General features: G+C 41.5%; 13 protein-coding genes and 4 long non-coding RNA genes across 49 annotated transcripts; 5 read left to right on the top strand and 12 right to left on the bottom strand.

Moving 5' to 3' along the window:
* Window positions 1–22,237: 22,237 nt before the first annotated feature.
* LOC146445238 (uncharacterized) lies at window positions 22,238–23,579 on the bottom strand. Of its 2 annotated transcripts, none has more exons than XR_014851549.1 (3): window positions 23,338–23,579; window positions 22,800–22,904; window positions 22,238–22,323 (listed from the first exon to the last, which is right to left on the bottom strand). It is a non-coding gene; the product is annotated as an uncharacterized LOC146445238 (long non-coding RNA). The 2 variants fall into 2 exon arrangements; XR_014851524.1 differs by having other exon boundaries at window positions 22,800–22,890.
* Window positions 23,580–37,845: 14,266 nt separating this feature from the next.
* On the top strand, window positions 37,846–221,923 carry STXBP5L (syntaxin binding protein 5L). Of its 8 annotated transcripts, XM_085070081.1 has the most exons (28): window positions 37,846–39,104; window positions 55,277–55,374; window positions 105,586–105,667; window positions 107,684–107,784; window positions 125,941–126,075; window positions 135,489–135,552; window positions 142,490–142,573; window positions 147,305–147,428; window positions 148,118–148,196; window positions 148,377–148,531; window positions 150,079–150,151; window positions 151,442–151,589; window positions 153,171–153,238; window positions 154,370–154,410; window positions 157,686–157,903; window positions 161,137–161,309; window positions 167,105–167,230; window positions 171,072–171,223; window positions 172,893–172,964; window positions 179,618–179,683; window positions 186,874–186,924; window positions 199,152–199,322; window positions 211,192–211,431; window positions 212,334–212,694; window positions 213,650–213,815; window positions 215,610–215,721; window positions 216,091–216,311; window positions 217,344–221,923. In XM_085070081.1, the coding sequence occupies exons 1-28, from the start codon at window positions 38,913–38,915 to the stop codon at window positions 217,383–217,385; spliced, it is 3,615 nt and encodes a 1,204-aa protein (XP_084926207.1). In that variant the 5' UTR covers window positions 37,846–38,912; the 3' UTR covers window positions 217,386–221,923. The 8 variants fall into 8 exon arrangements, with proteins under 8 accessions (XP_084926207.1, XP_084926216.1, XP_084926248.1 ...); XM_085070090.1 differs by lacking the exon at window positions 179,618–179,683; XM_085070101.1 differs by lacking the exon at window positions 172,893–172,964 and having other exon boundaries at window positions 37,847–39,104.
* LOC146445237 (uncharacterized) lies at window positions 140,476–160,892 on the bottom strand. 9 transcript variants are annotated; one of them, XR_014854205.1, is made up of 8 exons: window positions 160,585–160,892; window positions 154,637–154,697; window positions 153,995–154,056; window positions 151,496–152,651; window positions 149,304–149,398; window positions 148,865–148,986; window positions 145,659–145,773; window positions 140,476–141,949 (listed from the first exon to the last, which is right to left on the bottom strand). It is a non-coding gene; the product is annotated as an uncharacterized LOC146445237 (long non-coding RNA). The 9 variants fall into 9 exon arrangements; XR_014854206.1 differs by lacking the exon at window positions 145,659–145,773 and having other exon boundaries at window positions 153,995–154,152; XR_014854204.1 differs by lacking the exon at window positions 145,659–145,773.
* On the bottom strand, window positions 217,867–277,074 carry POLQ (DNA polymerase theta). Of its 6 annotated transcripts, XR_014854152.1 has the most exons (31): window positions 276,811–277,061; window positions 273,113–273,295; window positions 272,239–272,369; window positions 270,726–270,882; window positions 266,301–266,409; window positions 263,463–263,682; window positions 261,395–261,539; window positions 261,151–261,297; window positions 259,892–260,104; window positions 256,536–256,678; window positions 255,058–255,262; window positions 254,363–254,505; window positions 251,803–251,996; window positions 251,345–251,469; window positions 249,605–249,848; window positions 245,728–248,789; window positions 244,601–244,744; window positions 243,791–243,987; window positions 242,092–242,332; window positions 240,960–241,153; window positions 239,192–239,329; window positions 237,707–237,881; window positions 237,082–237,217; window positions 234,498–234,616; window positions 233,723–233,907; window positions 233,271–233,382; window positions 231,564–231,688; window positions 229,936–230,089; window positions 228,071–228,186; window positions 222,729–225,282; window positions 217,867–222,449 (listed from the first exon to the last, which is right to left on the bottom strand). XR_014854152.1 is itself a non-coding variant. In XM_085070049.1 (30 exons), exons 1-30 carry the CDS (start codon window positions 277,010–277,012, stop codon window positions 225,169–225,171), a joined length of 7,773 nt encoding a protein of 2,590 aa, XP_084926175.1. In that variant the 5' UTR covers window positions 277,013–277,061; the 3' UTR covers window positions 217,867–225,168. The 6 variants fall into 6 exon arrangements, 5 of the variants coding, with proteins under 5 accessions (XP_084926175.1, XP_084926204.1, XP_084926189.1 ...); XM_085070049.1 differs by having other exon boundaries at window positions 217,867–225,282; XM_085070078.1 differs by having other exon boundaries at window positions 217,867–225,282; window positions 248,572–248,789; window positions 276,811–277,053.
* Window positions 277,075–278,408: 1,334 nt separating this feature from the next.
* On the bottom strand, window positions 278,409–288,069 carry METTL16 (methyltransferase 16, RNA N6-adenosine). The gene is made up of 9 exons (XM_085070020.1): window positions 287,839–288,069; window positions 287,556–287,755; window positions 285,114–285,254; window positions 284,038–284,153; window positions 283,151–283,293; window positions 281,841–281,910; window positions 280,747–280,836; window positions 279,667–279,840; window positions 278,409–279,573 (listed from the first exon to the last, which is right to left on the bottom strand). Exons 1-9 carry the CDS (start codon window positions 287,964–287,966, stop codon window positions 278,956–278,958), a joined length of 1,680 nt encoding a protein of 559 aa, XP_084926146.1. The 5' UTR covers window positions 287,967–288,069; the 3' UTR covers window positions 278,409–278,955.
* Window positions 288,070–289,874: 1,805 nt separating this feature from the next.
* Window positions 289,875–306,740, bottom strand: LOC146445233 (tumor necrosis factor receptor superfamily member 1A-like). Its single transcript, XM_085070035.1, has 10 exons — window positions 306,083–306,740; window positions 296,546–296,747; window positions 296,116–296,244; window positions 295,648–295,794; window positions 294,020–294,101; window positions 293,623–293,690; window positions 293,287–293,409; window positions 292,908–292,945; window positions 291,990–292,146; window positions 289,875–291,437 (listed from the first exon to the last, which is right to left on the bottom strand). The coding sequence occupies exons 1-10, from the start codon at window positions 306,119–306,121 to the stop codon at window positions 291,136–291,138; spliced, it is 1,287 nt and encodes a 428-aa protein (XP_084926161.1). The 5' UTR covers window positions 306,122–306,740; the 3' UTR covers window positions 289,875–291,135.
* A 2,215-nt stretch (window positions 306,741–308,955) lies between these two features.
* Window positions 308,956–325,434, top strand: CTC1 (CST telomere replication complex component 1). 2 transcript variants are annotated; one of them, XM_085069998.1, is made up of 24 exons: window positions 308,956–309,014; window positions 309,092–309,231; window positions 311,577–311,823; window positions 312,719–312,915; window positions 314,523–314,667; window positions 315,043–315,345; window positions 315,504–315,632; window positions 315,964–316,190; window positions 317,695–317,866; window positions 317,948–318,148; window positions 318,383–318,509; window positions 318,711–318,825; window positions 319,167–319,626; window positions 319,955–320,044; window positions 320,324–320,467; window positions 320,744–320,814; window positions 321,612–321,721; window positions 322,051–322,216; window positions 322,453–322,539; window positions 322,624–322,783; window positions 323,242–323,306; window positions 323,553–323,715; window positions 323,876–324,002; window positions 324,944–325,434. In XM_085069998.1, the coding sequence occupies exons 1-24, from the start codon at window positions 308,994–308,996 to the stop codon at window positions 325,102–325,104; spliced, it is 3,828 nt and encodes a 1,275-aa protein (XP_084926124.1). In that variant the 5' UTR covers window positions 308,956–308,993; the 3' UTR covers window positions 325,105–325,434. The 2 variants fall into 2 exon arrangements, with proteins under 2 accessions (XP_084926124.1, XP_084926134.1); XM_085070008.1 differs by lacking the exons at window positions 322,624–322,783; window positions 323,876–324,002; window positions 324,944–325,434 and having other exon boundaries at window positions 323,553–323,688.
* Window positions 325,435–325,682: 248 nt separating this feature from the next.
* Window positions 325,683–333,733, bottom strand: VTCN1 (V-set domain containing T cell activation inhibitor 1). 3 transcript variants are annotated; one of them, XM_085069975.1, is made up of 7 exons: window positions 333,457–333,733; window positions 331,873–332,047; window positions 331,685–331,749; window positions 330,404–330,751; window positions 328,383–328,675; window positions 327,536–327,683; window positions 325,683–325,951 (listed from the first exon to the last, which is right to left on the bottom strand). In XM_085069975.1, the coding sequence occupies exons 2-7, from the start codon at window positions 331,920–331,922 to the stop codon at window positions 325,932–325,934; spliced, it is 924 nt and encodes a 307-aa protein (XP_084926101.1). In that variant the 5' UTR covers window positions 331,923–332,047; window positions 333,457–333,733; the 3' UTR covers window positions 325,683–325,931. The 3 variants fall into 3 exon arrangements, with proteins under 3 accessions (XP_084926101.1, XP_084926093.1, XP_084926110.1); XM_085069967.1 differs by lacking the exon at window positions 325,683–325,951 and having other exon boundaries at window positions 327,413–327,683; XM_085069984.1 differs by lacking the exons at window positions 325,683–325,951; window positions 331,873–332,047 and having other exon boundaries at window positions 327,413–327,683.
* Window positions 333,734–341,137: 7,404 nt separating this feature from the next.
* TRIM45 (tripartite motif containing 45) lies at window positions 341,138–349,469 on the bottom strand. 2 transcript variants are annotated; one of them, XM_085069945.1, is made up of 6 exons: window positions 348,588–349,455; window positions 345,674–346,407; window positions 344,532–344,661; window positions 342,609–342,723; window positions 342,267–342,393; window positions 341,138–341,467 (listed from the first exon to the last, which is right to left on the bottom strand). In XM_085069945.1, exons 1-6 carry the CDS (start codon window positions 348,911–348,913, stop codon window positions 341,316–341,318), a joined length of 1,584 nt encoding a protein of 527 aa, XP_084926071.1. In that variant the 5' UTR covers window positions 348,914–349,455; the 3' UTR covers window positions 341,138–341,315. The 2 variants fall into 2 exon arrangements, with proteins under 2 accessions (XP_084926071.1, XP_084926079.1); XM_085069953.1 differs by lacking the exon at window positions 341,138–341,467 and adding an exon at window positions 343,411–343,510 and having other exon boundaries at window positions 344,528–344,661; window positions 348,588–349,469.
* A 5,220-nt stretch (window positions 349,470–354,689) lies between these two features.
* SPICE1 (spindle and centriole associated protein 1) lies at window positions 354,690–377,339 on the bottom strand. Its single transcript, XM_085069926.1, has 17 exons — window positions 377,130–377,339; window positions 376,637–376,684; window positions 375,524–375,670; window positions 371,702–371,804; window positions 370,827–370,948; window positions 369,207–369,292; window positions 368,775–368,917; window positions 368,413–368,544; window positions 367,398–367,663; window positions 364,482–364,613; window positions 363,725–363,872; window positions 362,117–362,341; window positions 359,721–360,097; window positions 358,246–358,417; window positions 356,783–356,876; window positions 356,360–356,447; window positions 354,690–355,560 (listed from the first exon to the last, which is right to left on the bottom strand). The coding sequence occupies exons 1-17, from the start codon at window positions 377,214–377,216 to the stop codon at window positions 355,507–355,509; spliced, it is 2,424 nt and encodes an 807-aa protein (XP_084926052.1). The 5' UTR covers window positions 377,217–377,339; the 3' UTR covers window positions 354,690–355,506.
* An 834-nt stretch (window positions 377,340–378,173) lies between these two features.
* LOC146445228 (uncharacterized) lies at window positions 378,174–381,260 on the bottom strand. Its single transcript, XR_014854140.1, has 2 exons — window positions 381,200–381,260; window positions 378,174–378,390 (listed from the first exon to the last, which is right to left on the bottom strand). It is a non-coding gene; the product is annotated as an uncharacterized LOC146445228 (long non-coding RNA).
* Window positions 381,261–382,221: 961 nt separating this feature from the next.
* Window positions 382,222–421,435, top strand: SIDT1 (SID1 transmembrane family member 1). Of its 2 annotated transcripts, none has more exons than XM_085069905.1 (25): window positions 382,222–382,533; window positions 396,399–396,520; window positions 397,520–397,690; window positions 397,906–397,951; window positions 399,769–399,870; window positions 400,622–400,705; window positions 400,830–400,923; window positions 402,120–402,191; window positions 402,566–402,659; window positions 403,801–403,844; window positions 407,678–407,749; window positions 408,954–409,102; window positions 409,717–409,790; window positions 410,319–410,385; window positions 410,919–410,992; window positions 411,547–411,670; window positions 412,680–412,797; window positions 413,173–413,309; window positions 414,937–415,045; window positions 416,198–416,274; window positions 417,372–417,418; window positions 418,209–418,314; window positions 418,616–418,726; window positions 419,418–419,531; window positions 419,941–421,435. In XM_085069905.1, exons 1-25 carry the CDS (start codon window positions 382,237–382,239, stop codon window positions 420,001–420,003), a joined length of 2,568 nt encoding a protein of 855 aa, XP_084926031.1. In that variant the 5' UTR covers window positions 382,222–382,236; the 3' UTR covers window positions 420,004–421,435. The 2 variants fall into 2 exon arrangements, with proteins under 2 accessions (XP_084926031.1, XP_084926039.1); XM_085069913.1 differs by having other exon boundaries at window positions 382,392–382,796.
* Window positions 421,436–423,710: 2,275 nt separating this feature from the next.
* USF3 (upstream transcription factor family member 3) lies at window positions 423,711–454,164 on the bottom strand. Of its 3 annotated transcripts, none has more exons than XM_085069892.1 (7): window positions 454,050–454,147; window positions 452,275–452,366; window positions 443,540–443,604; window positions 441,538–441,566; window positions 439,141–439,223; window positions 437,925–438,021; window positions 423,711–436,829 (listed from the first exon to the last, which is right to left on the bottom strand). In XM_085069892.1, the coding sequence occupies exons 3-7, from the start codon at window positions 443,584–443,586 to the stop codon at window positions 430,363–430,365; spliced, it is 6,723 nt and encodes a 2,240-aa protein (XP_084926018.1). In that variant the 5' UTR covers window positions 443,587–443,604; window positions 452,275–452,366; window positions 454,050–454,147; the 3' UTR covers window positions 423,711–430,362. The 3 variants fall into 3 exon arrangements, with proteins under 3 accessions (XP_084926018.1, XP_084926000.1, XP_084926010.1); XM_085069874.1 differs by lacking the exon at window positions 452,275–452,366 and adding an exon at window positions 446,925–447,051 and having other exon boundaries at window positions 454,050–454,137; XM_085069884.1 differs by lacking the exon at window positions 452,275–452,366 and having other exon boundaries at window positions 454,050–454,164.
* Window positions 454,165–454,462: 298 nt separating this feature from the next.
* LOC146445225 (uncharacterized) lies at window positions 454,463–461,676 on the top strand. Its single transcript, XR_014854136.1, has 2 exons — window positions 454,463–454,553; window positions 455,082–461,676. It is a non-coding gene; the product is annotated as an uncharacterized LOC146445225 (long non-coding RNA).
* Window positions 458,670–480,833, bottom strand: NAA50 (N-alpha-acetyltransferase 50, NatE catalytic subunit). 4 transcript variants are annotated; one of them, XM_085069853.1, is made up of 5 exons: window positions 480,626–480,833; window positions 466,719–466,852; window positions 466,112–466,231; window positions 465,092–465,158; window positions 458,670–462,638 (listed from the first exon to the last, which is right to left on the bottom strand). In XM_085069853.1, the coding sequence occupies exons 1-5, from the start codon at window positions 480,631–480,633 to the stop codon at window positions 462,458–462,460; spliced, it is 510 nt and encodes a 169-aa protein (XP_084925979.1). In that variant the 5' UTR covers window positions 480,634–480,833; the 3' UTR covers window positions 458,670–462,457. The 4 variants fall into 4 exon arrangements, with proteins under 4 accessions (XP_084925979.1, XP_084925969.1, XP_084925952.1 ...); XM_085069843.1 differs by having other exon boundaries at window positions 466,719–466,855; window positions 480,626–480,832; XM_085069826.1 differs by lacking the exon at window positions 480,626–480,833 and adding an exon at window positions 476,367–476,518 and having other exon boundaries at window positions 466,719–466,855.
* Window positions 480,834–481,064: 231 nt separating this feature from the next.
* On the top strand, window positions 481,065–510,558 carry ATP6V1A (ATPase H+ transporting V1 subunit A). Of its 2 annotated transcripts, none has more exons than XM_085069792.1 (15): window positions 481,065–481,216; window positions 493,432–493,526; window positions 495,057–495,185; window positions 496,490–496,704; window positions 497,355–497,492; window positions 497,994–498,145; window positions 498,955–499,117; window positions 500,309–500,417; window positions 501,206–501,328; window positions 501,416–501,530; window positions 502,656–502,719; window positions 503,453–503,656; window positions 505,503–505,597; window positions 506,748–506,919; window positions 508,294–510,558. In XM_085069792.1, exons 2-15 carry the CDS (start codon window positions 493,445–493,447, stop codon window positions 508,384–508,386), a joined length of 1,854 nt encoding a protein of 617 aa, XP_084925918.1. In that variant the 5' UTR covers window positions 481,065–481,216; window positions 493,432–493,444; the 3' UTR covers window positions 508,387–510,558. The 2 variants fall into 2 exon arrangements, with proteins under 2 accessions (XP_084925918.1, XP_084925923.1); XM_085069797.1 differs by lacking the exon at window positions 481,065–481,216 and adding an exon at window positions 489,931–490,089.
* DUSP12 (dual specificity phosphatase 12) lies at window positions 510,546–513,973 on the bottom strand. The gene is made up of 6 exons (XM_085069810.1): window positions 513,670–513,973; window positions 513,480–513,593; window positions 513,286–513,404; window positions 512,240–512,336; window positions 511,902–512,088; window positions 510,546–511,398 (listed from the first exon to the last, which is right to left on the bottom strand). The coding sequence occupies exons 1-6, from the start codon at window positions 513,936–513,938 to the stop codon at window positions 511,237–511,239; spliced, it is 948 nt and encodes a 315-aa protein (XP_084925936.1). The 5' UTR covers window positions 513,939–513,973; the 3' UTR covers window positions 510,546–511,236.
* Between the last annotated feature and the right edge of the window lie 6,062 nt (window positions 513,974–520,035).

Genomic DNA, 520,035 nt, shown 5'->3' with positions numbered 1-520,035 from the left:
ATTTGAGCTGTGAGAGGTGACCAAAGGAGCCAGGTCATGGTTGCTCCTGTACAGGGATGGGATTGAATAATCTGGGCTTTTCCTGTTGCCAGGGACAATCTTGAAATTTCCTGAATATGTCCTTCAGCAATTTCCAGGTGGACTCAACAAGGTGCCCCTTCTCAAATTGATTTTAGCCTGAGGAGGAGGTCAGTCTGTGTTTTATTTCACTTGCTGCAATGCTTGACCATCCTCAGATTATGGGGCACACGAGCAAAGAGCCTCAGCTCTTCTGTAGCTAAAGACTATAGCAGCATCCCAAGAGATACCTTGATCAGTTATTGATATGACCTGCACAAAACCTTGCATGGGTGTCCTCAAAATGCTTGTTTGGGTCTCCAGGTGCCCTTCTGTCAGAGGGAAAGCTCCAGAATGTGGGGCTGAAGATGAGGGGTGACCCACGTGCCATGGGTGGCTGAATGCAGATGGGAGCTCACCAGGAAGGTTTCAGTGAGTACAAGTACTGTTCACAACTGTGAATTGTTAATTACATACCTTAGTGCAATGGGGTTTAATGCTGGCTACATTCCCAAGCCATAAGATCTCACCTTGCTGTCAGCAAGGGTTCAGTAATCTTCCCTCCTTCTTTCACAGGAACTCCTTTGCCTTAAAACTATTAGGAAAAGCAGTGCTTTTCATGACTTCAGGGGTTTATCCAGAATGCATGAACTGGGGCAGTGTGAACTGCCTCTCTGCTGACTGTAGCTCAGCAGGGTAATGAAGGGTTATCCACTGTCTGCTTTACTGAGTGAATGGGATGGTTGGAGCTTCTTCATGACCAGGTGGTTTGTGAGCAAGTGCTCACAGAGAGGGCAGCTCTGCCCACAGCTGGAACCAGTACTGTTTTTGGACTCCACTCCAAAAACTAAGCTTCTAGTGCTGGGCAAAGCTAACACATCTGTTGGCAGAAAGCAAATCACGTTAATAAATGGTATGATCATTTAAAGTATTTTTTGAATATAAGCCTAAATTAAAGTAATACACTTCTTAGGGGCAAATCAACACCAATCAGGCCAATCAAACTGTCATCTAAAATAATCCAACACAAGTAGGAAATCCTATTTAGCTCAGTGATTATGGCAGTCATTTTACTCAGTCACTTTCAGAGTATAAAGGGAATCCTTCACCTTTGAAGTCAGTGACAGTTTCTCCAGCTCTTCTTCCTTTTCCTAGCACACTTCCCCTTGCTTTCAGAGGGTCACTGGCTGGGATGCCTGTCTACCACAGTCCTCATGCCAGCACTACCTGAATAAAACCTCAGCAGAAGTGATGCTTCACCAACACACACAATTCAGGGGCCAGATTGTCATTAGGGATTGCTTGAGCATTACTGGGAGTAGAGATTCCCCCTTACATGTTAGACAAAACTTGCTGTTGCCACTGTGTGGGCAGTGGGAAGAGGCCAGGTTGATGAGTTGTAGCCAGAAGACCAGGTGTGCAAGGAGCTGTACTGGGTGGCTGTTGTGGGACCATGGGTGACAGTGACAACACAGCAGTGGCCCTGCCACTCAGAGTGAGTGTCATAATTCAAGCAATAGTAATTAAAGCAGCAGGGTATTATTTGCATATAAGCCCCTCCTTAAATGAGCATCTGTCCTCAGACTCTTGAGCTAACTCAGTCCACTGGTCCCACTGGCAAGGCTGTATCAGAGCCTTGACTCCCTGAGAGGCAGCCCCAGGTGAAAACAGGATGGGAGGAGATGGGCATGGAAATTAAGAATTAACAGCTAATTCATTCATCAGATACAAACAGGCTTTGCCATCTCCTCACTAGCTTGTAACATGCACACACCCCCACCACTGAACTCACTGCAATTTCAGATCCTTGGCTTCATCTGAATGCAAATAACTTTTAGCTCACTACTGATTTCCCTCCTTTAATCATTTTATTTCTGAAATTAAGAATTTACATTTTCTCTGTTTGTGCTCCTGAGAGGCAGTTACACGTTCATACAGCTATGATCTACCTGCTATGAATTCTGGAACCATTTTCTTCCTGCCCAGGAATCTCCAAACTCAAAAAATGGTTTTGACCTATTTCTTTTGCTCCATCACCTCCATTCCCTTGATGCCAAGAAGTCCACACACACAGGAAGCTTCTTCAGAAACTCTCCAATGACCTGAGTTGCTTTTCTCCAGCTCTGGAGAGAAATGACAATGAAGTGACGTGATCTGTCATCTGGAGAGACTCCCTCACACAGAAGGGAGTTAACATGAGCTGAGGAATTCCAGCACATCTCAACATAAGTCAACTTTCAAAGAGGATTAGATGTAAAAAATATCACCATGCCTTTCCAGCACCCGAGGCACTGAGGATGTAAATTTAAGGATGCAGTCAATATAACTACCTGAGCTATGGCTTCCCAGGGGCACCATGTCTCCTCTCTCTTTCCTCAGTCTAGAAACTGGAAGTTCATCCAAGGGCTCAGCTACTCAGGTGAACAAAAAAACTTCAGTAACATGGAACATAACAGAGAACAAAGAGCAAAGGTGCTGCAGGGGCTCTGCAGAGTGCGAGCAGGGACCTGGGAACATTTCCTCTGGCTCCCACCAGCTTCTGTACTCCCCAGTTCCCGGTTAGCAGAGGCCTGTCCCAGTGCCACCACACAGCACTGCTCCCAGGCATGAGGCAGCATGGCACAGACATACACGGGTTGCTCTGGAGTATCAGGAGTGCCATCAAACCAGATGCCTTTGGAGTTCATGTGGCTTTACACAGAGAACTGTTTCAAAAGCACCCTCATGTGCATCCCACACAGAGCTCACTGGTTTCATTGCTGTGGCTCTGCGCTGTCCCAAAGCTGCCAAAGTGCTTCTGGAGCACAGCTGGTGACAGCTGGCTGAGCTTGCAGCATAGGGCATCCAAGCCATAACCAGCCTGGATGTGGAATGGCACTACAAGAGCCAGCTCCCCTGTGTCCATCTGCAGAGCAGCACATTCACAGCCTGGACAAATGACCTGTGAGAAGCTGGGATTTTATTATGTATGCAAGTAAGCGTGTCTCCGTGACACCTGCTGTCCCACTTGGATGATAGGCTTGGTCACCATCAGGGTGGCACTGTCAGGAACAGACAGGCCTGCTGCAGGCTGCTCCATGGGGACATCGATCCTGTGAGCTCAGGGGAGGAGCAGATCCTCAGGGAAAAAGGGGAAATCACCACTCAAAGGTGCGGCGTGACCTCTGGAGCCACATGATCAAGCAAGACAAACACCTTTTTGGTATGGCAGACTTTCTTCTTCATGCTGCCACCAAGGAGACTCAGCTGTGAATTTTTTCCAGCTGTGCTGGTGGCAGATGCCTGTGGGTAGATTTTTAACTGGAGGGTTTAGCTACACTGGTGCAAAATCCCTACTGTAAACAAGGCTGACGTCTGTATCTCTTTCATTCCTGCAGCAGCCCTTTCCTCTCTCCCCCCTCTCCTCTCTAATAAAGACATCCTGGCAAGCTTCCTGTTTTTCAAGAAGGCTCATAGCTGCCAGTTGCCCTGGCTTTGGCTTCATGCAGGCCTCTTCCTTTGCCCCTATTAATTCCCCAGTAAATCGGATCATGATGAAAGGGAAACGGCAGTGTAATTTAATTGTCCTCTGAGCAGAGTGCGCTGGAGAGGGATGCTGGCGGGGATAAGTCCTGCTCATGAGATGCCTTTTTTGTCCATATATTTTACTTTGCAGGGGGAAGGGGGGGGCTCAGCATTAGCTTCCTCTCACCAGGTGCCTTCTTGTAATGCCCAGGAGTGAATTGTGGAAGTTCACTGTGCTGCAGCTTCCCCCCATCAGGATAAGGAGAAAATTGAGATGTCCTCACTCCGTACTGGAGGTAGGGGCGGGGGATGGGAATTAGGCAATCATTGGACAGCACTCTAAAATATCATGTTCTCCCTCATTGTGGCTGTCAGGCAGCCCCATAACTTGGCAGAGCTCTACTGGATCCCGTCCTGTCTCCAGCGAGTGGGAATTGGGGGTGGGAAAGGAATGGGGAGCAGAGAGATCTGTGTCAGACCTGTTTCGGCAGAGAGACAGGTCCCTTAACACAGAGAGCAGGGGCAGCAGCTGGAGTCCCACAGCTGATGTGGGTTGCAAAATGGCTCTGGAGCTCAATTTGAAAGCAGCAGAGGCTCAGGCATGCAAACAATCCACACAGGGTAGGAAGGCACAGCACATGAACCAAGCCCCAATGTCTCTGTGTCACCGAGCTCTTTCCCCCTGGAATGCTCACAGTAACACAGATTATGGTACAGGTTTTCCATCAGGTCATGCTGGGATGCCTGCTTTTCTGGACAGGGTGGTAGCAGGGAGATGGACAGCTCCTCTGCTCCAGCTGAGGCATAGGGGCATGTTTGCCATCTCATCTTTTCTTAAGCTTTTCCTTGGGGACAGTGTTGGCCCTTTTCTTCCTCTTAACTTCTTAGGATTTCACTAAAATTTTCTACAGTTTCTAATATGTTATGGAATAGTCTCTAGCAATTAGGAAACTGCATTAAAATGATGTTTTACTGGGAATCTGCTAGCTGGTGTAGTGGGAAAGCCCAAGAAAGGTGTTGATCTGGAGTCAAGGGACCCTGGGACTTTGAGGTGAATTTATTCCCAGAGACTCTGACACTGATGTGTGAGCTCATGTATGATGGAGAGACCAGCAGCAGGTGCTTCCTGCATGGAGGTGGAGGACCCTGGCCAGCTTTCCTTGCCTAAATGACGGGAACGAGATGGGGAAGGAGAGTGGGACAACCTTGAGCCTCTTCACAGGAGCTGAGACTCTAATTGCTGCCGTCACCAGACTTGTCACCGAAAGAGGTCTGCTGTTAATAAGAGGTAACCTGAAATAGTGACTTGTACAATGTGCAGCACCAGTGGGCACCTCTCAGTAGCCCTTCAACTGCTGCTGGACATCAGAGACCATCAGCTGCATCAGTGGTGGCTACAGTTACAAGCACATACATTTTCATGGTTTGGGTTCTTCCATGCTCTCTGCCCTGAAATTCCCAAGCTGGTCTCTTCAGTTCTTCTCCCCCACCAAGATCAAAAGGTCTTGCTGGTAAAATATTCCTTTTTCCACATTTTAAAATGTCTGGTGCAGAAAATGTACGTGCTGCTGACTTTCCCTCCAGGTGTCTTGTGATTTAATTAATCCCAAGTCACATTTGAATATCTTCTGAGACAGAGGCATAACACTAATCCACTTGCATAGGAAAAGGCTTGCAGATAATTGCTTCTGTGTCTCTTAGTATGGGGAGAATGTCTGTCAGATGGAGAGTCACTTCCTTACATATTTCTGATGAATTACTGTTTTCATTTAAATCCTATAAAATAATTATGTAAGTTGGTGTGCTCTTGAGAATGCTGGCCCCTGAATTATTGCTGGATCTGATACTTACTGCTGAAGAGTGTTCAGCCTTCTGCAGGCTGCCTGTCTCTGCAGCTGAAAGAGGGCAGGTTTAGATTAGATTTTAGGAAGAGATTCTTCACTGTCAGGGTGGTGAGGCACTGGCAAAGGTTGCCCAGAGAAGCTGTGGATGCCCCATCCCTGGAAGAGTTCAATGCGAGGTTGGATGGGGCTTTGAGCAGCCTGGTCTGGTGGAAGATGTCCCTGCCTGTGGCAGGGGAGTTGGAACAAGATGACCCAAACCATTTTGTTAACATCAGGGTGAAGTGGACTGCTAAAGATCTCCCATGTGAAGACTGGTGTTCACCTGCCTGGATTAGGCTGTTCTGACCAAAAGTGATAGGAAATGCTTTGCTGGACACAGCCATTCTGAAACCCAGAAGCAGGTAAGGAGCAAGGATGTACCAAATTCATCAGGTGACTTCATCTGCAGTGGGACTGAGCCCTGGTTCCCTGTGACTCCTCAACAGCTGTGTGCCCATGGCCACCAGGTTCCCAGCTCCTTGCCAGACCTTCAGGAGTAACTTCAACTTTGGAGTTGAATGTACATCTGCCAGGCAGCTCTAACTGGTTAAACCCAAACCTGTGTCTAAATCAGACTCCAAGTTCAAACACAGTCATCACCAAGGACACAGCTGCTGAACAGGCAGAGTAAGAAAGAGATGCAAACCAGAATGGTAGGCAAACACACTCAGACTTTGACAGTTGAGGTGTTTATAACACAGACTATTTGCAGTGAGATGTCAAACATAATTTGAAGTTTAACAAGTAGTCTTGCAACGAAACAAGCAGGAGAAAAAACAGCAGCAAAACCAGGTGTGAAATGCCTTGGAGCACGGTCACCTGAAGGATGCTTAGAACGAGTGACATAACTCTGACAAACCCCTTCAGTTTCCATGTCATAAGGAACTGCAACATCAGAAAAACTAAAAATACAACCTGATTTCTGGTACACATAAGACTAAATCCATTGTTCTGCCTCCACTTGGCCTGCAGGAAATTCCGGTCTGCCACTACTTCTGTTTGTCTTGTAAGCAGACTGTGTAGAGAACTTGCCACACAGAAGTCCCTGCTGGGAAATGCTAGATATTGACAGCAACCACCACAACCTTGAAAGCTTAATGAGTAACTCTTCCTGTATATCCTACACAACAAGGATATCTTTGAGTAGACCAAATTGAAAATACCATATCTCATTTTGTTGGCACTTGCAGCACTATTCTCTAGTGCAGTGTGAATGATAAATCCCTGGAAAAACACTCTCAAGGGAAGGATGTAATACTTGTGCCTGTGTTTGCATGTATATATGTCTATATAGAGAGAGTGTTAAAGTATTTGTACCATAGAGAAATATGTGACTTTCTCTAAGATGTTCTCCTTCTGCACAAGAGGCGAGGTATGGAATACAGTGCCCTTAGGTGAGGTCAGCTTATCTCACACATTTATGTGCAATTAAGTTAACTCAAGGCTTACCTGATTTTAAACCATGTACAAAGCTGTTGGGCCCAGTGCTGCAGCTTTGTGCCTGTGCCTTGATGGCACTGGAATCCATGTGTCATCATGAGTCTAAGTGATTTTACTGGGATTTGGTGATAAAGTGCATGGGATTTCCAGTACTTGCTGGCCGCAGGGGTTCACCTATTCTGCATAGAAGGATGCACGTTTTAATTTCTTGTCCTCATTGCTTGACGAATAGGCAGCCTCAGAAGGTGGTCAGAGCATTTCTGTTTGATGCCACTCTCAGCCTTCCAAAGTTTGGAGTTGGAGTGGGGAGCAGAAGTGAGCCTGCGATTGTGCTCTTGGCAGTGTAGCACAGACTCACAGGCTGGGTACCAGAGCAGCAGCAGGAAAGAAGTGTGTCCAATTTCTGTACAGGATATGATTTCCATGCTCATCAGATAGTGGAAACTGGAATAAATAGAATTAATGATCCCTTGGGACCATTGCAGACAGTGTCAGTGGAAGTTCTTAGGCAGTGTGCTTTCCCACTCTAAGTGCCCTTAAATGCCCTCATCAAGTATACAAACAAGTATCCTGCTGTTATCCCACACTTTCTCCAACCATCTTCTACATCAAATGCTCACGAATGAAAGATGAGATTGGAAGCAAAGGTGGGAAGAAAAGCTCAGCACTCGCACTGGAGAGAGGATGCTCCAGAAGAATCACTGCTGAGCCTGGTGCTGCTCCTGTGGGCTAATCAATATTCAGAGTCATTAAGGGGCCCAGAAATCTGGTAATTACCTGGAGAGGAGCAAGGTGCACAGCAGGACCCTGTAACAGCTTGATATGCCCAAATCTTGGAATGTGTGCTGCTGTGCTCCAAGTTGCAGCATCCTCGAAGGGATATATTAGCATTATAGGGTGACAAACTCCACAAGAGCACTGTCATTTCAGCATCTTGTTTGCCTGATTCTCCATTTTTAGCCTCCAAACCCGGGGCAGTCTGGGGGAGCGATACGTGCTGAGGTAACCCATCTTCCTTGCTTCCCAGTGATGGAGCTGGGAGGACCCAGACTGGGAGCCCAGCAGCACTCTCAGCTCCTAGAATTAGACAGGGGGAAGATAGGGAACAGTCCCTCTAGGAGGAGAGACTAAATAGGTTAAGGCTCTGTCCTTTCCAGTCTTCCCTTCTTAGGAGCTAGTCAGATCCTTGGAGATTGAGTGCTGGAGTGCTCCTCAGACTGTGGTTCATGACTTACAACAAGGTCTGGTTTCTCTGCTGATTACAGAGCCTTTGTAATTCTGACATCACCATGCCCCTCTCCTCAAGATCCTACCTGTGTTTCTCATCCCACAAATTCCAGCCCTGATTCTGAAAGGACCCACTACTGAGATGGCAGCTACTTATTAAAGATCCAGTCTTCACAGTAGAAAAGGAACTGGAAAAGAAATGAAAATTTTAATTAATGCTACTGATGGGTTATAGAAGAAAAGCGGTAAGAAACACCTTTGCTGTGAGACTGATATTAAACTATTTTTAAAATTACTTTTCCTCCTTTGAAAGCAAAAAATAATTAACTCTGAAGTGCTGGCAATGTAATACCAGCTCTGAGTGGTGGTGCATATATTTAGTACTTTAGTTGTCCAGTTCTGAGAGATCTCAAGGGACAGGGTTTATAACAAGTATATTATCTCCTCATCAAAGAGGTATTTTTTTTCATTTTAGAGGGAAAGCATAGCTCAATAAATGACGTTCACCAAATCCCAAACTAATTGAAGTCAGGAAGGTGCTCCAGAGGCCATCCAGCCCAAATTCCTGCTCAAAGCAGACCCAATTAAAGCAGGTTATTTATGGATTTGTCCAGCAGAGTCATGAATAGCTCCAAGAAGAGAGATTTTATAATTTTTCTGGATTCTATTTCCGTCTTTGATGACCCTTGTAAGGATAAAGAAGCTTTTCCCATACCACATCTGAATTGCTTGCATCCCACCTTATGCCTGTTTCTGCTACAGTGCATCTCCAAGAAAAATCTGGCTCCTTTTCTGTGCCTTCCCATTGCAGACAACATTAAGATCTCCCCATACCTTCTCTTACATCTGAACAAAGCCAGTTCACCCAGCTTTCCCCTGTACATCACATGCTGCGCTTCCCCATCCTGGACTGCTGCTGAACTCTGTGTTAATGTGTTTCCTCACTGGGGTACCCCAAAATGGAGAAGATATTCCAGGTACATTGTTAGGTTGGGTGAAACCAAATGATTCTGCAATTGGAAGTCCCAAATTTAGTGTTAGCAATAAGCCCCCTGTCTCGGGATAAGAAGTTTCCATCTCTTGCTGGCAATCCATGCCCATAACCAGAATAGGGATTTTGCAGTATGGCAGGAACTTTGTAAGGAAAAAATAGGGTTTTGGCAAATAATTAAAAATAAAAATAGGTGTAGGTGTCAGATCAGCAGTGAGTGCAAACTGTCACAGGTCCAAGCTCTGAATATCCTTTGAAACACACACCACAGCAAAGGAGGCAGCTGGACACACAGCTTGGATACATCCTGGTGCCAGCAGTCCTGCCAGTGGGAGCACAGCCCACTCCCACTCTGCAGGATGACCAAGGCAGCAGCAGATCATGGGGTGGGAGAAGAAGTGGGTTTGGAACCCTGCAGCTGCACTCAGTGCAGGAGGGATTGTTGAGGTAAAGCTGCTGAGGAAATAACATCACATAAGAGCAGTGGGACTACAGGTGCACAATTCCTGATGTTCCACAGCTCTTGCAGGTAGAAGAGAATGCCATGGGGATGGATGCATCCAGGGAGCCAGGAGACACTGGGGATTCTTCTCCAGGCTGGTCTTTTTTTCGTCAATGATGAGAGTTCAGCAGATCCCTTCTCTGGTGCTGAGTGAGGGTGGCAGGGAGGGAGCAATGGAACAAATGCAGTGGGTTTTAAGGAGCATCAGCTGAATGCATCGACTTGGAGGTAGAAAGAAGTGCCAAAGGAGAAGTGAGGGACAGTGGAGTGCTCCCTCCCTGTCACCAACCTGGCATGCTGCTGCTGCATGGCTAAGTTAAGTCTTTGTGTGGCTTGAAACCGCTTGTAAAATATTATTAAATGGCTTTAAATTCTCAAGGTGACTTGGATCAAAGTACAGACTTCCAGTACTTTTATTATTTGTGTTTGTGAGTGGATGGGTTTTTTAGCCCTCTATAAATCAGGCTGTGATTTCCTGTGTATTTCTGTGATAAATCACTCATCTTAATTATTGTGTCATTTAGAAATAAGCAAGGGGCTGTCAGCAAGAGAAGATTTTGCTATATTATGCATGTAGATACACATATTGTGTTTTACTCTAATAGACTGTTCCAGGGATATGAAAGGCCCAGGACACCAAGAGGCAGATGCCAATGTAGAGAATGTGTTTTTACAGCAAAACCTGTTGTTAAAGCCAAGTTCCCATGTCCAGAAGACTGAATGATCAGGAGCAATTTCCATCCCATTGCTCACGACATGTGCATGTAGGATGCTTCTCTTCATAGCCAACTCTCATCCTCCTGCATTCACTCACTCAGAGTTATAGCTCTGCCATTTTACAACGTCAGAAATCCTCCTGAGAAGCTATTTGCAATGCATATGAGTGTTTTTTAATTCAGCATTTGTTTTCAGGAGCAAACAGGCGATTGCCTCAAAAGAGGAGAATGAATGAACCCCACAAAACTCACACTGGCCTCACATAACTCATCAATGTTAGAAGACTCCCTGCACAGTGCTGCCAATATTGTTAAAATGTCACCTGTTATTTATGCCACTGCAGCCAAACGTGACATTTATGGCTGTAAATGAGCAGCAGGCTTGATGAACACGTGGAGAGGCTGAATCCCTCATGCCTGTCACTGCCCCTGGGCTGCACTGCCTGCTGCAGCCCAGCACAGGGACACTCGGCCTCTTCCGCACTGCTGCCGCAGTCTCACATCTCATAAAGTTCGTGGCTAATTGAAAAGTGCTTACTCCTCTTTAATTCCAGCACTTAGTGCTGCCTCTGTGGTTTTTCATAGGGAAGAGCAGCCAACGACCCCTCAGCTAATGAAGAGCTGGAGTTCGAACATAAAGTAGCAATTCACCGTAGGTCACGTATGGAAAATGCCTCTGCCTGCCTGGAGCTGTTGTGTTTCTTCAGTGCACAGGGGTTTTTTCTGGCACTCCTGGTGCTAAGCTGCCAGCAGGGTATAAACTGAAAGGGATTCAATTACAGCCTGTCTACTCTTCATCAGGGGTGCCCAGGCTTCCTCACCCTGAAAGCCATGTATCAACCCCCTGAGCAGTGCTGTGCTGCTCTACACAGAACTGCTGAGGACATTCCTGGGTGAGAAATGACCCATCTGCATACCCTGCCTTACATCCCAGCCCTCCACTGGCACTTCCAGGCTTGGAAGTGGCTGTTTGGTCCCCAGCTCCTCAGGGTTGCCAGTCCTGGCAGCCCAGCCTAGTGTCTGGGGCTTGGCTGAACAACAAAGTCCCAACAAAGGAGCTGGGATGCTACAGGTGTGGAGCTGGCAGTATGGAAACAATCTTATATTGCAAGGAACTATGGATATATTTTCTTTTAGGATGGGTGAAAACAAGCCCCTCAGAGAGCTAGTTCACTCTGTGGAAGTGCTAACAAACTCCACCATGTGCAGACAGACCACTTCTGAGCCTGCAGGAGTCTGTTTGGTTCTTTCCAAGGACTGTTTCTAGAGGTCAGCTACAGTCAAATAATGGTTGCAAGGAAAAAATTTAGCACAGAAATAAGAACACTGTGTTTGAAAAAAAACAATTAGATTCCTCCCAAACCCATAACCTGTCATTCTATGAGAGGCTTTCTGGTCCCAAATCTATCTCAGTAAAGACACGAAGTGAAAGTGACAAGCAACAATGATTATTGCAAACCTTATTATATGTAACAAATGAGAATAACAGAAAGTCTGGTGGCTGTGCAAACAAGTCACCAGCTAGGAAAGAGACAGCTGATGGAAGAAGATAAAACATTAATGAAAAAATCCTGGGTTTAAAGATTAAGGGCAAGAAGGCATTATTTAAGTATACTAAGACCTAACAAAATCCTTGCAATCATATGGGAGAATAGGATTCATAGGCACCTCTTGGACCATCAAATCCTCATGCTATCTGTATTGCCATACCAAACAATCCTCTCCATGGAAATAGTGGCATTAAACTAGTTCTTTTTGTCCCCAGATTCCAAGGGATGGAGGAGAGTGAGGAAAGCATTTTAGAACCTGGTATTTTGGTTGGTTATAACCTCCTTGTGATTTCATACTGAAATTTTTTTGTCAGCATTTCTCACCCATTCTCTCTGACAAAAATTCCACCAAAATCAAGTTCAGTAACATCTCTTCTCTTTGTTAGTCCTTATAGCTCCAGTGTTAGAGGTGGCAGAATTGCCAACTGTGATAACACAAAAAGAAGAAATATTCATTGAATACTTATGTTGTGCATTTGGAAAGAAATGGGACGAGCTTATTTTACAGGAAGGAAGAAATACTTTCTATCTCATCAGTAGCAACAGAGGATACAAGCAGCCATCACAGCAATGCACAGAAGTAATACCAGAAAATTTGGGACCAAGAATATTGAAAGAAGTGTCTCAGGAGCTTCCTGAAACAGTGGCAGTGATTTGTAGAACATATTGAAAGACAAGTGAAGCTACAAAGGGCCAGAGGAGTGACTGTTGGTTAAACAGCATGCCCCAGGGTTGTGCCCAGAAATGAGGGCATTACCTACTGGGCACTGCTCCCCTGCATGTCCAGAAGACCTGGCTGCAAGTCTGTCTGGTCCTCCTGCAGGCAGACTGGGCACCTCTGCAGCTGGTGCTGCATGCCTGGTGTCATGCTGATCATGTGCCAGCCAGCAGCATGCCAGCCCCTTCAAACTTTGAGTCCATACCTGGATTCCCCAAGTCCAATCAGCCTGCCACTGGTCCCGGGCAAAATTATTGCTAATTACATACGGGAGGTGAATAAAGCATTAATGAATGGGAGCATACTCAATGCCAGCAAATGCTGAAACCTATTTTCTTAAAAGCAATCAATGAAACCTCTTATAAAAATGAGATTTTTTATTTATCTGATTAAAGTTATCTTTATAGATCGCTGGAAATAAGAGATGTCAATTTGACAGTTGCATGTGTCCTTCTCATTAAAAAAAAGGCAATTAAAAAATCAGTGTAGCCAGTAGTGCACTGGTGAAATTAAAGACTGGCTTTTAGATGTCCAAGTAATTGTCAAAAAAAAGAGCTCAGTCAGTAGTTTTCATGACAACCTCAAGTTCAGTCCAGAGAAGATCAAGAACTGACTTTGGTTGTGATCTATAAATACTCACAAGGGCAGCACTTTCTGGCAGTAGATAGATCTGTCATCTAGCTAAGCTAGATTTGTCAAAAAGTGCAGCTAAGAGCAATGATACACAAGTTCCAGGTAGGAAGAAGAAAATACTTTGAACAGGTAGCAGCTGATTATTAGCCCAGCTCATTAGGCAAGCAATGGATTTAAACTTGTTGAAATCTTGTATTTGCCCAGACAAACTGTGTGCAGGCAGCCCCAGTGAGTGCTGGTGGCCACTAAATGGCTCCCTGTCCCTTGCCATTTCGGATGGCAGTGTTTCAGAGTGCCTGTCACCACATCAGGCTTTGTCTCTCTCTTTTCTTGGGGTGTGCAGGGCAGCCACCAAACCCAGAGCAGAGATAATAACATCCATCCATGACACCTCTTGCAAGAGCAATCATCTGATTGTTGCCTGCATGCATTGTTTCCAAACAGCAGCCTGGGCTGTTTTCAGGCAGCTGCTTGCAAACACTGCAGACAGACACTTGAATTTCATTATTCCCTGTTGCACAGGAATCACTCAGCTAGATATCTGAGGTCATATCACATTACTTCTGGAACTGCAGTGTCTGTGAAGTTACCTTGGGAAGGGAGGATGCTGCATAATCACCTCTCAAAGCATCTGATCTCAGTAAAAGACCACTACTGGGGCAACATGAAAAGCAAAAGATGATGGGTCAAGGATTAATTAACTAAGACAGACTTGGCTGACCAGAAATGCCCATAGGACTCTCAAATGAGAACAAATGCTTTCTTGGTAAGAAGATCATCTTTGCTCTGGCAGAGATGTCAACGCCATGTGGGACTTTGGTGCACCTCATGGTTGCTGCTCAGTAGATAAACAGATCTCTGGTTTTAAAATAAAATTATGAACAAAGGGCTAACTTGGAGGAGTTGTGGTAATGGTATATCAGGGACTTTTTCATAAGCAAGAGGTGAAGAAGCATCAGAGCAGACCTGGGCAGTGAAACAATTTGAGATGGGGAGGATGCTTCAGACTGGCTCTGGTTTACACCCATGGACTGAATCACTGTTAACAGCTGCAGTATGTTAGGAATGTTTCTGGGTATGTCTTTGGCTTCTGTTTCCCGTGGAAGGAATCTGCCTGTGTGCTTCAAGGATGCTCCACTCTGCAAACCAAAGCAGGAGACAGGGTACAACCAGGAAAGTCTCATGAAAAGCACTCACATAATCCAAACAAAAATGCTGAGTCTGAGACACCTCCAGGTGCTCACAGTGCAGTATGCAGGGGGATAATGGAGATGGATATTGGCACATCTTTTACTTACAAAGAAGTTGCTTAACAGGGAAAGGGTTTTTTTCCCTTCAAGCTATCATGGACGGTCATCCAATTTTGTGAGGGTGCCAGACTCTCACATCTGCTGTTAAAGTAATTGCACTTCTGTTCCTGGTCACACCATGGCTGATAATGACATGGCAAGGACAATTTTGCTATTCTTTTTTTTGTCATTCCCTTAGAAAGGTACCTTGAACAAAATGCATGTAAGTACTTTGCGACATTTTCATGTTATTGGAAGAAAATAGAAATGCCAGGAATACCTTCTTTCTTGTACAGCTGACCCTCTCTGAAAATGCTGAATCTCAGCATGCAGAAGTAATAGCTTAATGCAAAATCAGTGTGGAGCATATGCTGCAGAGGAAGTCTATGGAACCTCTTCTTATCTATGACAGGGCTCTGACCAGACTCACAGAGAGTTTCCCACCCTGAGAAGCAGACTGGCTTAGATGTACCATGATTGTAGGTTTCTCTACAGTGACCATGAAACTGAGGCATTCAGACTAAGAGACAGACAGCACGTAGGAGAGATCTGCCTACCTGTCCTAAAGATTTCAGCAAAACAAATCAAAATGTCTGTCAAAACACATAAGATTGAGTCTACAAAGCTCTAAGCACTCTTTGAGGTGGTGCTCTTGCCTCTTGTTGACCTCTCTAGAGAACCAAGAACATTGAGTGTCAAATCCCAGGGTTTAGTGAGGCAGGAAGTCCTTTCCTCTACATTTTTCCTCTGGACATCAATGGCTTTGTTGTGCTTTCCTCTATTTTGGTTTTCTGAGCAGTGTGTTGCAGGCAGGGAGGCAAATGACCGAAGAATGCATTCCCGACATTTTCAGTTAGCTTATGACATGGCATGAATATGCAGTAATGGCAGGACTTGGTATTCATTGTCAGAGTTTCATTTCAATTCTTGCTCTTTATCTGCCCCTCTTTTCTAATACTCTGCAAGACACAAGGAAATGACATTGCCATAGCCAATTATATTTTAGGTAGGGGATGTTTACTGATGATCAAAGGCTGACACACTTCTCTTCATATGTGTGGAAAAACATTTTAGTTATTCAGAAGCAGCACTGAAAAATCTACATCCCAATTAAGGTGCAAACTGCATGATTTGCAAGGTGCAGGGAAATGGTTGCAAGTCCCCTCTGCAGAGATTGCTTGAGAAATGGCAGGAATGGTCACTGTAATCGCAAAAGAGGGAGAAAACATCACAAATATGAATGGAATGGGACTAAGTGATACATCACCACCCATCTGTGTGAATCTCTCTGTGGCTGTAGGGGTGGCAGTAGTAAAAACTTCCTTGATTTTTGCTGTGAACAGGGATCACTGCTAATCATCTGCAGACACCCCAGGGAGCATGACTATGTCCCCTTGCTATAGCTAGCTCCCCATGCTGTGGGGTACAAAGCAATGATCCCTCTTCCCACTAGAAGGTTTTTTCCCTCACCTAGCACCAGCCAGCACCTTCATGGGCCTTCATGTCCAATGGCCAGTCACAAGTGCCCATCTGCCCCTTCATATTTTTCCAATATGAGCTGAAAACATCAGTGGTTTTCCTTTCCTGCAGTATCTCCACACCCTTCATTTGTACACTACTATTTATTATTTAAAGCAGTGCCTGTATTATTTAACTCACAGAGCATTTTTGGGATTCAATTTCCATGAAAGAGGCTGTGCAGCACCACTCTGTTGAACTGGGAAATCACAACACCCTTCTCAGATGGAACAAACACCACCCGTAGTTATTCTCAGGTGGTTTTGAAGTCCATAAACATACACATACATGCATAGCATGCATACATTTTTGTGCACATACTTTCATGTGTCTATGGTGTGTGTTGGAAGAATGTGATAACCTGCAAGATATTCTGTAAAGCCTTTGCTCAGCTACAGCTTTCTGCACTCTGTGCCGCATATCCTGCCTCTTTGGCTACTCCATCACCACACCAGATTGTTTTCCAAAGAGCTTTTGTCTGAGGTGCTGTGTCTCAGATCTCAGCCATGGCTTTTTCTCTGCTCCACACCCAGACTGGCCACTTTATCCTAAGCTACAGGTTTTTGATAGCAGATGTGCCCAAAGGATAGAACAAACTGGCCAACCAGTTCACAAACACTGACTCTCTTACTTCATCCCCAAAGACATTTGGTTTTCATAATATGATTTTTATATTGAAAAATACCAACATGTCTAGTTCGGGGTAAGACTGAGTCTTGTTATTTCTACATGCCTACTATTCTTTCTGCTGATCCATCATACAACACATTCCAGCTGAATTTTCAGTCTCAGGCATCAGAGGCTGTTGTGTGGTTTGGTTTTTTTTGTTTTGTTTTTTTTTTGCCTGTGATTTGTTAGTCTCTCTCTGACTTCTCCCCATGCCACTCCTCTTCCTCTCATTCAGCTAAAGGTTTGCAGAGCCTTGGGCTATGTGTGCTGTGTGGATCTGTTTTAGTTTCTTGTCAATTATTCCTCCCTGTTTACGGTAACAGCTCGTATCACATTTTATTACTGTGGCTCATGTGCCTTTCACATCATTGCTTTTGAAACACTGAATTTACTCTGAAATGTGTCTGGTTTTTAGTCTAGCTCCTCACTGTTTCCTAATCCCAGGGGGATTTTGTTGTTGGTTTTGCACCTTTTTTGCTGGCTGCATCTGTGTCCGTGTTCCAGGAGTATTGCTCAGGTTTTTGTGAGAAACATGGAAATGTTTTTCCTTCTCTTCTCTGACCTTCCAAGCCTTTTAGCTACTTCTGCCCCTACCTGCTCTCCCTTCTGAGCCTTAAGTGCTGTGCTCCCTTCCTGGCCATTGTGTCAGACACAAAGATGAAATGACCGGGGCGTGTGAAAGCGCTTGACAACACTTCAATATTATCTTCTCCTGCAGGATATCACAGTTAACCCTGGGTCTCCACTTCTCTTTACAACTGCCTTATTTTCATTTTGAGGGAACTCAGCGCTCGCAGCAGCACAGAATTAATATCTCAGCTGCTGCCATGCTCAGGCAGAGAGCCAGCTTGCTCTCCCAGCGCGTCACCCGAGTGTCTCACGCTCGACCACCTGTACCCCTGCGTGAGCAAGGGCAGCTCAGAGCTGCTCATCCCTCCTGCTGCTCCTCCACGTCAGTGTCCCCTTCTGTCTGGCCTGATTCCACCTGTGAAGCTGAATTTTCTGGAGGGCAAACAGGATCATTTTAGAGAAGGTCTTGCTACCGCCAAAGGAGGGAAGCTCATGTCTCTGAAAGGCACTTTTTAAAAACCCACTGTAGGCGATCTGGAGTGGGGAATGGGAGCAATGTACTCTGTTTATAATGTAAACAGGATTTAAAACTTCCCCAGACACTTATACTTTTGCCAGCTCCAAATGATAAAAAAGCATGCGTCAGGTCTCAAAACACAGGATTGTCTTTAAAATTTATTACATTTAAGAATATAAATTTTGAATGTTTATTCACTCTTCCCACTCGGGGCCTGGAATTGTACTTGATAGAACCTTCCTTCTTTGAGAAAGGAAGCTTTTACCTCAGACACTGGAGCATGGAAAATGGGAAATGCACAGAGAGGTTATAGCTCAGGAAGAGCTCAATGCTTCACTGACTTTGGCAAAACTTAATTTTACTATTCCAGGGTTTAGGATTTTGAGAAAAGTGGGGAGAAAAGAAGATAGGCCTGTATGGAAGAAGTAGAAGAAAGCCAAGAGAGACCAATGCTGAGAAGAGAGGGTGGCTACTTCCACCTCTAAGACTTGTTGTCTCTCACCAATTCCAAAAACTTCTTTCATCAGCACCATGTAACTTCTCTTTACACAGCTCAGGCAAAGTAGGCTGAAAAAGTATGATGATTTTTCTACCCCTAAGAGCCTTATTGCCCTTGGTGACAGGGTCTTCCCTACCTCTAGATCCCCCTCCTTTTTATATCCTGGCAGAAGTCTCCCTGGAAAAGGATTTTATGGTGATCAGGATACAAGCTGCAACCATAAGGTGGGGGAGGCTGCCAGACCCACGTTTTCTTCCCTGTGTGTGTCAAAAACAACTAGGAGAAATTTGGGGAGCATTCACCCAAAGTGTGTACCTGGCTATTGCAAGAAGAGAGAGCATCCAGGAAAGTGAGGGCTCCACTGAGTTATCAGTGTCTTACAGAGCTGAGGAAGCTGGCTCTGAGCAGCTTTTGTACTACACAAATGCCAGTGTAGCCATTTAAGGCAGGCGTTAGGGATTTCAATCACAGCTTGTGGTTCTCAATGAACTTGGAGCAATCTCATAGCCTTTCTGATCCCCAGTTTTCTAAGAGATAGCAAGAGCGATATTCTTCTGATATAGAGGAGCCATTGAGAACATATTAGTTCATGTTAATAAAGCAGTTGGATACCCTTCAGTTACTGCAGGAAATTCACCCAGAGTATTTTGGTTTATTGTGATTGCATGAAGATTGAAACTCTTGCCTATTTTCCACCAAAAAGCACAATACCTTTAGAAAGCCTTTCCTAATAGCATGTAGGAAGCAACAAGCCAAATCACAAATCAAATCTATGAAGCTACCAGTTCAACATGAAGACACAGAAAACTTAAATATAGGCTATTACTCAATGTAGCACCACTAAATGTAAGCTGGGTAACCAGCTGAATAATCACAACTGCTGATGATTACTTATAAGCACTCCTGAAAGCAAAGTGTGACCCTAACTGTTATCTGCTGGGAAAGAGTCTTAAGTCAAATTTTCCTTCCAAGAAATGGGATAGCTTCCAATCTATACAGATAATGGGGAACAGGGAACTAGAACACAAAGAGCACTACATCAATAGCTAAAAAATAGGTAAGGAATTAATAAAGTAGTTGTGTGAGCAGCTACAGCAAAATAAGGTGATAAACAGCAGACAACTGGGGCTTATAATGCATCTGAGAAGCCAATTTAATTATATTCTTTGACAGGATAACAAGCCTAGTGGACAAAAAATGCTCCACAGTAGCTATCTCTATATTTCCCTGAGATGACCTTGTATGTGGATTACTGAAATCCGAATGGTGCCTCTCAAACCCCAGTGTGTGCCAAATGCAGGGAGGTGTGTCACGCCAGGCAGTGCTTTGCAGCCAACACACACTCATTCTAAACTACATGACTGTTCTAGGCATGTTTTCTCAGCCTCCAAATCTGTGAAAGCCACTGAATGGAAAGTGGATTACACCACATCCTTTTTCATAAGAAGGATCTGAATCCTAAACTTCAAACCATCAGAGGAGCTCAAGACCACAGCTATGCAGATGTTTTGCTGTTAGAGCAGGCAGTAGAGGCGATGCCCATAATTTTGGTTTGTTTTCCCATCAGATGGTAGTCAGCAGTTTGCTGGAGGTGGAAAAATTGTTGGAGCTGTGAACAAACACCCTCATCCAAACTCACCAGGAAAGCTATTGCTCAAAGGTGTATTCTCCCCTCCTCCTTGCCACCCACCTGCCTGCCTGATCTCCCATGTCGGGAGGTGGCATTGTTCAAGCACCCTGACTTGTTTCAGCCAGCAAGGGAGGAGTTCTTTTCCTGGCTCTCTGTCAGGCAACTAGAAAGGGCTCCAGGAGAGGTGCAGAATGGTGTAAACCTAACATGTCAGACATTCTCCAAAGAGGAGCTCCATCTGGAACACCAGCCATGGTCAGTATATTGGCATTACTACAGTGAAAGGTATTTGTTACCTGTGTTCCTGGGTTTGAGCCTACAAACACCATGGGTTCTAGTGGTTAGAAATAGCAAAGCTGGCACAAGAACTTTGTTAGTATCACTACTAGGAGCTTAAAACATGAGCCAAATGTGGCATGAATGACATGGATCAGATTTGCTAACACACAGGTATTAGAAAATTCATGAACCTCACCCTGCTTTTGCTACTGAAGTAGGACAAAAGTCCATCTTCTCAGGAGAGGTCACACAAGAGCACAGTTTGGTCCATTTCTCCTGAGAAGATATGGAGCAAGTATTTGACTTCTCTATCCCCTACTGATTTTTGCTGTCAGTTGCTTTGTCCATGACTTTGTGCTCTGTCAGCCTGGTGGGTGGCATCCTTGCTGTGGTGAGGGAGCTGGAACTAGATGACCTTTAAGGTGCCTTCCAACCCAAACCATTCTATGCTTCTATGATTTTATGAGTCCTCTCTTATCTTTATGGTGAATGACAAGGAAACAAGAGAAGCTATTTCTTTGCAAAATTGCAAACAAGTCTCTGCTACAGGAATGTCAACTGATGATACCTCTGCCTTGTACAAAGCCTGGTGAAAAACAGCTGAACTCCCAGGATAAGTGTTAGTGGTGGAGAATTAATCAAGGATGTATCCTATCATGCCCAAGCAACCCCTCTCAGCTTGAGAGCCTGCCCATACCTGCAGAATAGAAAGAGGGAAGCATGTACATAACTCAGGAAGGTGAGAATACGCAAAGTGCAAGCTAGAACAATGAGCTGAAATCAATTAATTGAAGTTCAACTCCAACAAATAAAGGAAAGGATGAATAAACATGAGTACAGAGAAATGAAGAGATCACAGAAAAGAGTCCTGGGGTTAATGAGAACATAGTCAAGGGGGAATTGCTAGATGAGGTTGGCGCAAATGCACAAAATGTATTATCAGATGGACATTGGGATTAATAGGTGTCATGACTTTAAACAAGTAATGTAGCAGGAAAGTATTGAAGCATGTTTTGATCAGCACAATTCAAAAAGTACATCAGCCAAGTAGATAGAAATGAGATGAAAGAATGCAAGAATCAGCATAGACCCATTTTGTTTGTTAAAAAACACCCAACACTCAGTGTTAAGCTTTCTTAATGCTGGTATGAGTAAGTCTCCTAACTGTAGAACTTAGAAGAATAGGACTTTGGTTGCTTTCATGCAGGAAAATGGAATTGGCCATTTCTAATTAGCCACATTTTCAGGAATTACAGCTTTATTAGCTTGTGGCTTCACGTGCTGGTTTTTTCTGCTTTATTCCTGAGCAGAACAGCTCCTAACTAATAATATGTTGTTGCTGTGGCTGTGCCCATTGAAAGGCAGAGGGAACACACCCAGAGCCTTTACAGAGGGTGAACCACAGCTATGCAGTAACTTTCTGGACTGGGGACAGGGCTGCAAATGTATTAAGAAAGGGAAGAGAGCTCTGCCTACAAGTCCCTAAACCACTGTCAGGAAGCCCACATTTTCCAGACTCAGACCACACCCTGGATGATCCTTGTACCTCCCAAGGCTGTCCTGGTGACTGTAAGGTGACTTCACAGCAAAGACCAAGTCAGACCATTTGCGAAGATGCACAGGTGATGTGTGATGTCCGACTGAACCAGCATCAGTGATGTCAGATTTTAGACAGGTGTTGCCAAACTCAGAAGGAGAGCAAAGCCAAAAGTGATGAGCCACACCAGAAGGCACAGGTTTAACTGATTTGGAGAAGGCAGAGAAAAGCCTGTGCATCCCTGATACCTGTGAGTAAGTGGCAACAGCTGTCTGTTCTTCCACTTATATAGCAGCAGCTGCTATAAAATGTCAAGATATCCACTACAGTTTCAGTTTTTGGTGGAGGTGAGCATGAGTTACCACCTTGCAAGTGAACAGAATGGGATGGAAGAGGAAAGAAAAAAATCCCAAGGGACAAATAACTTAAATACATTTAAATTTAAAACACAACCAGGGTATCTTATAGGTAAGGATAGACACTGTAAACATGATGGGAAAATTTTCACCTTTATTTTAAAATTAGCTTGTTACATTGGTCTCTGCAGAAAATTTTGCTGAACACAAGCTGAACACAAACCACGGGCTTCTTATTCTGAAACAGATGTAACAGCAACAGCCCAAAGCAATTTGACTATGGAAACAAATCACAAGTAGGATTTGGTTGACCTCATCTCTTGGGAACATGTTAACACTTTCACTGATGGTAGTTACTAGAAAAATACCCAGTTACCACAGCTGCATCTACACTGCTAAAGGCCATCCACCTCAAGAGTGCTTACTCTGATTTCTAAGCCAAGTCTTGTAGTGGAGCAGGGCTGGTGCTAGTTCTCTCTAGAGAATGGCTGCATGCTTGCCCTGTGCATCCTCTCAAGTCCACATGGACCTTCCAGGGCTGAGGGACAAAACTCTTTCCTTCCTTCTTTCTTTCCTTCTTTCTCAGTTCAAGGTGTGTTAAAACAAAAGCCCTGTGCTGCAGCCCCAGGTGTTTTAAGTGCATACATGCCATAAAGGTTGGTGGAGGCATTTAATTCTCCAGTCCCAGTTTGGTTTGCCTAGATAGTGACTCACCTCACGTGTTTCAGAGCAGCTTTTTTTTTTTTGAGGAGAGGAGGTGTGATACAGGTCCCACAGCCATGCAAGAAGATGAGTCTCTGTTATGCTTGCAAGACAGGTCTTAATTACAAAGTGAAAATTGTTATTTCAAGTTAAAGTGGTGGGAGAAGATAAATGAAAGCAGAGAAAATATTCAGTAACTGCTGAAAAGGACACACAACACCCAGACACAAGGAGATGTCTCATTAATTACTTGCTTTAGTCCCCTTTGGGCTCAGAACATAGCAGCAATCAAATTACTTTTGTTAGCAGCTGAGGGTTCTGTTTTGACTGAGATACGTGTTTGCTATTTATATATTAATGGTTTTTGACATGTTTCTTTTTGGTGTGGGAATTAATTACCTACAATTTATCTAGAGACTGTACTTAATCCACATGTCAATCATTTATGTTTTGTAGTGTTTCACAGCCAGCAGCAGAAATAAGGACTACTAAGAATGGGGCAATCTTGCCAGCAAATGTGGAGTCATTCAGGGCTACAGCTGTTAGTTACCAGCCCAAGTATTATGTGTTATTCAACAACTGACTTTCATCCCCCCAAAAAAGTACAATGAAGCAGCACCTGTCAGTGGCTTGAATTCCACAGAAAATCTCTCCTCCTAGAGACCATTCTATGTCATTTGTCATTCTATGTCACTTGTCCAGTATTTTCTATTGCAAATCTTGAAGAAATCTCAGAGAAAAAGAATAGGAGTTAGTGAGGGACTAAGTTACTAAGATGTTGTAAAGCTAACTGTTGTCTTTCCCACAGATAAAACATAGCTACTTCAGATTGACAAGAGGCCATACATTGTGAAATCACCTACTAACCCCAGTCAAAACGTATGACAGAGCTGTCAAGCACTGCCTTATGAGAGCAGGAAAGCACTGAAGTTTGAACTGAGGTCTGTTTTTCCTGAAATTTGAAAGATACTGTGATCCAAGGGACTTGTTTCAGACTTGCTCCTTGTTAAAAGCAGTTTGTTACTCTCCTGAAAACAGCTTAAGAACCATCTACATCCATAACTATTTGCCAGGGAGGGAGGGTCAGGGAGGGAGCATCAGTAATTGCAGCTGCTCTGGAGCTAGGACTCAGAATGCAGGTCTGCCTGTGTTATCCTCTTGCTCCTTCCCACCTCATTCCCAAAAATACTGGAACACGAGACAGAGCTATTTGGTCACCTCTCCATCGTGCTTTGTCACTGCTACCCATGATCTTGGCAGTTTATATTTACCCAGGGAGAGAGGAGGCGAAACAAAAAAACAGAAGGAAAGATGGAACAGAAGGAAGGAGTGGATGAGAAACTAACAATTTCTACTACTGAAAAACCTGGCAGGCTTTGGTTTTATGGCATCATGGTGGATGGTTGCACAATGAAGAGCTGGCTTCTGTTGATAGCAATACTATCAGCAATTTCCCATCCAGCTGGGAAAGATTTTTTGTTAATACACATCATGATTTTAATAGCATGTGTGTAGGTGGTGAAGAATTGGATTTTTTTGAAACTTTATAATCAAGGTGAGAGGAGGCAAGCACAGTACAGGAGAGAGAAACATGCAGTGTCAAAATACTCTTATCTATTATCCCCCAGGTCACACCAGCAGATCTGTCCCACCCCCCACCTACTGACTGGTCTTAAATTTGAGAAATGCACCCTGCTCTGAGCACTTGGCTTTTTTGATTTGTGTATTGTAAAAACTGAGCTAAAGGTGGTGACAAAATACCACTGGGTACATCTGTTAATCTCAGAGGTTAAAAATGATTGCTCACGCTGTATCAAAAAAAATGTCTGCATGCAGACCTCGATGTAAAATGTGCCTGTGGAAAGGAATCTGAACGGTATTTGCTTAGTACAAGATGAAGAGGAATTTGCCAAAAACCAAAAGCCAGCAAGACAAGGCAATTAGTAGTTTTACTCTTAATGCATGTAAATGCAATGGAAAACTTGAACTTTGCACTCTGGTGGCTCATGTTTAAAGCAAAGCCTCCTTCATCTTTACAAGATGAAGATCTTTTCTCTCTACCCTAATGAGAGGGACACCAGCTCCAGTGATGGCTTTTGTTGTGCCTTGCCCAGTGGCTGCTGAAAGGGGGTACTTTCCCTGCCCCAGCCACACTCTCCTGTGACTCCCCTGCATTAGCTTTAAGGTCTAGAGCTTCTGCAACAGCAGGGTGAGCTGAGTGAACAAGCTGATCTGTCAGAAAACTGACACAGCCAAAAAGCAAATAGTTTCAGCAAACAGTTTTTCAGACGTTGGTCTGATTTATGCATGTGACCTCCCAAGTTTTGATATGAGGGTCAGAGCACAAGGCAAGGGAGAGGAGGCTGTTTAAGGGCAGAGGAAGTCAGGCCAAGACTGACCTGTCATCATCAACACAGAGCCCAACTGTGTGGTCACACGACAACTTTGAGACACTCAGAACAGTAGTCTTGTTCTTTGGGGTTCTTTTCCTCTTTATAGAGAAAAGGGAAGATTGATTGAAAACCTGTGGGGTTGGCCTGGTGCCACTCCCATAAATAATACAAAACCAGCCCTGTATTAAGGTTGCTGGCCCATAGAGATGGGCACAGACATGTTAAGGACTTCTTTGCACTCACCACTGGGAAGGACAGAGAGCTACTTATCCTGCTGACAATCCACTGTACTTCTTTAAATACATGGTGTATTTAACATGTATGCTGTCTCCAAGGATGGCACAGCATCCTGGTTTCTGTGCTTCTGATCAGCCACATTTGGTTAGGATGATGTAAACCTTCCAACCCCTTCGATGTTGCTTTTACGTCTGAAATGTTTTGTGGTGGCTCTGTATCCCTGGCCCTAAAACTCTTTTTTCCCTCTGCACATTCCCTGAGGGAAATTTCATCCACACAGATTCAATGAGCATCATGATCCTGACAAACACAGTACTGACTGGTGTCACTCTTCTGTCCAAAGCAACATCTCAGCTTTCATATGACATAATTTTAGGGCTAAATAGCTGTCAACTTCAATTCAATATTACCAAAACAGAAAGCTGATTTTGATTTTTTCCCATTCTCCCCACCTTATGTTTTTCCCCCTCCTTCTCTATTAGTCCCTCTTCCCAAAATAGTTGAAAATCTATGGTCTTCTCCTAACATCAGTATCTAGTCTCAATCAGCTTTTTCCTAAGTCTCTCACCCCATTTTTTAAGCCTTTCTACCTCCCATTGCATACTCTAAAATCCACCCTGTCCTGTCATGGACTCAACTACATCTGTCAAATGCAGTTTGTCAGCTCCTGTTTCTACTACACCAGTGAGAACAGAGATTTTACTACATTAGTACCACCCTCATATCTTTTTAGTTACAAGCCAGAGCAGGTTGTATGGCCAGAGAAGAAAGTATGGCCCAAACAAGATGTTTCCAAAAACATTTATGATGCAGCCAGAAAAAAAAGCACAAGAGCATCTTGCTTCATTAATTCTCTATCTGTGAGTTTATACCAGGCAAAAACTGATATTCAGCGTGTTTTTATACTTGAAGTTGTCAAAGCTTACTTAAAATTAATGCAATATCTTTATCTCAGCATGATAGCAAGGGGTTGTAAATGTGGTGTTTTGCATTCAGAGGTGATTTTAATGTAGTACCAGAGAGATTGTGGTAGACAGTCTTACCTACCTCCAGGTATCTCATGTGTAATTGTTCCTAGAAGTTGGAAAAACTTCAACAGCAAGTTGAGGTCCGCCTAATTTGGCTACCTTTCCCGATGTAAAAGAGCATCTAAATAAAATATAATGACCCCTTGCTTCCAGGAATGATTTTGTGAGGTAGGATTCTCCCAGAGCTCAGTGAAGAGTCTTTGGGGATTTCCTTCTGGATGAGTCTAGAGTGGAGGCTGTGTGAGCAAATGCCTTAGAGGAAGTGAGAACAGAATAGCTGCTTAAGAAGATTAATGACTGGATTCCTTAAAGCTACTTATGGGAAAGGTGATCTCTTATGTGTGAGCCAAAGACAATTAATTAAAATAGGTCAATTAGCCTGTAAAATACAACATGTATCCAGAGTTCAAGCTTTTATGTATTCACACCAGAACCAAAATCAAGGGAGAGGGAAGACCTTCTTGAATCATACAGGGCAGAAGATGAATATGAGTTGGTGAAGAGGTAGAATACTTTCCTGAGCTTTCAGAAGCTCCCTTCCTGTGAGCAGGTAAATGTTGATGTGTTAAGTCCTGTCCTTGGTTTACAGGACAGTATTTTCCTGCATCTGCAGCGTCTTTCAGTGTAACAGAGCCAGAATGAACTACAGAGACAGAAAAATGTGCAGTTTAACACTTGACGTGTTTTGACCCTGGCTGGATGTCAGTGCCTGCAAAAGCTGCTCTATCACTCCCCTCCTCAACTGGACAGAGCAGGGGAGAGCAAATATAATGAAAGCTGATAAGCTGAGATAAGGATGAGGAGAGATCACTTACTGATTACTGTCATGGGCAAAACAGACTCGATTTGGAGAAATTAATTTAATTTATTACCAATCAAGTCAGAGCAGGATAATGAGAAGTAAAACAAATCTTAAAACCATCTTCTCCCCACCACTTCCTCCTTCCCAGGTTTAACTTTATTCCCAAATCTCTACCTCCTCCTGCCTAGCAGTGCAGGGAGAAGGGAAGGGGGGTTACGATCCTGTGCTGTTTTTGCTGCTGCTTTCTCCTCAGGGAAAGGAGTCCATCCCCTTCTCCAGTGCTGGGTCCCTCCCACGGGAGATAGTTCTCCATTAATTTCTCCAGTGTGACTCCTTCCCATGGGCTACAGTTCTTCATAAACTGCTCCAGCATGAGTCCCCTGCAGGGTCTCAAGTCCTACCAGCAAACCTGCTCGAGCGTGAGCTCCTCGCTCCACAGTGTGACAGGTCCTGCCAGGCTTCAGTGCAAGATTCCCGAGGGGTCACAGCCTCCTTCAGGCACCCACCTGCTTCAGCATGAGGTCCTCCATGGGCTGCAGGGGGACAGCCTGTCTCACCAGGGTCTTCACCACAGGCTGCAGGCAAACCTCTGCTCTAGCATGTGGAGCACCTCCTGCCCCTCCTTCTACACTGATCTTGGTCTGCAGAGTTGCTCCTCTCACATATTCTCACTCCTTTCTCCTCTGGCCACAATTACTTCTGCCCAATAATTTCTTTCCCTTCTCAAAAACGTTATCACAGAGGCCTGGTGGGCTCTGCCTTGGTCAATGGCAGGTCCATCTTGAAGGCAGCTGGCTTTGGCTCTGTCAGAGATCAGGGAAACTTCTGGCAGCTTCTCAAAGAAGCTGCTCCTGTAGTCCCCACCCTGTTAGCAAAATCTTGCCACACAAACCCCAAGACAACACTGAAACAAAACCATTTCTTATGTGGGAGTCAAATCCCAACTATGTGAGCAAAAAGGATGTGAAGAGAAGCCTTTTTTAGCTCCTATGTAACAAATTTAAGCCCCCTTTTTTTTTTTTTCTAAATAAACACAGTGGCATCAGTAGTATCAAAATAGAAAAACCTTAAAACACTGAGGATGCAGAACAGATTAGAATTTAGCAGAAATCTCTGGAAAGACAAACCCACCTTGACAGAATGAGTTTTGGTGAGCTTATATCAAATGCTGTGATCAAAATACTAAGTCAGTCAGTTATGTGATATATTTTAAAGAATAGTCTGACGAGAACTAGAAACATTCTTTGTTCCACCAATCACTTGAAATACATTTCCTTCCAAATGTGTCTAGAATCTGTCCAAGCATCAGTGTATGTAAATTCAGAGATGAAAGCAATAATTCATACTGGTAGGAAAGCATAAGGCAATTCTAGTATGAATGCCAATCATCCTCCATAGGTTATGTTGCTGAGCGATGAATAGGACATGAATGTGCACCTGATCAAAACCGAGCATTTCAGAAGGCACACAATCCATAAAATGTCTGGGGATCTTAACATTCAAAATGAGTGAGAACTTTGGTTTTACAGCTTGTCTGTGAGCACAAGGCAGATGCAAAGCAAGGGCTGGGATGTTGTGTTCATGTTAAGCAAGAATGGAAAGCTTAGACACGCCTCCTCCTGGGTTTTCAAAAGATGCTGGGCTTATAATGAAACAGTCAGAGTCTGTGCTGTCTGGGGGACAAGAGCCTTTGATGAATCACCCAAGCTCCTAGAGCACAGGCACCACTAAGCAAACTTAAATACCAAATAAATTACTGTTTGTATCCGTTATACCTATTCACCTTCAAACCTGCCAACAGGTGAAACAAATGACTAAAACATGTGACAAATGAGTTAAAGGTACAATACTTCGTTTTGGCTGCGTGTTATTTAATAACTGCCAGATTCCTGGTGTTATCCTTTAGACCAGGATTTATAGTCTTATTTATTTTACAGAGATGAAAAAATAATTCTCAAAAATACAGAAAACTGAATTCTATTAGGAAGAAACTATCAAAATGTTCCTTATGATTTATCACTTTGAACACCTTCCTAACGCTGGAGCCAAAGATTCAAAGTGATTTTCCTTGAGGATGGAGATGAGCATGATGTGACGTACATGAGTGGGCTATGCAATTATTTGCTAGTCACTTAGTAGAACAATAGAGAGAATGTTGTTTTAATTCTTTTCCTGGATTTGGGTAATAAAGCATGGTTTTACGACACAGATGGGATAAGCAAGCACATCAGTCTGGTGTATTTCACCTAGGAGGTGGTGGGTCTGCCTGAGAGAGACTTGAATTTGCAATGGAGGACCATCGTCTCTACCAAGAATTTAAAAAAACCCCTCCTGCAGCTTCTTGGGAAACCACTTTGATTCAATGGTAATCATGCAAAACTTGAGAAGTAAGATAGTTGTGCCTAATTCTCCACTGACAAATGCATCAAACCTCTACAAAGGACAGAAGTGGAAGTCAGTGACAGCTCTTTTGGACTAGTTTGAGTCAATGGGAAGACTGGAAGAGTATGTCAGGTTTAGAAGATGATTCTAGTAGAAATAAAATGCAAGCAACATTTGGGAAAAAAAAATCTGATATTTTCAAAGCAGACATTTCCTATTTCAATTTACATTTGGATATTTATTTAAATACATTTTAAATATATTAACATTATTTTGAGCTTCTGAAGTGGAAAACAAATTATTCCTGTCACTCGAAGTACTGATTATACTCTGAAGAATTAAGCTCAAATCTGGCCTGAGGTGGCTAATGGGCATTCTCATTTCCTCCAGGCTTGAAGAAATGGCCATTTATAGGATTGCACACACACAGATTGCAGAGGGACAGAATTCGTGTTCAGCATTGTGTTGCAGATCAGCACTGCATCAACTCCTTAGCTGGAAAAGCATTCTGCAATTACCCACTACCTGAAGGATGCAGCTGGGACAGCAAGGATGCCAAACCCCTGAGACAACTCAATCCAATCCAATCCAATCCAATCCAATCACTACATACCAAACTCCTACTTGATATATCATACTGGCATAAAGAAAATCCCTGACTGTGAGACAGAACAAGGGCTGAGGAATAATACAGCTGTCATTTCTGGCATGCAGAAACATTTTTTAAACTTTTAGGACTGATTGGATTTTCACTGCTAACATTTCTGCCAGACTTCCTTTCAACAAAGTATCAAGACTAGGATGGAATATTTCATAGAATACTTGCAGAGGAGACAGAATGGTCGGATCTGCCTTCACTTTGCTCTTAAATTAAGATTAAAGGGGGGAAAAGGAAGGCGTAAGAGCCATTTCAGTGATCAAATTCACCCATGGAATTGCTCAACATGACATTAATTCTTAGACAGCTGATTAGGTGGTTTGCAGTCCTTTGCTGAAGGACCTGGCTGTGGTCAGGATGTGGTCCAGGTTTGGGGGATGGTTTGGGAGGCTGGGGTGATTCTGTAGAGTAGCAGTAAGGTTTTTTCACAGACTTCATAAGAGGGTTGGAAGTCAGACTGCAGGTAGCATTTGTTCCCTGGAGTCTTCTGGTCAGACTGTTTATTAGGAAGAATTGTTTAGTCCAGAAGAGAAAATGGTATTGGACTTGCAGGTCAACAGCAATGTATTTCAGAACATATGAACTGTTAAAAATAAAAGATGCAGACACAAAACTGAGTGCTCTTAATGATGAAAGGATTGAATTAGTGGAATGTGTGCTCCATTTTACCTCTGCTCTTCTTTTCTCCCTCTGCTTTGATCTTTTCTACTATTTTTTAATGCAAGTATCTAAGGTATTAATGGTCATCCATATGAAATGCAGTCAACTGCTTTTGGGCCAACACTTTTCTGTGAAGATTTTTCACACACAGGCCAGAGATGTGATTTCTGATGTTTTGTGAACTGACACATTATATTTTTGGTTCCTATGATTCATCAAACTAGTTTGAGTGAATGGACATTTTTACCCTATAATTTAAACTGGAGGATATTGAAGGGCAGCTGAAATTTTCTCCAACTAGTAAGAAGTCTCTTTTCTGTGAGTATTGCAAGAAACCTGACCAAAAATGCAAAATGTGCTGGTGGCTGTTCTACAGAGCAAGTGCAGGGTATTTTTTTTCTTTCTAACTCCTTATGCTTTTATTTTATACTATCCTGTAAGTGGACTATTAATTCAAAGACTACATTCCAAACTTGCAAGACTGTGTGGGTTTAAAAGCAACCAAGACAAGTAGCCCAGTCCTAACTGAGACCTTTGTTAGGGCAGAATCTAGTAAAGTGAGCTAACAATTTGCAGTACATTGGCTGTCACTTGAAATGTCACTGATAATTTGCAAAACACTCAGAGCAATAATGGAAAAAGGCATAAAACGTCAAATTTGTAGCAAAGCTGACAACAAAAAGAATATTCACTGTGAATTACAGTCTTCCTGACTTGCTAAAGCTCCTACTGATTCTGCTTTAATAAAGGATATTCTCCTCTCAAGGGATTTAAATACAGTAGATTATCTAACATGCTTAACTGATGCTTGAAGTTCCCCATCTGAAAGCTTATCCTTGATGACTTGGAAATCTGTGATCTCTTGCTAACGTGTCTGGGAGGGTGACTGGTCAGTTTGGTGATCTGATTATGTGTTACCCAGATAGGTACACATTTGGTCAAGGACCCCAGCATCCCCTTGTATTGAAAAGCTAGTGGCTATCCCATTTGCACAGATGTCTTTTTTTGGAAAGCTTTTCTGAGGACTATTAACAACTGACTTTGAAAAGGCATCAGCTCCTGCTGTTTTGCAGCTACTAGAGGAGATGGAAATGTTCAGACTGGAAAACATCCACAAAAAAATCAGAAATGTATATATTGATCAAAAGTCAGACATATGCTTGGTGGAAACTAAAGCTTCAGGGTAAGAAAATAACAACTCTGCTTTCTGAAAACCTGTGCCGGCTACTAAAAATATTTTAATGAACCATTACACCTTTGATATATGGGATATGCACAGGCTGGATTGCAAGCCCGGGTCACTAGAAGTTCAAATAGCTTGGCTTCACAGCAGGACCTGGGAAAGCCAGACAGTTTTGTCTAATCCTTATTGAAGGGGTAAGAGGGGAAAAAGGTAGCTAAGCTTTGTGACAGACAGGGATCTATAAAATGAAGTGTTAGGAAAAGGGATTAAGAGGAAGAACTAGAAAATTCTGCATGGAATACAATGCAAGTTGGATGCAGAGAGAATACCAAAAAGTCAGTCTGAGAACTACAGTAAAGGTGGATAAGACACGTGTGGCAACATGGTACATGACATATATTAACTACTCTAGTGTTTATCAAGCCTCTTAGACCAGTTGTGTCTCCCAGGAAAGGCTCCACATTGTCTTGACTAGAACCCAAATTATCTCATTTTGACATCACAGAGATTTGCAGACTTACTGTAGTAAAAGAGGAAGTTACTGCTGTGCAGATAGTAATCGCTGAACCTTTGGCTCCTGTGTGGCTTCTGTTACAGCTAGGACACCACAACCTGCTGGAAAAGGAGCTCTGCTTCCAGAGCAGCCAAAACTAGGTTGAGTCTCAGAGCTTTGGGAGAACCCCCTGCAAAAACCACATTGCTCTGTCACAACAGGGCAGTCCCTTTGCCCCGATGGCTTGTGACAGCTCTTCACTGAGATATGCAGCCCTTCCTGAGCAGGGCATACACTTGGAATGCAACTCACTAGGCCACCCTCACAAGGAATTTAAAGTGTACACCTGAGCCAAACCAGATTTAACAAAAGTGGGGCTACCCTCGTCTTTATGTCCAGGTCTATGGCTCTGCCTTTCTTTGCACTGGCTCTAGGGCTTGTCTGACCCCATGCAGAGCTAATCCAGTTCATTAACCCAAAATAAAACTATTGACTTTCCTAGCAAATTAATGCATTGCTGAAGGGACAAAAACCCCCAAGGGCTCAGACAGATGCAGGATCTTCCTTTTCAACAGCAATGAGAACAGATCACCTCAAGCTGAGGTGACTCACTCATGGGGGACTCTACCCATGGGTTAATTTACACCTGTACTTTGCCTGCTGCACAAAATGGAGTCCTTATTAGAAAATTACATTCTCAGTTTTGTACAGACACATTCCACAGCTTCTTCATTAAGAAATCTGGTCTCTGAGCATGCATAAAAGATCCCATTTTTATGGTAAATATTTCCATCCTGTACTTGTGAAGAGAAAGAAAAATGATAATGTATTAATATTACATCAGGATGATGAATTATCTTTCTATCCATTGACACCTCTGTAGGATGAGAATGGCACTGCTGTTTTTCAATCAGCAGTCTCTATGGCACCTGAGTATCCAAAGATCCTTAAAGAGTAGGAGACTTCCAGCCTTCTTATGTTAATTTTTAACTGCTCTCTTTACAGCTAATATTCAAAGAGCCAAAGGAAAGCTCATGTTATTCCAAGAATCAAGCATAATGACCAAGGTAATACTAGACCTGGCATCCTTGGTAATCCTAGACAAAACAGTGATGTTATGTGAATTAAAGCAGTCATGCTATGTGTGATTCAATCAATAAGGAGTTAAAGGTAGGGATGTAATGAAAGCAAGTTCACATGGCTGTATGGAAACAAGACGTGACAAGCAGGCCTGACTTCAATTTTTGATGAGATTACAGGTTTGTTTGATCAAGGTAACCACATGGATGTGATAGACTTGGACCTTCCTAATGAATCTGATTTAGTACTGCTTGACATTTTGATTAAAACATTAGCATTATATAGCCTTAATAAAACACATTAAATAGATTAAGATCTGGCTAATTGATAGAGTTCAGCAAGCTGTTCTAACCAGATATTCAGCACCGACTGGGATATTTTTAGTGGAGCTCTGCAGGCAGGAACACTATACTTGCTGCCATTCGATGTTCTGGAATTACACAGAAACATGGGTAATATTGGCAAATGTCCCACAGTGTAATGAGGAATGGGTAGCTGTGCAAAGTCACAGTTTTGCCTGCATTGGCATAAATGCGTTTCTGGTATTTGGTTACATCCTTTTCCTTCATTTCTCTACAGGCACAGAAGTTCTTTGGCAGGGTGTAGTTGCAAGGCTGGGGTCTAGTCGGCTGCTACTGGGCACCCAGTGATTTCTCTCCAGGGTCATTGCTTTTAACTACTAATACATGGATTAGCAGAAGGACTCACATGAATCACTTAAAAAGTGTCCACTGTGAAACCATCACTTATTGCACACTTCTGCATGGATTTTTTTTTAAACTACCAAAAATATAACCTGAGATTAAAATACGTTTGCAGCTTTGAAGTCAGGAAATTCTTGCCCATGGGTTGAAGCAGGATTTGCTATTAAAAAAAGACAAAAAACTAGAAAGCCAGAGAACTGACCAGAACATTAATGATCAGTCATATACAAACCCTAATTTTATGACTTTCTGGTCAGCTGATCTAAGCACATCTTTCCTGATTCTTCATTTTCTTGGTCAGTTCTTGAATCAGACTGAGAAAACACTGAATTAATATTACTCTCCTTTGCCAAGTTTGATTCTGACCAATCTTTTTATATTACTGCACATAATCGCAAGCTTACTTAAGCAAAAGTCAAAACGAAAGTTCATATGAATTCTGATGGTGTGGAATGTTAAAGATTCTCCTTCTCAGCAAAATCTTTGTAGCAAACTGTTATCCTTTTAACATTTGGTTTCTGTTTGACCTTGCAGAACAAGATGATTACTAAATGTAAAAGATACTATTTAGAAAGAACCACTGAAGATATCCCCTTTCATTACTATCTAAAATACAGATTCAGATACATATTTCCCACAATGCACTGGCATGTCTTATTGAATTTGGTTTATGTATCAATTCAACATCTAAAATATTTCCACATTTTCCTAATTTTATCTACTTTTATTAAAACTCTTAGTGGCAATCTCAGAAGTGTCCTATGAAACATCAATACTATCTAAACCAATACAAGCCAGAAACTGAATGCTTCATGTGCCTACTGCTTGTTTCTCCACTGGAAAAAAAGAAGAAGTAATGTTTTTTTTCACTGGGTCAAAACCAAACTGTTCCTTTTTTGTTGTTGTTTTACAACAAAACTTCTCAGTAGTGTGGTCATTCAATTGAGCTCCTTTCCATCCCTGTCATAACTTCTACTGAGTTTGCCTATGTCCTACACTGTCCTGTCTGCCTCTGCACCATCCCACAACTCTCATTTCCATCATTCTCTCTCTGCTTCTGGATTTGTGTCCAGCTTGAGAGAAACTTTCAAAAGGGACATACATGATTTACATGCACGAGTAGTGAGCCAAAGTTTTTTTCTCAGTTGGTGTTTTTAAACAAGACTACATTTTGTTAGTTTGGTTTTGGGGTTTTTTTTGGGTTTTTTTTCCCTACAAGTCAGTTTTCCTATCAGTCGCTGTCATTGTAAGGATCCTTGCTTGACCTTTCAGATACTCTGAGGTAATATCTAATCATTAATACCCAGCTGTCCACAGTGATTCTCTGGCAGAGAAATGTTGTTGGTATTCAAAAAATGTCTGCAACTTATTCCACCTCCAAAGTTATCATTCACTCTTCTAATTTTCATTCTTTCTTTTCTTGACTTAAACTGTCTTATCTCTGTCCTCCCTAGAACTGTGAAACTATCATGTTATCAGATTTTCTTCCTCTGGTACCCCCTGACTGCCAGACAGACTTTTTTGCAAGTCTGTCTGTGACATTTTCTTCATCCTAATTATTTCATTTTAAACCTTATCTTTCCCTTTCCTATTTACAATTCATGTTGTTATCTTTTGGGTTTTGTTAGCCTTTTTTTTTTTACTTGCATTGCCTCTGGTGAACATAATATCAGTAAGACATGACGTTCTTCAAATAGCTTCAACTGGGTTTTGACTTTTCCTTATTCTCCAAAACTCTGTACTTATATCTTTACAGATTTGCTTACTCAGTTCCATGCCCTTTTTCATTTCTGTCTCCTTGCCACAGTCCTCATATATTTTGCCTCCCATACAAAGTTATGTTCCTTCTTTTTTCCTGGCTACGGAAACCTATAAACCTTTCCAGTTTCATCAGCAATGTATCCTTTATTTTTCATGAGGGCATTAAGTGAAGCTACAGTTATTCTTTGAAGTTTACTGCAATATTTTTATCATTCAGATGGGGAGTACCTGTGAACAAAAAGGGATGAGCCAAAAGTGGGGGAAAAAAAAGTATGTATTTCAGTGCAAGAAGCTGAAATAAACATAACTATTTTGCTTCACAGAACTGTAAGATTCATAAAAAACAAATTAGGTATTAGGCATCTGATACAGTGAGCATCAGAACTACACTAAGCATCCCTGAAACATCTGAAAAATGAGATGACCAGGGTGCACTCATGGGTCACCTCAAGTGAGGAATGTGAAACGCTTTGGTGAAGTGTTATATATTTATTTCATACAGGAGAGGTGTTATGTATTTATTCCCGCAGAGAACAAATTCCTTACACCATTTTATTCACTTCTCGGCTTCCAACCACGTTGACAGCGCTGTGCCATGAGTCACTTTTAATCGCTGCCTCATTTATTCCTGACCTGAATAACCTTTTTATAGAGGCTCGTGTGCAGTGTAACACCTCCTGTGCCGGATCGGGCCAGGGAGCTGTCCCACCAACTTCCACGGACGGACAGCCCTGGCTCCTTTATGCTCCTCCTGGGAAGCAAAAGGGATTTGCCCCCGAGGAGGCGATGTCAGAGTGTCGACCAGGGCTGAGCACTGACCCACAGACCCTCCGTGCCATGGCCAGAATGGGGCTGCTCGCTCAGGCCTCTGCCACCGCCAAGCTGTCAGCTCCGTGACATTCCTGCGGGATCACAGAATGTCCTGCCTGGGAAGAGACCCACGAGGATCATCCAGTCCATCTCCTGCCCTGCACAGGACCATCCCCAAGTCACACGATGGGCCCGAAAGCATTGAACAAATGTTTCTTGCACTCTGTCAGGTTTGGTGCGGTGACCCCTTGCCCGGGGAGCTGTGCCAGTGCCCAACCACACGGTGGGTTAAAGAACCTTTTCCTAACATCCAACCCAAACCTCCCTGACACAGCTTCATGCCGAACAGGTCTGTTCGACCTCCCGCACACAGCTAAAGCTGCGAAACCAACTTCCAGTGCCCACCACCGCCACAAACCCCGCTCCCCGCCAGCCCCGCTCCCCCCGCCGCTCTCCCCCTCAGCGCTGCCGCTCTCGCCGCAGTGGGGCGGGGCTCCCCGAGCCGGGGGCGGGGCGTCGCGGAGTTGAGCTCCCATTGGTGGAAGATGGTGCCCATCATCGCAGTTCCCCAATCAGAAGCCGCGGATCGCGGCGCCCGTCAGCCATGGCTTGTCCCGTACCTGGAGCCGACCTCCCGCCCCTTGCCCCTCTCCGCCCGTCGCGTCCTCCCGACTCGAGCCCAGCGAGCAATAGCAGCCCGCGGGTGCATTTCAATCACCAGCGCTGCCCTGCCCGTCCCGCTCCCCGCCCACCCCGGAGCAGGGATAGGGGAGCGGGGAGCAGGCCCGGCTGCGCGCTGGTGCGGCAGGCGGGGCCTGGCGGACGGGGGAGGGAGGCAGGGAGAGAGGGAGGAGGAAGGGGGAGGAGGAGGAGGAGGAGCTGCGGCTGACGCCGGCGGAGGTTTCAGTACCTCGGAGAACGGCTGCGAGCGCGCCGGGAGGGCAGGAGCAGCCACCGCCGCCCTCCGTGCCGCGCTCACCTGCCCCGCTCCGCTCCTCAGCCGCCCCTCCCCGCACTCCCCGCCCCGCGTCCCCCCGGCGCCGAAGGGAGCTCGGTCCCGCCGGAGCGGCCCCGGGGGGAGAGCACGGCAGCGGCACAGGCTCGGTGATCGGGACGGGCGGGGGGTCCGGCACCGCAGGGACGGGACGGGTGGTGAGCCCGGGACGGCCGGACCGGCTTAGGGGGTCGCTCGCTGCCGGCGCTCCTCACGGAGCGGCGGGCGGGGCGGCGAGGAGAGCAGGGGGATCGCAGCCCGCAGCCCGCCGTGGAGCCCGAGGGGAGACAGAGAGGAGCTCCGAGTGCGGCAGCGGCTGCCGGCATTCGCTGGGGTGGGCAGGGAACCAGAGCAGGAGTCGCGCCAGCCAGCGGCTGCGAACGGGGAATTCGCTCCTGGGAAACCTCGGGGCACAGACAGCCCTGCCTCCGAGGGGTTTGAGGGGAAGGGGCAATTGAATGTAGACGGATTTTGGTAGTTTTGCTGAAATAATCAAGTGCCGAAGGCAGATCTTAGGCAGATAAGGTAGAGGGATGGATCCCGCTGTTTTGGATGCCGTCTTCAATTTTTCCTTTACTTTCCTGTTTTGACCACTGCTAAATGTGGATTTTGGGAGCGAACCCGATGGCGCTCGTTCCATTGTTCCTTGTTTGAACGTAAATCTTTAGTCCTGCTGCTTGTGGATTTTTTATTTATTTATTTATTTATTTATTTATTTTTGGAAAGGACCTTTCCAGGTAGCTTTTGCGTCCGACAGAATGAAGCCTTTGTATTTTTCAATCAATCATACCTAATATTGACATTCCGTTTGGTACAAGAGACTCAAAGTGCTGCCTCACTCAGAGGACCATTAAAGACTTTTCTCGGTCGCTCCATGTAGCTGAATGTGTTACGACACATCCTTTCTCCCCCCCCAAATCTTCCGAAAGATTTTTCCAAAATGAAGAAATTTAATTTCCGCAAAGTTTTGGATGGTTTGACCGCCTCGTCCCCTGTGGGAAGCAGTGGCGGTGGCAGTGCCAGTGGGGCTGGCGGTGGCTCCGTGCACCCAGCAGGGACTGCGGGAGCTGCAGGGACACCCCGGGAGGAGATCCAGGAGACGCTCACTTCGGATTATTTTCAGATCTGTAAGGTAAAGGCTGGGTTTTTTTGTTTTCTGGGGGAATAATAAAAGCTACTTTGGGGTGGGGGGTGGGGGTAGTAATGTGATACCAATAAGCGTTTTACTTGAGAGCTGCAGTGGTTGTATAAGGACTTTGGAACGCAAAGAGAGACCCAGTGGATGCTTTATTCACCCTGCTGCGGAGTTAGGGTGGTCAGGAAATTCGTAGAAATCTTGATTTCAGCACTCGGGGCCGAATTCCAAGTTCACACTTGGACCCCAAACTGCTGACAGGATTGTGGACAGGAAAGCGAATCAATTGGTGCTACTACCGATAACATTTACAAATGGTTAGAAACTGAGAATTGTGTACATCTACTTCCCCTCCCCACTCTTCTCATCCTTCCTGCCTTTCCTTCTCTATTTTAAGAAAAAGGCACAAGCTAGAAATAAAAGACAGTGCAGTGATTACTGAACCCAGGAGTTCAATAATTTGTGAGGAACTGCATGTAGATCCAGGGTGGCTGTTTACTATTAGTACTGAAGTTTATGATTTCATGATAGTAAACTTAGTGGGACAGCATAAATGCCAAAAGTTGCCAGATTTGTTTGGCATTGGGTTTTATGTGTTGGTCAGTTTCTTAAGTGGGAATTTTCTATCAGTAGAAATCATAAGATATCCCTGTATGTATTTTGATTTGTATCTGTTTTCTGCAACAAAGCTTTTAGTGGTGGTCTTAAATATTTGCACTTGTAAAATAGTACAACTTCTGACCAACTCTGGAAAATGAAAATCATACTTTTGTAATGGAGGCAAAACACAAAAGGAGATTATGGTCCTCTACTATTACCTGTCTCTTTTATGTGAATTCTGGTGGCTTTACTAGAAGCTTTGTTTGGATATTTGTTTTGATCAGAAGCTTCAAACCCAGAATTTTTAGTCAGTGCAATTTGCATTACTAGGAGTAAATGGACTCCACCTATTAAGTATACTTTGCTTTTATTAACCAGATACAAACTGATCTGAAATTTAGACTGCAGTCAGCTCCAGCACATCATCATTTCCTTTCGTGTTTTGGGAAGAAGGAAGAAATACAAACAATCAAACCAAGCCTATAATGCATTTTGTGTGCACATCTGGTCCTTGTGAAACACACAGCTTCCCTGGACTCAGATACCATGTTTGTGATTCTGTTTGGCTTTCAGCTACAGCTGGTGTCAAAACTCTGTAAGAGTTCAAGGGGAGAAGGATGATCCCCTATGACTTAAAGACTCAGAGACGTTTAGATAGGTTCTACAAAATTCTAATTATTTTTGGTTTATAGTTCTTTGCCATCCTGAACCCCAACAGGTTCAAACCTTTTGACTCAAATTATTCTGTATTTTTCATAGAGTGTCAGTGATGAATGCATTAGAATCACCTGCTTCCAAGGCTTGGATTTGACTACTTTTGCTTATGTAAAAACACAGTAATTTAGCATTTTGTGAAACTCCAGGCATTCAGTGCAGTGATTTCCCATTTTTGTCGCTTCAGTAAAAAGATAATGGAAACAATCAAGGTACATTAAAATAGCATTTAGAAGGACTGACATTCAAAGATCTCTAAGTAAGGCTAAAACTCGACATGGCTCTTCATATTTAAGTCATGTGATAGGGCTGAAGATCCGTATTTAGTGTGATACATTCTTACTTTCTTTGGCATATTTGTTAAAATAAGCACATAAGAGGAAATGAAATTATTTTTTCCTAATCTCCATTATATCCCTTGTTTGCTTTGATACTACTTGAGGACAGTTATTGTTATGTTCTGATAGATCTACTTGGAATATGTGTAAAGGAATATGTCATGTGAAGAAGATTTCAGTAGCCAGTATTTGCCTGTCTTAGCTCTCAGGTTAAAATGTTCTCAACAAAGTAAATATTTGTGCAGGAAACCTTTTGGCTGCTTGCAGCAGCACTTGCTTATGAATGCATGCTACTGCAGAAGTCTGTTGTACACAAAATACCAGCTTCCTCTTTTCAAGATACAAAGGTATGCCAAAAGCAAACTTCCCAAGCACTCGGTGATCATGTGCTGCTGCCACTCTGCAGTGTTTATCCCACGGGCTGCACTCCATCAGCTCTTGAGCACTTCAGGAGCAGCAGGAGCAGGTTTGGAGGGAGCCCAGCAGCTGGGAGGGCTCAGTCCTGCCTTCTGCACTCTAGCTTGGGAACTGAAGGCTCTGGGGCCTGACGCAGCTCACCCTGCCTGCTCCAGGGGCCACAGCCCAGCCAGGATTGGCACCTCAGTCGGGCTGAATCAAGTTAAAAATACACTGACACGCACAGAACCCAAATTCTGGCCTCCCCGAGCTTTTGTTGTGCAGAACTTGTGGTGTTTCAGTTGGGTGTTTTCACGTTCAGTTACATAAGTTCTACGGGCTGCATATTTAAGGATCCATGATCTGTGATGCTGCTGCACACAGAGCTGAGCAAAGCTAATGGCAGTTTGGGTTTGTTATCTGCAGTATCAAGGCATCTGGGCTAACAGCCTAAGTAGCACCTCTAACTGGTTTTCCTTTCTTTGCTGATTATAAAAATCCTCGTTTAGAAGTGAAACAAAAGCTGACTCATACTTAAGAATTAAAGGGCCTTTCCCTGCAGTTTTTATGTAAAAAAATTGCCTTTCTGAAGTTTGTGGGAGGTCTGCTTGAGTGAAAACACAGATCCAATCGTCTAGCAGAACGCTGTTTTGAATGGTAACACACCTGATTTAATTTATAACACACCTGAAAGACAGCTCTCCATTTTGTGGCATTTTTGAGATGCTTATTACCACAGTGTCTTTCTGAGGTACAGATTAGAATTTAATAGAAGTAAACTGAATATTTTATTTTACACCAAGATGTTGTCAATGAGTTACTTTTGGCATTTATATTTAAAATACTAATGTGATCTTCTGTATTGAAAGAATGAAATATTCTTGAAACTATTACATATGAAGTAGCTACGTCCTGTTTTAAGCATGATAAATTTATATGTTGGTAGCTGTAATAATGAATCAGTGGCACCATTTTTTAAGTACTCAAGCAATGGGAAATTTTGTCATACCTATTTTGTGACAACAGAAAGCTGAGGTACAGCTTAGATTGTGTCTAGGGGCTGCTCTTGGGATTTGAGTGTCCAGTGGAAATCATGAAAATATTGATTATAGTTCACATTAGTTGAATTGAATGTGTGAGATGGCAGCAGCATCTGAAAACTAGGCATGGTCCAGTAGAATAAGCTAGTAAAGTCTATGTTAATTTTAGTTAGTATAAACCTAATTTCCTTGGGTTTGCTTCTTTCTATTTTACTTCTGTATACGTGTTGGTTTTTTCCTCTGACAAGGTTTTTCAGGCTCACCTGTGTTTGTCGAGAGCATTTAGAAACTAAAACATGGCACTGGGGAGAGATTTGCTATTAATAGAGGAAGTGAGAAGATCACAGTTAGGATGTTTTAAATCATTTGAGTAGAACTTTGAGCAGAGGGAACATAAAAGGAAAAAATGGTGATTTTATTACTTTTTCAGAAGGTTGCTTGTTAGGGGATGACGCAGTTGGGAAAAACGGAATAAGAATGAAGATGTACTTTTTTTTTTGTACCTAAAGTACTTGTTCCTCATGAAAATAAGTCTCCCATATAGAACCACTCAAAGTTTTCTTGAAGAACAATCAAAGGGTTGAATTTGTAGAGCATGAGGTTAATAACTTTGAAATCAAGACTTCATGTAAGAGTACAGTGACACTTGTACTTTACCAGCTATACAATTAATCTACTCCATCATGTTTTCTTTAGCTGTGGGCAGCAACTGGATACCCACAAAAAAGTCCAGGAACTGACAATTTCATCTTCTTCTCAAATTATTACTCCCCAAATTCTTATGGACTGCCTTTAAACCCCAAAGCATGAGATTTCTGTTCTTTTCAAACTGGTCTTCAGCATCATTACTGGGTAGTCCTGCAACCCAAAAAACACCCTTTAAATTTTGCTGTAGTATTCATATTGATTGTATAGTCATAGTTTCAGTATGTACATTATTCAGGCTTTATGCAAAACCCACGGAGGCCAGAACAGTTTTAGGCTTTTGTTAAAACTGGTATGGAATCCCAGGGCCAATTGCAACTGTGCCTTCCTAATCCTGCTGATGTTTGGCAAAAACAGGCCTTCAAGATACAGTCAATCAGTAGCCAATTTACTCACCTTAATTATCTGGATTTCCTATCAGGTGGTCTTAAATCTTAATTCACAGAGTTTATAGATGGTAATACCTTATTTTGTCAACCTTTGAGGATAAAGATTTAATCCATCTGACAGCAGTCAAGTATGTATTTTAACTGCAAATGCAACATGACTGAACTATGGTTCAGTGATAAGAAAAACGATGAATTTTGGAATTGCAATTTAAGCACAATGCTGCAGCAGCACATTTTTGGTTATGAAGAATTAAAACCAAAAATCTTTGTTATAAGCTATCTACAGTGTTTTAGTCAGCTTGAGCTGTTTGGTTAATCTGTCCTGTTTCCTTAGTAAGGTCATGCAGGGAACAAAAATTAAAATGTTTGCAAAGTACTACGTTTCAGCGAAAACCCATTTCAAATTTAGTATGAACCCTTGCTTGTAAGTTCTCAGAGTTCTTTCAGTACTTAAATGGTAAATAAGGTAATGTTGGGAAGAATTTTTTTCCCATATACCAGAGTCTAGATCTAAAGTTAGGTGCAAAACCCTATTCTGTTTAAAACTAGAGAGTCATAAATGACACTTCTAAATTAGATAATAGTAATTTCATTAAATTTATTATGAACATAATATATATTTCTTTTTAAAGTATTTTTATTTATTAAAAATAGGACTCATCCATGGGAAAGAGCATTGCACATTAAAAGATTCTTTTTAAAGAACTCTGAAGATTTTAAGGTATCTGTAGTAGTATAACTGGATTCACTTGTTTTTGGTTGGTGTGCAAATATCTATCTTTGTGCATTATTAATCCTAAATTAAATATTGCACACCCTTCGTGGCCAGAACATGCAATTACATCTTAGAAATTATTTCAAGACTTTCAAGGTTGCTGAACAAAGCACTCAAAAAGTTCCACATTTCTTAAATAACTTTGTTTGCACAGACAACTTTTAATTACATGATCCCATATTTCTTCTATAGGTTTAATTTAGCAGAACAAATAGTGTTTGCTCATTGGAAAGTACTTCAATATTTCTTTGCATACTTAAAACTCAGAGCATGCCTGAATATTAAGTTCCCCATGGACTTTTCCAACAGAAGTGCTCAGCACTGTAGTTCTGAAAGCTTTATAAACATTAATGAATTGACCTTCATAATATTTCTGGGAGATGGAAATGATATTATTCCTGCAGTGTAGGTGCCACAGAAAATCCAAAAAGGCAGAATGTTTAGGGTCCACTGTTCTGAGTTTCCAGCTTGACTTGCTTTGCATCTAGATTTCTTTTAGCATATTTATCCTATCTGTGTCTTCCCATTGTGCCTCCCATTGTTTTCACATTCTGTTGCACATATTCTGTGCAGCTGCAGAGTCATCTTTAGGTTAGTTGTTCATCCTGGCAGTTTATATGTCCACCTTGGATAGCCAGAATGACTCTGAATTTCCTTTCTGTCTCAAATGACTACAGATGGATTTCTGGCTGCACTGTGTAATGGCAGAAAAAGATAATTTAATTAATCCATACAAGAGGAGAACAGATCCATGCTGCATAGATTACCTTAGTTCATGTATGTTCTGATTGTTTTGCTTTTTGTGGTTGACCTTTCATTTTTAACAATATAAGAATCATAGAATAACCTGGGTTGGAAGGGACCCTTGAGGACCACTGAGTTCAACTCTTGGCTTCACAAAGGAAAACCTAAAGGTTAAACTATTTGCTCTAATTTTGTGTGCCACTTCAAGTGGGTTTTGTTGTTGTTGTTGTTGGTTTGAGGGTTTTTTTGTTTTTTAATCCATGGGATCATAGATGTTGGAAGATCATCTAGTCCCAACCCCACTGGCATGGGCACAGACATTTTCCACTAGACCAGGTTGCTCAAAGCACCATCCAGCCTGTCCTTGAATGCTTTCAAGAATGGGGCATTGACAGTTTCTCTGGGCAACCTGTTCCAGTGCCTCACCATCCTCATAGTAAAGAATTTTTTCCCAATATCTAACCTAAATCTACTCTCTTTTAGTTTGAAGCCATTCCCCCTTGTCCTGTTACTGCATGCCCTGGTAAGAAGTCCTTCTCCAGCTTTATTTTAGCCCCCTTTAGGTACTGAAGGTGCTCTAATATGTCCCTGGAGCCTCCTCTTCTCCAGATTGAGCAACTCCAACTGCCAGTGGGAGCTGGACACACTGGCTATATTATACCTCACCTGTGGCTCACCAGGTAGTTAATGAGAATTTTTCTCACTACTGAAGTGGGAAAACCAATTTTTAATCTCTTCTGGGAGAATGGAGGAAATTCAGCCTGGTTGGCTCAGAGTGTTCTGATTGAAGAGCTGTCACATAAAAAGTTGGTTGCATAAGCAATTTTTCCTTCAACTTATTTCTGAAAGAAAAATACTTACACTTAATTTTTAAAAGAAATGACCAAGAAATTACTTAGAGGCTCATGGCTAAAAATATGAAGATTTTTTTTTTCCCAAAGAGAAATGCATATTCTGTGTCAAACACGCAACTGTCCTCAGTGGAGTTGGACTAAATCCAAGACAGACCCCATTCTCACTTAGTTTAGATTAATGTCCATACATGTCTGATTCCTATTCTGAGACATCTGATACTCCCTGGTGCATGATTTATGTCCAAATCAATTTTTGAAGTCTGTGTGAACATACTGTGAAAAGTTAGTATATTCACTTTATAAAAAAATAGAGAGAGGGAAGCAGTAGAGAGTGAACTAATACACCTTCCTAAACTACATTAATATAGTAGTCTGTTGGCTATTCTAAGAAAAAGTGCTTATAAAAGTAGCTTATGGGGTATATTAATTTGTCACAATATGTGTTAGAATCATTATAGAGGAAAATTAGAGGATTCAAGAATTAGAAGTAATGTGCATCTGTGGAGAAGAGAGAAAGCAGTGTTATTAGGTACAGATAGCTGGCAAGTATGCTCAAATGTAATAAGATGTTATCTTTGTGCAGTGCTGTGTCCATTCCTAACAGATCACCAGCAAAGACTATGAATAATAAAAAGTACTAAACACAATCTGTCACCTGTAGCTAGGGTCAAAGTCTGAGGAGGTACACTCTCCATGGTTCCTTTGAAGTGAAGTTAGATATAGTAGTGAAGAAAACCCAACCTCAGTATTCAAGGCACTGAGTTGATGAATGCATGTGCTCAGAAGGAGCCTTGCTGAATTCTGTGGTGTATATGTAGATGCATGTGTATATGGTAACATGTCTTTTTGCAGGTTTTGAATCCAGTAAATTAAAAAGAGTAGCTTCTATTTCACTTAAAAATCTGTTATGTAAGAATGCTGTGAGGTCAGACACACAGAAGTCAGGTCCCTTTTTCAGCTAGTATCCAGTCATGTCTATATGTGAGGCAATCATGTCTTTATTGCATCTTTTTATTTTCTTGAAGTATGTGTTTATATTCTGTTCCTGTCCTCCGTCACATTTGTTAAGAACAGTACACAACATATGGGGAGGATGGATGCTATTCTCTGTGTGTTCTTTGCAACAGTTCCTGTGAGAAGATCTCTGTGTTATCCACTGGACATGACAAAAATAATAAATAATTATAAATTACTGAATGCTCATCTCTGTTTTGTTCATGCTGTGCCAACTATTGTATCCCTTAAGGGTGGAGATGTGCTCTCAGTTACAGCTGACCATCATCAGTTGTGTTACAGATACATTCCGTTGTAGCTAAATGTGGTTAAAACTTTATTTTACTGAGTCCAGACATCCCTACTTTATTAACTGTTTGTCCCTACATATATTTTTAAATGCTCTCTGAATGAGGCAAAGGCAGGAAAAGTGGCCTGTGGTTATGTAAACAGAGATTTGATTCTTATGTTCCTTGGCTGTACTGTCCTTCGTTTGTGTCTCTGAGCTGTGATGCCCTCAGCATCACAGGCAATGCAGAGGGGGATACTGATGGGCCAGATCTGCTGGATTGCACTGCTGTGAGAGGGTAAAAACCTGCCTCAAAATACCTCCCTTTCATTTGGAATATGTTTTCATCCTGTGTGATGAGATGCTGGCCATTATTTTCAGATTAAATGCTCAATTCAACATCAGAAAAAAAAATTCTTCAAATTGCGTACAGCATGTATTTAGAAAGAAAGTAGGAGAAGATTAATTATGAATTAGTATTAAATAGCAAACAGCATTGTAAATGCTAATAGCATTTGTATAAAAGAATGCCAAATTACATTGCAAACCAGATTTTCACAGGCATAAACCAATAATACAGATTATATCAAAGTAGAGTTTTAACGTGGTGTTTCTGTAGCTTCCTCCCCTGCTATTCCCCACCTCAAACCCCCCACCCTTCAAGAACTTTATCGCAGCAGCAAAATTTTTTAAATCCCCCAATAGGGATGATTTAAAAAAAAAAACCCTCAAATATTTTGAAAGCAGCAACCAAAGCATTTGCTTCAGAACAGAAACCACAATCAGCCAGAACAGAACAGAACATAATCAGCCTAAAGTATCAAAGTTTCAGAAAATCCAAAAATGGGAAGTCATGCAAAATTAATTAGAGTTATTGCTAAGTTGGTCTGATGTAAACTTAATAAAACCAGTTTTGTTTTTGTTTATATCTCATTAAAGTTATGACATTTTCTTATTCTCTGCATCCACAGACATAGTGAAGACAAAAATATTTTCCTTTCAGGACTGTCAGATAAGTTGAATGATTTTACAATTCTTGTGAATACCTCTAAAACAGATGTCCATCAGGCAGATGATATTCTGAACCAATCTGACTCAAGTTCTAGAGCAGTACAGTTAAATGCTGCAACAACAAAATCAGTGGAACTGCCATTTGAATTACTTTGATTGTAAAGATTTTCCATTTGGACACAAGTCTTGCTTAAGTAGGTAGGCCATAATGAGCTTTGCAATCAGTGGTTTAGGGTTGGGTTTTTTAAATAATTTTACATTAAAGCCAAGGCCAGATATAGTTTTATGAATGTCCAAGGCATTTCTCCATAGGTTGATGCCCTGTTTCTTCTTGCCAGTTTAAATGGTGATAGTGGGAAATGCATTATAGTGTATTTACTGTACAACAAATGCAATTCCTTCATTGTGGTATCAGTTTTTCTTCCCTTTTTGTAAATTTGCCTGAGTTTTGCTGGGTTTTTTGTTTGGTTGTTTGTTTTTAAACTTGGTAGAGTTCTTTTAGAAAGAATAGGAAGAGAAGAGGTGAAAGAATTCTGCATACATCGTTCTCCCATGGACTTGGGATTTCTCCAAAGGGCATAATGCCTCCCATGGGATGGTTATATCCATGTATTGCCCTGTAACTTACTATGCTGTAACTCAGTGCTGTGGTAGATGTAGCAGGATGGTGTAGATGCCAAGCAGTTTCTTGGTCACAGCTGCACAGATTTAAATAGATTGAGAAAGTAATATTAAAATTCAACCACTTTAGCTTTGGGCAGGAGAGGTTGGACCAGGCAGTCTACAATTCCCTTCCAACCTCACCTGAGCTGGGAGTAATGAAGCTCATGGATCAATGTAATTTTATTTATTTGGGGATTTTCCTGTCTAAATTATATCAATTTTATATTTTTGATACACTACAGTATATCTCAAAGAACAAGCATGAGGAGAATGCTTTCTGAAATTCAGAAGGCCTTATTTTTCCCCTGTGGTTTACTTAGCTTGGCTGTTTCTATCTATGTGAATCACATCTAAATGGGACCATCCTTATTTAATAGTCTTTAACATCCAGCTTGCAGAACTGAAAATGACAGTGGAAAAACACATCTCTGAAGTATCTGCAGAGATCTTTGTCACGGAAAAGAAAATTTTTATGTTCATTGCACAAAAATGTATAATATACAAGTCAGTTAACTTCAAATACTCTAAAATCTTTCTTATTTTTTATATCATTATGAGTGTGTAATATTTGTGAAGCTAAACTTTTAACATTCAGGCTGTGTCTGAAGTCTGCTTTATATCCAGGACAGCTATTTTCTCAAAATTCCACCATAGTTAATTAAGTGACCTTTTATAACAAAGTAAGTTCTGTAATTTAAAAATTAAACAACCAATCAATTTTGCCTATTGCTAAAAGTATTATTCTTCTATGCCAGAACTTCATGTATGGAAATATCATGAAATTCTGCTTGTTCCCAGTGCATACCTTATATTTCTGCCACAATATTCCTGTTTCGGTAACACTTCTCTTTTGTGCCCACATTTTCCATGTTTTTTTCTTTACTGTATTTTTCTCCAGCAATACTGATCTCCTTTTTCTTCCTCTCTGTTTCACTGCTACTGGCGAGGATAATAAGCTCATAAGAAATACCCTGCTGAGACAAACCCATGGTCCATATCTCCCAGCAGTCAGTCTCTGACAGTGGCAGCAGAATGTGTCACTTAGGGAGGGTAATAAGTTACATCACTTTCTGCAGTCCATTCCCTTTCCAGTCTCCCATCATTCACCATCACTGGATTTGAGGTGTCGGAGAGAATATCTTTAGCTGGTCCTTTTAAAATCCATTTATCAGTCATGTCAATGAATTTGTCCAATGCCTGTTTGAACCTTCTGATACTGGCAGCCTTCAAAAGCTGCTATGGCAGCAAATTTAAGAAGTTCATTACCTATTGTGTAAAGAAGTTGTGTTTGGTTAGGTTTTTTTTCCCTGTTTTAAACTAGTCTTTAATTTCTTTTGAATGCCTCCATGGCTTTGCCAAATATGTTTAGCTTACCCACTCACTTGTTTATGTAAGTCTTAGTCATATCCCCCCACATGCAGCTCTCAAGTACCTCAGGCTCACACAGGTTTTCTGTAGCAGCAGAATGATGCCCTCTGTGTTATTCTTTCTCTTCATGTCCAACTTCTCTTTCTCTTCCTCATCATGTCCAACATTACTTGGCTTTTTGGGTTGCCTTTGAACATTAAACCAAGTATTTCAGAGCAATGACAACCACCCCCAAAAATTACTTTCTGGGGTTGTAAATGCAAGCTCCAAATTCAGCATTGTGCAGATCTAGTTGAGATTTTTTTTTTACTTCTAGATGTCTTATCTTACATCTGCCCACACTGAAGGTCATTTATCAACTTCTTGCCCACTTAAGTCACTCAATGAGGTCTTTCAGGAGTTGGTCACCAGGAGAACCGAATTTCACTATCCAAAGGAGCTTACTATTAACTATGAATTCAGAGATTTCAGGGTTCATTACTTTCTATAGATCATTAAAGACAAAGAATAAAATTGGTCCAAGCATGGAGAACTCTACTTGTGAATTTTCTTCATGGTAAAAAATCCATAAAACTCTCTCCTTTGTTTTCTATTATCTAACCAGCTTTCAGACCTCAAAGAAATTTCTTCAGTCCCATGACACTTTTGTTTATTTAATAACATTGCTGTGGAATGTTATTGGAAGGCTTTTGGAAAGCTTACATATATTCATATCCCCTTTATTTACTTGCATGCTGACATCTTCATAGAATTAGAGAAAACTAGTCACACAGGATTTCCCATTGAAGAAACTGCTGACTTCTGCAACAACCTTAATCTGTGTGCTCTGTTAGTCTTTATTTTACCATCTTGTCAGGGACAGCAATCAGCCTTCCTGGTCTACTGCTCCAGAGTCCCTTTCATAAATCGCTTTTTCCAGATGACTGTTTCTAGTTTGACACCAAGGAAAAGAACTATTTGTGGGTATCTTTATGTAGGAATTTTTTTTAAAAAGGCAGTTTTTTATAATATTATGTGAACATGCTCAGGAGCCCTGGTTCCTAATATAGGTTGAGAGCTAGATGGAATCAATGACTTCGGTTTGAAAAGTTTTAGCTAAGCTGTGATTTTTACAAAAAGTAGTATTTTGAAAAATGAAAATTTAATTAATAAAAAATTTATCTCTCCTGTATTGTTTGCTTAGTTTGGAAGCCTGATGATATCTTGTCCTCTTTCCATTTTTCATGAGAAGGGATCAGTCTTACCAATCAGAGATTGCAGACACAGAGATCCATAAATGAGGGATGTCATGGTCTTGCAGTGATAGAATACATGGCAGCTCATTTGTATAAGCACTCATTTTTACCACTACAATCTTGGAGTACCACAGTACTAAAAATAGTATTGAAGTGGTGAAAATGCTGTAATCATTGACATTTTTTAATTTCCTACATAGCTGAGTAAGAGGCTGGAGAGGTTTCAGTCAACACTTCATCCTTTATTTTGTAAACCAATCAATTACTTCTTTAGTGACATTTTTGCATGTGGCATGTTGGTCACAATTTGGGATTAGACTCTACATGCTGAGTCACAGGTTTACACAATTTATTTAAATTTTAACAAACGTGCATAATCTCTAAACTTATTTAGCTAAGTAAATCACTTTTGCTGTCAGATGTTAATTGAAACAGTATCCATAAAATATTAGTAGAAAAGTTACAAATTCTAAGTTTATGCAAATTAACAGAAATACATTTGACTACAAACCCTATTTATTAGTTGATACAGTTTAAAATTTGATCTAGTTCTGTATTTCTGGAGCTATTTAGAGAATGTTGTAATCACTTTTATTAAAAAGGTGTCTTTGAAATCTGATATAAGCCACCACAGAACAAAATTTAAGAAATACTCTTATACTGAAGAATTGCATATTACACCATGTGAACAATTATACTGGATATTGCACATTAGTACTAGTACAATTTTTTTTTTTTCAGCTAATGAAATCTATCATGGTATCTTAGACTGAAAAAGACCATTATGTTCTGTACAGGATATTAAAATGTTCATTGGTAGATTACTAGCAAGCCCAAATAATCAATTTCCTATATTAATTTAGGTAAATTGGTTCTGTAAAGATTACTTTAATGATATATACATGCAATTCACTGCTTAAAATGATTTAAAAGACAATTTAAAAGAGAATAACTAAACTGAACAAAGATTGATGCTGAAATTGTATCTGCATTTGTAATTGTTCTGTTTAAAATAAATTATTTTGCATATTGCACAGAAACTGTGTGTCCTAGGGAGCACAGACTGCCTCAAGAGAGAGCATGTCCAAAAAGGAGACATAAAAGGAAGCTGGATAATGTGGAGAAAAGCAGTCCTGGCTCCATCTGCTGTCTGCTTTTTTCCTCTCCCTTTTATTTTTTATTCTTGGCAGCTTCTTTCTTGGGGTATTTGGGGTAGTTAGGCCCTATAGTTCTTTGAACACAGACTGATTTTTAAGCATACTTCTGCTTTTGCCTGCTATTGAGATTAATTTGAGAAAAAAAAACCCAACTACTTTGTTTTGCATTTCTGAGCACCACTGATAGTTTTGTTCTATGTTGCTCCTACTGGACACAGCTCAGATTAAGTAGGAATGTACTTTTTGGTTTTGGTCACCCTAGGGTCAAGTTAATTTTGTGACCTTGTCTTCTTTTTCATCAGTGTTAGTAAATGCTGTAAGGAAGCCCAGGCACAGTTCTAGAATTGTTACTCCTTCTTACACACACGTTTACATGAGCTGGATCAATGCACAGCTGGAAAGTCTGCTCCAAGTACTGGCTTTTCATGTCAATTTTTCTCACAGTCCTTGGAAATAGAAGAGTTGTTGGGATCAAAGCTCAGGCCAAGAATCTGGGAGTTTGGAGTGTTACAGCTTTTCCACGTTCTTTTGTTGAATAGGTTTAAACTTCAGAGTAATTTCTGAGGCTGCTCTAATTTGTGCCAAACTTCAGTCATAGAGGCATCTTTTTCTGTCCTAACTCTGTACTGTATAACTTGGCTCTCCTTCCAAAATGGTTTTGTTCTTTTAGAGTCCTAATAAGCATAAATATTTTACTTGAAAAGTGTGATTTAATTGGATGTTCAATAGATTTCAACTATTTTTTAAAATATTTTACAAATGGCAGAATTTTGCATTCACAAAAGCCTCCTAACTGGAATTAGTCTAAAAACTTAAATTTGGAAAATGTCTGCAAAACAGAAATATCACTTTTGAGTCAATCTTAGAGTTCAAAAATTTTGCTGAGCTATGATGCTGAAAAGATGTACATCACTGTTCTTTTAAAACGTAGTTCTATCTCAACTGCAGGACCCAATCAAAATTTCCAAATGGGAAGTCTGACTCTAGATTGCAGAAATACTGAAAATACAATGCAGGTACTAAATATGTAGGTGAGGATGCAAATAAGTATTTAAAAATATTTATCTTTGCATTCTTAAAAATAGTATTGAAAGCTCCAGTCATAGCTAAACATCAGAGAAGCTTACTGTGACTGGAATTACAGGAATTCAAACTTTATTGTAGAGAAGCTTTCTAAAATTATGATTAAAAAAGATAATTGGTGAAATATATGGGTTTTTTAAGATAAGGAAGAACATTTGTTCACCAGGATACAGAAATTTCAAATATAATAGCAAATTAGTAATGCTAAATAGTCAATACACTAGAAAACACTACAATCCATGATTCCTGATATTTTTGGGACATGAGAGGTAAAACCATTTTTATGGTGTCTAAGTCTGGCCCAAGCTTAGATATCAAAATAAAAAACTTTGTATTTCAGTAATCCTAACACTTAAGATGATAAAGTTAAAAAACCCCGAAACACAAAGCAAACCAAACCAGAAACAGAGTTGAGATATTTGATTAATGCCTACATTAGCATAAAAACTGAGTTACTTTTCTACAGCTTACTGAAGTAGCATATGCTTCTGGGTTTTTTCAGCCTAGAAACTAATAATTAGACATTCTTTAAACAACCTCCCTTATCAGCAATAATTAAGATAAGAGACAAGTAAGATCTCTTTTAAGGAAGTGGTTATTTGCTGAAAAACATACATTTAGTTGTTCCCAAACTGCTTGTGAATATCAGTTCAAGTGTTTCCAGCTGTGATGGAGGAGTTGGAGTGATACAGCTGTGGAATCATCAGCTGCTTTTTACTCAACAGGTCTGCAATTAAGGAGTCCCTTTTGTTGAAGTTGTTCCATAAGGGCTGCTGAATGCTTCAGCAGACCTAGTTCTTGAACAAGATAATTTCAAGGAAGAGGAAAATAGCTTAAAAAGTTAGATTTCATTCGGTTCAAAGTACTTCCTCTCCAATCTCAACCACTTACTAAAAAAAGAGTCAGTCCTAGAGTTCAAGGTTTTATTATGTTAAGTAATAAAAACCGTTATAATTATACTAGAAAATTAGTATTTTTTACCCATTTTCAGGTAAGCAGACACTCATTTAATTGCAGTTAATTTTTTTGTGTATGTTTATAGTCTAGTATTGTTATTTTCAATTTTATTCTTATGTTAATGTTCTCCATTATCAGATTCTTTCTCATAAGAATCGGCCAAGTCATGTTGGTCATAATTTCCAGGTTAAAATAACTTAAAATATTGAAACAGTCTTAAAGGATGTGTTGTATCATGCTCAGTTTATTTATTCCCCCAAGTATCTCTGCAAAAATTAGAATTAAAAGCATAGTATTGTAAATAAAGATTAAGAAAGGGTGAGTGGTTCAGTTGCTCATTTTGAGAACATCTTCTCTTGCATCTTTGTTTCTTAAATTGATATTAAAGGTTTTTACCTCTTAGCCTTGATTCAGTTTATTGGTTTATTGGATCTCTTCCCCTGGACATATTCCATTTCTTTCTGCTGGAGTTGTTCGGTTGAGACTGAGGTTGTTTCTGACAGTGTTTGGAAAGCATATTATGTGTCTTTTTTTTTCTGTTTACAGTTCAGCTGCCCTGCATATTAAGGTTATCTTTCAGTATACCACTTCAGCAGTATATACCAGTTGTATAATAACATACACTTTGCAATCTACTTTCTTGCAATAAAACCATATAAAATATTACTGAGTAAAAAGCATAACTACAAATTCACATGAACAAAATTCACCTCTGTATTCAAAATACTGTATCTTTTAAAATATTTCTCTTGAAATGTATTGAAAATGCTACAACATACAGAAGAATGTAGACATAAAACAATCATGCTGTTCTCTGTGGTTGCAGTTCAGTCACTTTGCTGTTCTGCTCTGTTTCAGACGGTTCGCCATGGCTTTCCCTACCTACCCACTGCCTTAGCCTTTGACCCAGTTCAGAAAATTCTGGCCATTGGAACAAGAACAGGAGCCATACGAATGTATCCTTTCTCATTCAGAATTTGCAGCATTTCTATGTATTTGTGATGCAGGGATGTGGCTTACCTTCCGCGAGCGCTCAGGTAAGGTTACGGTTGTTATGTTCTACTTCATTTTGCTTTATGAGATGGACTGGGAAAGGATGTGCTGCTGAGGGATTAACCAGGTCCTTAAGGGGTTCAAAGAAAGAATTCTGATTGAGTTTTTAGCATATGGTTTTGGCATATATTGGTTAAGATAAAACAGAATTGATCTTTTTCAGCCTGACATGTAGAAGTGGACAGCAAAGTGGTAATGAGCAAGTTGTAAATGTTGTGCTAGCAATAAATAAATTCATTGCTGCAATGCAGTTAGCCAATGTTAGATTGCAGTTAGCCAATGTTAGATTGCAGTTAGATGGTTATGTATGAAATTATTTAGATTCTTTCAAGTGAATGGTGGGAAAAAAGTGATTTTAGGACAGAATTCATCTCTTCCCGGAGGAGAAGGTGAAGCACTGTAAAAGTGCCTATTTCTTTTCATTAATTATAAAGGTACTTCAGTGTCAGCAATTTATATGTTTTTTTTTAATATAGTAGGATTTTTAAGTTATAAGTCTACACAGAATAAATTTAATTACAACGTAATTAAAATTTGAAGACTTAAAAAAAATTAAGAATATTTAAATGTGACATATTTCAAAATGTTTCTCTACATAATTTTCTTAGTTTGGCATGGTTCCAAAATATTCCAATTTGGTGGAAATACATATAAAACAAGAAAAAAAAAAGAGAAGGAATATTACAGGAGGTTTAAAAGTTACAGGATACAGAATTAGTAAAGCAATATTTTTTAAAAACTTTTTGTAGCCAAATAAATTATGTGTTTGAAGTAGGGGACAATGCTGTATGAAATATCAGTACAATATTTTCTACTTCTTTTGCTATCCCTGTTCTCAAGGTGTAACTATAAATGTAATGAACCTAAAGGCAGTAAGGGCAATAATGTAACCAAAGGCAGGTTTCAAAGTAAAGAAAAATCTCCTTGTGGAAAACAAGCCTGTGCTTCATGTAATGTGACTGAAACTTTGGTTTCTCCATTTTTGGGTACTCTTGGTCTGAACTGTTGCATTTTCGTAAGCTTCAATTTCTGTCTGATCTAGACTTTCTCACAAGATTCAACTCAACCTCCAGTTATGTGACAAACTTTGCGTTGATCATTCTACTCCTAATTTCTTATCTACAAGAAGTAGGTTGAATATATTCTGTTCATATGCAAAGAAGAAAATTCCCTTGAATTTGTGCACATCTGGGAAGTGCAAGTGCAGCAGTCATGGTTTCTTCTTTTTAGAGGGATGCAAGGTTAAGAAGCTGGGGTTTTGTCCCTGGAAGCTTCACTGATACCTTCAGTGAGGGTATTGGGAATTTCACGGTAGAAACAGGAAGCAGACCTTGCAGAAGACTGACTCCTGAGCCCATCTCTTCTTTCCATCTCAGCAATCTGACTTTTCTAGGAGCAGTGCTGTCACTGGCTAGGCATCCTGTATCTTTACAAATCCCTCCTTTGAGGAAAATTCAGGTACAGAGCTTGAATTAATACAGGTTCATGTAGATTAATTTAAGCCTGCATGTCTCCTGCCACAGGAATGGAACATGAAGTGGAAAAACAGCTATATCCCTAAGTTTATGTAAAATTCTCTATATATCTTCTAATAAAATAGATTATAAAGAGTTAGCAGAAGAGAAAAAAATGTTTTTCAAAGTGTCCTTCCTTTAAACATCTCTTCTCCAGTTTTGCTAGCAAACTCCTACCTCATTCATGGAAAAATTTCTACCAGTTCTAGTATCTGAATCAAACAAGAGCATCAGAAGTACCAGGACATTTGATTTTTTTTTTTTTTTTTAGGGTATGTCATAACATAAATGCTTCTCAGCTTAGTCACAGAGAGCCTGGTTTGCTTAATTGAGCCCTGAGTTAATGGAAACTGTGCTTTGAAGACAAAGGGTGCCATAAAAAAAATACTTACTTATTCATTTTAACTGAGGTTTCTCCACTCGGCTCTAAGTTTTATAGAACATAACATATTACATAAAAAACCTACTTGTGGACCAATAACTTTGCAGTGAAACAGGGCCTAGGACTACAGCCAGAAAACCACTTATTTAAGTCAGTCTTGTTGCAGACATTTGTAATTGTCAAAATCAGGCAATAAAATTGGAGTCAAGATGGAGCAGATTAAGTATTACTTCTGAAAGTACAGTTCACAATGGATTTTTTTTTTTTGCAAACTGAGGAAAATACAGGTTTTAGTGGTTCTCAGTCTTCCACAGTACCCTGTAAAAATACCTTTTAACAGAACCACACAATTTAATTGTGCCATGAGTATGTCAGGTAACGAAAAGGGAATTCTTTCCATACATACATGAGTTTGGCTGCTGTTTCTAAACAGTACTGTTGATGGAGTGAGGGGACAGACTATTTGGCTGCCATCAGAGAAATTCACCCAGTTATGTATTTGTTTGTTTACTGGTAGTGCCAAAGGGACCTGGTTTGGATTGGACTCTCGTTTATGCAACACAAAGGGATGGGAAGAGTGAATTTATATTTAGTATTCATGTAGTGATGTAGAACAAGTTTTCCTGTGATGAGTGCAGGTTGCATAATGGTATTGTTGCTGTCTTGTCTTTCTAAAAGATTCTCAAAGGATTGGTATTTCTGCTGGTCACAAGTTAACAGATATCAAAAGACAAGCTGTTTAAAAAAAATAAATGAAGCTTATACTTCTCTGTTGTGAATTAATATCTAACATCAGACCTTCAGGTGATCATTTCGAGTGATCCAGCAGCAGTACTGAAGTTGACTATGTTAAATTGTCCTGAAATAGAGCATATTATTCATAAGCTGCCATTAGAATGCAGAGATAAATGAAAGTTCCTTTTGGTATGGCAGTCAATTTTTCTTCTCCTAGATTTCTTTTGAGGGTACTTAGGTGCAACTGCTATGTAGCAGTGGGAATTGCTGTTGCTATGCTTTGCTGATCCTAGAAGTCTCCATGGGTTTCCCAAGGAACTTCAGACAGTGACTGTAGGCTTTACCTACAGGGATGACTGCTGAGTACTGGATCCTCACAGATCCAGCGTATAGAATCAGACTGCACTGCAAATCATCCATAAAGGAGTATCTTCCTATTACCTTAACACAGGCTGCAAATAAAGGGCCAAAACCCCACCCCTGTAACAGTTGCTATTGCATCTGGTCATTCTTTTCCTTTGTCCTAAACACAGCAATTGTATTTTCCCTTTGAGGTATTTTTTTCCTCTTTGAAGCCTATTTGCAGCTCCCATACCTTTGATCATTGCTCAGATCATTGCTTGATACCACTCTAACTGGAATATTCTTGCTTCAGGAAAACACATTCAGTTGAAGAGGAACTATGAAATGGAATTCCTTTTCTTACTGTTTCCATATCTTTCTCTGGTCCCAGTCTGGAGAACCTTCTAACACTACACTCAATAAAGCCAAGTGTGCAGTCTCTGAGTATTATCAGAGAATGTTCTATATCACCATACAAGGAGTTGAGAGATTAAGATACTTGGTCAGATTAAAGTCTCTTCTTGATTTCAAAGGAAAAGGAGAAGTCTGGTGGGGGTTTGTCACATTCTTAGTCTGAATAAATAGGTTAAAATCAGTGTTGTCAACAATGATTATTCAAGTAACAGATCTGGAGAAGTGGCATGTTGTGCTCAGATTTTAGGATGTATATTTTTGTATTGTCATTTATTCACCCGACAAATGTTTGTTAGAATTCATTATAAGTACTTTCTGGAGTCACTGGGTCCTTTTCTTTGGAGTTCTTTCATTGCATCAAAGCTGTGCTGAGTCATTACAGCCACCTACTTCAAATATATAGAATACAATATCTAAATTTTTTTTAATCAAGCTGCTGATTATTTAGTGGCCAATTGAAGTAAGAAATTCTGAAAGAAACTTTTCTGTAGCTATTATTATCTTTGCTTATTATGAAATGAGAGAAAGTTTGTCTTAAATCTTGTGCAAAAAAACAACCTACTGGGTCCAGAATGGCCTCCACACCACTGAAAAATTATTCACCAACAAGCAGTCTTAAATCAGTAATATGTTTTGTATGTGTTATAGTGTGGTCTGCTGTTGTCATTAATACATATTCTTTGGACTTGCAGGCTCCATCTTGTCATGTGTGCAGGCTGTGGGGCATGCAAATCTTCATTTCCACTATTTGCTTGAGCAAAACTGTAAGCTATCTGCAACCTCAGGTTCCAATAGGCACAGCTGCTTGTTGCCCATGTTGTCAGACAATAGAGTGGCCATTTTATACCCAGGCAAACAAAACATTATTCTGACTCACTAACCCATGACAGTGGAAGCACTGCTCTGCCCCCACCTTTAGCTTAGCTGCACAGTCCTGATGCTTCCTTTGCTCCAATTCTGGTGCTTGTCAGATATATTACTGTGAGCAATCCAATGCACTAACCTGGCAAAATACCAGTTCTTTTGCTGTGCTAGTTTTTTTGCTGGATTAGCAAACTGATTTATCTGGTGCTTACCTCCAATGTTAGTCAGAACAATGCATAATAAAAGTGGAAGGAGTTGACTGGACAGAGAGGGAAATGGGGAAGAAACAAAATTTTGGCACTAAGGAGCAAGTTATTAAGTTGTCTTGCCTTAGTGTATGAAATTGCATCTGATAAATCCAGGTGTGGCAGATTGCAGTTGTCCATGACATTTGCTACAAAATGTAGAAATAGCCTTTCAATTTTGAGTGGTATGGAAGATAGCATCTCTAGCATCTCTTTTACTTACATTTTAAAAATCTTCATGTAAAGCCCTTTGCAAATCACAAAAATTCTACCAGTTCTGCTCAAGAGAGATTCTGCTTTAGGATCGTGTTTGGAATAACTTTTTCTGGCCAGTTTTCTGTGTTTCTTCCATTGCTTTAATAGCAAGAGTGATTTTTGAATGTCAAGTAAGGTATAGCAACACATATTTTAACAGGTATGTTTTGTGGAAAAACAAAAATGGCTTCAAGAAGGCCAAAGGCACCCTGGCCTGTGTGAGCAATAGTGTGCCCAGCAGGACCAGGGCAGGGATTGCCTGGTGAGGCCACACCTCAAATCCTGGGTCCAGTCCTGGGCCCTTCTTTAAAAGAAAGATATTGAGGTGCTGGACCAAGTCCAGAGAAGGGAAGCAGAGCTGGTGAAGGTCTGGAGCACAAGCCCTGTGAGGAGCAGCTGAGGGGACTGGAGGTGTTTAGCCTGGAGAAAAGGATGCTCAGGGGATCTTGTAGCTCTCTGCAACCACCTGAGAGGACAAGAGGAAATGGCCTCAGATTGTGCCAGGGGAAGTTTATATTGGATCTTAGGAAAAAATTATTTCAATGAAAGGGTTGTCAAAGTCTGGAACAGGCTGCTCAGGGAGGTGGTGGAGTCACCATCCCTTTGGGTGTTCAAAACTCATGCAGAGTGGCACTTAGGCATATGGTTCAGAGGTGGACTTTTTAGTGCTGGGTTAATGGTTAGACTCGATGGTCTTGGAAGTCTTTTTCACCCTAAGTGATTTTATAAGATTATCTTGTTTCTTTCTGTGAAACAGCCAATAAACATACCTTTGATTCCAGAGTTACTGTGCCAAGTAAAGGGGAAGGTGAAATCTAAACCCAAGATAGCTCTGTTGAACGTCATGAATCCTCAGCAGCTGATGTACACAGAGAGACTGTGTTCCTGGGAGGTAAAACTGAGGCTGTTTGTGCACTCTAGAAAAAAGAAAATCCGGCAAAGAAAATAAATAGCACTAATTAAATCATTGCTGGCAGAGCTCTGAGTAGGCATGGAATTTTACAGTAGCTAAAGTGTTGCAGTTTTGGAGGATGTTACAGCACACTTTACCCTAGAGCTTCTCTACCCAGCCCGGTTCAGCGCCTCAGTGCTCCAAACCCTCTGTCCCAGGGCTGGACACTGCGCTCTCACCAGCCAGGGAGCCATAAGGCTAGCTCTGGTTCATCTGCTTCCACAACCGGCGGTGATAAAGGAGGCGAGGAGGGTCTATGCGTTGTGTCCATGGAAGATGTTTATTCGCATGGTGCAGCAGAGGCCAACGACCTCCCCGAGGCAGAGATGCCTCGAGGGCGAAGGCCTCACATGCTCAGCCACATGTGGAGCATAAACACACGTGGAGCATAGACAGCAAGATGGCGGAGGGTAAGGGGTTTTATAGGGAAACAGAGAGGGGCAGGGACAGCACACAGGCCCAGTGACCTCTGGGTACAGGGGAGGTACAGGGGCGGAGTTAGGAGTACAGGAACCAATAGGGGAAACCCGAGAGTGTGGCCAGGACCACGTGGGGTTAGGGTACAGGAACCAATAGGGAAAACTGGGGGCGTGGCTAGGACTATGTGGAGTAGGGAAGGCAGGACAATAGGTGACAAGTACAGTCGTTAAGAAAGGGGTGTGGGGAACTTGCAGCTATTATCACAATACTAAAGGAAATGTGGTAAAGAATGTTTGACATCAGGCTGGAGGTACTTTAAAAGAAAAGAGAAGAATATAACTTGAGCTTTTGGTCTGTGAGAAATATGGCATAAAAGCTAAATATAAAGTGCGACAGATTTACTCTCCTTGGAGCTGCTGTCTTTTAATCTAAACAAGGTTTCAGTAGTTCTTTATCCTTAAAATAAGCCAACTGTGTTCTGTGCTGTTTACTCTACGTGATTTATTGGGCAGATGGAATGGGGGTAGCACAGACAGGATCATAAACCCAAAGTTCTGTTGTTTGACTTGGAGGAATCATTGATACATTTCATCTTTTATCTCATTGTACAATATATTCGAGATTTTTCTAGAGACCTGGAGTGATTCAGGAATACAAACTTCAGTGAGAGTCAGTACCTCTACCATAAGTTCTTTTAAAAATTCCCCTGGAAATCAACACATACAAATATGTACTTTTGCGTGTATGGATACCTGAATAGGTTATTACAGAAATTAATTTGTCAATCTGCAAGAATAAAAAAACATTGTAAAAGATACCAAAATAATCAATTTACCTGTGTTACTAAAACTGACAGAACCAGAGTTTGGAGAATTTTTTCTCTACTGAGACTAATATGCATCTGGTTATGTGTGCATTCATATAGATATATACATATTAGGTTTCTGCATACATGCATAAATTCGGGTCCATTTGTTTCCCAAGTCTCTTCTATGCTTTTTAAGTATGCAGTTTGAGTATGTTACAGGTAAATGTACTGGACTTCCCTCACTTTCAATTGCTGTTTTTCCAGGAGATAAAAATGGAATCTGGTATCTACAAACAAATCTTCTGAGAAAATACAGATTTTCATATATTTGGAGATGCACGTAAAACTGGCATACAGGTGGATGACTCTGGCAGCATTTTACTTGGAGCTGATGACTGCATTTATGAACACTATCTGAAAAAAATTTCTTTCTAGATGTCTGTTACAAGATTTTTTTTTGAGTCTAATAAAAAAACCTCTCAGCTTACTCTGATATTGAAATTGTGACTACTGGTGATAGTCAACTATCTCAAATAAGTGATGTGTCTTAGTTAGACCTTGTGTCAGCTTTAGAGCTTTCCCCACCTTTTTTGTTCCAAACTTTGTCATCAATAGAAGTGTTGACATGCGTAGGAAATAATGCGTATCAATTTGCCCTCCTTTCCAGTCTGCTAATTATCTTTTTTCGACAAATATCCATGACCTAAATTTGGCAGACATCCTTAAACCACAGAAATTTGTAGTCATACTACACATTTAGTTAGTTATTTTGACTCTTTTCTTCTTTTGCTTTTATCTGGCAGATACTCTTGATGGTGGAGGGAATTGATATTTCTCTAAATAACTTAGGAAAGCTTATAACTAGCAAAAAGACAAGCCCAAAGTACACAGACACATACAGTGGGAGCATTTTAGTGTTGTGTAAAGAGACCTATTTTTGTCTAGCTAGAGGCACTCATTCAGTTTAAATTCTTGATGACTCCTTGAAGTTAGGTGCCTTTCTTGCACATGTGCTGTTAATGCAGGGAGACCAGGGATGAAAGGGAACTGGGGAGGGTTGAATGCCCATCATGAGGTAGAAAGGCTACAATGACTCTGAATAATTGTCTCTGCACTGGGAAAACCTAGAAGAAGTTACTAGAACCAATAAGGTCCACCTTTGAGGATCTTCTGCAGCAAGGATCATGAACCATGTGATGGCTGGTTCAGTAGATGGGACAGACACAGTCACATGCCATTTCAGCCTAAACCTCAAGTACAGGTGTAGGATAAAAGCGGTTTTTCCTGAGGTCTGAGAAGTGGTGAGATGAACAAAACAGAGACTATGATCTCATTCAGGAGAGGGGGAGGGAAGGGTTTTCTTGAAGTTCTCTTTCCTTGTCCATGATCAGCTCACTCCCTCTTTCCCTAACTGACCTAGTTTCACTCCAGTTCTTTTAGTTCTCGGATTTCTGTTCCTCAGCCCTGACCTGTCTGTTCTTAGTGGCATTAAGCAAGCAATGTTCTTTCAATCTCCATCTTTCACCTGACCTGTGCAAAGCAGTCTCTGAATAACATATTTTTCTGAGGAAACTGTTCAAGACAAGAGCCAAGATTTCCCAGGTGCTTCACATAGAGCATTCAAAGTCACACATGAGTACAAAAGGAAGAATTAAAAAAGAGCATCATGGGAGAAACAAAGTTTGTCCAAAAGAGATTGTGGATCAAGAGCTATCAGAAAATGAATAGCTGAAGTAGCCAAATCTTAGCAGGCATTAAAGAATGTAAGTGTGGCATCAATCTCCTCATGCAAGAAAGAGAACAGGGAGGGAAAGTGACCCAGTTTTGTGAGTCTGCTTCTCTTTAGTGTTGTTATGAAGGAGATACTCTGGTGTTTTATCAACAGTGTTCTAGTCTCATACTCAAAACACATCACCCTGCAGGGTTCCATGAAGAAAATCAGCTCCATTCCAGCCAGACATAGCAGACTTCAAAAATTCCGCACTACTGTTTGCTTCAACCATTGTGGTTTTTAGACAATTATGAGTGGAAATCCAGTGATCTTAACATGCTTTAATTGTAAAACTGATAATTTGAGCAGAAAAAGGATTTCACCATTTTCTCTCTAATTACTGACAATAACCTTGCTTTCCAGTAATCAGTTTTTGGTTATTTTCATTTTATTGAATAAATATTAGCACATCTCTTGCTATATTTATATGTTGATATTCAACATTAACTCTAAAAATGCTCACAGATAGCATAAGAAAGAAATATTGGGATATGGTTCTTTTGTACCATAGTTGTTTTCTGTTTGGGGCTTTCTTTATGTGATTGCTCCAACAAAGCCCCAGTCACCAAATACACTAGATTTTAAGCAGCTACAGCAAGTGCATTTTAAATGCTATGACTTTTAGAGGACTTTGACTTTGTTTTCTTATTTAGCTGTATTTTCCAGAATTGGTAGCTCTGTGACATACTTACTTTTTTCATAAAGATTGACTGAATTAAGTGGTCTGATCTGAGACACACTGATTTCAAATGCCGCGTGCTTTTATTATGAGATGAATTGATGTGCTGTGTGATGGAAGAACATATTTGAGTACATTCATATTGTAGGCAGGCACATGAAGGACTTTAGTCAATATTCTCTTGGAAACCTGTGATTAGAACTTACCAACTTAAGTTTTAAAATATTTATCTTCTTTTTTTTCTTTATTACTTGCAATACATAAGTTCACCTGTGCAAATAATTTCTCCATTTCAGGTGTGGATAGATGAGTGCCCCAGTTTCCATGAGATTACAATGATAGGGCTTTCTTTTTCACAGCAGTTTTATTAATCTTAATTTGTAGATGTTGAGAAATTCTACTTTAAGTTAAATGCTTAGAACTAAGGGGAGGCTAATACAACACATCAATACTTTATCTGTTGAAGAACTGGATTTTAAAGTTTTGATTTGTTTAGAGGAAGTGTCTTGTATAACTTCTGCAGACATCATATGTAGTAGATTATTTGCATAGTTTTAATACCAATTCATTTTATCTAACTGGCAAAAGTCATGAGAGGGGCATCACTTTGAAACCCAAGAATACAGTCTCATATATAAAAATTAAGTTAAAAGTAAATTCTGTCTCATGATAGAACACTAATATGATTGATCAATCTTCTCCAGCAACTTCTGTTACAGGATTAGGATCTGGCAGACCTTCATAGAACAAGTGTACGAGATCAGACAGAGCATAAAATGCAGTAGTGGATGCTACTTCTCAGAGTTTGTGCTCATCCACTGTCTTGTACTGTGGATGTACAGAGTTGTGGGACTGTCAGTTCAATTTTCTTAGGAAAATATTTAGATCTACACATCCATTACAGATGACATTTTTCCTACCAGACCATGTATACCTGTGAGGTATTTTTCACCTTAAAGTGTTGCACTTCATAGGAAAATCAAGTGCAACCCAGTCTTTATAGGATAATGATTTAGTCACATAATTTAAAATAAGAATCTTGCATTCCAGTCTCTGCTCAAGGACAGATTATAAATTTTACTTGGAGCTGTGACTAGATGCAATAGTTGCAACATGTGAAGTTCTTCTCATTTTTATAGATCATGTTATCTTAGCAAGACAGATGAAATTTCTGTTTCATAATGGCTTCACATGTTCGTCTCACAGAAGTTGTTCATAAAATATTAGTTGATACTGGAAGATCAAATGGTACCAATGGATTTGGTGACTTTAAAGTAGCACTTAAAACCAGAGCTGGCTGTCTGCACCCATAGCTCTTGGCTTTGGTAAATTACTTTATTTTATATAAAACAGATCGTTGGATAGCATACATTGGTTATAATAGGGGCTGGAACAGAAGACCTGTCCATCCTAGGTGAAAACCTGCTAGCCATGATTTCTTGTTCCATCTCTCTTAATTAATGAGTATTTCCTTCTCCCTCAAACCCCCCATCTGTCCTCCTGAACTGAAGGGGTCAAGAGTTCCTGTAGTTCCAAGGAGGGTCTGGTCAGGACACTGTGCTTGTAGCACTTTTATTTTTAGCAGAATAACTATTGCTTTTTTGTTCCTCATTATTTTGAGAGGCAGAAAATGTTGCACTGTTAATGAGGAAGCTTTTCCATGCTTTGTAAGAACACCTTTTCATTGATAAAGTAAGGTGTCTGGTGGATAGAAGCACCTGCAGATTTAGAATTGGTTACATGGATTTTTTTGAGATACAAGTTTTCATCTTCAGCAAGAGCCGAGACTTGCCTTTTCAAGTCCTTTGGCCTTTAATAAAAAGAGCTTTCAACTTGATTCCTGCTGTTCATAGCTGTAAAATGGTGAAGTATCTACCAGTGTCAAGAAGTCATTACATTTAATAAATGTAATGCATGGTTTTAAAATTCTTTTAAGATTGAGAATGCCACAGTTATATTTTCCAGAACAGACAAAGGAAATCCTTAAATACATTTACAGCACAGTGATGAGCACTGTGAATACACAGCTGAGTATCTGTGAATTATGAGGTGTGTTTTAATTATGCCTCCACAGTGTGTGGTTTGCATTAAAAGAATGAATAACCAATACAAATGTGTATTTCTCAATTAAAAAAAAAAGTATAAAAATGGACCTTAAATTAGTTTAAAGATAACTTACCTAAATTAAAACCATCATCCAACTTCCTCAAGTAGGATGTTCCAGCTAATAAGAAAACAAAACTAGAAACCCCAGTGTTTTCTGAAACAAGAGAAGAAAATTCTCTTCTGAAAATCATCCCTAAGAATGTCTTCTCCAGTACTCCTGAATTTTGTAGCTTAGGATCTCTCTAGCATTGCAACTCTCAAATGAAAGGAAATACTAACGAAAAACTGGTTCATTTTATAGGTTCCCTTGGTTTTAATTGATAGATCACTATTTTGGACTTGGAAGTACAAGAATCACTTAATTAGGCTGACAGTTTACGACAGCAAAGAAGCTTCCAGTTTTTTTAAGAGTAAATTAAATCACTGGGAGATCAATAAATGCAATAAGAAAACAGTGTAATTTTCATGGCTGCTGAACAACTGAAAGATGAGATATTTTCTAGTTGTTTCAAAAAATGTTAAACTATTTTTAAAAGGAATTTGTATAATGCTACCTGCTACATATTCCTAGAAGTAGACTAAATCTGCTACAAGAGAGAACAGAAAAACAGTGTCCTTACAAGTTTCTTTAGAGGAATGGTTTTCTTCTGACTTGAAATCCATTAGTTAATGTAATTCTGAGCAGGCAGGTAGAATGTTGTGCCTTACTTGTCTATTTTAGCTAATGAGTACCAGGGTTTGCCTATTCTAGCAAGCCATAGCCCTTTCTAGGGCTTCACAGAAAAGATGCTAGGACACATTATATTAAGAGTGAATTCTTTTCCTTCTGCATTCATTCCCTAACCAAAGGAGCTCTGAAACACAGAGTTCATAGAAATATGGTACAATTAGCTCTGCATGTTCAGTTCATTGATTTTTCATTAGTCCTGCATCAGTTCTGTCCTCACACTTCTCCAGCTTTGCTAGTGTCAGGATTCTTCACCACCCTTATGCTTTTGGGCCTGACAAGAAAGAGCTCTGTTGGGGTCCTTGTCTACTTTGCCATAGTGTGAGCTGTAGAGAAAGGAAGAAGCACAGATATTACACTTAGAGGAAATGAGGATGAAAGAATGAAATACTGCTTTTTTGAACTACTGCATTTCTCTGTAGTTGCTTTTCTGTCTTCTCTCCTGTGAGACTGATGTTATATCATGAGCAGAAAAAGAGAAAATTTTGGTGGTTTCATGGAACAGTCTAGTTGGTTGCCTGCTCCCAAAGTACAGCAATCAAAGTGTCTCCTCTGGTTCCCCTGGCATGTTTCAAACTTGCTACAGGGACTGAAAGTTTTTCTGTTTTCCCTAGAGAGGCATCAGGTACTGCTAAATTTATTCATCTTGGCAAAAGCCACCAAAACTGCTGCTGCTGAATAAAGATTTTCTCTACTTCCCTAGTTTAGAACAGGATCCTGAATGTTTGCAACTGAAAAATCCAGCAATTTCTGCTAATTGGTGCAGTTTCTAACAGGACAGGCAAAACTTGTGAATGTCGGAGACAGTCAGAAAGAATGTTCACAATCTGTGTGCTCAGTGTTAACTTTGCTATTCAGAAACAAAACTTCCACTGGGGCCTAATGGTTGTGTGGCTGTTGGTTGGTCTCTAAGCACCAATAGATGAGATTCATGCTCTCGACCTGTATAAACAGATCTCCAAGTTTGCAAAGATACAGAATCAGTTCAGTAGGGTCAGGTTATCTATCCTTGCTTCTAATATTTCCCATATATAGAACATCACCTGTGTGATCATCAGCTCCTAGTTTTACAAGGTCTGGGCATTGACAAAAACCAGGGAATGACAGACTTTTATCTTTTGTTTAAGGGCTTCATCCCAAGATAAATATATTACACTGCTGGACTCTGATATGATGTTGGATCTTAATTAACGCAATGGAATAGCAAATCAAGGTTGCACATGCAAATTTAACTCTTGCAGTTGATCATATTTCTGAATTCTTGGCTTTAATTTACATTCCTTTATCACTTCAGTGTGGTCATGTAGTGAGTAATTCTTCAATATTTGGGTCAGTTTTGCCCTAGTGTAGGAATCACAACTTATTTTCTTATAAATGTATTTAAATGTATTTTAAACCATGAGTGCTAATACTGAGTTAATAATTACGTCAAATCAGCTGAATTTCAGAAAAAAAACCCAGCTTGTATAAAGTGTGCCTCAAAATCTGAATTAGAAGTAGCCAAATCTATTAAAACCATCATTTTATTTGCCTTTTAATTAGTAGCTTTACATTCCTAATTACAAACTGGTTATCATCCTGCTTGCAAGAGATACCTTTAGTATCCAAGTTTTTAATCAGTATTCTTTATTTTTGCTTTCTCTTCTTTTCCCTTAGTAGGGATTGGAAAGAACTAGTATTGTCCATAGTTGCAGGAATGATAAAAAGGGAAAGTCTGTCTGTATTCTGTGAGGCTGTGAATGGCTTTTATGAATGAAGTTAAGCCTGGTATCAGAGGCGTAGAAGATCGAGTTTAATCTACCTGTGTTGCTGCTTATGAAATAGTTAAGCATCTTGGGTGAAAGCAAAAGAAGCTCCCCCTGACAAGGTAGTTTGAGAATTTCATAGGAAATATTTTCAAACTGCCTGAAGAGACAGCAGAACCTTTTGGGAGGAGCAGACTCGTGCAAGCATCTTTCATTTTAAAAAAAATCAAACAAGAAAACCCATTTCTCACCAACTTCCTTAAATGCATTAGAAAATTTCTTGTTCATTGACCAGCTACAAGACCAATGACAACATTATCAAGTGTTATTTAAGTGAGAATTTTTATACTGTCCATGGAAACAGTGCTGTCTTTTTTTTTTTCCCCCGTTCTAGTCAATCTATGGTTATATAATCATAGTACGTCTGCCCTGGAGCCTTGTTGTCACTGCTCATTGCAGTCATTCTTCAGACATGATTCTGGAAATTTAGGCAGGGTATTTTTAACGACAGAATCTTGTAGAGCTATCTTTTAAAGAGAAGTTGAGCTGTGAATCTCCATGTCAGACTGAAGCTCGTGAGCATATAGGATCTCTCATGGGGCTTTTTCATTGCAACAATTGTATTCATCAACACTCCATATAGAGTTAGTTGTAGGGATTCACACATCTCTTCCTAGAATTCCTGCTGTAAGTTTAGATTCTCCTGATGTGCATAAGCAACTCAACTGATTCTTTTTCCTAGTGGAAATTATATTGAATTTTTCAATTTTGCACATAGCCATCATTTTGCTCTTTTGCTAGGTTATTTCAGTCTGTTTAAAATTCTTGCTAAACTTGCTAAACAAATAAGTTGTCACATGTTTAACTCTTTAGGTCTTTAACAGATTAAGAAATATAGCAAACTTTATCAGATGTATGCTGTGAAACTGTGACTTTACCATAAGTGCCATTGCTTTTGGTGACACTGTCTTCAGAATGTCAAAATCACTATTAAAAGTGGACTGTGCTCAGTTATATCCCATTCATCTTTTAAATGCTCTTCAATTACTGGAAGATCCTACCGGAAATTTTTGAAGACATTAGAATTCAGGTTTTTATTGGCAGTTAATCATACTTTTTTTTTTCTACCATATTTTTTAATCAGTGGAGGTAGTTCCCTCTTACACTGTGTCTTCAGTTGATTCATTTTCTGTTTAAGGAGACTTTCTGTAGCCTTTTGACAACTGAGGAAGTTTTTGTCCAATTTCATGACTTTTAAGGGGGCCAAGCAGTAGCAAGAGATCAATATAATATGAATATTTTGGGAGGAATTACTGTTAGTTTTTAGAGAATAATGTTTAGACTAAATTCTTTATTTTTATAATCCTGTTTTAATTTAAAGATGTTTGCAAGGTGCCAGTGTAAGATTTACTGTTTTGTAATTTTCTGGGTAATCTCAAGTCTCTTTTAGAAGTATGTGTTATTACCCATGCAGCTTGGGGGTGGGCATTGCTAGCATCCATTCTGCTTCAATCCAATGCGCATTCTGCTTCATTCCATGCTTCCTTCCAAAGCGTGGCATAAATATTCTTTAAACCTACTAGTAGTTTACTTGGGACTTTAGCTGCTGTAGGTTTCTGAGCCTATAATTTTGATACCTACATCTTTAACAGTCTTACTTAACACAGACACCCCCAAAAAAAGGACTGTGCATAAAGGAACCTTTGCCAATATACTCTGTTAAAAGCTGAATCAAAGAAATAATTTAATTTTTTAATATTCTTGTTTGATTGCTTCCTGTAGCCTGGGTAACCCAGGAGATTCATCACGTTTTGTTGTAGTTATTACTGTTTTGTAAGCTTGCCCTTTCCAATGTGATCCAAACATTTCACATTTGGGTTTTTTTACCTTTATCTCTCTTAATACTCTGGACAATAGTGCAAAGCTTAAGCAACTCTTCTGAGCTGAATGTGGTTATTCTGGATGGATGTTGTATTTTCCACCTCCACATAGCCTGGCAGCAATTTCCCTCAGGTTTTAGTCTCCTTATTAAAATAAAATAAAATGTTTGAACAAGAACATATATTTGCTTTTTATGATAATGGGCAAGGAGTTGTACTAAAAACTGGTTTTACATAAAGAAGTTTCAACTGTTAGCCCAGCTACTGTTGTTATAAAATCTCCATTGTAAAAAGTTTCTTCTACCTTTCTCAGGAGAAATGGCATCCATTTTGGTTCCATCATATTTAATGGGTAACATAGTCTTTACTTGAAGTGAATTTAGGCTTCCGGGGTTTAGTTTCTCAGTTTTACAATAAAGAAAATCCCTCTCATTAACCAATGCCTATGGGTGTTACACCAAGCAAAGTCCAGGGAATGATAGTCCTGATGGATCTCATTCAGTTTCTTTAAAAAGGAAGTTTAAACACTCTTGGGAAGCATTTAATATGAAGGAAGATAGAATTAATTCAGTTTTAATACTTCCATTTTGCATTTGCATGTTTGAACTGGCTTGCAAATAGAACAGTTCTAGATCAGTATTTTAAAAACTATGCTAGTATGAATTAAAATTCCAAAAAGCAACACTACAGAATGGGGACAAAGCAGTATTTCTTAGGGAGACCTTTAATCACCAAGTATCAAAATTACTACAATGGTATTGATAGAGCTATCCCAGTTTTACTGATGGGAGGAAACTGAAGCACAAAAATTATTTAATCCAGTCTTTAAAAGAGCATAGGTCCTTTGATTTTCAGGCTGGCACTTCAACCACAAGCTGTTTAATTCAAACATGCTTGTGTGCATGTTTCTGATGGTGCTCTTACATGTTGTCTTCTAGAGTATAAGGAAATCAGGATTGATTCGCTCACCTTTCTGCATTGTGGTGCTGTAATAGCAACCTAACAATGTAATGAATGAAGGATGAGTTAACTACATCCTTTATCATATTTTCCCCATATACTTTACTGTTGTTGTGGCTTGATTAATAGGTTTTGGATTGCCTATTACTATCATTGAATGGCATATATATCATACCTGGAAGTTGTTCTCAGAGTCAGGTTTTGAGCACTCTGATGCATACACAGGCATTTGTTTAATGTGTTGCCACATACAGAAATGTCATGTAAAATCAATGGAGTAAATTGAGTCAGTGTGCACATTCCTCAAATGTAAGAAGAGGTTGTAAAAATTTAATCACCCAAACGTGATTATATTATTTTAATTCTATGTGTTATTTTAGTTCCTATGTGAAGTGAGGAAAAATTAAACAGTACACACACAAAAAGAAAAGAAGACAGTTTTGGCAACTGCACACTTCCAGATTGCATTTGCATTTGGGGAGGGGAACTGGGAAAATGCTGTGTAATGTGGCCACCTGTCAGGAAAATTACCACCTGTCTCCAGTCTTGATTTTAGTCTTTCATAAAATTACCAGAACAGATAAATAGTGGTATCCCTATAGGTGAAAGCAGTTGATGGACTGATCTTTTTTAATAAGGTTACAAACTATTTATTACCCAGATAATAAAAGGCTGAATAAATTCTTTGTACTGTGTATCAGAATATCAAAGTCTCAGGCAGAACTGGCTCTTGAAATCTATGTGTTTTTTGATTCTGTAAGGCTACATATTAAAAGCCTCTGTTTGAATTTCTCTTTCATCTCACTAATGCTGCTTTAAGTTCAGTCACAGTGGCAAATGATAATCGCTATTGCTTAGGAGTTCAAACAACCACCAACTATATCATCCACATTGGAGAATTCTATTGTTGGTTTTTCTTACCACCTTTCTCACAAAGAGGAATTGGGAAGCTTCCAGATTCTCCCTTGCCCCTTCTTCCCTGTATTTTCTCTCTGAAGGATGAGGCAGGGTTAACTACTGAACATTCACTGAAATTGAGTGTGTACATGAAGACCTCACATTGCTACTACTGCCATAGCCAGTCCTCAAGATACTTGTTGTGAATCACATCTTAAAGGAAAAACTTTCATAGGCAAGTACTATTCCTTTTTCTTGTCTCCAACTGTGTTTTCTTACTAATTTCAATCACTTGGACAACCTCCCCTTTCACTAAATCATAAAACGACCAGGTACTCCACATTTTGCACCCTGAAATACTTTTTTTCTGCTGCACTCCTGTGTTCTGCAAAACTTTGGGAAACCAGATCTTCACATGTGTGTTTGTCATAGATTCTGAACTGGAAGTCTAGTGTTGTCCATCTGGCTATTCCACTGAGATCTTTACAAGAGAAGATAACCAGGAGAGAGAGAAGCTGAAACATCATCATCTCAGGGAGAGGACACAGTCTTTCCAAAATCTGCTGTAGAATACTGTCCTGCTATTACAGAAAACTCTTTGAGTTCCAGCATCTCAGATTACTTACTCTTCATGTGCTGTGGTATTTCTGCTGGTTCACAAATCTGCAGCCACTTTCCTGCATTCTCTCAGTATCAGCAAATACTCACATTAAAGCTGTCTTAGCAAACCCAGGAGTCCTTCACTCCTACCTGCCTAGCACTCCTCTGCATGTTACTATGCCTCTGCACGTTTCTCAGGTCTGGCATTTGCCTTTCCTTCTCTGGTGTCTCACACCCTCTCAGCACACCCAGCAAGTTTTACCCCTTTTGTTCATCTGTGAGAGCTGCCAGGTTTTGCAGAGCTCTGGCCTTCTGTTGCTGTTGTTTGCAGCAGGATATATCGACCACATACACTGGTGTTTGTAGCTGAGCATAAAGAGCTTGTGAGTTTCTTCGACTTGCAGTTGAAGAATATTCTAGTCACAGCTTAGCAATTGCTAAGAATGGAATTAAAAAAAACCAAACAAACGACCCCACCCAGTACTGTTTTTAACTTCTTTTAATGCAATTGGGTCAGTTGAAAGGAGAAGTAGAATAAATATCATCTGCTTGGACAGTTCTCTGAATTCATCAGCAGGTCTCCAGAGATTGTTCAAATACTCTTGCATTTTGAAGAATGTTTTTTTCCAGTCTTTATTAAAGCTTAAAGCTTCTTGGGGTGTCACACCACTGCAGGCTTCACCAGCTGTGAGCATACCTCAACTGGGTGACTGGATTACAGTTGTGGTAGGAAAGAACTCAGCTGGTGAACTCACATTCTGCCTGGGAATGTGAATACATGCTGGGAGGTCAGCCCACAATGACCTTTGTGCTGCTGCAGACAACATTATTACAATCCGGGGCTTTGTGAGCTCATTGGGAATTACCTTCCTGAACTGTAGTCACATCTTTGCTGGCTGTATGGTTGTCTTTTTGTAACTAGAGGCTGTACTCTTTTCATATTTTACAGTAACTCATAAATGTTTAAGACAGCTTTTGAGCAATTAGTGCTGCTTCTGCTCTAGAAGTTATGAATTTGTTATGTGCAATGATTTTCATAATGTGTCACCTTAATTTATTTCAGTCAGTTTGGCAAAGAAAAGCAGTAAAACTGAAAACATGTAATATTGCAGTTTTCTAGTTGCATGAATAATGTGCAATAGGAATTCCAATCTATTTTCATGGAAAAAATAACGAATAGCTTATTCCAGTCTATTCTTAGCCTGGAAATATGCTGACACATCTAATGCATCATAAAAGTACTTTACATGTGAGTTACCTTGGTTAGCGGCTCACTGCGTCCCCACACTTGTGCTTCCTATTTATGAAGAGACTTTACACTTGAATGCAATTTGTTTCATAATGCTGAAAGACAAATAACTCTTTACAGCAATTAAAATGTGAGAAAATCTGGTGGGCTAAAAATCTCTTTTTCTACAAGCAGTTTAGGGGTTTTTTTCCCTCAGAGATGTAGCCATCGTGTGCTTTTTATTCATCCTTTGTGTGTGACCTATCAGACTGAAGTGCTTTTACTTGCTGACATTTTGTTTTCAATATACACTGATATTAGTATGACAGTTTCACTTCAGATTGTCAGAAAGTAATTTAATATTACTGTAGTTCCAAAATCTAGAGAAAAAAATTTAAATTAGAAACAAAACTGCCAAAGAGATGTTAAATATTCTGAAGAAAGTATTGGGAAAACCCACTGAAGTGTTGTAGACACTAGCAATATTTTAGAGCCTGGATACCTTGTGTTAGGTTTCTGATCTATTTAGACAGATAAGAATGGGTTGATATGTTTTTCTGAATTAACACACTCAAGGTAATTCAACTTAAATTTTTTTTTAGTAATGAACACCCAGCAATAATGAAGCATTTTCTCTTTCTTTTATTTTTTCCTTAAATCCATTCATTTATTTGAGGAGTTAAGGACTAAAAATTGTAAAAGGTTGGAATATACTATTTAAGATTGTCTCAGCAGGTGCAGGGGCTCAGTTGATTTAAATGGATCTCTGTATTCTGCTCTGAGAACTGGCTCCATCCAGTACCCTCCACCACCAGCCAGCATTCCCATCCCTCCCTCTTGCTGCCTGGAGAGCCAGATCTGGAAACTGGGAAATGCAGTCCAGGGGAAAGGAGCTGTTTTGCCTTTTGCTGTGTAGCTGCTTTTCAGCACAAGTGCTTCCCCGTTGTGCTGGTGTGGCAATGGAATGAGCCACGCTGTCAGCACCAGGGAGATCAGGCTGCTCAGCCAAGGGAGCCAGAGAGAAAGGCCAAAGCATCACTGCTCTTGGTGCTCTGGGCTTCAATTTGTTTAGACCAATCGTGAAAACACACAATAGCTTTTCCCCCTCTGCTCTTTAACAGTTGATGTTATGGGTGATCTGAAGGTATTAACTAGATTGATTTTCAGTTTGTCAGTCATCTCTGCACACATCAGAAAGAAGAGGCAAGGCAGAAAGATCAGACAAACAAACAGGAGTGAGTCAGGTCACAGAGCTCCGGGTACAATAAGATGTTTCAAAAGTCATTATATAGTTCAATTATATAACTTGCAGTCTAGATTTCATCAATGTGTCTGCTGGTCACTGAAAACTGCAGATTTCAATGAGGAACATCTTTGTTTTCATCAGCTTCTCCTGGGATGTAGAAACACTATTTTTCAGCAGAATTTCCACATATAAGGCTTTGTCTCGACAATTAATTTCTTATTTCAGAAGGCTATCCATACAACTAGCACAAAATTCCAAATGGCTTTTTGCCATCATCTTCAAAAGGGCGATGTCTGCACAACTTAATTAGTTGATTGGTTTTAAATGATACTATAGTTGTAATCTTTAACTTTCCCATTCACGTGTTATGGGAAAATGTGACTGCTCTTCCTAACTTTGAAAGTTATTTATATAAATATTTATAATCACGTGTTTGCTTTATAAATTGTCAGGTAATACAGGTGATCCAAAGACTCCTAAGTAGCTTTTAATCCATAATTTTAATATTTGCCCAAGTCTCTGGTTTTCATTGTTTGCCTCTTTACCCCTTCATTCCCAGTGTTTTGAGGAGTTGTCATGGACATTGAACCATCAGGATTTTGTAGTCTGCTACCAGAAGTGAAGTACTCTTGACATCAATACTGAATCTGTTAAAAGCAGGTTCCCACAGGGCAAATATTGCATGTGTACATATTATTTACAGCTTCTGTGTGGTCAGTGATGATAATAATAGCAGAAAAAAGGTCCTGGGAATTAAGCCATGCAGAGATTTGCAGTTTAATTTTGACAGGGTATTGGCTGTTGCATGATCTTTATGCTTGCTAGAAATACAAAGGGCAGTTCTTTTTAAAAATGACCATCAGTGGCTGGGACAGATGCTCAAAATGAAATTTAATGGCATGTAGCATTCAAGTAATGAAACTTTATTTCACATGTCAACCTTTTCCTTATTGTATTTAGCTAATTTTGTCAGATCTTGCTGTATCAGTGACAGCTTGTTATGGAAGAGTTCAGTGTTATGACTGTCTTTTCTCTGTCCCTTTTCCTTTTCCTTCACTGTACTCCATCTCTGTGTGAACTCTTCCCTCTTCTGAGCATGATGTTGTGCATAACAATCGGTTCTTCACTGAGTGGCTGAGTTTTAAAATGTTTTAGAACATGTCATTTGATAGGGTGTTCCTTTTTTCCCCATGTTGCAGTTTCATTATTGCTGATGGAAATCTTAAAATATATATATATATTAGTTTATATATATATATATAATATATATACATATATATTAGTTTAACAAAGATTAGAAATAAATGTGTATGTAATGGATGTCCAATATACACGTAGATTAAGCAAAACAATACACATGGGAAAATACACATGGAATGGAGCAAATACTATGAGACGCTGAACTACAAAATTGGTCTAAATTCAAAAATTCTGTCTTGAAGCAATATTCAAGTCCTGTTTTATAAGCACTAAAAGGTTCCTGAACTCAAATAGTCAAAGGGTATTACGTTACCTAAGTTATGCATATGTTTTATGCTTCAAGTGATGTGCCAGGGAGCTCACTGGGTATGTGCCCTTGTATCCTCAGAACTGGATATGTTGTATATCCAACTGATATCCAGCTCCTCAGAGTTGGATGTGTGCAGCTAAGGCAGCACTTTTGTGTTGCACAAGCAGGAAAGGCCTCAGCTGATTTGTTTGCTGTATGTTGCCCTCTGGTCTGTAAAGATAAAAGAGATAGATGGAGGTGAATCAGAACATGTTCAGGATAGACTTCTGTCATACTTCAGAATTTTCCTGCAGCCAGTGAAAATTTTGGCAATCTGTACTTATTTTTTAAATGCTTGATCAAGCTACATAGTTTCCCCAGTAACCTTTTACAGACAGAAGAGGACTCCACAGTCCTCAGGTTCTTAAACAATTCTTTGTAACATTCATAGAAGCAAATCCTTAAAAATTTCTTTTCTAACCTCAAGAGGCAGAGCATTCTTATCTTGTAATTTTTTATTATAGTTCATCTTGCTTTTCATCATTCTTCAGGCTTTAAGTAAAGCAAAGGTTTTAGTTAGCAGGACTAACTAAAAGTCTAATTAAATCCTGGTTCAGGATTTTATGAACAAGATTGTATTTCACACCTGATTATTTGTTGTCTTTTTTTTTTTCCTGATCTCTACTTATTACAGAGTTTCTCCACCTGTATAAATTTTCCTCAACTATTTTTTTTTTCATTTTTCTTTTAATTGTGAGTGGTGGTGACTCAGAGGATGTATGGGCAATTGAAAATGTTGTCCATCTGTGGAAATGCTTGTTGAACTCACAGGAATGGAATATCTTGCTTCAAAACTACTGATGTCTCTCTGTTTTCTGAGATCTCACACAGCATAACACTTGATTGGGGTCCACTACGGGCCTCTAATCTTTTTCTTTCCTTTTCACTCCAAAGCCTCTGAAGTATGTGAGATCTGTGTCTCAGCCCTACAGCACAGAATTTTTGTAACACATGACAAGGGATGTGTCTTACAAGCTCCAGTGTATGGTAGGAATGTATGCAGTGGTATTTGAGGATGAAAAATCTTTGGGATAGAGCTGGAAGACTGTATAGGGAAGAGGAATCCAAACCAGGTGCAACATTTTTACACTGTATATGGAGAGTGCTGCAATGGAATATTCCTCCTTCTGCACAACTCCCTGGTTAGGCCTTGGAGTGAACCAAATGCATCTCTTCAAAACAGCCTGGAAGCTAAATAACAATTACATCACATGGATAATCAAGAAATCTGCTCCTTGCTTTGCTCCTGGGTATTATTTTACTCAGCAAAGTAGATGCAGTAATCTGCCTTCCAACTGTTTCTTACAGTTTGGACTACTTCCACATTCATCTATTACATTTCTATTCCCTTGGATTTAAACTCTAGACAAAAATGCATTCAATGACAGTTGTCAGATCAGGCAGTCTGGCTACTTAAAGGTACCTACTGAATTAACCAGGAGCTGTGGCAACTGTGGCAAAGCCACTGAGGTCTTTTCCTGGAACAAGGCACCTTAGTTAGAAACTGTTCATGGCTTGTCAGCCAGCTGCTGTTGTCCATCATGAATGTTTTATTTTTCAGTCATTAAATTTCTAAAGACACCAATACATGAAAATGAAATATTATGCAAGATATCTGTTATGCATGTATTTCATGATCTTTGTTACTCCTCCTGTCTTCCTATGGTGTCAGTGAAGTATCGTAGTAATAAATGAGTATGGGATACTTATTTGTTTAGACCAATCTTATTACCTTTGAAGTAAGACATAGATCTTGATGTGAAGACATTAAAGTGCACAGTTTTTCACACCCTTTTTCACTCATTTCTTCATTATATAAATAAAATCTCCTTCTTTTTTTAGTTCCGCTTTCAGGAATTGCCTATTATTATGTCTTTCCCAGATTAGTAGTTTCTTTCTCTTTAGTAGTTTTTGGGTTTGAGGGTTTTTGGGGCTTGGTTTTGTTTTTTTTTTTTTTTTAATTGAAGCAGATTTCTAGACAATAAGCAAACCATGCCCTCCATGTCAGTGTTTTGTGAGACCACAGAATCTGTGGTTTGGGGACTGGAATGAGGCAGTAGGAAGCATGTTTTTCTCTGTTCCAAGTAAGAGGATGGTTCCATCTTCATGCCAGGCTCTTGTCTAAATGTAGTTTTCTGTGGCTCAGTGCAAGAAGGGAGGATGCACAAGATGCACTTTTGAACAGTGCTTAGTGTTGGCATCTTTAAAGCAATATTAATATCTTTCTAACTTACATATGCCTGTTGAAACAGAATCACAATAATGCAAGAATCACATAAAAAACCTGTGACCTGCATTATGTGAAAGATAAAATTATCCCCTTTTGCCTTAATAGCATGATATGAATCTGTTTCTTTTTCATGTAATCATTAACAAATCATCACACACAAAATTAGGAAGGCTATTCCATTTTCCAGTAATTTGTTCTTATGGCTTTTGAAGATGCTCCAAAGGTCCTACCAGCGAGTAATTTAATTAGGTGAAACTATTTCCTTTGCTGTTTCCGAGCAAGATATTATCAAATTCAATACCACCAAAAATATACTCCATAACTTGATATATATGAATTACCATGCTCCAAACTGAAACTGGATTATTTTTACTCCTAGGTTCAGAATGGCTTTTTGATACTCTGCTCAGACTTTTTGTTTTTCTGTAGCTCAGAAAGTTTAGAGTTTAAAACTAGTATCATTCCTTCAGGTTCTTAGATTCTAAGAGTGAAAGCCATCACACAGTTGCTGAGTGCAAACTTGCAGGCAAGCTGCAATAAATCAGGGCATTACTCAGAATTATCCTGACTCAAGGGAATGTTTAAAGGTTCTCTCAATGAGTTTATGTAGAATGAATTGACCATTGTTGATATACCTGTTACCTAATAACAACATTATATCCAGTAAAGGATTTATTTTAAGTTAGAGAGACTGGAAGAATAATTTTTGTTCCGATAGTAAGAACGGAACATAATTCAGGAAGCAATGTGTTTAAAATAAAACATTGTCATGCTTATTGATGCCATTGTAGTTTTAACTCTTTCTTTTGGAAATACTCTAGAGGTGATCTTTAATTACTTTAATACACAGTACTTTTTCTGCAGGATCCGTGACACCATTAAACTTAGCTAATGGATTAGTTTGGGATAAGTTCTGTGTTGAACAGTTTTGAGTGCTTGCCCTATTGTAGTTACTGTCCTGTGTTCAGTGGTGAAGAATACCCTGGTGGGGGTTTTTTTGCATTTCTTTCTAAAGAATTTGTTGCTGTTAGAACCAGCTTGCAGCTGTTGTAGTGCTGCTCAATGGATTCCAAGGTATGGATGTGGCATGCATATGGTCCTGGAGCCCAGAAAATCCTGGAGGAGTTACTGCTGTTTTCTATCTGGGCAGTCTTAACAAGCAATATGTTCTGGATGAGGTTTGGTCATAGTAAAAGAGGAGATAAGAAAGGCATTGCTGATATCTCTGGAAGAATAGAGCTCAGCAATCAGCTCATGTTCAAACCAGCAAGTTCTGGGCAGTAACCTCTTACCCACCAAGGAATTAGGGGAGCTTCTAACTTCACTTGCATACTATTCATGACCCAGCTTAGTCTCCCAAGCAATTACACTCCATGGTGCTAGCAGAGAGAATGAGGTGAGGGTTTATGCAGAGAAGCACAGCAGCAGTAATTTAGATTGGTAAAAGAACACACAGCTATAAAAGAAACTCTGACCCAGGCTTTTGACAACATTATTTTGGGAGAGTGGTAATCTGAATTACTCAAGTATCCCTGAGTTCTTCTCCTGTTCTATTTGTCTTTTTTCATTCAATAGATATTGTTTGCTTAAATATCTTTGATTGCCACTTCCTCAACCTGCCATCTCCTGTGAGTGGGGAACATTGCTCCCGTTCATAAACAGTTTCTGACCAGGATATTACACTAATGTAACTAATGTAAAAAAAAAAGGAAAAAAATAAAAAAAAAGGCATATTCTTAGAAGCCCTGGTAGCACAGCTCCTGCATCACTGCCTTGTCCATCAGCTAAGGGGAAGACACTTTCAAGATTTGTACATAAATGAATATTCCTGACTCAAGCATCCTTAAAGATCAGTGCTTGTAAGGATCTGACATATGACATCATGTGCTGTGTGTCCTCCAATCTTTTCCATGAAAAACCACCATAAATTCAAACTTCTGCAATTTGAATTTCAAAGTGTGCTGTTACATGTGCAAAGGCAATGTGGTATAACATTCTGTAAGGGTGACCTTAACATTTAGATACCCATTTGTTGAAAGTGATATCCTAAAAGAACGAGAGGGAAAAAAAAACCTATTCAAATGGAAATAATAGCAGAATAGAACTAGCAAAGCTATTTAGAAATATCTTTACCTCAATGGAATGTGAGGATAAACCATCATTTTGGAAAAGTATGTGGAGAAAATTTAAAATGGATATTTACAGTTTTACAAAAGGTAGTACTGGGTGTTTCTTTTCAAAGCATGAAATTGTTATCCCTGGTCTTTCTTCTCAAAATAGTGAGATAAGAAAGGACAATGACAGTTCCAAAGATAGGCAACATGATTAAAACCTACTGACTTATGCTTTATATAAATGCAGAAATGGCAAATGGGCATTTTTTTTACTGCAATAAACTGCCTGAATTATTAAATAGCTGAGGAATGAAAATGAGCAGAATTTTGGCAGGCATCTTAAAAATCTCATGCAGAGTTTGCCTTTTCCTTAACTGCTGCTCTTTCTAAGGGAAAAATGCATCGATTTTATTAGTTTGTTTTATCTTTTTAGGTTATCTCACTGTTATTATTAAAATGAGCTCTCAAAACACAACATTCCAAGAATTCAAAAATCTTGGCTGGCCCTTGGCTGTTTTGCTGATAAACTAGATATCAAGAAAGCACAAATTCTCATTTCACTTCTTCCTTTGCTTTGTTCTTAACCATTTTCTTATGCTCCACAGTCCTAGTCTTTGACCATATTTAATTGCCCTCTCTCAAAGGCAGGATTGTTGGGGCTTAAATTGTCTGCCTACAGTTGTGTTGGAATGTTGAATCCTTTTTCACACCTGCAGCAGAGAGGGGTTAACAAATGATGTTTCCTCTTATGTTTGCATCACCATGGTGAGTACACAGCAGGTACTCACCAGCACAAATGAGATACTGCAATGCTAGTGGGACAGAACAGGTAATTGTTAGTGTTGGAGAAAAACATGGAAAAGGAGCCTTGAAAGCCTAGAAAATTAAGATGCCACTTTTGAATAGTTTATTTCTTTACTGCTTCAAATGGAGAGAAAACGAAATGTGAACAGATCTTCAAAGAAAACAAGTGTCCAGAACTTGTGTTATTTATCTCTCAAAGGTTTTGTAAGAAGTTAAAAAATCCCAAATTATTTTTGGACATCAGTTAGACCAGTGCAGGGCTGTGAGAATGGACTGGATGACTTGACTGCATGCCATGTGAAATATTACATAAAATATATACTACAACCTTGCCTATACATGTGTACTACTTTTCTATTCTGTGTAGCTATTTATAATAGAAATCTTACTTTATCTATGTGTGTGGTTTTATTACTCCAATATATTAATTAACTGATACACACTTCAGTATGTTTTTCTCTCCTACACACATGGCATATGCAGTTAGACATTAGAGACTTATGTCTAGCATCAGTACAGTCAGCTATGTTCATTCTATCTTTGCTTTCCAAGTTAAGAAAAAAAATAGCATTCTATTTGCTAACCTTAGGACATTTTACCTGAATAAGAATTTTGCACACTTTTTCTGTGAGCATCAATAAAATTACCAATAACACATGTCGATTAGGATTAAGTTCAGGAAACATGGATTCCACTTACCATACATACTTTTTGCACACTGGAAGTTCTATGAGTGTGTCATTTAAAGGTATTTGGTCTATAAACCATTTTGCTGCAAAAACTGAGTTCACACTGTTTCTGACTACAGAAATTCTTAGTTCAGTAGGCAAAACTGAGCTCGCTTAACTCTAAAAAATCAGATTGCTTTTTAAATTGTCTAGAAACATAACTTGAGGTGTACCATTTTAGGCTTTAAATTTGAGAGCTGGGGCAACTCTTGCTTTTTTTGGCTTAAGAAGAGCAAAAAGGAAATAAATGTTTCCACAAGGATTAGTTCGTGTCAGTACTATTGATCCAGTTCCTCTTGTGGCCAAAGGTCATGCTGACTGCTAAAAAGAGAAAGTAGTTGAGCAAAGGACCATTGACTTTGAGGGAGGTTGTTAGTAGAGGTGGCTCAGTAAATATTGTCCTTTTAGCTGCAAGCTGAGCTGCCATTTCTGCAGAAATTGTTGTTTCTGTTTTATTTCACTGAGTTCAAAAGGCCAATTCTGAGTGCTGAACCAAATAATGTGAATAATGTAAGGTTTAGGAAAAGTGCAGATTTCCAGTATAGAAGGCATAGTGTTATTTGAAGGAGCACCATCCCAGTGGATCAGGGCAAGCTTGAGAAATGGGCCCAGGAGAGCCCTGTGAATTTCAGCAAGTCCAAGGGCAAGGTGCTGCACCTGGGTCAGGGCAAGCCCTGACCTGAGCACAGACTGGGAGATGAACCCACTGAGAGCAGCACTGCTGAGAAGGACTTGGGGGTTCTGGTGGATGTTAAAATGGGTCCAGAGGAGACCACAAAGATGGTCAGGGGACTGGAGCATCTCTCCTGTCAGGAGAGGCTGGGACAGCTGAGGTTGTTCAACCTGGAGAAGAGAAGGCTCTGGGGAGCCTTCTTTACAGCAGCCTTCCAGTACCTAAAAGGGGCTTATAAAGTAGAGGGAGAGTGGCTTTGTACACAGATGGATTGTAGTAGGACAAGGAGGAACAGTTTTAAACTAGACCAGAAGTGATTTAGGTTTGATATTAGGAAGAAATCCTTTACTGTGAGGGTAGTGAGGAACAGGAATAGGCTGCCCAGAGAAGCTGTGGATGCCCCATCCCTGGAAGTGGTCAAGGCCACATTGGACATGACTTCAAACAACCTGATCTAATGAAAGATGTCCCTGCCTATGGCAGGGGAACTTGGAACTAGGTGTCCTTTAAGGTCCCTTTCAACCCAAGCCGTTCTAGGATTGACTCTATGATTTATATATGTCTAAGTGCAAATGTGTAGATATAGGTATATATATCTACATATGTATATATATATATATATGTAATCCAAAGGCTGTTTTTTTATTCCAAGGATTTGGCAATATTTGAAAGGGGATTAAGAAGGTATAAAGTGAGATTGCCTTCATTCAAACCTTGTGTTAGTTTATGGGGTGGGATGTGAAAACCAGAACAAAGATAATGTTTCTATTGTCAGTTTTCTTGAGGCTATCTACACCTCAGTTTTAATTTTTTTATCATTCTTTTCTACATCCACATGTTGCAAGGGGGGACAAAAAAGGACTAGACAATTCTTGCTATATTTTGATGAATAAACTGCTGTGCATTCCTGGATTTCTTAGAAGTCTTTTAACTTTCTTTGTCCTTTAGGATTTTCTGATGTCTTCTCTTTGTACTTCCATCTTGTTTCTAAGGTCTCAAGCATGTAAATGGAAGAGTTTTCACTCTAAAATTCTTCTCTATGCTAGCAATATATATGTACATATCATTCTGACACAGAGGTTCAGTAGTTCAGAAACAGAATTTTGTAGACCAGGTATTGGTTGTTCCTTGCTATGCTATTCTCCAAGTTTAAAATTTTTTCTTTTTCTTTTTCTTTTTCTTTTTCTTTTTCTTTTTCTTTTTCTTTTTCTTTTTCTTTTTCTTTTTCTTTTTCTTTTTCTTTTTCTTTTTTCTTTTTCTTTTTCTTTTTTTTTTTGGCTTGCTTTAAAAAAAAAAAAAAAAGTTTCTTGTATTTTTTCAATATTTTGTGAGGTAGTGAGGTACAGCTTTTACCAGAATTTGTATTATTGGTTTCCCCATACATTTAGGAGATCTTAGTTCATAGTGGGAGGTTACCATATCAGCACTGTACAGCCAGTTTCATAATATCAGTTCTGCTAAAAACTGATTCTCCAGAGCTATGAATGTGGTCTCTGAAAAATCCAATGACTGCTGCATCTGCAGAGAAGCAGCACTGAAAACTTACTGCAGGGTGAGTCAGATGAAACACAATGAAAGAACATTTTAGCGATTTCTAGGGTTTTGCAATTATTGAGAGTGACATTGACATTTTTCAGAGTAAACTTCGTGTCTCTGGAGATTGCCTATACAAGCATTATGCATTGTGCAGCCTCACTTAAGCTATCTGAAAGCTTTAAATGTACCATGGTCTTCATTTGTCCTCTGTAAAAGAATAAATGTGACTGAGGCTGTGTCTTCACTCGCTGAGCAGACATTGACTATGTGCCAAATGCAGCAGTGAACAAGTTTGCTTACCTGGAGACTGTTTTCCAAGCTGTGTGGATTTTAGTTTTGTTTTCCAGAACTTTAGAAGAAACATCTTCCAAACAGCAATCCATAAGGAAATGAAATGGGGAGATAAAGGGTCTGGGGTTCACTACCTGTTTTGGAGGAGCAGGTTCTGTGAGGTCTCAGCTCTGTTTACATGTGACTCCTAGAGAGAGTCATGACACAGTGCATGACTGACAGAACAGGATGAACCTCTTATGTGGACAGGATGAGACAGTGGGGAGTGTGCAGGGAGGGCTCTAATTTTGGCAGAAGTGCATGGGCTTATGGCTGAAGAATGGAGCATGCAGGTGCTGAGGTTCATAAATAGGGTAGGAGAAAGGAAGGGCTGTCAGGATGGATACTTTCACAGTTAAATGGAGAGTTTTGGTATGTGCCTCATAAAGAACAGGAATATTGTGTATTTATTCTATCAATGCTGCATTCTTCAGATAGGAGACTGATGTCCAGACTGGTCACTAATGTCCTTAAGTAGGGTAAAGGGAAAGACATTTTTCATTAACAGCTCAAAGATATCTGTGGAGTTCATTGATTTTAAATATTTTCAAAAATCAGTTTACATTTATAATACTGTTTCGGCACTCTTCAAAAGATAATTCCCTCACAAACATAGTACATGACTTCTGGAGCTGGGTTAGGAAAGGATCATGATGAGCAGTATTGCCTCAGACTTCAGCCTAGAGCTGCAGAAAGATGCTGCAGCTTGACATTTGCAAAGTTAGTCAGGCTAATGATTTTAGGGAGGCCAGGCCTGAAGTGAAACTAGACTATTTTCTGTAGCTTCTCAGTGTGTTACCTTATTTTGCTCTGTGAAGTGCAAATGTCTGAATTCTGTTGTCTTACTCTTCTCTCTCCTGTGTTATTTCCACTTCCCTTTTAGGAATCCGTGGAAATTTTCACACAGTGTAAGAATAGCTTCTGCTTAATTATGTCTTTTTCATTCTCAAGAAATAAGCACAGTGAACTATTTTACCAAAACTGAAAAAAAGGGGAATTACCAGTTGATAGTGAAAGATAAATTGCAGCCTTTGCTACTTTAATATGTAGTATTTATTCAGTTTACAGAACCACTTTAACATTTTCTGATTATATAAATTACTAGATATTCCACATTATAAAGTACAAATAGCAATAGCAGCAACCATTTCAAATTTACAACTAATTAACTTATAAATTATTACTGTAGACCAAACTATAAAAGATCACAGCTGTTACATAGCAGTAAACAATCACTGTATTTCTCTTTTATCAATTTACATACCTTTTATTAAAGTAGTCTTGAATTTTCAAAATATTGCTGGTTTTACCACCTTGTTTATGTAGCATAATAGGTATTGTTTTCATAGGTCAGACATTGTTCTCCCAATTTTGGTACCTCGCAGATCCTCAAAGGGAATAAGCCTTTCATAAGAATCTGGCCACAAAGCATTTGTCACTGAAAACTGGAGTTTCTAATATATCTACAAAGTATATACACATAAGTGTATGTTTGTATTTTATTTATACATATGCAGTGTGTTTATATTTGTGTGTGTAGATATGTATGTATATATAAGCTGTAATGACCAATAGTGTTCTGCATATTGAGTAAGACAGATGGTTTGATAGATTGAAAGCTATATTTATTCAGGGACAATTCAAAATAAATAGTTATCTGTAGAATTTAATGAAATCACTTGGTTTACCTCCAGATACATCATCTGTGAGGAATGGAAGATAATTTTCTGTAAAAAAATTCAGCCAGTTGAAGAAAAAAAAAAACCTGCAAAATATGGAGGTCAGAAAAAAAGGTCCTAGTTTTTAGTAATATAAAATAAATATATGAGGTGCTTTTTGAGGATAAGTATATTTAGTCAAACAGAGTCTTTATTTCTGAGTTTATGAAATAAAATAAAGTTATCAAAATAGTATATTAATGTAGAGCATGCTTTAAAGCATATTTATGCATGCCAGATCATGTACTGATATAATTATATCAAGCTGTCTCCAGAGCTTTACTTCATTTCTTTTTGTTAAAGCCAAGGAAAATAATAAATTGCTATATATCTGAATGTTTTTAAAAATAGCTTATTAATAATGGGAATAGTGCTATACCATAAAATATCACATGACAACAAAAATAACTGTTGGAAAGGCTCATTGCATGACATAACTGAAAGTATAAAATATATCCCATATGCTACCCCAAGTTTTTTCCAGATGCCAAATCACAAAAATTATTAATTCCCTTGGACAGCTGAAAGAGAAGTCCTGCATTTGCTTTGTGGTGGCTCCATCTACACTCTTTTGTGGCTGGCTGGGTCCCTAGGGCAAAGATTGTATCCTGGTTTGCTGTCAAATCCTCTCAGCCATGGGCAGTTTCCAGCTGTGGAGAGGGGAAGAGTAAGGAGTGGAAAACAACACTGCTGGGAGCTTGGTGCACAGGCAGCTCTGGTGGAAGAGAAAAACGAGACCTTTTGTAGGTGCCAAAGAGGAAGCATACAGGGGGGATGTGCCACTTTGCAGGTGTACAGAGAAAGTGGAGGTTTCTTGTTAATTCATATTTGGAGCTACCTCACTCCAAATGGCTCTGAGTTTTTATCCTTCCCCATGTTTTGGGTCGTGCCCTGACAAGAGCTCGTGTCAGTGATCCTGAGCCCTTGGGGAACTCTGGAGGTCACCCTCTTGGAGGAAAGGAGGAGGTAGCTCTTGTGTATTGTGTGAGGGTGGCAGGGCCAAGGGGCAGTGTTCCTCCAGTGCTGAGGATGGGAAATGTGCAGGAGTCAAAGCTGTGGTATGTTTTCTCCCTCTGCTCTGGGGAAATGTCTGAAGCAGTGCTTTGTGCTTTCCATAAATGTAAGCCTTTCTTTACTGCTGTCTTAGGGTAGCTTTGCATAATTCAATAGATCTTCTCTTCCTACTCAGTGGCTACCTCCTTCTGCTCCCTTATCTTGTTGCTTTAGGCAAATGTGGCCTGAAGGATTGGAAGAACTCTTGCTCTTCCTTATCTTTTATGATTACAAAATTCTCTTCAGGCTTGTCCTGAGCTCCCTACAGTTTCAGGCGTTTAAACAAATTAGTCTTAGTCCCGCAGTATTTGTCACCAAGCAGAGTCTTCACAGACAGTGTCAATGTTTGCTTCAGTGACCTTTTTATTATGCACACCTGGAACAGATTCTGGATCAGATTCTGGATCAGGCATCAGAGCTTGGGGAACCAATTTAAGTGTGAGGTGACAACCTTTCCTACCTGCGTAACTTCAAATGTACTTTTTCATAAGTTATTAAAGGGACTAGTTGTTGCGTTAAGAGTGTTTTTGTCTGAAAAACTGATCTTTCCTGATTACCGCAGTGTTTTCTGCTTAAAAGAAAAAACAAACACAGCAGCCAAGTGAATGTATGCTATGAAAAATATTTTTTATTCTCTTCTGACTTCTGTATTTGTGCTGGTCAACAACCAAATGACATTAACCTGCAGAATACAGATATGCTTTCATGCTGTATGAGACGTGATGATAATTGGGATTACAAAAAATACTAGGCAATCTTGCATGCTGTTGCCTTCCTGACATTTTCTATGTGGTTTTTTTGTCCACCTGAAATTTTCCTTTTTTTTTTTTAATGCAGTTTATGTAGTTAGAGAATCAAAAGCATTTTGTCTCAAGCCAAATAAATTATTTTTCTATTATTTTATAAGTTATTTTAGATTGTTAGTGAAAGCCAGGGAATTAGCCACACTAGGTGAGGACTCCATATCTAATGAAAAACCAATCACAGGTAACTAATGTGGGTAACTAATGCCTCACTTCTTGAATAATTACTCTGTTATGCTTGGGAGATATTTTGTTTTTAAGTGTATAGAAAAATGCTTATTTTTTAAAATTATAGGTGCTTTCTATGAAACAAACAAAAAAGTAATTTTCTGGTGATACAATAATAATTGTGTGTTTTGTCGATTTATTTCACAGTAATCAGGAAAAATAAGGGAACTACTAAACTAAAATCATATTCTTGATCTCCATACAGTTTAATTGTCAAAATAAGATGTTATAGTAGAGCTGAGGAAAACATTCCTCAGCTTCTTCTTGGTGCTTGACTTTATAGTCAATGTTAAACATATTGTTTTAGAACCCAGGGCTGGGGAGAAGTGGAAGAGAAAGCAAAATAATTAACATTGAAAAATCCATTGCTTGGATGGATTTTTGTCCCCAAAATGTCCTAAAAATGTATCTGTCAGTCTCTCTCTCCGTGCTGCACAATAACAAAACTTCGATCATACCAGCTGGCTACAGATCATTGTTGTTCTGGCAGCCTTCCTAGTTAGGAAGCACACAAGTCTGTTGGTAGGTGGCAGCCCAAATCATCCCAGAAGCTCCATTACTTTTGTGGGTAGCATCAGCCAGACTTCATACCTGCCATACGACTCCACGGCTCAGTCTAATCTTTACCAGGAAAAATGGTGCAAAGAGGAAGAGTTTGTCTTTACTTTTTCCAGTCTGGGGCACATTCACTGCCCCAGGACTTAATGATGTTAATACTTGGGAAATGAGTAAACTGCTTCATCTTCAGGGACAAGGTGTCTTCTCATGAAGCAGCTAGCAATTTAGATCAAGATAAAAGTAATGAAATTATCTCCCATGAAGAATCAGAATGCATGTCTCATTTTCCTGAGAGGTGATTACGTGTCATGCTTCTCTATTTCTGATTCTGTCCCTTAATGTGAGGGTTATTTTTCAGAGAATTGGTTAATTGCCTTACCAACAGGAGTGTGTGTTAATGGGACTGAAGTTTAACAGTTGACTGCAGCATTACTGGTTTAATTCTGCACTGGTGGTTATTTTGTAGTGGAGATATAAATTAGCTGTGTGTGATATCTAGATAAGGGCTGTTTAACCAGAATACAGTACTTATTAGGGAACCTTTCACTGTTTACTCTCTTTTTCAATTGCCTTGCCTTTTTATTTTTGTGAATGCAAAAGACAACTGTAGAAATCTTGATAGGTTTACAGAAGAGAAGCAAAAATTACTTGGATGGAAGAAGCATGTTATAATGAGAGACTTGGGGATCTCAATCTGACTTAGTTTACTAAAAAGGATAGGGAATGATGGTTTAACTGCTTTCTGTGTCCTTCCACAATAATAAAATGCCTACTGAAAAGCTTGTCTAAAGTAATGGAGAAATATATTAGTGGCTTGAAATTAAAGTCTGACAAATTGCTTTAATATTTTTAGCAATATTTGTTCTCAGTCTTTGAAATTAATTACCAAGGGAAGTCATGGGGTCTTCATTTCTTGAAATCTTTATTGCCTTTCTGGAAGACAGACTTTTATTAAATAGAATTGTATTCATTGGGGTAGTACAACAGGTTGGAGTAGACATTTTCGTGCTCTAACAACCAAGAAAATTTGCTGTTTTCCATTAACTATCAGAGAATTCTATTTCTAAAAATTTAATTTCAGACAGATGAATCTTTTTTTATAGTACTTTGTCTACTGGGTTTTTTTATTCTTATGGGGTTTTTTTAGTGCTAATCCAGCAATGCTGACATGTTTGCAAAATTGGAACTGGTAATAGAAGAGAGTTAATTCTGAAAGGATGTTATAGTAAGAGCTTCGGTTAGACAATCAATAATTGACTACTTGTACCTTTTAGAATGCCATGATATGCTATACAGTGATCTGCACTAGATTCAGCACCAGAAAAAGTGGGAGAGTCTTGGAAAATTAAGAATGAATCTAGTTCAGGTTTCATAATCTGTCGTGCAAAGAAGATGTCAAAACATACTTAAATTAATGCAGGACACTTTGATATGCAAAGTGCCTTAGTGCAGAGCTTGGAATTTGTGGTATTTGACTCAAACAAGGCTTAAAACAAAGAAGGAGCTGCCCTGATTTATGCTTTTCCACCTGCATTTCTACCAGGCCTTTCCTAAGTAAACAATTCCAGTCACTTTGCTCTTCGCCATTTCCTGAATGGTGAGAATTCTTCATTCTTCCTGAATGAAGAAATTTTTCTCTTAAGCAGGCTGCAGAGCAATGAAACCAGGGTCCAGCTGTGGCATTGGCATTGTGCTAGAGGAACAGTATTGCTGGGGATATCATTGCAGAACAAATATGGCCAGAATCTGAGTATTCTGTATCCAAAGATAGTATTTGTCACAGGAAACAAGGTTTTAAAAACATTGAAGTAGAGTGCATTAAAGCTGTTATTGTTCTGAGCTCTGTTAGGTAAAGCAGGATGCATAATGTGTTGGTCATCCACAGGCATGAACATCTTGAAGTTGAAAGACATTTAGGGTATTACCTATGTTATTTTAAAACAATCTCTTCCCAAAACCCCAAAGAACAGCAACAACAAAAAAAATCATTTCCTCTGAATCTCTAAGAATCAAAAAAGCTATTTTGCTCTTTCAGACACCATAGACTATGGGGCAGAGTAGCCAGAATAAGGAAAATACAGAATTTAGCATTGTAAATTAATTTTTTACCACATTTTATTTCTGGATCAGCAAATATAGCAGGGAAATAGTGTGTAATGTGTATATTCAGTGAACAGAAAAAGTGCTTGTACTTTCCAGATGAAAAAGTAGTTGGAGCAGCAGATAGCTTGTATGTACCTTTGTTGCAGAGATGTAATTCCGAAGAAATGAAAGAAAATTACAAGTATTTACTATCATGAGGTAGTAAATTAAAATAATATTTTGACTTGTAGCCCTTGATTTTAACCTGCTGTGGATTGTCAGTGCAGAAGTTAATCTTCCTTAAGCTGGGACACCACCTTTTTTATTGTCTTTAATGTTTTGACTTTGATATGTTACTGATTATTAAAATAAAAACGTGTAAAATCTGTATTATATAGTTCAGTTATTAGGTAGATAAAACATTCAGCTATTTTAATTGCTTTTTGATAAATGTTGTTGAATCTATTATTTTTCTATGTCAGAGGGACCACTTGAAATTTGACACTATCACTATCATTTTACAGTATCATTAATAAGAAGTCTGACAGATTATTAGTCTGTAATGAATATGAATGCTAAATATTAGAATAGGCTGTGGGAAATATAAATGCCTGTGTGATTTGGATTTAAATTTGCTTAATTAAAAAAAAATCCTAATTTTGTTATGGGATCATAGAAATCACATTGAGCAGCCAATGCCATCTTAATAGTCAGGAAAATGCAGATCTTAGTCCCTGAAAAAGCTTTGGTGGGGTGAATTTGCAGTTCTCTTATTCCTGGCAAGATCAGTATGGGAAATGTTCATTGATAAGGTAGAGCTCAAGCTCCTTCTCCCAAGTGATCTCTTTAAACCTGACAAAACTGAAAGTAAGCCACAAGAAAAATGGGACACCAAGTTGGACAGCAAAGGTCAGTTTAGGAATTAACCTCTTCTATATGTATAGAGCTAAGCTCATTGGCAAAGCCCAACCTGAAAAGAAAGATTCACTGTGGCCTGCAACAGCAAAGGAGTTTTAGTGAGGAGTTCATGTTTTTGTAGAAAAATATATGTAGAAATTCAATGTCATGTTCTACATCACGATAGCTTAACTTGTAGGAAGGCAGCTGTTGTAGTTACCTATCAGTTTCAAGTTCTGATGCCTGTCTTTGGCAGAGAGGAGCCAAGACACTCAGCAAGAATAAATATTTGCCTTTAAACATGGTCAGTTTGACATCATCCCTTTCACAGGCATTTCTTCTCTTTCCATTTACTCATAAATCAGTTCAGTTTTCATGCCACAAATTAGTACTAAGATGTAAAACATGTAAACTGTGTAACTTTACCCTAGCTATATCCTTATATTTTTATCACATGTTAGGATGTGAGTATATCTCATATTTAAGATAAATCCATCAGCAAATATGGACAAGAAAGCCTCCAAGCATTGTCAGTAGCTGTGAGTATATCTTGTCAATGCTTGTTCTAATAAATCAGAATTCTCAGAAGACCTTGTACAGCTCCTGCTTTATCTGTACAGATAACTGGCATTTCCTTGGGCAAACCTAACTTCTAAATCTGTTTACCTACTCTGAAATTTCTGAATCCTTCCAAAGTATTGAAATTACAACATCAGAAGTCCCTGTTGAAGAAAACTGGGAAGTTGTTCAGGGTTGTTTAGTGTCCTCCCTCCCCCTCACTTTGTCTGGAGTATGTCAGAATGTAAACTTTTTGTTTCTCTGCCACTCCTTAATTTTTAAATACCTCTTGCATGACAAAGTTCTGATTTTTCTATGCTGATTCAGTGACTTTCTGGTAGGAATGATTGCAAACACTAATCAATTACATCCTTTTTTCCTTGTTATCTTCATATTCCTCCCCTCTTTTAAACATTTGTCTCCATTGCAGTACGTTTGTGTGTGTGCATGCATTTGTCTTTTCCAGTCTGATTTTTTTGGGGGTGATTTAGCAAATAAATTGTGGTCACACAAAGCATCCCTTAATAAATATATATTCATTTGGAAAGTTGATAGACTCTTGAGCCTCAAGTATTGGAAAACTCCTGCTCAGTTTGGTAAATTAAGCCATAAGGCAATATGCAACAACCAAAAATGGGCAGTCCAGTTTCCAAGTTCAGAATCACCCTAGTGTTTTGCTAGAAAGACATCCCAAACAATGTGATGTTTATGTGCACTCAAGTCAAATGGAGATATATATATGTCTTCCCCACTTGCTCCATATCAACCTTTTCTGTTTATATTCTTCTATCTACCTTAAAATTGATCTAGGTGATAGTTTTTATGCTGAATTTGGAAGAACAGTGCTTGGGAAAATAAAAGAACTTTTCCCCCTCCATTTAGATTAGTAAATTTCCCTAAGTAAGAAAGGAAATCAGGATATAGAAATACAGGAACGGTGACCATGCATAGATGATCTTTATATTTCTGTCTGCTTTTCACGTCTTGCAGAGAATACAGGATTACTGAAATGTGATTTTTGTGATTATTGTTTTTATTGTACAGATAAAGCTGTAATGTTACTGAATGATCAGTAATGTTTGTTAGGGTTTGAAAAAATGAAAGCTAAACACCTTCATGTTTAGCTTCACAAAGATTTCTGTTTTGACCTTCACATTAGTGAGAGTCAAAGGCTTTAACTAATTGGTGGGCTCCCTTTCTTATCCTAGCTACAGTTTAAGTATTTAAACTTCATATGGCCATATGAGTATTATCTCCAACTGCTGAAAATTAATGTGGGGAGAAGCTCATGCAATTGATATGTGTGTATACTCTGAAGCTGGATTTCTCCCTGTTTTGCTCCAGGTTTCTCCTCTCTTTTGCTTGTGCTACATGTGTGATAGATTGCTCTCTAAGAGCTGTCTCCCCATAGATGAAACCCATCTTAATAATTAAAATTATAATGGGGACTTCTCCAGTAGGTACAACGTATTGTCTTCACCGTATCTTGCTTTCTCTGCCCAGTTTGTTTCCCTGCAGGCTTCCTGCCTCACATCATGCTGCAGAAACACAAATTAGATTGAGCTTAAGGCATTTTTCTCATTGTCCTGAGCAGAGAGCAGGGCCCTGGTGGTGTGTCACATCATGCCAGGCTGCATCTGCAGCTGTTACTGCAGGCCTGCTTCCTGATGGAGATAACAAACCCAGCAGATCTTGCCAGAGATCGTGGCAATGGTAGAACAGAGCTGAACTGATAACCATCCTGCCTCCACAGCCTCTGCTGGGTCTCCTCATTCTGTAGAGGGGGATTTGGATTTTTGGGAGCCACCACCCCCAGAAGCACCATCATGCTGTCAGTTACCTGAGAGAGTACTGTGGCAGTACTTCAGTTCTCTCCAAATCTGCAAATAATCCCTCGAAGGGAGGCAGAGCTCTCTGTCTTTTTAATTAGAATTGCCAAGGAAATGAAGAAGTAGTTTTGATCCTTCTTGATTCTTGTCCAACAAGAATTGGGTTATTCTGAAATAATGCCATATTAGTATGGTAAGTTCTGAAACAGTGTCCTGCTTCAATGAAACATGCAGATTTTCAGTAATTGGCATGGAAAAACTGGGATCCTGGGAGATTTGTGGCATGTCCTATTTTATTCCCAGAAGTAGTCAGTCTTTTCTGAAAATGCAAATGCTCTTTGGAACTTATTCAGCATTCACTAACTACGCTTTCAAACCTTTACTCATGTTTTAACCCCTGCTAACTGATGTGATTATAAATTTTAGTTCAAATAAAGCATAAATGCTTCTTAAGGCTGATGTTAAACATGAACATAGTTTGTATAACACAATGTACAAGTGTCTATTTAAAGTGGCAAAATAATAATTCATACTCTTTTACACCAAAAGACTTCCTGAAATACATTTTACCCAGCTGCTGGTTACCTATTTCATGTATATTGAATGGAAGGGCTGATTAACTGTGGCCTATATTGTACTTTATTTCACAATCAGATGGAATAATTATGTGGCTCAGGAGGGTTGTAAAAGTGATAAATGTAGATAACATTGAACCTGTATCTTGGATGGGAAAAAAAGTGTGTCTTCCATGTAATTTGTTCCTAAAATATTTTCTTAAAAAAGATATGAGTTTTACTATGTAGAAAATAAAACTATTTAAGTTTGACTGATATTTGAAATGCCTTTCAACACGGGCATATTTATAGTGTCAATTATATGGAACTAAACCTAAAAATAAAATCCACCAGATGATTGAGAATTCATCCAATGCTAAATTAAATTTACTTCAATTAAATTCTTACATTTTGCTAATTTTAGTAATTCAAACTTGAATAGCTTTATTGTGAGTTTTGGCTTTTACTGATAGCACGTGTTCCTGTGTGCTTTTACACGACCATTCTTGCTTAACAAATGAAATTCTAGATTAACATCTTTCTCTATTAAGAGTCAAAAATAAATATATTGACTGGCAAAGGAGCTGAATATTAATATAGCTTAACAGAAATTTATAGAAATGTCATTTGTCTGTTTTTTTGGGGCGGGAATGAAATTACTGCCTAGTTTAACATATTGAACTTCCTTTTAATAATTTTTTGAATGTGAAGTATTTTCTGTGTTGTACCAGAGACCTCCTGGAATCATCCAATACTAAACAGATGATAATAGAGCTGAAGCAGTGGATGAATTTGAGGAATTGCTCATCAGCTGACTAACAAGCTGTGAGCAGTTTCCTGTAGAGTAATGGAATTATTTAATATTTTAGGCAGCACTGCTCTGCTTAAAAAGAACATGGTGTATGACCTCAGCATCTGTATTATCTTGTGGTTGGATAAACACTGAAATTAAATTATTTCTTTTGGCATGTTGATGTTATAGGGCACGTTCCTTGGAACAATGGAAATGTTCAAACAATCAAGCAAATGAATCTCTAAACCACTTACCACTTCCAAAGCCTGGGTCAAGATCAGGTGCTGTCTTTCCCAATGCAGTAGTACCTGTGTATTGGGGCAACTTTTTCTGGCCAAAGTGCCCTTGCATAATATATTTAATATTCTGTGATGTTATGAATGGAAATTTTCTGACATATTAATTACTGAGTAAGACAAAAAAATGCATCATCAGACCATCCACTTTCACTTCAGAGCCTCGGGATTGTATTTGCACAGTATACCTTGCTGCTTATTCCAGTATAATCAGAAAATTTAACAGAATGATTGTTTAATTTTATTTGTAAAGTTGAGTTCATACACTAAATATGTCAATCAGTATACAAGCTCTGCTAGTCATCAACTACTGGACAATCACCTCATTTTCATAACCTGTTAACTGTCTTAATAGCTAGTAATCTGGAGATTTTTCAGGGACTAAATTTCTTAAAATTAATTCTGGGATTATTTTGTTGGGTTTTTAGCAAGTAATTGTGAATTTAACTTTGAAAGAGAATAAGTTAGTTATAGAAAGCATTTGTTTTGTGTTTAAAGGGCTTTTTTGAATGCCTCATTAAGATGCTCAGAATTTTTTAGAGAACTATAGAATTATCTGACTGTTTCAGGAGAAATTTTTCACTTTTTGTTTCAGTTCAATGTTGATTTGTTGATAAAACTAAGCCAAGTGGTTTTGGGAGGGTCTTAGCACCTGACAAGAGTAAGATGTAGAACATTCTTATTGTAGGACAGAGCACAAAATTTCTCATGAAAAACAGACTTAAATGTGCTCCTGTTTGCTTCTGCTTTGCCTAAATTGGAGTAGCTCAACAGTGTGCAAGGCAGTGTTAGTCTTAAAATTCCACAATTGCTCATGAAACTCAGAACTAGAGTTGTGTGGGACTTATTGCTGTGACATACCTGGCACAGAGAATTAGCCAGAAGTAATTGCAACAACTGTTAATTATTCTATCACCACTGAACAAAGAACTTCTTTCCTAGATCTGTACTAGCCAAAACAGTGAAACAATTTCATGCAAGAGGAAACATTATTTAATCATTTGCTCTCATCTCCTATAGACTACATAATTTGCCATAGGACCTTCATCACCTTACTCCTAGTCTGGTTGTCAGGGCTGGAAGAAGCATTTGGGAAAACAGTCTTGCTTTAAAGATTTCCAGTAATGGCTAAGTGCTGTCTCTGTTTAACAGAGAAAGTATAATGTGTTTCTCAGGCTCTGTCATGATATGGATGAAGGTTTAATGTATTATCACAGTTACTGTATAACTTTTCTGTAGCAAGGGAGGAATTAATATTTGGGAAAATGTATTTTTATTTTTAGTTACATATACTTCAACAGGTCTTTTGACCTTTTTACAAAAGACTGATTATAAGATCAGTTTTCATTCTGTCTTCTGTTGTCACCAGTTGTTCTTCATAACTGGCAGCTATGAAGAAAATCTGCATCTTGTGATCACTGTTACTAATTGCTAAAAATTCAACTAACATAAGAAAAAAATCTCTGTTAAAGAAAAATGTGAAAAATACTAAGTTTTGACCTTATGTAGAGTTTATATAGTCTCTCATTTTTGCTTGAAGAGCACAAACAACAATTTCTTAAACCTTCTCTAAATCTGTTATCAGCAAATTCAGTGGCAGAGTGTACAAAACCAGGGAAAACAAATACTAACACAACATTTGTGCTTTAGTTTTAAATGCAGTTGGGTTTAATATGAAACCATGTAGATGGTTGCATTTGTCATCAGTGACTGCACATGTGATAACCTGAATCTGTTCTGTGTGTTCTGGGTGTACAGATCCACGTGGAGCAAATACTGTGTTAAATATTAATGTCTGAAGGCTGAGGGGGAAAAAAGCTAATCAAAATGGCTGAGTTAAGGCTACCTGCTTGGTTTCTTTGGTAAGACAGAGTGTGTTAGACTACCATCTGTGCCCACTGCAAACAGATGGGCAGCAAATGGTATGATTTGCATAGTCCTCTTAAAAGGCAGTAAATTGAATAAAATGCTGTGGTGTTATCAATTTTTTTTATCTATATCTGTATAGGTTGTTGCTCAGGACCTTGGTTATGTTGAAGTAACTTCTGGCTTTAGAGCTCACAGCCCTCTCATTTGTGTCTGTTTGGTTTTCCATAACCTCCAGTGTGCATTAGGGCAAGAGTGTTATTCTGTCCCAGTGTATTCTCTCTGTAGCTTTTTACCAGATGGGTTTGTAAACAGATACATTCCTCCTTCTCTTCCCTTTGACTGAACTGGTGTCTGCCTTTGTAAATGTCTCTGAAACACTGGTCCCTGTGAATGTAATCAATTATACTCTTCACTCGCTCCATGGATTCCAGTTTTCACTCATTGTCGCCTTTCTGTATGAGCTTGCTGAGGTTTATGACTACCAGGAAAAAAGAGAAAGCCCATTGTAAATGCAGCTTTTTAATGTTGGGGTTTTTTACTACTGCATGAAGTAAAACCTCAAAGTACGGATTTTTCAGCGTAGCTGCCTGGCAATGTGGAGCTTTTACAGGCTAATAACTACATGACTTCTCTTTTAGAAGTGAATTTAGAGCTAGGTAGTTTCTGTTAATCATTATATGTATATGTGTGTGTGTATATATATATGCATATGCAAAAGCAAATGTAAAATTATTGCTATTCCACAAATGGAATATGAAATTATTCACCTACATGTGGATGACATGATCTTTAAGGTCCCTTCCAACCCAAGCCATTCTATTATTCTAAGATTTTATGTTGTTTGTGAAATATTGCTGGAGTCAGTACCACTGAGCAACTGCTTTTCACAGTTCACTATTTCAGGTTTAGGGTTGATTGAGTTCGTTCACATGGTGATTGTATTCTCTTTCTGGAAGAGATAATTCCCAAAATGACTAAGACCTTGAAAGGCAGTCTTATTCAGAAGAGATGAAAATACGTAGCCCTGTGAGTTTTGCTGATTCTTGTGGTTTCTGCAGATACTTTGGGAAATAAAATAGCTTCTAGTATATAAACTTGTCATTAAATACAACATATCTATAAGCTTTAACCTGAAAGAAATCAAAGACTAGCCAAAAGCAAATCTTTCAGCCAGTATAGATCATAATGAATATTTAAGTGTTCCTGAAATTAACTCTTACATAATTTGTATGCATGAACAGAGAAATCTATGTCAAGAAAAATAAGCACAATGAAGGTCATTGTAGACAAAAGTCTCATGTTTATTGGTGCCAAAAATTTTTGCATTTATAAAATATTTCACGTGTAGCATCCTAAGATAGTCAAGTGCAGCAGTATTTCACCTTTTCATAGTAGAGAGAAAAAAAAGACCTGTTTATTTAACCACCTGAATGAGCTCAAGACATAATGAAGCTCATTGTAAAACTGAATCTGTCTATGTTCAAAACAAAACCCACAAAGATACTGCTTAATGAAGCAGTACCCAGTGAATCTGCAGCAAATAGAAGGCCATAAAGGTAGGAATAGGTTGTGTGTCCTTTGTAAGGAATTCAGTGAGCTCAGACACAAGCAGCTGACAAAATGGAGCTCTGTAGGGGTCACTTACTTTTTGAAGAGCAATGGAGAAGTCACAAAAGCCAAAACCAGTATGATTTCCCAATTTGTCATAGTAATAATGAGGTGGTACACACACATATTAATAAAACTGTATTTAATAAAAGAAATTATAAAATGCCATATATGTTTTTACATTGTATTAATGAAACCATTATCAAGATGATGTGTAGCTTTAGTTTTGATGCTTGAAGGAAGTTGAGCACACATTCTAGACTATGTATGAAAACACACAGGAATTATTCAAAGCTAAGAAAATTGCTGGTGACACGAAAGTAAAGGAGCTCAGAGTATTTTGCTTTTATTTCTGAAGAAGATGGATAAGATACAGCTTGGCAAAGTTTCAAAGCAGGACATTTCTGCTAATATGAAGTTATTTAATGTAGCACAAAAAGGCGTAATGAGATGCAAAGGCTTGAAACTAAAGTTAAATGTTTTGATTCCACATATAGCATGACATTCTTTATAGTGAGTATAACAAGACACTGGAGCAATACACTTCAGAAATCAAAGTATAGAATATCTCATGTAAAGAGGGAAAAATCAGTTTGCACCCCAGTTTTTTTACTTAGGACTTAGGCATTTATTTGTACCAGAATATGCACTGTCCTTAGTAGACAGAAAATTAATGTCTGTGAGACTTGGAGAAAGTCCATGAAGGAACTGTAAAAATATGTATTCCTGGAACTGAAAATAGCTATGTTCAGAATTGCAAATCTAGGTGCTAAAGGTGCTGTTTTCATAATTGTTATCTTCTGACAAGATCTGCCCTGTGACACAGATACAACTGACTAACCTCCTGGTTGGTTGTTCAGTTGGTTAGTGGTGTGGTTGAATTCTTTGATCATACTAGTACTTGATTATTTAGATAAATACCTTGGTGCTTTTTTAACTGATAAATCGCTCAATTCAGTGAAATAAGTCTTCTGCAAGGAAAAGCTGTCCTATATTCGAGTTACACCCTAAGTCAATTTTGCGGTTGGTTTATGTAATGGAGTAACACCAACCCACAAGCATCTGCTCTTAGGGTGCTGGGTAGTCCTACTCAAACATGTACCAGTCAGTGCAGATCAGATGACAAGGACTCCAGGCAGCAATGCTACTTCTGCTGCACCCCACAATTCCCAAATGTTTTAAAGGAGAAGCTATAAATAGAGATTTCCCATTTACCATTATTAAAATGGTAGATGTGAGACCATGGTTTCTGCTTAATAATTATAATGCTTGCTTTAACGTTCATTTCTGTACATAGATTGCTTTTCGTCGTGGAAGAAAGAAGTTAGTTAAGTGCTCAAAAGAAGTTAGAGCTGCTAATTTACATAGCCTGGTGTCATTTTCTTCTACTGAAGAGTTTTGGTTTTGAAAAAGGTGCCATATATAATTTGGAAGTTTTGACTTGATGGGCTATCTGCTAACTGCCTTGGCATGCCTTGGAAGGAGGGTTTTTTTGATACCATATCTTCACTTCCTTGCCCTTGCAAAGGGGAATGAATCAGACTGCAGTCCTTGTTATTGCCAAAAGATTTAATCTCACACTACTAAAGAATCACTGTCTAAATGAAGAAAAACGTGTCTCACCTCAGCACCTTCTGACCCTAAGAATTTAAATACCTGCTGCAAGTAACACTGGCCTCAACTCTGGGTGTCCCTTCTGAAGTATCTGCATTTTTGGTGCTCAGTGAACACCCAAGACTTGCAGTATTTGGATTCCATTAGTATTAACCTCTGAGAAGAATGAGACGCATCAGATCTGTTTTATCACATGGTAGAAGTGAGTCATGGAATTTAAAAGCCGTGGGGGTAGTGTGGAAAATGGTCATAGTGCTGTGAAAAGATTTGGTCGTTGTTACTTCTCATCATGAATGTAATCATTCACTGGCAGCTTTGATTTCCAGGACATGAAAGTGTAAATTCTTGGTTACTAATGTATTATGCTGTCATTGAAGTCTGCATCTTGGAAGATGAATCCAAGTACTTAAAATTAGTCACCTTAGCAACTGATATTTTTCCCCCAAATAATTATAAGCTTTGGAATATCAGGATGTTGAAATACTCAGTGAAGAATTGTTGCATACAAGTGAATGAGGAGCAAAAAATCCTATTTCACACAGATCTTAAAACCAGGATTAAATGTAGTTTTCAGAAAGAACACTTTTCTTTTAGAATGTTATTACTGTCACACTTTCACTGCTTGATGCACATAATTCTAATTCTACTTGCTTCATTCTAGATCCCAAAAGACATCCAGACTTAGTTTTCATCTTTTTCCCTTTTATGTATAAATTAGAATAATCTGTCATGGTTTTGAGGGCCCCTGGGAGATCCAACATACTGATAAGAGAGAAGATAGTGACTGGCTTTTATTCTTGAAACCTATGGTGTCTACTTTGAGGTGTTCAGATGTGTTAGTACCCCCTTTTAATATCCTCAGAGATATTCTATTCTCCCTGATAGCAGAGTCATCATTTAGTGAAAAGGCAAAAGTAAAAAGAATAAAACTGAACTGTAGGTCCTTCTTCTGCTGTGTGTCCTGTTGGAATACACTGCTATGAAAAGATTTGATGAGGTAAGGTGATACTTCTCCATGCTTGGCAGCAAAACACAGAATTTGCAGAAGATGGACTCAAGTGCCAAGAACATGTGCCAAGTCATCAAACCTCTTCAGCTCCTTCTGCTGGAAGGACCTCAGTGCAGCTCCCAGAATGTTTGAAAACCACCAGCAGTCAGTGCTAATGCTGCTATTTAAGTGTCAGTCCTCACTTCAGGGCAACTGGCCAGAATGAAGCAGACAGCAAAATTTCTCTCTTATTTTAGTAATTTGTCAATAATTTAGTAATTTGTATTTCATGGTGAACACTGATGCATATAAATGTGAATTTTTGGAGAGTGCTTTGTTTGTTTGGGATATGCTGAGTGAAATCATCAACTTTTTTAGGATGTTTCCTAGAAAACTGACTTAGCATGATGCTGATGCTGAAGGGTGACAGCCACTTAATCAGGGTGATGCAACTGTAATTTTCATTAAGAACAATCAGTAAGCAGTGCCATGTATTTTTACTGAGTATTAAACTCAGGTTAAAAGGAAAGGACTTACCTGTTAAAAGTTCCAGTTACCTTGAAATCCCAGGTGGGTTGGTTACTTACTTGGTTAGTTTTGGTACTTTCTCTCATGTTACAAGAAGTGGTTGTTAAATGTTAAAAAAAAAGCCACAGAACAGTCCTTCAGGATGGACCAGAGGATTACCATCAACCCTTAAAAAGTGCCTTAGGCTACAATACATCTTCATTGTCCATTTAAAATAGGTTGTTTAAAAGATGCAGGTTTTTATTATTTTATCAGTTATGATTGTATCAATGTCTACGGTTTGGGAACAGAGTTACTTACTTTTTTTCTTTCCCTTGCTGTTCTGTAATTTAGCTATGGTGTTTTATATACAATTTTTCATCTATAAATACCAGTTTTGTAAAACTACCTCCAGCTTACAATTAGAGAAATGAAGGCTCAGATAAGAAAAGATACTTTTTTTCCCTACGGTTATCCACTAGACCAGTTGGCAAAATCATGAGTAGAGTTCAGGTCTCTCAAGGTCAGTGGTGTCCATTAAGCTTCTTGTTTAATAATTGGAAAAGTAATTGTTTCATACTTTTGAACTTTTAAACCTCCAATTGACTAATTTACACATTATACTTCTTGAAGGCCAGTGTTGGAAAGGTTTACTGCACATCTCCTGCGAAAGGGGAAGTAAAGACTCTGACATTTACCTGCAGGTAAAATAAGTGGACAGTTGGCTTTTTTTTTTTGTTCAGGTTTTTACAATATGCTAATATGATTGTATATTAGAAGTAGATCAGGCTCTGTGTTGTAAAATCTTGTTTCTGATCATAATTCTGATGGTTTTAATATGTGAAGGTGTTTCATATGTTTCACACAATATGGTTGCTAATAATGTATTTCATATTTCTCCTTTTGCTTTGCTTTTGATCTTCAGTCATTTTCTGGATCAACAGTTCCTTGTTAAAGTCTCTGGCTCAGATGGGAAAAACATCATCTGCTAAGTTAGGGAGATGACAATTTAGCATGTGCAGAAGAAGACCTGAAGGGAACAGACAAAAAGCTACATTCATTATATAGCTGGTCTTGATAAGTGCAAAAATCTGGTACATATATGTGTTTTATAAACAAACAATGTATAAAAATAAACTTAAGATGCATCCTGCTGAATTTATGTGTTAATTCATGTACTTCATTTCACAGGTGAGAAAAACCAGGCAAGAACAGCTCACTCACAATTGCACATGTTTCAGGCTGCTGATGTTGATACTTTAATTAGAATAGTGGAAAGTCAGCATGAATTCTTTTGTTTTACAGAAAGCAAGAAGAATTGAGGTTAATTAAAGGTTAATTAGAGTTTAATTGGTAGTTCTTTCTTTCCCTCTTTACTTCTGGTGATAACAGGAATGTTAGAATCCTTGACTTTGATGGCAACAGATTGGGCAGGCCTGGTGTTGATTGCTACTGCCAACATGAAAGTGGTGCTGCAGTTCTGCAGCTCCAGTTCTTAATCAATGAGGTAAGGACATATTTACTCCGTTTCTTCTGTATAAATTTAGCTGAATAAGTCAATTCATGTTATTGTAATTGAGTGATATAACTTCTCACATTGACAAATTGTGCCAACAAGTAAGTGGTGTACATCCAGAGGACATTCAACATACAGCCTTTTAGAAGAATATTTATGAGACTGCACTCAGGGAAACGTATTGCCTTCCTATACATCAGTTTAAAGTACTGAACAAAAGACAGTCAATATATGAATGTGTGTGAGTAGATGTAAAATCCATTAAGTTACTAAATACGCTACACAGTTCTGGTTCAAATAGAAATTAATAAATGAGCTAAATCTTTCTATCTAAATATATTGATGGTTATTGGCTGAAAACTCAATAGTTGGGGAGATGCTATTACTTGAAGCAAGGAAAAGCAATTGCAGGGATCATCAATCAAACCATCATGCTTAGTCTTTGTAAATGGTTTGTCAAAAGCAAGTTTAGACAACATGAATAAACAGTGCCAGATTATAGCTTGCTTTGTGAAGAAGATTCTGAAGCTGGGAATCAGCAGGAAGACTTTCTGGAGACTACAAATCAGACTTCTTTTTTTTTAGCACCTTTTAAGATGCCAAAATCTTGGTTCAGTTTTGATTAATTTTGTCCCATGACATAAGGAAACACTTTTGACAGTTTCAAGTCCTCTGACTGAATGTGGAGAACTTAGAACTTCTCAGGGGAAGAGTTTTAGTTTTATGGGTTTTGTATACCTGAAAAATACTTTATTTTTTCCTACATCTATTTGGAGAAAGTAAATGAACCACAGAAACTGAGGAGGGAGGACTGAAGCTCTAAAAATAGTCTGGTGAAATTCTTTAGAGGAGTGCAGGGATGAGAACAGGAAGGCCAAGGTTTGAATCAGTGTTCTTTCTTTACATTAGGTGACCAGCAAATGCCCTAATGCATAGGATTAATTTGATTTCTGTGGTAGACATTCTTTCTGACCCTTTTTGGTAGATGAGAATTAAAGCATGGATTACACTGTATTAGAGAAGTCTCACCTCCATCAATTTCATTTGCATAGGTCAATGTTGAAAAGAACAGTTGCTAAGTTATCAGTCAGTTGTAGATGGTATGAACTAATCTTTTCAGTGACACCCTCATCCTTCCTCAGTGTAAAGCATTGACTTGTGTTTGGGCAATCTGTTCCTCTTTGCCATGGCAATACACAAGAGTAGATTTTCTGTGCTAGGCCTGATCTGAGGTGTGAGCATAGTAAACCACTGCAGGAGTAGTAGGGAACTTCCCCTGCAGTTACTTTTCACATGTCATCAGTGTTCTGAGGTGAAGAGAAAGGGAGGCAAAAGCAGGCCTAGAATAAGTTCACTCCAAGCTGCTCAGTCAGGTGCAAGTCTGGACCTTGAAAGATGACCATTTTTTGGACACCAGAAGCAGAACCAGTTTTCAGAGTATTTCTGATCTGTTATAAAGACTCTGTCCTTCTGTCCCTATCTCTTAATTATTCCTAGGTCGTCTCCTCTTGCTACCTGTCCCTACTTTCTTATCCACATCCTCTTTTCACAGTTCCAGTTTTGAATTTTCATCCTATCTTGATAGGACTACTAAGCTGTGCTTGGCACTGTCACTTGTGTGCCTGTGCATGCAGTAATCCCTTTATCCTTCAATTACATCTTTCATACTCACCTTTTTTAGTAAGTGTTGTCTGTTCTCCATTTTTAAATCTCTATGCTTACATGAAAGGTGTGAGAGTTGGCTTGTGTAATCTTGGTATAAAGCTTTGAGTTTTAAATTGATGGAGTTTTAATTTAACTTTGGCTGATCTTGTACTAATTTAAAATGTTTACATTTACCAGATCCATTCCAATTGTATGTTATTTATAGTAGAGTTGGGCTTTTTTCTGGAAAAACAGTTTTTCATAAACTGTCCAGTTTATGGGTAGATCATTAACAGTGAGGATCACTTATGAATAAGAATCTGCAGAAAAATAACATGTTGCTGTATTTTGTGTCTGCTCCAGGGTGCTTTGGTCAGTGCGTGTGCAGATGATGCACTTCATTTGTGGAACCTCCGACAGAAACGACCAGCTATTCTACATTCTCTGAAATTTAACAGAGAAAGGTAAGACTATATGACACCAAATAGATCTCTCATTACAAAAACAATGCTTTCTGGATTTGTTGTCATGCATTTTGCCTCTCTACAGGTGGATATGGTTTTGCCTTGAATATCTTTGAGGTTTGTTTCTGTGGAACAAAAACTTCATTTTCTCTTTCTGCAGCTTTCTCAGAGCTAGAAACATTTGGTCTGCTTTTTGCCAAAATGTTCTTCATTTTACTTCTATTTGCATGAACTGCTGTGAACAGCAATGTGGATGTTTTTTCTTTAGACCAGACACAAGCACTCATTTTTGGCTGCTCTGTTCATTAATAGACAGAGTACCTTAACTGGCTGTATGAGGGTAATAATTATTTTCTGTATCTTGAAATGATTTTATTTTTGTAAAATATGGGAGGTTTAGCAGAAATAAGGTGTGAATTTGGGAAACACTGGTAAGTGACAAGTGAATCAGAGTGTTTTTCTAAATTTTACTTTATCACTACCTAATTGTAGGAATCCCTACTGAAAACAGATTGAATGAGTGATTGTAATTTTCAAACTCAAACAGGAGCTGAGCACTTCTATCATTATTTAGTCACCCAAGTAAAACCTGGTATGATGTTATGGAACTTCAGTGCCACACTTCTGTTAACATTAAGAATAAGTTCCAAGTTTCTATTAAGGAATTAGGGCAGTAGTCACGAGACCAAGATTCAGTGCATGAATGCAACAGTGGTTTTTGACTGGAAATTTAACTCATATTATCATTTTGTTAGCATGTACATTCAGTGTTTATTAAGGTGCAGCAACTTTTTTGATATTTATATATTTGCTTGTGCAGTGGAGAAAGATCCCAGCACTTCACCAGAGCTGTCAAGTAAACAGCTCATCAAATCTTTAGCTGCAGCACATCTGAAAGTCATTAGAAATACATTTTTCTTTGTTGTTTATTATCGAGCTACATGTCCTGTTTGCACTTAAATGTCACTGAGGTGCATGTTTTGTAGTGGGAAGTACTGTATGATAATTTAGGAAATATACAGCTTTATTCCAAAGAGTTTATAACCTCTAGCAAAAGTGTATCAAGTGGTTTGGGACTGCATGAGGGAAGATGAAAAAGAAAACTTATGTGTGCATTTCTAGTTGCTTCTTAACAATAAGTTCTCATTTTACATATGGTGAAATGCTTGAATCTTGGTATTCTCATCAGGTAGGTGCATTATTCACAGTTTGTCATTGATAAATCTAAGTATCACAGAAGTTATTCCAGTACATCTTGGTGTAGGTCTCCCAGCCAGCAATCTGACATACAACCTAACCAGTCATTGCTTATAAGAATGCAACCTTTGTTCATCTCTGCCTTCTCTTCAGAGACATTAACATGTTATCTTGGTCAATATTTTATCAGAACTCCTTGCTAGAAGAAACTCACATGTGTGTGTGCTTTGCTAAGAGCAGAACATTTGTCATCACACTTACCTAATTCTTTTTTTTGTCTGACACCCTAAAACATTGGGCAAAATATTTACAAGCGAGTTGTTTAGAATACTGGAAAATTTGGCTTAAAACCAAATTTTTCCCTAATGATATTTTTGAACTGAGGCGCAAATAGGATCTGAGAATGCAGTTATTTGTAACAAATGCATAGCTAGCTATACTGCCTTTTATCAAAATCTAGTAAGTTGTGAATTAAAAATTACTGTTAGTTCTTTTATGCATATTTTATGTAACTGGTTCAATCGCTGCCATTTAAATAATTTTTATTAGCACATCAAAGGCTATGAGGCAAATATCTTTCTATGTACTGTTGTCAAAGAAGTACGTCCAGTTTTAAATTAAAAAAGAGTTTTCCATAAATATGGAGAAATAACATTGTAGGCAGTTCATTTCTTCTCAGGGTTCACTAGCACTGCCCTAAGGTTCTAGTTGGTTATTTTTTGTTATTCAGGCACTTGGCTTCAGAATGAAATCTCTTCATTTTTATTATATTTTCTTTTTACATCCATATTAACTTATTTCAAATCATCTAACTTTCAATTTTCTAAGCTCAATTACACATCTAGTATGTAAAATTCAACATCAGTTTCTGGGCAAGTTGCAAAAAAGTAAAGCTAAAACTCTAATTAACCCCCTCAGTTTGGAACATTTATATGCCTAATACAGCTAAGTCTAAAAGAGAACTTTCATTTTTTTCTGAACATATTTTTGGTGTTATGGAACAGAAGCTATAAATTATGTGATGGTCAGGGAAACAGCTAATAATGAAATAATGGTTGCCTTAGCTTTATGAAATCTATGACAAAGTGGATATAAGGGGAACTTGAGAAGCTGATAAAATTATAAGATCAAAATAGATTTTATTCCAGAAATTCAAAGGTCTGTCTTCCAAAAAGTAATGTTTTCCTCACTGTGGGAATAGTTAAAAATACTTTATTTTCCTTCTCCCCTCTCTTCTTGCAGGGGGAGATTAGGAGGAGGCAAGATTCATACTGAATAGAGATTCTTTTGTCTTAAGTTTGTGATGCAGTGAACAAGCTGGTTTTGATGTTTCTTAAATGGGGAGAAATGCTTGTTGACAAAAATAGGTTTTAATATATTGATGCATGTCTTCAAAAAATAGTAGGGTATTGAGAAACGCCATTCAGGGAAGTGTTTAGAAAGTCAAGGGCTAGTTCTTATAAGATCATTTATAATATAACTTTATTTTAGTTTTAGGTAGCTTTCACAGAGCTAAACACATAATTGTTCAGATGCATTTCATCAATGAAAATGGAACATGTGAATCTTTCAAATTTTTCTATTTGCATGTCTTTCTTCAGGATTTAAAAAAATTTTAGTTTTATTCATCCACTATGTTTGTCTCCTTGACAAACTATTTGGTTTAGAATTTTTTTTTTTTAATGGCAGATTTACTTCATGAATTAATGCTATATAATGCACTTAAAATTCTAATATTTTATCTGCTTGTGACGACAAACATAAATTTATCATTCCTAATACTTGATTTATTTGATTTTGATTAATTACCTTTCATGTAGAATCAGTTTATTCTGAGTTTTTATGGTATTTGGTTCATGAACCATAGAGCTGTTCTATTCTGTTAGATGGATGAATGCCACTTAAGTCTTTGGCTCTTACTCACAATGCACCAGTCATCCTGTAGTTGAAATGTTGAATTTGCAATTTGCTTCTGCTTCTTGACATTTAAGATTGCAGGATAATGGACTAAAATCTGCTCTTTAGCAGTGTTTCTGTAAGGGTTTCTGATTGCTTGAGTCAAGTTTCCCCAAGTGCATACATACATATATCCCCTCTCTCCCTCCCACAAAAGTAAAAAATGTTTGTTCTTTTCTTTGGATGTTGGTAAAAACATAGTTGTGAAGAGCAAAGAACACTTAAATGCAGTTTTGTTTCACTTGATGTGTACCGGTCACTACTAAGACACTGAATGGTTTATGAATAATAATTCTCTAACAAATTGCACCTTTATAGCCATTAAATTAGAATTTGCAGCCTCTCCAGATTTAGTTTTTTCTTCTTCTGACCTGCTATTAAACTAATGATGATGCAGCACTAGCAATAATAATTCATAAATCACTATTTCTTTACTAAGTGTCTATTTGGAGCAAGTGTAGAAGGGACACTGAAGAGACATAATTGCAAACAGATATTTTTTGTTGTTATATATTTTGTGCAGTGTAATGCTCTGGACTTTTTTGGACTTCAGCAAATTATATGTTTTTGCCAAAAATAGATATTTATTTTATAGAAATAATCATCTTAGATTTCTATTGCTATAATTGGAATGTAATACAATGCATTAAGAACTTTAAAGAAAATGTAAATGTAAGCAATGTTTTTCAGTGCTTGGCTCCATACCAAGGGCTGTAATGATAAGACAGTTACTCAAAGAAATGTTTGACAGTAGCATATGGCTGATAATATATGATCTGGGGTTCCTTTTAAAAATAGGATGGACAGGTAAAACATTTTAAACTCTGTAAACACTCTATAAGAATCTCCTCAGTGTTTTTGAATGTTAAAATTTTGGACACCTTCCATATGTTAGTGCCTCCTTTTCCTTCCTGGATGTCACAGGAGATGCCAGATTCATCTTCAGTAGGCATTTTAGGCAAAATAAATAAGTCAGCTGCTGGAACTAGACACTGTCTCTATCTGCTCCAAAGAACATTAGGATTAAGCAAAACCACTGGAAACTATTATAGATCTTCATTATTTTTAATATAATCAGAGCAGACTTCAGCAAGTACAGCTTTAAATATACAACAGTTTCCATATTCCCATTTAAGATAAGTGCAGCTGGGGTAGGAAAACCAGCAAAGATTGCAGTGTGAAATCTAGATCCTATAAGCCAGCAGGCACTAGTTTCACCTACAAACATGGTTCATCTCCTGTCATTCTGAAGCTGAGCTGGTTGACTGGCATGGGTGACAGCCCACCTTTGCTTCTTCTTTTAGCCAGTGCTGGCTAGTGTGAGACAAATGAACCAACAGCACTGCAGCAGCTCATCCACTGACCCACAGCAGCATGCATGAGCAGTGTGACACAAAGTGTTGGGTCTGTAAACCATCTGCATGCATTCTGCACCACTGCCATGACAATACCACAAGTGCCCTTCTGCAGGGAATCACCAGGTGACACAATCTGTGTAACTGGCTTTGGGATTCTGGTCTGTAGCACTTACTTCAGTGTTAAGGGTTTGCTGGCACAGAGCAAGAGGAGCCTTTTAAGTGGGTGAGTTTTAGAGCAGTTCTATGAGCTGTAACTCACTATTAATTAGAAACTTGACTCCTACAGTTGAGATTCTGCAGTATTGAACAAGATGATTGAGAGTATTGCTCCAAATGCTTGGAAACAAGTTAAAACAAACCAAAACCAAAACAAAAAAATGGGTCATTTTGAATAAGCTAACTTTTCTTGTGTCTGTATTCTTTCCTGACAGTAGCTGAATTTTATTTCATTTGCCTTGCTGTATCTTGGCAAGATTTTGTGTCCTCTGTTAAGAGCATTTTAAATATTTCCTGTCTCCTTTGCAGATAAACCTCATCAAAATGACAGCAAGAGCCTATTGAGTGAATATTGGTGACTGGCTGTTCAGTCTCAGCAGTACCTGTGTCTGTTTATTTGCTTTTGGGAACTTGTGGGTCAGAGTAGATTATCTGTCTCACTCACTGCCTGTTCAAGGAACTGAATTCCTGTGATAGCTTGCCTGCTCATAAATGAACCTCCTGGTTAATAGTGGATAGCTGCAAACTCTGTTTATGTATTTTCAAATTAGTCAGAGGTCTGTCATCAAGCAGGTTTCTCTACAGTTGCACAGTTATGCTATACAACAAAGCAGATTCTGATTACATAGTGTGGTCTGGCATTCCACTATTGCAAAGAACTGTAGAATTCAAATATAAAGCAATATTTCACCACACAAACATGCCATATTTTCTGGAAAGGATTTGAATTTTCTCAGGCTGATGATGGAAAAAGCTGAGGAAACCAAAAGAAGCCATACGATTGGCATTCACTTCCACATCTTGAAGAAGTTTTTACAAAACTTTCTTCAGCAGGTTTCTGTTTTGGGTTTTGTTGCTGGTGATGGTGGTTTTGGCCGTTTTTGATTAGTTGGTTGGTTGATTGTTTGGTTTTATATATGTAGTGAGGACTTGCATTGGCATTTGTCAATTTTGAAAGAGTGGTGCTCAGGTGTTTAAAAACCCAATGTTTTCATGCAATTGTTGAGCTTGAAAAGATTCCTGCAGCTCATAAAAACCTTTGTTCTAGGGGGCTATGCCTTAGTACTGCAGGTCAGGAAAATGAACTTTGTCAAATGTCACTTCAGAAAGACAACAAGCTGGAAAGATTCTCCAGTGAGACTGACCCAAATCATGTATTTATTTACCACGTGCCTCTGCTTTCTCTGTTATAAAAAAAAAAAAAAAATTAAAAATAGCATACTTTTTTCACATCTTACATAATGTTCAGGAAAATTTCATAGTGCACTTGACCTGTAGGATCAATGAGAGCCATAAGCTCATCCTCAAAAGGTGGCATGCAACCTAGCTGAAATGAAGAATGTCTTGGTTATAAAAAGAAATCAAGCACATGCATTTGGGGATTTTTTTGTCTTCAACACACATTAGCTAAACAATCAAAAAAGAGCAAAAATTCAAAACGTAGATTTTCTCATTTGTACCAAGAATCAACATGTTTGCTTTGACAGATTTATGAGACTATGCAGTTCTACTGAAGTGGAATGAAACTTCAGATGATCGCTAAGATTTTCTTTTTAATATCTTCTACATGTGAGCCTTCTAATGGAGTGGAGCTGAAGGGACCTCCTCTGTCTGGTTCCCTCAGTTGCACACCAGAGAACTCATACACCTCCCTTTCTTAAATGAATAAGTTGACTATGTTTTGCATTAAGGATTGCTGGTCCCTTGTGATCCCAGTAAGAAAGGCACTCAAGGCCCTGTAAGTTCGCATTCAAAATGTTACTTATTAGAGCTAGCACTACCAAGAATGGGAAAGGAGCATAGGAAATCTTGCATTCCTGTAGATGCTGGGAGCCCCAAGCTGTGCATCATCACACAGGCATTCAGTCAGCAGGAAACCCATCCATAGTGTTACCCCATTTTTGTCATCCAAGTTATTGTAGGATTTTCTTGTGAGAAGACAGCTGTGTGCATCATTCCTACCACCAAAGAGAAAGGAGATTAACACTAAAACTTGGTGCAGCCACTGAGTGGGAGCTGCCTGCAGGCTTCTCTGTGACAAAAATGTGGCTGTGTTTATCCAGCTTGCAAGGAGTAAGTGCAGCACCACAGCCTGGAGATCACACTGCACACACAGCCCTTGGCACTTACTCCATGTCACTCATGTGGATCACCACCTCTTCTACATGCAACAGTCCCCCAGCCAGGGCCTTACATTGTTATATAACTATTCCAGCTGAAATCCACTACTTGCTGTTCAGGAAAACTGTTCCATGTCAGTTTCATTCTTCTGATGGAAAGAAACCTTCCAGCTTCAAGACTGAATGTATTTTCATGGCTCTTTCATTCCCATTTGATATGATATTCTGGTATCCACATTGTCATGCATTTTAAATATTTTTTCTCTCCTTTGCAGATAAAGAGCTTATTCATGTGCATTCACGACCTGAGGGTTTTTTTTTGTTTTTTTACTACAAAAATCAAGATTCTGTGTTTTCCTTTATAAATTTTGTCTTCGTTCCCTTTTCATTTCTTTGGTCCTTTTTCCTCATATCAGTTCTCTCTGAGGTGATGATTCATTGAGGAAACATATTCTAGATAGGGTCCCATCTGTGCTGTGGCCATTGACAAGAGCATTTTCATTTGTAATCTCTGCAGGAATATGTTTACTGATGCATACAAAAATGTCATCTTCCTTTTATGTGGCTTCATCTTACCATAGTTTGTGGTCTTGCTGTGATTGACTAATACACCCATTACACTTCTTCCCTGATGGATATTTTGCTGGCAGGGAATGTGTTGCTTTCCAGTGCAAGTCTTTTAGCAGTGGAAGCAAAGCAAGACAAGCAAAGTTGAAATTATCTTTTCCCATCACTTCTGTATCATGAGCTCTAACCCTAAAGTGGAAGTTCTTTGAAGTTTGAGGCTGTGCACTTTGCATTTTAAATTTAATTCCATTTCTTGTGCTATGCTCGTGCAGATTGTCCTTCTTCTGTAATATTGTGTCCCTAAGAGGTTTCATTAGTATTAGTACCAAGATCACTTGTGAAATTACAACAGCTGTAAAACTAATTCTTGAGAATCTCTCAAATATCCAATAAAAATTTCCTTTTCAGTAAAATCAAGCATAAAATAAACATTAAAAATAGAATTTTATAGTGATAATTTTTGTGAGTGCTCTATTGAGTTTTGACATATGCTATATTCCTATAATTGGAATATTCTGGAATAGCCTACCTTTGCTGAACCTACCTTCCGTATTTTACTGTAACTTTTCAAAATTTGTCCTTTTGAAGGACAAAACATTTTGAAGGACTCAAAACCTTGGTTAGCATGAATTTTTAAGTATAGGTGAGCAAGTAGTAATAAAATTACAGTCAGAACATCGTAGATAACAACATGGCTTAACTTTATCAGGTTTAGTTTTTTTTGCTTACCATCTAGGGTGGGATTTAGTAATGTAATCTGAGAGTTGGTGCCACTGCAGAAAAAGTGCTGCAAGAGCTTAAGATGGCTAGTCTAAAACCAGTTTGGTTTCTATATGCTTAAATTACACAAGAGTAGATGTAACTCTAAAATAAGATCACAGAGGTCCTGGTCATGGTTTTCATTCTAGAATGTTAGAAGGATCTCTGCTTATATGCAGAGCCAAACTTGAATTTAAGAATCAAGTTCTTTTTTAATGGTGGCTTTCATGGTCTTTCCCCAAAGTAATTTTTAGTCCATCAGGTTTCTGCCAATATTATGATTGTCAGTTTCATTTCAATTTTAAAAGTCCTTAATTCCATTGTGCCACAGTATCTGCTTTTATACGTATTTGTTAAACAACTTCTCTGAGGACAAAATGCCCAATGTGCTTGATATGAATTACTCTTCGAGATAGCAGCTGTATTTGATAGCAGAAGGGCCAAAAACCCCATAAAGATGACTTACAACCAGTCACTTCACACATGCACACATGAAATCAGGACCCATCAAACTGCTGGAGAAACATGCATAGCTGGCGCAATTACCTGAGAACTTAACAATAGAACAGGGACTAGAGGGTCCCCAGGCTTGACAAACCCTCTTTTCCAATATGCCTCTTCCTCTGGGTCATGATGGCTGTAGTTCCTTCTTTTATTTATCTGAGGGAAAGGTAATTACCTCTTCAAAATTCCATGTTGGAGAACATCTTTGTGAAGTTTTGGTTTTCCTTCAGTAAGGAAGAAAAACATGTCCTGGATGATTTAAATTTCATGTCACCTGGCCACATCTGATTGTCTGCCTTGGTTTCTTCCTTCCAGAAAAAAATCCTTTGCAGGAGACATAATGTTGCTATATGGTGTCAACCCTTACATCATATGCTGAGCAGTGTGCTGGTTGTTTCTAATGCTTTGTAAAAAATATAGTGTGTTTGTCAGTTGATTTATGCTTTTTTGAGAAAACAAGGGGTAACATGTTATGTTGTTTTCACATAGCAGCTATGTTGCCAAATTGCTCTGAGGCCAGGTTTAAATAGCAAAATTTAAAATAAATACTCACAGCTATACAATGAGCAACTGTGTTTCATGGTCTCAGTCACAACAGATGAGAGGCCCAGTGAGAGGCATTATATTAAAAAACAGAAAAAGAAAAGAAAAATATGTCTTGTAAAATGTAAGCAAGTTCAGGCAGCATAAACAGTCTACACTAGCAGTTGGAATTTTCTTGTTACAGATATAGCACAGATACGGGAATTACATGGTTTTCTCTTTTGATGTTTTCAAATTAGAGTTCTGAGACATCTTTCAGAGTTCTATTCAGATCTTTCCTTTGACCTTTGTTATATTAGATTTCCAGTCATATCTTAGAGCAGAGAAGAACATGCACCCATTCAGTTGCAGTCAGTAATTTGGTTCTTGGAAACCACACCACCTCTTTCCTGCCCAGACACATGTCAGCTTCAAGCAAGAGCCCAATGCAATGATTTAGGATACTTTTCCTTCTGTCACAATAAACTCTGGGCATTATTCCAGTAAATCAGAAATAGAGCTAGTAATGTCAGTGTTGAGATTATATCATTAAACAGTACATGAGCAGGAAGAGAAGAGAGACTACAGATTGCAGAAAACCAAGGACCATTAATCACAGAGTCCCTGTCTACTGAAGTGCAACAAATGAGAACAGCTGGTCTCCAATAAGTCTACATGATTTTAATTGATGGGAGCTGTTAAGAAAAAAAGTGTGCACACAAAGAAAAAGCATACACATGTAAAATTATTTTTTCTTTGAAGTCAATTTCAGTATTTCAGTCTTATCCTGATTTTGGGGTATTCAGAATAGCTTGATTGATATTGATATAAAATTGGTTTTAAACTTGTTTTAGTAAGAATGTATGATAAACACAGATGTGTGTATGTTGCAGCTAGCAGAGGGTGAAATACAAACATATATTTGGTTTACTTTTCTAAAAGCTCTGTGAAGTCAAGCTGTTAAACAAAAGACAAGTTTCAACCTTTCATCTTTGAGCTAGGTCCCAATTTACATTTTTGGAACTATGAGACTGGGAAACAAAAACTGCATTTTTGACTTATGTAGTCAGTGTTGGGTGAAGGGATGAGAGAAACTCTACCCTTAGGTGCTTGGAGTTTTTTAATGCAGATGCTACAAAATCAATGAAATAAATACATCAAAAACTTTCTCTTTTGAGAACATCATCTCCCTGTTCCATCCTTTGTTATTTGGCTTTCTTTCATTGCTAGGAAACTCAGTGGCTCTTACTGTGCTCTGTATTGCCCATCACTGTCACTGTGTTTGGTATTACAACTCCATTTTTACTTAAACCTTCAAAGAAATTTATGAAGGAAAAGTGAAGTATTACAAGTACGAAAAAGTGATTTCACAAGCCAGTAGACAAGAGAAAAATCATGTACATTGTCTTTTCCCTGAAGATGAGAGCAAAGGTCTGTTTTCCAACCCTGTTTCATTAATTTGCTCACCTCACTGCTTTTGTGGAACATTTATTCTCATTTTTGTTGTGCAATGACCTTGAATCAGCATCAGAAACAAATTAGAAGTCAATGAAAAGTATGCTGGTTTCTTCCAACTTCTTTTTCTATTTAGGGAGCACATCTCCATGTAATTTCCTTGTCTTTTTCTTTTCTAGTCTTCATGTTACTCCTGTTCAATCCCCAGCATTACTGTTGTGTAACACTAAGGATCTAGCCAGGGAGAATGTGTCACTGTCACTGTCAGTGACCCTGCTCCTACAGGTTAAAATACTCGAATGAATTTGCAGTCAAAACCATACAAGGGAGTTGGCAAAAGTGGGTGTCTCTTTGCTGTGCCATTGCCCAAGAGGAAGGAATGTAATTTTCTGTCATTCTGAAAATGAAACAGATTATTAGTACCACAGACTATGAAAGTTGTTATCCCTTTGCACACTGGGATTTCAAGAGTGACTTCTAAGATGTTCCTGAGCTCCAGTAATGCCCATAACTTGCTGCAGTGCTACTGCAGATAGCCTTGGAGTTATTGAAGGTGGGAATTTCAATGTTTGTCTCTTATAGGAAGTTATAGTGCAGCTGTCTTTTTGTATGTGTTATGGCATGTTGGACAGGTCAGGGTGACCTTCTGTAGAATTGTAAGAAGGTTGGTTATAAGAAATAAAACTGGGAAAAACCAAAGGACCAGTGGCATGCTGTAGACTTTGACTGTCCTTGTAAAGAGTTCATAATAACCTCGTAAGATTTTATCTGAATACATAAATTCAGTCCTTATTCAAGGGAGATCTCTGGGCTGACTAATTTAACCAAATGGAATGCATCTAATATATTTCTAAGCATTCTTTTTATGATTTGTTCTAGGTTCTGTTAAATTTGAGTTAACTGCTTGTAAATCATTTATGTTGACACCCCTTACGAATGCTCATATAGTTGCTACACTGATGTTCTGTGTGGTTAACATAACCATTTCTTTTAAAAAGTATTTTTTAAATGCTGTAAACTGTTAATTACAGTTGTGATTGCAAATCCATTTGAAATAGTAATCTCACAAGTCAAGAATGGTCCTAACTTCAGACTTTTAGGGATATTTCACCTGTCCAGAAGGTTTGCAGAGGAAGTTCTGGCTTTTGATGAAGCAGAGGAACAGCCCAATTTTAGTCTCAACTTTTTTAATAAAAAAAGGGAAATGAGAAACAAAATATGTTATTAATAGTGTTTTACCTTGCATTTTGTATTTTAGCACTTTTTAACACTTTAAAGGTGCTAAAAACCTTTTAACACTTTTAAGCATTTTTAGCACCTTTAAAGGATTAATAATCAGTCCAAATTTCTAAAAATCAGGATGCTTCAGAATGTGCCAATAGATCCAGACGAAAAAGAAACATATCCAGGGACAAAACCAAAATATCTTGAGAAAGAAATAGTCTTCCAGCTGTATTTCTTAAAATTTTACTTTTCTTTTTTTTTGTGCTTCTTGTATTCCTCTTTCGTATTCTTGTAGGTTGCTTATGTATAATATTTCAGGCAAGGGCCACCATGAGAATTGCTTGCATCTTAAACGCTTTGAAAGCAGCAGTGAACCACCAGCCAGATGACGTCTAAATAATTTGATGGAAAATAGCTGCATAAGGTTTTTTGCTTTGTCAAAATAAATAATTGTGTTGGATATCTATAAGGAATATTTAAGCCTATTGGCCTAAAATGAAACTTTAAAGTCAAAATGTTTCCTTAATATTTCTTCCAAGTAGAATTACCAGAAATTGGGAGGTGGTGAGGGTGTCTGTTAATTATATGCAAGTTGTTCACAAATAGCTAGAAATACACTTTTCTTAGGATAGCTTTGTATTGAAATTATAGTTTGGTGGTAGAATCCTGATTTGTTGTACCTCAGCATTTGTAGAGAATCTCCCATCACTGAAATTCTTTAAATCAAGATGCATCTTTTAGTAAATTGTTCTAGTTCAAGTGGTAGTTAATTCAAAGAAATCAGATTAAATCAATATTAAACAAAAGAGAGGATCCCCAAAGGTTCATTTCTTACATTCCAATCCACAAATAAAATTTTTGCTGCTGTACAAGCAGCAATGATTGTGATGAATACTTGTATCTAAACCAGTATAAAATAAAGACAAATAAAAATGTTCTGTGGACTCATTGGGTAAGATGAATAGTCTGAGATACCAAACTTGGAAGGAACATTGGCAAGTAGAAGTATGGGTCTAGAAAGTAACTGTTTCCACTGTTTTAACTCCATTTTTTATTCATGTTCCTTTGTAAGGAACATGTATTAAATTTTGTCATGTACAGCAGTTAATTTTACTGTCTTTCTTTAAAACATTGCTCACTACAGACTACAAGGTGTAAACTCAAGTCATATCTTCAAGTGATCCTACAGTCTGCAGGTATTGGTTGTTCAATCAAGAAAAGGGCACAGTGGTATGTGAGCTAAATGATGACTTGTTTCACAGTTTTTAATTGTAAATAGTTTGTGATTTTCATCAATAACTTAGAATTTATTGCTAGAGATTATTCACTGAGTAGCTATAAACAAAATTGTCACCTTGAGTTCTTAATTTGGTGGAAAAATAGAATTAAGTTCTAATTATTACACTTCTCATTAGATACTCTTCACCTACCCAGTCCTGTCATCACCTTTATTTGCTGAGTATGCACTATAGTCTTAAAACAGCAAATATTTGACCAGTCTGTGTAACACTGAACTAGAAAAAAAGTCCAGAGACAGAAATGTCCATGCAGTATTTTGAGAATATAACTTACCTTAAGAGTCCTCTTGTGTCCAGATATTCCTAGATAACAGTGGGGTTTATCCTTGGTTGCGCTGTCACCAGGATGCAGTGCAATTTATGTGCAGTGTGTTTTTAGCTCTACTTCACTTTCTTCTATGTGAGTAATTAATACATAAAATAAGACAGATCAACTGATTTTAATTCAGAATAAATGTTGACTGTTGATGCTAGCAGTAAACATATGTGAAAGAGAAGATTTTTTCTCATTCCAAGTTAAAACTAAGTAACATTTTAAAAAAACAGGTTGGCTGCAAGTATCGATCTCAAAGGCATGTTTGGCTCATTTACTTTCCTCTAGGAACTGTATGTGCAGGGCTACTGTAAATTTTCGACATTATCTTACATGGTATTTGGAGAATTTAGGTTGGAATAGGAGAAAGATTCACGTTGTGGTGTAATATCCCAGCTACTGGGCTTGCTTCCTGTAAGCTACTCGTTCCCAAGTTAAAGGTTCTTCATGTTTTATCTCCCTCTTTTCCTGTTAATTTGTGAGATTTCCGTATTTCCTGAGAACATGGACAGTGTAGTTTATTTTGCTAGGATTCTGAAAGGGAGTTCAAACTGGTGTTTGTTTTCTGTAGGAACTTACAGAAACTGAACTCCTCTGCCAGTCAGTTCTGAGCATAAGGAATACACAGTTGCTATGCTTGTTCACATTTAAGGTTATCTGTATAAAGGGAAAAGTCATAGTATAAATTTAGTTGCAGTTTTGAAGTCCAGGAATGAGCAATTAAATAATTAAATTGGAATAACTGTTCATCATTTAGACAAAATGTGATTTACTCCCCTCTTCAGTAGCTCCCCCCACTCTCTACCAGCAATGGTGTTCCAGGAAATCTTTTCATTCTAAAAATAGAAAAACAAAAATAATAAAGCAGAGGCAGAAAGAACTGTTCTCAAGATTATCTTTTCTTTTTCTTAGAAAAATACAGTTAATGTAATAAAGATGATTTTAAGTCATCTGAGAGATTTTACTAATACTTAAGAGAATATAGCATTCTAAATTATTTTAACATTGTATTATTCTGCTAATATGCAGTGAGTTTTTAGCCATGATTGTTAAACTGTAGAGTGCTGTGATTTTCTGAAAAATATATATTTTCAAGATTTGCTAGTCAGAATATATTCCTTTCTAAAATGAAGTTCAGTGTTTTGACAATGCCTCTTTCAGTTATTCCATTATGTCTCCTATATTATTTACATAATTTTAGATATGTTTTTAGGACCTTAGCAAAATAGTTTTTCTTCCTAAATTCTGATTTAAGTGTTTTAGTTAGTACCTCTTGATTTTTTAAAAATTATATTCTATATCCTCTTTTGCCATTTTGAAAAATGATACAATGTTCCAGAGTATGCTGGCAGAATAGAAACACCTTTTTTGGTATCGGTTCATGTTTTTTTATATTTCTTATAATGATCAATAAAATTCATGTTGTGGTTTGCTGCTAAGAATATATAATACCCACATTTCTGGCTGACTTTCTGTTAAGTAATCAATGTTGAGTAAATCCTCATGTTTCCATTTAATTTGGTTGCATATTATCTCAATCAGGTTGACAATCTGATTAAACTTTTGTCAGAAGTACTTCATACTGACATAATTCAGTACAACCCCTACCTTCTTAAGAAGAAAAATAGCTTTTCTTTCTTTCTGGCTTATTGACTCGTTTTTGTAATGGCATCAAAGGACATCTTAATTTGCTTGTGGGATATATGACTAATAGAGTCATATAATAGAATATCTTTCATCCACAATGAAAACTACAGTATGAGACTTCATTGTTTTCTCTTAAAGAAATCGTTATGTAATTTCAGTAGTTACTGAGATGGAAGATGTTCATTAAAAATCTGAGTCTTGCTTCAAAGCTTCCAAGCCTCAAAGTCAAGTTAATATTTTCTGTGGAAGTGAAAAGTCAATAATATATAAAGCACTTTGAATTTAATTTACATAATGTGAAATTAAACTACTTCAGAGAGGTGCAGAGTTTTAGGAGAATATGAAAATCATAATGGCTTTGTTTGGTGAAGCCTAGCAATATATTGTATTAAAATGCCTAGTAATCCCTAGTGTTATAATAGGTTTGTTACATACCTGGATTGTGTTTAAGGGAATACCATTTTCTTATAAGCTCACATATTTTAAAAAGTTTCATAATGACATTTATACATTTCATGATTAGACATTTCCTAATGTCTAATAACAGTTTGGGTAAACAATGAAGATCTACAGGGTAGTTTTCTTTGTGGAAGAAAGAACATGCAGAATACTTTTTTTTCTGACTGTCCCATAAATTTGACAGAACAAAATGAAATTATTTAAGAGGAAGTAGCTGAGCTTAAGAAAACAGGCAAGGCTGTGGTGCTTTTCTTTCATTCTTTAGCAATACCTAATTCTCTTTTGGCCCTTCATATTGTACATCCAGACTTAGTAGTGACTGGTGTCTGGGATTTCAGATAAGCCAGCAGGATATTAAATCTAGTAACTTATGGCCTAACCACTTATTAGTAGTTATCACATTAGTCTGATTTTTCTCTTGCTGTAGGACCTGGTTCTTAAATCATTATGTTTTTGATGTTTAAGCCTAAGGCAGGCAAATGGAGGATGTGCAATATCTGGGAATGCAGACACTTGCTTATTCTGTTGGTTGTTGGGGAAGTGTGTCTAGACATAAAGGCATAGAAGCAAATTTCAAAAGGACAAAAAGTAGCCCAAAACAGCCTCAAACAGTGTATGAGTGGATGTCAAAACTTTATTCATAATCAAGGCATTAGATTCATTCTTGCACACTGGAGACCAGGCTTTCTGCAGTATCCTGTACTGGCTTGTGAATGGATTTAACAGAGGACTGAAAAATAATATTGTCCTTGGTGGACTTGAACCTGCTTAGTGTGATGACACTATTGCAAGAATTTAGAGTGGTAGCATTCAAGTCAAGTAGGGTTCACTTTGGAACTCACGATTTTGTTTTGTCAGCGACCAGACATACATTTTCAACACTTTCGAGTCAAAATTATCTTCTCTTCCTGTAATTTAGCAATTTACTACAAACAAGAGTTAAGTGAGCATCAACGTCAAGTAATTAAGAGGGTTTATCAACTGGAGAAATTTAAAATGGGCTGGGACATAACAAAGCATTTAAATGCTTTGCAGTGCAAGAAGGAAGAGTAGTGATAATACAGAAATGCAAGAAATAAAACAAACAAAAAGGACTAAATATTAATCTAACCAGAAGGAAATGGTGCACCTGAAAAGAAAGCAAAAGAAAATTGTTTAGTTTAAAGGAAAAGGATCAGGAAAGATATGAAAAGCAGCTTCCCATTTGAAACTATAAAGCGAAAAGGGCAAATTGTTCTTTGCACCTGTTGTGAGCAGAAGAATAAAGCTAATAGCTTGACCTCCATCAAGGATTATGTAGGTGACATATATTGACAGTTTGTTAGATACTTGGAAAACTACAGAACTATCCAAATACTGTGTATAATCTGTTTGGAACCTTTTTGTTTGTTGAGAGTACTTTTACAGGGAACAATTACATAAAGTATGTTTTATTTGTATGTATGTATAATTATTGAACAATTCCTTAAAGGGTGGCAAGAGGTCTACTCAGAGGACTTCACTTGACTGAGAGAACCAAATTACTGAAAGATTGGCAACACCCCTCTCACTCCTTTATAATAAATTCAGAAAGATTGCTGTACCATAAGGATGAAAACTTTAAATATATGTGGTTTTAAATACTGTATGTACTTTTGTGGTGGTTGAAGGTGCTAAGGGAAAAAAAAATCAAGTTTGCATATAAAAGCCAGAAATAGCCTGTTTGTGGCTAAATATAATAACATATGACATACCAAGCAAAATACCTGTTTTTTGTCAAAATTTACAAGTCTGTACCATAAGGTTGGATTAAGTTTCAGTCTCTGTAAGTTGCATGCATTCAATTATATTCTAGTAGCAAATGTTTTCTCATAATATAGATTTAGTTTTGTTTGAATGTATGTAATATCTATACAATAACCATAATATGAAAGTAACCTGAATCTACTCATTTGTCATCTGTGAAAACTTTTCTGTATTATCATAAAAAATTGTCATGACATCTTTCCAAGCTAACGTAGCACTGGTTCATCACCTTGTAATATGAGTGTAGGAGTGTGTATAGTAATTCAGTTTTGATAAACGCTCTTATCTAAGGCCCTACTCTTCCAGATAGCAAATAAATTAATGTTGTCTTGTGTGAATTATGGTGTTACCCTTCTGTTGTGCAAAACATGAATCCCACTGATGTCCATAAAACGGTATTTGTTCAACTGGATAATCTGCTTATTCTAAGAAAGGAAATAAAGACTTTCTTGAGAATCTTGAATACTATCGAAGTGCAATTTATATACTGATGAAGATAGATAGACTTAGTTCAGTGCTCAAGTGATGCATCTCCTTTTTCCTGCCCTTAATATAGGCAGGCAGGATGGCCCTGTTTTGTTTCATGTTTTCTTCTATGGTTTTCCTGGAGGTGACCCCCAGAAACGTGCACCTTCTTCAGAATGCCTTCCAGGCAGGCTTTTCTCAAGTTATAAAATGGATAGAATAATTCTTTCAGCTGCAAAAGTGTTAAAAAATATTGTTGATGTGATACTCAGTCACTTTTATTTTGTTGTTTTGGTTTTTTTCTTTTCCAGGATTACTTACTGCCATCTACCTTTCCAGAGTAAATGGCTTTATGTTGGAACAGAGAGAGGAAATACACACATTGTAAATATTGAGTCCTTCATTCTTTCTGGATATGTTATCATGTGGAACAAGGCAATAGAACTGTAAGTGCAGACTTTTTTTCATTTGTGTGTGTGGTCATTTTCATAGCTGTCTTAAGTTTAATTTTTAAGAATTATTTGGTTTTGCAAATATTACCAGATCTTTTGAAGTCTTCCATTTCAGTGAATGCATTTGCAATGTTAACTGTTCTTTTACAGGACATCAGGTATCAGATTTATGTTAGAGACCATGTAATTACATTTCATATAAAAGAAAAATATTTTGGTGTGCTGTTTAACTGTGAAGTTCCATGAAATACAGATAGTCTTGAATCACCAAAATTCCGATTTTGCTGTTTTTATGGGGAAACCTTGATCACCATATCCTCCATCCTGTGAAGCGAATAATGGAGTATATTTGCTCAAAGACTCTACAGAGGACTTTTCTTCACTGAGCTGTGGAATCATTTAGATGAGAAGTGATAGGAGATCTCTAGACCAAGCCTCCTGCTCAACACAGTGGGAATTTCAAGGTTAATTCAAACACATCAAAACATAATGAAGTGATAGGAAAGATAATGAGTGCCTATTTAATGATAGTTCTCTAACAAGCTAAGCCAGGTGCCTGTCTTGTGGGTATGAAATGGAAAGAGACATAGAAAAATCTGACTGGGATACATCTTTTATTTCTGCAAGTAAAAGCCTCAACAGAAATGAAAAACTCTCTGCTGTTTCCTCTGTGAAGTTCCAGCAAGAGGAACTTCCATGGGAAAGCTCAAAGTACTTCTTGGAATTTCTGAGACATTTGCTTCATGTTGTGAGGGACCTGTAACCTCTGGTAGTAAACTGAAATACACCAATCTCAGGGAACCAAGAGAATAATATCTAAGAATGGGGGTACAGGCCTGCAGTGTAACCCCAGTTCTCAAAAATTCCTTCCTTCTCTCCTTTCTTCCTTTCCTCCCTCTATTATTATTATTCTGCTAATCGCTCTGTCCCCCAGGTTGACAGAGCTGGTGCCTCATTTTCTTTCTCCCCCTCTGCCCCCACCAAATATCATAGGCACAGCTGTAAAAATCTAAGTTTACCTTCAAAGAACGTAAAAACAAGGATTCAGATAGTAATCCGGATTCAGTCTGGTGGTAAATCTTTTGTCCAGTTCTCAGTTTTAGAGTGTTTGGTTGTTCTGCCCCTGTGAGACTGCTCGGCTAAGATTTAGTAGTTTTGGCTGCAAAAAAGTACTGCTGGAAAACATAGTTTAATCAAAGCCAGAGTATGATCATTTTGATGAGTTATTCAGGTGGCAAGTCTCCTAATTGTTTTCTATCTCTCCCTGTGTTTTGGTGATGTTGACATATTGGAGGGCTTTTTGAATCCTGTATTTTATAATGTATGTGTTTACTACTACATTGAGTAGACAATATCTTTCTGGTTTTGGGAACAGCATGTTTTCATTTTGTGTACATTTGTAATTTCCTTTCCTCCAGAAATTAAGATGTTTCTGTTCTGTAGGGAAATAGATAAAAAAGCTTTTTATGGACTAGAAGCTTTCCACCAAGTTTCGCTTCCTAATTATTTCAAAATTCTTCTGGATAAATGTTTTTTGATTATTTTAATGGCCTCAACAAACATTTTTCATGAGAATAGAACACAATAGAATGATGCCTCTCTTTCTATGTGGGAAATAAGGACTGCTTTCTAACAAGCTTCAGTACTGAGTTGGTGACATAGGCTAGATATTGTGCAATAATCTCCTTCTCTAGAACCTTCAAGGAAGCAAGCAGACTCTCCTAACTATCTTCTTTGTATTGTCTATGCAAGAACATATCTAGATTTTCCAAAATTGCTCTTCTATAAGTTGTGAAAGATAATGACAGCAGAATAAAGATAGGCCTTGTCACCTCAAGTACTTGGAGGAGCCGTGTGGTTACCAAAATAGGTTCTTCCTCTAAAAAGCTGGTTTGCCATGTACTGTTTTGGTGACAGGTGAGCACAGGTACTCATTCATTGCTGCTCCTAGTTCTGCCAGTCTTACAAGGATAAATTGGTCCATGTAAGCAGTGTGCTTCTCTAAATCTCCATCCTCTCCCTCCAATCTCATCATGTATTCCTTGATATGGAGTGGAGGAAGTTGTCCTTGCAAATGTTTCACAGGTGGACAGGAAATCCAGTGTGTCCCCAGATTAATTTCTCTGTATTAGAGGAAGAGGCTGGGGGGAGTAATGGTGATGTTTGCCACACCAGCCACTTTTAGAGATGCTATGGTCCTGCTGAAGTTGAAACTGGGTGAGTCAGTAAAGTAATTTGAACTCTGTCTGATAATAAACTGTGATGTCTCTTCCTGTACTGTTGCTTTCCTGCATGTAAAATGGAACTTAGATTTGCTTTTAAAGGAAATGTTATTAAGTGTATTTCATGAGGATGAGGTTATGATTGTAGACTTTTGTTTGGAATGGTACTAGAGAAAAATGTTTGAGAGGACAGTTCTATTTTGTTCTGATTTGATTATTTTTTTTAATCTTCACATTTTTTCACACAATTTTTGCATTTTTCACATTTTAGTATAATAGAATCATAACATAATTCATTTTCTAAGGCTTATCTAGAATTTTCTAGTCCAACTTCCTGCTCATAGTTAAGATCAGCTAAAAGGTCAGGTTGTTCAGGGGTGTGTAAGTTCACAGGGCCTGTTGATGTTAAGTGCTTTCAAAGATGAAAGAAAATAGGAAAACATATGTATGTAAAGTCCAGGAAAATCTTCAACCTTGCTATGAACAGTGTAAGGGGCAGTGGTGCTCATAACAATATTTTAAATTCTGATTTATTTACAACATTTCAGAGTGTGGGGTTAGTTTGAAGTTGTTACTGTTCTCTGAAAGCTTGGAAGGAGAGGGATTACCTTTTATGCATTCATATGTCTGTTGAACTTATTGGCAAGAAAAGACCAGTAAAAGCCATTGCTTTGCTGCTATATTCAAGTCCTCAGCTTAGACGGACGGTTTATAAATAAAAATTTAAGTTTGTGTGTTATCTGCTCTAACAAGCCTGAAGGAGTTCATCTCTCTTCATGCAATTCTCATGCAGTTCCTAAAATTGAAAGTCTACCAACATAACATCTTTCTTTTAATCCCCCCGCTTTCTTTTCACTGATTTGTATCTACTTCTAATGAAACCTCCATGTAACCCTCATCCTCAGAAAACAACCAAACGTTTTGAGTCAGTGGGGCTCATCAAATGACTGCAAAAATTTTTTTGTGGCACTGATTCTGTTCCGGTGAAAGACTGAGGTGAAGAGGCTTGGTAGTTTGAAGACTTGAAGGGGAAACAGGTTCAGATGTAACATTTTTAGACTTTGTATATGATGCAAGAAATCTGATCACCTTGTCCTGCATAGCTACTTTTACTTCCAAAGTTGGCTTTTGGTGCAGAGGTTTTTGTTGGTTTTTTTTAATTGCCTTCTTTTGTATCTGAACAATCTGTAGATCACTATATTTTTCAGTGATAGTGGTTTTATGACCTGTTCAGAAACATCTAGTAGAGATACATGTCAAAAAGATTATTGCAATGCATATTTTGTCATGGGGACTATTGTCTTCTCCTGCAGGAGAGATCATTCAGTGAACTTAAACAATATCTAATGTTAGTGAGAAATTAAGACCTCAACAGACTAATAATGCAAAGGAAACAGGTTCTTTTATTTTTAGATTATTTTCAGAGCTGCGTCGTAACAGATTCTGGAAGTTACAGGCAAAATTTCCTTCTTAAATCTTGTGCACTGTCTATGTCTCAGTGGACTTGCCCTTGAACAGAGCTGAGAAAAAACACAAGCATATGGGTACCAAATCTTGTCTCAGCCATTTCTGTCATCTCATGCATTATCACTACATCAGGCCACACTGAAGTGTCTTCTCAGCTGAGATGAATAAATCAAAACTTTTTCACTTGTCATTTCTCTGTCATGTAGCAGAGCTAGTCCTGTGCCAGAGGGGTTTGAGGCTCATGATACTGTTTGGTTTTCTGCTCTCTAATAAGCAAACAGTTTCTCTTTTCCTTCCAAATGTTTGGAAACAGCTCTGGAAGAGAAAAATAGTCAATGAGCCCAGCATGTCTCCATTTACTCCAACTACAATGAGATCAATTTTCACAGCATGATCATACATTTGGGAAGGTTATCAAGTGTTGGAAAGGAAAAGAAGATCTTATTATGTCCAGTGAACTCCAAAAATGAAAAATCTGCATTGTAAGCCCCCAGTAAGATTCCAGTGTTTGAACACCCCACTATCTAATGAATGAATAACTGAAACTTGCCAAAATTTATGGGATTTGGAGTATCAAATAATTGGGCAGACTGGAACTCAGTTATGACAGAACCATAACTTGGCTCTTCTCCTCTTCGTAACTTGTTCTTCTCCTCCTTTCTGAGTACTTTTTTTCCCATCCCCTTTTCCTAAAATGGTACCTCAGAGTCAGTAGTTCCACAGCAGTGAGGGAAAGCACTACAAAGGAGGAGAAGAACAATCCAGAAGAATCTGCTACCCCATCTGTGTGCAGACTTAAGTGGAGACAGTTATTAATATAAAGAAAGCACAAGTTTCAAGACTTCCTTCTAGACATTTCCGAAAGTGTGTCTAAGACTCAAGAGTTGCATCTTGAGGTTGATCTGATTCTTGCTTGCTCCAACTCCCAGCTTTGATCCACAGCATATGACTAATATATCTAACTTACTCATTCTCCTAAATTTCCCTGTGGCTCTGCCAATGAAAAGAAGGTCTTAAATTCCCTGGAGCACTGCACCTTTGTGGAAAGCGGAACGGTGGAAGACGTCTGACTACTGACACTGCAGAAGCATCTGCTTAGGCATGTTTTTTCCAGCACTGCCACATTCAGTCAACTTCAACTCCACAACAATGACTAATATAGATACTTTCTTTCTTTTCCCCTCTCCTAACTCCTTCTATCACTTTCTAACGTGAGATTTTTATTCTTCTCAGAAATCATTACAGTAGTTCTACAGTTGTGACAGCTATTTTTTCTTTCAAAAGGAAAATCATTTTGGTTTGATTCTATTTTGTCATAGCGTACTTTCACCTGCTTTAAAGATTTTCTTGGTATTTCAAGTTCTTACAACAGCATTTAAGTCACTTGACTTCTTAGAGTGCATAAAACATTCCAGGATGATTGAGGAGAACATCATCTGTGTATTTTCCACATTTTGGTGGGTCCAGATTGTAATATGGCTGAAATTTTCTTTTTGAGCTTTCTAATTTTAGGATAAAATAATCAAATAAAAGCTTCCATCCTCACCAGTCTTTTGAACACTGTTTTACGGTGATTGGTTTCTTAATTTCAGTCCAGTTCTTCTGAGTAATAGTCACGTCTTACAGCATAACCGCTTTCTCATCTCCCCGAATGAACATACACCAAATAAATTAAGACCTGCTGCTGTCAGAGCAACTTCTGATGAAGTGCAAAACAGCTCAAAGTATCAGTATCTTCTTAGCAAACTTCTAGTTTTAGTTCTGTACGGCTGTCATGGGAATCTTTAGTTCCATTTTTCAATTCTGCAGTCTCTTTTTGTGGACTTAAAGGTCAACAAAGACTATGAAATGCTGCAAACTTTTCTATCATTAGCACATGCTTTCTTCTTACTGTGTTGAAGTTAGCTTTCATTTCAGAAATTTTTTACTGCAAATCATTACTGATAGTTTTTGGACTTGACCTTCTTTTTTAATTTTTCTTTTTGCTGTGTATTGACTTGGATTTCTGTTTTATCCTTTTTGTGTCTTTTCAGAGCTTTTATTTTGTCAGTTATTTTCAGCTGCACCCCAACTATTATTTGGGAATGAAAAATTCCCTGCTCAACTATTTCTCTTATGTCTTCTTTTTTTCACCTGCTGATTCTTCTTTAATTTTCCCTTTCTCAAGAGATAGGATCTAGTTTGTTTTTATGCAGTTCCCCAAAGCCAGCTTAAAGGCATGCCTTTACACAAGTATCTGTCATCAACAGTAGAGTGTTTTATTCACGATAGCTTCAAATCTGGTTGGTTTTCCAGCACCTCTTCGACCTTTCCAGGAGCTGTTGGATCTCTGCCTTTGCATTAATATAATTCAGTGGTGGGGTGGTTTTCTTTGTAGGCAATTCCTCAATGACAGTGTCCAGTTCTCCTGTCTCCTTGACAGCTTTACTGTAATAGCAATGAAGGAAAACAGAACATTTTATGTATATGAAAACTACTTGAGGCAAAATGGGGTTTGTGTGTAGACATTTCCACATGCAGTATAATTTACTGTATGAAAGCAGTAATTACTGTATCTGTAGCTCTGATAGTGTTTCATGGGTTCTATAAAATAATATTATTGATATAATATAGTTAACTAATTGCTTTGTTTAATCCTGCTTGTGGTGCAGTCATGATGTCTACCCTCAGGAGGAATTGACTGTAGAGCCTAATGCCTTGCTCTCCTTTTACAGGCAATACTTCCCTAGGGCTCGAAAAGATATTGCTATTATTTCTGTTTATACATCCCTTCTTTGAAGAGACAAGGAGATGCAAAAAGTGAGGCACTGATGTGCCTTTGGCAGACAATTCCTGGTCTTAGTGTGACACAAAGGATTGGGTTTGGGTTCCTCGTCACAGTCCTGTACCAGAAGGGAGATAATACCAGTTCAGGAGAACTCCTTCTGTATCCAGCCATTGGGCAGGCTTGGAGCAACAGGTTTCCCCTTTCAGCTGAGTTTTCAGCATGGAAATCTGAGGCTGCACACCTGCAGGAGTATAAGATAAAAATAAGACTGGTAGTAAAAGGGTTTTTATACTATTTACAGAGGAACAATGAATTTGTGTGAGTATGAAAATATACTTAGCCTAAAAAGTACACAACAGCTCATGTAAGAGTTTGCTTCTACCCAAAGACAAATTGATACATTCTTTGCTAAGCAATGTCATATGTATCTTACAAAGAAACTGTTTGCACAGATTTATCTAAACTGTTCCTGACTTTTAAAATTAGTAGGTACAAAGAGCTGACTAAATGAAACCAGTCTTTACCTTAGAAAGACAGTAGGCTCTTTTCCTTTCTCCCTCCATCTGTTGTGATTTTGCCAACGTTCCTAGTCACGTACCAGTAGTGGAATGGCAAAACAACCCAGCCTGCATCCTGATTGGTTTAATGGGGTGGATAGCTGCCCAAACAATTGTGCTTTGTCAGCCTCCATGTATTTCTGCTACCATCTTGTTTGTTCCTAGCTTAGTCAATCTGATGTTTGCTTGCCTCTGCTCTCTCTTCTGTCACCTGTCTGTGGTTCTTATCTGGCTAAAAGGTGAAAATTCTTATGCTCGCTCTTCTCTTCTTGTTTTTTCCTCTTTTCCTTCCTCCTTTGCCCATCATGGCACAGGCAGCATATACTCCAAACAGACCTAGTTCTTTCCATCAAAATGCTCTGACCAGTTCAGACAGGTGAACCTATGTCAAAAACAACATTAGAAGCAGCCTAGAATGTCCCAAACTGTCATAAGCACTTAGGACAGATGTACAAGACGTGTGTGGGTCTAAGAACTGTTTGCAAATAATCTCATCTTGCCCCTCAGTTTCCTGTCACTGCCCACATACCCTGCCTGCTCCCAGGCCTGGTGTATTTCAGTACAGGTTACTCAGAAACAGAAGCTCAGCCAGAGGGGTCCCTCTGGTAACTTGGCTTGGATAGGAATGACAGGCAGATCTCCTGCTATCTGGATCTCTGCACAAATGGTTGTGTGCCATGTCGCTGGCCAAATGGGTACTTGCTGCTGGCACCATGAAAGACAGTCTGTATAGAAAATCACTGGATAAACTGTCTGTCCACTGCTTTCCTGCTGATCTCACTTCTGGGATGGGTTATGCTGCAAAAAGCTCTTGCAGAAACCTTGCTCGTGGAGACCTCGTGTAGGAAAGTAGCATACTGCATGTCCAGGATGTCTGGAGTCATTTATTGTCCTTAGCTCTGAAATAAGTATTAAACAAGATCTTTGCCTTTCTGCTTTGACCCGGCTTTGCACCCGGTGCTTGACAAAATAGTTAAAATATTTAAAACATAATGTGGGCAAAATGCAGAGGCCAGAGAAAAGTGTGCATGCTTTTAAGAGTGTTGGAGCATACCATTTGGGGGAGGAAGAGCCCATGAGGCTATGAGTCAGCCCACAGTGTTTTAAGGTATGAGTTGCCAGGGAATTCTTGCTTACCACTCTCAGTCTTGATTTGGAGTCTGACCTGTAGAACAGAGGCCAGTTTTGCTGTAGTGCAGTATGTCAGCCAAAGGATGAGACCATTATTTTAGGAAAATCTTTTGAGCAGTTTGGCTGGAGAATCTTGTTTTGGTTTATTTCTGTAATTCCCTTGTAGATTGTTTTAAAACTTGGAGCCTAGGTTGTTTTATGTATAGCTTCCAGAAAAATTCTTCACTTTACGGGCTCTGCCAATCTCTGCATATCATTTTTCCTGGTGACCTTTGGTGAGCCAAGACTAATCATGCAAGTCTAGATCCTAAGCTGAACTCCAAGGGACATGTGCTCTGACCCCAGAACCTAGATGGGGGAAAGGTCCTCTTCTGTGCAGGCATTCAGTGTGGACTGGTGCTTGTCTGCTTGCTCTGTGTGACTTCCAGGGCCTGAAGGTCGAGTCAGAAAAGATGATAAATGAGAAATATTCACCTGTCCAGTCAGATTCCTATGATTTGCATTTGCTGTCAGGTGCTGGACTTCAGTAACTTCAGTACTGAGTTGCAGACTACACTGTTGGTACATGTTGCAAAAAGGGAGGGGAATGTCAAGAGTAGTAACTAATCTTTGTGTAGGCTTACAGAGACTCAGAGGATGGGTGTTGTGGCTGAGAAACCTCACTGAACATGCATAGTGGATGTAACTGTGTTAGTTGGTCTGAAGATGAGAAAAGGCTTTGCAGATCAAAGGCAAGATGCTCCATTTCTCAAACCCCACTGCAGTAATGCTAAGGAGCTTCCTACAGGGCAGTGTAGGTGAGAGTACTGAAACAATGTCTTCAGTGAGACTGGAACTTGGTGAGTCATGCCATCAGTATCTGAAATTAATCCAGTGAGGACTTTGTAAATCCCTGGCAATTTAGCCTTGAAATGGAACAGGTAAGGAGGGAGGGTCAGAAGGAGATGGAGCAGAGAATGGGAAAGGAAAAAAAGCCATAATAATGAGAGATGGAAAAGATTACTGTAATAGGAGGAATAGTGAGATAAAAAAAAAAATTAAAAAAAAGGATTCATTAAGAAAAGAGAATCTTTGCCTATAATGGCAAAAAGGAAATAGAGGAGAACATGAAAATATACCTGTAGCTTTACCTTCCCCTGCTGGGCTTTTTACAATTGGTCTTGAACTACTGGAGGTACATGTTAACACACCTAGAAATTGAGGTATCTAGCTCTTCATACAACAAAAAGCATTCACAGATTTTAATTTATTTTTGTCTTGCAGATCCACCAAGACTCACCCTGGCCCAGTTGTACATTTAAGTGACAGCCCAAGAGATGAGGGAAAAGTGAGTACAACCAATGGCATAAAATTTTGCAACACTTCATAGCCTTTATTTGCCTTGCTACTCTTTCTTTTACTTACTCACTAATTTTATAATCTGCTTTGTTTCTATCTTTGCAAGGTTGCTTTAACTATCATACAGTTTTTAAGAAAAATAGTTATCTTTGTACAAATTTAATGAGTAAACATTTGTGATACAGACAACATACTGTACTTTGAAACATACAGCCATCTGAATTGTTCCTGATTAAAAATGCTTGACTTTGTATAAGTAAGAATTGACTAAAAACTGCATCATGACTTCAGTACTCGGATAAACATCTCTTATAAGGGCGTTATAGTAAGTTTTCATAAGATAGCAAGTTATTTCTTATACAAGAATCATCATGATAATAATGCATGTTTGGAACTTGCTGTCGTTTGCTGTTCTCACCTCTGTTCACACAGAGCTGTCCACAAGTGGAAGCCAAACATAGAGCATTAGGTTTGTGACTGATACCAGCAGGAGACACAATCAGAGTTAGCTTTATTTGTATGGCAGCTTTTCAAAAATGAAATGTGGTTGACAGAACACTGGTTCTATCAGAGCTTTTTTATGATTGTGTTGTTACTGATTTTTGAGCATTTTGGCTATGTGGATAGGGTATTTCACTCTCTCATTGGTTTTGATAATTTTTAGTAATTGCATTTCTGTGTGTATTTATAAAGTACTGCATCTTACAAATGGTGTATGTATTTGACAGTGTGCCTCACGTAACAGCTGATGGTTGTTAGAAACTAGCAGCAGTTTGAATTTCTCTTACTGATATGGGGGATATTATGCTGAAAGTATGGGTGCCTAGAAAAGCACTGATTACTACCTCAGATTTTCATTTGCATCACTTGTCCTTGGTCTTGCCCATATTGCAAGGTGAAATATGTACAAATGGTGCACTTGGGAACTAACCCTCCAAGAACTTCAGTGGCATCTTTAAGCATTTCTGGAAGAATCACAACAAGTCAAGCAATTTAGAACTAGAAAATAAAGTAATTAAACATTGTGAAGTGTAGTGTTTTAGCTTCAAACAAGAAGCCATCAAAAATGCAATTTAATTATCTATGGCAAAATAGCTGGTGAGAATAAAGGTTTATTGATGAGGCATCATTCTTGTTTGCTGGCCACAACAGAAGCTGCTGATGACCTACCTAAAGCACACAGTGTAGGAAGAAAGGATACTAAAAGAAAAAATGGTCTTGTCAGTGAAGATTTTTTACAGGAATGCCGTGCACTGAGCAGAAAGAGAGAAGATGAAAGGAACCCAGGCAGGGGAGTTAAAAGAGAACTGGCTTGGTAATACAAATGCTTGTTGCTCAGAGGGCACATGGGAGACATCTGGGCACTGATGAAGTACTAGCATTCTGACAACAACAGCAAAATCAGACAGATGCCTGTGAAAAACAAACATTGAAAAATTGTGGCGAGAAAGAATAGAAAATGTAAGCTATAATGAAACCATCCCAGTGCAGCCCTTTATGTCATTGATAGGTTGAGAGTGGTGTAAAGAACAAATTGGTGCTAACAAAATACTTGCAGTTTTGCAGAATGTAGAATTGATAGTGTTTACAGGAAGGTATCAGCAAAAGGTACACAGACATGTAAGAGAAGTTCCAAGCATTAAACAAGGTAGCTCTAAATAAAAAAATTCAACAGTAGAGAAATAAGTAAAACTAAATTTTTCAACTAAGTGTGATTAAACTTTAGTTGAAAGAATGCAGAATAAACCAATCATTATTCAGAATGAAATTCAGAAAATTGAAAAAAGGCAGCTTTTGGGACTTTTGCTGTTCAACATGGTCATAAATACAATACAAATATTTACAATATTGTAAATATAAAATACAAATATTTACAATATTTACAATATTTGTAAATATACAAATATTTATGTATAGCTATATGTAAATAGCTATACATAAATAGTCTAGTAAGCAGTGATGTGGTCTGGTTTGCTGGTCTTCAGGAAGCTGAGAAGCTCAGCAGTAAAATGGAAGGTTAAATACCGTCTTCTGTAAGTATCCCATGTAAATTATGAGAGGTAGTATGTGTAGAGCAAAATATTTCTGACTTTACACATAAAACAATGGGTCTAAGCTGATGATTACTGTTTGGTATCAAGAGCTTTGAGTGATGATTGATAGTTCAGTGGTAATATCAGCTCAATGTTCAGTAGTGAACAATAAAGAAAATCAGAATTAGGCATTATCTGGGGAAGAACAGAGAACAAAACAAAGCTATTAAAGAAATGCATTATTGACCTGCTTGCTGAATACTGCATATAATACTTGTCCATCTGTTTCTAAAATGAACATAATGCAAAAAGAAATTCAGAGGGACAGGGTTTTCTGTATGAGAGACAACTTAGTGAGACAGGAAAATTCACTATGGAAAAGACCTGATTGTAATTCCAAATTTGAAAATCACATTTGATATTAAGAGGATGGAAACAGCTCATATTCTCTTTCAATAGAAAAACTAAAAAGATATCAAATGAAGCTAACAAGTCAGATTCCAAACAAGGCAATTAAGTACTTCTTTAAATGTGCAATGGGTAGAACCTGTATTTCCAAATGCTGTTGTGTGTGCTGAAAATGTATTGATCCCAAGGAAGACTAGAAAAGGTAACACAAAAGAAATCAATTTGAGGGTCACTGAAGAGGTTTGCTGAATTCTCCTAAAAGGTTCTTAAAGATGAGGTTAAACAGAGCCATGTTTAGTTGAGGAGCTGCCTATATTTGAATGAGAAAATTACTCAGACTGAGAGAATATGTGTTAAAAGTACTTACCCTCTTCCCATGTTGTTATTGGTGTTTGCTCTTGGCCATTCAGTACGAGATACTGTGTTAGGTAGACTTTTATTTAATTTAGCAGAGTTATTCTGGGATAAAAGAGATGTTTGAAGATAGTTCTGCATACTTTTCTTAGCTCCTTAGCTCCAAGTTAACCAAAGACCACCCAGAGGTACTGGTGGAAGAAGTCAGACTCACCACATCACTTCATGATAGGCAGCAGATGAAAGTGCTCTTTGCATATGTTTCAGGAATTAAATAGTAGGTACATATCATTACTCAAAATACAGATGTTTTTGTACTCTATGAGAGTACTACTCTACAAATACTTTGCAAGGGCCCAGTGGTATATCCTTCTCTGGGGTATCAGAAAATTGTTTACAAACCTGGGTCTGTTTTGCTGAAGAAGTAGTTCTCGTATGAACACTGACTGGCTGAGAGTCCTAAAACATAATCTGACCTTTCAAAATCTAGGACAATCATAAGATCTCTTTTTGAAGGCCAAGGAAGTTTGTGCACAGGCAGTATCTTCACCTTTTTCATTAAGATCCTTTTAATTACTAAAAGTTCCAGTTTATATTAGTGACTGGTGATTGAGTTCCTTGTGCCAAAAGAGTGAATGTAATTCCAGAAGACTTCTGCCATTCAAAACTTTTCCAGAGTGCCTTCCAGGCAAACTATGTAGGCAAGCTTTGGAGATGAGTCTCTTTTATGAATCTAACAAGCTGTGGCTGGAAGACAGACATCAAAGAGAATTTGGGCATATAATGTGTCACTGAAGAACAATTCGAGAACCTAGTGATTAAGTTCATGAAATATAACTGTCTACCAAATCAATTAATAAGTGTACATTAGGGACAGACTGAAGTGCACAGACATTTGTAAGTGGCAGATCTGTAGCAAACATGATTTTTCTTGCTGACAAAGGAAAAGGCATTAACTGCAGTGATCTGCAGTTTCCCAGCAAATGAAGGAAGCTTAATAGGAAAAGGTTTAATGTTCTTAACTATTAGCTGATGGGCTAAACTTCCTATCTTTGAGTCTGAGTTTGAGATCTAATAATACAGCAGGCTTGTTTGTTTGGGATTTTTTCTCCAGCTGTTTTGTGTTACCAGGACAAGGAAGGGACTTGCTGGCATGTATGAGGATGTAATTAGTTGATTGTAAAAAAGAAATTTCCCACCATCATCAAAAGCATTTAATGAAGAAAGATTTAAGTCAAAACATAGAGCAATTCCACTAGACAAGGAAGATCTTGCCAGGACTTCTTTCTCCAAATTCTGTCCAGTGTTCTACATTTTTTGTAACCTAATTAAGCATGAGTAATTAAACAAGGTGCCATGAAACACAAGCTGAAGAGAAATCTTTAGTGTCTTTTTCCATCCTGGACTCTTTACAGATATTGTTTGTCTGTGTTTTTCTCTCTAACTGCATTTATGGATGTTTTACTTTTTACCTCTATTACAGAAATAGAGCTTGTCTTATAGATCCCCAAGTGATCACTATGACTGAGAGGAGTGGGAATGTTTGAGTTTCCTATGGTTCAGACAGGTCAGAATCCAGAGCATCATAAATATCCTGGCAATGAGACTAATCCCATTTACCCAGCTGGAATTGTGACTTCAGTGCTGTCCCACAGTGTTAGTGGTAAAACAGCATGACTACTGTCTGAACAAGAAGAGAGATTTGTGGCTATGCAGCAAATCTCTTTGCCTTTCAATTTCATCACAACACTTTGTAACTTGCAATTCTGTAGTGCAGTTGTGCATTAAGCATTTCAGCAATAGATCAGGTGAAAGGCAGCCTCTGATAAAAGGTGTTTAACCTTTTAGTAATTACCTGGAGCATGGTATCTTTGCAAAAGAGAGGGATAAAAATCAAAAGACAAGCCTGCTTCCCCGAGGAGAAAGGCTTATTAAGAAACAGGGTCACATACTAAATGCTTTTCAATTCCTTCACTTTTCTGAATATGTTTGCACAAAAGCTGAGGTGAAAAGAATATTGGTAGATAGAAACTTAACTCCACTGGTTTGGTACCCAGCTGTAATGCACAGGTACAAGTGCTTGTTATGATGACAGTAAGGAGGTCACTCAGACTTCATAACCTATTAAAATACTATTTATTGGAGTTAATACAAACAGGATGGTGGGAACCCCAAGCTGTGCAGCATTGGATGAACCTCCAGCAAGGGCATGGCACTGTCCTCTGTGAAGAGGCTTGCCAGCTTTTTGGTCTTTGGAGATCCCAAAAGATTTTTTTTTAAAAAAGCCACATCCATTTCCACTGTCAAGCAAAAGGTTGTTCACATAGACCTACTGCCTCACATTAAGATAAAGACAAAGGGACAAAGGTGCTGTACTTGTCCTTACTAAGTGGGAACAGCCTATAGGGTCCTTTAGAATTAGCAGCTAAGTTTATCCTGTGGCCAAGGAATATGTGCAGCACAATGCAGGCCTGAAAGCCAAGTGCTGTGTGCAGCACAACACAGCACAGGCCTGCAGCTACTCAGGGTAACTGCTATGAGCATCACTAACTCCTGGATATACAAATGGCTTCCATTTAGGATCACTATCCTAACAGTAAAGGCAGCTGCAGTAACGTGTTCACTCTCTCAATGGCAGCCTATTATCCCAGAATACCATATGGCATCCTGACACAAGTGCTATCCAGTTAAGCTGCATGCTTTCTGACTCTGCCACAAAATCCCATATGGAGCAATCCAGTAAAGATTCTGGAATGCTAAATGCTAAAAAAAAAAAAGCCAAATATTCTGGAATTTCTCCAGGACAGTTTGAATTTTTCCAGGAGCATAATTCTTCAGGAGCATAATCAGTTGTTGTTAATATTCAGGTATTAAATATGTTAACTATAAATCATTACCAGATTAGCTAATAGATTCCAAATAAGGAATATTCTCCTGGCAATGAAAAGAATCATATCCGGTAGAACTGAGAGTATTCCAAGGCTGTTTTGTAGCAGTATTGATGTATCAGTTACACTTAACTTGGAAAGAAAGGGATGTTTTGTTTAGCAGCCCAGCCAAATTTCATTTTTAGGACTCATCCAAGCTAAAGCGAGTGATAGCAGAGATGCTGTTAAGGTTTCTCCAACTAAGAGATAATCTTGTCATTCCTCTGCACAAATTCTTTATATAGAAACTGTAAATTCTTGCCTGCATTCTGTGATATGCCCGTTTATAGATGATGAACAACTGCAATTATCATTGCCAGTTGTGTAAAATATTCTATTGAAGAAATGCAAGTCTGCCAGTTTAGCCATTTCCAGTCTTCATGTCCAGAACAGATTCTTAAGACAGATTCTATGGGATACAGCTTCCAGGACAACTAAATAGGACAGACATCATGTTGTCCATAAGATCTGAAATTAATTGTGTTCAAATGAAGAGTAACTCTGCAGTGCCAGATCAATATTTCACTTCTTTTCAATGAAGACAAGGAGAAATTATTGTGTTCATTCTTCTCTTTCCCCTGGGCATTGTTTTTCTTCTCTTTTATCTTTTCATGAATCTTTGCTGGTATTTCTCTCGTGTGCATGATGATATGACATCCTAGTTCTTGAAGAAGTAAAAATTGGCATATAAATTAGTTTGGTTTTAATCATTAGGAAAGCAAGCAATTTATTCTGTGCAGGAGGAGTTCTTCAGAATGTTTTAAAGCAATAGCAAGCTTAAATTAAAGGCATACAAGTAGCTGAATGACACTTTAATCTGGTGACTCTTTGGTTTGAATTTATTTAAGTGGTGTCTTCGGTGTCAAACTTTTTTCTCCAACAAGGGGCATGGAAAGTAAGAGCTGATAGGAACATGCTAAAAATCTTATTTTTGCAGGAGAAATGCGATTGTGAAGACTGTCCAGGCACATAATCTCGTGGGGAAAAAAAAAGGTGTATAAAGCCCTTTCTTTTTCCGTATCAGATCTTAAATTGTGCACGATGAGAAGTAATTTATACTGAAAGATAACTTGAAAGCCAGGTATTATGTGTAGGGCAAAATACTATCTTGCACATCACTTTGGTATTTCTTTTTATATTATTCAATATTTATATGTACCTTTTCAATCAGAAAATGTAATTGTGGTTTTTTTTCCTCCTCCAGCTGTTGATAGGCTATGAAAACGGAACTATTGTGTTCTGGGACTTACGATCTAAAAGAGCTGACCTGAGGGCTTATTATGATGAGGTAAGCAATTCCCATTAATTCAGGAAAGCCTTTATTCAGCAGTTTGCCATATGTCTTACCAAGCAGATGGATGTTTATCTAAAGGCATTGCTGGTTCTGGAAATACTGTTTGTGCTATGCTTTTGAGCAAATTACTGACAATAGAAATCAAAGTCTGAAATCTCTAGCTCTGATGCATTAGGCTCTCACAAGTGTGCTGTGACACAGAATGTCTTCCACTTGATTCTGACAAGTTCATCAACTTCTCTGTGGGCATCCTCAGTTGAACAGAGTCTAGCAATGAGCTGACCTAAGATATAGCTACAATAGGAATTATATAATAATCTTTACCAGGTATTTCTAGAACATTTGTTATAATGGAAGACAAATTACATTGTACAGCTGTTGATATTACTTAGTACTTCAAATCTGAATAAACGGTTTTCAAAATTACATTGTCATAGTTATCACACAATTGTCTCTTGTCATTAGTAAGCAGCTTGTATTAACCATAGATGCAGTTCCTGTGTCAATAATCAAGCTGCTTGAAAAATAGATATATTCCTAGTTATTATGATTTTAGCACTAGCCCTAAGGAAAATATTCTTTGTTCTGCCTGTCCTCTAAAGTTCACCATGGAGGAATGTGAATGCAACTACAGCTGAAGGCAGAAAGGGACATTTTCTTTAAAGTGATCCAGGCAGTAATTGGATTCCTGTAGGTCTTTCCTTCTTCATCTTGTCACCTTGCTATGTATAAGGAGTCTACACACATTTATTTCTCCTCCAAAAAGCAATCTGAATACATATGAATGCTGCACTCTTTCAGACCTGCTGTCAGAGACACATTAAAACTACTCTGAGCTTCAAGGTTAAGTTTCTGAGCATCAACATAGCAAACATTTTAAAGGACAGAGTTTGAACAGGCCAGCATGTAAGCCTCAAGACATACCCACTAAATTGTCTCTTGTGAAATTGTACCTGTTCTATTACCTAAGGCTGAGCAACTTTTTCCTTTCACAGGTCTCTTTGGGAAGGGTGGGGGTTGGAATGTCTGTTGACCCACTGTCCTCTCTTGCACTCAGAATGTGACTACATAAAGCAGGATCTTTATAATACTGGTTCCTCTTTTTCTTTTTCCTTTTCATTTTGAGACAGAATGGGTGGGTGTTGAAAATTTCTCATACAATTTAGTTGTTCCACATTTTTAAATACTGCTTGCAGGAACTTTTTTTGCCTTCTAATCAGTCCCACACTTTCCTCCTCAGTGGTTATTTGCTTTGTCATTACCCCACTTCATGCAATTTGTGCTGGCTTCTTATTTACTGAAATAGTTGCAAGATTCTTATTTTGTTTTTAAAAGGATTGTGTGAGTAGCTATTTTACTTTATTCCAGACATTCAGTCTCCATGTCCATAATGTTCCAGACCTGCTAGGATTCCCTAAGGGAGCCACTAAAAAGGGTTCCTTTTTAAATCCTGGGTTACATAGCTTCTGTGAGTCACAAATTATTAGTTTGGCATGTGCCACTTGGTATTTAGCAACAGCCCACATTGTGAAGCCTAAGCCTCATTTTATGGATTGGCTACCAAAGATCACAGTCCAGAAACCATTGTTCCTGGTCCCCTTCACTGTGCTACCTGCACTGATGTAAGGCCTCTGTCTTGACCAATCTCTCAGTATTGTTCAAGCAGTGAGCCAGAACAATACCAGCTGCAGGGTATCTGTGAAGTCTCAGATAAATCACTGTAAGTGTTCTGTATCTTCATTAAGTACCAAAGTGCTTCTTTGCATGAGTTCTGAATAAAATTAATTCACCCTCACTTTTCTTACTATCATTACAATTTTCATCTCAGTGGTGATATGAATGAGATATTGAGGCCCTTCCAATCAATGCTCCTACACAATGCCTCCTATAAAAGGCTTTCCTTCCAAGCCCTTTTATAATTTCCTTCAAAGTTTATTTCTATGAAATGGTATAAAAAGACAGCACATAAACAAGGCAGATCTTTCAAATGGTTTTCAAGTTGTTATTGATAGTTGGCAGACCCAAAAAGACAGCCATCTTCATGTCCAGGCTTTGGAAGTTTTTGTCAACCCACATTCAGAGCTGTCTGAAGCAGTCATGATTGTTCATTGGAACACAGCTCCATAATGAAGGTGCAGAGCTCCCAGAGAGCTTTGCCAAGTGATATCTCCCTACCTTTGGCTAGCACCATGCCACTGTGGAAGTATCAAACTGGATGTGGCCCTTGCTGTAATGGTCCTGCAGTACTATGAACACAAAGGAATTTTAGCATTCAAACTGTAGGATGAGACAAGCGTTGTTCTTGTTCAAAATATGGTTAAAAGTACTGAAGACCCTCAGTGGAGAAGGTTTGTGGTTGGGAAGGAACTGAAATGGTGTTAGGCATGCTTAATTTTGGTAAATGCTGAGTATGAGAGAAGATGGAATGTGTATGCAACCACCGTGGGTATTGCAGAAGGAGAAACCTACCCAATCTGGGGTGAGATGGTCTATGTGCATACACTGTGTGAACATGCACGAGACTCACCCACCATGATGAACTCCTGTTCTAAGCAAATAACTGCTCCTTTTTGGGTGTGGATGCTAAAGAAGTGGATCAGAATGCTAGACATATTTTAGCAGAGAGAAAATTCAGGACTTGTTTAGGACCATCTTTCAGAATCACTCAAGACTCACATCTGAGACCTCCAAAAGCATTCCTGTTTTTCTTGCCCATTTTGGTGCAAAGTCTAACGGGTCAGTTTGAGTTGCTGCTATGCCAGCTGCCTGTGACAGGATCATCCCACCTCAGCTCCACTCCACAGGAGGTTTATGCTGGCAGGTGGCACCTGGTGGCTGAGAAGCAGTTTAACAAGCAGCTCGGTACAGTTTTTAGCTAGTTACTAGCTCCTGCTCAGACAGAGTCAGTGACTGTAACCATGTGAAATGTTTCTAAGTGTGATAACACATCAAAACCAGATTCAAATTTGGCATGATAGCAAGCATGAATGAGCTCATGTCAGAATTAATTTGCATGAGGATAGACATGCCTTCAGTGTAAGTGAAGCAGGGCTCCCCACAGAACTAAGGTTCTTCCTACCTGAGGGCAACAGAATTGGACTGTGTGAAGCATCTTCCTGTGTTATCTTTTGTTACTTGAGTTATAGCTTGGTTTCTTCTGGTTATTTAAGAGGAGTTATGTACCAGCCCCCTCTCTGGAAGGTAGAAGTTTGAGTAATACCAATTATGTCACCAAAAAATAAATACCTGGATTTCAATTTTTTCGGCTTTGTCTCTTGAGTCCTTTTTGGCACAGTTATTTTACTAATGTGTTAGTCAAGCATTTGTACATGAGGCATGTCAAATTCCTGTTAAAACATCTGGATCATCTTAATGCAAAGACTCATTTGTGGTTCTGCCACTCTGTCCAGCCCAAGGAGATGAATAAAGCTTTGGTAAAGGGTCACAGCCCTTTTGTTGATTTCTTCTGATACTCTCTCCAGACCATGAGCTGTAACCAACCATAACAATCAATATAATTATTAAAAGAGGATAATCAATAGGGAGTTTTAAATAGTGACCAGGAGCACTTAAGCAAAATTGATATAAACAGCTGCAGTGCTGACTTATGAATACCCAGGCATGATTTTAAGTCATTTTTTAAATGATTTTTTTATTTAAAAAGCAAAGATTTAAGTCATTACTCAGGTAAATGGCTACATGCAATTGTAAGTGCATGCAACACCTTGGCATTTCCTGGGTTGAAAAAAATTGGAAATTTATAAAGCTACATTCAAAAATAGATCTCTTTTATTTACATTTGCATAAAATTATATTGTGTTTTTTGCTTTTTAGCAATGAAGGGGTAAGGATTCAAGGGAGAATTCTGTGAGTTTGTGCTTCTGAGGGGAGTGTGTGAGAAGCTGAGAAACTGAGAACATCATCTACAATTAATGTTTTGTCAGAAAATGCCATTTGTTAATTTCCGGCACATGCCAGTGAAATTGAAGGACTTACACCATTATCCTTTCAGCTGGTTTGATGTAACTATGGATATTTTCAGTCAGTTCCACTAATTAGACACAAAATACTATGAATGGTCTATGCAATATTCATCATGTGGTACTTGTAGTGTGTGCTTAGGAGTGCAATATTCCTCTTCTCTGATGCACTATCCATTCCAAAACTATCTTACATCATTGCTTTGGTAATTTTCTATATCAGTGAAACAGTCCTGGATTCTTTAGTGTTTTGGTTTTGACATTAAACATCCCAGATTTCTGTGAACTTGCTCTGCAACTGAAGTATGTGACAGTGTGTGTGGAAATTATCCAAGAACAGTGTATTACATGCTCTGGGGAAGACTATACATGTTGTATGTTACCTGGAAAGATTTTTACACACCTGTTAATTTTCCAGATTAAGTATTTCTAAGGAGAGCTGTCAGACATATTACCAACTGCATTGTATGTTTTTGTTCTTATACTTTTGCCTTAATACCCTTTTCCTTCAATTTTGGCCTGATTCAGTACAGGCCTTCTTACATTATTGTTATGTTAGCCTTTATGATGGAATGTGGATTATAGCCATTGGTTGCTGAAAAGTGATGGTAATGGACTTAGACAAACAAGAACCATTCAGCTGTTGATATACTTTTCGAATAATATAATCTGAAGTCATACATAAAAATATCATTAGTGTAAACACTGTATTCCGTTCCAGTCTCATGTTCTTTCATTTCTGTAGGCTATTCATTCTGTTGCTTGGCATCATGAAGGGAAACAGTTCATGTGTAGTCACTCTGATGGCAGCTTGACCCTATGGAATCTGAAGAGCCCTAACAGACCATTCCAGACCACAATTCCACATGGTAATTCTGATAGTTGAAATGTGTAACTAAGAAGCGACGCAGTGTTCTCAATGCTGTTTGCTAATATTTATGCCTGTTTCATTTTTCATTGTAGCCCAGATGTTTCTTTTTGCATAAATATTTTGATCTGCAAAGTAGCTGCAAATTATTGTAAAAATCAGTAACTTAGATGAAACTTCTTATTTTAATTGGTGTCATAAATACCTCTTTCTGATTATTATTACTCAAATGTCTTTTTTTGAGTTGTATGCTTCATTTAGTTTTATCACTCAACTAGTTACACTCCAAAGGATGTAATATTTTGTCAACAATAGGAATTAAGTCAGTCTAAGGATGGCTTAGGAAAAAAATTAAGCTGTTTATGGTCATTATGTGTTCAGAAAAAAGGCATGTAATTAGTCTAATTCATTCATCCTTAGTTAAGTGTCATACTCAGAACTCTGCATGGTTTGTCTTTGAAGAATGGTCTATGGTCCGTTAGATGTATGTGGCAGTAAAACACATGATCAATGTGATTAATTTAGAGAAATGTGTATTTTATGGAAATAGAAGCTAATACTCCTTATCTTGTGGCTTTGAAGTTCCTTTTTTTTTGTTGCGTGTACAGTAATTTCAATGTATATGTTTTAGTTGGATGGTTCTATTTTCATGATGTTTTAATAGAGTTTTCATGTTCTTTCTTTCCTTAGGAAAAGTTCAGAGAGATGGAAAAAAACCTGAATCTTGTAAACCAATTCTTAAAGTAGAATACAAGACCTGTAAAAACAGGTTTGTTTTTAATTCTGTAATTAACTCAGTATTACATCCCTGAGTTTAAGTCCTTTTAGAATCCTTTCCTGCTTTCTTTTTACAAAACTATTTCTTATGATTTGAAGATACTAAATCTATAATGTAAACTTGTATGTACTATGTAGACTTACAGTTATTATGTTGGGTTTTTTAATACAGTGAACCATTCGTGATATTTTCTGGTGGATTGTCCTATGATAAGCCTTGTCGAAGACCAAGTTTAACAATCATGCATGGGAAAGCAATTACAGTTCTTGAAATGGATCATCCTATAGTTGATTTTTTAACTCTTTGTGAAACCCCATATCCAAATGGTGAGTTTAATGAGAAAAAATACAATTATGGAAAATATAAACGAAGTGATCTTTCCTCATACATTAATCCCATTCCAGGGACTTCCATCCTCATATTTGTCTTCATCTCAAGAAAACTACATAACTGAAAGTACCTGAATCTTGTTTGCATTCTCAATGTAGGAAGCAAGTAGTGAGTAGACAATAAGGCATGCATAAATCTCTACTTACAGGACTGAAACACATGGGCTAGTGTGAGAAAATACTGTTACTAATCAAAGATAGATGCTTATATTTCTGAAATTTTTCATCATTTACAGCTTGCTAAATTATTAAAATTAAACTATCACTTACCTACAAAAAAGTTCTTCTGCTTCATTGTGAAATGAACTGTTAAAAATGTTTGCTGTATATTGTGGGGCTGCCAAGTTCTGAAATATGTTGCCAGAAAGTTCCAAAAAGTAAATTAAGAAAAGCTGTAAGTCAAAAAGGAACTGAGTATAGCATTTCAAATCCTCAAAGTGAAAAGTAAATTAAAACTTGCATACATAGCTAAATTTAATACATATTAAAAACACCTAGTAAACATAAAGTGTATATGTGTTTTGATGTCATGCAAAAATGTAATTTTCTGTAATTAGAGTTGGTTTGGGCTGTCATTTAATTGTGTCAGATACTTCCCAGTACTAAGGTTTTGTTGCACCTTCCCCTGCTCACAGACTGGTATTTAAACATTGTGGTTTAACCCATGTTATTCATAGCCTTGTATAAAAACAAGCAACAAATAATGTACATTCATAGCAGGACTGAAAGGAATCAGTTGCTCTCATTTACTCATCTTTTTGGCACCACCCATTCTGAGTTTGCACATGCTGGAACAATTTGCTGCTGTTGAAAAGAGAATCATTATTCACATTTATATTTTTTTAATAAAATTTATCCTGTGTAAACTAATACATTCTATGCATCCAGGGAAGCATTTCCTTGTCATTTTGATTCTTTAGTTTTGCTAAATCAAAAGAGAATTGCATAAAAAGCCAAACTATATTATCAACTAAAGAATGTGAAGGAGGAAGGGGCATGTTAGTACCTGAATTGAACACAGCAGAACTTACAGGATTCCTTGGGAATATTCCCCTTGAATCACCTCAAAATTGTGTATCATGAAGTGTCCTGCACAATGTGCTTCTGAAGAGCAGTTATACACAGTAGAAGTATTACTTCCAGACAGCAAAAATACTTTTTCTGTATAATAATTGTATTCAATATGCAATGATACACACAACTTATTCATATCCTATTTCTTTACTTTCCACATAGCCTCATGCTGGCAGGCTAGAATACTCAATTTTTCTTCTGCTTTGTATGTTTGTCAATAGTACTATCCAAAAGTAATTTCTTACTTCCTCTCTGGCCCTCATTTTCAGCTATGTCTGGTTTGTGCATATGTTTATCCCTCAACGCTTCTAATATACTGTGAAAGTTTAAAGAACATATATATGAGTTGCTTGTTTAAAATGACTAATAGGAGAACTCCATGTCTTTTATACTTGATTGCTTGCTTACAGAATTTCAAGAACCCTATGCTGTAGTTGTGCTTTTGGAAAAAGATCTCATTGTTGTTGACCTGACACAAAGCAAGTAAGTATAAAGTTTTATATGAAGCTATTTGTGTATTTAACTGTCCAGTAAATGATTACAAAATTCCAAATGTTATAATGAAGTATCATTTTACTCTCCAAAATAATTCACTCTTGGAAATAAATCCCTCTACATATTTAATTCCACTTTAAGAGCTAAATTCATCCAATGAACAGGAATTTATGATAATACTTGTTCTTAAACTTTGAAATAAATCTAATTCTGCAGTCCCTTCAGCACAGCCCTCAAACATTCATTCAACACCAAATTTAAAAAATACTTGAACACATAGTGAATTATGACATTTTTTGGAAATAAGATTCAACAGCAACTTTTATACATATCTAGCTTCAGTATCTTAATAAATAATGGCATTGTTTTATATGGATCTACAGAATTACTTCATGATCCAGTTGCTGGTTTAAATGACAAATAGTTCTTTCCTATCAGAATCAATGTTCCTATCAAAGAGGAACTATACATCACGTAAAGCATAATCCAATTCTTATTTATTTTGTTCTGCCTCCAACACTACCAGTAATGTACATCCACATTCACACTGGTATAACTAGGAGCAGATTTTGCTGGCAATGTATTGAAAAATGTTAAGTGAATCATATTCAGATCTCACTTTAGAGAATAATTCAGATCATCTCAGCAGTGTAAAATGGACATAAACTGAAATCAGCACCAAATTTCTGTATTTTTCAATTGTGAGTAACATGGTGTAATGTGCCAAAAGTGAGGTTTTCTTCCTTATCAGGCTGATCAAACTGATGGAAGTGAGAAATAAACTGAGATATATTCATGTGTTATTGCTAGTTTTCATTGTAGAATCTGTAGTTTACCAACCCAGTAAGCTAAGATGCTGAATATAAAACCCACAGTTATAAAAGTAGTTTGTAGCTTAAAGTATAGATCATATCCATGAAACCTCTGGAAAATGTGTCACTTCTGTATAAATAATATTTTGAGATGTTGGAAAAAATTAGTTCTTAATCCTCAATCACACAGGTAGCCCTATTAGCCTTAGGGACTATTCACATGAATGGGTATTTATGTAAAAAGAGGATTCTTGTCAAAGCAGTGGAATTTTTATGTCTTTATTTGGGTAACTAGATGTTATTATTTATGCTAAAAACAATACATAACTTTGAATAAATAAGGGGAAATATATTTAATTAGTGGTGATTTTACTTTGATTCTGTTATGCACTTTAGTATAAGAATATGTTTTTTTCTATGGTTCAGTGTGTCACAGTGCTTCTAATAAATTGTCTTCCTTAACTAGTTTTCCAATCTTTGAAAATCCATATCCTATTGACATTCATGAGTCACCTGTTACCTGCACAGAATATTTTGCGGACTGTCCTCCAGATTTGATCCCTGTGCTCTATTCTGTAGGAGCAAAACATAAAAAGCAAGGATACAGCAATAAGGTAAACAAAACCAATATTCTTTTTTTAAGCAAAGGAAGTAGATGTGTAAGCTATGTTTTTGTAACATCTTACCAAATTATTCTTGTTTTACTCCTTTAATAATCACTTTAAGGTTAGTCCAACCAGCAGCTTAGCAGCCCAAAATACAGGCTGGTATTCATCGTTCAGAAACACCACCACTTAAGCAGAGCCATTAATTACTATTATATAGGACTTAATCATTAAGATGCTGGAGTTATTCCAGATCAGATTGAGTTAAAGGAGAGCCGTCAGTGTACAATTCAAATTTGTATGGATAGGTTATCTCTATCAAAGAATAAAGTGAAAGCCTTACAACTGAAAGAATTAAGCAGAAGAATTTCAATGAGAGTTGACAGCATGTCTGTGAGATTTGTTATTAAATAGGGATACTAATAATTATTTTACTGAGCTACCGAAGTCTTACCATAATGCTTTAGATATAGGAAAGCTGCGGAAAGTAAAAGAAGAAATGCAATTTATTTATAAATTTCAAGCATTAAACTTGTTAATGCTTTTGCTAGAACTAATACATTTTAATAAATAATGTATAAAAATGTACTTGGTAAACAAGGCAGACATCATCAGTTTTCTATTCAAATCAGCAGAAGTATTCTTCTTGGAGCTGCCTTGTTTTCCATTAACTCAGAAATGGAGCCCTCTTTACTTCTTTTGCATGTTGGTTTGGAAAAACACTTCAGAAAATACTTTATTTCTCTTATTTGAATCTACCCTTACGTCATACACTTTGCAACACCTACCTGTATTCACTGCATCCTCTCTTGTCCCCTTGCTTTTTTTATTCACACACAAACATACACCCTGAAGGCAGGTGGTCACTCATATGCCAGACACACATTTCTGTACTCACAAGCATCCACTCCATGTATCCACATGAACAGTTTGTGCTCCCAGTTTTTCTCCACCCACTCATACTCTGCATACATCCTGACCCACTCTGCATGTATGTCACCTTCCACATCCTGTGTCCTGTGTCCATACATGTCAGGCTTTAGGCATAGGGCAGCGTTCTGCTCAACTAGCCTAGACCAAGAGAATAGGAGTCTTGCCATTAGTAAACAAAAAGCAAGGAAGAGATGATGATCTCATATATTCTGTAAAAGGTGCATTCTCTTATCTCATGGCATCATGTTCTGGTACTTGTTTCTGGGCCAGCTTCTTCAGGGGTCTCTGCATTCAAAATAAATTCTTGTTCTATTCAGTGTTCTATAGAAACTCGGGGAGACAAACCATCTCAAAAGACCAGCAGAATTGTTTATTACTCTTCCCTCTCGTTCTTGTTGTAGATTTTTGAATGTTAGCTCTGCAGAAATATTTTAAAAGCATAAACATTAGTTGATAATAGAAAAGTGTTATTAAGTTTCCAAAGCCTGAATTGATGACACAAAAATGTTAATAAACTGTAAAGGCCTTGAATTATACATATTTTTGTTCTTTTACAAGTTATATTGCTTTTTGGGGAAGATGTTGTCTATTCCTGAATTCAAAAATTAACCAAGTTCATCAGAATAAGCTGTGATCTCTGTACTCTTGTTTGTTTAGGAGTGGCCTATCAGTGGTGGAGCATGGAACCTGGGAGCTCAGACATATCCTGAAATCATTATTACAGGGTGAGAATGAAACTGGGGATTGGTACTTTTAAAGTATTTGTGTCTACTTTTGATTGTGGGTTAGCTATAGATAAGAGTTGAGACTTCACAGCATATGCATTTCCTGGCTCTTCATTTGAATAGTGTCACCACAGAAATTCTCTTCTGCCACAGAAAGTAGAACTTAGTAGCCAGGGATGAGCTACCATTAAGAATTGCCATTTGAGGCCCCAGTGTTAGACAGCAATATGTGTGAAGGTGTGGTCTTTGGAAAGAAAAATCTACTGCAAGAGAATGTATGTTTGAGAGAATAGCTTCAGAAAGGAAAGCAGATGTTCTGTAGCTGTTGTCCCTTGGCCTTTTGGAGACAGTCTGGAAATTCATTTTAATACCCAGCATTAGTGAGGGTGTTGGTGCACTGGGATGAGTATCACCTTGTGAGGGGAGAAACAGAGCAAAAAGGCATAGAAGGGCTCAGGATGCAGTAGGTGTCTCTATTTGCACGAGACCTTACCTGAATAGCTAAGATGCATACTGTGTTTCCCTCTGGCCTCAGTCATGCTGATGATAGCAATATACTTAAAGAATTGTTACTGTCAATGATACTAAACACTTCTTTTTAAAAATAAGGTTATGATGTGTGCAATAGTATGTATGAGAAGGTGATAAAGGAATCATTCTCATTGTAAACAGAAGTGTCTTTCTCCAGTTTTACTTCAGGGATTTTATGTTAATGAAAAGTACACAGTTGAAAAGTATCAAGCAAAATGAAGTTACATTCTCTCCTTTCAAAGTTCACTCTATGTGGCATTTTTATGCATAGCCTTGATGCTGGTTCACTGCAAAGCCAAAAGTACTGTAACGTAAACTCTTAATTAGTATGGGAAGTAATTTCTTCTTGTTGCAATCTTAAAATTCATTGGGGGTTTAGTTGTCTGCAGGAAATGCATGAAAAATATTTTATTTACAAATCAAACTAAAAATATTTTCTTGAAGTTAGTATGGATATCTTTAATATATTGTCAGCAAGTTACAGAGAGTTACATGAGCAAAATTAATTTTTTCTGCTATTATTTATTAATTACTGAAAGTAGATGATGTTTTAGAATTGCATCTTGTTTTAACACATTTAATTTTTATATTTTTTTTAAGCCATGCAGATGGATCAGTAAAATTTTGGGATGCTTCTGCCAGTAAGTTTCTAAACTTCACTTTTATATAATGCTGACAAATCACACAAATACACATTTATATATAAAACATGATGTTTAACAGGTTGAGTAGTAATACCTAGGCTGATATAACTGGGAAAAGGGGGTAAAATTAAGAAAATGTTTATTAAGTTAAGGGAAAAAATGCTGCTAATGAGATATATTAATCAGAAAAAAGTGAGAAGTAATAACTCAAGACCCAACATACCAAAACCTATGAAGGATGAAGTGTTGGTAAAAAATCCCTGGGGCACATTCCTCTTGTGTGTCTAGAAGAGAGGGCTTCATTAGATCTAACATTCAGTTCCAGCTGTCATGTCATTTCTATACTGAGTACAACAAACTCTTCTTTATAGCTACATAAAAATAAAATATTAAAATATATTCATACATTTCAGTACATGGTTAATCAATACATGGTGAGGGTGCAAAAGACCTAAATCTTTTCTTGTCCAGTCTCAAATGCCAGTAAATGATTGGGAAGCATTTCCATTCATCCTAGGAGGAAAAAGCTTCAGAAAATACTTGTTTCATACAATCTAGTTAGAACTATACATATCAGCATTTTCCCCTGCAGAAAACACATACAATATTCACTAGTGAAATATACTTATTAAAAATACATGTACATTTTAATTGAAATTTAAAATACTTTTTGTCAAATAATGTACCTGTGCTTCACTGAAGTTCCTGTAGAGTTGTACTCTTGTCTCTTTGGTAGTACAGGGATGTCTGGGTAATACCTCTCTTTTGTAAGGTATCAGCCTCTTAGAGAAAAGTGAGTGTGAAAGAAAATTCTGGATGAAATCTTAGACGTAGAGAGATTTAATATGATCCTAATAACCAGTTTGCAATGAGTGCCAGGATCATGGAGTATGGGATACTTAAACTACCTGCTAGTTTCATACGGTGCCACAGAATTGAAGTGATTAATACTGCTACCATTTCCAGCCAAACATGGGGAATGTTGACAAGTTTTTAATGTCCGCTAAATCTGGTTACTTCATCAGGTACTTCCCTTTTTGCCTAATACCAAATATTTTCACTCAGCATGGACAAGGAGAAAATGAGGATTTCCAAAGCCTCATTTCACAAAGGTATTTTAAATAGGCACAGCAACTGAACATGGTAGTGAGCTGGTTTTTTATAATGTAATTAGTCTGTTTGGAAATGGTGGAGAAACAGACACATGCTGCTCAAGAGTTTACATCTTTCAGTGTCAAGTTATGGTGAACACCAAAGAAACCCATAATCAAATGAGGTCAATGGTTTATCTGAAAAAATTAAGTTTGTGAGAATTTTAATATGAACAAAACTAGGATAATTAGTTATATTTAGGGAATTAGAGTGAGACATGAGACCTTGTCTTGTGAATATTTAATGAAATATTAAAAAACATGCTTATGTTTTTAACAAGAACGTGCAAATACAGGCGCTAAAGTTAGGGTGAAACCATACAGACTGTTGGTTGGTAAGACCCCAAGGCATTTTGTGTATATACTGCACAGGAAGCAGTGTGCAAGTTATTCCTTCTATAACTCTGGCAGAAATGGAGAAATAAAAAAACCTCTCATAGGGAATATAAGCATAAGGCCCTAATCATTATGGACACATGCTGCAATAGGAATTTTTCATGACAATAAAAGCTTAGATTATCATGAATATTCACAATTTCTTCAACAGTGATGGTATTTTCAGTATATCTCTGTTCTCTAGCAGGTCCCAGTCCTGCTTTTCAGGGCAGGTACTGTGTTACTCACGCTGTACTTGGTAGTTTTGATTTACAAGGTTTTGGTTATTACAAAGTTTTATTATTTATATGATTTGCAAGGTGTTAACCTTTTTAATGGAGTTCAAAGGTCATTTGAGATTTCCTAGAAAACATGGTATCCTACTGGTATTTGAAGGCATATTTTGCTTTTAGCCATTTCAATTGTGTGATTTCATATTTGAAAGCACAGATATGTGAGTGACAGGAAATTGCTAAGCTACTGGAGCTGTTTTCTGAATGTATTTGTATTCAAAAGGCATTGCTGTTTCTTATTTGTCCGTGTGCAGATGGTACCTAGTAATTCAGAGAAGCATAGAGAATCTTGTCTTGTATTCTGCCCTATGATTCTATAATTCTTCCAGTCCTAGTGTGCATGGACCCATGATGCCTGATTTGAAGTGCCACTCTAAATTTGCCACTGGGAATAAGGGCAACATAAATCCTCTTTTATTGCCACTGAGGGCAGGAAGTATTATGTATTTATTACAGAAGCACTTGGTGTAATTTGTGAAAATTTGGAAGTGCTTATGTGCTAAAACTTGTTAAAATATTAAAAATTGTATATGCTAAACCTCCTGGAATATAACTGCACTGCCAGACAAAAATGTATTTTTGCTGTGTTCGTCATCTGGTTACATAACTAAAACACTGTCCTTTCATCTTCCTGTTGCTCCTGTTACACAAGCTGGTCAGGCTGAGCTGCCACAATTACAGTAACATAGGCAACAGCTTTGCTTTTGTGCATATGCAAACCTTTAAAGGTGCTGGGTCTGACTGACTTTTTCTGACCTTATGCAGTTGCTCATTAATGCCACTGATAAACTAATGTAGAAGTAGTAAAAACAGGGATGAATGTAAAACATAATGGATGAATTGTCACCCCTCCTGTACCTCTGAAATTTGCTGCAGTGGAGTTCTAATCTTGACAAAAGCTTCTGGATATTAGGATTTTACATCCAGGTATAAGTACAGATCTACTTATTAGTCAGGAAATTCAAAATGTTTTTGAACTCCTGTTATTTCAGAAGGACTTTGTGTTGACCAGGCCAGCAGAATGCTTTCCTAATGTTTCCTCTTGATTTGCCATACAGTCTTTACATTCTATCAAGACAATAACCTCAGACAGATGAAATTTTAGTTTCACTTTGGGAAAATTTAGTTTCTCTTTAGGAAAGTGTTGGTATTATCAGAGCCTCTGTATAACACTAAGCCTAATATGGACACAATGATTTACACCTTTGCCATCCTGCCCCAAAAAGTACTAAGAAGTATTTCACAGACTTAATATTTTTGGGGAATATTAAATACATGTCCTACCATTAATGTGTACCAGAATAGTATCTGTATTGTATAATACACATCTTCTCCCCTTAGGTTTTCCTAAGAATTCCTTGTTATGCCACAACTGAGAAAAAAGTGGGAACTGAGCAATTTTATAACTGATTTGCTTCATGTTAGTATTTTTATATGTTTTAATATATTCCAGTTACTCTACAGATGTTGTACAAATTAAAAACATCAAAGGTCTTTGAAAAACAGAAAGCAGGAGAAGGAAAAGCAACAGCTGAGATTGTGGAAGAAGATCCTTTTGCTGTTCAGATGATGTACTGGTGTCCTGAAAGCCGAATTTTCTGTGTGGCAGGAGTTTCTGCATATGTGATTGTTTACAAGTTCAGCAAACATGAAGTAAATACTGAAATTGCAGTAAGTACTTATTTCGCTCTCTTATAAGAGAACATAATTTCTAAATCAAATTGCCTTGCTTCATCTGTGCTCAAGTACTTAAAATAACAAGAGTATAAATACAGGTTTAGGGACATTCCATTTTAAACCTTTCCAAGGGAAATCTTGATCCTACTTAAGTTACTGACAGAAGATCTGAGGGTTTGGGAACCTACTCTTCACTTTCTTTTTGCATTAGTAGTAACATACAGTGCAGCTTTCTGAACATAGTTTGCTTTTAAGACTTTATGGTAATCTCAGTTGTATTTACCCAGTCTGAAATTACTGTCTGCTGTATGTCTTTATCAGCTAATATACATTGTGTACATGCATAATGATATTTTTAACTCAAGTATTTAATCTCTTTAATTTCCATTCACAGTGTTTGTAGCAAAAGAAGATTGAAAATTATCAGTGGGTTTAACAAAGTAAAAAGAGATTATTTTTTTCTGGCTCATGCTGACTTTGTTTCCCTAAAAATGGAAACTATATGAAATGCCAGATTATTTGGCACCTTCCCTGATTATAGTTCTTTTCCTTTTCGCACTATTTTAATGTACTTTAGAAAGTTCTACTGTGGCAAAAACCTGTGTCATTTTTGGCCTGTAGCCATGTGCCATTCTGTATGGAAATTCATTACCTGTAGCTCTTGTGTTGTTTTCCACTCATTTCCACACACCCCCCTCCCCCCAGGCAATTATTAAGCTGCCTGAATGTATCATGTCAGGAAAGTTTTAAAACTAATGAACAGTAATTTCACGTTACTGACCAGATCCTGTATAATGCTGCTAAAATTACTCCATTTCAGTATTCTTACATTGTTCCACAGCAAGTGCACCATATCTTTTATTATCTATAATTTAATGTCTTTTTTCCCTGTCCTTCATTTTTCTGGCTGAATTGCTTCATTACTGGTATTTTCTAAAATGTTATAATATATGCAATTTAACAGTTTCTCAGATTTCATTTGTAATTAATAAGCATTTTCCTCTGAATATTAAATTATGCAATCTTGGTGGCTTAGTCACAGAATTCCCTTGGGTTTTGCATCTCTAAAATGGGGCTTCTCTCTTGTTTCTGCATTTTTGCTGCTCGCATTCAAGTCTTCACTCTTAAATGATGGGGTTATTTTAATCAAAAGTATGGAATTCTTCATTGGAATCTGCACCTGACTTTAGGCTGTGTGTCTTTGTCTGTATTGAGACTGAGCTGACTAGTCTCAGGATTTCTTTGCTGCCTGAGGTACAAAGCACTTTGCAGCCTCCCTTCCTTATTAGCCAGACTGAACTTACCTTGAGTACAATATACAACTATCAGCATTTTAAGGCCCCCACATTGGTTTGACTGCCCTGATGTCAGTGTTGTAAAGTTGTTGCTGAGGTAAATAGGAAGCAGACAGGGTACTCAAAGGTTTCTCCATGTAATAGGGAAGTCTGCAGCTGGACATGCCTTTGAGGCATAGGCTGTGCCTGCAATTTCCTAAATAGAAGAATTGTTTGCATCATTTCAGATCAGATTCTGGAGGCAAGGAGTACACATGAGACAAATTCTGCTTCATATCCAACCTTGGAGTCATCACCATGCAGTTATATAAAAAGCATTTGCTGCTGGTTTTTTGTTTTCTCATCTGAATCCACTCCATCCTGTCTCAAAAGGATCTATTAATTAAACATGATCACTTTCTCAGTGAGCAGTCTTTCCTCAGTGAAGCTCCTCTTCAGAGCTCTTGAGAAGAACCATAGGAAAAAGGTTTACACTCATTTGAATGTGGAAAGGGGAATCAATGAGCCTAGTGATGAGATCCTACAAAAATATCTTTACTCTGTGTCAAAATAAATCAGTTTAATATTTATGTCACCCTCCTGAAGTCCAGTCAAAGCAGGAACAAAAAAATAAGAAAAATTTCACTGTCATGTTGTAAGCCTGAATTTTTCCTTCTCTCTTCAAATGCACAGTAGCTAGAACTTAACAAAATTAATTTTAGTAGAAAAAGGAATACACACAGAAAAATATTCAAAGTAGCATGATGCACTTCTAACATGGTAAGCAGAAGAGCACACTCTTCAGCCGTTACTCCAGTCCTGAATAAAGATTAAACCGCATTATAAATTGTTTCAGTCGGCTGCAATTACTTCCAGATTAGATTTTCCTGAACTCAATATTTCACTCATTAGTCTTGGAAGGCAAATGTTGTCTGTAGGTTTCTTTAACTGATTCAGGCAAAATATATCCATGGATTTTGCAACGAGAAAACAAAAGTGAAATTTTGAGAAAGGACTCTTTCTCCTGGTTGAACAGAATGACATTTTTTTCTGAAATCTTATGTATTTTCTGAAATCTTATATAACACAATGGTTGAGAAACAGGTGACCCTTCAGTACTACTCACCTTTATCTCCCAATTCTCGTAAAACTTAGGTATTTTGTTCGTCTTCATTATGATACAGATTATGTCCCAGTGAAGGATCACTAAGATGGAGCTTGCAGTGTCTACCTCTGCAATTGCTTCTGTTCCTTCCAAGGTAGCAGCACTGAAATTCCTGTTCAGCTAGTCATCCCCAGACCTTGTCCTTTGAGGAGTGTACCTTGGTTTTTATTCTTTTTGAAATGGGGATCTCCTTGCACAGCTCATGAGGTAGAAAGAGTTGCTCAGTATTTACTTACCTAGATTTGAACTTTCTGTCCAGTTTCCCCTGTGTTTTGAAGTCCTTCAGTTAGTATTTCCTGAATTACTGGAAAGAATTGTAGGGTAGTTTGGCCTGATTGGTTTCCTTTTCCCTTTCTAGGGAGGCCAAAAGGAAAGCAGAATGTAACTGGTTTGAATACTACTTTCTAGAATCTGCCAAACACATGCCATTCTAAGGAATACAGAGCTGTCTGTGCTGTTATCTCTCTTTTCCTGGCCCCCACTAATGGATATATGAAGCTCATGTATCAGTACTATTCACACTGTCAGCCTTATCCATCCTGGAGAAAACTTGTCTGGCAGGGACTCTGTTGCACTAGTAATCAGGAGGCAGAGTTGATGATCCTTCTAGTTCCTATCTGATGTTGCTGTTACATGGTATAAATAGCAAATGACAGTATTCTTTGCAATTTAAAATGATAAATGGGAGTTATTTAAAAAAAAAAAGCGTACTGGTATTTATTTGAAAGTAACAGGACTTTCAGCAGCTTTCCTTATTAAATGATAACTAAGCTTTTTATTTATTTAAGTCATTAGAGGTTCGACTTCAGTGTGAAGTAGAAGATATCATTACACCTGAACCAGAAACAAATCCTCCATTTCCAGATGCCTCCTCCCAGCTTCCTTCTTTAAAGAGCCTCTCAGGCAGTACCAACACTGTAGCATGTGAAGGAACAATGAAGGATAGTATCCCATGTCTTAGGTAAGTCTATGCCATTGTTCAAAGATCTGTCTTTTTAAAAAATTCCTATCTGTTAATCAATTCATCAACTACCAAGAAAAAGAAGTTAATTGTATGTATGTTACACAAAATGAGAATAAACCAGAATATGGAACAAACAAAACAATTAAGGCAAAATAATCAACAAGGAATTTTAAAAGGATAGAAGTAATTATGAAGAATATAAATTGTTACAGTAAAGGTTTGACTGTTGTTTTCCAGTGTGCTCTAGGAGTAAATCTTCAATAAATTTCTGAGGAAGCTGTTTTTAATAGTCCATGAAGAAACTTCCATAAAAGCCAACATGTGGAAAGCTTTTTCTCCTTGACTAATTAGTATAACACTAAAATTTTTCTTTATGAAAGAACAGTATGAATTTTGTGGTGTGTAAAGCATGGAACCTGTGTTCATGCTTATGAAACAATCTTTAAAATAGGCAGTTATGAAACAGTTGCACTGTGTGTATATTTGTTTAATCTTTAGAAAGAAGCAAATTGTTTTCTGCTAGAATACATTGTCACTGTTTTGGAGTAGATTAATATGTTGTTATTAATAAGGCAGACAAATTATAGGTTTGAATAGTTTAAAACAAGAATTCTGTACAAAACTATAAACTGTAATTTTCCAGCAATTAGAGTGCATTGCTGACAACAGTTGCTCTCATTTTAGTGAATTCATTATTATTTTGGTCTAATTATTATTAAATCTTTTTAATGCCTCAGTTATTTCAAAAGCAGTTTAAATTAACATTTCCTGACTTTGCAGATACTTTGAGCTGCTTGGCTCCTGAAAATAGCATTAGCATTTAAAAGCAATATTGTGATATTGTCCTTGTGAAATTAACAGTAATTTTTGGCATCCTGTTCATTTGTCCTCCTCATTCAGTCAGGCAGTTGAACTTCAGACCTCAGTTTAATCATTAATTTGAACTGAAAATCAATAGAAGAGGCAGAAATAAGCTACTAAAAAGGTCAAAATGTGAAACCTATTTATGACATTGAAATCAGGAAGAATGCAATCATTTTACTGGCTAAGATTTTCCCTTAAGAGATTCTTGCTTGATTTTGTCTGTCAAGGAGAGGAATGGTTGATGTTGAAGGCAGAAAAGCTGTCATGAACCCCCAGAAGTTCTGCTTGTTAGTTTTTAGAAGTTTTCTTAACTCCATATAATCTCACATTAAACTGTCCCATAGATTTTTGTCAAATTTTATACAAAGTAACTGGAATCTTATTTCGACTGAGAAGTGATTTTTCAAAGTCAGAGTAGTTACACCACTGGAACTGCTGGCACCCTCCTACATTTACATAAAAGTGTAGTCATGTGTGCTCTTATCCTTTTCAATAAGGAAGGACATACAAATATCCACACATTTCCCCCCAAATCCTAGCTGGGTCCACAGGCCATGTCTGTCTAAAACTTCTGATCTATGCAGAATTGTGATGGTAAAATGAAAATAGCGCCTGAAAACGCACAAAAAAACCCAGTAAAAACCAGGATGATTCTGTTGACTTAATATGCAAGTTATTCAGGTGGGCAGCAGTACAGAATCTAAAATACAGCAATAATAATGTAAAGTGGCAGCCACCTGCACATGGAGGCTGAGTACACAGCTTGAACTATATTGATAATACATATAAAATTTTACACACATACATAACTGGCTCCATTATGTTTATTTGCATATCTGCGTCTCAGCATTGTTGCAGAAAGTGAATGGCACTCCACACTTCATCATTTTTTCTAGCCAGGAGTCAGAATGACTGAATGGTTTTGTGTCTGTGAGTAGGTACTAGGAGGAAAATAATTGGAGGGACTGAAGTAATGAAAACTTGGCACTTTTCTGAAATCAAAAGTAACTGTTACCAAGGGAGGCAGGAAGCAGTATTGAATAAATATTGCTCTAGCTTCTTTCAGAAGATTATGCAGTGAAATATGCAGCTGTAATAACCTGAGAAACCATTTGTGATTATGCAGATAAATACTTTTGATGTAAATGCTGTTATCATAAAGCTGTACCAAGAATATCAGTCTTTTTGTTCCCAGCCTTCTGATACGATCCCAAAATTAGGTCAGTCAAGGGTTTTGACAGTAGCTTCAAGTAACTCCAAAGTGACAAGGAACTGTGAATATCTTGTGAAGAAAACTAAAAACCAAAACTTTGCAACAAGCAAATTCAGTGTAGCATAACAAGAACATGTCAAGGAAATCACTGAAATGTCTACATTCCTCCTGCTCATACTCTTGCAGTCTGTTTAGGCTTATATTTTAAACACTTCAAAAAAAAAGCAGTCCAAATCAAGGTGGAGAGGAATTGAATATCTGCATTACTGTTCATGCAAGATGGTTAGTGAAACAAGGGAAATAGCTCAAAGATACTTAAGCAGGAAGATGTCACAGAAACATGGGAATGACAGTGTTAATCATGAAATCTGTAATTATTTCCCTCCATTATTATGGTCTTTCATCACCTACAGCTTATTCTATGCTTAGAGAAAATCCCTGTGAAATAATACTCATGTTGCCAAAGTAGATCCTCAAATTTGCAGTGAAAAATATTTAGAGAGAAAGGTGTTTGCTTTTTTCCCTCAGGTGACAACAATACAAAAGAAAACTAAGAAGGTACTTCAAGCTGTCTAATTTTTTCAGTATGCCATTAAAGGCACATTGAAAAAGTAATACCACATTAAAAAACATGTTTTAGAAAATAGGAATTAATTCTGCAGCCATTGTCAGTCTCATGGTTGCTTGTTTAGAAAAAGGAAAGTATAAATGCATTGCTTTGACAGATACTTGTTGGAGCAGCATGCTTTACTCTTGTGTTCCCCCACATCATCAGTTATCCATTAGAAAATATGGATGGAAAGCTCAGCTGAAAGGGCATTAGACTAAGACCTGGTTCTTGGATCTCATTTGCCTGTTTTATATTTTTATAACACTTTTAAGGGCAGGAACTGAAAGCTGAAAATGGGGTGCGAGATGGAAGGACCACAACTATTAATGCCTCTTAAAGGCTTAGAAGACATTAGAAGTTGAAGGGCTCCATCACAAAGATACTCTGAAGGACTGTTTGAGTAAAATATTCAGCTTCTGCTTGCTTTGAAGTTTCTTTGAAAATAATGCATCTTTACTGTATACAGTTCTTGCTTTTGGTTCCAGTTTATCCTGATCTCAAAAGATCCCTCTCTCTTAGCAGCTTAAGTTCACAGATATTCATACCTTTGTTCTCACTACAAATACTCCTGCATAATCCCAGGCTTACTTCATTAAGGTTATGGATAGCATCACCTCAGAAATGCTCATGGATATGTATCATATGTACAAAGAAAAGGGCAAAGCCTTAGTGCCAGCAGAACAGGTCAGACACTGCAAAACTCTGAGCAGAGGTTTGCTGTTAATAGAAAACAGAAATACAAAGCTATTGCCAACTGTAGTGGGTCGAGCACTTGCTGAACTGTACTGTCACATCTTTGTATGACAATATCCAAGCCAAGTGCCTGATTACTGCTCCAGACAAATACATATGTAAGGTCTGAAGAGTACCACAGGGAAAAGAAATAGAACAGTGAATGTGCCAAGCTGCTGTTAAGGAAATGCATTTCGAGAGATAGATGAGGGATGACTTTCTCATGAAGTAATAAATAAGGGAAAGTTTTGGCAAGGTCTGTGAATCCTCTAGAAAAGAAATATAAGTAGTAGAGCATAAACTGTATTGCTGAGGGTGTGAATGTGTTTTGAACAGGCAGTTACCAAAGAGGTATCAGGTGCAGGTACCCTGGTGCTGCTGCAAAGGGTTGCAGGGCAGCCTTTGTGAGAAGCAGCTGGGGTTGCCCTGTGCTGGACACAGCAGAGCACAGCTGAGCCCCTCAGACAAGAGGGTGGACCCTCTGGGAATACAAAGTTAACAAAATACAAAAATGCTGCACAAAGAGAAAAGAACAAGAAAAAAAGAACGAGAAGCAGTTCTGCTGACAGCAAGGTGAGAGAAGGAGGAGGAGGAATTGCTTCAGGCACCACCAGAGTAGAGATTCCTCTGAGGAGGAGACCACAATGGTACATGATGTTCCCCTGAACCCCATGGAGAGCCCACGTTGGAAAAGGCTCCTGGCAGGAGTTGCAGCCCAGGGAGGGGAGCCCACTCAGGAAGAGGTTTTCTGGCACAAACTGTGGCCCATGAGAGATCCATGCTGGAGCAGTCTGTTCCCAAAGAACTGCACTCCACACTGGAACGGGGGAACTGCATGAAGAAGGAATGGCAGATACAAAGTGTTATGACTGGACCACAAACAGTGTTCCTCACCCCTGCTGTGCTGCCTGGGGTGGGGAAATAGGTAGAAGAGTCAGGAGTGAAACTGAGCCTGAAATGAAGGGAGAGGAGAGGGTAATTTTAGTTTCAAAGAATTTTTCACCCTCCTACTCTATTTTTAATTGGCAATAAATTAAATTAATTTTCTCCAAGTTGAGTCTGCATTGCTTCTGGTGGTAATTGGTAAATGATCTCCCTGTCCTGCCTCAACCCATGAGCTCTTTAATCTTACTTTCTTCCTCTGTCCTGTTGAGGAAGGGGAGTTCAGTGGGTTTCTGGCAGACAGGTGAGGTTACAATGGTCAGAACAGCAGATAAGATGGTCTCATTAAGAAAATACTCTTTATGTTCTAAGAAATTTTCAAAAAGCTTCTGCTGCTAGCACTGAACTGGAGATTTTATCTGTGTCATAAGGTACACCCAATGCTCCATATCAAACCATGAAAATGGGAGAAGTACTGCACTGTCATTTGTTTTCCATGGCTTCTTTCATAATTGGAGCACTAATTTCTTTGTATATTACCCACTGTGCTCTTGGAGTTACCTTGTTGAGAACTTCTGCCCTGGTGTTACTCTGTGGTTATGTTTTATTTCCATTTACTTCAGTTTTCTTCAATCTATCTTCAATTCTCCAAGATTGCAAGTAGCCCTATTTGTCACCAAGGCTTCTATCCCAGCAGGTGCACTCAGAGTAGCAAAGAACCTGATAGCCCTGGTTATTGAATGAGGAGTTTGAATATCCTCTCTTGAAAGAAGTGTTTACTTACTTGCTTCTGAATAGGAATTAGTTGTGTTTTTCCCAATCTGACCCATCATCTTTTCAGGTGTGTGGGCCAGGGCTGCTTGGAAAACTTGCAGAGTCACATTACAGTCATGTTCAGGACCATGACCTGTGTCATCAAAGATCTCTTCTCCAAGACCCAGTACTTAGGATAATACTGCTTAGGTATAGTAGACATATATGTATAGAGAAGGACTCAAAGCAGAAATAAATACTATGCACCAAAAATTGTGATTCTTCAGAATGTGTGGTCCATGTCTATGTCCTCTAGCTACTCTCTTTCCCTTTCCATTTATTTCTCAGTCTTTTTAGAGGACTGTTTTCCCCAGGGGTAGAGGATTAAATGGAATAGACTGCTCCACTACATGACTGTGTGCAAAGGGGTGCAATATAAGCCATCTCTCCAGTAACAGCTACAGTAAAAATGCACTGAGTTGTGGACTTTACCTGTAAATTACTGTGTACAGCATCAATGTACTAATGACTAAGATGAATACCTCTTTGCATTTTTTGTTGTGCTTTACTTCAGAACAAAAATACACAGAAATACACAGAAATGTCCTTTTGAAAAGTCTCAAAAGCAAATATTTTAAGTTTTCCATTCAAGCTGACTGCTCATAACCGTTCACAGCAGTTGTTATTCATGGCCCAGTGTTTGTATGTTTGTTCTTATTTTGTACCTCTTCTTCTCAGCGTGAAGGCTCGACCTGTGCGGATGCCTCCTGGCTACCAGGCAGATCTTGTTATCCAGCTGGTGTGGGTGGATGGGGAGCCTCCTCAACAGATTACCAGTCTTGCTGTAAACTCTGCTTATGGACTGTAAGTAGTTCAGAATTAAGGTTGCATTGATTTATTGTTTATTGCTCTAAATCCTGTGTTTTCCAACTCTACTTTCAAATTTCCCAGAGACAATTAAGGTCAAAGCAAAGTATTCAAAAGGTGCTGAAAATCAGATTCTTGGGGAAAAATTATTTGAACTGACACAGAGATTGTAATATGGGATGTTAAACTGCCATTCTTGCCAATATTTTTACTAATCCAATTTAAAAGACTGAATCTTTTCACATAATTCTTTCCATCATTTCAAATAAGATCTAATTGCATTTCAAATCTGTAATTTTCAAAGTTATTTTGAAAGGTTCACTGAGGTGAAATGTATTTAATAGAAAATGGTGAAGTGATTAACTGTTAAATGGCATTTATCATGACATCATATCTTAGCTGGAAATTGTCTTCTGAGAGCAGCATTTTTATGTCTCTGCTAATGTCTGTTTGCACAAGAACCAGTGACCTGAAACTGAGAATTGAACAGGGAGCATTTAAATGCTGTATTTCTGTCTGGCAATGCAAATGAGTGTGTGTAATTGTTTCCTCAGGTTCAATTTATTTGCAAATTTGTAATGTTTTCTCTTACTGAGAGCCACCCATATACATTAAAATGGTTTTCCCTGTAGGTGTTACTTCAGCAAAACCATTGGCTGTAATGGGTGTTAGGTGCTGACTCCTACTGATTTTCAGTAAGTCACTGGACTCTTTTCAGAGGCTTTGGCAGTTTAATGCAGAGTTTCTACTTTTGTGCATAAATACTGTCTGTTAGGGGCTGTTTTTTTCAAGTTTTCAGTCTGAATTTCTAGATAGTTTCCTATTCATGAATTCTAGGAGTTTCTTTTGTTTTACCATAGCTTGACGCATTTGTCACTTTTTAGGTTTTGCCTGATTTGCTCCCTTGCAGGTCTCAAACCTCAGGGCAGCATCTGAATAATCACACCATTCTGTCACTTGTAAATTACTCTGATAGGTTGTGGTTCTCCTAATGGTCACAATGGTTTCCTAAACCACGGATTTGATTATATCAGATGCTCTCAATTGTTTTGCTACGTGCAATAACAGTTTACAGGAGAGCCTCCTTTGAAACACCATATGCTAAGTACATGGGTATTTCAGAAATAAATGCATGTATGAATAAAATAGGCTGACAACCTAAATTTAACTTTCCTACAAAAGCTGCCCAAGAAAGGTCTTTTTCCTTACATTTTTTCTGCAGATTCTCTTCTCTCTTCCTTTCTGTTGTCTCTCTTAACCTTTTCCTCAGGCCTATGCCAAGGCACAGTCCTTTCTTTCATCAGAATTTTTGTTTACTACTTTGTCACCTGTTATCTATCTGCACAATGTGGAAAATCTGTGCCACTTTAGCATGAAGCCTGAGAACATGTAATTTTTGCCATCCTAGTTATTTGGGTCATCTTTTGCCTAATTTTCCTTCCTATACTAAACAGTTTAACTAGGTCAAAGGCATAAAATGGCTAATGTGTTCTGGAGAGTCTATTTTCAGTATTCTTTTAATTACTCTGATTTCTGGAACTGTTTTACTGCTGCCATGAAATAGGAATAAAGTGAGATGCAAAAAACCTTTATTTCCAGCAAAGATGAAAGAATCTGACACTGTAAAATTTTATTTATTGTATTTTTTTATTTTTAACAAATTAAAAGTATTAACACCTGTATTATTTATGTTGAAATGAATCATCAAAACCAACTTCATGTTATGAAAGTAGAAAAAAAAATTTGCTAAATGCTTCAATTACAACTGAAGAACTAGGATAACCTTGAGGAACAAAGTTAAATATGAGTAATAAATCTGTTTTAAAGTAAGTTCTGTTGGACTGAAAGCAGTCACTGAAAATTTATTACCATCTCATGGGGTAACAGTTTTCAGCTAATCTGCATATTAATTAAGAAATGTCTGATGAGGGTTTTATGACATTTCTGTGAAACATACCAACAGAATAGAACATTACCTAGCAACTAATTCTATTGCTCAAAATTGAGAAATTCATTTTGTATCTGATTTCATAAGGACTTTGTTGTTAGCAATTTATCTTAAGCCTTGTTAATAGTAATGGCTGTCTAGATTTTTTTTACCAATCCTCAGAAGTGTTATAATATTAATGAGCAATTTCTGATTATTTTTTAAACTAATTAGTTTAAGAAATATTAGATCCATGTGTATGAAATTAGAGAAATTTACAAAAATACAGATCAGGAAATTATGCATTTTGTTAAATTGCTAACCAGGGGTGTGAATGATCACTAGCTCTCCTTGTGACTCATGTTTTCCAAAATTAATAAATCACAGGTTAATCATTTTCAAAGTGCAAATGGCTATTTTTTAACGTGAAGTACTAATAGATGAGATTGACATTTGTCATTTTTATTCCTTTATATTTTTCTCCACCCAGAATGCAGACTTATGAACACATAGAGTCAACTCTCCTTTAGTTTAAAGCCCTTCCCCCCATTCACAGGAGAGCACTCCTCGAGCTTGTCCAGGTCCTTCTGGATGGCACTTGTCCCTCAGGCACATCTCAGTTGGGTGTTGCCTGCAAACTTGCAGAGGGTGCCCTCCATTCCACTGTCTCTGTCACTGGTAAAGACTGAATTAAACTGTACTGGTTCCAGTATGGGCCCCTGAGGGATGCCACTCCAATGGGGAAAGAAAGTCAGTGGGGAAAAAAAAATCAGTGTATTCATAGTATTTCCATAGATGCTGTACTAAAATCAGTGTTAACACAAAGGTGGTAAACAGAGTATAGAAACAACCAGTAGAATTTTAGCCACTGTTGTAGATGGTGCCTTAGTTTACTAATGTGACAATTTAGGAAAAATAATTTCATTATACTTTATTTGCTATATGGAACTTTTTTTTTAGTAATGAAAGCAGCATAAGAAAAGGTGGATCAGAGGAAAATTGTAGCTTCCCTGCTTCTCTGTCCTCCACCTCATTACTTTTCTCTTGCATTGTTTTTTTTTCACACACAAATTCCTTTCAGATATTTTGGAGATAGGTGGAGGTGAGTGCACAGCTCACTTTTAGTGTCAATAAAGACCTTAAGTATTTTTCAGGGATTTGAACTAACCACCTTAATCATTTTTTACATAAAATGACAGAACTTGATAGCAAGTGATTCTGAATATGATTGAATATTGTTTGGGGTTTTGAGTTTCTTTGCAGTTGTACCTGCAATCCTTTCTGTCTGGAATTTAAAATTGCAGACTGATACTAAAGGAGAGGGATCTTGCCCATAAATCAAACCACTGTCAAAATACATTCACAGAAGCATTTCAGAGTGGTAGAGACTGTTTTAACAGGAATCTCTGCTGTAGATAAGGTGACAGAGTTGGAAGGAAAATTTATAAATACCTTTTGGATTTGGGTATCTCCACAATACAGCCTAATATATTTCATTTATCCTTTATATTTAGCTTAAAAGAATTATTTTTACATGTATGTATATTTATACTTTATATTTGTAATTTATATAAATACATAACCACTTTTTAAGATCCATGTCCAGCTTTGTAGGCTTAATTTATCTCATTATTACTAGAATTATGTTGTACAGTGAAGCAAAGTTTAGACATAACTGTAATGTGTTTTGTACAGAAAGCTGGTAGAAGTTGTAAATCTGCTTTCTGGGAAGTTAATTCAGAAAACAGTTTTAAAAATTCAGGATTACAAATCTGTAAGACAAAAAAATGTAAGCTTTGAGTAGTTTCTGAAGAAAAAGTTTGTGCAGAATTTATAATAATACACAATAATTCGTGTTTTTAGAACTTAATTACATACGACTAACACTGTGAGGGACGTTTCTCTTTGCAGGGTGGCATTTGGGAACTGCAATGGTTTGGCTGTTGTGGATTTCATGCAGAAGACAGTCCTGCTGAGCATGAGCACCGTGGACCTCTATGGATCGAGTGATCCATACCAGCGCCAGCCCCGCTCACCGCGCAAGAGCAGGCAGTTTGCTGCAGGTAGGAAACAAATCATTGTGGTTATCAGCCTGATTTGTTCCTTTGGGTTTTTTGCCTGTGGCTTTTTATAGTGCTTTTGAGTATCTGCATGACTATTTGCCAGCCAATGGAGTTTCTATAACTTGGCAAAAGAAACTTGACATGCTCTAGGTGCGGGCACTTCCTCAGAAACAAAATGTTTTATGAGGTTTTTTCTTTTGGGATGGAGGTCAGCAAGTAATTCCCTTAGCTGAGTCTGTAAAAAATCATAATGAGCGAAGCAATTATGTTTCTCTGGCAGTCACTTGAAGTGTAATTTGTATGCTATTTTCTTTCTGGTTTCAATAAGTTCATACCAATCAGTAAGACTTCAATTTAAGCTTAAATGTATCTTCTGCCAGGTGATACTCATTTGACTAGTCAGTTGTGTTTAGAGAAGTGTAAGACCTGGGAGCAATGTTAAGTAGATATCACAAGCAGCTCAAATTAAGTACTTAATTAGTGGACTGAAGTTCTTGATATAAACCTACAACATCCAGCTGTACCCCATTTTAAAATCTGATGCTAAGACGATCACTTTCGTAACTGATAATTGTTATTATGCACTGTGTGTTTGAAATATTAGTACTTTGTTACAGCTAAATTTTACCATACTTCATTGGTTATCTAAACACTTACTTGTATGAGGAAAAACTCAGATCATCCGTGTTTCAAGTCTTTTCACTTGACATATTCCATAGCAACATGCTAGAGTCAGACACAATTATGAAATGTGTTTTACATAGCGGTGAAGTTTTAGAATTAGATGTAAAAACATCTTTTAAAATGTGAAGTTTTAAATTTAACCCTAAAATTATAAAAGCAACAGATTATAGTGGGTTTATGCCATCAGCATTTTCATCAGAAGACCCTGCACTAAATCACCAAATCCTACTTCTCCATAGAGTTATGGAAAATATTTTTTTGATTGGGAATGTGTTTACTCTCCAAACAGAAATTAAAAGTTAGAGAATAAAATGTAAGTTTTCAGGCCTACTTCTGCTTCTGAAAGACCATTTGTCTCACTTTCTGTGCATTTAATCATGGCAAGCTTAGTTCCCATCTGTGCCAAGTGTTAAATGTGTAAATTGGGCACAGCAGAGGAGAGAAGAGACAGCAGCTTCAAGTTACCTTCAACTTTTCTCTCTGATTTCATCCAGCCTCACGGCAGCTCCCTAAGAAATGTGAGCAGCTAGGCACAAACACCATGCTGCAGAGCCCTGTATAGAAGGTGGAGGATTGCTTGTGTAGAAAAAGCTGTTCTCAGCACTGTATCACACAGGGTTTTTCTCTGTCAGTGGCAGTCTGGGCCAATCCTTTAAGGCATCATTCCAGCAAGGCAGTGCTGCCAGAATGGAGCCCACTGGGGATAAATGACCACTAAGAAGGATTGCACACTTCTAGATTGCTCACAGAAACTATGCATCTAAAAAAAGCCTCAGCTGCTTTCTCACCATCCATCCCACATCCTTTACTTTTTTTGATTATTTTTCTTGTTGTATCTCCCAATTGGAAGGTAAGCATCTGCTGAAATTTCTTCACCTTGGCTGTTCTAGATGCTGGTTATGATATCACTTCCTTTCACTTTAGACTGTTTTTTCTCTCTTTCCTCTGCCTGCTGCTGATGCTGGTGTACTGGCATGTTCCAAAGACAACTTTTGCATGCGTGGCCTGTCTAACTTTTATCCAGATTTAACGAAACGGATCCGTACTTCCTATCAGAGTAAGTTCTATAAAGGTTAGGCAAAAAGCTTTATCATGATTGGACTATGCCTGACTTAAACCCATGTGTTTGTGCTTCGTAATGTGTTTTTTTAAACACATTCAGCATGCATGCAAACTTACTACATTTTGTGATGTCAACCATGCTTATTTTTGACAATTACCTTTATTGTACAGAAATTCTTTTCTTTCAAAGAGAAAACCTCAGTGTTACATGGGGCTGATTGGGCCTTAGAAATAATTTTTCAATGATGTTATGTTCTTGGTGACAAAGTATCTTTCTTTGGTTTTATATTCGTTTCCATGTATATTTACTACTATGAAGCATTTCTTGTTTTGCAATGGCACTACCTGTAGTTATCAATTAATTCTTACCTTTTTTCAGAAGAACAATGTGGCTTAAAAGGGTACCCATTGAATTGGATGCTGTGAAATTTAAAATTTTAATCTTGGTTTGGTACTTAAATATTTGGCTTTGGGGAACCATCTCGTGCCTCTGATCTTTGATGGGGAATGTAAAGTGGGCATAAAAACACATACATCAAAGAGGGCTATGAAAATTAATGGGTTTAATATCTTTAAATTTTGAATTATACTGGTATGAAATTTAAATATTAGTATTCATCACTGCAGAATCCAGTGAACAAAGTTATAATTAATTTTGCAAAAATGACTGTTCAACAGATGAGCCATACGTATCTTAATTAACTGCAGTGCTTATATGTAATTAGGTCTCTAGGATGCCTCTTTATAAAGTACTTCTCACAGAACAACGGGATAGGCAATTTTATGTTAAATATTAAGTATAGGCAAGATAAAGGAGTGGCAGTTGTTTTATCATCTCCCATAAATGTGAAGTGATGCAGCTATTGAAATGCATTTTTTCCATCCCTTTAGGCTGATTTCTGTGACTTTATTTCATAATAGTTCATAAAAGGTGGCCTGTTTAGGTAAAAGACTAGTCCAGTTACAAATTCAGCAGTCCATAAAAAGGTTTGGTGGATGATATCTTAAAGTCCATTAGTCTGGTCTTGCTAATTTCAAGTCTGTAACAGAGAACCTGAGAGACAGACAGCAGTCTAAGGTTTGGGGGCTTTTCCCAGCCCCTCTAAAATGTTCATAAATTCTAAGGCCAAAAATTACCAATGTTTTTATTCGGACCTTCGAGTCTTTCATAGCTGAAAATGTGTTATCTTGTTTCCATCTTCAGCCCCAGAATCAGAAAAGTCTGCAAAATCTTCCTATGAAGTATGAGTCTTGAGTTTTAGGCAGGATCATGAGCAGCTTAATTTCTTTCCTCAAAAATTATTTGGTTCTTGCTTTTGTCATTTGATACTTAGACAGGAGTATATATTGTATGATCTGAAAGATGCACCAAGCAATAAGGTTAAGAACAGGACCAGAATTTGTCACAGACTGAAAATATCTTGTTAAGTCATTCTCAAGTTGTGCTTTGTTCTGTTTCTTATTTGAGAGATGAGTTTTAAGAGGGGTATTAAGAGAGGATTTTGGATTTTGCTTACAAGTTTATCTCCTCTCATAAAGTATGATGATGGGAAAAGTAAATTCTTCTTGGAAATTGTGCAGTCAAAGCTGATATTATTATGACAAAAGCAGGAGCAGTCATGTGATAACATAAGCATTAGGTCTAAAGTTTTAAGGCTTATATCAACGAAAATGGAAGTTAATGGGAAGATGTATGAGTAGTTGATTCAATTAAGTAATGAACCAGGAAGATAATTTCATGTGGATCAGTATGAGAGAATAAGACTTGTAGGCATTGAAGCCAAAGGAGAGATTATCAATAAGTAAGATATTTAGATTTTCATTGGTCGTTTTAGAGGTAATTTGCAGGAAAAGACAATATGAGAATTGAATATGAGAGTTGAAGTGTGATGTTCAAAGATGTAACCAACATTATGGATTACAGGATCAGAGAAGACAGTGATACTGATAGCTCTGTTGATGTAGTAAGGAGGAGACTTCCTCACCAAAAAAAAAAAAAAATAGAGTTAATCTTGGCGATGTTAAGTTCATATTTGGACATTCCTGAGTAGATTTGAGAAAGACAGGATTACTACTCTAACTTGGAAGGAAGAAATCCTTCTTAAGTTAGAGATGTGTATTTATGAATCATTAGGGTGATACACAAACAGACAGATAGATAGATAGTTATTGCCATGTTTATACAAAAGAATCTCTTCAAGTACTGGTCAAGAAAGAAAGTGTTGATATTTCAGTCTGGGATATCGTGCAACTGAACAGGGAAAGGAAAAAATAAACAAAACCCAAACATGTAAGAGAAGAAAGAAGCAATATGTTGGAGAAGAGAGACTTTCCAGAGGAAAGACATAATCTACAATGTCAAGGACATCCAATATGCAGAGCACAGTGGGGGAATAAATGTTTTGAATTTTAGCCAATAAATCTGTAGATAGCTTGATAATGAGTCCTTATGTAAGGTAGACTCAAATGCACCCAGAGTGGGCTCAGAGCATTAACCCAGCACATTCTCTGGTTTGGGAGGTGAAAGTGGGAAAAGGGAAGCAAAGAGTGAAGAAATGTAATCAATTCTGAGCTACATAGTGGAAGAGACTGAAACATAGTTGTCAGATCAGGGAAGTAATTTGAGGAAAAGAAGAAGCTAAGGTGAACATTAGTGCAGAGCTGGGGGTAACTTGCAGATGTTGGTGACCTGTTCCATTTGCTATAACATCTGCAGGCACCTTCCTTTGTAGCAAGATTATATGACAAGATTATATTCTGCAGTAGTGCAGAATTATGTTGTTGGTTGGTTGTTGTTTGGGTTTTTTCTTCAATCGATTTGGGTAACATGCATTCAAATATTAAAACAAGTACATTTACTGCATCTAGAGGGGTAATGTCTCCAGCAGAATATAAAAATACCAAAATGATGCAAAAGGAATTTGCATCTCCTTCTAGAAATTCATACCATCTGTTGGTAGAAGAAGAAGATAGTTTTTATGAAGCATCCAAAAGGTTGTCAAGTCCAAAGGATGTTGATACATTGCAAAATAATTTTCATAATAAAGACTTTTCAGTGAGAAGTCCTTGTTCCTCCTTCAGGCCAGTCCCTTGAGAGGAGGTGAGCAAAAGTCTCACCTTGGTCTGACAGGAGGACACAGAAAACTCTGTGTTATGAGTCATTGTATATCAGTAATTGACACTTTGGGTCACACCTAAGAAGCTAATATAGGTTGGGTTTTGAGTCAGCAGCTATATGCTGAACTAACTGATTTCCAAAGAATGCATGCATAGATGTATAGAGATATATAAATATAAAGAAATCATAGTATGGTGATTCAGTGTAAAGATGATGAATTAAGATAACACTGAGTTTACTTATTTTATTGGCTTGAGAATATTTATGATAATATATTTATAATTCATATATTTATAGGCAAAGATGTGGTGGCTTTGGGTGCTTTAGAGTAAATGATCAGTCTGAATCATTCAAAAATATAGATAGAAATTTAAAATTTCAAAAATAATTTTAAATTACGAGTTCATTAAAGTTGTTACCTCATACTAGACAGTATGGGTTTTCATCCTTTAATGAAGAGGAAATGAGAATCACAGTAAACTTTGAAAAGTATCCACAGGACATGTGTTTTAAAGTGTTTTAATGCCTTATGCGATATATTTACATCTTGCACTGTTTACACATGTTTATGATTTGCTCAAATAAAAGCCAATTTCTTTGTAATGTCAATGGATATATCTTCTCTCGGTGGTTGTTCACATTGCCTGTGTCAGGTTTTTGCCTTTATTTTTACTGCTATGTACTTCTTGCTCTAAGTGGGCTCAAAATTTCCTGGGGTGGTGGTTTGGGGTGGCTAAAACCAGCTAAAATATCTTGGGGCACAAACTGCCTACAGAATTTCAAAATGGAAAGTGGAAGTATTTTTTTAATCTAACTTCAGTAGCTGTTGTAGCCTCTCAAACATTTGGGAGAATCTGAGGTACATGGAAATATTTATATATGATAAATTATTGAAAATATTTAGTTTGGTTTCCTTAAAAAGGAAATGACAGTAAAAAATGAGCAGTAGTACAAGGAAAAGCTTGAGAGCTCCCTTTCTTATCTCAAAGGGAAACACTCAGTGGAATCAAAGGTAACTCATAAAAATTGACGAATATGTGTTTATCCTTTTCAGTGAATGATGATTGAGCAATTCATTGCCTTACAACATCTTCAGAATTTAGAATTTAGCAAGATTAAAAGAGCCTTTGGATAAATGGGTGCGTAATGAGCAGATCTCATTATAATATTTCAAAGCAAGAACGATTCATAGCAGGAGAAAATCTGCAAGTGGAAGTGCTTAAGTAAATCTAAGTGAGATTAATCCAATGCTCTTGTGCAGGGCACATGGTATCATTTAAGTTTCACAGGGGGATATATTGCAATTCTTTAAAAGCATCTGTAGGTGGTCATTGCTAGAGGTGACAGTGGCTTTACAGCAAGTCAAGGTTTGCAGAGAAGTCCATGTGTTCAACATTTTAAAATACTGTAACATGAAATGGATCTTTAATGTTTTATGTTGCAAAAGTGTGCCAAACTTGAAAAAGTTGTGCTCTTCTTACAGCAGTTGCTCTTGGGTGGTCCAATTTGGTGTTTTTCCTATTTCAGTCCATAGCACCATAATATATATTGAGATGTAATATTGTTTTGATGAACTCCTTAGTAAAAAAACACCTAACTATTTAGAAGCAAAATCTGACCTGGGATTTGACGTTGTAACCAACACCAATACTAATTATACAATGCTTAGAACATCATAACCAAGGTGTTAAAACTTTGGTATCTTCTGTAATGCATTTACAAAAAAAACAATAATATAATATTTTATTTATCCAATGCCTCTGATGCTATGCAAATGTGCCAAAATTGCTTCCACTGCACCTCACAGACAGTTCTGCAGCAAAAATCAATTCTGTCCCAGATCTCTAGGTACATACAGAAACGTTGGGTTCACGTGGAATCAAGATTTGCTATAAGAAAGGTGCACTAGAGAGGCTCCCGAAATGATTACAGCTTCTGAATATTCTCATAACATCAGAAATGACTGAACTCACAAGTAATTGAAATATAAAATTTTAGCACAGATTCTAAGTTAAATCAAAGATTCAAGTACGTTTCTCAGAATAAAAAACCTTTGGTTTGCAACAATAATACCTAGTTTGGCAGCTCTTGTTTTTCAAGTCGGGAGCAAGCATGTTGATAATGCTGACTTAGACTAAATCAATACTACTGGTTTTCTGAAGGGCTCTCAGCATTATTCTTGTGCTCCTGCATCTTCATTAGGGATAGAAGCTTTTTTTGTTCTGCGTGTTGGGGCTCTGGCTTCTCCCCAGTTCTTTTCACAGTTCAGAAATACATTGTAATAAAGTTGTCAGTACCTACATTAAGATTCCACTGGTGTTAATACTAGGAGTGCAGCACCGTTGACTGAGTAGCAGCAGAATTTAACAAAGCAAGATTGTTATATGAATATAAATTTCAGTGGTGAGGGTCTCTGGGCCTGAGAGTCCAGAAGGGGTAAAAATTATAACATGTAGTCTTACAGAAGCCATGGTGCCAATTTAAAGCATACTGAAAGGTTCCTGTAGGATGTGTGATTTTCAGGATGCAGCACAAGCAGAGTGTGTGTAAATGCAGTATCAGTATGACAGTGATGTACACCTGACTGTGGGCTCTGCCCTGTGAGCACTGCAAGTCCACATTGCTGGCATGTGAATGTCTGGGCTGGGATGCCCATCAGTCCCACACAGCCCATGGCATGGAGTACCAGAGCTCCATATAACAAGGTTGAGCCACACGGCATTACAGGATCTATACAAAGGGTGCATTTGAATAGGTGTGGCCATGCCCAGTTCACCCACTCAGCAGTTAGCCCATGGTAAAGGACAGCATGAGCTCAGGCTTTCCCTCCCTACCATGCCAAAAGGCATGTTTGAAATTGTACATTCAGCTTATGCCAAAGGTGGGTCTTAGTTTGCTCACAGAGCAAAAGCTCAAGTTTATGCACTATAGACTAGGATTGCTTTCCTTGGTGCTGTCTTCCTCACAAATATTTATAAACCATATATAAAGTATCTTGTTAAAAAATTCTGTTATACTCAGCCAACATTATCAATGCTTCTGTGTCCTTTAAAATGACCTATCTTGTGTGAATTCATATAAAAGTTCTAATATTGCACAGTGGCAGTAATTTTATTTTTTTCTTCCCCTCTTCTAAGATTTCCTCTCTGCATTATGCAGCAGTTAAAAGTACAGAGTTGTTTCCACATCAGTTTGACAGGGATGAATGAGTTTGAGTCATATCACAGACTTTTAAATTTTAAACTATACTTACTTGTTTTCTTTTGTTAGGTACAGTCACTCTTTTCTATCCCGAGGCACTCGGAAAACAAATCTGAGTTAACAAGAGGTGTGATTTTTTTTTTTAAACCAAGCCTAAATTGCTGCAGTGACAGCCTGATAACTGCACTTATCTGAAATAGATGATTTCTCTCTCATTTCACACCATTCCTTTCTCCAAATTGACTTTAAAGTGCAGAGTATCATCAACCAAGAAAGTTGAAGCATGCCCTGTTAGATTGTAACTTAACTCTTTAACTCCATTTTTTCAGGCCTGACTGAACTCAGTGACAGTCCAGTTTCCCTGGAGCTAGAGCGTTGCAAGTCTCCCACTTCAGGTAAAGGTGATTGGCTTCTCTTCCTGCAGTCTGTATAAGCCATTCATGTCATGCATCACTGTGTTTCATTAATCCCTAAGAAGTGAAGTGCATAGTGCCAAAGAGAAGAAATTACTGGAGAAGCGCTTTTTTATGTAGCACAGTAAAATCCTAAGTCTGTTTCCTTAAGGAAAACTTAAATGTATGTGGTGCATCTTGAGATGAGCAGTATGAAAACATTTGAAGGAACAGGATCATGCAGGTATATTCCTATATCCTCCTATAAGAAGCTTGTTTCTTTGTTTTCTTAAAAGGCTTTCAAAGTTTTTTTACAGTAGGGAGTCCTTATATATATATATAATGTATATGTGGACATGGAGAAATTATGTGAAAAACAGCAATATGGAGATGGTAAATTGTAACCATTAGAACCCACCATTAGAAGTTATGTAATTTACAGTGAAAGCAGAACCTCAAATAAAAATGTTTGTTTAAGAGCCAACTGCGACCGGGCAGGGAAATCTTGGCCACTCAAAAATTATTAATGTTTCCCATTTTACCCATGGTCCTTTAAAAGGTGGAATTCATCTCATTTCTAGAGACTTTTACTGCAAGTGCCTAGTCTGCATTGATCTCTTTAATGTGAGTTCACTGTCTTAAAGATCGTTGCTAAGAGCTGTTTTCTGGTAGCTGACTTTTAAATGTTAAGGAAAGTAAGGAGGTGTAGCTGTGATACATTCATTTTGTTTGTGGTATGTATATCACACTTCTTTTCCTTGTAGTTTGGTAAGTATTGATAGATACTTTTCCCCCCTCAGTTATGGTAACAAACTCCCACAAGTATGCAATTCAAATTCTCTGTTATTGTTTCACATATTTTATGTCATAATAACAGGATACATTAATCTTGACTGGAGGACACTAATTAGTAATTTATAAAAAGGTGAAACTAATAAAAATGTTTTCCTGACATATCAAGAGCTAAAACAAATCAGCTGCTTTGAAATACGTATTTCCTTGTAGTATTTGGATCGCAAAATCTGTGGACATGGGTATGTCAAAGTGAAAGAGGCTATAATAATATTGGTATAAAACTAGAAGCTCAAACTCCTGAGCAGGGCCTCAGCAACTCACAGACTTTAAAATAAAACAGATGATAGCTCAGTTATAATTAGATTATTTATTGTGTGGCTCACTGGGATTCAACTTTTCACTTTTCTCTTCAGAAATGAGCTAAAACCTTTCCGTTTCTTTTCACTGAAAGCTAAGAGATGACTGACTTGGTAACCATATGTGCATATTCTTAGTTTTATAATGATGAGTGTCTCCTATAGCACTTTACTTTTTCTGCAGTTAACTTCAATTTTTCATTCTGCTAGTGCTCAAAAATAGCTCTCTTAGATACATCTAAGATAATTTGCTCCAAAATTTATTCTGGTTTTTTCTCTTTTGGAGATATTCAGCAGGGAAAACATAGCATATTTATGGGGGTTTCCTATTTTAGCGCTTTCATGTTGTTTTCCAAGCTATATTTATATTTTTAAAATGTGAAATCAGGTGCAGTTTTGTAGGAAGTAGCTATTATTAGACCTGCTTTTTAAACCAAGAAGTTTCTTTTACTGTGACTGCTATAAATTACTTCTATATATTAATGCAAAATTTAATTAATACTGCTTCTGCATACCTGCTGTAAAACGGGGCGGAATCCAACCTAGTCAGCTGGAATAAGTGACCTCAGAACTGCACCCTCCAAAGCCTGGGAGTGGGACTAGTCTTGTGCTTACCAGCACAGCCTTACACCTACACCAGCTCCTCACTGACTAATGTTTCTTGCTCATAGGGCACAGCTACATACTTAGGGATTTGTCAGGCAGGATCCTTCTACTTCCAGCCTTTGGTCTGTTTAAAGTCCATGGCACACAAGCTCTGCAATGGAAGTGTGCTGTGTTCCAGAAGAGCCCCAGGAACTTTGGGTTTTTAAAACCACTGACTACATTGCTCTGCTGAAAACAGACCAAGGCTTGATCCTTCAGAAATTTAGCAGAAAGACTACTTGACTGCTGGGGGAAGTGATTGAAGCTGCTGCCTGACGGAGGAGGGCCTGCTGGGTATGACTATGTGAGGTTGCAGAGACAGAAGGAAGGGAGTTTGATTTATAACAAACCATTCTGGTTGCCAGAGCACATCAACATCAGTTCTTCACCCAGCGGGGAAGTTCATGCCAGGGACTGGCCCTGAGTGTGCTCAATGCATACACAAAGTGCAAACTGCTGGAGGACATGAGTCTAGATGGCAAACACTGCACACATGATGGCACACTGGTGAGCATCTTCATCCTTAGCTCCATCAGGAGGGGAATGATTTGAGGAGCAACATCGCTGTGCTCACCTGCATACTTTGAGGCTCCCAGGACAGCACACTAATTGCCTGTAGACATGAGTGTTTTTACATCTAATAGAGCCATTCATAACTTAGTCAGATTTCCATTCCAATCGGGCCAAGAGGACAGTGTTGGTAAAGGCTTCTTGGAGAACTTGAAAAATCTCCTGCCTCCTCGTTTCTTGGTCTGATGCTGAGCATTGCTGAGACTACCTGAACTATCTCTGTTTCCATGAAAAATTCATTTTGTCTGTAACATCCTACTGCTTGTCAATGTTTTAACCTCTGACTAAGCTTCTGCAGAGACAGCCTAGGTCAACTCAGTAATTCAGCTTTGTTGTTTCTCTTTTCCCTGCCTCAAAGCAGAATTAGGCATTTGTGTGTTCTATCACTGATAGGAGCATTGGAGCACTGAGCAAGAGACTCAGGGCTGAAGTGTACTCCTTATTTCACATGCAGGGCTGGTAAATAATTCAGTACAAATCTGACTTCTTCATTAATTAATATTTAACTTGTTTCACAAGACTGTCTTCTCAGATGTTCCTCCTATATTACTTACTAAAACATGACTTTGCAGATGATGTAATTGAAAAATCAGATTCCCGTTCAGAAGGCAGTTCCGAATAGAACATAAAATTAAACCATTTGATTAAAAGTTTTCTGAAATGTACAGAGCCACACAGACGGTAGCAGGAAGTGAAGAAATACTTCCTTGGTTTTTAAGAATGCTAGGCAAAGGAGAGGTATAATCTTCCTTAACCACTGGTATCTTGTTTAATTAAACTAGTATTTAAATACTATAGTGATGCATTTCCGACACTATAAAGGAAAACAAGTTAGTAAAGCCATTTGAAAGGTTCTGCTTATTTTTGACTATCTGAGAGGTGGCAATTTCCATTGTAAATATATTCTGTATGTAGTCATACGTGTGGAGTTACATTGGTAAAAATTGTGGAGCAAAAGAACTTTTTAAAAAACCCCAAAGACTTATCTATGTAAAGCACGTTTCATGAATACAAAAATGCATTACAAGGCATGCCATGTAATGGTATCTGGTGCCTTAATGCCAAAAGCCTCAGAATATCTTATTGTTACTCCTGCATGCCATGTTAATTCAAACTGCATTTTCATTTTTGTTTGTGATTTGGGGGTCAAAAGGGCTTTGTACTCCTTTCATTCTGCAGTGGCACACAAGAGCTCAGTAGCTCTAAAGCACTTGTCATGTAAGTGGTGCTATATCAAATGCTTGAGTTAATTAATGTGTAATGTATTACAGAACAGCACCCATTCCAGTAAATTTTGCCTTTATTTTTATCATCTCATTAGGTAAACATATTCAGGGGCTCTTAGGAATACCATATTTAATATATACAATTATGTATGTGTATCACTGTTTTAAATATTTATATGGAGGTTCGTGTTGAAGTGTATAGATGGGAATACACTGTGAGCACAGGAAAATACAACTTTGATAGGTCATTTGTTGTGTGAGATGCAGTTGGACAGTTTAGACTTCTTTCAAAGACCAGAAGGAAAGAATTTCTTCAGTCTGTGTATAGGAAAGTGACTTCTCAAAGGTTTGTTCTAAAATGAGAATGGATTTGTGGTTTTTCTTAAGAAATCACCTTCATGTGGGGGCTTGCATCCAAAATGTTTTTAAGACTTTGAAGCTTAGAGCTGGCTGTGTAAAGATTTCCACAACTGATTCCCATGAGCTGTGGGACAGGTCCCTAGTGGCAAGATTACAAGTTTTTATACATACTGTGATTTCCAAGTGCTGCTATCCTGATTCATCTCACTGGTTAAATCTGCTGGGATTAGGCCTGTGCCATGCCAAACTCCTACCTTCCTATGTGAAATGGTTTTTAAATAGAAGAATGTTATTAAGTTTCTTAACAGTCATTCTCTTTTTTAACTAGTGGGTAACTTCAGGTAGCTGAAGAGATTTTACTCCATTTGAAAATTATATTCTCCTGGAAAACAAGCTTAGAAAGTAAACATTTCAGGGTTCAAGGAGGCTTTAGCTATAGAGACTGGGACTGATATTTCAGAGCGTTAGTCAGGCAGAAGGTCCTTAATAGAAAAAGACCTGTACAAAGTCACCTTCATTTTGAATAATATGAAAATGTGTGACCATGGTGCTGCTGTAATAGCTGAGGGAAACACAGCACTGAATGCCAGAGCCGCGAGTGCAAGTTTGTTTGGTGGTTGTGCCTTGGTGTTTTCCTCGAAAGACTGATGGGAACCATATGGCTACAGAGCAGGATGTTGTCAGGTCAGAAGACCTGCGTGCTCAGCTTAGCTGGCTGCTAGACTGTACCTAGTGACTCTTCCTCATCCCACAGTTGAATAATTTGACTCTTAACACTTTTAAAGCTCTTTTGTGTAGGGGCTCTCTTGCCTTATGCTGTAGCATCACAATTTCTGCTGGCTGCCTTCAGTGTGAACATAAACAAATAATGATAGCAGACAACTCTGCTGGCTTCTCGAACCTTTATACTCTCTTCTCAAACTAAACTGGTTTTCAAAAGCTCTTTGTCAGCAAGATAGGCTTGTGTGCATGATCATCCTTTATAATGAATGTAAAGATAGTAGAACATGCATGATTTAGGTACTAGAAATAGGTTACATAAACTGATCAGAATGTGGTTATTATTAACAGTTGAAAGTTAGTTTAAAAAAATAAATTAATATGGACAGTTCTAATCACAGTAAAGCATGAAAGCAACCAGCTTCTTTTGTTGTTTTTACCCTCAAATGTGTGGTCTGTCAACAGTGATCTGTGCTGTGTCCTGGTGTCTCAATGTCCAGCCATGTGATTGCCACATCAAAGGTGTGCAATTGTCAGATGACAGCTGTGGCAGCTCCCAAACCAAGCCTGTGTAGATTCCAGAGGAATCAGGAAGTCCAAACTGTGCATGTCCTGTATGAGCCTGCACACAAAAAGCAGGGAGCTGTTTCTTGTGGTTTGGACATGTATCACAGTTTGGGAACAGCTGTGGTGTATAACACAAGACACAAAATTCCTGCTGTACATAAACACCTGGAACCTAGAAATAGAAGAGGTTAGACTACCAATTTTCAAAGCTCAAAGCCTGCATGATGACAGCTCTTTGGTATTAAGTGCAGCTAGTTTATATAGCTCTGAAATATTCTACTCCAAATCCTAGTCTGTTAGTAAAAGTGTCCTACAGTTTTTCTTATGAATTGCTTATCCTTTTTAGAGGGCTGGTTAGGCCAGATGTCCTTGCCTTTAAAGGAGATTAAATCACAAGTGATGCTTCTTTAGAGTAGAGCACTAATTTGCTGGAGCAATATCCTCCATTCACAGTCTGAAAGAGTATTTGACAGCTGCTCAGATAAACTGAATGGTTTTTTAAAGGCTGTTCTGAAAATCAAGCTGCCCTTTGTGTGAGTGACTAAAATGGAGGTAGGTCCCTAACATTTGGTATCCAAATTAGAGAATATTGTATGTACTAGTGTTAGGGGTGTGTGTTTTTGATGTCAGACTGATCTGGAGAGATCTCTTCACCATGTCCTGAATTAAAGTGATGGCTACAAAGGGGTTACTGGGAGGGCTGTGTTGGTTCTTCTACTAGCAAAATGTTCTCAAGAGCCTCATGGGATCCCCTACTCATCCCTGAAGAGAAAAAGAATAACATCTGACATAGGTGCTGGCTGCTGTTTAATTCTGCCACATTGCAGGCTTTGCAAAAGAGTAGAACAGAAATTTGTTTTTAGGGATTTTGTGATTTAAAAGAGTGTGTTCTGGGCATCCTTCTGACCTAAAAGCTTACTAAAGACAAATTACAAAGAATTTGTTCCTCATATTCATATGTTCCTGTCACTCTGGTACTTATCATGTGGGACTTTCTTTAGAAGTATAGTAGTCAGCCAACAAATATTTGATTGTTCCCTTCTAGTAACAGACAGCATGGGTAAAGGGTAAAAGCCAGAAAACCATGTGAAAAAAAATAATAAATACAAAATTAAATAACCAAATTGGAAATTAAGTCTTCTGAATAATTAATAAAAGATTTCTTAAGGCATTCTTCTGATAAATTTAATGCCGTTTTGACTGCTACAAGACATGCTTCATTTCAGTTCTCTGGTGTTCATTGTTTGAAAATGTGCTCGTGTGTGAGGAAATGAAAACATTTTTGAACAGAAGCAAAATTACTGTTTTCTTGCATAATTGGAACACAACAAATAATTAAACCTTCACTAAATTGAATGCAATATTTTGATGACTAGGTAACACCACATTGTGTCCTGAAGCTGTTGTATTTCGTTTCTGTGCAATCTGTCTTCCTTTCCATAATATTACAACGGTATGTTCTGTCTCCATAACCTGTGCAATATGCCCTCTCTTTTCCAAATAATATCTTGAGGTATGGTGTCATCAGATCTCATAATTTCATTGCACCCTCTTATTAAATTGGTTTGCAGGTGTTTAAATATTTCTGATATGCTGCTTAGCCAGCATTTGCAATATTTGCCTTAATCTCATTTGTGGTTTCTTTTTTTATCATTCCTGTCACCACAAGGTAAGATATTGCAGCACACAGCCAAAGCTGTGCAAAACACCATTCACTCCTTGACAGCTGGAGTAATGTTTTTTTCCAGTGCTTCTTTGTTCAATTGCATTTATTTTGGTGAATGGTGTGAATGAAAATATTTAAACCATAATTCTGCCTTTATATGCTGATTAACAGAAAAGTGCTACAAATTTGCAACATGGTTTTAACCAGAAGATGGCATGTTGTTTTCCCTCGCTCCTTTTTCTTTCTTACCTATTAACAACTGCCTTTCTCCTTTTTCTGTTGTTTCAGTTAAAGGATCAAGAAAGTTAAGTCTGCCAACAGATCTTAAGACTGATCTTGGTACGGTAGGCGAAAGCCAACAGCTTTAAACTTCCTTACATTCATTGGCAAAACATTTTACCAACTGATTCATGAGATAACACAATAACCTCAGAGGCTTTGTCTGAAAAGGCTTTCTAAAAACCACCTATTAACCCATACAGTTCTGTTGGCAGCTCTCAGCATTTCGCTTGTTTAATATTCATTTCTTCCATGTAGACATATATTGCCAGTCATTACACACTGTGTGTGTAATATTTTATTATGAAAAAGCTCCAGAAGTTTTTCCAAGCTGGTTGTTGGTGAACTCTGCCTATAATAGCCAATGCATGCGCTGGTCTATTTTCTTTATTTGGTGTATGAATTGTGCCACAACAGTGATAAGAAAATTGATCATCTGTATTTTATGGTGTCTTTGAAAGTCTGAGAAGTCAGATCAGAAATCAGTCGTTTGTCTCAGTCCTCTCCTTGAGACTTACCTAGCCAATTGTTAAGTACTTAGTTCGCTGTAATCTTTTTTTCTCAATTCTCCTTTAATATAGTGCATAGTGAGAGTGCAAATTTCACCTCAAAAAACCTGAAACTAAATTTCCATATCTTGAACAACCTAAAACTGTTTGGAGCAGATCATGCAACACTGTATCCACACAAAGGGGATTGCTCCTGGTATTTGGGTTGGAATGTGTGGTTCATGCAAAAAAATTTCTTATAATTGTTGTTTAAATATTCTCAGTCTCAAGGAGTTCTTTCTAGTTTTGCTCTCTTGGGAAGTTTCTCGTGTGAGACTGAAAAAGCTGTGCAGCTATGCCTCATTACTTAGTGTCTTTCTAGGAATAAAAATTAAAGCTGGATCACATCCTTGCATAACAAAGCTGAACTTAATTTCTGACACTGGGAATCGTGTGCACCTATTAACCAATGTAGCATTTGTTCTCCAAGGCAAAAGTCAGGGACATAAATATGTCTTTCACATTATAAATGATTGAGGAACTTTGAAAACTGTCAGTTTCTCATGGTAAAGACTAAGTAAGTACATGTTGAAAAATCATTGGAAAATTCAATCCAAATTGTGCAGGTTTCAGGGTATGAAGTGATTCCGTTGAAATAATTTACTCCCTTAACAATGATGGCCGAGAAATTAGGAAGGTAGGGATACACCCAAACAAAATTTGGAGCAGAAAATTGTTTAATATTCATTTATTTCATGTAGACATATATTGCCAGTATTCCTAATGCTCCAAAAAGGTAAAAATGATGAAGTCAGCTATACACCTGTAAAATTATTATTGATCACTAAAATAATGGGAAGCTATTTAGAGGGAATATTACTACTAAGAGTATCAAAATAGCCAGAGGGAAGGACCTAAGGCTAAGCCATATTCTACAGGTCAAACTTCTTTTTGTTAGTACTATTAAAGATACATTGTCTTGAAGAAAACATAGCATGAAATAGCTTTAAATCCTGAAGCGTAACACAAGAAAAAGATAAACTTAATGTATAAAAGACTGGATTTAGAGGTTTTTAAAAGAGAAAGAAACATACCATTGTAACTAGAATTGGTGAGAACTTTATTGTGTAATATTAAATATTATTGTATAATATTAAATATTGCATATCAGAGAAGAAGCTGCCTTATCATCAGCTTTTCTGTAATCATGTTGGGAGTGGGACAATATTGTAAGCTTTGCCTAGAATACATTGACAAATTGCAGGCAGATTTATCTGTTTAAAACCCCAAAGAAACACAAAAAATCCCCAGAAAACCCCAAGGACTGGGGAGCAGAGTAAAATGCTCCAAAAATTAAACAAGCTCAACTTAAGAGGGTGGGAAGCATGATGATCCATTTTAAATATATGACAAATGCAAGGAACTTAGAAGATTAATGGAGTACATAATCCTGCCTGTAGTTTTGATTTCAGAGTAGTCCTGTTTCTACTACTCCTTTATTTGCTTGTATTCATTGTTTTTAATAGCGTAGAACAAGCTAAATATAAACTAAAATAAGCCTAAGAAGGTCTAGTTCAACATCTTGCAGAAACTAGTGGAATACCATTAATTCCAAAAGCTTCATAGGTACTGAAAGGTGCAATAAGTTGTCACTAAAGCATCCTGTTTGTTGTCAGTGTCACAGCAATCAGGTGTCCTGTGCTTAGATTGCCAAGAAGCTAAGGATGAAGCATGTGGAAGCAGCATTCAGTGTATAAACTGGTAGATACTTAGGGGTAATCAACAGCAGAGGAAGGTTTAGAAAATAAATTTTAAAATAAAAAAAAATAAAAAAGGAGGAAAACCCCCCACCAAACTTTCAGCTCTCATTCATGACTGTCTTAGAAAGGCAAAAGATTCCTTCTAATTATTCTAGTCATTAAAACTGTGCTGAATTATAGATTGCTTAGTTTACAACAGGCTGGAAAAAGCCTCTCTTTCTCAGTATAAGGAGCTACATTTAAAAGAGAGTTCCTGGAAGAGTGATGTCTGCCTTTCATTTACTTCTGCTCAAAAATGTCCTGGCTATGCTGTCAGAGCTCTTGGAGATTATTTAGGCACTGTTTGGCTGTTGCCTGAGGTTGTACCCATAGTCTGAATATTCAGAGGCTAACAATAGTTTTTGGCCCACACTTCTTGTAAAGATATTCAGCTCACCACTTTGAAATGATAAAATATTGTCCATGCATGCCATTGGCTCTGGCTCATAGCTTTTTAGAGAGTGCTGATACATCGCCCACTGTCAGCACTGACTGCAGCTAATTGGGAAATACATTAGCATTTGGCAGCTCACAGTTCTGCTCCCTTCTTGTGATCTGGCTCGTGCAATGTCCTTGCTTTCACTTTGCTTTGAATTGTAAATAGTGGAGGTTAAGTAGAAGTTAAATCTATTTCAGGTGGAGGTGTTGCCAGTACTGGAAATTGCTTGGGGAGTAGTTTGCTATCGTTTAGGGGAATAATGTGTGATCTGATGACTCAGGGTGTTCTCGTTAAACCTTGGCAGAATTTCCATGACCTGAAGATACTTTGGGACTCCACTTTGACCTTTTTATGACTGATAATGTTGATCTCAGCTTCTTTTTATTTTGATGTGGTGATTATTATCTATCCTTGCTGAAGCACTTGTCACCTGTGGATGCTGCATCTCCACACAGAAATGAGTGATGTGGCACATGTGGGGATACACTGAAACTTCTTGATAGTTTTAGCTACTGCAGTTCACAGTAACCCAATATTTATTTGAATTGGTCAGAAGGAAGATGTGGCACTGCTGCTGCATAGACTGTACAGTTTGCCTATTACCCTTCAGAGGGAACTCTGAATAATAGTATCTTTATTTTTTAACCTAATAATGTTTCCCAAAGTCTTCTGAAAAGGTCATCTGCATTTCCTTGAAGTGTTTCACAGAAATGAATTATGGAGATAATCCTAATTTCGTTTAATCAAGTGGAGAGTCTGAGATATATCCAGACACATAGAACTGCTTTTGTATCAGTGTTTCCTAACTTTGCTTCACCAGGCACTTCAAGCATCAGCATTTTTTTTTCTTCTAGGAAATATTTCTGCTCATTTCACTAAAAACTTTCAAAGTTTCCAGCTGATCACAGGGAGCCAGACAGAAGCCCTAACTAAAGATGGGGGAGAGTCAGTAACTGCTGACTTTTCTAGAACTACTATGAGCAGATGGTTTGACTGTAAGGAATTATGCTATCACCTAGACTTTGTCAGTGAAAGAACAGAAGAAAATGCAAATATAAATAGACATCTTTTGTTTCTTCTTACTACACTGTGATCTTCAAAATTTTAATGTATTTTCTTATGCCCTCTGCAGATACTCATAAGCAGTGAATGAGTTCTTTGCCAAGTCAAGTTAATGTCTTACATTTTATACAGCAGTGAAAAACTAGAAAAATTGCCAAATAAGCTCATTTTTTCAGGGGTTTGAGAAACATATTCTAATGCAGAGGCCCAGAAAGCTTAATTAATTAATTAAAGTTTAATTAATTCTGAAAGTTGGCTTCATAAAACATAATTGTAAGGATCAGAGGAAGGACCTGTGGTTATAGGTTTGTACTTAATTTTGTCAGTTTTGTGTGAGGTTTGTGGAATCTGTTTGATTTATGTATATGGCAATAGAAATATAATATGAAAACATTCACCTTTTGATGCCTTTGTATTTCATTGACAGAGAAGTACCACTTTCTGGATGCTCCCAAGCCCATAAAACAGTACCTGAATAAATGAAACCTCATTTCCATTTTAAGGATGAACAGTGGGGTTACAGCAATTCTTGCTTTAATTTTTCAAAGTATTTGCAGCAGACATTAGGCACTCACAAAATTTTGAAGCTTTTAGTCTGGTTTAGCTTACTACTGCATTGGAAAAACTGCTGGATTTTAGGTGGAGCGTTCTGTATTGATTTATCTGGATCTGTAGTTCTGTTTACAAAGCTAAAGAACATTTCAGAAATGTTGAAATTTTATGAGTTGCTTTCCTCCTTGGTATGACATTTGTAGAAAAGGCAATGCAGACATCCAGCTGTACCAATGATTTTCTGTAATTGCTTGGCAATATACATGCAAAAATACGAATTATTTTCTATGATAAGGATTTTAGGGACTGTCCAGAGTATATCTCCTTCCAGAATGGTAGAGTAACTTTCTGTCCCCTTTTCAGTCTGAAAATACCATCTGAGTTGAGGAATTATCTGAACTCTGCCTCTAGGTAGAATCACAGCATCATCAAGGTTGGGAGGGCACCTCTAGAGGTTGTCTAGCCCACATCCTGCTCAAAGCAGGTCAGGCTACACCAGGTAAGTCAGGGCAATGTCCAGTCAAGTCTCACAGCACTTGATCTGCAGTCTGACAAATGCCAAATACAGGGGAAGGATTTCACCCCTCAAGCTGCTGGTTGTGCTCTTGCTGAGTCAGTGGAGGATGAGCTTTGCCTTTTCTGCTTCAAGTTTGATTACTATCATGCAAACTATTGTGAGTTGCACTAAAGTCTTTCACTTCTACAGAAATGGTTTTAAACCTTTGGCCTTTCAGCTATTTCATATCTTGAGGCTTGCGTTTTGATATTCTGTATTGAGGACCCTACTAGACAAAAGTCCCTTACATCTTCTGAAGGTCAGGTGTATGACAGCCCCAGTTTCTTCCTTCATTAAGTAGGAGAATGTTTGTGACCAAACATTTTTAAAGGAGAACCTATATATCTAATGGATATATTAGCACTCTGCCAGGCCAAGTAACCAGAATTTTTAAAAAAGCAACAGGAGCTGATCAGCAGGATAATTCAATTATTATAGCAGAATACACATGTGCTTTGTGGTTCTAACTCCTAATGTTTCCAGGTTTAAAAAAAAAATACAACAAACTGATCTACTTGGGAATTTTGCAAGAAAGTAGTTTAAAGGAAAGGTAAGTGTTTTAAACTATCCAAACAGTACCCTAACTAAAAAGATTATAATTAATCCAGTTAAATGTCATCACAATGGAAAGGCAGTGGAGTTTCATAGGTGAAACAAAAGAAGCAGTAAAGATCATCACACATTTAAGATTTGGTAATAACAAAATGATAGGCAATCCTTGGGCTCCAGTGTAACAAATACTCACTGTTCCCAAGTTCTTTGGTTTTACTTAGAGAAGAGTTCCTTACTGAAGACCTCAAAGGTAAGTCATTTTCCACTCCTTTCAAGCACTGCAAACACATACATGGTATTCTTCTGTTCTGTGGTTTCTGCTCACTTCTCAGGTTGTAACATCTTCCAGCAGTCAGATTCTAGGGGTCTGCATAGATTTACCAGACCTGCCAGGACCCAGAGATGTTCTGTAGTAACTAACTTGGATCTGTTTTGAGCTCACACAGACTGATCTGCAGGCAAATACTCAAACATGAGACATCCAAAATCTTAGTAACTGACCTGTGTGTAAAAGCAGGAGAATATTTAGAAAATAATTTTTCCATGTATAATTATTTTGACATCAGAGTAATAACAAAAGAAAAATGAGAATTCTAACTCACAAGTTATCAACTATGAAATTTGGTTTTACAACATTAAACCAAGAATGAATTACTAGTAGCTTGTTTATTTATTACAAGCATTAAAAGAAGAGTAATAATTACTAGCCTGTTTATTTATTACAATAACCTGCTATGAAACCTGTAAAAAATCTACAATGCATAATGTTAACAAGTTTGGGAAAATTCTTCTATAATTCTTTGATTGCTGCATAAAAATTATGTGTAAGCTTAATTATACTTAATTATACATAATTATACTTAATTATGCCTTTTTGACCATGCCTGTGCCTTTTTCTCCTGAGTATTTGCAAGCAGATTATTTATGTGTTAGTGTCTATTGAGCTGTACTAGATCAATTATTTCAGACAACCTTATTTCAATTTAAAAACACTGATTTTTGGAAAAGTCAGGGAAAGAGTCTCTGGAAGAATCTGGTTAGAATAGACTACAAACACATTTGTAGTAATTCTCTTACATTTTGTTCCTTCATTTCAGATGGAAAGTTGCAGTTTTGTTTACAAAGTCTCCAGCTCATATGCGTAATGCTTTATTTTTGCCATGTTCAAATTGAAAAAATGTTTCAAGTTCAACTTCTTTGAAGTATTTTTCATATTTAAAACCGGAAAATAAATGCCAGTTTTTCCCATGGTGAAAATGCAGGTGCAATGCTACCCTCAGGGGTGCTCAGGACAAGTTGTTGATATCTAGGTGGTCCTGTGGTCCATCCACTCTGCTTTCATGTTCCAGTGTTGTCTTCTGTGCAGCTCAGGGTTTATCATGTTTCGTGCTTATGTTTCAGAATTCAGTCAAGTTTTCTGTCTTGTGTTTTGCTGTTCATTGCACAAAGCACAGAAACCATTTATGTTGGGTTATTCTGTGGAGGCTCACTGAGTGCTGTGTACTTTTTGAGACAGTCCACTAGTGTGGTGTTATATGAGCACTAGAAATTCAGCAGAGGAATCTGAGGGGCAGAGTTAGATCCAAGTAGTCCAAAGTTTTCCCACTATTCTGTGGGAGCAAAGCTAGATTTCTTTTTAAGTTTGCACTGTCAGGTTTGGGCTTTTCAGATATGATCATGTAGAGGTGGTGTTATGATATATGATAATATATTCTCAATGTTTTTCACTTGGAGAGAGGTTATTTCATATTTTTGTTTCATTTTTCATAATTTCAGGCAAAAATAACAGTTTTAAAAGAGAATCTGTCAGGGATCTGACAATGCACTTAACATTTTCAGCCACTTCACAGTATATTATTTCTCTGACAAATATATCTGTTCACCCTGTTTTCAAAAAATTGGTGATTTTTAGAATCAAGTGTATGATAGAATTTTGTTACCATAGGAAGAATACCATTATATTACACAGGCAGTAGGCAGTATGTTACAATGACACCATATCACAGTGTTAGTGTGGACCTAAATATGCTACCAGGATGTCATTAGGGCAATTCTTCCTTCCTCTTCAAACTGATGAAGATATGACTGTAAATGTACATTTTTGCTGGCAGTGCATCTCTATTAACCTTTTCTGGCAGGGTTTACACCTTTTCTCCTGCCTGGCTGACAGAACTGCACCAAGGGAAAATTGTGGTCCTGACTTTGTAAGGGATTTGCTTTTAAGAATTACAAGGAACTTGTTAAAATATTGTGATTATCAGTCTGTGTTCTCACTAATGAATGATCACACTATTATCTAAATTTTGATTATTTACATGAAAACTTGAGACTGTTCTTGGGGTCATTTGTACAATTTTGAGATTTCTTTTTCTTTCCTAATTCAAATGTGGATCTCTTTGCTGTGTTCAAAAAAAAAAAGGCTAGTCACCACTATAGTTATTACTCAAAATCTAATTTATTGGTACTACACGAAAGTCCCCCAGTGGAAACAGATGAATTTTTCTTCACTTTAATAGTAAAAATTGTATTCTTCAACAATTGTTGAGAAGATTCTCTGGGGCTTATTTTTCAGGTTCTTTCTGCTCCATATTAAAGCATCTCTCTGGTTCTCTTTTGGTTCTCTTGTCTGCTCTTTTATTGATTGCTTCCTTACAACTTCAGATCATATTATAATGCCTCTAATTATGGATATTTATATTTCTTTGTCTCAGCCTCTCTCAAATCACTACTAAGAAGGTTTTCAGCTAGTTTTTCTGTTTGAATTTATCCCTTTGTTAGAACTGAAAGAGTTGATTGTTCATATTTTCTGATTTTTGTATCTAGTGTAAAAAATTGCTAGGCAGTAACTGCAATGAGTGTTTCTTACTGCCATTTTCACTACATTTGGTTTTAACAAGTGTTCATCTTTTCACTGGTAAATTGTTGGTTACTTTTGCTTTTTTTGCAGAGGTCACCAAGGAGTTTAAAAGTTCTATGTTTGTAATCAGGCAGGTTGTGTAACATACATACATTACTGTGTGTAAACTAAAATCAGCATGTTTATATATAACATTCTCCCTGTGCAACATGCCTCAAAAAAGTCTCTCTTAATTTGAGGCTGCCCAGCAGGTTTGCTGCTGTCATGTTGCACTTCACATCTCTCAGTAGTTTCATCAGGTTCACACTAAATAATGTTACTTCTTCAGTTCCTCTTGATCTCATCATCTCACTGGTATTTTGTGTGATGCTCTTGCCTTACACCCAGCACAGTTCTCTTTCTATTTTTTAAGGAGTTTGTGGGGTGCACATGGCACTGAACAGTGTTTCTGTTTGGTAACAGGGACAGGTAAAGCCTTTTCAATTCATATGGGGAAGCATTTTTAATTCCATGGGCCCAGACAAAGGCAAACAACCACAAACTGCACTGTAGAAGCAGCACATGGAGAACATTAGAGAATTTTATGTCCTGAACTTTTATATATATTAATACATCATGTATACAATGTGTCACTGCTGCTTTATATAGAGTTAAATCAGGATAAAATGGACTAAAGGAGTAGTTTCCTATGATTACTTCCAATGGCTTGCCTGAGCCCTAAATTTTTGAATTAATGATCAGAGTAGCTACAAACTGAGCCCTGGCCATTTAGTTCACTGTCCATGAGGAGCAGAAAAGGCTGCTCCCCTGGAATAGTGGGATGGCTCTTACACAGCTTGGAGACTGCTTCAAATATGAGCTCTACTAGACCCTGATGCCCAAATATATTGCATCAGTGTGGTACTGGCTGAAGGGATCCAGGAGCCCTGGAGAGGATAATGCTGATTCTCTTCACCTCATGGGCAGCAGCACCCACGGAAAGGGGTAGGAGGCAATGGCAAATGCAGTGGTGGAAAAGAGAAGGGGAATTCTGTGCAGTGTTTTCTTCTGTAACAACTCTTCTTTGCCTCCTCCAGGAGAAGAGAGAGTGAGGAGCTGTTGCACTGTTGTGTCAAAAGCACAGAGCAGTCTTTTCACTGATGCTGAAGTACCAATATTAGTGTCTTATGTCAACTAATGCTCCATATCAATTAGTATTTCTGAGCTGAGAAGAGCCCCAGGGACCATGTGACAAAAGCAGTAATCCAGCAAGGGCAAAAGTTAAAATGTTGCTCTTCGTTACAAATCAAACAAAGCTGGGGAAAACTGTGTTTTTACAGCCTCTTGTATGTGTTCTTTGGGGTGATAGGGAGACATCTGTCATGGCAAAGGAGAATCAGGTGACTCAGGCCTCAGAGGGGTAGTAAATCACTGCAGTTGTTCTGGCAGAGGCTAAGAGCTTGAACATTCTCATTCTCCCCTAGAAAGTACACTGTCGAAAAGTAGTACATTCTTTTTCTTGTCACTTTTCTTGCACACTTAATCTTTTTTCTGACAATGCAATAAGGAACCCTTTCTTAAAGCACATTGCCTTCCTTTAGGAATATTTTGTATCACTGAGCTTATAGCTCATAGTGTAAAAAATATGTGATAAATTAGTTTTTAAATACACACATAGAATTTTCTCATAAGTTTTTTTTTTATTCTGCTGGATTTTTTCAGTTTCTTAATGAAAACTGTTGCAGTCATGTTTCCTATAATTATCTTACTCCTTGTACAATGCCTGTGTTTTTACTAAGGCTTGAAGACCTGCGTTGCTTCTTGTTGTATACATTTTTAAAAGTTACTTCTAATCAGAGGAACAGAACAGTGTTAAAATGCAGACAAGTTTGTAGCTGGTCACTAAAATGCCTCTTCTGCTCATTGTTATAGCACCCACTAACATTTCACCAACTTCAGTACTTGGAGGGACATCCCTACAGCTCCTAGGATGAGGCCTGATTTGTATTTTTCTGTCCAGGAACTGGCTTTGCTTATTCAGAAAGGCATTGTCAAAACAGCTCAAGGGATTTGGGTGCCAGATCCTAATGATTATTTAATGTGGGCCTTTGAAGGTGACTGAGACAAGCCAGCATAGTAAGAGAAACACAGCAGCACTTCTCTTAACCTGTGGCATAGTGAGCAGGGGTTGGATTCTATACAATGCTCAGGGGAAAGGACTTATGAATGTTGTTGATGTTTCTATAGAATATGATTCTTTTCACTCTGTTATATGTTCCTCACCACTTCCTAGGATTCCCCCTGGAGATAATTAGATACCATGCTGAAACAACTTCCCACAAACTGAATTTTGAAGAAAGCAAGCAGCTGGGTGAGGATGTGTCTGTTGCTGAGGTTGAACAGTCAGCCTGTGTCCTTGAACAAAGCTCCTGATCTCAAAGGACTTTCTGCTGAAATATATGAATAGTTCCAGCAAATTTTGGAAAATTTCCTAACTAGAAATGGAATGAGTCATCCACATCAGTTTTATATCTGCTGTTAGCTCAGTTAATAGCCATGTATTAAGGAAAAATTATAAGAATCATGGAAGTTGTGTCTCCTACAGAGCTATTTTGTTATGCAGTACAGACACTAAATTGCTTTCTAATCTATAATTCTGAACATTTTTTTCCAATTTTGTTCATTAAGACTGAACTGTTTTCACATGGAAAGGACATGACTTGCACATTGGAAGACTACATGTACCACACTATATACTGCATTCAGTATGGGACCTGATTATAGAGTGAATATAGAAATAGCTTTTCATAATGTACAGTGGTGCTATCATGGCATGGTAACCAAAAAATAAATTTATCTTGGAACAGGAATATTCATCTTTTCCTTGGATACAATACAAATTAAATAGAGTTGACTGAATATGATACTTAAACACAGAATCCTTAAGACTAAGATAATTCTCAGATAGAAATAACCCAACATTTAAAATTAAGGCAGAAACTCCAAGATTTTCCTTACCTAGAGTATTGAGCTTTTACAGTTTTGAATGAAATCAGTGTGCTTGCATGAATCTGAACCTTTTTTTCTTTTTTTGCTTATTACTTGCTGTTTACTTAAAATAACCTGCTGACCAAAAATAATTCAGTTATACCTGGGTGTGTATCCTTTCATATGTTGAAGGGAAAATCGTGTTCAGTAATTCTTCTTATATTGTCTTGCCCATCACGAGAGGAGGAAAAATACCACATGAATGTTTTACAGTCCAGTCCAATTCTAAACTCTTTTCCACGCCCTGATCAGTGGAAGTTGTGGTTTAAATAGCTGTTTTGAAGCCATGTTTTGCTTCCCAGGCCAGTGGACAGCAACATCTGCTGTGCTGATTGACTGTGGCCTCTAGCAGGGGTCCAGGGACTTGGCCTCATTTCTATAGATCTGCAGCAGACAAATCAATTGTTCAGCAGTCAGTTTCCTTAGAAGTAAAATAAATCTATGTGGTATATAAAGAATAAAATACTTAGCAATATTATGGCTAGTTTTATATTTTTCTCAAACAGTGCCCTGTTTCATGCAGCTTTGAGTTAGGGAGGGAAGATGTCTAGCTCTGAATTCTATCCTGTGGTAAATTATACATGCAGTTCTTATGAGAGCAAAAAAAGAAAGAAAATGTTCAAATTGGTTTGGTATCTCTTAGGAGACACAGCAGCAGGGGTGACAGTGTTACCTGCAGTACCTTGGCAATTGCCTGTGTGCATAGGTCAGCAAAATGCTGTGGGATCTGCAGCTCTAAGAACATGGACCACTCCTGTGGCCCTTGGATTTTTTTCAAACTATACCTTAAAGATATGGTGAGTTCTTTTTCACATACACATTCTGGGTTGGTAAAACAAATAAGCAGTCGTTCTCAGAAGATCTGATTTAACCCATTCTCAAATATCAGAACATACCAAGACCCAAATCTTGGCAGCCAACACTTCACCTAGCGCTTGTTGCATTCACTTTCCAGATCACGTGAATGGTCACTGCACAAGCCCAACATCCCAGAGCTGCAGCTCAGGCAAACGCCTTTCCAGTGCGGATGTGTCGAGAGCAAACCGCCGCGGGCCCGGCAGGCCCCCCTTCAGGAAAGCCCAGTCTGCAGCCTGCATGGAGATTTCTCTCCCAGTCACCACAGAAGGTGGGTGGCAACGAGTGTTTTGCCAGGTGTTTGTGTATTTCTGACTGGGTGTGAAAGGGAATGAGTTCAGCAGGTTGTCCTGGTCATTGCCCTGAACTAAGTAGTATTTTAAGCTATGATAGGCAATCAGCAACACCATGGTCCTAATCATCTTCTTGTGAGGAGCATTTGTATGCTAACCTGCCCACCTGCAGAGGTGTCTGCATCACAGTTACAGCTGGAACCAGAACTCCCAGTTTCCACAGCTGTTAATGAAGACAGAGCAAGGGGAATTATATCACTCAGATTGTCTATCTTTGTATTTTTAAATGCAAATCGTTGCACATACCTTTGTTATCAGTGGCAAATGGCTAGAAGGTTTGATTTTTTTTAAATCCTTATGGTAACAGAAAATAGCAATTTTTTTCCTCCACATTAATGACTGATTATGAACATAACATAACCCTTTCATCTAGCTCTCTCTATGTGCCACACAGACATGGTAAGTAACACTGTCATATAATAGCTCCTGATGGAAAATATACCACTGCCACAGTAGTTTCTGTGTGTTTTTCTTCATCCTATGTAGTGCCAGACTCATCTGGAATTCCTGTATTCAGATGCTGCTGCAATATCAGCAATTCTTGTACCTGCCAAGGCCACAGTATTACCTAACTCTTTCATGCTTCTTTTCTTCTTCCCTCCCATCCTCCCAGAGTAAATAGGGTCACTGGCAGGCAGAACCCACAGCCCCCTAAGGCCCCACTGACTCTTGTGTACTAAACATCCAGTAATCCAGTGGTACTTTCAATGGCATGGTGTTGCTTTCTGCATACCTGTGTCATGAAAGATCCACTTTATGTCATTCATCACTATTAATAATACCTGTCAAGTTTAATATAAAAGTATATCTCTTTTAGATATAATCATCTAACTTCCTTTCAGGCTCAGGAAGTAAACTAAATTAAGTGACATTAAAAAATTCCAATTTAAAAGTATCCCTTAAACAGTATTAAAACATTCAGTAAAATCAGTGAAATGACAGTTGCAAGAGCAAGTCAGACAATCTCAAGAGACATTTATATCAGCATACAATGTGATGGAGCATGGTTTGAGTTTGTCCTTGGGCGTGTGGGTTTGTGTACAAATCACCTTTCAGCAGGTCTGTTGACTAATGTAATTTTCTGATTGTCTGTATTGTCTCAGTGAAACAAAGCCTTCTGTCCAGCTTGTCTAAACTGTTTTTCAGCTGGGGCTATTAGTCCCTTGGGTTCTAGTTCTACTGCCTGATCTGCCTGGAATGTCTGACACTCCACTGTTCTTCATGTATCTTGAATTTCTAGACACACTGTTTTGTCAAGTGGTTTGATGTATTTCTGAATGTTTTTCTGCAAAATAATATGATGGAGGGTGGTATAGTCCTTGAAAGATTCTTAGTCTGGGTGAGGGAGAAGGAAGAGGTTAGAAGGTTTTAGAAAGAATATGCTGAGAATAAGAATTCTCTTTCTAATGTGAAACTGGCTTTAATCAAAACCTTCTGGTTGAGCTGTTCCAAAATAAAATGAAAAAATTCCCATCTCTGCTAAGAATTTATTGGCTCCTTAGGAGCATATGCTGCAACAAACAATAGATGTATTCCCAAGAAATTATTTCCTTTATTTATATATTTTCATGTGGTGAGTCAAGATACATATTTTACATCATTTCTAGAAAGATAGCATTTCAGGTAGAATTTGGCAGGATTTTATTACTCTACCTGTGTAGAATTTTGATTAGAGTTTGCTATCTCAGTCCTCTTTAGGACTTCTTACACACTAAAAAGGAAAAAAAAAGCCTTTGTGTGGAGTGTAAATGGTTCTTACCTTTTTGAAGCTTGTCTCCAAGGCACTGATAATACTTGGACGTTTTTTTTAATAATACTTCCAGTTCCTGCTCTTTACAACCTCTTCTAGATGATTTGATTAAAAAGATAATACATTTTGGTAAGTAATCGTAAGATGTATATTAGAATAATAAATGAATCTTCTCCCCTCGCATTGGATTTCAAAATCTACTTATTCAAACCTGACCTTCTGGTACAATAGGAACTGTATTTCCAGCATTTTCATCAAGTCTATTTTCAAGCCACTTTCACACAATAAATTCTTCTGACTTCATTCCAGTGAGCTGATTGTCAAGATTTTGCTGACTCTCACCTCTTTACTTGTGCAGAAGGATTCTTGATATAGACAAACATTTTTGAAGAATGTCTTTGCAATGATGAATCACAGGAAGGAAATGGAGGGGGAGCTGTCTTGTTTTCTGCTGGTTGGAATGTTGCAAACTGCTCAGGTTCACACAGTGCTGATATTTCTTCCACATTCATAGAAGAATAATTCAAAAGCCAAGTAGCAGTAGCAGAGGAGTGGTGCATCATTACTGCCTAAACCTATGTGTTCCCCAGTATCCTCATCATCCCCTTTTATGCTTTTTGAAATATTTCATGTTGTCTTAGTATCTTCGGCTTTTGTAAATGCACTGCTCTCATAGCTGTAGTAAAAAATTCTGTGGTTCCTCAGTATTCTAGATCTAATTTTAGCAAGAAATTTGAACCTTGCAAATTCTTAATAGCATGTTATTATGCATAAGGAAGAGATTTTCTTTTTTATGAGGGTGAGGGTGGTGAAACACTGGAACAGGTTGCCCACAGAGGTAGTGGATGCCCCATCCCTGAAAACATTCAAGGACAGATTGGACAGGGCTCTGAGCTACCTGACCTAGTGGAAGCTCTCCCTATTCCTTGCTGGTGGATTGGAACTAGATGACCTGTAAAGGTTCCTTCCAGCCCAAACTACTCCATGATTCCATCATTATTGGTTTTAAATAATCTTGTTTTCACGTACTTTTGACTAGGCATAATACAAGAATTTATTGGCATTGTAAACAAACCCACAAATAGAGGAAATTCCATTGCTGAGCTTCTATAGTCTAAACTTCAAGTCCCTTTTGACCAGAAATTGTTGAGATATCAGGAGTTAGTGATTATATTTTTTGGATAAGGCTCTCTTGCACAGCTTATAAATTACATTTTTTATTATCAGGTTAACATTGTGCTCTTAAATATCGACAGTAATAAAAAATACACATGAATGCAAATTATTCTTAGCCAAGAAAATCCTTTCAGAAATTCTGACCCACGATAACACTCTGTAGAATGGGGATGTGTTGTGTCTTCAACCTTAGTGGATTTCTTTGAGGGCTGTAGCCATTTGCACTGCTCATGTCTCAGTCTGTTACAGCTGTGGGCTCTGACTAGCACCCAATTTTTTCTGCAGGTCCTCACAAAACACTGAAATACAGACTAGATTTTTGTTTAGCTTCCTGGGGAAAATGTGTGGCTTGACTGGTTTTGCCTTCTGTACTGTGGCACAGATCCAGAATAGTCCATGTCAGCCTAAGAGCTAACATGATAGTTGTTAAACCTCAATCTGAGATCCCAATCTGATCAAGAATTGCAGTGTAGATGAACAGACCCCAAACATTCACTTCTTTTCTGCACAGGAAAACAAAATACGTATTTCGGTTGAATTTTCAATTGCAGTTTTAGATTAAAGAAAACACTGAATTAAAGACAACAGTGGCATTAAAGAATAAGAATAAAAATAAAATTGCTGTGGGAGGGAGCTCAGCGTGGCTGTACTTGTGGAGCTGGTGGGTACATGGATGTGTGCACAGATGCACATGCTGGCACACGTTTCTCCTTGCTTTCTGTTGTTACAACTATGAGAAGTCTTTCAGATTTGCTACTCCTTAGTTATTGGGTTTTTTTGTTGTTTTGTTGTTTGGTTTTTTTATCAAACACTGCTTTTTTAAACCAGTTTGCATTCTCCAAAGGTTTGTCTCTGGCTTCTGCTGGCTGACTGACATTTTTTCTTCCTTGTCTGCATCCATACAGAAATCTGGGCATTCTGCAAATATATGTCCACATGTGGTCATATGTGGACAGAGTGGAGCTTTTGCTTTGAAATGCTGTCTTTGGAAATTAATTTTTCTTCCAGCAGCAGTTTGAAAAACAGTCTTTCTTTTATTATTATTTTTTTTATTCCCCATTATGTAGTTTTTAATTAGTCCAGCCTAGTCACCTTTTTCTAGAAAGGCCATTTACATCTTGGTGCTTCAAAATTGCCTCTGAACAAGGAATCCTAGCAAGGTTTTGCTGTGCATTGTAATTTTCTGGGAGTGCTGAGAGCAAAGTCTTTGAATTTGCTTTAGTTTTCCTATAAAACAATTCGGTTTCAGCACTTAGCTTTTGGATGAACTCTTGATTATAAGTAGTTAAAATTTGTTACAGAGCACTTAAATTGAATTGTCACTGTGAGCTGGCAAAACGAACTGCTCAAGTATTTAGTTATTATTTTTAATAACCTAATCAAAATTCTGTGGCAAGTACAATACAATTTCCATTTTAACTGATCCAGTATACTTTTATACTTGAAGTTTTTCTGTTGTGCCTGTATATGCATAGAATGACTACAGTTTGGGGATAAGTTGTTCTCTCATTTGCATGATTTTGTCCAATTTGTTTTGGAAAATGCACAGTATTTGTTATATAGTAGATAATTTAAACTTATTTTATTCATCAAATGTATTCATGAAAATTATCATTTAAAAAAAAGCAGTATAGGTAGCCTGGTTGAGACTTTCAGATTTTTTCCCCTGGTGGATTTTGGTTTTGGTGCTAAGTTTTTGGAGGTTGTTTTTTATATTAAGCAAATTTTACAATAATTTTCTGTGTATGTATGGCAGCCTGTTACTTTGTTCTGTTGTTTCTATAACAAGGTTTCCCAAGTCTTTGGATTGATCTGTACCTTTCTCAGTATTAAAATTTGTGTGAACCCATAGAGAAGGGCTGACACTTGCTCTTGTAAATCCAGTGTGGTGTAGTTGGGGTCTTGGAACAAGACACTGAGTAGTTACCTTAGAAAAAAGCCCACTGCCTGAGGAAGCAGACTCACCTTTTGTCGTGCTGGGCATTGCAGTGTTTGCTGTGTAACTTATGTAAAATTTATATCATTTTTCCCTTGTTAGTTATGACTGTGCAGTCTCCAGCAGTGCTGTATCCATAACACATTGGATTTTTTTGCACTGGATGAGTAAATGTGACCATGAGGCTTTCTTCCCATGTGGCAAGGTGGGGGTAGAAGAAGGAGGTTTCTGTTTTTATCGCTGGCTCCTTCTTTTCTTGGGTCTGTTGGGTCTGAAGCCACATGTGGATGGGAGGTAAGTGGTGATGGCCGAGAAGATGGTTGGTGTAGTTTTCAAGGCAGTCCTTCCTAGGCCTCCAAGGAAACAGAGATAGAACCTGGTTGCTTGATCTGGAAAAACATTGGGGAAAAAAGCACAAAATTATTCAAATGCACGGCAGGGTACTGCAGAGAGGAAGGGAATAGTCAGCTGTCTGCATCTCTTGAGAAAAGGACAGGACATGAATTACCAAGGCAGAAGCCTGACTTAAGGAAGACAGTTGGGGATTCATTTTGATCACAAGGGTAGTTAACTGCAGAAATTAATTCTCTGAGGAGGTTATTGCTTCTCTGGCAGGTTTTCAGAACAGCTCTTGTTCTCCAGCACATTCCCTTTGCCAATACTCTCCGTGTTGAGGAGTGGATCATTCCTAGTAAATTTCCTTGCCCAAGCAGCCAAGCCACACTGACACTTCCCTGATCCCCTGGGCATGGCACTGCAGTCCAAGTCATGAGGCCCCTGAGTGCCATGGCTTGTCACATCTGGAATTCATAGCAGGTGAAAAAGCCCTTGGCATGATTTTTTTATGTATTTATTTCTCAAGGAGGAGAATATGGTGTTGGTTCTTCTTGCATTTCAATTTTGATACCGTTTGAAGTTACTTTGGCATCAGTGTAATTGGTAAGGCTTGTTTAACTTAGAGACACTATGTTAAAGCACAGTCCCCACTAACTGTTTTGTTTGTCACCATGTTTCTTTTCTGTGCAGAGAAGCAGATAAAAATCTTGCAGTGAAGGCTTGTTCTATATCCAGAAATTGTGTTTCTTACTGCAGGAAGCTTAATTCAAATAAAAAAAGCAATTATTAGGAAGCTGAAGCTATTTTTCCCATATTTAGAAAAATCACAGCATTTCTGATCTCATGGGTACTGTAAACTCAAAGATTTCTGAATAGCAAATTCTGCGTGGCTGTAACAGAACATTTGACAGCAAAAAAAGCAGATATTGCAAAGGATATTCTAGTGTCTTCTGTAAGGTTTTCATATACATATATAACTGTTCAGTTTGAACACTGAACTATAAGATCCATAGCTTATTCTTGGGATAATATAATGGTTTCCAGAAATGCCTTATCCTGTTATGGTTTTTTTCAGTTGTGGTGGAGGTGAGTGATGTGTGCTTGTTTACTGCTCTAGGTAAAATAAAAACCTTCTCGCTTCTGCTTCCTTTTAGAAAGGAGATGTAGAGATATTTTAAAGGTGAGCAAGGGTCAAAGCCCAGTCTGGCTGTGATGCAGATGCACCAGAAATAACTGGTCCTGGGAGCTAGGGGACAATTCAGTCCACCTACCTCAATTCATCTCTGTAGGATGAAGTGTGGGAGTGCTTCTGAGAGTGGATGTCTTGAGCAAATAGCTGGAGCCTGCCACTTGCCCAGGAAATCTGCTGGAGGACATGCACAATGAGTAGGTTGTTATGGCAAGAGCAAGCCCAGCTTCTAGATCCAAACAACAAGGTTCAAGTTCCCTAGAACACAGTACTATTTTGTATTAGGTCCACAGTAAATAAAGAATAGGACCAGAAGGGCCAGAAACCTTAGGCTGAGCTCTGAGCTGAGTGTCATAACCATCAGGGGCTCAGCTTCCAGGGGAGATAAGAAGAACTTTGTTCCTTTTTATACCTCGAGGCCATAGGTACAGGAGGATGGATGGATGGATGGATGGATGGATGGATGGATGGATGGATGGATGGAGTGAGTCAGTCCTCTTAGGCTGATCTGTGCTCCCAGTCCCCAGTTTTATCCTGGGCTCTGCAATCACCAGATTGCACAAAGCCACTCTTGCTGTCATCATTTAGACTGAATCATAATCTTCGTCAGAGCCAACCACTGGTTTCCCTCTGAGGTTTAAATGCAGTTCAAGTGTGTGTCTGCCCAAATCTGGTTACAACAGAGCTTGCAAAGCCCTGTGTCCCTGGAAAAAGAAGTGGAAGGAGGTTGCTGAAGAAGCGATGTGCCTTGTGAAGGAGCATGTCTGATGGCTAGAAAAGGCCTGGGAAAAAGTGGAGTAGAGCCTTACATAGATACATGTGAGCTGCTGATGCATGAATTCCAACTCTGTTGGAATGCAGTCCATGTTTAGCTTTTTCCTTGGAGTATGTTTTCTGTTAGGCTCTGCTAGGATCAACTTGATTCCTTATGAGAATCTGCAACATTTCCTTGTTTTTAAAACAACAAACTTAATGAAAATTTTGTTGTTCTTACAGTTGCTGAATGTCTAATCAATTTTAATTTAAATGATGATTTGATTCCAGGTGAAGTTAATTTCACACTGTACTCTAGGGATGTTGAATTTGACTTATGCACTGCATACTCAAATTTAGCATTTTTTCCTCGCTAGCAATCACTTCAGATCAACACCAAGTGTTTTGCTACAGGCATGGTCACTTCCCTTGGCCTGCATCTTCCATCCCAGTGCCCCAGGTGGTCCAGGTTTATGGATCTCTCAACTCTCATGCCAACGGCAGCCTGGGGGTGAGGCTGATATCCCCAGCACCATGGGTGTGAGAAAGGTGTGGAGGCAGAGATGTTACTCTGCCATGGCTTCATCATATTCTATGATGCCTTTTGTCTCCACCTGATTCTTGGGTAATTCTACATATGGAAGTTGTACAAGTTATTATTTCCTGAACCATCAGTGTTGTGAAAGATGCTCCAGCAGAATGGATAGTTTAGGCTAGGGTTTAAGGTCTAGAGAATTGTGATGTCTTTGATTAAAAAACATATGTTCAAGCTTGTAATCTATATCTAAATTGAGCTCTTAGTGATGTGAATGTGAAGACAATTTGCTTGTAGAAGTCAAAGGAAGTGATTCATACAATTAAAGTTTTATAGATTCTTACTGCCAAGATCTTTTGCATTTTTATAGAAATTATTTCTACTTCCTTTTCAACATGAAGAATAGCTCTGCCGTGACAGTTCCCTTCTGTTTTTAAAACTTGCTGAGCTAAAACATAAGCCTGAACTTTACTAAATTTTAGAAATACCAAAATAAAGATCCAAGTCTGGTGACTTGAATCTATTTTCTCTTTAAGGCCTTTATTTGCCATCATTCTCATCAGTCTTGTGTCAATGGGATTGGGATGCCATGAAGCCATTGAGGTTACATCATCTTAATGGTAACAACTTCAGGGCAATACATTTCAGAACTTTCTCCAGGGAGGGTCAAGCATCCCACAGCTCTGAGCTCCATCTGAGTGCAAACACAGCCACTGTGGTTGGAATGCTCTGCAAGCTGCATATCCACAGCATCATTTTAGGAAACTTACTTAAGTTGATCTGGTAGGAAATCATTCATAGTAAAATTCCAGATTATTAGCACATTATTTGTGCTTAAGATAACTTCTGCTGCTTTCTAGTGAATTGCTTTATGTGGAATGCAGCTTTAGAGTGGTGCTATTAAAATGTTGGTTTTATAGCCAAGAACAGGCAGAGTTCCTAAATGTGTGTTACTTCCTGCCCTTTTCTCCTCTGTGTTTCTGAACCATTGGCATCAGGGTTTGATCTCTGTGTCTCTGTGATGTTACAGTGCACAGATTTCTACTGGAAGTATAATTCCTTTGCTATCTATTTTTTGCTTACTAGATAATTTTCAAAGTGACAGACTTCTCTTAAAATTTAAGATGATGGTCTAAACTGGCAAATATTTTAAGTAGTTCCACTGGCTTCTGTTAGGTTTGGTGCTTGGGATTAAAATTTTTACAGTTCTCCTAGTGAGGAGAATATAAATCATTCAACTTTTTTCTTTTTACAGAATATATTGATTTCCATGTCAGAAGGGTCAACTTTTGTATATATTTCATAAGCAGATCAATTACTCATTACTTTAAAACCAGGACACTGATAGTCAGTTGCAAAACTCTTCAGTAATGAATGTAAATATTTGCAGTGAAAATGTTGGTCTTTATCATCTACAAAGACCTACAAAGCTACAAACCTTTGGTAGGTTTGGTTTTTTTTCATTCCTCATAACAAGTGATACTTCTATTTTCATGATTCCTAACCTCATAAAGAAAATCACTTTATGCTTCTGTGTTAGTCCTAATTCCACTGTTTTATAAAAATCACACTAACAATCTCCTGGAAGATACGATAGGTGAGCTGTCAGGGGCCACTGTATCCCTCTGATCATCCTGTCTGCTGCCAGCTGCAGAAACAGCCTGGAAACCTATTGGGGAAAAAAGGAGAGGCAAGAAATCCAGGTGTGGAAGAGGAAGAAGGATGTGGTGGTCTGAGGGGCTGTGTGGGAGCTAATGGATCCTGACAGTTGGGTTTGTGCCTCTCAGAGAAAAGGGAATACTGGGCTTCCTCAAAGCAGGAGGCACTGTAGAGACAGGAGCACATTTATGAGACAGTGCCATGTAGCAGGATGTTTTCCAGAGGAGGAAAAGATGGGAACTTCTGAGGGGCTTTTCATAGGTGAATGTCCTCTGGATGTCCCCTCACCGAAGCAGAGTCCAAACCAACTCTGACCTATGTTACAAGGCAGTGGTCCTGGTTCAGACTCCTGCAGAAATGTTGTAGCTGACATTCTTGCTACAGCCATCATGCAGAGTGAGAAAAGGGAAATGTAACAGAAAACCTGGAATGTTGAGTTAAGGATTGCTACAGACTGGCAGGTGAACTTTGAGAAGATGGGATGTTATTTTAAGACATAGCAATCATACTAGCAAAGGATATGGCAAGTTTTTAAAACTTCCCAAGGAAAGTGCTTTTGTGTTTCTCCAGGATACCATGGAGTGCTTTCTAGATAAAGAATTTGGGATAGAATCTCTTTGAGAAAAGAGTCCCAGGGAATAAGACTTAACTAAGTTTTACCCTGAAATCCAGGAAGAGGAGCAATTTCTACCTTGCTTTAGAGCTAGCCAATAAAGTCACATAGCAATTGCAGGTTTTGCTGTTCAGATATGTTTAATGACATCAAATTTTGGCATATGTCTTGCTGATCTTTAGAATTTCAGTTTGAGTAGTGTATTTAATAGAAAATGGCACAGCATGTTCCCAGAAGTGTCCTGAAGATTATATCTGTTAGTGTCAGTTTTGCAGAGATGTATTAGTTAACTGTACTGCACAGGAGTGAAGAACATTTCTTGTTAATTTAGGGAGGGAGAAAGCTTGATGACACATGCAAATGGCACATCATATATTTTAAGTTCTGTGTATGTCGCCTACACTAACTGCATTTGTCCTTTCAACATCTTTCTTAGCTTGAGCACCACCATATTTGATTTTTTTGTGGCTGTGATATTAATACACCTGTTAAAGAGAAGATTAATTACATAATAGCATTTTTATTAAAGATTAGGTACCCTTTGGGAGAAAATTATATATATATATGTATATATATATGGAGCCCTGATGATCTCTGCCTTGAAATTACTGTCTTCCTTTCTTTACCTGGCAGCTGTCAGTGCTTAGGAAGGAGCTGGGCCAACTAATTCCCTGCAGGAGGAGTACTGAGTGCTTGGGGTTATGGGAGACACTAATTCTCAAGGTATTAGTAGCTGTGTCTGTAGATGTGCCAACAATCCCAATTTATGCAGCTGCGTGGAACAAGACCTTTATTTCAGAACCTTCAACTATTTCTCTACCTCCAGTTATTATTGTTGCAAAAGAGCAGTGGGGTTTCCAATGATGTGATGCCGTTTTTGACTACAAGTTGGTAAACAGCAGCACTGGCACGAGTTGTTTTGCAAGGGCTGTGCTAGCAGCCAGCCCTACTCCCATCTTCTCTCTGGCTCTGCAGTAACTTTTCAGCCTGCTGTGCTTTATAGCCTCCCATGCTCCTGCTAATGCCTGGAACTCCCTCACAGAGCTTTGTGATTCCTGCCTGGCACTAGGCAAAGCAAAGCAGAGAGCCTTAGCCTGTTGGTTGTTACCTCTCTCTGAAAAGCTCAGAGTCTCTGTCCCTGTGCACTTGCAGTGGGAGAGCACAGCTCAGTCTCCAGCAGGCTCTCCATGCTGCCTGCTGAAGCCTAGGCAGTGCCAGCTCACTCTGCAGTTGTTGCCAAGGGCACAGAGCAGGTTTCTCACTTCACTCCCTGAGAAGCCAGAGGGGATTTGTACCCTGAGACGTTTTGGATTCTGGGCTCAGTTCCTCAGTTGATGTCTTTTCCCCAGGGAGCAGTTATTAATACCTTCACAATAAATGGTAGCTGGGAATGCAGTGCTAGAATGTCCTAGTGATGGCAACAAGAGCAGAGCTGGGGACACATGCTCTGAAGCTGGTAATGGCATCTCCCTTCATGTCCTGCAGCAACGAAATACATGGATTAATTCTAAATGCATTGGTAACATATGGGTCTAAAATGATTTTGTGCTATTTAGAACAAGTCCTTTGAGCTAAGGCTGTTGTAAATTCTAATTAGTCTATGCTAATCTCCATAATAGGCAGCTATTTCTAATGTAGATCCAACTGATGAGGTCTGACAGCATTTTCCACACTTATTTATACACTGGCAGCAAGCTGGTATCACACTAGTGTCAGAATGTTTGCTCAGGTCAAGAAAACTTTAAGTTCTGTCCTCCACAGGGAGTTTGTATTTGCTGCAGGCTTGTGCCTGTTCCTGGAACACCAATTTATGTCTGTCTGCTTGTATTTATTTGTGCAGAAAACAGGGAAAACTCCTTCAGCCGTTCCCGAAGCTCCAGCGTGTCCAGTATCGACAGGGACTCAAAGGAGGCAATCACAGCTTTGTACTTCATGGAGTCCTTTGCCAGAAAGAACGACTCTGCTGTCTCCTCCTGTCTCTGGGTTGGAACAGGACTTGGAATGGTCATCATCCTCTCCCTTAATCTGCCTGCCAGTGACGACTTACGGCAGTCAGAGCCAGTCATGGTGTCACCGAGTGGTGAGAGTGCAGCTCTTTTCCTGCTTTTTATCTGTCTTGGTACAACGGGGCAATAACTGCATGATTTTGTATGTCCTTTCTGGCAGAAATGTCTCAAAAAACATCAAGGAATGGTCACTCACTAAAAGGTGGGCATACAGGTGAAGATGCCCATAAGGGACCTAGAGTTTCATGGCCTGAGATACTTTGGTTGTGTTAGTTGCAAAGATTGCTTTGTGTAACAGGCAAAGTTGTATGTTTCTTGTGAGGGCCGGGAAATTAGCAGAGTTCCTTCATATTGTCAAATTACAGTCCTGTTTACAATTCTGCCTGGGATTCTGCAAACAGTTTGGCTGTCTTACTATCAGAAAGCTGCAGAGAAGCAGAAGGGAGTTCAGGAAAGGAAACAAAAATGTTGGCAGGTTGCTGTACCAGGAGAGATCCTTGGCTGAGTGAGTGACAGATGGTGTAGCAGAGAGAACAGAGGGCTGAGAGGTCAGATCTGAAGAGAGGCACTATGTGCTTAAAAAATGGACAAAAAGTGGAGAATGCACAGGAACAGAGGTTTCCCACCCCCAGTTTGTTTAGAAAAACAGTGCTGGAAGGTCACCAGACTTGGAGCAATTTTACTGCTGGGGAATAAATGTTCTACTAGTATAATGTAGAGATAAGCAACAAGCCATATTAGTGGTCTTCAACAGCATGTATTATATACATTATGACAGCTATCAGCTGCCTGAGACTTTTTCAGTACTGGCAGACTGTTTGTTCATCTTCTCATGTGGTCAGAGCAGGCAGGCCTTGTCACCTTAGCTGGATTAATGTGTGTGCTGTGTGTACAAAAGCTGAGTGTCAGCTGTGCTGTGCTGACAGTCAGTCTGGTGGTGGTGCCAGTGCCAATGAGAGGAAATTCTGTTCTGCAGGCACTGTCCTGACACTGAAGGGAGCTGTGCTGACCTTCGCGTGCCTGGACTGCATGGGGACATTGACACATCGGCCCTATGAAGTATGGAGGGATCCACACAGTGCTGATGACGGTGACAAAACAAGGAAAAGGAAACTTGTCATGCATTCCCCTTCCTCCTCCCAGGATATGGGTGATCATCAATTTGCAGTCATTTGTTCAGAAAAACAAGCCAAAGTCTTCTCATTGCCTTCCCAAACATGTCTTTATGTCCACAACATCACCGAAACGTCCTTTTTATTGCGAGCAGATGTGGTCACCCTCTGTAACAGCGTCTGTCTGGCGTGCTTTTGTGCTAATGGGCACATCATGACACTGAGGTACTTATCTAACTAATCTTGTGGCAAAACTAAGCAAAGAGGTGGCACAGTGCTGTCACATTGCACTTGTGTTTGCTGCAGAATGCCTGATATTCTGCATTAACTCCCTGGTGGGTGCACTGAATTCCCTGCCTTGATGCAGCCATACTTGTTGCTTGGGCTGTCTCCAGTGCAAAGTTAAGGCAGGCACACAACAAAGCAAGCTCTTTCTTTCTTTTCATAGTAATCCCTACCTGTGACAGTTGATGGCTGGTGATTCTTAACTATGATAAAAGAAAGCCCTGATAATTTTACTCAGTTATGGTGGGTCAGGTATCGAGAAGTATAGAACTCAGCAGTAGAAACGGTACTGTTTATCCCGTGTGAAGTACCAAGTCCCACTCTTGCCATTTCTGAAGATTTTCTGTTCAGAGCCCTTGGTTTCCCTTCCTTGTCCCCTTCCCCAGGGAGCAGTAGCCCTGTAGTTGTACTCTCACCTTGCTGCACTGTTTCCCTGGCCAGGCCATTTAAATTTTGGAAAGTCCTGTCCAAAACAGAAAACCATGGGAAGCTGGAGGACAACAAAGGCGATGCTGGAGCCTTTGCCCACAGTGTGAAAGCAGAGCCCTGCAGTCCATTTCCTGCAGATGTCCATGTGGTAACTGGGGACAGGCCCTGCCCTGCAACCTGCCCAGCCACGTGGCACAAGCCAAAATGTGCCACATGCACATCCCAAATCTAGACAGTAGCAGGATCCTTAGGGTCATGGAGGCAAGGCAGCTGAAACTTCTCCATGCAAGCAAACGAAGTAGGGTGGGAAGACAGCATGTTTGTGGCAGAATTTTCAGCTTAGAGCTGCACTTCAACTGTTGAAGTTATGAAAAGCACAAATGGAAGTGTTGGTTTAAAATGCAGCACAGAGCAGGTGTACCATGTGTGTAGCTGCTGACTAACCTGGGAATCTGCTTCTCCTCAGCTTGCCCAGCCTTCGCCCGCTGCTGGACATCAACTATTTGCCTGTCACAGACATGAGGATAGCAAGGACCTTTTGTTTCACTAACGAAGGGCAGGCTTTGTACCTGAGCTCTCCCACAGAGATCCAGCGCCTGACGTACAGCCAGGAGATGTGTGACAACCTGCAGGTAGGGCTCACACCTCGCCTGGTGTCTGTGTGTGGGAGGGAGGGTGGCCTCACTCATCAGGGGTGAATTGCCACTGATCAGGACAGTGCTGCAGGGGCAGGACAGATCTGTTCCTCTCCACTTGCCCTGACTGAATGATGCCAAAGACACAGAGAGAGGTCAGCAGCTCTGTTGTTTTTTGGGCATTTTCATGCACTGTCACCTGCACCTGTGCAAAAAGTCATTACAGTGTTACATATGGGCTGGTTAGTTTGGTTTGGTTATTTCACAATGAAAATGAAAATGAAAATGTCATTTGCTGAAGAGAAGGAATTGTGAGAGGTTACATGGAGAAGCATGAGTAATAAAAGGATAAAAAAAAAAGAGGGGGAATAAGTTCTGGGTTATATAATTAGCAGTGAACTAGAATGGATATATAAAAGAAATGGTCCTGCCAGCTCTCATTATGCCCTAGGGAATAACATGTGCTGAGCTGCTCATCTCACATCACAGCACTGTCTGTCTCAAGTCTGAAAAGGCACTGTGAGGAGCAAGCATTGCACACCACCTTTTGTGCACCGGAGAAGGGATTATTTTGCAAGGAGCCAATTTTAAAATAATCAAAAGGTTTGACCAATGTATTGTAGACTATGGACCTACAAGCTAGATTGATTTTTTTTTTTTTTTTTACCAGCCTTAACAGCATCTTGCAACCACCAAGCAAAGGGAAACACAGCCCTTGTGTCTTGGTGCTGCTGGACTCTCGCTGCTTTTATCTTGGTTTTTATGCAAAAGAAGTTTGCATGGTCATTATGTGTGTACAGAAAGCAGATGACCCAGGATCACCTGTTACCTAGGGAAACAGAGCTGGGCTGCATGAGAGCTCCACTTAGGCTCCAAGGGCTGCAGTAATTTTTCTCCCCCGAGCAGGTGACAGTGCAGAGCAGCAGGAGCTGTGAGTCACAGCGCTGTCCTCGCACTCAGCCCCCGGGAGCGAGTGCTCTGCGCAGCACAGCAGCTGTAGCTGCCTGCTGAGGCTTGGCTGAGCAAACACAGAGCTGAGAAACAGGGCAGAAATGGTTCCCAGTGCACACAGCCCCACTGGTGTCAAGCACTGATGGGACTGCACGCTTTCCTCATCAGTTTCATTCCAGAGAGCTGGCTTTTCCTGGTACTGCTGCAAAGAAATCTGAGCTCGAGATTTGGTTGGGGCTGCTGCTCCAAGATGTGGCACCAGAGCAGTGCCTTCAGCAGATGTGCTCATTTAGCATTGCTGATGGCACACTAATGGGGTGGGGGAAGGTTGTATGGATTTTGGATTAAAATAGATTTTGTTTAAAAAGAAAAAAATCAACTAAAAATAAAGCACCAAACTGTGAATTTCTGGCAAGCACTGAGCTCAGGTGTGCTATAAGAAAGCAGAGTGCCTGCCCAGCCTGGCTGGGTAATCACTAAAGCAAAATATATAATATACAACAAATTGTTTTTTCAATTACAGTGTCACCTCTGCTGTTTCTAAGCAAAATGTGACCTTATCACTGGTATTTTCATTCTGCATTAATTGCATTTTTTTTTCTCTCATTATAAACATGGGACTGAGCAGTGACAAAGTCCCTTTGAAAGCATGAATGAGTCTAGTTAGCCCAAACCTCTCAGAATACGCAGATATTAACTCCACCATATGGTTCCCACAACAGACTCTTTTTAAGTTGATTAGATCCAGTGCATGTAGCTTGTTAATGCAAATGAAGAAAGCACCTGGAACTGCTTTCACCTCACTAACCTTTTACATGGACTTTTTTCTGGCTCTACTAGGACATGCTTGGGGATTTGTTTACTCCTGTGGAAACACCAGAAGCCCAAAACAGAGGCTTTCTCAAAGGACTTTTTGGAGGAAGTGGCCAAGCTTTTGACAGAGAGGAGCTTTGTGAGTAATTTATTGTTCGGAGTATTTTTTGGCAGAAATTAATTCTTGAGATCCCTTGCCCTTGTCTTCTAGGAATGGACTACACAGGATTTAGATGATTGATAAAAAGAGAAAGTTGACCTAGTGGAGGAAGGGGAGGGTCCTTGTCTGCAAATCCATAATTCCTTCCCTGTGGCAGCTTCTGTTGATCAGCTGGGTGGTGACATGCGACTGCAGGGCAGATGTGACGGTGACAAAGTGTTCTGCATGTGCCACGTGCCCATCGAGTGACATCACTGCGGCAAGGCTGCAGCCCGAGCCTGAGGAGCGCTGACAGAGCCAGGCCAGCAGCTCATGTCCGTCTGTCTGTCTGTCCATTTCTCCTTGCAGTCGGCGAGGCCACGGCAGGCAAAGCCTCTCGCAGCCTGGCGCAGCACATCCCAGGCTCCGGCGGGATCGAAGGCGTGCGAGGAGCCGCGGGAGGAGTCATCGGGGACCTGACCCGGGCGCGCATCGCCCTGGATGAGAGGGGCCAGAAGCTGGGCGAGCTGGATGAGAGGACAGCCAGCATGATGGCCAGCGCTGAGGCGTTCTCCAAACATGCACACGAGGTAGGAGCTCCACACCATGGAACTGGGAACTGCCAGCCCTGCAACACAGCCTTTGATTCCCTTTGAGAAAGTCAGGTGTCCTTCTCTCCCTTCAGTGAGTGGTGGCATTGGAGGTGTGCTCATGTCAACTGGCACACCTGGCACACATTCTTCCTGCTCCCAAACTATCAGAATGTCAAAAATAAACTGCTGTTGCACAGCCCTTCCTTTCACATTTCCAGAAATGAGCATCCATTGTTGGCCTCTGAATTTAGAACGTGGCACTTCGCATCTTGCCTTTCTCACTAACTCATTATGATTTGTTTTTTTAAGCCACTTAATGCAGCACATCTATGCAGTAGGGCAGAAAACAGGTAGGTGGATGTGTGTTTAGGAACCTTTACAGATCTTACTGGGAAGAGGAGAACATTACTAGTACAGCCCTGCGGTACAGTTATACAGAATAGGCCAGGAATAGGAATAGCTTCTGTGCTTGGAGCTGGAAATGGAAAGCTTTTCCAGCCCACGCTGTTAAGACTGGGAAAACTAAAGTGATTTTTTTTTGAAGATAAAACAACATCAAAGCATACTTCCCAAAATGCACGTTTTTCATTTAATGTGCATCACATCTCCGGACAAGACCTTTACATTTTTATTGGCTTTTGTAAGTGTGAGGCAGAAAGAACGTGCCCTGAAATGCAAGAAGTTTATATATTCAGGGCATATCTACTATGCTCCATAGATAAGTGTCTTTTTATTCCTATAGAAAGCAAGTTCCTTTAATTTTTGAGGAAGAAAAGTAGTTAAAGCTCCTCAGGAAAAATCTCCTAAAAAACAGCAATAGCAGGTAACACTTTTTTAGTGTAATAACTGTGAAATTAAATATGAGATCTCAGTGGACTCAAGACCTGATGGCACTTTTAGTGAAGTATTGCATTGTTGTTTATTTATTAATTCTGAAGTTTGAAGCTAATGGGCCTAGGTCAGGTGTGGTCTCTCCTATGCAGGGCATTGTTTAATTGACATTTGTTTGGGTTTTCCCCATCTCTGCAGGTGATGCTCAAATACAAGGACAAAAAGTGGTACCAGTTTTAGACTTTCAAAGAAGCTGCTTGTGGCTTTATCAAGAACACTGTTCAGGGAAGCAACCTTTATTCCCAAATCTACCAGTCACTGGCCAGAGACAGTTTTTTCTCCTAGAAGATGTTTTCCTGTTACTATTATTGGATTCATCACAGTGGACATCAAGGAGAAATTTTACAGACAGTGAGATGGAAGCTGGAATCATGAGGGTCTTTCCAACAGCTGGCTCATGGAGTGGCCAACTTTTTCCCAAAAGGAACTCAACCATCACTGTGGCATGTAGTTTTTCAGAAACTGTAGGTATGAACTGTGGGGAGTGCGTCTGGTTAAAAATATTCTGTACAAATTCGAATGTTAATGCACTTATAAAACTTTGCATGAGTAATTGCCATCTTAAAAAAAAAAAAAAGAGAAAAAGGAAGCATGTTGTGACCGAAGAAAAATGGGATTTATTTCTATCCTGAGCAAAAAAACAAAAAAAAGAAAAAACACCTTAAATGGCAAAAATCTTTATTTTTTAAAGGTGACATTATAAAAAGCCAGTACATTTCAAGCATGTTTGCTATTGTTCTCCACATAAAAATGAGTTGAGCTGCATTTTCTTATCTGCTGTTTATTTCCCCTGAAAAACCTTGCTCAAAATCAGTGCTCCTTAACCCCTACCAGGAGAAAAAATAAATTCCAAATCCTATGCCCAAAATTTACAGATTTTGCAGTTAGCTGGACAGGCACTATCTGAAATGTCATTAAGACATGAGCATAGATGGTTTATTTGCAATTCAGAGCACACGACACATCATCCTAATCAATACTTTTAAAAATGTGCTCTAGATTGATGTCAGTTGTCCTTGAAGGAGGCCATGGCACTTCTCATCCCCATGGAGTCTGTATCACTTGGTTGCCTTATTTCCCAGTAGGAGGAATAGAAAACCAGCTTTGGAAATCATTTCTTCAAGTTAGGAAAGGCAAGTTGGGAAACCAGAGTCCTGTCAAACACTGCTCACAGAGGCTGCTTAGCAGCTTAAGTGCTCAGCTGAAATTACATGAGGGGAACTGCACAGAAACCCCCAAAACCTGAGAGAGATTGGAGCAGCAACACTACACAATGGGCCAGCCAGGGAGGAGCATGGAAAACCATTGGCAACACACATAGATAACACATATATAAAGTGACACCATGGGTGAGTGGCAATTTATTCTCTGTTCACACTGCTAAAAGTAATTTGCTTCTGCCTCAAAGTGGCTTGTTTGGTTTTTGTAGTGAATGCTGCAGAACCCTCTGCAACCTGCAGCCATGGAAGAGAACAGTAAGTTGGATCTATTGCTTGTCCACATGAATAGGTTCCTAGTCCATAAGAATGCTCCACCTTAGCCTACAAGAGCCTCACTGCCACACAAGTCAACTCTTAGGTTAGAAATTTTTCCAAGATTGGCTTGGAAACAAGGCACTGAAGACTTGTTTTCACGTGCCTGGGTATAGTTCCAAATTACAAGAAAGAAAGTGAGGAAATCTGGAAAAACAGCATTTAAATTTTTTCTGTAAAAGAAGAATACCATCCTCTGTCCCTTCAAGGAATCCTGGTGGACAGTGATGTAAAGAAGCACCATCCCATTCCTAACTTCACTTCACTGACCTTAACTTCACCAGTGTTTGTATTGTCACAGTGTTCAGATGATTCCTCTCAAAGATGACTTTTCCATCTCCTTCCTTTACCTACAATAAAATGCAGCCCAGGAGGTTGTATCATCCAGAAGTCTGGCCTCATGACTGGCCCACTGCACAAGATAAAGGGTTGGAAGAGATTTGAGGTGTTACGTTTTAAATTCCCATTGTAGCACCACAGAATTTCATGATTTACAGGATTTTTATATTTCACTGTAGGCAATATCAAAATGATGGCCCTGGGAATGAGGCTCCATAAGTTCCTCTAGCACAGGAGAAGCTGCTCTATGTTGTGAGAACTGTAGAAACTTGTTGGGAAAAAGGTCAAAGCTTGAGCAGTGCCTGGGTTTCTGGTGAGAGCTAAGGAATTGGAGTTGTCCATGACCCAAGAGGATTTCTCTGGGTGTGTGTGTGTGTAAGGATATGCCAAACTTGCCACTCTGATGCCAATAGGAACTGGGTTGGGGAATTCCCTCCCGTGGTTGGGTCACAAAAGCACTGTGCCTGTGAGGAAGCACTGCTCTAACCAGGCATCAGGAATGAGAAATAAAGGAGAACATTATAGCAAATTGATCTTCAGTTTAAACCTGTATTCACTGGGCCTGTGCTCTGGCCTATAATCCAAACCCACTGGGTTCTGGGCAACAAAATCATTTGGGGCAGCATTCAAACTATCCAGCAGCCAGCTTATTTTCTATTCTGCCCTGGTGTGTGGCAGTCAGAAGCATCCCCCCCAGGCTGATGGGGAATTATGGGAACACTGAAGAAAATTTAAGAGCAACTTCTAACTGCCAATCACTGCAGCTCACCCAGAGAGAAAAGTGCCCTCAACAAGTCTTTTGCACAAGGTCTGACTGACTTTGGCTGCCAACAGTCTCTAGTTTAACACCAGGGTAAAAAAAAAACCTGCCAGTAGATTTCCATTTGCATTTTTATGCAACAGAGAAATGAGAATTTAGCAGCCCTCAAATTTACAATTTTTAATACTAAACTTTTAAGTAACTTTTCTCTAGTATTCCCCATCAGGTCACAGCTTTCCACTCTTACATATTTTACATATTTCCAGACAGTTACCAATTACTATTTCTGTTAAGTTCACCACTTGTGACTATAATTACCAATTTTCTTGTAGTCTGTAGAGATCTAAAAAAATGTATATGTTTGTATATAGAACATTCTATATATATAATATATATATGTAATGTATATGTTGTATAAGTTTGTTAGTGCACACTGTTAAATGCTTTCTATCAAGATTTACCATGTATGTGGAAAAAACCCATCACTTAAAAAGTTCAATGAGGGAGGAAAAACTCTTGCCTGGATGATTTATTGTGAAATGAGGGGGAGTGTAGGATTTTTGCAAGGCTTGCCCTGAACACTACTCAAGGCTGTCAGTGACAGGCATGAAGCTGCAGCATTCCCAGCAAGGAGCACAGCATCTGACTCTGAGAAAGACTGTAGGACTGTGACTGGCTGGAGGAAAATCAAGGACATTGGCTGTCACTGGATGTTGAAATCTTTCTGTGCTTTCACCTTTCCCACTCAGACAGCACCACCTCAAGCAAAATCCTAAGCTTAGATGTATCTTCAGCCTCGCAATCCTCAGCTACACCAGGCCAGATTGGCTGGAAGTATTGGTTCCATTTAAAATGCTGTTTGTTTGTTTAGATGCCTTGTTCCCTCACATTCTTCTCTCCAGGAGCTCTGTCACGACCACATCCAAAACAGAACTGCCAACAGCACACTCACCTTTGGGTTTGACCAGATGTTTGTAATCTTATGTCTAGTGCTGTAGATAGACAGAGAAAATGCATTAAATTAGATTATTTCTAAGTCTGCAAAGTTGGCAAGTCTTCAATGAAGTACAAGCTATTTTATTTATTAATTAAAAAAATTAAATCCATTCCTAGAGCTTTAACTTCAGTTGCAAATCTTGAATTAAAAGACATGACAATGGAAATTTTGAGAATCAGGTTTTGTTTTCTCTAATTACCTGGGGTTGTTGTTTTTAAAGTTTTTTACAGTTCTACAGTTCAACGACCTACATCAATCAGTCCTTCCCCACAGTACCAGGACATGGATTGTTACACAAATGTGTAACAGAAATACTCTGTTTACTACATGTATTGTATAAAATTACCACGTAACGCCCCCATAAAACAGTTTATACTCCTTTTCCAGAATCCCTTTCACACCACAGCATGTGCATTGTAATGCAGGTGGGCATAGAAACCTTTTTTTTTTTCCTCAGTAGAAACCACTGGTGCTTGAGAGCTGCATCCAACCTCAGGCCTCCTGCATTCATAAACTGTGTTGTAGCACAGGCAAAGCCCCAGTTTTTGGTTAATGCTGCCACTCAAACACCCTGGGCCCTGCCCCATCCCTCCTGCCCCATAGCCCAAAGGTGAATTCAAGCACAGCATATTTCAGTCTTGACTGTTTCTTTGCCTTGGAAGGGTCTGGTAAGAGCACACTCTCTCTCATGGAGGAACTGCGTGTGGCCATTTGTAGTCAACTCTTCCTCTTAGGTGTATAAGCAATAGTCACGTAAATGAGTGTTTCCATCCATGTGTTTTGTTTTGTGCTTAAATCAACAAATCAAACATTGTACTTTTTTAAATAGCAACAAATATTCAGATTCAGTGTCAAGGAAATGTGGACTGAGTATGTGTGTGGTTTGTTGAGTCATTACCTGTCTCTCAGAACGAAGGCTGATCTGGGGTGAACCACACACTCCTGTGCTAACCATGTCCTGTTTCCACAGGTATCCTAAATCAGCATCACAAAACTAAGGCATCTTAAAATAAGGCTGTTCCAAGCCCCCAGTAACAACCAAAAACATACAAAACAGAGGGAAAGAAAATAAAGGAAAGAATTGATACTAGTTGGTGTAATCTCTTTTTTTCCAACCTCTACTCCTCAATTCTTTATAGTATTCCAAAGGTGCATGGTTTGTGTAAAGCCTTTGGTTGGAGTTTACACTACTCATTCAGGAATAGAAAAATTGCAGTCCTGGTTGTTGCTGGGGTGGGGGTGGCCACCTCCCTTCTTCCCACTGCTCCTGCCAGGACAGAACCCTTACCCCAGCTGGTGTTCTCATGCTCCATTGCAGGGAGCTCACATGGAGTTCCTAAGAGAATTTTACCAGCTTTGTATCTTGGCTTCGTCACTCCCATGTCAGGGTAAACACAGTCACCCACAGGCTGAGCTCCCAGAAGGGCAGGAGTGAGCTCCTGTAAGAGCACTTCCCAAGTGAGCCAGTGTAAGGGACTTCCCATCAGCAGCAGCAATTCTGTGTGCACCAAGGGACAAGGCTGCCAACAGTTCTAACAAACAGAACTCTTACCCCTTCTGCAGTGCTCATCTGTCCTTGTCCTGAGCTGTGCCAGCTGACAGGAGGCTGGAGTAGGCTGTGAAGACAGAGAAACCAAGATGAGGAACAGAGAGCAAACAGCACCAGATGCATCCCATCCTGACTACACAAAGACTAACCTGCACTCTGGTTATCTGGTCCTGGATTAATAAAAAGCCCAGTTTCCAACTAAACACAGGCTTCAGCCCATCAGAGGTGGGGAAAAAGGAGCCCACAGGCAAAATAGGTAAGTAATGTGAGCAGCCAGGGTCCTTCTACAGCCTTCAGAAAACAACATAAACCATTTTCTGCAGTTCTGGACAGTGCTTCTGCTTACCTGACCTAGACCCTTTTCTGCTTCACTGCTCAGTCTGGCTCAGAGTTAAAGTCTAATCAGAGGAATGTAAATCGCAGCAATCAGCCAACAGCTCAGAGCCAGTCCTGGTAACACGACTCAAACACCACAGTGGCTACCTCTTATCTTCTCATTTGCTCCAAATTACTGCTTAATTAAAATGAACCCATCGAGTTTGTTAGTCAAAATAAGTTTGGGATGTTAATCCCCTTACCAATTAGCATCACCCCCTTCTAGAGAGCTTGCTGAGAAATCCTTGTGAGATCCATCCTTTGGAAATTCTCAAGGCAGTGTGTGGGAGGAAAATATTGTAATGTGCCAAAGAACAAGCAGCCCAAATGACAGCAGCCCCAGCGAGGCCTGAAATATGGCACAGGTGTGTCACCACAGGACACCCAGGGACAGGAAATCATTAGGCCATGTGAATTGATAATGAGTCCAAGGCAGCATCTTCACAGGCAGAGCACACAAATGGTCAGGCACCAGGGTGCCGAGGCTCAGATCTGTTAATAACAAAAGCTCAAATAAACTAAGAAAATCAACAATGCCATGGATAAAGAGCTCAGCCATCAGGTGACAGACGTCGTAGAAAGCCGTGGCATAGAGCAGGCAGGAAGAAAACAAACCAATCTCAGTGTAAAGTGGAATACAGAACGGGAGAGAAGGCCAAGACGGTGCTGAGAAGGGAGTCAAGGCAGCCTCACCTGGGGCTCTGGCTCAGAACCACGTGTCCATTTCGCTGCACAACAGGCAGGTGGTGGATCAGAGTCCAGGATGCAGCCTTTTGTAAGGAGGCTCCATTAACATCTTTGAAAACTGCCTGTGTTGTGCAGCCCCCGGTGCTGGCTACTTCTGATGTCAGGATAATGGCCCTGCCAAAAGCACTGCATTTGAAGTTAACAAGCTCGAGCCTCCTCGCAGGCTGCTGAAAGCCAAGTGTGCATCCTCTCAGATCAGCCTGCAAAAGCAGCTTCAAAAGTACACTGCTTAAAAAGGACCCAGCAGAAGTTCAGAAATGAAGGAATAATTAGGGGCTTGAAAACTCCTCACAGGAGGCAAGAATGGAAAGATGGAGATTGATTACATTAGGGAGGAACTGCAGAAGAAAGACATGATACAATAATTAGAGGCATGAGGAAGGTGACGGGAGGCACTTGTCCTCCCTTTCTTGTGACATACAAAGGCTAGACGATGAAAATGACAGAATTCAAGGTCAGGCTTTGTATGAAGTTAACAAAAGCAGCTGAACTTGTGTAACCATCACAACTGTCTGGAAGGGAGACGAAAACGTGATGTGAGATTTAGCCAGACCAGAAGGTACTAGTGGGGAGAGTAATGCCAAATAGGGGCAGATTAATTCCCTGCAAGCTCCTTCCCTGCCCCTTCCTTTGAAGGATCTGATCCTGGCCCAGCTTGACAAGCCCAAATTCCCAGGAAAACTTCCTGGCTGATCATAGGGTCAGAGCCAAAGATGCTGAGGCAGAGTGGAGGAAATCTGAGCAGGTTTTAGTGGGGCTGCCAAAAGGCAGGTGTGGGGCTTCCTCAGGAGAGCAGTCTCTGAATGAAGAGCCACAGGTCACCCAGCACAGTGTAACAACTCCTCTCAAACACACCAGACCTCAACACCAGCAAGGCTGCCATGTCAGCTGGCCAGACTGAGATAGCTTTCTTCTTCACTGCCACTATGTTTTTAACCAATTCACTGAGCTTCATTCTTTACAATGTTGCTGCTGGTGATTTTGGAGTCTCATAGTTAATACAAACAGTATCCCTCTTGAGGCCAGTTTGCAAGGTAGCAGTAGGATGAATTACAGCAGTCAGTCACCAAAATGCTTTCTTAAAAGTCAGAGGCCAACCAAGCACAGGTTCTACTCACTGTGAATGCTGCACAGCTGCTCAGTGAGAAATCCAGCCAGCTGTAAAGCCTCTTCAGCACCTGAGTGTCATCAGCAGAATCCAGTACAAGATAATCCTGGCAGAGGCCTGCAAAATTCTACATCAAGTGCAATCACAATGACTTTTTTTATCCTAGACAATTACACACAACAACTGCCAAATTGTCTTTGTGCCTTGTTTTAATAAAGTGATCCAGCTTATTTCATATGTAATAAATTCATTAGGCTTTGGGGGTTTGTACAAGACCAATCACACTTTAACAGAATTCATTTAAATATCCTTCTTTTAACAATTCATATTTTCACAGTTCTGTAAACACGCTTCAGTGCTCTGACTGAGCTCTGGGGGGTTTGGCTTGGTGAAGTCACACCAGCTTCCACCACATGTTTCAGAAGGCAGCTTGTTACCCTGCCAGCAGAAATGCAGCACAGGAGGATCACACCGCCAGCAGGTGATCACAGCCCTTGCCCTGCCCAGTCCATGGTGCCTTCTGCCTCCCCAGGCAGGGAAAAGCCACACAGCATTGTCACAGCTCCAGGTCCTGCAGGTCTCCCCAGCTGGGGCCAATTTTCACTTTAACGTTCAGTTTCACTGAGAGTTTGATGGCATTTTCCATCTCGTGCTTCACGATCTGAGCGACCTAGGAGGAAACATCAGGCATCAGACACACACAGCTTCCATGTTCTGGGTTTCTGTCAATAGCTGGGGCACAGAGACACCTGGAATCCTGTCCTGCATTTATTTGCACTGACTTGCCAACAATGGGAATGCAAGCAAATCCTGATTAGTGTTTATGAATGGAGAAACTGTATAAAGCCAGTGAGATTTTATGCAGCACAGAGCTGTGACTGGTTCTGCAGTGTTTAAGGCTGCTTAGAAATGAGACCAAGATTAACTTTGTATTAAACACTTGAGAGTCCTGCAGAGTCTCATTTTTCACTCAGCTGCATAGCTCTTAAATGTTTCATGAAGTCTGTTCTGAAAACTTCAATGTACTGAAAGCAAGACACAAAACAAATCTGCCAGAAGCAAAGAATGGTGCCTCCTCCATCTTGTGCCAGCATGAGAACCACTCTGTGGAACACAAACTCTAAACCTCTGGGAAAGCAGGTCACATTCCATGTGGGTGCTACAAATACTGCCCAGGTTCCCCCTCACCATTTAGTTAAGGCAACTCCTGCCTTCTAGTAAACAGAGGAGGTAACTGTTCCCTGCCCTCCAAAAGTATTCTAAAGAAAACATTCATTTCATACACAGTTAGGTGACCAGAAATATTTCTCTGTGTAACTATTTGGATTATAAGAGACTGCAATTCTTTTCCTGATTGTAAAAACCTGCCCTGGATAAAGGTACTCCCTTTCCTACCCCAAGACCCATGCAGAATCCAGCCTGTCCTGGACTGCTTATTTGAATGAATCTTTCAATCCACACCCATCCCATGAACCCTTCCACAGCAGAGTGAAAAGAGCCTTTGAAATTACGGTGATTCCTCAGCTCAGCTAGAAGCCACTCTGTCAGCAGGGGAACAATTCAAGCTTTCTGACCCTTCCATTCCTTTTCATAATTTCCTCACAGGTACCCACCCTAGAAATTCCTCCATAGTTTTTGCTGGGGAATGGAGGGGGAGATTTCAGGAGATCAGAGTACAAGAGTTTACAACAGCATTAAGAACTAGGGGAAGATTTGTCTTCCAAACCCCTATGCCCTTACATACTGCAATTTCAAAATTATCTTGATAACCTAGAAAAATGCTTTGAAATAGGATGTAATTCAGCACAGACAAGTACAGAAAAGAAGCAGGGTAGAGAATTAGGACAGAAATAATCTACTGTTCAAAAATGAAAAATAACTGCCTGGGCAGGAATAAAATGGGGTTATGAGAGATTAAATACTGAACAGGGTTTAGGCAAGGCACACTGCTGTGAGAAAACAAGGCAATGAAATTCTGGAACATAGAAAATGTTGCTTGCATGACACACAGATCAATTTTCCACTCTATTCAAACCACTCCAGCTTTGATCAAGTTTGGGGCACAGAATATCAAAAGAAACATGAACCATAGAGAAGGAGATTCTCTGAGAACGGTCACAGATCCAGCACATGGCACCAGCAAAGAACATCAGATTAGGGCTGCAACTAGAACCAGGGACAGCAGCTGTGCTGCAGGGGAGATAGGAAAACCTGCTGGTTTAAGCACAGAAAAATCTATGGACAGAAATATATCTGAAGGAAGTTAGAAAAGCTGGTAATAATTGCCCTTGAAGTTGAGGAAGTTGATGAAAAAATTAAAAACCAATAAATAATAAGCAAATTCATTCACTTGTCTCCAGTTCTCCTGGGAATATCACAATAAACTGGAGTCAGTATCTAAAGATGTTAAAGCCTATGCTCAGGGGATTTCAGTCTTCTACAGGAAGAATATCAGATGCCTTTTTGTCTCTAAAACAGCCTGCCTAGATTGAAGAAGCAGATGTCTGAATAAAGCTGGCAAAATGAGCAAAAACTTGAGCTGAGAGTCATGAGAAAAATATTAAACCTTTTTATTTAAATTAATATATATGTTATTAATAGATATATTAATTTTTTATTCTTCATAGTTCTATTAATACATATTTATTAATATATACCTGCATGCTCAGGCCAGTCAGCACTGCTGAAAGCTCTGTCAGACTAGGAGCTCCTGCTTGCCAACAGGAGACAACCTTTTGTCATTAAGGATGTAGATGCACAGAAGTGGAAGAAAAGTATATCCAAGATATGGAAGCAGAGCCTGGCAGCTTCCCTGTGCTTGTGCTCAGGACTTGGGAAACACTGAGCTGCCAACATGCAGCTGAAACACCTGAAAGCTGTCAACATCTGTGCCCAGGCACGGGGCTGCCTTCAGGGAGGAAGAGCACACACACACCCACAGACACACATGAAAGGCACTTTCAAACCACAGAACACATCCCTGGTACCCCCCATGCTGCCAACCAGCACCATAATGCTCCCACCAGGAAGACAAAGTAGCAGGGGAATGAGTAAACAAGTACCAAAAGGACAGAATCCTCCTTTCCCTGCACAGAGTACAAACCACAGCTGTAGGATTACATGTTCTGAGTTAGGCACCAGAGCATAAACAGGGATGCAAAACTGAGGAAACACTTCCCCTTCCACCTGTCATCAATAGTAAGCTATTTCACTCATCAAGCCTCGCAGAGAAGTGGCATGAACTGCTGTTATAAGCAACAAAGCACATGCTGAAAATTAACTTCAGCCATGGGGATGGCTTGAGTCTGCAAATCAAGGGATCAGGCATGCAAACATGTTTTTTTCACCCAACTGAACTTTGTTTTCACCCTGAGAAGAGAATGTGAGCTCCTAGAAGAAGGCTTGTTTGAAATACAGTAATGCAGTAGAGAGCTGGAAGAGCAACTGCAGGGCTGTACCTGGATGACATCGTCCTCTGCAACTTCATAGAGGAGCTCATCGTGCAGCTGCAGGATAAAGAAGCCTCCTCTGATGGGATGTAACATCCCTGCATTCCTCCTCCTCGACAGCCTTCCTACACAGGTGAAGAGCAGAGACACCATCATACAAAAGTGTGCTTCTTGCATCAAAAACCTTTGCATATTCCTAGTGCTGAGAAAAAGAATGTGAGGAACTTGAGAATTAAAAAGCCCATGCCTACAGACAAAACCACAAATCATTGCTATTCTATCAATATTTGTACAGCTACCGAGGGAAAAAATGTTAATGAAAAGTATTTTAGACATACACATTTCAACCTTACATTATAAAAATATGAATCAGAACAGAAACAAGAGACAGTTGTGTCTCCTGAACCATCTGTTTTAAAAGTAAATTTTAAACAAAATCGTATCAAGTTTAATCAGAAGCTGGTTTACAACATTCTCTCTGGCAATGAATTAGGATTCTGCATTTCTTCCAGAAACATTTCAATGGCTAGCTTAAGAAAGCAGTGAGCCTCTTGCAATATGCAGTTTCTGAAACTGTAGCTCCTGAGTGAAATAGAGGAAGGGAAAAAAAGAGCAGTTATTGAATAAACAAGTAAGCAGCTGACAAAACCAAGATCCTGGTAGGCCTTCCCTGACAAAACATAAAACAAACCCTTCCATGGTAAAAGCTGTTGGTGTTTTAAAATAAACAAACACAACCTCACACACACAGACTCAAAAGATATTTATTTCTCAGGTTAGCTAACAGGAGGACTTCAGTTCACAAAAAGGGTTTCAAGCCATCATCAGTTCCTCACACAAACCTCACACTGAAGCAGCAATGCTGAAGCAGCCACATGATGCAGGATGCTCCTCTGATGGCACAGGCATTCCTAACTTGCTGAAAAATAATACCTTCCAGTTCTTGAAACACTCAGTATCAGAGCAGGGAAAAGCCATCACAAATGCATCTACTCATCTCCCCACAGTTATACTGGCCAAAGGTCAGTAGCTTCTGCCCCTAGGAGGGATGTGAAGCTCTGCCAAGCACATGCCTTCTACTCATAGCTGACCTCTGAATCTGGTCTCTCCAAAATAAACTCCCTGACATATTTTCAGAGGTTTGGCAATTAATTTAGTTTCCAAATCAGACTCTTCATATTAAGACAGCTTCATGTTTCAACTGAAGCATAAGAACTATCAAAGAAATATAGCTCTCCATCTCTTTAAGTTGTCTTTATAAAATATGCCTGATGAGCAAAACACCATCTACATTATGCTAAAAAAAGTCTTCATGGCATTCCTCTGGGAATGAGCACCCCAGCACAACTTTGCTATCTGCATAGAAAAAACTTAAAGGAAAAACTTTAAGAAAAAACTTCTGCTGTCAGCCAGAAAAAACTTAAGCTGATAAGTGCTTCATATAATACTCTTGCGGAGTCTGTACATCAAATTCCAGCCAACAAATTCCAGACTTAACTCTAACCAAAAAATGTATTTTTGGAACCAGAAGTTGTCCCACTCAATCTTTTCACTGCCTCTGAAGCCAGAGTTTCTGCTCAGTTTCTCCTTCCTACTTTTGAACTATTCTGTGGTGGCATCACAGACCACATCACACAGGAACTCTCACTGCCAACCTTTGCAAGACCTGCTCTGAGGTAATTGGATTCTCTGCTCTGGTCACATTGCTTTAGTTCAGTTTCTTCTCCTTCCTTATGAACTTTTTTGCCATTAAACACAGACTTACCACTGTCAGGAAAAAAAACACCTCCCAGCCCTAGGCTCAAAGGCCTTTTCCCAGGTTTTTAGTAACACTGAAAATCTTGCTCCAATGTGCAAAGAAGAGGCAACCATACCAGTCTTATCTTTCTGGAAGGAGCTCTCCAGGTGTCCATGAGACTTGATCACAGAGGAAAAAGCTTCCAGGCGTCTCTGAATATTCACAGTGGCTGTTTTGACAATATCTGCAGCAGATCCCTGAACAGTTGTATTCACAGCCTGTCGCTCTGCCTGAACAGAGAGAGTTGTTCTCAAAACTCACCCCCAAAAAATTAAATCCAGCATGTCCCATGTACTTAATTAAAAATAATAAATACATAGCCAAATATACACACAGTAAAAGTTCCAATTAAAGAGTTTGTTCTATCTGCCTGAAATATCTGTTGTAGACTAGCTTCAGTCACAAAATTAATACAGGCAACTGAGAAAATTCCACAAATTGAAAGTTAATGAATATCAAGGGTAATAACCTGCAAGAGGCACAATCCACAAGAAGGAGAAGCATATACACATGGTCACAGTTTCAAGGGGAGTGGAAAAATCTCAGTTACTCCAAGCACCACAAGACACTTCTGTCTTTCTTCAAAGCCACCAGGGATGGACAATCAAAGGCAAGAAGCTGGACTTCATGGACCAACAATCTGGTCTGCCACACTAAATCCTGACTGCCAGAGCATTACAGCTGTGCAAAAACACACCAGACCATTTTTTTTCAACACAAGCAACTTCTCTACTAATCCCCTCCTCAGACAAGAAAACTGTATTCTAAGCTTCTTCTCTCTTTGGTTAGAGCCGAAATAGGAGCAAAAAATTACAAGGATGCTGAAATGAAAGCGAAGTCAATTCATTAACTGGTCTTTAATATGATTTTAAAGAATAAATCAAAGTTGAACAGAAGATACATCTACAGAGCTTCCTGCTGAAATATTTTTCAGATCAAATTGTCCAATAATGTCAGAAGTTTTTTGAAAGCCTTCTTGTTTCCCTGTCAACTATTTGGAGTACAAACTCCCCCACTTCCTCCCTCTTCTACTCTAGTCTTTAATTCCACACAACCTGATCCAGCTTCCTACTGAGAAGTATAATGCTTCCTCCTCACAGAAACATCTCCCTAGGGAGTCAATTTACTCTTACTGAAGTAGAGTCTATGGCAGAAGTGTCCAAAATGACCTGGAAAAAAAATTAATGCTAGTGCAAAGGTGTATACCAAGTAAATATTTATCTAAGAAATTAAAGTAATTTTCCTTTGAGGGAAAATAAGGAACAAATACCCAAAAATACAGGACTTAAATGCCCTTTCTTGTTCAAGTGTACAGCATGTAACATACAAAGACTGCTGAGTGGGAACAACTTAGCCTGAAGAGTTAAAGCCTATCACTGTGTGGAGGCTTTTTAAAATCATGTCCATTGATTTCAATAAATTACTCACTCCAGCTCCAACGTGGGAGTTCTGAAGTGAGGTTGGCACAGTGATGACAGCTGCACACCCAGTCACAGAAGACTTACGTCAAACAGGCCATGACAAAAGCTCTGTTATTCAGATAATGACTGAGGGAACAATGAAATAAGCAAGAAGAGGAAGGTCATGACCAAGATGGCTCACAAACCTTGTAAAACTGCAGATATGGCTATGCAAAGAAATCTGGTGTTTTAAAAGTAAATTTTTTAAAATATTTTTTAAAAAAATGTACTGCACTCAACATACATGAGCTTTACTGTAGGGATTTGGATCTTTGATGGCTGGCAGGTATCGCCGTCTCCCCAGGATGGTTTGTACAAACCCATCCCTTCTGCAGCTCCGCACTGTCTCCCTCAAGAATTTCTGAACCCCTGTGAAAGGAGAGAGAAAGTTTTCTGTAATGTTTTCAGCTGATGTCCTGTACTGACTTCTCAGTGGGGTCACTGAAAGCAGTCTGGGGCAGCCAAGCAGCACAGAGGTAAATCCTTTAAATTTCCCAGACCCCATCAGTGGACAAAAAGCAGACGATCGCTCAGTCAGCTCTGCTGCAAAACCTATTAAGAGTTTTGAGGTGGAAGAGAGTGCACAGTGTCAGGATATCTGGCTGTGCACAAGGAGGTGGGAAGTCCATTCTGCACAGTGCCCAGGCACAGAGGGTCATACGTGTATTATTGATAATGGAGAGGTCAGAACCTGCCCCAGCACTGGCAAGACAAGTAGTAGGAAGGGAGTAAATTGAAAGCAGAAGCCAAAGCCCTTGATGCCTCAGGCTGCCTGACTTCAGGCTGTGTCCCTTCAGATTCTAAGATGAAAGAAACTTACCCACCTGCACTTTGCAAGGGAAGGAGCAAATCCATCAAGAGTGTGAAAAATAAACTTAGGTCAAAGAAAGGTGAGAAAGGGAACAGTGAACTTGCACTGCAAGTTCAGGTAACAACTGTACTAAATTGGGAAAAGTTAACTTCAGATGGTTTCTTTCCATGTTTACAAAACATAAAATGTAAAAGGAGCTATTCAAAATGAAGACTGACAGCATTAGTCAACTCATTAGGTATGTCATTTAGCAGTCAGCCTGGCAACACATACCAAGTGAAAATCCATGAGAAGTGAAGTTACAATGTAAGGTACACTGAGGGTTATATGCATACACATGTACTGAGAGAGAGGAAGTGGGAAGTTGCTCCTAATTGTCCCAAAGGAGAGACTATTCAGAAATTAATGGAGACTAAGCAGACTCTTGATAGAAAAACATTTGTCTCCATCTGTCTCCTAAAGAAACAAACCCTAAATCTTCAGAACATAATTTTCCAGCTAATTTTCAAGTTCTGTGATTAGAGCTAGATGCCTCTTGTCCCATTTGCCCTCCATTCTTTGCCTGATTGCAGCTCTATTCTCTCTACAGCTTTCCTAAAAATTAACATGCCTCTTAAAAACCCAACAATGTCTTTTTACAAAACATGAGAGAGCTACTCTGAGCAGCTGGATAAAAATTAAAGCATAATATGCAAAACAGTTTAAAACTCCATGAAAGCAGAACACAAGAGCAGAAGAAAGAAATGGTTATATTTAAAAACTATAAGAAGCATGGCCTGAAGTTGTCACAGCATATAATTTGAAGCTGTGTATTTTAAAAAGGAAAAGCATGTTTCTCATTCAGAAACTTAAGAGCTTTAAAATTACTCCTCAGGGCTTATTAATTAATTAAAATAACAAAAAAATTAATGTAATAAATAAAGAACGAAGTCCTAAAGGTGAATAAAACCAGAGAGTAAAGTAAAACATTACAGAGCATCAAACTGCTGCACTCATGCACTGGACATTTTCAAAATGAAAAGCATTTTCAAGAGAAACAAGTAGTAGGTTGAGACAACTTTAGGATTTGAAGAGAGATGGAGAGAAGGGATTAAAAACAACAACCACCACCACCCTGCTCCCAAACAGCCATATCCAAACCTGTGTATCTTGATTTGAAGGATTCAATATAATTGGCAGCTTCATTTTCATCAATCCCCATCTGCTCGCCTAAAGACTTTGCTCCTATTCCATAGATGATTCCATAGCAAATCTGCCAGAGGACAGGGTGAAGAATCGCAACCGCACGGTCAGCCACGCAGAGAAAGCAGAGCAAAACAAAATGTTATTCACTGGAAGACAAGTGTATGGAAACAAGGGCAAGTATTCAAGAAGAGAGACCCCCTCTGAGTCCAAGCCATTCATGCTGCTTTTCTCCAAACCTCCACAGCTCCAGTTGCAGCGTAGTGAGAGTGGGAGGAAGGACAAAGCAACTACTGAACAATCATGGCTGAACTCAAACAGAAAAACATTACTACTGTGACTCCACGATGTGTTGAACACTGAACCTTCCCACCCAGAAAACTGCTACTGAATTTTTTTCCTAAAATTACCTGCTTAGCTTGCTGCCTGGTCCTGTCTCCAACAGCTTCAGGATCAATCATTTTCCACTCTGCTGCGATGCTCTTGAAGACATCAGTACCACCATTCAAGGCTTGAATGAGGCGACAGTCACAAGACAAATGAGCAAGGATCCTCAGTTCCAGCTGAGAGTAATCAGCAGCCAAGATTAAGCCACCTGAAGTCAAGAAGTTATCAGAAAGCATTATTTAATAAATTACTCCAACATTCCATCCAACTTTCCAGCAAGAGGGACCGAACCCATCCTTTATCTTCTGCTCTGAGATTTTTGCACAGCAATTTCTATCAGACAAATTGTTCCCTGTTTCCCCAGTGCTCAGGCCTGCCTGCTTTACATCCAGTCACTGCACCTAGAATCCATCAAAACCATATAAACAAGTATCTGTCCAGGTGTCTGAGACAGAGCAGGCAACATGAGAACTGACATTTGGATAGAAAGAACACTAGATAGAGTGCAATTTGTGTATTAAGAGCAGCCTTAGCTACCTCTCTAAAAAATAGGTATTCTTAAAGAGGAAATGAAAGTGTGAACGTGTGAATTAAATCATTTGAATACTTTCCCCAACTGAAAAATCTCTCTTTTACAGTCTTGTGAATAATTTCGAAAGCATGCTAACTACTGCACTGGTTTTCCAAGCAGGCTGCTCAGACACTTATATACTGTTATCAATTCTTAAATCTTCTTTACATCTAGGATTTTTTGCTAACTATATACATAACAATTCCAGAGCAGGACCTCAGCATTACCTGGGAAGGGAACAAAAGCATGTCTCATGCTAACAGCAAATGGTATTCCTCTTTCTTCAGATCTGTTTGCAGCTTGAACCTTTAGCCCATTAGGCAGAATACTGGAACGCTTTCTGCATCTGTGGAGAAAAAGAATGACTGCCCTTCACCAATTCTGAAAATACTAAGAGATGCATAACCATTTTTGCTACAAAGAAGCAGTGAAAACAAGTGAGACAGTAGCCTCTACTCCATTTTTCTGAACAATCCATACCTGAATTTGACCATGGGGGAACAGGACAGAGATCACATAAACACCTGTAAGGGATTTACTGATTCTGAAAAGATTAAGGGATAAATCTTCCTCGTGCATTCAGGATTCAGTTCAGAAATTGGGTAATTCCACTCTAAAACAGGTAAGATGAATGGCCCCAGATCTGTGACGAGTGCATTCCAGAAAGACAACAGTCACAGGAATCCTAAAAATTCAACACTCCACCTTGAGTGCCAAGTCCTCCCTCAACATCATTCTTTTCTGCAGAATGCATACACCAGTCCATACCTAACAGAGGCAGAAAAATTCCCCTCCCCCAACATCACTCTCATTGCTGCACATGCACACACATTCACAAGCAAGCCTGTAAAAACAGAGCAGAAGTTACAGAAGACGTGCTCACAGCACATTGCACATTTCCTCCCTAAAGACTGAGGGGAAAATTGCCCCAAAGCTACTTGATCTTTTTTTCTGAGAGACCAGAACTTTACAGTGTCACCCAGGTACTCTGCATCCTCTCAGGGCTTGCTTAGGTCTCCTGTCCCACCAAGTCATTTGTAGCTGCAGAGGGAATTGTATCCATGAGCACAGCCACTGAACAGTGCACAGCTCTGGCACCATTCACATCACACACTCCCATCAGCACCAGTCTACCAGACAGTCCAGTGAGCTCTTCACTGGAAGGCAAAAAGCCTTTATAAGTCCTTGATGTTTGGATCAGGGATCTGAGCCAGTTCTTTATCAAAATGAAAAGGTATCTCTGAGATCAAGACTAGTTTCAGCAAAGAACAGAAAAAACATCATGCTCTCTCTTGTGCACTTTCTTTTCTTCTTAAGTATTGTCATTTCAGAAATGGTAGGGATAATGAGATGAAAGACAGCACAAAAATCACAGAAATAAATTTTCTAAAGAAATAAAGGTGAGGGACAATTGCATGTCTGGGTACTTGAGAAAATCACACTGTTCAGCATAGGTTCTCAGTTTAGTTAAATGTGTAAGGGCTTTATATGATGACCTAATTTAGCTACACTCCTTTGGTCAGAAGCTTCTTACAACAGGAGGACAGAGTAGCAACAGTACTTAGTAAGATAATAGACAGTCTGGACCAAAGTCTGGAAGGCCTATCAGACTTGGCTGGATGGCAATTTCTTTTGTGCCAGCAGTTATTTCTGTGCCTTTAGGATTGCCCAACTTCCTAACACAGTGGCTGCTTAACTAAGGAATGTACGGAAAAATAGGAAAAGTCAGCCTGAGAGATCTCTCAAAGTCTGGCAGGCACTCCATTCCTTTGATGAGCTACTCTCTACAGGGAAGGCTCTCAAGAAACCAGCACACTCCCCAGCCATCCTGAAAAGCTGCTGCAAGCCTGAGCACTGCCACAGCTTTATCTCAGAACAACATTCCTGCCTCCATGGCTATGCCTGGCTCTTCAGAGGAGAGATGGACAAGATCCTTCTGCTCCTGAGTTCTCTTCCCATTACTTCCCCAAGGCACAAGGGTGTTAAACACATGGTGGTAGGAGGTGCCAGACAGAAGAACCAAAAACATTACCAAATTTCTCACATCTTGCTGTGGGCAAAAAAAGCTTAGAAAAGTCACTCAGGTGAAGTACGTGGGACAAGAACCTGCATGGAAAGAGAAACTGAAAGGGCAGAAAAGCACCACCAAGTATGAAGCCTCAAAGCTCACAAGGGAGTTGCTAAAAGACTGACCTACTTGGTATTTCACTAGACTTCCACACAACTGTTTAGGCATTGGCACGTAATGCTGTCCAAGTACAATTGTAGAATCATAGAAAACAGGCATTTGGTTAACAGAAACCAAATTTAGAAACCTTCCTCTGCTACCTGGTAGTTTCTGCAGATCACTATCACAAATGAAATTATTAACAAATAATGAAAAATATGTTCACCCCTGTTCCCTTACAAAGGGAGCTGCACAGCATAAAACAAATGAATTTTCTTCTGCTTCTTCCACAATATCCTATCCTTTTTCAGAGTAGCTCTTAGCAAGTCAAACCACATCCTGACTTCAGTTTAGTTATTTTCATACTCAGGCTTTCCACCCAACAGCTGGGAGAATAGTGCTGATGTCACTGAAGGGTTTCATAAAGAATGTCAAAAAGCAAATAGCAACATGAAAACACATGCTGTTAGCATTATTATATCTTTCATGTATCACTGATTTTTAGGTGTTTATTCCCCTGTATAAGAAACACTGAATAAAAAGTCACACTGACATGACAGCAGCCACAGATGAAGTCAGAAAAGAGAAATTTGACAACCCAACCACATTAAGATTAGACTGAAGCTTTGCCAAGATCCTCCTACCTGCCCCCCAAAGCAGCACGAGAATTAACATTTCCATGAGCTTGGGAGGGTGGGCTTTCTTCAACCACAGTCGGCATTTCAATCTCAAAATCTCTTGGCACATTCTGGATATTTGGCTCTGAGAAGGTTACTCGACCTGAAAAAAAGACAGGGCAGAACTAAGGAAGGGTCCAAGTCAGAGTTTCTCTGACTCAACACAGCTGCACATACTCTGCATCTCCAAAATACAGTGGGGAGGAGGGTGAGACAGGACACAACCACAGATAACATTTTAAAAAAGGAAAAGTAATCCGTGTTTAATGGGCTTGTGATGGTTCCCTGCTTCTGTATCACTAATAAGACACTCCCAAATCCAGAACCTATTCTGGATTTACATGCTGAAATGTGCAAGAAATGAATAATACTGTTCAGTGAACACAGAAGCTTTTCTAAACAAATCTAGATTTTTAAGGCAGATACAAGTCAAATACCTATTTGATGTACACCAGTATATACCAGTACTTTTGTCTGGTTGAAGCAGAACACAGGCTTGATTTCCTATCTTTTCCCTTTAAAAAAAGCTACACACACATACAAAAAGACAAAAAAACAGTAAGAAGTGAGGCATTTGCACACATTTGTTCACCTGTAGCTGTGTGAGTCTGTGAAATTGGATATATCCTTTCCATTCCCAGTGCAGAATTCAGTCGCTTCTCCCTCTGTAGTGGAAACACCACTTTAGTAATGGCATTGTTGATCCTCCTCCATTCCAATATCAGCCCTGGCAATGGGTGAAGTGTCTTTAATTTCTCCAAAACATCCTTGGGGGAAGAAAAGGGCACAACTAATCAACAGCTTTTAAAACTTTATAAATAAAGTTTTTGCAGTTCTGCAGGAAAAAATGATTCCTTCACCCACAGTGAGCTTCCAGTGTCACTGCCTTAAAATTAAATCAATATCCTCTCCACTTATACCACCTACACCTGGGTAATCAAAGTACCACCTGACATAGCTGCAGTTTCATTACCCAGAAGAAGACAATCACTTCTCTTTGGACTTCTGCACCCTCTTAATCTGCACCAGACAATAAACCACCTGAAATGATGAAATAAAGCATCACTTGCCATAGGTCCCCTATGTTGTCTCTTCTTGTCCAGCGTTAATGATTCTCCTCCATCTTCTTGCATGTTTTTCTCCCTGCTCTCTCCTATCTGTACACTAGGAACACAAAGTGAAGCCCTTGACCATGCTCCTTGAAAGACAAAGCTGATCACTAGCAATCAAATCCTTTCAGTTTAATCAGAAATAGGAAGAGACTAACAAGAATTTCAAAAGACAGTGGCATGCAAACATTTCTCAAAATAACATGTTTTTTTGTGTGCAGCAGGCAGCTGCAGCCTCATCCCTCCACATCACAAATGGAGGAAATCCTCCCTATGCTTCTTGCCCCCTGCTCTGCCACCACCACTGCACTCAACATCTTCACTGCCACTTGAGTTCCAGAAATCAATACTTGTCTTCTGAGCACAGATTACACTGAACACGAGGAAACTAAGAAGACAACACAAATTAATGAGTCCTGAAAACAGGAACATATATATCTGCTAATTTCACTTGTCTGGCAAGAGCACCCACTAGCCTGCAGCATTTGGTATTCATGCAGGCCCACAATATTTATCAACTGGCAAGGATGTCAATAGCCTTCACATTATACAAGCTTCTGATATACTAAATTTGATAAGCCATCAGATTAGCCATTCTAAAGACAAATTCTTTGAAGCAAAAAATACAGATTTGATAGCAGCAGGAAGAGAAAATATTGTATTTAGCCAACATGGTATGTAAGTATCTCTCAAGCTGATGTGGAAAAATTCTTCTGCTATTGGCTTTACAAAATTATTGTGCTATTTTGGTCTTACACGTGATTTGGGAAATCAGATTCTGCCTGATTTATTCTTATTGAAGCCTGCTATTTATAGTCATGTCCTCACTGCACTCAAGCTTTAGGAGAGTAGGAGTTACTAACTCTGCTAACAGAGAAGGTAGGATCCAGTTTAAATTGCCAGTGGTAACTGGAGGAGCAAAAGGCAATTAAAATTTACTTTCAGACTAGAAATGAACTTTACTGTACCTTGGTTGTACTGAGCTGCTTGCTTAGCCTGACCCTGTTTCCTTTAGCAGTTGCTCTTCTGGTGTAACCCAAGGTCTTCTTGTTCCCTTGGCCTTTCACATCTCCATTTTGTGGCAACTTCAGCTCCAGGAACAACACCTGAAAGAGGCCAGCATCACGAATCAGTTTCTGCATGCTACTCCCAGGAGAAAACAAAAGCAACTGAGCACTTAAACAGCTTGTTCCAACCAAAGGATAGTACAAATGCTTCAGGTAATTAAAAAGCTGATTAAAGATCCATGCTATCAAAGTCATTCCTCCTCATTTTAATTAACTACGAAATGCAATTTAAAATCTCATTTTCTGAACACTCTAAGTTGGAGTTCAGGGGTATGTTTTTAGAAAAGGTAATTAACTCCATCCAATAAGTGAGGTTATTACTGACAGTCAACTGTAATAAAATGTAATGTTCAGATGACTGAAAGTGGGAAGAACATTGGTGGAAAAAAAGAACTGTTAGCAGGGAGCAGGCTTCAGAACAATATGAATGGCATAGAAGGAGGTGGTCACAAATACCTTTTAGGGAATAGCTGGAATATTCATTTTTGTAACAAATTGTCAAAAACTGGAAAATTAAGTATATGCCCATTTGGTGACAGAATACAGCTCTTCATTTTTCACTCTATATTTCTATGTAGCATTTTACACTACTTAGCAGCTATTGTCTTTCATTTCACAGCTGGCAGAAGGGAACAGAAAGCTTCTCTTTTGCACATTTATGTAGCACAGAAGTTCTACTGACACAAAACCAGAAGGGTGAAGTTCCATTAACCTATACAAGATACTTTACATGACTCATAATAAATTTCCACATGAGATACAAGCTTCTGTAGTTCAAAAAAGAGCATTTCAGAGAAAACTTTACTTCCTCTTTTCCATGAAACTCAGTGAAACTGAAGTCAAGCATTATTTCAGGAGTTCTAACTTAGACTGCTGTTACTGAGCAAGACTTCTACATTTGAAACAAAGAAGGAATATTTCTGTGGAACTTTTACTGATAGCTGCTTGCAAATTTTGACTACTTCCATATAAAGTACAGCCCCTCAGCAAGAAAATAGTATATGGAGACAAAAAGAGGGGGAGAAAAGCATGCACAGCAATTATAATCTATTTCAATTATTGCATGTAATTTATATTAAGAAATGTAAGTGAAATTCTTCAGGAATGAAAGCATTGCTATTTTGGATAGAAATCAGTCCTTAAAAGGTTCTTAAAAGTAGACAGTAGTCAATTCAAAACTTTTAAAGCAGTCTTGCGTCCTCTTTCATGCCTGTACAGGAACAATGCAAATTTTTCAGTACAACTATTCTTAGACTCAAGACTACATGACACCAAATCACATTTCGTGTGCAGGACCCTGGCATTCCAGAAGGCTTCTCCAATCCTGTACCACTCATCCAAAATACTCCAAAAGCCAATTAATTAGCAGATCATCTCATGCACCATGAGAAGCCAAAGTCCTATACAAACCACACACTTATTTTCGCTTGTGTTTTATTTCCAACATACATATTTCCACTTCTACCTTCTTTATCTCTGCTAAAGTTGGGAGAAACCAGAATGATCAAGCAGAGACACACAGCCTCTGGCAGTCAGCAAGCTAAAAATGAGTGCAAGAATAAATGAACTCTGAGCAGAGTTGGCTTTGCATTTTGTCCTTTCTTCATGTGGTCTTCCCAAGAAGATTTTTTTCCTTATTTTAGCCCCTCCTACCCCAACCCTGCCGTACCTCTGCGATGTCATCAGGGCTGGTCAAGGAGAAGCTGTGCCCTGCCAGCTGATATGCCTTGGTCTCAATCTCACTCAGTTTAGCTTGCATGACCTGTTTCTGGGTTTCATAGGCTGTTGTGCTGAAACCAATGCCATTCAGCTCCAGCAGAGCCAAGCAATAATGGGTAGGCATCTCCACTTTAGAAAATATATCTGTAGCAAGTACAAACCCCAAGAAAAGCTTTTATAAAACAGATCAACTGCAGATAAACAGATTCATTTAAAAAAATTAAAAAGGAGAATCCCCAGTTTTTAAAATATTGAATGTTCTGACACTGAAATCTTTTACTATAGATTTCACTTAAATACCTTTGTTTAATACACATTTCTCTGACACGCTTAATGAAAGGCTTTCTAACTTGATACATTTTAATTCCACCACACACATTTTAAAAATTCAGGTTCAACTGTAACAATCATAAATTATGTGGTAAACTTGCAATAGGTACTTCAGCAAGAATGGACCCTAATCTCGAGCTCTGGATAATTTAGGGGAAAGTATCATAATGATCACCAATAAATATGTGCTTTTTTGATGGTTTGTTTTAAAACAGCACCAGCACTCAACAATTATCAGTGCAAACACTATGGATCATTCACTATGGAGTCACAAGAGTTTCATGGACAGAATGCATACATGGCAGATAATGCTATATGGGCAAGCCAAAGAGAAAGAAATCTCCTTCAGAAAGCATTTGAGGATTTTAGGAATTGTTTCTGGCAAGGAAATTCAAAAACTTTTGAAAATGTTCATGAGAAACCATAGACAGACCCACAGTCCCCTAGAATGGCCAGGGTACTCACCTGGGAAGTAGTAATCTGCTTAATTCAGAGACTTAGAATAGACTCTGCTATGTCTTAACCACTGGAACTGGGGGATATTTGGGATATAAGAATTATATTTTGATTTTTTTTCCAGAATAGATATTCTTCCAAGGACATTTCCCTCTTTTCTTAAGTGAACATTTTGACACAATATATTTAAATAAGAACCTCCAAATGTCCTCTGTTCTGCACTGGTCATTAAGCCTGTAGTAGCACTGCTACATTTACCCTCCATCTTTGCCCCCAAGTGGAGGAGGAGTCTTTACCTGTCAGATTTTCCTTCTGCAATTCCTGATGGAGTTGGTCCATGACATTGAAGATAAGCACAGACTCTATGGCTGCTCTGTACCTTCCAGAATGGTCTCCACTGGCACTCAGCCCCAGGCTCTGCACCCCTTGGCCAGTGCCTAATCCTTCCAGGAGGGGCAGCTCACTGGGGAGAAAGTTGGTCACCATGTTGTGAAGGGTACGTTCCTTGGAGCCAGAATCCAGCAGCCAACATGCAACCTTAATAAGAGAGACCTCCATGGGACTTGTTTTTTATACTTTAGTCATGATACAACACAAATATTTAAAGGGGGATTAATTCAAGGTTATAGTGCAGATTATATCTCTTGACTTGGCAGACAAACTGCAACAATTTGTGGAAAAGCTACATGATTTCAGTGAAAACCTTCAAGAGGCTGAGCTTACTCAATTCTTGAGTAAGAATGGAAAGTTATTTCTTTCTAAAAGAAAAGTTATTTCAGTACATTTTAGAACTTTATCCTCTGTCAACTAAACACATCTTGAAGTGCATTTTCATTTATTAAAATTTAACACAAAGGGAATAAATATGAAAATCAGGATCAAAACATGATTAATCTGGAAAATTACTTTGTAAAGTTCACAACTTGCTATTGATCTAGAATATTAGCCAAGCTGAACTCTCTGGTCTTTTGCACAGCAGGACTAATGCCAAGAATTCTACATGGGATATTTTACTCCTAGTAGAGCTTAAACCCCTGTCTTCAAAGCAATTTCATTTATAGCTATATTTCAATTTCTTGTGTCAAAAAAGGATGACACACAGGTTTCTACATTGTCTCTGTCGTGCAAGCAGAAGTTAAAACCCACATGTGTATATATGAGGCTGGGGAGGGTGTGTGTATATATTCATTGTATGACTAAAATGAACAAATGTGAGTATGACTATTACATGGAACAGTGCAGGAAAAGATGCTTCTTTTACTGCTCTTCAATTTTATCCTAAAGCTATGTCTTGGAATTAAAAAAAGCTATGTTTGTCCTTGTGTTGAACACCTTGGCTATTTACCTGCAGAGTTGAGCATTGCCACGATGCTGTTCAGCCCATATGCAATGCAGGCTTTAAAAATCAACAGAATTTTTTATGCATCCAGAGCTTCTTGTAACATGGGCAAGAAAGTGCTTTTAGCTCAAGCTAGCATTTCATTTGCTTTACAACTAGTACTCAAACCTTTTGAAATTACATGTAAACTTTGTTTTGAGAAAATAATGGTAGCAAAGGGTCCATATGCATAGTGGATAATTCTTCTGCTTACAAAGTTTTCTGCTCTCAGAAGCAATAACCTGACCAGAAGCACTTGTGACATTTCAGTCCCAGCCTTCTTATGGCAACAAAACAGGAGTTAAGTCCTGTCCACTGAGACTGGGGAGAGATTTATCTTCATTTCCCCTGCCAAGTAAGGTATGAAATAATAATGTGTTAATCTCTGAAACTGTTTGTTTCTCTTGCAGGCACCATGAACATACATAGCAAAGCAAATGTCCCCTAAATACTGTTGTAGATTTCCCACGGAAAGAAAATTTCACTAAACCTCCTGACAGATGTGCACATTCATACCTAAATAACAGAAGTACCAGAAGGTACTCCTGTCTTTCCACTGTTGTGTTTAAACTAGCAGTTGTGTTTAAACCCAAGCTAAATTTCTTAATCCTGCAAACCTTTGGGTCCTCAAAACTTCCTTCCAAGGAGATGCCACAAGCCATCAGCAGAGTTTTGTAGTGCTGGATGAAGTCATACACGATAAGTGATCGCTCCTTCTTGAGCTGCTTCTGCAGGTACAACTGCAGCTGGTTCAGTCTCTCTGTCACAGATAGGCTTTGGTCCAAAGGTGGTGGTGCCAAACTCAGACTGATTTCTAAGGCAGGAAACACAAGCAAAAGTCATCATTTAACCATCATTACATAAAAAGAAAGGCAAGAGAAAAATCTTGAATGCAACCACCTAAAGCACAAAAGCGACAACTGAACTATGAACAAATAACAATATATCTACAGCATTATTACATATTTTATCAAACCAAACAAGGCTCCCAAAAGCAATATGCTGTGTCTGTAGTAACAAACAAAGGATATACAGGAATAAAACTCTAGTCACACGGTCACTCAGCACAGACTGGGCTATGTTCAGCATTTGAGTATTAGTTTTGTTCTGGAGACCAAAAATTGAAAGAGATTGAAAGTGAAAAACAAGTTAGGTAATGAGAACATGGGAGTAAGCTAACATTTTAGCCATATGCATGCTCACAGTCCAGTGCCTGAGCCAATTACCTGCCCTTATTACACAGCAGTATAAATGTATCCACTGCACTCTGTTCAAGGGCGCTTAACACCCAAGACTGCTAAATTATTCAACCACACAACTGAGCTGGGGTCAGGACACTCACAGCACTTCCAAGAACCTCATCTGCTGAAGGTACTTTTTGGAGATGCTGTGTCAAGTAACCCAGCACAGCCTGTCTGCTCACTTACCAGTCTGATCTTGTATCTGCTGCAAAGAGATATAGTAGGCATCTTTTCCACCCCAACACACTGCCAGTCCGACTACCAAGATGTCCTCACATCCTTGGACAGGAAATCCATCATCTTTAACTTGCATGCACTGAGGAGAACTCACTAAAGAAATAATTTGAAGTTACAATTATAAAATAGCATCCATTAGTACAGAGAGATTTGGTCCTGAAAATGTAAATATATATAGTTGAGCCTAAAACTGAATATTATCAAGTCTCATTAAAGTGAAGGAGCTGAGTTTTAGTAGAGGATGGAGAACTCGTGTCAAGCATTTCCTTGATAGGTCTTTGGTAGTAGTAATGAAGTGTTAGCAGCTTGTTGGTATGTGAGAGCATCTGAATATTCTTCTGTGACTGCCTCTGAACCAAGGTTAAACATTTTCAAGTATTTTCAAAATGTAAACTTGGTTCCATATAAGCATGTGTAAAATTCAGATCAGCCTCTAGGTTGTTGCAATATTGCTTCTTTTTTTCCCCACAGAAGTACTCATATGCTGCAGTTTGCTTCAGCTTTATAAACATACTCTTCCCTTAAAATGACAAGATTAAGCAGTGAGATTCTTTGCTGTCATATTGCCATAACAACAACAACATTTCTTAACTATCAAAACAGATTTTTGATGGACAAATGTGAAATTCTTTTTAGAATGGAAGGAATACATTTCTATCTCAGCTCCTGAAGAGGTTGCTAGAAAAGGCCAGTATTTAGAAGGCATGCTTTATGGGTGGCTCAATCTGAACAGGAGGAAAACTGTATTTACACTGAGGGTGACAGAACTCTGGAACAGATTGCCCAAAGAGGTTTCCACTGTCCATGCCCTAGTTCCTCCTTCATATCTCCTTCCCTAGAGATATTCAAAAGCTGCCTGGATGCAATCTTTTGCAGCCTGCTTTATGTGAACCTGCCTTAGCAGGGGGGTTGGACTAGATGCTCTCCAGAGGACGCATCCAACCCCAAACATTCCCTAATCTGTAAAATGAGTGATTTTCCTCCTTTTTTGCATAACCTTTGCTTCTCTAGGCCTGCTTTAAGCTGCAGATGCCACATGCTGTTGACAAAATAATGGACTGGAACAGGGAACTGACCTTTTTTGAATTTGCCACCAATCGTTGATTTGGGAGACAGAAGACACTTTGCTCTTTCGCATGCCACTGAGATCGAGAATCTGCTTTTCTCCTTCCATTCCGCAACAAAAGTCTGGAAAAGTGTTTTGTCACTTGCTACATCAATAATAGTGAAACTTTCAGCACTTAAGGGAACAAATGGAAAAACATCCTGAGATAGCTGCAGTGAAAAGCCTTGGTCTATAGTGGAATCATCTTTTATCTCATCAGCCTCAGCTGGGTCTAGACTCCCAGGATTGACCTGGAATGTTTTTACCTGCTGCTCTGCATTGCCCTCACTATTCCACTGTGGCTGAATCGTCTGCCCTTCATTCTTGCAGGTGACTTGTCTTTTTCTTGCAGATTTCACAGGGAGAGAAACAGAACTTTTTGGAAAAAGCTCTTTGGGAGGTGTTGGAGGAATAAACCCATTATTACTATCTAGTGCAGGACAGGATGTTCTGTTGCTTCTCTTGAGCTGAAGTGTTACACCATCTGTTTTCTGAAGATCCAAGTTTTCCATTTTGTTTCCTTTAGCCTTGAAAGAGCTTTTTAAATCCTGGCAAGTGGGCAAAGGCTCTGGCTCACAACAGTCAGATTCAAACACTGGATCTGGCTCTGGACTAACAATAGGAGCAACTAACTCTCCTTCCAAAGTGGAACTTGCTGAGACTGGTTCAATGACTGAGGAGCTAGGCCATTTGTCTAATACATCCTGCAAACCTGGGCTTAGTTCAAACGAACAGTCAGTCCACACCACTGAGTGGGGTTTCTTGTCTAAAGCTTGCTGGCTTCTCTGGAGCTTTTCAGCTTGATCTCCTACTAAATCCTTTGGTCTGGGGTCATTGTTACAAATCACTGGGTTTCCTAATCCTGACTGACCTTGAAATGGAGAAGGAGCAGCGTTCAGAAAAGACGGGGAGTTTCCATGGTCTAAAACTTCAGCTATTAGATCCAAGGATGCTAGAGACCCATTGCTACACTGTGTAGGATTCTCATGTTCTTTCTGATTGTCACTGACATCAAATTTATTCTCAACAGGCCTTAGATTCTGCAAAACACCATCTGGAGGAAGCAAAGCCACAGGGTCCTTTCCGTCAGTTTCCATGATGTGAACAGCTGAAAGGTCACTGACATTACTGAAGCTCTCATCAAACAGCAAGCCATCACTCATATTTAAGCTTGTTTCAGGGACAGGCTGGCATTCTACTTGTACAATGTGTTCCCTACCAAAATGGGAGGTTTCTTTATTCAGGTCTTTAGACACACTCTCCCCTTTCACTGAATTTTGGGTCTGGAAATCTTGTAGAAAACTGTGTAACTGTGAGTCAGTCACTGAGAAGTCACTTTCTTTAAGGCAAGGTGCAGGTTCTATTTTCTTCACTACAGGCTGTAAACTAAGGCCTCCAGACTCCAAAACTTTATTACTACAGTGCTGAGTTGTATCTTTTGTAATGTTATTTGTTGTGATAGGACTTGAGAAGCTCAGTTTCCTAACTGTTGCAGCCAGCCTTTTATCAGTATCATTCTCAGTCCATAAACTGCTTCGTTTTTTTGATATTTCCTGCTGTGGCATGGCTGCCAGCTCTGAACCTTGTATTCCCTGCTGTCCCGTGATTCCAGCTGCTTCCTCCTGTTTTATTATCATCTCAGTTTGAGTATCCAACTGGAAGCTGCCATCAAAGTCTCTAGAGTCAGAAAACAGATGAGAGGCCAGTTCATTCTGAACATCATCTGCATTGCAAGCACCTCTGGATTTTACTAAAGACCCTTTCAGAAAATCCTTAGGATGACTGTTGCCTTTCTGCAGTGTTCCAGCTTGTAACAATATTCCATTGGGCTTTTCACTCCAATTTTTGCCACCATTCCGAATCTGAATATTGCAGGTTTCATCCTCACCAGGACAAAAATGCTTATCAATCCTCGCCTCAGCACAGCTTGCATCTGTTTGAGTTTTATTAATTTTATTTTGCTCACCATCAGTATTGTCCGTTCTCTGTGTCCTAGCACCACCAGGTATTCCCCTACTTCCTACAATACTGTGTGTCTCCACACTGGTGTGTGGAGTACCCTGCAGCATAACAGGTGCCTGAAAACCTGCTTTCCCCTTAGGTATGCCTTCATTAGTGGCAGTAGGCTCTGTAAATAGTCCTTCAATTTTATCTTTCCTCCCAATCTTAACTTCCCCCACCTGTACAGAATTTGAGACTTTATGAGTTACAGAATCTGTTTCCATAAATTCCTTATTATTTTGGTTTGAAACAAAATTATTTGTAGCGATGGTGGTGTGGAAAACAGGCAGCTTTTGTATGTCTATGCTAAGCTTATTTGAATCTTCAAGAAGTGACGCCTGCAGTTTTGAAGTGGTATTTTTGTTCCTAGTCCGATTTAAATGGGTATCTGTGCTTTTAATCAACCTAGAGGCTGAACACTCTGTTCTCAAGGTTGGTGTTTTCCCTTGATCAGTAAGGTGCTCTGGGACTGCTGTCCTGGAATCCATCTTGGTTTTGACCAGAGAAATTTCTTCTATGTTTTCATTACCTCTGCACACATTTGGTCGTTTTCTAGCCCTGCACACAAGATCACCCTTGCCTTCCTCTGCTCGAGCCTGTCTCCTGCCTGGGACTTCACTCTCAAACACAGAGCTTTCCGTGCTACTGCTCAGTCGCCTTTTATATCCCTTTTTAATATTTGATAAGTTTCCAATCTGAGAACCAAGGCCATTACAGTGTTGAACTCTGCACCCTTTTTTGTTTAACACTCTTGAAGACTCAGCAGACTCCCCTCCATCTGATCTGTGCAGTCTGTCTTCCAGTTCTGACTCACTGCTGATCACAGAGGATGTATCAGTCTCGAGAGAAGACTCTGGGTTCCACTGCACTCCCATCAGGGCCAAATCCTGCTGCAGAAGTCTCCTGGCTTCCTCCACAATGACAGAAGCAGCTTCTCTTTCAGTCAAGCCCTTCATTCCAGCCATCCAGATGCTGCGGACAGCCCGGCGCTCCTCTGCTGACTCTTCATCCTCATCCACAGCCCTACGAACACTGCGGGAAAGGTCACAGACAGATGTAATCATTCCTGCAGAACATAACAAACACCACAAGGAGCTGCCACTATTCTGTTCTGCCCCTATTTCACCTGGCTCCACAGCTTCCTTTACAGAAGCACTCTACCTAAAATATAATGCACTTGAAGGGGAATAACTTAATTGGAAATAACCATTTCAGTTTCCTAAATCTGAATAGATATCAAGGTATTACTGGCTGCATACCCCCAAAAGCATTGCCATGTTTCTGTGTTCAAAAACATACCCCAGACAAGTCCCAGTTCCCTACTAGGGTAAGATGCAGGTCTCAATGAATCACCCTCCATGCACTGTTTTCCAAAGAAAGGAAATGTCAAAAACATGGACCAGACAAGTATCATGGCACAGTCCAACAGGTACTTGATCAAGGAAGCTTGTTCTTGCACTTACATATAAATCACAAGAGAATCTCAAAAGATAATCAGTAATAAATCATCAACTACTTTGAACACATGGTGGAGCTGCCTTTTAGAGGCAGCAAAAACTCCCCAGAAAGCACTGACAATTTACCCAGGACTAACAGTGCATTGAAAAGAGGAGTAAATTTTATTCAATTTAGGTGTCAAAAACTTATTTTGCAAATAAAAGATACTTCTATTAATTTCAAAATAATCATGGAATGACTATGATCAGTCAGAGAATGTACAAGTTATTTCTAACTAATATTTGACACAAGTCCCAAAAGGTCCCTGCAATATTTATTGCAGGTTTCATCCTGTAATCCTTCACCTTACAAATGCCTTTACTTGACTTCTGCACTTCCTGATTTCTCACCTTTTAAATGGTACTGAGTTCTTCAGAGCAGCTGCCACATCATCAGGACTGGCTTTAGCAAGATCAGCCACGGTGACAAAGCCAGCATTGTAAAGTGTCCTGGCACGCTGTGCATTCAGCAGAGACACTCGGACCAGGTCACAGAGCTCCCTGTGAACCCCAAAAGTGAGGCGGCTCTGGAACTGGGACAGCAGCAGCTCCATGTTGTGCCAGCCCAGTCGATTACAGAAAACTGTTATCATTCCTGGAACACAAAAGTTAGGTTAATGTCTGAACTCCAGCTCCAGTTCTGCTAAGCTGGATTCACTCTCCACCCCCCCAATCTGAATCAGCACTCACTTTACATTTCTCACCTTCCCATTACTTTCAGAAACTAACTCATGCTTATTACAACTATGCACAGGAACTAGCCTTGCAGAACTCAACTTAATCTGCAATTAAGCAGTTAATCATTGAGGTAGAAGTTCTGAATGATACTGTTTTTGCAAAGATGCTAATATTGAAAGTATGAAGTGCATGTATATCCTGGAACAGGAGTCCCAGTCATACTGAAAAAGAGGCAAAAGAAAAGCTAGTGATGAGACACACTAAGGGAAGCTAGAGATCTTTGAGAAAAAAACAGCACTGATGTCCATAAAAGCAGACCTTGGCCTGCAGAACTTCGGTTACTGGGAGCACCATAGGGGTGCTCATATTATAGCAAATCCTATGATAAAGGTTACAACTGCAGTCCCAGTGCATGGGAGAAGGAAAAGAGCAGAGCAAAGATAGTTGCTTACTTACAGATTGCATCTACAGACTATGAAAACCACTGAAAGACATGGCACCCCTCGCTATTTTTACAGTGATTATAGAATACAACTTTTATCGTATCTCTTAACTATATGTCATATCAATAGTTCATTTTACTTCCCAGATTACTACTGTGAAAATTATTAACACTGGATATATAGAATTATGAAACTGCTACTAAGTTATTTATATTAAAAAGTTTTAAAAAAAGGTTATTTATACTACCAGAATTAAATTAAACTGCTCTGCATCAGTTGGCGTGACCTTTTCATTTTGGGGCTTTGACTCATGCTGCAACCCACACAGAGGGTTTTGCAAATTGAGCTAAAACTGTCTTAAAAACTGAAAACCCACTTATGGAGTAATGGAGGATTTAGGCAACAGAAAAAAAAAAAATCTTGGTCACATGGTGGGCTGTTACTTCTACTCCTACACAGCCTTCTTAAGGAAGTTAAAGGTAGCAGCTGTCTGACCTCCTGTGATCTGGTGTTAAATGACCCAAAAGCTATTCGCTCTGTTTTGAAAACTATAACCTTATACCTTCTGGCCAATGAATTTTGAATTCAGAAGAAAGCCATGCTCCATCTTGGAGGCTCCAAACTTTATTCAATACTAAAAGGTACTCTTTTCTGATAGAGCAAAGCTTTAGAATGGAGTTGCACTTATTTCCATGCTTAGTACTGAGCAAACTATGTTGCTGCACAGCTGATTTCCACAGAGCTCAGAACGCTGCAGCACTGCTTGATTCCCCTCAGCTGGCTCCCTCCCACAGCCCACTCTGGTTCCACAGCAGGGGCAACCACAGGTTAAGCTATAAATCCATAAGTGCTTTCACAAGACTGTTTGTTGTTAGTACCATACTGTGGCTACCTGAGCCCCAAATCTGGAAGGAAAAAAAAAATCTGGACTAGCCTAAGACTCCTGGGGTATTTTGCCCAGACAACTCACCTGCATAAGTGGCAGCTGATTGCTGCAAGGATTGAAGCTGACCACGACTACAGCCATATTTATTGGTCATATCTTGTAAAGGAACCTCGCTGATTAAATCCAGAAGGGCAAGGCTGGTGAAAAACCTGTTGTAGAAATACATGAAGAAATAAAATTGTCATCCAGGGCACATTACTGCACATGGCAAACTGTACCGTGATGCACAGGACAGAATGGTACTACAGTACAGCACACAAAAGAAACAGAGAGGATGGGTTCCAAAAACATCAGCAAAGACATCAGCACAAACATCTTGTGCCAGCAACGTTCTCAGACCAGAGCAGACCAGGTCCAGGCTCTCTGACCTACCAGCTAGCTCAGAAAAAGTGCCAGTTCCTGAAAACAGAGTCAGAGCCTGAGCTCCTTACAATGTTATAGCCTCTAGACTCTGTGCATTCACACCCACATGCTGTGGCTACCTTTTGTGGATGGCCATTTGTCTGTGCTGTTTCTCTGTTTTAGCTGTGATTTTGCCCTTTACACAGCGAGCTAGAAAGCCTTCTTCAATCCCCACCAGCTCAGCCACACGCTTCATTGAGGCAGGCAGCTTCTCCCATAAGCAGAAAAACTGGTACCAATCAATTGTGGTCCACTCCTCATACACTGGGGTGACCTAAAGAAGACAATGCAAAAAACTATTTCAGAGAAATAAACAGAACTAACAGAGCTTTGGGTAAACAAAACTACAGCTGAGGGAACACGGTTAGAGCATCCTACGCACTGCGTGAAGGCACTGAGTCACAGGCGTGTACCATGAAGAAAGCAAAAGCTCTTCTAATCCCGTTTCTTTAACATTTGTACCGATGAGCTCTGACTCATATGGATACTCCAACGATTAAACAATTTAGAGTCTTTCTCAGATTGCTCTTTCAATCCAAGACACTACATGATTTTTAAGCTGTATCTTCAATGTCCATTAACAGAACAAAATTTCATTCTTTTTTTAACATAATTTACAGATATCTATCAACCTCTTAAAACCACTAATAACTACACTACTGACTGCCACAGCATCTGATAAAGCAAGAAGGACATAGATTTTGCCAGAACTTGCTGAAGCTTTCATTTACCTGGAGTACAAAAAACCTCAGCTTTTATTTATGCTAACAAAAAGCCATCCAGAGCTTTTTTTAAATGTTTTGTAGACATAAAACCAGTTCTATTAATGTTTAGTCAGTACAGAGTCAGTTTCTCTATGAAGAGACAAAATGTCCTCATATCTTTATTGATATAAAGCAAGACTGATTATTTTGGAAGAACTAAGAGTTGTTTGGCACACATGTTAAATGGCACAGAATACAAGGTGCCTATGTGGTTGTAAACCATCCATGCCTCTTCACTTGCTGAGAAGAACAAGAGTTATTAAGATGAGGGTTTGTCTTTTGTTGTTTATTGGGCTTTTGTTGTGAGATGGGTGTTTCTTTAAAGAAAACTATTCTCCTACTTTAGCAAATACTTATTTGTTTTAATCAACTACCCTAAAATACAAGGGCCTCAAATTCAGTCTCATATTTGTGCAAGTAAAAGATTCAAGCTTAAAAGAATTAAAAAGCATTATAGCAGATAACTTCCCTGTACCCCATAAGGAACACAGAAAGAACAATACTTAAAAAAAATTCAAAAAGCAACAAAATGAAACAAACCTTTGGCCTTGAAAATGAACAGACTTGCAAGAAAGTGGTTTAGAGTAGTTTAACAGAAGAGAATCTCAAGAACATTTTGTTCAACAGTGTATGATTTAAAATAACCTCAGACAAGCTGCTGCAATTAAAAAGTACAGCATAAAAAACACAATGCCATCACTGCCTCTACCCCAGAACAGGAACAAATTTCATCTTTTTTTTTTCTGTTTTGGAGATACAAATGGGAAAAATTCACTGGTGCATAACACAAAGGAGTTCATTTTACCTAGTAGAAAGAGAACAAAATACAATGTGGCCCTCTAAAACAGAGATATGAATACATATGGGACAGTAGTAGATCCAAAAAAATTTATCAGTATCAGCCCCTAACTGGGTTAATGAACACAGCAAGCAGATACAGGTACCCACAGTCTCTTGCCTGCCCCTGTCCCACAGCTCAACCAGCTGTGTAATTGCAAGCACATTCCTCTTGAAGAGAACTTTCTTTACAGAAAAGATTCCCACGTTTTGGCTTTGATTTATCATTCTGGTAAAGAGAATACACTCTACACTTAAAGAAGGCTAAAGCTGACTGTGAGATTTCAGATGATGATTGCATGATGGGCCTCTGGAAGCCATGAATCCCAAGTTGTTCAGTGCAACTCCATCTGGTCTCCTCACTAACCTTCACAGCTTCATGGCTTCCTCTCCAAAGGTCTTAATAGCAGTGCTTAGCTTTTTAAGTGTTATGTGCTCATAAATCTCGACACACTCTGGGACACTTCCCCCTTGTAAGATTTAACACACACCTTCCTTTAGCCCTGGCAGCATCACCAAGCAAGTAAACTAAATTAGAGGTGAATTTCATTGTAGCTGAATCAAAGAAAGGCCCACCCATAGGAAGAAAATAGTGTGGCTTTCTGAGGCTTTTTGAAGGCAAAATAGATACTAAACGTCCAACATTTTCCTGGGCCTTCGAAAGTAAAATGAAATTAAGCCTGCTGATACCAAACACACATAAAAAATGAATTTGTTTCATCAAGTGTCTCAGAAAAATTACCATTATCTTATTCTCAAAACTTAGGAAGTTCTGAAACCTTAGGAAGTCAAGAGGGACAACAATGGGCTTAAATGGCATGTAGCGCCTGCCTACTGAACAGACACTATGGTAACACACTAATTCTGAAGAACTTTCAATTTAGAAACTTTTCTTCATGAAGGATCAGCTAAGCAAAGCACAAAGCACAAAAACCCCCAAATCTATGTTCATGGAGCCCTCAAGAACACTGCATTGTGCTGTCTCTCCTTCCCATAGTTTTGCCAGTAGAAAATACAAAACACAGAATGAGAAACCTACCAAATAGACAATATGCAGATCATTCTCCAGAACAAAGCTTTTCATAGCTCGCTGCAGGTCAGCAAAGATTTCCATGGCTTCAGTTGGTGAAAGAGAAGAGGAAAGAGTAGCTGAGCCAAGATGTGTTGGATGATAAACCTTTCCTGTTAAAAAAATATATATATTACACAGAGAAACATTTAAGTGCAAGTTTATAACCATTTTCAGGTTGTGGTGCATTTGAGAGATTACTAACTTTTCACAACTGCTTTTTCAATAAAAAAATAGTGTATATCTCCCTTCTGAAGGCAGGAAAATGAAAACAATAAAAGGTTTGCCTGTGTCTAAACTAGCCTTTTTCTCTTCTTTAGCAAGACAAAAATCATAGTCTATAGGTAATGTGCACAAATCCTGTAGTTAAAGTTTGCTTTTTTTAAAGATATTTTGGGAATTTGTAGACTAGGATGCGTCAGTCTTAGAGGTGATGTGCAGGTGATGTGAATTCTAAGAACACATGCATGCAAAGCATGCTAAAACAGGTGTAAAGATACCTTCCAGAAAGCTAGAAATTCGTCATACGCAATTCTTGAAAATAAAAAAAAAAAAAAAAAAGCACAGAAGTCCTGACTATAAGGCTATATTGAACATCTACCCAGCTGCAGAAAACTCAGTGAATCAAAACCAGTTGCAGTCACAGGGGAGAACACCATCATTACCTTTCACATCATTGCCAGAGTCCACAACCTGAATGAATTCATTTTCCAGCAGCCATGCCACACAAGCCTCAATAGGTCCAACCTGTGCTGTGTCTTGCCCTTTCCCATTTTCCCACTTGCTTTCTTTCAAGCTGGATGCAAGCAGAGTGCAAGAGGCGTAGGTCTGTACATCCTCTGGAGTGTTGGCTACTCCCCCCACTATGATCTGTTGAAGAAAACTGCCTGTTCATATTGCCAGAGACGCAGCAGGATGGAACATCAGATCAGAGAATCAAAGAGAGTGATCAGCATCTCAGTTTTAAAGAACCATTTTCCAGAGAGAGGAATATGAGGCAAAACAACAGCCAATGTTTAAAGACTTTTCTTGGCAAGAAGTCAATCATCTTGGGTAGAAGTAAGAGGACTAAGCTACGGGAAAGAATGAATTACAAAATCTTATTTTGAAAGTAAACATACACATAGCAGCAACATAGATTTGAGATTAGCCCTAGGCATTTTTCTTAGCCAACACTGTGAAATATTTTAATACGTTAGAACACAAACTGCAATTTTGTGAAGAGAAAAAGCAAATCATGAAGGTGGAGCTCTTGTAAGGCTATTCAACATACTGAATGTTTCTCTTAATAAATATGAATCCTATACCCCTTCATTGTTTTCCTGATTGAGAGTGATTTTTTTCACCTTGGATTTTTTGTTTTGAAGGAACCCCCTTCTTTTAGACAGCTCTTATGTAGAAAAAAACATTTAGAAATTCCATTGGTTTGCCTAAAATTCAAAATCTATTGAAATACAACCAAGCTCTAGTCATCACAAAATTTTTCAAGACAGTAAAAGTATAGCAAACAAATTCTATTTAAAGACTCCTGCATCTAAGCTAAGTTCAAGCCCAAAAGCAGCTTTGAAAAAGAACATAAGCTCACCTATGTGGAATAAAATCCTTTTGGTCCCTTATACTCCCATAGGAACCTTACAGAGGAGGGAGCAAATTGGGTACCACATGTTTGTTTAACAAAAATATATTCACAAAATTTCAATATTCCTGGGCAAAAGAAGTAGGTAAGTTAAGGGGGTAAATAAGAGACCCTACAAGGTTCCACAAATGTCATTATGGCCCAATTCAGCTTACAAAGCCTCCAGGATCAGTAAGTTACAAGCATCATCCAGCTAAGAATGTCAGGTCACACATAAAGTTTAAGCATTACACCTATTTCTGCCTGCTGCTTGAGTATATCTGAATGCAACAGCAAGTTTAGCAACCCTCGTTTCAGTGTGCTCACATCCCAATCTGCAGCAAGCAGAGAAACATCCCAGACAAAATGCTGAATACAGAAGGAAGCTGGCAGACCTGCGTAAGATGACTGGGTTGACAAGGGAGGAAACACACGAAAAAGAAGTGCACAGAAGACATTTGCTGGTGTCACAAAAGACACCATCCTACACGAGTGCAAGCACAGTTCTAAACCCTGAGTGCGCCATACCTCAAGTATTGCTCTTTTCATGCTAGAAGCAACACCTTCTCCTTCTCTTCTAAGCAAACAGCTGCAAACAGGCTTGAGAGATCCCTGAAGCAGAGCAGCCCCTTTTGATCTTTCTGAGGGCTTGCAGACTAGAATGCTTTCACCTATTAGAAAAGAAAAACAAAACAAATACAAAAACAATGACCTTAGTATTGCATCTTAGCACTCTAATAGCTGCACACAGTTTGTCAGGGACATACTATTGGAATGGAAAACTGTAGGTATTTTAAAATAAGCTGAATAAAAAAAGAATAGAAAAAAATGTGCAACCTTGAACAGTGGATATGAATTGTTATGTAAGAACTCCACAGATGCACAGTACTTCAGAACTAAAGGCAGAGCCAGCTTCAAAGTTACATTAGGCTAGTCAGGGTCTTGCCAGCTCAGCTACCGAGATTCCATAGCCTCTCTGTGTATCTGCTTTGCTGCTAAACCACTCTTCCTTCTTGTTGTGGAGTTGACTGGAATTATAATCTAATATATCAATTTTACTTTTTCATTACATTAATAAACTGAAGAAATTCTCAAAAGTAAGAAGAAAACATAAAAGCTGCACAGCATTTTGGCAGCTAAGTCAACCAGCTTCCACTGCAGAAATAACTAATTCAGAAATACAAAATTACTAATCTGAGTAACTATGCATTCTCTGAAGTTTCATATATGCATATATACACACGTACACACAAGTATCCTGCATGGTTTCCACTGAAAGTATATCTAAATATATCCTACCTTAAAATTCTCTGTGAGACATTGTTAAGTTAATCTCTAACTACTGAAACTCTGTGGGAGACAAAAAACATTGCAGAGCGATGAAAGAAAAATTAAAATAACTGGTAAATTTCTTTAATGATATTATAGTACAGTTTAGCCATAGAAAATAAAGGATGTGGTCACATAAAGGATATTTTTTTCCACAAAGCTATTAGAAAGAAACTAGATCACTGGAAGACCTTAGCTTGTTGCAAGCTTTGCCTGTTGGCACAGGATGAATTAATTATTGGAAGGACATATTTGCCTTTTACTAAGAAGATAGCATTCGTTTTGGATTAGCTGTACAGTAAATATCATTATAGATTTATGATAACTTGTTAAAATTTAAATGCATATGGTCTGCACACAAGGTAATTTTGGTAGTGGATATCTTAGTAAGACTGTAGGAATGTTAACTTATGATAAAACTGTAGCTGTGGAAATGCTACATTAATTAGCAAATCCAGAGGCAATGAAAACACAACTGCACTTAAATTTAATGAACAGAATAAATAAATGCAGTGTAGGCGAGTAAAAAAATACAGCTTAAACATAATTACATAAATTAACTACAGGATTAAATGATGCTCAGAGGATGTGTCTTGGATTTTTTTTATCCTGCCAAGTGAAACTTTTGACATCTGTTGACCATGTACTTTTGACAGAATTGGAGAGTAGATAAGATAAACTGCCTGTAAAGCATTGCTTTGTGAAAGAAAAGCTTCTTTTTATTTTAGCAATAAAGAATGTTCATTCACTTTGTATTTGGGTTCTGATGTGACCTACAATTCCCTCTGAAAACTTTCCTTTGACTCTTCCAGAGTGATATAGCTAAAAGAAAACCTAACAGAAGATGGGAATCCACTTGGCTCTACATTATCTGACAGTTTTACAAGACTTGGGGGATACTCTTTCCCAAGATGCCACTGAAAATTTAAAGCCAATAATTGCAATCTAGTAAACAACAAATCAAAAAAAGGGAACTGAGCTGTTCTAATATCCATTAATGAACATTTCAGATGCAAGTGGAAATCTAGGTTAGCATGAGACAGAAACACCAGAAGACTCTCAATATCTAGACATAAAACTCCATTAAAACCAGCAAAGGCCTCATTAAATTCTAGGTTTTGTTCAGCTTTACCTATTTCTCCTCAGGAAAATGGCAGTTTTGATGAATGCAAAAATAAACAAATTTCACTCTCTAAAATTATATTTTTAATAACCATCAAATCAGGAAAAAGAAATTAAAAAATCAAAGTGTAAGATAATCCAAAACTACAATGTTGGGAGAGGAGGAGGAATTCAACCCAACAGCATTTAACTTCTGTCTGTCAGCTAAATTTCATATCCACATAAGGCATTTTTTCCAGTTGAAGTTGCTGTCCTCCAGTCTCCCTACTCTGTGAAAGAGTAGCAGCTGGCAACATAGCTTTATGTTCTCATCCAAAAGACTCCATGGAGTGGAAAAAAATGGTACATTCATGAAGCTCATCAGCATAAAATCAACTGCTTACTGTGCACAACACAGTCACATCAGAACTGTCAAAAAGGGTACTAATTATTGTAACTTGAAGGGGAAAAAGAAGAGACTTCAAGGAATAATGTAATTTTACACCTGCCATCTACAGTCAAATGACAAAGTCTGGAAAATTTCGAAATCCAGCATGCAGCTGCCCTTTTCTTGAACGCATAGGGAGAGCTCGCTGAGATATAGGTCGCAAAATGCTCTGTTGCTATGCTACTCAGGCAAAAATAGAAAGCTAAATGTAAGAACAGTCTGCTTACATAGGGCTCCAGCAAGCACCAATCAAACAATCAGGAGGGCAAATCCCACTTCCTGCATCTGTTGAACTTCTTTTCTTTTCTACTGTGTTTATACTTGTATAATGCGGCTTTTTGCAAACATCATCCACAAAGGTACATTTCCATTGCAAATTAAAATAACAGGCAGGATTATTTTGTTGAACATCAATCAGTGCCACTGAATGCAAGAAGGTGCCATATTATCTGTAAACTACTGTTCATATTTCCCTGTCTCTGTCTCATTACTACTTTCAAGATCCATAAAATCGATGGTTAAGTCTAGCAGAAGTTTAATAAATCTAAATCACAATTTCAGACAACAGAAGTTTGTCAAATTAGGGTTGTAGACTTTAAATGCATTTCATACATTTTAGACCTGTCCGATGAGAGTTTACTGCAAATTTTCTCACTGAAACTATAAACACTTTAGTCAACTGACTATGGATCACAGAATTAAGGCAAATGAACAACACAGCCTTAGAACCTAACAAGAATTCAAAGGAGAAAATAGCCTGTTCCTGAAGTAACTGACATGTAAATACCAAAGTCAGTCTCAGGCAGTGAAAACAATCCCCTGGGAATTACAATTTTTACTCCACTAATACCAAACAAATTAATACCAAACAAATTCATCTTGATTAACCTAATCATAGAGAATACCGAAGGAATTCATCATGATTAGTCACTAATTGCAAAGTCCCGCCCTGGATTTAATCAGGTTAACACCGTTCCTACAGAATATTAATAAAGGCTGTGCTCACCCTCTGTGTCTACCCCTTTCCTGCCAGCCCTTCCAGCCATCTGCTTGTAGGTGAGGATGTCCAGCAGCCTGCCCCCAAAGGTGGGTGTGCGGATGATGACGCGGCGCGCGGGAAGGTTCACTCCCGATGACAGAGTGGAGGTTGCTGCCAGCACTCGGATCAGGCCCTGCCGAAAGGCTCCCTCGATGATGTCCCGCTCGTCAAAAGTCAGACCTGGGGAGATGTGGCTTTTAGTCAACCTCCTGATGGTGAGACTGCATTCAAGGGTTAACAATATTGCTGCCCAGCAAGGGAAGAACAAACAAACTTCTTGAACATTCACCATTCAGTGTAGGAGCTAGACTTGAAACACTACCTTGGACAACCTCTTCTGACCCATAAGTGAAGCAAAATTTCACCATTAAATCTTTATTATTCAATTGACAGTAATAAACTAATTTTTCTAAGGTGCTTGTACACATCGTAGCAAGATTAACTACTTACTGCTTATCTACAAGCACTGTGAGTAAATACATAAAGAAGTAATATAAAAATGAGAATACAGTAGGGAACTAGGATTTACTCATCTGCCATCCTGACCTGGGACTCCTTCTTCATTATCGCCATTACAGATCTAGTATGTATCTTTCTACATTTCCTTCAGGGCTTCAGGACAATTTTATTCTTGAGAAAGAAATACAGATTCTATAAGCATTTGGAATTATTCCTTGTACATAATCAATGCCATAGCTACTGTTGTCTCTCCCAGTCAGTCCTTTCTCTCAGTCAATCAACAGGTGACATACTCTATTTCCTACCTAAGTAAGAAACAAAAAAATCTAAGCAGCAGTGTTCACAACACATGCTCCTTTTATTTTTCTTGTTATACTACCTCTATTGAACTCATTTATTTCAGCATTAAGATGAGGAAGATTGCTCTGAAATACTCTGGCAGATTTAGGAGCAACTTGAAAATGGTGGAGCTGCAAATCACTTAAGTTTTCAAGCATTTCACAAAAAAAAACCCAGTTAAGTTGCAGCCTAGAAGTTGCTGTTATCCAACACAATGGACAGAAGATTTATCAAAACAATTTGTGAATTAAAGTCTTTGGCCACAATAAAAGAATTTCAAGTTTGCCTCTGTGGGATTCTCAAAGCTTATTTAGTCATAAGCTACAAAAGGCTTAAAAAAGCAACTGGTAAATTGCTGGTACCTACAGTAAAAAGAACTGATATGACTTAACCATTACTGAATTCAAGATCAAAATATTCAGGAATACCTGCATGATGAAATGCCACTCCCCATGGCAAAGTACGCTGGAGCACAGAATCCAGGCCTGAGATTGAACGCTTTAACTGATCCAGGACCTCATCAATCCCTTCTCTGTCCACAACAACTGGGGTAAGGGCTGAGTTTTTCCCAGAACCTTGAGAAAGAAAGTATTTTTATAGTTCCTACTAAAATTAATTTACCTTGAAGGCACTATGCATACTGTAGTCTTCTATTAACTACTTTTCTCTTACTCTCAGCTTGTTGCAAACTGTAGAACTCCCTGGCAATGATGTCTGCCAGCTTCTCACACCAGTTCTTGGATGGACAGAAAAGCAGGACTGAATGGCCACCACAAACAGTCTCGTAACACAGGCTCACAATATGGTCTTCATCTCCCTGAATTGAGATAAAATATTTTCAGTGCACTCTCAGATTGGATGGGGTTTGTAAATGCTGTCCTTCTGTATCACAGTAGGAATCTTCTACTTCAAGTCAGAAAGAGGAGCAAAGAAAATGGAGCACTGTTATCTTAGTTTCTGTCTTGCTTTGTGAAGTCCAAGCACTAGTATGACCACATTGTTGAGGGCAGTTCTGCACCTACCCAGGAATACAGGTAACATTTTACATCTTGCCTTCATAAATCTTTTTCTGAATGAAGGCCACACATTGCACAAATAAATCACTGCAACCTCCACATCACGGCTAACAGCACTGCAGAAGAACTATGAAGAGCCCCAAAGGAAAACCCCTCAACAGTAACTAGGGAAGATTTGTTAACTTGGATGTCTGAACTAAAAGCATGAGATGTAGCAGTCTAAGCATCCCCAGTAAGATGCACTCAGCAAGCGCTGCTGACCAAAGACTGCAAGTGTTCAGAGCACAGTGGAAGGCTTTTAGGGATACTTGTATAGATGTTCATACAAAACCCTGCTGTTTACAGCTTGCTTTTTTGGTTTTAAGATCCTAAGACAGTCCCTGCAACTGATCTGTTTTGCTTGAGGATGTTAGATTCTCTTGTAGCAAGTAGGCCAAAGGAGGAAGAGAAAAATGTAGGTATACAGCAAGAAATAAAAAGCACTAAAATGCAAATGAAAACAGGGGGGCAACGGCAAGAACTTCTCCACAAGGATTCAGCTAAATTCAGCCGAGGTGGTGAGGTCATCAAGTTCCCTTTTATTGATCCAGCTTGAGGCAGAGAAGTCTGAAGATCCAGTGATAGATTTCAAGCCCAGGATCATCCAGTTGTACAAAATAAGCCAAATCCCTTAAACTGTTGAGTCATAAGCCTAGTTTAGTTCTTTCTCGTGCTTAATTTAGTAACTATCCAAAGCAACCATCTCAAAAAATATCCAAATGCAACATCACCTTCTCAATATGACCACATAAAAGCTAGCTTCCAAACACTCTAGACAAAAACATTTCCTTTTGTTTCTAGGATACCTTTTCTTTGCTCTACCACCATGCTACTGACAAGAGAATGTCTGTGCACAGCAAGAACTGTAAAACATTCCAAAATATTGCTGCCATTCAGCCCACATTGTCCAACTACTACACTAGTATTATACAGAGCAGTTGAAAGGACTGGAGAGACAATTCATCCTTCAAAGACTCCACAGAAAATGACCCAACAAGTAGGGAGCTCAAATTTCCCATTTCTACCCATCTGGTTCTTCAAAATCATTGTAGCATGTTACCTTTAACTTTCCATATGCTTTTCAAGTGTGCAAAAGGACTAAATGCCAAAAACAGATTCAGAAGAATCAGGATGGGCATCTGCTTTCTAATCTCTGTCAAAATTGGATCATTTAGCAGCTTAACATAAGCAGGTTCAAAATCAGTATTTAATGCAGATACTTTCTCCCACTTATGAATGCAAATTCCTTGTTCTAAGCAGGAAATACTCACCTGCATTTATGAAAGCAAAGCAGAATCCCAGACACAAGATAGAGTAGTGGGTAAGGGGAGAATCAAACTCTTTATACCTGTCAAGTGCTCAGAAACAATATAACTGCAAAGTCAACTTTGTCTTCAAGTCAGACTCAAGAATCTTCAAGATTGTTAAAGAATTCATACTACTTCATGAGTGTGTGTATTTTGGGGTTTTTTTGTTTAAGACAGAAGACAAAACCTACATTTTTGTCTTTGTAGAAGACAAAAATACCAATTTTGTTCTCAGTTTCAGCATGAGTCTATGAAGTAAACAATGAAGTTGGGAATGTCATCTATTTAAAAATAAACAAAAAACATAGCAGGAGCTATCTTTTTAACTTTAGCACTAGCAAAGGCATTAACCCAAACCACTGCTCAGAGTTTTGTTACCTTCAGCTGCAGCTTGGGCTGGAATTCTCGCACTAAATTCATGGAGGAGTCATATATGTTGCTGCCAATTTTCACCCACTCCTTGAGAGGCACAGGACGAAAATCTGTGCAGTACAGCTCTGCATCTAACCAGGAGGCCAGGAGCCCCAGGTTAGGGAGGGTAGCACTCATGCCTACTATCTGTATCTCACCAAAACCAGGACTGGTCCTCTTCCCATGTCTGGAAATGGTTAAAAGAAAATGAAAGTTAGTGACAACACAGGCTCCTGTTCTGGAAAATGGAATTCAGGAAAACTAGCTCAAGCTACCTCCATCCAGAGTCTAAAGTGCAAAGCTAATTTTTTCAACTTCTTGACAAAGAAAGAAGCCACACTCTTCTCTTAGCAAACACAATGTCAGGTTATGCATTGATAACAAGATAATTTAACTTTTAATCATTTTGAACCTAAACCTTAATCTTCTTTAGGAAGCCCACAGCTATAAATTGACTGCATATTTGGAGAGACTGAAAACAAATACATTGATCAACTAGTTCCTTGCCACTAACAAAACCATGGAAATAAAGCAATGGCTCAGTCTCCACTGCAAGCTTTCTAAGTTTAAATGCCTTAATTAAAACACTTCTATTTGTTTTCTTTTCAGGACAAATAATACTAGACTAATGTCCTCCCCGATCTGCGAACCAAAGCCCTGAAGTACAGCAAAGAAGCAAGTAGCTTCATTTCTTAAAAGCACTGAACAGCAGCTTCCATTAAAGGCAATGAAAAGTAATGGACTCCTAAAAAACCTGAAAACACAAACTGTTAATTTAGATACCCAAATGCAGATTTTAATTCAGGCTTTTACAGTCACATAATAGGGGTGTTTTTATGCTTCTAAGCTTGTGGTTGAAAACTGCTCGTTTGCATTGCACTGAGCCACAAATGGAGACTTTAAAAAATAAAAAGATCTGACAAATCAATGTGAGCCCAGAAATAACCTGAATCGTCTTAGAAGACCCTGGTAATCCTGGCAAAGAAAAGACAGAGAAAACAAGATTACCCAGAAGCTATAGTATAAAAGGCCAGTTACTGATAAGAGGATGGGGAGAGGGAGACTCTCTGTTATCCAAGTTCTTTGAGCATTGGCTAGCACAGCTTCACCATCAAGGTTGCAGATTTTTGCCCCTACAAGAACTTTGGACCTTTTCCTCCCTAAAGCAACTTTTGACCTCCAAGGATTAAAAAAGTTCCAGCTCCACTACACACTATTTGACTGGGGAGGAAAAAAATCTGATGCAGACTTTTGGCTGTCTGGAAAAGCCTTGTGGAGAAGCATGGACACCCACACAGGCAATGGCCATCTGAGAACATTCTCTTGGTGTGAAGACACAGTTTGTACTTCAGTGAGACAGCCACTGATCATTCTGATAACTGGCCAGACTGGACAGTGTTTGAAAACTTTATATAAGCTCATGAAATAACAGGAAAAGAAGCCAAAACACAGACTAAAACATATGAGAGAAAATGTGGTCTTCAGCTCCAGGAATCGCAAGTGGATTCCAAAGCAAAAATAGCAGCCATTTCTTTCATGTCAGTAAGTGGTACAGGGTACCACTGCCACCTTGACACTGACAGAGAGATGGAGAATCTAGGCCCTAGCATGCCTGCATGGTGATTGCTGGAACACTGTGTCTTCCCAGGAACATTCCATGATGCACCTGCACCTTTTTCCTCTGGCAAGTGTTTTCTCCTTCCTGCTGCTTCAATGCAAGGGAGCAAAGCAGAGGGTGGGCCTGAACCTGTGCTGCAGCTACATGATAAACCAAGAGAAAAGGAGTGGCCAAGTCATTCCTACTGCTCCAAAGTGTACTGGCTTCCAGGATTTATGGAGAGAATATGAGAAGTCAGATGGGATTAGACCCAGAACACTGCTGGATCCTGGAAATCACAATAGGAAATACTGGATGAAATGTCCAGTGGAGAGACAGTATAGAAATGGCAGTTCCCCCCAGAACTAAACAGATGATCTTTGCTTAGCCCAGCACTTGTACAATTCACAAGACAAGCAGCAGCAGAGAAAACGCAAAATCTGGCTTTTTGTGCTAAAGAAATAGTTGATTTTGACTCTTCTCTCAGCACCACCAATAAAGATTAAGAAGGTTACATCATCTCCTCCATTTCCTTTTTTCTGTGTTTGGGCACTATGGAGCTGTTTGGTGCTGAGGATCGAGATACTGAATTCTTAAAAACTTCTAGAGCTCTTGTCAAGCATCTGATCTAATCCCCAGTGTCCAACCAATTGTGCTAAAGGCAAGAAAGCATGCACCACTAGGCTATCAAATGTTATAAGCAAAAGCAGAGCTCACCTTGAGCAGTGCTAACTAAGCAGACTATTGGCATATCCTCTAAGCCTTTTGATCAGCTCACCATGCACAAGTTAACAGCATGTTCACTCTTCCACACCACCTGAACATTTCAGTAGGATAATTACCCCATTCCATTAAACACTAAAAAATTAAGCAGGGCAAATCTGCTAGCAAAACTGTTTTAAAAAATCCAAAGTTAAAAAAAAAAATTAAACAGGCTAAAGAAGTAAATGAAAGCTTCAGCCTTATTTGTTTTCCTGAGAGAATATATCCCATGGTACCACACAAATTGAAAACCATGAAAAAAAGAAAATTTAACTACAATGGCAGGCTCCTGAGAAGTGGTATGATGAGATCTTAACAAACAAAACAGTCTAGGCCATCACTCTCATAAAAACCTTGGAGCTAACCCAAATTTCCATTCACACAGAGAACAAATATTTAGTCATCAATTATTTAGCATTAAAAGACAAACATCTCAGTCTACTCACCTTTTTGCTACCTTCTCTGTAACATATCTAACCTTGGTCAGGAGGAGTTCCAGCAGATATCCTCGATGTGAGTCTCCCAGCATGTGCAACTCATCCACAACCACAACTCCTGATAAAGAAAAGCACTCAGGTCATATCTGACAAACCTCCAAACTAAGAACAAATAGCCCTGATCCTTTCACATTCTACATGAACTGAAATTTATATTCACAAATCCAACAGTGCTTCCCAACACTTCCTTCTGTCATTGAAAGAGATAAATCATAACCAATGCCATGACATTTCACACCAATCACAACCTCACAAACACACAATATGCTTTTAAAATATAAAAACAAATAGGTTGAGTTGTTAGTCTAGCCACCACATAAAACAATATTGCATCTACACTGCAATCTCCTTGCAAGCAGAAAAACCCAGGCTTCAGAGTATCTGAAAAGGAAAATTCCAGCACCTAAATGAGCTAGTCAAAAGCTTTGTTGACATCATTGTCTTAGTTAAAAACATCATTTTTTACTAATACAGTAATGTCAGAAAAAACCCAAGAGTAGATGTAATTATACTGGCAGAGTCTGCTTCCTATTACATTATTCTTCATTAACCAAACCTGAATGAGCTCTACTATTTAGCTTTGGCTTTCTAATGGAAAAAAAATCCTTATGTGACAGCTTTGTTGCCCTCCTACCTCCTGCAAATGACTTTTTAATCTATTAACCACTTCCATCAAATTTTTAAGGTGTGTAGAAATACCTAAAAGAATAATGTCTAAAAAGGCTTCTGAATATGAGCAGCTGGAGACAACAGACCAGACTAGGGTCTTCCCTGAGGAGAAAACACAGAGGCACTACAGCTCAGGCACTCAGTGCACCCACACACATCCCAGCAGCATTACATACCCTTTCTGGCCAGCTGACAGGGTACCAGGGATATGCAGTAGGATAAAGGAAGGTTAAACAAAAAAAAAGCAGGGCACAGAGGACACCACGCTTCATTAGCTCTGCTGCTGTGGAATTTTTTTTCCTCTTTGGTGCAGCTATGTAATATCTTTCTGGAACGGCTAAAATAGCAGGAGCTTAAGGGCAAATGTGACCTTATATTATCTGTTTCGATGCTATTTTTCCTTCTCTTTTTTTTCTCTCCTTCCTACATATGTTCCTTCTCTCTCCGTCTGTTTTCTCCCTCCTTCTCTTTCAAGCCCCTGAAGTTAGAAAAGAGTGCTGCACTGCTTCATCAGCCTCTTTTACAAACTCCCACCCATCCAGCTCCTCTGTCTTCCTGCACCTCCTCTATTTTGTGCTTGCTTGTAAAAAATGGCAATTCATTGGTCACCAAATATGTATTTATTCAGCTAGCAGAAAAAGCTTCTTCCTGCTTCCCTATACAACAATCAGTCTGAATTCTTCCAGCAGCCGAGACAGGACAGTTTAATCAGATATCTACCCAAGCAAAATCCATACAAGTCACCTTTCCTGTCTGTGTGCTAAGCAGCAGCACATTTTGCTTCCTGAGATGAAGCACAGCACACTAGTGGTACCTACAGGCCAAAGCACAGGGAGTGTTTTGCAAAGCAGCGTTTTGCAAGGGCCACTTGTTTCACACCTTCTGAAGCTGCTCAGCTATAACATAAACTCAAACAGATATTGAACCTGTGAGCTGCACTGCCCTGGCAGTCTGCAGACTGCTGAGACCTGACTGTCACTTGTGCACAACTGCTCTCCCCTATGCAGGCAGTACTCAGAACACACTCACTGGGGTAACACCAGGAGCAAACAGGCAACCAGTACTTTGCACAAGTTATCCTCATCTTAAAATGGAATTGCAGACAAGGAGGATTTCAGGCTCCAGCAGGCAATGGTATTTTCTACTCAACAAGTTCAGGAATGCAAGTGAGGCCAGAACTTCACCATACTACATTGCTGCTGAAAATGAGGCTAGACTCAGTCTGCTATTTCTGTCTGCAAATCAGGTGTGTCCCTAGAAGACAGCTGAAAAAAATCTACTAAAAAGTACCTGAGAGCTACCAGACATGTTTACTGCAGAATAACTAGGTTGTTTTAAATCCCCATCCTGTTTAAAAAAAAAAGTTCTGAATGACAAGCAAGGAGGACTTGATTTTTTTTTAATATAATTAAACTAGTAACAATTTAATTTCAAGTTTAAATTAAGAAACAAGTATCACAACAGGACATTGCAAATCCATTCCCAGCTGACATACTGAGAAAGCAGCAGATTCTTCCCTAATCATTTTCCTAAAGATTTCTTTAGCATCAGTGTCAAGAGGCTGAACAAGAGGAATATCATCTCCTGTGTACCTGGATGTTCTAAACTGACACGTTATATAATAATTAGCAACACAACATTGCTTTTAACTGCTTCGTACAGCAAAGAGAGTTCTGGCAGGCAGAGGATTTGAGTTTCTCTCAACAATTTCCAAAGGCAACGTGAGCTATCAGCATGGGGTTGACATCAGCAAAAGGAACAGCTCAAGCTTGAGATGGAATCCAGCCAGGATTGCAGTCATCTCCCAATAACTCATCTCAAAAGATAAAACACCCTTGTTACAAACTAGTCTAAATTTAGAATTAATTAGAAGACAAGGTACAATCTTGCAGTTCGAGACAAGCTTGCTTTGGGTGACAGCTAAACTGGCATTTTCAGTTCATACCCATATTTTACAGCTTTTATGAAAATTTATCTCCAAACAGAAAATCTGTCAATTTCTTACATAAAGATGACTTTTTAAAATCAAATTTAATTTAAAAATTAATGTCAAAGAAGCATATAAAGAAAAAAATTTACCCTTATTTCAGTTATATGACTATATTGAGGCACAAAAAACCAGAGGTTTGCATCAGAGGTGTTTTCAAATGGTGAAAGAAAAATATGATGCTTTAAGGAGGTATTGGTATTGAGAACACATAAACTCAAATCTTGTAGTCACTTGGCTGATTATACTTCAATTACTGTTCTCAAGTACATTCATCTTAGAAAGCACATGTAGGAATGAAATGGAGGTTCCAGCCAGAGGGATTTGATGTACCTCTAGCTTCTGAAAGATGATATCATTCAACAGCACATTTTAATATACTGAGTATGCTTCCAAGGCACCCAAACCAACATCAAAATGGTCATCCTGACCCCACTGTCTGCCTTGTGCTAGCAGTACAGCTTGTATGGTGTGGTGATGTAGGATCAAACTAATCCTAGTTTAAACAAGAAAAAACACCTAAACCAAGCAGCCATATATTGAAGTAAATAACTGGTTTTCTTGCAAGTGAAGGGATGAAGACATACATTCAAGAATTTAGCTGGACTGCAGGAGCCTCCATTTGAATGAGCTTAAAATGCTGCACAACAGTCACCCACTCATCTTCCAGCCCACTGACAGTCTCTAAAGCATTCATGGTGATTCAGCCCCTATAGATCCAGGTGTGAAAGTGTTATCCCATGATCTCACACTCTGAAAAACACTGGGAGGTTTTATTTCCCATGTTCTCACTAAAAAGCCCTTCTGGTACAGAATGCAGCAGAATATTATGATACCAGATGCACACAGAACAGCAGTTTCAAAGGTGGAGGTCTCAGAGCAGTTTGATCCTCATCTATTTTTGCAATTTTTACATCCTTAAAATAGCAACCAGCTACGTTACAGGACAGAGTGAAGATGGGAAGGATTACTGTATAAACATAACTGGGTATAGCATTATCGAGCAGAGAAAAAAAGAGAAGAACAAACTTCTGATTGGACTAGGAAAGCACATCTCTTTCCAAGCGTACATGGAAACATTGGGCTTCTTCAGGTTTTATCTCATCTCAAATACTTAATGAATACTTCCCTTATCTAGCAGCCATCAGGGCCACAGTGACCCAGAAGCCAATGTTGCAAGGACAGAGGGTTTTTGAGCAAACAAGACAGAAATGAATGTCCCAGCCCTCCTAGTCACCATGCCTACCCAGAGGAGCACTGTGTAATCATTCTGCTTATCTGGATCCAGATGAGCACAGAATGTAATTCCTTCTCTTCCTCAAGCTAAATGAAGACAGATTATAGATTCCACAATCTCTGTCTAAAACAAACTAACATAATATATCCTTGAACTCAAAGATATCTCAGAACTTTAATTCAATTTTATTAATTAGAAAACATTTCCTAGCTATGGGAATCATTGTTAACAGCAGCTTGCCATCCCCCTGTCAAACTAAAGCCTGCAGCTTCTAGCTACTCATCCCAGTTGCTGAGCTACATGGAATAGTAGGACTGTCCTCCTAAATCCAAATCAGAGGTGCTCTGGAAGAAGAAAATTGCTGCATATTCCTATATGGTGTGCCTGTCAGGTACCAAACTGAGAAAATACAAAGTGTCCCATGATTTCACATGTACCCAGAATATGTAACCCCCACAATAGTCAAGCCTCAGTATTTTACCCAGTGAGTCCATTTTGTTTTCTTCTATGAGCCTATTGATTAGTCCATTGGCTTTCTCAATGGTGCAGACAGCAACATCCAGAGCAGAAAAACGTCCAGCAGGAGACATGCTTCCCATGTAGCCTTCAACTCTCACATCCACCTCCTGAAACAGGGCCTGTTTTCCAAGGATACAGAACATCATGCCAAGGTTACAACTCTGAATTTGACCAATGCCTGATGGAATCACACAAAAGCCTGCATTCTACATCTACAATTTCTAGTACTTCTAATGCCAACTAATCAGATTAAAGCCTTCTCTCAGCCAGTTACTGACACTTCTTTTTTCCACTGTCATTTTTTATTTCCAAAGCAGAACCCACAGAGTACACGTTGCAAGACAGTGTACACAACTGAGTAAAAGATGAGGACCACTGTTTTGTATGAAAAGATTTAATATTAGAAATGTTAGGGAACACACAATGCAACAGTTTATAATATCAGTGGCTTATGTACAAAGACACCTTCCTCTTGAAAAATCCTGGGCAAAAGCCAGATATGGAATGCCAAACACAATGACACATCTCACACTGAAAGCGAAGAAACAACAACTTCTCTTCCAGGTCTCATTACTGCAGTGCCAAAGCTCTGACACATCCCACACAGCATTAACAAAAGATACAAATATTTGGACCTCACAGGTAGGACATCTTTTGAGTTCAAGTATATGCAGCTATGGCCAAACCTCATGCCAGGCGTAGTAGAACAGAGCACTGATAATCCTCCAGCTTTGCAAGATTAAAGCAAAAACGTGTCTCCGTTATCAATCACTACCAAGTAGCTTTTGCACTCAGTTTATAGGATTTCCTAGCAATTTGTAAAGTTAAGAGACCATCTCAGCTGATGAACAACCAAAATGTCATAAATGCCAGAAACGATAGCAAAAATGCCTGCTGGGTTTGGATTTGGTTTTAGTCATTGTTGTTACCCAAGGGCAAAAATGTTTGATATGAAAATATTTCAAGAAAAAATACTTATATTTTAAAAGGGGTGTTCCCACTGTAATTTATTTTTTAAATAGCTGGGGTGAGGAAGCCAAGACATAACCATATTCTGGCAGAAAAAATTAGCAAAGTCAAAGTGAAATCAAAAGCATAAAATTGTGGCGGAACACCCCAAGGAAAGCTAAAATATTTTTTTATCCTTTATGCCTTCCCTTTGTACTTTCTCTGAAACAATCTCTCATTAGAAACTTCCTTTAAAGTTTGTGTATCATAAAATCTGTGAATAAATGCAAGTAACAAGTAACAGTGTTTTAATCAACTCCATAAAATTTTCCCAAGTTTACCTTTTTGGCTAAAATTTTAATTTGTTTTCATCTCCAATGTAGAGTGAATTTTAAATTACCTACAACTTATTTTTTTTAAAAACTCATCAATTTTTTTCCCCAAAATCCATGCTTTTGCAATTCTGTTTAAAAAATATGACCCAAAACCTACTACCCATAAATTAACTCTCCTTGAATGCTGCTTACCTGCAGGTAACATTTCTTCTCCTTGGCCACAGAGACAAAGGGAAGGATGAGAAGGGCTTTCTTACGAGTCTCCAGGACTCGCTTCAAAATCAGCAATTCTGCAACAAGAGTCTTTCCAGCACTGGTAGGAGCTTGAATAAAGAAGAAAGGGTGGTTTAATAAATTTTTAAAGTTTAAAAAATAAATCCAAAGAACAAGCATCACAAAGCTAGCATCCAAAGCTGTTACTGGAGAACTTAGGGTGGGACTCTTCAGCTGATGTCTCTCACCCACAACCACTTTTGCAGTCAACCCTATAAAGAGTCAGGAAGGCTAAAAATCACCCACCTCTCTTCTAAGTTCTTCATCTTTTCAGTGCTGCTCTAGAACTTTTTTTCCCATGAAGGGTAGACAACCAAATGTCATTTCCCACAGGCTTCTAGTCCACAAGTCCTTCCTTCTTCTCCTTCTGTACTACTTTCCCTTCTACACACACCCCCCACACACAATATGTGACGAGAAATGATAAATGGACTGGAAAAAATAGATAGTAAGTAATATTCTCAGAAGTATTTGGATCTACCACTGCTGTTATCACTCAGTTCCTAGTTGACAGTCTGCAATAAGAGTCATCATTAGCTGACTCCTAATTATAAGTTTCTAAAGGAACTTTAAATGAGAAAACAGGGGAAAAAGTCTCTCTTCACATCTGGAAAGGAGACCATTAAGTCAGGTATGAGGTACAGCAGTGGGACAAATCTTAATGGGATGTGTCCAGAAGAAAAAGGACCTTAACCTTTTTATCTACCAAATCAGAATCCTTCAGCACCAGTACGTCCTCATAAATGGTACTGGAAAGGTTAGGGGGAACTGATTTTGTCAGATGTTCGCCTACCTGAGTAAACTAGGTTCTTCCCTTCCAGAACTTGTCCGAGCATTAGGCATTCTGCTTGCCATTCAAACATCTGCACTACTCCCAGACTGTGGTATTTCTCCAGAACTGCTTTGGGAAGACCCCAGCTTGCAAGGAGCAACTTGTCTGCTTGATCTTCAGGAACATTTACCTGCTGATACTGCCCTTTGGGAGGAGAAAATTTAAAAAAACAAATTAAAAGTCAAGTATTATCCTTGAATCTGAGGTCACTGAGGTTATACACCTAAATGTCAAACGTCTCTACAAACTCCTGTATTACAAGAAAAGGCAATATCTGCCGTATATTTTTCAGTATTTCATGACAGTTCACCATTCTTCTTATCTTCTGACATCTTTTTTTTAATTTTTCCTCCTATAAAGTTTTCCACATTCTATTAATTCCTTCACCATACCCTTGCTCTGGTATTTGCTTTTGAGACAGAGCAGCCATTACCAAACACACACTCAAACAGAATTTCAGCACTGATTAATAGAACAGCATTACAAGGTATTTGCCATCTCATCCTTCCCCACACCATTTTCCTTTTAAATTACTACTACTGAGTAATCCTCACTGATTACAGAACTGCCCAGTCTTTTTTCTTGTTTTAAAGATGAATGAAAACCACAACATAAACCAAAGAAGCAGCTCAAGCTACTCTGTACTCTGTCATATTTCAGTTTATTAACACTGATTAGTATCTTCACAATACTGCCAGTTCTTCTAGATTAATTAAGTTCCTTGATGATTATTTCTTGCCTTAGTAACCCTAAACAACTTTGTGCTGACTACAGACACTGCCTCCTCCCTCTCCTTCTCCTCCCTTTTTCCAAATCATTAAGAAAACTGAAGTCTTTTGACCCTTTCAGGTTTCTGATCCACAGTAATGCCTCCCCTATCACCCATAAATATAAAGTTCCTGAAGCAGCATTTTGTGAAAGACCTTGTCCAACTGAGATAAAAACCAAGTAACTGTGTGTACTGACTCTACTGTATGTGTTCTTCTACTGGTATATTCAAAACATTCTAAAAGAAATTTCCCACCATTGTTGACAGCATAAGGGCAGGCATGATCAGCAATACCAGCCTGCATAAGTACCCAGCATTTTTTCTCTCAACACACTAAAAATTTCAACTGCTGCCTTGGGGTTAACCCCAACCTAGGCTTCATGATCAGTCTACTCTACACAAATATATAAAAAAACTTGATCTATAGCTTAGTTCTGAAAGGTTTGTTTCACTTTGTGTAATCAAAGTACCATAAAATACTAAACAAAAAGCTAAGCACCATCAGGAGAGAACAGAAATATGCTACAAAGCAGAACAGGCTTTCCAAGGGGAATTCAGAGAAAACCAGAATTGTGAATCCTAAACTGTGACTGTGGTGGGTTGACCCTGGCTGGACACCAGGGGCCACCCAAAGCCACCCAAAGTCATTCCCCTCCTCAACTGGACAGGAGAGACAAAATACAATGAAAGGCTCATGGGTGAAGAAAAGGACAAGGAAAGACCACTCACCAATTACCACCACAGGCAAAACACTTCGCTCAAGGAAAATTAATTTATTACTAATCAAGTAAAGTAGGATAATGAGAAATCAAACAAAATCTTAAAAACACCTACCCCCTACTCCTCCCTTCTTTCCAGGCTCCACTGTACTCCCAATTTTCTCTACTTTCTTCCCCCCAGCCACACAGGGGGACAGGGAATGGGGATTGCAGTCAGCTCACCACACCTTGTCTCTGCCACTCCTCACACTCTTCCCCTGCTCCAGCATGGGGTCCCTTCCATGAGAGACAGCTGTCCACGAACTTCTCCAACATGAGTCCTTCCCACAAGCCACAGTTCTTCACAAACTGCTCCAGTGGGAATCCCCACGGGGTCACAAGTCCTGCCAGCAAACCTGCCCCAGTGTGGCCTTCCCGTGGGGTCACAGCCTCCTTCAGGCATCCACTCACTCCAGCACGGAGTTCTCCACAGGCTGCAGATGGAGCTCTGCTCCACCATGGACCTCCAAAGGCTACAGGGGGATGATAGCCTGTCTCACCATGGTTTTCACCACGGGCTGCAGGGGAATCTCTGCTCCAGGACCTAAAGCACCTCCTCCCATTCCTTCATCACTCACCTTGGTGTCTGCAGGCTGTTGCCATCACATATTCCCACTCCTCCAGCTGCAGTTGCCATTGCACAGGCTTTTTCCCCCTTCTTAAATACATTATTCCAGGGGTGCTACTGCTGTTGCTGATAGCCTTGGCCAGTGGCAGATCCCTCTTGGATCTGGCTGGCATCAGCTCTGTCTGACACAGGGGAAGCTTCTGGCAGCTTCTCACAGAAGCCACTCATATAGTCCCCCCTTGCCATGCAAATCCAGTGCAGTGACTAATATGGCAGAATTAGGATTCAGAAAAATAAAAAACCTCTATGTGATGGGACCTTGAGCTTTTTCCCTAGCATTAAAACCAACAAACTTCATGTCAAAGATGGAATGAGTAAAGGATTACGTGATTCTGCTAGAACTATGTTTGGAAACTTAAGGCTTAGAGACCTTAAAGATCTCTGTACAGAAGTATACCTCTGACACTAACCTTTTTTTACCAACTAAAACAATGCTAAGTAACAGTCAAAATTAGAAAGATACAATTGGTGGTTAAAAGCACTGTATCTTAGATTTCTCTGAGTGAAAACCATCCCAGAGTGTGTGGCCATTTGAGCACAAGAGTGCTGCTTACTGAATTGCCTTTGAGTTGACTGTGGAAATGTGTACATTGCCTTGCTCTGCTCTATTTGAAGAAATTGAAAAAATTGTATCTTGCAGAACATAATCACAACAGTGCGATGTGCCATGACTGGAGAGGGGACTGACAGATGTAAATACTTAAAAAAGTTACAGAAAAATCACAAAAGAGAGGAAACTGCAAGATGCTATATAAACATCTTGATTTTAGACGTTGCATACAATCTCGGTGCTCTATACATCTTGATTTCTCTATTGATCCAAGAGCACAATAAGCTGGTAAAATGCATGCATGGCATCTAGAAGCATCACTTAAAGTAGCAGTCTGGCAGCAGGACCACTTGATACGACATCTTGCCACAAGATGATTACACAAAATCTTGTATGCTGCATATAGAAATATATTGTGAATACTTCTGTATTCTGTGTGTATTCCTGAACCAATTTAACGAGGCAGGTAAACAAACCTTGCCTGGTACAGCAAAGAGACGGGACTACACCGATTGCTGTGTTATGGCAGCACCTAGAGGCCAAGCCTAGTATAGGCCCCTGTTACACGGCACAACTCCCCAGCTCACAAGCGTGCACAGAATACACATTTTTCTTATCTTCCTCCTCAACCACACAATAGCGTGTGAATAGCGCAGGCAAACCCTTCGATCACCACCCTGCTAACACAAGCACGTACCCCGGCTGCACCGCTGCCCTCGAGGGGAAAGCACGGAGCCAAGCGCGGCCCGAGCAGCGCCGCGCCGGGCCAAGGCCCCGAGCCGGGAGAGGCTCGCAGGGTGCCGGCCCTTCCAGCAGCGCCCCGTGCCCCCCGGGGCAGCCCCGCTCCCCCTCGCCCGGCCCGGCCCGCCCCGCCGAGCTGCACGACCGAGGGGAAGGCGAGGAAGCGAAAGAAGGGGACTGGCAGAGAAGGGCTGCGCTCTGCCCCGCCGGTACCTGGCGAGCCGCTGCGGCGCACGGAGAGGTCGAGGCCGGGCGGGGGGCTCAGCACAGCGCGGCGGGGAGCGGTGCGGTCGGGCGGCACGGTCTGCCCCGCCCTGAGGGAGCTGCCGGCGCGGAGCCCCTGGGCCGAGGCTGCGGCCGCACCGCTCGGGGTGGCGGTGGTGCTGGGGCCGCCGCCATCTTCCCGCCGCGCCATTCAAACGCGGCCCCGCCCCGGCCGAAGGGAGGGCTGCCTCGGGCCGCGGCCCGGCGGGAGCGGGGGCGGCCGGGAGCCGGGAATTGGGGCTCCGCAGCAAACAGGGGCGGCCGGGAGCCGGGAATTGGGGTTCCGCAGCAAACAGGGGCGGCCGGGAGCCGGGAATTGGGGTTCCGCAGCAAACAGGGGCGGCCGGGAGCCGGGAATTGGGGTTCCGCAGCAAACAGGGGCGGCCGGGAGCCGGGAACTGGGGCTCCGCAGCAAACAGGGCACCCCGCGGCTTGCGGCCCCCGCAGAGCACGGCTTTGTCTTTGTGCAGAGAGCGGGCTGTGCTCGTGCGGTACCGGTGAAAGGCTGAGGTAATGAGGGAAGAAAGGAAGGTAACGGGGTCTGCTTCAACGAAACAAGGCTTACCTGGCAGAGCTGAAGCGATAAACACGGGAGGGCACACAGGAGAAACAATCTCGTTTGCTGTTGCTAATGGCTCTGAGGCCAGAATAGCTGTTTCGGATTCTAAGAATAGGATTGTTTTACCTCTCCTCAGCAACATGCCTACCAGTTCTGTGAAAATTCTGCAATACCCGGAAAATCCATGTCTTTGTCCATCACCCACAGAAGCGCTAAGAAGCATTGTATCAAAAAAATAGGCTTTTCTAAGTGCCATTTAATTTCAACTGAAGAAAACATACTGATCTTTCCAGAAATATTGACAGCAAAGAGTGAACATTCAAAGAAGTTCCAGGAGCATGAACACCCAGTTACTTCCTTCTGACCAAAGTTACCTTTTTTGGGTAACACACACACATACACCACTCTCTCAGAAAAAACTCCATGTTCACTGTCTCACTTCAGAGAAATGGATCACAGCTGGGGAGGCTGACTTCATGAGGAGCAGCAGTGCTCATAACCTCAAACACACATACACCTTCTCTGAGGCATCCAGAATCCATGTCCCTCTCTTCTCACAGGAACAGGTCATCGGCCAAGAAACACTTGGAAAATAGCCAGGGATAAACAGGACTAGGGTTTGGAAGCAACTGTCTTCATCCCAGATGTCTTCCACTGAAAAATCTAAAGCTTCTGTACCCATCTTAGGCCTGCAGAAGAAATTTCTGGCCCTTGAAGAAGAGGATGTGCTCTTATTCCTGTCATTAAAGCAATCTCTTAAGATTAAATGGAAGCAAAATTCTTTAAGAATACTGCTGTCATTTCAGACAATTATATTTGAGTAAGTGTAAAGGACAGACGGTCTAATGGAAGAGTCAACATATTTTAATCCTCTTTAAAACAAGCAGCTCAAAAAGCTTCTTTTGTTGTTCAGGTTTAGAAAACCAGATACTAACAGTAGCCTCTTCTGTGTTTCAAAGCCCAAGCACCAGACAAATACAAGACACACTTTTTTCCTAAAGCAATTATTTTAATGAATTGACACTTGGAGAATGTATCCATTCTGCTACTCTGTCAACCAAAAGTTGAATACATTAAAGGGAAGAGAGGCATACTGAAATCCTCTGCTAAAGACTCCTCACTGCAGAAAACAATTCCCACTCCAGACTAACCATTTCCAGTATTAGTACTGAAAAAATACTGAAGAAAATAACTCAGTAAAGCTTTCTACTTAGTAACAATATATAATTATATTGTGCCAGAGAAAGACCAGAAATAAGCACTGCTGATATTTGAAATGCTCACAGCATAGGTATGTTTCACTTCAACATGTAGTTTTAACTACTCCAGTATGAAATATATTACTTCCCCATTACTTCATGTCCTCCTTACATCTTTGAAAAAGCTATTTAAAATATTAAAGGAGACATCTATCTTCATTCTACTCTTTTTGTTAAGGGGAAAAAAACAGGTTTTGCTACCTGAAACTTTTAATTCATTAAAAATAGTTTACAAAATTTGAGGACAGGCCTACTTTAACTAAGTAGGAAAAAGGGCTAACTAGCAACCAGTCGAAGAATTTGGTTCCGTAAGTATGTGCACAGCTGGTTCATCAAGTCTCTGTTCTGTCCTTCAACCCAGTGCATTTCTACTACTACATCGTTCCCTTCTTTCTTCACATTCATTAAACATTTGAAGAGAAAACCCCCACTAGTTTCTTTAGGGCTTTGTTCCTTTTCCACCATCGGATTGCTAGCTTGCTCTGAAGGGCAAGATTCCTCCTTCACATCACCAGAACCTTTGCCAAGCGATGTTTCTCCCTGCTTTGCTTCCATCTCCTCTTCCTTCACAGGATCACTGTGTTCTTCTTTGGCAGCAGATTCCTCTGGTAGCTCATCACTTGCCATCATCTGGGCACCCTCATCAGCTGCCATAAACCCCATTTCAGAGTCTTCAGTCTTGGGGTTTTCACAGTCTGAGCTGTTGCTCACACTCTTCTGGCTGTTCTTTTCCTCCTCCATTGCTTGAAGAATATCTTCAGAAGCCCGAGGAAGTTCTCGTAATTGCCTTATTCTCTCTCGTTTCTTTCTCCTCAAATGAATCCAGGAGTTTTCAATGGCAGTCACAAAGAGGCTAATTTCATCTTTTCCACACGGAACACGTTTATGCTGAACCTACAGCAGAAAACAGCACAATTTCATACAATCCTCTCAGAGATACGCTTTCAATTAGGACACTGTTTTAACATCTAATACTTCATACTCTACCTTCAGATCAGTGAGAATCTTCTCTACCCAGGCTCTAACCACAGCAATAGCTTCTACAGCATCCCAGCCCATAGCTGAAGCTTTGACGGATAATTCTTTGACTGTAGAAGCCAAGACCATGAATGTAATTGGTTTTCGTGGTTTTTCTAATTTTCTTCTTTTAGAGGGAGGTGACTGGAAGAAGAAAGAAAGAAAAAAATTACAAGGCTATGCAGTATTAGTGGGGTGACTTTTGTACTCAGAAGACTGTGATTCTGTAAGACACGAGGATTAAGAGTGTAACATAAGCCACTAAGCAGTCATTCACATGGTCTGTGCTCCACTTCACCCCCAGGAGTTTTACACTCAAACCAGCTAACAGGATCATGCACTTTATGCTAGCCTGATGGACAGAGGGAGTTTATCTGCAGGTATTAGGCAAAAAGCTTCATTGGTTCCTTCAAACTATTAGCTCTCCACGAGCTGGGAAAGTGTGGCTGCTCTTAAGAATAGAGGTCAACTGCCAATATCCACATTTCGATCCAAGTGCACTGAAGGTTTCCTTGCATCTTCCTTAAGATTGGTTATTGTCTATACCTATATTCAAATATACAAACATCCAGATCCAAAAAAGCAACTGGCTCACATTTAACGTGAACAAGCTCCACTTACATTCATGTAGGCAAGTCTGAGTTAGACGTGGTCATACCTTTTTGGTAACAGAATCCATACGATAAATTAAAACTGAGCTCTCAGGGGGAAGCTTAAATTCAAATCCAGCCCCAAATTTAGCATATTTTTATTACTACTAAACTGCTATTTGAGTTATGTTACAAATGATCCTTATTTTCACTGAAAACCACAGGAAGTTCCTACAATGGCTTCCTTTTTCCACCCTAAACATGGGTCACTCATGAATCACATGTAACAACATGCTAACAGACTGGCAGCCATCTAAGAAATTCCACTGTCCATACAGCCCAGCATATCCAACAGTCCAGTCTGAAGAACTGTTTGTATCACAGTAGTTATCGCTCATTAGCCCCTTCCTCAAGTAAGAGACACAGAAAATCACAAACAAACCAGAATTAAGCTACTTACAGGTACTTGCACATCATCATAGAAACTCCAGGCCAGTGCCCATCTCATGGTGCGTCCCTGACAGAACTCAGTATGAGTGACTTTAGGAACCTAGGCAAAGAAACAATACAAGACATTATTTCAGATTAGTAAACAACACTGTTTTACTGCACACATTTTCAAACAAAGTGTATTTTCTTATTGCACAAATGGAGATTCTTTCTTTCATGACTTAGAGGTGTCAGGGCCCTCTCTCATTTCTTTCACTTTACTAAGACTGAGGTGCAACAGTTCAAGGACAAAGAAGAAAATCAGATACTTGAAATTTTGTGTCTAGCTCAGCATCTGCTTTTGGTAATTCATCTTTCTGGGCATTTATTTCACCAGGCATTCTCTTTCCTTTCACTGTTCACAAGGACAGATCTCACAATTATTTTCTTTGTATGGAAATTAGTGAAGACTATGCTTTTCCAGAGAGCCATCAAAAAGTTCTTTGCATAGCCCTCTTTAATGAGAATTGTAGCACAAGGTTCAATTTTACTTGGTGACAGCATTGAACACGAACAAAACAACCTGCCACTTAAATTATGTTACTATTTTTTTGTCAGCCAAATTCCTAGATTGCATGTTAGCTAAGAGGAAATAAAACTAGTTGATTTTTGTTTGGTTGGTTTTTGGGGGGTTTTTTGTTTCTTTTATGGTGGGTTTTTTAATGGGTGTTTTTTTGTTTGTTTGTTTGGGGTTTTTTTGTTTTGTTTGTGGGTTTTGTTGGGGGGTTTTTTGTTGTTTTGGGATTTTTTCCTTTTTTGTTGGGGTTTTTTTGGTTTTTTACTACAGCCTTGTTAAGGTTATTTTAAAGCAGAAACCCTGTATCTGAATGGATGGATGAAGACATGTTTCAATATGTGATAAAAACAAAAATCTGGAGACGGTATTTGCTATTTATCTGTCAGTTTTGAACCTACAACAGTTAAACAGTCCCTAACAGGGAACTGCAGTTCCTTCTTGTAATAAAAACTCAGTGAAATAATTCAACAAAAAATACCCACATACACGGAAGCATACTTTATATTGTAAATATATGCAGGATATATATGGACTCTATACAAACTCACCCCCTGGATTCGAAGTTCTTCTTTCAGTGGTGCTAAACTGCATTTCTTCCCCAACATGCAACTGTACCACCTGCAAAGTACACATTAAAAAAGTGTTTTACAAATAGAGATCAACTGAAAATGGCAACTACCAGTAAAAACTTCTTGGAGCAGAAAGCTGCAAGAACAACAGATTTAAAATCACACTTGAATAGAGTGACTAGGCCATAGTATAACAAAATCAGAACAGAAGGTCCAAACACAGACTGGACAGGATAATCTTTCTGAGCTGGTAGGAAATACATTAAGACTATTACTGAAACAGCACCTTAGCAACCAAGAATCTTGCTTCAAAGAGTGACTTCAGTTATGTGAAAGATGTTACACCTTAGAAGAATCTGTTTCAACTTCTCCATTTTGTTTGGAGAATGAATGAGAATAAAAAGGAATAACCAACTATTGGCAAGTAATTGTGCTCAAAAGCAGACACACTGACTACCATTTCTGCTCACTCAAATCTTATCCAGGCTTCCATCACATAACCCACATTTCATGAGGAACCAATCAGGCAAAAAAAAAGGAAAGGAAGTTATTTTCTTGCTTCTGGTGAAGCTTACCCTTCCACCCAGCTCCACATCTTCAGTATCTCCAAACATTACTTTAGATGAAGCTCTCTTCTTCATCTAAGTTATTTGAGCTCTACAGCCCCATCTTCCAAATTTTTTGATTACTGGATTCAATTATTAACATATATACATACTGAAGTACAAAAATTAAGATTCCCAGTTATCAAAGGGCAGTTTTGTCCAACATGGGGGGAATGAAAGCCTGATAGTCCGAAAACTGAAGATGTGCCATCTGTTTATGTTGCTCAGAAGAAGGCCTTGCTATGTTTTTTAATGCAGTTTATGTTCACCCAAGACAGCATTCAGTACCACAGTGTCCTTTAGCAAGTTATCAAAATTCAGCCAGGAAAAGATAGAAAATTTTAGGAAATCAACAGATAACCAGGCAGTGTAATAAAACCTCTTCCATCCCAAAAGCCCTTAAGAATGAACCCTGACCTGTCTTTATCAGGTACATATGCTAATTTTGCTGCAAGCTTCAAGTGTCACTTGTACAGGCCTTTTTTTGTCTTCTGCCTTTAAATACCTCCAGCAATAAGTTCTAATTGCTGCTCAGGAACAACTTGCTATGTAAGTATCATCAAACAAACCAAGCAGATATCACTGGACCATAGCTACTAAAAATAACATTTTCGCGTGACTTCTACCAAATATGAAGATAAAAGGTGTTAGTTTGGGGTTTTTCAACTGGAATAAAACACTTACCGTAACCTCTTTTTAAGTTGGAGACTATCATGAATAATTCTTTTGACAAATTCTAGTTCTCCTCCCTCAGCCATGATTTCTGTGATCCCTCCTGTATTTACAGAACTCGGAGGGGGACGCCGTGGATTTCGAGAATTAACTCCCTGAATTAAAAAACAAAAACATTTTACGTGAACATTTAATGAAATGTTATGCTGCTTTGTACACTACTTCCTATCTCAGTCTTTAGTGGGTACCAAGCATCACCACCTCTACTTATCTTTGCCCCATCAGAATCATGGATAATAAACAAATGCATTCTAAATAAGCATAAATGAGTGAATTCCCTGCAATCTCAAACCTAGGTAACCTACACGTCACTCATCAGGATCCTGCTAATATGAAATATGCACTTCCAATACATCTAAGACATGATAACTAAGTGCATCTATGTAATTACAATGTATAGTGTTTAATTAAATCTCAAATCTTTCTTCGACTGCCCTATATTACACATTTCTAACTAGATTCTGTGGGTGTTGCAAGACCTATATGATACTGTCTACATCACTAAGGAAACAAAAAGTTAAGTGAAATTCCAGGAACTAATTCCTCTGTACCACTGTTATGCAGTAGGCACCTGATTTCAGATTTATTAGCTGTCTACTTTCCAAACTGATTTTCCTAGAACTTGTGAAAGAATGCTACAGCTCATCCTTCACTTCAGGAAAGGTAACAGTTAAGTTTTCCAAGCTCCTTCAAGGGTTAGGGGGTGAGGAGGAAGAAGACTTAAATGCTATTTCATGATGATTTGAGATTTTTCACTCAACCTTCCCCAAGTCAAGGGGTTAAATTGTTGCTACCTTCCCACTGCTGAAATAAATGCAACATTCAGTTTGTTAACTTACTTTCGCTTCCAACTGGTTGGCAAAAAAGGGAGGGTTGCACATGCAGAAATCATAAATGATCTCAGATTCTTCTTTCAGTGCATCCATTAGAAGAGTCTTCTGTGGTACTTTAACCACTATTAGAAAAAGTGAATTTGGTCAGTAAGGAACTTTGTATTTTATTTAACATGCCATTTACAATATGCATTGTATCAAACCTGTACTTTCTAAACAATGCTTTCTACTAAAAAGAAACACTACTTTCTACTAAATCACCATGCTTATAAATATTTCAGATTAAGGAGTAGCACACAAACAGCCTGTATGTTTATACACAGCAGCAGAACCACATGAATCTGTTTAAAACAAAAGGGACTGCCTGAGCTATACCAAGTTCTCCAATACAACCACAAATGTACTTTAAGTCCTTCCAATTACAGGCACTAAAGCTTCACATGAGGCATGTTCCTTTGCCAGTTGCTTTTCCAGTATATTGAAAAACCATCACATCACTAAAAATCCTATGATGGCAGCAGGAACAGAAAACTCTCATTGCTCTCCACATCAAGTTCTGGATCTTCAAGAGTGACATGGATGACAGACTAAGACATGTTCAAAAGGATGCTTCCATAAGTTTTTATTCAGAGCTCACAAATGGACCTACTTTTTAGTACACTAGTTACTACAGAAAACTTTCCAAGCTCATTCCCAGACCAAGTCTGGCATACTGCTGCTGCTACCACAGGCAGTGTCGGGACTTCATTCAAGAAGTGAGGACAAAGAACTCTCTGTACAAGATACACCTTTGTGGCAGTCATGCAATTATCCAGGGGAGCACTCTAGGTCTCCTACTAGCATAAACAGCACAAACACTACAAAATATTTCAGTGACAGACAAGGAATACAGAGATAAAAACACCTCAGGGTAAAGTTTAACTTTCAGATTTTCATAAGGAAGAATATTTCTCTATCCACACATCCCAGTAAAAACAACTGAGCATGTGTTTGTGGAAGGAATACACATTCTGATGTGCCACTGAACATGGCAAAAATATGTCACAACATTTGTATGCTAATAATACCTTATTACATCGTACCTTTTATAAGGTCAGACAAGTTATTCTGTTCCACATTCTTCTTGGCATAATTGAAGCACATGTCATCCACTTCTGTGGCAAGGAAATACCAGCCATTCAAAGTTGCTCCAAGTAATGGGTATATACAAGATGCCCCTGTACCTGCAAAAGTGAAATCCACAAAAGAGGCAAAATAAATCTCTGGTGTTATACATAACGTGGTTGTTAACTATGTATTAATTACACCAAAAAGAACTAACTTCAAGAAAATGCTGATTACTGATCATCTACTACTCAATTCTTTAGTGAACTTTACTTTCATAATTTGAAAAACAACATTGTCAAATATGCACTTAAAGTAGAATAAAGAATTTAATAATGTGTAATAAATTTTCTAGTAAATTATCAACTTCATTTTAAGCTATTTTTCTTCTATATGACAGTGGTTAATTTATATACAGAAAGCCACATGCATTCTGGTTGTACTAAAACAAATACCCTACAACAAATAAATTTCTCTTCTGCTTTTTTCTGCTAGCACAAATAATTTACTTTGACACATACAGTAACCACAAAAAAATTTTCTTCCACCAAACTGTCTTTCTCTAACGCCCAAAACTATCAAAGAAAGTCAATTAAGATATCCAAAAAGATAGACAGACAGTTAAAAATTTGGTAAAAAAGAGAGAGATGCTAGCATGAAATAATTATGGCATATCTAGGTAACCAAACTATCAATGACATCCAAATTTAGGATTAAAGGGAATGGATACAAGAGAAGACATCCCACAACTACTTTTAAATGTTATTAAAACTTGAGTTTAGACACATATTGATAATCTGTTATACCGACTTATTGAAACATTACTAACTACATCTGTCAGTACCCAACAGCAAGGGGCTATTTCCAGCATTTCTGTAACATCCCTCTTGGATGACTTACTGCTTTCCCAAAGTTGGAAATCAAAGCTCATGCAAACTCAAACTGAAGATTTTGCAGTATGTGGAGGACATAAAGGACCTGTCTCTTCTACCCAACCACCTACCATGATGAAGTTCATAGAAATAATTTTCAAAAATTAAAATTATTATCAAACGTGTAGAAGCTGGCTAAGAAATTTAAAAGTTATAGAGGAAAGCAGCTGCAGACATCACGTGATGATACAAACCTGGCATCCAGCACAGCTGCAGCTAAAAACACAAGTCAGTAAATTTCAGAAGAGCAAGAAATCATGATAGGAAATACCACATAAACAGAAATGTAAAATCTGGCACAGAAAGAGACTACTGAACCCCAGATTTTGAAGAAGTCAGTACCTTTAAAGTTCTAATGTTAAGTATTAAAACATAGGTTTGAAAGGAAATTCCAGCTTCTCTCAATTTTGTAATAAGTTTTCTTCAGCACAAAACAGTTTTTGAAATCAAGCCTTTGAAATTTTAAAGGAAGATTCTATTGACAAAATAAAAGATGTGAACTAAAATGCACTATCACTGATGTCTTTTAAATAATTCATAAAGAATAACCAAAGATTTGGAATCCAAATTTTATTAATTGCATGTGGAAGCTCCTACAGAGCTTGCTTTTTTTTTCTTTAATTTCTAATAAAAACCAAATTATGTGCATCAGTGTACATCTTATAAATTTACATCTCTACTGACTGTTTACATTAATCTGCTGATATTGTTATTAATATTGTTAATATTGTTATATTAATCTAGATATTGTTATGATATTACCCAATAATCCAGACTGGAACTGAACATCTAGACTGGACAATATCATCCATCTGCTGATGCTTAGTCCAACTTAAAAGATATTTTTTTCTCAACAAGAAACAGGAACTCTTTGACCATCTACAACCTAAATACAGCTTTGCTAGCATTTGCCCTGGATTCTAATTCTATTTTAAAATAGCTACACTGAAATAAACTAAAATAAAAATCAAAGTTTCAAAAGGACAGGTAATTCACCTGTCAAATACACCTTCTGTCAATACAACAGAAGAAATGTTAGTAAATAGAACACTAAAAAATACTGCTATGCAACTCACAAACTCTCTGGTGCAAACATCCAAAAGCAAAATTAATTAATTAGCAACAAAACATAATTCACTAGTTAGAACACTGAGAAGTAACACTTTTAAGAAAATCTTTTAGAATTACATTTTCGTCTGCATTTCTAGCAGCATAATTTTTGTACACCGCACCAAGCTGCACTCAAGCAAGTGCAAGGCCCTGAAAAGCTAAACAATTGCCTGCCCTGGCTGCTCTTGTGCTTGTGCAGAGAAATCCTGCCCAGCCAGAAGGCAAAGGAAACACCTGCGGAGCTCAGATTGCCTTTCACCACAGCGAGCACAAGTCACACCTCTTTGTTTCTCAAACTTCACTTTTTTCTGTGGCCATGCAACAAAGCGTATCTGCGGATGGTTAGCAAGGAATGAAACACCTAGCTTTGCCAAGCACCTATGTCGATGCCTCGCCTCAGGGTTTGCTTCTCGGCGTGCTGGTGGCCGATGAGATCCTCCACCCAGTGGATGTAGTTCAGCCGCAGCGGCACGGTGGGGATGAGCCTTTCCACGGGGATGTCGATCGTCAGCCCGAAATCCTCCTTCAGCAGCGTGCACGTCAGAGCCCTCACCGCCTCGGGATCCTTGAAGTTCAGGCTGAAAGGCACAAGCAGAGCTTTCCTGGGCGCCCCGGTGTGAGGGAACAGGGGCAGCCACCCGCCCGTCCCGCCCGGCCGTACCTCACCCTGCCCGCCAGGGTGGTCTGCACGTGCTGCTGGAACTCGGGGTACTTGCCGGCCAGGTAGGCGAAGTCGGGCGGCTTGTCCTTGTAGCGGTTGCGGGCATGCATGGACTTGTTGAGGGCCATGGTGTGCGGGGCAGTGCCGTGCCGTGCCGGGCCGTGCCGTGCCGTGCCGTGCCGTGCCGTGCCGTGCCGGGCCGGGCAGTGCCGTTGGCGGCGCAGCGCCGCGGGAACACACGCACCCCGCGCCGGCCCGCTCCCGCTCCGCTCCCGGCGCGCACCGCGGCCCCGGGCTGTACCAAGGCGCGGCGGGCGGAGGGGGGATGGCCGAGCGCCGCCCCGCTCGAACCGCGGGCAGCCGCCGCGGAGAGGGAGGTACCGCTGCTGAGGCGGTGGAGTGACCGCCGTGTTGCCATAGAATCGTGGAATGTCAAGGGTTAGAGGAGACCTTAAAGATCGCCTAGTGCCAACCCCGCTGCCAAGGGCAGGGACACCTCCCGCGGGAGCTGGTTGCTCAAAGCCCCATCCAGCCCGGCCTTGAGCGTTGCCAGGGCTGTGGCATCCCCAGCCGGCCTGGGCAGCCTGAGCCAGTGCTCACCGCCCGCACAGCGAAGAATTCCCTCCTAACATCATCCTAAATGTCCCCTCTTTCCATTTACTTCGTGTCCCATCACTGCAGTGACCAAGAGTCTCTCCCAGTTTCCCTTCAGGTGCTGGGAGCTTGCTGGGAGCTCTGCACAGACCCTCCTGCAGGATGAACAGACCCGATTTCCTCAGCCTGTCTCACACGGGAGGTGCCCCAGCTCTCTTAGCTACCTCTGAGCTCCTCTGGACTCGCTCCAACTGTTCATGTCCTTCTCATGTTGGGGGACCAACAACAGAGCGGGATGCAGTACAGTTATAATGTAAATTTTCTATATAGAGGCGTCATTGCTTCAGCATTTGGTACTTAATGAGTAATAAAGACAAATAAACGAAATTAGATTAACAGTTGCATTTTTCTGGTGGCTGCTCTGTCCAGGCTCAGGGGCAGCAGCATGAGGAGCCTCCACTCCCATCTTCACGTAAATTACCCACCCAAGTCACCTCTGTTACCTTGAAGGGATCTTCAGCATTCTGAAACACCTCATAGCCATGGGCTTCTGTAAAATCCCTGCATGAAGCCACTGGCAACCAAGCAGTGGCCTGAGGCTTGTGGCTTACCTTGTGCCATGAGCTTTGAAACAGATGGATTTTAAATTATGTATTACACAGTTTGAGGTGGGGGGGGGAACCCAAGGTTTACATATCATACCTGGAGAAGATTTCTGAGAATTTCCCCACTTCAAGCACTTTCAGTCTGCAGCATGTACTTCTAATAATTATACTGCTGTGCTTGTTGAACATAAGTTATGAAAGAAAAAGTGTATTACAGTGAGCTTCTTGCTGTCTCTGATTAAAAAAAAAATCCAGCAAAATGATCCTAAATTAAAATAGGATGTAGACATAGCAAAAAAAAAAAAAAAGGCTCAAACTGGGAATTAAAACTGACTTCAGTTCCTGGCTTTGTCACTGACTGTCAGGAACTTCCAAGTTTCAAGTAGGAAACTTTCAAGTGGAGCTAGTGCTTTACTGCTTTGACATGGTGGTTTGGTTCCTCGGACAAAAACATGTAAGATTAACATTAAAGTATAACCTATTATTATTCTTTTATTTAAAGATGTTTTCCTGTTTAAAAAGCCAGATACAAATCCAAATGACTCATTGTATATTGTTTAAAAATTCACTTTAAATGTCCTGGCATGCCCTTTGATTCTTGAGTATCTGAGAAGACCTGCAACTGGATTTAATTTCAGTCCTACTTCCTCCCTTCAGCTAGCTCCTTGTGTCTTGAGGTCAGTTAAGTTTTACATACCAAAGTACATAAAACTTGGGTTTGGGTGGTTTTTTTTTTTAAATACTTGAGACCACCAAACCATCCACTCTTGCCACTTCTGGAAGTTATTTCCCCCATCCACAGTCACAGAAAAGAAGCTGATATGAGCAAAACCAGAACAGAGGTAAAAATATTCATTTTAATTCAGAACATTTAGTGTATTTACAATATAAAATTTCTCTCTGGTCAAGGGATTAGAGACTAAAAAAACCCATATTACAAATATGTGAACAACCTGGTGCAGGCTAGTTGACTTTTTTCTACATCTGGTTCACCCAGGCTAATTCCAACGAGAAAGTGATGGTGAGAGCCTGGAGAGGGTACTGAATGGCTCCCACACCCAAGTAGCAATCACAGAATGCAGTCCAGGAAGTAGTGTGAAGTTATTCAACATTTGCTAAAATACCTACACAGACACATACACAGTCCCATTTGCAGTTAGATTCATCGAATCATCCGTACATAGATAAGCAGGTAGACACGAGCCTACCGGCCTGTGTGCAAGCACAGATTTGCAGAGGTGCTCACACTGCCAGGTGCATGGGTCCCACCTCAGCCAGCCAGATGCACACACCCCTTCCCACCCTGCACTTGGACAAACACACAGGCAGGTGTTTTGTTAATGCTAACTTACATGGTTTCTAGATATAGAAAAAAAGACTTGAGAATAAAAAAGCACCAACCCTCTCATCTGACTCACTGGCTTGGAATCCTTACTCCTCAGAGCCTGAGGGAAATGGTGTGGAAAGGATACATGTCCTCCTGTTTCTCACAGAGGGAGCTACCACATCTGGATCTCCAAGAGTCTTTTGCCACAGTGATACCTACTAGCTGACACCGAGAGGGGGCAATCCTCTCCTGCTCCCAGAAATAGGCTCATCCTCCCACCACTTCCTCTGAGTCAGATTTAGCAATCAAAAGGCTGCAATATGAGCCACTTCAACTGGTTGATCTCGCAGAAAAGTAGATCTGCAAGAAGTGAGTGGGTATTTTACATCTGAACAGACAGCTTAACCAAATCACCCTACAAGTTTTATCCCGTGATATGTGGAGCACCTGTTTCAACAACTTGTGCATAGAAGCTATTTATCATCAAGTCACTCAGAACTCCTGTTTGCATCTTAGTCAGAGTCCACACACCACTTCCTTTATGAGGTGCTTTCCCTCCTTAGGAAAGGAGGTGTTGCAGAGGTCTGCCGTGGCTTTAAGGTGCTGAACTACATGGTGGTTGAGAAGCAAACCTCAGCCTTCCTCCAGCATAGTCTGCTGCTGCCTCAAACAAACCCAGCTGACAAGTGTTAAAAAGATGGGGAGATATGGGGAAAGGAAGAGAGTTATGATCCCCTCTTAACAGTCAAAGGCAGCTAAAGCAGAAACAGATTAAAGGTGGTTGTGGAGGCTGCAAGGTTGAGGAGAGTTCTGGTTTAGCAAAGCCTCTTGAATAGCATCACTGCAGCCACTGAGCTCCATCTGGTTGAGAACACAGCTGATGTGCTCCACAGTGGCAGCACGGCCCATCTGCAGTCTCCACAGCCGGAGCATTTCATACTGGGCGTCGCGCAAGCGCCGGTGCTCCAGCTCGATCCGCTCCAGGTCGTGGTCGCTCAGGCCCAGGCGCCGCACAAACTCCTTCCACCGAGATGGAGGTACCTCATCCACCACAGTGTACAGAATTGCAGGGTCTGTGAAAAGAGGGGCAAAACTGTGAGAAGCAAGATTCTGCGGCCTCGAGGAGCTTGCATTGCCCCCTCTTGTTCAGGTCTTCTCCAGTTACTTCTCCAGTAATCACACAGACTTTTGTGATGTCCAGACTTGTTCTTATCCCTCAAAATGTAATGGGAATGTTTCCATATGGTCTTGTATAAGGTTATGAGCAGAGTCAAGCACATATGCTTAGGGCCTTGCTGCCATATATTCTTGAAAAAGAATGAATTATTGAAATTATTCTGGATCACTACCCCAGAGGCATTAAGACTGACAGCATGTCAACACATATGACAATCCATTTTAGTGGTAGGGAAAAGGGACAACAAAAAGGCCTTGCATGGATACTTAGCATATACAGCCTCACAGGCTCTTGCCATGTCTCTGCCTTTGTACTGTGCCATGCATGAAGTACACACACAGGTCAGGTACACTGGGTAAGGTCTGTCCAGCATGCTCCTAGCTACATCTGTATAATTAGGTTCTCATTTGACTGGGGAAGGAGGAAAGGATGGCAAAGTTCCACTTACTGTCTGGAAGCTGTGTCTTCCTGGCAGGTCTGACGCAGTCTGGTAACTCATGTGAACTTTGTGGCAGAGGTGCAGAAGGGGTTGCATTCAGTGGCCATTCTGTTTCCTTCTGGGACTCAGGAAGAAAGATGGAAATTTCATTTCTTTTTTCCTCAGCCTGAAAGACACATGATATAGTTCAGAATCACCCACAGCAGCACAATACTCCTGTCTCCTGCAAGTAACCACTAGCTTTATATGCTAAAATTTATACAAGATAGGTGGGGAGCAGGTACTGAGATTTTAATTCTTCCTTCATGCCTTGTTTCAGCAGTAGACACCAAACATTTCTTTCCCCCAGAACCCAAAGAGTTTAACTTTCTTTTGGCACCATAAAACAGTAGTCTGGAATAAAATATTTCTTTACAAAATCAAATAAGGCTGGGACCCAAAATCACCACCATTCTAGAAGCTCCACATGCCACCTTTCCCATCAGCCACCTCTGTAAGGCTGTGGAAACCCCATCTCAGCTGCTGCCTAGGCCCTCTTACTTGCAGTTACCTTGGACCTGAGAGAACACTGTGAAGCCACACTAAGAGGCTTGTGGAGAGATCTGAAGTAAAATTAATTAAATCCTCCAAGCCTGGGGTATGCAGAGAGAAAAGGGGATTAATGACCAGCTAATCTGAACAAAATGTGTCCAGAAAGAGAAAAGCAAAAGCCAGGAGTTTGAAAAGCATCTTCTAAGACAGGGGAAGTAAAGTGTTACTGGCTCCACCCTTTACAGGAACAGACTTCCGAATTAAACAGCCCTATTACTCAGCTCACTTGAAAATACAAGGCCTGAAAACAGCCCATGGGGAACAATATTACTCTGGATCCCAGGCTAACATATTTGAAAGTGGAAGGTAAGCTCTTAGAGCCATCATCTTGCTCACCTCTGATACCGACTCCTTGGTTGTCTGTGGCAAAGAAACTTCAAAGAAAGAAAAAAAAAGAAAGCAGAAATTATTTTCACTTCCTCTCATCCCAGAGAAAACAGGAAAGCAGCTATTCACAATCCTGCCCTCAAAAATGTTTTATAGCAAAATAAACGTCCCAGAAATAGGCTCCCGTGCACTTCCAGTCACAGCTATAGGCATGGATGCAGAACTGTAACAATAGCCTTGACTATTTATAGTTCTTATGTTACTCTGGCCTTGCAGCAAAGCAGAGTAACAGGATCCCACTGTTTCCCTCACATGTGTGCACACACAAAACCCCACTTAGAATGGGGTCCATTCCAATCAATATCACTGCACATGCTGCTGTACTCACCACAGGAGTAGAAAGACGACACTACCCTATTTTTCTGCACCAGCTTCACTATTTTATGTGCAATGCAGAGGACAGAGAGAACTCCAAATATTGCAACAAGGATGCCAAGTACAAGGTTTCCATCTGGACAAAAGGAAAAGAGTAAATGCATGAGTGACTAAGAAAGGAGGAGGTAAGTGCTAGAGGAAGAACGGCAAGTGAAGATGTGCAAATGGTAGGTGGAAAAAGGATGATGGTTTGACAAAGTGGAAAATATAACCCTTTACAAAAGGCATTAACACAACAACAGCCCACACTGAAAAGATTCTGCTGCCCCTCAGTCCCCTGAGTACTCACTGAGCCCAGATGAAGTTGGTGTGGCAGACACTGGGCTGTGACAGTGCAAGCATTCCTCTCCAGTGCAGCTGAAAGAGCAAATCAGAGAGGTGAGCACACATGAAATTAAACACTCACCATTTGCAGCCATCCTAATTAACAGACAAGTCAAGATGACCCTGCAAAGCAGAGCAATGCAGTGTGACTAGTGACTTTGGGCTCCTAGTGGGCTGGTGCCTACATGGAGGAGACTGGGGGTGGCAGAGGGGAAGACCTACTTGCCCCAGAAAGGCAATAAGAATGTCTAGATAGAAGTTATGTCTAGATAGAAAGAATCATGAGAATAATTTCCACCCCTTGTGGAGCTCCTACTGTCTCTCCTACTCAGTGGTGGGGCATACAGAGTAAAAAAGCTCACCTGGTGCAAGGCTTGCAAATATTATTACGTGACCGGAAGAACTGAGGCTTACACTTGCAAATTGCATCTTTGTTCTTTGAACCTTTAGGGAGAAAAAAAAAAGAACCTGTTGCCATAATCTGGAAAGAGAAGAAAACAAAAGGAAAAAAATCCACTCCAAGATAGATGAGAGATTACCCCTCTTTAAACCTGGAAAACTGTTACTGAAGAAGAGAAAAAGGATTTGGTCTACATTTAAAAACAGAGTTAGGGGAGGATAAAAGTAATAAAAATAAGAGTGCCACTGTCCTGTAGGTGGGCACCCTGTAGAGGCTTGGAAAGGGACTAAAATTACAGTGCAGCTGAAATTAGTCTAATGTGCAAAAAGCAGGAAAAGTCACTCAAGTTCAAGCATGACAGGAAGGGGAAACCACATGAGTCAGGCCAAGATGAGGGAGAAGTGGTCCCTGAGCAGCTGGGACTGGTGAGGAAGTCAGTTTGAGGCAGGGAGAAATCACTTCAAGCCATGGGACACATAACCACTCTTCTGATGTTGTGAGTGGAATGGAAGAGCTGTTGCTTATAAGCAAGTCACAGGAGAGAGCCTGAGTAAAACAGGTGTGGGGAGGAGCAGGCAAGACCAGTGATGGAAGGACATCAAGTTACATGAAAGGAGGGTAAAGGGTACTACAACAAGGAGCATGAAGTCTGTGGTGAGTAAGGGACAGGAATAAAACAGTTCTACATCAGCAAAGAGGAAAGGAAACTACTCAAGGGCAGTGTGCAGTGATGACCCTTGAGGAGAGGCATAAGTGTGGAAACTGTGACAAGATTATTGAGCACCAGAGGGAACACATTCACCAGTGAAACAGCAAACCTCACACTAGGCAGGGTGAGAGATGGGAAAGGGATCAGGAGCAGCATAGTTTGCAAAGCAGAGAAGATAGCTTTAAGACAAGATAGGAGACATGAAAAGAAGACATTTAAGGAACATGGAAAGAATTAGACTACAGACAGCAGTGTTTGTTTAAGATTTCTGATTCCTGACTGGAGATGAGGCACCTTGGGACAGCTAACACAGATACTTCTCCCAGACCCTGGCATTATCCCAAGGGAATGCCCAATGCCACTGGATATGGTTCAGAATTACCTAAGCAGCTCTTTACTTTAAAACACTGCACAGAACACTGTGGTGGTTCAGCAGCTGACTGACAAGCAGTTCAGGTATTTTCAGGACCAGAGGTATCTTCATCCATTGCACTCGAAGTGCTTCCAGCAGTTGGGAAGGGAAATGGAGTGAGTGTTAGGAGAAAGACAAAAAAGGAAGACAAGGGGAAACCTGCTGTAGAGCATAAATCCCTTGCTTCAGGACAGGCAAGGCAAAGGTACCAAAATTACGTAGAAAGTAGCTCCTCACAGCAGCCAAAACCAACAAACCGTTCAAGGGCAAAACAAAAGAAACTGTGATAGGAAATGGAGACTGATGCCAGAGCATGCAAAAAATAGCAGTCTTTCTGGGGAAAGGGAGCAGACAAACCCAAGAGTTGTTCCAAAACTACCATCCTTTCAGTGCAAGGCACTGCAGCATATCAGGAAGTCTACCCTACTACGGTATGTCCATACTGGATCCATATCCATGCCATACTCACAGCTGGCAAGAATCCCGTCGGCACACAAGCTGCAGTTCCTACACTGGAAGAATTCAGACTCAGAATCAACCTGATACTGATTCTTCTGACAGCCACATACAGTATCATGCTGTGGGGTGCAGGGGGTCTCTACTATCTGCTGGAGTTCTGAGGAAAGAAAGGAGAAATGATTACTCCAACCTCTTCCTTTACCTTCAACTGAGAGCACGGTTACAATGATAAGTATTGTTACAATGATAAGTATTTGGCCTAATTTTCACAGGAATAGGCCAAAAAGGCCTACAAACTGTATCTCATACTGTACTAATTTGGTAACCCTCATTCCTGCTGTCCTCAAGCCATTCCCATATGCTGTCTTACCCATTTAGTTCCTTACTTTTCCAAGCTCCCTCACTCACCCTGCTGTTTTCCCTCAGCCCCCATCCACCACCATTGTGCTCAGATCCCGCAGATGTGATGGTAACTCACCTGTGCGGCACTTTGTGCACTGTAAGCATTTAGATATGGTGTTATCAACAGCTGTGAATGTGCCATCAGCACATGGAAGACAGAGAGTTGCCTGGTCAGGACGGTCACAGTCTTTTGCCTTGTAGGTACCTGCAAGAAAATGACTTAATGGAGCTCTGAAGGAAGGCAAATGCATTGTCTTAGGGAGCATGGGAGTCACTGGTTCCTCAAAGAAACTCTGGAGTTGATGTTGTAGGGCCAAGTATGCTTCCTCTCACCAGTGGGAATGACACTGACAGCCCAAAAGAAGAGAAAAGCAATAAGAATTTAGCTGGGTAGGGATAGGTACCAAGGAAAGGGAGAGCTGATTAGCTGTAGGAAAGAGACAGTTTGAGAGTGAAGGACAGGGAAATGCCTCCAAAGTCGCTACTGCTGTGTTTGTTTTGCATACCTGCATGACACCTCATGCAGCAGTGGGTCTTTTTGGGGTGTAGGTATTGTCCCAGTTGACAGTGCATCTGCTTCTTTTCTCTCCTCAAGGGATTAGAGGGGTCTCTTCCCTCCAAAGCTACCTGATGGACTTGCTGTGTATATGGCACTGGAGCAATTTCTACAGATTCCTTCGTCAACACGCAGACAAATATTAGAATAACCTGTAAAAAGAGAGGGAGAGAAACAAGGTGAGAAAATGTTATATCCCCCTGCAGACTGCACCTCTGACTTCAACACTTAGAATTAAATCATATCATAACAATGAGTTCAGTTTACTTGGCTGATTCTGGTATTGGGACCCTCCACTGACAAATGTGTGCAGGGAGATGATTTACAAAAATAAACCCCAACAAACAGATGCCTGCCATCTGTGATGTTAATATGCAGTTCAATGGCCTCTATGGCAAACTGGTTGTATATAAAACAAATATTTTTCATTATGTGAAATTTATACATGGAATGCCTTGAAAATGCTGCAGCTTGCATAAAAGTTACACAAGAGCAAAGAAATGTTTTTATTAAGGAAGGCAGTAAGGCTGTCCATGTAGAAACAATTCCACAGAGAAGAATGCATCCAGTACTTGCAGTTCCACTGAATAAATACATGAGATGGGAAGTTTGGAATAAGATATCAGAGGAGGATCTCAATGCCTGCAAAGTACAGGAAATCTTCCAAAACTCCTCCTGAGCAAGCCAGACCTAGAAACGTGGGAAAGTTATGGTTTTGACTTCTCCCCGTGTCAAGTGTACATTCTTCCTCTTAAACTGCAGCTGTTAACAATCAGCCTGCACAGTCCAACACAAAAATACACAGTTTCTTCTTTTTTAAATTCCTTTTATATTTGATTTCTAATTTTTCCACTTGGAAGTTACTGTTGTCATGCCAATGTTAACAGAAATATTAAGATTGGCATGACTGCCACATGACTGTAAGAGAGTGTGACTTTGTACACCCACACCCACACAAACAAAGGGTTAAAAGAATAGTCTGTGCAAATAATGAAGGATGCCATTCCCTGGACACTCTTTTCAGGACACTATTCCCAGCAATAAAATTGAGAAATGTACTGTTTATGTAATGGCCAAAGGTTTCCACTCTGGTAAGACCACAGCACAAATGACTCATCAGCAAAGGATTGTGCACCAGAAGGATGCTAATGAGCTTGTAGCACATCATAAACAGGACTCCTTTGCCTGTTGGCCCAACAGAAAACTAGACCCTGGGTATGTGTTTCAAACCTACATTCAGACAAGAAAAAATAAACAACAACAAAAAGGTTAAAAAAAACCAAACAAACCCAAAACCAGGTAAAAACTTGGCCCAAGATTTATGGAGCCCGAAGTCAGCAAGCTTCTACAGCAAAGACCCATCCCATACCAACTGATGACTCCTGAAGAGTATGAATGAAAGATTTGTCCAAAAACTAGTTTGTAGTACCGTACAGAACTCCAGCAGCATGATGAAGACTTGACAACCTGCATCCCTTGTCATCCTCTTTGCACACAAGTGATCCTGGCCACACCATCTGGACATACATGAGTTCATGCTTCTGAGGTTGTTAGAGATGTACCAATGTACTCTATGCGTCAGATCATGTGAATGATGAAAACCAACTCTTTTTTTTTGCAAATAAACACCATCTTGCCAATATAATCTCACAGAAAAGTTTACCATACTACCTTGCTTTTAACTGCAATGTTTTCCCAGCTTCTTTTTTTGAAAGTGGTAAGATATCCAGCAGTACAGGCACAGCTTCAGAGTTCTTTTTCTTTTCCTTGCTTTTGCAGCTAGGAGAGTTATAGCAAAAGCAAAGTAGACCAATAAGGGTAAACCACAACGCTGATACCAATTTTGTGGTTGCAAGCTTAAGAAAAGATATGCAAGATGGCTATGACAGCCCCACACTGTCCTGTTTCTCTTTCAGAATTAAAGCCTTGGGGGAGAAAGGTAGATACATAAAAGCAACTTAAAACCTCAAGAAGGATGGAGTTTGCAACTCCAACAAAGCTAAAACATAATTTTTCAGAAAGCTCTGTCATACAAAGATGTATTCAATAGACCTAAATGGTGAAGAGGAAAAAAGAGAACCACATATTTAAATAACTAGCATTTCAGACACCACTGGCTGACCACAGGATAATTGTAAGCACTCTAACAACTCCTCGATAAAACTAAAAATTGTTTCAGCAGCTTACAAGATTTATTGCTTGCAGGAAAACGGCTAAAAGAGCCTTCACACAGATGGTCTGACATACAGTAACAATAAAAACATTCTGATTCTCTAGCCAGTGATTAATCCCCTGATATGAGAATATATACAGTCAGCCCGTAAGTCACACAAGTCAGCAATAGAAACAAGATGAAAGCATAAAAGATTAAGCAAAAGATACAGAGAAAATCGGTCACATACACCTTCAAAGTCAAAAGAAAAAAAGAAGTGTTTTCAATTTTTCAGTTTAAGTGAAAGCATGCCTGTAAGTGTAATCAGACCAGAGTTAACACATTATTACTGATCATAATCTGAGGTAGAGTCATAAGCCACAAGTGACTCACACACCAATGAGCTGGCCATCCAGCAAATTCGTTAACAAGGGGGGAGAAAAACCACCACCACCTTAAGCAGCTCCCCATTCAGCAATACGTGGATTTATACCAATGAACAACTTCATAAAATCCAGGTAATACATCAAATTAGAACAGTCTATTCTATTTCAGTAGGAAGGCACATACAACAATCATCTGGTCCAACTTCCTGATCACTTCAGTCCTGACCAAAAGTTAAAGCCTGTTGTTAAGGGCGTTGTCAAATGCCTCTTAAACACTGATGGCTTGGGGCTTTGACCACCTCTCTAGGAAGCCTGTTCCAGTGTCTGACCACCTTCTCGGTAAAGAAATGCTTTCTAGTGTCCAGTCTGAACCTCTCCTGGTGCAGCTTTGCACTATGGCCATGCGTGCTATCACTGGATCCCAGGGACAAGGAATCAGCACCTCCTTCTCCCCTTCCCCTCCTCATGGACCTTAGAGAGCAATGATGAGGTCACCCTTCAGCCTCCCTCTTTCCAAACTACACAAGCCCAGAGTCCTCAGCAGCTGCTCACTGGACATGCTGCTGGGAGACACAGGGCTTGCCAGCCCTCCCAGCAGCTTTGTTGCTGTTGAAAATTTGTTTTTTTTGAAAGTAGCTAAGTGCTTTTTTGACATAAGTAGCTAGAATTTTTAGGTTGCGAGTTGAACTTTTATCTGAGCCATGTGTCTTACTCTACATGTGGCTGTGTAGAGTAAGACAAAGATGGATGAAACCTGGAGATAAAAATCTGAACATTAATAAAAATCAGAATAGATAAAACTGTAGCTTAAACATTACTTAAAAATTAATAGCTAGATTGGACAGACCATAACTTGTGATATTTGAACTGTAACAACCATATTACAACATGGACTACAAAACTGACCAAAACCCCCACTGAAAGCAACCTAAGAGGATGTGAAGGTGACCACATGGCAACCACTTGGTAGCAAAACAGTGACTTAATGAAGAGTGAGAAGACCCCATACCCTAATAATGCTTTTGGTCCAGACTGTCACATGAGGGATAGGGAGTTTAGATCATAAGGGTATAACTGCCCCTGGATTTCTTTGTTGGGGGTCCCTCTTTTGAGGCACCTGCCTCGAGCTACCATGTACCATAGTTGATTTGCCAATAAATCTGTCTGATGGAGATGAGAGCCTGATGTTCAAAATTTCTTAAACTGTTTCCCTCCTCTGGACACATTCAAGGACCTTCAAGCCCTTAAACTGTGAGGCTCAGAACTGCTGCCAGCACTCCAGGCGAGGTCACACCAACACTGACCCCAACAGGATGATCCCCCCTTCTGATGGGCTGTGCTGCTGTGTTTGATGCATCCCAGGACAGTTTTTGCCCTCTGGGCTGCCCGGGCACACCTTGCTGACTCTCACTGAGCTGCTGCCCACCAGCACCCCCAGGGCCCTCCCTGCAGGGTGCTCTCCAGGCACTCCTCTCCCAGTTTATATTGGTGCCCAGCGGTAACTCTGTCCCCAGATTCAGGATCCAGCATTTGGACTTGCTAAATGTCATTCCATTAATCACTGCTCAATGCACCAATTTATCTAGAATAAATACACTGAACAGAACTGGTTCTAGAATTAAGCCCCAAGGAGCACTGCCGGTGATCAGTCGCCAGCCAGATTTAGCTCTGTTTGTCAAGAACTGAAGCCTCAAATCATTGATAAGAGCTTGCCAAGGCAAAGTTAGAGGTCTTCTGCAAGTGAAATAAGCTGGTTTTCCGTTGTTAGATATACAACACACTCCCCAGGCCAGGATAAAAAACGAGTACCCACTAACAAATGCTTCATAGAAAAGCGGACAATCTGTATTACCTAAGCCAATTCAAACCACACATGTGATGCACACCCCTGATTCATATTTTCTGTGAATAGAGACTACCCAGGGAAAATAGAGTCAGCAGAAACTCTAGGGTTTACCTCTGAAACTGTTGCTGGAGTACCCAAAATATGGCAGAATGCTGCTTCCTTGAAACATCCCACCCCTCTGGGTGACAGCTGTGTTCCCCACACATTCTCCTTACATGCAAGGCAACCCTAGTTCCTTCCCATGCCTCACACCAGCCTTTATTGCCCAACAGGGACAGCGCAAAAAAGCACAGCACAAACCCAAAAGCTCTTCTATGCAAAATTTTGACAGCTAAGACAGGAGTCTCCACAATTTTCAAACTCAAATATTCTTGAATTACTGCCACCACTACAATTTACACCCTTGCTGCTCCTTCTGCCTCACCAGACTATGCACAGAGAACTGCAAGTGAGGTGATATCCTCCCCAGAGTAAGGCAAAGGGAGAAAGGAATGGCAAAGATAAAAGTGTAGAATGAAGCAAGATGCCAGAAAGATGGGTGGGAGGGTGGAAATAAGGGACAGTTGAGAGCACTGCTCCCAGGACAAGGAGACGTAAGGCACAGCACCTGAAACACAGGGACTGCACAGGGAAGTGCAGCATATCAGGGCTACCATATTATCACCTCACAAGGCTGGGAAATACCAAATTACTCAGCACGGATGGCTGCAGCCCTGCTGTGACCTGCAAGGCTTCTTGGCCATGGGGAGAAGGGTGGAGGGAGCAGGTACAGTGACACACAGATAGGACAGTGTGACGAGAAAGAGGAAATGGAGAAGGTTGTGTTGGGTGCAAGACTTGCCTCTTCTAGAAAGTCAGTGGAAGCCTAGAGGTGGATGAAGGCTGGTCACAGAAAGTAATCTGAGTGGGAAGGATGGGGATTAGACAGGTAAGAAATTACTCCTGCCCACATACAAAGCATCTTGAGATCCCATGCCTGTTCACATAAATTAATAGACATAGCATGATGTTCTGCCTAACTGTGAGTAAAACAGCTCAGACTTTACCCTGTCTGAGAAAGATTCCATTGCAATAACCTAATCGACCACTGCTCTCAAAAAATTCTTCCATTTTGCAAATTCTGTTTTTAAACTAATGAGCTACCTGCAAGTAAGGGTCAAATAATGACTCTATGAGTCATTAGAGTGTCTCAAAATATTTCTTAATAGAAAGTTACCTTGTCTTAAGAATCCAACATGATACACACCCAATGCACCAGTACTCTACATATGAGTCATCTGGTAGCTTTTTTGATGAGTCATAAAAAATTAGTCAGCTTGAAGGCTTGGACGAAAATCAGTATCCTGCTCAGACTAACGAGCTACCAAAGAAATCTGGATGCAGGATTACCCTTATGTTCTTTGTCTAGTTCAGCCATTTCCAAAAGCTTTTTGAGGTCTGCATTTGTTTTAGTTTGCTATACGAAGACGCAAGGGAAACCAGAACTTCTGCTTTACACATTGAGAAATGTGCATTAAAGCAACATTTACAGGAAGCTTTTGTCATTGCTCACTAAAATCTGGAAAGGTCAAAAGAAGGCTGCAAGAACCACTGTTATAAATAATCCTCCATTTTATGACGATCAGAGGAAGGAATGCTGTATTTTAGGCCTTGTCTAAAACCAGGAGTCTAGTAATAGCTTTGATAAAAGGAAGAAAGGCCGTAGCAATCTGCCCATGCTGTGCCGCCTCACACCCCTTGCCAGTGACTCACTAGGTGAATTTTTAAGTCAGGCAATTGTCAAATGCTAAGTCCTACTCATTGGACCAGGTATATTCCTGTTTGTTTTAATAGAGAAATGTAGTGACACTGCTTTGAGATGTGCTTTCCACTGTCAGGTTCCTAAGACCACAACACAAAGATGTGTGTTAGCAAAGGAACACTCAGCTATCTAGGGATTACGAAAGAGAACACAAGGCATCTGCCCCAAATACAAAGCCTCTTTGTGATGACTAAAGAAAATGGGTAAGAACGAGCAAAATTACAACATTGGGTTTACTACAAATAATGCTGTTAATGCAGAAAATGGATTGCTAAATAAAAAGGGAAGGGTGTCCAAAGTGACAGTACTGGTTACTTGTGAAAACAAAAATTACCACGTAATTGTACTTAGCAGACCTTAATAAAAACGTTTCATTTGGCTAGAAGTAGTTAGTCCTACAAAAGCAGTACAAAGTTGAATTAATCTGACTGGAGAAAACAATCAGAAATCAATCAAATGCTATGAATTACTAGGAAAGGATTTGAGAACAAAACCAAGAGTGTTGTTATGACAATATATAGAGGATTGAATCTGGACTGTAGTTCTGGTCTCCAACCTTGAGAATATAAATTAACTCAGATAAAATACAAAGAAAAGTAAAAATCACCATCAGTGGTATAGACTGGCTGCCATAAAGGGAATGATAAAAACCACCAGTCTACAGAAGAGAAACCTGAGCCAAGGATTCTGTAGCAGGCTCAAAGTCATGAATGCCAAAGACAAGGTGAACTGGGATGATTGGACTCTGTTTCTTCCAATACAAGAACTAAGAGGCATCACATAAGACAAGCAGGAGACAAGTTCAAAACCTATACAGGGAGGTACTTTTGTAACCAACACACAGTTGAGGTGTGAGACTCTCTGACAGAGTGCTGGGGGTGCCAGAAACCTGCCCCATTTCCAAAATTGATCATCACAACCATCAGCAAAAGGAAAAAAACCACGCTCAGGGGTCCAAAATATGACGATGGAATTTCAGCTTGGAAATTCCTACAGTCCCAGACCACTGGGAGCCAGGAAAGTATTCTTATTTTTTGTTGCAGTACACTTGCCCTGCTCCAAAATGCTTGGCAGACACCTGTTACTGGTCACTACTGGAAACAGGCTGGTGGCCCAACAGTTCTTTCTTACAATGTACTTGGTGGCCTGGTTTTCAATTTTTATATAACATAGCTTCTAACTTCAAAATGGCAATTTCTCCCTTTGCTTCAAAAAGGATTCAGTGCCAGAAGTACCATTATGGCTACTTTGTCTTTTTTCTTCATAAAACTAAACTTTCTTTAACAATTTCCCCCCTCCCCCTCCTTTTCATGAGACAGAAAACACACTGGCCTCAGTGAAGACAGATGCCATTTTGTCCACCATAAAAGTTAGGAGTGCATGGGGAAAACACAGAGGACCTGAAAATGGGTTTAAGGACAGGCAGAAAGATAATGCATGGAAACAGGCCACAGGAAATTTTGAAGAATCACAGGAAACATACAAGAATCAGAAAACCAGAAGAGGGGCACCAGGGGAGAAGAAACACTATGAGGACAGGGGATGGTATGCAAAGTAAACAACAGATGAAAGGGCATGCAACAGAGCAAGACTTGTAACTCTGAAAAAAAAGATTTTATTGAAAAGATAAACATTACCCCTAGAGAGTACAGTGTTTCTGAGAACTTGAAATGATATGCAAATAGGAAGGGGGAAATGTCCTCAAAAAGAAATCCTACTGAAGGACACTTCCTCCAGTATATTATTTAACTGAAGATAATATGAAATATTTGGGGAATCCAATAGGTTTTTCTTTTTCTGCTAAGAGAATGAATAATATCACATATAGTGTCTGATTTACCCCAAAATGTGTGCAACTCTATTCTTAACCCAGAAATACACTTTTGAGGTTTGCTAACTGCTTTGAAATCTATCCATAAGTCAACAGTTTATGTATCCTACCTAGGTGCAAAGATGGTAAGTGATACACATCTAGAGTCTAGGTGCTCCTACTCCTCAGTTTTAGCTGTGTTGCCCTGCCACTGGTAGCTTTAAGTCTATTACCTGGTTTCCAAACTTTCCAAGCAGTAAAAAACTCTCAAAAACAAACCCAAACCTTTCTGGAAGAAGGTAACTTTGAGACACATTGTTGCAACTTTCTGATAGCAAATTAACAACCAACACTTCACAAGTTCAGTGCAGCCAAGTACAAGTGGGTTTTACTAGGATGCTCAGGTGTTTAGGGATAAAGAGTTTGATCTTGCAACCTCCAGAGCAGTATTTATAATCATGTCATGATGCTGAGCGACACCACCCCACTGTCACAGCCTTATCACACATCTGCGGATCCTGGATAGCCATTCACGCCTAGCAATCGGGTTATTCATAAAACTCTCCGATTTCTTTTACAACTTTTTCACCCGCAAAATCACAACGGGCAGCTTAAAAATCTTGCCCTACGATGCTCGGGATGGCTAAAGATCTACCGGCAAAGCTGAAGTCGCTTTTATACAAATCCCGTGGTTTGGGGCGTAGCTACAGCTCACTGATCTTTGTTTAACCGCCCGCAGAGTGGCATTTGTGTGCGCCCGGCTGCACAGCAGAGCGGGGGCGGCTCGTCCCGGCCCCCGCACAGCGCAGGCGGGACGGAGCGGCTCCCATCCCGGTCCGGGCGGCTCCGTGCTCCCGACCAGCTCCGGCGCCCGGACCGCCCCGCGCGTTAACGGCCGCGCCGCGGGCTCCAGGGAATCCACCGCCGTTCCCGTAAGCCCAAACGCCTTTCCCACAAGTCAGGGATCAGTCCCGGAAACGGCGCCGGCGAGCTCGGTGCCCGGCGGTGGGCGGGGAGCGGAGGAGGCAGGCGGCGAGCCCGGCCGTGCCGCTGCCCGGCTGCCCCGCGGGCGCCCGGCGGATGGCGCGGCTCGGCTGCCCGACCCGCTACCGCCGCTCCCGCCGCCCCGGAACCGGCACCGGCACCAGCCTCCCCTGCGACGACGACCGCCCGCCTCGCCCGGCCGCAGACTCCCCGAGCCCTCCCCCGCCGCTGCCCGCCCCGGCGTGGGGCTGTCGAGAGACAAGCCCTAGCCCCCCGCAGACGGCTAGCAGAAAGCGAGCTGTCCGCAGACCGGCAGCGACGGCGAGCCCGGCGGCGGCCAGTAGGGCCGAAGAGAGCCCGGGCCCGAAAGCTCGACGGCGGACACCGCTCTGCGGACCCGCAGTGGGCTGCAGATCCGCGGGGGCGGAGGCGTCGCCGGGCGAGGCTGTGTCCCGCCGGTGCGCGGTCCCGCTCCGTCGGGAGCGGCCAAGTCCCTGCCGTGACTTACCGTCCCCAGCGAGGTGCGGGGCAGCGCCGGGCCGCGCATGGCTCCGCGGCCCGCTACATCCCCATGGCAGGCTGCCCCACGGCCAGAGGAAGCCGCCCCAGCCCTACCCAGCGCCGGCCGGAGCAGCGCGGAGAGTGACTACCCCGTCTCCAACTTCCTGGCAGCGGCAGCAGGAAAGAGAGCGGCGAGCGGGAGGCGGCCCGGAGCAGCGCCGAGCCCCGCCCGCCCGCCGCCGTGCCAGGAGCGGCGTCGGCAGCATTCCCTAAAAACCCAGACGGACAAGCTGAAGAAGAGCAACGGATGGTGCGTCGAGGGGCTAAAGATGCTGGAAAACACACGGGAGAGGAGCCAGAAGATGTCCACTGCAATCTTAAAGCTCCTTGAGGCAGGAGCGTTTCACCCTTCAGCTGTATTTTTCGTGTGAAACTTAACCACGTACTTGTAAGGAAAAGGCTTTTTGCATCTTAACTGCCTCAGTTTTAAAGAACGACATTTTCCAGCCACGACCAGCATTTTTAGAGCCTCTATTACCATCCTGTAGCTTTTAATTAAAAATGCACATTTTATTGTATGCTCCAGTGAACCAGCTGTACAGATAGTGCAAATATAAGCAAAACCTGCATGACATTCTGTGTAAGCCCTGCTTTATTTAATATATCCTCTTAGCATGTTTGAAAAACAAAAATACAGCTAGGAATAAGTGGCTAAATGATAAAGAATTCCCCTTCATTTGTTGCCCATTAAGACTTGCCCTTGCTTTCTGCAATTGTCTCTATACTCCAATCAAAGACATTAAATCAAGCTACTAAGCATTGTTTTGGAAGAATTTGCCCATTTCAGTACAAAATGGGTACAATTCACTCCGTGGACTGCCTGGATTACTGCAGACAAATCCAAACACCTCCACAGACTGTGCCTGCTATGGAGTTACTTATCTGCTGTGTGGAAGCCAACGACGGCAAATGCACAGGAGAAAACAAGGAGGGCACTTTTCCACACTTTGGCTTGAAACAGCTCTGACTTTCCAGCTGCAAGTTCCAGGAGGGAAGGAAATAGCAGAATAACCTGTTATCAGATTGCAGCCATCTCCAGGGATAGAGGTAGAAAAGATTTTGTCCCCTTCATTTCCTTGCCTCGAATGAGGACAATACAAAATTAGCTGCTAAAGAGAAAATTCTGGCGCACATTCTATGAAGGAGGAAATCATGGTTTTAATGGGCTGTTTCAGGCTTGGCACATGCTGTCATGTGAGTGGATGAGGCACATCCTTCAATCTTCATGGAGCTTCAGCCTTTAAAAAAAAAAAGCCCACTTCTCCAGAACCACACAAATGTCAGAGAAATCCCCACAGACCTTCACATTTGACTCCTCCCAGGCTCAGGGAGGGAGATCTCACAGCCTACTGCACGTTTGACATTTACACCAATGTCAAATGCATCAATGCACATCTACTTCCCAGTTTTCACCAGAACTCCAGGTCCAGGCCTCTCTCCATTCCTGCCACCTCCCTGCAGCCTGCTGGGTCTCCAGCATTTCCCAAGGTCCTGTGGCTATGTGCCAAGGCCCAGAGGGACTGAGCCCATCCTCCTGTCACACAACCACTGGCTTGCAGCTCATCTGCCAGTCCAGCCGCTTTACTCCCAGACTGCAGAGCTGTATTGGGTTTGCATAATCACGTTTTGGTAGCAGGGAGACTACAGAGTTGGCTTCTCTGAGAAGCTGCCAGAAGCTTCTCACCTGGCAGAGCCAATGCCAGCTGGCTCCAAGATGGACACACGCTGGTCAAGGCCAAGCCCATCAGTGATGATGGCAGAGCCTCTGGGATAACGTATTTAAGAAGAGGGGAAAAAAGGTTATTGCACAGATGTTATTGCGGCCAGGAAAGAGCAGAGTGAGAATATGTGAAAGAAACAGCTCCGCTGACAACAAGGTCAGTGGAGGAGAAGAGGGAGGAGGTGCTCCACGTACAGAGATGAGATTCCCCTGCAGTCCTCACGAAGACCACAGAGAAGCTGGGTTTCCCTCTGCAGCCCATGGAGGTCCATGGGGATGCAGAAATCCACCTGTAACCCATGGAGGAGTCCCATGCTGGAGCAGGTGGAAGCCCAAAAGGCTTTGACTCCGTGGGAAGCCCTTGCTGGAGCAGGCTCCTGGCAGGGACCTGCAGACCCGCGGAGGGAGAAGCCCACACTGGAGCAGGTTTGCTGGTGAGACCTGTGACCCTCTGAGGAACTCACGCTGGAGCAGGCTGCTCCTAAAGGACTGCACCCCGTGGAAAAGTGACCCGTGTTGGAGCAGCTCTCAGGAACTGTCGCATTGGAGAAATCAGTGCCAGGGACCCCACGCTGGAGCAGGAGACGGACTCCTCTCTGTCCCTGAGCAGTGGCAGAAACAACGTGAGATGAACTGGCTGTAACCTCCATTCCCTGTCTCCCTGCGCCGCTGAGGGGCGGGAGGGACGGATGGGGGGGAAGGTGTTTTTAAGATTTATTTTACTTCTCATTATCCTGCTCTGATTTTCGTAGTAAAGTCAATTAAGTTCAGCCTGTTTTGTCCGTGAGGGTAATCGGTTTGTGATCTCTCCCGGTCCCTCTTGAGCCCGCTGGTCCCACGGTTGAGACCCGTGAACCTTTCGTTTTACTCTCTCTCCCGTGCCCACTGGCGGAAGGCAGCGACAGAGCGGCGTTGGCGGACGCTCCACCCCCGCCCAGTCCCTCCCACACACTGCCGCTCCCGTCCATCGCCGCCCCGCGCGGGAAGGGCGGGAAGGGCCGGGCTGAGGCGGCGGCGGAGGCGATTGGACGGAGGACAGGGAGGGGGCGGAGCCCGCCGCGCGCCGCGCTCCCTGCGACCCCTGCGCGCTTCCCGCCGCCGCGTCGCCACGGCAACGGCGCGAGCCGCGCGGGCCGTCATGGCGGCGCCCAGTGCGGGGGTGAGTGAGGGCTGCGGGAGGCTCTGCTCGCCCCGCCGCCCGGCGCTGAGGCTCTGCTTCTCTGCTTCCCCCCGCAGGAGCAGCGCTGGCTGGCGGCGGCTCGGGACTTCGCTCGGCGGGCGCTCCCGGGGCCGGAGGGCCAGGAGCCAGCGGCGCTGGAGGCGGTGCTGCGGTGCCTGCGGAGCGCGGGCGGAGGGACGCTGCCGCTCGGCTACAGGTGACAGCGGGGCGGGGCGCGTCCGTGCGGCCCTCCGGGAGCTCGGCCCTCCGGGAGCTCGGCCCTCCGGGAGCTCGGCCCTCCGGGAGCTCGGCCCTCCGGGAGCTCGGCCCTCCGGGAGCTCGGCCCTCCGGGAGCTCGGCCCTCCGGGAGCTCGGCGCGGCTCCTTCGTGCGCGATGCCCGCCCCGGATGGCGGCTGTGGGAGGGATGTTACCGAGCAGGGGTAACCGCACGCCTTCCCTTGGCCTCGATGCGGTGTGATGGAGCACCGTGCCCGCCTGTCTGCGGTAGGCAGGGCACGGAACCAAAGTGAGCCATCTCGCCCAGAGGCAGCTGCCGCACTGTGCGGCGTCTGCACGGCAGCTTCCCGGCTGCATGCTGCTGGCCCGCTCAGGAGGATGTTCCTGGGCATGCTCTCCGGAGCTGTTGGCTAGCTAAGCTCAGCGCTCGAGTGTGCATTCTCACAGAGGGGGACTCTAGGATAACATGGTCTGTATTTTAGTTGATAAAAGGCTTTTGGATGCTCAGCATCATGAAGAACATGCGACTTGTTGAGAGATATTGGAAGGTTTGGCTTGTGTAGATCTGTTTCTCTCTTCCTCCAACTTATGGTGCAAGAATGTCTATTAAAACCTCTGGTACAGCCAGTTTTGGGAGAAAAGGTCAACTGGAACTGATAAGCTACTTGTGACCTTTAGCTAATAGTTAGTAAATGTAGGTGGTCTAGCTGTCACGCCAGCTAAACCGATCTCATTCAAGCCATATTTTTTTCTGTGTATTTTATGACATTTAAACCAGAGTTTGGTTTATATTCAGGACAATTAATAGAGAAGAGTTGAATGCACTTGGTATTTATCTTTTGTGAGGCCAGTTGTCTGTTTGTAAGCAGCATGCTACATCCACAACTAACCACCAAGCTCTGGAACATGAGGAGAGAGTGTTTGCATCTTTGTATGTGGTAATTATGAGCCACAAATACAGTGCCCTGCTGCAGTTCTGGTTTCTCCCAAAAAGCCCTCATCACATTTGACAAAAACGTGAGCAGCACTGTGTTTTCCTTGTGGATCATTGGTCCCACTGTTATTCCTGGTGGTGCTCTGTCTCTGAAGATGGAGCACTTGCAGCTAATGGAATTTTCAACTAACCTGTTCAGATTCCTGTGAAGTACACGGCATAAGAATCTACATAAATTCATGTCTTCTGATTTTTTTTTTAATATCTAAATACTATTTATTGATGGTTCAGATCCATCACTCATCTAGACTGGTTTCTGGCTTTGAACTTTTGATCTCTGACTAATCAAGTGAAACTCTTCAAATTGATACCTTTTGAATTTGATAATGCCCTGCTACTGAACACGTGGGTGTTGTGAATAGAGCTCCAGTTTCACAACCTAAAATTGTCAGTGAACTTCACTGGAAACCAGTACCAAAATCACTCACTGGAGAACAGTTTCTGTTGGCTCTTTCAATGTTGATATTAGCATGGACAGAGGACTTGCATTAATTCTCTAGCACAGAAAGTGAGGATGTAAACAGCAATGATGAGTGCTCCCATGGTCATATAAACACTGAAAAGGCTTAGAACCTACTGTGCAGGCTGCCTTGTTCTCCCATGGTCAGTCTAAGCATGATAGATGCTAAACTGTTGGTGGCTTCAGATGTGGTTGATTTGATGTAACATCTCGTTCTCCCCCTGCTGCTGAGGTTAGAGTGGGGGTGGAAGGATTCAGGGCTGGCTTGGCTCTGTTTCTGTAAGTGAAGGCCCAGTCTAAGATTACTGGCTTGTTGTCTCTCAGCTTTGTAGTGTCCAAGCTATCCACAGGAGAGAATTCATTCCCAAACTGTCAGAGTCTTCATCTAGAAGTTGTTCAAGCTTGGTTTTGCTATAGTTCAGCAATTCTAGGACCAAATGATGGAATTAGTGTTTATTTACCTGTCTTTGTTACAAATACATAAACTGTACTGGGTTTTCTCACAGACTGTCCCATTCAAACTAAAACTCTCTGAGCTAGTAACTGTTCTCCTCCCTGTCTCCCTCCACATATACTTGAAAACATGTTCATTTTATTGAGTCTCAATTATTATTCTCTTCAAGTTTTCTCGATGCCTGCTCAGATAACCGTAGAGGCAGAGTCTGTTTTCAGAGAGGATGCTCAAGCAGAACAGACGTATTGAGAGTTGGTTCTTGTCCTGCCACATCATCAGACCACACCAATAGCTGAAGCTCTTTGACTTAGCCAAGCATTGTCCACTGTAGTGACCACTGTAATCCCCAAATTTTGCAAACTGAGTTCTTTGTACATCCTGCTATATTCTTGCTATTCTTTTTTTCTTTTTTCCAGTTTCATCTGCATCTCTGACCTGCAGCATCAGCAGCACATACCATGCTGCAGCCACCTGAGCTGGAGCACTAATGAATTTAAGGAATGGTCTCATCAAGGACAAGGTGCTTTACCCAGGCAGAGCACTTTGCCAAGGACTTACTTGATCTTGGTTGGCTGGTTAACAGATGGAAGGCAAGAAAACCAAGAAAAGTTGGTAGATGGTTGCCTATATGTGAAGGACAATACTGGGATAATTCCATGTGAGGTATGTGTTTGGTCTGAGGGGTTCTGTGTTTTCTCACTTCTGGGACAGGGTCACAAACCACCAGGGGCTTCAGGTGTTCTGCCAGGGTCTAGTGAAGGAAATAACACATCTCTGTAACAGGCAGGAAAACAGCAAGCTCACATTCTGGGCAGAGGATAGAACATGTGAAGTGTGCCATTGCTAGGAGAAGAAATATTGAATGTACTGGCCTGGAAAAAAGAGACAGCCAGTACAGTTCTGTTAAATTCACCACAGTACAAGGTGGCCTGGTAGACCTCTCCTGCTTTGCTGAATTCCATCTGGTGGAGTAGATTTAACTTTCTGGAGAGCTGTAGTGGGTGTTTACTGATGAATTGATGACATACTTTGAGGAAATAATAGCTCACATGGCAATTGACTTTAAAGCCTCCTGAAGGTCATTGCAAGGGGAGTCGAGATAACAAATAACCCCTGGAGTGGTGATGACAGAGCACTGAAGTTGTGCTTTCCAAGGAGACAAAGTCGTGAAAAAAGTTGTATTGGCAAGAACTTCTAACTGAAAACACAGGGGCAAAAGAAAGCAGGCAAGAATTTTAGAAAAACAGTCTAAAAATAACTAAGCCTTGCAGTGAATTAATTATCACTTTTTTATGAGATTGTGACTACAACCCAGGAAGTGCTAGCTGTAGAGCTCAGCAGGTCTGTTCCAGATTTGCATCTGGAAGGACAGAAGTTCTCCATGGAAGGTAAGAGAGTGGGCAGAAAATACTGCTTTCATTTAGTAATGAAGCCCAGCAGTAGGACAAGATTTTGTGATACACTGTCAAGGGTGAATTAGTAATGATCATTGTAAGTAATGCTGGGAAAACATACTGAAGCTCATATCAAGCTTTTATCTCATTATCTTTTGGCTTAGCTCCTGCACTTTGAACTGGAGTGGCTGGAGTCACTGTTTGTCTTCCCAAGCTGGTCATATATACCACAGACAGACCACAGTGCAGCAGGGTACTTGGAAATCCTGGTGGATCCAGTGCCAGTAAATGACCCCAAGGAAATATTTCCAGGCATTCCTGTTACCTCCCCAGTGTCAGCTGAGCCACTGCTTACCTCCAGGTAAACATCTATCATGCTCAACACTATCATAGCACTGTTGCTCTGGCTTGGCAAGTAACATGAAGAACACTTGTCTTAGAAAGACACAAATTCTGTTTCTGCCACTGCTGGAAGCATAGCAGGGAGTGGTGGAGGTAAAAATTACCCAGCAAAGCCACCTTTCTTTAATCATCTGTTTTCCAGGACTTTATTGGAAATTTTTATTCTGTAACTTGAAAAAATAATACCAATTTTAAGTATTTCCAGATGTAATTTCATATTACAGAGAGACTATTAGAACAGTATTGATTCAACTGTCATTAAGGCTAAAATTCACTCTTTTGATTAGCACAACTTTTGGGGTTTTTTTAACCTTCAGTGAACCAAAAATATAATTGAAAGTAATCCTGTAGTGTATTATGATGTTAATATGTGTCTCACTGGTCAAGTTCTGATCAGATCAATGAGATAAAGTGCCAGTGAAGTGTCAACTGATAGAAGTAACTATTTTTTAGTTTACAGAATGTGAAAATGAGTTAATGGAATTGCAAATCTTACTAAGTTGATAATTTCAAGTTGTGCTAGATCATGTTTTCTTGAGTAGAGAATTCTTGGTGTAGTTTAATTACAATGAAATGTCACTAATCATGCTGCTTTAGTTTCTTTTTGGCTATCTTTTGTTTTTATTTGGTTTATCTGCTTGTAAGAAACTTTTATTTTAAGCCTAAGTGTTTGATTTAGCTCAAAGGACCTTTGTTGACAAGAAAACTATTTCCATATGTCAGTATATGTTCTCAGGCTTTTAACTTAAAGCTCTTTTGTTACTGACTGATATCTGACCAATTTTCCTTGTTACTACAAAAATGTTACAGTAGGTGCTGGTGCTATTGTGTGTCTACTACTGGTTGGGGTTTTTTAAAGTCATAAAGTTAGATATTTGTATGTTTTGGAATCAGGAATGTTTTTGTTTAGAGTAAGTGGGGTGGTTATATTCAAGTCCAGTAGGAGCTGAAACGAAAATTACAAACATTTATTTGTTTGAAATCGTTTGGTTTTAAAAAATTTTTTTGAAATGTAGGTTTGAAACAGCAAACAGAATTGATTCAAGAAATATCACCTCTCTTGCCTCTCATCTGCTTTCAGTTTCGCTTCTCTTTCACTCTGTGCCAAGTGTGTTAGAAAGACTCCATTGTTGCTTTCAGGCCTCTTGTTTATAGGCTTAGAGCTTCCACAGTGTTGTGTTCCATGAACCTACAAATCCAAGTTCTGTTTTCTGCAGAAGAATTGCTTGTGACTTTTTTTTCTTATCCTTTAGACCTATAATTAGCTTCTTGTTTATGGTAAAGCCTTTTATAACCTGGCTGTTGTCATGGAGTGTGTGAATTAGTTCAAGACAATCCTTCTGTCTTCGAATACTAAAACATCAAAGGGATTTAGTACAGAAAAGTTAAAGTACAAATTTTATAGCCAAATACTGTTTTGAAAACCTCTCTGAGAGGTTAACCATATTACCTCATTGGATCCTTGGATCCCTTATTCCTAGAAGGTGCATGCTGTATATTTGTTTATTTTGCTTTTGAGCTATTCTTTCATCTTTGATTTCAGTTGCCTCTTCAATTGCCCTCTAGGATTCCATATAACAAGAGCTCAAAGCTTACTGTAGCAGGGGAATTGACCAGGCTCGGGCCTCTCCTTTGTGTTCACCACAAAACATTCTTCTTTCTGTTTCTGAAGTGCTTTGCCTCAGCTGTTTCTGTCCCTGTGCTGGTGCAGGTAAGTACTTGAAATTTTGCTCACAAATTCACTGTCTGTTGATTAATCACTGCTAGTTGATTAATTCTTTGAAGCTTGCCCTTGATTTCCTGGGTTGATTTATTCTTCCTTTTACTAGTGATACTTTTTATTTGCACCCAGTGTACAATAGTCTTTGTATGTAAGAAGTCTAGTTCTGTGCCCTGCAGAAATACAATCCTTCTCCCTCATGCAGTTGCAGTGTCCCTGAATGCCTTGCAGATAACAGCCCTTTGCTAAGAGCATGAGGCAATCCTCTGGAGGGAAAAGGGGGTTTTGGGTGGGGTTATTAGTGTTGGGAAGATTTTTTTTCCACTGAGGTTGATGCTGATGTTGCTCTTGGTTTCTCTGCTCTAGAAACCCAACCAGCTGGTGTGGCATCATGTCTTCCAGCTGGGTCACAGATACACAATAACAGGCCTGAGTATGTCCAGCCTGAAGAAATCTGGACAAAGGATGTTCGTCACCAGCATTTCTTCCTGCCTTCTGCCCTACTGTGCAGAGCAGGTGAGGGAGCAGCCACTGAACAGTGCTTGGCAAGGAGAATCCACTCAGTCTTCTTCCCTTGAGACTGCTGAGCAGCTCAGTGGCTCCCTGGAGCTGAGAGCTGAAGAGGAGAAGCCAAGATCAACCAAAGAGTCCAAGATCATCTCCTATGTGGTAAGGATTCATAGGCTTAGCCTTCACCCATTCATGCTCTGGGGTTTCATCCCCTGGCCTGCAAGGACTTATTTTCATCATGAGTTTATTTCCTTACTGCTCAGGCTTGTGAGTTTCTTCTCTACACTCCTGTAACTTTCTGTTTGCTTTCTGTTTAGGGATTTGTCACCAAAATACTCAATGTCCAAGCTGGCCTCTTTTTACTGGATAACCAAGTCTGCTTGTGCCTTGCTTACCAACCACTGCTGAACTCTGCACGGGGACTCCGACCAGGAGCCTGTGTGGAGGTGAGCTGAGACTTGCAAGTCATGAAGTATTCAGTGGAAAAGACTCAGGCCTTGGGGATGGCTTGAGAGTGTGTGGGTCAGTGGAAGGCTACGGGAACATTGGAATTATTTCAGCAAGTATCTGGAAAAACCTGGAGATCTTACCGCATAGGCTTAGTCAGAGAGTTGATATGATTATTATCTAATTTCTCTCTAAACTGTGCTAAGTGCCTCAGGCCTGACTATAGACAATCCAGTCGAGTGAGAAGGGATTTAGGGTGGGGTGATGGTTTTGAGGGGTGGTGGCAGACTGGCTATCTCTTCTCTTACATTGTATGTCTGTGTATCACAGCTCATCGACGTCCACCTCCTGCAGAAGCCTCTGGTGTCCTTCCCTTTCACTGTACTTGGTGCTTGCCTGAGCAGCACTGTTGTGCTGAAGAGCTTTTCAAGGCTCAGCACCCCCTACCAGCCACTGGCCTCCTCAGGAAATCTCTGCTTACAGCTGCTCTTCCGCTTAAATCTTGGAATGCCACTGTACCTTTGGCTGGTGAGCCTCCTGGAGATGTTTGAAGAGAGGTGAGGAGAATCCTTCTGAAGTCAGCTATGCCTAAATGTGCTTTGTAGGTTACCTGGGTGTATTCTAGGCCAAGGGATCCCAAAGTTACTGTGCTTGGATACTATTAGCAGCAATTGCTTCTGGTTGCTTGGCCTAAGTAAGCCATTCACCCAGACTTCACATCATGTCCAGTTGCTTGTTATCTTGCAGTTGCTCTTATGAGAAAATCCTGTGCATTTTTCAAGTGCAGGTGAGGTAAAGCTGTTGGGAAGCTGCAGCACTTCAGAGCATCGTGCTCACATAATCCTGCCTGGAATGTTTTGTCCTGAAATACAGAAGCACCATAAGGATGTCTGCCTGCCTATGTGGTTTGCTTGGCAGCTCAAGGTGGGCATTGAGGCTGAAGGTGGGAACTGCTGCTACAACTAGATCACAACTGATGTCAAGGCTCTTGTGTCCTGACTGCTCACAGAAGTAGCAGCAGCTGCTCAGCATATCACTTTGAGATATTCTGAGTGTTGCCGGGAGTGTGATCATTTGATGGCCTCTGTCTTGCCAGATTTTCCCACCCATGCTTACCTGTGAGTCTTCCAGATGGCTTCCTGCTCTTCCTGATGCTGCACTCTGTTTGCAGGACACCTGTGGGCCAGTTTCTATGTTTACTTCTGGCTTCTGTTAGTGAAAATATTTGTGTTTGTTCTGGAGCAATTATGGTTAGTCACTGTAACTGCTGCCTTGGGCTAAAATACATACATTTCAATCTCAGTCAGGTAGCAGTTTATAGAATGCTTAGTGTTCCTGTGCTTTACTGGCACTGTGGAATTTTGCCCATGCTTTCTAATAAGGTGGCTTCAGTTTTGCCCTGGGAATTATGCTAGCTGCAAGTTTCAGGTGTTACTATCTTTTTCACTTCCTTTAAATGTGATTGCTAAGTCCTGCTACTGTTTAAAAATTGTTCCAGTGAGATAGTTGCTATCTCTTTTCATTTGAGTTCACTTTCTGTTATTATTTCAAGTCATATTTTGGCTGGCAGTGTGATCACTTCCAGGCATTCAAAAGCAGTAAGCTAAACTTTTGATAGTAATTTTACATGAGGAAAATATTGGAACAAGACTAGACTGTGGTTGTTTCTGCCTTGTGATTTTTTTGCATTCTATGAAAGAAAGCCAAGTGTACCTGGCATCAGTCATCATATCAAGCCTAGCCAAAATGCGTGGAGATCCATTTGTATGACTTAGAGAGGAATTATTTTTATGTGGTTTGGCCTTTTGGCCACTTGAGTTTCAAGATTTTGCCAGTTTGTCCATTTCTGTGTATTTTCCTGTTCCTGGTCTGTCATCATAAATCTGCATCAGCCTTAAATGTTCTATTCTTTTATCACTTCATGTTTTTGTGATCTCCTTAGTTCTTGTCGTACACAACATATTCACTCATAACAAACAGAATGTATCCCTGACTCAGATGCAAGACTCACTAAAATGCAAGGACTACTTGTGCTTTTAATGCTCATAACTTTTTTTCCAGGTTTTCTTGTTTCTTTGGGCGCCGTCGACTCCTTAGCTCTACACACCAAATCCCTGGAGCTGCTGAAAAGTTCCTTGTCCCCCTTCTGCAAGCTATGGTGCCAGACAGAGAGGAAGCAAGAGATATTTATAATGAAATTTTAGCAGAAAGACACCAGTGTCCCCTGCAGAAAGTGAGTAAATGTTCTATGAGCTGTTTTGTGTTTGTCTGGTGGGACAAAACTCAGCTGATTTGTTCTTTCTTTTGTTCATAGTATTTGCCTCTGAACCCTCCCTGCCAGGCCCCATCTCTGTCTGCAGTTTGTCATGTGGCAGAACAGAAGAGCTGGGAAGGCTTCAGTCCATCACAGTTGCTTTCCCCCTTGGAGGCACAGCATATGGGCACCCAGGAGCTGAATCGCAGACTGGCCTGGTCCTACTGCACACTCCTAGCAGGAAGTTTCCAGCCCCGACTGGTAAGTGCCTTGTTTCCTTCCCTGCCTGTGCCTTGAGAGCTCTGGGTTCTCACCATGCCTTCCAGCACCCTGTCCAGTGCATGCCTGTTCCTCCTGCTAGGGAATGACACTGTTTTTGTCATTGTGGTGTGGTGAAAACTGACTGAATTTGAGCTGCTGCTACACACACTTTGATTTATGGCTTTCAAAGAAAGGAATTGTTTGATGCTCTTTGCAGCTTCGTTTCTGTTGTAGATACTTCTGGGTGTGCTGAGGGTCTCTTCCAGGAGCAGTTCCCTCCAGCTGCAGGACAAGAGCAGCACACTTCCCTGTGTGATCTCCCATAGGGATGGCAGCCCCTTTGCCCAGACAGCTCTCATAGGTATGTCCCAACAAACTGTATTTGAGTGCTGAGCTTTTGCTTTTCTGCCTTCCAGCTCCAAAACAAGGAAGAAGAGATGTGGTGTGGAGATGCTGAGCTGCCCACTGCCTGACCTCGTGACTTGAAAATGAGGATATTGACCTTACTGGTTTTATGTTCTCTTTTTATTTAGCTCAGCTCCTTTCTCTGATGTGTTTGCAGGATCACTCTTGAAGGTGGAAAACTACCAACTTGTAGTGGAGAGATTCCTTAAGACTGATTTTCCCTCCTGGGAGCACCTGGAAAATCTGGAACATGTGAGAGAGAAAAAAGCTAGGTGAGTCTCTTTATTAATTGTGCAGGTAAAATCATCACTTTCCAGTTCCATGAGTATTTTGGACTATGGTAAGACTTCTTATCAACGTAGCATTTCAGTGCCAAAGCAACTGTTCATTGTTAATTGCATAAAATGAACTCTTTCTCAGCAACAAACCCACCATCTCCATTTTGTTCAGAATACATGCAGCCTGGGAGCTGCCCTTCACTTCACTCTTTCCCTCTGCTCCTGCTGGGTGCCTGTGGAGCACTCACCAAAAATGCTTTTCCCAGGTGACTGCTTGTTTTGGGCAGCCACCTGTCAGGAACAGGGAGTTTCACTGCTCCCATTTGTCATTTCAGAGTCTATGTGCAGTTCTACTTTGAGGATGTTCAGGTTATCCATGCTGCTGAAGGACAAATCCAGAAAGGCCTGAGGAGTGGAAACAGCACCTCTTTGAGGAAGAAAGATAGCAGCATAACATCTGAGCTGGAAACCCCAGAGGCAAAAATGCTGAAATTGGAGGATCCCAAGGCAAATAGTGGCAGAGATGAGAGCTGTCAGGGGGCCCAGAGCAGCACCAGAACAACGAGCTGTGTATCTCACCTGTTCTTGGTTACCCAGAAGGAAGGTCTCATGTTGCGCAATTACCAACAGTCTGGAGAAGAAGATAAAGAAGCGCAGGAGCTGCAGTGCAGTTTCCAAGCCACAGTGCTGTGGCTGGGCAGACCACAGCTCTGGAGCCATGCCAGAGAAATTGGGAATCTGCCAGAGCTGGAAGAGACAGGCCCTGATGGAGAGGAGGGTGTGACACAGCAAGAGGTGAGGCCGCTTTGGGTTGTGGTTTGATAGGTCTGGGAGCTGGCTCCTCAGGAGCTGGTGTGGTAATTTAGTATCAGTGGGAAAGTGATTTCTGTGTTGGGTACAATTGTGTGTTTGTGCTGGCAAATTCCTTCTTACGCTTCAAGCAATTTCCATCTCCTCTCTGTCACCTTCCTGTAAATCCATCTGCTTTCTCTTACTCTTGGTGATTCTAACCTTACTTCTCAATCAAGACATCCTCTGGGCTGGGCATGCTCTCTTTGCTGCATTTTCATTCCATACCTAACAGTTCTCATCACCTCTCTCTCTCTCCTCCCATCCCCACCAGGCACTGCTGCTCTTCATGGGGAAGTCTCTGCGATGGTTTCCATTCCTGCACGTGGATGGACTGTATCGCTTCCTTGTGCCCTGCTGCTCGGTAAGAGAGAAGTTGTCTTGCTGTTCTCTCTTGGAGACTTTTGCTGAACTGCGTGTGGGAGTCAAGGAGTCAGAGAGTGACTAAGCTGTTTTCAAGGCTTGGAATTTCCTTCTGTCTTGCCAAGAAACTGCTTCAGTTCAGTGCTCGATTAAAATTCTCAGCGCTCTGAGTTCAGTGGAATTTTTTTTTTTGTTCTGTAAACCATTGTTCTTCACTTTTTTCCTATCTAACTTTAATCTCCTTCCTTCTAATAATCTTGCCTTGTCACTCTTATTTCAGGACTTGGAAGTGTTCGGCAAGCTCTGTTTTCCACCTGTGCCAGCAACATTCCTGAGCAGGCCATCCTGCCCCCTGTGCCTGCCTGTCCAAGACAGCTGGCACTTACAGCATGAGACCTGGATCTCCTGTCTGCCTGAGCATCAGGTATGCAGTGCCTCATTGCTCAGGGCTTTCACAGGCTACTTGTATCTCTCCAGAGCTAGCTAGTGAAAAATCAGGACAGAGTATCTTGTTGAGACTGTTCTGCTCTAAGCTCCATCAGAGGCTGCTGCTGGGCTTCACATTTTCCTGCTTCATAATTCATTTGGAGAGGAAGCATGAGTGGCTTGACCTAGCTGTGAGCATGCAGAGCATTTCTGCTCTGGCTGGGGATGCCTGTAAACTGCAAGCCATCTGAGGCTGTATCTCCCTCCCTTCTAGCTGACAGCCATGTCAATGCTGACAGGCATGGACCAGAGATCTTCCTCCATTCCAGAAGTGCTTAGCAGCAGGTATGTTGGTCTGCCCCAAATTACAAGTGACAGTGTCTTAGTGAATGGCTCTGTGTTAATTTTTATTTGGAACAGTGCTATATTAAACTGTGATAAAACATCCACCCTAGGAATATGGTTTGGAAATTTACCTCTGTGCTAGTAGTCCAGACTTCTCCCATCCTGGTTATCAAAGCTAAAGGGATTGTAGGTGACAAGACTGCAAAATGGTGTCAGAAAATGGTTTGGTTGCTGCTAGTGTGGACTAGGTCCCAAAGGTGTCTGTCAAATTCCTGTCAGAAGTGGAAACAAACACAGCAGGGAAAATGAAACTTAATATATTATATTATATTTTTGTTGGTTTTAGATGGTTTTAGCGTACCTTGCTCAAACAAATACTATGGTTGGAAGCTTTTCTGTTTAAAGCATGTTTAATCTGGGGTGATATGCATGTACACTGGATTTTTCACCAGTGCCTTATGATAAACTGTGTTTTCTTTGTTTGGCTTCTTCCTCTAATTCAGAAAAACAATTAGGAGTTTATCAGATAGGAAGGCTGTAATGCCTCACCCTTCTTCTTCACTGCTGAGCCTGAAGAAGCAGAAAGCAAGCTAAAGGGGCCTCTTGTCCCTGGGAGGGGTAAGCTGCAGCAAGCTGCCCTAAATCCAGTGGCTCAGGTGCTCAAGGGCATCTTCCCCAGAAACTGGGCTTAAGCAACAGTGCTCCACTTCATCCTGTCCTTTGTGGCAATCTTGAAGTCAAGTCTTCTTCCACACTCTTTATCTTCAGGCAGAACAAAAATCCTGGTCTGCTCTCAGTTTCACAGGTTCCCTTGTTTCTTTCTGTGGTGAGATTGTGGAGAGGACCTTGTGTGCCTCTCCCAAGAATGAGAAGCCACCTGTGATCCTTGGCCTTCCAAAGCACAAAGGTAAGATTGTGGCAGCCTGTCGAGAAGCAGCAGGTTGGTTCTTCCTTCTTTCTGTTTAGAGAGCCAATGCACTTGGCTAACTGTGCTGCTCTGTCCGGGAATAGTGGAAGTATGCCAGGATTTTGCATCCTGTTGCATGTCAAAGGGTTAGGCACACTGCGTGTGTGGAGATGGGAATGGGAATGTGGTACCTGGAAAACCTGGGAGGTGGAACAGTGATAGCCTTCTTGTGAAGGGAGGAAAAGCCCCTCTAGCAGGCCCAGCCCAGTGACAGGCCATGCTGCCTGTGTGTGTGAGCTCATGGTCTGTGTGGTTCTGTGCCTCCTCAGGGACTCTGCTGTCCAGGGATCACAGCGTGAAGCTCAGCGTCTCAGCTGCTCCAGGCTCCCCTATTGTCATGGACATTTACATTACTGCCACCTACCTGCAGCATGTCTGGGGTTTGCTACCTGGAGCCAAGATCCTCTTCCAGAATTTAGAACGCAAGATCTCAAGGTGCTCCTGTCTTTAGAGCCCTGATCTAGTCCCTGACCTCTTACTGTCTTTGAAAGCATCTCTTAATCTGATGTCCCATATGGACTTTCCTTATCTCTTGTCCATACCTTCATGTCTCCCAGTCCCTTACCACAAATTATTTTCCTACCATATTACAAAGGGTAATCCAGCCATCCCAAGAAAAATGATTTTGGTTTCCGTGAGCTCTTTCTGACATCTGCTCTTCCATATTGCAGATTCAATAATGTTTATTGCATATACATTGCCTCCAGCTGTGTGAGCATCATATCTCTGCCAGCTTCTCACCTACCTTTTCCATCTAGGTAAGTTTTGGGTCTGTTCTCATTTTACACTGTCCCAAGAAATGCTTCTGTGTTCCAAGCTTCTCAAATTCCTATTTCTTGTAGTCCTGCAGGAGAAGCCTCCTCCCCCTCACTAGTGTTTCTATCCAGCTTGAGACCTCAGCAGCAAAACCTTCCCCAGGCCCGGATTTTATGCCACTTGTCCTGTGTACTGACTGTGTGCCTGCAGTGGGTTTGCTCACTTTGCAGCTGCATCTTCAAAGAGGTATTCAAGCTTCCACAAAGATAATTTGGGAGAGGTCTTGCAGATTTTTTTATTCTGACTTCTCCTTTGCTACCATGTAGAAGAACAATTTCAGACCCTCTTTTTCCAGTGTCTGGGAAGGACTTGTATATTAGAAAGGGACCAAAGTGATAACTGATTAGATGTATCTGATGACAGGCAGGTTGGCAGGTAGGACAGGGTGAAGGGAGGATATTGAAGAGGACAATCCTGCTCTGTTAATGCTCTGCTCTTCCCATGTTCATTGCTATTGGGAATCAGCACCTTGCAGCAGGTGATTTTTCTCTCCGTATAAACTTTTCTCAAGACGCTAATTGGAAACGCAGTGAAATTGTTTAAACCTTTGCATATGTAATTAGGAAAGGGTTAAAATAAGCAGTGGCCCTTCCCCTCCTCTCTTAAACCACCCATACATAGCTGTAGCTTTATTCTTCCTTCAGGGGAGGTGCACTCGACACAATCCTCCATGTCCATCACACACAGGAGTGAGGCAAGCCAGTGCACGGTAAGTGCTGTAGGGACTGGATGTGGGAAGAGGTGGAGATGAGAGAGCAATTTACACCTCAGACAGGAGAGGGAAATTCAGTTCAAGGATGGAATGTGAAGAGAACAGCAAAGATCAAGTTATCACATCTTCTGAGATGTGAACAAGCTCTCTACTGAGATCTGTTGTCTCGGGTGTGACATTTGTGAAGGAGGCAGGCATTGCCCTCCCCTCCTTCTGATCCCACCCTGCCTGCTCTCTGTGCAGGGTGCTGGTGGAGGATGGAACAGGTGAAGCTGTGGTGCTGTGCAGGAATGAACATGTGGCAGCAGTGCTGGGCCTGAGTCCTCCCGAGTGGGAAGCTGTGCAGAGCTGTGTGCAGAGCAGGGGCAGCTTGTGCATTCAGCACGGGGAAGCTCCTGGCACAGGGGTGAGTGGGTTATTCCAGCAGCAATTGCAGTGTGCTGGGCTCAAGTCTTGGCTGGACATGATTTCCCTTTGCTCTGGGTGTGTGGGTGTTCCAGAGCCTCCCTGCCTTGCTCTGAACACGCCCTGGCACTCCTCTGAACACTCCTTCCTTCCTTCCTCAGTGTCTAGAGGAACCTGAGGATCTCGTTGCTTGCTACCTAAGGAGTCTGTGCAGGAGTCCTCTCATCTGTCGCCCTATTCTGTTGGATTTCAGCCTAGACAGGAAGCCCTCCAAGATCCTGCAGCCTGGTGAGCAAGTACTGCTGGCTGTTCTAACATTTGGTGTGGGAGGGAAGGAAGGGAGGAGGCATCTCACCAGGATGGGGAAGGAGAGCTGCTTTCACTGCCCACAAAGCAAGATCTTTGAACAATTTTCCTGGAATTATGAACTCTCTAGTGTAGAGCTAAAATGTGTCTTAGTAGATCTGTGGTTACAAAAATAGAGAAATAATATTATGGCAGTCATTAAAACAACACATGAGTTTTTCTACTTCACACAGAAACTTAGAGCCATTTTTGAGAAACATTCCCAGTCCTTGGCTGGGACAGGAAACTGATCAGCCAGAGTTATCCTGCAGACCTCTCAAATCAAGTGGGTTTTGACTTTAGACAGAACAGCGTGTAAGGCTCAATACTAGCCTGGAAATCCCCACCTAGAAATCAGCACTGAAGTGTTTTCAATTCATCAGTGCTGAGGTCCGAGCTCATGCTGCCACAACTGCAGTTGCTGTGTTAAGGGGACATTCTTCACACCAGTTCTTCACACTGTTTGCACAGGTGCCTAGTGCTTAAGTTTGAGTCCAGGTGCTGCAGGGGTTGATTTGCTAAGCTCACCAGAGGATGCTCTGCAGTGGAGACTCTTTCTGGCTGTTGTGTACACTGTCTGTAAAGGCAGGTTGCTGATACTGAGGGAGGATACAAAGCTCAGTGCATCAGCTCTGTGAGCAGCACATGGTTTTCACAGCATTTCACAATGTAGAATGTCTATTTCCTCCAAGTTGGAGGGCTGCTGATGGAATGCATCATCTGCCTCCATCCTGGAATCATTCATCATGCTGTGCTTTGAGGTTTAGCAGATGCCAAGCAGCTGCTGCAAGGCCTTCCCTCCCTCAGCAACTTGTGCAGCTGTGTGCTAGAGCAGAGCCAGAGCCCTGTATTGAGTTGTTACCAGTTGTATCTTTCCCCTGCAGCTCCCTTGCAGCTGAGGAATTTTCGTTGTGGTGAAGTCGAGTTTGTGTCACAAGTGGGACCTCGTCTGAGCCTGCTGTGCCTGAATGTGGAGGAAGTGGGACAAGATGCCTTACGCTACCTGAACAGCCAGAGGATAAAGAGGACATCCAGTTCCTGCTGAGTGGGAGCCACTGCTTAACATCTCTCCCACTGGGAGAGAAATTAGAGAAATACCTACTGGGATCTGGAGCTTTTTTTAATCTCCTTTCCAGGGGGAGCACAAGCCTGTGAGCACAGGGTGAAGCTTGCAGTCAAGAAGCTGCTGTGACTTGTGGAACTCCTGAATGGTCACTGTGGGCCATTGTCAACCAGTGATACTGGGCTACATTTTGGAAGAGAGATGTTCAGTACTTCCTATGTGACAGCTGCTGGCTTGGGCCCAAGGCACACAATGTGTGCATTTTGTGTGGTAGTATCTACTAAATAAAGCTATTAAAATACTACTTAAAGATATCTGTTTTAGTATCAGTTTTAGTATCAGTTTTAGTATCTATTTTAATATTAAGGTTTACTTGCTAAATGGGGCCCATTAACAAAACTATGCAGTTCCCACAGGGTATGGTCTTCTTAACCTAATTGAAATTATTAAAATTACATTTTAAAGCATTTCCTTCAAGAAGAGAAGGGAAAGTGAGTAAGTTGCTATCTGGAGACTGAATCATTACACTAAATGGCAAGATTATTTGGGCATTGTTCTGCAGTTTATAAACAGCAGCCTGAACATTAGGTGGGGCTGGTAAGAAGAGGCAGGCACTGAGCTGTGATACAGGCAGTGGGTTTATTGAGCATGAGTCAAGTATGTTCCCTCTCAAGGCCTGCTGTCCACTTCTGAGACCAACGTGTGAGTGACACCAGATGCCACCATGCAAAAAGATTCTGAGACTCCATACTAAAAGGTTGCCAAAATAACTTCAAGCAGAGGTATCTGCAAGTTTTGCTGTGACAGACTTATTTTCTGTAGGTGCTTTCTGCAAAACAGTAAAGATTTTACTAAAGCTTACTCTCCACCCTCCATAAAGAAAACAAAACCAAAAAAAACCCCCAAAATAAACTATCTCATCCTGAGGAAAATGTTGACTGTAAGTGATAAGACAGATCAAATCTGATTTAAAAGTGCAACTGAAAGTAGTAATGTAATATGAATAACACAGTAACAGACAGTCCTACAGAAATAGAAAGTGCCAGATAACACTTACTTAAAAAGCAAGGGAAAATTTGGCTCTATTATTGTATCTGGGTCTAATAACTTTGCTTCTGAATTTGAACTTTCCAGAAGGATCTTACTAGTCTCCTTTCCCTCATTCTATGTGTTAGTTTGCCATCTGCTCATCTGTTCCTCTTTTATTTCACATTACAGATGCAATCATCAGCCCTCTTACAGGACTTCAGAAGTGGTTTGCCTTTGCCAGGATATTCCAAGCCTGGCAGCAGTTTTCTAATCCATTGCTTTTCAGCTGCTTCCATCTTTTTCAGAAGGGGAGTTTCATTATAGCATTCCGAGAAGATGGAAGAGATTAACTGGCTCTCTTATTTACAGTTTTATTAATATGGTTAGAATCACAAGCAAGGAGATGGGTGAATCAAATCTGTTTGGGAGGAGTTAAGATTTGCTTGCTTTTAGTGCTCTGAGGGAGCAGTTCTCAGCTGTATTGCGGGAAACCCTTTTCCTGTTTGTGTCTGAACTTCTGCCCATGACCGGAGTTCTGGTCACTGTGTTAGAGCACACAAGGGAACATATCTTCTGCAGTCAGAACTTTTCCTCAGCTAGTTTCATGTTTGTGCTACTGTGTGCTCTAGAACTGGCAGAATCTCTTAAAAGTTCTCAGCCCAGGAGGGAGGAAAGCCTGAAGTGTGTGCTGCCATCAACAGAGCTGTAATAACTGTTCTGTGTGGAAAGACAGAGATGTTCCTTTTAGCTGATTTTCTTTAGCTCTCCCTTTCACCAGTTCACCTCCAGGTCCTACCACCCAAAGCCAAAGCTGATGAATACTGAAGGCAGCTGTTGTGTGCTTTGGCTGTGTACAGCCCTCCTTATTCCAGGTCTGGGGGAGAATTGCTCAGGCTAGCAGCTCCTTCTAGCCATGTTCAAGGTGTCCATAGTATTCACTGGAGACACTGCACTGTACTGTGGAGCTGTCTGAGTAAAGTGGGAGCAAGCAAGGCTGGTACTGCAGCAGGTCCCATGAGCAGGGAGAGGAAAAAGCCTGTGCTGTCTTGCAGCCATAAACGGTGGCCCAGGGCCAGAGGGGGCACAGGAAAGAGAATGAGGGGACAAGTAAGAGCTGACAGTTCACGGGGCACGAGAAGAATCTCTAAGGCTGGGGAACATGATGGGAAAAGCCATCAGGGAGCCTGTGGGAGGGACAAGCCCTGTGTCCCACCTAAAGCTGGGGATGGGGAAAGGATGGGCATTGGAAATGATGGGCAGAGGGGAAAGACATGTCCTCTCATTCTGGCACGCTTGAGATAGGTCTGCTGCTACAGCCAAACTCAGCAAGAGGGTCTACATATATTAAACATATGTGCTTATGACTTTCCCTTTCCAAGTTTACCTCCAGGTCCAGCAAGGTTTCCAATTGCTTTATAGAGGCTTTGTATTGACAGCAGGTACAGGGGAAGCAGAAGCATCCAGTGACAGGCTGGAAAGGAGGATGACACTGACTCTGCATTCAGGTTCACCAGCTGCAAGTTGGTCACTTTGTAGTGCTAAAATCTGTAGCAGAAGAATAGTGAGTGGCTACCAGAAAAGGAACACAGCAGGGAAGGCAAATAAAGTGTGTGTATTTATTCTTTCTCATTTTTCTGAGTATGGATAATGATAGACCTTGCCTGTTGTACTGGAGACCCACTGCAATGAAGCCCTCACTGTAGAAGAGTTATGACCCTTCTCATGTAAAAAAGGAGAAGATACTCAGGTTCTTTGGAAAGTTTGATTTTCTGTGAGTAAAATGGCTTTTTAAATAAAGGGACTGGGCTGGAGTCAAAAATATTGTCATTCATAACAGCTAAAGGGTCCTGCTGGTTTGGTACATAAATGGGATCTAAGCTGAACTGGCTAAAGAAAGTGTCAAAAACTGGGGGGTTTGGTTCACTGGTTGGTTGTTGGTTGGTGTAGTTTTTAACATTCCAAGCAATTCACTCTTTTGAAGTGTGTCCCTCCTTCTGGTTCTCTGGCAGTCCTGTCCCCATGCTGAGGGAGCAATCATTACCATGAGAAGCCTATGGGATAGCAGGACCAAACACAGACCCTTTCCTTCATCCCAGGGACAGCGAGAGAGGCAGTTGGATTAGTCACACTTTCAGTCCCTTCCTTGACTGACACAGCTGCTGCAGGGCCACCCTGGTGCAGCAGGTGCACTGTTTAAACTCCCTCTCCCCCATGCCTGTGGTGTCTGGGAGGTGTTGAACCCTACCTGTCACTGTGATGGTGCCCGTGGCCTTGGCAATGCTGTTTTCAATCACACAGGTGTAGGTGGCATTGGCAGTGATGTTGTGCAGGAAGGACACCACCCTCAAGGTGATGTTTTCAGGGTTCAGCTCGTAGCTGGTGTTGGCAGTGTGGACCAGGTGCTCCCTGGTGTCACTGTTGGCCATCCAGAGCACGGCAGGGCGAGGGAACCAGCGTGGGGCTTCACACTGCAGCATCTCCCCATGGCTGCTGCTCTCCACCTGCACTGCGGGGATGCTGAAGGCTTTGGGAGGGAAAATGGAGAGAGTCAAAACAAGGCAAGTGATAGGAACTGAGTATGAAATAGCCAACTGCATCTGCCAGTCTCAAGTAATTCTAGGCTGCTCCCTGCATAGCATTGCAGCACTGCCTGTAGCCAAGCCCAAAACAGGCTCAGACAGAGGTCTGTGCAGGTTGGGCTGTGGGAGGATGACTACAGGGGATCTAAACACTCCTAGCATGCAGCAGTCCAGCTTGCCAGGATCTGATGAGGTTATGGCACAGCTTTAGTACCTTTAAGTTATTTGTAATAATGGGGGAAAGGTGATTCACCCTCTCACTAAGAGGTGTGCCTGACCAAGTTATAGGTGTTGCAGAATCATTTAGGTTGGAAGAGACCTTTAAATTCAAGTTCAACTGTTAACTAGCACTAAGTCCACATGAAACCAAAACCATAAATGCACATATAGTAGGTGACTCCACCACTTCCCTGAGCAGCCTGTTCCAGGGCTTCGTAACACTTTCCATGAACAATTTCTCTTAATATTAAATCTAAACCTCCCCTGGTGCAGCTTGAGGCCATTTCCTCTCCTGAGCAATTTCCCCCTGCAGACCTGGAATAAGGAGGGCTGTACACAGCCAAGACACAAGACAACTGCCTTCAGTATTCATCAGCTTTGGCTTTGGGTGGTAGGACTTGGAGGTGAACTGGTGAAAGGGAGAGCTAAAGAAAATCAGCTAAAAGGAACATCTCTGTTTTTCCACACAGAACAGTTATTACAGCTCCGTTGGAAGTAAAACCTGTCACAGCATTTCACGTGTTCTTTCTAATGCCTTTTCTGTGTGGATTACTGTAAACATCCAATCAAGCAGCACAAAAGCAGGCAGATTAACAAAGTTTCAGGGAGGGTTAGGGGATCAAGTCCCCATGGAGCATCTGCAACATTCTGGCTTGAACCAAAACCCTCCTTCCCCTGGAGATGTCTGAGGGCTTTTCCTCGCCCAGTTTGAGCTGTAGGGCAGCAATTGTGGCCACACAGATGAGAGGGAAGGTGCAAAGGCTGCAGTCTGCAGGAGACCCTCAAGGGGTTTATCCATCAGTCTCAACATGGTGATGCTTTGGGAGGTGACTTGTTATTGTAGCCAAAATCATCTCACTGAAAGAAGCTGAAGACCTGGTGGTTTCCAGATCCCTCCTGGAGCACTGACTCTTGTAAATATGTAATCTTTCAGATAACTATGACATGGGAGGTTTGTTGCTTTGATAGTAATTTTAAAAAACTGAATACTTTAGAAAAACTGAGAAAAAGTATATTAAATATGCTACAATTTTTATTATACAGTACTTCTTCTGGCTGGAGATATAGCTTAATTCTAGAAAGGAAAAACTACCATCTTATCTTTAACAAGTGTAAAATTGGAATCTTTATAAGATGGATTAGCTACTCTCATTTTTAGGGGCTATTTGAGGTCAGTTACATAGCTGGCAGACTACTTGTGATAAATAGAAGAAAAAAGTATTAAAAGAAAAACCATTTTCTGAAACAAGGATGTCAAAAGAGCAGGTAAAGCCATAAATACTCTTTAAAAGCCAGAAAAATATATCCTACTCAGGGGTGCAGGGCCTGATAGCAGCTGCTGCAGGAGCAGTGCTGCTCACACAGCCTCCAGCACCATCATACTCACAGGCAGATGCAACCAAGCTACATGAGCACATATTTTGCAGCAGGATTTTGCTCCTTGCAGCCCTCACCTCCTGTCCTGTACCGCAGTACCGCTGCCCCACTCCCTCTGGCTGTGGTGACAGAGCACTGGTAGGTGCCAGCATCGGAGAGCTGCACATCCCTCAGCTCCAGGGAAGCATTCCCGCCGATCACCTGGTCTGCAAACACGGCTGTGCGGCCCTGAAACGATGGATCTTGCTCTTGCAGGTGGTCCTTCCCACCTCTGAAGTCGTGAACCAGCCCAGCTACCCCCTCCTTGGCCCACTGGATCACTATGCTGTCCATCCAGATGTCAGGCTCAAAAGTGCAGCCCAGGATGCTGCGCTGGCCAATGTTCCCCGGAGATGTCAGTGCCGTCACAACGATGGAGCGTTTGCCTGCAAGGGGAGAGCAAGGAGGCTGGAGAAAGGTGAAGAAGCAAGTGTGGAGAAAGGCCAGACTGCCTTGTGGCTGTCATGGACCAAGCCCAAAGCTGAACAGACACTGGTACATGATAAGGACACCAGCAGCAGCTACCAGTGCTGCTAGCAGAGGTTAGCTCCTGTGGTTTGTATACCAAGACAAAGCACAGGAGTATTTCTTTAGCAACAAAGTGCTTTAAAAAGTAGCTCTTCTTACTTGCTTGAGAAGAATTTGTGTAGTAATTCCTTATTTATTTATATGTATCAGTAATTTTCTCTTTGCAGCTGCCAGAAGAGCATGATTTTTGTGTCTTTTCTTAGTCAAGGCCTCCCTTTATGCAATATAAATGGGATTGGAAGGCATGATGCTGGCAGAGAAATAGCAGCTCTTTCCCCATCACTGAAATCCAAACCTCTTTCTTTCATTTAAGAAAAGTCAGCATTTTAAATCCTAAATTGCAAGAATTCCCAGAGCCAGGTCCTCTTTCCCACGCAGCCCTTCATTACTCATCCTCACTCAGCACATTCCAAGGAGGCTGCCAAAGCAACACATTTTTGTTATCTCTGAGGGAGTTGGGGATTGTGCCTCATCCTGGCAGATGCTCTCTGATTTCACAATAAATACCCTCCCATCATCTCATCCTATCTGGGAGAAGGAGCACAGTATGTGAAGGACTTTTTGTGTCGGTTTGGGGCTCCAAGCCCAAGGAAATTTCAGCTGACCCACCACTACAGCTCCAGCAGCACAGGCTGCACTGCACCCACATAGCCTTTGTTAAAGAGTGGTAGGTGGCATGTCCACACATGATCACACCTCAGCTCATGCACGGGATGGAGACATGGAGGAAGAGACAGGGCAGAAATCCATCACCCCACCAGTAACAGCAAGAAATCTGAGCAGTCACATACCTGAGACACCAAAACCAATGATCAGGGCAATCACTGCAGCCAGGATGATAATGACTGTAGTCATGCTGTTGGGGGAAAAAGGAAAGGACAACATTATTACAGAGCCCACCTCCTTCACACCCCATGCCTGTATTGTCCATCTGCAGAGCCAGCAGCAGCAAGGAGGGTGAGGCAGGTGAGCCACTGACCCAGAATGAGGTGGATGGGGGAAGCACATGACCACAATAGTGATGAACATTTGTTCGAGCTGGTTGGATTTGGTGAACACTTGTTTGAGTTGCTCCACGTGGAGATGGATAATGAGCTGTTGAATGAGAAACTGAGGAGGAGAGGAGCACTTGCCAAGCCATGCAGGTGAAGGAGCTCTGCCAGAAGAGAAGAAAGGCTGGTTTTGCATGGGCATCTGGATCAGAATCATGGATCAGCACAGCTCCAGCCTTGCCAAGCCCAATCTCTCTGGCACAGCCCAGCTTGGATAGACCCAGAAACACAGCCAGGTGCAGACTCCCACCACAGCCAGTGGAGCTGTCATGTGGTCACAGGCACATTTTCCTGTGGACTGAAGGGTTGTGGCAGCAAACTCAGCTCCCAGCCAGAGCAAGCCCTGAAGCAGCTGCCCACAAAACCCACAGGTGCATCCTGTGGTGAGCAGCTCATGCTCATGCCCAGCAGTGTCACAGACCCCTGGCAGGCTGTGAGGGGTCATGGCCCTTGTGCCCACACAAAACCAGCTGCTCTGCTCCAGCTCCTCTTGCTGGTTTGCAGCACACTTTCCCAACACATTGGAGAGCCTCCCACAGGAGAGGCCATCAGCTTCCCTCCAACCACAGGCTCTTCCCACCACGGATGCGTGCCTGCATCTGTGACTTGCACAATCACTCCTCAATTTCCAGAGATGCCACGATCACAGGGATGATATGGAGCTCCAGGGAATCGTGCCATGTGAACAAGCCTCTCCTGCAGGGAACAGCAGGGAAGGGAGAAAGGGAAGATGAGCTGAAAGAGAATAGGGTGAAGGAGAGATGTTGCAGACTTGTTTGCCCTCCCACTATCTCCCTTCCATCTTCGTTCTTAAAGCCAGTGGGAAATTGTCTGAAGAAGCCCTGTTTGCACATGCTCAGAAGGGATCAGAACTGTGTACTTCACCAAAATATGTGGTAAGTCCAGACAAGTGTTCATGCAAATCCATATATGCATCCACATCCATACCCAGCTCTGCCTAGATGCCCTCAGAGCTGGCAGATGTCATGTTTGGCTTCTTCCCTGGTGTCACCAGCTTTCACTCATGGCCAGGATGAACAGCAGTTCTCCCACTATTCCCTCATGGTGCTGTGGTCACAGCTGTCCCTACTGGAAGAAAAGCCATGGATATCATCCAATACGGACACCAGACAGCTGGGGAACCATCACCAGCCACTGCCTTCCCCAGGGGCTTGTGGGATGGGGACTTTGTTGGCTCCTGTGGATCTTGGAGCATGACAGCTCCCAGCCAAGTCTTGCTATGTCCCACAGGGCTCAACCCCAAGCCAGGCTCACCGTGGGACAGCCTGTGCTTTCTTGTTCTGGGGAAGATGCCAAGCATTTCACGTACGCTGAATAACATCCATCTCCTTGAGGAGCTCTACCAATTTCCACTCTGGGAGTTGATCCCAGAGCAAGATAGTTGCTATAAACTCAGCCAAGGTTGCCATGACCAGCCTCAGCTCTCACGCCTGGGAAGCACAAAGCAAGCAGCAGCCACACTGTACTGCCACACAACAATTGTGACTCACCTTTATCCTTGTATCTCACAATCCTTCTTCCCAAGGATAGGCAGGGAAGAAATTGCTTGGAACTGAGCAATGCTGCCAGAGGGATTTAATCAGTAAATGATGGGGGGTATGGCAGGAGGACAAGCAGCCAGGATGTCCTCCTGTGCAGTCCCTGAATGCTTCAAGTGCCACCACACTTGCTTCTGGTCCTTGAAAGCACCCTCTGGCCTGAACACCACCTCTGCCCTTGCACTCTTTTGGCCAAAACCATCCTCAGCTTACTCACAGACAAGCACAAACCAGCACAAACAGGCCACACCAGTGCTTTTGTCCTGTGCTGGTGCCACCCATCCCCATAGCTGCAAAGCATTACTAGCTTTGCACCCAGAGAGCTGCTACCCACCCCTGCTCCAAGGCAGCAGCAGGGCTGATTGAAAAAGCTGCTCATTTTTTACCGGGGGAATGACAATTTTGGGTATACCGACGCCACTGCCCACTTCAACATCCCTTGAGAGGGACAAGGAAAAATTAGTCCCTCTGGAGTTTCCTCTGCAGAAACATCAAAATCCAGGGATCACAAGAGTCTTACAAATATTTGCCTGTAATCTCACTGTGTGTAACAAGTAGATCTGGAGCGCAGAGTGAACAAGAGGAACATGGCATCCTGGCCACATGCTACCACCAGCATGTGTTCACTCTGTGTTTTGCAGCAGTCCAGTCCAAGCAGTTCAAGCAAAAGGCAATTTTCTATACATTAGCACCCCTGGTACCTCCAGTGTTTCCAAGAGATGGAAACAGACTGATGCAGATGGCTGAGGCTGCAAAAATCAGAGCCCTGACACCACCCTTCAGTTGTCAGTGCCAATTTGGCAGCCTGTGGGATACTCCTCCATCTTTTCCATGGACTTTTTCCTCACCACACAAACTTCGAATCAAATTGGAATAAAATTTGGTATCTAGTTAATTCATTCATTTCCTGCCTGAATGCTGCTGAGCACAGCCTGGGGATAGGGAGAGGCTCATAGCCTGGATGTGATAGACAGCAATCCTAATCCTCCAGATCTCTAGTTCCACACAGACTAATCTTTCCCTCAGGAATGGGCTTAGAAGGTAAAAAGAACTGGAAGATTAAGAGATTGAAGGTCCCCTGCCTTCCTCCTCATATCCAAGTTTACTGTGGAAAAGAAAAAGCATGGCAGGGGTAACCCAAAACAACAAGGTTTCTATTCCAATATGCAGATGATGATTGCAGAACTCAACTTTCTTCAGCACTTCAGGGGGTTTTGTTGTTGTTGGTTTTGTTGGGTTTTTTTTGTTGGCTTTGGTTTTGTTTGCTTAGTTGCTTTTGGTTTTTTTCCTGAAATCAGCAGAAACCTCACACTTCTCTGAAACTTCCTGGAAAAGTCACCCCTCTCTCTGGTCTATTTCTGCATTTCAAGATTATCCTGAAGAGCAAATGTCTCTGAAGGAAGCCTGCTTCTCCCAGTAACCTGCTGCTGCCTGGTGGGGCAGGCAGAGGCACTGGTGGAGCCAGAGGAAGGTTTTCAGAGCAGCAAGGGATAGGTGTGCAGTTTTTCACACCCATCAGTTATTTTATTTCCCTGACAAAGGCTGGCTGGGCTGCCTCTTGAGAGTAACAGAGCTGGTTATTGCATGCATTCCAAACACATGAGAAATATAGTGTCCAGGGAATATTTACACTCTGTGACATTGTGTCTACAGGTGACCTCACTCCTGTCAGTGAAAAGCTGAAGATAATACTGCTATTTAGTTCTTCCTTGATGCTCCATGTGACAAAGCTCATGTGTGAGAGGTCTCTTCTTTTCACATGTGGCCTGTCCTTCTCCCCACTGCTATTCAGCTCAGGTGGGATGGATACTCATAACAGCTGAAACCTTTTTCACAGAATAAATGCCAGCAGGACTGTCTCATACACTTCAGTGGAACCTCTGTCTCCATCCAGCCTGGAAAGCCCACACCTGGGATAGAAAGACACAGCTTGTTGGTGATTCTGAATTCAAGCAGTGAGGTTTAGATGCAAGCTCAGTCCATGTTTATTGAAGGCTGGAAAAGTTTGCCATTTTATCCATCCAGTGGGGGTTATTTTCAACTAATCAGGATATAAGGATATGAGGTAGATATTTTTATTACTTCTTTTTCCAACTGCAGTTCACCTGGATTTGGTCAATAGTTCCAAAGGAAATGGGCTCATTGAAAAGAGAGACACAAAACACTCTGAGAATATCTTCCCAGCTCTTACTCCTGCCAGGAAACTTGTGGAGGACAGTTTCTTTCTCCCCACAGCATGCTGATGTGATGGAAACAAGCAACTCTTTGATGACCAGCAGAAGGGATGGCATGCCTTCCTCAAGCCATTGAAACCCCAAAATAAAACAGTAGGAATACAGCTTTCCTCAAGCATTGCTACCCCAATCTACCATAGCATTCAGTCCTGGGGTAGCAAATTCCTAGCAAATGCAGTTTCTAGGACATGTATCTCTATTCTGGCTACAGCTGATGACCTGCACATGGATGTCTGATACATGTACAGCCTTACTAATTGTGTAAAACTAGCTGTACTGGTATTTAAATACTTAAATATTTTGAGTGAGTGCAGTATAGTCAAGCTGCAAAGAACTGCTGTCTTGAAAGCTCCTGGCAGCAGGGTGATACATCCCTAGAGTCTGAAAAAGGCAATCCCCTCCCTCCCCTCTCCCAAAGCAGGTGCAGATAGTAGCATACCTCCAGAAAATGACCTGGCTTTGGGATGCCATGGTCACAGCATCCACGTAGACAAGCCAAACACCAGGTGCCAAAGGTCCCACACTGCTCAGCACAGCCCTTGTCCTTCTCATGATAATCCTGCCAAGCTGTCCTGCTTAAATAACTGAACTCAGCTAAGGAGTGGTGAGTGCAAGCACTGAACTCTCAGGAATGAGGAAGCACTGAGCATCTCAATTCCCCCCACCAGGACAGTCAAAAGCAGGGAGGCCTCATTAGACACTGGGGCAACAGGAGAGACCTCCTACACATCCATTTAAAAACATGCTTTATTTAAAACTTAAAATAGCATAGCTTGTGGTTTGGTAGCTGCAGCTAATCCTGGGGTTAGAGTGCACAAGTGTCCCAGGAGATCTACAGCTTACCCATCACTGAGGGGTTGTGTCATATCCAGGACTAGCTCAGCTCTCCCCACAAAAATCTCCCACAATTCTCTTGGCACTGGGTAGAGAGGTCCCACCTGCAGGTCTCCCTCCTGGTTTCCCATTTGCAGTGTGAGTCTCCCCTGCACTGGACTCCTTCAGGCCAAACTACCTCTCTCCCTAAGGCCAGCTCCTGGCTGCTCTCAGGTCTGCCATTGTGATGCATGTAAAGGAAAGAAACTGGAGCCTGCAAGACCCTGCAGGTCTTTCCCTCTGCTCTCAGAGGAGGCTGGGGGCAGGATGAGCAATTCCTGGGCATAAGAGGTTGAGAAGGGCAGAGAGGTTGTGAAACAGTAGAAAAGGGAAGGCAGCTTGCACCACCATGTTCCATTTCCCAAAAGGGAACCTGTGTATCGTGCTATCTACATCTGGACTGTGTTCCAGGGATGATGGGAAGAAGGGGATTTTTGACAATCTGTAGCTATCTCCAGCAAGTTTGGATGGTTAGTGGGAGTGAACAGCTTTCTCATGCAGAGAAGAGGATGCCCAGAGAAACTGGGAACAGTCCAGCACCCAAAAAACCAAACTATTTTCTCTGCAACAACCAGAGGTTAAAATCAAGACCAACCAACACCAGTCAGTGATGATAATCTGGAAAAAAAAATCCTCATTTATTTGTCAGCATTCTACTGATTACTAAACCTCTCACAATTTAGCAGGACAGTATGAGAAGCTAAGAATAGCTCTAGGCCACAGTGGCCTGATGGGAAATGCACATTAAGAAATATCCTGTTGCCCTCGGTGACACCTGAATAATGGCTGTGGTGACACCTGATTTACAGCTGTGTGTGCAGTGGGCAGACAAGCTGCTCCCTTTCAGCTCCAGTTAACTCCAGGTCAGCCACTGCACACTCCATTGCACAGTCAACAATCAGGTTACTTCCATGTTGGAAAAACATGTCTGCTTCTCGGCACAGGCAGCCCTAGAAGGACAGGGGCAAGTCCCATTCCCCAGGGCAACACCACACTAATTTCTGAGCAGCTCATGCTGGAGCCTGCTCCTGTCTCTATGCTCATACTGCAAAAAAACCCCAAGAGGTGTTCAGGAAACTTCCCAAAGAATCCAAGGATCTGTGACCGCACGATCTGCCCAGCTCTTAACCATTTTCAATTTATTGGTAAAATCCTAGCAAATGTGATGGCAAGATCTGGTCCTACATGGTCTGTGAGAGCTGGTGAACACCTGGGACACATCAGCTGCCTTCACTGAGGTGAACTCAACAGAAGGCACAAAGTGCTGGGTCCAGCAGCTGGTACCCTACAGAAGAATTCCCCTGCTTAAAGAAAGTTCACACCTTATTTCAGTGTCACTGGAATGCTGCAGGAGCTATCAGTGCCCTCACTGATAGGGAGGGGAACCAGGAGAAGATGGAGTTGTGGCAACCTGACCAGCAGCTAAATTTTACAGAGCATTCCATAGAGGTGTAGGCAGCCAGCAAGCTGAAAGAGATGAGAGCTGTTCTTGGGGTTTGACCAAAAATGTAGGACATCTTTCCAGCCTTAAAATCTCATATCTGTAACAATGATGTCAAGAAGTACTTGACAAGCACCAGAAATGGGAACACTAACGATCTGGAAGGAGGAGAACTTGACATTGCCTTATCAGCAACACCTGTCCTCAGCCTCACCTGCCCTTGAAGGGAAGCTGGAAGCTGCAGCACTCAGAACAAGCCCTCAGCTCTCGAAACAGGGAGGTGCTGAGCCACCCTGGGCTGCAAACACTCCAATTCCTCCACGCTGCATGTGAGCCACTGCCAGGATCTGCCCTGATATGGCATTCCCACCAGTGCACCCTTGTGAATCACCTCCTGCTATGGGAAGGTCAAGAAGCCCATCTGAGCTAGAATTTGCTTTGTTCTTGAGATCTTCTGGGACAAAACAGACACTTGTGGCACAGAGCCACCAATGCAGTTGTCTCACCATTGTGGGTTGCCTAAGAAAGGAGAGATACCCTAGCCTGACCCTGACTCCAAAAGCACCCTACATAGAGTCTCTCAGGCTCCAGTCTCTTGTTCTTGATGGTTTTTCTTCCAGCTATGCTCAGTTGTCCCTACCGAGAGAGTAAATCCTCCTTTTCTTGCCTCCCAAAGTTCCTCCTCATGCTCATCCCCAATTTTTTTTCTCAGATTCTGGAGACAGGCAATTTTATCAACAAGAGCTTTTGTCCGGGGGAAAAAAAATATCAGCATCTACGAGTGCAGTTTTGTCAGCACTGAATGCACGTCTGTCTTGAAAATACCTTTATCTCAAGGACCAGCTGGACAGAAATAACATCATATAGCCCAGCAGACTAACTACACCTCCTAATCCACCACCTGGTCCAGGCTGTTTACCAAGAGGGCACTGGAATTCCATCTTTGGAATGGTTGTTGGGGTCCAATGTCAGACTCCAGCAGATCAAATGGATGTATTCATTTGAATAGTAGTCTGAATTTTGAATTATGAAGACTGAAGGCAAAGGCTGCTGGCAAATAATGGGAGAACACTTACACCTTCTCCCCACAAAGTGACTAAGGTCACTAAATGTCTTTTCTGAACATAGTTCTTCAAGATATCCTCAAGCACAGCCCTCTTCACCCAAACACACAGTGGTTGCTGGCCAATACTTCATAATCCTGAGGGACTGACTGTGCTTTCAAGTCTAACAAAAATTAAAAATCAATTCCAGGATTAGTATCCCAAGCTGTCTGAAAACTGCTCTCCCCATGACAAATGTAGAGCTGCAGTTTCCTGAAGGATTTATGTGTTCATTGGTGTAATTCTGACAAAGAACTTCTTGGAAAATGTCAGTGACAGGGTGTGTAAGGGATACCTAACACAAAGAGAAAACACATTCCTCTGTCTGGAGAACTAAGATGTTTTTAGACAGAAATTATATGCCTAGAAGGTAGTGCTGTCCTTATGTGTTCCCTCTGCAAGACAGCATGGAGGCTCTGAAAAAAACAACACACGTGTGGGGTAGGGGGCAAGAAATAGAAAGACACAAAAAAATGAAGTATTTAGGTTTACATTCTGTACTGAGCACTGATTGTGCATAGATGAGAACGAGTTACTGTTTGTTCCATTAAAGGTTAACTCAAAACAAACTTTCACTTTGAAATATCCAAGTCAGCAACTTGGAGATTTAAATTGCCCAACCTTCCCCTGACTGACTGACAGCCCCTTCTGGATGATTAATGGTAAGCTATAAACAGCATTTGCATGAGGATATCTATCTCCTTTGCTGGGAGAAGAAGTTCCAAAACTGGCTTTGTAAGAGGAACAAACAACAAATCAGAGACTTAGGCTGAGTAAGCAAACAGTGCAGGTTTCTACTATTTACAAGCCAGGTATCACAGTGCAGAAAGCAAGAACCAGTCCTTGCTGTTGACAGTGGAGCAACATTCCCTGAGTGACCAACAGTCAGACCTTTGTCCCCAGCTCCTCAGGCAGAATGAGGAACCCCTAGCAACACACACCTACTGGTAAGGTTACCCTCAGGGCAGTGGTGTTGTTCCCAGTCTCAATGACACGAAAGTGTTTTGTAAAGTAAGGTATTCAGGGTGTCTGCTTCACCCAGGCAAGCAGCAGGCAGCAACCAGCAGGTTGGCAATTGCCCTTCCAGAGAATTGCCTCTTCTTCCTCATCACAGATGCTATTTCCCAAACTAAGGGTTGATAGCATGTGTACAAGCCCAGGATATACCCATTCACACATACATATATATATATATATCCCTTCCTCTATGGAAAATAGGACAAGCTCTCCTTCTAAAAAGAGCCTTGCCAAGGCTGCAGAAGCCAAATCCAGGAGTTCTACTGTGTTCTGTCTTCTATCTTATGTGCTCCAGTTGTGGACTGACAATTGCAGACTTGTGACAGTGACTCCTGCTGATGCTCAAACTGTCCCCAGATCTTCCCTTGGTGAGCTGAGCACGCTCCTGGCTCCCACACCAGCCCCAGCAGGACCATGTCCCACATCATCTCCATGGAGAACAGACACACCAGGTGAATGATATTCCAATTCCTGCTCCCATCAGTGCCAAGAGGTTTTCTTGGACTTCCAGCAGATACATGACTAACTCAGCTGGCTCCTACTTTGCAGGCAGGGTATAATGAGACTACAGTTTACCTGGAGAAAGTGCAGGAGTTGCAAACAAAGAGCAGCTCCCAGGAGCACGACTGTGCTGTGTGCACACATCCGAGGCTGGAATCCACATGCATATCCAACAGGGAGGAAGAAGACCTATTCAGGCTGCCAAGTCTTTACAAGGCATGACCACAAACCTTTTGGAATGTGCCCCAATGAGCAGCTTGACCTCATCAAGAAGAACAGCAGAGGCTATTGACACTGCAGAATGGGACACATCTTGACCCTCCTGTGAGGTGACTGCTCAGACTGAGTCTCCCCTTAGAGCATGTCCTCATGAGCCACAAGTCCTCAGAAGTGTAGGCAGCAGTACAATTCCCAGAATTTGCTCCTGTTTGAGCACAAAATAACTTTGCATACACACCCCTGGGTGGAACATAAGGCACAATTTTATTTTCCCTCATCCCCCGCTCTCAACTCACACCCATCATGCTGTTTGCTGGCAGCAGGCTATGCACAGGGATCAATCACAAGGATCCTCATGGATCATTTGTGCTCATGGAGCAGCCAGCAGCAGTGCCCTGGGCTCCCAGGAGCTCACCTGGCTTCTCAGAGTGCCACTGTCCTGAGCAAACTCCTCTGGGAGGTGTCACTGGGTGGCTCACACAAACACTCTGAGCTCTCCTTCACCTGTCCACAGCATGACCAATGGTGGCAGCCAGGGTGACCTTTGTGTCCATGGCCACAGCCTTGGTACCCACCTGCAAGAGAAGAGGCACCAGCAGCTCAACTCAAAGTGGGCCAGAAAATCCCAGTGCGTTATAGCCTTTGGCCTCAGGACTTGTCTAAAATGGGGAGGCACATGCTGATGAGAACACAGCATATTCAAAGCAAAAATTAACAGGACTCTGTAAAGAAAGAACAACCTATCCCAAACAGCTGGGGAAAGATGAAGATTTCTGTCCCCATGCCTGTTGAATAATACAATACATGGGCCTGCAGAACCCTATGCCAGCTGCTTGTGGCTATGGCCAAAGATACAGATCAAGCATAGAAAAAAGAAGAAGTCAGGTCTATCCTAAAAACATGCAAAACACAGGATGACACAAGCAGGCTAAGGACAGGGAAGCTGGTTGGGATTAAACAAGGGAGTTGAACTCTTGTCCTAAACATGGAGTGAGGCTTCTACAGAGTACAGAACTGTTAACTGTGTGACACAGCCAACATGCCAGCACTGGAACAGGAACACTGTAGGTGCAATGCTGCTCAGCCTCAATGAGAATGGCTGAAAGGCTGAGGTATTCTGCCCCACCTCCTGCACAGCTGGCTCAGGGGTCTGTCTATAGAATGTGCTCCAAAGAGCCTTCGTGTGTACTGCTGCATTTCTCACTGCTGCAGTCACCCCACCAGAACATGCATATTCACAGCTTACCACAGTCCTGGCACATGTGCAAGGTAGGAACTGGGCCAAAGTATCTCCTCACACCTCTATCCACTAGGGAGTGCCTAGTGCAACAAATCCTCCTGATCCCAGCAGTGTGGGGAGAGCTGAGCACCCACCTGGCATGGTCCCACCACAGGCACAGCGAGTAGCTTTCTGGCCTCCACTCGAGCAGAACGTGCAGCAGTGAAACACCCCCTGGTGCTCACGGAACTTGTGCTTCACCACCAGAGTGAAGGGAGAGCCCTGCAGAGGACAACCAAACAGAGAGGTTGGTGTAGGGGGTGATGTCAGATGTGTCTGCATGCTCAGACACCATCTGGGTGACCCTGTCAGTCACAGATCATTAAGCCCAGCCTTAAACTGCTCCGTGGTAGAGGTAACCCTTAGAAAGATTTAAATACATAAGAAAAGAAAAGCAGGTAAAGGAGAAGCAGTACAAGAGAAACAAGAAATGCTACCTGCACATGTTGCCCTTTCACACAGACACAGACAGCATAAAAGCCTGGCTCCTCAGGGCTGTAGGAAATACGGTAGGTCCCATCACCATTATCACACACTGTTGGCTTGACTGCACTGTGAACATAGAGAAATTCATGAGGTCAGTGACTGGCAGAAAACTGCTTTAAGTGTAAACCAGAGTTTGGCCTAGATTGGCCTAGAGTGGCTTTCACACACCCCTGCTACTGTAAACTGCAATTATCATACAAAGGAAGTCACACAAAGCCAGCTGCATTGCAAGGATTTGTAGCAACCTGCACACCGAAAAGGCAGAAGATGACACACAGCACACTTGCTAGTCAGATTATCCCATCAGATAAGAGCCCACAGAAATGGGGTAAATTCAGTTTCAGCAAACAGTTACCTCCAGAAAAACCCATTAAGAAGACAGGATATAATAGAGTAGATTTGAATCACTTTAACCACTGTCCCAACTGCATTGACCTCAATTCTTCCCTTCAATGCTGAGGAGTTCTAGGTCCCTGCTGGTAAACTCTCTCTTTTTGTAGTGAAGCTCATTGTGTTTCACAAGGAACCCTGGTGAACCAAGTGCTAGAGGGAAAACCTCAGCTGGTTACTCACGGATTAATTGCCTGCTCCGCAGGAAGATGGAAAACTTTCCACAGGCAATTACCAGGCAGCTCTGCATAGAGGAAGGTGTTCTTGCTAATCGTCACTAATTAATCTCCTGGGCTCTGTGACATGACAGTTTATAATCTGTATTCCCCACCCCCAACACTCCACATCAATACAGCTGCCTACATAATTTCCTGCCATGAACTGTGTGGTGATACTTCATGCTCTTCTGCAGCTGTTGTACCTCAAAGCAAAGCCAGACAGCTTTCAGCAACTCATGTAGCAACTGCATACGGGAAAGAGCAAGAAACCCAGTTAATGTGGCCACAGCGACCTCTATCCCGCCAAGAGAAATCCACAAACCACACAGGCAAACACCTTCCTACATTGTATCTGCACTTAGCAAAAAAAGGTACATTGGAACAATATTCTTGGACAATGATGCTCTGTTGATAAGCATCTGTGCAGCCAGCACTGCTTCTGTGTGCCTTGCCAACACAGCAAAGGGTGTTAGCATCCTGTTCCTTTTTTTAATTAGGTCATCCCATCATGAGTGTTCCTGGAACAAATTAATGGTGCTATCTGGTTCCAGCTACTATAAAGCAACAGATATTTTTCTAAAGAACTGACCTCCAACTGGTTCTGCCTTGTGCCTGGCTGCTTTTCAGTGACAAGTGTGAACTGGAAACTGTTATAACTTTTTCTGATTGGTCATTTTCTGTGTGGAAACACTCAGGAGCTCAAGTGCAGCCTATCTTTCTTGCTTTTGCTAGAATACCTCCAAACATGTTCAAGTACTCAATACTTGCAACTACAGGAAAAAGGACAAAAGCACAAACACAGATTCTTTTTCCAGAACATGAAGCAGACACTTCCATCAGCTGTAAGAGGCTCCTGGGCTTGATAAACTCTCTGTCTGACTTCTGATGGTCATTCAGGGGTTGCAGTGACTTACGCTTAACAGGTGTTAACAAAAGCAGGAGCCCTGGGTGTCTGCTGGGAGGAGTGAGAAGGAGCAACAGCTCCCTCTGACAGTGCCTAGCAACACACACAGTGAGTTGAATCCTTTAAGAAGCCCAAATCACCCAAAGATTCAATCCAAATCTCAGCAAACACTGTTCAGCCAAACACAACCAGCAGGAAGCACTGCTGTACCTCTGGAACGAAGAATAGTGTCTTTTCCTCTACAGATCCTGACCCACCTGCTGAAGCACATCCTCCCACATGCCTAAGCAAGCAGGAAGCCAGTGTAAGGGAGGCAGGAAGGCAAAGCCAGTGATCAGGTATTTCTTGGATGAAATACCCACCAGTCCCTTTTGTCCTTGTGGGTGATGGTGACCCGCACAGGCTCTCCTCCCCGCCCCATGCGCTCCCCTGTGGCGTCCTTGCAGAGCAGGGTAAAGCCACTCAGCTGGTTCTGACGGGCACTGTGGAGATCTGGGGGAAAGAAAAAACCAACACAACAAACCAGAAAGAAACAGGATTAGAAAGATTCAAGTCAAGCCATGACTGCCACCTCCCACCTGTTTGGCAGAGTTGCAACCCCATCAGAGTGCAGCCAGGACTTTGCTTCTGGGGTGAACAGCTCCTCCCACTCACAGGGAAAAGTCAACATACTACTGGGTATCAGGAGAGAGTGGAAGCCATAGGTTCTGAGAGATGTTTGGCAGGTTTAGCCCAAAGGTCTGTATGGATCAGGGGAGTCTTTTTGCCTGTCACTCTAAGCCCAGCTGGCACCTTCCCAGATGGCCTCAAGATGCACCATGTAACCCAGAGGAAGAAGGAACAGCCCCATTTTGTAGTGTAGAGCCCCAGAGACTTCAACACCTACAGTTTGGCATGGGAAGGATCAACTGAGCCCTGGGTCTGTCTCCTGTGCCCTGCACAGGCCATTACTGACCAGAGCCGGCTGTGCTTTGTAGGATGGTCTGAACATTATCTTTTGCTGGCCCGGCTCCAAGTCCTTAGTGAGCAAATATCCCTAAAACCGTCAAGGTATTGCCAGGTATTCCTATAGCAATGCCAGCAGAAGCTGTAATGGGAAAAAATTATTTGCTCAGCCACAAAAGGGGGTTTGCCTGGGCTCATGCTGCAGAACAGCTTGGACCACCAGGTAATCATTATATGCTGCCATTGCAGGTGCCATTCCCATCCCCTGAGAGAGCACTCCTCATGCCTCAGCCCCATGCTAAAGTCGGTGATGTTGTCGAGGGCACTCCCATATGGTCAGCACATCTGGATGAGAAAAGCTGCCTGGCTCCCTGCCCAGCACAGCTCCCATGGGCAGGCAATGCAGCCTCTGCTGGAGCTCAACCTCTGCCCCTGCTCAATGCTAGGGTAGCAGGGAGCCAACAGAGCTGGAAGCTGCACACCATGAGGGTACAGAGACAGAGGGGTGGCTTCAGGGAGCAGTGTGCTCTCATTCAGTTGCTGTACAGCGCTCCATTACCTTCCCCGTGCAGAGTACATCTGGCTGGATCAACCACTTTATTGAGAATGGCCCCAAAAACTTCAAAGCCACAACACTGCCCTGCCCTCTCGTGGGGAGAGAACTGGATCCTGTCATCCACACTGGGCTGGGTGCTGTAAGCAGTGCTGTTGAGCTTTGTCAGGCGGCTGGCCACCAGCCCTTTGGTGACGAGGATGTCCACATCTGAGCCGCTTGTCAGCAAGTGCTCTGTGAACTCCACGCCTGTCCTCATGTCCAGCAGCAGCTGCTGCAGCTGCGCCTTCTGCAAGAGCAGCAGGTTTTCCTTTTGCACCTTCAAGTCCTGCAGCTGCCTCAGCAGCCGTTCCTGGTGCTCTTCAATCGCTTTCACGTAGCCCCTGGCAAAGAGGCAGATCTCTGCAGCCACGGCCTCTGCACGACTGCGGACAGCACTGCCCATGTCATCAACCTGGCTCAGCACATCCTCCAGGGTGTCCACGTGCTGCTGGCTGTCCCTCAGCAGCTCCCGCAGGGTGTCCCCGTGCCTGTGGATGACATTGCCAGTGAAGTCACAGGGGTGCTGCCGGTGTCTGTCCCGAACACAGTCCTGGCACACCAGCTGGTCACACTGCTCGCAGAACAGCCGGAGCTCCTCTGTGGGATGGGAGGGGCACAGGAGAGGCTTCCCAGCCTGGCTGCAGTCCTTGGTGTTCTCCAGCTCTGTCACAGCATGGGAGGCTGTCTTCTTCTGTCTCCTAGGTGGGAGCAACCACCAATCACGTTATGCATGTTGGATACAAAATGCAAACATTGAGACCCTTTGCAGACACCATTCTTGCTGCAAGTCGCCATTACCAGGCTGCAAGCCATTACCAGGCTGCAAGTCATAGTGTGCACTGCTCCCTCCTGTCTCCACTGAAATTCCCTGAAAGGACTCATGCTCTCCTGAGAACTAGGCTCCACACAAAGGAGGACAGCATCTGCAAGCAGCTCGTTAGGGGCTGCTCCCAGATTCCCTGAGCCTCCCTGACCACATGGTCAGCGCTGATTTCAGACACAAGGCAAGTGAGCTCTAATATCCTTCAGAGGGAAATCTAGTTCAGGCCATTGTCTAACAGTAAGCATTTAACATTCCAAAAGTCAAACTTGGTTTCCTTCTGGCTGCAAGGTCAGGTCCTGCTCAGAAGAGACCAAGGGAAGGGACACAGAGAGCCTCCTATGACCCAGACATTTGCCATGTCACAGGGCAGGACTAGAATATTTCCACTCTGTGCTATTTTGGACACTGGAAGCTAGTTATTGAGAAGGATGTAAAACCCCTCTCTCCCTTCTTGTCTCCTGCACTGACTTGTGGCAGTTGCAATGAGACCTCCAAGCCATAAGCAAAGAAGTAGTCCAAGGACCAAGCTCTGTAGAGTTGCTCTGACAACACAAAGCAAACTCACCACAGGGCAGGACATGGCCCTTACACTACTCCTTTTTCTTCCCACTAATCTCCCTTGGATCCACCACATTTTCAAAGCCTTCCAGTGTTGCATGACTTCAGCCTAAGATCTCTCTCACTTGTTCCAAGGAGCACAACCATGGCACTCAAAACCATGGAAAACTTCCCTACGCACCAGGAAATCCTTTCAAAATGTTTTTTATTTGGCCCTTGTTCTGCTCTGACACCAACTTAATCAAGTGAGATTCCAGTGGGGTGAAAAAATGATAGCAGTAAATACTATAGGAAATGGGTCACAGGAACAAATCTGCTGCTGCTTTCTCCCTTCTGCAGTTACTCCTGTCAGTGCAGCAGGCTTCTGTTCAAGGTCTCTTATCACTCTTCAGCAGCTCCATGGGGTACAAGGCATTAGGGCATTAGCTAATCACAATGGTATGCTGAAAATTACACCCGGAGTGGAAAGGTAACTAAGAGCCTAAGATATTTTCCCTGCAGGCACCAGTGTGTGCAGGGGGGCAGGGCAGAGAGGAGTAAGTCTCAGTCCTTTCTAGGGAAAGAATTTACTAATCAAGTGGAAAGGAGCAGCAGCAAATGTGGAATGAATACGTTAAGCTGCTTGAACCAGGCTGAGGCTTCCCTGGCTTGTGCTGCTGGGTGATTTTCTGAACCTGCCTGTCATCTCCTTCTTCAGAAGGCCATTCAGGCTTTATACCACTTTTCTTCTAAGTGCTGTCTGTCCTCTGCCTGGCTTACAGGCCATTGCACCCATCTCCTCTTCAGCTCCAAACTCTGTTGCAGTCACCTCTTCTTTCTACAATACTTCTACAACACTTAGCAGGCAAGAACATTAGCAGGTAGCAGCCACAGTAGGCAGGACTTCCCTGTATCTCCTTTCACTCTGCCTAAGGGTGCCTTTCCACATACACACAGTAAATGGTCCTGGAGGCAGAGAGAGGCAGAACAGCAGCTTAACTTCTCCCCATTTTCCTCTGGGAGATGTGTCCTCTCCAAAGCGGGACAGCACAACATGTCAGTCTCTTGTCCTGCTTGTACCTGCCCAAACCCATGCCTGTTGCTTAGTGATACTAAAACGAGATACAAACTATCATGTGGACACCACTACAGGCAAAGGGTAGCCTGATTTTGGACTTCATGGCCAATAACATGGCTGAGGGACCTACTCCCATGAAGCGTTTGGACAACACTCCCAGGCACACGGTGTGGTTCCTGGGGCTGTCTTGGGCCAGGACTTGGACTCCATGATCCCTGTGGGTCCCTTCCAACTCCAGCTATTCTATGATTCTATGCCAGCAGCTTGCCGGTCCCCACCTGAGTACGGAGCATCCCCCGGGTATCCTCCAGGCAGGGGTGGCGGGTAAAAACTGGGAGACACGCCAGTTTGTGGCCCTGGCTCGCCGTGAGCGGGTCCCTGCCCTCAGCACCCGCCCTCCAGCCGCGATGTGTCGGTGTCCCCGCCCGGCAGCCCCTCACCTGTGCGCCCGGCAGCAGAAGCGGCAGAGGCGGAGGCCGCAGGTCAGGCACCGCCCGGCCGCCGCCCCGTCGGCGCAGAGGTCGCAGCCGGCCGCGGCCCCGGCGCGGCTCCCGGCCAGGCAGTCGGGGGGCAGCTGCTCCACGCCGCCGGCCGGCAGCGACACCTCGGCGTCGCACACCGGGCACAGGACGGGGCGGGCGGCGCCCGGCGGCCCCTCGGGCGGCCCGAGTTGCCGCAGGCAGGGCTCGCACAGCGAGTGCAGGCAGGGCAGCAGCCGCGGCGACGCGCAGGACTGAGCGCACTGCGGGCAGCGAGGCCCCGACATGCCGGCAGCCCCTCACGGCCCCTCACGGCCGCGCCGCCGAGCATTCCCGCCGGGAACGCCTCGCACCGCCCCCGACGGGGTCGTTCCCGCCCCGTGAGCGGCGGGGGCTGCCGGGAGACCCCGCTGCTGCCTCGCCCGGGGCTCCTCCTCCGGCGAAGGCGGCCGTGGGGACCCGGCAGCCCCCTTTGTCCTCGCCCCACGCACCGAGGCCCGCTGCTCCCCTCTGGCACCTCCGGCTTGCGTCCGTGTGGGAAACGGCCCCTTCCCACCCGCTGCGGGCGGATCGTGTTGCCACTTCTTCCAGCTCAAAACTTGCAGGTTTATCGCCTGACTGGCCTCTGCTGTGCCGGTCTGCTGGATGCCTTCGGGCCTCGGTCGTTTTTCCTTCGGATGGGCGGAGAGCTTGCCGCACAGCTGAGCGATAGTGGTGAAACTTGACCAGAGACAGTGGAGGCGGCCGGGCTGCCCCGCGACTGCCCGCCGGCCTGGCTCTGTCTGACCTGAGATACTGCGCCTGGCCATTGGGAATACTGCGAAAGGCAGGCTTTGAAAGCTCAGCGGCAGGGAAGGCCTGCGTGATGCCCCTTGGACTTCGATGACATCTAAACGACTGCTTTTATCAGTCTGATGTGCAAGCTCTTCAAAGACTGAAACCAATTTTTGTTTTTTAAAAAAAAAACTCTTTTCTGTAAAGCCTCTAGTGTACCACATTCAGCCCTTAATGACTGAACTTTGTACCAGCCTCTCCATTAGTTTGCTCAGGACTTTCCATATTTTACCTGTCCCATCCTGCTGGCCCTTTTGAATGCCAATGTAACGTGAAGACCATTTGAGACATACGGAGTTTAAGTTCCCTTTGTCAAAAATCAAAAAGAAAGAGCTCCAGTCAGGATTTTGTTTTCAGAACCACAGAGTCCATTTACGGAGCAGTAGATAAATACTTAATTTCTGTGTTGAGCCATTGTGCATCGGATGGTATGTGGTAACATCTGTCACAGAAGGAAGTATTTACTTCTTTTATATACAGATATTGTCTTCTGATACACTTAAACGTTTCTGTGTCTTTTATGCTGTAATGCAAGATCAAGGTTTTAGGTCATGATTGAGTGTTTACAACCTCAAAGCCAATAAAAAAAAAGAAAAGAAAGGTATTCCAACAGCCGTCTTCAGATTAACTATTAGCAAGTGTAGTGGTTGCTGCAGAAGTTAGAGAAGATAAAAGCTGCAGTAATAGTGAGACAAGATGCCTTGATAACAATATTCAATATTGTGAAGAAGAAAGACTGGTTCTTTGAATCATGCTGGAGGAAAGAATATGGCCCTGTAAATGTGGGCATGGGAAGAAAATTGGAAGAATCATAATGTCACTTTGGTTCAGAAAAGGCGAGCTAGCTAGAGAATAGCAGCATTCTCCATCGCTGCAGAGAGATGGTGGAATAAGCCATGACATGACAGATCAGCCCAGCTGATCCGATCTGATCACCTGCCCTGATCAGGCTGGGGAACAGATTGCTGCTGAGGTGTGTATTCATGAATTTCCAGCACAAACCCTTGGGATGATTAGAGGAAGTTACAGTGAAATGGGCTGGAGAGAATCATCAAGGGAGCCCCGTGATGCTCAGGGAAAGAAAGGAAAAGCAGAACTGCAGAAAAACCCACAAAAAACAAACCCAGTGACTCTCAAAACAAGAGCTGCATTAGTACAAACTCATGACTCCTTTTGGTTACTTTCTCCAGAATATTACTTTCTTGGCTATTGCCAGTCAGTGGATGAAGCCTCTATGCCAAGACATCCTAAATTGTGAAAGGCAACCCAATAGACATATAAACTGGAGCTTTATGAGTATCTTCAATTAAGCATATTAGTCTGTAAAGCACTGCAAGAATATGACTGAGAGACCCTCTCCCGTGTTGGATTATTGAGAGTTTGCTTTGTAACTGGACAAAACATAAGGATGAAAAAAAGAATATGTTAATTTATATACACTGAAGGGTAATAAAGGAGCATAGTTACATAAATGAAACAATGAAAATGTGTCATTAAAATTACATTAATGTTTTCCTTTTGTCACAAGAGTTGATGGATGGCTAATTATTCTCATTTGACCTGAGATTTACTTGAAATGAAGTCCTCTTTAAACTTGTTTTCCTGCTCCTATTGTTAATAATGTCTATCAGAGCCTCCCAGAGTAGTTGCTCTGGGTGATCTGTTCTTTTCCTACCTCACTTTCCCTGCCAGCTCCTTCCCCTTTTTCCTGTTTGTCTGCTTCTCATTTCCCATCATCAATCAGTAGATCATTACACAGAGATATGGAAGATTTGATGGTTTCCTTCTCCCTTCTCTTCAAGGGCTTCTGACTAATATATTTATTGTATTTCCTAATTAGCCAGTTTTGGGGAAAGCTTTATGCTGCTTTCCCGTTTATATTTTTCTAAAGGAATATTGGTAAAACTTTTTATAGCACATTCAAAAAAATCTTTAAAGCATAATTTCCTTGCTAGACTCTGTGAGCAGCGGGAGTATAGCCCATTTATTACACTTGGAATTTGATGCCTCATGCTTTCCTGTCTCTATTAAATCTGGTAATTTTAGGGAGCTGTTTCTGGATATCCTGCCACAAGAAACAAACTGAAATAGCAGTGAAACAAAAGTCATTAGTGAACAGGACTGCAGAAAAGTCCAAGATGACTTGTTGACAGAAAACAGAATTTGTCAAAGTGCCATAGTCTAGCTTAATGGCAGCCAGAGGAATGTGGAAAATGGTTTATTTGGGGAATTTACGAAGAAAAAAGAACAGACTGTTGGCTGCTTTCCTGTTGACCAACAAGTCCAATTTTACTGTGGATTTCTCAGCCCTGGGAGCTACTGTCTTTCAGAAACTTCTCTGGACATGGCAGAACTGCCAGGCTTGGTCTGGGAGTACTTGATGCATCCTTGCTTGTTTCCACACAAACTGTTTCGTGCTGTCCAGTGCAAAGACACCCAGCTGACAGCTCATCCCATTTACATCAACCTCATCCAGAAAATCCAACAAAAGATTTACAAACATCTCCCAGTTTAGGCAGAATCTCTCCCTCATTCAGCTAAAGATGCATTTAGATATATGTGGCATTTGGCTGGTGAGAGGATAATTTCTGTACTGTAATTTCAGCTCCTTGTCCAAGAGGCTATTATTGTCATTTATTAAGGCCCAGAGGCTGGTGTCATCCCCAGCCCTCACTTTCTGCATCCAGCCTGACACCCAACTCTTTTAGTAAGGAATTTCTTCCTAACATCTAAACTAAATGTCTCCTCTTTTGGTTTTAAACGGTAGAGGTTTTAAAAGGAGGTGCCATTTGATCTTTGCTTGTGCTGGGCCCTGAACACACACAAGTAAATTGCCCCAAGCCCAAGCCTCATATGGCAAAATTTCTGCAAGCTGATGGCACGTGGGGGAACATGATAGGTGCAGTATAAGGACAACACTGATCCCCTGTTTGGGGACACCACTTGGGACAGAGAGGAAGGACTTCTGTTCTGGGATTTCTCACAGATTTTCTACAAGGCATTTCAAGGGGAACTCACTCTTCAGTGAAACACCTTCACTACCAAATCTCTCCCTTCACACACACACAGTCTCTCTTTTAAATTTTGCCCAGAGGTTTTTTTTCCCTTCAGGCTTGTGTTGAGCTTTGGAGACAAAACAAAACTGAACCTCAAGTTACCTCAATTTAACATAAGCCCATTTATCTTCATTTTCATGCTGGACTCCAAAGTACATTTCTGTGAGATGCTGCTGTCACATATCAAACTTGTGCTCCAGCAGGACTTCAGCCACTGCAGTGTGACCAGGGAGAGGTGAGGGAAGAAGGCAGAAAAACAGCAACCCTGGAAGCCTAAATCTGTGCCCCTTCCATTAGTCAGTGAGCAACAATCATCACATGCTGGGGCTTGGCTTAACCCTGAAGTAGTAGATTGGAAGAGGATAGGGTACAGTGATGTGGTAACACACAAAACACAGAGAGAAAACAGCAAAAGAGATGAGTGGATCTCTCTTGTCCTCCAGGTTTGCAACAGGAAACAGAGTCTGAAGTGGTCAAGCATTACCCCTTTCAGTTGGCAGCAGCTCTTTGAAGACCACAGCTGCTGCAGCCAAACGACCCAGCAGTGCAGGCTTTGCACAGATTTGCCCTTGCTGTGGCTTCTGACCAGACATTCCTGCTTTCCCCTCCTCCCTGCAGCTTTCCATCCACCTGCTGCCACTTTCAGCTTTCTGCTGCTATATATATTCTTTTTAATCTCTCCTGACTCCTGCCTACATTTTCTGAAGGGAAGATGAAATTTGGATTTGTTCCAAGGGAGCAAGTTCTTTGTGATGTCAGGCCACTAACTTTTTTTTTTACCTCCCCTTCAGCCATATTTGAGGCAAGGGAGTCATCTGAAAGGCTGTAAGTTTCTACATGCAAAAGATCATAGAATCATTGAATACCCTGAGCTGGAAGCAACCCACAAACATCACTGAATTCCAGTTCCTGCACAGGCTAGCCCTGTACAGGACAGCCCCAAGAATCAGTAGGGTATTTCACTGGAATACAGCTAGGAACAAAAAACAAGGCCAGGTTTTTGATGTTGGCCATCATCGCTTAGATGAGACTTGTCTGTATGAGGCCTGACAAAGCATACTTTTATGCATATATGTACACACAAAGAAATATAAAATCTGATTGCCTGCAACAGGTGTGCAGGAGAACTAGCTCCCTGCAGGAACAGATGAGAGTCTAATGAGAGTCAGCATTTTGTTTCTGACAAGTAGAGGCCAGCCTGCTGCTCAGGCAGCAAAGCCTGAGCTGGTGAGTCAAGTTCTAGCAATAGCTGCAGTTTGTTGCATGGTCTAGAACAGACAAAAACACCAACCTCCCCAAAAAAACTCCCTGCACTAACAGTTTCTCAGACACAGCTTTGAGCTTTACACTCTCATTCAGTGTTCCAGCAAACACATTTCCATGACATCCCAGGGACAGCTCATTTTCAGCCATGGAACCCTGTGTGACCCCAGCCTGCACCACAGGAAGTCACAGGCTGCAGAGGAGGTCGTAGGAGGTGACTGGAGACATCTGGAGTGGAAGTGTCTCTCCCACCTTAGAGACTTCAATGTTAAAGAAACTAAACAATTGAAGAGATTAATTCCAATCCTGTATTCTAAAATGAATTCTCAGACTAATTACAGGGCATTTGTAGCAACCATTAGCAGAGGCAACAGCATTAACCTGGGGGGTACTATGGTTATATAGTCCCATCCCAGCTGTGGCATTCCTGTCACTTCATGAGTTCAGGGGGTTCTTCCAAGCAATTTTAACTATTATATCACAAAATACAGAAATGTAAACCTTCTTCACTTCCCAAATTAACACTTGAAAAATAAACCATGGAAGTTATCAATGAATACTTGAACAGATTCTGTTTTGAATCCCACACTTTTTAGATTTTCTAAATCTGTTTAGAAGAACCCTTCGTTTAAAAAAAACAAAACAAAACAGAAAAACTCCAAAAATGTATTTTGTTCATTCTCCTGAAAATGAATTGACTGAAAGGACAAAGGCTGGCTCCACCCTGTCACTATGTTTAGCAGGAAATTTTACAGGTAAAAAAAATATTAAGGCATCGTCACCAAAACCCGTTTTTGATACTTGCAGCGATTTTCTTTCCCAGACTTGCAAATTATTTTAATTTTCTAGATCTCCATCATAAATGTTTTTGGCCAGGTTTACTACAAGATAAGAAACAGATAATGAAGCATTTCCTCACAGCCTTAAATTTTATTGTTAATCATTACTAATAAAATAATGAGTTCTTTAAAAAGTCAAGTAAAACCAGTATAAAACCATGGTCATTAGAATACTATATAAACACACAGCAAACCAGCTTAATACTATTATGTATGTTGGTTTTCTGTTGTATCAAAAGGCACATATTTTATTACAAAGCAAATAAAGATCTGTTTTCAACTTCAAATAATCACTTTATATTTAATATAAAATATTAAATGAGATTTTGAAAAGCAATCCTCAAGTCCAGATGCAATCTGACATGTTAACTCACAGAAAACAACTTTGGGGAGCAACTGTAAACCACAGAAGGTACAAATTCTTTCTGATGCAAATCCCTATCCACCAGAAACAGACTGGCTTCCTAATCTCCCTGTTCCTTTTCAATGCAGGTAACTTCCTGCATCTCAGTTCTTCCTGATTTTTTTATTCCCATATCTTGTGCAAACAAATGCTCCAGAAAGTTTCACAGGCAATTTCTAAACACTCCTGCCTTCAGCATATCTAACTAAGGTATCAGGTGCTCACTTGTAAAGCTCCAGCAGCCTGAGTTTACAACTTCATGAAAGATTTTTTTGGTGAAAAGGTATAAGGTCACAGCAGTGTGTCCAGCTCAGAACCTCATTCCCAGGGCTTCCTAGAGTGCTCTGTAGGGCACAAATACATTAAGCACATGGACCTTTCCACAGTTATGGGACTGGCATGAAAGCACTTCAGAATTACACTGTACATCTGTAGAGGGAGATGGTGGCTCATTAAAAAAATACAGGAGTTGACCTCAGCTTCCTTTACATAATGTGCATTGACAATGCAAACCATCCTTCTTCTTTTTGCTTTTCTACCTGTAAAAGAAGAAACCAGGTGAGATTCATATACAGTGAATTTCCCACAGACTCACATTAGGATTGCTGTCTGCCATGGGCATCAGGGAGGGAGTCACACCACCTACTTCAAGCCACACCTACCTTAATTTCACATTTCCCTTCTGGGGATGTCCTGTCAGGACAGAGAGTGCTGGACCCTAACTCTGTTCTCTTTATCACTCCTAATTTAGGTTATTTTGGACACCAGGAAATATGTTATTAATATGTCCTCATGTTTGCTTTCAAGCCTATAAACAGCTCTATAACTGGTTTATCAGATTTTACCACTGCAGAGTTCCCTGTGAAAGCATCTCACTGCAGGCTATCCTTTTCTTTGCACATCAGGAATCAGAAATCTAGACTGGGGATTTTTCTTTACATTTGGACTTATTTATCCTTCAGCAACAGCTAGGTAAGAGCTCACCTGCCTCTTGACTGTGGCTCTACCAGTACATCATAATGATGGCTTGAGATTCTCTGGAGCCACCAGGGAAAGACTTCCAAAGGTTTCCAGTTCTAACACATGAAGATGCCACAGCAGAAATTAGTTATTCACTTGTAAATAACTCCTCTGTGGCAGAAAATAATGAATGTCACTAGTTCTCAGGTCTTTTCTTACCAATTGTTTATAATCCAAACTGCCATGAATCAATTAATAATAATCTTGGGATATTTAAAATAGGACAGAGCTCTCCTCCCTTCATCCATCTTATGATGATCTTTTTCCTTTTATGACAACATAATCAAATTTTCTGGCTGAAGATTTTTCAGTTCTCACCTTTGGTCTTTGGCTGACAGAAGTCAATTTGGCACCTTCTGATGTGGCACTTAAAGGTGAACAAGGTTTGCTGGGGTTTCCTACAGACCTGGGGACATTCAAAATAAGACTGAAAAAGTGAAAAATGGAAGTGACTACTAGAATAGTATTTCTGAGCCTGAGTTAGAACCCCTCATCAGCAGCCTTCAACAAAACGTCATATGTCTTGTGTCAGATTGCAGATATTTTAAACACAAACAAAGGAAGCTGTAAGAAGCTATTAGACTTTTGTCCCACTTCTACAGTGAATGTGATAAAGTCAGGGAAAATCCACAAAACTAAAAAAAAAAAAAACCACATAGCAATTTTCCCATTGTGTTCAATTTCTGCTGTAGGGGTAATTAAGATACTACAAAAATGAAGTAGTAAAGAGTGAACTTCTACCTTCTCATACTGGCATGGGAAACACTGTCATCCTTGGAGCTGTCCACAGCAACTGACATGGGAACAGGCACTTCAATTGCCCTCCTTGCATTTTCTAGACAATAAATTATTGCATGGCTCTGATGAGAACACAGCAACATTGCACAACATTCATTTTGTTTTACCATTTTTTTTCAGAGGCATCACATATTTCTTTCCAATTGCATAGAATATACAGACCAGAAATAAAATATCAGGTTAAACATCAACCTCACACCCACTTTCTGAAAATGAGTGACAATGAAAGCAGAGATCAGAGCAACTACAGACAATGCTCACATGTATAGAATGATTGTTCCACAGTTAAATGATTTGGATTTTTTGGCAATTAGAGGCTTAGAGACTTCTGGATCTCTCTACTTTGCTCCTTTAAGATTTTACTTACCATGCTGAATTTACATTACAACATCCAAAGAAGCACTGAAAGTGTTATGACCCAACCCATGAGTCACTGCATTTGCACCTGCATGCAAATACACACACACACTGGGCCCTCCTCCCCCTCCTTCCTCTCTCCAAGTCCTTTCCCTTTCACACATCCTCTGTGGTTTCAGAAGGGGAAGGGACAGGTGTTGCAGACAGAGCATGAGTACATGGTCACATGCAGTTCTGTTTGTAATGACAATGACTCCATGAAAACATAAAGCAGCCCATACCTCCTGGAAAGTAATTTTTACAGTTACATTTGGCAGCTCATCTATGAATCCTGCATCAGCAAGAATATTCCCTAAGCTACTCTACCTCTTTACATGACCAGAAGCTCCAGTTATTCCCTTCTATTAACACTAGCAATAATTGAGCAAGACAGTCTGCTGGAAAGAGTACCCAAAAGACCAAAAACTAAAATGTGGTTGAGAATAGGATAACCATTCCATCATGATTTTTAGAAGCCAGATTTTTTTCAAAGATTCTGCACAACAGAGGACTGATTAAAACTCCTAGTGCTGCCCACCAGGGATTACCACAGAATCAATTAAGTTGAAAAAGACATCTGAGATCACTGAGCCCAACCTTTGAACACCACCTTGTCAGATTACAGCACTGTGTGCCAGCCTTTCCTTAAACCTCCAGGGACAGTGGCTCCACCACCTCCCTGTGCACCATTCCAATGCTTAACAACCCCTTCTGTGAAGAATTTCCTACTAATGTCCAAATGCAGTACCTGTTCTTCAGACAAGAACATAGCAAAGAACAGATTTAACATGAAGCACAGTACTTTCAGCATACTATTTATTAAGAAGCTAACTTTAGGAGAGGTTTAGCTCTTATGTTTTTAGCGCTCTTAAGCAAGGAGTGTTTGTACCACACAGTCATTAACAGCAAAGTACTGCTGACCACAACCACTGATCCAGTAAGATAAGGACTATCAAAAGGAGGAAAACATCATCTTACTAGTTTTTGTTTCTCCTGAGCTGGGTACTTACCAGTGTAATTCAGGGACGGTGTTGGAACAGGAGACAGCATTGGAGGGACCATGTCAGCAGCAGCTGATTTCTGCTGGTCTATCAACTGCAACAGTTTATCCCGTGCTTCTGTACTCTGGCGATTCAGCTCTGCTATTCTTTCCTCCAAGCTCCTCGATACCATGAGATGACTCTGCTTGGATAACAGGATAATTACTTCCAGTGAAAAATTTATAATTTTCACCCTCAAGGAGGGCATACAAGATATTTCAAGTAATTATATGCATTTAGTTTTCAAGCTGAAAATGAATAAAATTATACAGCAATTCTTATATAAAAATCTGCTTTTGTCCCTTTCACTATCCTGTATCTAAGTCCTTAATTGATTAAACATTACAATATTTTATACTGATCTTCCTTCAAGTAGGAAAAATACAGCTATGGTCCATATATTTCTTAATTTGAGAAGGAAAAAAAAACAAACCAAAAAATACCCCAAACCAAACCCACCAAACATACAGCAATTAACTACAATTAAGAACATACTTAAGCAGAGAGACACATATGCAGGAGGGTGTAGGGAAGCAAAAGCAGGTTTCCAGCAGAAGTGTCCTGGAACTCATCTTTAACCAATATTTTAATTGCTTTGACCTCTTCCTCTCCCTCTCAGTAATTGCTTCCACAAAAACAACACTTACCAAGAGATTGCATCACATTGTACAACCAAATGACTAAATATTACACAACATAACAGTGTGGAAAGTGACAACACTCTCAGCCTACATTTAAATGAGGAAATTAAAAATCTTTAGGATCCTTAACTGAACAGTCAATCAGTCACTGTGATGAAACACGTAACAGCCAGACAGTAGCAAGGGCAGGGGTGTTTTTGTGATGTTAACTTCACTCACTGGGGTCCTACTGAGTAACTGCTTAGCTGCAGATTAATTTTTTTTCCACTTCAACTGAAGCCTTCAAGGCCTCTCTTTCCCAAAATCTTTGGGATTTCCACAGAAGAGGACTGACAAGACAGACACAACTAGCACATACACTATGATCAAGGATTTGCAAAAGATGTACCTGCACTAACTTTGATTTCATGTGCTTTTGGGTCTCAGTGATAGAAGACTTGTATGACATGGCTTTAAATAAGCACTCTGCAAGCTTGACAAGAAGCTCTGGGTTGGTGCAGTGCTTTCATTGCTAGCATTATCCCAACTTCAAAAGCTTGGATCACATTGCAACACCACCTCTTTAGCAGCATAACCTTAGCCTAAACTTATCAATGTGCTGCACACTTTTCAGCACCCATATACAGTATAGGCCCAAATATGAGAAACTACTGCTGATCTACGTATGGAATAGTAATTAAAAAAATCACAAGTCTCCAAGCAAACAGTAACTGACAACAGGAAATACAAAAAAGCACCAGTAAGCTATGGGAAAGCAGATCAGGAGAAGGGAGATCCAGTCTTTCTTTTCTGTTAAATTCTGACCTGTCCTTGTGAAGAGTCTGGACTAGGGTCTGCATTTTTTGTCAGGTCTGGCTGATGCAGGCAATCACTTTTTTCTCCAGAGACACCTCTGAATTTGCTCAGTTGAGCTTTCATTAGAGCATTCTGCCGTGTGAGCTCAGCTATCTGTGCCAGCAGATCACCACTTTGAACTAACTCTTCAGCTGTGCTGTTTTTTCCAGTGTCACCTGGGCGAGACAGATTGATTTTCTCATGGGAATTCTCCAGCTCTTTGTCTGCAGGAGGAATTGGTTGCCTTCTAGAGATGGGACAGTTTTCCTCAGTTGTGCTCTGTGTCCTCAGGTAGGAAGGTAAGATCCTTTCCTTGCATGGCTCTCTTTCAGTAGACTGGGAAATGGCTGCAAACACCACAAACAAAACAAAGGAAAAGTAAGGACAGTGACACATTGTCCTCACTAAAAAAACAAATAGTGACTTTATTGCATCAGGTTACTAATAATCAAGCAGGAATTTGAATTGTAACATCTGGCCTGAATGATATTATGTTACTGATCCAAACTACTGCGTGCAATATCCTGCTGCAAGAACTCACCAGGTTAGTATTTCCTATTGCAAACAGTCTCACATTTAAATGATTTAATTAGAGATTGAGAGAGAAGTCACTGAGAAGAAGATAAATTGTTTTGAATTTCTTAGCTGACAGATTAAATACTATTTCTTAGTTAGTCCTCTATTTTCCAAAATTCAGTTACCTTACCAAATAAACTAAGTTTTTGTTTCAGTATTATTTATATTGGGTTATCAACAAAACTTTTAGGATTCTAAAAAAAACCAAAAACACAAGACTTCTGGCATGATAATAAACTAACTACTTAGCCCCTAAAGAGGAAGCACTGTGGCCAACAGAATTAGTCAGGTATTTTTTGTGGTTATCATCCGCAGAGAGGTAACACACCACACAGACGTGACTAAAGTTACAGCACTGTCAGCTGCTACATGCTAAGTCCAAGTTGAATTTTGTGACCAAAGCTAGATTTTCTGTGCCTCATACACCAAGTAGCCCATTCCTTCACAAGCTTTAGTTTTTGCCTCTTGAGCAGTGATGAACACTTAAAAATTTACACTCAAGTGTGTTTTATGAATCATCGAGCATAAAGAAACATTCATTAAGTTTAACATTCGTTGAGCTATTTAGCATCAGTCTTAAGAAAGTAATATATTTTAGAGAAGTCTTAGAATACAGTTCTGCATTGTTTCAAATGAAAGAAAACATCTCACAGGTCTCAATGGGACTGAAACCAGACAATGCTCTTTGTAGAACAAGACCTTTAGTTCATTTCCTCCAGATTTTTTAGGTACCCCCTCACAACACAGCAGCCACCAAGTGGCTGAATTAGATATAAATTCCAATTGCCCAGCCAACTCCTTAAAAATCAAAAGGACTTTTGGTTGTTTTTCTGACTTGGAAAAGGCTTACAAAACAACACAGCTGAAAGGGGGAAAAGGAGGAAAACCCCAAAACTCTACTCCTGTATCCTCCTTCCAGTCAGCCACCATCAAGCTGGCCATAGATGTAACTGTCTGCCTCTCAATAAGGATGTTATCCAGGGACCCAGCATGTCCAGTGGGATGAATGTGGTTACAGTGACAGCTGCAGAAGGAAAACAGCTCAGTTTAAGAATCACAAAGGGTGCTTCCTCTGCTCATTTCAGTAAGAAATACCATCCCTAATCACCCCTGATGAACTTTCTTCCTCCCAACAACCAGCAGTGAGCTACCAACCTGAAAAACTCGTGATGCCTACAGATACTGATACAAGACTGAGTTACCTGGTTATCTGGCACCACATAATTTCACCCAAAATTTCCTCAAGCATTTCCTGTGTATTAAATGAAACCCAATGGGAACCTGGCTCTCACAGCTTCCAAAATCCCCTCTACTGAGAAGATTGGCTCAAAGCAGGAGCAGACAGCCTACAGACATCTTGGTGTGCCTGCAATATGGATTGCAGAAACAGAGAAGTTCCAGGCTTCAGTAATCCCACCATTAAAGGTGATTGAGGCTGGATCATACCATTAGGAAATCTGAAATTATGTGTTGTAGATCATGGGAAAAGAACTTCAGCAATCACACAGATATGATAATTGAGAACAAAATAATGTCAATCTGCATTGCCACTGACAGGACTGACAGGAGATGGAAAACAGGAAATGCAAAGGCTGTCTAGCAACAGGCATAGTAACAAAAGAAATGCATATGTGGGTGCAGCAGTGTGATATTCCAGCTATAGGGCCAATATGTCCAGGCACACAGATAAAAAATTTTCCATAGAAAATACATCTTCAGAGGTAGTGTGAGACTGAAACAGTAACAAACAACACAGACTCCTAAGTCTACTGCAGCCAGAGAGATCTCACCATGCTGGAGGGAAGACAATTCCTGACTGCTCTTCTGCTGTGGTGGTGACAACAGCACAGCTGGCTGGAAGATGTGAGCTGGAAAGCTTCGACCAGGTCTCGTATCACCTGAGGCAGCTGGCCCTGGGGGAAATGTGAAAGGTAGCTCTTCCTGTGGAAATTTCACCATATTTTCCCTGCTGCCTGCATCAGTCCTAGGCTCAGAATAGGTCAAATCAGGTTTTTCTAAAGAAAAAGACAAAGCAGGGATAAACAAATGAACAATAACAAAAGAACAAGAATTAGTTATAGTCAAATAGCAATGCAGAAAAAAATGTCAGTAACAACTCTTATGTTCAGATATCTGAAAAGACACACTCCTAACTTTCCTCTGATCCCCAGGTACAGAATTCTTTCACTCAAGCATATTATACATCTTTACTAACCACAAGAGGAACTCTTCCACATAGCCTCAAAATTCCAGGACACTATTATGAGATCTGTTTGTAGCTCATACACAAGACTTAAATATATGACTTGTACAGGTATTTAAGCTGCATTTGGCGACAATTGTTTGAGAAAAATCGGACTTATGCACTTGTCCTAATGCCCCATATTATAAATTTGATGGCAACAGTGGTGGGGTAGAAAACAATTCAAAGCTTTTTTGAGTTCTTTGTTGATCTCCTTATGATTTAATTCAAATGAGACATCTCTTCAGTAAAATAAGAAATTATTCTGTATTTAATTAAGGAAAGTAAGGAAACAAGATTTGAAAATTCTAGTGCTGTAGAATTATTGAATGTGAAGGTTTGGGGGTTTGGTTGGGGTTTTTTTGAGGGGTGTTTTTCTGACTATTTGGATTTTATATTTTGGGGGGTGATTTCCTTTTGTTTACGAGGCCTGGGTCAATCTCAAAAAAAACAAAAAAAGTGATCTGGTATGTGGCTTCTTCCTGAGAAGAAAATTCTTCCAGGAAGAAAAATTTTAACTACAAAAAGTCACAAAACAAACATTTAACTAGGGAATATAATTTGGAGGAATCTTGGGATTCACAAGAAGTTACTGACCTTGAGAGCAAAAGCAATGCATCTAAACAACCAACCAGGAAAGACAGCTGGGAGAAAACTCAGTGCTGAAGGAAGGTTATAAGTCCAAGGTGAATCATATTTGGGTACTTTGGCCGTCAGTGCTACTGGCTTAGCTTAGCCTGTCTCCATGCCACACATCACTCAGTTGGTCACTCCCCTCTCACATAAAGCCACAACCAAGTAACACAGCTCTCTGACTGTTTGGTTTCCTACCCTCAGCAGCTGCTGTTTTGGCCAGCAGCGACCTCCAGTGTCTTATGGAAGAACCAACCTCAGACTGTCAGGCTGCTCAGCAACAGGAAGCTGAGATCCTGGTTCTGTTGGGTTTGATCTCTTTTTGTTTCTGGGGTTTCTTTGGGACCCTCAGAATGAAACTGACTTTGGAAGCCATCTTAATGGGGGAAGGCTACTCTCCTCCTTTGCTTGTGCTCACAGCAAAACCCATGGCATGTGAATTTACAGAAGTGAGATTCACACTGATGCAAGAGGTACTTGTGCAAACAGACATCTATTAAACACCACACATAAATGTACACACCTTGGCTGTTTGCTGGACCTTTACTTGCAATTCCAAAATGTTTTGGACTTTGCTCTCTTCCAGGTTCTCCCAAAGGGAGGCCTTTAAACGCTTGTGTAAGACACATCAACTTTTCATCTGTAACCATCATGTATTGCTGAAGCTTCTTCTGAAGGAAGAAAAAAAAGATACACAGAATTCAGAAATTTGTGCTCTACCAACAAATTAGAAAATTATATGCTACAAGCAGCCCTGAGAGGAAATTTGGCGTCTTAATACTACTGTGTGATTCTGTAGGATTCCAGTGAGGATTATATATTATTGTCTTCATGTTTCTCATTTAGAAATTTTTTTCCCTTTTCTTACTCATGACATCACTTCCTTTCTAAGGTTTCTTAATCACTCCATTCCCAAATGTAGCCATTGATCAAATCTGGTTTGATCAATGCAAACTAAAAAAAGGAAAATGCAGTATTACATCTACTCATTGCTCCAGTAGTGTTAACAGTATAGAAGTGTGAAGGAAGATGCCTAAACTTTTAGATGGATAGAGTAAAGCTCAGTTTCACAGAACCAGCACTTTCGCAAGCTGTGAAGTTAAATAAATGAATGACTTTCCAAACATTCCATACCCATACCTGTACTGTAATTCTGAGGCTCCTCATTCAATTTTATCATTTTCTTTCTGTTTATTGTTAAAATCTCAGCCCATATTTGCAACAGAACTCAGAATTCTAACAAGTCATCCTGGAGGGTAAGGAGCAAGGGGGCTCAGTACCTGCATGGTAATGTTTTCTTCCCTTACTTGAAGTACTTCTGCAGTCAGAGCATCAATCAGTTCTCTGTGTTCATTCAACATCTCCTCCTGCTGGTGCCTCATCATCTCTTTCTCATGCAGCTGCATTTCAGTCTAAAGAGGAAAAAAAAATTAAACCTACTATAAACCAATACAGACTCATATTTGAAAACAGGAATGAATCATTATGATATCATAATGTAGCAGCTCTTCCCACTATTGCTAAATTGACTTCATTTCTTTCATGACAAAATCCAATTGTCTGGGCTTGAACTGTCAGAGCTTACTGTTTTTCCTTTGTTCCTCCAGGACACTGTAGGGAATCCTAGACGTTCTTATTCTTCTGCCTTTACAGCTTTTACAGGATGTAACAACTAGCACTTTCTCTCTGCACGGATACACTTTCCTAAGTCACTGAATCTTCATGGAGGATCCAAGTAATTCCAGGTGTGCTGATGCTTGTCAATATCCTGTGCTACTTGTGCCTAATCTTTAGTTTCCCTAATTCCTTAATAAGGACAAATTTGACTAAGTAAAGGAAGAAGTACTTGCTTTCTGATGCTTTCCATCAGACAGAAAAAGTTCTAGAGGGTTTCAAAAGTATGATGACAAAGCAGCTCTGCATCCACATGAAATGAATAAATAAGTATTTTTGAGACTAACTCACAGATACGCTCACTAGACACAAAGACAGGCAGACACAACTCCCTTAAGTATGTGAGAGACAAACTATCCATTTTCTGTTTCTCTTCCAGCTAGAGAGAAAAGGGTTTTTGAAGTGATCCAAGTGAAGCAGGCTCACTCAGAAAACAGAAAAAAGAAAAGAAACTGTACATGGTCCTCTCTTTTCAGAAACCAAAGACAGCACAAAATAAGCACTTCTACCCTGGCAGCAGTGATGAAGCCTACTGATGCCTTAGATCAGCTGGATGAGCTACTGTATCTACTAATCCTACACAGCACTAGTCTTGGAGGAAAAGCTGTCTCACGTTTATGCATAGGGAAAACATCAGGGTTAACACCCATTCCTAGCACATGGTAGGATTTGGGTCTGGATACCCTGATTCTTTCAGATACCCTGAAAGAAGTATCTTCATTTCAGCCCACTGCCAGACATAGCTCTAATCGCATGAGCTTTAACACTGTGCCAGAACATGCAGCAGAGAGGGAGCACAGAACAGCCAAGATCCAGGGAATATGCCTGTACATTTTTTTGCCATACAGGTCTGGCAAAGAAACAGCTTTCTTAGCAGAATGGGGGTGTGGAAGGGAATGATTAATTCTAAATTTGGAAGTTGATATAAAAATTAGTTTAGAAACCAAGTCAGATTTATCCATTTCCCTTTAAGAATTTCATATGGTTTTGCAAACATTTCAGAAGTTCCTTTTTTGCCTTTTGTCTAGCCTGTTCTGTATTCACTATTTCCTTCTTATAGGTGTTGGGTTTTTAATCACTTAATAAAAACACTTCCGTGAAGGATTCCTGAATTCGAGTTTCTCTTCCTGCCTTTTTAGACACAATTTCAAGAATAAATTAGGCAATATGCTTTATTGCAATCCTTCTGCTTTTCTGCAGCAAAACTGGAAGAAGAGCAAAGAAATGTCTCTAAAAACTTTGAAACCTCATGAAGACTGACGGGTGAACTAAAATCAGAGGCTTTTTAAATATCCCCTGCAAAGTAATTTTCTTAAAAGGCACTGCCAGTTATAATTCAGGCATTGGAATTCTGCTAACTCTGCTAGTTAGGCAAGACAGATGGTGCACACCAGTGCTTGATTTTTGTCTGGCATCACAGGGACCAGGTTTCAGGACTCAAGACAAGCCATACTTCTTCCCAGCAAATTCTCAAATTCTAATTGTAATTAAACCTCCCTGAAAAGGAGAAAAGTCACTTTAGATTATGAATGCAGTGTCTACTTCAAGCAAGCCTGAGTACAATTAACCACATTATGCAGCTTGAGTGACTTCATATTGCTACTTATGAATTTAGGTAGTAAATTTATGCGTGTTGCAGACAATTCTGCAAGCAATAATCAACTTCTGGAAGGATGGAATGGTAACACAGGAAAAATTATGGGAGTAGCTATGGAAGATGTCTGAGGCTCAGGAATAACTCATTTCTGTAGAAAACAAAGACAACCTAAATAGGATTATAACTGCAATTATTTTTGTCACATGAATTTGATGATATTCAATTGATGTTATTAAATTTATTCCTAAACGGAAATTTTCTTAAAGAGAAAGCATTCCACTGAAATTCTAAGATCCTTCCTTATAACTGCAAAAGAATCAAATTTAATTCCCTGCTTTGGTACTACAATTTTAACAAGGAGCAAGTATTACTAACTTCTTTAAAAACAAGACTTTCTCAGCTGAACTCCATCTTCTGATGGTAGCTCCTTGTCACTCATTTTTGCTTCCAACACAGGACTTAATCAAAGTAAATTCTTTCATATGGATAAAATACAGAGAGCTGTTATGGATAGAAAAAGAGGGCTAAGGAGTCCCCAGGGAAAATAGGGGACTCCTCCAGTGACAAGAGCATCACCTTTGGGAGGCAAAGGAAGAAAATTTATAAGCAATGCTGTATTTAATACCCTGCTACAAATCTGAACACATTTAGGTAACAAATTTTAAATTATTTCAATTGGTATTTTCTGCTATTAGACACTGAGACTTTCACTGCAGTCCACTCCTCTATTTCCACTAGGGATACCAATTCCTAACAAACAGTTCCCAACAAACTAAAAGTTTTCAAAGTAAAACAAAGTAATCAGCAATGATAATCAGAGTTCAATGTAAAATGATTGGAAGCCAGAAGAGATCAAAGTTCCCATCTGAAAGGTGACTTTAAAACCTTCATCATTCACTCTCCAGAGCAGTTCTAAGTCTCTCACCTCTTTGAGGTAGCGCATCAAACGACAGAGAGCATTCACCAGTGAGAGTGTAAACCCAGACAAGCCTTCACTTCTCTCTTTTTTCTGGACCTCACGACCTGTACATCGCTCATATTCCTCTAGTTCATGCTCCACATCATGGATCATGTGGTTGAGAACATCTAGGCTGGATTTGTTGTCCCTCTGAAGCTCAGTCTGGATTAAATCAGCTGGAGAATCATCCCTTTTCTGTCTTGCAGAGTTCTGTGCAGCTTGCTTCCTTTTCACTGAGGGGGAATGAAAAAGGTGTCATCGGAATTTCAGTTTGTATAGAAATCTTGGTATTACCAATGAAATCACATTTTTTACTGAAGCAAATCAAAGGAAATGCCCTCCCTTGCCATAAGATGAAAGGAACCATCAAAGAGCAGCCCCAGTCATTCCAATTATTTTCAGATCCTCAAAACCCACATTTTTTAATGCCACAGTATTACCTCTCAAGTATGACTGCCTAGTGCTTTTATCCTGGATACACCTGTTTGTACTTTCTCCTTCCCAGGAAAGGGGATGTGTGGAAAGAGTTTGCTAATGAAAAATATCATCTGCTTTCTCATATTCAGCAAGCAATTCTCTTACAACAATCCTTTCATGTCACAGCTTGTATCTGACATCAGTCCCCTCATATAAATGTGTCTGGATCTGGAGACTGAAATGCATTGTAAACTGTATCAGAACTAGAAAAGCCCTGCACAGAAGAGAACTCCATGACCAGCAACATAATGGGCACCATCAAAAGGGCCATATTTATGGTTCCCAGATTCCCATGGACTTGGCTTTGCCAATGAATGTGCACAATACAGGGGAAATACACTAGACAAGGAGCATCCATCCTTAGATATGCTCAAGACTCAAGGCCCCCCTCATCATACTTGGCATTAGCCCTGCAATGTCTTCCCAAAAGATCCCTTCAAATCTACATCTTCTCATGACATTAAGGACTTGGACAAAGGGTATATTATTTTTAAAAGTACTAAACTCTTTGCTGCAATTTGCTTTTGTTTCCTTGAGTTTGGGTTCAGCACTTGTCTCACAGCGTCAGTGAAGTCTATAGAGTCTTCATTCTGAAGTCTTGAATAGGTTCTCTTGATTACACTGGTAGCATTGAGGGCTGATTTGAACACAAAACAAAACAAAAAATGCACATATGAAATATGAAGGTTGTGTTCTTAGTAGCAATATATTCTGCAGTAATTTTATGAGAAGAGCTGGCTTTTTAGTCTGGAAATTCATCTGAGCCAGATTAACATAAATTTGTCTTTCACCCCCACCCAGGAAAGGAACTCCAGAGAGGATCCTATGAACAGCCCAACAGATTTGCTATGACTTAGCAAATCCCACCTGACTGATCCAATGAAGGAGAAACAGTTGTTGGAGTCAAAGGCGTATTTGATTCCTTTGATAAGGTGGTTTTTCTGACATCTTTATCAACCCACAGCCGAGAATTCACCAAGGAATTTTCTTCTCTCAACAACCGAAGCAGCCTACATTCAAAACAAGCATAACAGTGAACTGTAACAGAACAGCATGATTCCAGATCATCTGTCTAGACAGAGCCCCTAAAATTATCTGCAACTGCTCAGCTGAGTTCCCTGCTCACTTTCATTCCCAGTCTCAATGTTACAGTAAGACCTTTCCCTGGAATTCTGAGATCAGGAAAGGAGGGCAAAGGGAAACAGAACTAACTTAACTACACCCATTCAACACCCTTTTAACTCCACCTATTTCCAGTTTCAAGCAGCTAGAAACCTGAAGGAATGTATTTGTACTAACATGTCAGAATTGATGCCAGATTTGAAACCCAAAACGTTATGGTGTCCATCTTCTGATAATGATTCCTCCTCCTCTTCATTAACAGCCTTTTCACGAGAAAAAACAAAAGGGACTTCAGAAGAAGTTAGAGACCAATTTTATGGAATTGTTTCAAGAAAAATCCCCAAAACATTTGTTTTAGTCTCCCCCTCCAAAGCAAACTTAAAAATAAAAATACATAGAAAAAAACCCACACACCTTTGTGTGAAGTTTTGGAGGACTTTAGTACTTAAGAAATACTGATACTGACAAACGTCTCTGAAAATAACAGAGCAAGTGACCAATTCAATATCTAATATTATCTTTGTATGACTTATATTAAATAAGACAAATCATGCAAACTAGAGGATAAAATAAAAGCTGTAAGGTCTGTACCAAAACAGACAGAGATACAGCAGGCAAAATATGCAAAAGCAACCTAAATCATAGCATTTGTAAAATTTCAGCCATTGGACATTACAAGGTAAACAACTTCACAATGAGACCTGCAAAATTACATTTATATTCTGTGTGTAAAATGCAACCAGAACAAAATATAATCCTATGTACTACATTTATAGCAAAAACTAAGCAACCAGATTTGGAATTAGGGTTCCTCAAACTACCAGGTTTCTGAGCTTCTGGATAGGTTTCACCAGATAGCCTTTAACTATGATTTTTGTAGGAACATAAGAACTCACAGAAGCTTGGCAGACAATCAGTACATGTCTCTCAAAAATTTCAGCTTATCCTGCAGCATGCATCCAGTGACATAGCTTACAAAGATGCTGCAGTTAACTCATATTAAAAAAAACTGAAAAACAAATACCACACCAAAATACTTAACACAGAAGTACCACAACTCAAATTACAGATATTTTTGCAAGATAGTAGGAGACAGTAGGAGAGAACCATGGGAATATGACACCATCACTTTTGCTCCCAAAAGCCTGTTTGGTGTTCATCAGTGGGAAGTTTTCTGGGAGCATCATATGCCATTTTCTCAAACCCCAGTGAGCATTCCTGGTACAACATGTTGTTAAAAGAAAAAGGAACACAAAAGCAATCTAAATAAAGTTTTAAACACACTTTAAAAACTTTAAAACTCTTTAAACAAATATGAGTAATTGCAAACTAAAGCAAAGTACAAACTTGTAGGACTAATCAAGGCTGTGGAGTGAACTGGGGTACAAATGGCTGTGTCCCCATATAAGCAGACATAACTGGTAAATCACAGACATATTCTGAAATGCAGAAATTAGTTAAGTGATACAAAATTTATTCCCTTAGACTGTAATTACATTGTACTCTTCCTGAGAATCCCAGAATTTAAAAGGGAGGGCAAGCTAACGTGAGAGAGCTTCTACAAGACATAACAATGTTTATTACTCATACCCAAAGGTTAAGAAATTAAAAAAAAAAAAAAAAAATCACAATTCCCAGGGTCTCACAAAACAAACACACCTCTGTTTAACCTTGTCTTCTGTAAAGATTATCAACAAAAACCAGTTTAGTTCTGCTAGCAAACTCTTATATTTGAATATTCTTATTTCATCCAAACAAAAAAGCCACAGGGCATGCATGGAACAAAACATACATTACCTGGGAATCCATGACAGATTCACTAAGGATGGAAAGCTGACTGGAAGGATCACTTTTTTGTACAATGGGTCCTTGAGATGATTCTAGGTCACAGTTAGGAGCCATTGTTACATTAGGGAAACCTAGAGGAATTAGACAACACAGGGAAGAACACAGAGGGCTTGGTCTGTACTTACACTGCAGCACTTCACACTGAAAATCAAGCTCCAGTATCTCAGGGGAAAAAAAAGGGTCACAGGGATGTCACTTTAAACAACAACCAAAGACCAACCATAGGGTTAATTTAATACACTGGGCCACATATCCAGCTTTTGTCCTTCCCACCTGCATAAATACTCTTGTGCAGAAGCAGCATGCAGGATCAAACAGACACTAGGAACAAAAGAGAATGGCAGCCTACAGAGAAAAACCCTTAGGTGTAAGATTTCATATGCAGACAGCCAGTCCTGCCTTCAGCAGCACAAGGACCCACAAGCCAAACCAAAAGGAAAAGCCTCATTCGGGAATTGCTGATAAATCTTCAACAATATCCAAGAGCAAAGAGTCAGCCCATCCAGCAGTGACAATCAGAACTATGGCAGCAGCTCAGACTGATGCTCTGCACAGGCCAGCAGCTTGGCTGTAAATTGGTGAGCATGAAGTGTTTCAGAGCACATGATATGAAATTCCACAGGGGAATAACCAGCCATCAGTCACTCTCCCCTGCCATGGGAAGTGATAGCCTCACCTGTGTCTCACCCAACATGAACAGGATCCATCATACTATGTTAGATAATGAGATGAAAACAGTTAAACACTCTGCAAAGCAGGACTATTTATGGAAAGCAAGGAGATAACCTTAAAATGTACTATCACATACAGATGAGATGTTCTACCTGTTCGTGTGTGAGGAGCATCCCCAAACAAGTCTTTTGCCACAGCCATAACCTGACCAGATCGTTCCAACACATCTTGCAAATGGTACTGATCTGAGAGAATCTGAAAGTATAGTGTACAAGGAAACTTTACACTGAGCAGACTGATTTTCTTCTTTTTTCTGGTATTGTTCTTCTAAACAGTTACCAAGAGAGCAGCCAATAAGACAACGTTTGCAAAGTTGGTACTGTGTAATTAGATCCTAAATAACATAGATCAGAACACCCTACTTAATTCAGAGTAACCAGAATTCATATTGTTTTTCTGAAAAATTAAACAGCTGTTTAATTTTTGATCAGCACCAACTCTCTTTAGAACAAATCCTATCATTCCCTTCTCCTCCCAGCCTGACACAAGAAGCTGGGAATTTACGATGTGCTTATCAAAACAAAGACAAAAACCTGCCAATTTAAAAAAAAAAAAAATATCAGTACGCATCCTCAAATCATTTGATCTCAGTGTTGTTAAGTCATAAAACACTTACCTACATTCTACACCCAAAACATGTACTACTTGATTATATTCAAACCAATTCAAGCAGACTTGTTTAATTTAGCCTTGGCTCCTGCAAATCCTACCTAAAACTTAAGCCACATCCCACCAAAACTTCCAGCAGAGCTAAACACAGCTGACTACATCTGGCATCAGAAGACATTTTGGGAATCTCCAGAAGATACAGCTTCTGCATGCAAATTCTCTCTCCCAAAGTCTCTCTCTAGTATTTAAAGTCCATCAGAACAGATGCCTCCTATGGAAGGAAGTCTTGGAGTGCAAAGCAAGAGGCATCCAACTACCATGAGGCAAACAGAGCTGACTGGGGATGTGGCTTTGTAAAACATCTCACTGACTCCTGGCTTTATTCACAGAGCTGGAAATGGAAAACTACTAAAATTATATCCCACAACCCAGGGAGAAGGCAGTTATTCTTAAACACTTGAGAGGAGATATGTAAGTGACCTCCACTTCATCATCGTTCATCAAACTGATCCAGAGAGACTGTAAGTACTTCAGAAGACCCACCTGGAAAGTCAGGCTCATGTACGCCCTCTGCTCAGAATGTGAAAACTGAGTGACAATTTTTGCTCCACCAGGAATATTAAGAGACTGTTATGCAATGATTTCAGAGCATTCTATGCCATTATCTGCAGAGTTCCTTTCAGTGTCCATTGGTAAGTTTGCTGGCTTACATTTAGCCTCATACAAAAAATTCTAGGCAACGGCATTTCACTTATTTCTCCTCAACCCCCTATTTTTCTACATGTTTTGTTACATCATGAAGTTTCCCCACATATCTGAGTTTCCATGTTTTTCTAGTCTTTTGAGCTTGCATTACACTGCAGTAAGTTAGACTTCTCATAATCATTTAGCAAATCAGTGAATATTCATCTTTTAATCACTTCACGCATCTCCTTTTCCAGACCACTATTCAATTTTCACATCTGATACAACCTAAACCTAGTCTTTCCATTTAGCCATTTAACATCAAAACAATTCAGGTTTTTAGACAAAGTTATTACACCAGATCTGCAGAAGAAAAAAAGTAAAAAAGTTTATATGACTCTTTTCCCAAAGGTAATTAAAATCAGAGTGGTGTGTATAATCAGACAAAAATTATCCTGGTTACTTTGTTTTTACCCTCCCACTAGATCTTTTTTGGTATCAGCAGGTTCCTAAGCTCTGAACATGTTATGAACATTTTTAAAGCATTGCTCCCAAGGCAGATTAGTTCACATTTGCTTGTGATGAGAAGAAAAAGTGGTATCATCTTGTAACCCCTCTAGGCCCATTTACACACCCTGGACAAATTCACTGAGCAATGTACTTTGTCCCAGTTTAGATTCACCTGTGAATTTCATTAAAAATCACCTTCCCTCCTGTTTCAGATTGTTATCAAAATAAACTGAACTCATCCTAAAATCTCCCCACTAAGATAATCCATTCTCTGCTACTCTTTGGTGCAATACGCTAACATTATTTACAACACTAACAGCAGCACCTTCTTAGCTTTTGTCTCCGAGTATTTTGCAGTTGAGCAGGAATCAATAGGCTTAGAAAGTTACACTCACAGGAGTAAAGGAAAGAGATCACCCTGGTAACAGAGACAAGGAAACAACTGACAGTAGTTGTGCTCTACTGGCAGACACAGAATCTCCACAGTTACTCTGAACAACAGGACCTGGCAATTAACAAGATTTAAGCTAGGGAGAGGTGAAAATGATAACTCTCAACCTATTTTATTTTTCTCTACACCAAGAAGATGCCACTGTTTTAAACAGCAACAGCCTAATGTGTTTCATATTGCCTGGCATAATTTCTTTTGTCTTCCTTTTCTCTGTTTCAGAAGTTGACATAGAGTGTACTAAATAAAGTATACTGAATAAAGTAATCTGTTAAATACAAAGAGGAAAGCCACTCAGGAGGAACTGAGATTTATGAATTTTCATTAGAAACAGCAACAAATACAGAAGACTATTTCCTAAACATCAGTTTCACATCTGCAAAAGAATGAAGTCACATAGTAGGTAGCCCAGCCAAATCTTAGAAGGGATGGTCTAATCTATCTTTTATGATACATAATTTATTTCTGCAGGGAAGTATTCTTGAAACTAGGCTGCTTTACATTAGGGAAACTCATTTAGAGGTTCACAGGGGTTTTTTTGAATACTCTTCTGAAATGCAGTTGTCAGAAAAGTACCAAAGTAATGAAAGTCAAAGTCTGAGGCTTGATTAGCAAAATATCTGTAACACACAAGTTCTCCTGTGATTGCAGAGAAACAGGGGTCACACAGAAAACTAGGTGGCAATCTTCTAAGTACTTTCATTTGTTTGTCTATGCTTGAATGTTCTCAGAGATCAGAAACAGACTTCTGAAAAATTACGTAAGACAAAACAAAGAAGCCTGTGATGGTTAATCCAGTGGGCATTTACAGGACTACCAGATCATGTTTATTTTAACTGATAGGTGAACATTATTCATCATCATTCTTTACCAACAAGAACAATTCTCAGTCCATGAGAAAATTTCAAGTACAGAGGTCTGAAAGCTGATTTTCAGATTAGTTTTCATAACATATGGCAGGGAATGACCTGCTGTGTGAAACAGGAGGAGATCTACCACCACTTTTCAGTGACAGCTACTTTCTCTGCTAACTAGGGCTTACTGCTACAGTTCAATATTCAAAAGCAAATGAAATAATATATTTACAGTCAAAGTGCTTTAGAATACAGAGAGAACAAGCTTTTCAATCCTCAGATGACCAGCTTGTCAGCCACAGCTCATCAACCTTAGTTGTGTCATTTTTCCCTCTAGACAAGTTCTCCCTTGCCAGCTTCTTGCCTCACCCTTTCAGCCCCCTTGACTCTACATTTTCTCTGTTTAAATAAACAATGTCCCTCCCAGAAAGAGAAATATGCATGTCTGCATCAAAGGAAAATGCTAAACATGAGGAAGAAAAGGCAAGCTGGCAAGGAGAACGCAAAGAATACACATACTTTTACAACAGTTTAACTCTGCAAACAGTTCCTGTTCAGATGAAGAGAGGCCTGCAGAATTACAGAGGGCACAGCCAGGCAACATGGGTCAAATGTGCAACTGCATGTACCAGCTGGTATGTCAGATTGTCTACTCCAATCACTGCATGCATGCAGCACACAGAGTGCATGCATCTGTGAAATCAAGTTATCCAACAAGAGGAGCAAATATTGCTCTATGTGCAAGAGCAGTATTCCAGTACTGCTGAAAATCACCTGCAGCAGGCTGCAAGTGAAAATTCAGTTCTCACCTCACGCATCAGAGCCAATTTCCTTTTTTCCAAGGAATCCACATCCAGTTGCTTTTGCTTCTTCCATTTTCTGTTCAGTGCTTTCTCTTGCAGTTCCACATGTGCCTGTGCTTTGTTTTTTGATTTGTGTATTTCACGGCGACGCAGCTATGGAAACATAAAAGAAACCATTTCAAAAATCAATCTTAAGCAAAATTTGCAGGGCAATGCTAACAAGCTCTTCTTGATTTTATCATTCATGCATTGAACATTATTTAACTTCATGGTAGTACCAATGACAGACTCAGAAACATCCACAAGTGTAAAATGCCATCGGTATCAGCCACATTTAAAGCAGCTCCAAAAGTGCATGAGGAAAATCTCAAATTCTGTATGCCCTACACTACCAACTCAGCAAGAGTTTTCTCAGCTGTAGAGGGAGGCTAAACCCAAACACCTGTAATGTGCATAAAAAGATATAATGCCTTTTCCTGAATTAACGCTGTTAGTCACCAGACACAGTGTTTCTCTTCTTCTAAAAATGAGAGATATATGTATAAAAATATAGTTTAAATGAAATTAAAGAAATTAAATGTGTGAGGTGCTTGCTAAAGTCTCTAGAAGCTATCAAGCCAAACACTTGTAGAATCAAGTCTCTCTCTGCTACTGTGACCATCTGTCCTGACAAACTTGTCAAAACTTACAACAATAGCTCATATTGCCTCTTCCATGCTGGTAATAAGTGCTACCAAGAATATTGAAATGGCATTCACATATTTTGCAATGAACAGATCAGTCAGTATAAATAAATTGTGTTAAACTGTCTAAATGAAATTTGAGTAGTTTCAGAATTAGAGAGGCTCCTCAGATAAAGCACATCTTTCAGTCCTTCCAGGAGAGATGAGACCTTCAGCTAAACCACTGAGCTTTCATGTATTTATGTTTTTATGCTTTAAAATAATTTACATTATAAACAAATAACTAGCAAAAGAGACCAACATGTTCAGAAGCTTAAAAAGGAGATTAAACACTGGCAGAAAATATCCCCATAAGCATGGTAAGCGCTTTTTATGTCAGACAAGCAGCTATATGTCCTTGCCCCAGGGATGAAGCAGTGATTGCTATTAAACTTACAATATCCTCAGGAGTTGCCCGGTGCACTGTCAAGTCATGGACGGTATTCTGCGAACAGGAACCAGGGAACACATCGAAAGTCATAACTGAGGGAACACTGTTATGGCTACTTAAAAGGTTTTATTTATAAAAACCCCAAACAACTTTTAAATTGCAGTATAATTAGCCTAACAGCACACTGCTGTGCACTTTTACGGCGCTGCAAAGCGTTCCTCCCTCCAAGCGAAGCAGCCACCAAAAACTACACCTCCACCAGGCTCAGGAGGGCTCTCCCCCTGTAGATGCAGGAGGCCTGGCCTCCCCCAGGGCCAAGGACACCAGAGGGGCTGTGTCGCCTCGCACACAGCGTGTCTGCCCACGCAACCATGGTATCCCCTCGGGGCAGCCCCTACGGAGGGCGGCGGCTCCCCCAGCCCTGGGCACGGAGGCTCCCAGGCCTTTTCCCCAGCGGAGGCCGCCCGGCAGCCCGGAGCGAGGAGCGGGGAGCACTTACATCCCAGTCCCGCCTGGCCACGGCCGCCGCCTTCCTGGGGCCTTTCCTGCCGGCGGCGCGGGGTCTCGGCCCGCGGAGCAGCGACATCGCGGCCACGGCAAGGGCGGGAGCAGCCACGGCCGGAGCCGGTTTTGCTCGGCCCGCCCTGAGGGAAGGGCGGAGCGCGGCCCTCCCGGCCCGCCTGCTCCTCCTCCTGCTCCTCCTTCTGCTCCTCCCTGTGCTCCTCCCTCTGCTCCTCCTCCAAGGCAAGGCCGGTGCCCGCAGCTCCCGCTCCGCTTGGATTTCCTGTGAGGGAAAGCCTGTGTCGCCGCCCTCCCGCAGGGCTGCAGAGGACACCTCACATCGCCTCCCTCAAGCACCGCAGTGTCTCTTGGCCGCTCCAGCCGAGTCTACATGAGCTGCGGCCGGCACTGTCACTAGGCTGCCAGCTCGCCTCGCCTTAATTTTTCTACTCGCTCATTTCATGATTGTCCCTCCTCGCTGCAAATACCCTCCCAAGACATCTCTCAGCGACCCTCTGAGGCAAGCCTTGGAAATTTCCCCGTAAGAAAATGTATTTCAGATGCTGTTGGGGTGGTTCAGAGCAGAATGTCTCACAAACCGTGACATTAAGTTGATGAAATCGAAGAGTGACCCTTGTTTAGGTTTAACAAACAGATCTCATCAGCTGTGCCACCGAGGAAGGGTGTACCTCCCTACCCACAAGGAATTTCTGGTTTCCATAAAGCAACTGGTGGTTCTGAAATGAGTTATTTAGCTTACACGTGGGTGCAATATATTCCCTACAGAATTACCCCAGAATATGCCACAGATCCTCCACTTCCCTGCCACACAGGTGAAGACATGATGCGATTACTGTGAAGGGTTACAGACAACATTTTGTTTTACAGTGTGAGCATAATATTTTGTCTGTGGGAGCTCAAATTCAACTTTTCATTCAAAATTATTTCCCTTTCACCAAGATTTCCTGGTGCTTAAGGTCCCCATCTATGTAATTCTGGCTTTACCAGCATCAGTTGAAAAAGATTCTCGTGAAGGTGTGGATGGTAATGGTTAATTTATTGAGGGAAGGAATTGTTTTGCATGTGATACAAAGAGAAGATTGAAATCACAAAGGGGGAAAAAAGTGTTAGAGAAATACTCTTGACAATTGCCTCTGATGAAGTGCTGCAAATGTGGAGGTTGTGCCTGGACTTCAGTTTCCCTCTAGACACTCAGCATGGGTACCATATGCACCTGAAAGTGGTCATCAGAGTTCAGTCTGTGGGAAGAGAAATCCATATGAGGCAATGCACTGGATTAATTAATCTGTGTTGGTTTGAATATTTGGAAGCCAAAAGTTTAAATCAAGGGTACATCTGGAATTCTCTCCTCACATGGGTTTAAATTGTCTCGAAGAACAAGGCCTACTGGAGAAAAAAGTAATAAAGTTGTGATTGCATCATTACATCATCTATTTTGAAACCTCTTAAACCTCTCTACTATTATCAATTAAAATAAAATATAAATGTTAAATACCTAATACAAGCAAATATAATGCAAGCCAGAGACACCTCTCATTCAGGCAGCCTATTCTCAAACACTTTGGCCACTTATAAGAAAAGTGGGAGCAGGTTCTATAAGACATCTTTAAAGCCTTTCTACATTTCACTTCTTGTTATTCTTCACACTGCATTTTCAGCAGAGTCTGAAAATTTGGCATTATCTCTGCAGAAGCTAGCTGAGTATCTACAGCATGTATTAACTCACAGAGGAGCTTACATAAGACAGAGACTACACATGCAAACAGTAATTTTAAATCATCAGGTTTCCAAACAAATTTGGTTTGTTATACATTTATACTCTTTCCCTGTCTAAGTTAGTATGATTTAGGGAATTTCCTTTGTAATTTTCCTCTATCCTGGATATTTTTGCAGCCATGGTTACCAGGAGAAATGTAATTTCTTTACTGGTTTGGGTGGTTTTTTTATTATTTTGTTCCCAATAGCAATGCAATTTTTGCTTTTGTGCTATAGAGAAAAAAAAAACCACAACAAAAAATCAAAACCACACTCTTGTGAGCCTTTCATCCAGCACAGTTCCTCATTCCCTTGAGACAATCACAACCCTGGGCTTTGTTTATACTGGAAAAATTATACTGGGTCCTGTTACAAAATATGTGTCCTCTACACAGCCAGAGGCAAGGGCCCCAAGAGCATCATCCCCTTTTCTGGAGATCTGGTACCCTGGGCTCACAGACAGCTTAGAGAGAGCACAGCTGAGGGCTGCCCCTCTTCCCTCCAGTGACTCTGGAATCAGGGCTGTGGGGAGGCTTCACAAGGGTTCTCTTCTCCCTCACAGGGGAGCTGCATTTCAGGTGAGGCTCGGGTCCTTGCCTCTGCTTGAGCTGGAGCTACAGCTGTGTGGCAGCCCTGTGTGTATCCCTTTGGGCCGGACTGCTGACCAGCTTCCTGGCCAGACCTCAGATCTGCCTCCCTGCTGGGGACTTGCCTGTTGCTGCTGGGACTGTATGTGTCCCTGCCTGCCATCACCAGACCTGAGTCACTAACTTGTGTTCCCATCTCGACCTCAGACCTATCCCAATGCTATTGACTTGTCCACCAATCTGCATTCTCTCTTGATTCCATATCCAGGCCCGCCCTGCTTGTCTTGCTTAGATCCTGTGGGCCAGGGCCCTGGCCAGTGAAGTTCCTGCTCTGCTGGCTGTGTTATGGCACTCAGATCCCTGTCCCTCGGGGAGCATCTGGCCCTTGCTGGCTCCTGATGCCAGAGCACTGTGCCACATACCAGAATAGAACACTTCCACTGACTCAGACCCATGGTCTATCTGGATGAGCATACTGTCTTTTAGAGAGATTGATTCTTTCTTCTAAACTACATGCTGCCCTTCAAGAATAAGACCCAGCTGTAATGAAAAGGGAAAATGGGCTACTCATCTTTATCAAATGGTCTGAGTGAAGTGTTATAAGTCAGCCAACCTCCATTTGTTATCTGGAAAGACAATGAAACAAGCTGTTTGGCAATCAGTGTGCATGCAACTAAATAACAATAAAGTGATGAGCAACAGGCACTGTGCATTTGTCCAGAACAAATCATGTCAAACTAACCTAATTTATTTCTTTGCAAAGATAACTGACTTAGGAGGTGCTGAAAGGAATAGGTGAAACGTTTTTACTTCAGTAGGGTTTTTGATGTTGTCTTGAACACCACTCTCATAAAGGCAAATTGGTCTCAGATGGTATTAACATGAGAGGAGTGTGTGATTTAAAAGCAATTTCCAAACTGGTGCAGTGGATATTTTCCTGTCAATAGAAAGGTATATCAAACTAAGAGATCTGATCTGTCTGCTAGGATTGTTTACTTTCATTAGCAACTTGAATAGTGAGTTGACCTCTGACTTCAAACTTCTGCAAATAACACTGAGCTGGGCAGTACCACACCTCGGAGGCAAAGATTTGAACAAAGGTTTAATATTGCTAAGTCACAGAAAGAGCCTCAAAATAGTGAGATGAAATTAAGAACAAAATATGACACTTAGAAAACTTGAATCCTCAAATTAAAAATGAGGGAAAATGTGTAGTCTTTGTTAAAATACCATAATGTACATCCAATCAGGGAAAGCACTTTAAGAATACCATAACTCTTCATTGGAAAGCATGGACTATATGAAGTCATTGGAAAGCTGGACTATATGAAGAGCCACATTATTTGCCACAAAAACAACACAACTATGCAGGTACAATGCACTGATATCCCAATCTGAAATATGCATGACACCAAATGACACAAAAATGATTTGCAGCTGCCACAGCTACCCTGGTTTGCCGAACACCATCTTTGTGCCATTGGTCACATTGCTGTGAATAACCAGGCATAGCCCTTACATGCTTTTGCTTTGCTGTACCTCCTCTTGTTGCCTCAAGTCTTGCCTCTCTGGGAGAAGACATGTTCCCTAGTCTCCTTGCTCCAGCACGTGCTAGAGGGCTGCTGGCCCTGGCAGAGGGACCTGTGGGTCTGCAGAGAGCAGTGGGTGAGAAAGGAGCTATAGGATTCAGGAGCCCTGCACTCACAGGGTAGGGAGGGGAAGCCAGAAGTCTCCCAGTGCTACCACTGTTTGAAGTCCCACACCACATCCTGTTAAGAGGAAATATGGAATCATAAAGTGTCCTGGTCTGCAGAACATGATACTCCAGGCTGAAAGGCACAATCTTTGTGTTGGAGTGTCCATCTTCCAGCAGATTGCAAATGGTTTATTTTACCCTTAACGATACTTCTTGGGACTCTGACAAAAGGCAGGGTGACTTGAACCATGCTTCAAGATGAACAGAACTCAGTGATGATTGTTTGTTTTTTTTTTTTTCTCTTGGCAGAAATAACACAAAGGCCCGGAGAGCAAAATGGCAGCACAAGGCATGCTGGCTCATTTTGCTGAGCTTTGCGACTTTTCCTCCAAAGGCAACAAGTGACCACCCAGGAAATCTCTCAGCCTTGAAAACAAAACCCACAGCTTGTGGAAAGCTTCTGTGGCCAGAGTCACTGCAGTTGGAGACTGCAGGCTGACTTTATAAAACTGTGGCTCCTGAAAGTTTATCCTCAGCCTGAAAACCCCCTCTGATTGCTTTGTAAGTAATGCTCTATTTTCGCTGACTTAAAAGTGCATCCCTACACCATGGGATCTGATACATTTCCTAGGTGTGTTTTCAACAGAAGACCACAGGAGAATTAAGCCACGAGAGAGAGAGAAATCCCTCGCCTTTTCACAGCCTAACGGTATCGTTCTCATCTTGCTGAAAAGGTTAAGCACCACCACAGTATTTTTTGTAGCCAGTTCCATGGATGACGCAAAGAATAGATGCACCAAGCCATTTTCAAATTAATGAAATGACATTTGCTGCTGCCTTTCGCACCTTTAGGCTCAACTAAAAGACGACAGCATTTATCCCAAAGTTATGAGAAGCCAAAAATAAAGGCCGGGGAGCGCCCTATGCAGAACTGCAGGTGCGAGCTGCAGCTCCAGCAAGCCGGCAGAGTGCGTGGCTAGGACGCCTCTAACGCGGTGGGCAGGGAGTGTTTAGCCCTGCAGATGCTGATCCCCACGTGCCTGACGATGCCAGCGTGTCCCTGCACTCCCCGCAGAACTCCCCACGGGGAAAAGCTCCCCAACAACCGGCTGCTGAACCAGGCTCCGAATTTGGGGCCGGTCACAGAGAGCAGACCCTCCTTCCCTGGGCTGGCCAGCCCGCCGGCCAGCCTCCCTTCCCCTCCCCTCCCCGCCCCGCCGGCCGCCGGAGGGTCCTTCCCCGGGGAAAGTTGCTCGGCGTCCCCGGGGCGAGGGGCGGGGGTGTGCGGGGCTGTCCCCCGCCGCCTCCCGGCCGTGTCGCCGAGCTATTTACTTAAATCGCAGGTAAAGCGCCTCGCCGCCCGCCCTGCCGGGGCCAGCCGGTCCGGGCGCCCCGCGGCGCCGGCAGGAAGGAGCCCATGGCCGGGAGGGCGGCCGCAGCCCCCGGGGCTCTGCTCTGCGCCCTGCTCTGGGCGGCAGCGGCGGCGGCGGGGGGCGGCCCCGGGGACAACCCTTCTCCCGGCGCCTTCGGCCGCGTCTACCGGGGCGCCGTGAACATCAGCGCCGAGCGGGTCTACGCCTTCGCCTACCGCAGCGAGCCCGGGCAGGTAGGAGCTACCCGCGGAGCGCCGTGTTCCCCGCGGCGGGGCGAGCACCGTGCCCCGCTGCTCTCCCGGCTGGGGGTGTGTGCCGGGAAGGTGCCGGCTCCTCTGGGGCTCCTCAGCTCTGCGGGAGCGGGCCGGGCTCTCCCTCTGTCCTGCCCGCATCCTCCCGCCGCCGCGGTGCTCGGGAGCCGCAGTGCACCTGCGGGTTCCCCTCCGCCTTCCCCGGCGCGGACAGCGTTCCTGCGGCTGCCGCCTGGGAGCGTTTCGGCGTCCCGGGAGCTGCGGCGTGCGCAGGTGGTTTGGTGCCCCCCACCCCCGAAGGGGGTTTGATATTCAGGGCTTCTAGCAGCAAAATGGGTTTAAAGTCTAGAAGGGAGTTGGGAGGCTGATAGTACTACATTAAAAATAATTTTAAAACCCAGCGCAAGACTCAAAAAAAAAAGCCAAACGACTAAAAAAAAAGAGTGTGTGTGTGCTCTTAATAAACCTTCTTAAATGCCGTTTTCCCCACTATGCATTTCCTTAGGATCAGAGTGCTCTCCCCTGGTGGCCCGGGAGGTGAGGCAGGGCCGTGCAGGTGAGGTGTGTCGTGAGGAGGCTGCAGGGCAGCGTGGCCAGGGCCTTCCGTGGCTGTTTGATGGTGGAAAGAAACCTGTCATTTATATCTACCCAATTATTGTGGGTTTCCCCCTCCCCACTTTTTGTGTCGTGTTTATCTCAAATAGCTAAGTGATACCTTGGAAACTCTGCCCCCGTTGTTTGGATTGGGCATTAATTACAGAGTAAGATGATCTGATGTACCAAAAAATGGTGAACTGGGTAGATGAATCTTCCCTCCTGTCCTCAGTTGCACAGAACAGTAGAAAATGGAAACCATGGCTTTTCCCCACACTATATACCATGTAATAAAGTGCACCTGATATTTACGGGGCAGCAGTTGGGTGTCTGGGCTGTGATGCAACTGAGCCCAGCCTTATTTAACTGTTGGGTGTCACCAATGATCACAGGAGGTCAAAAGCACACTTAGGTCTTGAGCCACCTTTTGGAAACTGGTTGTGGTGTAAGTTAGGTTTCTTCAGATGTTACAAGTATTGGGTATTATGATGAGGACCTGTTGGCAGTTTAGATTTTAGCTGTTGTTTGTGGCTTGTTAGCAGAGATGGCATGAATACTGAGTTCAGTTAAAATTATTCTGGTTCCTTCAATTTTATGTGCTCTTTGAAGCCGTGTGTTTTTGCTGGAGACTGTCTACAAAAAACAGCTTTCTCTCCTGGAGAACTACAGTGAAGGCACAGTGGAGGAGGCAGGGAGAAAGCACATGGCTGCTTAGTGGTGTTTGCAGGTACCTAAATGCAACTTCTGGGCAGCTTTTAGACACTAAACTGTTTCTGTGGCTGTGAAGTACAGACTGCTCTGCACAGTTCAGTACAGACAACAGCCTCACTCTAGCAGGAACTTTAATAGACTAATCTCCGAGGTCTTTTATGCTGGAACATGAAATCTCTGCAGAGATATGGTCAAGAGCATATCTAAGAAGGGAAAATTCAGGTTTGAGATTCAATATTTTTTTCAATGCAGAACTCACCAAGCAGTACCATGAATATACTTAGAGAGCTATGCAACCAGCTCCTACTAGAAAAAATGTTTGGAAGACAAAAACTCTTTAAATAAAGATGGACATTCATAGGAAATTTTCTGATGGGGGATGCTGAGACAGGTTCTGAGGATAGAGAAGGCTCTAGGGAGACCTTATGATGGCCTTTTGGTACATAAAGACTTATATAAATTATCAAGAAAAGCTTTCTGGAGTGTTCTGTAATGACAGGACAAGGGACAACAGTTTTGAACTGAAGGAGTGTAGATTTGGTTTGGATATAAGGAAGAAATCTTTTTTAAGGTGAGACATGGCAACAGGTTGTGCAGAGAAGTTGTGGATACGCATCATTGGGAGTATTCACAGTCAGGCTGAAAGATTAACCTGATCTAATGATGATGTCTCCCTGCCTATGGCAGGGTGTTTGGACTAGATGATCTTTGAAGATGATCTTCCAATTCTGTGATTCTTCACTGGGCTCCACAGGTGCCATTCCTGAGATGAACCAGTGGAAGCTGGCAAGAAGATGTCTGACCTAGTTTGGGTAATTGGCTGTGGGTGTGTGCAGCCCTTTCCCCAGCTATAGCCCTGAACCCATAAGAGGCAAACATGACTGGGTCTCCTCTTGCTGGCATGGTCAAAAGTTTAGCTGTCCTGGTGGTCCTGCATTTCCTTGTTGAGAATTACTCAAGCTTTAGAAGCTTGGTGGTAGAAATCTTGTCATTAATCTGGGATTGAGTTCTTGTGGGCAGGGTTTTCTTATGCAAGAGTTGGGAAGAGATTTAGGGACATGCTGTCCTCTTGGTGTTGGGTCTCCTGAAGGAATGCAAGTTCTGCAAAAACTCAGTGTATTAGTGTATTTTGCTAGTCTTTAGCCTTGAACTCCTAGTGACGGGAATGCCAGCCAGTGTTTGCCAGTTGCCTGCCACTTGTGAGCTCTCTGCTCTCCCTGGTCTTTCTGGTCTCTTCTTGTCTCTGTGCTGATGGCAATTTAGCCAGAAGCCTCTGATAACGCAGGGCAGATACCACATGGGTGATTAACCTTAGTTACAGGAAAGTTAATTGAATAAAAAGAGCATTTCCCACATGGAAGGGCTGCTGTTGATGAGTTTAATTGCTTTCCCCTCTGAAACAAGTCAGATCTGGAGTGATCTGGCTCTGAAAACAGGAATTTGTTTTCGTGATGATGTGAATTCTGCTGTTTTCCCCTCTGCTGCTCTCTCTCACAAGGCCGGGCCTGCAAAGCCAGGGAAATGTGGGGACAAGGACAAAGCATGAGGGCTGGCTTGTAACCCACAACCCTCTGTAAATGTTCTGGTTACTTGCATGTTATGGCTGCACAGGCACATCTGAAAATGCAGCTGAATAGAGCAGTGCTTGAGTGATGGATGAGAGAAAGGAAGGAACAAGACTTCTCTTGTTTTCTCTTGTTTGGTGCTTTAGAGACTTGCTGCTTTCTGAAAAGTGTTGTGCTTGCCTGATCTCAGAGGATGTTCTTCATCCACCTCATCATCCTTACTCCTTGGGATATGGGGATGCATGCAAGATGGGAGGGAAAAAGCTCACAAGCAGATGTATGCAAGGTGAAGAAACTACAACTCAGGGCTCTGCAGCAGAGCTGCTTTGAAACATGTGGCTTCCTTTCTGTGCAACTTACAGGTAAAATGACAGTAACAGTAATTACATGCTGACTAAATCACCTAGCTGAAACTTCTATGTGTATGTACATCACCACATCTCTCCCTCTGTGGAAGGGGAAAAGCCCTCCTATGAGCTATGCAGAAACACTTTGCCTTGAGGCAGGAGAGCTGTCAGGCATTTATGTAGTAGGATTTAGGTTTTAATTGCTGAGGTGGGACTGAGACAGTAAAGCTGTGCTGAGGAGAAGCACAGCATCCTCTGCTGCAAGGGTCTTCTAGAGTTTGGCCTGTGAACAAAGGGACATGACAAACTCCTTCCTTGTGGTGGAAACTCTTGATTTGTAGTGGGTTAGCCTTACTGCTTTTTGAATTGCCTTTTCTTCCTTCTAGCTGCTCTTTGAAATTTCCCCCTCGGTACAGCTGTTTGCTTAATGTTTAACTATGAGCGTAAAAAATACAGTAATAAACCCAGCTGTGTCAGTTGTTGCTATGCCTTCATGCTCTAACAGCAAAGGCAGATGTGCACTGCTAGAAGTCTGATGAACAATTAGTTGGGCAAACAGGATTATTTTATTTTAGGATTGTTTACACTGGAGACATCCAGGATGGGGGTTAGAAAAATAGCACACTCGTTCCACATGTTCAATATGTCCCTACTTGGGAGGGAGAAAGGAAGGAAACCTCTGTGGGTTTGCTGGAGCTGCCAGTGCAGCGTGCTCCTGACCAGACAACTGAAAAAGTGCTGTAAAATGTTTCTGCTGGATTTACCATTGACTGGAGAAGGCTTTATGTGATGAGTAGGAGAACCTGCTTAGTTCCATGATAGCAGTAATATAAGGGTTTTCAAAAAGAATGGGATGTGTGTGAGTACTGGGGGAATTCAAAGTGAATGAGACTTTCCACCACTGTAAGCTCTGGCAGTTGCTAATGGTTACTTTGCTGAAAACACAAATTACATGAATATTGTGCATGTGGGTATGTCCTGAACCAAATTGTAAGTGGTCCAGGAGAATATCATGAGGAGGAAGACAATAGAAGTTTTTTTCCTAATTGGCGCTCAGGTCAGCTGAGTGTATGATTTGGGAAACACTTGGACTATGTTTAGAAAACCAAGTATCTTTGAAGAGAAAAAGTTTCCAACTTTCCATTTGTAGGCAAAGCTGCTGCAATCCAGACACAGTTCTTGGACATTCATGCAGTACTCGTTGGTTGCAATGAGCTCCAAAGCTGAGCAGTGGGCTGCACCTATTTTAAGAGAGAGTGGGTGCTATTTCCCTCTTCCTCCCTTGCCAGGACTAGGAACAGAGCCCCAATCTCAGTTCCCATATGGCCCAGCTTACCAGAAAATGTGATTGACAGTAGATTAAACTATGGCTTCTCTGCTGAGCAGTAGTACAGTGTGAGGACATGTAGCCCTGGAGTGAGTGTCTTGTCTTGGAAGATTATCTGAGGAGTGATGGGTTAAAAATTACCCTCAATCTCTGAGAGGCTGTGTGCCACCAGGGATGGTTGCAACCATCATTACCCTTCTTTTTTTCATAATTCCAGATAGGAAAAAGTTGACTGTGCTAAAGGAAGAGTGATACCAACACTAGCAAGAAAATCAAAAGTCTTCCAATTAGATGCCTTAAATTTTGTGACTAAGTGCCTTTTCCAGCCAAAAAGCATGATGCATTCATGTTCCTCTGACCTCTAGTGAATGAGCCTCTTGTTTCCCAGGTGTGGATGGTAGTAGCACTTGCTTTCCTTTAGGCAAAGAGCCAGAACCAGGATTCACCCGTACGTTCCTCTGGAATTGGGTGATGAGTCACTTGCTCAGACCAAAGCCATCTGTGCTAGCTGCAGGGAAACTCCTTGATCTGCTGCACAGGGCAGCCTGGTTTAATAAGCAGCAGTGATCAAATCTGTGTTTGCTGTTCTTTGCTGTTTGACGTGTGACTGTAGGTTCCACTCCAGCAGCACCCAGTTCTATTATAACAACTCTAGGAGCAATTTTTTCACCTCTTGCTTCTGAGCTGGCTTTGGGTTTCACATGTAGGACCATTCAGGCTGGAACTAAACTACCTCTAAGTATTCCCATGGTGTCCTGCACACGTTCTCCATAATGTTAGTCTTGGCTTCAGCCCAGCTTTCAGTCCACAGCTGCACCATGCATGCAATGAAACTTTAGTCTACTGTTTGGAGAATGCTGAGCCTGAGCTATCGTGAGGACAACAGGTTAACTTCTGTCTTTCCTTAATGCTGGATAGAAGCACACCAGTTTAGCCACAAAGATGCAGGTAAAAATCAAAGAAAGTGGGAAGACTTCAACTGCTTGCCTGAGAAGATCTCCTGATATTACTAAAGCTGCTGTTATTACAGGATCTCCAGGGCCTGAGCACTGTTGCTCTTTGGTTGCTGGCTCCAGTATGTTCACCACAGGACACTGGAAGAGCCTCAGCACACCGTTTCTGGAACCTAATAGTAAATGCCTTATGAGACAGGAATGTAGGCACAGTGTCAAATCCAAAAAAAATCAAAGCAAATTATAGTGTATGATGTCTGAAACCAGGCAAGGTTCAGTAGAAACCCTTTGGAATAACTTGTGTATATAATTTATATTTCCTAAAGAAAACAGCCAACCCTAGGAGGTGACAGCGTAGGCAGTGCAGAGCACACAGCACTTGGAATGTGCTTGCTGGTTCTCAGTGGGTTCTCTTGACCACTCCTCAGCCTGGTCACACAAAAAGCTTTTGCTTACAGGAGAAAACAAAAGTAAACTATGAGAGAAATGGTATGGAGATCTGCTAAAAACACAAACTTGACAGTTGTTTTTTTGCTTCAGAAAATACAGTCTTGAAAACTGTCTCTGACAAAAGTGGAATATCTTAAGTGAAAGAATGGTGTGGGAGGCAGCTTTGTTTTGGGCTGAGGATAGGAGCAACTGAGATCCCCTCAAATTTAAATTATTCTTTATCTTTCCAGGATTTTGCATTTTGTGTGTTTCCCTACCTAGAGGGCAAAAAGAGAATATGTCTTGACAGAGGCTATCAGCTTGCAGGCTTTAGGGAAAAAAATGGAAAGCTCCTCTGGTTTCTTGCAGGGTAGCCTGCAGACCTTCAGATGGTGACTGCAGTGCTGGCAAGAATTTTATTTTTATTTCTAATGTGTAAGCTAATGCTGTCAAGCTCGATAACTTGTCCTTGAACTAAGGCATCTCTTTCGAATTTGAATGTCATTCTATATCTTAGAATCATTCTTTTCTTATTGGGCTGACATGTTTAAAATCAAAGCTGATCAGGTTTTGTTGTTTCCCCTGCTGTCCCCTCCCCACCCCCAAGATGTTTAGATTAAAAAAGAAAACAAATTCTGAGTAAGAGTAACTTCATCAAAATGCCTCCCCTCAGTTTGAACTCTTTCCAAGAACAGTGCAGCAATTTATTATACATTTGCATTGTAAGTAGAGGCTGAAATGTCCTCAAATAACTTGTGCAGAAGTTGTTGATAGGGAGGTAAGCTTTTCCTGTATGGACCTCATCTGTTATTTCAGGGGATATTTCAGGAATTGAAGTGCAGACTGCAAAAGGTATATTGCAAGGCTGTGCCATCTGCTCGGTTTGAAAATATAGTTTAGTACATTTGCATAAGCAAACATAATTTCCTGCTGTGTATACTTGGAGAACCACAGAGGAGCTCAGAAACAGCCTTCCTTACTTTTTTACACTGATGTTTTTCTTTGAGCATAGAAATAGCTACTTCAGTGTAGTTTAAAATAAATGAAAAATGGTAAAAAAAAAAAAAAAACACGTAATGAATTACAGCATTACAGCATGTAATTCAGTCCACATCCAAAGTGTTACTGAGGTGAAGAATTTGGGAGCCAGGAAAGAACCAGGTATCTGTGTTCTGACAGCAATCCCTGGAGTTGCTGCCATGAGTTTGGAGTTACAGCAAATTTGGAAAGGTTATAAACCTTTTTGTTTTAAGGATTGGCTTGGCCCAGAGTTCCAGCTGCTGTGGTTTAGGAAGATGCAATTATTGCAGAGTAGTTTGTTCCTTAACTGGCTGTTCAAAAAAGGATTTGCTTATTTTTAGTGTCTTCCTGAAGTCTGAGGGTGTTCAGAAACAGGTACCTACTTCATCCAGCATGGCAACTCCCAGTTTCTCTTTCTGGCTGTCCTGGCTCCCTAGTGACATTGGTTAGAGGACAAAATTTCAAAAATGGAAAAAAAATATTATCGTGCTTTATATTTGTCTTGCTTCCATTTATGCTTCACAGATACTGTTGCAAACAAGTGAACTCATGGGAAAGCCCATGGCAGACTGTAAGTCCACACAGCATATTTGCACAAAGTGAAATATTTAAGTGAAAAATACTAATCCTGGAGCAATTATGTTAATGTGTCTGAGGCTACACTTGACATACCCAGAGTCTGTCTAATCATTTATGCTGTTTTGGATATTTAATACTCCTGGCAGAAATGCTGGAAGAAAATTGTGGGCCAAGGTTATTTGACAGACTGCTTTTGGCAATTAAGACTTGTGGACATTGGAGCGTGGAGACAAGAGAAAAGCTGAAAGGGAATGATACTCTGAGCCCCACTTGTTTTGTTGTCAGCCAGGAGTGGTGCTCGTATCTCATAAGAGGGAAGAAAAGAGGTTCTCTAAAACCTGTCAGTGTCTCATAACTATTTTCCTTCAGGGTCTCAGCTTCCCCCTGTTGCCTTGTCAGTGGGAAGAGCAGCAGAGTTCGGTGCTGATGGGATATTCATTCACTGCCTCGATTGCTCTAGTCCATGTGGCTCAATCCTCCTTCACTTAATTTCGGGGTTTATATAAAAACGAAGCGCCTCTTTCTCGTGCGACAGCCGGCAGCAGCAGTTCAGTGGCTCTTGTACACGTCCCCTGCGCTGAGACCTTTCCTTGTGAGCACTGTGTGTGTTTGCCTGCCGGATGTGTTCCTGCCCACGGGCTTGGCCCGCTGCCCTGGCAGCCCCACGACCAGTGCTGTCGCAACATGGGTTGATAATCCCGACGGGCTCCCGAGGAGCGGCTGGCGTGTGGGTGCGGCGGGGAGCGTGCTGGAGCCCTGCTGTGACTCAAAGGCTTTGCTTAGCAAGAGCTTTTGGAAAGGAATCCGCGGTGAAGCCCTTGAAAACCTTTGCTTGCAGCACAAGCTGTTGTTGCAACCTCCTGCCTTGCTCTTCAATTCACATCCCCACGGTTTTAAGATGATGTGTAATCTCTGTGGGAAATGCAGATTTAATAACCAATCCAAGAGTTCCTTCATGTCAACAAGAGCTTGGTTTATTTTGCCTAATGTTTGCAGCCATGTTGGTTCTGTTCAGCTGTGCGAATTTGGGACCAGCTCCTTCTGCCTGTTCCCATCTAGAGAATGGAATCCAGTTGTACTTTTTTTCCTCTCTTTTTTTCCCTCCCCCTGTCTCCATGGTGGTGGTGGAACTGAAGTACAAATATTTGTCTTTCCTGGTCTAACACGTTTTTATTCAGTGCTGAGGACTCTCTCTTTATTCAGCTGTCTTAGTGCTCTGTCTGCCTTGAAATACAGAAGAAACTTCAAGGTCAGTCATCTGAGAAACAAAACTATCATGAGTGTGGCTGGTGAATAGCCCCAGTACGTGGGAAGGACTGTGAGGAGCAGAAGTCTCTGAAGCAGTCCTGACCCTGCCTCAGCCCCGCAGTGCAAAAGGCAGCAGTATGGTTATTGCTGACAAATATTTGTGCAGTGCCTGGCTTGTTAAAGGGAGCATTTGGTACACAAATAGTTTCCTAAGGTGGGGATTTGAGCTTGGAGGGTGCAGATGAAATCTAGCACTATATTAGAATACCAATATAGCCAGCCTCCTTCTGTGAGTGTACAAGGAAGGGTAAGGTGCGACTAGTTTCCTGTGGTGCTGGGAACGATCTGCTCCAAAGTGAAGTCCCTCAGCAGTGCTGGCAGTGCAGGAGTGACAGCAGCCTGGTTGATCCTCTTACTGCCCAGGCAAAACTTCCCTCCTCGTCTCACCAACACTAAATGAGTAGGGGTGGATGCAGAGGAGGCTCATAGTCTTTGTGATGATTATAATTTTACATTAAAACTTCACTTTTTTGCTGGAGTCCCTCTTGTCTCTGCGTAAAGCATGGAATCTTATTTCTGTGTTGGAAGGGAGAGCTGTGTGTGATAGGAGCAGTGGTTCTGTAGCAGGGAGGGGTTCTTGCGTTAGAACTGCTTGTTTTTAAAATGAAATAACCTTTGGAAAGGTGTGGAGGGGGAAGTATGTTTGAAGCAAATAAATCACCTTTTTTTTCACCTTCTGCTTTTTTTGCACTCTTCTAAAAATATTTTGCTGAAGGCAAGTGCCAAATGCTGACTTTCACAGGCAAAGATGGGATTAGTAGCATTGACTCAGTAGTGAATTCATTCCATCTATGGCATAAAAATGTATATGTTGTCTATAACAAGGCAAGAGAATCTAGAAGCAAAACATGGATTAAAAGTTTAAGGTAGGTAAAATTGAAGGCCAAAAAAAGCATAAACATTTGTTCATAAATGTTACATTTTTATTCCTGTCCCTTGTGATGCTCCTGCTAGACAGTTCATACTGTCATACTTTCATACTGTTCATACTTTCTCCAAGACTCTAATTAGGGTTCCTTCTAATCTGTAGCACTAAATCAGAGAGAGAGTGGCAACAGACAAGAGAAGCTCTGTTTCCAGTTAAATGACAATCCTTCCTCCACTTTCCCAAGCTTCCCCATAACTGCACCTACCTTTTGCTGAACTTGTACCCAAGCCTATTTGCAAGTTTCCAGCCATTAGTTGGCAACTTCTTGTGTGAGCTTGGCCAACAGTCAAATCCCACCTATTACATTGCTGTCTTTGGGAGGAATAGCTGTTGTATGAGAAAGATGCCCATCAACCAAAGCTGATGGAAGCTGCTGCTGTATCCCTGAGATTCTGTGAGGGGGAGAGCAGAGCACATCCTGGGATTGGGATCTGGCTCCTCCACTGGAAGTGCAGGATCTGCCCACAAGAGGCCCTGTGTTGCTGTGGTGATGGCAGCAGGGTAAATAACTAGATGGACTGGAACCTCAATTGCCATCTGTCCAGCTTCTTAATCACCCTGTTTGTTACCTGGACTTTATAATAAAGATGTTGATGGGGTTAGGGACTGTGATGCTCCTGACTGATCTGGCTGTGTACAAATGTAGAAGGAGCAGAGATATTCACTGCAAGTGAGTTGTTGATGTATTGAGGTGAAATTTAAAGTACATTGGGATCTTCTTAATGAGCTGCTTTGTAATGGTTGCTTCTGGCTTTGTCATGTTCCTCTCTATTTGAGGCACCCTGTTTGAATGTGGCCTGGGAGCAGCTTTGCATGTGTAGAGTGCAGAGAGGGATGAAAATGTAATGGGATCTCCCACCTGTGAGCCCATACTTAGGCCATAGGTGGTCCTGCCTTGATGCAGCTGGATGCTGCCCCAGATGTTATCAGACCAAAAAGAGTTCAAGGCACCTGAATATGGAATTTCAGAGGAATAGGGCAAAGGAGCTATAACCAGCTGTTAGAGGGAGCAAATACATAGTACTGAATGCAGTAAGGATGTAGAGAAGTCATTGTGGTAGTAATACAGCAGATACCAGTTTTCATGTGGGTAAGTGCTTAGATTGAAAAGAATACTGAGTCTTGATATTCTTACTTCTGTCTCTTGTCATTCCTGTTTCCTACTAATATTATAAGATAATGGAATTGGCAGCAAAGCTGAATAAATACTGTAGGTGGTGTATAATCAGTTTAGTTTTGTGGAGAGAGGGAAACTAAATGAGGGGTCTGGCTGTTGGGTTATAGCAGAGGGAAGGGACCTTCTCCCACCTCTCAGGCTTTTCTCTATCAAAGCATTAATTGCCAACGTTCTTGTTTCTCTCCCCTTGCCCTTCTCTAGAATATATGAGAAGCCTTTTTTTTCTTACTGAGGATAGTCAGTCACCATAACAGGTCTCCCACAGAGGTCGTGGAATCTCCATGCATGGTCAGCTAGCTCTAGGTGATCTGCTTGTGTCCAGTTCTGGTCTCCCCAGTATAAGAAAGGTATGGACTTACTGGAGTGAGTGCAGTGCAGAGCCACAAAGCCGATAAAGGCATGGGAGTACCTCTCCTGCAAGGGGAGGCTGAGAGGGCTGGGAATGAATTGTATTCGTTTAATGTACATATATTCATGTATAATTAAGAAAACCTGACTATCTGCAATATGTGCATAACCTGTGTCCTGGGTTATGTCCTGTATTCGGGAAGTCAATGGAGAAGAGAATTTCCCAATCTCTGGCTTGTATTTATGGATAGCTGAGGATGCATAAGCCAGTAGTGCTGTTTGCTGTGAGTTTGGTGTGAGCTCCCCATCACATTGAGCTGATGTGCTGAGCCCTGGAGGGTTCACAGAGCCACGTCCAACCTGAGGCAAGTGAGAATCACTTCACCTGTGGAGGTGGGCTTGCTTGATCTGTTTTATGGCAAAAAGCTGCTGGACAGGTAGCTGAAATGTGTCCTTTCTTCGATGATAGTTGTTTTCCTCATGGGTGGGGAATGTCCTTTCAGGAGACTGGCTTGGCCATTGTGTCTTCATGCTCCTTAGATTTATTTTCTTGTTCAGTTCCAGTCCCTTCATTTGTGTCCTCATTCCTTGTCTCAGCAAACACCAACAAACAACCAGCAGCTTGTTCAGCACAGTCCCTGTGTTTCCAAGTTATACCGACATGTGCTGGCTCGGCTCCCTCAGGGCAGCTACAGAGGCTGAGGAAGCCACTGAGTTACCTTCCAAGGCTGTGTCATGGTGGCCACTGTGGTGACACCCTTCAGGTGTTCCTCATGTGTTTTGCTTTGTGGTGCTGTTTTTCTTAACTCTGTTTTAGCACCTTATGGTGAAATATACTTGGAAACAAAATTGCATATGTAGTTTTTGTGAGTGGAAGGAAAAACTGGAAAGCAGGCCAAAAGGGCTTTGCAAAGGTTTAGAAGACAGAAGGCAATGGGAAAAGATTCTAGTGTCTGCCCTTCTGTTTCAAGGGGGTTTTAATTAAATTATTTATGGTTTTATTTTTTTGTTGAAGACTTTTTATTTTTTAGGAATTGGTGGCTGTTACCTCTGTACTATGGTGATAATGTCAGGAAAACTGATAATGATGTCTTTCAGGAAGGTGTTTTGTTCTAGTAGGCTAAACTCCCATGTGAGCTTTGAATCACTAAACAAGAGTAAATAGGAAATTTTCTTTTAGACTTGCAGTTGCAGATGCAAGTCCTTTCTCTGAAACTGGTGTCCTCAGGGTAAGAATAAGCTGCTGTCTCTGATAGCTTTGCTTCTTCGACCTTGCTGATTCTGTATGTTCTTTTGAGAGGGTGGCACCCTCTTCTAACTTTACTCTTTTTGCAGAATATAAAGTTAAAATATCTATGCAAAGTCTTTTACTGATCTGGTGAGAGTCCATTATAATCTTTCAAGATGTGGTGGGTTCAAAATGTATATATATTATCTACTTAATATACTTTCATTATTTCAAGGCCTCTAATTGAGATGTACTGTTTCTTATGATGAGTTATGCATTCTCATATTTTGTTTTCTTGATCAGTGTCTGCGGTTCTGCTGAAGCGATGCTCTTTCTAAATGGAAAGGGTGACATTTCCATGTGGTACAGACAAACTGCTTGCCTCTCAAATAGTGAACTGAGGATGTTCTATGCCACAGCTGTCCTACCTCTGCAATTGTGTGGTGGCCAGAAATTGTAATGAGAAATTTCAGTTGCTGCCTTTCTCACAAGCAACCTTTCTTGTCCACTTGAGGGCAGTCAGCAGTGTATTCCTGTTTTGTTACGTGGGATTATGGTTATCCTGGAATTGTTTACATGAGAGCCAGCTGCTAACCTGCTTTTTCATCCTTGGCTATTGATGTCATCTTTGTGACTTTCCCAGTAATGTTGATTGAGTTAGGTACATAAGAGTCCCAGCAAGAAAATTCTTAGTTGTAGCTTTGGGTCTTTGGCTTGTGTGTCTGAGTGTGTTTGGTTGGTTTTTGTAAGACAAGTTATTCAGGTTGCTCCCAGCAGAAGCTACTGAACTCTCTTCCTCTTAGGTATTCTGCATTTGTCCACTGTATCCTGTCTGACAGTCACCTCTGACCTGGGCATAGGGCTGTAATTCTGGACTACAGCGTCAGCAGAGGCATTTCTGTAAATGATCTCTGGATCCAAATAATCAGTCTAAGTGACAAACACTGATCTCTGTGTACACATGGTCAGCACCTAGGTCAGGAAGGGGGAGAGGTTTCTCCCACCTAGATTTGGAGCTGGCTTGCTCTCTACCTTCAGCTCATACTTCCCTGTACTCTGTGTTCCCACAGGTAGATGCAGTGCGGGTATATGTGAACAGCAGCTCCGAGAACCTCCGATACCCCGTCCTGTTCGTAGTCCGCCAGCAGAAGGGAGTGCTGTCATGGCAGGTCCCACTCATTTTTCGAGGCCTGTAAGTACTGGAGTCCCTTCTTTGGAACACACTTGTCTACCAGCTGTACTCATCAGCAGCCTCCCTTGAGTGCTGCGTCTTGTAACCTGTGTAGACTTGGTTGCAGGGTGTGCTTGCTCACTGCCAGCTGGGTGTAGGAAGACCAGGATTTGATAGGTAACCTCTTACTTGGCAGCCTGCTCTTGGCTCTTAGCCTCTCGAGTATGAGCACAGAGTACCAGGAAGCTTTTCTGCAGGGGATGTTCCTGTGTCACCACTCAGTGGATCTACCACACGTCATTGTTGTCATTCCACACTTGTCTTCCATGTGTGCAGGAAGTTCCTGGGCTCTAGTTTGGAGCAGGGTTTAAACAGGCTCTTGAAAGAGCACTCTAACTTCTGTGTTACAGTGCATTTGAGGAAAAAGAGCTTCTGTTTCTCACCTCAGGAATACCTAAGTTAAGTTTATTCTAGAGGGTGGCTGTTTAGGGGCTGTTTCTGTGTGAAAGCAATGCTGCTTTCTATCTTTGTCAATCCCAGTGCTCGTTTGGCTTCAAATACAGGGAATTTGCAGGCACCTTAGGCCATGTAAGATGAGAAACTTCATCCTGTGACTGAATTCCTGGTGCCAGCAGCAGATACCTTGCAGTGTTTTGCCTGGTGCAGGCAATGGGTACAGTGGTGGCTGTCACTGCTTTCTGTCCTTCCACTAAATGGCAGATGTTAGAGATCCACAGCTGTCACTTGCATCCCCGAGGGAAGTGAAATGTTGGGGGTGACCAGACCCTTGTGCAGACTGCAAGAGGCAACAGAGGTGGAGTTTGAATGCTGAATAAAAAGCTGAATGCTCCTAGCCTTTGAAATGAGAATTTCAGTTATGCAAGCAGGGGAAAAATTATACCATTCTTAGTACAGCTGAATAATTTTTTTAACTGCTGTCTCTCTTGTGCTCTCTCTCCCTCTCTCTCCCTTTCTTTCCCATCCAACTTTTTCTTTCCCTCCTTCTCCTGGCTGTTGTAGCTATCAGAGGACTTACAATTACCAAGAAGTGAGTCGGACCCTCTGTCCCTCTGAGCCAACACCTGAAACAAGACCCTCTGACCAGATAATATTTGTGGATGTTGCTTCCATGGCACCATTCAATATTGCGTATGAGCTGCTAGTCACCAGGCTGGAGAACTTCCAACTTAAGTAAGCTGGGATGTGAGAATACAAGTGCATTTTCTTCATTTATGACTTGAACATCACTTAAGGGATTTGGTCCATCTGCATGCTATCCCCTTATTTTTCCTTCCCAGGGAAAAAAAAAAAAAGAAAATATTTTCTTTTTTTAAATCCGAGGGTACTTTGTGTGTGTTCCAGCTCTGAAAGTTTTAGACTTCAACATTCTGGCATTTATTTTCTAGGACCAACAAAGCCTTTAACTTCACTGCCAGCCCTTCCCAGCCACAGGTAAGGAGGAATCCTGTGTAGACTGCTTTGTATGTCTTGCCACATCCAAGTGATTGATGAGATCTTTTGTTAGAAATAGCAAGTCTTCTATGACTAGGTAGTTTCCCTCTTAGGATGCAGGGAAACTTCCTTACTGTTGAATTTTCTGTGGATATGGTGAAGAGGTAAGAGTGCTTCATTTACTCTGAGGGCACATTTGGGTCCTCCTAAAACCCATGAGCAGGCAGAAGTGTACAGAAGTCCAGAGGCCATTGCTGCACTTCTGTGGGGTGATGCACACCAGTGTCTTGTTCCTGCCAGTTCCGGCTCACTTGCCTGAGCATGACTTGTCAAGATGCAGTCTTTACTGGAAAAAAAAGAAGTACAGAAGTAAAGAAGCTGTAAAGGTGCAGCAGAACTGAGACTGCTATTCCTTGCTCAGGGCAGCAGGTCAGGCTGCAAGGTGATAAATGAAATGCCTGACATGTCCGTTTGTTAGTTCAGAAGGAAACACATGAGCAGCACCTCCAGCTGAACAGCTTTGCTTAGAGCCCTGCAGATACAAATCCTCTCTTGAACAAAAATGCTGTTGGAGGTAACTATAAAGACACAGGAACTTGTAGAGCTGGGAAGGTGTCTAATTTACCCAGGCTGCCTGGGACTCTGTTTTCATTGTTGCTTTCACTGTTAGTAACGCCATTTAATTTTAGGTTTCCTATTACCAGCCATCCCAGCTAATCTTTTTTGCTGTCAAGTGTCTTAATCTGGTTTGCAGATACCTGCAGTATTTTATATTATAGAGGCATAGGGAATGATGGTGACTCTTTATAAACACTCATTACTTAGGATTTTGTAATTTGTATGTAGAGTGTATAGGATATGAAATGTATGGAGATGTACGGAGTAGAAGACTGCTTCTTAATTGATACAAGGGTGAGATTTTTGTAAATCAAAGTATTAAGCACTCTGCAGGGGGAAGAATAAAAAAGGATGATTCAAAATATAGATGGATGTTGGAAAAAGACATAACAATTGAAGGAGATGTTGTCTGGAACCCAATTTGTGCCTGAGGGCAAAAGCAGAAATTGGATATGCTTGTCTAGGTCAGAAGTGTTGGCTTGATGTGTTTATAACACTTGCAGTCTGTGCAGCAGAGAACTGCTGTCCTCAATGCCCTTGCGTTAATTCTGTACTCTGGTGCAAGTGTGGCTTAAAGAACATTATAGAAGAGTCCTCATGAGCTAAAAGGTGGTCCTCATGCACCTAAAACTTTACAAGGGGAAAAGGTGTCCCTGGGAAACCAAGGAGCTCAGTCTGCCAGTGTACCTTTCTTGGTACAGGTAAAATGTGCTGTGCTAAGGAGAGCTTGGTGAATTTGCGGTTTGTAGGACTTGTGGTTGGAGCCAGTGCTCCTTCAGCTCCTTCAGCAGGGAAGGGACCCTGCTTGGAGAGGGATGATGAGAATAAATGCTTTAGTAGAAATGGGCAATTTGGAAAAGGCTAGGGTGATTTTCTGCTTGTCCCTGCCCTTCCACTTGGGGGCCCTAATTCCTGGGAATGGCGTGGGGGAAGGCAAATAGGAAGTAGCTGCCCCTTGCCCAGCATAAAGGTTTGTGTGCCAGAAAGGGAGCTCTACAGTTGGAAAAGGCTTAGGTGATTGTTTTGGAGCACCTTTGTAGTGTAAGGTCCTGGTATTTGAAATTTGATTTTTTTGTGAAAGCTATCCATATCCAACCCCAAAGCCCATCTAGGGCTGTTCAGGTAGCTTAGGAGGGTGCTGAAGATACTGCTAGGGATGATTTCTGGATCATAACTCTTGTACTCTGCTTTCTCTGCAGTATTTTCTGTACAAATTTCCTCAGGATGTTGACTCAGTCATTATTAACGTGGTGTCTGATGCAGCCTACCCGTGCTCAGTTGTCTCTGTCCAGGATATTGTGGTAAGTCTGAGCAGAGAAGGGTAAGGAGCTGCCTGCTGGAGCTGTGTCCAGCTGTGAGAGGTCTGTGCCCTGCAGAGGGAAAAGCCCAAGTCAGGGCTTTGCCGTGGTGGTGGTGAAGGGAGCCCCTGAAAGAGGAATGAAAATTCTGTGGGAAGGAGGTTAACACAGAGAATCTAAGTTCCAGCCACTCACAGAGAGATTTTTATTGCAAATTTGTGAACAAGCTATTCCTTTCTAGCCTGTCCATAGGGAACACACTCCACATAGGGGATATGTTATGTCTCCCTTCTGAGGTTCCCTGCTGCCCTGTGATGTGGGTGTGTCTCTCCATGAAGTGGCATTGGATGGGATGCTGGTGGCTGAGGGAGGGAACAGTGCTGTTCCCTTGACTCTCCCGTGGCTCAAGGCAGCCTGGGGAAGTTCTGATTTTCAGACATAATGTCTTTCTTCCTTTCCAATTTGATTTCCTTTCTGTGTATTTCATCCCCTTTCCTGGGGTGTTGCCTGCCATGGAGGTTGGCTGTTGTTTGCAGCTGGGAAATAACCCCATGTTTATTCTCTTTTCCCACCTCCCTGAATAATGCAGGGACTTGCATTGTGGGGAGCAGGCAGAAATGCAAGATGTTTTGTTCCCTTTAATACCCCAACTGGGGCTTTTTCTTGCTGTTCTGCACTGTGTTTTCCAGCTGGCTTCCTTTGAAAATAGTTTGGATGTTGTCCCTGGTTTAACCCTTTGCTGTGTGTGTTTTAGTGCCCAGTGTATGACCTGGACCATAACGTGGAGTTCAATGGTGTTTACCAGTCTATGACAAAGCAGGCAGCCATAACAGTGCAGGTGAGATGCTGATTTGTGTCCTAGTGTTTTCTTGTGCCTGTGTAGCAATTAAAACCTGATCTCTGGCCTGTTGGAAGGAGAGTCTTTGTGTCTCATGGATTCTGTCTTCCATCTTTCTGTGCAGAGAAAGGATTTCCCAGGTGAGCAGTTCTTCGTTGTGTTTGTCATCAAGCCGGAGGATTATGCCTGTGGGGGTTCTGTGCCTTCATCAATTCATGGTAAGTTTTTCTGGGAGGTGGATTTGATTGCTGCATCTGAGTGATGGAGCAGTGGGTGTCCTTTGGGACCTTCTGTGGGATGCCATGGGGTGACTATGTAGGTCTGTCTTATCCAGGTAGCTGTGAGGAAGAGTGAAGTATAAATCTGATATTGTTGGGCAGGTTAAAAATCTTGATAAATGCAGGAGATGGCTGACTAGTACAGTGCCTGACATTCTGGGGCTATGTGCTTTTCAGAGGCATTACTGATGCCTTGGGAGACACTGGAGACATCCAGGCAATGCTGCTTACAGCTTTTTGTTTGGTTCTCACCCCTGCTCCCTGCTGCTGTATTATCCTCCTGGCTCCCTGGAGGCTCAGTTCCTGCAGAGAGCATCTTCTCCCACTGCTATCTTGGCATCTGTGACAGCCCTGAATTTGGGGGAACAGGAAAAATTGGTAATTTTGGGAGAAGCATTTTACAAAATACTTGTTGTGGTGTCTTTTCCAGCCAGAAAACACCACATCCACTTTCTGGGCAGTGGAAAAAGCAGAGTCTCCACCAGTCATGGTGGCTGTATCTGGACATTCCTGTTCTCAAAGCATCGAGATTTCCTCCCTGTAGGAGAAGCAAGACTGCAACCAACAGATATATTGGGCTACTTCAACAGCTTTTTACTGCTCCCCTGCCACCTTTCTGACCCAATTTTCCCACAAAAAGAAAGAACTGTCCCCTTCAGGGTGTCATTCTCTTATCCTGATGCTGTCAGCAGAGCAGTACTGGCCAGGTGTGCTAAGCCCTGCAGAAACAGAGGAAGTTTCTAGAGTGGCATCCTGCACAGAAATGTTTTACTTACAGAGATTTGGCCAAAGGCAAAAATGGACTGCCACTACCTGAGAGAATCTCTCCCCTTGGGGATTAGATGAATAGGAGATGAGCTGCCTTTGGGATTCAGACATCCAGGCTTAAGCAATATACGGAAGGCTCAAGCAGGGATTTCTAGTCTGAAAACAGGTTGTGACTAGGGAGGAGAGGGGAGACATTTGGGAAAGGCTGTATATTGACAGATCAGAGAATGGTTTAAAGCAAAACCACACACAGATTTTAGTGAAAAGCCAGCCGTTGTTGTTTTTGCAAGTTCAGAGAACCAAGATCAGGGTCAGATATCATTAATGTTGATTGTTTTTATATTTGCTGTATGCTTTGCATCTCACAGGGAATGTCAACCGTACCTGGAACCTGCAGCGGACAAAGAACCTTCAAGTGACAATTGTGCCTTCTATTAAAAGTCAGTGTCTTGGGCAGAGCAATGCAACTTTACAGGGGAACGTGGCACTTCTGAATAGAGGGGTTTGACTGGGCCAGCAGCCTCTGAAGGAATGTTGCAGAAAGCACCAGCAAAGGAGACGAAACTACCTGGAGCCCTGGTCCCTTCCAGGAGGGGCTGTGTGGCATACCAGCTAGCACTGGGGGTAAAGAAATGGGGGAAGATCCTGCAACAGGCTCTGTCAATTCCTTCTGAAGAAAGCAAATGGGCTTGGAAGGGCTGTTGGGGGCTGGGCATTGTTACCAGGTGGTATGGGGAAGAGCAGGACAGGAGTACTGGGCCTGAGAAGTGCTGTTCCTGCTCTGTGAGCTGACTGATCCCTTCTCTTTCCTCAGAGTCTGTTTATGTCCAGGCCATGTTCTTCAGCTTCCTGGGTTTCCTCTCCTTTTACCTGGGCTCAGTGGTTGTTGCTTTTGTGCACTACATTAGGTGAGTTGAAGGGTTATACAAGAACAGCCTTTCTGTTTCTTATCATCCTCAGGGCCACCACACCCTGCAGAAGATTTGGGGTGAGTGGGGTGGCAAGCATCTAAACAGAGCAGCTGAGGAAGTCCATGACTCCTCAGTGGGCTCCAACTGACTATCAGCCAGAAAGTACTTCATCCTCTCCTGTGGGGACCATGGGAAGTTTGAAAACCTAAGGGTCTGCCCTCTACATTTTGTAGTGCCCCACCCCTGTGTTTCTTTACATGAGGACACTGGGCAGCAGGTGGGAATTGTGGAGGGCTCAGTCTGGGTTATGGAGTGCCAGAGCATTGAGGAACCAAGGTACTTTCTTGCTGGACTGAGTACTGCAATAAGTGGCTGTGACACAAATAGGGCCTTGGGGTCCCAAGACTATTGGTTTCCTTCCTTACTTGCCTCCCCTGTCCCAGACTTTGGTGTCTGGGCTTGTGTTGAGAAGAATGTGTGCATGGACATGGCTTGACTGCAAGACACATCACTGAAACAGCATTTCACTGGAACAATACAATGAAATGACTAAGTGTGTGCTCTTATTTGCTTTGATTTTTCTGTGTTGTGGGAATATGTTGGTAATTTTTTTTTTGTTTTTTGGTTTGGGTTTTTTTTTTACCATCTCCAGCTGGATATCTGCATTGATGGAGGTGATACAGGCTTCTTAAGCATCATGCTGATGAGTGCCTCTAGCTCCTGCTGCCCCTTCACTAGGTTCAGACATACTTGGTCCCCTGAGCAGGGAAGCTGGGTCTAGAAAAGTGGTATGAGGGTCTCTCCCAACATGCTGAGCAGTGTAGGATGGGATAAGTCATGAAAATGGTTGTCCTACATGTGGTGGATAGTTGAGGGTGTAAAAAAAGCCCTCTGTTGCTTTGGGAGTTAGAGAGGTGGACAGCAAGCAGTTATGGCTGAATTGTGTCTAGTCCAAACAGTATTTATCTTTTTTTGTTGTTGGGTGTGTTTGTTTCTTTTGTGCTTATTTTTCTTGGTTTTATTTGTTTGTTTAGAGCTTGCGCCATGTTTACCTATTGATGTCCTAGATAATCCTGCCATGGCTGGCAGGTGGTGAGATTTGTTGGCTGTCTCATGAGTGCTGTCTGTTGCTTTTCAGGGTTCAGAGGAAGGCTTCGGCTGGGAGATTGAGTCCTGAGCATGGTAAGGTCTCTTCTCTGCTTTGTGACAGCTTTGAGTGAACAGCACAGGCCCCAGGCCAGGCAAAGGACAGGCTGTCAGTCGAGTACCTTCTGTCCTGGAGCTACCTTCCCTGGTAGCTCACATAGAGTCTCTGGTGCTGAGGAAAGGTGTTAGAGCTTCCTCTCTGCCCTCACAAGAGAGAGCCTTTGAAGCCAGCTGCTCTAAACCTGGTCCTGACCCCTACCCTGAGGAGCTGCCTTTTAAAGGGGTGGAGGAAGGCCAAGGCTTGCCTGGACCTGGCTACCAGGCTAATGTTCCTGAGGCTAGGTCTGTTGATTTTTAAACAAGGCACTTTTGAGTATGTCAGCTCTTATGCTTGAAGAATTCCTCTGCCAGGTTTAAACATGGGGCCTTTTAATGTCTTAATTGAACTTTAAAGTTAATTTGTTTTTAACTGAAAGTTGCAGACAGCCAGGTGAATGAATGACTTACAGAGTTAGGTACTGGTGTTTATTATATTTGTGTTGGCATTGGATTCAGTTTACTTTGTGCTACACCCACATTTCCACAAACTGCAGCCTCACAAAAACAGATCTGCATCTAAGAAGCTACCAGTGAAAGATGGAAGCTTTTGTCATATGGACAGAGGGTACTGGGAGTTCTTGCTTTCTGCTGAAGTGTAGGAGTCTTTTCATTTTGATTAAATATTTAGTGCCTGCAAAGTAGATCAAAGTGTTGGTGATGAGGTCATTTGTACCTCTCTCCTGGAAGAAGGGAGGACATTGTTTTGGCAGCATTGAAAGGTTCTTGATGTTATTCCTTTTTTGATGCTGAGCTTTTTCAGTTTCTCCAGTCTGCTACATACCATCAGATAGGCATGGTAGTATAACTGAGGTGTGTTTCAAGGATCAGCAGTGGAACTTCACTCTGACTAGCATTAATTGGCTTAATATTTGTGCTGAGGACCTGGGGGCATTTGAATTCTTAGACCTGCATTGTCAGCCACTAAGTTCCACGTGTATCCCTGTATGTGGAATATATGTGAAAGGCTTTTTTCACAACATGAACACGGAACTATAAAAATGTCTGTAAATATGTTCTAATTTTATATCATTTGGGATGGATCCTGCTGTGAAACAGGAGCAGGTCTTAAGGCACTGGAGAAGTGGGAAAGGCCTGTGTGTTGGGGAGTTTGGGTAAGCTGAAGGGACCTGTCCAAGGCTGTGGAAGAGCTCCAGGCTGCTGACAAGGAATCACTGTCTAAGACAAGGAGGCACAGTCTCAGCCAGGTGAGACCAGAAGTCCCTGGGAGTGCTGTTGGTGCTGCAGCTGAGGTTTAATGTGCTGAAGGCAGTTTAGAAGCTGCTTTCTAAGCTGACCTGGTGAGAGGTGGAAGTTAAATTCTGGTGTTTGGAATGTTCCCAAGCATGGTGTAGGTGCTGTACTTGGTATGGACCTGGAGAGTAGAGAACTGGGTTGCTGTGCAGGGAGGACAGCAGAACAGCATCCCTGTGAAGGGAGAGAGGAGCACAGTTCCTTCAGTTTACAGCTTTCCTCCCAGAGGCACCTGCTGCTTCTGTGTCCTGTCCTCTCCCTTGTAATCCATTGCCACTTTCACATACCTGGCACTGCATGTTGCAGCCACGTCCTTTTGTCTGGGGAGGAATCATATCCTACCCACATGCTGTTTCTTCATCTATTGTCTCTTCAGGGTGTGTCTGACTGATGCTTATAAAATGGTAATTAGCATCTTCCCTGTCTTCCAGATCACCAGACACACTGGCTTTCTCTGGGGTTTGGTTTTTTGTTTTTCTCCTCACCCATTGGAATTTCCTTCCCTCCCAAGCATGCCTGGATCTTGCCTTCTTCATTACTCCCCATTCCTTTTCCCAACCAAGAAACTGGATGGAATTGCCCAGCGATCTGTCTTTGCCATTTGTCTTTAAATACCCTGCCAAACCCATGCTTCTTTCCTACTGTTATCCGTCTTATGTCTAGCTTGTGTGGTTCAGGGGTTTTTTTAATCCCGTGGCACACCTTCCCTTCCACATCCTCACTATCTAGTGGAGGCAGTAGCTGGAGGAACCACGCCTGGTGTGGTACATTTACTTTGCTGACTCACTCTCACAGTGGGAAGTGGAACTGAAATTAGTGGGTGAGCTGAGTCCAAAGTGGCTGTTAGAGACAGGGCAGAGTGCCTTTTCTCCTTGGCTTCCCTGCTTTGTCCAGATTTAAATCTTCCTTTGGTTACTTGGGAGAGAAGATGGACAGGTCACTTGGGAGAATAAAGTCTGGTCTAAAAATAGGAGGGAGTGTTCCTGTGGGACAAGACTGACAGGCCTAGGAGTTGTGCATGTGCCTTGGTGCTGTGAACATAGAGAAATGCTTTTGCCCTCTTCCCAATGATCTGGATTTCCAAATGACTTTTAAAGCAACAGGCAGAGCTTCCATGAGAGGAGGAGGTTGGATTGGAGGTGATGCGTAGAAGCTGCATCTTGCTCCTGCAGCATCCTACAGCAACATTCTGCCAATCTGAGCTTAGGGCTCAAGTGCTGTCACCTGGGGCTGCAGTGTGCCAGAGCGAAGGCTTTGATGCTCAGTCCATGCCATGTTCACTTCTGATGCTCCTCTGAGTTGTTTGTTTTGTGTGTTAAAGTGATGGGGCAGGAACGTAAAGGAGCCGAAACTGAGACCAAGTTGTAGCCCCCAGCCCAACAAGCACAGCAGACATGCTGAAGAAAAGCAGTCATTGGGGCTTGAAACATCAAATATCATTGCTGTATGGGTGCTTCCCTGACTTGGGCTCAGTCAGGGACAAGTTTTAGATCTCTTTATGGGTGTGACTAATGCAAATGGTATAAAAACCCACACAAGGTGTTACAGAAGTGCCCAGAATTTCCATCTGGAAAGAAGAATTTGCCTGTGCTTGTTACTTTGAGACCAGTCATGTACTGGGAAGCCAGGCCATTGCCAGGCTGCAGTAAGGCTACTTGGCTTTAAATACCATGCCACATTCAGTCATTGCTTTGCTGCTGAGTGACCACATGATATTGTTGGAATGGTGAAGCTTTAAAGCAACTTAACCTGTCTCACTGTTTGCCACCACTGGAAAACATGGTCCTGCTCCTGCCGCCCTTGCTTCCTTCCCTTTTGTGGAGATGAGTGTCTGACCTCTCAGTGAGGGCATTCAGCTGGCTGTTCTGCCCTGTTGTCTGCTGGGAGTTCAGCTGCTGAGCTCCACCACAGGAAGCAAAAAGAGGGAATGTGAAGGCAGGAGAGCACTCTTCCTTGCTTCATATATGTTGGCAGGAGGCGGGATGTTCCTAGCCCTCAAAGGCTTGCCCTTTTTATCATCAGCACAAGATCATTTTTTTTTCTTTCTCCTTGATTGGTTAAAATTATTTGGCAAGCAGCTGTCTTGCCAAAGTCTGTGACTCTTCCAGGATAGCTGAAGGTAGCAATATTTGAAGAGATTTGAAGAGTTGCGTGAGATGGGGAAGGAGAAAAATTAGAAATTTGGAAGGCTTTTAAGAACATCATGAGACTTGCTCTAAAGTTTACCAAGTCTTGCAGCCCCACAGTTTGATCCCTGCAGGGTGCTGGAGGGAGGCTCGTGCTGCCAGTCTCACTGGCAGCCTGTATGGGGAGACTGAAGGGAATGGGTTTACTTCACACTGCAAAACAAGGCTTTCCCTTTTGCACAGTATGCTCTAGAGGGAGACTGCCATCTGTTTAGAGAAACATTGCTTTTCCCAAGCCCCTCCAGCTCTTCAAGCTGTTTGTCTTCACCTCAGAGATGTTTTCAAGCACTGATGTGAAAGTAACTGTCCCCCTTGGGTTTGTTTCCATTGCAGGATCTGGGATTATGACTTCTTCACACCCCATCTCAGCCAGCACTCCTGAGGGAAGCAGCTATGGTGCTATTGGTACAGTATATTCCAGAACTGGGGCTCAGGGAGGCTTCTGCCTGGGATAGGGGAAGGCACTTTTAGGGTGATTTAATGCCAGAGGAGAATAAAGCTGTAAGCTACTTTAGGAGCATCTTGCAACTATTTAAAACAAAAAAACAACTAAATTGAAGCTTGTGAGATTCAGGTTGCACTTTAGGGAAAAACATCTACATAATACAAGTAGCAAATCTGAAAGAAGTGCCCTGAGATACTGCCATTGGAAATGTTTGTCTTAGGCAAAGCCACAGTCACCTGAGGTGGGTGATAGGGTTGCTTCAGACATTTACTAGTGACTGACAAAGGTCCCTTTCAAGCAAGGTTCTAGGAGCCTGTCATTAGCTCACAGCCTGCCTTTAAACCAAAGCATGCCTTTCCCTGGGAGCCTGAAGGGTTGTGTGCCATAAAGCAAGACAGTTTCTTGCCTCCAGGGCTTTCAATAGGGAAAAAATAATGTCATACTGTCAACAGGTGAATCATGCCCTGGCAGCAGAGGAGAAAAAAACTTCCTGAGGGCTTAATGACCACTTTACCCCTACATCCCCTATGTCCAAAGAAATCTTTTAAAAGCATTTGGGAAATGAGGAAGAAAACTCTGTTCTGCCCTTGTTGGTATGGGCAATGAGCTGGGAATTGCCCAGCCTGTGGGAAGTGCAGGCAATGTGACTGATACTGGGGATGCAGTGGGAGCAAAGCTGGTGCTCTGCCTGCTTTGAAAAATTTACTTTCTTCTTTGTCTTTTGTTCTACAATATTTTTAGAAAAGCTCATATATATATATATATAAAGCCTACATAAAATCTGAAGGTTAACTAGGTGAGTGTGGTTTTGACCCCTAACAGTCTGCTTCTTTCTCTAGAGCTTTTTGTCTTGTCTCAGAATTCCAGATTTCAAAGCCTGGGCTAGTGGAAAGTAGAAAATGTTAAGAGATGAAAAGTAATAACATAAAAGCAGGGTAAAAACTAAAATTCTGCAGAGAGGGGGAGATAACAGTCCTCCAAATTGCTCTTAGCTGATAATCTAATACTTCTAGGAATCAAGGGATTATTTGGGATCATGGAAAAACTTTTTTGCTGAACTGGCCATATAAACTTTTCAAAGCATCTGGGACAGCTTCATTCATGCTTTGCACAGAGGGAATTAGCCTTTACTCTGCCTGCTTCCTTCTCCCTGCTCTGGCCCAGATGAGTCCAGCTCCAGCGGTGGACATCAGCTGTCCTCCCCTGAGCGCCGGCCCCCGGCTGGGTCTGACACCGACAGCTCGGTGGAGGAGGAGAGTGACTTCGACACCATGCCAGAAATTGAGAGTGACAAGAACATCATCCGCACTAAGGTATGGCTGGGGTTGCAGCTGTGGCCTTGTGCTGGGCCACAGGCACGTCTGGGACATGACCAGCACTGGGCATGTCAGTGAAATGTCAAAAATCCTGGTCCTTTTCAGGGTGAATTTAATCTAATAAAGCCATATGTGGTGCTTAGTCTTTTTTCAGTCACTGAAAATCTTCCTGCTGTGCTGAATGTGTTGCTGAAATGGGTGATTTAATGTGGAAAATCAAAATGCATTGGGCACTATTGAGAAAGGATGAAAAAGCCCGGAGAGGGTCCAAGAAAATCCAAGGAAGTGCAAAGATAGGGAGAAAATAATCTTCAACAGTATGTGGCTGTTTGGTACAGGTAGTGTGACTACAGTGGATGTACAGAGGGGCTTTAAGCCAGCAGCTCTCAAATTGCCTCATTTTGTCATCCTGCATTGCTCTGTGTAGTTGTAGCCATTCCTGGAGGTCAGGTTTTTGCAGAAGTCATTCCCATGGAATCAAGGGACACAAGGAGTTCACTGTGTAAAACCAGTCGAAATAGCAACAAGCTGCAAATACAGCAAGATCTTCTACTGGCTACTGTAATCTTCATTGGTTGCTTTATGTTTTCTCCCACCGACTAATGTTTTAGGTGTTCCTCTATCTATCAGACTTGTCCAGGAAGGACCGAAGGATTGTCAGCAAAAAATACAAAATCTATTTCTGGTAAGGAGAAGGCAAACTGGTAAGGCCCAAGCTCTGGACCCAGAGTCTCTGGGTTAGAGTCTCTCCACATGCCCTTCTTCTGAACCACTTCTGAATTATCCAGTTACCCATTCTGAGCCTGTTCCAACCAGGAACTGCAGATCCCACGTTCCTCAAGTAAGGATATTTGTAGACCAGTGCACACATAATCCTGGCAATGGATTCTGTTTTGCGTCATTGCTTTTAAGCATGGTAACAACCAGTGTACTGGAACATAGTGGGAAGGGGGAGAAACTGGCACTCAAACACATGAGCCTTGTGGTCAACATCCTGGCTTTTCCTGTGCCCTTAGCATTTGCCTCCTGTTTGCATGAGCACATGTGCTGCTCTGCTCCAGGGAGATCATAACCTTAATGAGTAATGAGATCATAGCCCCAGAGCACTGAGGTGTGCACATTCCCCCCCACAAGCACCACGGGGCTCTCTTCTGGGTGTGCACCCCTGCTTTTTGGGGTGTGTGTAACTGCTGCTGCTGTCTCCCCTCTGCAGGAACATCATCACCATTGCAGTGTTTTATGCCCTGCCTGTCATCCAGCTCGTCATCACTTACCAGACGGTGCGTTTGGCTCCATGGCTGTCCCCTCTTGCCTTTAAACTTGCTCTGTGGTTGTGTTGTGTTGTGTTGTGTTGATGTTACAGTGAGCTTGGCTCACTGGGCTTGCAGTTCTGCTATTTTTGCTTGGGAAGTGGGAGTGCTGCTGTTTTCCTGCTCAACTGATGTCTCATTTGGGTCCCGTTTCATTTTAGAGACAGGAGGAATTTGATGTTATTCCTAAGAGACAGCTGAAAGCAAGTAGTGTTTGCTGTGATACGAGTGATTTCTCCTCCCTTATCCCAACTCTTGCTATCCTGCTGTTACACAGATACCTGCAAGCAGGTCTATTAGTGGGGGGGTTGAGAGCACACAGTGTTTCCTCTGAAGACTGTTGTCGGGTTTGTGGCCCGTGACAACATCTTGTCCCAGCTCAAAAGCTTTGCTTTTGGCTGTGTCCTGGTACACCTTGTGTTTGTGCAGCGTTTGCATGAGGCAAACCCCCCAGAGCAGGGAGAATTTGCTAATGCCAGGTGTCCCACCTACTCTCTATCCAGGTAGTGAATGTGACAGGCAATCAGGACATCTGCTACTACAACTTCCTGTGTGCTCATCCCCTTGGGGTGCTGAGGTGAGTGAGCCCTTTCATCACTGCATTTTTGTTTCATGTCTCCTGATTGTTAGTGCTGTGCCCAGCTCAGGATTTTATCCTTGCCAGGCTCACAGTAGCTGTGTTGATAAGACCACTGGGAGTCAAGGACTCTTAATCTTTCTGCTTTGCTCAGCAGTGGTGCTCTGTTGCAGTGAGACACATACACCCTGGAACTTAGGGCACCTGGGCACCCATTGCAAATCACTGGCACAGCAATGAGGTGCTCCCTTGTATCCAAGGACACTTGTGTCCAAGGAGCAGCAGCTCTCCTAAGTTCAGTCCTTTCAGTGCAGCATTTCTCTAAATTAATGTGGGACTGCAAAGAAAGCCCAGAAATCTCACAAAAGTATTAAATTCACTGGGACAGGTAAACTTCTCAACCCAAAATGGTCATCCAGAGCATAAACTTGGCAGTTTGGCAGCTGCTGAGGTGGGGGATGGTGGAGGGGGAGCAAAATTCAGCTTGTCACAGGCCAGGGTTCAGCTTCCTGCTGCTGTGCTGCCTTTGCCTTAAGCCGCCTTCTTTCCTGCAGTGCCTTCAACAACATCCTCAGCAACGTGGGCCACATGATGCTGGGCTTTCTTTTCCTCCTCATTGTGTTGCGCAGGGACATCCTCCACCGCCGGGCCATGGAGATGAAAGATGTCTACACCCTGGTAAGAACCATGATTGCCTGGGGCTGAGTGAGGCAGGGAAGATGGAGTGAACTCAAAAACCAGAGTGATAAACAAAGGGTTTCCACTTGCCTTCCTTGCTGGAGGGTTGAATCCTCCGTGTCTTTCCCCCTGTGCAAAAGAGTCCAGGTGGGACACTTAGGCTCCTGCACACCCCAGTACTTAACTGCTTACAGTATGTCCATCCTGCTGTGGTGACCCTGCCTGGGCTTGTGAAGACAAGATTGATAGAGGAAGGATGTGGCTGTGGCTTTTCCTGCAGCACTCACTGTGGAGGAACTGGGACAGTAGAAGTGTCCCAAGATGTTTCTGTTCATAGTGAAGTTTGATTTGTCTTATCCAAGAGCTGCCTATGATACCTTAGAGGAATTTGGCTGCCTCAGTCTCTGAAGCAGAGCTGCTTGTAGCCGGAGCTTCTGTAGTCTCTCATGGGAGGGGATGGAGAAATCTGCAGCCCTGTGGGCAGAGGTGCTGGTGGTTTCTGGAGACAAACAGCTCTGTTTTCATTGGCTTTGTGGCAAGTAAAGGCATTAGCAGTTGTAAGGGTCTGCTGCTTGTGGTTTTCAGATGAGATTTTGGCCAAATTGTGATGGAAATGCCTTCTCACCTTGGCTGATGAGCTCTGCTCCTCAGGTAGTTCTAACACTCTACTGACCACAAGAGCAATTCTGGATCCCCAGTCCTCTCTCAGTTTTGGGCAGGATGTAGCATGGTACAGGACAGAGATTTTCAGTCTCCTGATGTCGGTACCAAGACACTGAAGTCTTTAGACCAGAACTTTCAGTGTGATTAGCTAGGTTTGCTGCCTGTGGATTCACCTGGCTATGCCATGTGTGTAAATCCAAACTCTGTGGTTGTACACAGGATACTGTGCTGAACTGGTGACTGGAGGACTTGTGTAGGAGTTAGGAGGGATGAAGTGATGGAGATTGGAAGCTCACCTGTCATCAGGACAGTGAGGGTAATTGACTACAGCTCTGCTCTCTTCCAGGACTATGGGATCCCAAAACATTTTGGGCTCTTTTATGCTATGGGCATCGCTCTGATGATGGAAGGGGTGCTCAGTGCCTGTTACCACGTCTGCCCTAATTACTCCAATTTCCAGTTTGGTAAGCTCAGTTTCCTTTCTCCTTTTGAGCTAGGATTTGCTGTGTTCTGTCCCCTGAGTTGCTGATGTTTCCCATCCCTCTACCCTTGGAAGTCTTCCAGGGGCCTGCCAGTTTCAAAGCTCAATCAGGAGGTTGTGTTGCACTGTGGGCCCTTATTTTCTGACCCCCTTTAGTTTTTGTTTCTCCAGAGCCTGGAAGATGTGCTGCAAGATGGCAAAGCACAAAGTGCTGCACAATGTAGTGCGGTATCAGGGATCTGTGCCTGCCAGGCTTGGTCTTGGCCCTGCTGGTGCACTGCTTTGTGTGCCCATGGAGCAGCTTCCTGGGGCCACTGGCAGCAGCTGTTTGCAGTGTCTGTGTCGTGTCCCTCCACAGACACCTCCTTCATGTACATGATCGCAGGGCTCTGCATGCTCAAGCTCTACCAGACCCGACACCCAGACATCAATGCCAGCGCCTACTCCGCCTATGCCTCGTTTGCTGTGGTGATCTCCCTGGCTGTCCTTGGAGTGGTATGGATCCCTCTTACCCACCTGCTTCTCTGGGAAGGAGGTGGCATGCCTGGGAACATAGCTTAAGTGTGCAAATGGCTGGGGAAAGCAGCAGAGTAGAGTAAGAGTGTGTTAAGCAGCTGTTAGCATTTGAATTCTCAGTTCTGCTGGGCTTTCCTCCTCCCTTCCCCTGGGCTTTCAGGTAGGAGAAGAGCAAAGCAGTTTCCTCTAGGTGGGCTCTTTTTTTGGCCTTTGCCCACCACATGCCATCCTTCTCAAGAGGAGAAATTCATGCATGCAGATGTACATGTCCAAGCACACAGATGGTCTTCCTGTGGGGTTGCTCTGACTGGAGGGCAGAGGCTGCCTGAGCTTCCCAGACAAGTATCTCATACCTAGTTGCTTGTGCCTGTTTCTCCCCTTTGGAAAAATCCATGTTGGAATACTCCACTGCTCCTGCAGTTGGCCTTCCTATCTTTGGAGAGGGGCAGAGCTAGGATAATGTCCAGGGGGCTCTCAGGCAAATTAATGGAGTACCAGCCTATGGAAGGGCACTGGAGCAAAAGCTACAAGTCTTTGCCCATTTGCTCATAGCATTGCAAGTACTGAGCTGGGCTCCACTTTATCTTGGAGGTCTCTGCATCCCTTCTGTTGAAGGAATCATTTTCCATCATCAGTAACTAGGCAAAATCCATGGAATTCTTGCTCTGAACTAGCAGTTAGATCCCAGTGGGCTGTCAGCTCCTCACTACCACATAAGGCAGAGGTCTCTGTTTATGAGCCTGTCTGTGGGATAAGGCATGCAGGAGGAGCTGGTGACCTTGGGACTTCAGGAGAATCTCTTGATAGGTGTGGTAGATCTTGCCAACCCAGGTTCAAAACACAGACACTTCATTACGGATTGCTCTATCTTCTTTTGTGGGATGCTTTGAAGCTGTTCAGTGGAGCTTGAAAGCAGCATGTCTCCCTTGTTCTCTTCATGGAGAGGTGGCTTTTCTGCTTGCTTTTTGGTGAGTGGTTTTTTTCCTCTGCCCACACAAAGTGAAAAGTTCAGGCCAGTGCTTTTCCCTAGGGAAGGGGGGTGGTCACAGCCTGATGGCAGATCAGAGTTTCTGGACTCCTTATTGTATGAATGAAAAATTAGGATTTTAATATAGCATTAACCTGTGCTTGCAGGTTACTTGCAGTCCTTAAATAAAAGTAAAATGTGCACAGTAGGAGCAATTGCCTGCAGAGTAGTTCTGTGCTTTTTGGTCTACTGCAGTACATTTGTTAAAGTAATAGTTAGTTCCTTGACTGCCTTTGTAAAATCTACCTCCTGGCCAGAGAGCTGGTGCCCAGCTCAGCAGAGAGAGTTTGCCTGGCCTGGGAGTTCCTGCATTTCTGCTCCCTTGGCCAGCTGCTGTCCTTCCTGTCTTGTCTAAAGAGGCATTCAAAAAGAATGCTCTCCTCTCCAGGATGCTGAGCTTCTCTTGTTTCTCTGGATTTTGTTTTGAATTGTTAGGTCTGTTTTCAGGTTGGAAGATTTAGGGATTTCTTTACCATGCTTAGTGAGGTGGTCTAACATCCTATGATGATACAGGACAGGAAAGGATTGTCCTACTGTGTAACAGGGCTGAGTTTAGTTTTAATATGTCTTTGCTTTCAGGTGTTTGGGAAGAATGACATGTGGTTCTGGGTGGTTTTCTCAATGATCCACGTTTTGGCCTCGCTGGGTCTCAGCACCCAGATCTACTACATGGGCCGCTTCAAGATTGGTGAGTGGTGTGACCAAACCATCTCCTCCTGGGTGTGTGGGTGCCTCCTGTCCTCACCTGCCTGTGCAGCACAATCCTGTGGCCCCTCTTCTGGGCTATCCTGTCCTCTCATCCATCTGATGCTTTCCTGGCCTCTGAAGTCCTGGTGCTACTGCTTCCCGGGGCAGTGGGAATCAGCAGGAGCTGTGTGCTCTGTGGTGGCAGGAGAACTGTGCTCTGAGGGAGCTGCCCTTCAGCTGTGCTCAGAGGGGTGACCTACATCCTCTCGTGGGGTGAGGGGGGAGATGGTCTGTTGGGGGGTCTGGCTCTTGTGCTCTGCTTATAAACCTATTTCTCCTTCCTCTTCTGCCTCTGTGTGCCTCAGATGGTCCTGACTCAGGTAATTGTCCACAGCTTTCCTTTTTCTCTGTTGAACTGATTGTGCTGAGGTGTAGCAGCCAGGGATTGGATGGATGTGTGTGGGGAGGCAGGATGGTGTGCCACCTGGGGTCAGCTCTTGAGAAGTGAAACCAGTTTGCCAGCAGCACTGCCAGTGCTGTTCCTTGGCAGGAAGGGAGTGATACAGCACAGGAGAGCTCAGATCTTGGTGCAGGAGCCTTTTCAAGCTCTGTGTTGTGGCTGAGGGGAAACATGTGTGTTCATGCATGTCCATCCATCCCCACTGCCAGTGATGGCTCTGCAGTGAAGCTTCTGCAATGATTTTGAGAGCATGAGTGTGTTGAGTATGCTCTGCCCCTCTAGGACCCTCTAAAGCCTGTGGGACCTGTTTCTGCTGTTTTCCTACTCTGTCAGCTTGTTCTATGGAAGGTGCTTTTCCCCCTTCCTACATACACACACCTCTCCCAGAGATGGGGTTGCAAAACCAGCCTCTTTACACATACAGGCAGGGCCTGTGTGACTTCTGGGCAGTGCTAGTGTAGAGAGGATTTTAAAATTTGTTTTTGTTGAAACCTGTTGTTCTCGCCAAGTGCCATCCACATCGTGTGGTGGCTGCCCTTCTGCTTAGCACAGACTGCTCCCTAAGGGCAAGACATGAATCTGCTGACACCTTGGGTTCTCTGTTGTCAGCTGGTGGGTGTCAGCTTCTTCCTCATAGACATTTTAGAGCTCTCTGTGCTGGCTGTACTGGCTTTTTGTCTTTTCCTTTGGCAGACCTGGGCATATTTCGGCGAGCGGTGATGGTGCTGTACACAGACTGTATCCAGCAGTGCAGCCGACCAATGTACATGGTAGGTGACTTCTCATCTCAGCACCTCTCAGCAATCCCTCACTCTTCAGGCAATGTGCAGAGAAAAAGGGGTGTTCTTTGCATCACTTCTTCCCCCTCCCCCAAAAATGGTTGGGAAAGTGTAGCTCTCTGCTGGAGTGGTTTACCCCCAGCCTCCAGGCCTCCCCTGATCTCAGCCTTGCTGAATAAAACATCAGAACAAAGGTGAGGCAGGCATGACAGGATTTGCCTTTGCATTTGCTCTCTGGGAGCATCCATTCAGAGGAACAGATATGAAGCTCTGTGCAGTGCAACCTCTCTGGGGAAGCTGCAGCTATTTCAGTTTTGTGGCTTAAGCAAAAGCAATTGCCATTGCTGTAGCACCTCAGGGCAGACAGCAAAAAGGTAAGAAAAGGTGGCTGTTTCCTTGTGTCCCACTGATTGCTTTCTCCTTGGCACAGAGTGCTAATTAGGGCTTGAAGCCAAATGGAGTTTTCACTGATGAGCATACTTTCCCCTAATTTTGTATTTATTCTCCCCATCTCTGAGTAAGCAAACTTGGTTCACTCGGGCATGAAGTAAGCCTGGCCAGCCTGGAATAGCTACATCATGAAAGCAGCTGTAAGCATAAATGTACATGCCCTACAGATATAATCCTTCTGCCTGCTGCAGTTACAGTGCTTCCCTAGCTAATGGTGAGATGGGAGGAAAAAAGGGCTCCCTGAATATGTGCAGGATGCTGTCCAAAGCCTCCTCTGCTGTCTCTTTCAAGCACATCCTTGCTCTCTGCAGTAATTCTTTTGTAAAACAGTCGGAAGGAAGGAATCTAACTAGAAAAACAGCAGAAGAAGTCAAAGGATTTGCTGAACCTCCTGAGGCTGATCCCTTAAGTGCTGAGCTTGTCCTTTTTTAGATGTTTAGTCACCTTGCAACACTTCCTTAAAATTTGTGAGAGCCAGAGCAGTTCCCATCTGGTAGAAGTTCCTGCAGAGCCAAGTGCATGTGTTTGCAGGAACCAGAATCCAAATCCTCACATAATGCTCTCCTGAATTTCTGAGGCAAAGGCCTCTTTTTGCATACCCTTTTAATTTCATACAATAATCAGTGTCTTTTCTCCAGGACAGGATGGTGCTGCTCATTGTTGGGAACCTGGTCAACTGGTCCTTGTAAGTACTGGCATGTCAGTGCCTTGTGTATCTGTGCATGTGGGCTGCAAGATTTGGTACTGACTGGAGTGATGGGGACATGCAGCAGTGTCTGTGCAATAATCCTGTGCTGGGGCCCTTCTGATATGTTTTGGCAGCCTGGTCTGAGGGTGCTAGGCAGATCCATGGGATACAGTGCAGCACCAGAGCTACAGGAGCATCCCTGAGCGTTTCAGATGGGGCTGTCCTGTGGCTCGTGTGTGAGGGAGCTTGTGCAGGGCTGGCCTGGTACTGTGCTGCTGTGTTGTGCTTCCCAGGTAGCTGGGAGATCTCTGGCACAGCCAAAGTGCAGGAGACCTGACAGACACTCAGTCACAGAGCCTGGCTGAGCAGTGGATGGAGGGAGCACTGCATGGGAGAGATCAGCTCTTGGATGAGACCTAAAATCATTGCCCCAGGCTCTTGCTTTTCACTAAAGCTGCTTCTCAGGGATATGCCTTCTGCCAAATGTACAGGTCTAGGGCCAGGTCCTACCAAGTGAGATGTGTTTGGCCATGGGTTGGAAGCAATCCAGGGCTGTTGCCTGTCCTCTCGTGTCTCCAGTTGCTTCAGCAGTTGACCATAGCTAAATTTCCTTGGCTGGGAGCAGAGGCAAACAGTGCATTTGCTCCAGGGAATTGGGAGGCTGTGGCTCTGGTGCTGTGTCCTGCAGTCCCGGGTGGGTTGGGACAGTGATTGGCTGTCAGTTTGGGGATGTACCCTGTCCCCAGTGAAAGAAGCTGTCTGATGTTCCTTCTTCCCTCTCTGTCAGTGCTATCTTTGGGCTGGTGTATCGACCCAGAGACTTCGCCTCCTACATCCTGGGAATCTTCATTTGTAACCTGCTGCTGTATCTGGCCTTCTACATCATCATGAAGGTAGAGGGAGACAGCTGTAGCTGTCCCTGAGGCCCCTGTCTCCAAAGGGGAAAGGAGGGGCCTTTTTTCTGGCTGCAGTTTGTGCTCCTGTGGTGCTGCAGAGGGATGTGGAGGGACCTTTGTGGGGCTCTGGGTGGGACAAGGTGTTGGGGAGGGATGGTGTGTAGCCCTTCCAGGAGTGGCTGGGCTGTGTCTGTGGAGTGGGCAGCCCTTCACAGGTGCAGCTGGTACAGGCTGGTGTGTGAGCCCTGTGCATGGCTCTGTTCCCTGGCAAGAATTCAGGGTGTGTCCCTGTCTGCAGCTCCGCAGCTCTGAGAAGCTCCTGCCCATCCCCATGTTCTGCATCGTGGCCACGGCAGTGGTGTGGGCAGCTGCCCTCTACTTCTTCTTCCAGACCCTCAGCAGCTGGGAGGTAAATTTCCCTTTTACTGTCCTTCTGTCCCATCATCTTCCCTTCCCAGTGGTTGTTTTGCACAAAAAAGACTCTGGAGAAGAGTCTTTCGGCAGACTGTGAAGGGAGCATGGGAAGCTGTGCTGAGCCAAAAATTACTGTAGCTGTGTAGAGGTTGTTTATGACCAGGTGATCTGGAGGTGACTGATCCTTCCTAGGGGATGGAAGAGCTGTGGGTCTGAAAAGGAAAACTGGGCAAATCCTGACCAGTGCTGGATAGAAGACACCTCTGGAGCAGATGGCCACCTGGGGTCAACCCAATCAACCTGCCTGGGGTTAGGGCTCTGGGTGACCTGGGAAGCCATAAAATCCTGACTGGGTGCCTTCTAATGGGATGTCATATCCATCCCCATGGAATCAGGGGCTTCCTGCAGGGTGGTCTGGTGGAGGCTGTGCAGCTCGTGCTGTGCAGAACCTCAGATGTGGAGCCCAGAGTTTCCCCTTGGATGTGAGTTGTGGTCCCAGATCCATTTGGAGATCCAAGTATGGCATTGTGTTCATGGCCTGCCCTTGACACGTCTGGCCAGCACAGCACCTTTTCCTGGGTCCTGCTTGGAGGGTTAAGACAGGGTGATCCCTGTAGGTCCAGTGTGGCCAGCAAGGGCCCAGTATGGGTGGCTATCAGGTCCTGACCCTCTGCCTGCCCTCCTAGGAGACTCCAGCAGAGTCCCGGGAGAAGAACCGGCCGTGCATCCTGCTGGGATTCTTTGATGACCATGACGTCTGGCACTTCCTCTCTGCAGCTGCCTTGTTCTTCTCCTTTCTGGTGAGTCCTGCTGAGCCTCCCACTCTGCTGGATGGCCTCACCCTCTCCTCTTTCACCTTGACCCCTTCTATCCACAAGGAGATTTGTCTGTTCCAAAACTCCACAGAAGTGCCCCAACTCCTCTGCTTGGCTCTTCCTCCAGACATCCTTCACAGTGGGATGCTCTGTGTCAGTGGGATCAGGGATCAAGCTTTCTCCTTTACCTTATTTCTCTCCCAGTGCCTCCTGGTCTCAAATTCCCTCTGGGGCTATGGGTCACACAGCTCTTGTGGGGAAGCAGAGGGGCTGCTGCTGTGACCAATGATTTATGGGTTTGTGAATACTTCCCATTAAAGCAAAGCCTGAAGATCTGAAAGGAAGACCTCCCTGGCCAGCAAGACCTGAATCTGGCTTGCACTTTCCTCCTCAGGTCCTGCTGACCCTGGATGATGACCTGGATACGGTGCGCAGGGACAAGATCCCGGTGTTCTGAGTCCCCAGGGACAGGGGCACAGAGGTGTCCCAAGCTGCTGAGCCAAAGACACCGGGCCACTGGTCTGTGGGAATGAGCCTGCTTCTGTGGCCAGCAGCCCCGTGAGGCAGGGGAGCCACATCCCACAGCAGGCATGAAGGGGTGCTGTGGAACTGAGTGGGACCAGGAGGAAAGACGATGTTTGCTCCTTTCCCACCGCATCCTCTGGGGCAGGCTTGATCCAGAGGCCAAGGCCAGTGCACAGCCCTCTGGCTTGTGGGTGTAGTGGGTGCTGGAGCCAGTGAGGGGGGAGGAAACAGGAGGGAGGCATGTTAGAACCCTTTGCTTCCCTTCCTTCCTGCTGATGTGCTCCACTTCTCTGTGCTGAGCAGGCTTGAGAAGTGTCATGCTGCTCCTGCATCGGGAGCTGGTGCCTGCACCCTGCAGGCTGCTGCCCTGGAGAGTCCCTTCGGCAGCACAGGGAGAGCACTTGGTTCCTGTCCTGCAGCAGCCAAGAGAGCAAAGGACTCCAAACCGAGGTGGCAGTGTGGGGACTGTTTTCTTTTTTCTTCTTTTTGGTGGAGACACTCCTCCTGTAACTGGTGGGGGGCCACGGTACCAAGGCTGCAGCGTTGGTGGGAGGTGGTGAACTAGAGCTGCCTGTGAGTGCTCTGCCAGACTCAGAGCCTCCTGCCTTGCTCTTGCAGCCTCTCTGTCACTCCTGTTGGACAGCCACACTCCTCTGGCAGCTCCGGTGCTGGCACTGTCAGTGTGCTGCTCTCTGTCACAGCACCACCAGTGCTGTCCTCAAGTGACCCTAAGAGACACCGCAGAGCAAAGCCACAGCCTGTTGTGGCAGCCCTTGGCTCCTGCTGTGTGCCCTGCCAAAGGGGCAGGGTGGGACAGGGAGGTTGTCCAACAGCCTCAGACTTTCTCCTCCCATGAGCTGGCTTTGGACAGCCTTGGCAAAGCAGGTTCCCTTATGGGCTGGGAGTGTGAAGGAGGTTTTGGGGCAGTTGGAGTTGAGGTCTTTAGCTAAAGATCTGGACCAAACTTCCTTCTCCAACTTGTCTGAATCTGAAACATGTTTTTTAATGGCTTCTGCATTCTTTTCAATTTCTTAGTTATTTAAAAAAATAACTAAGAATAAGGTGTGAATTATTTCAGGCCTTGCATCTAAAATGGGACCTGTTTTGCTAATTCTGAATTAAAAAGTGTTCTTTGAGGCCTGCTGTCCTTATTCTTGTCATTGTCTGAGCATTTTTACTTTCGTGTATGTGCATGTGCCCAGTGATGCAAAGGTTTCTTTCCACTTCTGCTTACTAAAGCAGGTGACTCTGGTAATGTTTTTCTCCAAGAGTCTGCATCTCCTTGAAGTTTTGCACCAGCTGGTTTTTATTTTTTTCTACGTTGGAGTTCGTTGAGATGGTCAATAAAATGGATGTTCCTGGTTCCCTACTCTGCAGGTTGATCTGAATTCTTGCTCCAGCTCTCAGCAGCAGAGGCAGCAGTCAGGGCAGAGGAGTGCCCAGTGGCATCACACAGCTGCTGCCATCCTTGGGACTGTCACAGGCATTTCCTGAGCACAGGAGTAGATGACCTGCTTGTTCTCTTAACCAGATTGCCTTTGTGAGGCTACTAAGAGTAAAGACCAGATACTCTTGTCTGTCACTGTAGTCCCTTGGGCAGGATGAGGAGAGGGCTGGAGGAGGAATGACACAAGAGGCTGCCAGCCTTTATCTTCCCAAGCAGAGCTGTGCTGCTCTGGAGGGTGTTGGGGTAGCTGTTCCAGGCTGAAAAAGGACCCAAATTTGTCCAGTTCTGGGGACACATTTTTATAAAGGATATTCTCTCTCCCTGTGTCTTTCATAATCTGTAGTCTCAGACCTTGTTCCAAGCTTGTATTTGTTTCTAGCCAGGAAGCTAGTTATCTTCTCAAAATTGAAATATGAGGAAAAAGTAACATTGAACAGCAGTTGGAAGGCTCGACGTAGGAGGTAGAACAGCATATGGGCTCGCTGGGCTGAGCAGAGATGAGCACAGCATGGAAGGGTAAGGTGGCAGCAGTGAGGGAGAGGGAGGCTGGAGAACAGCACAGAATGAACTGAAAACAATGACAGAATTCAATTAAATACAAGGAAAGGCACCTCAAGCCTGAGAGATGGGAGGAAGGGTTGGAATCATCTCCCTGCTGCTTCTTTGCTTGCAGCTTGATGCATCAATTTTTAAAATTTGCTCTTAGCTCTGCCCTGCCTGCTGGGCTCTGTTTGTGCTTCAGCTCTCCCACCTAGTGGCCACCTGACCCCTCGATGGCTGTGGCTACCAGGGAGTCTGGCTGGGCACCTGGGCACTCTGTGCTCTTATCTGTCCTAGGCACACTTGGCTCTGCAGCCCTTGCCCCAGAAATGCAGCTTGTCTGGAGTGCTGCTGTCCTTCTCCAGCCACTGCCCTCGGGAAGGAAGAGCAGCTTGCTGGGTATATGGGGGACCTCATTCCCTGATTTGCAGGGGTCATGCTGTTGTTTTCTCACCTTCCTCTGCTCACTAAGGGATAGAGATGTGTAGGGGAAAAAGCAGAGCAGCACTGTGTTGGGAGGTGGAGGGAGCCTTTAAGCTGCCCACAGGCTGGTAGTGGAGTCCCTGCTTCCCCCTGCTATGATCATGCTAGGATTAAGCTGCTCTCACACTCCTGAAAGGGAAAAAAACTGCCACCGGCAGGGACACCTCCCATTAGAGCAAATGACCCAAAGCCCCATCCAACCTGGCCTCTCTAAAGATGGTGCATCTGCCACCTCTCTGAGCAACCTGTTCTAGTGTTCTACCACTTTCATTGTAAAAAATTTCTTTAACATTCCATATATTTCCATATATGTTTTCTTAGGAAATGTAGGTAAAAACTGTTGTTCTGCCCAGTACAACTCAAAGGAGAGGAAACAGCTTCTGTATCATACCAATACCCCCTCACAGGTTAAGAAAACTACCAGGGTCTTGTGAGCTGATGGTGTTAGAACTCCCCCTGGAGCCTCTGGGCTGGCAGAAGAGCAGCCAAGGCAGGGGTTACACACTGCACTGTGAAACAGGAAGGCAGGTGCCTCCTGTCCTGTTACCCCTCCCCTCTACTGTACACACTGGCTGTCACTGAAGGAACAAAAGCTTGGAACTGAAGGAACTTCAGCCTTTTTTTAAATTAAGACCTTCCCTAAAAGCAACTTCCACACCCATAAGAATTTTGAGGTTTACAATCCAGGTTTTCTAGAGCCCCTGGAAAGAATTCTTTCATAGTAATTCTGTCAGCTTCAGTATTGTGCAGCCTCCCAAAAAAGTCTTTACTTACCCTGCAGGGTCTCTGTACTGCTCTCATCCAAACCACATCCTTTAGCTTCAAACTGACAAAACAACTTTGACCACTTCAAAACCAATGCAAAGGACTGTGATGAGAAGCTCTGTATAAAGATGAAGTTGTGTCTCAACACTGATCACTGTCACTGGGGCAGGGACAGCACCTGCCATGTATTTTTTAGATCCTACATGATCAGTATTTATTTCTTCTGAATTATGTAGTTTTATATCTCCAAATAATGTGGTGCATAACTCTGGTATATGCAGAGAATACACAGCAGTGGAAAACTGGCTGTAAATTCCCAGTCTCAAAGCAAAGCTCTTATTTTTACCTATAGTTAAGAGTGAATGGCTTGGCTTTCCATGGGGAAAAAAGCTAGAACATTCAAAGAGTGTTTTGGGGTTTTTTTAATAAAATACTATCATGTTCATATCTATACAAATAATTATTACAACTATTAAACAAAGTATTACATTTAACAATAGAAATTTTAGAACTCTGAACAAGATCATGGGTTGGGATATTTACACCTGAATGCAACACATTTGTAAAAAGATGTCAAAATAAACAGAGCAAGATCTTATTTACAAGTGGAAGATGATGTTCCTGTTCATTCATTATAGATTTCTACTGCAGAGTTCCTATTTTCCATTACAAAATAGTAAGGACTTTCCACTGGGACTGTATCCAAGTCATTTACAGCTGTATAAAACAGAAGCACAGCAGAATACTCTGGTCTGAATATAAATAATTTACATTGTGGAGGGCAACAGCATCTTTGATTAATCTCCTGTGGCAAAATCCATATTTGCTTCCCTTCTCACAGTGAGCAGGCAGGAACAGGGTCCAACCCCCCATGAGCTCTTTTGTTTCACACTTGTGATTGCCAGAACAGCAGCACATATTGCAAACTTGGAAACCTTCTCATAAAGATACTTTTGATGAGGCAGAAAAAAAGCCTTTTTTTTTTTTTAATTATATCAGAAAAACTGGTATCGGCAAATAATAAATGGTGTCTTTGTAACTAAGTGGGGCTTGCTCACAGAGAGAGTAGGAATTTGTGTTGTCATGACCAAAACCCTCTGCTAAATCTTTCACCAGTTCATGGAATAACCTACTCTGAGTGGGAATAAAGCCTTGGTCCTCTGAGGTTGCAAATGAACCAATTGCAGAGGCAGTAGGAAGTTGAAAACACCCTCACACAAACCTGTGTCTGCTACCCATGCTGGATCATGGTGAGGGAGAAGGGAACAGCAGTAGGTGGTAATAGGGCAGATGATAGCAAAGAATGATGGTCCTTATAGCACTGTGTCAGAAAACAAAACAAATGTGACTGATCTGGTATAAACAGATTCTTGCCAGTGAAAGTGGGATCATAATTAAAGTGATGAGCATAAAACTTAGTAGGGGAACAGAAAAAGATGATAGCTCTTAGCATACTCAGTCATCCAGAAACAGTGAGTTTGTGACTGAGTCCTTGAGCCAGGACTGTGCAAGTACCTCAGAAAAAGGTGGAAAGACAACAGGAGACCAGAAATAATTAAATGTCTCCTTTTCTCCAGCCATGCCCTCTGCAAGTTGCCCTGCTACACGACTTGCTTCTGCAACAGCACTACAGTCACCAACCACAGCAGCAGCACAGCTTTAAAGTGCAGTAGGAAATCTGTGCAAAGTTCAGGAGGCTCTGGACTCACACAGTGCATTTATTTTTTTTCAGAGGGGTGCTCTTCCACCTGGGCAGCAGCACAGTGACTGCAGCTGGGAGCATGAGCTGGAAAACCCATTCCAGTAAGGCTCAGCCACCAGCTCAAATCACTTCAGTTCCAATTTTCCTTAACTGTTTGTAAATGAGGTCCTTTCTCTCAAGGAAAAGGTATATAAATATTAACACATTACTATTTTATTGCCTGCTTTCAACTTAGTCTGTCTCTGCTCTTACTCTCCTAGGCTGCTTAAGGGATTAATATGGGCTACACTGACATACATGCAGTCCAGCCCAATATTATTTACTGTTGTTTGTTGAAGTCATTTAGGCCAAGCTGAAACCAGCCACACAATGCCTGTCAGCTGTGGCAGTGCCACCCCAGAAGTAGTTCCCAACCTTTCCCTTTGATTTTGCTAAATTAAGCAGTACTGGGTATTTTTCCTTCCTTCAAAGTCAAAACAAACCCTGTGTAATTAACCTTCAAAAAAAAAGTATTACAGAAGAGAAAATGCCATTCTTAGACTAACAATTTGCAACTAAACCCACAAAATCCTTTCCTAGTATTTCTCAAAAAACAAAGGAACCATTAATTGCTGGGTAGTCCTCAGGAGAAAATTGTAATTGATGCTTGCTGAAGAAAATGTATTTGCTTATCAGATGGTTTTCCTAACAAGTAAACCAGAATCATTCCCTCTGCAAAGCTCCTTTTTCAAACAGCTCTCTCCAACCATAGATCAAGGTAAGGTGAGCCTTATCAACCTGACAGCGAAGCACAACAGGTTCCATGGGAGGGGAAAGGTGAAAAAAAGGAAAGAAGGAATAGTAAAGATGTTGCAATTTCTCTCCTTCCCGAGAGCAGAGCCCGAAGCTTTGGGGAAGGACTGAGACACTGAAGTGTCAGTGCCACAAACTGACCTACAAAACTAAGTGCAAGAAGCCTGATGGATGTGGAATGGCAGGTTGGATTAGTTTATGGTGACAAGGGAAACTCCAAACAATTTAACAACTAAAAAGGAACAGGAATTCAACATGTGATTTCCTCTCTTCCAGCATATCCAGTCCCTTCACTGTTCCTCCTAAATGCAACAAGCTGCTCTCAAACCAGGGGACAAGGCCAGGTTCAGCATGCAAAGCCCATCTTGGACAGTCAATTAGATCAAAATGCCACAACAGAGCAAATTTTTCTTAATTAAAGTTACCTAAAGGCCAGTCAGCAGTGTAAACACCAGAATTAGGATGTGTTGATATGAGGCCCTCACAGAGAGGTCTGCCTTTCTTCTCACTGCAGTCTTCTGATCCCACACCAATGCCAGGGGACAATTTCGTGTCAGCATGTAAAGAGACTCACACAGAACTTCAGCAGAAATTGGCATGTTCAAGGAGGGGAATGAAATGGTATTTCTCCATCCTGGTCTCATCAGGTTTCAGAAAAAGCCCTGAGAAGAATGACAAAGTGCCCTGTCACAACAAACTACAATCCTCCAAAGAAGATCAAGGGTCACACAGTAAGTATTTCTCAGTCACACACCACGAAATTGTGCAGTTCCTGCAAAATCCCAACAGCCTTTGTATGCCTGAAATGCCTTTGCTGCGATTCCCTGCATTACAGACATCCTGGGAGCAAGGAGGAGATGGTTTTGGTCATCTTTGTAAACAGAAAGGGGGCGTGTGGAAGTTACTGACACAGTTACTGCCTCTTCAGAAAATTCTGTCCAGCATGAAAAAACCCCAAATAAAATCACAGCTAACATACTCTACCCTGAATACTCAGGACTGCATTTAACTTCAATACAACAGCAGTAAATATGGAGGAATAAGAGAACAGAACAGATATTTCAGTTGAAAGGGACCTACAGTGATCATCCAGTCCCACTGCCTGACCACTTCAGGGCTGAGCATGTTGTACAAATGCCTCAAACATTTTTAGGGCATTGACCCCTCCTCTAATAAGCCTATTCCAGTGTCTGACCACTTTCTCAGAAAAGAAATTATTCCTAACCTCCCTTAGGGCTCCTTTGAGCTATTCCCATGAGTCCTGTCAATGGATCCCAGGGAGAAAGGACCAGCACTTCCCTCTGCATTTACCCTGTCAGGGAGCTGCAGAGAGCTAGAAGGCTGACTGTCTATCCAGATCCCTCTGCAAAGCATCTCTCAACAGCACCTTCAAGTTTGGTATCCTCAGCAAACTTGCCCAATGGTGTGTTCAACTCCTGCATCCAGATCAGTGACAGATCAGGGCTCTGGAATTGAGCCCTGAGCAACACTACTGATGACCAGGTGCCAGACAGATGTAGCCCCATCCTTGAGCTCTGCCCTTCAGCCAGTTCTTCACCCAGCACACCATGAAACTGTTCATCCCATAGCTGGACAGCTTGTCCAGATGGATGCTGTGAGGGTCAGTATCCAAATCATTATTAAAATCCAGAAAAATTACATCCACTGCCTTCCCCTCACCCTTTAAGTTGGTGACCTTATCACAGAAGAGAATCAAATTAGCTTGACAGGACTTTCACTTTGTGAACCCATGTTGCCTGTGCCTGATGACTGCATTATTCCTTAAACTCCTTTCAACAGTACCACTATAATCTTCACTATTTTGCCAGGAACTCAGGTTAGACTCTGAATCTGTAGCTCCCTTGGTTCTTCCCTCATGCCCTCTCTGTAGATTGGAGTAACTGTGGCTACCTTCCCATCACCATGGAGCTGTCCAGACTCCCCAGACCTTTGGTAGATGATCAAGCAGGATCCTGCTATCTGTCCTGCTTGCTCCTTCACTACTCTGGGAATCTTATCTGGCCAAGTGGATCTGTGGACATTCAAGCATTGCAACAGGTTTAAGTTTATAAGCTCTCTTTAGTTTTCACAGACATCATAAAGTAGTGTAGTTTTTCCAGCAGAGGAAACTAATGTGGTATTCTGTGAATGTCTGGAATGATGAGCAGGATTAGCATCTTTATATAAAGTCCTGGAAGCCAGGGCTTAATTTTTCACTAGTTTGTCTTGAAAGCCAAACCCATTGCTGCTCACACAGTGCCATTTAAAGAGAGCAAGAATGGGCAGATTTGCTTCCCTCCTCAAAGACCAGACAAGTGTGTGATGCACAGAGTGGCTGCTGCTTCAATCCCCCTGTCCTTACCATCCAGAACCCATGGATCCATCACAGTTATGGAACTCACCTCACCATCTGAGGCAGACCCTTTGAGACATACTGCACAACAGACACCCCTTTGGTCAAGAGTTTCACCAGAGCACACCCAGACCTGCAGTTGGCTTGACTGGTTTGAGGTTAAGAACTGATTCATTCCTAACCCCCTGCCCTCTGCACAGGCAGTGGCTGCCACTTGGTGACTGCAGTGTGGCAGAGAGAAGCTGCCTTGATGTGAACTGAAATACTCAATTATTTATAAGAAACAGGGAACTGATGCACCACTTAGATTTAGTGTCTTAAGATAAACTCCACATGAATTAAACCGTGATTCCCAACCAGAATCAGAACTGTTTTACTTCACCATGCAGGAAAACACCAGACTGCAGGTTTACAGGAGCAGAGTCGTTGCTGGGACAGACTAGAGACACAGCCCAATTATTTTTTATGTTAAAGCCTCCTTACTTTCCTGGGTCAGTGTCAAAGGGCTTAGCAAAACCAAAGTCTGGGCAGTCAAGCTGAAGAAAACTGTTTTATGTCCCTCTTTGTGGGTCCTGTTCTTGGATATGGAGGAATATCTTCCTTTCCACCTCTCAAAGAAAAAGAAACAAAACAAAACAAAATACCCAAGGGAGCCTGCTCCTCCCCATGCCCTCACCAGGAGTTTCTGACAGGTCCCAGGAGCAACAAGATGATGCACTGGTGGGCAACACACAGGCATGTCAAGCTTGAGGACGACTGCACGCAAGGGAACCCGAAGTTACTACGTTGTTTGAAGAATCAAACTCAGAATTGTATTTCCAAACACATAAAAGAAGAATATTTCTGCCCTGTTTGGAGAAAAAGGACACTGCAGAGACATTAAATAAATAGAATTTACTTAATTCTTCCTTTTCCTTTAAAATAAATGGGACCAAAATTTGTGAAAGTACTAGAGTTTCAGCCAGCGCACACACATTCACTCCATCTCTCATGCATCTACAAACACATCATCCTTCCTCAAATTCCAATGTCTTCCTGTGTGTTTTAATCCCAACACATCCACCATGTTCATCCATGTTCCTCCTTCAGCCACAATCACACAGGTTTAAATAAAAGGTGCATTCAAGTGCAGAGTACTGATATTAACTCGGGCTCAATCCTATCAGCAATATCAAGTAGAAACCATGCCCCCAGGAACCCCCACTCATTTTGTGGGATGCCACAGGCTCAGTCCTTCTCCCATGTGCTGCCTGGTACAATGAAGGGCTGTCACTCACAGAAACCAGAAAGCTGGTGTTTGAGCATGGGCCAAAGAAAAGCAGAGGGGGGGAAAAAAAAAGGACATTAAGAAGGTGCTAAACAAGGTATAAAACCCACCCTGAGGTAACCTGCAGCAACCAGCAATGAAATGGCAACAAACAGGGCTGCTGTCTCTGCTGACTGCACCAGGAGTGGTGAGCAACACTGAAACACTGACTGACTTCAGCAGGAACTGTAGCCACTATTGAAATGGATCCAAACAAGATTTTTAGAAACAGAAAGTCATGGGTTAAAGAAATCTAAATTTCCTAAAACAGTATTTTTAATTGCTGACCATGGGAACACTGTAACTTTGCCAGGTAAAGTCAGCTTTAAGTCAAGTGCATGTGACAAGCTTCAAACACACACAAGCTGCACAATAAATGCCATTTCCAATTAGCACTGGATTAACACAGACTTGACTTGCGTTGAGGCTCCTGAAGGTATTTTACAAAGGAAACAGAGAAACCCAAACCATTTCAAGCTCCTCTGCAGTTTCAGGTAAACACATCAAGAACAAACTGACACCTCTAGCAATTGTTTCCTATCTCCCATACAGATATGGGATCTCTCTCATTCCATGTATTTCTGAGGGTGGCCCTTACCTTGGAACAACTGAACATCAAACTTGATTGTTGGAAAATCAACAACCAATATTTGCTCAGCTCTCTATGTTGCATCCTTACCGTTTCCTAGTAAGTAAGCATTGCTATAGGCACTGGTGCTTTAGAGTCTGTAAGGTGGGTGGAAACACAACATGTATATAAATATGGAAAGTACCATATACATACACCTAGGCAAATAAACAGTGATGCTATGAATGGTCTCTCCCAGGGGTGCCAGTAAGATCCACTTCCTTCTTCTTAAATATATAAACAACACATCAGACCTGAAGTCAGTCCACCAGTTTTCATACAGCTGAGCTGCAGTCATGACCTAAAATATGGCTTATATTGTGGGCAGGGCGGTTTGAGGGCTGCTTGGAAGAATCTGAAGCAGATGTGTTTGTAATGGAAAGCAAAGGAGACATTGCTGAGCCATCTGGAGGAAGAGCTGTGGCTATTTCAGGGAACAAAGAAGTTAAGTTAAAATTGGATAAGTGCGACGTGTTGGTCATGTGCATTGGTGGCATATCTGGAAGCAAAGGAAAACTTGGCTGAGCAAAACCAACAGGCCTGGGAGGAGACAAAATGGATCCAAACCGATTGTTCAAACCTCCACCGCTCGGCTTCTCCGTGCTTGGGTTTGGAAACATTTGATTGGGAAAGTAAGGGATAGAAATGTCATTGGAGAGGGTAGGGTGGGCAGGAGAGTAAGGGGGATAGAAGGATGGCAGTGTATTCTGAGGATCAACTGGGATTAGAGCTGGTGTCCGAGTGGCACTAGGCTGCGTGACTGGTGGGATGAATGAAGCGTTGGCATTTATTGGTGGATTCATGCCACCCTCCGGGATAAAAGGGAATCCAAAATTCTGGGAGAGAGTATGTTGGTCAGGGGCCGTGTTATCATTAGACACTTGAGGGCCATCAGACATAAATCTGACAATGCTTCCTCTTTTCTCTATCGCGGACTGTTGGCGCCCAAGGATCATGCTGCCACTAGTGGACAGAGGAAGATGGGGAAGACTGGGATCAAAGACATTTCCATGTCTCTGATTTCCAGATCGATTCCTTTCGGGCTGACGTATTTTAGAACCTCCATTGTCTTGCAGAGGATGCCTCGAGCGCTGAGTGACTGAAGAATTTGGCTGACGAACAGAAGGCTGCCCTTGCTCGCCGTTTCCATGAGAAACTGCAGGGTGAGGGTGAGTTGGCCTCACAACTCCATGCATATTGCTGGAAACTGGTGTATTCATGTGGTTCTTAGTTCCGTGACTGTCTGTCATCCTCATGGGGTTGGACTTCTGCACAGAGATGTTTGGGCTTGTATTGCGACCCTGAATGTCTCCTGAGGAAGAAGAACTCGAAAAAGGAATAGTCAATGAACTGTTCCTTGTGTTAATTGCCCCAATGGACATGTCACAGCTTTCCCTGCTCTGGCCATCACCATCCCTTCGGATGTGGACGCTCTCTCGCGCTGGGGGACAGTTGTACTCGATTGTGGAGGAGGCACCGCACTGCGTGTTCCTTTGATGTTCTGGGATTGATCTTTGGCTTCCACTGACTTGATCGCCAAGGTGAGGGGCGAGCAAACTCTGCATGAAACTTTGGTGGCATGTATTTTCATTTTCCCTTGACGGCAGGCTATTCCCTGTTGGTATACCCTGTACTGGCTGGTAGGGCAGTCTCTTCTGCCTCTCTATGGATGGCGCAGCATTCTGACTGATTCGGAACGCTTGTGACTGCATGCCCCGGAGGGATGACACAGAATTCCCAATTTCACTGTTTCTTGAAGCCTGTACATCGAAATTGCCTGCCGGTTGTTGGTTGGGTCCAGAGGGCTTAAATGTTTGGCAATCAGAAAGACGCTGCACATCTGAGCCAACTGTGTGGTCCACTGACAAGCGGCCCTGCATATTATGAATTGCCAACCCTTTATTTCTAGAAACATCAAGATAGCTTCTCATTTCAAGCTGGTCAGAAACCCTAGGGCCTTGAAGAGATATTCCTATTCTCTGCTCTGAATTAGAGGGTGTCTTCCCAATGAGGGCCTCAGCAGAGTAGCTGGAAACTCTGTTTCTTTCCTGCCTGTGAGGGGTGCATGTCATATCTGATGGTCTGGTCACAATGCTGGCCTGGGACACCATTTGCTGCTCTAAGCTCCTTGAGGTCATAAGTCTTTGCATCTGATTGTGCCCTGACACGTGTTCTGAAGTGGAACCTTGCTGTCTGCTGCCAACATCCTGTTGCTGTTGGTGCATAATATCCTGATTGATGTGGCTCTGAGGGTGGTTATGGTGGGTTCTGCTTGTTGCAGGATTTTCACAGTTCTTTTCAGGCTGGGAAGCTCCAAAGTGCTGCTGCATCTGCTGCTGCATTTGTTGGTGGTGAGGATGGGGCTGACCACCTTTCTGCCGTGTTTGATCACTTCCGTGGTGTTTCTGCTGTAGGGAAAGCTGTGTGGCTTGTGTTCCCTGGATGAGATTCCGTTTCTTTTGCATCTGTACCTCCTGCTGTATTGTTCGCTGTTGGTGGACACTGTGGGGTTGAGAGTGGACAGAGTTTTCCCCGTGAGTGACGTGGTGCTGCAGCTGGTACAAGTGGTGCCTTTCTCTTAACTGCCCAGCCTGCTGCTGTTTCAAGTACGGGTGATTACTGTGAAGGTGAGAAATGCCTTGGGCAGGAACGTGTTGAATTGGCTGCAAGTGCTGCCCTGCCTGGCCTGGCTGCTCTGAAAGTGGTGGCTGAGAACCACACTGAACTTCAGCTTGTCTCAAAGCTGGCGTTACGAAATTGCTGTTGGGTGGGAACAACCTGTTGAGGCCATCAGAGTGCCCTTGGTTGCTCACTGGTGCCACTGAATTGGATGAATTGGGAGGAATCTGACTGACAAGCATCTGTGTTTGATCAGGAATTATCTCTGGTGTTCGGTTCATCAGCGCCATCCCCTCAAGCCTTATGGGTGCTGTCTGGCACTGCTTTTGCCTCTTTGCAGTAGAAAGCAGAAGGTCATCCTGAACGGCCCTCTTGGCAGAGTCTTTGCGACCTTCATGATTTTGCTGCTTTAAGTGTGATTCCTGCAGCTGGGGAGCCTGCATGGTGCTTGCCCTGATAGCATTCAGTTGCTCCTGAGCATATTCACTCATCAGAGCAGGTCCCGGAGACGGATTGATGTATGTGCTAGATGGAAGGGAGAGGCTCACAGTTGCAGGGACACTTGCAGGCTCTGAAGACTGGGATAAACTTGAGCAACTCACCAGGGGATGGACAATGCGGCTCTGGTGTATCAGATTATTCACGCTTAGACTGGTTATGCTGGGTGTCTGGGAAGTAGAAATCTGCAAAGGAGTGTTTGATGTTTCCACACCTCCTACAGAGCAGCTTGGCTTCTCAACCTGCCTGTCGACGTTTGTCTGTACTGTTTCATGAGCACTGAATTTGTTCGGTGTTGCTTCCAGCAGCCCTGCACTGTTTTCTTTCACTGACTGAGGTTTAAAAGGCTGTTGCTCTCTCTCCAAAGGTGCAGCCTCAGACTTAGAGATGCCATCCCTTGTGTTAACCTGTATTCCCCCTCTACCTTTCTCAAGGCTTTCCTGGTTAAAAATAGCTCTTGCTGCAAGAGCTACAACGTCAGTCTGTTCTGAAAATGTGCAGCTGCTACAGGTACTGGTTGAGGTGCTGCTTGTGACATCTTCTCTGGTGCTGTCTGGCAGCATAGATGCAACTGAGAAGCTTCGACTGCTGCCAGAGCTGGTTGACATCGGGGAGTCTGCCTGCCTGCTAGTGATAAGGGAAGCAGTGACTACTTCCTGATCAGGGATGCAAGAGTGGTGCTGGGAGAGAGTGTCACCTTCTGTGTTCATCAGCAAGAGTTCCTGCTTCTCAGGCAAATCAACATTTGATTCTGCTGATTTAGAGTTTTCCATAGGAAAATTAGAATGCTCCCCCTGAACAGTAAACGAAGAGGTTTTTTCCACAGCTGCTCTTTCTTTTGTGAGATCAGACAGCATTTTGGTTAGACCCTGTCCTTCTAACAAATCCGCATCTTGCATTACCACTGAGGAATCCTGCGCAATATTGCAGGACTCTGAAATCATTCCCACCTTGGAAGTATGACCCGCTGTGCTGCTCTGTGCTGCTGGTGTCCCAGCAGCCTGCAAATGTGTCACTGGTGCTTCTTTAGGAGAGGATGTTGAGGTGTTGGGGGGTTCACAGGGTCTGGGAGACTCTGACAGGGCAGAGGCAGTTGGTGGGTGGCTCTGAGACCCCTGTGCCTGCTGGCGAGGAGCAGCATCTTTGGCTGGCGCTGGAGCAAGCAGCAGCTGCTCTGACGCCACAGACTCCAGCGGTGAGGAAGCAGGCACCTCTGCTGAGCTTGGCTCAGGAGCACAGGGGGTTTTCACTGCCTGTTCAGAGCTCACAGTCTCTTTGGAAGGAGAGTCAGAATTGCTGACACCGCTCAATGCAGCCGCGCTGCTCGCCTGCGATGTGGTCACAGCCTGTGATGCCGCCGTGGTGTTTTCAGGCGGCCCTTCGCCATTTGACTGCTTTGCCACCGTCTCCACAGGAGCACAGTCCACCTTCCCTGCGTCTCTGCAAGGAACTGCTGGGCAGGACACTTTATTATTGACTGCTTGGTGTTTCTTTGTGCTTGGCTTTTTGTTTGTCCTTTTTGATTTTGCAGTGGATGGCAAGCCAGCAGCTGCTTTTTGGGGAGAAGCATTTATGGAATTAGATGCACTGGTTAATACCGAAACCTCTGCAGGCACTGAAGATGCCACAGAAGTTGGCAATGACACACAGTTGACTGTGGCAATCTGGTTATTGACAGTTGCAGGATTGGTGGGGTGGCTGAGAGACAAGTGCAAGCAGCTCTGTCCAGCCATCTGCGATATGCTTTGACTGAGGTTAGCTAAAGCACCGAATGTATTGAGGGCAACATTGGTATTCGGATCTTCGCTGGTGGTGGGCTGAATAATTTGCATAGGGGCTTGGTTTGAAGCTCCAGATGAAGACATCACTGGCTGCAATGCAAAAAGCTGCCCATTTAATGAGATAGTCTGAGGATGCTGTTGACTGGACATTGTCACTGAAAACGTCTGCGTAGAGCTAGAAGATGGCACAGAAGATGGCCTTGGTAATATATGGACAAGGTGTTTTCCTCCAAAAGTCTGTGGAAGAGAGGCATTTTGCATGGAGACGCTGGAGTTGGCGACTGCAGTCGGCCCGTTCATGGGAACTCTTACAGGAGCAGAAGGCTGAGCAGAGAGGAGGGGAAGAGGATTCTGATTTGCAGCTTGTATAATTACAATTTGCTGACTAACATTTTGGCTGGGAACTTCTGCTCTCACGATGGGTGGGCATGGAGCAGGGTTTGGAGGCTGGAGAATGATGACATTCTGGTTAGCTGGTGCTCCTGTCACAGCTGAGGCGACTGGCTGAGCCATCTGAATCACCTGCATAGCGGAATTTAATGGAAGGATATTTCCTGCAGCCTGAGCTTTAACCTGTGGCTGGCTGATTAAAGGCTGTATAGGGACGGGTGGGCACGAGGGCAAGGTAACTACAATCTGTTCAGCTGCCTGGCCATCCCCAGGCAGAGAAGCATGCAAACTGATGCTTGTAGTCAAAGGCCTATTGTGGGCAGAAGACACAGTCCCAGCACCACTGACTGGCTCATTTAGGAGGGCAGTCATTATCCCGGATGGCGTTTGGCTCAGTGGCTGAACAGTGTTTCCCGCCAGCTGCAAAGTCGTCCAAGTGGTCTGTGTGTTCCCAGCTGAAGGCATCCGGGTAAGGCTACTCGTGTTTTTCAAGTCTGAAGTGCCAACACCTGAAGAGCCTGAAAAAGACCAGCAGTTCTCCAGGGGACTGGCAGCCAGAGTGCTTATTGCTGTCACAGACTTAGCTCCTTCTGATGTAGATGTCACAGATGTCCCAGCACTGCTGACCACCTCCATACTTTTGAGGACATTTACAGAAGAGCAGCCCTCTGCAGTAGACAATCTCACAGGTGGCACACAAGCTGTGTCTGTGGATGAAGTGGCACAGCTTTCCTGGGGGTCACTCCTGGAACTGTGTGTATTTGAGCAAGTTGCATTCACCTGTTGAACTTGGGAGGCTTCCACAGAGGTGCTGGAAAGAAGGCTGGCTCCCTGCAGGAGTGTTTTCTTTGTCGATTTAGTGCCCTCCTCATAATTTTTACCTTTGAGGGGATTTTGCTCATTCTGTGGTGCATTACTCGAAGTACACTGCAGTACCTGTTCTGGTGCAGGTCGAGGTGTGCTCTGTGAGCTGGCAGGAACAGTGATGGGCACACTTCGCTCGCTCTCCGTGGTGGAAAGCTCAGGAATGTTCCCTGCTGGAGCTGCCTGAGCAGGTGCCAGCGGAGAAACTGTAGGTTGTGACGATGGCTTATTTTCTGTGGGATAAATACCAGCAATCGTCACAGGAGTCACAAGGTTGCAAGTTCTCTGAACTGGCACAACATTGGCTGTTTGTTTTTGTAAATTATGACCAACATTAAATGTTATTCCCTGAACAGATGCTCCCTGGTTGTTTCCATTGGGTTGAGTCCCATTTGAATAGACAATGATGTTCTTTTGAACCTGATCACTGGGAATAACAACCGAGACCTTGGCGTTTTTAAGGTTTCCTTTCCAGTGGATTGTAGGGTCATCATACAGGCAAATATCATTTGCTTTCAGTAGCTCGATGTACCTCCCATTTTCCTTTTGCAGTTCATCCAACTGTTTCCGGAGTTTTTTTATCTCTTCAGCTACAAAACAGTGAGAGCACTCCATTACATCAGCACCAGAGCAAATAATGAAACAATGTTACCATGACTTAGAGAATAAATACTGTGTAGTAATGAAATAATTCGTAGAAATAAACGGAATAAATTGTTAATAATGTATGTTCTTTTCAAATGGTTAGCTCAATGTAAGTGAAGACTCTTATCCTGGTAAGTCTCTCTACTGAGTGGAGAAGTGAGTGAATTTCACAGACTATTCCATTACCAATAGCAGGATATGTCAAATTACTTAGAAAAAAACATTAGGATTAACTCAGATGAAACTGAATGCTAATCAAAATAGTTTAATTCCTGAAGGAAAGACAAGCACATTAATCCTTTTCTTTTTCCCTGCTCTTTTGCAAACAACAAATGTGTTTTTATTTAATTGATAATCTCACAGCTTTTCAGGAGAATTAAGTTTCATTACATCTACAAATTATAGGCAAAATGAAATACAAAGCATTCATGTAAAGCCACAAAAACTGGCAATGCACTGGGGAGTTGGCTCACCAAACTGGGAAAATCACAATAAAACAGAAATAAAAATCACAAACCATAACATTTGCTCTGAGATTACTTCTGTCATACCTCCATCACTGTACTTTTACACATCTGTTCAAATAAATTTTATATGACGCATTATATTTTTATAAAATGAGCCATTATAACTTCTACAGCTTTTTAAGGGGAAAAAAAAAAGCTTTATCAATGAAAGAAACACCATCTTTTTGATAAAAAAAAAATCTGACTGAAGTTTGTCAGAAATCATTTTGGTCACTGCAGCAGAATAAACCAGGTCAGAATTTACCAGATGATGCCACATCACCTATAAGCTCTGTAATTACTTTACATCATAATGTAATTGCTTCGTTATCTCATAGCTGTGTGCAAGAACACTCACTTGGGTATTCTGTTGGCTTTTTGTTTCAAGATATTCTAAGCAGCTCTATTTTTCCTATATGTGCATATGTCTTGGGATTCCTGTTTGTGGATCCAGGCTTTGTTGTTAGTCAGTACAAAGACACACAGTGGAAGTGTGACAGAAATTCGAGAGCCCCCAGCAGCATCTGTACTCACCCTGTTCATTGTTCCCTCTATTTAACAGAAGTTCATCATTCTGTCTTTTCATTTCTGTTATATACTTAAAGGCCTGATCCAGGATCATGTTCTTGCTCTGTAAAAGAAAACACATATAAAATCAGGAGAAAGGTCTAGAATTTGTAAATCTATTAGTGATGAGGCTGCACTTAGTCCAAGAGGTCTTCACTTTAAAAAACATGCTACGTTGAATGACTCTGCATATCACTGGGTAGGGTTTGTTTTCTTTTGGTTTGGGGTTTTGGAGATTAGTTTTTGGTTTGGTTGTTTTTGTAAGATGAACTACAGGTCTTGTAAGTGATACTGACCCTAAAACAGTGTAAGATTTTACGGAATAACATTTTCAGTCGTGGAGTTGACACTTTCTGATGCCCAAAGGTAGATCATACTAAGGCCACAGATCCTGAACAGCCAGCAGCATTTCTTGCTGATCAGCCTAAAATTCACATTCACTAATAAACATACAAATCACATGAAATTGCCAGGATACTGCCCTGTAAATATTTTATTAAAAAAGAAACAAACATGGAACAACTATCCAGGGAGATACACGCGTAAAGAAGTATACTGGGGAATACAGGAAGAGAAAATAACCCATCCACAATCATCTTTCTATGAAACAATCCTTATTCTGCCAGCAAAACCTCTGTTAACTTCTTAATTTCTTCTACTGTTCAGTAGGAAAAGTCTCTGCTGGGGATTCCTCTATCTTGAAAAAGATGCTTCTGTGCATCAACCTCAAACCATTTGTTTCACTCCATCTTCTGCAAGGAAAGCATCTTAAATTACTATTATTAAGTGTCTTAAATTACTATTATTATTACTAAAATAATAGTAATAACATTACTATTATTACTTATTACTATTGCCTTAAATTACTGAAATAATAATTTCAGTTTCTGAGTTGCCTTCAGGCCCTTATATCAAAGATGACAAAAATAAGCAGTCATATGTAACACTTTCAGATAAAACACTCAAAATCTGTGTAACTACATTCATGTGACCCGGCACTTCCAAACAGTAATTCTATTAAAAACAGTTTTTAAAATACTAATAACTAGTAATATTTTTTAGCATACTAATTCAGACAGTTTTGCCGTCTTCCTAATACAAATAGCAAAATAAGTATTTATACTTCTACAGGCAAAGAAATATTTGACAGGTAACTTGTATGCACCTCTGGATGGACACTCACCTGCTTAAGTGCTGGAGAGCAGGGAATGAGTTCTCCAATTCTGTTTATCCCAGCATTAATCTTCTTCTTTCGATGTCTCTCCACTAAGAAAAAATAGTATGTACTGTGTCATCTGGTTGGGCAAGTCAGCACAACAGCAGCACAACTAGGACAATGTAAGGACTCATAAATACATTATTTCATTACACACTGGAATCCAGAGTAACTTGAGTAAGGAAAAAATTCCTCGAAAGTAAACCTCAGTTATTGAATTAATACTGAGTGGAATCGAGAGCTGTAACATAAGTAGTAATACCTTTAAAAGGTGGGGATATTTTGAACCCCTTCATGAAAAAGAAAAGTTCCTACAACTTAAAATTCAGGTTTTGAAATTGCTTTCTAATACATTTTCATGACACCCTTTTCATGAGGCAAATTGAATAAATTTAGGCATACAGAAAGCAAATGAACAAAGATTATGGAAAGAATCAATTTCAGATTTGGGAAGCAAACCCATGTCTATATTTGAAATAGTTATTTCAAATATAGCACCAAAAGAGAAATAATGTAGATTTTATCAATTTTCATGCTTAAATTTATATTGACAGAGCAGCCAGCCAACACCAAACATAGTTAAAGATTTAGCTTTATGGACTATCAGTGACTCTTTTCTATGTCCAAAGGTTTAACTATTCCACAAGGTCTATCTGACTGGGTGTAAAAAAAATATTGAATGGAGAGTACCTCCAGTGGATTACCTGTTTTGGAGAAGGTCAGAAAATGCTTCATTTACAGTTCTCTAGTGACATCATTTACCACTTCAAGAGGTCTGAACATTGGCAGAAAGGGTCTACAGTAGAAGTTTAGGTGTGTAAATGCTCTGGGCACATTTTTTACAGACAGTACCTGTTTTCCATCCACCATAGCCAGCCTCTTTCAAATATAGCTCACTCTCATGTTGCTATGTTTCTTTTACAGAAATATTTGCATGTTCCATGCAAACTTAAACTATTGGGTAACTTTTTTTCAAAAAAAAAAACCTGGAAAAATTTCTGTAATGGCTTTGTCAGGACTCAAACCATTGTGTTGTTCATTTGTTGTGCAGAATGAATCTTTTGATTTGTGCAGTTGCTCTGCATTTGGTGGCATACAGAACCAACCATGACCTGCAGGTGAGTGTATTTCATTTTGCTCCATTAGAAAAGACTCACTAATTTAATTAAAACAGTCTTATTTCAGTAGCCTGTCACTTCAATTTACATCTCTCAAACTTTTTTTTTTTGTATTTTGGGAGAGACTGCTGGCTTTGACAGAGACAAGCCTAAATACACTAAACACAGCAAGACTAAGTTTCTTATGCAAGAAATTTACCATATAAAGTAGAGGAGCTCTGTAAAAATTAAAAAGCATGACACCTGGGACTTAATCTTTATATATCTTACTAATACATACAGCTATCACAGTGTTTGTGAAGTGCAACTCTTGTTTTGATACTTGCCACACTCTACTCAGCTTGACTAAGCAAGTATAGGGTTGGAGGGAGCTGATTCCCACACACTGCAGAGTTCAGCCCAGGTGATAAAGATTTTGGAAAGCTATCAACAAGGGAAACAGGAACTGGGAATTCAAGGAGGCCAGCAATCTTAGAAGTAAACTTGATAAAACTGTTTCCTGATTCTTCTTAGTCCTTAAGAAATTTGCCACACCCTGAGCATACTCAACAAGCACTCTGTTGCACATGGAAACTGCTCAGTGTTTTTTCCAGCTGAGTTTGTGAAGACCACACAAGAGTGCTGTTCAGTGAAAGAAGAACTGCAATCAATTTCTTTGGATAAACCAGGCCAAAGCCTGCCAGACTCCTCCCCAGCCCATCTTTCTGTTCCCACTTGTAGAAGATGCCATTGGCGCTAGACACCAACTAGGTGCTGCCCAAGGGATGCAACTCCTGCAGCACACAGCCAACATTTGCACAGAATTTCAGGGATGTCAGCATCCAGGTGGATGCCTTAGGAATGGGCTAGAGGAATACTTCTAATCCAGGGAGCCTCTAAAGCTCTCAGGTCAGACACCTGTCTCTGTTTTGAAAGAGGTGGGTATTAGTTGTGTGTGAATGACTGTGCAGTTATTTTCCTTTGGAATTAAACACAACTGAAATTGTTTACTTCTTAATTTATTAGCTTTGGAAAGGCAGGGGCACAATGCTGCTTCATATTTTAAATTTGTACTGTGGAAAACAGCAAACTAGAAACAATCTGCACAGATATTTTATGCAAGGGCACAGAAAGGTGTTTGATAGGGTGAGGCTTTTAAAGTGTACTAAACTCCCATGCAGGAACCTTCTCCATCCAAAATATGTTTTACTACTCCAAAGTATCTGTGCTTATTTCCAGACCAAACAACAAAGCATGATGTTCCTACCTGCATTATGTGTCTCCCGGTTTTTCTTTCTGTGAAACATAAAGGGAAAAGAGTGATGTGAAACTGAAGGTAAAAAATCTGCATACAAACAAATATTTCTTTTATTATTTTTATTACAGCTAAAAATACTAAATATTACAGTCTGTTCTGTGAACAAGAACAGCAGAAGTCACAATCAGATGTTCTCAGACATTGGTGTTAAACAGTTTCTAACAAAAATTCATTCATGTTCAGACTTATATCAATTTCAATTGAACAAGGAACAGTGTAATATTCCACTTGATTATTGGTACATATTAATAGTGCAGAGCTTGGTTTTTTATGTTCCCGTTCAGCAACAAATGCCACACTATGAAAGGTTCAATAAGGCCAAAGATTAAAAACAACAGTTCTGTTTCTGAGGAACAAGGCAGTTAGGTATTTGTCTGAAATGTTGCTTTTACATTCACTGGATCAATGAAACAGGAGAAAACTTTACCATGCATGTTGATTTTCCAGCCACATTGCCTTCAACCATCAAAGCTTCTGGTGTCAAAGATGCTTCCTTTGTGAGAGAAACCAGAAATACTGTTCCTCTGCAGCTGCTGTTCTTTACTGTCTCAAAATTCTGCATAGGTGTAATTTGGGCATGTGAGGGGTGTCTTTGGTTTCATATACTCACCAGGGACTACTGGATTGATGGCAACAATCATTGTGCAATGCCCCAAATTGCTTTGCTAGCAGTCAATAAATTCCAAATGTGTACTCTACATATATAAATAAGATGTACTAAGACAAATACTTCCAGGAAGTACAGTAAAGCAAAGCACGTGTTTTCTGGAAAAAGCAACATTCCAGAAAAAAACAACAAACAAAACCAAACAAAACAAAAACAAACAAACAAACAAAAAAACCAACTTCTGTCCAGCAGCACACTCTCAGTCTAGATGTCTGCTAGGTTATGCAAAAAGCAGAGTAGCATCTTCTACTGTCCTTTTCAACTGTTACAGAACAGTCCAGATGTAACAAGGAATCTGAGGTAAGAATGCAAGGTACATGTGGAAAACATGTGTGATTGCTATGAAGCAGAGTATTCATTATGCTTTGAGCTGATATTTATTTCTGGTAACTCACTAGTCTGCACCTGGAGTAACAGACAATGATTATGAGACAGTAATGTTACTGGTACAGGTCAGACCTGGAGACATCTGCTAAGAAATAATGCTTAAAGATGATCACCAGTACTAAATATGCACAAGAATATAAGGACTGCAGAGACAAAGCTGCCCTTTGATTTACATTATGAATACAGAACACAAAATGCTGTATTAGTCAGGTAAAAAAGAGTCACAAAATCCATGAAGATTGAAAAACTTTCTGTAGGACAAATCAGTGTTCTCTCTGGGCTTTTCTTCATCATAAATCATATCCTACATGGTTACCTAGTATAAGATGAATGCTGCATTTGACTAAGGACTGAAGAACTCCCCTGTCCATCAGACATTAGCTCAAACACACTACTAGAAAGGAACAAAAAACTCTGGAAGAGTTGCAGTGAGTGCTGAGTCACAGTGTTAGAAATTTTGGTCATAGTGTTGCTGTATAACCTCAAGGTTTGAGTTCCAGCAGAGATTTGAGACGTAAGATCCAGATTCCACTGGGAGTTGAGGAAGAGGTCTAAATTACTCTGTCAAAATTAGTATAGTTACCTCCCAATATCTACAAGGAGTCTCCACAATAATAGAGGCTGCACTCTAACCAAGGCGGCAAAGCAGTTTTACACACATCAAAACAGTGAAATAATCAAAGAATCTCTTTAGCCTAAGTGACCCAGGTAGATCTGTCTTCAACAAATAGCTTGTCATAGACAGGGCAAGAGAGAAACTTTTGGATAGACCCTAATCAACCCTCAGAACTTCTCGTCCATAGCCTTATTGCCAAACTTTTAGCTAGAAACTCCATAACTGCAACATGACTGCAGACCACTGGAACTACATACAGTCATTTTCCCACAGAAACTCACCGATGTTGCTTCTTAGTAGGTGTCTCATTCTCTGTCATCTCTGGCATGGTTTCGGAGAAGAGAGCCTGAGGAAAATAATGGAAGGAATTAACAACTCCTGCACTCTTCTGAATTCATAGCACACGACTTGTGTTACATCGCTTTGCCTTGGACCACAGGGACAGGGCTCTGCTACAGTGTAGGCGCAACTCCATCCAGTTGATTTTGTGATATTAAAGATTAAGCATATTGCCTATCAGGATGTTTTGCAAAACCTGTCTGTGATGAACTAGTTTCCATTTCCTCGATTATTTTAAAGATAAAACCAGTTATAATCCCAACCACTTCAAGCAAACAAGAAGGAAAGTTAAGAGTATATGATTATTTTTCAAATGAGAGGAGGAAAAGCTGAACACTCTCTTATCAGCCCTTCCTAACTGAATATGCATTCAATTCCCAGTTCGAAATACAGCATGAATGCTAAGCAAAATACAAGCTACAATGAGGACAGTTTATTAACTACAAATTTAGTGCTCTTAATGTAGCAGATTACAAAACTTACTTGCTATTAAATTACTGTACAGCTTAAAATGGCCAAAAATGACACCCCTATGTTCTCAGGTATGTGAAATTCAGTTAAAATAAAAGTTATGAAATAAGGTTATATATAACAGCCTAATAAATTGCACCTAACTTGTCCTCAGCTTGAACAGACTAGTAGCCTATATTTAGAAAAAAAATACACAAAACATGAGATTAAGTGAATGATGGTTGAACATTTATCTACCAGAGAAGTGAATTTTAGAGAGGAAGTAACCTGAAGTATACTATAGATGACAACAGGAAAAAAAAAAAATCTGGTTCTTGACATGTCTGAGCTCCATATTTACTTTCACACTTCTGTTCACTCTCTCACCAACCAACCTGTTCTGGCAACTCTTCCCATGGGCCACTCATTGCTTGTGTGTATTTAGTACCAAGGTTCCCTCAAGCTTTAGGTAGTTAATAGCTTTTACAACATCAACCTAAAATACTGATTTTAATTTAAACACAATGTCATCCTCAGAAATTAAAAGATAATTTGTTTTCTGAAGATTTAAGTTTAACATAATTTAATTTCTTCTACAGTTCTGAAACATAGGGTATAAAACCCAAAACAAATTTGTTTAAGTGTCTTCTTGTCTACCACCCATCTTTGCAAGTATTATTCAGCAAATTTTATGAAACCTTTTCTTCAAAACATACACTCAGCAGATTTAAGAAAAGGTTAATTTAGATTATTTTATTTGACATTATTTTTTCACTCCTTATTTAGGAATTATTTTCAAACTTAATATTAATTTTTAAAAAAATTATTCCAATCTGTTATCTTTGGCTATACAAAACAATCTTCCTCAAATTAGTATCCATTCCATTATTCTGTATCAGGCAGAAAGAATCTTTTTAATATGCAGCTACATATATTCTGTAAACCTACCAGCAGTCCAAATCTTTCTTCCTCTTAATATCCTTCAGCAAGCTTATGCTGTTACACTGCTGCAATCTCACAGTTCTGACTGGTTTTGTATACCTCATGTAGCCAGCCTGAATGTAATGCTAAGGTCAATTCCAAGGCATAGATAAGAACTACTCAAATGCTTTTTTCCTGCAAGACAGCGTCTTCTTCATCCAAGCAACTCCTGGAGCTCACTTTTCCAATCTTCCATGCATGTTTTAGAACAAGGCTAACTTCAATCAGGGACTTAATCCAAGCTTTTAATGACAAGAGAGGTGCCCTTGAGATCAAGGGACATGATTTACTGCCCTTGCTTTATTCCCCCTTGGAATGGCTCTATTCTACTTTTGTATTTACCTAATAAAATGACTGCAGGAAACGTACCTCAAAGCTTACCTTTGTGATTGTTACCTACATGTGTTAACTACTGTCACCTATAAAAATAACCTGGTGAAACTATCATAGAGGAAAATGAAAAAGGCTATTTTTCTTGCTAAGAGGAAAAAGATTGATCTATCCATCTGTTTGGTTTCTGAAGAAATCAAGGTTTTCCTATTACTGTGTGCCTTAATCTACTCCCTCACAACAGCAGCTGGGCCCACTGTGATCTAAATGAAACATCTCAAAGAGGTGTCATTTCCAGATGTTGACAAAAACCTGGGACTGAGCAGAGGAGGAGGAGGGAGTTCAGGTAAGGGACTGGACACAGGTGGGTCTGTGACCAGCTCTGCAGCATGGATGTGCTGGCTGGCCAGTTGGCTCAGAGTGGGCACAGCCACCTTGTGCTGAGAAAGACACATGAGGGATTAGACAGCATGAGAGTCCTTTTGACTTTTCATAAAATACGCGTTCCTGATGCAAACCAATTGAGAGTTTCCCAGGGGAAAGAGACTGTTCCCAGAGCTTCTGCAAAAGTTAAGAAAAAGAAAAGAAAGCCAAAGCCAATAAGCTAAAACTTGCTACATAGGCCAACATTTTTTTTAAGGTGCTTGCAAATAACAGATAGAAAGAAAACTTCACTGCTTTTTGATATTTTATTCTGCCTCTTTTGTTTGTATTAGCAAGACTCCAATACATTGGTATTTTTCCCTGTTAATCACTTGAAGATCCACTCTTGTGTTTATTCTTTTTCATTCAATGTTGCTGCCTTCCAACTCTTCCTAAGTACAGCATCATTGCTTTTTAAACCTTAGAGGAGGGGCAGAGAGGGTGAGCACATTTCTACAGAATCAAGTCTCTTACTCACTGCTTATGGTCTGGAAAGTATTTAAGGAGAGGTATCTCTGGACATTTTGCACCCGAATGTGAGCTGCTGCCACCCTCACACATTGTGCAGATGATCTTGGTTACTGCAAATAGAATGAAGTGCACACAGTGCAAGTAAAGAAAGATGCCTAAGTGAACTATCTCCTGTGGTCTGGAGGAATTGTTATAGGGAAGCAGGCATTTGGGAGCTAAAGAGCTGTAATTACACAACCAGGGCACAAGCCAGAGCTGTCACCTTAAAGAGTGTCCTCAGCTAGTTTAGATCAAAATAAGGGGAACATCACTCTTTCGGAAATGAAAAAGCAATGACCAGGGAAATCCTCCTAATCCCCTGTTCTCCCTGTATTGTGTTGAGATTATTCACAAGAACCACACACCAATTTCACTAAGGAAGTGACAAAGTATGAGGAATGTCTCTGTGTTGCAAGACAGCACTCATCTCCCTGGCTCCCAATGCCCAATGGCCTGTGGTACACTTCAAAACAGAAAATGATTTTCAAAGAGAAGATAGAGATCTAATTACGCTGTGCTTCACAAAGGAGCCACAAGTGTGTTTTGATGGCGAAAGCTAAGTGGATACAAAGTGAATGGCAAACAACTTCCTAACACAGGTCATCACCTCTGTGTGGGTTTGGGTTAGGTTACCTGTATCAGATGACAGATTGCCTGCACCAGGCTGAGAGTACTCTCCCACTCACTCCTGTGCAAGAGCATCTGTTGGTGAGCCCAATCGTGCAGCAACATGTTGCCTAAAGAACAAATAATTCTTTTCCTGAAAAAAGCTGAAACATGTAAATTATCATGGTCTCCCAATACTGCAATCCAGGTAGCTATTTATAACCCAGGGATCCATCCGTATATGAAAGCTGTTTTTGAAACACCAAGAACTGACTGGACAAATGTAGAAGCTGTAAGTCATAGAATGGTTTTGGTTGGAAGGAACCTTAAAGATTGCATAGTTCCAACCCCCCTGCCATGGGCAGGGACACCTCCCACTAGACCAGGTTGCTCAGAACCCCATCCAACCTGGCCTTGAACACTTCCAGGGATGGGGCATCTACAGCTTGCCTGGGCAACCTGTTCCAGTCTAATTCTGCTTTCTCATGTGACCTTATCTACAAATGAAATCTCTATTCAAAGAGCAGCACCTCATCACAGCGCCTGATAACCAATTTAGAATTACAACATAAAAACATTCCTTTTAGCTAGAATGATTTAGCCAGAGCACTATTCTTTGCTTTACTGCTTTGGTTTTAAGCTGAGCTCTTTTTGTTCTGCAACTACAAAGGATCCTCACATAGTCTGTTTATAAAACTGCATATAGTCCCGAGGAGGTATCAAGGCATTTTCTGACACGTGCCAAACTGCCTTGCTGTTCTCTCCTGAGGACCCTAACTAACAAGCAGTGAAAAATACCCTAGAACTGAAATGTTCAGGGCATCCAGAGAGTTTATGTGTCAAATTTTTTAATTCATCTTTTCAGATATGAGTCATTTAGTACAAAGGATTACACAGTCAAGTTCTTGAATATTTTATAGGCTTGGGGTTTGAGAAATCTGACACAAACTAAGAACTCATCAAGGATTCATCATATAGGAAGCAATATTCTATAGGCCTCCACTACAAAGGTCCTCTACAAAATGCAGAAGAGATCAATCCTGAGATTGTGTTACAAACAATGCCCTTCCAGAATTAAATGATTTCCCTATGAATCTTAATGCGGCCAAAGGCAAAAATGGCTGAGGTAAAAGGTACCATAAAACAGCATTTCAGTTTTAATGCATAAGCTCATCAAACAAACTAATTACACTTCAATGAGTTTTTAAAAACAAGTGCATACACACTCTGCCTCCAAACCCAAGAAAACCAAACAAAATCCCCACAACTTTGCAATGTACATTTCATAGGCAGACTGCTCACAAAAGGTTTTAGTGGACAGAAGAAGGCTCATTCCCCTTCACAGCCTCAATGCAATTATACCTTTGCTTTTCAGAGGATTTTTTCTTGGATCCATAGTGTGGGTCTACTGGGCAATTACTTCAGTTCCAGGAATAAAGGACATATCTTGCAATCTGGATGTTTTGACAGTTTTGAATAATACCGGCAGGAATAAAGCTGCACGTTATTTCAATTATATTTAACAGACAGGTCCAAACTAAAGATATCTGAGCCCAGATGACCAGAGAAAGCAAGCACACTTTTGTAACACTTTGAAAGAGGAAATTTGAAATCAAGATCAATGCACATTAGACACAAGAAAATGTAACTACTAGGTGCAAACCCATAGGAAACCTGAATTCATTAATTCCACCACTGTAGGAACTACTTATTTAGCTTAGGAGAATTACTGTATATGAGCTACCCCGGGTAAATAAGTAGCTCTGAAAGTACTAGGAAAAGCAAATAAGACTACAGAACAAATTTAGCACTGACAATGGAGAAGAAACTAAAAGCAGATTTCCAAGTTACTACTTTGCAGAGGTCTGAAAGGAATGGATAAAGGGAGGGGACAGACTGATACCATGATCCTGCAAAATTTACTTCATTAAAATATCACTTCATAAAATTAAAATGCCTTACCTCTACTCTACCTTCTTTTTCTGTAACGGTGTGAAATTACCTCCCTATTGCCACCAAGGACTGACTCAGCAAAAATCCTTTTAAGTGAAACTAGAAGTGGGAAAACTCCGTTACATTCCTTAGCAAGGGATAGCTCCCACAGTTAATACCTCCAAGCTAGGAAACACAGGGTCTTCCCACCCAGAATAAAAAAGAAAAACCACAAAGTAAGATGGACTGTAAAGCCTTTTAAGATCATTCACAGGTGGGATGCTCCCTGAGCTTTCTCTTTTCCAGGCTTGTTCTCAAGGGAACAATCACAGCTCCCTCGGCCTCTCAAGACAAGAGATGCTCCTGTACCTCAATTGTCTTTGTGGCCTTTCAATGGACTCTCTATGGTACATCCATGTCTTTCTTGCACTGGGGAACTGAAAACTCAACATGAGATGCTAGGTGTGGCTTCACCAGTGCCAAGTGCACTGGAAGGATCACCTCCCTCAGCCTGCTTACACTTCTGTGTCAAAGAGAGCCCATTCAGCTCCTTTGCCACAAGGACACTTTGTTCATTCATGTTCAACTTGGTGTCCACCAGGTCCTTTTCCAGCAGGGTGCTTTCTGGCTGCTTGGCCCCCACTATATATTGGTGGACTGAGTTGTTCTTCCCCAAGTGTAGGATTTTGCCCTTGTTGAACTGCACAAAATTCCTGGCAGCCCCTTTCTCCTAGCAATAATGGGAAAATCTGTGAGATGGTTATTCTTCCCTACTGTCCCAAATCCTACAAAATAATGCTGAGAGATGTCACCTTTCCCTAGGTTCACTGGCACTCCTCACCCAGGAGGCCAGACAAGAACACTACTTCAGCTTAAAATTTACTTTACAAAAGGATCCCAGAGACTTTCCCAAACAAGTACACTGAAACAACAAGCTTGCTTCTGACAGTGGCAGTGCTGGCTTAATATTAGTGAAACTATGACCCAAGATGATGACAAAACTAGTTAAGCTTTTCCACTTACACAAGAAGTCTGAATTTACAGCAGTTGAGAGACTTACGTAGAAGGAGGGATTTAATCCATAGATCCATTATATTTAAACATTTCTGAATTAAAGCATCTCTGATTATTAGGGATACTCTAATAGTGACAAAATGAAATGGTGTTCCTTGTTGCTGATTTGGAGCACCATTTTACTACCAGAGTAAATGAGCAAGAAGAGCTAATTTACAAAGCATGAAGCTTTGTACAACAACTGTGCTCAATTTCTTGCTAACAACTTCACTGATGCATGAAAGCAAAGCAGAGTCCAACTTCAAAGGTTGAAGGCTGGCATGAATTAAGTGTCCCTGAAGCCAACCACTGACTACAGATGCAAACACCCCAAATGGACAATATTATTTTCACTTTAAACTTCAGCTACTTGAAGAATATACAAATCTTTAAGCTCTCCCCATAATATCCTTACACTGCTATTAAGTGTGTCAGCAGGCTAACGGACTATGTTTTCAATAATATTCTCACAGCACTGCTCACCACACCAAAAGCTAGAAAAATGGATCATAAGTTCCGAGGAACCTGCATTTAGACCTAAAAGTTAATAGCTCCATACTTGGATCATTCCAGCCTCCCTAGGGATGGAGCACACAGAAACCATTCTGGTCTCAGAATACCAGCATGACTGAGACATGCTTTTGGATAGAGCTGATTTCAATTAACGGTCTTCACCTTGGTCAGTTAACCTGACAGAAGTTCAGGTAACTGAGTGAGAAAGGCACTTGTTACCAGGAAGCATGAAACATTCTTAGCAGCCTAGTACTTTCTTCTTATCTGAATCACAGTGGCACACAGCGTGGCTGATGTAAGAGATTGCTATCGTAAGTCATGGTTGCAAAAATAACTCATTCACCTTAGAAGACTAAAGCCATAGCTTTTCATACAGGAAACAAACCCAGTTTACACACAATTTGTCAACCTTGTGCACACAGCAGAACCTCTTTCATGCTTACTCAAAGCATGACAACAGCACTACACTGGTAAGGCAGCAAACCAAAGTACACTTTGGACACATTATATTCACATATAAAAGCTGGAATTGTATTTTAACCAGCAAGTTAGGTCAGCCTTACATAAACTGGGCACTGCACAACATTTCCCAATCAAGGAGCTGAGACCTTTATATATTTTACTGTAATCTGAAATAACTCAAACACTGCCCAAACAACTCTCCCCCCCATTAGGACTGAATACATATCACAGCTCAGAATTTCAGATGAGACAGTTTTCAATTAAATAACCCTACTGAGCCATACCCCTGATGAAAATGCCAGTGAAGCTGTGTGTACAACCCAGGTGTTTAAATGAAAATGGATGTTTAAAACGTGTGCATGCATATTATCTAACAGCTTTAATGTTCCTAATCTTTTCATAACAACTCCAATTATAAATCTCAGGGCTCTGGAGAAGTGTACCTGCCTCCAGCCTGAGGGACTGTCTATCCATAGTATTGCCAGTGACTTTATAACTCTTCATCTCAGTCATGTTTGTGACTCCTTTATTCAAATTAAGTCCCTCAGGAAGGTGTTTTCCAATTTAGAAAGGTATCACTGTCCTTCAAATTGGCACAGACTTTGTGGTATTCTTCACAAGTCCTTGAGACAACAAACCACAATTCATTGGGAAACCCTTCATATCAAATGCTATGCTACTTATACTTCCCCCCAGCCAGGTGTCACTTACAAAGTTATTTTTAAAACCAGAAAAAGCACATGCACTAGGGTACAAAAATTAAACCACAGAACAGCTCTTGTCAAATCCAGCACCCAAGCAAGGGACTTCTTTACATGTCTATTTCCATCTACACCATCCAGTGTCAACTCATACATTGTATTACTTCAGATCCAAACGGGACATGATTGGTTACAATGTCACACACCTTGAATCAAGGCACCTTGCAAATAAAATGAGTACTTAAATATTTGAAACGCACTATTCCAAACCTCTCTGTCACCTAATTCATTGTACTTCAATATGTGGAAACCAGAGGTGTTCCTACAACTTCAGCACATGGGAGGAACCCTCAACAACCAAACAATGCTAAAAAAAGTACCTCTTTAACTCCTCTACCTAAAAAGTGTCAGAAGCATCCCCTCACATTCACCCAAGAAGCACTGAGGTGAAAAGCAGCTGAAGTAGCTTGGCCAGCTGTGCCAGCAGAACACACAGCATCTTTGCCTTCTGGTTCCCAAGATATCTTTGACATTTCAGAATACAACCAAACTTTAGCTACAAACGAGAGCCCACAATGCACACAGCAGGCATGGGCCAGGCACACATCACAGGGCCACTCGAGTGACAGTCACTTCAGTCTATCCCTGGCCAGCTCCTCAGAACACTACGTGGAAAACCAGGAATCAAAGCAGCAAAGCCACTATCAAGCACTTACATCCTAAATATCTCTTTGCAGCTGTCAGACTCCTCCAGGATCCACCACCATTTTTCATCTACTCCGTTAAAATCTTCCCGGGTATCCATAACCTATGGGAATAAGTAAGTCTCTAAGGGAATAAGTAATTTCCAAACACTTCAAAATTTGCAACGTTCTCACACTGTTTCACATGCCTGACATGATACTTTGAATACAAGCACCTTCAAAATCACAATGCTCACAATAGGAGCATTTTCTAAGCATATTTCCCATTCAGTAGCAAACGTATTTCCAGTTGTCAAAGCTATTTAACCCCAAAATGTGCCTATGAATTATTGCTATGGCACTAATTGAAAGTCAAAAATTAAAAGTTCTAAATCTTTCTAAAAAGAAACATTTACTCATAGGAAGTTTCTTCTTTCCCATTTGTCTAATTATTGCACACAATTTATGAGCAACAAACAAGGCTTTGCAGTTGCTTAAAGTGCTACATAACACAATCATATAAACAGGATGGTCCCAATGAATTGTACATTAAAAGTAAAGCTAAAATCGTGCTTCCAAAACAAGCTGCTACATTATCTGACTTCTGGATACTTAACTGTGCCATCATTACATCATCTCTGTTACAAGTATTTAATAATTGCATCTCTAGATGAAGTCTAACAGAAGTCCAAGCTAACATGTGAAAAGCAAAAACACAGTTTCGTGATTTTTCTACTTATGGACAGAAACTCAACACATCACTACTCCCTTTTTCTTTGCCCTACTACCAGTTTTTCCTCACAGACTTCCCCGGAGAATGGGTATCATGTGCCATGGCAGTATCTAGCTACAGGCATGTCGATGGACTCAGTTCATTCTGCTGTCTGTCACAAGGAGCTGGATTTTCAGTGCCTTGCCCTTGATGTGAGCAGCAACTTTGAGTGACACAAACACACTTCTGTGCTTGTCAACGCTGACTTCCATGAAACGGAAGCCTTCCAACTCTTTAAAACCTCTGCTGCTGGCAAATTTGACTGAAACCGGCCAGAGAGCTAAATTGAGCAGGCTGAGGAGTAAGCAGACACATCCATCACACCTGCTTCCTGAGGAGTCCAAGCTGAAAAGGTGCCCGACAGGAATCGCCAGGCACCAGTGACCGAGCTCTAAGCCAGCAAGCTGGCCTTGCCTGCACCCCATGCTGCCCAGGGGGCAAATTTCCCGTGGGGTGTCAGGCATACGAGCACACGGCGCGCTGCACGGTGCGGGATGCATGGATGGATGGATGGATGGATGGACGGATGGATGGACGGATGGATGGATGCACCGAGAGGATGCTACCCTGAGGCGCACTGCCCACTCGCTGTCTCCGCAGCAAACTCCCCGAACGGCGCCTCACGCTCGATTGTCTCCCAGCACCAAGACCGCAAAGCGATGGAAACACGCCGCTCCCCAGACCTTCACCGCTGCTTTGCCCGACTTTCCCTCACGCCAGCCTCGGCACGGGCTGCCCCCGCAGCCGCGCCGCTCCGCGGGAGGACAGCCCGGGCATCGCCACCGAGCCGCGACCGCCCGCGGGCAGCACCGCCAAGGGCCGGCCGGCCGCGCTCGCAGCTGCGCCCCGGCCTCGCAGCCCCTGCCGGGCCGGGCCGGGCACACCTGGGCCGGACAAAGGGGCACCGGCCCCACCGGTATCCCGGGGCGAGCGCGGCTCCGGCCCAGCGCGGCGCCCCGGCCCCGCCGCCGCGGCGTCTCCCGGTCCCTCCCGTCCCGCCGCCGCTCCCGTCCCCGGTCCCGCCGCCGGCACTCACGGTCGGGCCGGGCGCGCTGCGCGGCGGCCCCAGAGCCGGGACCATCCTCCGCCGGGCGGACACCCCGCGCCAGCCCCGCCGCCGCCTCCGCGCCACTGCCCGCCCGCGCAGCCCACCCTGCTGCTCGCGCCGCAGCCAATCGCCGCGCGCGGGGAGAGCCCTCGCGGCCAATCAACAAGGGCAGGGCCGGGGGGGCGGTGCTCGCCCTCACTTGGGCGGGGCGAAGCGGGCGCGGACCAATCGTCGCCACAAACATTGGCGGCGCGGGCCAATCAGAGGGCGGAGAGGCTGAGACCGGCGTCAGCAAGGTAAGGTGGCCGAAACAGGAACTGGTGGGGAGCGGCATCCCGGGCGGCCAATGGGCGCAGCGGGAAGAGGCGCGCGGAGGGGCGGCCGGCAGCTCTTAAAGGGGCAGCAGCCCCGTGAGGACGGGAAGGGCTGAGGCGCTGGGCTGGCTGTGCGCGGCATGCCGGGCGGTGGGAGAAGGGCCGGGTGTTACTTGGTGTGTCTGTCTGTCTGTGTTTGTGTGTGCTGCTGTCAGATGTAACAGTCCCGTCCTGTCCGGGTTTGCGGCCAGGAACCACCCGAGCGCTGCCCTTCGCTGCCCTCCCCAGCGGGTACGGGTATGAGGGAGCTCAGCGGTGTGGAACAGCGCTTGTGGCAGTGCGCGCTGAAATACTGCCCTGCGCTCTGCGAAGGGACGGAGAGCAAAGATGAAGGCTGGCTGAAGGTTTGCCCAGCCCCGTCCTGTGGCTGTTCTGTGCTGTGAATGATCCTTTAACAGATGTTTTTACCTAAACTTTGTGACACGCTGTGCTCACGGGTAGTGCTGGGGAGGAAGGCGTTCCATCCATCTGCCTCATGACTTAAATCACAGTTCAGGAAAAGTGTTGTTTCATCCACGAAATGTGGGTCTGTGGATCATTAACAACTCACCCTCCTGCACTTTTTACTTCCTGCTAACAGCTAATTTAATTACCATCCATAGTAAGGCATCTTCCCATTTCCAGCCTCAGCTGCTTCCCTCCACAGATGTTCCGCTAGTTATTTCCTGGAACTCTGATCAAATGTGTTTTACAAGAACAAACTGTATTTTACAAGTCCATCACAGAATGTTAAGGAGTTGGAAGGGACCTCAAGAGCTCACCAAGTCCCATCTTCCGACTGGACCAGGCTGCTACCAGCCCATCCAACCTGGCTTTGAACACTGCCAGAGCTGGGGCACCCACAGCCTGTTCCAGTGCCTCACCACCCTCACAGTAAACAAATTCCGCCGAATATCTAACTTAAATTTCCTCTCTTTCAGTTTGTACCCATTATTCCTTGTCCCATCACTACAGCTCCTGATCCAGAGTCCCTCTCCACCTGCAGAGACTGGAAGGTAGACCTTGCTATGAGATCTCCACACAACCTTCTCTCCTCCAGGCTGAACAGCCCCAATTTTCTCATCAAACCTCTGTTCACCTGTAGGTGTTATTAGCGTCTGTAAAAACCTCTTCTTTCTGAGACAACCTAAAAGTGCAGAGCTGTGATGTTTAGGCTTTATGGAAAATGTAGATGCCTTTTGCTGAGAAAGCATCTTGTATCCATATGCTTTCCTATAATATAATAGAGTAGGGAAGTTTCTGCGAGTTTCTGAAGCAGTGTCCAAGAACTCTTCTGCTGCTGAAATGAGTCATAGCAGCAATCAGATGTTATAAAACCCAAACCATTTTATTTTGAATTGCTGCCACTTGCAAAATAACCTTGCAGCTGACATTAAGTGGAAAGCACATTTGCAAGCTGTGAAGAAAGTTGAGGGCCAAACTGTTTTTGCAGAAAAATTCTAATGTTGCTATGAATAGTAGCATGAAAGTGTAAAGTAGAAATGTAAATGCACTTTTTTGCTTTTCATGATCTTTAGATATGATATGACACAACCAAACTGGGTGACAAACGAAATCTAAATCACCACTGCTCCATGAATTTATTCCAATATAAACTGAGGGTTTTTTATCTCTGCTAAAGGTAGTGTCCTCTGCATGGTGATTTTCACTAAATAGGCACCCCTCATCCAAAGCAGCAAAACCAAGTTTACCTTCTGACACCCTGTTGTGCTCTACACTGCTTGAGTTCATAGATGGTCAACACCAATACAGGGTTAAATATCTGAAACACTGTGGCAAAAATCCAGCAGCAGGCAAACCTCCACAGGTGAAATCACATACAACAGGAACCGAAGTATCAGTAGCCTCGTTTTCTTGGAGAATATAAATTTGCAATTATATAGCAAGATGATTAAAACAAAACAGCTTTTATACAAATGCTTAGAAGAAAAGCTTTACATTTAACAGATAATTTTTTCTTTTGACAAATGAAGAGGTTTTGCAGCTTAATTTTAGATAGTCTTAACCAAGAACTTGAGTGCAGTTTTTTGAAGAATTTTAAGTTCTTGGCTGTAGTGCTGGTTTGGGTTCAGTAATTCAGTGAGAAAACTGGCCTAAGTCTGTATGATGTGATACAGCAGCTGACAGGCAATCAGAACACAGGTCAGTGCATCTTTCCCAGTGCAGGAGTTTCTTGGACTGTGGGTCATGTACATTCAAGTGAGTGAAAGAAAGCTGGCAACTCAGCAGTTTAGAGAGCTTCAGCTGGTGGTGCCACGATGCCTTCAGGCAGAATGGTAGCGAAGCTGAATGCTTTTACAGTATTAAAGCACTGGGGAGCAGGAAAGAAGGCAGAATGAAAAGAGAGGGATAGAGTAACCTTTCCATTATCTGTTTGAATTGATGCCTCTTTAGGGGCAAGAGAAAAGAACATAAGGCAAGTCATTTATCCCTGACAAAGCATCTGGATTAGATGAGTTGAATAGATTTAGAGAAGCCCTATAGAAAGGAAAGTTATACTGCCAGAAGCAGATCACAATGCTCACCTGACAGATTGGTTTGGTAGATTCTCAAAAGGACTTCACGTAAGAGCTTCTGGACAGGGATTTTTTAAAGTAATCTAGGATACTGCAGGATCAGAGGATAATGTCCTCACAGGGACAGAGAACTGATTAAAAGACAGAAATCACAGGGCATAGAATGAAAGATCAGTTATCACATTAGTGGGAGGTCAGTGTGGAGGGAGTTAAAGATTTGTGCAGGAGCCTATACTCAACACTAAAAAGCAGAGTGAGGTGAAAAATTGCTGGAAGTTACTCAACATAGTAATAAATGAAGAATGACAGGTGAACCTTCTAATGTCAAGTAACTGCTCACTGTAACAGTGAATTACTTACAGCTAAATATGGTGAGTTACATCCTGGGAAAAATAACAATCCCAGGGTTTCACATGAAGTGAATGACTTGACTGACCACTCACTCACTAGATCCTGGCACTCACTCACATGATCCTGTTCTTTAAGTAATTGTACCAGCAACAAAGCAAGCTGTTACAACTAAGAGATAACAGCACACCTCGAGTGATTAGAGGCCCCATAAATACCTAAGTTTTGAATGCAGTGAGGGGAATGGGAGTGCCTGTAGAACCAGCACAGCTTTGGGAAAGAGCAACAAAAATGACCAGGGATATCTGCTAGTTTCCTTGTAAAGGACAACTCAGTTGTCTAGTATTGTATAGGTTGTTCTAAGAGGCAACTGGGATGAGGAAGGAGAAGGAAAGGTGACAGAGACCCATAAAAGCTGAGTGGTTTGGAGAACAGCTGCAGGAGTTTAAGTACAGCAAAGGTTTTCCAGCCTCTGCAGCTGCTGGTGAGGCTGGAGTGATGAAGGCTGCACTTCTGGTAGCAGGTCACTTCCAGCTGTGCCTTCCAGGTCCTCCAGCAGAGGTCAGGGAAGACAGCTGGAAGCAGCCACTCAAGACTACAGACAACTTTCAGAGCCTGAGCTTTGCTTTTGCATGTTATTCTAATGAATGCAGCAGCTCCATCTGTTAATACAGCAATTTCCAGAGGAACTTAAGTGAATAGAATACACTATAGAATATTTAGGGAAACATTTCTTTTCCTCCAGAACCTGGGTCAGAGTGGAACTAGATCACTTCATAAATGGCACACATAAAAAGCAGAAAAGGAGCATAGTGAAACTACAAAGAAAAAATGGCTTTAAAAGAAGAGACTGGAATTGTTAAGAAGAGAGACAAATTTTTTTTACTTAAATACCTTTCTGAGAAAAGTCAGTATGGAAGAGTATATGCTGCATGCTAAGACTTTTACAAGTATGGACCTTAGTTTTTCAAAGACTGTTGTCAAGACTTGCAATAACTAGCAGCAAACTTGAATACTTTAAACTTTTTAACCTATAAAACCCAAACCAGAGTTCTTGACATCTGCTCTGTTTGTTTCCAGATTGCTCAATAATCAATGCAAAGATATTCCAGAACAGTTCCTCTTTCTCTCCTCCCTCCCACCCCACAAGACAGGATTTCTGAGGAAAGGCTCATAACTTCAGGGAAAACAAACAAACAGACTTCACTCTGCTCAGTTGTCAGACACCCTTGGCATTCATCACAGCAGCCCAACACACAGTTCATGTCAGAAATCTTCTGAGTTACACAGTTTATGGAACATCTGAGGAAGAGTCTGTATGTGATTTCAGAAGGAAACGGATGGTAAAAAAATGCACAACAAGTTGTAAATGACATAACTCAAATAGTGCACGTTTATTCTGAACGGTATTTCTAAAGAGTCTGAGAAAAACAAAAACATGCTCCTGATGTACAACAAGGGCAATGATATAGATTAAAAATGGACCATCTTATTGTAAAGAATTTGCTCCCCCTGCAACTTAACTTGTAACATTGAGAATGCATCTGTAAACCGCATACAGCATACCTTTCACTAAATCTTAACTCAAGAGACCAGGGGTGCTCTTAGCCAAATTAATCAGGAAGCAGTTGCAGATTCAAAAGAAACATCCAAGTCAGCAAACACTTTACAAAACACAGACATTGTGCATAGCAGCTGACCCTGGATTACAACATGGGGGAGAATAAAACAATTTGGGGGATCAAATTTTTACTAGACACAGGGCACCATCAAGATTAACAAAATGTCACGTAAGTTTGTTTCAATCGTAACAGTATGTCATATTTAGTTGGCAGGTTTAACCATTAGCTGCATCAAGTAAACTCAGCCAGTTTCTGTATACACAAAACACATTCTCTCCCTTCCCCCTCCCAAAAACGAGGGATCTCTCTTCTGGATGATTCTTTTTCTCCTGTACCATGGTTTCCTCTAGTAGGAGTCTTTTGGTAGATAATATCTTCACACTTCAACCGCTGTATGACAAAGCCAGTTGTAGAGATTCAGAAATAACTTGTATATACACAATTTACACTCTCAAGCTGTTAGCCACATACATTTTTCTTGCTACATCTTCATCCAGAACAGGAAATGCTGGTGCTTTTTTTTTCCCAATGAAACTCGCAACTTTTGAAAAATCTAGTTGTTCATAAGCTGTTATTTCCAAGCTAGAAGGATGTCCTCCTGCAGCAACAACCGAAGTAACTGAAGTTCTCTGCAGTAAGCCCATACTTCACACAATTTCAGTGTCTCTGGCTAACAGCACTAAGATACTGCACTCTCCTCCCTCACTCAACACCACTGATATACTAATAAAATACAGCTGTTTGTCATCCAGAACCACTGACCTTCACTTGCCCTTATCCATGTACAGGGAACACAGTTTTCTTAAGATTCAGATTAAACCTTGTATTCAACAACTGTTTTCCAGGATTAATAGCCTGGGAAAAGGAGTCTTAGATTTGTTCTCTCTTCCACCTCCTACAAAACATTTTATCAGAAGTTACAATGAGGCAGGTCTGCTGTGGAATAGGAGCTTTAAGAATTGTTCTCATGGATACATTCATAGAATGATGGCAGCCCAAAGCAAAAAGAGACAGAGACAAAGGTTAATCCAAGTAAGTTCAGACATCAGACTTGTACTTTTAAACCTGAAGGAAAAACTGTCTGTGAAACACACTGATTTGTGGAAGCCTACGACAACAGCAAATCCTAAGAGTTCATATCCCCACACCCATCTACCCAACCCAAACACTTACCACTTAGTTCTAGAAGAATGAAGAGCACTTTGCTTGGCACCAGAGGCAGCTATGGTCTGAGTTACAGCTGTGCTGCACGAACATCCTCAAATACAATACCATCTCTCTCTCCCTCCGCATACTTCTCTTGGTTTGGTCTACAGATGGCCAGGGAAACTATGTTGGCATATGACAAGCTAATTGTGCTTCAATACATCTCCTTCTAGAAAGATGCTGGACTGCCAACATAACCACCAAGAGCAGGTCCTAGATGTACTGAAAATAAGCTTTTGTCAAAACTAGGCTGCCTCTGGCCAAGGGAACCGTTTGCATCTTTCTAGCCAGAGTCTGCCACCGAGTGCTGCAAACACAGGTGCTCAGGCCATGCAGACAGGCTGGTGTTGGCCATCTGCCCATCTCCAAGACTCCATTAGTGCAAACCCAGCAAATTAAGTAGCCGTTTTCCAGCACAGGTCTGTCAAGATGCACTCCAACAAATACTACACACCTCTGTGAACGGAGTAATTGTGTAGCAGCTCATATAGTCACCCCTTGGGTATCAAAGACCACAGAATGTGCAGCGAGGGGTGCCATCCCTTGCCTCACCACAACTCCTGTCTTGGAATCCTTGGTTCCCAAGTCACCCTCTAATGACTGGACAGCACCTACTAACCAGATGTATGCTGCAATGCACACTACAGGTTGGAGGCTTTCAGAGCGGAAGAATTCAAGACGCAGATCTAAACTTCAAAAAACAAACAGGAAAAGAATACAGTTCAGCATCTACATGGGGGATGGGGCAGGTTGGTGTTGTCTTAGCTCAGTGCACTTTCCCAGGTGCTTGGAGAAGAGTCCAAGCTCAAGTTGGTATTTATATTGGCATACATAAAATTGCTGGCAACAGTGCCTAGAAAGGAGCACTGATATTCACGCAAACAAAGCATGAAAAGATGCAAAGCAGAGCTTAGTACAGTTTACTGTAGCCTCAGAGTTACAGTACTAGGAAGAAGCCAGTCAGCCTATTTTCCAAACCCATAAAATGCTCTAATATATGCTGCTTTCTCCGGTGCTCCACGAACACCCTCTCACCAGAGGAGAACTGCATTATCACTACTGAACGGGGGAAGGGGAAAATAATCTTCAAAGGAGCAAAACCGCGCAGTTCTTCACCACCTCCTCCCGAAGGAGCACATAAACACAGCAAGTCAAGCCAATCCCAAGCAAATCCAGGAGACCCCTGCAAAGCTATGTGATTAGGGTCATATTCACGTCTGCCTTCTCAGCCTTGCTGCCTGGTTTCCTCAACCCTTACCTCACCTCAGATGTGTCACCACAGATTTAGTAGCTGTAACAAATTGATCTGGGGACAGGTGCTTGCCTTATGTCATCAAAGCTGGTAAGGTGGTCAGTCACTTTTTCCATCCCAGCAACACAGATAAAACTAACTCTCAATGAGCCCTGCAGAATTTCACCCATTTTTAAAGCAAGGGTCTTGCCTCAGGATTCATATTTTTACAAGGTTAATCTTGCCAACACCAGATCTAGCTCTTACTCTGGCAAAAGTCTGCTGGGAGTTGGGTAAATGAAAATAAGAAAAAACAAAGACCACTCTAAATCCTCCTCTCAGTCAGTTAAGAAGTGTAGCACCAGCTTGGGTGAGGAGTATTTAAAAAAAGCATTCAAAAAGATCAGCCCAGGCAGAGTGAAAAGGTATGGTAAAGTAGCCCACCCTTCTCAGCAAAAGATGGAGGAAAAAGCCATACTCAAAAATATTGGGAAGAACTAAATATACTTTTTTGAGGTGGGGGGATTAAGAGGAAGAGTGGGAAGTACTGAAGTAACATTCAAAGGTTGGGGGAGAGTAAAGTACCCTGTAGGTTATAAAAAACACAATAATGTAGGAGTCAAAGGACAAGATATTGCTTTGCCTTTTCCCCCCCATTGGGTTTACATTCTGCTTACTGAAAGAATAATTCTGAAGGAAACTTGTCATCAGGATAACCTGCTCAAGCCCTCCACACCTCAAACTTAGAAGAGATCTGCACACCTTTTCCCACCCCAACAGAAAACAAAAACAAAAAAACATCCCTTCCCCCCCAGAAAAAACCACCAAAAAAGGAGAGCTCAAAAAAAAAATCCAAAACCAACCAAAACCCAACCCCAAATATGATTGGACAATCCTTGGAAGAAGCATTACATTTTGTTGGAGAGAGGTCAAGAAAAAAAAATTAAGATGAAGGGGTGGAGTAAAAAAAAAAACAACCAAAAACCAAAACAAAAACAAAAACCAACCAACCAACCAAAGGAAAAAAAAAAAATCAAGAGGCCTCTCTTTCCTTATTTGGCGACAAGCAAGTGCAAGAAAGTGTCCGCTGGGGTTTTGTTCAGTTGTCGGTCTTTTGCACATCTGCATTCTGGCCAAGACAAGGGGCTTTGAGGTTTTTCTGCAGCACGTGAGCATCTGCGGGCTCTATCCTCTTGTAGTAGTTCTTCTTCGTCTCAATGATCTCAAAGCCAAACTTTCTGTAGAAGTCAATTGCAGATTCGTTGCTGATCTGGACATGCCTGGGACAGAAAAGGGGAGAGACAAGGATCAGGATTGTGCCTCCATAATCTAAATGGTCAAAGACAAGAAAAGCAGCTATCTAGATAGAGACACAAACAATGGTGTAAATCCAGGATTGGAAATGTTGGTCTTCCCAATTCAATTCTGGGCTAGCACTCAGCTCCTGCATCTGCATGGCAGTCAATAGCAGTAAATGTTTCAAACCCTTTCAAGGAACACAAAATAGCAGAGAGACTCCAAAGCATGACTACCTCAGTAATTTGAATTTTCCTTAATTTTAATAAAGCAATATGGCAGCTATTTTGTGGAAACATGTAACAGAGTTTCACTGTAAAGCCAACTTTAACTTCCTGCAGTAACACTTCACAGATGACCAGAAGAGCTGTCTCAGTGATGATCCCAACACACTGTAAAATGTAACTGGCAATGGTGTTTGATATGATTTTAACACCCTGCTCTACTCTAACTACTCCTCTCTCCTCACAGAAAGCTGTAGTACAAAAAAGTCCCATGGATTTACAAAGTCCTTTCCCCGTGTATTTACTTCCCCCAGAATTTTACAGATTTTGTCAGTGTGTTTCGGGGTCTCCAAAACAAACAGCCATCACTTCTTTATCCTAAATAACTAGGACATTTATTTGCACAAGTTTCATTTAAAAAAAAGAAAGAAAAAATAACAAAGAGAGAAAAGAAAGGAAGAAAACTGTTTGGCCCAACAAAAGGCATTCATTAAACACTCCCAAAATTCAGTGGACACTGCACAAGTTCATAAATCACTTTGTCATGACAACATGCCGCATAACCATAGAGCCAAAGTAACTGTGGAAGCAACAGCAGAACAAAACAAAAGATCTTAGTGTTAAACCAAATAAGCACCAAAAGGGAACTTTATTATAATGACAAGTTTAGGCACTGATATCAAATTTGGTGCTAAGCTGCATAATATGTTGCACAAGCAATAAATATGGTAATAAAATCAATGGCCCACTAAAAGAACTTTAGCCCAATTTTGGGGGCTATTTATTGTCATGCCAGAATCCTTAGTCTGGGAAGTGTAAAGAAGGATTATGAAGGATTTGGAGGTTTTTTTGCATTAGAACCAGCAAACAGTTCCTTTACTGTGCACACAGTAATATGCAAAAGCAGAAAGGAAAGCCCCTGTCCATTAGCAGGCATCTGAGAGAGAGTTCATTACCACTTCTTCTGAGGCAGGAATATGAGTCAAAAGCAGTTTTACTCAGATACCTCTATAAAACACATTCCTCTTACAGAGATGGCACAAAGCCACAACAGTAGAGGACGTGGAAGAGTTCGCACCTCCATGGCAGAGGTGGACTTAGTTTGAGGAGAAAGTCACTCCATTTATACAGATACCAGTGCATGAAACACTCCTCAGGAAGCATCTTCAACAATCCTGGCAAGTACTCAGGGTGCAGTTCTGTGGCAGTTTAAGTCCATCCAAGCTGTACCTGCTGTGGGCCTATCCCTAGCACTGCATGGTGCTTGCACTGGTGTGATGGCCAAGGCAGTGATGGACAAGAAGAAGTTGGCTCAGGGAAGAGATCAGTCCAAAAACTGCATCAGCTCACTTGGTTGAGCCACAGACAAACAATGCATAGGAAGAAGCAGAAGTGTGAAACCAGCAGCAAAGGAAAAGCATAGTTTGACATTTATGGATTTCAGACTCCAAAACCCAGGGGGTTTCCAGGGGGACTATTGGGGTGACTGTCCTCTACCCCAGTGCTTATTCTCTTGTCTGCATCATGTCAAGTGCTTATGCAGATGTGCAGTTGATTAAAAAAAACAAAACAACAAAACAAAGCATAAGAAAACCACCCCCAAACCCCAAAAACACAATAAAACCAAAACCAACACCCAGAAACAAAACTGAAAAATGCTTCCCCAGCTGGGTCAGAGCACTGATCTAGTTTATTGTGTTGCTGCACAAATAGCTGACCTGGCAGTGTACAAGAGTGGGAACAGTAGTTGGGCCGTATTACTGAATGTAAGCTTTGAGTGTTTGCAAACATCTCTGATGTTCTAACCCACAGAGTGCTGTCATAAAAGGCAGAAAGCAAATGCATCAAAACTGGATTCAAGACTTGCAGTATTTTCTGAAGACGACCTTGTTTGATAAAAATAAAATCCTTTCTAAATAGGTTTTTTTTTGTCTTACAGTGTAATTTTGCTCAAGTGCATAACTTTGTAACTGAATTACTTTCAAATTCACCAAATTTGCAGAACCCTTTCTAAAGCAAGCACACTTTTTGTTTTCTCAGCATTACACAACAAGCACAGAATATGACCCCTGGCTTTCCTGCTAGTACTTACAAGATGTTCCATGATCCCACTAAAATATATACTAAACCGACACTTGGATCTCCATCCCTTTGCTCCCATATCTGCCTCTATCATCTCTCAAAAAATGCATGAATGTAATGCATTTACTTACAGATAGATGTTGTCAAAAGTGCCATCTTTTTCACAGATGTTTAAGACATGATTCAACATTTTAGTTCCTGCCAAAAGATAAAGAGATACTTAAGAAAACTAGAAGGGCACAATTAACTCTGTACTTAGTTAGGTGCTCCGTTGAGGAGAGGCAGGTTAACTGTAGATAGACTAAAATGACAGAGTGTGAAAACTAGGAAAGGCAAATAAAACATGATGTGTGAGTATTTCACTCTTCTCTGACTGCTCATAAACCTTAGTTCATTGTTTCTTTGAAGAAGAAATAAAAATCACAATAGCCCAGAAGCATAGGTATAAATTAGCTTATTTTAATACTAGCTTCAAGGTCTCAAGCTCACCTCAAAATATAGCCAAAACAATGTATAAGGCAGTGAGGGCATTGCTAAGCTTTTCTACTAAAGATCTAGTAAAATAATTTAAAATAAAGTTATCTTTTCAATCCAGTTTGTCAAAGCAAACAGGTTACTCTAAGGTCTTGATTAATCTGTCCTATGTGTTTGCAATGTGGAGCAAAGAACTAAATGCAGTACAGACAAAAAGCAGCTACAACCCCTGAGCAGCAATGATGAATATTGATAAAGACAAAATAAACAGAAAACATCCATATTTAGAAAAGTTAATGGAGAAGCCAAAGAAGGAATGTTGTGTTCCACTTACATATGACTTGCATACTGGCTATATATCTCTGACAAACTATTTCATCTCCCTCTGCAATGATTTTCACATCCATAGAAGCAGAGTATTTGTATCACAGGACGATATATGATTAAGATTAAAGAAACCTGAAATCGTGAATTAAAAAATTCTACAAGAAGTTGATTTCTGAAAGGCAGGGAAAAATGAGCACCTGATAAACCATACTCTTTCCCCCAACTCCCTTCCAAAGAAATCAGTGGTCTAAAGTGCACTAACTTGGTTAAAAATATGAAAGAGCATTTAGAAAGCTGCACAGCAATCTGGTTTCTTTGATGACTTGGATACAAAAGAAGGTCTTCCTTACCTATTCCTAGCCTTCGGTAGGGTGCCAGGCATCCAAGCGTCATGATGTACAGTCTCTTCTGGTTCTGGGAGTGATCAACCCTACAGCACACTGCTCCCACTGCAATATCATTGAAATAGGCTGCCAGGGAGGGAAACAAAGGCTTATCAGTAACAAGTCTCAAACTACACATAGAGCTCTTTCACTTATACCCTACGTATTCCTCCCTCCCTCCCTCTCCCCCTCCCTTGCTAATTCTCCTATCCAGATATAATAACATACATTGTGGATTCACACTTGGAATGAAGCTACCAGTGCTGCTTTGACACTTATAACTGGTTGCTTATAGCTGTTCAAACCAACCAGCAATGCCATCAGGAGGTACGCTGGCAGTACACAACTGTTTTCTTCTGGATCAGAAAACATGCCTGTTCCCAGTGGGATGTAATCTATTTAGAACACAAACCCTCTGAGGTTGGGATTGTGGCTTTTTTGAGGTTCCCAAACAGATAGATTTCATTATGTAAAACAACAAAATAGAAGGAGCTGCTATTCAAAACCATTACGGGTAGCAATGATGAGCACTTCTGCCACCACAGCCCACAATTACTGGCAAGAACATTTGTACCTAATTTGGCAAGTTCGCCAACCTCCAGTACATCCTTGTAGAACTTGTCATTGTAGCTGACAGGAAAAATGACCTGGTTTAGCCTCTTCAGCTGCTTAATGTTGTGTGGCGTCACATCTCCCAGCTCGATCCGGCTACTGGAACAAATCAAAACATGCTTAACATCTGACATACTGCAACATTTTTAAGGGCACCAAAAAGAATTATTTGTGCTTAGAGAACTGTCCCACCTAATAGTCAGATCAATACATGTTTGAACTGCCATGTCCAACCCATACACAATCAAGTCTTATGTTGGTGGCTGATTTAAGTCCCAAACCCAACTTTAGTCAGTTCTACACAGTCAGAAGTTTCTCAGGCCACACTAAGCACTAATGCACCATAGTATATGCGTGGTTTTACTGGGTGGGAGACAGGAGAACATGGATCTCTGCAGAAGTATTAGCTTGAACTTTATCCTATTCATTTCCCCTCTGATCATCAAGGTCACAAGGAAAAAGAAAATAAAAACCCCAAACAAAATATTAGAAGAACAGGAAACTAGAATAGAGACCAAGGAAATTAAGTTCTTCTCCATGCTTCAAAGACAGTCTCAATTTTACCACCTATCACTATAAAGCTTATGTTTAGACAAAGTTGTTACTAGACATCTATCGCTAAAAAACAACAGTACTGTCTGCAACAAACATATTAAGCCTGTTAATATGCAAGTGTGCCCCTCTCAAGGTGATATCTGCATCTACTATGATCATCACCGAAATCTTTCTTCCTGCTAAGAGCAGAATCACAACCTTAAAATACACTGAATTATACCAAAAAGAAACAGATCAACTTTGCCTCTTTTCTAAGACTAACTTCCTGACAAAAACACTATATACACAGAAGCAAATTTAAAAAAAAAGAAAAGTAAGTTAAAAAAGAGATTAGTTGCCCTTGGGTGAGTGCAAGCACTTTTAACAAGGACTACAGAATAAAAAATAAATACCCCAAGATAATAAAAATCTTTTCCCAAATGGTCACCAGAATACATAGGCAGGTACAAAGCCAGTGCATGTGGAATTAGAAAGCACACAATGCTAGGTTCATATCGGCTCTGTTTTACTGAATACACATGGGCAACCAATTGTTTTCTGCCCAAACAGCCGTAAAGACACAGTTTGCCTTTTTGAAAAAAAGTCAAATTCTGTTTTCAAAGAAGCAGCTTCCTAAAATCCTCATACATCAGGCTTGAAGTTCATTCTAGTAATATGCAGTAGCAGCTTTCCATCTCCAATGTCTCTTGTGCCTAGGCAGCTTGTTTTTTCAGACAGTTTAATGCCTAGGACACAACAGCACAAGTTAATTTAAATAATACAGTGACACAAAGAAGATATAATAACAAACAACTTTTTTGGTCTTCAAGAACTGTACCAAGCAATGCAGAATGTAGTCTGTCTCTGCTTTATTAACTGACCTTGATCATACATAAAAAAACCCCTTAAATGATGCCCTCCAGATACCAGTTTTAGTTGTCACTACCAATGACAAATATATAATGCTGTCTAGGCATTGCACTGCAGCCTGCAAAACTATCAGAAGAAGCTACAGGAATGGAGCCTTCAACTTTTACTTCAAGAATCCTAACTTAGCTTCACTCACTTTCTTCTTTTCTTTTACAGCAAAGAATTAAGTCTTCAGTTTCGCAGAGATACCAAGGCTTACCATTGCCCACTCTCCAGTATGACCCAGATCAGACAATGTCCCTAGTGAGCCCTACAGAAGCTAAACCATTTGTAAGTAGGGCCTACCTTTCAGAGGACCACTGAGCATCAATGGACTACTGATGATTTTGTAATGCTCCATCAGATGAATATATTCCAGTTACTACTTCAAATTAATGGTGGCATTTACATATCACCTAAGCTGACTCCAAAGTCAAACCTTTTTGTCACACATTTGCCAAAGAGATTGAAAAGCTGTCTGATGTCAAGCATCTCATCTCAGTATGAGTTTTTGCAAATTATTCCAGGCAGCTCTTCACCTATCTTTCCCCCATCACACTGCACACAACCATCTTTTTCCTCTCTCATTGCAAGGGCAATTGCTAAGGCACTGTAGTTTGCCCCCAAGCTCTGCCCAAGTGTACAGCAATCTCGTGAGAGACATCTCAGTACATGGACAGTGTGTTCTCCAGCTCAAGAATGACAGAAGAAGCAAAAGACTCCACATTTTTTCATCTTATCCACATCAAGATACCAAGGCATACAGGAGGCAAAACCAACGGGATGTATTTCTAAAGTTTCTAGCTCTGAAGCACTATATTCTGCTGAAATAGTCTGCGGTTTCACTTTTCTGTGAGTCCTGCCACAACCAGCCCTTTGTTTCACAACCTTTTCAACTTTATAGATTACTTTTGCTCTCAGGACTCCTTTCTTTGTGTATGGCCATTTGTGCAACTCCCTTTGAGAATTACATTCCAACACAAAGTAAATCCTGAGCTAGAGAGGATGATGTTCACACACTACAGAAGTACTCCTAGTGTAAACAAGCATGCAATCAAAGTTATTAGATGGTGGAGAAACTGTAGTACTTATTTTATGCCCAACTTGGCACAACTGCTCAGCCCAGCACAGCAAGGCTTCTTTGGCACACAGAAAGCAAGTTCTGATCCCAGCCAGCAGTGCTACCTTTTCCTCACAAAGGGCAGAAATAAAACTGTGGCATGGGAGTTCCTGGGTATATTTGTGTCCATGAAAGAGTTTTGCTGGAGTAGGTCACCTCAGCAAACTGATACTAGTAGGAAAGAGAAGACTGAAGAGTCCCTTTTGCTGCAGTCTGCATGAGAGTAGAAACCAAAGGGAGCAGGTCTCAACTGCCCAGTTAGGTCAGTCAGATGAGCTGCAGTGCAGGAGGTCAGTAAGGGAAGAGACAAACTTCACATTCATACTCAGTCGCTGAAAGCCTAGACCTCTTCTCCCAATAACAGGATATTAATCTTCGTAATACAAAAAAGTATCAGTAGTTCCAAACTTCAGTAGATCAGCAATGAACTCACAACACAGTGATGAACTCACAGCAAAGATGTTATACAGCATGTGTCTTTTTGAGCAAAAATCTCTGACACAGACCATCACCAAGCAGTGTTTTCTAATATTATTTTAAAATTAATTAGTTATTAATCAAACAAATCAGGCATTAGAAGACAGTCACTATATAATATTTATGAGGACAGTGCAACTGGACAAAAATATATTACCACAGGCAGCCAGGACAAGATGGCTAAGAAAAGGAACATGGCCAAAAGATGGACCTTCACCAAGGTTTCAGACAGAGAATAAATAAATAAATGCAGAAGCAGAGTCTGAGGCTGGTAGCTGCTGAGCCAAGACATCACCTCTGAGGCTAGCATCAGGCCAGAGAAATGAGCTCTGTTAGTAGATGGCTAAAAGACACTTGCTGACATGTTTCCTTGAGCCCCTGGACTTTCCCCCTCTATCTCTCACCACTTGCCACATTCACTGCTGTCTCCTGCCATCTCCTGCTGCCTGTCTCCTGTGCTCTGTCACTATCTGGTTTGTCCTTGCAAGAACTGCACCAGGGGCAGTATTTTATCTTGGAGAATAATATGGAAAAGGTTTGAGAAACACTGTATGAAGCAGAAATCAATATGTTAAATATATCTGTTTAAATAGCATGTACTCAAACCATAAATTACTTTAATGTATAGCACTAGCTGATTAAATCAGCACCACATCTATTATGCACAAAACCATTTAATAAGTAAATTAAATAAGAACATGGAAAGGAAGACCCACATAATGAGAATTCATCATTTTGCCTGAGGACAGTGTGGCAAAAGTGCCACTGGGGCCTTGAGTAAAATCACGGGAAAGCTGGCACTGCTGCCAAAAGGAGCACTCTTGCTGTCCCTGAGCCACTCATTTCCATCCTCTTGCTGGCACGAATGTTTGTGCAACAATGTGGTGAACCAACACCAATTAAAACTAACCTAGAAAAAAAAGAAAAGTTTAGTTTCAAACCACATCAGTCCCCTGACTGGGTTCACCACACAAGTCCACTGCCAGCATAAAGAAGAGAAAAAAGGTTGCCATAGGCAGAACTAATTGGTGCTTGAGCAGAAGTGCCAGTTCACCCCAGTTTAAACTGGAAGTACTGTGCAAGAGGAGCACAGGGACTTAGATTATCTAGTACATGCACTTTGATCCCAAGGACTTAAAAAACCTACTCCAAATAACTGAGACAAAGCACCTGTAACAAAAGACTCAAAATTATCACTCCCTTCTTTTCACCAGAGTAAAACAAGCAGCTTTGTGAAGTCTTTTTTTTTGGTTGTTGTTGCTGTTAATTTGCTTGTTTATGACAGCTGTTTACAACTAGGCCTGTTTCTTCAACTTATGTCTCAGACAAATCAGTAACTTATTTAAGTTTACTATGTCAACTAAGGTCTCACTAGGCCAGTCCTGTGCATTTCAGCTCAGTAGAGGGTGTACTAGAAATACTTATCTTCTGTTGTTGCAAAGACAAAAATTAAATTATGAGCCCAAATTAGCATATGAGAGAACAAAAAGATGCGTAAAGAATCTGAAGTGCCCAGAAGGGACATGGCCTTCCTTAACAGATTATTTGACTCTATGATGCCAATAATATTCCTAAGAAGATCCACACTCACTATTGGCACCCTACATCTAAAATGGCACTCCATGGAGGATGCAATAGTCCACTGTACTCCATCTTAGCTGTCAAAGCTTCTGGGACAAGTCAGTCACCCCACCCCAAGCAAATGTTTTGAGCACAGAGGAATGAGGAGGTCTTGGTTCTTCAAGTCAGGCCTCTCACTACTACAGTGTTCTACAAATCCACACACTTTCCTTTATGGAATATGAGCCTTCTGAAGCCACTTAAACATCTTCCATTGTAAGGCTGTACCCAAACTACCATTATTCTCAGTCAGTTATTCCAGTCTACTCAAATCCACATCTATGTTGTCTGCAGATGATGGGTACCAATACAGCCCATTGCACAGGACTTTTCAGAGTTTATCATGATCTCTTCATACCTTTCTTCTAACTAAAGCCAAGCTCCTGGCCTCTTCCTGTAAGACTGGCTCTTAATTCCTACCATTGTCATACTAGCTCTTCCTCACAATTCCGTCTGATTAAAGTTGATTTTCCTTAAACATGGCTAACCAAAACTGCTTACAGCAGCCTAAATACTATTGTCCTGTACAATGGCAGTAAGTTTTTCCTGTCACTACAGAAGCATTTTCCTGACATATCCTAGGACTATGTTTGCATTTTTCACAACTGAAACATTCCATGAGTTGGTTACTGGGGAAAAAACACGTGGAGATGTCATTAGTAAAGGGAACCTGTTCCTTTAGGTGCATGGGCTACTATCTGTTACAAGTGCACAGCAACACTGCCCAGCAATGTAAGAGCGGAAGTGAAGAGTGATCCACCAAATCCCAACAGAAGTGTGACATTAGTGAGGTGACATGCACCAGATCCTGAAACTGGATGCGTGCTCAGAACATCAGCATTAACACTCCCACTCCTGCATGCCAGTGTCCTAAGATCCTCCAGGCACTGGCTAGAAAAAACCTCACACGTTTTGTAGGACCAAATGCAATCTAGTTAGTCCTGCTGCAGTTGCATCGCTCTGCCTGCAGCTTACAGGGCTGTGATTTGAACAGTCCATTTTTTCCACAATGCCTTAAATCGATACTGGTGGAAGTAACTCAGGTTACATGAGACCTTAGTGTTACTTATGCTAAGATTGCCTTTTGCTGCTCAACCAAAGAATTGCTATACAGAACGACAGCTCACAAGGCAGCCAATTTCCAGCTACGGTTCAAGAGGAAATGTAATTTCACTCCCTGGGAATACCAAGTGCCGACCTCTAGTTTAGAACCAACATCAGGGAGAAAAAGGGCAAATTTCAAGTTTCTTAATGCTGTAAGAATCTCAGTCTCATTCAACTTTAAATAGTGCAAGGCTCTCCCCAGAGGGATGTGCCTGCCTGAAACAGATCTCCGTGTAACTGATAGCTGGGCTCAGGCTTATTGAAGGCATCTGGCAGGCTAAATTTAGCAGAGCTGTATCTGAAACTTGCAAAACTTACTGAGGAGTAAGTCAGGAGAGGCAGCACTGAGAAATGGGCCCTAACAAATTAAGCGGACTTCAGAGAAGGTTTGTCACCTGCTAAGCAGCCAGCTAGCTTTATTGCTTCTATTTTGGCTTCCAAGTCAAAGCAGGAGTCTAGACAGGATAATCCACTCATAAAATAAAACCAAACCAGAACTATGAAGGCTACAGACCTGAAGGGTGTGGCTCTGCTTAGAGTCTCCTCCAAGGCCAAAAGTGCTTCTCTAGTGTTTTGGGGTCTGGGGTTGTTGGGGTTTTTGTGGTTTTTTTTTTAATTGGTTTGTTTTTCTTTGGTTTTATTATTATTTTTTTAAAATATGAACTGTCTTGCTAGGAACACAAGTTAGTCTAGTTCTTGTGGGCAGACCAGTATGTTTTCAATTATCTCAAAGACCTGTGGGCTGCATATCTACTCTGCTTCGCTTGTCAGAGAACCAGAAGGGTAAGTACAAACCCAGAATGCAAAAAGTCTTACAAATTTGCTCTGAGACCCCTGATCTTCTTTAGTCCTGCTTACTACTGGAAACATGTATTACATGACACCTGATACCCTGCTGGAAGTTACCCCCAGTTCTGGTCTGCAGAAGGGCACAGTGATGCACAGAAGAAACTAAAGCAATTTTAGAATCAGAATTAACAGAAGACTTCATTCAAGACTTGCAAGTCTATTGGATCTCACTGTGAACAGGTTTTAATGCGAGGTGTCACAACTCCCTGAGATGTACATCAGACCCTAGCTGCCTCTCTTTTTATCACAAAAAAAAGAAAAAAAACCCAAAAACCCACAGCACATTACAACCAAGTGCCTTCATTATATCTGGATATCACATAATTTTCTCTGCTTCAGCCTAGAAAACCTGGCCATGTACAAAAGACTGGCCAGTCTCCACATGCAAGAAGCAAAACAATGCTACAATAGCCTCACAGTTTTTCCAGCTCAAATATGTCCTTGATCTCAAATCTTCAAGTGAAAAATAAACTTTCCCAGGAAAATTATAAGCTATCCCATTCTGCAGATGCATACACAGAGTAGGAATCACTATGCCCAGCTGACAGACTTTTCAAACCTCAACAGAAATAAATGTAGCTGGTCTAGAACAGAAAAGCAGACGCACAAACATCACTTAGTTGTCCATAACACTCTGCTGCTCCAGAGCACCTCACAAGGTTAAGGCCTAAATATTTCATCAGCTTATCCCAGGTACATCAATATCAGGTGAAAGAAGAAACAACTTGTCTGCAATCATACAGCAGATAAAGAGCTGCTAGAAATACCAACTCTTTGTTGCTGCTCTAACCACTTTTCCTTTTTAGTGAAGTAAGCTCACAAGAATATAGATTTTGATCCATGATTGCTAAACAGAAGTACTTCACTATTTTGAAACAGCTTCCCTTAATACTAGTTTTGTGTCTCCATGAACTATAACCTGAGATATCTTACAGATTACTGCTCCTTTCCACACCCTCAGTGCCCTGAGATCTAACGATTATAACCCTTACTTGCCTCCCAGAACATCATGAGCCTTTGCTAATTAGTGTTCATGAAGTACCTGATGATCATCAGGTAAGAACAGAGGCTTACCTTTAAATTCAAAATAGAAGTAATGCTTACAAAGTACCTTATTTACATAAATATGGCTGGAGGGCACTTCTGGTACATACACAGGTAACCAACTACGGAATTGACACATCAGAAGAAAATAATTTTTCTGCTTCACACAAACTATTTCTACAGGTCACTGAAACACATTTCTTCACAAATGCCTTTGTCTGTTAGAATAGTGACAAAAAAGAAAAAAGTTAGTTCATTATGGGTTTCCTACCTACACTCTGGGTTTCAGTCCCAGAGTTGGGTTTTGTAAGGAGTTCAAATTACACATTATATTAATAACACACTGTGAAAAATTAACAGAAGGTGCTATCAGTTTTATGTGCCTACCTTAAAAACACTTCTAAGGCAACAATCATGCCCCCATTCTTTTCCAAATTTTCACTAAGAATGAATTGTTCTCAAATGAAAATTGTGCCAAAGCTCTTAAAACCAAATAAATCTCCTTTAACTGCAGTTTTCAACTTAATTTGTGATCTTTACTGACAATTCCAAGTGCCATGCAGAGAAAACTTTTACAAGCCTTTAACTGCTGCCCAGGTCTCATCCCATACTCTCAAGAGAGCATAAATACAATGCTCAAATGGTGGAAATCAGAATTTTTTTCAGGGTTAGAGATGCTAGTCTGTTAAGGGCCAAAAATCACATGGAGCCTGGAAAAGAACAGGGAGAGGGAGAAAGAAGGCCAAGTGAGCTCAGGAAGTACTTAATGTATGAAGATCTTACTATGAAGCACAGTATTTTCAATTAATTAAAGAAAGAAATACTCTGCCCTCAGGAAAATTCAAATATCTTAATCTTAGTTGCCTAGTGGCAGTGTTGTGGAAATGGTTTTGGCTCTATTTTCAACAAGACCTGAAGTTTAATTTCCTTCTCATAATGAATTAATTCAATATGCTTTGACACAAATACACAGTTACCCCATTTCAGTGCTGTGCTTCTCCACTCTCAGGCTTTCAAGTCCAAGAGCCTCCAAATAACCAGGTATTCTTCTATGCACAGACTCTCTCTTCCCCCTAGCTTCCCCACCTCAAACTCCCTCCTGAAAGACTTCTGCTGCTTTACAACTCCCACATGGGCAACTTCTTCCCTTTCCCTGTTTCAGCCAGGAGTAGAAAGTAATTCTGACATTGCCTGCCTCACTTAGAGCAGCAGGGATGCAAGGAAGTACTGCACTTCTCTCTTATTAATTCCCAAACAAATATAAAGGTCCAACTTTGTATATTCTTTTCTCTTCTGGATAAAAATATCTACCACCTTCTCAGATTATTGGTGTGAACACTTCTAATGCTTGCCAAATGGGCAGGCTCTTCAAGTTCTGAATGATTTCCACTTGGACTAAAGTATTTTTCTGGCTCAACCATCATCCATTATTCCCCATTTTAAAAGAGATTTAGTATGGCAAAGGAGGATGCATCATTTCTTGTCCTCAGGAGATGGCAGCAGAGTCTGTGGCATTTGGTGATTAACTGAAGTTACTGTGTTTTTCATAGAAATGTCCCAAACTACCAAGCCACATCTACATGCAGCAAGAACTGAATGGTCAAACACTACTCAAAACACAAGATTGGGTTCTAAAGTGCTTCAGTAAAATGGCTACAACCCCTCTGCTAACTTCCTACCCTCCCAATCCTTCCTACTTCGTGGAATGTCTTAATCTGGTTATAGAATTAAACTCAAAGTGGTAAGAGTTATAAATCAGGTTAAAGTACCTATAATAAACTGCACTGAGTTTTTTATAAACTCATTTAGAAGCTGTTAAGCCATTTGAAAGCTTGCATATATGCAAGGTCTAAATTTACCATCCATGAAAATAAATGCAAAGTATAGCTCATACTTGGACATTTCTAGGTTCACAAAAAGCCTAAAAATAAAGTGATTTTCAAGCTCAATTACCCTTTTTTGTCCTGCCTCCAGTGCATATGACCATTCAGCAGTTTTCTCATAAACTTGGAACTTCCTCCCATATATGTTCAGCTTAGCACTGTGCCGAGCAAACGGAAACAAATCAGCAGCTCTGCAGAAACTCTGTTATACTGACTCAGGAGAGGAAAAAACCCTCCCTGTTCTCCTCAGAACAGTGCCCATCTTCAGGACCTTGAAAGGTTTACTCTGTGAATCCAGGCAAATCAAGCAGAGATATCAGAGCTTACCCATAATGACTCCCCACACTTTAAAAACAATATAGTTATTTTTCTGTCATGTTCAGTACTCCTCAGCTGTGATGTCTCTCCTACAAAGGCAGCTAGAACAGCACCAGACTGCAAAGCCTCTGGGTTAGGACGTTCTCTGGGGCAGCAGCTACCTGTTGTGTAGGATGTAGCCTGCAGAACTCTTCCACAGCAAGTCAGGACCCTTAGGAACTACAAAACCTGAGACTTAGCTGCAAACACGGAAAAGTTGAGAGGCAATCTCCTAGGAGTGTCTTACCCAAAAGTGGTGCATGCATCTTTCTAAGGCTGGTTGAACACACAGCACTCTACTCCCTTTTTCAATCAGTTTTTCATCACATGGCTCAACATGTGCTGCCGCATGACAATCCGCCAGGTGTTTCCCATCAAAACTGGAGAGGGATTTGGTCAATGTGACAAAATGACACATGCACAGGGTCACAGGCACCGGGCCATGCTTGTAACATGCACTACATGCTCCATGTATGTGACAGTCCTGGTCACTAAGCAGGTACATGTACACAATGGAGCAGGTCCTGCATTACCCTTGTGTAATGTGGTTTTTAGGGAAGGCCATCAGGGAAAGGCTGGACGTCTTATTCTCACAGGTTTCATCTGAACTGACACAGGTCAGAAATGCACCCTTACTTTAAGATATCATATATCACAGACAGCAATCAGCAAATGCTCAAGAATCAATGCAAGACTTTCAGTTTTCTCTCCTTAAAACCAGCAGCATAACAACTGTAATGAAAACACAAAAACACTGAACAACAAGTGAATCAACATCATGAAAACAGCAAAATGCAGGGAGTATTATTTACATCTGCTCTACAAAAACAGCTAAATTACTAGACAGTAGAATCTGAGTCCCTTCCACTGGTATTTTTCCTCATGCAAACACAGTTCTAAAATAGATTTCCAAATTCCAGAACTAACAATAATAACATACAATAAATGAAAAAAAGAAATTAATCTCTAGAGACCCACAAGGTTCAACCAACAGAACAATAAATTACTTCAGTTTTTCAAATCATGTTTAAGAAAAAAATGAAAACATAATGAGACTCTAAACTATTTAAACCATTCAGAATGTGAGGATAGAGTGAACATAAAGCTAAGTATCACAAAACCAGGTAGAAGCTAATAGCAGTTACCAGTTCAGAAGCTGGTGTTTTGAGTCATCAAACAAAAGAAAACCAACAAAATTTTAAGCAGCTGAGAAAACACAAAAATGTTTTGCTATTTCTGAAACCAGAGGTCCTAGGTAGAAGAGGTCACCTAACCTTAAACACCCTGATGACAGAGAAACTACAACCTGCTATGCATTATTAACACACATCTATGTGATATTTCAAATTCAGAGAGCTAAGAAAGAAGGCTGCAAGCAACATATGTCAACTACATATCAGTCTTTTAGATCTGAAATTTCATGTCAATGAACTGGATAGTTTCTTAATTCTTTCTCTGCTGAAGTAGATTCCTCATAATTACAGCTGATAAAACATCAGCTGCTCTAAGTGCTTCCAAAATCATCTCTGCACTTTGTGGTGTGGGTTACAATGTGCTGCATACATTCCCAGAAAAAACAGTCAGATGGAGTTTGTTCAGAAGGACTTAGCTGCAATTTTGGATTCAATACTGAAGACAGACCAGATCCCTTCAAGCACATCAGTTTCTGTAAGCTGGGAGCTGAAGCTTTAGATCTATTTTTGGACCCATCTTTTGACAGTACTTGTACTTCAGGGATCTTCACCGATGTTCGTAACTTAAAAAACAATTTGGATTTGTTTCAGAGTACCTCTGTGTAATTTATACATTCCTTTTGAACTATTTCCTAGTCCTTTGAGTCTCATTGTATTTAAATGGGGTTATTTTTCAATTTGAGCTCTGTCGGCATATTTGCCTCCATCTGAATTTTTAGAGAACACCTGGATTCAATATGAGAATCTGCACAAGAATATGAATTTATTCTGCACCAGAACTTGCTGTGTGGTGCTAACAGTGTTTTGGCAAGACAGGAATATGCTGTTCTTCAAAGAGATGAAAGAGTACCAGAAGAGCAGAAATACCAAGTACAGAACTCAAAGCAGTAAGTCCTGAAGTTGAACCACTAATAAAGCTGCCTGTAAGTAAAAGTAAAGTAACAGAAATAAAGTTTGGTGCTCTGGAAGCAGAAGAGTGGTATGCAGGTCTTTTTCTCCAGAGCTTTTTATTAACAAAAAAAAAAAATCCAAGAAGTAAGAAAGTCCAAAAAATGAGAACTCCTAATCAATGCAAGCAAAGCTGGGCTCAGCTCCTTGGGGAGCAGTGCTGCACGGCAGACAGCTCTGGCCATGCCCTGCCAGGAGATCCCCATGGCTCCAGCCCGGCATGCCCGGGCCTCTTTCCCACTCACACATCCAGGTCCCAGTAACCCTGTCCCACGACTGACACAGAACCAAAGCAAGGCTGAGCTGCAGCAAACAGCACAACGGTCAACAAAGGATAAAAGGAAACCCAGTTCCATCGGGAGCGCTGTAGAACAAGGATCGCCATCAACAGCCACCTCATCTTGGCTGATCCGTGCTGCTGCTCTTCCCGCAAACTCCAGTCCTCCTTACAAGGTGACTAAGAGTGGGTATGTAGGGTGGTGGAGATGGATAAAGGCTTGTCCAATATCCCAAACACACCTATTTCGTGTCAGCTGAGAGTCTGTTTATTTGCAATCATCCCATAACCTCTTTCTGCAGACACCTGCCAGCCCCTCACGATGTCTGAAGCTGCTTACAAGCTGTAAGAACCAGCTAAGAGTCTGTTATCATGCAGTCTTGTATGACCTCACCCCTATTGCTAATAAGCTAAACCCCTTACCATTTCTTAGTAAAAGCTTAAGTGATTCAGCTTCCATTCACCCTGCCTTAAGCTGCCAAACTGGAATAATAATACCCATCATTGCATAACACCAGTTCCAAGGGGACTGGTTTAATGCTCTTTTGAGAAACAGCTGGCGACAGCTTCCTTTGTGCCTATGAAGAAACTGAGGCACAGAACTGGAACGATCACGTTTTGTGGAGCACAAGTGATGCTGAAATTAATAAACATTAGATGATTTAGCCAACACTGAAAAACCTGTCCCAAAGTGACCTGGACAAGGTCAGGCAGGTCATCTGACACCAAAGCACGACTGTGAGTGTAAAGGCCTCCAGTCTCCTGTACAAAAACGGCACCTCACTGTCCCCGCTGAGAAGGAAATCAGTGTTTTCAGCCAACCAGATTTGAAATCTTCGGTTTTCAGGAGACAGAGAGAAACGATGCCAGGCCCAAAGCAGTGGGTGTGCTACAGAAACGTGACACAGAACCCAGTTCGTTTGTCATCCATCCACGCTGCACGGCCTCCACGTAGCAATTAAAGACTTAAAAACCAAGAAAACTGCTAAGAGGATGTTACACACAATAGCACTGCAAAACCACACACATCCGAAGCTGGCAGCTTTTTCGCAAAGAGCGAGCGGCGCTCCTTTGCTACCGCCAGACAAGGAGCAGACAGGGGCGAGAGCTCGGCCAGCATCCCCGCCCGCTCTGCAGATGGCCAGCAGCCGCAGGGCGGGATCCCCCCGGAGCACGAGGAGCCGCCGCGTCCCGCCCGCTCCGGCGCGGGGCTCAGCGCCGAGAATGCTCGCTCCGGCGGCGGCACAGCCGTGACGGCGCGGGAGCCCCGCGGGCAGCTCCTGCTCAGCCCGAAGGGCTACACCGGCGGCACGGCCGGCTTTTCTCCCCGAGAGCGACTCTCCGGCGGCCACCCGCCGCGGGCCCCGTCCCAGAGGGCGGGAGAGACGCAGCAGCACCTCCCGAGCTCAGAGGCGGCGGCGCTGCTCGGCCCTCTCCGCCTCCCGCGCGCCGCGCCGCCCGGGCCCGCCCCGCTCCCGCTCCCGCTCCCGCTCCCGCTCCCGCTCCCCGCTCCGCTCCCCGGCGGGCCCGGGCCGGGCCGAGCCCCGCACTCACCCCTTCATGGTGCGTCCGCGGCCTGCCCGGCGTCCGCGCTGGCTGCGTCCAGGGCCCGGCGGTGCGGGTGCGGCTCCGGCCTCCCCGTGCTCAGCGCGGGCGGCTCGGTCTCCTCCCGATCCCGATGCTGATCCCGATCTTGATCTTGATCCCGCTCCCGCTCCCGCTCCCGCTCCACATGGGCCTCCGCCCGCCCCGCCCCGCCCCGTGACCTCTCACCTCACGCCGCGCGCGCGCCCGCGCCCCGCCCGCCCCGCCCCGCCCCTCCCGCGCGCCCCCGCCGCGCACGCGCCGCGCCCCGCGGGGCGGGGGGAGGATGCTGACGCTCCCGCGCGCCCCGGGGGCGGGGCGGAGCCGCCGTCACGTGGCACAGAACGACCAATCGGCGCGCCCCGCCGCGCCCGGGGCACTCCCGCCCGGAAGCGGCCCTGGCTGGGCGGCCGAAGCTCCGCCCGGAGTTGGGCAGGGCCGGCGCCCGGCGCTTCCGGTGTGCGGCGCGGCGCATGCGCGCGGGGCCCGGCGTCAGCTGATCAGCGCCGCCTTTGCCGCCGCAGGGAGTCGGGCGGATTCGGGCGCGCCGGGCCGGCCCAGGTGAGACGCTCGGCCCCCTCTCCCCCTGCCCTGCCCCGCACCGCTCTCTCCGCCGCTCCCGAGCCGCGCCCGGGGGTCGCGGGGAAGGCTGGGTCGGCTCCCGCCGCTGCCCGCCCCGCTCGGAGCCTGCCGGGAAGGACGCGCTCTCCCCGCGGAGCCGCTCGCAGAGGCAGCGCGGCCCCGGCTGTGCGGGGCGGCTGGCGCCGGGCCCTGGGCAGCCGAGTGACCTTCACGGGGCCGTGACCCGCGGGAGAGCCGCGGCAGGCGGGCGGGTGCTTGCCGGCCCCGCTTCGCAGCGAGAGGAGACCGGGATGCAAAGCCCCTGAATGAAAAACCTGCCGAGCGCTCTCCAGACGCCCAGTGAGATGCCTTAGGGTTAGCCAGGATTCCGTACAGAAGAGGGACGGGGCGATAACGGCTGGGTTCCTATGCCGGTCATCCCACCATCTTGCGGGGCTGGATGTGGATGTGGATGTGGATGTGGATGTGGATGTTTCCTTGCCCGCAGCCCAGCAGAGCCACAGCAGGGCTGGGGAGGAGCAGGGTTGCTGCTGCTCCTCACTGCAGCAGAGCACAGCCGGTGTTTTGTGCTTGAATGGACTGGCAGCACATCGAATGTGCTTCCTGTTCTGTAGCCAGTGACACAGTCCTGGTGTGGATGAGGTGTTCCAGACATCACACTTGGCATTCACTTAAAGGCGAGAACAAAATCCTGCACGACTGGATTCTGTGTGATGTTCGTGTTACAGGTAGCTGTGACATTGGACTATGTGACACATATGTGTCAAGACCTGGCCATTCAGTGCAGTTGCCCAAAGTTATTTGCTTTCTTAGGAAGAAAGTAAAGTCTTTCTTCCTACGGTTTTACTGTCTTCCATCAGAATTTGCACTCCTGCTGGGCATAAAAGCAATTTGGTGATAGTTTTATTCATTGTAATGCAATACTTCAGCAGAGTACACTGGCTATTTGATCTAGCACGGTATTTCAAATGCTAATTCTGCTTGACGGAGTAGAGAGGGGGTGGAAAAGTAGGAAAACCTGCTGACAGACTGCTAGAAGTGATTTATTAGCAAGAACATGCCAAATACAAGCTGGCATTTACAAGTGGAAGTTTGAGTAGCTGAGGCAGATCTTCAGTGTGTTGTAAGTTATGCTGTATTTGTGTTGACTTCTGCACGGTGCAGATCCACAGCAGCTGAACGTTTGGCTTCTCTGTGCAGTATGTTCAAAAGCCTTTTCAATGACCAAAACGAAATATTTAATAATGTCTACATTTTACAATTTTCTACATGAAATGAGATCAGAATCTACGGGTCTTTGAATTACCAAAAATACTGCAGGTTATTTTTGCTGTGCCTGTCTGTTATATGAAGTCCTCTGAGAAAGCTTTATTCCTTTATGTAGGGAAAAAAGTCTTAATTTTGTGATCAGGTGGCAAAGTGTGACATTCAGAAATACTAAATCACCATGGACATCAGCTTGAGAGAACAGGGAAGGAGAAGTTAAGGCAACGGTGGAAAATGGCTGCTGGCATCAGCTGACTGTTCAAAGGGGGGTTGTAGTCTTGTGTTGCAATAGTAACACAAGATCTCTGTTTCCTGTAAATGCTGCCTTGTCATTTTCCAAATCAAGAATTATTGTCTACAGGTAGTGCTAATAGGGTTGACTTATTAGTGATTAGTGTTGCTTGCTTAATTTTTATAGAGCATTAGCTTAAATTTAGCTTTTAGTGTGGTCTAAGTATATCTTAACAGTAAAAAATGTTAAGGTATACTTAGACCAAAATAAACGTAAATCATTGATCCTGATTTACAAAGTCTGTGGGCCTGAAGTGTCCTCTTGCCCTGCTCTAAACTTTTTTCCAGTATGTCTTTATGCATTTATCTTCCAGACTTGCATGGGTGTTGTTGTTACACATTGTCATCCAAAGCTGCTGCAGATCAGCAGGTTACCAGATGATTCATCTGAAGATACTTTCAGAGGCACTGTGCTTTTCCCCTTTCAGTTTGGATGCCCTAATGCTGTGTCTTCATGTTCTCAAGCCCTGAAAGTTCCTGCTGATGGGTTTCCCTTGTGCTTTTAAATTGCATATTTGTAAGCTATGGCTACCTTCCTAATTACTCTTTTAGAAAAAGGATTACAGGATAACTTACTTGGGATCTTTGGTTACTTTGATGTTGACCATAAAGTGTTGAATGCTACTGCTAGCCAAGTAGTAATCCTTCTTTTTTTTCTCTCTGTCTTTTTAAGAAAACCCTACAAAACACAAACCATGCAAAACCCAATGTTACATTGCCTGAAATATGCTCTTTTCTCCATGCTTGTTTCATTGGTTAAGAAGTGGGGGATTTCAGACTTGGAAATGCTGAGGTATTGTTGAACAATGGTATCCACATGATTTTTTTAGGCTGGAATTGTACCAAGGAAAACAGACCGTGTAGTCAACTGGAATATCATGCTCATTAATTCTGACTCTACATCTTAAAACATGTGACTTCTTTAGCCTTCCAGCTGGGCAGAGAGAAGTGGTGTTGTACTCTAGCAGAAGAAGAAGAAGGAATTTAAACTTTTCAGCCTTTTTTTTTTCCTGTACAGAATAAGCCAATAATCACCTAAATGTCCAACATGCAAGACTGGCTTAGACTGGATCTTCTGTTTGTCATTGTTGTACCTTTTTTATGGTATAAAATGTTTTTTTGCTCCTCTTGGATATGTTCACTCAATTTTTCCCTTTGAGAGTGGACAGCTGAGCTTATACCAAATTCTTGGGTTTGGTCATCTCTCACGGTATTAAGTTCTACACTCTTATCAATGTTTTTTGTTTGGTTTCATCCAAGCATTTACTTCTCCTGTGTTTGTCAAACTCTCAAGCTCAACACCCCCATAGTTTGGAAACATCGACTGTTTGCTGCCAGCTTTTTAGAATTCCATACATTATATGGCTATTCTAACAGACTTTGCCTTCCAAGGCCTGGCTTTACTGAAATGATACACTTTGAGAATGAGTAAGATGTATATGGATAAATCCTGAAAGTCCTAAACTAACAGACCTTGTTACTACCACTTAACCAAATGACAGATGAAGGCCAGTTTTAGCTGCTGAACTTATTTTCTTGCTTCACCAGCTTGATTACTCCTCTGAGCTTGTGTAATGGTAAATTTCAGTGTCATTACTCACTCTCTTCAGAAATTATTTGTCTGACAGTGGCCCCTCTTGACAGTTCTTTGAATTCTGTCATAGTTTACAATATTTTGGGAAGTCTGTTAACTTCAAGTGTTCAAATCAAAAGTAATCATCAAGGACTAAAACTAGTATGGGAAGCTGCCCCAGTTAACTGAGACTCATTGTGCTGAACAGATAAATGAACTAAAAAGCCTGCTGAAGATAGACACATTGCAGATGTAAATGTTTAAGAGAAGTAGTGTTCTAGAGGGTCTCTGTAATATGAATGCCTTATCTTTGTCTTTCCTAATCAATTGAAGAGTGGTTGTGCTGTAAAGATTAAACCAGGATCATGGCCAAGTTGAAATGTTGGTTCTCTGGTGAGTTTCAGCTGACCAGTCTACCCAACTGTGTTTCTACCAGACAGCATCCCAAGAAAAATGACAAAATGCATGCTGTGAAGATGCTGTGTCCCATCTTTAGGCTGATGTAAGCTATACTTGCTTACTGAAGTGGTTTGTGGTGGTTCATGTAAGAGAGAGGTGGTTTGGATGTCTTTGGTGCTGGTCTGTGTTCAGTGCCCTAAGCATGAACAGCAGTCCTGTTGTGGTTGGGATGGTTAAGTGTGAGAAGGTGTAGGAAGGATATGGGAAAAGCCATTGTCTTTATGGAGAGACAGCTGTGCCTTTATGGGACTAGCTTGTAGCTGGACAAAAGCTTTCAGGTATGCAAGTTTTGTATAAGGGCCTGAAGAATGACTTGACAGGTTTTTAATATCCGAGCAAAGAAACTTCATCTTCCAGGAACTTTTAGTTGGGGCAAACTTTTGGTCCTTGTCGTTGTTACACTGTATCATTACTTTATTTCCCACCCTGAAAGTAAGACCTTAAAAAGCAGCTCTCCAGAAAAAACCCCTAAAAAGGTATTTTTGACTAAATGCAGACTACATTGGTAAAGATGTCTGAATAGGCAATTTTATTATGTGAATTGCTTATAGATCCTTGAAGTTTTCAGGGTTTTGTTATCATGAGATAAAACTGCATCACCTAGTAGATGTTCAGACAACACCATGATATGTGGGTTAAACGATGTTGAAATTCAGTTGGAAGGGCCTCTAGCTGTTTTAAAGAAGCTGTAAATACTTCAGGTAATTGAACATAAAATTTTCAAATGTAACTTAACTTCTTTTAAAACATAAAGATGCAGTTTTCCATTACAGAAAAAGTCAACCTCAACTTAATTTCCTTTTACTGGAATCCTGTGCCAAATAGGTGTGTTTTTGATTCCAGCCAGGTGTTTCATTATAGTAAAGGTGCTATAAAAGACTACTTCTGTCTGCTGGGGATGTTGGATCTTTCTCAAAGGTTTTCATGCAGACTCACTCGTGGTTCAGCTCTTCAAACCAGGAGTCAAATACCTTGCATAATAAACTGAAGATTCCATAATATCCTAACTTTACAAATGATCTGAAATGTAAGTGTAATGATGAAATGCTTATTCCAAACTCATGCGCAGTATTTTAGGCATTACACCTGGGGACAAAGAGTTAGGCTGTGGTGAAACTTGAAGAGGAAACTGAGCCTGACTTGAAAATCTAGCGGCAGTTGTTTTGTCAAATTGCACACCTTTTGTCTGTCGAGGTAAGATCTTCAGCTCTTCAGAAGTGGCTCTGCTGAACTGTAGTAAAGTTTGCTGCTATAGTTGCTTACAGCTATGTAATAATCTCATTTTAATGTTTGTCATCTTAAAGGTTAGAGCAACAAACAGTATTTCAAATAATGATGCCAAATACACCTGAAAGTCGAGTGACTTTTACTTAATAAAAGCAAAGGTGGATTTTAGTTTGGCAGTAATGTTAGTGAGGTTAATGAAGACTGTTCATCTTGAGGAAATGACTGAGCATTGCACTGAGCAGATGGCTGCAGAACTTTTCAGCCCTAGCAGCTAGCTGACAGGATCAGGATACGAAAAGAAGGTCACTGTAGAACACAGAAATGAATATTGTATTAGTGTTCTGTATTATGGTTTGGATTTCGGTTGCATTAGATCTTCTTTTGTGTGAAAGTCTATCAAGTGAAAGAAAGGGCAGAATGTGTAGCAGGCTGACAGGAATGTCAAATTTTTTACAGTAGTAAAATTGTGAAGCAGTGTAGCAAGTAAGAGCTAAGGAGAGGCTCATCAATTTCCCCTCTGCAGAAGACTCAGCTGAGAGGAAAGAATTGGTATAGAAAACCCTATTATGGAAAACTCTAGCATATGAGTCAGCTGATGAAGATATTTTTCATGTGGACAATATGGTTTTCTCTAGTAACAGGAGTATTTTAATGGATTAAACTAGGATTTTTATCAATTCTAGATGTGGCATGATAGCTGCGTTTGATGTTTGAAGGCCACTTATCTACTGAGCTCAGATCATCAGTGGGTCAAAGCACTTACAGTGAACACCTTGCCAGCCTTTCTATCTAGTTTTATTTCTGCTGCTAACTTCTTGGTCGTGTTCAAGCACAGCTTTGTTCTAGTACTGCTCTGGGCTAACTGAAGGAATTTCCCAAGCTGCTGAATAAAAGCTTGGGTGCTGGAGTACCAGTTTGTGATGGTGGTACACCTTGCGTGAACAGACTTCGCTCCCCACCTTTGCTTTGGGAATATATACTTATGTTGTATATATGTATCAAATATGAATATATTGTTATATCTTTAGCTTGTATGCAAGGCATGATGTTTGTTTGAAGTATCAGACTTGTATGTATTGGCATGCCCACAGGTAAGTCCCCATCTGTTTTGAGGGGAGGACAGTAGGAGCCTGTGATGGATTTCATGAGTTCAGTGTTGCCTGGTCTCACTTTGTTGGCATTGCATGCTGCACAAGTCTCTTTCCTGCCTCTTTCCTTTAATACACGTGGATTTACGTGTACATGTGCTGAGCAAAGCAGCATGATGTGAGAAGAAGGCACTTATAGGAACCCAGGGAAAAATTTCTGTGAAAGATAAATTGTCTTGTAGGGCTGCAGATGGGTCCACAGTGCATATCTGAGCATTGCTTAAGCAGCTTCCTGATTTATCCAGAGCAGAGATGGCCTCAAAGTGCCATGTGACAACTGAAATTGTATGAATAACTAAATGGAAGAATGTCCATATCATTGAGTTTAAGAAATAATCCCCCTAGCTCAGAGCTTATGGCAGGAAGGTTGGTGGTGTTCTCTTCACAATGTCTGTGTCATGAGCAGAATGAGCCACATGGTTGTGTTGAGCACAGGACGTGACTCCTGCCTGGTTTCATTAGAGTGCAGATGACACAGTTGGAAGGTGTTTGATATTGCAGAGGGTTCTGCTGCCATACAAAGGGACCTTGACAGACTGGAAAAAATAGGCTGACAGGAATTCCATGTAGTTTGACAGAGGGAAGTGCAAAGTCCTGCACTAGCAGAATAACCACATACCCTGTTGCAGGCTGAGGACTGAATGAATGCTGAAAAGAACTGGAGGTCCCCAGGCTGAACATCAGCTGGCAATGTACCATTCTGGCAAAGGCAGCTAGCACTGTCCTGGGCTGAGTTTGGAAGAATCCCACCAATGGGTTCAGGGAGGTGGTTTTTCACCTTGGTTAAGCTTGATGGAAACCACGTCTGGAGTGCTGGGTCTGGTTCTGGATTCTCCAGTAGAAGAAAGAAATGGCTTAATGGTATGCATCCAGAAAAGGGCCACAAAGACTGTTAAGCATTTGGAGATAGGAAAAGAGGATGAGAGAGCTGGGATTATGTAGCCTCAATGAAAGAAGGCTCTGAGAATCTTACTGTAAAGTATATAAACACCTGATTGGAGAGAGCAAAGAAGATGGAGCCAGACTCTTCTCAGTGGTGCCTGCTGAAGTAACAAGACACAATGGACACAAACTGAAATACAGGGAATTAATTCCCTTTAAACATAAGAAAACACTTTTTACTGCAAGGTTGTCTGAACACAAACAGGTTGCCCGAAGGGTTGTGGTGTCTTCATCCGTGGAGGTAATCAAACCCCATCTGGATGTGGCCCTGAGCAGCCTACATCAGCTTGGTTGGAGCTGGGCACTGGAAGTAGATGAATGCCAGAGGTGCCTTCAAGCCAGTTATTTAGTGACTGAGAAATCTGGAGCAATTTTCCTTGCTGTGTTAGAGTAAATTTACAACTCTGCATACTATGAAGGAGTAGATTTCCTGAGAATACTATTGGGCTTCCTTTCCCAGTGACCTGTGTTAGAGTTCTGGGCATGTTGTTTCTTCTGGTACAATATCCCAAATTCTAGATATGAAAATGCTGCCAAACTTCTGCCTTTGTCTAGTAATTCAGGCGCTGTATTTTTTTTAATACTTCCTCTTAAAGATATCATCTGTTAGAAGGGGAAGTATAAACTGTCGCAGTTACAGGAAATCTGTGTCAGTGATTATCCTATTATTTATGAGGCCCTTGCAACAGATCTTCATGCAGCTGGACACTGGGATTTATGCACTGTGCCAGAGTCTGTTCAGGTGAACACAGTAAATGTTGGCAGTCTTGAATCTGAAGCATCACTTCAGTGTGACACTAAGCTGATTGTCCAGTGTGGGTGGTGATATTTACTATCCTGTAATATCTAGGTTTTTACTAAGAAGAGAAGGAAGTAGAATTTTCTTTGGAAAACTTTCTTTGACTACATTTTACTGTTCATGCCTATTAAGCTTTCCTGGATATCAAATGTAAGGGCTTATATTCTGACTCTGTTTTTCTACCCTTGGAAATCAAAACACATTAGTCTGTTTCAGATATACTAAAATCTATGACCTTACTTCAAAGTTACTCCAGCAGAATGAATCCTAGCACTGGCAGCTTATTAACGTAATGCTGAATTACTAATATTGTGCTGTTTATTACAGTTTTGGTTAGTGTATTTAAGCTTTTGTGCCAATTTGAAGTGTTGGTAATCCTAGACCTTGCGAAGATAGACTTGAGAAGTTGCAAAGACTGCCAGCAGCTGTCACTCAGGGTGCCACAGCACTCTGCTTTGCTGAGGTGCTGGATGTTGTGCAGTTGCATTACTGCTTCTGCTGGCCAGGGGAAAGGCTTCTGAGCAAAAGGAAGCCCCACAAGACTCTTGGAGGCAATCAATACTGCTGAACGTACTCAAGCAATTAGTATTGCAGTGTGTTCAGCGCCTCCCTGTGCAGTCTGTTGATAAGCAGTTGTCCTGTTAAGCTCTTCCAGAGCAGAGCACACACTGACATGGCTGTATTACACTGGAGGGCTGGCAGGGGGACAGATTCCAGCAGAAAACATGCATCTCTTTCAAGGATTTTTGTGTACTTGTATGCAGCACTCGGGACATTGGAATTACCGGCTTTATAGGAAGCCCTTAATGCAAACGCTGAAGCCTTTTAATTTCTTCTGCTCCGTCCTGTGCAGTGAGGAAGGCACAGATGGGAGTTCAGCTGGGCTCTAGGTGGCTGGGATTGCTATTGCGGCATTCCTCGGTGCTGGTGGGAGAGAGAGGGAGAGACTGATGACTCATCAAGTCAGGTGGTTATGCCTCTGCTGTGTGTCAGAAATTTCTTTCCCCTCTGCAGCAGGCTTTCTCATCCCTCTGTGGAGGGGCACTAGAAGGACAATTATTTCGCAAGCGGTGATGCTTAACTGCTGAATTCTAGCTTTCGAATTGGGCCTGTGGGTTTTTGTTACGCCCTGCTTCTGCAAAATAAGGTAAGGATCTGTGTTTATGTGATTAAATTGTCAGGGATTTTCTTCCTTGCTGCAAGAAAGGTCCTTTTAGAAATCTCACCCGAATCTGAATTTTGAAAAGATTTTTGTGTTACAGCAGTTCATCATGTAAATTCTGTGTCTGCTCGAATGTTTGATGTAAATCCCAGGGACAGTGACAGAAAATGGGTTTCTCCAACATTGAGAGCAGGGCAGTTACATTTTTGGGGCTACTGTGTAACCAAGATTAATGTGCTGGGGAGAAACCAAGATAGCACAGGTTATGGGCTCTTTCTTGTTTAATTATGATTTAAAATTACTGTAATAAATCACCTTTTAGTCAGAGAAGGTTTCCCTGCAAGTAATATTTTCATTTCAGGTACTGTTAATCAGAATACGACTGCTAGAGCTTAAGAGCATGTTTGAAATCAATTGGTGAACTGTTTTAGACAAGAAAGATTCCTGTATATAAATTGTAAAGGATTCAAGATGCATCTTTGCTCATAAGGGAATTAAAATAATATCCTATGTAGATGTACTTGTGGACTTTTGTAGGAGGCAGTTGCATATAGTGCCTAATATCCTGTGTTGGCAAGAGGCCTTTTAAAGGCCTTAGGGGCTCAGTGGATTTCTAAAATGGTCAGCTACCATGGCTTCTGGGTATGTATGTGTTTTAGGGAATTTAATTTTCTCTGAGTACTGGCAATGAAAACATTTAACAGGGTAGGAAGGTAAGGCCCTCAAGGACTTTTCCATATAAATTGAAAATCTCTAGTGCTAGCACACAAGCACACGAAAATGATGCAGACATAAACAGCTTTTTTTTTCCCCAAAGTTGTATTCAGTGTTAAAAGATGTGTAGCTCCTTAATAAAGAGGTCAGCCTGGCTGGGTGGGCACTGGCTCTATGTAGACCACTTTGGAGGTATAGTGGAGGTGAAACAGAGGTGAGGAAGAATTATTTCGTCTTTTACACTTGGAATGGTTTATAGGTATGTGCTTAAAAGCAGTTGGTGCAGGTGCTAGAGATCATGGCAAAGACTGGGTTTATCAGTGTGTTGCTAGGTGGTCTAGTGGAGGAATCCCCTGCTTCTACTTGGCTTGGCAGTCATTTGGAAAGGTGGCTGTAGGAAGAGAGAGGGAGCAGAGCAGCCACAGGAACAAGAGAGGCAAGTGCTGGCTGTCAGGATGTTGCCATTTAACTGCAGAATGGCTGTTCTGAGGTTCTTACTTGCCTGCCTAAAAGATAAACAATCACTTCAAGCAGGTTTTGATTATGAAGAAAAGTTAATTTAAATTGAAACTGGCCCAGTGTTTCTGCTTTTCCTTGCCTTTGTAATTTGATTCTTTCATATGGGATGCTGTCTAATTGCCAAGCTGTGTCACTAATTCAGTTATGAGAATTTGGTTTAATTCTTTATTGTGCTTTTATAGAAGATTTTGGTAGTAGGATGCTAGATTGTTCTGTATGGTGAGTTGAAGTAAATGTTTAATTTGGATTTATAAGAACAGCTGCTTCTTTTGGTATGAACAGTAAGCGTGCTTGAGTTTTGCAATGTTTTAGTTGTTAAAAGCGAAAAAAGATGAGATAGTCGCGTTAGTCAGACCAGAACCAGCTCATACCAGCTGCTTAGGAACTGCAGATTGCTTTGCAAGGACCTCCCCTCTGCCATTTGTCAGAGAGGCATTTGAGAAAAAAGCTGTGAAATTAAAATTGTCTCCTGGCTCTAAACAACAGGCAGAGTGAAAGCTAACCTATGGCTATGGAGGATAGCAGGGTCTGATGGATATCTGGCTTAGCCTTTGGTCTCAAGACCAGTTAGCAGGTCTGTTCCAGGCTGATGGTGACTGAGCCATGATCAACTGTTGTGATGGCTGCTGTGGAATAAATCAGTGGCAGCCATGATAGACAATACGCTCCAGAGAGACATGGAGCCTGGAAGAAGGTATTTCTTCAGGATGAAGAGGGGTTTGGAATCGTGGGAGATTTTATTTTATGGAGAAGTGACACCAATTAAAAACTTACAGATCAGTAAAGACGCTGAGGGGCAGAGGACCTGTTTTGTTGTGTTGAAAAGCTGGAAAACAGTTGTAGGATTTCAAGAATAGCAGATGTCAGCTACTGCTCCGGAAGAACAGGCAAAAAAGTATCCTTTAATTGTAGTGGAAAGGGTGGCAATGTAGTTGTTGCCTTGCTTGTTATACACAGGGCAGGTTTTTAAGCCTGAGTATGCCTTTGTATTTGCTGCCTAGATTAGACTTCTCTCAAAGACTGAGTGTGTCAAAGATGCCTCCCAGTTCATATCATCTAACCAGGGGCCTTGCTGATGATTAGCACAGAGAGCATTTTGTGCTGGGGCTGCCATAGTGCACCTTGCACCAGTGCTGTGCCCTAAGTGTGTCAGTACAGGAGAGATGGGAAGAGAGTGGCCTTACAGTTCTGTAACACCAATCAGTTTCCAAGGAAACACACAGCATGATAAGGGCTCACAAAGCAAAGCCATTAGATCCTCTGATCTGCACAGGAAGCAGGACAACCCAACTGTCAGCCACAGGACAAACATGGGTGGAGGAAGTCTGTTGATAAAACAGCTTTTCCAGTGCCAGTTGTTTAGATTCACTAAACAGTTACTGGCAAGAGATGACAGCCTGTTGTTTGACTGTTGCAAGTTGGGGGTTTTGGCCATTATTCAGCACAATTGTTCTGTAATGCTCTATGGGTTTCACTGGGAGTGAAGACTGCATAATATGTAGCTGTGAGACACATGGAAAGCACTCACGTGTTTGTGTGCTGGTGCTTCTCAAAACCTGTGTTTCTTCCTCTAAACCCTGTGATTCAGCAGCTTAAGATGGCAAAAATAGAATTTGCACAATTAATATTTGTAGTATTGCGTTTTAGAGACGGGTGGCGGTAAAGCAGACCCAGAACGTTCTCTTGCTCACTCAGAGTCATGGGAAACACCATATTTTGAAGGAGGATAATGAGATGTGGAAGACAAAAGAATTTTTCTGTTTAAGTATCATATTACCAAGCTTAAAACCAGTGCAATGTTAGGTCTTTGTTGGACTGCATCTTTTTCATTTAGTAGCATTTCGTGGAGCATATTATGGAGTGATGTTCTACCCTGTGTTTCTGCAGTAAGGAATCTCAGATCTGTTTTTTGTTTAAATCAGTTACTTTTTAACTTTTTACAGCTGTAAAATCAGTGTGGTTAAGGTGCTTCAGGCTGTGAGTTCAGAATGCTTTTTAACTGGAAACAAGAAGAGAGCAGAGGGAAGGAAGAGGAGGAACATACTACATGTGTGTGTGTTCTTGAGGACTGACTTATTTTTTTCTTTTGTACAGTTGAACAGGCAAAATGGACTTCTCTAAACTCCCCAAAATCCGTGATGAGGAAAGAGAGGCTTTTGTTGGCTATGTTTATGGAGTCTCAGGACCTGGTAGGTATTATTTTGTAAAGGAAGTAATAAATTTTATTTTATCTAGGATCTTGTTAACCATCTTCACTTGGAAGTAGAAAAGTATAAAAGAGCTCTGGGTGGTGCTTTTAATCTTCTTTTTTGTGGGGGGAGTCTTTTAGAAGGATACTGACTTATAGTCTGACAAACTATTAAAATTGCTAACAAGATGTTACTATTAATATTTTTTAAAATTCAACGAGCAGAAGCAGGCAGTTGAATAATAACTATAATAAAAAGGAAAGGTAAGTTTTTTCTTTGAGTGAAAGTAAGTGTGAGGTAAAGCCACTTGGTTGGAAGTCTGCTGGCCCAGTGTACTCAGTTTCTGTACATGGCAGAATGTAGTTGGTAGTGCCACTGGGAGAAGGAGGGCTCTTCCTTCATCTTTATCAGCTGAAATAGTTAAGGCTCTGATAGGATCAACTTTTGAATACATGCAGACTCTACTGGCTTTTCTGCTCCCTCCTGCATACTCTTCAAGACCTGAAGGAAAGGATGGGAATGTGAGAACAGAAGATTAGCAAGTATTTTTGTTAATGCAACATATTTGATGAATAAGAAATTCCCTTGGCTTGTGTCTACCTAAATAGACAGGTTTTTTAACTGCAAATTCCTTAACTGCAGAAGTGGTGCTTACAAACAATTTTAAACTGATACAGCTTTCCTTCCCAAGAAGTGGAAAATGTATTTTTTTGTAAGTATGTGAATCCTGTGTGCATTACAGAGATCATAATATACGGGATGTAATAAATTTTGTTCTAAAGCAGCCAGGACCCCATATAGGACCTGTTGAAATCCAGCTTAAAGCAGCAGGAAGTTTCAGGCCCAAAATATCCTGTAAAACAGTCTTCATCTGTTGAAAGTTAAGTGCCCTAAGATAGACATCACTTTTTCTACAAAATAAAGCAAAAAAGTGGTGTTTTCTTAAAAGCTTTCTAGGCATCACTTTAGATGCATGGGTATGTACTGCCTTTAGCAGGTGCTTTGGCTTGATCTATCCATGTTTATGTCAGCATCCACATGCTACCAAGGTAAACAGAAGTCTGAATGACTTGAAAATGCTGGCCCCCAACCACAGGTTTATGTAACTACAAGGCATTGGGCATGTTTTGCCATTTTCATATGTATTTTAATTTAGTCAGATGGGCATGTGGCCCAGCTCACTGCAAGGGAGAAGTGCCTATATAACTTGTTTGTCAAAGTTCACAACATCTCACACCTTCAACATTTGCTTTCTGTCAAGATAGATAAGAGTTGTGGCATGAATTGTTCTGTGAATTACTACATTCTGATAGCGTTTTCTTATTCTGCATAAAGGAAACTGCAGGAAAAGTTATTCTTTTAACTCTTAAACTAGAAATACCAGTAATTGTGGCATCCTTTTATGAAGTCAAGAAATATGTCTGATATGGGCGAATACCAGCTTTATGCTGTGCAGTTCTTACTAAGTTGTGATGAGTAAATTTCCTGAGCTGCAGGAGAAATACTCACCTCTGTGCCTGTCTTTTGCAGTGGTCACAGCCTGCAACATGGCAGGTGCTGCCATGTATGAGTTGGTACGAGTAGGACACAGCGAGCTGGTGGGAGAGATCATCCGGCTGGAAGGTGATCTGGCAACTGTCCAGGTGTATGAAGAAACATGTATCCTTTTCACTTATCCCTCTGGGCCTGCCAGGCTGCACAGTCCAGACTGCAGTGGTGATTAGGGTGAAGATGACAAAAATAAGCCCTTGATGCTTTGGTTTTAATTTTTTTCTTTGGTTTTGATAATTGTGCTTGTATAACGCTTAAATAAGAAGTTTGAAGTGGGCAGGATGCCTTCTTCTGGGCAGAGTACTTTGCCAAGCATAATAGATTACTCTTTTGCTTCTGCAGTGGGCCTAGGGTATCTTGGTCCAGCTATGATGCAGCATGTATTCCAAAATCTAGGCAACTTAAAATATGTCTTCTATTACATATATATATATATGAATGTCAGAAAAGAAACTGTAAAACTTGAAGTCAGGCTGCTTTTCCCCTCCCAAGGGGGCTCTGTATTTTAGAGCCTAGGAAAAAGGCTGTGCTGGCTCCCAAACCTTGGTTCCAGGGAGCTTGTTAGTAAACTGGTGACTGGCTCCTGTCTCTGCCTAATAATTTATCATTTTAGATGATCATTGTTACAGTATCTAGTAACTTTCCGTCAGTACATGGAACAAGTTCGAGTATAGTTTACTTTTAGTTATCTGTTGAGAGGATACTTGGTCATAGGCCTCTCTGAAGTCAACTTGCATTTAATCTCTTGAATTTTGGATAGGTTTTGGAGGTTCTTGTGTATTCTAGCAGGCCCTTTTGCCAAGCTGTTGGCCCTTTGCAGAGAAAAGTCCATTTTGCATCTTTGGAGCTTAGCTAGTGCATAGACCCGACAACTTGGTACAAGAGGGGAGGGCAATGGTGTTGGTCTTAGACAAACTCCTTTTAAAATTAGGCTGCTGTTGAAAAAAGCTGTGCAAGGCTAAAGATCAAAACAGTTGTGCTTTCTAAACAAATTCTGAAGTGAAAAATTCCATATTTTATAACATTATCTGACTTTAACAGCCTAATCTGTTTTCTGTGTTTGAAGATGTAAGAAATGTGTGATGTTTTGTCATCCCACTGCCTGGCACTCCAGTGAACTCCTCCATATTAGCTGACATTAGTTGCCAACAATAGTTGACTTGAACAAATGATTGTAAAGCAGAATATTTGTCACTACTTTGCCTCTCTGGAGGATGGTGAACTTTCCTGCTTTAGCAAATTCAGTATTTAATATAAAGCCTACATGCATCTCAAATGGTGATGTGTAATGTAGTAATAGTATTACCTTCAAGTCAGAAAAGGGATTTGAGAGTATGATGTTGTGAACATGGTGACTTCTGCCTGGTTTCTTTCCCTTGTTCTGGATGAACTTTTCCTCAGCAGATCTTTAGCTGGTGTCTCTGTAGGAGATCCTGTGCTCCGTACTGGGAAGCCCCTGTCAGTGGAACTGGGGCCTGGCATTATGGGAGCTATTTTTGATGGTATCCAGAGACCTCTCTCGGACATCAGCACTCTGACCAAAAGTATCTATATCCCTAGAGGTGTCAATGTGTCAGCTTTGAGCCGAGATATCAAATGGGACTTCACACCTTCCAAAAATCTGCGGGTAGGTTCCGACAAGCCTGTCTTCCCCTCCTGCTTCTCTACCCCCAGAGCTTAGGGCTGGAGCAGTGTGCTACGGCTGTGGTTAGTGCTGCATTTATTGAGGTCTGCAAAAAGGAGTGCTAGGAGGTGGTAGTGATGTTTGAGACTGGATTGGGATCACCAAAACTTACTTGATGTGATTTACGGTGTGTTGCCTCTGCATATGATAAATTTACAGAGTTTTAATGTATTTACCAATAAATAAACCACAAAAAACCCACATGTTGCAAATGCTGAAGATAGCCTTAGAGCTGAAAAATGTCACGGCTTTAGCCCTTTGCAGCATCTTTTTTCCAACCCTGCAGTTAGCATATAGCAACCCTGTCCTTTCTCTTTTTAGAACGTTAGGTTGAGAGGTGGAAAAGAAATGAGGAAAATTCCTTGTGTCTGTCAGTAATTGCTCCTGTCTGAGCCTTGAAAGGCACTTGAGCACAGCTAGTGTTGCTAGCAATGCTGTTGGAGTAATGAGTTATGTAAATGGGCTACTGTGCTGTAACAAGGCATTTATAAAAGAGGTAATCACAGTGCTAGACTTAATAGCTGTAGTATTTTTTACAGTTTGTCAAGGTTCTTTTTTAAAACTTATGACTAATAGACCTGTTCTGATTTTAGGTTGGCAGCCACATCACTGGTGGAGATATTTATGGTGTGGTGAATGAAAACTCCCTGATCAAACACAAAATCATGCTGCCCCCACGGAATAGGGGTACAGTTACATACATTGCTCCTCCAGGAAACTATGACACTTCAGTAAGTCTCCCAAACAGCAGTTGCTGGTATATTCCATGTCTCTTTTATAAGGTTGATGTACTTTTTCTGTTCTGCATGAGGCCCACTGAAGTGTTTCATGCAACAAGGTGTCTGAGTTAATGATCACTTCTGCTACCCTGCCTGCAGGGATTGCATTATTATCTTGTGCAGCTACTTTCTATGTATATGGCTTCCCAATGGCACTTTGCTATGCCACGTTTGCTGACCTCTGTGGGGATCTACAATATCTATGAATATGTAAAATTCAGTTGCTCTTCAAAAGCATATTCTTAATGTATGCTGCATCTTGCACTGTTTTCCCCCAGTGGCATTGTAAATATGGGAAGGAGCCTTCCCTCGGGAGGTGATGATTGCATGTTGAGGTTCTAAGAGCTCTGTGGTGTTATCAACGACCTGTGCAGAGTATGTAAAATGAGAATTTGTGTGCTGCTCCGGCATGCAGCTGTTTGCTTACTTCACGTGTCTGGTGCTCTCTGTTAGGATGTTGTTTTAGAGCTGGAGTTTGAAGGTGTGAAGGAGAAGTTCACTATGGTGCAGGTCTGGCCTGTACGTCAAGTCCGTCCTGTCACCGAGAAGCTGCCAGCCAACCATCCTTTATTAACTGGCCAACGAGTCCTGGATGCCCTCTTCCCGTAAGTACTTCCTTTTAGTTTCTACTGTGTAAGAAATCTTCCTCTTAGAGGGAAGCAGAGACAGGAGGCCTTAGAGTCTTAGGTTTTCCTAAGGGCAAGCTTTCGCTGTGTGTCACAGCATAATCTCAAAACATATTTAGCTGAATTTCTCATATTTCTTTATTTAACAGGTAAACCTTCTGGTAGAAAAAGGAAGTTTAATAAAACTGTTTTAGTACATTAATTTAGAAAAGATTGGACATGCATAAACTTAACCATATCAAATCTGCAGAAAGGCTAGAACTTTCAAGCTTGTTATCTTCATTTGAATGCATGAGTAGGATCTTTCCATGGTCTTGAGGATGCACAGTTTCCAATGATTTTGAGGTTGCCACTTAGGAAAACTGTTGCATGCAACTGTAACACAAACTGCTCATTTAGTCAGCTAACTTCTAAGATACTGAATCCAGTTATTTTGGTCCTAAAATATTGTGCTGCTTATTCTATAATGCTAAGTACAGTTGTTCTTTTCTTAGCATTTGCATTCCATCACTGCTTCCAGCTGTGAAAACTGCTATGTTTCAAGCCCAAAAGTCATGCTGTTGTATCAGCATAAGTCATGTACTTCAAGGACAGGAGAAGAAAAGGATGGTTTAATCCTTTGATTTTTTTGATTTAGTGAAATGCCTCTGTGCTTCTCACCCAGAGCACTGAATGTGACTCCTGTCATTCTGCTTTTGATGAGGGAGTCCTAGTGGAAAATATATTCTAAGAAGGGAAAGAGCTGTTTTTTAGTTCCTTGCAAATCAGAGTCCTTTTTCTTCACTCAGGTGTGTACAAGGGGGTACAACAGCGATTCCTGGGGCATTTGGTTGTGGAAAGACTGTGATCTCACAGTCTCTTTCAAAGTACTCCAACAGTGATGTCATCATTTATGTAGGCTGTGGAGAACGAGGAAATGAAATGTCTGAAGTACTGAGAGATTTCCCTGAGGTTAGTATGGAGATTTCATGGAGAGTAAACCTTCCTGGGAAGACTTGATATTGTACTGCTATTGTAACTGAGTAAAATATTGTGTTGGTAGAGTGACTTGAAAAGATCATCTTACCTGCCTTGAAGCTCTGGCAAAAATCCCTTTGGCCAGGGCAGAAATAATTCTGAAATAATCAAGTATTATTTCAGTGGCCACTCAAACTTATGGACTCATTTTTGGGTGTATCTTCTAAGTCATTTAAAATAAAGCCAGAATGAATGCCAGAGAGCAGTTTAGCACAGTTGTAAGCATCTTACCTGTCACTGGTCATGTCTCTAACTTGACCATGCATAGGAAATACAGCATCTATTTACAAGCTGCAGCGTGGTGATACAGTTACCAGATACTAGTTTGACATGTCTTAGTTTGACATGCTAAGATTTGGAAGACATTCGGAATGAAGTGGAAAATACCTTGTTAATAAAAAACCAGCCAAGCAACAGATTTACCAATCCTTGTACCTGTTACTATGTTTTAGTGAAGTTGTTGTGCCAGGGTCAGATAGTGTGAACTGTCAAGTGGAAACTTCACTGTTAGAAGGGGTAAAAGGCTTGGGTGTGTTGATTGGTTACCAGGTGGGAAAGTCAAACTGAGGTGGCCTTGAAGAAGGTAAATCCCAGGATATTCATAAGTGGAATTCTACACATATGTCAGGATATGCATTTTGTTGTTCAGGTGCTTGTGAGGGTTCACTGAGGTTGTAAAAGTGGTTTTATGTCCGGTTGTCAAATACTAACTTGGCTTGTTGTAGATGGGGGGGAAAAAAAGCTCTCTGATTCCTAATGGACTTATGTCAGGAGGCTAAGAATTTTTAGCTCTTTCAGCCTAGAAATCTGGGAGAGGATAAAGTGCTTCCTTGTGCAGTGGATTTGGCATTACTTATTTGAATGGGATCAACAGGGATCTGGCAGTTGCAGAAGATGAGGTGAGGCTCAAGCATGTCCATTAAAGAGTTAAGCTGTGTGCAGTCTGAAAGACAAACCAACATATCCTAAAATTTTGAATGTCATCTCTGCTCTTGGTAGAATAGCTGTGAGGAGAGTATCCTGATACAAGGCAAGTAATACAGTAAAAATCCCCTAAGCAACAAAAAAACTAAAAAAAATCTCGCTTAGTGTTACAGGGTTTTTTTTTCTTTTCTTGCATTTTAGCTAACAATGGAAGTTGATGGGAAGGTAGAAAGCATCATGAAGAGAACAGCTCTGGTAGCAAATACTTCCAACATGCCAGTGGCTGCCAGAGAAGCCTCCATCTATACTGGTAAGATCTACAAGAGGATAGAGAAATTTGTGTATAAAGCAAGCCATCAGGCTCTAGTATTTTCAGTTCCTGAGATGGTTGTACCAAGAAGCCTGTTTAGTTTCAGAAGAAAACCTTTTCAGACCTTGCCTGCACCAAGTCTGAGTATCTTAATTGAATCTGACTTACTTGCATATAATTGCCATTTCTGAATATAGAGTAAATTTTGTTTATAAGGTGAACTGACTGTGCCAGGACTTGGGTAGGTTTTCTGCATGTGTTACTTCTGTAAGCTTTTGGTTTTGCCTAGCTTTTTGCTGACAAGTACAGCCACTTAATGGACAGGAGTAGTACTCTCCGAGCTGGCAAACTAGTCTTTCCTTTGCAGGCTCCTAAAGACTTTCTTTTAAGTTCTTTTTTGTGAACAGTTGTCAGGTAATTCAGATAAAATGTGAACTTTTCTCACTTTTGTATTCTGGTGGTTTGAAAGGGAAGGAGACATTTTACAGTAAGAAGAGTCTTTGTTCATGGTTTCAGTGAGGTAAAGAGTAGCATCAGTGACATTGCAGTGTCTCTTCAAAGAAATACACGTGAATGTAAGATGAGTCTGAGTGGTTCATAAACAAAAATGAGGAGAGTGAGAAGAAATAAACAGCAAAAAAAAAAGCAGGGGCATAAGTGGAAGACTGTCTGTTTCCATCAAAATGTAAACTCAGATAATTTGGTTTATTTGCATCTTTCTGACAGCATATAAGCATAGAATTCCTTTCTGAACTGTATCCAGCAGCACACTGTTGTGTCTGTTACAGGAATCACCCTGTCTGAGTATTTCCGGGATATGGGCTACCATGTCAGTATGATGGCAGACTCCACTTCCCGATGGGCTGAGGCCCTCAGGGAAATCTCAGGGCGACTGGCTGAAATGCCAGCTGGTGAGTAGTCTTTCCTCAGTCTAGTCTGGTAAATGCAGCCCTTCAAACTGAGCCTTTGACTGAATGTCTGTGTGTTGGTGCTTGCAGACAGTGGTTATCCAGCCTACCTCGGTGCCCGTCTGGCCTCTTTCTATGAGCGAGCTGGGAGAGTGAAGTGTCTGGGAAATCCCGAGAGGGAAGGCAGCGTCAGCATTGTCGGAGCGTGAGTGTTGCATTGCTTTGCCTCTGCACTGACTGCAGTTCTTCCTCTCTCTTTTTGTATGTCACAGTACCTATTTTTCAGATGAAAAGCTCTCGTTGCTCTGTGCAGCTGCAGAACATGAAAACATGGGAATGAGTAGGTAGATACTTAGTCTCTGTTCACCCGGAGCTGCTGCTAAACTGTGCGTGGGGGCAGAAGGAATGAATGTGGACAGGTAGCTGTGAGGTGTGGAATCACAGACACTTGCAGCAATCGGATCAAGTGGCTCAGGGAAGAATGTCATTAGAGCTCTCTCTGAAAAGTATGTCAAGCCATGCCCAGAGCAGGAAGGAAGGGGCAGTTAGAACAGCAGTGTGTGCACTTGGGGGCATAATGAATCATGATTCTCATGCTCAAATAGAGTAGAATTCCATGGAGCAGCATATCTCAGGCTGTGATGGGCTGTGAAAAGCATGTTGTCTGCAGGCATTGTCCTTGGTGATGCTAGTTTGCGTGTCATCATACATCATGGGCAAAGTGGGTTCCCCATGTTTTCAGGAGAGCCTCTGGCATCAGCAAGAACCCCCAGAGTTCCATTTTCTGTTCTGCTTAGTTCTGCTGTTCATAACGTACATAAGGACTTTCTGCTTTTGAGATTGGAAGATTTTTTTTTTATCATCTCTGGGAAGGCATATATTGGACTGTCAAGCACAAATGAAGTAGTTATTGTGTAGATGAATGTCAAAAATAATTTCAAATTGGGATATTGTCTTCTGTAAAAGCACTACACTGTGTTTTCATGATGTTCTATCAGCACACGTGCTGAATCTGCTCAAATGGAGACAGGTTTGATGATCCAAACTAGAGTTACTACCTGGAGTTAATGTGACTGAAATTACACCTTAATACTGTCACTCAGTCTGATTGACAGTACTGATGAAATGATTTCATGGTATGCTTGATATTACCCCTGTGTGGGTATGCATCAAACACTTTCTGCAAACATACTGCAATATGTTATTTACTTGAAATCATGTTGACTTTTCTGGTTTCTCGGGTCGCTGAGATGTGCAGTCAAATGTTCAGTAATTCAGTTTGAACTGTGAAAGCAACTCTGATAACTTTTCCCTATCTCTTCCTGTTCAGTGTTTCTCCCCCAGGTGGTGACTTCTCTGATCCTGTCACATCTGCTACCCTGGGCATTGTTCAGGTATGTCCCACAACGTTGCAGCTCTTCTTCCACTTTGTTAGACTCCAGATGGTTGTGTTTCAGCACATTTGTGCCAGTGGCTGGGGTGAGGGAGCTTTGATTTGACCCAGAATCCAAGAATTGTAGGGTGTTTTAGAAAATGTTCTAACAGTGTGAAAGGCAGCCTTGTGAGATGGTCTCAAACTGATATGTTTGAAATCCCTTTGGAAGAGGGAGTGAAGGTAGCAATTCCTTCCAACACTACTGCTTGGGGATATGTGTACTTCCTAAGTGCTGCCCATTGAGCTGCACTTCAAATATGTCTGTTCTCAGCCGAGATGGAAAGCCAACCACTCTTAATATAGGTGCATTGAAACCACAAAAAAATCCTCAGAGAGGGTGACTGGGAGAAGAATGTCATGCAACTGTTTGCAATTTGCAGTTTTGGGAAAAACAGCTACATCTATTCGGTCTCTGCTTAGACTCCAGTATTAGCATTGCTATGGCTGACTGCTCCCTCATGAGCAGTCTCAAGCTGAATAAGTCTGAACTCAGTGTAAAAGTTGCATCATTTTTTGAGTTATTTGAATGTCACTGCTATAGTTAACAGGCTTCCATTTGTGAAGCCTTTGCCATGCTGCATTAGCTCCAACTTGCTCAACTTGCTTTCTGTATTTTTTTTTTTAATATGCCTTCAGTTATTTTAGTTCACTTTTGATTTGGAGAGCTGGCTGACCTTTCTGGCTTCTGGCAGGTTTTCTGGGGCCTGGATAAGAAGCTGGCACAGCGCAAGCACTTCCCATCTGTGAACTGGCTGATCAGCTACAGCAAATACACACGAGCCCTGGACGAGTACTACGACAAGCATTTCACAGAGTTTGTCCCTCTCAGGACAAAGGCCAAAGAGATCCTACAGGAGGAAGAGGACCTTGCAGAGATTGTGCAGCTTGTGGGGAAGGTAAGTAACCAGATGTGGTGTCACTGAGCCATCCTCCATTTCCTTATGGCTAGTGCAGGCTTTTCACCATGTCTTAGAGCAGACCTGATGGATACTGCATCACTGGGAGATGTCAGACTCTCTCACCTCAAACTGTGTTTTATTCCAAGTTTCCTACATGTTGTTTGATTTCTAATGACAAATACTTTAGATTTGCTAAACCTTGGCTTGATGCCACTATTCTCATGTGAATTAGATTGTGAGGCATCTAATGGTGGAGTTAAACTTCACTTGCGTCAGTGTTCTAGTGTTGCTGAAATGCCCTTTGCTGCAAATTCAAGTAGTACTGCATTGGAAGCAGTCTTTTTAAGAAAAATGATGCAAACAGATCTTTACTGCTGACGTCATCTAAAGGGTTACAGTTTATTAGAAACCATGTTGCCAGCTGCAGAACAGAGATGTTGGTGTTTACAGGTTGGCCTGTAGAAACAAAGTGAAGTCTGATTTTTCTAGAAACTTGTGATTATCTGTTTTTTCTTTGGAAACCTATGACATGTCACGCTCCATTTTGCAGGCGTCCTTTAATTTCCTTTTTTCACTTCAGTGTTTTGAAGAGAAAGCTAAACTTGGATTAAAAACTTCAAATTTCCATTGAAAGCTTTCAGAAAGGACTTAGTGAAAGCTCTGTGTTTCAGCTTAGCACTGTAAATATGATAATTGGCAAGTTCCTGACAAATACTTGACAGTAATTTAATTCCATGTTCAGATGAGCTGTTATGATTTACAGAATGTAGTAACATGTATTAAGTACAGGTATTTGAAGGAAGTTTGCTCATGGTGCTCTGTCTATTCACTCATGTTCTAGTCCAACCAAGATGAGACCTTTCATCAGACCTTGCCTAGTAGAGCTCTCTTCTCTTGATGTGTCTTTGAAGAAAAGGAAATGGGGTCATAGGACCTTCTGCAGTTCTCTATTTACAAAGCCATCTTCTAAAAGACTGGTTTACAGAGCAGGGTAAAATTGATTCCTTGGTAAGGAAGGGATATTGATAAACCAGTGCTTTTGACTAGGCATTATTCTCATGATAGAAGTAGTGGAACTGGTGATTTTTTTTCTCGGAGATGGTATCTTTGACAGTTTCTTTCTGTCTGGGCTTGGCTAACAACTGCAACAAACCTTTAGAAAGTGGGAATTGTGGAAATACAGTCAGTGTATTTTTTTTCTTTTTAGCTCTGAATTCCGTAAGTCTCCTCATGAAAGAAGGTCCAAACCTCCTGTCTAGAGAGCAAGTTGGGGTACTTAAAGCTCAGTTGGGCCCCTTTAGCAAAAGGATGATGAAGGTGAAGAAGAGTGACCTGTGGTGTGGCACTGTCATCAACTCCTTTCCTTTTCTTGAATGCCAGGCAGGAAAAAGCCATTGGTGACAGTGCAGGCTAGTATTAAATCTGTAAGCTTGCTTCTTGATCTAGCCTGCTGAGAAAGCCTGCTGTCTTTTTTCCATAAGCATTGAGGGAGGTAAAAATTAATTTATGTAGGAAGGTGGTGTTTCAATGTATCACATAGCAAAACCATGTGCATTTTCAGTGTCTAGGGGCTTTTCCATGATCTTAAGGGGAACTTCCTTCCCACTGTTCATCAGATAGACCAAAAGCAGAGTTACTGACTGTTTGGCCCATCTTAATCTGGCCATCAGTTAAATTGGCTGTTCTATAGCAGGGAGTGAGAAATACCCAAAAGACAGAGCTCTGCTTGACACTATCTTAAGAGGGTGGGAAGAAGACAGGTACTGAAAGATAGCTGTCCTTGGCCAGGATATACTGTGTCCCCGTGGGCTTGAGTACTAAACTGTTTACCTTTCTTTTCTAGGCTTCCTTGGCAGAAACAGATAAAATTACCTTGGAGGTTGCCAAGCTGATAAAAGATGACTTCTTGCAGCAGAATGGTTACACGCCTTATGACAGGTGAGATCTGACTGGCCACTCTGCTCTCTTAGTCCTGTGCAGTCTGGATTGATACCAGATATACTGGATTTATATTACCAGTCCAGAAATTATGTTACTGTCCATAAAGAAATGCAAGAACTGTGCTTAGGTAGCCCATTGCACAGTGCATTCACACTGTCTTACCCAAAGCCTGCAGAACCCTTTGGGGTTCCCAGATCCTCCTCTATTGTTCTGTTAGCCAATGTTTCTGCAGTAGCATGTCCTGAGGAGGAGGACAGGAATGCTTTATTTTCACAGACAACATCCAAAATCTTCCTGTCTATTCCATCAATACACAGGGGACTGCAGGAATCTGCTTTCAGTTACTACTGCATAATTCTTAAAGTTTGATCCTTCAGAAAAACTTACTCTCTTTCTCCCTGGTGAAGCCTGCTTTGCTTTTTTCATGGTATCCTCATGCTTTGACAGCCTGACAAGGGCCTTTTTGTACTTCATCTCACTCCCTAGCTCAGGTAGATCAGGAAGTCTTGAGTACTTCATCACTAAAAATGTAGACATCCATCATTTTGTAACAGTGTGTGCCTTTGATCAGGTTACTGGGGCAGGTATGTGTGTGCCATCGGAAGCACAGGAAGCAGCACTTAAATAATAATGAGGTACCTTTCATGGCACTCACCTACCCATTAAAAATGGAATTGTCTATGAAGTGCTCTTGTCATAGAAACACTCCCTTTCCTGTGAGCAAAGAAACTTGCAGAGCTGTCATCCCAGGCTGTTAGGAGGAAGCCTGCTCCCTTGATGGACAAAACAGGAAGGAGGAATTCCGTTGGCTGCTCACTGTTTTCCTTTACTTGTTAGCATTGGCACAGATTGAAATGTGAGACTTGTAGAGCAATGGTTCCTGTTCTCTCCTGTTTTGGCCAGTGTTTGGATACAGTATTTGAGTTCAGAAACTTCAACTTCAATCAGCTTCAGGGTGACTGTCTTGGTCTTTGATTTGCCTGTTTAAAAATGTGGGACCTCTTGAAGGCAGCCCCTCTCTTTTGACAGTGTATCTTAAAAATACCTGGAGTAAAGCAGGCTAGCACTCTTCTGTCAGGTGAGAATCCAGGGGAGAACCCTGTTAACTGTTCCAAGATGCCTGACAGGTCCTCTTCTATTCCACCAGGTTCTGCCCTTTCTATAAAACAGTGGGAATGCTTTCCAATATGATTGCATTTTATGACATGGCACGCCGTGCTGTAGAAACCACAGCTCAGAGTGACAATAAGATCACGTGGTCCATCATCCGAGAGAACATGAGTGAAATCCTCTACAGACTTACCTCCATGAAGTTCAAGGTATGTTTGTAAGGAAGTGGGTTGTCCTGCTTCCTGTGAGCTTCCAGTGCCTCTGAAAGACTGTCTCAAAGGTGATGACCAAAGGCCTTAGATGAAGGTCTGTGAACAGACACTCTTTGCTATCATTTTGAATACAGTAAAAATAGGGTTGTGAGCACAGGAATGGTCAGTACAGAAATCTACAGATGATGCTGATTGCACAGCCTTGGCAACTCCACCTTCATTAGTCTCTTTTGTGTTACATATACTCATGGTAACAGTACAGGCACTTTTTTCTATTTGCTTTGGGGTTTTTGTGATGAAATTCTGTAAAAATATTATAACATGTTCTAGGTACTGGCTTGTTTCTACACTGAGTGGGTTCCTGGTATATATTCTCAAATCATCAAGAACATAACAAGATACACTTGGGGACATGAGCTTCTTTTAGAGCTGGTTATGTAGTGATAGGGTAATTAAAACACTCCCTATAAAACCTGGCCCACCAGCAGGCACCTGGAGTACAGCAGAGCAGTGGACAGCATGGCTGAAAAAGGGAATCCAGAGGGTGAATATATGTTAAGTGGAGCTGGACCTCTAATAGTTATGAAAGGAAAATTATATTCCCTGGGTAACAGTCTGAAAGGTGTGTGGATTCAGATGTCCTGCATCCTGTGGTCTGGGCTGAAGAGACAATGTAAGAAGTAGTGCAGCCAAACATGTAAGGCCTCTGTGTTTCCCAAGAGTTGCACTGACTCAGAGGACCTTAGCACTGAGAAAAGAATGGTGAAGACAGTGAACAGATTTCACAGCCTGACAGTTAATGCTTTTTACAGAGAAAACCTTGTGGCCTCAGAGCAAAGCCGATTGTTACATTTTTTTGCCTTTGTCTTTCATGAAAAGTAGTCTGAGAAAATGAAACTGTACAAAGATAGTTTTTAGCTTCTTATGATTACATAATAGGTTTTAATTTGAACCAAACAACCTCTGAGTAATGGCAGAGTAACTCTTCCACTTATTGGAGATGCACTGAATTTGGTTTTGGGACTGGAGCTGATACTAATCACTGCAGCTCTTGAATCTCACAGCATTAATCAAGACCCTCAGTATTGTTGACTGCTCTCCAAATCAGTTGCTTTTCAGTGCAGTAACCACTGCTCATGAAAGAATATTCTCTGTGCAGTATTCATTCTGCCTGTTCACTGGTGTGGGAAGAGAATGAGATCTAAACCTTGTGGCTGTTGGAGACAGACAGGATACAAAGAGCTAAACTGCCTTCTCTGCAGTGAGCAAGTGTTAATCCCGAGGTCGAGAGGTTGCAGCACTGGCAAACCAGGGCTGATTCAAGTACCCAAGGCTTTTCCTGATGGATCTGTTTGTGCTATGTTCTTTCAGGATCCTGTCAAAGATGGTGAAACAAAAATTAAGGCGGACTATGCTCAGCTGTTTGAGGATATGCAGAATGCATTTCGCAGTCTGGAAGACTAGACTTGACCTCTGTGACCACTCCAGTTTGTCCTCTCAGTTCCTCATCTCAGCTCCTCTGCTTCCCTACCTTACAAGAATGATGCAACAGTACTTGAGTTGATAAATAACCCTGTGTTTCCCCTGTTCATACTCAGAGAGTGTCTTTACAAAAAACATTCCTCTTAGTTTGTATTTGGCATTGCTTTGTGTGTCTGAAGTGGTGAGTGATGTGTGAATGGGCCTGGCTGAGTGAGGAAATGCTGTTGTACACTTCTAGGGTGGGAAAAATTTCACCTTTCCTCTCCCAGCTCTGTTGGTAACCAGTCTTTCACCTCGGGGTGTAACCAATTGAGCTGCACTGGCAGAGGAGGTGTAGGTCTTCATGCAGTCATGCGGTACATTGCAAGCTGGCAGTGGTAAGGGCATTGACCTGGCACTTTGCTAAGTGACTATCAGACGTAGAACTCCCTGTTCTCAAACAGAAATTTTGACCATATTCTAATGACATGTTGATACAACCAAAACTTCTTCACTGCTCTGTCACTTCTGAGTCTCTCAGCTGAGTCTTTTGGTATTGAAATATGGTAGTTCTGGTCCTCTCCAAGAAGGGACTAACTAGAAGATGAGCACATACAAGTGACTGGTATTATTTTGTACACTGGAGAAATACAATTTTATCTTCCTACTTAATACAGATAGGACTGTTGGACTCAGCATCAGCTAAAATCAAAGCCATAGGTGCTCAGCTTCCAGCAGAATTTTACCTTCTTGGCTCCCATTCATCCCCCAAAAATTCCCCACACTCAGCTGCTTTACTTTGTGAAAGCTTGTGACTGCTGCCATGTACTGCAGGGCATGGTTGGCAAGGTGCAGCGATGCCACGTGTGCTGACCACAGCGTGGTCCTTCCTTGGCGGTGCTCTGCCAGTGCACTTGCCCCCAGTGCAATGCTCAGGTTATGCCAAGGAAAGGAAAGCACATGCTTAGCCTTCTTCCTCCACCTGTGCTCACATGGCCTGTTGGGTGGTGGCACAGAAGGTCCCCAGTTCTCCTGTAGGAGGAATGTATGATGCTCAGCTGGGGGCGGGGGATGAATGGGGGAAGGTTGACGAGTACAAAATGTATTTACTCCTGCCTTGTTGATTACGATGAAAGAGAAACCAGTGGCTCTGGTCTTTGCTCTGTGCTCTGGAAGCACTCTGTTGAGCAGCTGAAACTGCTATCTTGGGCTTTTTTATTGGCAAAACTAGACTGAGATGAGGAATGAGCAGAGCGCAGCTTTTCTGTCAAACTCCCCGAGCCCAGCACTCATCCCATTGCTCCAGAGTGCGAGAGAGAGATGCTGGCACCCTCTCCAGTCTCTCCCTCTCGATTATGTCAGGTGGCATCCTGTGCCCAGCTGGGTTCCAGCTGCCATCTACTGCTTTGTTAGTCCTGAGACAGCACCTGTTGTTGGTGACACCGTGCCTACGTGAGCATTAATTCTGCACTGAAGTATTTCCACCGGCGCCAGCTTTGAACAGTAGTGATGCAAAGGGATCTTGTGCTACGGACCAAATGCTGCCACTTCCATTATGGTATCAACCCACTGTTTGTCAGGGGAGAGCCCAGCTGAAACTTAAAGGGATTGACTATTTTTGGTTCTCCCGAAGAGAAACTGCTCCTCCAGCTGATATTCTGGTAGTGAACGCTTAAGTTTACAGCTCACTAAACTTTTGGTGTATGCTGCTTATTTTATCAACGAGCATGTGTGAATGAGTAGTCACCATCCAAGCCCTTGCTGGGCTCCTCATGGTTTGTACCCTTCACCACTGTACAATGTAGCATTTCATGCTAGAAACCAGATGTTCTTATCTCTTTAAATAGAGGATGTTATAAACTTTACAGAAGATGTCTAAGATAATGCAGTTCTAATATTTATTGTGCTGTACCTGGCCCTGAAGTGTGACCAGTTCAAAGTTTCATATATATTTTCGTCCTTTTTGTTTTGTGTCTGTTTTCAGTGTTGAGATTCTGATGTTCACTGTGTCCTGCAAGTCTTCCTCCCACAGCTCTGGGAGGAATTACAACATGGGCAGAAACCCCACCACCTACTTTATCTTGTATATTTCATAATGTATGTTGCTGGAAATTGTGTAAAAAAATAAATTAAAAAAATTGTTAAAGTCAATGAAAATAAAATTGATTTAAATTAGGTTTTATCTGTCCTGTTTTCTTATGTCAAACCAAACCTGTGCCACAGTGGTGTACATAGCAGACTATCAGAAAAGCTCACAGCTTGCTTAAAAAAAATTACTTCATCAGTTTAGGGATTTCTTTAAAACTCTAAGCAGTAATTTGGCATTGACTTTTACTTCAGTTCACCCATTCCAGTACAGCTTGCACATTACATGAGTGAGTTACAATGTCGTGAATACCCTTAGGCCAGGTATTTTTAGGATTACTTTTAATACAATAGAAGACTAACTGCAAGTTTGTCTTTTGCTGCCATGCATACTAATGTAACAACTGTAATTGTACCATTTTAGAGCACTTGGCACTTCGGATCAGAAGCTGAGCAGTACTGCTGGCCACAGCAACTCCTTTTGAATAAGGAGTTCTGACTTTCTGTAAACAGCAACAGATAAATTAAGGATCCACTAAAGCCATCACATTTAACCCATTTTGTAGATTAAACTACTCTATACCGCCTCTTTGAAGGAACTATCCTGATATTTCATAGAATATATTAAGAGATACAGCAAGCTCAAGGTGTTCAAGTAATTCTACCACCTCCTAAAGGGGTGGAAGTCACAAGCTCATGCCTGGCAACCATGGGCTAGTCAGTAGTTCTCTTTGGATGTTAAGAAATCCATCAAGTGAAGCAATGAGTTCAGGTTTTGGCAGTTTGGAAGTTGCCAACTGGCAGTGTCCTCACTTCATCCACTCGGCTTTTGTGGATCTGGAAGGCTGGTGTCACCCAGCGGCCACAGGAACACTGGTCCCCTCTCCAGCTGAAGGAGCCCAGCTTCGACGTGCATTTGGGACACAGAAGCTGCAAGAAAAGCCCAAGACTCAGTCTAAGACATGTGTTGATGTGGCTCTAGCTAAAAACAGGCCAAAAAGCTAAACTGGGATGGCTGTTTAGCCCTGGGGTGTAGCAGGCACCTGTGATGGCAGAAGGGAGGGTGTGGAAATGCAGCTCCTAGGACATGGTATTACTTCCAGGACAGTTTTACCAGGGTCCAGAAAGGTTCTTAGGTCCCACAAACTTTTCTCATACTAAAACCAAACAGCAGATAAACCTGTCCAGCATCCTGGCTGGTGGTGTCAGCTTACAGACAACACCAGCTCTGCTTGTAAATTATTCCTTTATTCCTTGTAAAACGATGTTTTACATTTAAGAATATGCCCATAAGCTTCAAAGTTCACGCCAGAAAGGCTGGGAGGCCTAGGACCTTGTGAGGATTTTCCTTTCAGGGAAGAGACAGAGTTTTTCTGCCTTTGCAAAAAAAATAACACAAAAATCCAAAGAATAAAGCGTATTCTCCAGCTCACCTGTCCTTCCATCACTCCAAGCAATGCTGGCTCCATCCACTGCACAGGCTCAGTGAAGTACGAGGTGCACTTTTCCTGGCCATTCCCAGAAAGCCGTGCAGCGTCTGTTATCCTCTTGTGGGCAAAGGCTGTTGGTCCGATTCCTTCCGTGTGGGACAAAATGCTGGAGCTACGGAACAGAGCGCGTCTGCCCTCCAGGACATGGGGAAAAAGAAGTGAAACAAGTGTTTTCTTAACTGGGCAGATCTACAGACAACAGAAAACAGGGATATGGGCCTCCTGACTCTCAATCAGGAGTACAAATTCTGCATTTTTGGAATTTTTAGTGTACAAAGTACCTGCATTTCCTGCACCTGTAGAGAACCTCTGTGCTCGAAGTTTGACATATAGTGGTAGGATCAACTGCAAAGACTTCTCGGGGCAAGTCTTGAGGTTCTGCAGAGGGGTTAGGATCATGTTGTGAATCTGATCAGCTCAGCCATGCTGCATTCCTGGGAACAAGACAGGACTGCGCCTCTGCCCCAGTCATGGCCTGCAGGAGCCACCTTCTTCCCTTTCATTTGCTCTCTCACCAATTCCCATAGATCAAACTAAAGATGAAAGAGCCACATCCTACCACGGCTAAGATTGGGATTTGCTTAATTCAAGGAACTGGGATCTAAACTATGGCCTTAACCATGGTAAAATAATGGTATTTTGCTTTACGTTCTTACTTCAATAAAGACAGAGGAGGTTTCCAAGCAGTTGTGCCAATGTTTTAGCACCCACAATACAAAAAGGCAGCTTACAAATGGGAACTGCTTAGGACAGTGACAGATAAAGGGTGACAGCACTGTCACATTGAGTATGCAACACTCAGATCTTCCAAGAAAAGTTACAGATTATTATTTTATTATAAAATTGCACATATGTACACATATCTATTACAGTTACCCCTTCACAAATTAATGTATGAAAAGTTTACTTCATTACCTGAATTTCATCTTTATCTCAAGCTTTGCAGGTTATTTTTTTCATCTCATTGACATATTTTCTGAGGATGTTGTTTGCTTTGCCAGTGATGTAAAATTCACGAAAAGTATCAAATTGACCTTTACCATTTTTGCGCTTTCCTAAAGAGTGCTGCTCCTCACAGATCTTATTTCCCAGGCATCTTTCAAAGGCACAGTTTTTCACCCACTGATGAGCTGGGATTCTCTAGGGCCAAAGCATTCTCCAGGTACGATGTGAATGCTTGCCCTGGCCAAGGAGTATCTCCTAGCTCGGCTGCTTTGAGGGCAAAACCCGAAGTCAACCCCCTCCGATAGGGCCTTCTGCATTCATTTCGGGACAGCCTGTTCCCCCTAGGGAGACTGTCCCGCGCACCCGCGATGCTCCCACTCACCGGAGAACCTCTCGCTGAGCATCTCCAGCCGGTACCGCTTGTAGAGGATGCTGTCGGTGTCCACGGCGCAGCCCATCGCCTCGTACAGCTTCAGCTGCCCCTGGAAGCCCGGGTTCACCCTGCGGCGGGGGGACAGGCGAGCGGGGTCAGGGGCGCGCCGGGCGCGGCGCGGGGGACGCGGGCGCGACACTCACTGTGCGTCCGGCTTGGCAGCCCTGACGGCGGCCAGCGCCTCCTCCCAGACGAGCCCCTCCGTCTTCATCAGGTAGGCGGCGACCACGGCCACGCTGCGGCTCACCCCGGCGTGGCTGTAAGGCAAGGGCGGCCCGTCAGCGGCAGCGCCCACCCGGCAGCGCCCGGCCCCGCCGCAGCCCCGGCGCTCACCAGCGGACGAGCGCGGCGCCGCCGCCCGCCCGGGCCGCGCCCAGGAACGCGGCGCACTCATCCAGGCGGCTCAGCAGGTCCGCGCCGGGCTCGTCCCGCGCCCGGACGTGCATGCTCCGCACCCCCGGCACGGCCGGCGGCTCCTCCGCGTCCACCGTCAGCACCGCCACCACCCCCGCCGCCGACAGCGCCTCCGGGGACGAGCAGGATTCGGCGCCGCCCACGTAGAGCCCCGGCAGCACCGGCACCATCCCGCCGGGAGCCGCCATGGCTGCGGAGCAGGGCGGCAGGGAAGCGCCGCCCCCGGCGCGGCACCGCTTTCCGCTTCCCTTGCCGGGATGGAAGCGGTAACGGCTCTAGGATTCCTCACGCATCTGTGCGTCCCGGTGCAATTCTCTACCTGCGTCCACGAGTGTCTGTCTTACCTCGTCTTATTTCTTTTTTTCTCCCCACCCCTCTGTCTCTTTACAAATGCTCAGAAAACAAATAGATATCGCAGGATCGGTCAGGTTGGAAGGGACCACAGAGGGTCATCTGGTCTAACCTGCCTGCTCAAGGAGGGTCGCCCTAGAGCACATGGTGCAGGATTGTGTCCAGACAGTTCTGGAATATCTGCACTGAGGGAGACTCCTGACAGGCAACACAGAGAATAGAAATTTTCAGTTCCCCTCGAAGCTGCTAAATAGAGCTTAAATACTAGCCAACAAAATAGATAAAAGAATGTAAAATTAGACACACAGAATGCTAAACATAGCTGGAACCAGTGGATAGACAGATAATGAGGAATATAGTGGCATTTGTGGCAAAGCGATGTAACAAGAAGCAACAGCGCATGCTCTAGAAGTCCAAGCCAAGGTCATCTACAACATTGGGGGCACTAGTGTGTATGACCACCAAAGAGCCCTTTAGATGACCCTCTAGGACCATAAAGGACTTCCAGTAGGAGGTGGATGCATGCAAATTACTACTAGAAAAATGGACTTTCTGTATTAATTTGGAAGTAGACTGTAATGAATAAGTATGGTCATGATGGAATTTTACCCCTTTGTAAAATTTCATGACACACCTAAATTAGAGAAGATACTTTCTGGGTGTCCAGCATGCTCTTAATAAAGAATCCCTGCTTTCTAGTACTTTAAATTGTGTTAGAAAGTTTGTTTTCTTGCTGTTTTCAGTCTCACTCCACAGCTTCTCTGGGCAACCTCTTCCAGTGCATGGTCACCCTCACAGTAAAGAAGTTCTTCCTCATGTTCAGGAGGAACTTCCTGTGCATCACTTTTTTCCTGTGTCCTAGAGGTTGGCATCAGTGAGAGGAGCCTGGCTCCATCCTCTTGCCCCCTCCCCTCACTTTTTTATATCATGGCTTAAATGTCACATTTCATTATAAAGAGCTGTGCTAAAGCTTTCTCCCTGGCTGGGACACAGAACCTTACCCTGTCTCCACCGTATGGTATAGGAGAGCCTTAAAGCCCTAATTACTATCACTGGGAAGATTGTTCTAGCACAATTCCGTGTGAGACAGCTGTAGGCAAAACTTGCATAAACATCTGCAAGGGCCTCTGGGATCCTTGCAGGGTGCTGACTAGCCACGGAGGAGGTGAGACTGGCAGTCACCTCAGACCTGATAAGGTGAGACTGAAACTGGGTGCAAAGGGAGATTGTTATCCCTTTTCCCGCAGGAGAGGCGGATGGAGCTGGGGTACCACGGAGCAGCTGTTGTGCTGCGGGAGGGATGGGGCACCACAGAGATGCTGCTGAGGATGCCACCCAAGAGACACTTCCTGACCAGTGCCAGCAGCCAGCATGCACCAGTTGTCAGCCTTGCTGGGAGATGGGCAGTGGGACAGTGGCTTCCAGAGCTGCAGAGTTTCTATGATGTGCTGCTGGTGGCTCCTGAGCAGACTGAGATTGCTCTTTGTAGTTGACGTGGGACCCAAGGTTTCTAAGAGTGCCAGTTCACCACACCTTAAAGTTTGCTGCCATCTTGCCTCACCTCCCATGCTTGCCCTAGGTGCCTGTGTGATTGTGTGATTGTGCAGCAGGCCAGCTGGCAAGCTGCTCCAGGGAAAGGCACATCCCCTCTTTGGATGGATCAGTTCTAAATCTCATAAACGTGACCCAAAGGAAAAGGTGTGACTGTATATCTGAGTAGGGGGAGTCTGTCATCTCTGATTTAGATTATTTTAAGCTTTTCCTTTTCCCGTTGCCACTGCCACCAGCAAGAAATGAAAGGTTTACTGAAAAAGCATTAAAAAACGCAGACAACTTTCCAGTAACATCAGGATAAAAAAAAAGTATACTGAAAAAGAAGACAGGTGGAAATTAAAAACAGATCAAACTGTGTATGGACCTTTACTTGTGAAAGTAGATAACAATTGTAGCAAACTACCGTGGGGAAAAACCAGATTATTCATTTCTTGAGTGATCTGAAAAAAGCCTGCAGACAAGTGCAAGTTACTGAAGGGGCCACGAGTTTTACAGTGGGGTTATATTATGAGTACTAAGGAGTGGTTAATCATCTCTGTTAATCTTGAAATCTGAATTTGCAGGGGCAAACAGTACCGTCTGCAACCAAAACCAGGTAGGGCTTTCAGATGCAGGATCCCAAGAGAATGGTCCAGTGGTGGTGTAACCACTACAGTCCTCCATGCTGCTTCCTAAAGCTGTGGATAATGAGGGAATGTGAAAAAGATGTGATTTTACACTGAAAATTTATTGTACAAAGTCCTTGGGACAAAAGCCTACAGACAGCTCAGTACCTAATGGCTTCACACAACCAAAACTGCACTCCCTAAACAACCTCACTGTTTCTCTGCATCCCCCCTTTGCTGTGTTTGCCACCTGCAGCCTGAGGCGATGTGTCCTGAATTTGCTCATGACTCCCAAATTAGATTATTTTTTTCAGTCTGATTTGCAAACCCTTGTTCTCCCCCCACCTCTGCCTCCCCCCATCATCTTCTCCTCTACCACCGAAAACTGTGATGGTTTGTTCTCCCCCAGGTTCCAGGAAACCGTGTGACTAGTTAAGCAGTTGGGGTGAGCTCAGGTGCAAAGAAAAAGCGAGTCAGATGATGGGCTGCTGCCCACTCGCTCCAGCAAGTGCATTCCATCTCTGCGTGTGTCTGCCCTGCTGCTTCCTAAAGGAAAGGAAAATGCCAGGCTTCTCGGGGCTGCCCACTCTGGATCCTCACAGCACAACCAGACCAGCAAAACTGAGTTTCCTGCTGTGGAAGCAAAAGCACTGGGACCTGGGCAGAGGCATAACCTCCTCTTCCCTCCTAGAAGAATTTGGCCTGCATCTTTTATCACACAGTGGGTTGGCTCTGCTCCTTCAGGTTTTTTGAGTAGTTTGGGGCTTCTACATCAGAGGATTTGTCAGAAGAGTCTGAAGCCCACAGCCCGGATTGCCAGAGGTGGCACACAGCAAAGTAGTGAAAGGGCCAATGGGTGGGGACATCTTCAAAAAGCCGTATGTGAGAGACAGCAGCTCTGGATTTTGCACAGGTCCTGCTGGTGAAGGGGTCTGGTACCATTGGAGAAGAGGTGTTTTGCTGAGCTTAGAACTCTGTGGGAGCTGGGAAGTCCTCCATAGTAGCATCCCATCCCTTACAGCAGGGACTTTCCAGCAGTCACAGTGCTTCTAGCAGCAAACTTCTGATTTTTGAAAGGATGCTGTTCCCTGCATAACTCTACTCGGTTTGTCTATATTGGACTTCACATGTTTACCTTTATCCATGTATCAAGAAGAAGAGTTGCTTCATCTCCGAGCAGGAAACCTCAAAGATTTAGAGAGGCAGCTAGAGAAACAACAGAGAGGCTCACTCTTGATACTCTGCAGGAGGATTTCATCATAGCCCTGTGTGGGTGGGATGTTCCTACCTGTCTCCACTCTCTAAGCATCTGCAGACATGCAGTTACTCCACATGTCAGACAAAAAAGAAGAGTTTTCCAACTGCAGATCTGATGCTCAATTACAGAATGGAGCCTGACAGCTACTACTACTGTGTATTAATAACTCTGCTTCACTTTATGGCTTTAACAGCTGTAGCAACCAAGATTTATGATGACACATTACGTTCAGCAATGCATCATGTAAGGAAACTAATCTGACAGTGCCAGGTCACTGAGCTGACTTGCAGGCTTTTAAGTGAGTTTCTTCTGCCAGATTTGCTGCCCTATTTACTGGATAAAAACGAACAACTTGCACTGTTTTAATATAACTTCATACTTGCCTCTGTTTTGGCAGCTCACAGACTCTTTTCCCTTTGTCACACTGCCGTCCCAGGAGCCAGCTGATCCTTCTTCATTCCTCATCCTCTTGCTGAAAACCCTTTGAAACAGGTCCAGTGCTGTGTATCCTGAAGAGGGGTACACCCCAGGAGAGGGGAGGAGGGAGGAAGCTGGGAGGAAACACTGGAGCCACAAGCAGAGATGAGGGATGGAACAGCTGTCAGAGAAGGGGGAGATGAAAATTGTCCAAGAGCAGGGGGGCACTGTGGCTGTCACCACTCACTGTCTTGTGACAGGATTTTATCTGCATCCCAGTCACTCTGAAGAAAGTATATCTTGCAAAGATTAGGATCATCCATTACTTCTCCCTAGACTTAGAATTAGAGCTGGCAGCAGGAAAGTCCTAAAAAAATGCTAAACACTAAGATTGTACCCTGGAGCTGTGTCTGGGCCTGTGTCAGCCACCTCGGCAGCCACAGCATCTGAGCAGTAGCCCACCATTTTTAATAACTTGTCTCAGCAGTGAGTTTTGTATTTCTATGTTTTCCATCCTCATGGCACTGTAACCCACTGCACAGGCACAGGTGGATGGGTAGCAGAAGGCAGCTTCTCCTCAGGGGTAAATGGGCTCATTCTCCTGGGCGTTCATTACTCAAAGATTCACTCCTCATTATTCCTGCAATTTACCCAGGAGCCTTGTCCAGCTGACTTTAATGGCATTTCCAATTCCCTTTAGAATTGCCAAATTCCCCAATCCCAAGGACAACTTCTGTGGCACCCGTGAAAAGCAATTAAAAAGAACAAGTGTATGGTCAGGAGGTCAGTTCACTGCAGAATACTGTGCTTCCCCTGACAAATACTCAAGGTCTGCAAGTCAGAGGATGAAGAAAACACCCTAAAATAGAGTTGAGATACCTCTTTGTGTTTATAAATGTTTTTGTGAAACAAGAACTTGTAAACAATCAAAGTATGAACCTTTGATTAATACTTTAATATTTGTAATAGCAGTATGTGCTGCAGTTTACCTTTGCCTATATTTGTATCTTATAAATATTCCCAATAGAAAATATTTTTCAATAAGTACTTTAATTGGTCCCCATGTGGTAGCAGAAAATATATTGCCCAAAATCATCAGTTACTGTCAAAAGACTATATTATTTGAGGCAGAAATCTTGCTGAAGAAATATTCTTAAGAAGTGAGATCATTCACTGCTTGAACCTCCAAGTGAGATTTTTCCTTACAGGTGGCTATGCTTCTCTCATTTGTGCTACTACTTCTCTTTGAGTTCCATATTTCTAATGTTAGAAACAAAGGAAAAAAATGTTGAGAGATCTGGATCCTCATGTCCAGCTCCATACCACCACAAACAATTATATTATATATTTTCTAGCTTCATCTTAAACCTAGTTTTATTCCCTTCCCTCCTGCAATGCTCTGAATTATGATTGTCTCGTTGGACAATGAGATAACTTGCCTTGAACCTGATTCTTGTGTCAATGTTATTCTTTAAATAGGTCATTTTGTTTCCTGTTATTTATCCCAGTGGGGCAATATTGAAGAAAAAAAATTATCTAACTCATCTGTATTCCTGCTCATCTTTGGCTTTGTTGGTGAAACAAGGCAGGTCTGTTGTGTTTGCTAGGCGAAGAGGAGCTTTCCAGTTTCTTATACAAGGTCAGCTCTTCTCCATATGTGTGCAGGTTTTAATTCATCTTTCTTGACTGTGTATGGCCAAACAGTAAAAGAGATGTAGTGATTTTTTTTTTCCAATGCTTTGTAAGTACTTTTTTTAGCTCTACTAGAATTATGTCAGCTGGCCTGCCCTAGGTTAAGTGTTGATTTTTCCCCCCCTTCTATTGAGTCCTGATTATCCTAACAAAAGGCAGATACCCCAGTATTTGATGAAACCTTGTGTTCTCAGCAGAAATAGTAACTTTTACCCCAAAAATGCACGATCTCACACCCTGCATTATTAAACACCAGCTGATTTTTATGACGCTGCATCTCCAAGTTGATTCCTGTCCAGTCATTCCACCCTCCTTGTCCATGAGTGCAGAGCCTCCCACAGCCCATCAGCTGTGGTTTCCAGTAGCACGCTGTTCCTTCACTGCTGTAACATCCTTGTGAGCCCATCC

This window comes from Lichenostomus cassidix, chromosome 1, assembly GCF_008360975.1.
Source record: "Lichenostomus cassidix isolate B80296 chromosome 1, HeHo_3.0, whole genome shotgun sequence".
NCBI lineage: Eukaryota > Metazoa > Chordata > Aves > Passeriformes > Meliphagidae > Lichenostomus > Lichenostomus cassidix.
This window is presented reverse-complemented; position numbering and strand designations above follow the sequence as displayed.

What these genes read in the sequence shown, in the direction of transcription:
- STXBP5L (XM_085070081.1), top strand. Translation starts at nt 38,913, where the DNA reads ATGAAGAAATTTAATTTCCGCAAAGTTTTGGATGGTTTGACCGCCTCG. An exon ending in TGAAACCCCATATCCAAATG is followed by an intron (nt 148,532 to 150,078) that starts GTGAGTTTAATG and finishes GCTTGCTTACAG; the next exon opens with AATTTCAAGAACCCTATGCT. An exon ending in GATAGTATCCCATGTCTTAG is followed by an intron (nt 161,310 to 167,104) that starts GTAAGTCTATGC and finishes TCTTCTTCTCAG; the next exon opens with CGTGAAGGCTCGACCTGTGC.
- POLQ (XM_085070049.1), bottom strand. Translation starts at nt 277,012, where the DNA reads ATGGCGCGGCGGGAAGATGGCGGCGGCCCCAGCACCACCGCCACCCCG. An exon ending in AAACAAAATGGACTCACTGG is followed by an intron (nt 266,410 to 270,725) that starts GTAAAATACTGA and finishes TTTCTTTATCAG; the next exon opens with GAGTTGTGGTTGTGGATGAG. An exon ending in CAAATGGCCATCCACAAAAG is followed by an intron (nt 251,470 to 251,802) that starts GTAGCCACAGCA and finishes TTTCTACAACAG; the next exon opens with GTTTTTCACCAGCCTTGCCC.
- METTL16 (XM_085070020.1), bottom strand. Translation starts at nt 287,966, where the DNA reads ATGGCCCTCAACAAGTCCATGCATGCCCGCAACCGCTACAAGGACAAG. An exon ending in ATGATGATGTGCAAGTACCT is followed by an intron (nt 279,841 to 280,746) that starts GTAAGTAGCTTA and finishes TTCTTCTTCCAG; the next exon opens with TCACCTCCCTCTAAAAGAAG. An exon ending in AGATTCTCACTGATCTGAAG is followed by an intron (nt 279,574 to 279,666) that starts GTAGAGTATGAA and finishes TTTCTGCTGTAG; the next exon opens with GTTCAGCATAAACGTGTTCC.
- LOC146445233 (XM_085070035.1), bottom strand. Translation starts at nt 306,121, where the DNA reads ATGCGCGGCCCGGCGCTGCCCCGCACCTCGCTGGGGACG. An exon ending in ATTTGCAAGCCTTGCACCAG is followed by an intron (nt 293,691 to 294,019) that starts GTGAGCTTTTTT and finishes TTGCTCTTTCAG; the next exon opens with CTGCACTGGAGAGGAATGCT. An exon ending in GAAGACACAGCTTCCAGACA is followed by an intron (nt 291,438 to 291,989) that starts GTAAGTGGAACT and finishes CTCTTTTCACAG; the next exon opens with ACCCTGCAATTCTGTACACT.
- CTC1 (XM_085069998.1), top strand. Translation starts at nt 308,994, where the DNA reads ATGGCGGCGCCCAGTGCGGGG. An exon ending in TGGCGGCGCCCAGTGCGGGG is followed by an intron (nt 309,015 to 309,091) that starts GTGAGTGAGGGC and finishes TTCCCCCCGCAG; the next exon opens with GAGCAGCGCTGGCTGGCGGC. An exon ending in TTAGAACGCAAGATCTCAAG is followed by an intron (nt 322,217 to 322,452) that starts GTGCTCCTGTCT and finishes TCCATATTGCAG; the next exon opens with ATTCAATAATGTTTATTGCA.
- VTCN1 (XM_085069967.1), bottom strand. Translation starts at nt 331,922, where the DNA reads ATGTTCATCACTATTGTGGTCATGTGCTTCCCCCATCCACCTCATTCT. An exon ending in CCCCATCCACCTCATTCTGG is followed by an intron (nt 331,750 to 331,872) that starts GTCAGTGGCTCA and finishes TTCCCCCAACAG; the next exon opens with CATGACTACAGTCATTATCA. An exon ending in CATTGGTTTTGGTGTCTCAG is followed by an intron (nt 330,752 to 331,684) that starts GTATGTGACTGC and finishes CTCCCCTTGCAG; the next exon opens with GCAAACGCTCCATCGTTGTG.
- TRIM45 (XM_085069945.1), bottom strand. Translation starts at nt 348,913, where the DNA reads ATGTCGGGGCCTCGCTGCCCGCAGTGCGCTCAGTCCTGCGCGTCGCCG. An exon ending in TTCTGCTGCCGGGCGCACAG is followed by an intron (nt 346,408 to 348,587) that starts GTGAGGGGCTGC and finishes GCTCCCACCTAG; the next exon opens with GAGACAGAAGAAGACAGCCT. An exon ending in TGAAAGGGCAACATGTGCAG is followed by an intron (nt 342,394 to 342,608) that starts GTAGCATTTCTT and finishes TGTCCTCTGCAG; the next exon opens with GGCTCTCCCTTCACTCTGGT.
- SPICE1 (XM_085069926.1), bottom strand. Translation starts at nt 377,216, where the DNA reads ATGTCGCTGCTCCGCGGGCCGAGACCCCGCGCCGCCGGCAGGAAAGGC. An exon ending in AAAGCAAATTGCAGCAAAGA is followed by an intron (nt 367,664 to 368,412) that starts GTTTAGTACTTT and finishes ATTCCCCCTCAG; the next exon opens with TGAAAAGGAAGCAAGCTGCA. An exon ending in AAGAAAACATTACCATGCAG is followed by an intron (nt 363,873 to 364,481) that starts GTACTGAGCCCC and finishes TTCTTCCTTCAG; the next exon opens with AAGAAGCTTCAGCAATACAT.
- SIDT1 (XM_085069905.1), top strand. Translation starts at nt 382,237, where the DNA reads ATGCCAGCGTGTCCCTGCACTCCCCGCAGAACTCCCCACGGGGAAAAG. An exon ending in AAGCAGCTATGGTGCTATTG is followed by an intron (nt 407,750 to 408,953) that starts GTACAGTATATT and finishes GCTCTGGCCCAG; the next exon opens with ATGAGTCCAGCTCCAGCGGT. An exon ending in CCCTGGCTGTCCTTGGAGTG is followed by an intron (nt 413,310 to 414,936) that starts GTATGGATCCCT and finishes CTTTGCTTTCAG; the next exon opens with GTGTTTGGGAAGAATGACAT.
- USF3 (XM_085069874.1), bottom strand. Translation starts at nt 447,023, where the DNA reads ATGTTGCTGCACGATTGGGCTCACCAACAGATGCTCTTGCACAGGAGT. An exon ending in CCTACTAAGAAGCAACATCG is followed by an intron (nt 441,567 to 443,539) that starts GTGAGTTTCTGT and finishes TATGTTTCACAG; the next exon opens with AAAGAAAAACCGGGAGACAC. An exon ending in TAGAGGGAACAATGAACAGG is followed by an intron (nt 436,830 to 437,924) that starts GTGAGTACAGAT and finishes ACTGTTTTGTAG; the next exon opens with CTGAAGAGATAAAAAAACTC.
- NAA50 (XM_085069826.1), bottom strand. Translation starts at nt 476,437, where the DNA reads ATGGGAGGAAGTTCCAAGTTTATGAGAAAACTGCTGAATGGTCATATG. An exon ending in TGGAGGCAGGACAAAAAAGG is followed by an intron (nt 466,856 to 476,366) that starts GTAATTGAGCTT and finishes GATTTGTTCCAG; the next exon opens with TAGCCGGATCGAGCTGGGAG. An exon ending in ACTTTTGACAACATCTATCT is followed by an intron (nt 462,639 to 465,091) that starts GTAAGTAAATGC and finishes TTTCTGTCCCAG; the next exon opens with GCATGTCCAGATCAGCAACG.
- ATP6V1A (XM_085069792.1), top strand. Translation starts at nt 493,445, where the DNA reads ATGGACTTCTCTAAACTCCCCAAAATCCGTGATGAGGAAAGAGAGGCT. An exon ending in AGCGTCAGCATTGTCGGAGC is followed by an intron (nt 501,531 to 502,655) that starts GTGAGTGTTGCA and finishes CTTCCTGTTCAG; the next exon opens with TGTTTCTCCCCCAGGTGGTG. An exon ending in GGTTACACGCCTTATGACAG is followed by an intron (nt 505,598 to 506,747) that starts GTGAGATCTGAC and finishes CTATTCCACCAG; the next exon opens with GTTCTGCCCTTTCTATAAAA.
- DUSP12 (XM_085069810.1), bottom strand. Translation starts at nt 513,938, where the DNA reads ATGGCGGCTCCCGGCGGGATGGTGCCGGTGCTGCCGGGGCTCTACGTG. An exon ending in GCTCAGCGAGAGGTTCTCCG is followed by an intron (nt 512,337 to 513,285) that starts GTGAGTGGGAGC and finishes ACCCCTCTGCAG; the next exon opens with AACCTCAAGACTTGCCCCGA. An exon ending in TACAGGTGCAGGAAATGCAG is followed by an intron (nt 512,089 to 512,239) that starts GTACTTTGTACA and finishes CCTGGAGGGCAG; the next exon opens with ACGCGCTCTGTTCCGTAGCT.